Genomic DNA, 521,470 nt, shown 5'->3' with positions numbered 1-521,470 from the left:
TTAGAGGCAACAGTGTCAACTCTTTTACGTATTTATCCAGATTAGATCCATGTATCTAAGTAAGTGCTTGTATTACTAATTCTTGACTCGTTAATTTTAAGGATCATTTGTTGACTTCCTACCATGATAAATAAGAACATGACCTTATCATTTCTGTTCTCCACCTCCACGGTGATGTAACAATTTTTAATAAAACCAATAATCAACATTTAAATTATGCATGCAAATATTGTTTACCAATGAGCCAATGTGTGATACAACCATGCCTTCTAGCTTATACAGCCCTTCATTATTTTTTAAAGAGTTAATTATTGCCTTTCCCCTCTCAATTGTCAATTTTCTATATTATCTGGGATTGGCTGCCTTCACCACTGCAAATGCTCTAAGACTGCTCAAAAGTCTAGCAATATTTTCCATATGCTCAAATGCCTAAGTTCCTTCCTCCCCGCCCCCGAATTCTTGTCCTACAGCCTCCTTCCTCTTGTTTCAATCTAGACTGACTGCTCTCTGGACTTGCTGTACAGTTGTCATTCTGGGATTTTCCTTCGTTGCTGTTCTGGGCTCGTTTTGCCCATTTCCTGGATCACATGCCTTCTTTCTTGGTTTACTTCCTTGTTTTGCTAAATCATCTCCTCTAGTAACTTTGTAAGGAAGAGAGATAGAGGATATGTTATTGGAATCTTTGCATATTTTAAAGTATCTTTATTCTAACACTTGATTTATAGTTGGGGTGGTTATTGAATCCAAGTTTGAAAATAATCTGTCATAATTTTGAAGGGATTATTCATTTTCTTCCACCTTCTGGGGTTGCTATTGTAAAAAATGTGATTCCTATTTATATTCCTGATCCTTTGTATGTAAACTCTTCTCCATCTTTGGAAGCATTAGAATTTTCTCTTTAAGCTGTTGGTTGGAAATTTTATAATGATGTGCTTTGCTGTGACTCAATTTTTTTGTACTGGGTATTCATTCAAAATGGAAACCCATATACTTCAGTTTTGGAGGAAATTTTCTTTATTTTCTTGATAATTTCTTCTCTACTTTCTTTCTTTCTTTTTTCTGGAATGTATATTATTTAGAAGTTAGATTTCTGGATTGATCCTTTCATTTTTTTCCTTCTATTTTCTGTTTCTTTGGGTTTGTTTATTTTTATTTTTAATTGTGGTAAATATACAAAACATAACATTTATCATCTTAACCATTTCTGAGTGTACAGTTCAGTAGTGTTAAGTTTATTCACATTGTAATGCAACCAATCTCAAAAACTCTTTTCATCTTGCAAAGCTGAAAGTCTGTACCCATGGCTTGTTTTTGTTGTTTTATTTTTCTGAGATATTTCCTTGTCATTATCTTCAACCATTTTAAGTTTCGGTTTTCTTATTTTTAATTCCCAAGACCTTTCTCCCCAACTCCCCTTCCCATGTTATTCTATCCTTTTGTTATGGACAGGAATATATTCAGTCTTTCTGAGGATACTATAGTGTGTTTGTTTTTAGTTTTTCCTTCTCCTCTTTTCTTTGATCTATTTTTGGGTTTTTTTTTGATGCTTATTTTTTGGGTCTCTCTCATTTATGGTAATAGCTATCTTTAAAAGTCTGGCTACTTTAGCAGCCTGTTCACATTTAGGAATGAGACTCCAAAAAGCTGAGTGAAGGCTGAGTGTGTGGGCAAGATGAATTGACTAGCACCTTACTATTCAAAAGGGACCAGCAGCATTGGCTTCATTTGGGAGATTTTTGGAAATATGAATTTTAAGTCCCACTATAAACTACAGATTTAGGTTCTGCACTTTAACAAGGTCACTAGGTGATTCAAATGCACATTGTGTTGTGAGAAGCACAGGATTAATGGGCTTCACTATAAGGGGCAGCAATGATATGCCAGATTTCACTGGGGGCCCACAAATGTCCATATTGGGAAGTCTTTTATCCAGAGAAGGATTCTCCAGTTGCTTGGGGCCTATCAACTTGGCTGTGCATGTTCATAGGGTCTTAAGAATGCTTTTTAAGTTCCAGCTGACTTCCACTTAATTCCATTATAAGATCTATGCTCCCCTCCCCCCACTGCCTTCCACTGGGCTGGAGTCTATAGAAAACGAATCTCTGGTGGTAGAGATGGAGGAAGGGGGTTCAGATGGAGGAAGACGTAGAAATGGAATTGGAAAGGGGATAATCACTTGACTACTTGGGGACCTAAAATGTCAAAGGTTTTTTATCAACATTTTCAACCAATCTTCCCATTTTCTTCATCTTGCTTTTGGTTTATTTAAACTTATGACTAATTGAACAAATATCTTTGTCCTACCACCCAGCTTTCTTGAGTCTTAACGTTTTATAATTAAACTTGCTTCAGAGCTTTTTTAAAAAAACAAATACAGTTGAAATTTCCTGTGAACCCCACCCGATTCTATACCTTTTTCTCCTTCCTGCCCCTTGTCTTCAAAGAGAACTGTTACTTTGCATTTAGTGTTACCCTTCCCATGCATGTTTTTACACTTTTACTACATATGCATGTATCCATAAACAATGTATAGCATATTTTGCATGATTTTAAGCTTGTGGTAAATAGTATCATTTTGTAACCTCCTTTTGAAACTTATTTCTTTTAGTCAGCAATATGTTTTTGAGATTTACCCATATTGTGACATGTAGCTATTTTAGCTGCGATGTAGTATTCAAATGTATGATTATATGTTATGATTATTAAAGTATTTATCCATTCTCCTATTGAAGGATACTAAAGTTCATCCCAGTATTTTTGCTATTACAAGCAACACCGTATGGAACATTCTTTTACACATTTCCTGTGTACAACAGGTGTGAAAGTTTCTTTAGAGTATATCCCTAGGAATGTTAACTATTGAGATGTGGACTATGGACATCTTCAACTTTGCCAGATGTTGCAAAGCTGCTCTGCAAAGTAGTTGTACCAATTTATACCTCCACTAGTAATATATGAGGCTTCTCATTGCTCCTTGTCCTTGTTAGCACTTGGCATTGTGAGACTTTAAATGGATGAATATGAAAAAACACCTGATTGTTTTTAAAATAAGAGTGAGCCAGGTAGATAGAGAGGCATGCATAGAGGCTTGGAGGCAAGAGAACATGACATCTTGCAGAAAGTAAAAGTAGATCTGTGAGTTGTGGGGTGGAGCTGGAAGGGGAAAGTGCTAAGAGATGGAGACACAATAATAGCTAACATTTATTCAGGTTGAAGATTTATTCTGTGCTAGGTGCTGTGCTAAATACTCTACATGTATCTCATTGAATTCTTGTGACAACTCTAAGAAGTATGTACTACTATTAGTTCATGTTATAGATGATGAACTGAGATGCTGATAGTCTAAAAATGTATCCAAAGTAACATATGTGGCTGGTCATTAAACTGTGATTTAGATTCCAGATATCATGCTCTTGACCACTATGCAATACTGGTACACAGTACTGAACTGGATAGTTTTGCACTTTAGTTTCAAGTATGATAATATCAGAGTATAGGAAACTGGACCTGATACTTCAGTTAAAATTAATGACAACTTCTTGACTGAACCTTCATCTTGCTGAAACCTGATGGCCAAAGTAGGGAAAGTGACTGCTCTAAAACAGCCATAAATTTGCTGCTTTCAGTCTTAAAGACAGAAGCTAGAGTTCATCTTGGGGTTAGGGAGCTGGAATCAATTGTACTAGATTTTGATAAATTTAAGATGTCTGTTGTAACCCCCAGGGTAACTACTAAGATATTAACTTCTAAAAAGTATGGAAAAGGAAAAGAAGAAGGGATCAAAATGCTATGCTAGAAAAATCAATCAAACAGAAAAAAACAGTATTCAAGGACATAAAGATTTAAGAAATAAAACAAATAGCACAATGGTAGAAATAAGTTCTTCATTATCAATAATAATTTTAAATGTAAATTGATAAGCTCACTTATTAAAAGATGGAGATTGGCAGAATAAATAAAAAACTGTGATCCAGCTAGATGCTGCTTACAAGAAACTTTAGCAGCAAAAACATAAATAGTTTGAAAGGGTTGGAAAAAGATATTCCACATAAATAGTAACCACAAAAGAGCTGGGGTGGCTATACTAGTATCAGGAAAAAAAAAAGATTTTAACTTAAAAGTTGTTACGAGAGATAAAGAGGAACATTGTATATTGATAAGATGATCAGTTCACTGAGAAGATGTAACAGTTATAAACATATACACAACAAACAACTGAGTTCCAAAATAAGGGAAGCAAATACTGATGGAACTGAAAGGAGAAATAGCGCTACAATAATAGTTGGGGTTGGCCTTCAATATCTCACCTTAAACAATGAATTGAACATTTAGACAGAAGACCAGTAAAGAAATAGAGGACTTGAAGAACACTATAAATCAACTAAAGCTAACATACATATACAGAACATCCCACACAACAACAGAAGATAAATATTCTCTTCAAGTGTACATAAAAGATTCTCCAGGATAGACCGTATGTTAGGCCATTAAAAAACTCAATAAATTTTAAAAGATGGAAATCATACAAAATATTTTCTCCAACCACTACAGAATGAATCTAGAAATCAATAGTAAAAGGAAAACTGGAAAATTCACGAATGCATGGAAATTGAGCAACATACTCTTTTAACAATCAGTACATCAAAGAAGAAATCACTAGGGAAATTAGAAAATACTTTGACATGAATGAAAATAAAAATATACCAAAACTTATGGGATGAAAGCAGTGCTCAGAACGATATTTGCAGATCAACACCCTAATTCTACACCTTAAGAAACTAGAAAAAGAAGAGCAAATGAAATCCAAAGCTGGCAAATGAAGGAAATGATAAAATTCACAGCATAGATAAATAGAAAATAGAAAAATAGAGAGAACCAATGAAACCAAAAGTTCTTTTCTTTAAAAAGATCCAACAAAATTGAGAATTTTTTAGTTCAAACTGTGTAAGAAAAAAAGAGAAGCTGCAAGTAACTGAAATCAGAAACAAAAATGAAGACCTTATGGAAATTAAAAAGATTATGAGAATATTATGATCAATTGTATATCAACAACTTATATAATGTATATGATGTGAAGTAGTTTTTAGAAACATACCAATTACCAAAACTCAATCAAGAAGAAATAGAAAATATCAACAGACTTCTAACAAGTAAAGATACTGAATCAGGAATGAAAAACCTCCCAAGAAAGAAATGTCCAGGAACAGGTGGCTCCATTAGTGAATTCTGCCAAACATTTAAAGAATAATTAATACCAACTCTATCCTACTCTTCCAAGAAACAGAAGAGGAAGGAAAACTTCCTAACACATTCTATGAAGCAAGAATTACCTTGATACCAAAGCCAGACAAAGATACCACAAGAAAAGCAAACTATAGGCCAACATCTTTTACGAATAGAGATATAAAAATCTTCAACAAAATGCTAGCAAACCCAACCCAATAGCACATTAAAAGGACTGTATACCACAACCAAGTAGAATTTATTCCAAGAATGCAAGGTGGTTCAACATAAGAAAATCAATGTGATACATCACATTGACAGAATAAAGGAAAAGAATAAAGAACATCTCAATAGATGTAGGGAAATCATTTGAAAAATTACAGCACCTTTTAATGAAAAATACAGTACCTTTTAATCATTTAATAATAATGAAACTAGGAACAAAAGGGAATTTCCTTAACATGATAATGGACCTTTATGAAAAAACCCACAACTAACATCATATACAATTATGAAAGACTGAAAGCTTTTCCCCTCAGATCAGGAACAAGACAAAGATGTCTGCTTTCACCATTGCTATTTGGCGTTTTATTGGAAGTCCTAGCAGAGCAATTAAGCAATACAAATAAAGACATCCAAATTGGAACATAAGAATTAAACTATCTCTATTTGTGGATAACATGATTCTATATACAGAAAATCCCATAGAATACACACACACACACACACACACACACACACACACACACATGCTGGAGCTAATAAATTAATTTTATTAAAATTTTAGGGTAAATATCAACAACAGAAAACTCAGTTACATTTCTATACACCAGCAATAAACAATCTGAAAAAGAAATGAAGAAAACAATTCCATTTCCAACAGCATCTAAAAGAATAAATTACCCAAGAATAAGAATAACCAAGGAGAAAAACTAAAAAATCTATAAAACATTGCTAAAAGAAATTAAGGAAGATCTAAATCAATGGAAAGACATTACATGTTCATGAATTGAAAGACCTAATATTGTTATATTCTCCAAAGCAATCTATAGTTTCAGTGAAGTTCCTACCAAAATTCCAGTGGCCTTTTTGCAGGAATGGAGAAGCCAGTCCTCAAATTTATAGGGAAATGCAAGGGCCTCTAAATAGCCAAAACAAAATTTTTTAAAAAAATGGGACAACTCACACTTCCTGGTTTCAAAACTTAGTACAAAACTACAGCAATCAAAACAGTGTGGTACTGACATAAAGACAAACACACAGAGACTGATGAAATAGATTTGAGATTTCAGCAATAAACCCAACATCTATGGCCAATTGACTTTTGACAAGGGTGCAAAGACCATTCAGTGGGGGAAAGAAGAGCCTCTCTTTAACAAATTGTGCTGGGATAATTGGATAACCTCATGCAAAAGAATGAAATTGTACCCTCACCTCACTCTATGTACAAAAGACAAATTCAAATTGGATCAACAATCTAATTACAAATACCAACACTATAAAACTATTAGAAGAAAATATAAGGGTAGAATCTTTATGACCTCTGATTTGGCAATGGATTCTTAGACTTGACACTAAAAGCAGAAGCAACAAAAGAAAAAATATATGAATTGTTTTCCATCAAAATAAAAAAACTTATGATAGACATATACAAGCTGTGCCTGCAAACCTGAGATGACTCAGCCAAGAACTGTCATTAAATATAGTCAGCTGGAAGTCTAAATATGAATAATGCAATTAGTTATGCTATTTATAGGAAATTAGTGATTTATTTAAACTTTAAGTGGTTTCATGTGCCTCCCAAGATGTTATCTGCTTTAGAAAATCACATATATCCTCTAATTTTGACATAAAAAGAGAAACACATCACTTTTATTAATAGACAGTTTTTCCTCATCTTTACTGAATAAATGTTGAGTTGAAGAAATGCCAAAATTATTTATTTGCCTGGGATGCTCTCAGGTCTTGGTCCAGTTCTGACAGGAGGAGCAAATGTGACAGGGAGATCAAGAGGGTAGGAGATGACAGTTTGCTCTGGGTAGAGTAGCAGAGATGAAGAGAATTGGGTGTTTTTGAGAGTTATTTCAGTGAAGGAATCAAAAAGTTCTGGTGATGGATTGACTAGGTGCTGCGTTAGTTTTCTATGCTGAGTAACAAGTTACCAGAAACTTAGTGACCTAAAATAGCACCCATTTATTAGCTCACAGTTTCTATAGGTTAGAAGTCCAGGCACAGCTTGAGTGGCTCCTCTGCTCAGGATCTCACCAGACTTTAATCTGGGTGCTGACTGGGGTGAGGTCTCATCAGAGATTCAGCTGGGGAAAGATCCACTTCCAAGCTCCCTCAGATTGTTAGCAGAATACAACTCCTTGCAACTGTAGCACTGGGGTCCCCATTTTATGGCTGTCAGGCCCTTCCTTCATGGTTCCTTGACAAATATGACAGCTTAATTCTTTAAGGCCAACAAGGATGTCTCTCTCACTTCAGTCTGCAGGATGGAGTCTTATGCTGCAATCATGGGAATGATAGCCTGTCACCCTTCCATTGTAGCACAACCTAAACAAGAGGCTGACGTCCGTCACCTTGGCCATATTCTACTGATTAGTTGCAAGTCACTGATTCTGCCTCAAGGGAAAGGGATTAATACAAAGTCACAGGTCAGTGGAGGGGTATCACTTTAGAGTGTGTCCCGCATAGATAGATAAGGGAAGGCAAAGTGCCAGCTCTAACAACTGGGATTTTTGCCTTGAGCAGATGGATGGAAATTATGTCATTGATTGAGATGAGAGCATGGAGGAGCATGTTGGTTGAGGGTAGATCTTGAGCTCAACTGTTTTCATTTCTGGTTAAGCTGCTCAAGGGCATGAAGGATTTCTATTCTGTTTTTCGTTCTTTATCTAGTACCTGATATAGTTCCTGACACATAGAAGGTGCTCAATAGAATGAAAGAACAGATGAATGAATGAATCTGTGAGACATCCAAGAGAAGGTAGTGATGAGCCGATATCTCCTGGAGGTCACTGGTGTCTGTACAGTGATGAACACACTGCCATGGATGGGGCTGCCTAGGTAAGAGGGCAGAAGGAAGAGTGCAAGTATCTCAGGACTGAGTGCTGGGAGCTTCAGTGCCAAGAGGTTAGGCTAGAAAGGAAACGTTGCCAAAGGATACCAAGAAAGGATAAGCACAAGAGTATGGTGCCAAAGTCTCCTAAGAAGCTGAGACAGGACTGAGAGGTGTCCATGGGGAGAACTGGTTTTGGTGGACTGGTAGGGCTGAGGAGTGGACAGGAGGCGAGGCAAGAGAGGGCAAGCTGACAGTTCTTTCTAGAAGTCTGGCTGTTGCGGGGGAGACATTTAGAGATAACTGGAAAGAGATGTCATCTTCCAGAGATCAGCCAGGTTCTGACGCTGAGAGAGGGCAGTGCAAGGAGGTGCTGGGGCTGGGCCAGCTCTCTGGGTCAGAGCGGGAGAGATCATCTTCTCCGCCTGTCTTGTGCTGTTGCTTTTATACTGCTTTCTCTATCGTGTTTTTTTTTTATAGTCACGCTAACACATTTCTTTAAGAATAAAGAATATGCTCAAGAGGTCTCTTTACTTCCCTTTCTCGCCTCCTCTCCCCTTCCTTCTTCCTCCTCCCAAATCTTTCTGTCCGGAACTTATTTCCTTCTTTCCTTCCCCCTTTCCTTTCCTTTCCTTCTTTCTCTCTTTCCTTTCTTCTTTCCTTCCTTCCATTTCCTTCCATTTCCTCCCTCCCTCCCTCCCTGCCTTCCCTCCCTCTATTCCTATGGAAGAGGCTTGAACAGTTTTCACTGCAGATGAGTAGGCTGTAGGAGAGAAGGAGAGGCTGAAGATAAAGCCAAGATTAATGGTGTGAAGCTTGTTAGAAAACGGTGGGGAGATGGACCCTAGGGCACAAACTGGCTTTGGGGTGGCCAAGGGACAGCACTCCCACTGTGGTAGGAGGAAGGAGGAAGGCATGGGGTGGGTTCAGTGATAGTGTTGGTTTAGAGTCAGGAAGTAGAGAAGGTTTCCAGGGCTCAGGTCCAATTGTCTTCTGTATCCACCCAATCCCTGAGACACCACTTTTCACATGATAAACTTAATATTTGTTGAAGAAAAGAATCTGCACAGAAATCCTCTAAAGGACAGCATAAATAACAAATGTCTTCCTTGATTTTTCAAAATGAAATACTTGTTGACTTTAGTTATCATATAGGTAACACATCCTCCTTATAAAAAATGTAAATAATATAGAAGATTTCCCTTGAAATTCTCCCCTACAGAGATGAGCATCCACCCTGCCAGTAGGTTACATATTAAACAAAAGAGGATCACCTTACACATGGAATTACTGTGAGTGGTTTTTCTCACTTTAACATTATATCCTTTGTGTCAATATGTAAAGACCATCCTTATCTTTCATAACACCTGCTTGGTATCCATAACACCTCTGAGTCTCATACATTTATTTAACAAAAACCCTTTGATAAGCATTTAGGTTGTTACTATTTTATCAGTACAACTTTGCACGCCAGCACCATTATTTTCTTAAAATAAATTTAGAGGAGGGCAGCACATCTGCGCATTTCATATTTTGATACTTATCTCCATTGCCCTCCAAAGGGCTTCTATCAACAGGATGTCAGGGTGCCTGTTTCCACATGGTCTTGCCAACAACTGGCTATTAGAAATCTTTTTAATCCTGTCTATCTATGTGAAAAATGAATCTCAATTTAATTTGCTTGTCTCTGATTATTAGTGACGTTGGACATCTTGAATATGAACTTTGGCTATTTGCAAGTCTTCTATGGAGTGCTTCTTCGAGTCTTTTACTCATTTCCTATTTGGCTTGTAATTTTCTTATCTATTTCTAAGTAATCTGTGGTTTAATAATACTACTTTCTCCGTTGTGTTGCAAACATTTTTTCCATTTTGTAGTTGTCTTTTAGCTATGCTGTTGATTTGCTTTGCTATGTAGAGATTTTACATTTTCATGTCAGTTTTCTTAATCTTTTTTTTAAAAGTGGTTTTTGTCATTGGCATAGTGCTAAGAAAGCTGTCACATCAAAATTATTGAAAAAATATTGTTTTCTCTATTACTTTGTAGTTTCTCACTTTTTATTTAAAATTTTATCCATTTCTACTTATTTTTAATTAGAAGGACACTATAATATTATATGCTAGTCACTTCCTTAGAAGTAATCACTGTTATTTGATTAAGGTCTGTCCTTTCAGATTCCTGTATGTTCCTATGAAGATACACACACACACATATTCAACATGAGAGGAAGGGGAGCAGGTAGTGGATAGACAACTGCAGTGTCTGCCATGTGGGAATGTGTGGATCTGCAGAGAGGAGCAGAGATAGGAGACCATCTGGCCCCAAAGAGATGCTGCAGTGGGAGTCATATCAGGCTCTCAGCTCCAATCCCTAAGTGACAAACTATACTTCGTTTCCTGTTCTTGCGAGTTGGCAAGATTGCCTGTTGTATTATTTCCATAAACCCACTGTTGATGTGAGCTTGTGGGAGTGGGTTTCTATTCGTTATACCCATGAGTGGAGTTTTTGATACAGGTTAAAGTGTGTTTTCTAGTTTGTTCTTTACAGCAGTTATTATAATCCTTATTTTACATATGAGGAAAAAGAAATTCTGTGGTTAAGTTGCTCAACTTCATGTGACTTTAACCTAAGTTTTCTGACAACTAATATATTCTTTATGCTGTCTCTGTATTTCTAGGAGGATCCTCTTTAAAGGGAGAGTGTTTATTCCTTAAATAGCAACAAGAGGACAAAGGAATAAATACATGAGAGATGGAGTTTCCCTTGGGGCCTGTCAATGTCAGACATCAGCTCTGTCCCTGGCTTATGTCAAAAGGCAGGAGGCAGCCTGACCCTCTCACGCATCTGGGTTTCAGAGACCTAGGGAATGTTTAGTTTTCTGCTTGCCCACTTCCCAACTTTATGCGTGTAATTGATTTTTCTGACTACAATTTAATGTGGCTGGAGGATGTGAGACATTCAAGTTACAGATCTGTTTGAGAAGCATGAGAAAAAGCAAGAGCCTTCTTCCCTTCTCACGCCAGAGTTGCTCCATGGGTGACCTCACCCAGGCAAGGCTTTAACCACCACCAAGACTGTGCTGACTCTCAACATGTTGATTCATCCTGGTCAAGCAGAAGTCATTATCTCCTTTCCCTAAACCTAACTTTTTCTTTCATTCCCCATTCCCCATTGGTAAATGATGGAACCATCTATGCAGTCATGCCAAGAAGTCACCACCCCCACATGCAAACCCTCACCATGTTATGGAGACTGTTTCCTCTACATCACGCTGTAATATGCCCCCTTTCCTTCCCAGAATGCCTCAGTTCAGGCCTTCATTCTCTTTTAGTGGGTGGTGGCTGCCATCTCCTGGACTTGGTGTTTTCCAAGCTTGTTGGAAAACTTGGAGTTCTTGTTTATCATCTAGATTCCCAGGCCCTTCCCTGGACGCTGAGTCAATAGGCCTGGGGTGGGGCCCTGGAATCCGTACGCTTAATAAGCATCCCAGGCAATTCTTCTGAGCAATGGGCGGCACTGGTACCTCACTGGTCTCCGTGCTTCAGGTCTCTCTCTTGTCAATCTAGCCCTGCTCTGCTGTAGGAGTATCTTCCTAAAATGTACCAGAGGCTCTTTATCTGCAGCATGAAACTCAGACTCTGTGACGTGACAAACAGGGTGTGATTCGGTCATTGCCTTCCACTCTAGTCTTATTTTCTGCCTTCCCTGGGATCTAAATCCAAACTGTGTGTCAAATTTGAGGATCCCATTGCTTTTCCATTGCTCAGTGCCTTTGCATGTGTTTTCTTTCTGCCTAGACAACCCTCCTTCCCCAGTTCTACCTGGAAAACTCCTATCCATCCTGCAAGACCCAACTCAAATGTTCCCTCTTCCCTGACATTTCCTTACCCTCTTTGGAGCTTGAGCATATGTTTACTGTTGCAGTTACCTCATTGAAGCCTCTATTGCAGTCTCTAAGTAGGTGCTTGTTAAACAACTGTTGAAAAAAGATAACTTTTCCTATGAGAGAGAAAATTTAGTGAAAGCAAATAGGACAATTTCCAGGAAAATATTGTTTCTACTCTTTACCATGTGAGTCTAAACTCTATAGAGTTTCTTACTGTAAAATGTAGTTGTTATTCTGTTTACATTTATAAGGTCAATATATTAAACTCTATAATAATAGTCAACATTTACCTGGTGCCCACCTTGTGCTAAAAACTTTGCATTCACCACTTTACTTATCTTAAGGATGAGAAAACTGAGGCTCAGAGGAGAATTAATGAGCCCAAGATCACAAAACTGGTTGTGGTGGAATTGGTACAATGCTATTCTGCCTCTTCCAGAGATTTATGTAATAACCACTAGGAAAACCATACGTGTCTGGGATAAAACATCCCTGTACTGAGGGGTGCAGGTAATGTGAAGCAGTATGGGCATGAGACAATAAGGAAGGGTGGGAAATGTGGCAAACTGGAGGGTGTACACCCTGCTTTAAAGGAGTTAGCCAAGACTGAGTGCCAGCTGATCTGCCTCCCCAGCATTTTATTGTGAAAAATTTCAAATGCAAAGCAAAACTGAAAGAATTTACAGGGTATACCTGTCTATCTACTGCCTAGATTCTACTACAAACATTTTACTTATCTCATATCTATCCATTTGGCCATCCTTATATTCATTCATCCATTTTATTTTTTTTAATACATTTCAAGGTAAATTGCAGACAGCAGTACACCTTTCCCTAAATACATCAGTATGTGTAGCATTAACTAGAGGTTAATATTTGTTTGTAAGTTTTTCTTTTGCTGTAAATTTTTTCCTTCTTTTTCCTTTTCTTTCTTTTTGCTGTAAAAGTTATATACAATGAAGTGCATAGATCTTTGGGGTATATTTACTAAGTTTTGACAAATACGTGCTCCTGTTATCTCAACCCCCATTGAGAAATATCCCCAATATAGAAAACACCACCATCACTCCTAAAAGTGCCCTCATGTCCCTCCCCAGTTTGTCTCTGCATCCATCCCCCCGAGGTAACAACTGTTTTGATTATTTTTCGTCATAGATTAATTTTGCCTGTTCTACAATTTTATAAAAGCAGAACCTTACAGTATGTCCTCTTTTGTGTAAGACTTCTTTCACTCAGCATAAAGTTTTAAAGATACATCCAAGTTGTTGAGTGTATCAGTGGTTCTTTCCTTTCTGTTGCTGAGAAGCATTCCATTGCATTTGGGTAGGAATATGCCACAGTTTATCCATCCTTCTATGGGTGGACACTTGGGCCATTTCTAGTTTTGGGTTATTATGAATAAAGCTATTAATATTTTTGTACAAATACTTTTGTGAACATGTATCTTCACTTCTACTTGGTATAGTCTTAGAAATGGAATTGCTGGGTCATAGAGGAGGAGTATATTTAGCTTTATAAGAAACTGTCAAAACTTTTACCTGATTGGTTGTACCATTTTACGTTCCCATCAACAATATACGGAAGTTCTGGTTGCTCCACAACCTCACCAGCACTTGATATTATTACTCTTTTTTATCCTGAGTCATTCTGGTGCTTGTGTAGTGGTATTTCCATTACGGTTTTATTTGTATTTCCGTGATGACCAACAATGTTGAACACTTTTTCATATACACATTGGTTATTTATATATTGCCTTTTGTGACATATCTGTTCACATCTTTGTCCATTTTGTGGGGGTTGTTTGTCTTTTATTATTTTTGGAATGCTTTGTATACCCTGGCTGCCAGTCCTTTGTCACATATATGTTTTGCAATTTTTTTTTCAGGCTGTGGCTTGTTTATTATTTTTCCAATGGTGTCTTTTTGATGAGCAGGAATTAAAAAATTTGACAAAGTCTAATTAAAAAAAAATGAAACGTTATTGCATTCCTTGATTTGTAAAAACAATTTTCCTACCCCCAAGTCATGATATTCATCCACATTTTCCTCTAAAAGCTTTGCAGTTTTAGCTTTTACAGTTGGGCCTATGATTCATCTCAAAATAATGTTTGTGTATAATGCTGGAGTCAAAGTTTATACTTCTCTCATATCTAGTTATTCCGCCACCATTTTCTGTGTAAAATTTTCCTTTCCTTATTTGATTGCTTTGGTACTTTTTTTGAAAATCAAATGATGGTGTGAGTGTGGTTCTATTTCTAGGATCTCTTTTCTGTACCAACTTCAGCTGATTTTTTGCCATGGGCTCAGTATTACCCTATCTTCCAAATTTTAGAAGAGAGCATAGAGATTCAGATTTTTTTTTAAATGTGAAAAAGTCTAAATTGTAGTAAGTGGAAAATCAATTCTAATTAAAATGAACAAACAAGGAAACCAACCTTGTGTAGCCAAGGAAACTCATCTGCAGGCTGATTGGATCTGCGGAATTGGAGCTGGGAGAGGTAATTTGAGCAGGAAGCTGGTTATACTATGTATATTCAAGTATAAATCAAGGGCCTTATAGTAAGTGAAAGGAAACAGGAATGTTGCCAGGACAAGTAGTTGGGTTTCAATATTCCAGGCGAGTCAATGAGAATTCACTGCCAGGATGAGTTTAAAACCCAGGGTGTGGGGTTTCTTTGGTGCCTAGGAGAGTAGGGGAGGACATTTGTGGAGATATTTGGAATAGCATCTAGAAACAACACAGACAGAGAGGGCCTAGTGGGAGAAGAGGAGAGGCCAGGACGCCCTGGATTGTGGTGGAGGGACTGAGACTGTAGGCAGCTAGACAGACCAGTGACCGGAAATAGACAAGGACCAAGAAAGTCCAGGGCGAGTGGATTTGGAGTCAAGGGTCTGGATTGACGCGAACTAAGAGAAGCAACAGGTCTCTGGCCCTGGACCCCAGAAGATGCTTCCTGGAGTTGGCTTTCTGAATGGGAGATGAGACAGCAGACATACAGCTACAGATGCCAGAGCTTCAAGGATGGCTCCCAGAAGCACCACATACTTCCCACCCCCATGGTTAAGTTATTCATTTTTAACATGTTAAGATTGTATTTCACATTTAAAACTTCTAAGGGGACCCACGTCACATGTTTCAAAAATAAAAAAATATTGAAAGCTATTAATGAAAAGTCTTCCTCCCACCTGTCTCCCATCTGCCCAGTTCCCATCTCCAACCTCTCCGCCCCCAAGTAAACATTTGTGCCGTTTATTTGTACCGCAACCAAGGATACTACTTTGGCAGCCACGTCTGTCAGACAGAATGTTGATTATGCTGATTGAGACCCGGGATAGAGCTTGGTGCAGCTGGCTGCATGCAAGAGAAAAGGAGCGAGGGTGTGTTAAAGACAGAAGTTTGTTAGCACTTGCTAGAACCTCCCCTCATCACTATGTAAGAGAGCGCCATCAGGAAAGGGATCATTCTAACCAACATGGTGCTGGTTACAGGCTGAATGTTTGCGTCCCTTCAAAATTCTTTTTGTTTTTTGAAGAATAAAACACTTTAATGGAGATCACTTCCTGTGGTTACATTTTAGTAGAATTAGAAAAAAGTAACAAAAGTTGTAGTATAAACAAAGTGGTCTTCCCCAGACATTGAATCTGCCAGGACCATCAAAATTCGTGTGCTGAAACCCTAGCCTCCACTGTGGTGGTATTTGGAGCTGGGGTCTTTGGGAAGCAATTAGGTTTAGATGAAGTCATTAGGGTGAGGCCCCCATGATGGGATTGGCATCCTTATAAGAAGAAAAGGCCAGAGCGCTTTCTCTCTCTGCCTTGTGAGGACACTTCTAGCTGCAGAGAAGGCAGCGGTCTGCAAGCAAGGAAGAGAGCTCTCACCAAGCACCTGGCCAGGGCAGCATGCTGATCCCACTTCTGGCCTCCAAAACTGAGAAATAAGTAAATATCTGTTGTTTAGGCCACTGAGTCTACAGCATTTTATGATGGCAGCCCGAGCTGACTAAAACAGTGTTGGAGGACCAAAAAGTGAGCTCTAAGAAAACTGTCAAAGGATTTCCAGTTTTCTTAAACGTACTTTTTAATTGCTTTGCCAAGTGTGTCTAAGTGTGCTGTGTTTAAAAGTGTGGGTTCACGCAAGGAGGCTGAAAACCACTGGTCTGAAGGAAGAGTCTGTGGAGTAAGGGGGGGATGGCCACGGGGACAGGACTATTAGGTGCCTGAGGCATGTGACCAGTTGAGATATGGCCACACGAGTGATGAACTTCAACTGGTCATCTCAAATCATGCCCACCCCTCTGGCAATTGATAAACTCTCATCTTGGGAGGATGTTAAAGGGAGAATGAATGAATGCGAAAAGGTTTGCAGACCTTAAAGGGTGGTGTTAGGTTCTACATGTTGGCTGCCTAATCCAATTTCCTGGGGGTAGAGGGTATTTTCACAGGAATTATTTCACTGCCCACCGCACTGTCCTGGCCCTGCCTGGCCAGGCCGCCTGCCTTCCACCCTGTGTTTAGTTTGATCTGAGGGTAATGCTGCCCTCTTCTGGATTGATCTTGCAACTACAACCCCTGGCCACCAGGATTATATTCTTTTTTCGCTCGTTTCATCTCAGGTGTTGTCAACATGGCTAGTGGTCTTGTGCTTTCAGAAGCCATGGTGGGGTCAACTTTCCCTTCAGTGTAATTTCCCAGAGGCCGGAGATGAGATAAACAGAAAGCAAGCCACTTGTAGGTCTCCTAGTCTCTAGAAATATAATCCATCTTTCTTCCCTTAGCTTTTCCTTACGTCAACAAGGTTTTATGGCACCCTAATTGCCAAGCTGTCTCCTAGGCACTTCGTACACAGTGATCAAAACAGATAAGGATCACTGTCCCCGTGAAGCTTGTATTCTAGAGAGGAGAGAGACAATAAACAATAGCGTTTATAATAGATAAGTAGATTATACAGTAGGTTCAGAAGTGGTAAGTGTGGGAAGAGAAAAATGTTTACAATAAAGTGGGGTAAGGGACACCAACAATTCCAGGAGAGATGCAGCTGTAACTTGGTAGACAGGGTGGGCCTCAGTGAGAAGGTAGCATTTGAGCTAAATCTTGGAGGAGGTGAGGGATTTATGGGGGGGGGGCATCTACAGAAGAGCATTCCGGAAGGAGTGAGTGATGGAGGCAATGCCCTAAGGCTGGAGCAGAGCTCTGGGGGACAAAGGAGGAAGTGATTAGAGGATGCTATGGACTGAATTGTGTCTCTTCCCCCCATATTATTATGTTGAAGTCCTAACCTCCAGTACATCAAAATGGGACCTTATTTGGAAATAGGGTCGTTGCAGATGTAATTAATTAAGATGAGGTCATCAGAGGGAGCCCTAATAAGAAGGGGGAAATTTGGACACAAACACATACATACAAGGAGAACATCATGTGAAGATGAAGGCAGAGACTGAGGTGATGTTTCCACAGCCAAGGAATGTCAGATTGCCAGCAAACCACCAGAAGCTAGGAGAGAGGCATGGAACAGATTCTCCCTCCAGCCCCAGAAGGAGCCAACCCTGCTGATACCCTGATCATGGCCTATCAGCCTCCAGAACTGTGAGAAAATACTTTTCTGTTGTTTAACTCCCCCCTCCCCCAGTTTGTGGCCCAGGGGCAGGAGGTGGAGGAGCAATAGAGAGGCTTAAAGGCTATGTTAAAGACTCTCTTTTTCTTTCTTTTTTTGTTAAGGGAGGTACTGGAGATTGGGTGCATGCTAAGCACACATTCTTCTACTGAGTTATATCCCGCACTCCCTAAAGACTTGTATCAAATTCACCTTTTTTTTTCATAATTAAGTAGGATATAACCCCCAGCGCAAGTGTTATTCAACATTAGAAAACTATTAATATAATTCACATGCTAACATATCTAAGAAAAAAAGGTCATAGGCCTTTTTTTCATAGGCCTTTGACTAAATTCAATACCTATTCCTGATTTAAAAAACAAAACTCAATAAAATAAAATAGGTAACAACTTAAAAAACAAGTCTTAACCAAACTCCGGATTTTATTTGGATTTTGCTAGTTTTTCCATTATCTCCTCTTTCTGAATCAGGATCTGATCCAGGTTTCCCCAGGGCATTCAGTCGGCATGGCTCCTCAGTCTTCTTGGTCTGGGACACTTTTGCTGAGTCTTTTCTTGTTTTTTATGACCCTCAATGTTGAGGAGTGCTGGCCACTGTTTAGTTGAGGAATACGCCCCAATCTGGGCTTGTCCAGTGTTTTCCCATGATCAGACAGGGTGATGGGTTTTGGAGAGAATACCACATCAGATGTATTTCTCTTCACATTATTTCGGAGGTACGTGAGACCCATACAACATCCCTGGCGACATCAGCCTTCCTCATTTGGTGAAGGTAGTGTTTGCCACGTTTCTCCACTGTGAAGTTACTTAAAATGCACTTAGAAGGAGGAGGCATAAATTGGGAGTTTGGGATTACCAGATACACACTACTGTATATGAAATAGATAAACAACAAAGTCCTGTGTAGCAAAAGGAACTATATTCAATATCTTGTGATAATCTATAATGGAAAAGAATCTGGGGAATTATGTACATACATATATATGTATATATATAATTGAATCACTTTGCTCTACACCTGAAACTAACACAGCTTTGTAAATCAGCTATACTTCAATTAAAAAAACCTGAAAAAATACACTAAAAAATGAAAGCTGTAAAATTTATTTTTGGAGACATTGAGCGTGACATGATCTGACTTAAAACATAAGCAGATCTCTCTGGCCATAGCGTGGAGGAGAAGGGGCAGCTGCAGGGAAGACCAGGAGGTCGCTTTGGCAGTTTAGGTGAGAAGGGATGGCCAGGGCAACGGCAGTAGAGGAGATGAGAAAACAGGAGTTGAAATTTATTGTGGAAGAGCCAGCAGAATTTTCTGGTAGATTGAGTGTTGGGGGTTTAAGAAATAAAGATGTGGCCAGGATGAGTCCACACATTCTGGTCTGAGCTGTTGGAAGGATAGATTTGCCATCACCTGAGCTCAGGTAAAAAGTCCAGTCTGCCACTGATCTCCTCTCCCTTCCTTCAATGGCTCACCCATCTAACAAATACTTATTTGGTGTCCCGGCTGACTGCATAATTTGCAGGAACCAGGGCAAAATGAAAACACAGGGCTCCTTGTTCCAAAACACAGGGGAAAAAAAAGCTTGTTTCTTTCTTCCATGGTGTTTCTCTTAATGGGACAGAGTGTTTTTATTTGCTATTTATTGATGCACTCCCTAAGGCTGGGGGCATTTGTGGGGTGGGGGAGTGAGAGGCTGAGCCCCCCATCCCTGGGAGGCAACAAGAGGTGGGACTGCCCGTGAGCTGAGCTCCAAGTCCCTATGCACGTTCCATTGTCCCATCAGACTTCACTCATGAAACACAAATTCCAAGATAAGACGATTAAGAATCTCAAGGTGATGACCGCAGAGCATTAGACCCCAAAGGCAGGGCTCTTCTGAGCACAGGGCCCTGTACGACTGCAGAGTCATACACCTGCTCCCTGTTTGGCATCTGCTAGTACATGTCACACACTTTGCTGGGCACTAAGGATGCAAAATAGAGTTCTTTACAGAGGAGGGTAGGAAGGGATGCTTTTTTCATCACTCCTCCGTGTCAGAGTCTTGCCTATTCACAGTCCAGTGGGAGAGAAAGAGTCCTAAACATGTGTGTAACCCAGCCTGAAAAGTACATCAGGGAACTGGGTGGTGGCACGGAGGCCCCGAGGGGGAGGAGACTGTAGATTTAAGGGTTGAGGAGTCCTGGACATCTGCTCTCAAACCTAGCTGGACAGGCAGATCTGAGTGAGGAGAGGGAAAAACGGCCATCACAGTGCTATTTATCTATTTATTAAATTTAAAAATTTTAAATTGAATTATAGTTGATTTATAGTGTGCTCACTTCTGGTGTACAGCTGAGTGATTCACTTACACATATATTCATATATATATTCCTTACCTTTACTTCCACTCAGCGTTCTATTGTAGGAATCTTTCCAGAGCATTGATTGTAGTTATACATTGTGTTTACTAGAAACATAACATTCCATTGTACAGAACCCATTTGTATAAAAGTTGTTTGAAGGGCATTGAAATATAATCAAATTTTATTTATTTATTTCTGGTAAACTTTGTCCTCCCTCCTTCCATCCTCTCTCCCTTCCTACTTCTTTCCTTCCTTCCCTCCCTCACCTTCAGTGGGATTGCAGGGTCAGAGAATTTGTACTGTTTAGTGAGTTTGGTACATATTCCCCCAATTGCACTGTGGGGGTCGTGTCGTGTATAAATATGTCTTTATAAAGACAGCGAAAAGTCATCTGCCAGATACTGTGCTAAGCACTTCACATGTATTAACTCATCAATCCTCATAGCAATCCTATGAGCTGCCTCCTACTTTTATTCTCATTTTCCAGAGGAGAAAACCGAGTGAGTATCTGAACTTCCCGAGGGCACCCAACTGGCCAGGGGCGGAGCTGGGATTTGCACCGAGGTGGTTTGGCTTTAGAGCTCGTGATCTCATCCCATTTCATCATCACATGGCTCCATGAGGCAAGTATCCCCATTTTGATAAGGATAAGCATATTCTGATACATGTTAAGAAACCTGCCCAAGGTCATAAACTCTTAAAGGAATGCCAATATTTGAATCATAGTCTGCCTGGCCCCAAAGCAGGGGTTTCTGGGTCCCTTGTAAGGATGTCTGAGTTCATTCAGGACAGTGCTTCAGATGGGTTTTCATCTGCTCGTTTTCCCAGGTTCCTCTGTGGGTTCCACCAGAGCCTGGCAATCAGGTTGGGAAGTCTGCACCTGCCCAGGTCACACCCCTGCCAAGTCCTGTTGTTGTCCTGACTGTCACAGCCCCGACCTCAGGACACGCTGCCATTCCCTCCCCTCTCCTCTCATCCTAGATCACTGTTGGCTTCAGAATTCTCTGTGGGCCCAGTTTTGCTTATGTGTAACAGAAAACACCACTTGAACAGGTCTTAACAAGAAGACAATTTATTGGCTCTTGTAACTGAAAAGTACACAGAGAAGATGACCTCTGGGCATGGTATGTTCAGGACACTGGCTCCATGTCTCTGTGATTCTCTTGGTTCTGCCTTCCTCCAAATGCTAGTTTTTGTCTTTGGACTGGTTGGCCATTTATGGCAGCAAAATGGCTTGCAGCAGCAACAAGACTACATACTTGCTTTTCCACAGTTATTAAACAGCCATCCTGAACTGGGCTCTGAGTGGGATCATCTCAGGTCACAAACTTGTCACTATGGCAATGGAGACCATCACTGGGGGAGAAGAGTGAAACCTTCTCTTCCACCTCCCTTGCCTCTACTTTGCTCCCCAGGTCCAGGTAGATTTTTCTGCAGGGATGTGAAGAAATGCTGATGCTGGCATCAAAGCTGACAGAGGGATGAAATAGATATGATTATAGCCATATTGTGCATAGAAGCTGCCATTTCTAAAACAGAATGGCAAGAACAGACCTCCACATTTTGCCAGAGGACTGGCATTCGAGCTGCACATTTCATAACAATGTTTGTGGCACTGGATGTTCTGCACAGAATGGAAAAATGCTTTCCCCTTAGGAACATAGATTCATCTAAGAGGGAGCTGTTATAAGTGGGAAAGGAGGTACAGAAGATATGTTGGGTGGGTGAACTTGCTGAAACATTTTCAAATGGATAAAATTTTATTCCAAGCTCATCTGTATGTGCCTTTCCCCCTCCTTCAGTGAAATGCTCTTTCTTACCACGGAGGGAAAGATTCTTTTCAACTCTTGTCCTCCAGATCATCTTCCCACTGGAGACCTAAGCTACCATCATTGCCACTTCCATGCTCATCCAGAAGGGGCTCCTTCTTTTTTACTCCTCAGGCTGGAGGGAGGATCAGACCCTCCCTTAATACCCGAGTGATTAGTTGAAATAAACTGGAATGCTGAACCAACTTGACTGAGGGCTTAGGAAAAGCAGAAGGGAATTAAACACAAAGAGGGTCTTAGAGCTAGGTGTTAGATCCGGCCGCTCTTGCTTTGATCTTTCTCAATAGATCCCTTCCTTGCAAAGATTTCCGTGTCCAGTGGCTGCTGCCCCCTTGTGGCAAAGACTCTCTCAGCTTGCACTTGAGTGCACGTAGACTTTTGCAGTCCAGATCCCAGTCTATTTTCTCCTGTGTTCCCCATTTTCTGCCCAGGAGCTACCTTTTCCCTAGAAGATTAATAGGAGGAATGACTGTTCCCTACAGGGACTACCCCATCTTCAAGTCCATTCTAGTCTAGGCATCAGAGCACCTGTAAAGGCAAAGCTTGGGTAGCCCCAGGGCAATTGCTTCCTTATACTTCCTGCTATTACTTATAAATAATAAGAGAATCCAGGAGGAGAGCATGACTTAGTTTAAAAAATATGCTTGCCAGTGGCAGAATGGTAGGCACAGTGCCAAGATAAATTTGGCATTTACAGAAGGGGCAGAGTTTACACTTGCACAGATTAGCACTAACTCTAATCAGTAGAAGACAGTTTGGAAAGGACAGACAGACCAGCCTGGCTGTATGGAAGTGAAACTTTCAGGCATATCTTCCTTATATAGACTCTATGACTGCAAGTGATGGACACTCTGAGTCACAGTGGGGATCCACGATGCAGGAATCAAAGGAGATGTGTCTAACTTCAGTTATTTTACAACCATTGAGTGAGCACTTCCTCGATTCCCTGGAAGAGGCTCTGAAGATGAATCAGAGAGGGTCTCCAGCAGCCTACTGTCTAGTGGGGCAGGCTGCAGTTGTAAACACCTCATGACTGGACAATAGCCTTCATGTTGTCATGGAGAAGTGGTTACCAGAGGTAAAGCCAAGGGACAGACATCAGCTGCTGGAAGCAGCTAAGGCGGATTCCCAGAGATGTTATCCTTCATTACTGAGAGCAGGGAGAATGACATTACCTCTACTCCTCCACTCACCAGCTGCCCCAGCTCCCGTGATCTCCCTGTTGTCCACCCAGCCTCCAAGAATGACCCCCAGCCTCATGACCATTCTAATCAAGAATGGTTCATTGGCAGTGGTTGCTCAAAGGAGCAGCTGGCAGTGGAGGGGGATTAGTTCTCCTGCCAAATCTCCACCAACATCTCCACCTCAAAGAAGCTTAGAGTTTCAGTAAAAATTGTGTGCTTGCTGTCCAAATACAGCTCAAGAGCAATCTCCATCTCCTTCCCACTGAGTTTCCCTCTAGTCCCTCCCAGTGGCAGACTCCCACAAGGCCTTCCTACATGGGACTCCTTCTGAAGTCTCTACTGTACAAAGTCAAGTCCTTTCCCCTTTATTCATGTCAGGCAAGTTGGAAGCTTTCAAATGAAAATAAATGCAAGAAAAAGAAGAGAATAGAACTAGTCATCCACAGAGTGGAGAATTCAGATAATGGACCCTTAACTCCATCTTCATGCCTGGTTTCCCTGCTGGGACATATGGACCCTGGGAGTCTCTGATGCACTGTGACCATTTGCCTTAATCTGTTCTCCAAATGTAGATGTGGGCAGGGCTCAGGGAGGTGTCGTGCTGTGGTGTGGCTTCCCTAGCTCACTTTATTCATCAAGTTCCCTTTCAGAGTGAAGTCACTCTGGTCTCTGAGCTCCAGGCTCTTACAGTTGGATGCACATGACTGGTGACTAAGGTAGGAAGCCACCTCTGTTTGCCAGAACTGTCACTGGGGTAGGGCGACTTGCTTTGACTCTATTCTAGAAAATGCATCCATTTGTCTTGGACCTGTGATTTCTGCTCGGTTGGTTTCCTGCTGCCTCCCTTGTGATGGTATATTCAAACCTGACCTCATCTATGGCTGTAGTTGGTGACAAGGAGGCCACAGCCTTCTTACCTCCTCTCTTCATACCTCTCCTTTTTATGGGGAAGAGGATGACTTTCCCCAGTTGGATGTTTACTGCTTTGCTTTAAGACTTTGTCTGCTGTGAAAATGCATTACTGGCAGGGATAATGAAATACATGGATCTGAATGAACTCATAGGACCTCAGGCCTGGAAGCAACTCAGGGGTTATTTACTCCATTTTTTTCAATTTACAGATGAGAAAATGGAAATCTGTAGAGGGAAAAGGACCAGCTCAAGGTCACACAGCTTATTAATGATAGAATCAGGATAGAATGAGGACTGGATACCAGCTACTCTTATTTTCAGTCTTGGTAACTTTCCTTAGGTTTTCAGATTGATCTCTGAAGAGCCTTGGGGGTTTTGGCAGAACCTCTTAGCAGCTGTCTGTGTAGAGAGAGCAACCCTTCCTCCTTCCCCAGTAGATGAACTTTTATCTGTTTTACATATTGGGCTTCTAGTAGGATTTTGCTTCAACCAATGCTTCACAGTTTAAAAAGATATTTGAAGACAGCTGGATGAGTCTGTGGATGTTTAGGCGTGATTTCAGGGACCAGGATGGGAACTTCTCTCAAATGCTAACACTTCCTTTAGACAGAGGAACAAAACATTTATTGCTCCTCTCGATAGAAGGCTTAAAGTACGCTTGAATGCAACCCACTGCTGTCATTTCCTTCCCTCAGCAGATTTTAAGAAGGTCAAACAACAATCAGGAAGGACATAGGAGGGAAGATGACATAGAAAGAGATATCCGAGAGCAGATTTGCCTCCTTCCATTTTTCTTAATGCTGGCTTGCCCCGAATATGTAGGATCAACCTGGTCCTCCCATGTGAGTGCACAGACATGGCTGGGGATGCAGACGGTCAAAGAGAGCACAGAGGTAGTGTTTTAGGTAGAGTTGATGCCGTTATAGGGCTGACCAATAGCAGTTTTTTTTCCCTGTAATCCATTTTTTTCCCTTTAATCCATTTTTTCCCCCTGTAGTTCATCTTTTCCCATACTCAGGGCAGACCTCAGAGTTACAGGAAGTTGACAGCATGGTGAAGCTGATCTCTAAAGAAGTTTGGGTTGCAGGTGAGGGAAGGGATCTTCGGTTGCCAAGGCAGCAGAGAAGCAAAAGATAACCCAGTAACTGTGCTCCCATCCATGATGAGAACGACTTGAATCTGAGTTATTAAACCATCTTTCTTTCCTTCTAATCTTTCAACTAGATCAAACCATGACTATATTCGTGGCAGATTTTTCGAATTACACTGATTGGCTGTTTGATGATGAGTTTGGAAATTTCACTGGCACGCCACCCACAGAAGAACATTATACTCCCTGTAAGATAGACACTGAGACACTCAACAAGTATGCCGTGGTTGTCATCTATGCCCTGGTCTTCCTGCTTAGCCTGCTGGGAAACTCCCTGGTGATGCTGGTCATCTTATACAGCCGGGTGGGCCGCTCTGTCACCGATGTCTACCTGCTGAACCTGGCCATGGCTGACCTGCTCTTTGCCCTGACCTTGCCGATCTGGGCTGCCTCCAAAGCAAAGGGCTGGATCTTTGGCACACCCTTGTGTAAGGCAGTCTCACTCCTGAAGGAAGTCAACTTCTACAGTGGTATTCTACTGCTGGCCTGCATCAGTGTGGACCGCTACCTGGCCATTGTCCATGCCACACGCACACTGACTCAGAAGCGGCACTGGGTCAAGTTCATATGCTTAGGCATCTGGACCCTGTCCTTGATCCTGGCCCTGCCCGTCTTTCTCTTCCGTGAGGCCTATCGACCGCCCTATTCAAGCCCAGTCTGCTATGAAGACTTGGGTGCCAATACAACAAAATGGCGGATGGTGTTGCGGGTCCTGCCCCAGACTTTTGGTTTCCTCGTGCCCCTGCTGGTCATGCTGTTCTGCTACGGATTCACCCTGCGCACGCTGTTTGCGGCCCACATGGGGCAGAAACACCGGGCCATGCGGGTCATCTTTGCTGTGGTGCTCGTCTTCCTGCTCTGCTGGCTGCCCTACAACCTGGTCCTGATCGCAGATACCCTCATGAGGATGCGGGTGATCTCGGAGACCTGTGAGCGTCGCAATGACATAGGCCGGGCCCTGGATGCCACTGAGATCCTGGGCTTCCTCCACAGCTGCCTCAATCCTCTCATCTATGTCTTCATTGGCCAGAAGTTTCGCCACGGACTCCTCAGGATCATGGCCATTCATGGCCTGATCAGCAAAGAGTTCTCAGTCAAGGACAGCAGGCCTTCCTTTGTTGGCTCTTCTTCAGGGAACACTTCTACCACCCTCTAAGACCCCTGCACAGGGCTCTTCCCTTCCCTTCACCATCCATTCCAAGCCTCATATCCTCTGACTGTTCACAGTCTGCATGTCAAGGCAGCCTGCCATTCTGGTTACAGGGAGTTGCTGAGGCCACATCCTTACCAGGCCCCCATTGTGTGCCCTGGCCCCACCTCTTACCATAATCACCATGTCAACTGCTAGAGCTTGGTCCATCCAACCATTGAGCCCACAGCCCTCTGTCTTCTGGCAGAGAGTCTTTGAAGACACTCTTTTAAGTAACTATAAAAGTTCCCACCATTGGGAACCAGTGATGTCAAACATCATTAGTTGCTTCCCCAACTTTCTCTTTCCTTGCCTTCTAGCAAAGTCCCTTGAGAGAGGCTGAGAATGACAGACACTCACTTTCTAAGACTCTCTTCAGCCAGGAGTGGCCATATCATCTGGTTCTGACTAATAAGACTTAAAGGTAGTAGTGTGCTGGTAAACCTTTCTTCTTGGGGGAAAAGCCCTGATTTGTAGTATTTGCCATGCTCTATGGCGTAAATAAATGCTCCCACCATGGCCGATTTCAAGGGTGATAGTGTTTAGCAACTAGCTCAGGAAATTTAGAAAATGTAATAATCTGCTTTCACAAACAGGTACAAAGTGGCTTCTGTGCACCATTGCTTAAGAGGAAGTCTACTGGGGCCAAGGGACTCCTAAGAAATATTCCTGATTAAATACACACACACACATACACACACACAAACACACTCTTGGTTCTTGTCTTTGAATATAGTTATAACATATGATGTGTGGAGCTGAGGCAGCCACTATTTTGACAATGAGGCAAAAAGTGTGCCTGATGTTTTTAGGCTGATGGAGCCAAAGGATAAAGAGAACCTGAGAATAAAGAGTTCAGAAATAAACCTAAGCATAAATGGTTAAATGATTTTCAACAAGGATGCCAAGACTATTCAATGGGGAAAAAATAGTCTTTCAACAAATTGTGATGGAAAAATTTGATATGCACAAGCACAAGAAGGAAATTGGATCCTTACCTTACACCACATACAAAAATTAACTCAGAATGGGGTTGAGATTGGAGTCTGAGATGAAGTCTAGGGGGACCAGGCATGGGATGGCAGCTTGTGATAAGGTGGATGGTCAGAGAAGGATGAATGTCAGGAATAGGGAGAGATCCAGAAATAGAGGCTGAGGATGAGGTTGAGTGAGATTCAGGGAGGGTGGAGATGGGGTTGGGACCAGATATGGAGTAAAGCTTAGGAATGGGATGAATTTGGGGGTAAGCCTCAGGGAGGGGTGTTAGAAATGGAGTGAATGTCAGGAGTGGATTAGTGGCTATAATAGTGGCCGCTGCTATTTAGTCTAGTTAGTGGCTGGAGCAAAACGGTATCACTGGAAGGGTCACCATCTTCTTTGGAGCTGTGTTTAAGATGCTCTTCCTGAGAGCAGGATGGAGATGCCTTGGACTGTATACTTGAGACTCTACAAGCAGGTTAGTGAGGAAGGAGTTAAGGGCCCAAGCCCTAAGAGATACATTTGATTCAGGAGAGAAGACAGAAGAATGTGGAAAGAATCCAAAGAGGAAGGCTGGGAACTGGGCCTGGCAACCTCTGTCCTCTCCCTCCCTCCCCTAATTCCCCTTCCACCCCTTCTACTGTGTAACTCAATGCTCATCTTCCTTTATCCTCTGCTGCCTCAAAGACAACTCCATCGGGGCTTCAGTAAGTAAATAAGGATACATACTGGGTCTGGGGAAATACAAATGACTAATACATGTCTGAAAAGTAGCTTGGCCTCGCTAGTAACCTGCAAAGTGGGAACCAAACAGCAGTAAATAACTTGGAAGTATTTTAAACAAGGCAGGGATGTAGTCAGAATTCTCTTCAAACAATACACATTGTTCAGTTAGATTTTTAAATGGAGTGTGTAGTTCTCTGAGTATAGCTCAATGGTTTGGATTTCAGACCTGTAAAGATACCAGGATTTTGGTATTGAAATAACATGGTGTATGAAAATATCAAAAACTGGTGTTTCGTTCACTAGATAGGGTAGAGATTAGATATCTGGTCAAGGTCAGGGAGATGGCTCACCTCAGGGAGGAACTCAACGTCCAGGATGGGCCTGGGACCAAGGATGCGGTGCATCTTAAGAGAGGAGTGGGGCAAAGGTCAGAGATGGGAGAGAGTCAGGGATGGAACTGGGGTTAGGGATGGGGTACACATCATCGACTGGATGGGGGACAGGGATTGGGATGTGAACGTGTGTTCTGCACAATGCTTGCTGATTTTAAATTTTGGAAATTTGTTTTGTAGGCTTGGTAAAAATATTCCAGCCCCCAAGTTATCATGTTGAATTATGTTATTTCCCCCTACACAGTTCCCCTTCTGGTCAACCACGGCCCCCTTACTATCTGTTGCCTCCTTATGTGGTGGCCCATTCTTACTGGTTCCAGCAAAAATATTAATTGATAATCTGTATTTTATTCCATAGTGGTTTAAGACTGCCTCTTTCCCAGCAACTTGCATCTTAGAGTATTTTAGATGCTGAAAGTCTCTTAGATGCAGATGAAATAAAATGATAATCTCCGCTTTGGTCTAAGGGTCTTCCCAGAGATATCTTCCCAGAGATGACCACTAATCAAGAATTATATTGTGGTTTTGGTTCCAGATCACTGCAGTAAAGTGAATAGCGAGATAAAGCCAGTTGCTTGCATTTGTTTGGTTTCCCAGTGCATATAAAAAAAGTTATATTCACTCTATACTGTAGTCTATCAGGTACACAATAGCACTATGTCTAAAAAATGTACATACCCTAATTAAAAATACTTTATTGCTGAAAATTGCTAACCACTATCTGAACCTTCAGTGAATCATAATCTTTTTGCAACAGTGACATCAAAGGTCACTAGTGAGCAAATGCTGTTGGAAAAATGGTTCTGATAGACTTGCTTGAGGTAAGGGTTGCCACAAAACTTCAACCTTTGTAAAAAAAAAAAAAAACAGTATCTGCAAGTTACAATGAAGAGAAGTACAATAGAGCAAGGAGGCATGCCTGTATAGCATTTTGCTGTTTCTACACAGAGGTTAGAGGGACCAAAGTTCTCTGGGTTTGACCCAGAAAGCCACAAGTGACTAACAGCTGGGCTCTCACCGTGACTGCTATTATCCATCCTGCTAGTCTGTTTTTAAACTCAAGATTCTTCATCTGGAGGTCGTTGGCTTCAAGAAGTGGAGTAGAAGGACGTGGAGCTCACTCTTTCCCACAAGTACATCAAAAATACATCTACATGTGGAACAATTCTCACAGACTATCTACTGAACTTGGGCAGAGGATCTTGTCCAATTGGAATTACAAGGAGAATATCATGAAACTGGATAAATAGCAAGGTCCTACTGTACAGCACAGGGAACTATATTCAATACCTTGTAATAGCCTATAATGAAAAAGAATATGAAAAAGAATATATATATAACCGAATCCCTACACTGTACACCAGAAGTTAACACAACATTGTAAACCAACTATAATCCAATTAAAAAAAAATCCTTCTTCCAACCCTGAGGGTAGAAATGAATTAAAGAATTAAACAAATAAAAATAAGCAGAATATGTTACTGCAAACTTTTTAAGATTAGTTTTCCTTTTTTATCAAAGTATTTCCCCCTACATTATTTAAAAAAGCAAAAAAAAAAAAAAAAAAGAAAGAAAAGCGAAACAGCTTTATAAAGCTTATAATGAAAACCAGCAGCAGTCCCCCTTCTTGCCTCCCCCCAGGTAAAGACAACAACTTTCAACACTCACAGCTGTTTCATTCAACAATGGTCTACATATTTCTAAATACCATCTTTATTCTGCTAACTCTTGAGATTTTTTTCTGAGTTTTAGGTATCATCTTTTGACTTCCTATTTTGGCTTCTGCGGATTTAGCACTCTCTCCTGCTTCCACCCCCACTGTCCAAGCAAACACAAACACTGCCTCCCCCATTCTCCCAGGACATGAATACCACACTTTTTTGTTAAATCAACATTCAGTGTTTAAGTTAAAATGACTACATAAAAAAGTAACTCACAGTTGGGTAAAATGTTTACATTTCCCTTTTTTGTACAAATTTTGTTTTCCCTGGAATTAATGATAGTAATTTTTCCATGTACTTTTCATTACATCAGTACCATATGCCAAGGTAATAAACATCAGATAATCTGTGTCTATATTCTTCTTTCCTGGAGACCGTTCTCCTTGAGCCCTTCATATCCCTGCTCCAATCTGAACGGTTATTCTTCAGGCCTGCTCCTTTTTTTTCTAAATTGCTTTAACTACATTTACAGATAAATTTTAGAATCTGATTGCTAATTTCTACAAAACATTTTGCTGGAATTTTGATCTGGATTATGTTGAATCTATAAGTCAATTTGGAGAAAATGAACATCTTAACAATATTGAGTCTTCCAATCCGTGAGCATGGCATCATTCTCCAATTATTTAGACCTTTTCTAATTTGTCTTGACAATGTTTCACAGTTTTTAGTACATAGATTTTGTACACATTTTGTTAAATTTATCCCTCAGTGTTTTATGGTTATTCAAATGTTATTATAAATGGTATTTAATTTTTAAAAGTTTTTTCTTTCTAGTATGTAGAAATGTAACTGAGTTATGTATATTGATCTTGTATTCTGGTATCTTAGTAAATTCACTTATTAGTTCTGGTAGTTTTATTTCTAAAGATTCTTTTGGATTTTATATGTATGCAATCAGATCACCTGAGAATAAAGACAGTTTTATTTCTTCCTTTTATGCCTTTTATTTATTTTTCTCCAGTACAATGCTTAATAGAAGTTGTAAGAGTAGGCATCTTTGCCCTGTTCACAATCTTAGGGATAAAGCATTCAGTCTTTCTCTACTAAACACGATGTTAGCTAAAGATTTTTCATGGAGGCCCTTTATCAGGGTGAGGACATTCTCTTCATGAGTGGGTGTTAAAATTTCCTCTTTCATTACGGGCATGGCCTCTGGAGCCAGACTACTGCTACTTAGGGGCTTTGTGACTAAGGGCAATCGTTTAACCTTCCTCTACCTCCTTGTAAAATGTGGATAATGATGTTATTCAGCTAATTTCTATGAAGATTAAATTAAATGATTACAAACACAAACACACACACACACACACACACACACACACACACACACCCCATTTAGAAGAATGCTTATGATACCATAAGTATAGCTATAGAAATGTTAGCTATTGTACTTTTGGTTTACTCCCTTATTTTTCTGAGAAAGGATATAAAGTATATAACCTTTTAGACACTTTGAATTTCCAAAAAAGTCTTTGTTCTACTCTTGCATGTGATCGGTATTTTGGCCGAGTATTGTATTGCAGGTCAGAATTCATTTTCCCTCGGAATTTTGCAGATTTTTCTTCATTTCTTTTAGCTTCTAGAGTCACTGTTGACACTTCTAATGCTATTCTGATTCTTGATCTGTTGTATGTGACTGAATTTTCTCTTAGGAACTTTTAGAATATTCTTTTTATCCTTGTAGTATTAGAACACATGATTATGTGCCATGTTAGGGGTTCTTTTCTCATTCATTTTTCTCAGTACTTGGTGAATCCTCTTAATCTGGAAACTCAGGTTCTGTGAAATTTTCTTGTATTATTTCTTTGATACTTTTTTCCTTTTCCTTTTCCTTCTCCTTTTTCACTCCTTTTATTTGGCTGTTAAATCCCCCAATTGACTCTCTAATATTTTTTGTCACTTTTAATTTGTTTTTCAATATCTTCATCTTTCCAGTTTCCATGAAATTATCCTTAACTTTATCTCTCAACCTTTGAATTAGGACTTAAAATTTCTGCTTTCATATTTTAAATTTCTAATAGGCTTTTCTGTTCTCTAATTTTTCCTTTTATGGCACCTCTTTCTTGCCTCACGGATGTAATATTTCCTCTTACCTTTTTGAGGCTGTTATGATTTTTGTGAAGATTTCTTTAGCTCCTTTGATTGTCTCTGTGTCTTTTTTTTTGATCTGATAACTCAGTTACCACTTGACATCTACCTTCTGATTTCTATTAAGAAAATCTCTTATCTTTTATTTTCCCTCATATCCTCTTTGTTCTTGTACCTTGTGGGAGTATGCCTTAAAAAAATCCCTTTAATGTAATTTTTAGTGGATTTTTGAAAGGGAGCAGCCATAAAATCCAATCCTCTATTTTTGATATAAAAATTTCCTGAATTTAGAAAACATAGTTATTTTGAAGTCACATTCAGATTGTTTTATTATCTTTGGTTCCTCAAGTGTGAATTCTCCTATTTGCTATATTGGCTGACGGTTGATTGTAGTGGCTGTTAGTTCTTATAATATTTGATTGTGAGCTAATCTATTAAAGAGCATTTTTTTCCCCATGGATGTCTTCTATGTATCCTGGATACTGAAGACATCTACACAGGGGCAGTGTCATGGTTGTTCTTGATGGAGCCTTACTGGGTTACATGATTCATAGCATTTTTTGTTATTGTTATTTCTTGGTCCTAGGTTTCCATACCATTCCAAAGGGCAGATTTGGGTCCTCATCATTTGCTTCCCAGGCCTTGTAAGTCTGGATGTCCCTCGGGTGACCCTATTTCCTCCCCAGCCTAGGACAGGCTGCTCACTTTGAGGTCGTGTCTCAGAGCTGGTAAGTGTTTTTCTATCCCCAGGTAAGGGTGAACCAGCTCTTCCCTGATTCCTGGCTTTCTGCAAGGAATCCAATTCCAGTTCCACACTGTGTATGGGGTCTGTAGATAACAATGGTGTTATCATTCTCATCCTTAAGATGCATGATCAGTTCTAGTATCCTTCTGGGTTCCTCTGGCTTCAACTCTTACTTCCTGATAAGTCTGTGCATTTCTAAATTCCCTTTTCATGTTTGGCCCTTAGAGACCACCCGTGCCCCTTTGCTTTTAATCTCACAGATTTATTTAAAAATTAAGAATTATATGTTATTTAACATTTCAAAGCAGGGTGTGTGTGTGTGTGTGTATTGTTTCTTCCCATGCCTCTTCAGACCACCATCATAACCGGATAACAGTAAAAATTCAAATAGCATATAAAATCAAAACAATTTCTCTTCCTGTTCTTTATTTCCTTTCCTCAAAGGTAAGCATTGTTAAAACTCTCTCCCAGTGAATTTTAATATCAAACTGAAGGACACATTGGCCAAATTTCTAGTTAACTCACAGTGTGTCTGTGTATGCTGCATCCACATGTTTGTGTGTGTGCATGTGTATGTGTGTGTTGGATGTGAATGACCGTGCGTTATCCCAAGATTATCACCTCCTTCTTTCGGCCAGGTTCAAATCAGCAGGCTGGGAGAAGTAAGATACAGAAGGTAAGTGGGGAGGTGTCTCTGAAGAAATCCAGTCACTTCCGACATGGGAAGAAATTGTATTGCCCAACAGAAATCTGTGAAGTCACATCCGTACTTCTCTTGGGTCCCATGTTGTAAACAAGACTGTCTTCCTGAAAAAGCTGGCTTTGCTCCAACTGTGAGACTGTTGAAGGTGGAGGGAGACTAAGCAAGTAAGGTCTAATGGGCACAGAGGGCAGGGCTCTCCACTTTGCTGGCGTCCTTGTGCTGATGATATGTATCTGATGATACTCAGCATGCACTGTCTGCTGTGCCCATTGGCCAAGGTGTTATAGAAAACATGTTAATAAGTAAGAATCAAATATCCAGTTAGCTGATTATGTATCAAATGTCTATTATGCACCCAATTTTGTGCTAGATCCTTAAAAGAAGGGCAGGTACTATAGAAATGAAACTTAGGAGACAAGAAAAACCTGTGAATGGAGGATATGTGAGGAGTACATTAAATTTCCTGTAGTTTAAAAGTGATTAGAACAAAGAGAACTTTCTGGGGGTCCTAGTGCACCACAAGCTGAATCTGAAGATTTGGGGAAATGTTTCTAATTAAAGAGAAAGAAAAGAAAGACTTAGTAGCTGCATGACCTTGAATGTTCTTTTAAACTTTCTGAATCTCAGTTCCCTCTTCTGTGAAATGAGGTTGGAGTAGGTCAGTTCCTTTCCAGTTCTAAAAGAAGATGTTCTAAATCGAAGAATCTATACGTCTACAGGTGTGAATTTGATATGAAAATTCTACCTTTGTACAGATCATGATCATTAATAATTAGGTGCCTCATAGAAGACCACTTCTTACTACGTGCTTTCTGGGCAGATGCTGACCAGGTCTAACATGAAAAGTTCTAGAAAGGCCTCCCTTCTTCCCCTCCTCCTCTCATTCCTCCCTTCCCCCCACCTCCCCTTCCAACACCTTCTTCCCTCATCTGTCAGCAATTCATTTCTTTGGGAAAAAATGCAAATACCCCTGGGTGAGGGGAATACTTTTCTTTCAATTATTAAGCCTAGAAAGAGAATGGGTTTTTGAGCCTCTCTTTCTGAGCCTTCAAGGTCATGAACAAACCAGCACATCAGCTTAGCCTCTTGCTAAAACAGATGTGTCTGCTGATAACTGTAGACATAATATGCAGCAGGCTGTGTGAAAAGCGCTTTTTACATGAATTGCTTCATTTAATGCTCACCAAGACCTTATGGTAGTATTATTATCCCTATTTTACAGATAAGGAAAATAATCGGGTAAGTGGCAAATTGCAGTTTCAATCAAGGATTCACTGCTTTCAGAGTCTGAAGCTCTCAATTGCTCACGACAGGTGGAGAAGAACTGGGGTGGAGTGAGAGCCCCAAAGGGGCTTTGGACGAGGCTGGGTCTTGGTCTATCCTGAGTTGTCTGATCTTGCACAAGTCACTTAACTTCTCTGACCCTCGTTTCCTTGAAGGCATGGTAGCATTAGAAGCTTGTCAAGGTTCAAGGTAATGGATGTCAGGCTCTTAGAATAGACTAGGGCCTTGATAAGTGGCAGATATTACTGTCACAGCAGAGTCTTGGAGAGGTATGTCAGTTAAGGAACTGGTTAGTAATCCCAAGCCTTCTAACTTTAAGGGCAGTGCTTTCTGCTTGATGTCACAGGGTCAGGGAGCTAATAGGAGAGTTGGAATATAGCGCTTTCAAAGGCATTGGGCTACTCGGAGATGAAAAGTCAGATTTTGGAATGGAAACCGATTATCTTCCATCATGTTCTTGCAACACCCATTTTTTTCTCTTCTCCTGGATCATTGCTATTAGCATACAAGTTCTCATCTTATAATAACTCTCCTTTGACCCCACATTGCTGTTAACTTCAGTGCTAATTTTCTGTTCCACTTTTCAGCTAAGCTCTGAGTCTCACTGCTCAAGGGGTGCTTTAAGCCTGTGACATTTAGCAGAGTCTCAACTGGATGCTGACCTGGACCCACTCTGGGGTTTGCATAAGTCTGGGCACAACTTAAAAGAATGAAGGGTCAAGGGGCCTGCAGGGAATGAGCTCATCCCTAGGGAGGCAAGAGTTAAGCTCACGGGCCTGCAGAAGGCCATCATTCAGAGTTGGGGGCAATGGGATTGGGTGCTGTGGTTAAGACCAGCCTTGGCCTGTGGACTCTCACTTGAGTGTTAGGGAGATAGGGCTAGGAGTGAACATGAAAAAGGCTGGGAGATTTTGGCAGTGAAAGCAACATACTCACTCAGGAAACCTGGCCCTTTTCCATTCCAGGTGGCTGGGCTGAAATCGGCAGCTGAGTGAAGGCCAGCTTGGCAGGAGGGCCCAGGAGCCTCAAGGGGGTAGGTGGAAAGTGGGTCCTGGAAAGGTTCCCTGAGCTGCTGAATCACTGCTTGCTCATTGGGTGTACACAGACAGGTGTAAACAAAGAAAGAGTTTAAAGGGAAAAAAAGAGTCAGATTTCTGTCCTGCCAGGAGTGTAGAAGAGCGTTATTGTTTTCTCTCACACACCACACTTCCTCCTTCTTAAGTTTCTGTTTTCCCTGGGCTCCTGCTTCCCTCCCACATCTTTGCCTTCTTTCGGTCTCTTCGGAAGGCCCCTCTCCTCTTTCAGTCCCTTAGATGCTGACATTTTTCCAGATCCTCTTCTCTCCCTTTTCTGCCCTTTCCCTATTGTCTGCTTTTCCTGAGTGATGTCACCTACTCCTGTGGCTTGAATGAGCAGCCATCTCTGTGAAAGTGAGCTCCAGAAATGTGTTTCCAGGCTAGCCATTTCTCCTGGGCTTCCAGCACTAGATTCCAGGGCACATTGACATGTCTTTGTGTACCCTCACTATAAATTCAAAGTTGAAGCCAGCATCTTCCTTCCAAAACCTGCTTCTTTCAAGCCATTTGTCCAAGCTAGGGGTTGAAGAATGCTTTTCAGCTCCCTCCTTCTTTCTCACTGCCCCACCCCATCCAACTGATAGCCAAGTCCTCTTGGTTTGCCCTTAAAGATCTCTTTAACTCACGCCCCTATCTCCAACCCCATTGTCATTGCTTTGCACAGCCACTCACCATTTCCACTATAGCCTCCTAAGTGGACTCCTGCCTTGAGCTTCTACCCCTTTCGGTTCATTCATATACCACTCAGGGAGCAATCTGATTGCAGTGTTCATCTGCTTAAAGCTCCTATTGCCTGTGAGATAAAGTTCCAACTTTTTAGCACAGCACTCAAGGCCCTCTGTGATTTGGCCTTACCTGTGGCCCAGGCCTATCTATGTCATCTTCACATCTGGTAAGGCCTTTGCTTTGGCCATTCTGACTTCCTTTTCCCCTGATACATCATCCTGTCTGCCTTAGTTTAGATTTCTCTGGTTGTAAGTAACAGAAACCTGCTTTCAAGAGGCTGGAGCCTGAAGGGAATTTAGTGAAAGGATCCAAGGGGTATCTGATGGACCCCAAGGGTCATGAGATTTTAAGAGGGACCAGAACCAGGAGCAGGAAGGTGGCTCCTTACTTGGGCACTCTCTTTTTGAGGGCCACTGCTTCTTCATCTCTACTTCATTTAGCAGGTCTATTTTATTCCTCATTTTAGGCACAACTTTCTCTGCTTCTTTCTGCTCATAGCTACCCATGAGTTTACATCATCCCGAATAAACTGAAAACTGCCTTCTGGGTCTCTATCAAAAGTTGGTTTTCTTTCCCCCTGAATTTTCATCTACAGGTACTGGAAGAAAAGTGTCATGGCACAATCTTTTTTTTCTTTTAATTTATGTATTCATTTTACAATATTATATTTTTAAAATTCAAGTATAGTTGATGTACAATAGTGTATGTGACAGGTGTGTAAGGTAGTGATTCATAATTTTTAAAGGTTATACCCCATTTATAGTTATTATAAAATATTGGCTATATTCCCCATGTTGTATAATACATCCTTGTAGCTTATTTTATACCTGATGGTTTGTACCTCTTAATCCTCCACCTCTACATGGGCACAATCTTATGAGTCTTGCCATCAGTCTTGTGGGAATTAGGTTTCTCAGCGACCTGCGAGGAGACTTTCCAGTAGAGCGAAAAGGAGAACGACTGGAGAAACAGGAAACCAGGGTCTAGCCTTGCTTCTGTTGCTTGTAGTTCAACTTTGGCAAGTTTCCACCTACTCTGGGCCTTAAGTAGGCCACCTGTCAAAAGGGGAACTCAGTCTAGAAGTGAATTCTTTTTTTTTTCCAAAATTTTATATACATACAATGAAATATTAGCAAAAATTAAGAGAACTATGACAAGGATGAACCCTGAAGATAATACAATCAACTGGTCACAAAAAGATAAGTACCATATGATTTCACTTACATGGTGTACCAATAGTAGTCAAAAATCATAGAGACAAAAAGTAGAATGGTTGTTTTTGGGGGCGAGAGGGAGGGGGAAATTGAAAAGTTGTTATTTAATGAGTATGGCATTTTGTTTTGTAAGATAAAAAGAGTAGTGGGGATGGATGGTGATAATGGCTGAATACTCATATGAATGCACTAACCAAGAAGTGAATCTTTTGGGGGAAGGTGTAGCTCAGTGGTAGAGCGTGTGCTTAACATGCATGAGGTCCTGGGTTCAATCCCCACTACCTCCATTTAAAAGTCAATCAAACAAACAAACCAAATTACCTCCTCCTCTCACCCCCTCAAAAAAGAAACTGGGCTCCCAAGAAGTGAATCTTATAAGCTCCCTTCCACCCAGACAATCTAGATTTAGGTAAAGCAGTTTAGGGCCACCACTCACAGATGGGCAGGTTTGACACTGCACAGCCCTAGAGGGTTGCCATTTGCAGAGTGTTCAATGTACCTGTGTGTGTCCTAAGTGGAAATGGTAGAGTCTTTCCATAAATGGAGGATTTTTATGCAACACTGACCCTGGTCCCTGGGAGTTACTATGACATTGAATCCCCGGAGCCTTTCAGAAATTCCTGGGAGTCATGCTTATTCATTTTTGTTAGCTGAGTTGGACCCTTGGGCAAGGGAGGGAATTAGGCAGGGGGCAGCAGCGGTGTCCAAGTGCCATGGCCAATTGAATAGTCAAGCAAAGTAAATCCCTTAGCATAATGCTGGACCTCCAAGAAAGTCCTCTCGAAGAGCTAGCTGGTATTATCACTGTAGTGGTACAGAGAAAAAATATGGGACAGAACACCTCATGGGAATTAAGAGTTTAACCCAACTTCTGGGTTGGCTTGGCATAGAGCCAGCTTTGATAGGAAACCGTCCCCACTGTTTATGGCCAGGGGAACATGTCTGACATCAGACTTTGCAAGGCTCTATTGGGAAATCAGTGATGTGTCTGTTTTCTCCGGGAAGGTGCCTTGTGAACGTCTCTGAAGCTGCTCGGGGAGGGGCCTTAGGTTGGGACAGTGATGTCTGCTCTTCCCCACATCCGCTCCCTACCCCCACATCTGCCCCACCTTGGGCGGATGGAATGGTCAGGAGGAGGCTCCATGCAAGGCTATCTTGCTTTTGGCTGGGGGTCAGCTTAGAAGAGTTGGGGGGGTTCTTAGAGACTGGAAGTGGACATGGAAAGAGAGAAGTGGACTATATACCTGTAAGGGGAAAATCACTCTCACAGACAATTCTAATCCTGATAGAGCATTTCTCATGTCCAGTTTGAGCAGATCTGCCACCATTGCTTCTGGGTCAATGGGCTTTAAACTTGAGTCTTGATCAGATTCATCTTGGGCTCTAGATTCTCAGGACCCACTCTCAGCTATTCAGATTCTTTAGGACTGGGACCTTCACCTCACGTTAACCTTACGCTGGGGTAGTGAGTTGGATATTTTCCATTTGCTCGTCCAGACCCACTCTCTGCCTTTCTCTACCATGTGCTATGCCCTGGGATGCTGACCAATATGGACTGCCTTAGTGGATTTCTGGTCCTCTGGTTTCTGAGCTCAGCCAGTAGGAACCCTGGCCGGAGATCTACAGGCAGAAGCTTCAATTTCAGAGAATTTATCCCCCAGCTCTGTCCCTGCTGATTGCTGGGATTGGCTCTTGGCAGGCAGCCCACATCATATAGCCTTCTCTTGGGGCTCCTGCCATGGCTCCCCTACAACTCCTATGGCCTAGGGATAGTAACAGATCACAATCGTTACTGCCCTAAGGGTGCTGCACCATTGCTCATTACTTTCTCCAAACCCTTCCCACATTTTGTTAAAGGTCCTTTTTATTCAATTCTCAAGAGTTTTTAAAAATTGAGATATAGTTGATTTACAATATTGTATTAGTTTCTGGTGTATAGCTTAGTGACCTACTTATACATGTATATATGCCTTTTCATATTCTTTTTCATTATAGGTCATTGCAAGGTACCGGGTAGAGTTCCCTGTGCTGTACAGTGCGACTCTGCTATTTATCCAGTTCTCGTGAGTTTTATAAAACTATCTGTCCTTGCCCAGCTCCAGGATGCTATTTGGGTCCTGCCTGGACCCTGATCCATTTCGGGGTTGTCCACAAAGCTACACTTTAAGCAAGGAGCCCAACTTAAAATAGAGACAGAAATAGAAATACATTAGAAATACTGTTTCAATGGCTTTTAATGCTTCCTAGTTCCTTTTGGTCCCCTTAGTGCTTAAATTATTTGAGACTAAGGTGATGTTTTTCAAAAAGCAACTTTACTAGAAAATGAGGTTAAAAGAAAAAAGGCTAATACTATTTAAGGAGAAAGTAAAGCACAAAAACAGGCATATCCACAAAGCCCAGCCTCCCTGTCTGTAAGGAGGCCTACACCCGTGATGGCCCGCAGGCCCCATCCATAGTCCCCAGGCCTCAGTTCTCTCAATTCTGGAAAAAACACTGCCCCAACCAAATAAATTGAAACCATTGAAAAGTGCATGAATTAATCGTGAATATTACTCTGCCCTCCAATTCTCTTTAACAGTAACTCCTTTTAACGGCTTGGTGTAGATTCTCCCAGATATTTTTCTGAATATTTTTAAACCCATATATATTTTCATGTTTTTATACAAATGGTTAAGCCACTTACTATGCATGCTGTTCTACTTTTCTTTTTCATTCAACATTATTTCTTGAAGATCTTTCCATGTCCATTCACATACAACCGTCCCTCAGTTGTCATGGGGGATTATTTTTAGGACTACCCAATGGGTACCAAAATCCACAGATGCTCAAGTCTCTTATATAAAATAGCATAGTATTTGCATATAATCTACATTCATCCTCCTGTAGACATTAAATCACCTCTAGATTACTTACAATACTTAACACAATGTAAATGCTAAGTAAATTGTTGTAACTACAAGGTAAATGCTATGAAAATAGTTGCTGATGCACGGTAAATTCAAGTTTGGTTTTTTGGAACTTTCTGGAATATTTTTTCTGAGTAGTTTCAATCCATGGTTGGTTAAATCTGCATATGCAGAGCCCATGGGTATGGAGGGCTGACTGTAACCGCATCATTATTTGTTCAAGTTTTCTAAAAACAGTTTTACTGAGGTATACTTAATATAAAATTCACTCATTTTAAGTACACGATCCAATGATTTTTAGTAAATGTAAAGAGTTGAACAGCCATTACCACAATTCAGATTTAGAATCTTTCCATCACCCCTAATAGAAACCTAGTGTCTGTTTGCAATCAACCCCTCATCTACTTTCTGCCTCAATAGATTCACCTTTTCTGAACAATTTATGTCAGTGGACTCATACAATATGTGATCTTCTGCTCTGGCTTCTTCCACGTAGCATCATGTTTTTAGCCCTCAGTTAAACCACTGCCTTCAATGCATTCCATGATGTGGATGCACCTTCATAATTTGATCTAACCATTTCCCTACTGATGAACATTTAGGTTGTTTCTAAGCTTTGAGTTTTATAAACAAAGCTGCAAAAAGTATCCTGTATGCATTTGTCCACTTATGTGGGTATTTCTAAGGGGTACATTTTAGAAGTGTAGTTCCTGGATTAGAGGATATGTGTACTAAAAGAGGTATGAAATTGTCTTCTCTAAAGGCTGGACCTATTTACTCTCCTAGAAGTAGTGATGATAATATTGTCTTCTCATTTGATGAATTCGGACCAAAATCTCCCTGCAATGGCTCCTCCAAATTACTGAAGTTGTCCCCTTTGTTCTCCTGATCACTTTCTTCATATTTCCCCCTTTATTTTAATAATTAAAAGCATTTTAATTGTGAATAGAGCACATACTTGTGGAGAACTTACGTTTATAGCTTAAAGAATGATAATATAGTGAACCCCAGTTTTCTGTGACCTAGGTAAAGAAAGAGAATATTATCAGCACCTTCCAAAGCCCCAGTGTGCTCCTCCCTAATGGGTTGAAACCTTAAATAAGCATTATCCAAACGTTGGTGGTAACCATTCTTTTGTCTTTAGATTCCTTTTCATAGGTAACCAAAGTTCGAGTGAAAGATTTGTACAGAGTCAGTTTAGCTAAGCTGGAATTATGTTTTCCCAAATCCCTTCCTTGCTTAGTTCCAAGTTAGCACTGACCAGAAGAAACTTTAGTGTGAGATTTGCAGGGCAGAGGTGGAGCACAAGCTGCATTTTTTATGCTCTGAAATGTCAGCACCAGGTGCGAGACGCTGTGACGTGCTGCCGCTTATCTGCTAGCTGCTGTCGTTGGTCGGCCCGCAGTGGGTCCCCAGCCCCTCGTGCTCCCGAGGCAGGTGTGCGCTAACTTTCACGATGCAGGCGCCAGCTTCTCCAGCAGGCAGGCCATCCACAGACAGAGCCTGGAGGCCATGAGAGCCCCTCGCAGCTTTCAGTCTGCCCTCGCAGGTTCCAGCTTGTCCTCGCTCTTCACTTCATATGCATCTTCCCTTCTTGGCTGTCTGTCCTGCCACTTTCAGGTCCCAACACCAGAAGCAAAATCAACAGCCTGATCTAGACTATTTAACCGACTCCCAGTTGCTACAGTCAGATCCCTGCAACAAATCCCTCCTCCTAGTGGTTCTGCTTTTCTAACTGAACCTCTGTGGTAGAGCATGTATCTCAAGAGAGGGTTTAGTTTGGCCTATCTTTGAACTTTGTGTTGGGCTCTGATTGTCTCTTAACTGTCCTGCCTGCCAGTGTAGAATAGGGTACCCTTACCTGAGCCTGCCCCTGTACCTTTGCCCTAAACCTCAGCTGGCCCTTCCTTCCATCAGACTCCAAATCCCAGCACCAACATAGATGACTCCAAGTCCTAAAGAAGTAGACTGCCCTATCGTGTGAGTGGAATGCTCTGAGAAGTTCATGTATAACTCATGTACCATTCGAAAAGTGAAATATTTGGAAAAAAATGAACCGAACTAGGAATTTTTATTCCAGTGTCATTACTATTCAGCCATGAGATTTTGGTCCAGTTGCTTTCTGTGGGCTTCAGTGTCCTCAATTATGATTTGAAGGACTTGGCCTGGGGGTGGGTCTCTGGGTCTCCCCTGGCTTTACTGCTGTGTGACGGTGTGGTTCTTCTTGTGGGCCTACATGTGATGTGTTTCGATGCGACATGCAAACTGGAGGTACTTCTTCATATCACGCAAGAGAGGCTGCTGTTATGAACAACAGGAGCCTATCCTGCAGAGTCTAGGGAGGGACTGTGGTAGAGGAAGATGTCATAAACTTTGGGGACAGAGAAAGAAGACAGATGGTGTTGGTGTAAGCAGAGGAATGTTCTCTGAAAGCAAGAGAGAGGCCAGCTCAGATGGAGCATGCAGCTCTGGGCAGAAAGGTGCTGGGCCCCGACACAGTGGGACTCAGGCCTGGAAACTTTGGAGGAAAGACAGAAATCAACAACTCAAAGGCAGACCCTGATTAGCCCTGTCCTAGTGATGGCTTAGTTGGTAGATTATTTGGGCCAAGACTGTCTCTATGTGTGTGTAAGTGTGTAAGAGTGTGAGTAAGAGACAGGGGTACACATTAACAGCTCACGTAAGCACAACTCAGCCTCCGCCTCATTGCTTCTTGGCTTATTTTATCCTCTTATTTTCCTTGGAGAACCATGTTTCTTTTAGCCCCTGTTCAACAAGGAAAGAGCAGAGTTGCTGGAACCAGAGCGGCCTCCTCCCACTGACAATCATCTCAGGGAGCCGTCCGGTCCGCCCGTCTTGCCCAGTCCTGGCAACTCTGGTGTTTGGTAATTACCCGTCTCCCTGCCTTTCCCTCCTGATGAATCAGAAGCTAGTCTGAAGGCTCAGCCAGAGCAGCTAAGTCATGCTTGATCCTGACTGTAGCACGCTGCCTGGCAGAGTGAGCTGGGAACAAGAGATTACTGTTGCTGAATTAATCCTGTTTGCTGAATGCGAAGGAAAAGCACCTTCATGAGTTAGAAGTCGTAGTTGCCTGCCCCGTGAGCACTCCAGCTCAGAAGTTTGCTCCTACCTCCCTGGAGAGGCCTCTTTTCATGGCCACAGTGGCTATCTCCTTGATTAAATGGTCAGACAGTTGTTAACATGAAAGGGATTGGAACCTGGTAAAAGTTTGGTGATAATGAAGTTCAGTTCCCCTTGCTTCCTGACTTCCTCAATAGGCTGCTCAGAGCCAGAGCCCCTCCTGTCCAAAACCCGTCAGAGACAAGCCCTATGAACAGGGGCTCTGCCAGAGGGAGGCTCAGTCTGTTTTGAGTGCTGCTGTACCCCAAACTCTGAAACAGGAGGCAGTCAGTCCTGTTGAAGGAATGAGTCAAATCTTTGTTTTGTCCTGGTGACTTATGCCATTTTCCTATTCGACATGAGTGCCCTTTTGTCAAACCTGAATGATGGGTGTGTCTGTGTGTGTTCTGGGTGGTAGAGGGGAGAGAGTGAAGGGGAACTCAAAGTGGGGCTTGCTGGTTTTGAGCTCAGGAGAGCTCTCTGACTTCTGGCTACCTAACCCTCTGACTTGGTAGACTTTCGCAGCCCTTCTAGGTTCATTCTTGACACTTGAGTACTCTTTCACCCAAGGACGTGAGGAACACCAGAGGATCCCAGGCCAAGTTTCCTTCCATAATACATGTTCAGCAGCAGGAGGCTTGGGCTGGTGGGGGGGGGGGAGGAAGGAAGAAATGCCAGCCTCCACGTTGATTTTAGTCCTTCTCTCTATGTACTCAGTAACTAACAAAGGGATTTATTTATCATAAAGAACTTCATTCAGGACCTCTGCTCATCCTTGCCTGACCTCTCTGTAGCACTTAAATGCTTTGTGTTGCAAGTAATGAAATATCCAACTAAAAGTGGTTTATACAAAAGAGACATTTAATGATATCATTTAAGAAGTTATAGGTAGGTGGGTCCATTGGTTCAAGTCTGCCTTTTTGGAAATAAGTGGTAAAATATGCATAACACAAAATTTATCATTTTAACCATTTTAAAGTGTACAGTTTAGTGGCATTAAGTACATTCACATTATTGTACAATTATTACCACTGTCCATCTCCAGAAACTTTTCATCATCCTGAACTGAATTCTGTACCCATTACACAATAACTCCCCATTTTCCCCCTTCACCCAGCCTCTGGTAAACACTATTTTACTTTCTGTCTCTATAAATCTGACTATTCTAGGTACTTCATATAAGTGGAATCATATAATATTGTGCTTGGTTTATTTCACTTAGCATAATGTTTTCAAGGCTCATCCATGTAGTTGCATGTATCAGAATTTTATTCCTTTTAGAGACTGAGTATTATTCCATCGTAGGGATATATCACACTTTGTTGACCCATTCATCTGCTGATGGACAATTGGGTTATTTCCACATTTTGACTATTGTGAATAATGCTGCTATGAACATTAGTGTACAAATACCTGTGTGTAAAGTGGGACCTCACTGTAGTTTTGATTTACATTTTCCTAATTATTACTGATGACCTATTTCTTTATGTTCTTTGGAGGAATGTCTACTTTCTAATTCCTTTGCCTATTTTTGAATTAGGTTGTTTGCTTGTTTGTTTTTTGCTGTTGAGTTGTAGAAATTCATTATATATTCTGCATATTAACCTCTAATAAGATATATGATTTCAAATATTTTCTCCCATTCTGTGGTTTGCCTTTTCACTCTGTTGATAGTGTCCTTTGATGCACAAAAGTTCTTAACTTTGATGCAGTCCAATAAACCTACTGTTTCTTTTGGTGCCTACACTTCTGGTGTCATATCCAACAAAACATTGCCAAATCCAATGACATGAATCTTCCCACCTATGTTTTCTTCTAAGAGTTTTAGAATTTTAGCTTTAATTTTAAATCTTTGATCCATATTGAGTTAATTTTGTATGTGGTGTAAGGTAAGGGTCCAATTTCATTCTTGTGCATGTGTACATCTAATTTTACCAGCACGATTTGCTGACAGACTATCCTTTCCCCATTGAATAGTCTTGGCATTCTTGTTGAAGATCACTTGACATTTATGCTTAGTTTAACTTCTGAGCTCTTTATTCTCAGGCTCTTTTTATCCTTTGGCTCCATCAGCCTGAGTGGGACATACTTTTTGCCTCATTGTCACAAAGTGGCTGCCTCAGCTCCATACATCATATCTTATAACCACATTCAAAAGCAAGAATCAAGGATATGTTTCTCTCTCTCTCTCTCTCCCTCTTAAATCAAGAATATTTCCCAGGGGTCTCCTGGCCCTAGCAGACTTCCTCTTAAGCAATGGTGCACTGAAGCCAATTTTTACCTACCTGTAAAAGCATACTATTACATTTTCTAGATTTCGTGAGCTGGTTGCTAAACACTGCCACCCCTGAAATCAGCCATGGTGGGAGCATTTACACACTGGAACATGGCAAATGCTACAAATCAGAAGTTTTTCTCCCAGAAGATTGGTTTACCAGAACACTATTGCTTTTAAGTCTTATTAGTCAGAACCAGATGATATGGCCACTCCTGGCTGAAGAGAGTCTTAGAAAGTGAGTGTCTGTCATTCTCAGCCTCTCTCAAGGGACTTTGCTAGAAGGCAAGGAAAGAGAAAGTTGGGGAAGCAACTAATGATGTTTGACATCACTGGTTCCCAATGGTGGGAACTTTTATAGTTACTTAAAAGAGTGTCTTCAAAGACTCTCTGCCAGAAGACAGAGGGCTGTGGGCTCAATGGTTGGATGGACCAAGCTCTAGCAGTTGACATGGTGATTATGGTAAGAGGTGGGGCCAGGGCACACAATGGGGGCCTGGTAAGGATGTGGCCTCAGCAACTCCCTGTAACCAGAATGGCAGGCTGCCTTGAAATGCAGACTGTGAACAGTCAGAGGATATGAGGCTTGGAATGGATGGTGAAGGGAAGGGAAGAGCCCTGTGCGGGGGTCTTAGAGGGTGGTAGAAGTATTCCCTGAAGAAGAGCCAACAAAGGAAGGCCTGCCATCCTTGACCAAGAACTCCTTGCTGATCAGGCCATGGATGGCCATGATCCTGAGGAGTCCGTGGCGAAACTTCTGGCCAATGAAGACATAGATGAGAGGATTGAGGCAGCTGTGGAGGAAGCCCAGGATCTCAGTGGCATCCAGGGCCCGGCCTATGTCATTGCGACGCTCACAGGTCTCCGAGATCACCCGCATCCTCATGAGGGTGTCTACGATCAGGACCAGGTTGTAGGGCAGCCAGCAGAGCAGGAAGACGAGCACCACAGCAAAGATGACCCGCATGGCCCGGTGTTTCTGCCCCATGTGGGCCGCAAACAGCGTGCGCAGGGTGAATCCGTAGCAGAACAGCATGACCAGCAGGGGCGCGAGGAAGCCAAAGGTCTGGGGCAGAGCCCGCATCACCACCCGCCATTTTGTTGTATTGGCACCCATGTCTTCGTAGCAGACTGGGCTTGAATAGGGTGGGTAGATGGTCCTGCGGAAGAGGAAGATGGGCAGGGCCAGGATCAAGGACAGGGTCCAGATGCCTAAGCATATGAACTTGACCCAGTGCCGCTTCTGAGTCAGTGTGCGTGTGGCATGGACAATGGCCAGGTAGCGATCCATACTGATGCAGGCCAGCAGTAGAATACCACTGTAGAAGTTGACTTCCTTCAGGAGTGAGACCACCTTGCACAGGGGTGTGCCAAAGATCCAGCCCTTTGCTTTGGAGGCAGCCCAGATCGGCAAGGTCAGGGCAAAGAGCAGGTCAGCCATGGCCAGGTTCAGCAGGTAGACATCGGTGACAGAGCGGCCCACCCGGCTGTATAAGATGACCAGCATCACCAGGGAGTTTCCCAGCAGGCTAAGCAGGAAGACCAGGGCATAGATGAGGACAATGCCATACTTGTTGACATCCAGAGATTCTGGCCGGCATGGGGCAGAGTCTGGTAGGATAGAGGGCAGGTCAGTGTTGTAACTGTAATTACCAAAATCTTCACTGTAATTCTCCCAGTTAATGTCGTCCATATTTGAGGTAAACTTAATTTCTGGCCTAGAGAAGAGAGATGAGTGTTACTGCACAATAAAAGCTTCCCAGATTTTAACCCGTCTGCTCACAAACCTCAGACAGCATTCTTCTTGTTAGCTTGGAAGTAACTTTCACTTCATGGAATGGCCAGGGCTCTATGGTTTTGGAGACACATTTAATAATAAATGATACATTTCACAAAAAGTGTCTAGTTCCCTTCAAAGTCAGAGAGAGGATAACACTTTCCATGACATTGCTATCACCCAAACCACTGTTTCAACTTTGCTTTGGTTAATCCCTACAGAACATGTGATCTTGGAACCCCTTGGTAGTGGGCATCTCTGACTGTTGAGGCTGATTTTGATGTCAGAAACATGAAGTACCTTTCAGTTCTTAATCTGGGGGATTAAGCAGGCAATACAATTGGGTTAGACCCCCTAGAAAAAGATCAAAGCTTGACTGTAAAACTGAGAGATGAATTCTTTTGTCTAACTTTCTGAAAGTTAGTTAAAAAGAAGTGTTCTGGAAAAACAGTCTGAGTGATAAGAGCATAGAGTTTCCAGATGCTTGAGGTAGAATAAAGTTGACTCCGTTGGTACAGCCCAGAGTTCTTTTGGGATGTAGGAGAGCTGCTCTGGGAGCACTGGTGCCGTTTGAAAAAATATGTTAAAAATCATAAGACAGCTGACTGATTCTCCACATGGGTGGAAATGTAACAGATTATCTTGGGAGCTCTGGGTGGGCACATTCTGCCATGCAGGGGTGAGCAGAGAAAGGCAGTATGTCCCCAGCATAAGGAGGAGGGACAGCAGGAAGCAGAGGAGGCCGATGGAGGTGTGCTATCCCTGTTTAGGTGGCTTTCCCGGCCTGGTGTGACCCTCCCTGTTCTGCCAGTGAGCGCCTTCTCCCAACTCTGAATCTCCAGCATGCCAAGACTATCCCAGCTAAACCTACCTCTGTGGGCTCTGCCCTTGTTACAGGGGTAGCAGAGAGCCTGCTTCTGGGGGAAGCTACAGCCCCTCTGAAATATTATCCCAGTTTTCAAAGAGGAAGTGAACTAAAGGAACCAGATCTTGAATTATCTTCCTTTTGAAACATGAGATCTATCAGCACGGAGCCATTTCTTTATAACAAGGCGTGGTCGTCCTGTGACCCGATGCAAGCCTGTAGCCCACCTCAACGCGGAACCTACTGTTAAAGAGAAGACCGTCAAGTAAAAAGGCTCAGGAATTACTTCACATTCACCACCATGATCGTAATAAAAGAAAAAGGACAATCTGGTGGTGATGAAGTTGTGGAGAAGTTGGGCCCCTCACATATTGCTGGTGAGAATGTAAAATGGTACAGCTGCTTTGGTAAACAGTTTGGCAGTTGTTAAGAAAGTTAAACATAGCGTTATCATATGACCCAGCAGTTCCACTCCTAGTATACCCAAGAGAATTGAAAAGGTATATCCACACAAAAACTTGGACATGAATCTCCTTAGCAGCATAACCGCCAGAAAGTGGAAATAATCCAAATATCCATCAGCTGATAAAAAGATAGCAAACTGTGGTATACATGTACAAGGGAATATTATTCAACCACAAAAAGGAATGAAGTACTGATACACGTTACAACAAGGATGAAACTTGAAAACATTATTCTGAGTGAAAAGAGCCAGACACAAAAGGCTTCATGTTGTATGATTCCATGTATGTGAAATGTCCAGAATAGGCAAATTGGCAGAGACAAAAAGTAGTTTAGTGATTGCCAAGGGTTGGTGGTAGGGGGAATGTTAGTGAATACAGGGTTTCTTTTTGGGGTGATGAAAGTGTTCTGGAGTTAGATAGTGGCAATGATTATATAACTGCGTGAATACAGATCTTTCTCAACTTACAATAGGGTGATGTCCCAATAAACCTATTATAAGTTTAAAAATTCATAAGTCAAAAATGTATACTAACCCACGGAACGTCATAGCATACCTCAGCCTACCTTACACGTGCTCAGAACACTTGCATGGGACTACAGTTGTGCAAAATCATCTAACACAAAGCCTGTTTTACAATAAAGTGTGGAATAGCTCAGCAACTTACTGAATACTGTATGGAAAGTGAAAAATAGAATGGTTGCTTGTCTCAGTCCAGAATGGTTGTAAGTGTATTGGTTGTTTACCCTCATTATCAGGTGACCAGCATCATGAGAGAATAGCTTTTTATATGTTGCTAGCCAGGAAAAAGGTCAAAATTCAAAATTCAAAGTACAGTTTCTACTTAATGTGTATGACTTTTGCACCATCGTAAAGTTGAAAAATTGTAAGTTGAACCATTATCAGTTGGGGACTCTCTGTGTACAAAACCTCACTGATTCGTACACTGTAAATGGGTGACTTTAATAGTATGTGAAGTATGTCTCAATTTTAAAAATTAATCAAAGGTGTCTAAGCTTGCAAAGGAAATGCAAATATTAAAATAATATCATCACCATCAATGACAACAACACAAGTGCTAGGAAGCTTTTCTCAGAAGAAGCAGCTGTGGTACTGTCAGTCATACATAGCAAAGCAGAAACCTGAATGAGATCAGGAGGAACTAGGAAAATATGCTCTTTTTCTCTAGAGTGATAGAATTCACAGGAAGCCTTTGCCTTCCTGAGAAGGCGTTACTTTTCCCCCGAAGTGATGGGGGCCAGATAAATTGCCTTCTCAGCACTCAGAGACCACAGATAGAGTAGATGAGATATGTTGGTCCAGGAAGCTGAGAGATGTGATGATGAGGGTGGGTCCCTGCCTGGCCAAGAGGCAGGGATGGTAGTGAGAGAGGGGAATAGTACAGCTGGCTCAGCCAGTGTTGCTGGCAAAACCTGAAAGGAATCACTGGCTCTGCAGTCACAAAGTCAAGAACAAGTTTGCTCAGAGGTCCAGGGTAATAGCTACTGAAGTCGCAAGATGGGTCACTTCCAGGAGCAGATGATCAGAGATGCTCTAAGGAAGCACAAGATCTAAGAGAAGACCCACCTTTGAGAGTGGATGCAGAGCTCAGCGTGTGTCGGGAGCTTGTTCCCTCAGAGAGGAGAACCTCATATTTATGAGCAACGGCTGTGAGAAGGCAGAGCTGGGGCAGTTGCAGAAATTGCCTATCAGAAGGAGCAGCAAAGGCCAAGCGTGATTCACAGAGAGTCCTCATTCTCGATGATCCCGTGCTCAGCTGTGCTGGAGGCGGGCTGGGGGCGAATGGGTGATCTCCCACTCCCAGGCACGAAGGCTCAGCATTAGGGTCCAGAAGGAGACCATGCAAGTCAGGACAGACAGTAGAGAACACAGAAAAGGGAACAAGGCCAGGACAATGACCTCCAGCCACTGGGAGGTGGGGATGGGGAAGATTGTTTTAGTGTTGTTTGCTTTTTAATTCACCAATCTCTGAGTTGCCTCGTTAGTGCAGTAGGTAGCACGTCAGTCTCATAATTCACCAGTCTCTGGAGAGGCTGTCTTGACAGGTAAAGGGAGAAACTCAGGGCAGGCAGATACACATCTGGGGTCTGCTCTGTGCTTCACCAGTACATGATTGTTCGGTAGTTACAAATAGGTGTGATTGACCTTGTTTGCTGGTGAGAAGACAAGTCATAACATGGTTCAGAAACCAGCCTGTAGTCACAGAGCCTCCAACAGGTGTGAATGGCTTGACATGCTGTTTTCAGTCTACAGATCTGCTTCTTAAAAACAACCATAGCTCATATATTAAACATACTTGTAAGCTAAGTTCTTGAGATACCATGAAGTCATCCTGGATATAGTCCTCTCCCACTGTTTGAGGTTTTGTGCATTGCTTCCTTTGCTATTCCTTAGGCCCAGAATGAGAGAAACAGCCTTCACAGGGTAATAAACCAAATGCCCTTGACCTGACTGGTCCCTGCTGACCACCCAGCCACGTTCTCAGTAACCAAGCAGGAAATTCCCTCATTGAGAGAAACCGCCAGCCCCTTAATGACTCATGGTAGTTCAGAAACTCCATGGAAAGGATGAGTCTAATTTATTTCATGAAAATGCCAAATTTACGAGCCCAAACCTTCAAGGCAATCTTTAACAACAGCAACAAGCAACAACAACAAATTCAAGGTTGTTTTAATACATTATTCTTTCTCCATAAATATCTAGTATCTATAAGTAATCTAGTAATCTTTCTCTATAAATATAATCCACACATAAATGCATTTAACAGAGGGGAGAACGGCTCAGCAGCGCTGGGCTCTTCCTCACATCCAATCCTAGCCAAGCAGGGAGAGCTGGCTGAGTGGGCAAGAGAAGGGGGTGGGCAGTGAGCTGCCCTAGGTGGTTGTTGGAGAGAGATGTAGGGAAGAGGGGCAGAGGCTCTCCCCTTGAGGGTAGGGGGGCCTAAAGAGATAAGAAGGAGATTAAAGGATATGGGGATAGATGCCTGAGACCAATGGAGGCTGGATGTCAAAGGGGACAGAGAACAGAGAACTTCTGGATGGTGGGAGGTGTGGGTGTTGCAAGACTTACCAGGATTCTGGGCTTGTCACCTGAGGGACACCTCCAGGAGGGCAGATGTGCCTGACTGAAAGGGCGGCGGTGATGAGATGGCAGTGGTGAGAAGCCAGCGGAGGAAGTGAGTGGTGGATTAGGTTGCTCAATTATGGGGTGGAGCCCCTGAGGGTACGAGATGCTTTTGATAGCTTGAATAATTAATTCCCAGGTCAGCCTTTTGATAACTAGGAGTCATTTTATGAACTGGCAGAGCTCATATTGGGAAGGGACCTGTGGGGTTTTCTAGCCCATCTCTCCATTTCACAGAGGAGGAAACTGAGGCCCACCCAAAGGAAGTGGTCCAGGATTTTTCTCATCTTTGCGCTGATCTCAGCAGCCCCTACTCTTTCAGTTGCCCTGCCTGACTCTCCCCACACTCCAGCTGCCTCGGGCTTCCAGTGCCCCAGGCACCACTACCCAGGAGCACCACTGCTCTTGAACATCTTTCCCATCTCAAAGGGGAACAGCTCATTAAGGCAACAGAGGTGGAACTTAAACTTCTGGTGAGTCTGGTGGCTTTCCTTCCTAGACTTAATGCCTCTTGTCTCTACCCCAGCCAGCCCAGGCATCCTTAAAGCCTCCCAGATTCCTTCTCCAAGCCACCCACCTTTGAGAACCCCTACCGCCAAATGGGGGCCCCATTCCACCTCGCGTTGTCTTTCACCTCACTCCACAACCATCTGCTCTCACCAGGCACCTCTCTTAGGGCATTGCTAGCTTTCTCTTCACTTGTCCACTTGGAATTGGGTCTGCAGTAGCTGCCACCTTTGGGGCCAAGACCATCAAATTTGGAAAGCAAGCCATTTGGTAAAGTTAAAATCCCACCCAAGTTCAAACACATTTTTGAAAACTGTTGAGTGACAGCAAGACTATATTTTGGCACATTTGCTGTTGATTACAACTGAAAGGATAAATACAGGCAGAGCAGTGGACACTAATTCACCACCCCTTCCCAGGCCCCAACCCGGGAAATCGATGCCTCAATCCCCTCCACTACTCCTGACCCTGGCCTCTTGCTTCATGCGTCCCAGGACTCACAGAGTGCTCAAAGCCTGTGACAATCTCATCTAAGCTACCCCTAGGAAAGAACTTTTCAGTCCCACTATTTAGCAAATATTCTTTGTCACCTTTCTCTTTCCTATGCTGGAGAAGAACGCAGTGATTTCTGACCAGGGGATGCTAAACCCAGACAGAGGCCTAGGACACATGGAGAGAGACCATGAGAACAACAATTAAGAACTCTGTTAGCTGAGCAACTCTGGGCAAGCAGCTTTTCCTCTCTGAGTCTCAGTTTACTCATCTGTAAAATGAGGCCAATGACAGAATCTAACTTGTTGGGTTATGCTGAGGATGAAATGAGGGATTACCTGTAAAGCACTTAAGACACATGTAAAGCATAGTGTGAGCATTTATTGCATTTATTGTTGTGGTTATTATTATTGAAATAGTTTATCAGCTAATAGCATGGTGTCTCTCCCATGACATCCCCAAGCAAGAGAAAGCAGTGAGTCTGCTTTCTGAGCTGAAGTCCATGTGTATCTTAATTTGCTTTGACCTGAATAGCAACAGTCATGCTAGCTGTAATGTTGAGTATCAGCTTAGGGTCTAGCTTCTGGCGAGAGTGCTTTTCAGAATCTGTATAATTTAATCTTCACAACAGCCCCATGAAGTGTGCACTTTCTGAATGAGGAAACTAAGACTCTGGAATTAGGCAACTTACCTACAGTGACTCAGATGAACTGAGTTTTAAGCAGTTTTTAAGACTTTTTTTTTTAAACCTGACCTCAAATCCAGTGTTCTGTCCACTGTAACAAGGAGCTAGATCCCAGCCTCAGTTTTCTGAACTCTCTGTCCTAGACAACTGAATATGAAAGGTATAGAAAGGACAGCCCAGATTTGACATGTCCCAACCAGCCTACTTCCTGATTGTCATTAGATTGATTTCATTTCCTCTGAGCCCACTGCATGCCTATGGATGGTGGATTGAATGTTAGAACCAGCATCCAAACGTGGTTCTGCTGTTAATGGTCAGGGTGAGCTTGGACAAGTCATTTTTCTCTGGGTCTCAGTATGGTCCATTGGAAAATGAGGAGATTAGCCACATGCTGCTACTTAAACTTAATTAAAATAAAATAAAAATTTTAGTTCCTCAGCAGGGGGAGGGTATAGCTTAAGTGGCAGAGCGCATGTTTAGCATACATGAGGTCTTGGGTTCAATCCCCAGTACTTCCTCTAGGAATAAACAAGTAAATCTAATTACCCACCTCCCACCTCCCCAAAATTTTTTAGTTCCTCATTTCAAGTGCTCAATAGCCGCATGTGACTAGTGGGTACCGTACTGGACCGGGGATCTACAGAACATTTCCATTGTTATAGAAAGTTTGTTTGTGCCATGCTGTCTTAGTGAAGACTTAGTTATTTTAGCTTTAAGTTTCTGCAATTCATCACTTCAGTTCTCAGGGGACTCAGAGGAGACTGAGGTTTCCAAGTTCTTTCCATCAGAAATATGTCCCCAGCAGCCCAAAGTCTGAACAGCCCACCTACCTGCTGTTGTTGCTACAGCTGCTGTGTTACTGGAGTGGCCACGGATGCCTCCACTGTGACTCAGGGCTTGGTAGCTGTCAGGGCTGTTGGACAGGAAAAAGTGAAGCAGACTTTACATGGAAACTTCTGACCGGGGCCACAGGGGGAAATCCAGGAGGCCCACAGTGGGAGGTGTTCCCACAGAGGAGCAATGAAATCTTTTCTAGGACTCTGACTGCAGCCCGAGGCTCTGCCTAGTGATTCTGTAACGAGTGCTGGGAATTTTCACACCTTCTTGCCTAATGGCTTCTGGAAGAGCCTGCCGGTCTGAAAGTGGAAGTTGACTTCCTCCACCTCTGTTCTGAATCCTCTTTACAAGGAAAATGCAGGCAATCACAGCCCCCAGCTGGCAGATGTGCCTAAATTTACGTACACACTTTCTTCCTTCCTTCTAGGGGCAGCATGAGAAGTCACCCTCATCTTTCTAGTGAATTCCTGCACCTGGCGGTGGGACTGACTACGTCTCACATCTTTGAGGGTCTTGCCTTCTGGGCCCTCTGCCCCTCAATCACCTCTTTCCCTGAACTTGCCTGGGTCTTTCCCTTCCTCAGTTCTAAGACCCCTTTAGCTACCATCACCCCCAGGTCCTCCATTTCACAGGCAAACTTCTTGAAATAGCAGCAAGCAGTTGCTGCTTCCACTTTGCCAACTTCTTGTTCACTGCTCAACCCACTGCAACCAGCTTCCTTCTCCCTGTTCTGCGGAAACAGCTTTTGCCAAGGTTACCAATGACCTAGGGTTACTAAATCCAGTAAACCTTTTTCTTAAAACTGTTTAATATTATAAAAATAAAGCATGCATATTGTAAAGAATACAGGTGATACAAAAGCATATAAAGTAAAATTGGAGTCCCTTCCATCCCTCTGTTCACCCATATCTTGTGAACATCTTTCCAGACCTTTGTCCATGCATGTACTAATATGTTTTCCTTCCTTCTTTCCTTAATAAAATAATATTTAACTAGTTATATTGTTCTGCACCCTAAAAATGTATCATGTACCTATTTCACATTAGTTCGTATAGATCCATCTTGCTTTTTTCAGTGATGACATAATGGTCCATGGTATGGACTTCACATGATTTATTTGATAATTACCTTATAGATGAATATTTAGGTTCTTGCTATGAGCATCTTTGAATGTAGGTCTTTGGGAACTTGTATGAGTGTTTCAGTAGCTTAAGTATAATTTTGCTGGGTCATATTTACGTACATTTAAATTTTCATTATAACTACTACATTGTCCTTTAAAAAGACTTTTCCAGTTACTCTCCTGTTATCTGTATAAAAGGACCTCTTATCTTATCTACTCATACAATCTTGTATTTGTCAATTCTGTTAAAATATCTTTGCTCCGTCTGCTGTGTGCCTTTTACTTTATTCATGGTGAAATTGTTACCATCCATGTTTTATTTGATCTCTACATCATTTAACCCCACTGACGCTATTCTCTTCTTATTGCTCCTGAAGTTCTCTTGGTCTTGCTTGTCGCTTTATTTCTTAATTCATTCCTCAAATATGGATGCTTCTTGGAGCCTGCCTTGGTCCTCTTGTCTACCTGCTCTCCCTAGACCCGCCCACCTGCCTCCTTGGCTTCATCTCCCACCCAATATGTGCTAGCGTCTCCCACACCTGTAGTTCTCAGCCTCTTTTCTAAGCTCAAATTCCTACATGTAATTCCTTCCTGAAGTATCCCCTGAGGTCCTACAGATGCTGCAAACTTGACATGCAGAAAACCAAACTCATAGGATTCCCTGACACGTGTGTTTCTCCTCCTTAACCTGGAAACGGGCACACCCTCTACCCTACCTTCGTTCTTCCTCTCCATGGAGGCCATCTCTGTAACATCCTTTGTGATTATCTTCTCTTCCTCATCTGGTGGCGCCAGGCCCCATTTTATTCTCTCTTGCTCAAACTCCTGCATTTGTTGTGTGATGGCTATAGATTCCAGAGCAGGACTGAGTTAGGATCTCAACAATGTCACCTTGGACAAGTTATTTCATCTCACGGGTCTCAGTTTCACTATCTATAAAATGGGGATAATGAGAGCACCTACCACAGAGGGTTGTCCTGTGGATTAAAGGAGTCTGTATTTGTAAAGCAGTTAGAATGGTACAAGCACTGTGGGTTGCTGCTGCTGCTACTACCACTACTATTTTCCTAAATGCTTTCTGCCTCAAGTCTTTTCCTCCTCAATCCATCCCCTACCCCCTACCAGAATGATCTTCTTAAAATGTGAATTTGATCACCCTCTTCCTCTCTTACAACCCTTCAAGAACCCCTGTTGCCCTCAGGCAGAGTCAAATTCCTGATCTGGCCAACTTGTGTCCCCGCATGTGACCCCACATCTCCAGCCTTATTTCAGGCTACGCCCCCTTGAATCCTCGACACGACTGCCCTGCAGTTCCTCTGCAGAGCTGTTCTGGTTCCCCTGGGCTTTGTCATGCGTTTCCCTTTTTCTCATCCCCAGCCTCCTGGTCTGGCCAACTGTCTCCTTTCCAGTTTAGCTCAGTTGTCACCTCCATGCACCACTGTCCCCTCTGTGCTCCTCAGCATCCACAGACTTACCTGTGTGATGGCTTCAATTTCAGGGACCTGTAATCATCAGCTTGGCTGCCTCCTCCTTCCTACAGTGAGGTTCTTGAAAGCAGAAATTTTTATAATTTATATGAAATCTCTGTCTCCCCAAACCAATCACAGTGTTTGATATGTCCTAGGTGCTTAGTATCCTTTTGTTGAGCACTGAATGGATTGACAAAGTGGGGAAACTGATGTACATTGCCCTGCCATCTCACTGCTGCCTTTGATAAGGAGAAGTTCTCACTAGCTCTCCAGGGCAGGAACTGCTGTTGCAAAACTCTTGCTCCATGAGACGGTAATGGGCTGCAACTCTTGGTGGCCCTGACCCCAAGAGGCAGTCCACAGGCTCTGGTCAGAGTCACAGGGTTCCCCAATTGCTGTGGAGTCTCTGGCAGTCTGTGTGAGGCAGAGGGGACAGGAATAGCACACATGCCTGTTTGGAACCAATAAGTCTGCCCTGGAGCCCAGGTAGGATAGCTAATCACCTTGTTATAGAGTGGGGCCTGTATTTCTTCTGAAACAGCATTCTCGGAAGCAGCACAACTGGGTTCCCAATGAATAACACATAAGACTTCTTGGGAAATCAGGGGATATGATCTGTACCACAGAACTACATGAGTCCTTAACAACTGTCTTAAATATTAAAGTCTAGCTGAGTAAACACTGCACAGAGAGTCACCTAGACTCAGCCCCTTCCTCTAGGCACTCACAAATTGGGACCCTGCAAGTCACCATAGTGGTTGGCAGGGAAGGACAGAGAGGCTCAAGCCCCATGTCTGTGCCTCCTCTCCTGTCCACCAAACCAGACAGATGCCCTGGGGAGTAACTGGGACTCTCACATTCTGTTGGTGTGAAGGTACAATGTACAATCTCTTTGGGAAATAACCCAGCAGTTTCTTAAAAGTTAAACATACACCTATCATATGACCTGGTCATTTCATTCCTAGGTATTTACCCAACAGAAATAAAAGCATATTTCTTTGCAAAGATTTGTACAGAAGTGATGATGAGAAACATTTGCAATAGCCTCAATTTGTAAACAACCCAAATGTCAGCAATAGGTGAATGTATAAACAAATTGTGGTATATCCACACAGTGGAATACTACTCAGCAGTGAAAAAGAGCAATGGATCTATGCCACAACATGGGTGAATCTTAAAATAATTATGCTGAATGAAAGAAGGCAGATAGTAAAGAATGTATACTGTATGATTCCATTTATATAAAATTGTAGAAAATGCAAACTAGTCTCTAGAGACAGAGAGCAATTAAGTTGCCTAGGGATGAGGAGAGGTGTGGAGCGGGAAGGAGAGATAACAAAGGGCACAAGGAAATGGGGGCTGATGGATGTGTTTATTATTTTGAAGATGGTGTGGCTTCACAGATGTATATTGAAGTCAAAATTCATCAGATTGTACACATCAGATTCATGTGAAGTGTATTATATGTTAGCAGCACCTGGAGAAAGCTGTTAAAAATAAAAGATGATAAAGACATACCCCTGAAGCACACAGACTCCAGACAAGTGTCTCTATGGATGGGCTGGCTGAAGAGGGAGTGCAGAGGAGAAACGTCAGGGCCACCGGCTCTTATTCTTGGATGAGGATTTTCTGAGGGTGAAGGGACTTTCGAGAGGATGACAAGCACTCCCTTATGTCACAGAAAAAGCCTGACAGCTGAGTGCTTTGCAAGGTTGCCCAGCTCATCAGTGGGAGATGCAGGGCGGGCACCTGTCTCCTGACGGTCAGCCCCGCTCCTTCCACCCTCCACACCACGGCCTGTCCACTCAAGTGCTGTCCACTTTAGATCGCTGACTTCCAGAAGGTGGGACCGGTCAGACCAGAGGGCCAGGAAGAGCTGAGGGGTGGGGGGTCTTGGTCAGAGGACTTGGGCTTCTCTTCTCTGGGAGCAGGGTGGGCAGTGGCGCTCTCTCTTCTTGTAATCCACAGAGCAGGCATGGCAAACCCGGCCTCCGCAGAGCCTGCAAAGCAGAAATGGAAGAGTGCAGCGTGCATGGATGTGTACCGGGCAGGGGACAATGGGGTTCGAGCATCTTCAGGTCCACTGGTTTCTCATCTCCCGGCAGAACAGCCCTGGGTCTGTCTCAGGAGGCCTCCCCTTTCCTAAAGAGTATCCCAATGCCCCACCCTCCAGGGTCCTCTAACTCCAAATGGCAGGTTCTCCTGATGGCCCATTGTCCTCGCTCCTGTTGCTTATCCTGCCACCGTGTTCCCAGGGCAAAGTGAGGGGCGCAGCTTCCTCTGCACAGGAAATCTCTTCTCAGATGTGATCAGCCAGTCTATTCTTGGAAGGGTTACACAGTCCCATCTTTCAGATGCCATTCCTTGCCTGTCCCCTTCCTACTATTCTTGTTATGTTTCTGCTAAGCTTTGGGTAAAATGAGTGGCCAGCTTTAGGTGGCCTTTTATAAGGTGTTCCTCCCTTCTCTGGAGTCGGCAGAGGGCTGTGGCTGGTGGAAACTGGGTTGTCCCAGAGGAAGGCTTCTGTGCCCCACCCATTACCTGCATGGGTACTGCCGAGACAGCCGGCCAAAGATCTTGCTACAGCTGACACAGCATCCAGGGGCCACAGAAGAGAGATGCTGGACCTTCTGCCACAGGTCATCCTTCTCTCTGATGGGTGGTTGGAGGTGGGGACATATACACACAGAGGAAGACAGAAAGATGGAAATGGCACAGATGGAGAGACAGAGAGGGACAGAAAGAGACACAGAGATAAAGAAGAGAAAGACAGAGAGGGACAGAGTGAGTCTCACAGAGATATACACATAGACAAAAAGAGACCGAAGATAACAGAGCAGAAAAACAGAGACACAGAAATGGAGAGGGAGACAAAGGAGGATGGAGACAGTCACTCAGAGAGAGAGGAAGGAAGTCAGGGAGGTGGAGAGGGAGACAGAGACACACAGAGAAGCAGATGGGGAAATACATGTAGAGGGAGAGAGCAAGACACAGGGAAAAAGATGCAGAGACAGACAGGGAAAGAGACACAGACATAGAGAGAGAGACAAATACGGAGAAGATGGAGAGAAAGAAAAAGACATAGTGATGGAGAGAGACAGAAACAAGTGAAGAGACAGTGAGACACACACACACATTAGAGATCGGTGAGTCTCCAGTTTTTCTGGGAAGATGGATGGTGACACCCAGGTTCTCTTTGCCCAACATAACCTTGATGTATTATTTAAGAACTTGTTCATATCCCACCTCCTCCAAGAAGCAATCCCTGATTTGAAAGCCTCCAGGGGGTTCTTGCTCCAGACTCCTAAAGCATTTAATGCCTATTATCTTTATTTAGCACATTGTAAAAAATGCCTTGTAGTTACATATGTTTATCCTCCTGCAAAACTATCTTCACCGTTTTTTAAAGGATGTTTATGAATGTGGGTAGTTTTATATTTTTATCAAAATGACACATACATACAATTTAAAAAGTGAACGGTACAGAAGGACTTCTATTAAAAGGCCTTCTTCCCAGTCTCAGTGGCAAACCCCTTACATCTTTTAGCTTATTCTCCTTGATATTACTTCCATATTTATGTAATATGCTCCTATCTTCTTTCTTCATTTTCTTGATTTATCAAGAAAGAACATTTTCTATAGAGCTCCTTGATATCAGAAGATATGGCTTATTTATTACCATGCTCACTATTAACTCTTCTTCCTTCCTCCCAATGCAGTTATATCCCATTTTTGGTTCCTCTTTTGGCTACGATGTAATTTTACAGAATACACTCACACATTTATTTCTCACTCATTTTATAAACTAGAGATAGTATCACACGACTGCCATCCTGCAATAAGATGATATCAGCAGCCTTCTCTTCAGCTTTTCCCCCTCTCTACTTCCTGACTTGTCATCTATTCCTGCAAATTCAATATGGTAGCCACTAGCCACATGTGTGGCTATTTAAGTGTATATTAAACTTAATTAAGGTTAAAATTAAAAATTCAGTTCCTTAGTTGAAACAGCCATAGTTGAAGCGCTCAGTCACTACGTATGACTAGTAGCTGCCATACTGGACAGGGCAAATGCAGAACATTGCCACCTTCACAGAAAGGCCTGTTGGAGTCTGTTCTATACTTACTGTTGTTTAGGTGGTGACATTTACACTTATTCTATAATTATAATTGTCTTCTGTGCATTGCCTTTAGGTTGATTCTAACATTGAAAAAAATCAATGAATAGTCTTTATTATTATTAGACAATATATAAGCATACTGTGTCAACTGGAGCTAAGATGTGTTGTATAACATTTGCCTTCTTGGAAATTTGTTGTTTTTCTAAGACTTTCTAATTGCCTTTCTTTGCTCTTTGCACGACTTGCCTTTAACATAGCCTAATCCTAACTGCCCCCTCCACAATTTTTTGCCATAGCAGATACTCTACTGAGTCTCTTTCTCCCCAGAGACCTCCCTCCTGGACTTCTCAGTAATTCTGCTATAGCCTGAACTGACTGTTTCCCGGGCTTGCTGCCCACTTGTCATCTTGGAGATTCCCTTTTCTTCTCTCCTAGGCTAGAGCTACTATTTTCTGAATTCCACATCTTCTTTCTTGGCTTACTTCCTTGTTTTTCTGTAGTATATCCTTCATTAACTTCCTAAGAAAGGCTGTGTGGGAGGTGAATTTTCTGCGACCTGTCTATCTGAAAAATGTCCTTCCTCCATCCCCTCCACGCTTACTTCACAGTTTGGCTGGACATAGAATTCTAGGGCAAAAGCCAGCTTTTCTCAGAACTTGAAATCATTACATCATTGATTCTTAACATTTGTTGGGTTTGAAGTCTTCTATAAGTGGACATATCTTTTAGGATATTTTTCTTATCTTTGTTTTACTGAAATTCCACAATGTTATATCTAGATGTAGTTGGTTTTTTTCCCCCTTTCGTTTATTGTGCTTGTCACTCAGTGAAATCTGTAAATCTGAGCTCTGTGTCCATCAGAGCTGGGAAAGTGTCTCATATTTTCATCTGATAATTACCTTCTTTCCATTCTTTCCTTTTTTGGAACTCCTATCAGTTGGAGAAGATACTGAAACTCCTGAATCGATTCTTTATGTTTATTTCTCTCATGTCTCCTTTTATCTTTGCTTTCATTCTACTTTCTGAGACTGCCTCATCTTTCTCTTTCAATCCTAGTGAATTAAAAAATTTTCAGTGGTCATTGTTTAATTTCCAAGTACGTTTCTCGTCTTTTTTTTTTTTTTTTAGTTTTTTTTTTTGAGTGGGGTAATTAGGTTTATTTATTTATCTTTAGAGGAGGTACTGGGGATTGAACCCAGCACCTTGTGCATGCTAAGCATGTGCTCTGCGACTTCAGCTATACCTTCCCTCATTGTTTCTTATCTTTTGATGGTTGCTTTTCACAGCATCATGGGAGATGGATCTTTTTTGTTTATCTTTGTCACTCCCCTTAATTTTCTAGACTCTGCTCAAATGTCTGGGGGATCCTTGGTTGTCATTTCATGTTTAATAAAGAGGTGATAAAAACTGTTGGAGCTCCAAGGAGTGGACAGGGATGGTTGACTCGTGGCTTTCCCTTAGGCAAGCTTGGGCAGGGAGCTATCTGCTGCTCTAGACTCTCAAATGCCAGAACACACTGCTCTTTTATTTGGGGCATCTAAATTTCTTTAGAGAAAGATCGTTTATTTGCCTGGGAAATAGGCCCCTCACTGTTGGGTGTTTGCAGTCGGGGAGGCAGGCAGGAAGCATGAGTGTACACTGTTCTTTTTAATGACTTCATCAGTTAATTTTCCTGATTTCTGCCCCTCATCTCACTTCTGCCACCTGTGTTCTTGGTGTCTCTGGACCCTGAAGTTCTAACATGGGCTAAATCCAATATTCACTTCTCCATCCATTTTCTGGCTTCTGGAAATTAGCTGAAATCTCTCATCTATGGTTGGTTCCTCCACTTTTTGCTCTGTTTACAATTTATTCTTTTACCATCACTTAAGTGAGATCCCAGGATGGAGAATAGATAATGCGTGATCAGTCTATGATCTTGGCACAGAAGTAAACCTTTGTGCTCTCCCCTCCCTTTTCCTTTTCTTCTTCTTCCTTTTTTTTTTTTTTTTTTGCTTACGGCTGTATCTTTCACAACACTTCTGTGAGGGACATTGTATTATGTGATTTGGGACCTGAGTGATTAATTTCTTTAGCACTAGGGAAAACACTTGTCTCTTGGGATGAACTGATGTAGTTCCTTTGAGTGGACAGTGAAATTTAGGTAACTTTCTGTTTCCTTTTTGGATCCTCCTACCAAGATGTTTCTTTAACAATCATATATACAAAGGTCTTTTATTGTTAGCTACGTTAAATTCTTCTGCGAGATATATAGCTAATTTTTGGTATCTCCCTTCTTTCCAGTTGACAGCTCCTCAAAGGAGATTATTCTTCAAATTCTTTGTCCTTTCCAGGCTGATCTCTCCTTTTCTCATCTTTAATCATTTGGATTTTGTGCAAGAGGATTAGTCCAAATGATCTCTCACAACCTCCAGTTCTAATGGAATGTGAGTCCAATGGTCTCCTATTTCCTGAATGAGGTGAAAGTATAATGGACACCTGTGAATTACCGCCTCACTAGACTGAAGGGTAGAAGCCAGGTTTCACACATTTCCTCCATCCCTCAGTGAGCCTAGTGGTTTGGAATTGATCCTGGTGAACTCAGCCTCTAGAACCCAAGACACCTGACCCAGGACAGGCACAGGTCCAGTGGTCAGAGGAAGTCCAATAGACAGGTAGGTGTAGGACATTCAATTACCTCTCAGTTAACCTCCTCCTTCTTCTCCTAATTCCTTTTCAACCCTTGGGCTCCTTTCCCTTCTCCTAGCATTGGTGTGTGTGTGTGGGGGGGTTGGTTGGCGGAGTGTGTGCCTTAGAGGTAGAGGACTATATGCAATTTATATGCTGTGTGTCCTTGATGGCCAAGTTAGCCTCTCTGACCCTCTGTTTCCTCATCTGTAATATGGGGATAACAGCGGGGGTGGCTGAAAGAAGGAAATGAGTTAGTATATAGGAAAGGGCCAGAGCTGCTTGATACCAGCCCCCCTTCTGTACCCCAGTCCTGGGGTCCTGCCCTTACTGAATCAGTTCCAGCACCCGCCTCTTCATGGCACGGACCAGGTCCCGCTGCCCTTCAAGCTCCTCCTCATGCATGGCATCCCTCCTTTCAGCCTCCAGTTGCTTCTGCTCCAGCTCCGCCTGCAGCCAGGCCCTCTCTTCCTGACACCTGTGCGCAGAAGGAAGACTGAGTTCTGAGGGAGAAAGCGCAGCGGCTGTGACTGAGCTGGGCTGGGCCTCTGTGTGGCAGAGAGCCCTGCTGGGGAAGCTGGGGATGCCCTCTGCGGATAGACTGCACACACACGCACACATGCACATCACACACTACACACCACACGCCTCATATTCACAACACCTCACACACACACTGCACACACTCACAACACATACACGCTCACACACCACATACTAGAAAACACACACTGCATACACTCACAACATAGCACACACACCACACACACTACATTCACATATGCATTATACTACACATCCATACACACCACACACATCACATACCTACACTTACACCACACCACACGCCACTAGACATACACACTCTGCACACACTCCCAATACAACACAACACACACACCCCACATCACATACCACACACACCATACTATCCACCACACGTATACATCATAATACACATCTCACACATGCACTCACCCCCTACACCACACATACCACACATCACACATCACACCGAACCAAGTACTTTGTGGTCTGACACCTGTGGGTTGATGCCTCAAACCTTCCAGAGAAATGAAAACAGGGCTTAGCCTTGCAGGTTCCTTTACAAGGGACAAGTCAACACTTTCATTTGTTTTCCTTTTTTAAAAGAAAATTTCCATTTTAAAATGTAGTTTTCTGGAAAGGCATGTTCACAATCATGGCAGCTCTCTGAGGGAAGTGGGTGTCCGGGAACCCAGGCAGGATGGGCCGTGCCAGATGAGAACAATTGTGGTGTTTGGGAGAGGGGGTAAGTGGTGTGGGATTTGGAATGATTATTTGGCTTTAAAATATTTTGAAAAATTATGATACATTGTCTTTTCAGTTAAAAAAAGTAATCTTAAACATGTGGCATTCTTCAATTTCTGTTTCAGTTTGGGCTTGGAAACGCCTCAGCTCTATTCTTGACTCTTTCACTTGTCATTGTGGCTTCCTAGAAGGTTCCAAGAAAACTAATGGACTGGAAAGAAAAAGGTCCCAGCCCCAGATCCCAGCCTCTTACTCCATCGCTCAGATAGGAGGGTGTTGCCACGGTGGGGCCTGTCCTGTGACCTCTGGATGCGTGTGTGTGTATGTGTGTATGTGTGCACGTGTGTGTGTGTGTGTGTGTGTGTGCGTGCACACGCCCATGCCCCTGCGCTGAGGGTGTTTGAGGGGAAGAGGCTTGTGAGCAGCTTGACATGAACTGAGTTACTAATGTTTCAAATGCTGCCATGTATCATGCTTCAGGGAGGAAAACTGGGTGGGCCATGAAATCAAACCGACAAGATAGCCACCGAAATGCCGAAAAGGCCAGTCCCTGCAGCCTTAGAAGGAGTGACTTTCAATAAACATTCTAGTCTTCATTTAATGAACATTGTAGCCTCTTCATTTCTAAGTACTGGGATTTCATTTTCCTGAGCCTGCCCAGTGATCCCAGGGCCTCTGGCGTGGCCAGTGCAGGCCCTAATGTAACCACTGTGGGTAGCATGTGTCTTTGGGTAGGAAGGAACATTTATTAAGCACCTACTGTGTGCCAATGGCTGTTTTCGGTGTCAGGAATAGAGCGGTGCCTATTCCTGGTGGAGCTTCTAGCGTGTTTGGGGCAGTGGTCAAAACAAGTGATAGACCAGTAAAATAATTAAGTGTATGACAGCGACAAAGGAGGGGCTGGCTCACAGAGTTGAGAGGCGCTTGGAAATCTTCTTAGACAAAGTGACATTAAAGCAAATCTGAAAGAAGAGAAGTCTGCAGGGTAGAGCCAGCCAAGAGCATACACAGAGTTCTGCAAGTTGGGAAGAACTTAGTTTGTTTGAGGAAAAGAAAGAAGGGTTAGTGAAGCTGTAACCCTGTGAAGGGCAGGGTTGAGGGAGCAGGAGGCGAGGTGGGAGGCAGGCAGGGTCCTCAGAGGCCCCAGGAAGCATGGGCTTTGATCTCAGCGCAATGGAAGCCGTTGAAGCATTTAAAATATTTCAAGTATTTGAGGGGGTGACAGACACTCCTAGTGCAGGAGACATGGAAGGGATTAAAGTCTACTGAGTACCTACTGTGTGCCTGACACTGAGCTTAGGGCTTCATAGCCTTGTTTCATTGAAGTTTTGCAAATTTATGGTACAGGTAATACAATCATTATTGTAAGAAGATAGAGATTCAGAGAGGGACTAACACTTGCCCAGGGTCACACAGCATGATAAGTGGCAGGGAGCAGAAATCGGAATGCAGGCCTGTCAAGCTCTCACCTCTCTTTGCCTCCCCACACTTGCATCCCAGCAGGGCCCTGATCGCCAGTGGTTTGTGGCACCAGGGCTGAATGGGCAGCAGGTAGGAGTGAGGGAGGGATCCTGTGGTCCTGGGCATGCCTCTGAGGAGCTCCATACTGCTGCCCAAGATGAGGGGAAGATGCGATGTTTGCCTAATTCCCCATTTGAGGACCGTCCACTCATTCCTGCCCTAATCCCTTTTGCTTTGAGGTCTAACTCACCTCAAAGGAAAAGGAAACCCAGAGGAAACTCACCTGCTTGAAAAAATGGTCTCATAAAACATCTGAGCTGGAAGGAGGAGTTTTAGAGATCCCACCATCTCCTTTTGCAAATCAAGGACCTAAGGCTGGAAGGGGAAGGCCAGTGTCCCACAGTCCCACAGCCAGAAAGCCAGGGGGTGGGTATTGGAAGCCCAGGTGTATTTTTAAAGCCCCCGGGCTGTTCTGCTCTGGGGCCTGCTGCATCTCCCCTCTGCATCTAGCCTGGGGCTCTGCCCCTGCCCACCTGGTGGCATTTATTCTCCACACCACAGCCAGAGTGATCCTTCAAACACCCAGGTCAGACCATGAGACCCCTCTGCTCATGACTCTGCTCCTACAGCACGTGGGAGTCCAGCCACACACCCGTTTGCTCACGTCGGAATACAGACTAGCTCCATGGAGCAGTAAGTCCTCGAAAACACAGTTCAGCCCAGAAGAGGCCTGTCTACACAGACAGAAGGCAGTTAGTGGTTGCCCAGGGTTGGGGAGGTTGCAGAGAAATGGGTAGTGACTGCTAATGAGTACAGAATTTCTCTGTGGGGTAATGAAAATAATCTAAAGTTGATTGTGGCGATAGATGTACAACTTTGTGACTATTTTAAAAACCACTGAATTGTCTTTTAAAAGCAAAGAAGTACATTTTTAACATTAAAACAGTCACATCATGTCCCCCGTCTGCTCAGGACTGTCACTGGTTCAAAGTCAAGTCAAAAGCAAGGTCCTTGTGATGACCTACTGGGGTCTCCCGTGACCCCCCACCCCTGGCCTTTTCCTGCATCCTCTCCCTCCTTCGCTCTGCCGGGGCTACAGCGACATCCTTGATGTTGTGCCTTTGCTCTTGCTGTTTGCTCTGCCTGGAACATTCCTTTACCACATATCCAAATGGCTCACTCCTCACTTCCTTCAGGTCTAGATTCCAATTTTAGGGAGGCCTTCCCTGGCCATGACACCTCATCTAAACTATCACTCCTGATGCTTACCATTCCCCTTCCCTGCTCTATTTTTTTCCTTCTTAGAACTTACCACAATCTGATATCCTGCGTATTTTGCTTGCTTATACTTATCAACTGCCTCCCTATTGGCATGTAAGCTCCACAAGGGCAGGAATTTTGTCTGTTTTATTCATGAAAGTATTTTCAGTGCAGAGTGGGCACTCTGAGTGTTTGTGGAATGACTGAATGATGGAAGGGATGACAGGCAGCAAGACAGGGGTCTGTGAGACAGGGGCTTCCCCAGCCTCAGGGAGCAGCCTGGGGCTGGTGGTTTCCCTGGAACCCCCAGCTACTCCCTCCAGCCTGTCTTCATCCCCAGAAGAAGGCCTGGGTGGGCAAGACCCCTGCATTCACTTAGGGCCTGAATCATGGGAATCTTTGCTGACCAAAGCACAGGACTCAGCTGAGTGTCTGGTGGGAGGAGTCCCAGGGGGTCTTTTTGAGTTGGTTTCTGGGCTGCTGGGCCTCTCTCAGCCTTTTAAGCAGTCAGTAGATACTCTGTGATTCAGTCTGAATCACAGACTCAGGCTCCCCTGGGGGTCGGGGCAGGTGTCAGCCACGTGGGAGAGACAAGGCAGGCGGGCAGACTGAGGCATGCAGAGACCACGGGAGAGACACGGAGAGACTGAGTCAGACCAAGGAAGATCTTTGCACAGCGGAAATTTTTTAAAAATAAATTTTGACAAAGAAATCGAGACACTGAGAGATCTAGGGGGAAAAGTAGAGATGAAACAGGGCACTTTGGACCCTTGAGGTTAATGTGGTGATTGCAGGATGAAGATGCTGGATGGTGAGAGAGGGGAGGGGGCAGCAGGGAGACTGAAATACAGGCACTCGGGATACTGGCCCAGGGGTCGTGTTTAAGCCCACTGGTTCCGGAGACAGTTGTGGGTTCCGGCTCTCAGCTCCTCTACTCACTAGCTGATACTGGGTGAGTTGTGTAGCATCTTTAAACCTTAGCCTCCTTGTTTATAAAATGAGGGTTCTCGGAGGACTGATCTCCTGAGGTGGCTATGAAGAAGCACCTGGAATAGTGCCAGAGATGTAGTAAATGCTCGGTAATGATAGTTATGATTACAATTATTAAGAAGGTGAAAGAGAGATTGTATAAAAGGGAACAGGAAAATGAGAGACAAACAGAAGAAAAGAGAGACTGAAAGAGATAGAGAGGCAGGATCATGGTGGGGCAGGAAGGCTGCATGGATGGACAAGAGAGAGGGGAGCCCAGAAGAGGCAGCAGAAAGGGGCAAAGGTGATTGTGGGAGGGAAGGAAGGGGCCAGAGACTAGACAGCTCCTGGGGTTACGCAGCGAGGTCACTGAGGGAGGGGGCTGGCAAGGGGAAGCCACCCAAGAGCGGAAACAATACCCTACATGCCTCAGCATCCCCAACTTGTGCCCCGCACCGGGCCTGGTGCACCAGAGGTGCTCAGAAGATGTTTGCTTTTTGACCATGACCGCAAGCCTCCTGCCCCTGGACTCCCGGCTCCTGGCTTGTTCTGATGGTTGCCTAGGTTACCTTCTGAGCTGCTCCTGCAGTGCCTTCAGCTCCCCTTCCTGCTCCTTCAGCAGCTGCTCCTGGTGCTGGGCCTTCTCCTTGGTTTTCTGGAGACCATGTCTGAGGCTCTGAGGGCGGGAGAGGGTGAGAGGAAGGGAAATGGAAGCTGAAGGAGGAGGGCAGTGACCCTAGCCCAGGGCCTGACCTGACAGACACCCCTCTGAGACCCCAGGTCATGTGAAACAGCCCTTGGGTGGCGGGCTGGACTGGGGACAGCACTAGGAGCTGGCTCTGTCCCTGGGTGAGCCTGAAGCCACCATCTCTTCCTTCATTAAAGGATTGAAGTTACAAAGTTCAAGGATCTGGAAGACTCCGGCTGGGGAGGAAGCTGAAGGAAGGCTTGAGAATGATCCAGGAGAAGCATCAATAAAAGCGAGGAGGCGGGGTCTGCAGTAGGAGAACTTAGAATCTGCCAATAATGTGGGCTATGGAACTTGAGAACAAGCAACTGCCCTGAAGAACTGCTAGGAAGGGATCACAAACTCAAATGCCTACAAGGGCTGGGAAGGTAGTATTGATGAATAAAGTAGGCTGGGTGTGAAGCAATAGGGAGAGGTGGGGACTGCGGTGGACTGAAGAATGCATGTTATTCACGTGACAAACTGAAGAACTTCCAAAAGGCATCCTCAGATCCTAATGATCCTGTGTGGACCAATACAAATTGATCTGTGGGCAGGAATGGCCCCGGGCTACCCTTGAGGACACCCATCCGTGGGCCAGGTTGGGGAAGAGAGAAAAGATAGGGAAAGAGCTCAACTGCTCTCACCTTGACCACATCCTGCAAAGCCATCTCTGCTTGTTCCTCCTTCCTGGTCACACTGGTCACTTCTGTTTGCTCTTGGGGTTTCTCTGTGGTGGAGCCTTCCTTTGTTCCCTGAAGGACCCAGGGCTCCCCTGGGATGCTGGGCACCTCTCCCTCCTGCCTGCTCCCTGATGCTGCGTCCTCTACTGTCCCTTTAGGGCTGGAGGCCAGCAGCCTACGGACATGACCCCACTCTGCTTCTCCTTCATGAGTCCTGTCTGTTGTTCTCTGGCCCGACACATCCAGCAACACCCCCCTGCCTTCCGCCTCTGTCCCTATCACCTCTTTCAGAGGTGCCTTGGCCCCCTCTCCCTGTCCCTGGATACTGGGTGTTGAGTTCTCTAGGTAGATCCCTGTCCTTGGAGCTCCTTTCTCTTGGTCTTGCTGAAGCTCCTCCCCCTCTGGTTCCCACATGCTCTGGGGGTGCCCAAGACTCCTGGGATCTTTTCTCTTCTTTTCCAAAGAGGAGGGAAGATGCTTGTGTTGCTGGGTCCTGGGGAGTCCAGCCAACCGGTCTTCCCTGGGTGCATCTTGCAGACAGCCAGCTTGGCTGGTGTATGGCTCCTCTGGGTGGACTCCTATGGGGTCTCTGTATGTGGCTGAGATCTGCAGAGAAGCCCCAAACCCATCACCCCTTTCAGTACCAATTCATCAACCTGGTGCCTGTGAGAAGCCACAGCCCTAATCCATTGAGCTGGCTAAGGGTATGGATTCCTGGCTCCTCCCACTAGAAATATTGATTCAGCAGATCTGGGGTAGGGTCCAGGAATCTGGATGTTGACAGCACCCCAGGAGGAGACTGGAGGCCCGGGCTTTGATCTGTTCAGGGAGCAGCAGTGCTTCTCAATGCCCTTTCCTTTCTCACCTTGTACCTGCATCTTTCTCCTTCCTTTACCTCCATCTTTTGCACTGATCTGATTTCCCCTAAGTTCTTCCCATCCATCTCCTTTAGTCTTTTCCCCTGAACTTGACTTCTCTGTGTTTCTGTTTTCTCATCTGTAAAATGGGAATCATAATACTGCCTTGTGGTTGTGGTGAAAGCTTAAACAGACAGCCCCTAAGAGTCACTTCTGTCAAGAAGCCTTCTCTGCGCTCCCATGTTCCTGGGCATGTCTGATCACTACACTTGTGTTGCAATGTGTTCCTTTAGGGCCTGTCTCCCTGAACAGACCTGGAACTCCTTTTTAGGACAGAGATAGAGTCATAGCATTTGCACCTGGTGCCTGGAAGCTGGTGGGGGTGCAAAGTGAGCTTGTGGAAGGATGATAACCACAAGTTACCCCTTATTGATCATGTTGCAGGGGCCCTGCTCTGTGCTGGATGTGGGCTGTCACAATGCATCCTCAGGATGCCCCCCGCCAGGTGGGACAAGTTTCATATCCAAGGTTGGTAACGGATGGAGCTGGAATGTGAACTGGGCAATCTAGCTCTTCAATCATTCCTTGAATTGAACTGAGATGTTTGCAAATTGTCCAGCAGAGGATGTTTCCCTCGGCTGTTTCCTATGAGCTTCCGGTCACCTTCCCCAGCATTTCCTCCTCCCCTGGGCCCCAGTGGCACTTGCAGATGGTGCCAGTGGTTCCTTTCTCTCTTCCATATCCTCACCACCTTAGAAGCATGAGCCTTTCCTTCTGTGGCTCCCTAGCCCCAGGTCCCCATGTTGGCCTCTTCCTCTCTGTCTGTCCAGATGGCTCAGTTACTTCTCAACCTGGGGGTCCCCACAGAGATGGAGGAGAGGCAACTCAGAGTGAAAGTTGGGAAGAGGCACCTCCTTTGGGGAATCTTTGGTCTTTCTGGGTCTTCTCCCTTGGGTCCGATTGGAATTGGAGCAGTGGGACCTGAAAATGAAAGTGGCAGGGGGGCCTCGGGCCTCTCTCGAGCAGCGGTCTGGGTTCTCAGATGCAGGATATCCCATATTTCCAATCACCCATTCATCCCATCACCCCTCCCATCTTCCTGCCCTTCCACCCTCATGCGTGCATCCTCCTCTCCATCCACCCATGCATCCCACCCTCCACCCATCCTTCCAACCCATCCCAACATCCCAATATCCATTCATCCTTCTAAACGTCTACCCCAAACATCCAACAAGTGACTTTGTGTTCTATGCAGCATCATGGGACATCATAAGGTCACACTGGGGAAACAGAAGGCTAGGGAGGTGGAGACCCGGGAATCAGGGAGCAAGAAGGGAGAGAGGAAAAGATGGGGTTGGGGGCTAGTTTGGGTGGGTAGTGGTAACAGGAGCAGGTATTGAAAAGAGTCCCTTCACGCTACACCTACTCACTCTGAGAACATGGGCCAGGCCCCATCCAAGTCTGGCCACTGCAGGTCCAAGTCGAAAGCCACTTCATTGAGAGCATAGAGGGAATCCAGGATGTCTTCCTGGAGTTCAGGGCACACCAGAGGGCTCCGGGGGCCATACCACTCCCTGTGTTAACAGTGATCAGTACCCTTGACCTCTGGCCCTGGTGCTATTCCACCCCCAGCCTCAGAGAATCCAGCTCCACTGCACACCCTATTGGGATGGTTCCCCAGGCAGGGTTGTGGCCACTGGGGAGCAGGAGGCCCAAGCATCATGATGTTACCAGGACTGGGATTCTAACATCCCCTCTGCCCTTTCTCCTTTGACTTTCCCTTTATGACCCTCATTTTAGCTGTCCTTGATATTAAACCACCATTCTGAGGTAAAGAGAGATCTTCATGAAGGAGGGACATGGGCTCAGATGGTATCAGTAGCCACACCTGGTAAGCTCTGGGTTCAGGAGGCAGAGCTGCAAGAACTCAGCCAGCTGTCCATGGGCGAGGCAGAAGCGGATGAAGGCACGGCCTTTTCCCAGTGAGGTCTTCAGCTGTAGAGCCCACAGGGGACAAGTGAGGGGGTGGTGATGTTAGGACAGAGGGAACCAACTGGCACAGAGACAGAGGAGCTGGGAACGAGTGGTTGGTGGGAAAGGGTGTCCTGGGACTTGAGGCTGTGGGAGGAAAGGCAGTGGCTAGAGGGGTGCTGAGGGCAGGGCTCAAGAGAGATGAGGACCAGGTGAGGGAGTCTATGGTCAGTGGAGCTGGGATGGGGGAGAGAAGGGCCTCGGGCGGGTCTTTTTCCCCTCCTGGCCCCTGAGCCATCCTTGTTAAGGGCCAAGTGGCAGGTCTCCATCACGCTGAGGCCAGCCTCCCTGCCACCTCGCCCTGGATACCTTGCTTTGTGAGTGGACGAAGCAGGCTGGCTCTGTGTCCCCCCGCTGCTGCCCCAGGGCAGTGCAGAGGAAGTCCCAGTAATCCTTCCGAGGCCTCAGGAAGCCCTTCTGCTCTTTCTGGTCAAACTGGAAGCAAGTAGAGGGAAGGGAAAGTGCAGAAATATTTCTTCCCAGAACCTGCTCTGCATTCCAGCAGGCTGAGCGGGTCCATGGTAGGGGGGAAAGAGCTTGTGCAGACAAGCCCAGCTTCAGGTCCTGGCTCTGCCCTGACTGGCTGTGTGACCAGGAGCAAGCTGCTTGACCTCTCTGAGCCTTCAAAGTTCTCATTCATTCCTTCATTCATTTCAGAAATACTTACAGAGCACTTACTATCTGCCAGACCCTGTTTTAAGCCCTGGGGATACAGCAATGAACAACTGACCTCATGGGTTTACATCCTGGTAGGGGAAACAGACAATGAGCAAACTGAATAGGTAAAATATATAGTATGCTAGAGTGTGCTGACTGCTAAGGAGGAAAAATAAAGGAGGGAGAGGGAATAGAAAGTGTGTGGTGTGTGCATGCATGTGTGAAATGTGTGTGTGGTGTGTGTGTTAAAAATCTAGATTTGGGTGACCAGAGAAAGCCCCACTGAGGAGATACTATTCAAGTCCAGATCTGAAGGAAATGAGAAAGTATGCCATCCAAATTTCTGGGGGAGGAGCATTCCAGGCAGAGGGAATAGCAAGTGCAAAGACCCTGAGGTGGATGCTTTCTTGGTGAGTTTTAGGAAGATCAAGGAAGCCAATGTGACTGGAGTGCAGCAGATGAGGGGCAGACTGGCAGGAGACTCACACAGGCACACAACACATACCACACACACACACAAACCTCACACACACATGCACACTCATACCACACACACATACAAGCACAGAGAAAAGGAGGAAGGGTGTGTGTGTGTGTGTGGGTGGGGATGGGCTGGTCATCAAGCACCTCAGGGGATTAGAGGGAAAATGAAACAAGATGGGCATGGAAAGAACTTAGCTGGGCACATAGTAAGTACTCAATAAAAGCTAGTGATGGTGATGACTGGGGCTGTAACCAGTAGCAAGGAGGGCCAACCCAAGGATATCCGTGCCTCTGAAACTTTTGTCTTTAGAGCAGGGTGGCTGCCCCCAGCCCCACCAAACCCTGCCCCAGCCTGGTCCCACCTCACTTCCCAGACTACAGGGACAGCCTCCAAGGGTGAAGTTATTTGTCAGGAAGGACCTGCTGATTGAGGGAGATGAGGCCATGCATGGCAGCAAAAAGATTTCTGAGAATCTGGGAAAGCCCATCGGGTGGTTGGTCACTGGGACCTGGAGAGATGGGAGAGGTGGGGAGGGGAGGGCCTGACCTGCAGCAGAAGCTCCAGGCAGCCACAGAGTCTGTGCAGCTCAGCGCTGGCATCTGTCACCGGCTGCTGCCCACTCCCAAAGCCCTGGAGGATGGCGGAGACGGCCGCTTTGGGGAGGATGGTGTACATCAGACATTGGGTAGTGGGGGCTCTGGCAGAGGCTCCCGAGACCCTGAACCTCTCCCCCAACTTGGTCCCAGAAACTCTCTCAGGACATACTCACCCTTCAGGTCCCTGGTGATCTTGAGGACCTCTCCCTCTTCCGCCATGAATATTTGAAAGTGATGTGATTCCTTGTGGCTCCAGAATATCAGCCCAGGAAGGAACCTCTGGCTTCAGCCACCCAGCGGTCTCTATATACAAAAGATCAGAAGGGATGTGACATCTTTGGGGCCACGGAGAGGGTTAACTGGTGGGAGGGTGGGAGGATGACAGTGTGACCCCCACTCATGGAGCAGTTCCTGGGAGTCAGACCCTGTGCCCCTGCCCCGTGTCCCTAACAGCCTTGTCTCATTCAATCCCCATAATGACCCTAGGAGGGTTACCTCAATTCCATTTTATACAAGGAGAAGGGAGTTCAGAGAGGATAATTGTTTTATCCAATGTCACAAAGCTCTCAATGGTGAAGCTAGAATTTGAACTGGGGTCTGGCTGCCCACAGGGCCCATGTTCTCAGTCCCGGCTGGATGTGAGCGGCCCTGTTAGAACACAAGCCATGTAGATGCTGGGCTGAGATGCCACCCCTTCCCCACAGGGGGCTTTGCCAGAGCAGTCGTCATCCTTGGAACACACATTCATCCTTTCCTGGGTCCCAGCTGAGTGGAAAATGTGTGTTCTTTGAGGAAAAGGAGGCAGAAGTAAGGCGAGGCCCCAGAGTGGGGCGTCGGCCAGAATGCTGGGTAGGAAGCAGGACAAGCGATTTTTATCCTGTGGCTTTCTTCCAAGTGACCCTAAGCCTGTTCCCCTCACAATGGGTCCTGGGGCTCAGAGAGGAACACGGTGGCCCCTGAAGGCCAGTGGGCTTATTCTGAGAGTCTGAAGTAAAGACAGGCATGGGGTGGGAAACCCAGATGTCCTGTCCCCCAGGCTGTGGTGCCTGGAATTTTGGAGTGAGTGGGAGTGAAGGAGCGGTAGGATGCAGTGGAGGGGAAGAAAGAAGGAGATGAAGGTAAATGAGGAGGGTGGGTGGGAGATGCATTCAGATGTGCTGGGAGTCAATAGACCTGGTTTTCCATTCTGGCCCTGCTGCTAACTCAGTGTGTGACCTGGGGCACATCCTCCGCCCTTCTTGGGCCTGTTTCCCCATCTATAGATCAAGGGGTTGGGCTGAGGGTCTCCACAGCTCCTCCTAACCCTGGTTGTCTATGAAATCCACAAACATCCAGATGGACCTTTTCCTTTCCTCGTCACTATCCAGGATTCCTCTGCCCTTGCTCCCAGCATCACCCCATTTTCCCAGCCACCCCCAGACCTGGGGGCTTCCCTGCTACTCACCTGGGAAGGCCTGGCTGGCTGGGGCATGGGAAGGAGGACACTGCAGCCTGAGACCGTCACTTGTGACTGAGGGCCCCAGCTCAGCCTTCCCCAGAGTTTGCTGCCTGGGAAGTGACTCAGGCCTGGCCCAGCCCACTGGAGGAGGGGGAAACCTTGCTTATAGAGGGAGGAGCAGAAGACTGCAGGGGAGCAGTGGTAGAGGCAGGGTTAAGAGCTCCAGGACAGAAGGGGTGAGATGAGGGATGGCTCCTCTCAGGCAGACCTGGGGTAGATGCACTTATTGACCAAACACAGACTCAGACTCACCCATGTGGTAGTGGCAATTGATGCTCTACAAGTTTCTTTCCCCTTCTCATCACAGTCACTCTTGTCTTTCTTCCTTATCGCCACCAGGTGGCACAAAGAGGCTATGATGCTGCCCCATCTGATACTAGGCAGTCTTCACCATCACTTGGTTGGAGTGTCCTGCAGGTGGGGAGGGGAGGGCATGGGTCCCACCACATGTCTCCCTCCTCCTCCCCTCCTCAGTCTTCTGAGAGGTCCCTGTGAGTGCTGCTCACCAGTGCCATTTTCCCAGTTCTGGGATCACCCCTAAAAGGATTAAAGTGAAAGCACTGGTGAGATGCTGTGTCCAGGAACCCACAAGGGGGGTTGCCCAGGAGGGCTTGTGGTCCTCCCACTCTGGCTTTGCTCTGCCTCCTTAAGGCGGGGGTCTTTCCACCACCCGGTCCCCAAGGGCTAGTACTAGGGACAGAGAACAGAGAAACAGGCACCCGCGAGGACTATCCTTTCCCACCCCCAGGAACCGCATGCAAACACTGGCGCACGCGGTACCCTCCTGCCACGACAGGGTCCTCTTACCAGGACTGCCTGCCGGTATCTCCTTTTCTGGGACTCGGTCTCCTGCGTGCAGACGCTTCGTCCCCCTTCTCTGTCTCCCGTGTGCCTGTCTCCCGTCTCTCCCTCATTATCTCTCCTTACCTGCTTCCTGCCTCTCCCGTCGCGCTGGCTGGTGATCTCTTTCCTGGCAGGTCCGCCGCTCGCGTCCCGAGACCCCGCCGCCGCCCCTCCCCGCGCCACAGCGCCCTCGGGTCTCCGTCGTCACTGGCTGCGTCCTGGCGCCCGTGTCACCGCCCCTCGCCGGGCCCGCGCTCCCCGGCTTCCTGGCGGTGCGGACCAAGAAGGCTCCGGGCGGGGACGGGCTGGGGGCGTCGCCGTCCCCCTCCCGACGTCGGAGGCACCCTGGGCAGAGCGGTGGCCAGGGCCGGGGGCGGGCGGGCGCCCGGCCGGATGGGCTGCACCGTGAGCCTGGTGTGCTGCGAGGCGCTGGAGCCCGCGCGCCTCTGCGGCCCCCAGGCCCCAGGGAGTCCTCCGGCCCCCGCGCCGCCCGAGTGCCTGGAGACCCCTGGTTCCACTCGCGCCAAGAGCGGGCGGCTACTGCTTCAGGTAGGGCGCTGCGGGCGTGGGTGGCGGGCAGAGCCCAGCTCACCTGAAATGGGCAAAGAGCCTCTCCAGGAAAGCGCTGCGCAGCGGTTGTGGCGCTCTGGAGCCAGGACCAGGTGAAGGGGCAGTTAGGCTGAGGTCTCACCTGGATCTCCTGAGCCCCCGGAAGGAGAGGGATGTAGGACCTGACCCTCAAAAGGGCAAATCTTTCAGGTATGGTTTTAGGAGCCACCTAAAAGGGGCAGGGCTGGACCTGTTGGGAAAGGCGTTGGAAGAGTGAATTTCCCCTGAGCCCATCCAGGGGTTGACTGTGTGTCCCACCGGTTTCTGTGGCCGTTGTCTCTGACTCGGCTCTGTAGCCAGGAGGGAGGGGGCCTTCTGAGTCAGGGAAGGTCCCATCAGAGTCAGGATCGACCTGAGGATGGTGGAGGAGCCAGGCCCTCACCCCTGTGTTCTCTGTTCTGGGTAAGTCTTAGAGCTTTGCAGGTGGGGACAGGCTGGTGCTGGGAGGCAAGTATTTGTTCTGGGCTAAGTGTCTGTCCATGAACCACCAGGCCTGGCATAGGTGTGGGCATTGGATTTCTCTAAGGAGGAGGAGGACGGGGAGATATTTGGGGTTACTAGGGACTAGATAACTCTGCCCTAGGTTCCCTGAATAATCCCAACCTACCTCTCTGTTTGGGGGCTGTGAGGGCTGCAGCCTCCCAAGATTTGTTTGCTGTGTGGGGTTTGGATTATACTGATGTCTTACATCCCTCCACCGGGGGCACACAGAGTTTGGGCAACTTAAAATTTATTGTGTGACCACATCCCAGCCCCCTTGTCGCCCTTCACTTCAGCAGCCAGTGAAGCCAGGGGTGTGTGTGTGTGTGTGTTCACCAAAGTGACCCCTCCACCCCACTTGACGGGTGCCCCTCTAGGACACAGATTTGTTATGTTTGTGGTTGTTCTCCGCAGTGCCAGGCATAGGGCTGCGCTTAAAAACCCAGCTCTCTGTCCTTCCTAAGCTCTAGCCTTAATCATCACCATGATGACCAGCCATGCTAAGGGACAGACTTGGTGGGATGCAGTTGTTGCCTGAGCCCTCTCAGTGGCTGCTGGTCCAGGGATGATCTGGATGGAGGCCAGAGCCTAACTTCGGGCCCTGGGGGTAGGACGAGGCCTGGAGGTGTCAGCTGGGCATCCCAGACTACTGCTTCTTGGTCTTGGCAGAGGGGCAGAGAGTGATGATGACAAGGCAGAACTCTTGGGCCCTTCCAGAGGCCATCAGGGCTCCTCCCCTGCCTCAGAGCTTCATGAACCTTTCTCTGTTCTTGAAGGTTTGGGGGGAAGTGAGTTCACAGTCTCCTTCCCTTATCTGTTCCTCTTTCAGATGCTTTCTGACTTTACTCTCTGTTGGTAGGTCTCCCTGCTTTCTCCACTCTGCATGCAGCCAGCCATGGGGTGGGTGCTGGGGGGCCACCTGAAGGTGGGTAGGGGCAGGGACAGGGACAAGCAGTCAGGGCTGAGATGGAGGAAGGAGCCAGGGGCACTGGCGGTGGGTGATCAAGGAAAGGGGAGAGGTGGGGGCAGGGAGTGTGTGTGTGTGGGCGTGTGACAGCCACAGGGACAGGCATGGGGACAAGTGTCTGTCTGCATTCGGATGAGCTGGTTTCTGAGTGGCCTCTTGAGAGAGCCTGGCGCTCACCCATGACTCACCCCTCCTTTATCTTCAGGATGAAACTCCATCCCAGTTCCAGCTCATGCTCACTGCTTCCCTGGCTCTGGGTCCTGCAGGGGACGCTGTTGCTGGCGGCTCTCTCCCCTTGCCGGGGTCCTCATTCATAGTGCAACCCTCACGAGACCTCAGCCACCCAGGAAAGGGCAGCCAAGCTGCCTATTGCCTCCCCAGAGGAGACATTTTACCACGTTCTTGTGTTGGATAAACATCTCTTGGGCTCCCAGCTCCCCCAGGAGTCGGGGCTTAGAAGCTACTTAAGCATCTGGGCTCCCAGCCAAGGCCCTCCCATTGACAGTCCTGCCACTGAAATGCCACCCTTTCTGCCACAGACACCCTCTCCCCCCTTCCCTAGGCCAAACTTCTCTCCTTGGGCCGCAAGCCATGTTCACATCCCGTCTCCACTTGCGGCCTTGTTCCTCCTCTCCCTGCTTTGGCAAACACCCTTCTCACAGGGCCATCTTGCTCTCTTGCAGCTGTGAGCTGTCCTCACTCACCCCCCTGAGCTGGCTGTCCCCTGCTCAGACCACACTGCCCTTCTCACTCTGGTGGCCTCTTTGTTCCCTCAGGCCCCATTTTCCACACCTCTCTCCTCCCTGGCTGGAATTTGTGGCCTGCGCCTCTTCTCGGCTTTGAGGAAGGTTGCCCACCTAGGCGCACAAGCCTCTAAGCTCCAGCTCTGGATTACTGAAGACCAGAGGTGTAAGCCCTGTCGGGTGGCCTCCTTAGGGTCCAATGGCAGCCCTACACTCCGATTCCTCCCTTGGTCCCACATAGCAGCCTGCCAGCCTCAGGAGAAGGAAAGGTGGGGCTTGGCACCCCTCCTGAGCATTCCTGCCAAACCTTCTCTGACCTGGGCGCCAAGGGGCCTGGAGGGCATCTCCAGGTGCCAGCCTCGCCTCCTTGCTCCCTGCCATATCCCAGGACAAGTGGGTGCTTGTTGGATGGTGGTGGGAGCAGAGGGGAGGAGACTCCAGGCTGCTTCTGCCGCCTCTCTCTGAAAGCCAGCCCCTGGGGTCAGTTCATCTGGCCTCTGCTCAATAGCCTGGAGCCCTACTGAGTTCAGGAGGTCCCTAGGGTTAAAGGTCCTGCAGCCTCCCCTGCATTCCTGTCATGGGGTCCTACACCTGTGATGGAAGTTCTGGGTTTCTAACCCCCTCTAATCACCTCTACTATGAGTTGAATTACTTCTTCATTCTCTTTCTCTAGTTATGTACAATCATAGACCCCAGAGCTGAAAAGGATCTTGGTTAGTGGTTCTGAACCTTGTGAGGTCAGATTCCTGTGAGAATCTGATGAAAGTTACAAATATTCTTGTTAGGGAAATTTATGTGGGCATGTACACACACAAACACTCAGACACACACACACACAGAGACACACACAACATCATGAACCCCCTCAAGCCCACTGAGGGTCTTGATTCTTACAAACCCTGTGTTTCACAAATGGGCACACTGAGGCCCAGAGAAGGGAAATGACTTTCCCAGGGCTACATGAGTGGTTGGCAGAGCCAGGACCACAACCCAGGTGTCCTGACCCTGCACGAGGGAAGTTTTGTTCTCAGAGGCAACTTTTGCCTTCCCCAGATTGCCTGCAAGATAGGTGGGCCTGACCATTCATTTATTCCAAACTTTTTTTCTTTTTAGTTTTAGGGTATTCATTACCTCAGTTTGTAATAGAATTTATTTCATTGTAAGTTTATGTATTTCTTAAATTTATTTTTATAAAGATATAATTGACATACAACGTTGTGTAAGTTGAAGGTATACGTGTTGATATGATGCATGTATATATCATGATGTGATTATCGCTGTTGTGTTAGCTAACACCTCTTTCATGTCACATAGTTATCATTTCCTTTTTGTGATGGGAACAGTTAAGATCTAGTCCCTTAGTCAGCAAGCACATTTGAGCACCTGCTGTAAGCCAGGCGTTGAGCTGGGAGCTGAGACTAGAGCAGGAATGCAGGCAGCCTGCGTTCTTGGCCTCAGAGCAGGTGTCAGTCTGGTGGGAGAGAATCAAGTGCAAACAAGTAATTGCACAAACGCGTTGTTGGAAACAGCACGATGGAGAGAAGTAGAGGATGTAATGAGAGCTACCGGAGGGATCAGATGCAGATTGGGAAGGCAGAGGAAGTGGCATTTAAACACGGCACCGAAGTGCAGGTAGAATTTAGTGAGACGCAGTCTGGGTTATGGGAACAGCACACGTGAAGGTCCTGAGATGGAGAGGAATTGGGAGTGCCTACAGAACTTCACAAAGGTTTTCTCTGGCTGCTGCTGGCTCCTCCTGAGCTCTGCTGTCTGTGTGGGGTGTGTAGGGGTGGATTGCAAGGGGTGAGGGGCAAAGCAAGGAGACCTGGGGAGGTGGTTGCTGTCATGGGGGTGGGGATGATGATGGTTTGGGTTAGCGAGGTGACTGGCCATAGAGAGGGCTCCCTGAGGGTGAGGCCAAGACTGATTCAGGATGAGAAGGGACAGGACGTGGAGATGGCTTGGAGGTGGGGTGAGAAGAAGTGGGGGGGCAAGGTGAAGATGACTACTTTCATCTTACAAAGACCAGAACTGGTAAGGCTTCATCAGGCATTCCTTCATTTTAGTTTAGTGAAGTATTTCATAAATACAGAAAAGTGGGCATGCTTTCCACAAACTGAACACGCCCATGTGTCCATGTAAACAGGATCAGCCAAGAAATAGCACATTGCCTGCACCCAGAAGTCCCCCTTCCTGTCCCCTTCCAGTCACTAATCCCCCTCTGAGGGTTATTCATTCTCCTGACTTCTGCCAGTATAGATTTACTTGTTGTAGAACTTCTTATAAAGGGAGCACATCTCATGTGCTATTTTGTGCCTGACTTCTTCTGAGCAACATTGTGGTTGTGAATTTCATCCACATTCTTGAGTTTGGTTGTAGTGTCCCTTCTCACTGCTGCACCGTGTTCCACCATGTGAAGACATCAGTTCTGCTCTTGACAGGCATTTGGGCTGTTTCCAGTTTGGGGCTATTGCACACAGTGCGGCTGTGAGAATTTTCGTGTGAGAGGATCCTGTGTTCTAGTTTCTGTCCGGTAGACGTCATCCCTCTATTTTAGTGGTGTCTCTAGAAGACTCAAGCATCTCAAGAATTAGAGGCATCATCCCACAAAGGGAGCACTTCATCATCTTGGCAACGGACATGGGAGACATCCTGGGGAAGGGGAGGATTCCTAACTCTGTAACATGTCCCTCTGTGGTGTCTCTTCTCATCTTGCCACCCTCTTCCCCCACGTGGGGCTAAGGTGTCAGAGGGGAAGGAGGAAGAAACCCTAGAGGTCTGTATTCAAGTAAGGGTGGGTGGGGGTGGTCAGCTGACTACCTGTCTCAGCCTTACCCACTCTCTGGGGGCAGGCCTGGGTCCTGGTGTGGGTCAGGAGTGTGTGAGGCTGAGAAAGGGCCCACACCCTCTAGTCCTTCTCTCTTTCCTGAGGGCAGGAAGCCAGCTACAGCCTCCTAGTTTGATGTATGAACTTGCCAAGGGCCTCTGGCACCAGGACAGAGTGCCGCGCCAAGGGCAGGCAAGCCAAGGCAGCCCCTGGAGGGGCAGCAGCCCAAGAGTGGGAAGCAGAGGCTGCCATCTGCAGGGAAGCCAAGCATGGGGAGCAAAGGAGATTCAGGTGATGCTGAGGGGCCAGGTCCCCTTGCTGTCTGTCCCAGAGCCGATTGCTTTTGGCCCGTCCCCAACAAGAGACCCTAACCCTGGTGCTTTCTGCCAGCCCCTCCCTCTCCAAGCCTGAGTAGCCGTAGGGCCCAGAGTAGGAAGCTGGGTCTCCAAACCCACCCCAGAAATAGGGGATGGAGAGACCTCAGCTTTAGCGTTCCTTTCTGGCCAAGCAGAGGAGAGTGTTGGGGTGCTTCTGGTGATGCCTGTTTCCCTCATAAGTCTGTAAGCCGGTGTTTTCAGGCCAGAGCCAAGGTCTGGAGAACTTGATATCCTAGGACGTGTACCGTATAGATGCTCAGTAAGGGTTACTCAGTGAGTGGATGGATGGCGAGAGTGGGGCAGGGAGAGACCCCAGGGAAGGAGAGAGAATCCAGGTGGAGGCCAGGCACAGGGCATGGTGTTGGGAAGCTGTGGCCTGCTGCTTTTCTGCCTGGGAAGCTGTGGTCTCTCCTCCAACTTAGGGCTCCTCTTGGCACCCAGTGGGTGGGCACAAGCGTGGGGATAGTAGCTGGGATGAGGCCACCTGGGTCAAGCTCAGGCATGACTGGAGGTCAAATAGGAATGTCTGCAGGGTTGGAAGATGTCCACTGACAGCAGGCCTTTTTGAGATCTGAAGAGTGTGGGAAGGGAGGTAAGACCCTGGTGGTTGGCTGGGGCCGGCAGTGGGCGGCGGTCACAAGGAGGCCATTGCTGGGGGCTCTGTCCTCCGGCCTCAGCTGAGTTAAGCCGGAGAGCTCACCTGGGGGAGAGGCGGCTGGCTCTCTGCCTTGTCCCTTTGGCTCATTTCACCTGCTGCCCAGCCCAGACGTTACTCCCACGGAGATCGGGCAGGGGACAGGCCTGGCTTTGTTGGGACCCTGAGACCCAGGCTGGGCCTGTTGGCTTTGCCCTGGAAGGGCTGGAAGATGAGGAATGGAGGCGATGGGGAGGGATGGAGATTCCTGGGACCCAGCGCTGTGAGCAGACTGGCTGCTGAGTTCCTTGGCTGCCACCTCTGGCACACCCTGGTCACATGCCTGAGGGGGCGAGCTGGGGATGCTTGGCCAAGGTTGGCAAGAGGTGGATGGGTCGGAAAGTGCCCCAGGGCCACATTCTCCTTCCTCTTCTGCTTCCTGTTGTCCAATAGCTCAGCCCATCCCTGCCCTGGGGAGGTGCGGTGCTCTTTCTTGAAGGATCAAGATCTTTGGGTCCAGAGTTGGCTCTCCTCCTGATCTCTATGCCTCATTTCCGCCTTCTTTCTCTCCTTAAATCTCTCTTATGCTCTAACTGTTTCTTTCTGTGTCTGACCTGCCCACCCCTTAGGAGTTTCAAGTCCCTTTTCCAGCCTCTTTCTTCCCCTGAAAGGCAGGAGGCAGGGATGGATGGCCTCTCCCTCACAGAGGAGGCACAGAGGAGTAGTGGTTACACGAGTGGCCTTCTGAGTTAAACTAAGTTTGACTTTGGGCTTTGCCATCTCAGGGCTGTGTGTCACTGAACATATTATGTAACCTCTCTGTGCCTTGGTTCCATCTGCTGCCCTTAAAAGCACGTAGGACGGTGTGGGGGATATCGACAGCATTTAATCAGGAGTAGCTGTTGTTGCTGTTTTTATAGTTATTGAGTGATTGTATTAGTTCAAGTCCTCTGAGGAACAAGCTGGGCTTAAATGTGTGACGATTTTATTAGAGGAGATGCTTGAGTGAAAGGAAGGAGCCAGGGAAGGATGGGAGAGCCCTCAGATGGCAACGTGAGTCTGACCTGAGTGAAGGGGAGGCAGAGGGAGTGAGAGTGGGATGCAAGTGTCCTAGACCTCTGTGCTGTCGAGGGAGAGTTCAGCAAAGCTGACAGGAACCCAGGAACCAAAGTTGACCGAGTCGGCTCACCCCCAGGAACAGGCCTGTCTTAGAATCGCTTTGACAATGGCAAGGAGCAGCCCGAGGGAGGTCCGGCCTCAGCGAGCACAGTGGTGGGTTTCAAAGTGTACAGCTGGGCCCCTGCTCCTGGCACAGGAGGTCTGCAAGGTGCATTTTGGTGGCCGCCACAGGGCCTTGAGACTCAGGACAGGGCCATGGTCCTGAGGTCTGAGGTGGGTTGGGAGGGATGGAAGGGGGTGACCAGAGGAGCTGGGAGAAGGCAGCAGCCTGAGTCCTAGGCTGTTATGTCCCCTTCCAGTCCTGAGCCTGCTTGGTCTGGCTGCTAGGCCTCCTCACCTGGGACCTGGCTTCAGTCTGGGTCCTGGCTGTTGAGTTACTATCTTTTACCTTAATCATGTTAAATGGTGTGGTCCTGCTTGGAGCAGAGGGCTGGCTCCACCTGGCCTCTGACACTGCTCTCTGTCCCTCTCCTTCCTTCTGGAGGTACTGAGGGGGAAACTGAGGCCCAAAGAAGGTTCTGGGTAAGTAGGGGCTTTCAGGAATCAGCATTGCAGTGGCCTCCTCTTACCCTCTGGACAGAGCCAACCACCTCAAAGTTCATCCTCGGGGAGGCCTGACAGCCTGACACCACCCTTAACACCGACCTTGGGTGTCCTCTGGGACTGGCCGGGCTGGCCAGAGTGTGGGACAGGGGTGCGGAGAGACAAGCCAAGCTGCGACACCATTAGGGGAATGAAGTTGGAGCAGGAACAAGTGTTTCTGGACGCTGAGCTGAGGCCATCTGTGGCGGTCGGACCAGACCCAGCCCAGCCAGACAGTCCTCTCCACTGCCCCCATGAGCTCCCCATCACTGCAGACTGCATTGAGATGTGTGAGCCCGCCCAGATGGCCTCTTGAACCCCAGCCACTCAATATGCTAAGCAGGGCTAATTTATTCCCTTGCTTCTTAATGGAATTGCAGCAAAGCCAGCAGAGAGTGAATGTGTTGGAGGTAGCTGGTGGTGGTGGAGGGCGGTATTCTCCATGGTTCTCTGCATATCTTGCTCCAAGACCCCTGGGCTCCAGCGTGACTTGACATTGCCCCCCCCCGACCCCAGCTCCCCATCCAAGGCTCAAAGAGGAGGCCTTGTAGTGAAGGGAGCAGGGTAGCTGGGGACAGGTAGCTAGATGAGTTCTTGCCTGCTGCTTCCTAGCTGGGTGCCCTGGGCAAACTACTTAGTGTCTCTGAGCCTCAGCTTCCTCACCTGTAAAACAGGGAGAATAGAGCCCAGCTGGCAGTGCTGCTGCAAAGAGCCCATGCCCAGCTCTGGGACGCCGTGGGCAGGTGGCCCCGTTTGAGCCTGTCTACATGCTGCTCTTGTTGGCACCTCTTTCCCTCTTTTGTCACCCTCTGCAGTCTGGACTCCTGAATCCTGAGGTCAGCGGGGGATGCGTGTGCAGGGAGGAGGCTGTTCTGGAAGCTCTGCTCTATGCTTCAGGGATTGGGGGTAAGGGGCAGGGACAGATGAGCTGACAGCCCCATGTGAACAAAATGAGACAGGGTTTGTGGTGGAAAAGTGTGTAACCAGGTGTTGGGCTGATCTGGTTGCAAGTCTGGGCTTTGCCACTGACTACCTTTGTAAGCCTCAGTTTCCTCGTCTGGGAAATGGGAATGTTAGCACCTACCGGCAGGTTTAGGAAGGGGATTAAGTTGGCTGACGTTTGTAAAGTTACTGGCATATAGTAGGCTCTCAATACACATCAGTTTTCTTCTTCCTCTGGAAATGTCCTTCGAAGTCATCTGGTTGACCCCTTCACTGGCTGGCTTGGGCAAGGGCCTCACCTCTGAGCCCTTCTCAGAAAGGGCGGGGGATAGGGAGAGCCCTGGGCTTGGGATCTCTGACTTGGCAGACAGATCAGAGGTCACTTAGCAATAATGATAATGAATGCCCTTAAAAAGAGACTCACGCAATGCTCACAACAACCCCCAAAGTGATGCAAGCAGGTATTATCACCCCATTTCACAGATGGGGAGTTGGAAGCCCAGGGAGTGATTTGTCCATGGTCTTGCCGCTGTCAGTGCAGGGTTGGGACATAAGCCAAGTCTTAGGGTTCCTGGTTCTCTGCACTTGGCCTGTCTCCTACCTCTTACCCATCTGTTGAGCTAGACAGCCCCACTCAACTACACGGGGAGGGAGTGTGCAGTACAGGTAAAGGGAGGGGTTCTTCTTGTTCTCAGTGGTCCCTTGGGAGTAAGAAGTCATTGTCTTGTTTGACTGGTCAGTCCCTCTGGGACACTCCCACTTCGCTGTCTGGTCTCCATCCTTGAAGGCACCCACCTTCTTCCCTACCAGAATGAAGCAGAGTGGGGAATGGGTGGGGGTTAGTCTGTGGCAGCTGCCTTCTTTGGGGTTAGGGTAAGGTTAGGCCTGTTGACCCTCACTCAGGCTGGACCGGGAAACGCAGCTACCTCTCCCTCAATTGTCTCTAACAGGTTGACACTTCTGACCTCCTCCTCCAGGAAGCCACTTCTTGTCCCTACTCCCCAGCACAGGAGCCCCATCCCCCACCCCTGCTTCCCCTTCCCCCTAAGCTCCCCAGCAGCCTCTGTGGCTGTGAGAACAGCCCCCATCTTGCTTCCCAGACCCACTGACTGGGCTCTGGGGTCTCCCTTCTCCCCCTCCCCTCCTCCCCCCATTTATCTCGGGAGGCAGAGGCCCTTTGTGAAGCTCTTTGTGTGGATTTGAGCTCCCAAGGCCAGTCAGGGGGACAAAGGGACACCCCTCTCCCCTCTCCATTGTCCTATCTCTTCCCAAGGATCTGTGTGTGTGTGTGTGTGTGTGTGTGCGTGCACGCACATATGTGTGTGTCCATGTCCTAGCTTGGTGTCTTTTATATGGAAGGGCAGGAGGAATCTTGAAAGAATTCAGGGAGGCAGAGCAGTCTTGGGGCCCCTACACCAAGGCTGAGAGGCCCTTGTGGGAGAAAAGAGACTAGGTGCCTTTGAAGAGGGGTGATCAGTCCTGGGAGTGTGTGGGGTAGGGGGGCCGAGTCACTCACTCTCTGGCCCCAGGACTGGGTGCTGTCACTCCTCCCCCCACCCCGATTCCATCTCTGATTCCATCGTTCTGTATCTGTTTCTCTCTCCTTTCCCGCCCCTGCTTCCCCTCTCTCCCTGCAGCTCACTCTCTCCATCCTATCCCTCATTCTCATCCTGGCATCTGCCTTCCTTGGCACTGCCCCCTCTCACCCGGGACAGACCAGGCAGGCACCCCTCCCCATCCCTTGATGCCAGTCCCAGGGAGGCCCTGTCACATGCTGCCACTCCAGTACTCCAACCCTTTTCTTGACTTCTGCCCTCATCTCAGCTGTCCTGGCCTTGACTCCCTTGCCCTGGGCCCCCGCTATTTCTGCCCTCATTCTGCGGGTGCCTCCTCCCAGGGCTGCTATCTCCATGGCCCCAGCAGTGGCTCCCCTTTACCCTGGCCAGCCTGATGACCCCACAGTCTAGAATAACACTGGGTGGCTGGCTGCCCGCTGGGGCCTGGCTAAAAATAGACCCATGCTTGGTGTGCTTTCAGGGCAGTCTGGGGCAGAGGTAAGGTCCAGCTCACAGGTCCTTCATGGGCTCCTTGGGGGACATATTCTGCCGGGGCCCTGGGGCCTCCGTACCACCCCGCTGCAGCCAGAAGCTTGGTTGGAGGGCCATGGGCCCCAGCGACACCTGGGAGGGACTTTCTGGTGCTGGTGGGTGACGCATGGGCTCAAAGAGGCAAGCTGAGTGCCAGAATCAACCCAGGATTCCCAGCTGGTAAGTGTCGATGGTCTTGACTTGAACTCAAGTCCGGGCTCTCAGACTGGAGGCACAGTTGCTCCAGCCGTAGCTGGCTTTTCTGCCCGCAGGTTGCTTTAAGACGAGTTCTCATTCCCGGCTTTGCACTTCTCTTGCTTTGGACTCTGAGCAATGACTCAGGCTCTCTGAACACTGGCTTTCCCACCTGTACGAGGGGGTGTTCCACCTCTTGGGGCTACTGCTAGGCACATGGCTGCTGGGTCAGTGATTGACAGGACTCCCGGGGGGTGTCCACAAGCTCACAAAGCTGGTAGCCTCCATCCTTTTCAGCCCCAGCCCTGGACCCTCTGTCTCCTCCTGGCCTTTTGGATCCCTCCCTGTGTCTCGGTCTTCCCGTCCTCTCTGGTCTCCAGATGGCTCCAGTCATGGACTCGGGGGCCCTATGGGGTCTGCAGAGCTCCCTGGAGAGGACAGCCTGGCCTCTGCCACTGTGTGCAGAGTGGGTGAAGGGGCAGCTATGGGCTGGGTGCCCAGTGAGGCCTCCATCTGGTCTCTGGTGCTTTAAAATTCCCAAGAGCTTTTGTGTTGTTGCTCTCTGAATATTCTTTTAATTTTATTGCTGCTGTTCTTGTTTCATGGATGCATTTTCTTCTCTGATCTCTCTGAGGAGATTACTAACTTTTTCTCGAAGTTTTCCTCCCATGGAATTCTACCTCCTTTCCCCAAGTTGCTGCTGGTCTCTGCTGCTTCTCTGCTAAGGTTTCCTCGGATGCCTGGGAGGCTGGGCTACCCATTTATATTTCCAGTGGGACATTAACGGGTGGATTGTTTGCACTGGGGTTGGGCATGGACCCACCCAAGGCTTTGCTGGCTCTCGAGTGTCCGGCTGGACTCCTGCACTGGGGAAACTGCTGTCAGTGTCTCTGAGTCTCTCCTGGGCTTGCCAGATTTCCAGAGAGGTTCCCACTTTTCTGCCTTGGGGTAGGTACAGGCCTGGGTGCTTCATATTCAGTAAACACTCACTTGACCCCCTCTTTCCTATCAGTACTCGTGCCCGCAACTGTGCCTGGTGGTCCCGGGGCCAGAGTCCACTGTCTTTCCAGGGAATAAGTCTCCTGTCTTCTGCTGGGGGTCAAGGAGAGGATCTGGAAATCTAAGCGCTTCTTCAGTGTCCTACCAGTCTTCCCGGTTCAGGTTCACATTGACCCCTGCCCTCAAATGTGTTCCAGTGCCACTGATCCTAAACCTTTAGGGGGTTCTGTGCTGAAGAATCTGGCGACTTCCTGGCTTTTCCCGCAGCCAGCTCAGGGTTCAGCTTTCTCAGGCTCACAGTTCCCACGCATCCATCTGCTTTCCAGCTCCCAGAATTTTGACACCGTTGTCACGGGTGATAATCAAAATATTTAACAAGAGATCCTGGGGACTGTGCTGGGAGGCTGGAGCAGGTCCTGAGGCCCCTCCTGGGCCAAGAATTTGCCTTTTCAGGTCCAGGGAAGGGGCTAGAGCAATGGGAGGGCGGGTGTGCAGTAACTATTTACCCACTGGGCCAGAAGTATGTTAGTTCTCAACAACCGCAGTGGTTGTGCTGTGCTGAGCATCACTTCTCGTCTGCTCTCCCTTTTTTTGGTCCTTCAGGCTTTATGCTTTAATTAAAAAAAAATCTTTTCTGTTGCTTTCAAGGAGTTTCAAGAGGGAGCAAAAGTAAATGTGTGTGTTCAACTGGCCAACTTTCCTGAAAGTATGCACTGCCCTTCTCTGGGCTGGGGCCTCCCTCACCTGCGGTGGAGCAATGCTGGCAGGCAGGAACGCTGTGACTGGGGAGGGCTGGAAGATGCAGCCTTTTCTGGGACCCAGTTGCAGGAGGTCCCCCACTCTCCTCCTCCTAGGTCAGCTGTCTTAGTTGTGGCTTTGAGGGCACTGATGGGATGTGAGGTGTGAAGCCACCAGCAGGTGTGAAAAGAGCAGCAGAGGATGTGGGAGGTCAGACATTAGGAAGCACTTCCCAGCCAGCCAGGGCTGTGAAGCCAGAGAACAGGATGATCTGGGGATGCTGTGGGGTCTCCCTTCTGGAGAATTTTAAGCCCCTGGTTGATCTGGGCTAGAGGGGATCTGCGGGAAGGCAGGGGGCTGACTGGGATGACCTCAGGCGGCAAGGATTGGATTTTGATCTCTTGATTTCCCTTTGCCAACCCCCTCTCTTCATCAACAGAAAGCTTCTCTCCATGGGAGGCAGGGTCCCTCTTCTGTGGTGCTAAGGGACAAGCCTCTTAGGGAAGAGGAAGTTTGAAATGTGAGAGGCAGAGATATGAGGAGGTCTGGGGGTCTAGAAAGAGACTTAAGGGTGGGGAGAGACCCCATGAGAGCCCCCCCACCCCAGGGCCCAAGGCTGGAGGGGAGGGGCCTCCTCTAGGGGGAAGGGGGTTTCAAGGAGGAAGACAGTGGGAGGGAGGTTCTTAACTCCAGGACAGCCCCATACTGACATCTGCTATAGTCAAGCAGGAAGTAGACAAAGAAATTCCTGTCAAGCAAACTCATTTGCATATTCTGCATCCAATTTGCATGTTATTTGGGGTCCAAAATGGCTAGAAATTTCCTTTGATACCTACTTTTCTCTTTCCAGGGGTACTCAGCTCTACCCCTGTCTATTCTTTCCTGTCTACAGGGTCCCAGCCCTGAACCTTCTGCTCCAAGACCCTCACCTTATCCTGTGGGGGCATGTTTTATGTATTTCCATCTATGCTGTATACAATTCCTCTCTCTTCAGGATTTTTTTTTTTTTTTTTTTTGTAGTGGAGGTGCTAGGGATTGAACCCAGGACTTCCAGCATGCTAAGCACACACTCTACCACTGAGCTAAACCCCTGCCCCTCCTCTCTCCAGGCTCATTTTTGCTTCCTTCCTTTGGCTCCTTAAACAAAACATACCCCATTGCTAACCAACTCCCAGCCCTTTCTTACAAACTTTCAGGAACAATAATGGGGTTCCATCAGCCTTTCCCTAAGAGGACTCCTCCCTGTCCTCCAAGCTGCTTCACAAGTCCCACCTCTACCTCCATCCTCAGCCTGTTCACATTTTCCTCTGTCTCCCAGACAGACAGAAACTTAAGGAAGGGGACAATCGGGTGCTAGACACAACTAGGTGTGAGTGGCCAGGAAAGGCCTGATTGAAGAAGATGTTTCTGATGGATAAGGAGTAGATGTCTGGAAGGGAAGAGGTGTCCTACTCCAGGAATCTAGGATGACCATGGATGGTAGGAATGGGTTTTGGTTTTGGTAAGAGAATCCATACAGAGGGTGCTGTGCTGAGTAAGGTTGGAGATTTGGGGACAGGGGAACAGGGCTGGCCTGCTTTCCTGCTGAGGTTTTATGCTAAGTCATAGGAAGTTGAAGACTCAAACCTCATTTGGGGTTTAGAAGAGGAGAGTTGGGAAATAGTAGGGTGAAAACAGAGGCCTCTCTGGCAGTGTGGTGCCACATAGGAAGTTCTTCCTGTTGTCTAACTTGAGTATTCCCTGCTGAGTCCTGACCATTTCTTCCTGATTATCCTCAGTGGGGATGAGAAGCTCAGGAACTCACACCTATGCTTTCTTTTCTGTCTTCCCTGCTTGAGAGGCATCCTTCAGTTCCTTCTCTTCCTGAGTTCCAGCTTTTTCTGGGCTCATGTGCCCCCATTCTATTTCTCCTTTGGCCTGCTTCCAACATCTTCCTAACAATGCTGTTTTGGCTTCATCCTGCTAGGACTCCCGGCTGCTCTTTCTCGGGTGTCCAGTCTCCGGATGGCAGTGTGAACTGTGTGTTCCAGACAGGGTGCTCTAGCCCAGGGCTCTGGCGGGGACTGTCTGTCTGGTGGGGGTGGGGTAGGCAGCTAGCAGACCCAGGGAGGGTTGTGGGGCAGGTGAACTTGCTTTTACAGTCACCCCAGAGTGCCTGCCCCTCCTGGCCCCAGGTTCTAAGATATTTGTCCAGTAGCTCCCAAGGGTGCCTTGATGAGTCAGGTCTGGTGCCAGACATTTTCACATGTATTGAATCCTCACAATTACCTGTGAGGTTAGGATCCTTGTCTCCATTTTGGAGAAGAGGAAATAAGTTCAGAAGAGAGAAATAATCTCTTCAGGTTCATACAGCCAGTAAATGTCAGGGCCAGGATTTAGACCCTGGTCTCTGCCGGCTTTATACCTCAGTTCTTCTCTTTGGGAGGTGGCAGTGGGGATGACAGAGCTGACGCTTCCCATGTCCCCGGCATGGTCTCAACTGCACTGGGAGGTGAGAGAGGCAATCGCAGCAGTACCCATTCGCCAGAAGAGGACACTGAGGCTCCCAGAGGGGCCATGCCTGAAACCTCGTCTGAGGTGTTGCCTCTTGTCCTCAGGTCCGACTCCTCACCCCTCACGGCCTCATGACTCTGCTCATCCATCTACAGGGCTGGGATGGGGCTGGGGTGCCCAAAGCAGGCTGCATCAGTAACCCCCTTCTCTCTGGTCTGTCTGGGGCCAGGCCTGCCCTGCTCTACCCTGAAGCTCCCAGACAGAGTGAGAATAGAATGTGCCAGAAGTCAGGCTCAAGTGGATCACGGAGAGGATCTGGGATCCTTCTAGGAGGGGGGCAAGGAACAAATGGAAATCAGCAGGCCCAGGAGAGCCTCCAGCCTTTATTCAAGGGGGTGCAGGGATTTTACCCACCTCTGATGCAGGGTCCAGCCAAGGCACACCGAGGTGCCAGCTCTCCTGGCTTCTGTGGAGCAGTGAAGGGTTCAAGTCTGGGGATTCTTGAGGTTCTCCCAGGAGCTTGTTCTGGGCCTGGCCCCTGGGCACCAGCTGTGGCCTTCTCCTAGTCAGGAAGCAAGTGCTTGAGAGCCTTGGCCCAGATCTGGTTCCTGACCCCAGGGACTGCACCTGGGTCCTTGAGGGTCTTAGCTCAGACTCCCTCTGGGTCTGCCCCTTCGTGATCAGAGTCTGGAGTGGCGGAAGTCCCTGGGAGCCCTGGGTCTGGCTTGCTTCTGGAGCCTGGAGATGAAGCCATATCACTTTGTTTTGTGCCTCGGTTTCCCTGGTGGGCTGGCTGGTGGCATGCCATACTTTCTCTCCTCTTTCTTTATTCCTGTCCTCTTCCCTTCCCTTGAGGCTGGTGAGGCTGACCCTTCCCCGCTGCTCTTTGTGAGATGGTCGGAGCCCTCCACCTCCCTTCTGTCTCCTGTCCCCCACTTCCTCCTGCCCTCTGCTTGTCTCCATCTCTACGCTCACACCCGCTCTCTCTCACTTCTCTGGTTTTAGACAGCCTCAGCTCCACTGCCTTTCCCATTTTGGATGTCTCTCTTGGAGGCTCCACTTCCCCTCTTCTGTCCTTATCCAACTTGGGGTCTATCTGGAATCTGGCTCCTCCTGGCCCTCCTTCCTTCTCACAGCTTCCTGAACATCTTCAGGGCACAGGGGTCCCACTTTCCAGTCTCTCTTCCATTTCCCTTCTCTGTAGAAACAGTAGTAGGAGGTGGGCCCAGGAGAGGAGCCCAGTGTGGTGTCCTGGCTGGAGAGTGGTGAGGGGTGCCAGTGGGTGGGAGGAGGATGGTTGTCCAGTGAAAATAGGCGGTAGGTGGGGATCTCCTTATCTGTATCCACCCCCATTTGCTCAGTCTCTGATGTCCCTAGCTGCCTGCCAGTCACTGTCACTATCTTTTCCTTCCTGGGACTAGGGGCTTTAACCCAGCTCCCCTCCTTCTGTGCCTCCCATACCCAACTGCCCTCTCTGTCCAGTCAGGGGGCTGGTTTCCCGGGAAGGGGAGGGGGGCTGTCTGGTAGGAGGTAAGGGCGAGGTGGGTGGTAATTGTATTGGCTTGTACCAGTTCTGATGCAATTGGGCTTCCCAGACTGGAACCCCCCAACCCCTGCCCCCTCCTTCCTCCCTCTCCTCCTGCCTTCTCCATTCATCTAACTCCGTCTCCCAGTTCCATCAGAATCAATTAGACAGTCCTTGCTTTAATCTCATTGCAGGAACCTGGGCTCAGACCCAGCAGCCCAGCTCCTAGGTCTGCAGTCCCTGTGCTGGCCCCTGCAACGAACACCCCAGGGACAGAGGGATGACCAGGATGACCTCAGGGCCCCTGTTCTTACTTCTCCACCCCCAGATGCTATGGCCTGCCCCAGGAGGCAGCCCAGGCCTCGAGGCCCCCAACGGATCAATACCCACCATCACTCCAGGTCTGTCCCCACCCCTCCCCTACCCACCGTTTATCATGTCAGATGCTGGGTGGCGAAGGAAGTCATTTGGAAAGGGGCCCAGAGGACCCAGGATTCTTAGTCTGCAGAATGCAGAGTGGTGGGGGTAGGGTGGTGATGGGGGCTTGAATAATGAGCCGCCAACGCCTAAAGGCATTTATTGTGCAGAGAGGGTGGCCAAATGGTTCTTCCCCAGACAAGGCAGTCTGAGAGGAAAGGGTCTGGAATTTGAGAGCCGGGATGGAGGTTAGGTATCAAGAGGAACTTCCTGCGTGTCATGGGTCAGAGACCTGGGTTGGCGGTGATAAAGGGGAGAACGAGAACGTAGGGGCTCACATCCCTGGGATATCTATAAAGGAGCAACGTTTCCTCTTCTCTCCCTCCTCTGTCTGCAATGTTGGGCTATGGCAAAGCAATCGAGCCAGGAATGGTGGGGCCTTGATCCATTCTGGATCTGCTACTTTTCAGCTGTGTGATTCCTGGCAAGTCACATTACCTCTCTGGGCCTCGGCGTCCTCATGTGCAAATCATGTTGGGGTCGGGGGCAGGGAAAGGTGTTGGGTCTCTTTCAAGTTTAACTGAAATAAGTGTTGGATATTAGGGAGCTAGGATGCAGAATAGGGAGGTGGGTCCCTCGTCAGAGGCGAGTAGAGTGGAGATTCATAAAGATCTCACTCTTCTGGTGCAACAGCAGTAAGAACCCGGAAAATGACTCCCCACTTCCAGGGCTGGAAAGCTGGGGTAGGGACCCAGTGGGTTTAGAAGCAGAAATGGCCCACCTTCCATCTTTCTTTTTTTTATTCATGCAATCAACCAAACAGTCCACCAGGTAACTCATGTTTATTGACCATGTGTCCTACATCATGCTGGGTGCTGAGTGCTGGGAGTACAACCATGAATGACTGACAAGATCCTCTGGGAGCTGGCAATCTGCTGGGAAGGGCGTGAGACAGTGACGAAGTGAGCAGATCTATCAACAAGAGATAGTGCTAAGTGCTGTGAAGCAATGAACTTGCTGGTGTCACACAGAGACTGGGAGCCGGAGGGATGGAAGGACTCCAGTGGGGTGGTTAGAGAAGGTGACCTTGGAACCTATATGAGATGGAACCCCAGCTCTGCAGGGACCCTAGTTCTGTCACTGTGTATGAGTCCTGGACCTTGAATATGGTTGGGTAGTTTAACCATGAGTGGGGCTGGTGAACTCTGTCCCTGATGGAGGTGCTGAGGCTCTGGGGAACCCAGTCTTGGAGGTGAGACCCAAGTGGGAGCTCCCTGGGGGCCACAGGAGGAATTGCTGTAGCTGGGAGGGTGGTAAAACTAACTCTAGTTGTGGGAAAGCACATGGAGAGCTGGGCCTGCCAGAGCTGTCCCCATCTGATGGAAGAGAAAGGCTGGGGGACCTCTGGGGAATGGCCTCTGTGCAGCTCTCTTGGTGTGAAAGCAAGACCCGGAGCCTCTGATCAGATGCCCAAGCCATCTTACAGGAGCCGCCTTTGTTCCCCTGCAGACAAAACCAGCTGGGGGCACTATGGCCCTGGGGACCTGGGACAGAGGAGACTCTGTGCTTACTTTTTCCCCAAGGGGCTGGTGGCTGTGACCTGCTCTCTTGTTTCCCTGACACCTTTGCTGGATGCCTCTGGGAAGTTTCCCGTTCTTCTGGTCACTGTTGGGGGGTGGGGCAGAGTGGAGAGCAGCCCCCTCGCTGTGAATGTAGCCTCCATCCCTCCTGGCTCTAGACCTGAATCTCCTCCCTGGCCTGCATTCAGAAGCCAGGTCTCCAGGCTGAGTGAACAAGAGTGGAATGTGGAGGAGAAATTCCTCCTTCAAGCCCAAGCCAGACCCACAGCCCAGCTCTGCTTGCCAGTCTGGAATCTAGGAGAGGAGAGGAGGTAGAGGGAGGAAAAGTGAGGGTCCCAGGGGGTGGGAGACAGGCCCAGGGTCTGTGGGAGCCCGGGCAGGGTAGGGAGACAAAGAGTCCCCAGAGGATCAGTCAACCCTTTGAGGATGGTGGCCAGCTTTTCAATAGTTCCACTGGGGAGGCCAAGGTGAGGAACTGGGTGGGGGGGCTGCTATCAGCTACCTACGTGGGGGCTGCAGAGAGATTGGCATCTGATGTGAGGCCCCTGTGACTGACCAGACCCTGCCCAGGCTTATCCCAATTCGTGGTCTCCTGTGTCTAAGCATCTGAGTCTGGTCCATTCTGTGGAGTCCCGCGTCTCTGTCCCTGATGCTTGGGGGCCTGGAAGGAGAAATCTGGGGTGGGGGCATGCAAGAACCCACCAGGTGCCAGATGCATTTTCTGGTGCATTGAGTGCTTTGAGAAGAAAGAGACTGAAGTTGGAAGGGGATTGAACGCCCTTCCCACCTCTTCAAGATGCACGAGTTTGGGTGAAAGAAGAAGCGTAGGGATCCTTGCTAAAGCTTTCCAGAAGGTTCTGGGGGTCCTGGAGCTGCTCCCCTCAGGGTTCTGACCTCCTCTGGGGATGAAAACAGAACCGAGGATATGTGACTTCCCATGAGGCACCAAACTCCCGAGGACAAATTTCTGCATCCTGTTGGGATTGTGCACAAGAGGGCAGAGTTCATCGACCTTCGACCTTCGGGAGCTGAGTTACTGGGCCTGAAGCTATGTGGCGGGAGGGGCTAAGAGAGGAGACCTGGGGAGAAGCTCCAGGCAGTGCCAGGTCTGGCTTCCTGTCCCTGTCAGGTGCAGACTCTTCCCTTGCTCTCTGGAGGGTCACTGGTTTAAGGACACCTCCTACTGGCCAGTGGGTGAAGTGAAGGACTCCCCACCTTTGGAGTCCTTTTCATCAGTATTTCCTTGTTGGGAAGGGCAGAATCTAGAAATCTCTTCCTTCTCTTTCTTCTTTCCTTCTCTTTGATGAGTGCTTTTCATGCCCTAAGTGCTGAGAAGACTTAAGAATCCTCTTAAGGAAAATCATCTTGTCCTTGCCTCAGGGTCCAGGCAGGAAGGCACTCCAGCCTTTCTGAAGAACTTCCTTCCGTTTAAAAGATTCAACCTGGGATTCCTTCCGATTCAGCTTTATTCCACCTACTGTGGATTAAGCTCCATTTCCTCACATCTCACATCTGATCCATGTCCTCTGGTGCCAGGGTAGGGAGGCTGTGGAGATTGCAGGCCCCCAAAGAGGAGGCAGGCCCCTTCTGCAGGTCTGGCACAGACTTCGTAATGCTTGGCACTTCGCTGGAGGTCATGGGCATGAGCAAAGGCAGGACCTGCTAGGGATGGGCCCATATACTTCCTTTCCACTTACTTCCCTGATGCCACCTTTCATCCAGAGCCTTCATGGTGGTGTGTGGGACGGAGGTGATGGGGTTCCCTCTTGCCTGGGAATTGTGTGTGGGGGGGTGGGGTTGAGGGCCCTAACGTCTGTCTTTCTCCCTCTCTCTGTCAACGGGCCAGCAAGGCCCCCTCTTCCTCCCTCACTGTGCTCCTGCCAACCTCCCCCAAAGCCCTGTACTCCACTGCCTTGTCTCAAGGTGAGGAGCTGAAGTTGGGGTGGGGCAGGGCCTGAGAAGTCTGCTAGAGTAGGGGAGAGCTTGGCCCTGGTCCTCAGGCTGCATGTTGGGAAGGAGACCCTGCCTGGAGCCCCCTGATGCTGTCTCTGTGTCCTCATCCTTCCCTGAGGAAGGGGCCAGAGAGACAGCATTGCCAGGGAAAACGTCCCTGAGATGGTGCCAAGGAAACCCAGGCCTGGGAGTGCAGGCGGCTGGGGGCAGGGTGGGGGTGGGGCCTGGCTGGTGCTCCCGTGGCCTGTTGCTGTGGAAGAGGCCCTGGCAGGGTCCTGCTTGCAGCCGCAGCTCTCCCGCCCCTTTTCTTTCTGGGCTTGGCTGGCTGGCTCCCCTCCCAGTTTCTCTGCAGCGACAGAACCAGGGGCAAAGCTCAGGGCTGCTTCTCTACCTCTCTGTAGTCTGCCTGTGGGTCTCCTGCCAGTCTCCCTCTGCCTTTGTCTCTCTGTATCTCTGTGTCTCTGTGCCTCTCTCCAGAGTCCAGCACCTCCTTCTCGTCTCTCTCTTCTTCCTGCTCCCTAGTTCCAGGGTCACAGTATGGTGATCCCAAACAATATTCTGGAGAGGCCCCCGTCCCCTGTTCACATCCTCTGAGCACTGCAGAGGCAGAGAAGGGTTCCTAGCCTCTAGTAGCGACCATGGGGCAGGACATGATGGGACACAGTGCACCCTGGATCCTAAGCAGGAGGTTCAGCCAATAGCTGTGGGCAGTTTGTCCAGCTCTCATCAATCTGATCTGGTACAGCCTCTCAGGCAGGGGCCCTTCCAGCTTGTGGGGGCGTTTGGATGCTTGGAGCTCCCTCCTATAGTTGGCTGGAGAGATCCAGGCAGCGGAGTCGGGGTGTGGCCAGGGTCAGAAGTTGGTGAGTTGGGACAGCTGGTCCAGGTTGTGTCCTTGTGTGCATGCCAGGCCCATGGATGTTTCTGCTTCAGTCAGGAAAGCCAGTGGCCTCCGTTTAAGTTAATCACATTATGCTCTGGGGAGCAATATGGAAATAAGAGTGAGGTCTGGAGGGAATCCGCACACACAGGCACACACACATACGTGCACACTCACACACTCACTGCAGCTTGGAGCACAATGCTGCCACCACCGCCGCCCAGGCTCCCACCGCCGTTGCGCCTTTCTCGCAGGTGGACGCCCGGTGTCTGGCACCGCCTCCGTTCTGTCGGATCAGCCTCTCCTGCGAACCACTCCGGGAGCCTCCGAAGTTGCCGGGGTGCCTGTGCCCGCCCCCCAGTTCGCCGGGGAAACCAGCAGGCGGAGGCTGTCACGCTGAGGGGAGGAGAGAGGGAGCTGGAGGAAGTCCCCGAGGGTGGAGGAGCCCTGCAGCGGCTCGCGCCTCCCGCAGGGGCTTCTGAGGAGATGGAGCCACGTCGGGGCTGTGCTGCGGGAGCCCCATCAAGCTCCTCCCGCTAGAGGGGCCGGGACACTCGGGCTGCTCCGGCGGAGCTGAGCTTTCGGGAGACCCCGGGGCAGAGCTCTCGCCTTCCTCCTCACCACCTCTCCGTAGCGCCGGGTCCTCCTCCCTCGACCCTCGACCCTCGCACCCCGAGGTGCCCACCCTCGGGGTCAACATGACTCGACTGAGCTGGTGCTTCTCCTGCGTGATTCAATGGAGCAAGTACCTCTTCTCCTGCTTTCTGCCCCTGCGTTTCTGCCTCCGCAGACAGGTAAACTTACCTGGCACCTGCCCCACGTCTCCCCGACAGGCACTCTCCTCCCTCAGGCACCTAGGCATCTAGTTTATCACCCTCCCACCCTCAGAGACACCCATCTGGACCGCTGTCAGCCTGGCTGTCATCAGTTTGAGGACTCCTGGGGAGCCCCCACCCATGCACGGATCAATGAGGGGGAGTGGCTGCCCCTCCCCGGCCATCTCTGGTTTGGGTCAGAACCCTGAAGGTTAGCACTGGAGTGTGTGCAAGGGCGGTGGAGATCTGAGCACAGAGGAACATTTCTGGGGGCTTTAAGCATCCCTCCCAAGTTTCTGTGGGAAGGGAGAGCAAGTTCCTGGAACTGTCTCTTTACACCCCACCCCCACCCAGGCTCGGAGGATTTAGTGTAAGGCTGGGCAGTAACAGAGTGAGCTGGAAATGGGGCTGATGGACATCAGGAGGAATTTCCTATTTATTCAGGAGGATGAAGGGTCATGGAGAGGATGGGGGCAGTAGCTGGGTTAGTGAGGTAGGAGGGGTCTGGCAGGACCCGCAGTGCTGTGGTTGAGCATCTTTTCCCCTGGGATCCTCCCGGAGAAGATCCTTGACAGTGCCTTCCGCTTGTGCATTGGGAGTGAGGAGGTTGAGGAGAGGATGGAGGTGGGGGTATAGCTGGCCAGGAGAGTAGAAAACTGGTAAAACTGCATGTAACCTTAAATCCTCCCCTGGAGGCACATGACCTCAAGCCCCCAGAAGTCTCCAGTGAGGGGAAAGATTTCAGGGACTGGGGGTCTGTGTTCTGATCCACTCTCCATTCCTTAAGGGAACCACAGGGGTCCCTGTCATGTAGGGGGAAGGGAGGGCGCTCAGTGCATCATTCAGGCTAGAAGTGCCAGCTATAGAGCCAGTCTGCGTGGCTGTGAATTCTGGCTCTACCATTTGCTAACTGGGCTTTGGGCAAGTAACCTACTCTGCCTGTACCTTAGTTTTCAAACATGTAGGATGGAGATAATAAAAATACCTTTATCACTGGATTGTTGCGAGGATTAAATGAAGTAGGACATTTGAAGTGTTTACCAAATGCTTATTCCATAGTAGGTGCTCAGTAAAAATTAGGGCTCTTATCTTTATTATTGCTGTGCTTTTCCAGCAAGTATCTCCCTCCTTGTAGACTTCTAGGCAGGCCAGAGACGGGGTATGTGGGGATGGAGGGATCTCTCCCAGGATCCATTCTTCCCATCACATGGGTAGGAAGGATCCTTTCATTCCGTAAGAAGTTGAGATGTTCAGCTCCTCCTCCCAGCTGCCGCCTCTGGGACTCAGTTTCCCCTTCTGCCAATCCGCAGTGGGGAAAGGTGCCAGCCGGCTCCCGCCCCAGTCACCCAAGCTGTGCTTTGAAATCTAGCAAAATGCATTGTCCCCAGGGATTGGCTGCAAGGCAGGCGCTGCAGCTGTGAACCGCGGGGCCAGAGCCCCATCCGCACTCCTCTGGGCTCTGAGTTCAAATGCTGCGGAGTCCAGGTTTTCAGACTTGGGAAAAGGCAGCCTGCAGCAGGAATGGCCAGCCAGGACCAGGTCAGTCGGACCCCAGACCACTTGGTAATTCCCCCTCCTCATTTGGAGAGATTGAAGATGACCTAACTCCTCCTGGGCTAGGGTTTGAGCTGGGGACTGGGGGTGAGGGGCTGGATGATCAGCTGTGGCTGCCTCCCTCCAGCCTCCAAGGGCCTAAGTGAGGCAGGAAATTAGAGCTAGGGAAAAGACTGAGATCACCGAGTCAAGCTCTGGGAAGGATTTTACTAAAAATTGTTGAGATTGGGCCCAGAGACTGTCCCCACCCAGGATGCAGGTGAAGGGGAGGTAGGGGAAGGGGATGTGAATCATGCTCCTTCCTGGGTCAGCTGAGGAAACCGAGGCCCAGATAGGGCCTGGTTGGAGCCTAACTTTCCATCTTAGGGAGCATTCTGATTTCTGGAGTGCAAGGAAGTGACCTCCATATCATACTGGAGGGGTGGTAGGCATGCAGGCAAGGGGCTGGACCTCCCCTCACCCCTAGGGTCCCTTGATGGGCATTAGGATGAATGTCCCATGCTCCAGGCTGATGTGAGTCCCAGGCTTGGTGAGTAGAGCATGGACAGGGCCTCAGCCGCCCTCACTCCTTGGCTGCACCCTTGTTCCCTGAACACCCTGAACTCTAGTATGTGGAGGCTCTGTGCCACCCAGAACTCAAAGGCTGAGTGTGTATGGGGGAGGGGAGCAGGGAAAGGTGGTATGGTTTATCTGAACAGAGTCCCTGTGGCCAGAAGGGGCCAGACCCTGCCCTTACCCAGGGCTTACTACGACTCTGCTTTTTCTCTTCTGGTTGGCTCTTCTGGAGCCACTAGGGAGTCAGTCAGTCTCACCCTGACCCAGGTGGCAGGACTGTCCTCGGCTTCCCTCTGTGTGTCCCCCTGCCCCGTCCTTGCTGCCCCAAGCTGGACCTGGGTCTGAGCAGCTGACCTTTTTCCTGGAGCTTCAGCACCAGCCCTTGGATAAGGAGTCAGGAGGAAAGGACAGCTAACACATCACCTCAACATGGGACCAGCCCATGTCCCTGCGCGACTGTATTGCTAGAGGAGCAGCAAGAAAATCCTTGATCCTCACGAGAGGGGGGATCAGATGCCCTGGACTCCATTCTCACATGTATTAGTTGTGTGACTCTGAGCAAGTTGCTGAACCTCTTTGTGCCTCAGCTGATAGGAGGCTTAAATATGGTACTGCAATTAAGCATCTGGTTAGTTAATATGGATCTATCTGGGGACGGGGGCGGAGTGGCAGAGTCCAAGGGGGCCAAAGGATGCAGATACGGTTACCGAGGGCTTTGGTGTCAGGTTCCTGTGTCCCATGCTGTTGGGAATCTGCCGTTGGTCACTGACGGGGAATCGCAGCACCAGCTCTGCACTTGCCTATCTGGTGGGAGGATCTGGGACCCGCTGGGAGGAAGGCTGCGGTGCCTGTGGCCCCAGTGTGAAGGCAATGGCTGCAGCGTTGGCAGGAGAAAGCTGGCAGCATGACTCTGGTCTTACAGTGACTGGACAGTGGGTGCTTGGGAAAAAAATCTGGGGCCTGGGAGCCACTGCTCTGTGACCTCAGGTCCGTCCCACCCACTCCCTCCACTGCAGTGGTTTCATCTCTTAGCAAGGGGGCTGGGTTAGGTGAGCGGTACGTCACAGGCCAAAGCCCCTTGGCAGATTTGTTTCATTTAAGCTGACAGAATGATTTAAAAAAAGAAAAAGCCAACCTTTAAAAATTCGTATTTTTTTCATATTTTGTATGAAAGGTTCATAAGATAATATAGATTTGGGGTTTTTCTTGAAAGATCAAAAGATCTGACAGTGTGGACTCATGTCGCTGATGCCACAGTGGTTGTTGCTGCGGGGCGGGGTCCCCGTTAGCCGGACCTGCCCTCTCCAGGTCCCCGTAGACTCCTTGCCCACTCCCCTCATTTAATTTGTGTTGAGCCCCTGAAGGCTCTGACTGTGAGCCCTGGACTAGTTGAGCCTGGAGGTCTTTCCAGCTCTAATGTTCTGTGACCTTCGGATTCTGCGGGCAGTGGTGACAGAGGAAAGTCTCGATGCCACAATAGGAGGTGGGCTGACAAAGGGAAGAACTTTTTGATGGGCAAGTGTGGAAGGATAGAAAGAATGGATTGGAGGGAGCTGGGGCCTTGCCCTGGGAAATCCGTGGCATCACAGGAGGTGGAGCTGGAAGGAAACTTCGAGACCATCATCAGCTTGATCAGTTTGCAGGTGAGGAAACTGAGGCTGGGAGAGGGCAGTGCCAGGCTCAGGCTTTGTTCCTGCCCTCACTCACCCTTCCCTCTACCTCAGCTCAGCCTGCCTCCGGTCCCAGCGCCAGCCCCAGAGCCCACAGTCCTGACTGTTTCTTCAATTGGTTGCTGGCTGGAGGGCAGTGAGCAGCAAGCAGGAAGGCTCTGTGTGCAGAGGGGAGAGAGGAATTAAACACCAGCCGCTGCAGGAATGGCTGGGGCAGTGGGTGGCATGTCACAGGGTCGGGGTGCTTGCTAAGGCTCTTGGGACCCCAGCCTGGAAAACCCTGCCAGCCCACTGGCGTGTACCTGATGTCTGCTGCGTGTGAGACCCTGGTGCAGGCATGGGGTGGGGATCCTGGGATGGGTGATACTGATCCAGCCTGTGGAGAGTCTGCAGCCTGAGAGAGCTCGGAGGTGAGGGGGTGAAAGGAAGAGATGGTGCTGAAGATAGGTGGGTATTACAAGCATGTGCAAAGGTATGCAAGCAAGGTGCACCCAACACCCTTTCAAGGGGGCCAGAGTGGGCTGGGAGGAGGATTTTGGAAGGGGATAGTAGGTGATAAAAATAGGAAGATATGTTAGGATCCATTGATTGGTAGATTGAGTCATTGCTTCTTCTCATGGCTGGCACCTGCTGTATGCCAGGCTCTGGGGTTACAAACACAGGCTATGTCCTTGCCCAAGGAACTCTCCTCATGTGTGGGTGGGGGAGGGGACACCAGGCTGTGAAGAATGAATAATGGGTAACAAGCCTGAAAGCAGAGTCATTACACACAGATAGACACCTCAGATGGCAGAGTTGAACATTCAACAGGGAAGGTGGTGGTTGGGTAGCTGGAAGTTCTTCCCAACAGTGAGAGGTTAAAATACAGGGGAGACCCCCATAGTCTTGGAAAAGAGGGGTGAAATTCTCGAAGGGGCCCCGCAGCACTAGCGTTCTCCACTCCCATTTTCAGTCCCAGCTGAGGGGACTGCAAAGGGAGCTGGCCTGGGGGCTGCAGGGACACTTTGGGCTGCATGGGAGGCTGGATTAGTTAGTGTCACTGTGACTTCGTCTTCGGTCTTGTTTTTCTTGTTTCTGGGAAGCCGCAAGGTGATTTCTCAGAACTCCCGAGATAGCTGCCGGGAGGCATATCTTCTAGTGACGCCAGCAGCAAAGGGCTTTGGGAGCAGGCAGGGGGAGACGGGTGGGAGTGGGCACTGGGATGTCAGGGCTGAGCTGGCTGAGCCCTTGAAGTTGCTGGGAGGCTGGCAGGGCTGGTGATGATGGCTAGGGGAGGGCCTCTGGGAACCACTCCTCCTTGATGACCCTACACTCCAGCCAGTGGAGAGAGGGAGGGTTTGCAGGAGTGTCTGTCTGTGGGCATCCCTAGAGGTGGCTGCAGGGCCAGCTACATGTGGGACACTGGTCCATTTCAGTGTTGGCTGAACTGTCAATTGAACCCTGGCAGGCTTGGAAGGGATACCCAGGGGGCATTGTGGTTCTGGAAAGGGATGCAGGGTAGGGGCAGAAACTTTCATTGCCCCATAGCTCTGCAGAAGGACTTAGAAAGATGTGAGAAGGGACCCTGATTCCTCACCTTATAGCCTTCATCAGAGCAAAGATTCTTGACTCAGGTACCTGCTTCAGGAAGGACCAGAATTAGACATCTTGCTTTGGTATCCTCCCCTGACTTCTCGTATCACCAAGTAATAGAGGCGCTTGTGCAGTGCACAACTTGCACAGCTGCACGTGGCAGCCTTTTCCCAGATGAAATGTGAATGTTTCCCTCTCATTCTGGGGTATCCCAGGTAGGTGTCCTGGCTGGACTGGGCTGGGAGCCAGCACACCTGGCTGGGCAGGTCCACCTAAAGGGAGAGGCCAGTTGAAGAGATTGAATCTTGAAGTTGTGCCGTGTGTGGTGCTGACAGAGAGTGGTGAGGGCATGCTCTTGGGTGAGTGGGAGACAGAGGCAGGGGATATATAACCCTTTTCACATGTGACCCGGGTCATGTATTGCATGCTGGTGTGTGTACATAGGAGCTCAAGCAGAGGACTTTCTTGCCAAGTTACTCAATCCAAGAAAATGGTCTCTGAGTGCCTGCTCTGGGTGGGGCCCTGTCCTCGGCATTCTGTGTGTTTATGTGAGTTGGACTGTGTGTCTTGGTGTGTGTGTGTCTGCAGAAGGGGGTGGGGCTGAGCCCTCTTCCCCTCCCCTGGAAGGCTCCAAAAAATAGAGCTGGTGATTCACCAGCCCCACCCACCCTCACTTGGTCCAGCTGCGGCCAGAGCTCCAAGAGGAAAGTTTTGGAGGGGAAGGTGGAGGGGGGGTTGAGACAATGAAGGCCCCCGGGGGCAGATTTTGCTGGATTCCCCTGCAGTGAACCCTGGGAATGCTTTTGGAACCTGTACCCCTCTTCTTTCCTGCTCTAGACCCCGAACTCTTGGCCCTGGGCTACGGTGTTGGTGTCAGGGAGGGGAGGAGAGGGGAGGGCTCGTTGAGGGGGTTGGGGGAGACCCTGTTTGAGGAGAAGTAGGCATGTGGAATGGTGGGAGGTGAAAACTGGGCCCAGGGAGGGGAGCAGGGGAGGTGGAGGAGGAAGTGGGGAAATGCAAACCAAATGTTGGCCCAGGGCACAGTCAAGAAAAACAGACTCTGGCGGGAGCCTGCAGCGGGGCTCCCTTTAGGAACGGCAGGAAGGGCTGGGACAGATGTTTGGAGAAAAGAAAGAAAGGGGGAAAAGATGTAGGAAAAACTTGAAATGAAATCCACAGCTCAGAGGGGACAGGGCCGTCCTCCAGCGGTCTCAAGCCTGGTTTCTCGAGAGTAAAGCATCGGGCTCTGAGCTTGCTGAAGGGGCACCAGGGCCTGACCTGGCTAAGTGTGTGTAAGCGAGCGTGTGTTCCGAGGGCGGGAGGGCATGTGTGTGATCTTGGAGATGGGATGGGGCCAGGGAACCCCAGGGCAGGCAGACTGTGCGGTCCTATGTCTGCCTGTCCATCCATCAAAGGTCGGGGGTGGGGGTCTGCAGTAAGTAGAACAGACTCCAGACGCCTGGTGGTGCCCAATCAAACCAGAAGGCAGAAGGAGCCTTGGGGGTTCACAGGGGCAGTGTGTCTGGGTTTGGGGGTGGCTTCTGCAGGGAGGGGCTGTCTCCTGCTTTGCCTCCTTTCCACCCCCTGTAAAGCAGAGCTTCTGACCCCCAAAGCCACTAGTGGAGCTGGGAGGAGGGAGGAGACAGGAGGCTGGGACAAGCGGGTGGAGTGGGGGAGGAGGAGGAGAAGGAGGGAGGGTGAGTTGGAGGCAGGCAGGGCGAGCTGCCGGGCCGACAGATGCTGGCGGAGCCAGAGCAGCCGCCGCAGACTCAGAACTCCCTTCTGCCTACTCTGTGGGGACTGCGAGTTCAGCGGGACAATTTGCAGGCCCCGAGTGTTGCCCCAGACACGGGACCCATCGAAGATGACGTGGATCTGTCTGTCCTGCATGCTCTGGGTAGGTCCTGCTGCTCTAGCTAGGCGCTTGAACCCCACCCCCCACCCCCACTCCTTCGACCTTAGCCTGAGGCTGAGAGAGCCTGTGGTGGGGGGAGTGTCGAAGGTGAAGGAGGGGGGTCTCTCTGTCTCTGAGGAATGGAAGGAAAATCTGACTTGAGTAGATCCTGAGCCTGAGTCTTTCCCCATCAACAGGGCCCAGGCCCTGGTTCTACTGGTCAGTACACCCCGCTTCCCACTCCTCTCTCCCTGAGTTGAGTTCAGGAGCTGCAAGTAGAAAGAAGTCATCAAAAAGTTCGATTCTTTTTGGAGCCTCTCCTGTCCCCACCCCCACCGCCACCCCCACACTGGGGTGAAAATTCTTTACCCCTCAGTTGCTCAGCCCATGAGTTTGAGGAAGGGGCAGTGGTAGGGGCCCGGGGAACAGGGGATATTGACCTAGAAAGTGAAATTTGGAGAAGCAGGGCTTGGGGTAGGCTCTGCTCAGATTCCATCAGTTTTATCCCAATTTCAAATTCTACCCGCTGCTATCCCTCCCTCCACAGTCCTCCCATCCTTACCAAGACCTCCCGACTCCCTCCTGTCTCAGAGGAGGAAGCCATGGCCTCCTCTCCCCCTTTTCTTGGCCCCGATTCAGGAAGGTGTGTGTTGGGGCGAGGTGCCTGAGGGGTGGCAGGCAGGGTCTGGGGGCCACGTGGTGAGGGTGAAAAGTCTTAAGGCCAGTCAGGGGCAGAGGCTTCTGGGAGAGGGGGCTGGGAGGGGGCTGACTGCTGGAAGAGGGGAGGGAGTAAGGATGAGAGACCCCTTCCTCAGAGGGGCTCCGCTGCTGTCTGGGTCAGGAGAAGGCATGCACAGGGGTCAGGAGGGCGAGGAAGTCATCCCTGGCTGAGGTTAATGTTGGTTTCAAAGAAAATGATGGCTGGTTTGGGGGAGGGGGCTTCAGGCCCAGGATCCAGATGTGGCCTTTCCTGCCCCTTTCCCTGTTTCGGCCAGTCCTGGGGAGGGTCCTCTTTGGCCCAGGCAAGCCCAGGCTGAGGACAGTGGTGGGAGATCAGACTTGGGCAGCCAGGTGTACTTTGGGCAGAGAGGGGAAGAGGGGAATAGGGGAAGAGGGGAAGGGGCTGGGCTGAGAGGGTTTGGGTGGAGTGTGGGGCTTGGGTGTGGGCATGGGTCTGAGTAATAGATGGAAGGTGTCTGGAGAGTCCTGCGCAGAGGAGGCATCAGGGGTTCATTGGGCTGGTGTCGACATCTGTAAAATGGGAGCAAGTTCATCTCTCCAGGCCCTTCTGGCTCCTTGGGACAGGCTCTGGGAGGCCTGCGGACTGTGCTGAGGATAGAGGTGGGCAGGGAGGGAGGCCTGCAGTGGGCAGGATGGCAGTTGGACTTCCAGGGGTGATGTGCTGCTGTGGATGGAGGAAGGGCCACGTCAGCGGAGAGGCAGTGGGAGAAGCGTTTCTTGGCTGTGAGCCTCAGTTTCCCTGTTGGTGAGATGAAGCTGATGGAGTGGGGTGCAGTAACCCTGTCCATGTTTCTTCTCTCCCTGAGAGCTGGGAGAGGGGACAGGGGACCAAGGGCAAGTGTGGATTCTGCGACTTCTCTGAGGCCTTCCCTTTGCTCCTTTTTCTGCCCCCTCTCCTAGTGCCTTCCCAGCCCCTGTCCCGCCCCCACCCCCCACCACTGGGGCTGTGGGACAGCCGAGTGGGCAGGTTTTTGTGGGAATGGGAAGCAGCTGGTGGGAGTGGGCTGGGCAGAGGGTGTTTTCTCTCTGTCCAGCCCCGGCCTGGATGCCCACTGGCAGGATGGGCCCGAGTCTGGCATTGGGTGGACTGGCCCAAGGCCACAGTCCTGGCCCCATCAAGCTTCTTATCCCCCTCCTCCAGTCATCCAAGGCTATTGTACCAGAACTTTCCTCTTTTCTGGATGGGCCTCTATGGGACTGGGGTGTGTGTTTGTAGCAGGGAACGAAGGGATAACCAGTGCCAATTATGGATGGGGGCATGGAGGTCCTGGAGACCAGGTGTTGCTTCTGCCTTGAGAGGCACCTGGTGGTGGGAAGTGTGTGAACTTTGACACCAGGCAGGGTTAGGCTCAGATCCTAGTTTTGTCATTTACCAGATGGGCAGCCTTAGGTGCAACAGCTTCCTTCTTGAGCCTCAGTTTCCTGACCCGTCAAGTGGGAAGAATAATCCACACTTTTTGTCCGGCTCGGGTGAAGACAGAGACAATGTACATCCCCAAAGACCAGGCACCCAGGCACACAGTAGGTGTTCAGGAAATGCCGGTGCTTCCCCCACTCCATACCCCTCTGCTAGGCTTATGGGATTCCCTATATCCCAGATCTGATGTGGGGGAGGATCTCCCCAGGAATAGCTGCAGACAGTTCAGCCAAGAAGTAATCTATCTGTAGCACATGGTTTTAACAAGCTCTAGGAATAAAAATCACTTTATTAGCTGGGGAGCATAGCTATATATTATGCATAACTTGATTTTTTTCTTCAAATGCTCCCACTTGCTATTACATTTTCAAGTATGGTTTATTTAGAGAACAATTACATGCTATTAATTGAGGCTTTTTGTGTTGCCCAGATGGAGTTAGAGCCGCAGGCTCTTCCTTCCGGAGGGGCTCATTCTGTTTCTGGGAACTGGGAAGGAGCTTATTAGGTGGGGCTGAAAGAACCCCCAGGCAGGACTGAAGGCCAAGTCCAGCCCTGACCCCGCCCTGAGCAAGCCCTGTGGCCTCAGGCTCGTCACTTGACTTCTGGGCCTCCCCGAAGCTTGGATGGTGTTCTCTGAGGCCACTTCCAGCCACAGACAAGGAAGCGTTCTCTTTGCTGGGGCCTGTGTGCTTCCCAGCGCCAAGCACACGTCTTTGTTGGAACGTCCTCAGGGGCCCCTGGTTTCCTGGTGGGCAGTTCTTGCCCTGTACACCCCAGCCTGACCACTTGGTCCTGAGTTCACTCTCTGGAGTTTTGTTGGCCCGTAAGGGCTGTGCCCACCGTGGGCTTGGGAGCTAGTCTGGGCTGCATGAGACTGACCAGGGTCTGAAACAAAACACTCCCTTTGTAAAATTTTTCAAAATGACGTTTGAGGTACAAAGTCCAGGAGAAATACTGTCCTGTTTTTGGGCAGCTTTCAGAGGAAGTGTGGCATGCTGGCCGAGAGCTCAGTGCCTGGGTTTCATCCTGGCTCTGTCAGTTGTGAGCTTTGTGACCTTAGGCCAGTAGCTTCAAATCTCTGTCTCGCAGTTTCCTCACCTACCTATAGGGTCATTAGGTTTTAAATGAGCCAATATATGTAGAATAGTGTCTCCTTCTCAGTAAGAGCTTGAGAAATGTTAGCTCTTTTCATCTGATAGCACATTTTCAAGGCCATGCAGCAAGTTTGTCAGAACTAGAACCTGGATCTCCTGCCTCCCCAACCAAGGCTTCCTTTCTGGGAGTACTTTAGGGCAGAGCATGTGGGGTCAGTGAGAATGGAGGTAAGGAAGAAGTGAAGGCCCAGAACATGCAGGCCTTTTCCTGCAAGTAGCTTGCACAGGGTCAGAGCATGGACTTGGGTGCAAATCCTGGCTCTGCCGCTTGCTAGCTGTGTGGTCCCGGCAGCTGCTGAACTTCTCTGTGCCTTATCTGTGTCCATTTCCTTGAGTTCCACAATTTCATTTGAACCTCACTGTGATTCTGGGAGGTAGGAAGGCCAGGGAACTCCAGTTTCTAGCCAAGGTGAAGGGGACCCACAGAGGGGAAGTGGCCTGCCCAAGGGACCACAGGGCCACTGGGTTCAGTGCTCCTGCGGAGAGGAGGGGTATGGGCTGGGGGCTTTGCAGCTCTGTGTTGAGGGGCTGGTGGTGAGCAGTCCAGGGATAGGAAGTGGTGAGCACCGTGATGAAGAAACCGTGCAGTCGTTGGGCCATGTGAGCCCCCACCCACCCACGTTCCCGTCCATTTACCTCACATATGATTACAGGTGCCGACTTTCTTCAAGAAACTTGCAAATATTAGGCAAATGATTGCAATAAGATGGGTGTTACCAGGAGGATGGGGGTCGGGTTATAGCTCAGTGGTACAGTATGTGCTTAGCATGCATGAGGTCCTGGGTTCAATCCCCAGTACCTCCATTAAAAATAAATACACATTGTGCTGTACATCAGAAACTGACACAACACTGTGGTTATGTACTTCAGTTAAAAAAATAATAAGAAGGAACAAAGAAATATATACACAAGTAATATCTTAAAAAATAAATAAAGGTGTTTAAAAATAAATTTTAAAAATGTTAAAAATAAACAGATGGCTGTTACCAGGATGGAAACTGTGGGGACATTTAAAGGAGGACCTAACCTAGATTAGGGGAGAGGAAGATGTATCAGGAAAGACCTGTCCAGAGGTGAACTTTAAAATAGCTCCAGTGATGAAGCTGAGGCCTCAGAAATCCAAGTGCAGGAAGTAAGAATAATTGAGGAAGAATAAGGCGGAGTAAAGTGGCCAGTGGACGGCCTTTGGACCGAGGGGCACTGACGATGTAACTGCCGGGGCTCCTCCAGGTCACATGGGCGGCAGCTGTTGACACACCCTTGGGAGTGGTGGTAGTGCCATGGTTAGGGACTTGGGGACCCTGTCTCAGACTCAGATTTGAATCTTCCATCCCGCCTTCCCTGTATGTCTCAGAGCACATTCCTCAGCCTCATCGTAGGACGTTGTTGTGAGGATTCAGTGATGCAACCTGTGCCAGCCCCTTGCCATGGTGTCAGGCCCATTCATGGGAGCTTAGACGACCCACATATCTGCGCCCTCCCACTCCAGGAGATGATTTCACCTCAGAGCACAAGAAAGGGACTTGGGACTTGGTGCTCAAGAATGGTGGGATGCGGTTTATGACGAAGCCTAGGGGAGAGAGAGACAGGCAGTCTGATGGAGAAGAGATGATTCAGCTCAGGAAGCCAAGTCAGGGGCGAGGGCCACCGGGGAGAATCCCAGGCTTCCCAAGCCTCCGTGTGCTCCTCTGTCACCGGGGAGCGCAGTTAAAGCCACTGTCTGCATCCTCCATCCCGTGGAGATCCAGGGCTTCTCAGTGTCAGAGAGCTTTCTCCTTGGCCAGGTGATGCCAGCCCCTGGTGTCTGTGGTGAGTGAAGGGGCGGAGCCCGTGTTCTGTCCTCTGAGGGCTGGACAATGGGAGTGGGTGGAATTACACTAGAATGAACCAAGGTCAGGCAGCAGATCCATCTGCTTCGCTCCTTCTGACTTGTTCGGGGCTCATGCCGTTCTGGACCCAGGGGACACGGAGCAGCATGACATGCAGATGCATGTGCCCAGTGGGCTAGTCCAGCACACACAGGCACGTCAACACAAATCAGAGCCCATTTCCAGTAAGCGCTTACTACAAGTCAGGCGCTATTCCAACCACTTTTCAGGCATCGCATTCTTGTGATCCTCACAACCTAGGAGCAGTTGCTATGATTAACCCACTCAGCAGATTAGCAAAGCGAGGCAGACAGGGGTTAAGCACCTTGCCCAGGGTCACTGAGCTAACAAGTGGGGAAGCAGGAATCCGTCAGATTGCACAGAGTGCTGTGATGGGGCATGAAGCACATGTAATGCAGGAAGGGAAGGCACACTGGGCAGCGCTTAGCCTGGACCGAATCGTGAGGAAATGACCAGACAAATCGAGATGCTGAGGGACAGACAGTCTGTCAAAGAGCCTGGACTCTTCAAAAAAGTCAGGGTCATAAAAGAGAAATCAAAAGGTAAAGCAGTGTGTCCACATGAAAGAGGAAAGAAACGCAGCAACTAAATGTAATGCAAGACCTTGATCGGATTCTGAGTCCAAAATAAAATCAAGTGCAAAGAGCCAGATCTAATGGGTGCATTGTGGCAAAAGGGGAGATTAGACTATGAACTGAAGATTAGGTAACAGTATCATATCGATGTCGAATTTCCTGAGGGCGGTAGTTATACTGGGCTGAGGTAGGGGACAGAGACAGAGAACAAGCAGCTTGGGACTGAAGTGGCGAAATGTTAACAACTGGTGAATCGAGGCCTAGGGCTTATGTATGTTCATCTTTTTCAGAGTTTTAAAACTTTTCATAATGGAAAAAGAAGACAGGGGTGGGGAGACTGATTTTGACAGAGGGGCTGGGAGGTGGTATCTGGGAAGAGCTCCCTGAGGGGATGAGGTTTGAATGAGGCCTTCGAAGATGCCTAGAAGCTTGACAAGCTGAGAGGGAGGAAGGGCATTCCAGGAAGAGGGAACAGCAGGGCGGAGGCTCAGAGGTGGACGCAGGGCAGGGAGTTTGGGAGCTGGGTGTAGGGGCTGAGATGGCCTGATGGGCGGGGTATGGACCAAGGCTGCTTCCCTGCTGACTTGAGGGAATGCAGGTTTTACCTTGGATGCATGGGAAGGCGTGGAAACATTTTGGGGTGAATGGGGGTGTCAGTGGCCCCACAGAGCTGTGCTCCTTAGAGGCTGTGTGGGGAGGAGGGGCGCAGTGTCGAGGGGCCCATGAGGCTGTTACACCAGTCCCAGGCAGAAGTGACAGGGCCTTCAATAGGGCAAAGGTAGTGGAATGAAAAAGCACTGGAGGCCAAGAGAGTGTTTGGGAAGCAAAATTTACAGTATGGCAACTGGTTGGATTGGAGGGTGGAGGGCCGGGAAGAGGTGAGAGTGACTCAGAGTTTTCCACCTAGGGCGACCAGGAACATGGTCTGGCCATTAGCTGGCTGGGGGATTTGCAGGGTGGGCGGGTGGTTAAGGAACTTCGGGGTGTACATGAAGCTGAGGTGGACCTGAGGGGGAGCTTGCATTTGAGGTGCTGGGGGACTCCCAGATGCCAGCCTGCAGCTTCACTGGGAGTCCCAGTCTTCTCCACAGACATGATGGCTGATGCCAACCAGGGCCTGGTGTCCCAACCCAAGGTGACAATACATGGAAGGGTGGATGGCCAGGAGGCAGGGTGAGGACCAAATGATCCTCCAGGTCTGTCTTGGACCTGCTTTTTGGTGACTCTCCCAAGACTCACTGGCTTGCAGGCATCTGCCCTCTGGCCTCATCATCTGGGCTTCTAGTGTTGGGCCAGGGAGCCTAATGGCCAGGGCTGAGGAAATTTCTTGGGGAGGAGGCAGGAGTTCATGAGCTGGAGGACCCCTAGTGTTATTAGTCCCTTTTCATCACCACCACCACCCCACCACGCTCTGCCCCATGGGGCTGGGAGGAACCAACAAACAGCCATTCCCACCCCAAGGCCAAGGACTCCTGCCAAGGCTGCCCAAACCAGATGTGCCACACCCCTCTGGCAGGAAGCTTGGCTGAACAGAGGGTGGGAGGAAGAGATCCCCTAGAGGCTCAGGAAAGCCCTTCGATGCTGGATGGGGTTGTTCCAGGGCTAGGGCTCTGGGCTTGGAGAGTGGGGAAGAATGACTTCTGGCAGGGACCCCTCCCCTCTTCTGGGCTCTGGCTCTCAAGGGTGTTGGGAAGACCAGGCAGCTCCTGCCATGCTGGGCCTCCTCTGAGTTTCCCCCAGGTCCGTTAGGAGCTAATCCAGCAAGGGAGGGGCCGGGTGTGCTTTGTGAGGCTGTCTGCCACTTGTCAGGGAAAATGATGATCATTGTCATAACAAGCTGCTACCCCTGAGCTTGGGGCTTTATGGGCTCATCCACGTCCTCTGCCTGTACGTGCAGGGTGACCGTGGGCGAAGGCAGGGTAGGTACTAGACCCTCGTTTCTCTTCTTCCTTTGGGTTTTGACATGTGATTGTTGGGAAGTTCTCGTTCCCCCGAGTCTAACTGTGCATCCTGGTGGTTCTTGCCCGCGGGGTTTTGTTTTGCCTTCAGTAACTTCACAGCTCGTGTCTGGCCCCTTCTTACAATGACAGATCCTGCAGGTATTTGATAAGAGACTTACTCACCCTAGACTTTCTCCTTCCTCATCCTGGGGAACCTTCACACCTGTGCATCTGACTCTTTCAACAAGATTACCAGACATCCCAGTTTATACCCGGGGAAGCCAGTGCTGGCAGAGTCGAGGTCACGACCTGGGGTCACTTGCCCGGGCGTGGCTGAGCTGGTCTCCTCGCTCCTGCTGGGGTTGCCCAGCCTCTCATGGAGGGTGATGTCTTGCTAGACATCCTTACATCATCTGTTAGATGTAACCATGTCCCATCCGCAGATCCCACAGTCCCTTCATCTCAAACTGGCCCATTATTTCCCCTACACTGTGTACACTCGGACTGTTTTGTCCACATTTCATCTGGGGACTATGAGGTCCAGAGAAAGCCACTGGTGTTTTCAAGGCCTGAAAAGCAGGTCTCTAGACTCCCCTCCCAGGGACCTCTTAGTCAGACAGGCAGGATGGGGTGGAGGTGAGGGGAAGGAGCGTGCCAGGTCATCCCCCAGGAGCAGCTTAGGAAGGCTGTGAGAGAGGCCAAGGAGTGTGTCTGAACCCTGTTCCTGCTCTTCAAGGCCAGGCGAGAGGAGATTTCATAAACTCATATTTTATGGGATTGGGTCGGCAGGGTAGGCAAGCCCAGGGCCCAGGGGAGAAGGCTAGGGGTTTGCTTGTCAGCCTAGAAGCCTCTGCCTGCTCCCCATCTGTTCACTGGGCAGTGGGACCCTCTTTGGGGAAATTCCACTACCCCAGCTATGCTTTAGGGAGGAGACCTCTTTCCCTGGGCTTTGGGGGAAGGGCTGGATTGGGGATGTAGGCAGAGAAGTCTGGGGGATAAGCTGGAAAAGGGAGCTTTGTCAACTTAGTGGGGTGGGAGAGGTAAGCTTGGAAGGGGCAGAGTAGGACTGAGATGACTGTGCTCTAGGTCTTCCTGCCTTCCTCCCCAGACAGGCCTTACACTGAATGCCAAGGCCCCTCCCTGTGCCTCCTCCCATCCCTGGGCTGTGCTGTTGACGTAGGGCTGGATCCCCTCCCCGCAATGTCTGTGACCGAGATATCTGGAAGGCTGCCAGCCAGGGGCTGAGATGGGAAAACAGGGGAGGTGTGACCTCAGAATGGAGGGGATTCACTTGCCTCTCCTTGTGGGATGGGGACACTGAGTGAAGTCCAGAGCTGGGCAGTGCCCTGCCTTCTACCGTGCAACCTGACACCTCTCCTAGAGTGTCTTCGGAATATCAGAACCCTGGCCCGGCTGCCTGGCCCAGCCACCGGGGGGCACTGCTGGGCTCCTGCACCCACTCCTGGCTCCACCACCCTCTGCTGTCTCTGACTCTGCCCTGGGCTTTATCTGTTCTTTCCTGCCTCTCCGCAGTCTCTGTCTGCCTGTCTCTGAATTTTGAGACGATCTAAAACTTCAGAAAAGTTGCAAATACGGTGCAAAGAACTTTTCCCCCTGAGCTGTTTGAGAGTAAGTTGCTGGTATGATGCCCTACTACCCCTAAATACATTCCTGTTTTCCTACAAGGACTTTTCCTACCTAACCTGACACAGCCATCGAAGTCAGGATAGTGACATTGCTGCGTGACTGCCTTCTCATCCTCCGACCCCACTGAAGTCTGGCCAGTTGTCCCAGTGATGTCCTTCAGGGGCATGGAAAGAATCCAGTTCAGAAGCGGCTGTAACATTTGGTTGTCACATTGATTTAGTCTCGTTCTGTCTGGAAACCTCCTCGGTCTTTCCTTGACTTTTGTGACCTTGTCACTTTTGAAGATTAGAAGCCATTTAATTGGTAGACTGCCCCTCCATTTGGGTTGATCTGATGTTTCCTCCTGATTAGGTTCAGCTTGTGCCTGTTTGGCAGGAGCATCACGAAAGTGATGTTCTGTTCTCAGACTGTCTCCTCCGTGGCACACGGTCTCCACTCATCCCATTACTGGTGATGTTAACTTTGATCGCTTGATTTAAGTGGAGTCTGCCAGGGAAAATTACTTTTTTCCCCTTTGTAATTTATAAGTATGATGTGGGAAAGTGCTTTGAGACTCGCAAATGCTCTGTTCCTCATCAAACTTTTGATGTATTCACTTATTTCACGTATCAGTGTGGACTCATTTAAGCCATTACTATCATTATGTGTTTGATGCTCAGATCTTCCCAGTCTGAGGGGCCCCTTCAAGCTGGCTTCTGTGTCCTTTTGTCTGTCTCTCCCCTTTTGATTCTCTGGTTCCCTTTATAGTCTCCATGTGTTTCTATCTAGTCTCTCTCATTCTCGGTGCGTGCTTGTTCGTCTCTGTCTTTGTCTCTGCCTTTATCTTGGTCCTGTTTTTTTCCCCTCTCTGAGTCTTGCTTTTGTCTGTCTTTCTCTCTCTCCTCTCTCTCTCCCTCTATCTCTCTCTGTATCTTTGTCTTTTTCTCTGTCTCTGACACTGTCTTTGTCTCTCTTTTCCCCCCTACCTCTCTCTCTCTTGCTGGCTTTCCGTCTCTCTCATTTTGACCATTTTCCTCTCTGTGTCTTCCGTGGCTCAGTCTTGTTTGCCCAGGACTCACCACTGCAGGGTCTTCAGCTGGGGGTCCTGGACGCGCTGGGTTTGTGGGACACTGTCAGCCACCCTCGTCTGAACACACAGAGCTGGAAGGCTCCGGAGCAGGGTGCAAGGAGGGGGACTGGAGGCGAAGAACCCTCTCCCTGGAACTGCGGGGTCTGTGATGGTGTCTGTGTCCATGTGTGTGCAGAGGGCGTCAGAAAACTGTGCCTGAGAGGGCGGGGAGAGGACGCGTCATGTCTGTGCTCTGCTGGCCCCTGCTGCTGGAGCTGGGAAGTGAGTCACGTTAGACACCAGGGTGAGGTCCTTGGAGAGGACAGTGCGTGCATGCAGGGCATGACTTCCTGGGGAGTCCTCTGAAAGGGGAGCTTTCCCAGTCTGTGCCTGGGCTGGGGGCCGCGGGTGGGAGGATGTTGGTCCTAAGCAGTGTAGGCACAGGACTTTGCGCTTAGAGTGCATTTCCCTATCTGGTCATAAGGGGTGTGGGGTCCAACCTCATGCTGTCTGGAGGGGGAGACTGAGGCTGGTGGTAGCAGTGGGCTGGCTGCTGGCCCAGGGCTCACGGCAAGTCAGACCCAGAGAAGGCTTGACTGCCAGCCCGCCTCTCATTTCATGTGTGTGGTGGTGTAGTCTCAAAAAAGATATTTAACCTATCAATGTTTTTATAATGCAAAGCACAGTATATAAAAATAAAGGTGGAAGATGCCTCTGGGCTGGGGCAGGGGGCGGTAGTGAGGGTGAGGGAGAGAACTGAGGGGCCCAGCACTCTGGGGACGTTGGTACAAGATTCAGGGCCACCCACAGGGGAATGGATGAGTGAGCTGCGGGCACGGAATGGAAGACCACACAGCGATGGGAAGGAAGGAGCCACTTCTCTATGTGACCACGTGCATGAATCCCACAGATCCTTGCTGAGCAGGAGAAGCAGGCACATACTGTGTAATTCCACTCACATAAAGTTTAAAACCTGGCAGAATGGACCTTCGGTGATGGAAGTCACAATAGTATTTACCTTGGGGTGACAGGGACTGGGATGGCCACGGGGGAGCCTCCTGGGGTAAGGTTCCATGAGGCGCATGTGTGTCAAATTGTATTGAGCAATAAGTTTAAAATTAGTGCACTTTGCTAATAAAGTAGAATTTAAAAACATGATTAAGAAACCACAGAGGGGCCTGTGGTCCCTGGGTGTGGGGTTTCCAGTTGTCTGTTCCCACTTTAGTCTGGGAGTCTGAGTCACACCCACAGCCTTCTCTGTCCCTGGGCACCTCCTCCCAGAAGTGGGCTCAGGCCTCTCACAGCTGAAGGGGCTCTCACCTCTCCTTTTTCCGAGGGTCTGCCTGCTTCTCCCCGGTCCCCCGGCTCTTTCCCCAGGAGCCCCGCCTTCTGCCCAGACCTGACCACTGTGCCTCTCCTCCCACAGCCCGAGGATCTGGAGGCCCCCAAGAGTCACCACTTCAAGGTGAAGACCTTCAAGAAGGTGAAGCCCTGTGGGATTTGCCGACAGGTCATCACCCGGGAGGGTTGCACCTGCAAAGGTGAGCAGCTGGCTGGGCCATGGGGGTGAGGAGCATGTCTTCATGGGAAGGAAGTGGCCTGGGGCCCAGGTCAGGCTGGAACTTGGCTTTATGGATGTCCTTGGGGTCCCGACTTGGTGCCTGGTTCTCCTCTGGGAGGGGATGCTGAGCACATGGATGGCAAGTGTGTGGGTATGTTTGGACGGCACATGGCAGGTGTGGATGGCAGGAAGGGGTATGTGGATGGCAAACAGATGGCATGCAAATGACCTGGAGGAGGCATATGGATAGTATGTATTGGCAGGTGGCTGGTGTGTGGTTGGTGTGTGGAGGTCATGTGGAAGGTTTGTGGGTGGTGTGTGCCTGGCACTGGGAGTACTGCAAAGACACCAAGCCACAGTCCTCCCCCTGTGGCAGCTTAGGGGTGAGTTTAAGAGGACCCGTGTTTACCCTTGGAGAAGGGCCTGCTGGCTGCCAGGCTTTTGCAATGACTGTTCTCATGTGTTCATGGAACGGCCTGGGGTTTGCTGTCACTGCTGCCAGGGGAGTCAGTGTCTTGTCCCAGATTACACAGTGAAGTCAGCAGAAGGCCCCTGCACCCGATCTTGGTGACTGACACCATCACCCACCCCGATGTCCCACCAGAGCCTCCCTGCCTCCCATCCATCCCCAGCCCCCTCCTCCATGAAGCTTGAGTTGCTGGGCTTCTCTGCAGCCAATTCAGGCAGCTGGCATCTCTCACCTTTTGCAGCCCCTCTGCCTCTCGCATCCTGACCCCCCTCTCCAGCCCACTTCTGCACCAGCTTCCATGTGGATCTAGTCCTGTTAGTTCCCTGGGTAAAGCCTTGGCAGCCCCGACACCCTCAAGACCAAGCACAGACCCTTTCCTGCGGCTGCATGGCCTGGCAGTCCACCCATTGCGAGCTCTCTGATCCATGTCCTCCAGCCCCCAAGGCCATAGTGAAACCAGCTACACCTTGCACACTTCTCGAATATGCCAAATATATAAAATATGCCAAAGGGCCAGGACCTTTCTTGCAGGAAGCCTTTACTCATGGATGTCTCTCTGCTAGAACTCTCCCCTCTTCCTTCCCTTCATGCCCAAATCCTGGTGGGGCTGGGAAGCTGGGCATCACAGCCTAGTGAACAATGAATAAAACATTTCGTATTAAAGCACTCCCGCACATGATCTCGTGAGATGCTCATGGCATCCAGGAGGTGCTGGGGTCATCTCTGTTTTACAGATGAGGAAGCTGAGGCTCAGAGTAGTTAAATCTCTTGCCAAGGCACACAGCTGTCTTGGTCAGAGTAGTGTTTCCAGCTTGTGGCAAACTCTGGGGGTGGGAGGGCTTCCTAGACAGGGAGTTTCAGCTGGTGTTGGAGGTTGGAGTAGGTAGATAGAAGTGTGTGTGTGTGAATGTGAATGTGGGAGATGTTCCAGGCATAGCTAAGGGCAGAGATTTATGGTCCTTAACTGCAGCGCTGGGTCACCCAGACTGAGTTTAGGGGGCAAACAGGAACTTTTGCAATACCAAAATTAGCCACAAGGTGGCACCCTCCCCCAAGACCTCTGGCTGGGATAGGTGGTGGTTTAGGGTGGGAGCTGGAAAGAAGCCAGGGAGACGTTGCTTAGGGTTCTGCATTTTGCTTGCATCACCACCTCCACGCCACCCTGTCCCCTGAACCCGCTCAGGTTAGCCCCTGGACCTCTCCCCAGTTCCTTCCTAATTCAGTGTGCTTTCCCTTCACCCCAGTGACCCTCAATGCTGCTCTTATAGGGGCTGGGGTTAGAGGGAAGTTCGGACATACTCACTGGGTGACCTTGGGCAGGTTTCTGGCCACACACTCTGTGATAGTCTGTGGTCCTAGGTTCTGCAAATGACCTGGCTTCAAGGTCTCGGTTCAGGAGGGGATTTGACCCCATGTGAATGGAAGGCTCCCAGGGTGAGCAGGGATGACCCTGGTCTTACCTGGTTTGGAGCCCGTTCCTGCTAGTGTGAACCAGAGTGGAGGGCCCATGGCCAGTGGGCTGCCAGGCTGGTTTGGCAGCTCTGGGTGAGTTTGCAGGAAGAATGCCAGGGCTACTCTCTGGAGGCACCACCAGGTGTCAGGACTGGGCCACGGAAGGACTAGGGGCCCCCCGGCCCTACAAGGGAGGACAGAAGACTCCCGGCTCTTCTACAGGCCATATGCGCACCCCCAGCAAGAGGGTTGGGGGCAACAGGTCTGTCAGCAGGGTTGGGGCCACTGCGCTTGCTGGTGGGAGATACAGGAGTGGACCAACCCTCTGTGCTTTGGAAACAGAAGGTTGTGATGACATGAGATAAACAGACCCCTTATCCATCCATCCATCCATCCATCCATCCATCCATCCATCCATCCATTCTTCCCTCCCTCCATCCATGCAGGGCCACCAGGTGTGTTGAACAGGCTGTTCCCTGGCTGAGAGGACAATTGTGGACTAAAATCCAGGCCATATTTTATTCACCAAGCCCAACCCAAAGGGTGTGCTATGCTCCCTGGTTCCTCTTCTGGTCTTTAAGTCTCGGACTACAGCCTGGATTAATGGCTGGGGGTTCTAGGTCGAATGTCAAGGCCCTGAATTCGGTCTCCATGGGGCTTGCAATGTTGAGGGAACTTCTGCTGCAGGCAGGCAGTGAGGACACCTTCCCAGATCTAGAGAGAATGGGGTATTTGTCCATCTCTCACCAGCTGCCCTGCTCTATAGGTCCCCACCCTCCTGCATTTCACCGTTTAATGGAATATGGCCAAAGGAGGTGGAGTGGAAGATGGGGTGGAGAAGGAATTCAAGGAACTTGGGGTCTAGTCCTGGTTCTGGAGACTCAAAGGCGACTGAGGCAAAGAACCAAGGTGGGTGGACATGCGGGTGTAAGCGTGACAGACATATAGGAAAAGAGGTCGCCATGAGACCTCAGCTGGTCTTCTCCGGCACTGAGCTTGCTTCCTCCTGCGTACCACGGGCTTAGTAATCAACCTTGTCCTCATCTCTGAGGTTGTGATTGTGAGGAGCACGGAGGTTCTGTGTGTGGCTGTAAAATGGGCAGGAGTGTCAGGACCAAGACTCCCTGTGGGGAGACAATGGGAGAAGAAGCTCAAGGCCTTTGTCAGTGGCCCAGCCTCTATTTCCAGCCCTGTTGCTCACAGGCTGTGTGACCTCAGATAAATCACTTCACTGCTTAGGCCTCAGTTTCCTCATCTATAGATAAAGGGATAGACCAAGAATGTCCCCTGAGGCCCAGACCATGGAAGAGCCCGGAGAATTCCCTTGTTGGCATCTGTAGAGTCTGGTAACTCTCCCAGTGTAGGCTGCCACTCCATGCTTGTGTGCACGTGTGCACCCATTTGACAGTCATGAACCGAGCCCCTCTGGGCTGGATGCTGGGCCAGATACTGGTGTGAAGATTCAACCCCTGACCTGGGAAGGCAGACATGCTATTAAACAGTTACAGGGCCTGGTGGCAAAGCTGGCACAGAGCTGTGTGTGAAAGGCTGTCTCTGACTCAGCAGAGATTTTCCTGTCAGGCTTCAGCAGGGATGGCATATGTAGGCTGGGTCTTGAGGGATGTGTAAGAGTTCCTCAGTTGAAACATGGGTTTCTCACAGGTCTCTGGGGGCAGTGCTCCAGGGAGTCTAGGGCCTTGCCCGAGGGCCTTACCCTCTTGCCGGGCTGAAACCCAAGGGAAGAGACCAGAATGCCAGCTCAAGAGCCCAAGGGCTGCCGTCTGGATCTGAATGGGGGCCCAGATTTAGAGTGTTTCCCTTTTCAATGCTCCTGGTCACCTTGGAAGGTAGAGGCCATCACCTGCAGTTTCCCCAGAGTGGGATGCACCTGGGGAAGAGGATTCAGCCCTTCATGGGACAAGCCTACCAGAAGCCCTCACTGGCTGGATTTGGGGAAACCTTGTTTCAGGGAGTCTTCTCCTCTTCACTGAGGATGCCAGCTTCTACTGCATCTGAGGACCTCCTTGGAGTCATTGCAAAGAGCCTGCTAGTATGGGAGGACCCTGGGTTCTAGTCCTGGCTGGCCTCTGCATGGCTGTGTGACGTTAGGCGAGACACTTAACCTCTCTGGGCCTGGCTTTCCTGGTTCTCTAAATGAGGGGTTGGAATAGGGCACAGTTCTAACTGTTGCAGGGAAACTGTAAGTTCCTTTGAAGGTGTTTTAGGGATCTGAGAGGGTAGAGAAGAGGGGAAATCTGAGAGCAGGCTTAAGGATCTAGGGCTAGGGAAACCCTGCCCACTTCAATCAGGGCAGCTCTGGTTTTGGGAGTTAAATATATTAGGAGGCAGGATGATGTGGCAGTTTTGCAGTTGGCTCAGACATCCTAGATTCAAATCCCAGCTCTTACTAGTGAGGACTTAGGCAGATTGCTTCCCCTCTCTGAGCCTCAGTCACCTCACCTTTAAAATGGGTCACATAGCAAACCTCCCTCCTCAGGTTGCTGTGGGGACTACCTGAGATAATACCCATGAAGTGCTCAGGACAGATCCTGGCACACAACAAGCATTCAATAATTGCCAATCAATATCACTGAGATTCCACCTAAGAGGAGGCAGTTGCAGGAGTTTAGCTGCAAAAACAAAAGTTTGAAAACCACTAGATAGGATGATCTAGAAGGTTTCTTCCTGCTTCAACATCGGAGCCACATTGTACCCACTGCCCCTGACCACCCCCAGAGATACCTTGCATTAGGGTTCTCCAGAGAAACAAAACCAGCAAGAGGGGTAGTTAGGTAGGTAGGTAGGTAGGTAGATAGACAAATATTTAAGGAACTGGCTCATTTGAGTGTGGAAGCTTGGCAAGTCCAAAATCTACAGGGCAGACTGTCAGATTGGAGACCCAGGGAAGAATTGCAGTTCAAATCCAAAAGCAGTCTGCTGGCAGAATTCCTTCTTGCTTGGGGAAATCAGTCTTTATTCTTCAGGCCTTCAACTGATTGGACAAGGCCCACCCACATTATGGCAGGTAATGTATTTTACTCAGAATCTACTGATTTAAATTTTTACCTCATCCAAAAAAATCCCATTCACAGAAACATCTAGAATGATATTAAACAAATATCTGGGTACTGTGGACTAGCCAAGTTGACACCTAATATAAACCCATCACATACCTCCAAGCCAGGCAGTGGAGATTAGCAAGGCAGGGAAGACCTGAGAGGCCCGGTGGGCAGGTGGGCAGCTGGAAAGTTGTCTCTGCCAGTTGGGGAAGGAGTGGAGGCTGGCCAGGCACACAGGCAGTTATCGCCGGGGTCAGGTGCACACTGAGGCTATGTGCTCATTTTCCGACCCGAGGCCAGGAGGAAAAGGCCATTTAGATCCCAACAATGTTGGCTTCCTGTGTTCCCGAGAGGCAGGAAGCCACCCCAGGACAGAGTACCGGCAGCCCAGCGAGGCGGGAGTTGGCCAAGGGCTGGGGTTGGGGGTACGGTGCTCCACCCCTGCAGGTAATCCATGAGCTCCTCCCCAATATGGGGTTTTGGCTCCGTCTCAGGCCACCGGCTGGGCCCTGCTGCATGGAGGCAGTGTTAACACCTAGGGGCAGAGGTGGGGCCTCTGGGGCTCCATGGAGCTTTGGTTTGACAGGGTCCTTCCCCAGAGGGCATCATCTTGCAGGGTCACTGGCCTTCTGTGGGGGGAAAGCCACCATCTGCTCAGATGGGGTTGATCCTGAGATGTATGTCCAGAGAGGGCTTAGGCAGCAAAGGGTGCCAGGAAGGGGAAGCCGGGCCTTTCCTGCCCTTGTCACCCTGAAATGAGGAATGGTACCCTGTGGAGTGGGTATCCTTGTCAGCTGGATGTTTCCTCAACAACCTGAGATGTCTTCAGGGTTGGAACCTGGGTTCCCCACTTTGTTGCTTGGAAGGAGGAAGTAGTGGGTGGTGACTGTGAGAGCTTGTGCACAGGCTTTCACAGCTGGAAGAGGGCTTGGAGACCATCTGTATCAGGGGTTGGAAATGCAAGTGCCTTCAAGGGGAAAGCAGGCAAATGAGTGTGGACAGTAGACCATGGTGAGGGTCCAAGGGATCTGGAAAGAGCTGATCTGTTGAAAGGCATTCCAGCTAATTAAAGACATCTTTGAGTTTTAAATATTGGGCCAGCTAATGAAGGCAAGGGTGCAGGCCCAATCTACCTTGGAGACTGCCAGTTGACCGTCTTATTCTCCAAGCAGGAGTTAAGACTCAGAGAGGGGGGAATGACTTGCATCAGGTCACACAGCTACGCTAGCAGTTAGGACTAGAACCCAGGTCTTTTTCGAAGTGCGCTCTGGGCTGGCCACATATATTAATTTGTTTAATTCTCGCAACAACCCTGTGAGGTAGGTGCTATTATTATCCCTATTTTGTACACGAGGAGATGAAGGCTCAGAGTAGTTAAGTAACATGCCCCAGATCACAGAGCTGGTGCATGACCTGCATCTGAGCTGAGAGCCAGTCTACATGTAGCCAGGTAAGTAAGCAGGTAGATGGAGAGCAGGACCAGTGCGTGAGTGGATGAAGGATCAGTGAACTCCTTTAGTGCTCCCAACCCTCACCAGTCTTGATCATACATGGTGTTTGTCCTGAAGCACTTGGCAAGAGTGACTATGGTCCCTACTTGCCCTCTCCCAGCAGAGAGTGGAGCTGAACAGCGGGGCTCACCCACCCTTACTTGTGTCTTTTCTATTGTCCCAGAATGTCAGCCCCGATCCAGGGGGTTTAGGGTGGGGAGAATTTTTCCAGTTTGAAATTTACTCCACATTTATTGAGCCCCATCTATATGCCTGGCCCAGTGCTAGGGGAAGGGACAGTATAAAAAGCTGCAGAGTTGAACAGGACCTCAGGACCTCCCTTTCTGTCTTTAAGAAGCAGTTGAATGTGGAGGAGAACAAATCAAAGGAATATTTAGTTCTTCAAGCTGGCAAGAGCTTTCCAAGGGTGGTGGGCTGAGGATTCTAGTTGCACAGAGAAGAGAGGGGCCATTTTTGAATGCTTTATTATCCAGGGAAGGACATTTTGAGCTGGGCTTTGAAGGATGTATAAGAGTTCACCATTCCAGACCTGCACCTTGTAGACTCAGAGTCTGTTTGAAGAGTTTGATGCTGCAGGAACAGATCTTGTTAGGGGCAGTGGCTGGAGGTGGAGGCAAGACCAGGTCATGCAAGGTCTTATAAGTGTGCTGAGGAGCTGGACAAAGAGTTCTAAGCAGGGGTGTGATGTGATCAGTTTGTACCTGAGAATGGCCTGTGACTCTGCGGATTGAAGGGGGACAAGGCTGGTGGGGAGACGGGGCCCAGGGAAGGGTAATTGGCCTGAACTGGTGCAGTGGTCAGGGAGGAAGGCTGAGATTCAACAGCCTCTTTGGACGACTAATTACTTAGTAGGGTAAGGAAAGGGAAGAAGGAATTACAGGGAGGAACATGCAGGGAGCAGGGACGGACCCAGGGGACGGCCTCTGGTCTCGATTCTCAGCATCAGCCTTTGGCTTCTTGCTTTCTGAGGGATCCTATATTTCTGGTTCTGGTTTCTGTATTTGTTAGCTGTAACTGTGTAACAAATTACTCCAAGCCTTAGCAGTTTAAAATAAACACAACATTATTCTCTCATCTAGGTTCTGTGGGTTGGGCATTCATGAGTGGAGGTTTGCCCAGGTAGCTGGGTGGTTTGCCCACGTACTCTGGGTGTTTCCTGAAGTTGCAGTCAAGATATCAGCCAGGGCTGTGGTCATCTGAGGGCCTGACAGAGGCAGGAGATTCCACTTCCAAGGTGCCCCAGTTGTGTGCCAGCCAACTTGGTGCTGGCTGGTGGCAGGAGAGCTCAGCTGTTCACCACATGGCCCTCTCTACAAGGCTGTTTGAATGCCCTCGCAACATGGTAACTGACTTCTCCCAGAGTGAGTGATTCAGGAGATGAAGGCTGAAGCCACCAGTAACTTGGATGAGAAGCCATCCACCGTCAATTCTGCAATAGCCGATCAAACAGCCCTGTGCACTGTGGGAGGGAGCTGCAGGAGGGTGTGCACACCAGGAGGCCAGTCACACTGGGGGCCACCTTGGAGGCTGGATGCCGCAATTTTCCTTTCTGTAACACAGCTGAATGTGCCATTAAACTGGAAGTGAGAAGCCAACCAAATGGCATGTTTTAAATTGCAGCAAGAGGGATGCAAGTTAGAGAGTAGGAAATACCGCCCTACGGGAGAATACCTGAGACAGGTGACTAAGATTGCAAAGGAGCCTTCCCTGGAGGGGACTCGGGGCAAGAGGGTTTCCTTGCAGTTGGGAGCAGGTGATTTTAAAGGTGTAAAAATCCATGGGGGCTTGGCCATGCCTGCGCTGCTTAGAACCTGCCACTTGAATTCAGTTTGCTGAGCTGTCTTCTGGGCTGGGGGCTGGGGGCAGTTTTCCTTGCTCCCCGCTGTAGAGCTTTCAAGGACAGGCTCTGCATTCCAGCACGTAGGAGCACTCAGCACATTGTACTGAACTTGCCCGATGATTTCCCCATCTGCCCTCCACTCAAGGGCGTTTATTGAGTGTCTGCCCACTGTGTGACAGGCAGGGCTGCCCTGAACAGTCATGCAGGCCACTCACTGCCAAGGGCGCCCGGCCGCCTGCAAGAGCACTGGAATCAGCCCATGCGTTGCTTACCAAGCCATGCATTCAGATTCAGGGCTGGGTCCACCTGGAGAAAGGGCATCTTCTGCCATTCTCACAAAGACACTGTACTCAGTTGTGTGTCCACCAGGTTGGTCTGCTCAGAGGGTAGGACTTTTTCTAATTTTCACATAGGTGCTATTTGGTGCTGTGGGCCTGGAGCAGACCCTGTTCTAGCTGCTGGGGATACAGTGTGAATGAGGCAGGCATACTCTCTGCCCTCATGAATCTAGCGTAGGGAGATGTACTATATATAAGGGAGCAGGCATTACCCAAGATGACTTGCAATTGTGAGCTGCGCTAACAGAATTTTATTAGGATGCTGCTGAGAAAAAATGATGGGAGAACCTACTGTAATTTGGATGGTCAGGGAAAGAGATGGCTTTCAGTGGATTCTAGAAGTAGAAGGATATGGTTGGGTGAACAATGGAGAGCTGGGGTGAGAGAGAGTGTTCCAGGCAGCCCAAAAAGCAAGTGCAAAGGCCCCAAGGTAGGAAAGAGCTTGGTACATTCTGTGAACATCAGGAGTATGAACTATGATGCTGGAGGGAGATGGGAGTCCTGGCTCTCACTGTGCTCCTAGTGTCTAGAACTAGGGTTGGGAGGCCTGGAGTGGACACTTAGGGATGGATTTTGATTGAATATGAGACATTGAGGGGAGGGTTGTGATTCAGGAAAAGGCCGAGAGTGGGGTGAGGATGATTAAATGGGGGTGAAAATAAAATTCAGGGATGATCTTTAGTCAGGTCAACTCAGCAAACATTTACCAAGCCTCTGCTGTGTACTAAGTCCTCTGTGTGTGTGTGTTTGATACAGAGGGAGATAGAGACCAAGCCAGGAGGTCCCTTCCTTGAAGGAGCCCATAGCTGTAGGAACCAAGTTGGTGGCAGGAAACGTGCACTCTGTGGTGACGCCTTCAAGGAGGTAGGGAACAGCGAGAGAGGCCTTGAGAGAAGGGGCCCAGGACTTATTCCTGAAGACCCAGCATTTGATTAGCAGAGGGAGAGGAAAGGTTCCCCTAGTCTGAGGGCAGTGGCCCAGTGGGGCGCCTGCCTGGCTGGGAGGGCCTTCCAAGCTCAGGCCACATGGCCTGAGGCTTTCTCAATTCCACATTCCATGGCCAGAAAAGAAGACATAGTGGGTGGGGCTGGGAAGGCTGCTGGTGTCAAAGTGGACCCACCCTTAGGAGCCGAGTTGCCACCTGGGGGTGGGTCAGCGAGAGAGAAGCAGAAAGGCTAGACAGATGGGCATGACTTGACTTGGGTGGCCGGGGGTGGAGAAGTCCCTGAGCTGGGCTGTGTGGCTGGTGGGGTCAGGAAAGCCTTGCTCAGCACTGGCTGAGTCACAGGCCTGAGCTGGGGCCAGAACTAGGTTCTGGGAGAACAAGATCCGGCCAAGGTCACATCCCAGATTCCTCCCAGTGTGCCTCCCGGTGTCTCCTGAACCCTACTCCACAGACAAACCAGCAGGCTTAGCGCAGGGAGCCCTGGGGCCTCCATCTGTGCCTCTGTCTCCCCTTCTGTGTTCCACTGGGAATCTGGTTGGAAAGGAGTTGGGGTGACTGTAGATCCAAGAGGCAGGGCAGCTGACCGTGGCCCGGAGCTGTGAGGATTTGGGGTTAGGGCTGTTCTTTCATAGGTGCCCCGGCCCACCTGCCTCAGCCAGCCCTGGGCAATCCATAAGGTCAAGCCAGTGCAGAAGCTCTTATTAGGGGACCCCCTCACCCCAGCTGCAGGACCTGGTGGGAGGGGACCACCAAACTCCTGGGTGGAGGGCCCTGGGGGTAGGGTGGGCAGGACTGGGACATTCCAGGCTGAGGGAACCCCATAGGAAATTTGATTCCAGCTTCTGTTAGTGGAAGGGCGGAGCAAGTCATGTGTGTGTGTGTTTGTGTGTGTGTGTGTGTTTCAACACAAAGTTTGTGAGTCTGTGTCCACAAGTCTGTCAGGCTGTACTCCGAGGGTCTCCCATGAACGTGTGTGTGCTAGTGACCCCAAGTCAGAGGTTTCTTCTTGGCCTGTGCGTGCGTCTGTGAGGCTGGCTGTATGTGCTGTGTGCACGTATGGACGAGTGTGTGGACGTAAATGGTTCTTGGTGAGTGTCTGTGTGTGTGTATATGTATGTGTGTGTGCACCGGGCCTCCCCTGGATCATGAATTGGGTCTGTGTATCTCTCTAGGGTGGGAGGGGGAGTGAGAGTGATCGTGGTTCCCGGGTGCCGGCTGACTGTCTAGTGTGTAAGGGAAGGTCCCCTTAGTCCTTGCTATTCCCTGCTCGGCTGGCAAAGGGCCTGGGTCCTGGCCACCTCTGCCCCTGTTAAGGATCCAGAGGCCGAGTGGGTCCGCGGCTCTCCCGCTGCTCCTCCCACCTTCCCGTGCCCGCCGGAGGGGCTCGGGCAATGGGGGCTCGGCGCCTCCCGGGGCCCCGCGGGTCCACAGTCTCCAGCGTTCCCGCCCCGCAGGCTTCGAGGAGCTGCCGCAGCCCCCCGCCCCCTCCTCTCTCCTTCCCTCCTTCGCTCCGTCCCTCCTTCCCTCCCGAGCGCGGGTTGCGGGCGGGGGTGGGAGGAGATTTCGCCGGAGTTTCCATTTCATACCTCGCGGCTAAACTTTCTTTCTGTGTCTCGCCCTCTTGCAGTCTGCAGCTTCTCCTGTCATCGGAAATGCCAGGCCAAGGTAAGGGGCTGTGGGCCGGCTGGCCCCGCGGCGGGGTTGGGGACGAGACTATCTTGGGGTCCCGGGACTGGAGCGGGGGCGACGGCGGGCCGGAGGCGGTGCCCTGATCGTCCCCTCCTTCTCTCTTTGTTTATGCAAAGCTTCTGGGCCCAGGAGCGGGCTCAGGTCAAGGTGAAGGCGAGGGCCGGTGGGCAGTGGGAGGAGGGGCGCAGCGAGGGGCATGGGGGGCGCGGCGCGCTGTCTCTGCGGCTACTGGAGGTGGCTGGTGGGGACCGAGATCCGGGAGAAGGGCCTTTGAAGGTATTTCCCCTAGTTCTCTAGGCGGGTGGGGATATGGAGGGGGAGAGGGGTGCATTTCATTTACCCTGTGGACCGCGCAGAGTCCTAGTCGGCCAGATTTGGCCAGCAAAGGAAAACGCGGGATGGGGCCACAGCCGTAGGACCTCGAGGGCAGGCGAAGGGGATGGGTAGGAGTGGGGGGGGGGCGTTGAAAAAGGTCAGAGGTCAGGGTCGCTCTGGGCCTGGACCCTCCTAAGCAACCATCCCACTCTCTTTATTGGCGGGGGTCCCAGTTTGGTCCTCAGTTTCTTGGTCAGTGCTTCCTGGCTCGTCTTAGTGGGAGAGGAAAACGGAGGCAAGAAGCCTCCAGAGGGATTGCTGGGTCCTGGTTGGCCAGGTTGGCTGGTCCCCTAATGCATCCTCTCAGGCCTGGACAGAGGAGTTATGGACCAGCTGGTGGCAGCCTCTTGGAGTAAAGGGTTGGCAGGGGGAGGGAGGGATGACACCAAGATGGATTGTGATGAATCATTTGGGAAGGAAATTGTTCTGTCAGATGCGCTCAGCTCCCTGGAGGTGGAAATGCCCTGCCTTAACCTTTCCTATGCAGCCAGTCTCTGCACTGTCCCCCATTGTTGCTAATATCCTCCCTGCCCTCTCACCCCTACCTTTGCTGTTCAGTTCAGTGAGTGGAATGGGGGTTGGGGGGAGAATACTTCAAAAAGGAACTTTGAGCAGTTGAGCCCCAGTGTCTGGTACATCTCATGCTCTGCATCTTATTGGCTGGATGACCTTGGGTAAGTCATGTAACGTCTCTGAGCCTCTGTTTCATTCTCCAGGATATGGGAATAAGACAAGATTATTATGAGGATGAGATGGGTTAATGTGTGTGACACACGATAGTTGCTCAGAGACACAGCAGGTAATTGACTGTTATCAATCAGTAGCTCTAAGGGTCAAGTGTTACCCTGGAGAAGGGTGCTGATGGAGCAGACAGGTCTGAGAGGAATCCACTTTCTCCTGTGTGACCTTGCTCAAGTAAAGTACACAGCTTTGCTGGGAGTGTCTCCCCATCTGGAAAGTCTGTTCTCCCAACAGAAGTGCAAAGGGCCCAGCTCATGGTGGCCACATCTGGACAGTTCCTTTCCCTTCTGTTGTTGTCTGCTTTTCTGACTCTCTCAGCCTTTTCTTCTCCAGGTGGGGAGTGAGTTTCTGCTTCTCCCTCCATCTCCCTCCTGGTTCTCTTCATCCAGAGCAGAGTTTTCCACCCTTAACCTCAGAACCTTCCAGTGCTCTTTCTCCTCCCCAGTCTACCCCACCCCCCTTCCTGCACCTGCTTCTCTCAATAACAATGGACATTTGTACAGTGCTGTAGGCCTTAGAAAGCACTTCAATGCATTATCTGATTTTATTCTTTTAATTCTATCAGAGCATAAAACAGGCCGAAAGAGCCCGTTGTTTTTCAGATAAGGGAACCGAGGCACCCAAAGTTTGAATGACTCTCCTAAGGTCTCACAGTATAATTCCTCACCCATCTCTGTCCTTGGGCCTTTGTGCTTCCTTCTAAATGCTCTTTCTTGCCTATGGACAGACATTCCTTGATCCTTACCTGCCCTTCCATCTCTTGCAGCAGTGGATACAGTTAGAGAAGGATCTGAGTAGGGTGAGTGGGGAGTCTGGAGAGGCTGAGAGGTGTGACAGAAGGTGGCTCTTTGTTGTACAGCAGCCTCCTGTGTGGAGGCAGAGGGATGCCCAAGTTGACTTCTTGGGGATGTAGCCTGTCTGGCAATTCGCACATATGCTGGGGGTTTGAATGCACCAGGCTGCAGCAACCCTGTTGTACTCAGCCAAGAAGGCCAACCCAGAGCACCTTTCAGACTTGCAGGGCAGTGGTCAGACAGATGGGGCTTTTTGTAGGATTTTCCTCTGTAGGAAGTGAGACCCACTGGTAGTATGAGCTCCACCCAGCTGGCAAGTCTCTCCCCTGAAACCACAGCTCTTACTCCCGCCCTGCCTTTTCCTCCTGCAGGGAAAGGGTGATGTGAGCCCTAGAACACACAGCGGAGCTCTGGACTTGAAGGTCCTTTCATCCATCCCCCTGTCTCATCGAAATGCATTAAACAAATTTTTTTTGAGCTCTTTCCAAGTTCCAGACACTATTATTGGTGAACAAGACAGAGAAGGCCTTTACCCTCATGGGGCTGACATTCTAATAGGATAGACAGTAAATAGGCAAACAAGTTATGAAGGAAATGAGCTAGGGTGGTAGGTTAGAGAGTGATTAAGCTGAGTGGCCCAGGAAAACTCCTCCAAGGAAGTGCTGTGTGAAGTGAGACCTCAGTGATGTTACGTGATGATTTGAGATTGAAACAGCCAGTGCGAAGGCCCTGAGGTGAGATGAGTGTGTCATGCTTGAAAGAAGGCCATGTGGCTGGAGACTAGCGAGTGCTGGAGAGCTTTGAGCATGAGAGACATGATCTGGCTTCCACTTTGAGAAGGCCACTCTGGCCTTGAGCAGTCCAAAGGGTAGGAGCAGGGAGATGGGCCAAGAGGCAGCTGATATTGCCCAGATGAGAGAGGCTGGTGGCTAAGTCCAAGGCACTCACAGGAAAGACAGTGGGAAGGGACCAAGCCTGGGATGCATTCTGGGTTGTGCCCAGAGCCTGGCTGGTGGATGGGATGTTGGGTGCGAGAGAGAATGGGCTCAAGGATGACTCCCAGGTTTTTGGCCAGAGTCACCGGTACATGTGGTTCCATTTACTGAGTTAGATGAAGTGTGTGAGAAATTTCTAGGGAAGAAGGTGCCAGGATTTCTGCTTTGCTTGGTCTCTTATTTCTCAGTTCTTCTCTCCCACACTGGGGGTTTCTTGCTGATGTTGATCCTCTCCTGTCCTCTCAAATTCAGCTCACTCTGGCCACCCGTCTAGAAAGTGACTGGTTCTGGATACTTACACATATCACCTTCCAGATTGTTCCTGCAGCATGAACCCATAGCTCTGAGAGGGGCTCTATTATTTATATGTCACAATACGGTATAACAAATTACCCCTAAATTTAGTAGCTTAAAGCAGTAACACACAGTTTCTGTGGGTCAGAAACTTGGGAGTGGCTTAGTTGGCTGGTTCTGGCCTCGGGTCTCTCATGGGGTGGCAGTCAAGATGTCAGCTGGGGCTGTAGTCATCTGGAGGCCTGATGGGCTGGAGGATCTGCTTCCAAGGTGGTTTTTTCATGTGGCTAGCAAATTGGGGCTGGCTTTTTGCAGGACGTCTCAGTTTCTTGCCACACAGACTTCTCCATCAGGCTGCTTCATGTCCTTACAACATGGCAGCTGGCTTCCTGAGAATGAGTGATTCAAGAAAGAACAAGGTGGAAGCCACATGTCCTTTATATCCTACCCTTGAAAGACAAATACTATTTCTCCAATATACTATTGGTTACCCAAGTCAGCCCCACTGAGTGTGGGAGGGACCTATATAAAGACACGAATACTTGGAGGCAAGAATCATTGGGACCATTTGGAGGTGGACTACCACAGACGTCCAGAGAGAGAGCAAAACTGATCTGGCTCTTGGGAGGTCTCAAGAGTGGTGGGAAGGGCAGGGACATAGGAATTAGACATACCCAGGTTTGAACTCTACCCCTGCTGCCTTCCATCTGTGTGAGCTGGGTTGTAGAGGATTGAATGCACACTGGCACATAGTAGGTACCTTCTCCTTTCTTGGAACCATAGGTGAAACTGGAAAGGAGCCCAGATATTCTATGCCCCGTTCTTTGCCACTTGGACTTGCTTGAGAGAAAATGCTCAGTACCGGTAGAGGAGGGGCCTTAGCACCCAACTCATAGTAGGTGTTGAACACATGTTTATTGCACTTGCGAGGGTTGAGAGATACGTTGTGCCCTCAGTTTATAGAATAGTGCTTGGGCCGTATTAGAGGTTCCAGTGAATGAGTAAAAGAGTGGAATAAAGAAATGTTGAGAAACAAGAAGTTCTTATGTAGAGAGAGAGGCTGATGGGTGGATGGGAGCAGGAAAGAAGGAGCAGAGAAACCATTTTAAAATTCCCCTTCAAAAAGCTCTCCTACCTCCTGACACAGAGATGCTCCAAATAATAAATCTAGACGTTTACATTTTCTAGTTGGTGGTATAACTCATATACCATAAAGTACACAAGTGGATAAATTTGTACATATATATGAGCCAGATCAAGAAGATCTGGAACATTTCTAGTACCCCAGAAACAGCCGTTATGTTCCCCCTACCAATCAATAGCCCCCACAGGTAATTGCCAGTCTTACTTGTACCATCAAAGGCTAGTTTTGCCTGTGGATGAACTTCATATAAATTGAATCATGCAGTATGTTTACTTTTGTGTCTGGCTTATTTCACTCAGCGTTATGTCTGGGAGGCTCATTGGTGTTCTAGTGAGTGGCAGTGGTCCATTCTTTTTTATTGCTATGTTGTACTCCCATAGGTGAATTAACCACAATTTATTTATCCATTCCATTGTTGATTACCATTTGGGTTATTTCCAATTTGGGGCTATTATGAACAGACCTGCCATGAACATTTAATCACCTGTGTCTCCACTGAACTTTGTAATACACAGAACATTTCCTTTCACTTCTCGGTTCTGTAAGAGAGCCCACTTTATAGATCCAATGGGGAGGCCCAGGTAGGGTAACCAATTTGGCTAAGGGCACCTTGGCACAGTGGCTTTCTGGCACTGCCCTGGGATAGATGGAGGGGGAGCAGATGAGAAGAGGAGTAGACCAAGAGCGAGCGTGAGCCAGAGGAACAGATGAATAGAGAGAAGGGGCTGGTTCAGGCACTGACAGCTCACTGTAGTTCATGGAAACCCCACTCTCCAGCCATCCCCCTAAATCTCTTGAAGGAAGCAAATTCTAAGCCTCCTTTAGTCCCTACCCTTATGTCTCATAGGGGTCCTTATTTGTTCCCAATTGTTTCTCTCCTGTTGAGGATTTAAAATGAACGGCCCAGGATTTGCCTTCCACTTTATTTGAGCACATGCACGGTGTGTATATACACAGCAGATTTTCTTCTGTTTTGCTTTTCTCCTCACGTGCCTGCTATACGGTTCCACAACCTCCAGATTCATTGTATTCATTTACATTTTAATTTATTGTTTTAAAGGAGATTTTAAATTTTGTGGTAATTTTACAGTTATGGAAAAGTTGCAAAGATAGTACAGAGAGTTCCTGCAGAGCCCACTCCCAGTTTCCCCTAACCCCCCATGTGTGTTTGAGAAACCCTCTTTTCACTCCTCGTTTGCCCACTTGTTTTGAAATAGCAGTCCCAGCTGACAAGGGCAGCTCCTTCCAGCAAAGTGCTTGGTGTCCATTCCAGGTCAGATAAGAGATGAAAGGACCAGGTAGCTGCTGGGCAGACAGATTGCGCAGGCCTGCACCTCAGCCTCCGGGCAGAACCTTCTCACCTCGCTTTTAGCCTTTTGCTCTCTGCTGCCCTCCTCCCAGCTGGGCACTTCCCTGCCCTGAGTACCCAGGGGGTTGAGAAGTAGTGGGTGAAGGGAGGAGGCGGCAGCTATGACTTGGTCTCCTTCCCTGTACCAGAGGGGTTTAAATCCCATCCTTTAAGCTTGAAAGGAAAGGAAATCCCATAATTAACCCCCATCTTTCAATCACATTACACATCACCTTTCCCGCTCTCTCATAAACACACCTGCAGCCTCCCGTCACAGTTGTGTTGGAGGCTTGTTGTGGCCTCCTGCTACCGGGATAGCCGGGTAGTGGGAGGAGGTTCTTGGCCCCAAGACCCATCCATTGCTCTAAGCCCAGCGGAGGGTTTAAATTCTTTGCTCTTGGAGACAGACTTTTGAATTTAAATGCTGACTACAGCCATAACTGGCTGTGTGACTTTGGGCAAAGTACTTTACCTCTCTGAGCCCCCGTTTCCTCATCTGTAACATGGGAATTATACTAACACTTATTCTGTAGGGCTCTATGAAAAACCAACTAAAATGCCAAGCTCAAAATTCAGTGGTCAAAAAGTTGCTAATATCATTTTGTGTTCCTCCTGCCTTCTTCTAACTCACAAAAGGTGAGGAGAATCTGAGAGACCAACCAAGCTTGCTGAGGGCACTGGTGTCAAACAGGACTAGATACCTGCGTGAGCCTTTCTTCTCTTCTCCCTCTCCGTTATCAAGGAGGAATGAGGAAACCACGCTGGCGAATATGTCTTTTGCTTGTTTGCTTGCCTCAGGGCCCCCGAGATCCATAGCAGTGGTTTCCAGACCTTGTTTGTACATTAGAATCACTAGGGTGCTTTAAAAATACTCATGCCTGGGTCCTCCTCCCCAGGGATTCTGATTTCATTGGTTTGGGGCATGATCTGGGCATTGGAGTTTTTGCAAGTGGCAACCAGGGGTGCGAGGGTACATTGGTACAACCTTTCTGGAAAACAGTTTGACTGTTCCTTTTATAAAGATAAACATACTTGCCCTCTGACCCAGCAATTCCACTCTAAGGTATTTACCCAAGAGAAATGGAGACATGTCCACAGAAAGGCTTGTATGAAAATTCATAGCAGTTTTATTCGCAATTGCCCCAAACTAGAAAAACCTGAATATTCAAAAACAGGTGAAGGGACAAATTGTGATCTAAAGGTCCAGTGGAATACTACTCGGTAATAAAAATGAGTGAACTATTGTTACCTGTAGCATCATGGATGAATCTCAGAAATACTGTGCTTAGTGAAAGAAACCAGATGGAAAGGAGTACATGCTAGATGGCTCAATTTTAATGAAATTCTTGACAAGGCAGAACTATCATGACAAAAAGCAGATTAGTAGTTTCCTGGAACTGGGGGTGTATGGTGGGAAGATTGACTGCAAAAGGGTGCAAGGGAACTTTTTTGAGAGTGATACAGATTCTCTTTATCTTGATTGTGGTGGTGGTTATCCAGAGTGTATATATATATATATACGTATATTTGACAGACTTACTGAACTATATACTTAAAAGGGATGCATTTCTTATATATAAATTACATCTCAATAATGTTGATTTAAATGAAAGCTTCCCAGGTGAATTTGCAGCCGAATTTGAGAACTGCTGGTCTGCAGCTTCTGAAGACCCATCTCTGTCCTTGCTGACTTGGTGAGCACCCGGCACAGCGCCAAGTGTGTAATAGAGCTTTCTGTGGTCAAGCGCTTACTCTTTTTAAAAAATAACAACTTTATTGAGATGTAATTCACATACCATACAGTGCACCCATTTCAAGTATACAATTCAGTGTTTTTTTGTGTATTCAATATTGTGCAGCCATCGCCACGGTCAATAGTAGAACATTTCATCACCTTGAAAAGAAACCCTAACTGTCCCTCTTCAATCCCTCTCCCCTAGCCCCAGCCCTAAGCAACCACTAATCTGCTTTCTGTCTCTTCAGAATAGTTCCCTATTCTGGAGATTTCATAGAAATGGAATAATAGAATGTATGTTATTTCGGGTTGGCTTCTTTCACTTAGCATGCTTTCAAGGTACATCCTTTTTTATGGCCACATAATACTCTGTTGTAGCAGTATACCACATTTTGTGTATCCATTTATCAGCTGATGGACATTTGAGTTGTTTGCACCTTTTGGTTATTGTGAATAATACCACCATGAATATTCATGTACAAGTTTTTGTGTGGGCATATGTTTTTACTTCTCTTGGATATGCAAACCTAGGAGTGGAATGACAGGGTCATATCATAACTCTACATTTAACTTTTTGAAGAACTGCCAGGCTGTTTTCCAAAGTAGTTTATATGAGTTTTCTAGGTTTGCTGTGACAAAGTTCCACAGACTGACTTAAAATAACAGAAATTTATTGTCCCATAGTTCTGGAGGCTGGAAGTCCAAAATCAAGGTGTTGGCAGGACCATACTCCTCTGAAAACTGTAGGGGGAATCCTTCCTCACTTCTTCTAGCTTCCAATAGAGAGCTTTGGTGTTTCTTGGGTTATAGATGCTTCACTTTAATCTTGTCTTCACATGGTATTTGCCATGTGTGTATTCTTATCCTCTTCCCTCTGTGTCTGTCTGTCTCTGGGTCCAAAGTTTTAGAAGGACACCAGTCATATTGCATTAAGACCCACCATAATGATTGCACTTTAACTCTGTAAAGACACTACTTCCAAGTAAGGTCACACTCTGAGGTCCTGGTGGATTAGGACTTCAACGTATCTTTTTTGGGGGGGATGACACACAATTCAACTTATAACATAGCTGCACCATTTTAAGTTCTCACCAGCAATGTATGAAGATTCTGATTTCTCTACATCCTCATCAGCAATTATTTGACTTTTTGATTTTATCCATCCTAGTAGATATGAAATGATATCTCATTGTGGTTTTGATTTAATTTCCCTGATGACCAATGATGTTGAATATCTTTTTATGTGCTTAATGGTCATTTGTATATCTTTTTTTGAGAAATGTTTACTCAAATTCTTTCCCCATTAAAAAACATTAGGTTATTTGCCTTGCTATTATTGAGTTGTAAGAGTTCTTTATATGTTCAGGACACAAATCTCTTATCAGATATGTGGCTTGAGGTATTTTTTTTTCCCCATTCTGTGGCTTGTCTTTTTACTTTGTAGCATACAGTTTTAAAATTTGGATACTGTCCAGTTTGTTTATCTTTTTCTTTTATGGCTTGTGCTTTTGGTGTCATAGGCTAAAGTCAAATCTTTAGTCATATTTACTCCTATGTTTTCTTCTAAGTTTTATAGTTTGGGTTGTTGCAATTAGGTCTTTATCCATTTTGAGTTAATGTTTGTATATGGTGTGAGGAAAGGGCTCAACTGCGTCCTTTTTTTTCATGTGCCTATTCAGTTGTCCCAGAACCATTTGTTGAAAAGACCATTCTTTCTTCACTGAATGATCTTGGCAACCTTGTCAAAAATCAGTTGACTATAGATGTGAGGGTTTATTTCTGAACTCTTTACTGTATTTCATTGAGAATGGAATAAGACTATGTTTACCCTTACACCAGTGTCACACTATTTTGATTATTGTTGTTTTGAAGTAAGTTTTGAAATTGGTAAGTGTGAGTCTTCCAAATTTGTTCTTCTCTTTCAAGATTGTTTTGTATATTCTGGGTCCCTTGAGTTTTCATTTGAATTTTAGGATCAACCTATCAATTTTTACAAAGCAGCCAACTAGGATCGTAGTAAGGATTAACTTGGATCTGCAGACCAATTTCGAGAGTATTGCCATCTTAACAATATTGAGTCTTCTGATCTGTGAGTGTGGGATATCTTTCCATTTATTTATATCTTTTTAAATTACTTTCCATACTGATTCATAGTTTTCAGAGTATAAAAGTTTTATACTTTTTTTGGCTAAATAAGTATTTTATTCTTTTTAATGCTATTTTAAATGGAATTGTTTTTCTTAATTATACTTTCAGATTGCTTATTGCCAATATATAGAAATACAATTGATTTTTGTATACTGATGATTTATCTTGCAACCTTCATGAACTCATTTATTAATTCTAATAGTTTTTAAAAAATTTTTTTGGAGGGAGGGATAATTAGGTTTACTTATTTGTTTTTTATTTTTAGAGGAAGTGCTGGGGATTGACCTCAGGGCCTTGTGTATGCTAAGCATGCACTCTACCAGTTGAGCTATATCCTCCCCCTTAATTCTAGTAGTTTTTAAAGGATTCCTTAGAATTTTCTACATACAAGAGCATTTCATCTGTGAATAGAGATAGTTGTATTTCTTCCTTTCTAAACTGAATGCCTTTTATTTCTTTCTTTCTTTTTTTTTTTTTTTCTGCTTAACTGCCTGGCTAGAACCTCCAGTACAGTGTTGACTAGAAGTGGCAAGAGGGGAAATTCTTATCTTGCTTTTGATCTTAGGGGAAAAGCATGTGGTCTTTCACCATCAAGTACGTTAGCTGATGCCCTTTATCACGTTGAGGACATTTCCTTCTATTTCTAGTTTGTTGAGTATTTTTAAAATCAGGAAATGGTGGTGGATTTTGTCAAATCTTTTTATGTATCTATTGAGATGATCTTGTGGTTTTGGTTTTTTATTCTATTGATATGGTGTATTACAGTAATTGATTTTCAGATGTTAAAACAACTTTGCATTCCTGGGATATATCCCTGTTTGGTCATGATGTATAATTCTTGCTATTACATGTTGCTGGATTTGGTTTCTGGTATTTTGTTGGAAGTTTTTGCACCTCTATTCATAAGAGATATCGGTCTTTAGTTTTAATTTTCTTGTAATGTCTTTGTCTGGTTTTGATATAAAGGTAATACTGGCCTCATAGAATGAGTTGGAAGGTGTTTGCCCCTCTTCTACTTTTTGGAAGAGTTTGTGAAGAGTTGATACTGATTGCTCTTTAAATGTGTGGTAGAATTCATGTGTGAAGTTGTCTGGGCATGGGCTTTTCTCTGTGTGTAGTGTTTTGATGCTAATTTAATCTCTTTATTTGTGATATATTTGTCTATTCAGATTTTCTATTTCTTCTTAAGTCAGTTTTGGTAGTTTGTCTTTCTAGGAATTTGTCCATTTCATCTTAGCGATCTGACTAATTGCCATACAATTGTTCATAGTATTCCTTCATAATTCTTTTTATGTCCGTGAGGTCAGTGATAATATCCCCTCTTTCATTTCTGATTGTAGTAATTTAATTCTTCTCTCTCTCTTTTTTTTTCCTCTCCTGGTCAGTCTACTAAAAGCTTATCAAGTTTGTTGACCTTTTCAAAGAACCTACTTTCTCTCTAATTCTTACAGGGTTTTTCACGGTAATCACTTTGTTTATAGCCACTGTTTACTGAGTGTTCTCTGCATGGTGGCTTGGCACTCGTCTCACTAAATCCTTAAAAAACCACACATAAAGCAGATATAATTGGTCACACTGTAAAATGAGAAACTGAGGTGAAGTGTTTTGCAGCAGTCACGCAGCCAGCAGGCAGTGGACTTGGGGTTCCAGCTCAGGTCTGAGTGTCTGGCTCTAAAACCTTTTTACTTCTTACTTTTCCATCTTCAGCCTTTACTCTCTGCTGCTGTGGTTCATTTTCTGATTTCTAAGGAGATGAGCCATGAGTCACCAGTCCCTCACATCACCTGTCAGTGGGCCTCAGCCTCACCTGGGGAGCCCATTAAGCATATTCCTGCCACCCTTCACTTTGGTTCAGTGAGTCTTGGCTTGGGCTCACGGAGCTGCATTATTATCTAACACCCTCAGTGATTCTGATGCTGGGATCCCTTGATAGCACCTGATTAATGTGTGTTTGCCCCCTGGAAACTCCTCTTCAACTCCACTGGACAAGGGCCTCCAGGAAGCCACTGGTTCCTCTGGCCTCTGTTCTCCTGGCTTCTGTTTTCCCTGGGGGTCAAGGATGAGGTAGGTCTTGGGTGGGAAGCCATTTTATCTCTGCTTTATAGTAAATTGCAAGAAGTTGGAACAACCACCCCTCCCCCCAGTCTTTCTAGCGTTCTCTCCGAGAGTGTAGGGCCTTTGGGGGTTAATAAGTAGGCCTGGAGTGTGTCATAAGCAGTCAGTTAGTGCACCCCCCTCCTCCCAAGGCTGGAGGAGAAAGTGACACTGAGCTGTGACTGGCTTCTCATTTTCCTGGAATGTGGCTCCCAAAAGGTCTCATATTTTTCGGCGTTTCTGACTCTGGGTTTGTGTAAACATTACACAGGGGTTCGCTGCATCTGAGAGACTGTAGGAGTTAGGAAGGGGGAGGGTGGGAACATAGAGCAGGGAGAGAAGGGCAAATAGGGGCTGGAGAATTGGAGCCAGAGAGGGAGACAGTAGAGGGAAATCCTGGGGTCTCCTTGAAACAGGACATGTGGCGGAACATGCAGGAGGGAACAAAGGCCAGCGGATTCCCACTAAGAACGAGTGTGAGGAATCTGGTGAGGGCCGGGGTCTATGGTGTAAGGAGAGGGCAGGGGGGCCAGGGCAGGTTAGAAGTCCTATCAGTTGCCTGGGAGGGGAGGTGACTCCTGAACCCCTGGTCCATGCTTCTGACTGCTTCTCCCTCCCTGGCTGCTTCTGACTTTTAGCTGGGGGGGTCTTCAGTGCCTGCTGGAGCTGGCCAAGCAGGGAGAATGGGGGTGAGGTGGGCTTCCCCTCCTGGGGCGTCTGCCTGTGCCTGAGAGCTGCTGGTCCTGAAGAAGGACCCCGAGATGCCTCTTGAGGATGCTCCCCTGCTCGGCTCTCCCTGGAGGCCATGACTCAGTCTTAACCTTCTGAGCCTTTCAATCCACTGACCTAAAACCGATGCCGGAGCCTAGATGTCCTGGCGAAGGTGGAGCCCCTCTGGCCGTGGGCTCAGGTGGATCTTGACTCTGCCATTTACACGAGCTTTGTTCTATCAGACAAATTGCTCCACCTCTGAGGCTGGTTTCCTCATCGGTATAAAAATGGTGACATTGATATGGATTAGCCACCTTGCAAAGTTGGTGTGAGGATTAGAGAAAATGTAGGTAAAATCCTGGCAGGTAATAGGCTCTTCCTCGATAGATGATAACTCTTATTCTGTTACTCTGAGACCCAAGGATAACAAACAGAGAAGTGTCCCAGAAATCCACCAGGCAGCAGGCCTGGCCAGAGTCACAAGAATGACCATGGCCCACACTCCCTTCCCCTCCCCCTCATCGATTCCTCCACCTGTGGTCACCTGCTGGCCCCCCACAGTCTCCTCCTGGTCCCATGTCCTCCTGCTCCGCCCCACCCGGAACCTATGAGGCCCCTGCTCCCTTGTCTCTGAGGGTTTTGGCCCCTGGCTGATGAATGACTTGGCCAATTGTTCCTGGCAGCCAGCAGGCAGGCGAGATGGGATGTTAGCGGGGGGCCATTAGGAGGAGAGGGGTATGTGTGTCCTGGGGCAGAGCAAAGCACAGAGCGAGTCACAGATTAACCCCCTGGCCTGTTTCCACCTGCTGGACCTGGGCACCCAAGCGAGGGTGTCCAGAGGTGTCTGGGTTCAAACCAGGTTCTGTTCAAGGAAGCAGGGAAGGAAGGTCACTTGTGGGTCATGTGTGATTGGAGTAGCCGCAGAAAAGCTCCAATACCCTTTCCTGCACTCCGAAAATCATACTGGCTTGAATTCCACCATTAGTCTCCAGTTTGCAAGGATCCTCTATCCTTACACAGACAGGATCATTTAATCTAATCCTCACAACACCACTAAAAGATAGGCATTAGTATAATCCCCTAGGGCACAGAGGAGGAAACAGGCTACAATGGTTGAGCGATGTGTTCATACAGGTGGAACTGGGACCTGGGAGTTGAACCCAGACTCAGGGAGAGCCTTGAGGAGACAGTCTGACCTGGAGGTGGTGTGGTGATCATCCCCGACCCCGAGTCTGACTTTCCATCTTCAACGCTCACTAACTCTGTAACTGGGCAAGTTGCTTAGTCTCTTTGTGACTTAGGTTTCTGATCTATAAACGGCATAAAAATAGACCCTGCCTCCTAAGATTATTGTGAGAATTGAAAGAGTGAATATGTCTAAAGCGTTTAGAGCAATAGATAATTACCAGCAATTATCATCACGGCTCCCCTGTGAATGGAGCCCCAGGACAGAGGCCACAGTGAGGTTAAATAGAGGAAGTTGTGCTTTACTAAGCCTACCTGGATCTCCAGGGAAGACAACTGGATGGTCCCCACTTGACTGGGCTGTCTTGTGAGATGGTGAGCTCTCAGCAGCCATATTGTGTTGTAGGGAGGGAGTTTGGATTGGAGGCAGTGAAGGTCTTTTTGGTGTTAATACTTGGGAGCTCAGGAGTCAGAGCTGGATTTGTTTCCTGCTTTCCTTGCTTACAGCTGAATGAACTTGGACTATTTTCTGAAGTGCCCCCGTTCTCAGTTTCTCATCCAAAAACAGGTCTTAAAAACCTTCCTATAGGGTTGTGGGGAGAACTAAATTAGCTAGATATGGAGTGTGCTTTTCAGCTCCTGGTGCACAGTAGCCAGTGATTTGTGACAGCTGTGGTTGTGGTGGTGGCATCGTGGTTATTATCATTAGATGTCGAGTCTGGCTCTCTCCAGGTGATGATTCCAGAGCTAGAATACCCGTGCATTCTACGTGTGTCACCTTATCCCTCAGCCAGATCTGTTTGCTCTGCTCCCTGAGCCGTCTGCATTATTCCTCCTCTGCCCTCTTAGTCTGAACATCCCCTGTCTGATTCTGAGGCATCTGGACACCTTTCCAGGTCGAATCCTTCTTCTCTCCCAAGGACTTAATTCTTTAACGCTCCTCTGAATCTCATTTTAACCCCTAATCTGTGGTCTTCTTTAAGACCCACTTAAATTTTTTTTAAATTTTGAAATGATTTTAAACTTACAGAAAACTTGCAAAAATGGAACAAAGAGTACTAATATTCCTTTTCTCAGTTTTTCTGAATGTTGACATCTTATGGGACTGTTGCACAATCATGAAAACCAGGAAATTAACATTGATCTGATGCTATTAACTAATCTACAGATCTTAGTTGAATTTGGCCAGTGTTTCCTTTACTACCTCTTTTCAGATCCAGGATCCAGTTTCAGATCCCACTCTGCATTTCTTCATGACCTCTCAGCCCATGCTAAGGTGGGACAGTTCCTCAGTCTTGTTTTCTCTCCCGTGACTTTGGCCCTTCTGAAGAGTCCTGCTCAATTATTTTGCAGAATGTCCCTGTTTGGGTTTATTTGATTTTCTATTTCCATCATTCCTTCTACATTTATTAATTGGAGTTCTGCTGTAAAGAACTGTCCCTTATCTTCCGTTTATTTATTCAATTATTTGTGGATATCAGTTTGGAACCTGGATATCACTTTATTTTATAGGTTATAATCATTATTTTTATCATTATTTTTCTTGGATCAAATTGACCCAGCTCTGGCCACTGAGAAGTCTTTTAAGTTGGTAGGACCCGTGGTTTTTGACCTCTCTTATTTGCTCTCTGTAGCGGTCAGGGTTCTCCAAGGAACAGAACCAACAGGATATTTACATGAAGAGGATTATTTTAAGGAATTGGCTAACGCAGCTGTGAGGACTGGCAAGTCTGAAATCTGTAGGGCGGGATGGCAGGCTGGCAACTCAGGTAGGAGTTGATGTTGCAGTCTTGAGTTAGAATTTCTTCTCCAGGAAGCCTCAGTTTTTGCTCTTCAACTGATTGGATGAGGCCCACCCATATTATTGAGAGTAATTTCCTTTTATGTAAGGCCAGTTGACTGTAGATATAAACCTATCTACAAAATACCTTCACACACACCTAGATTAGTGTTTGATGAAATCACTGGGTACTCTAATCTAGTCAAGTTGACACAGAAAACTAACCATCACACTCATCCATTGTTTAGGAAGCAAGAAGGTCATTTAGCTTTCTGTAAGTCAACAAGGGTGGGTGGATGGAGAATACAGGGGCCTCCTCAGGCTGGTTTGGGATGGAAGTATGCAGTTCTGGTTCAGGCCTCTTTAGTTTCCAGGTTTGACCTTTGCTTCCTGCCCTCTGTGAGAGCTTGGGCAAATCCTTTTATCTGTAAAAGGGGAGAATCATTGTTCTGGGGTGGGTGGATTCAGAAGAAGGATTTCAAATGCCTGCCTTGGAAGCCTGAGTGGGCCCCAGCCCCCGCCCCAGGGCTTGGCTTCAGGTACCTTCCAGGACTTGCAGCCACCTATCTGGGGACACACCTGGGGTACCCCTCCTTCCTGGGAGAGGTGGAGGTGCTGTTAGCAGCAGCTGTTCCTCTTTCTGATCTGATCACTTTGGAAGAGGGTAGTCAGGGAGTCCAAAGTGGATTAACCACAGAGCCCAGGCAGGAGTTGTGGCTACGGGTGTGTACACGCGTGAATGTGTGCTTGCGTGTTTAATATCCTGAAGTCAGATGGGCAATAATTGGAGATGCAGGGAGACCTTCTGGTACTCGAACCTGCAAGGGGCCCACAGATGCTGAGCAAGGCTCTCTAACTGGACAGGGTTCCCGAAAGTTCTCAGGCTGCTGAGGAGGTGGGGGTGAGATGCCTGGCTTTCCCAAAGTTGGGGAAGGAGATGTAGAAAGAGAAGGGGAAAGGGGCCTTCATGCAAGAGGAAAACCCTAAATATATCCCCCAAATCTCCCCTGCTGGGGGGCCTTGACGTTCCTTCCACCCCCCGCGTGTCAGTTATTCCCCTTCTTTCCATAAGGGAAACTGAGGCCCAGGGCATTTCTAGTTTCAGGAGAGGAGTGGGTACCAGACATTGTCACCAGATTATTTTCTTGCTCTTCATGGAGGGCAACCTAGGAGGAAACAAGTTGAAATCGCAGCTGGAGGGGGTTGGGTTAGTTCTTGGAGGTGCTGGTGGGAGCCTGGGAAGGGGCCCCAGGGGACTGAAGGGGCAGCTGGGACTACGTGGCTGGAATCTCAAGAACAGAAGTGGTTGTGTTTGGCAGGTGAGGGCCAGGCCTTCCTGTACAGGTGCTGTGTGTGTCTGTAGCGGGGCAGGATGAGGAGCCGAGGAGAATCCTGGGGTCCCAGGCTGTCTTGTGCTGACTTAGGGAAAACAGTGCAGTCCAGCCGTGCCCCTTACAACCTCATTTGTTCTCATGCCACCCCTGTATCCACCTCTGGGGTGGTGGAACAGGAGATGGGACTGGTGTCAGTGAGCATCCTTGGGCCATGAGCTGGACCAGTCCAGCCTAAGTTTTCTCCTCTGTCTAGCTCATGGGTTGCTATGAAGAGCTTTGGAGATGGCATACCTTGTGGGGCCCATGTCCTCTTTCTGGCTGGGGTGATGAGTAGGGGCAACTTTGTGTAAAGCTGGCACTCCTTCTGCCCCACCGCTCACTGAGGGGACTGGTCTCCCAGGACCGAGGTACAGGAGTGAGTTCCTCCCCTATAGGGAGTCCTCCCACTGCCTTCTGCAGCTGCCACTCCTCCTCCTTCCCTTGCTCCCCCCTTCCCCCCTCCCCTCACCCTCACCAGGGAGGATGATAAACTAGCTGCCAGCTCCGAATAGGGCCTGACCTCAGCGGCGAGGCATCCCCTTGCCCCCCACCCTCCCAGCCACGGGTCCTGCATTCCTGGAGAAGATGAGGTTGAGCTGCTGCCACTCACCCCTCCTTTGTCCTGAGGGCTGCTGCCCACCCTGCCACTTCCTTCTTCTTCCCTCATCAGAGCCTTGAATGCCAAAGGCCCCAGCTGTGGGCCTCGGACAGGATAGATGATAATAATAATAATGGTGGTTACCATTTATTAAGCAGTGAGGCACACTACGTGGATTGTGTCAATGAATTCTCAAGACAGCGCCATGGGGAGGTTACTATTATTATTGTTCCAGTTTTAGCCTGGACAGGGAGGGGAAGGTGGTGAAGAGAGGGGAACTGAGGCTCAGAGAGGTCAAGCTGCTTGCACCACCTCACACAGCCCCCCCTCCACCAGCCCACCAGCAGCATTAGGCTCAACCCTGGACACAGGAACTGGTCCTGAGAGGAGATGCAAGCACGGGAGGCCAGACTTGCTTGGGGGCCTGGAGCCTCCTGGGGCATCTCAGCTCCAGAAGAGATGGGTGGGCATCTCCTGGGTGCTGAGAGCTTTATGGAGGAAAGTTAATGTCCCTCCTCTTTCCTTCCCTGGTTTCTAGAGGCATACAGTCAGATCTGGGCAAGCAGGCAGCCCTCTCCAGTGTGCTACCTGCCTGCCTTCGAAGTTCAGCGAGCAGGCTTGGGTGTCAGGGAGATGTAGGCTTGAATCCTGACTCTGCCACCCACTGGCCTTGAGGCCTTGAGAAAGTCCCATAATCTCTCTGCGTCACAGTTTCCGCATCTCTAAGTGGGCATGATATTGTCTACCTCAAAGGACAGTCTAGGGACTGGAGATACTGGAAGAGCAAAGCCAGGCCCGAGCTGCCCTTGATAAATCGCAGCATTGCACCCTGCGTCACCCAGCAGCATCATCGCTCTCCATCCCAGCTATGCAGCACCAGCCACCGGGTCCAACCTCTGGGGCCGCCGTGTCCGGTGTAGCCACGTACCTGCGTGCTCAGGTTGCAGACGAGAGCCCGGGTAGGGGGTGAATGACTCCCACTGTGGGGCTGTGTATCGGCTTCCCACGTGGGGGGCGGTGTGGGTGAGCTCGCTGCTTTCCCAACCACTGTCAGGCTCGTTCTCCTTTCCCATTTACCACATCAGTCATCATCACCTTGCACTATTACTTCATTTAAAAAAAATGACTTGCTTTTTTTTTTTAACCTTTTACTAGGTGATAGAACTTATGGGCTTAATCTATGATTATGTATTTTTAATCTGTTGCTAAATACAAAAAAAAATAAAATTATTGAGCCACGTTTCCAATGAAAATCATCTTGAATGTCATACTTTAGGTAACAGTGGTCAGATGAACTTCTCTCTCTTATAGATTTTTTTTTTTTGGTCAATTCTTAATTACCAGAGATTTGAAACATATACAGAAGCAAGAAGAATAGTATACAAAGAATAGTACTCCTTTGTACCCATACTTCTGCTTCAAAAGCTATCAATATTTTGCTGTTTTTGATTCATCACTCCCCTGTCACTTTTTTTTTTCTGGCTGGAGTGTTTTTAAAGCAAATCCCAGACGTTATATCATTTCACTGTAAATACTTTTACGTATCCTTAACAGATAAGGGCTTTTAATTTTAACATTACCGTAATACCATTATCACAGTCAACATAATTAGTAACATTTTCTTAGGAGCCGCTAATACCTAGTCTGTGCTCAGTTTTCTCTGATTATCTCAAAAATGTCTTGTTCCAGTTAGTTTGAGTGAGGCAGATGGACTTGGAAACTGTGCTGTAGTCTCTCTGTTTCTGTAATAATCCTGTGTCTACATGTATCATTGCCTCTGTCTCTTCACCAATCAATGGATCATACATGATAACTTTTTCTGATGGGTCCTTATTCCAGTTTTTACCTGTCTCCTCTCTCATCCATCCTTTTTCTCCAGCACAGTTTCCCTCCAGGCTCCTAACCAGTGTCTCTGTCCAGTTGGATGTGAAATCAGGAGCCCAAAATCCCTCGCATTTCCAGCTTCCCCTCCCCAGCTTTGGCCTGGCCGGCCCACTGCTTGTCCCCAGGAAGGAGGAGCTCTGGAAGGAGAGGCAGTGGGTGCTTCTTGGGTGAAGTTAGGCAGGGTGGCGGGGAGCTCCTGTGCCCATCTCCCTCAATGCCTCATCTGATGAATACTATGTCCCTGAGATGCCCATGTAAGGCTGCCTGGTTTGCTGGGAGTGGGGGCCAGCGGACAGGACCGAAGGGGCTGGTTGTGGGGTCATGAGGCTCTGGGAAGCCTTACTGGACGATTGGCCTAGGGCTGGCCAAGGCCTCGTGGGAACACACCCCTGCTTTTAGTTGCGCTCCCCTCCGGGGCCCTCCCTGCCTGGGGCCCCTGCACTCTTGCTTTCATTGCCAGCCAAGGTCCTGCCCTCTCTGAGCCTGGTCGCAAGCTTGGGACGCTGCTCTGCTCCTCTGATCCCAACTCCCTGGGGCTGGGAAAGTCATGCCCCCAGTCCCCGGGCCTTGTGTTCTTCCTCTCCTGCCTCTGCTCCTGAGGTCTCATGCCTCAGTCCTTTGTCTCCTGGGAAGTTGAGAGGATGGGGGTACTTAAGTGGGCCCTCTTCCTAGATTTCTCCTCGAGATCCTCGGCATCTTTGAAGAGGCTGCAGCTGTTCCCTGGGTCTCAATGTTCTCATTTGAGAAATGCCCAGAACAGTGCTTGACCGCGTTGACTGAGTCACCAAGAGGGATGTTTGAGGCTTAGGTGTGTGCATATGCATGCACGTGCATGTGTGGGCACCCAGACTTTAGAGCTGCAGCCTCTGAATGTGAGTGAGGGCCCCACCAAGGTCCAATAGAACTTTCCAGCCCCTCGCCCCGTGTATTCTCTCTCTGCTGTCTCTTCCCTTCCGGTATCTCAGGTTTCACCTCCACATCTTCACATCTTTGTTCTCTTTCCTGTCTGACTTTTCTCTGTGTCCATGTCACTCCCTTCTGCTGTGCCTTTCAGGACTCTGTATACATGTGTTATCCTCAGGGTCCTACCTTGTTCCCCAAGTCCCAGCCCTTCATCCTGATCCCCTCAACCCTTCGTCCTTAACCCCTCAGCCCTAAAATCCAAAGACCTCTCCTCCCTCTTGACTCCATGATTGGGGGGCCCCTTTCTCTCCCAAGTTTCCTCCAAAGTGCTCTGTGACTTGGGGGAAAGGAGGGCTCATGTCCTCCCGTCCTTTGTCCCAAGGATACCCCTCCTGCCCAAAGGCAGCTACAGATGCCCCAGAACTCCTCCTAACGCCTGACAACTTTGTAGGGGTATTGCCCTCATGTGTGTTACTGAGAGTCCCCGTTTCTGAGCCTGTAATGAACACAAGGCTTTTCCCTGAGAAAGACGATCCCTGAGATGTCCCTGATCTATCCAGTGGCACTGAAAATATGTGATTTAAGGGTCAGCCATGAAGGAGGGTTGTTTGAGGTCCTGGCTTAGGAGATGGAAGACCTGGGTTCAAATTTTGGGTTTTCTTCCCTATCCATGGGGTCTCAGTGAGCCTCAGTCCCCTCATCTATGGAAGAGCAGCAGCAGTGATGTCATTGAGTTGTGGAGAGGATGGGGTGAGATGAGGCGTCCAAACACCCTGTGGTGTTGGCGGGGGGCTCCTGTAGCTTCCCTATTGCCTCAGGCTCTGCCTGGCCGAGGTGCGCTCAGATGGAGGTGGTGCAGGGTGTGTTTGCCTAGCTTGGGGGGCCTGGAATGCAGGGAGGACAGCCTGTAGTTTAGTCCACTTCTCAGGATGAACACAGCCCTCCTCTCTTGCTTGTGTGGGTGGGTGTCTCTGAGGGGTCCCTGGAGATGGGAGACTGCCAGGCCCCTGCCAAGGCGTCTGTGTTGGTGGCGCCGGCTTCTGGGGCACCTCCAGGACGGCGCTGCGGGTGGGTGGAATCCAAAAGAGTGAGACACCGAGGCCGGAACGTGCCGAGGATGTTTGGGGCTGCTTATCTCTGGCCAAGAATGTGCTGCGGTATTATTAGCCGGCAGCCTTCTCGCCTTTGGAATAACCACCCGGGTGGCATGGCAGACACCTGTCCAGCTCTGCCTGCCCAGACAGCCTGCGGGTGCCTGCACTGAACCTCCTGTGGCTGGAGCTCATGTGTGTGCCTGTATGTATGTGTGTGTGTGTGCATGTGCATGGATCCACATGTACGTGGGTGGGGCATGTGCCTGTGTGGGTGCAAATTTGCATGTCAGTGTGGTTCTTTGGGGGCCTTTAAGCACTGGCATGTGTGTGCAAAGAGTGTGCTTGTGTATCTGTACTCATTTTCATGCCTGTGTGTACACATGGATTTAAGTGCATATACTTGTGTGCAGTGTGTAGGTACCTGTGCACTCATGCGTGCATGAGCGTGTGCATGTATGAGTAAGTGTGAGTGTGCATGATTGTGTGTCTGTGTCTGTGTGTACCTGTGCCTGGGGGAAGCAGGAATCCCCGAGGAGGCCTAGGGAGCAGGAGGGAAGTAAAGGAGGGGAGGCTGATGATACTACCTGGATGTGGTAAGAGGCTGGGAGGCTGGGTGCGGAGGAGGGGACAGCAGGCAGGTGTGCAGGGTAGGCAGAAGGGGCTGCTGGGATTCTCCAGACTTGAGGTCTGGGCCACTCCCCTTGATTGGACTCTCCAAGGCCGCATGGTAAAGAGCCCTGAGGTCAACTGGCCTGAGTCCAAGTCCTGCCTCCATCAGTCACTAGCCTTGTGACTTTGGGTAAGTGACTTAACCTCTCCAAGCCTCAGTCTCCTCATCTGTATGATGGTGATAATAATAGTACCTGCCTAGAAGAGTTACTGGGGGACAAAAAAATACAGTGCCTGGAACATACTCAGAGCCTGATAAATGATAACGCATCGCCATCGTCATCATGACCGTGGACCCCTCTGTCTGCCCTGCATCTGGCCTTTGCAGTCCCTCTCTGGCTGAGACCTTCAGGCGGGGTGGGAGACCCCCAGCTCATTCCGCTCATGGCATGACAATGAGACGGAGGCCTAGAGAGGGCGCAAGACTGCTCCAGGGTCACCAGGATGCACGGCGGAGCCGTAAGGACGGCGCCCCTTGGCTCTTGGTAGCTTTTTCTACCAAGAAAGGCTATCGAAGCTCTTTCTGCCTTGCTCACATTTCTGGGTTGGCAGTCTGTTGCCGGGATGGAGAGAAGGGAGAGTCTGGCTGGCTTTCTCACCCAGGCCAGCTTCTGCCGACAGCCCAGGGCGCATCTGTTCACCATGCAGCTTCTTACAGGACTGAGGCTTCCACTCTCTGCCCTAACTGCCCACCTATGAGTCTTTGATTTTGAGCTCCCAGTATCTTACTGCAAATCCTGACTCTCAGATGGAGAGGACTGGGGGCAGGCCCCAAGATCCTCACTTCCTCTCCTGGTCCTGCCTGAATAGCCGGCTCCGGACTGAGGTCCTCACACCTGGTTGGGCTACCCTGGCCCCACCTTCTGCTCCGTCTTTGGCCAGACAGGAGTGAAATTCCTAGGAAGCGCCGGGCCCCGTTTAGACCTGGGCCCCCACCTGCCCGCCTCTACCCCCACCAGCACATCCCACATCCTCTCCCTTGGCCCGCCTAGGCCTCCCTTGAACTCCCAGGTGCCAGGACGGCTGCCCCACCTCCTCCACCAGGGTAGCAGGCCCAGGGTGTCGCCAGGCATGTGGGGGTGGGAGCGGGCACTTTGGCGCCTCTGTGTGGTGGGGTGGGGGTGGGCAGAGGCAGGTGGGATCTGCCAGGATCCCCGAGCCTGGGCAGGCTGTGATTGCCCTGGACGCCGGCCAGAGAAGACTTGTTTTTCACAACCACCACCAACTACCCGGAAGAAGAAGAAAAAAAAAAACCAACAACAACAAAAACAACCACCAAACTTTTTTTTTTTTGTGGAATCTGCTGTTAATGGCCGATTGGCTGTACATTATTAAACAGGCAGCTGGAGGTCTGCCAGAGTAGGATGCTTGAGCCAAGACTCACAGCCTGAACACAATGTTCCTAGGAAAACAGTCACCGTGGGGTCCCTGGGGAGGAACACCCAGAGGGAGGGGCTCCAGCTGTTGCTTCTCGCCCTGCTCATCCTCCCCACCCCAGCCTCTGTCTGGTCATCTTGTGGGGAGCAGGGCTGTGCTATATCTGGAGCCCAAGCATCCAGGCCCTGTGAGCCCTTTCCCTTCTCCCTGCTCTTTCCCTTTTCACGGTTATGTGGACAGCCTCCTGCTTCTGTCCCTGCCCAGTGAGCCCAGCACTGGCTCTCCTGGGGGCTAGGCTGAGCGTTGGGTTGGGAGCTGGACACCTGGTCCTGGGTTGATTCCGTTGAGTTCCTCCCTGTGGTGACATTGGGGTTCCCTACTTGTACCCATATCACTATAAGGATGGTCAACTCTAAATTCTCACCAACATTTTGTAAGCCCCATGGGGTGGCCTTGGAAAGATGCTGTGGTGATTGTTACCCAGGCTTTGTAGCCCTTCCTGCTCCCGTCCAGGTTCCATCGGTGAGACCAGGAGTCATTTCTCACCCAAGCTCTGCTGGGAGTGACTGGACACTGGATCCATTCACATCCTTTTGGACAGTCCCTCCAGCCCCCTTGAAGCCCACCAGGGTAAAGGTCAAAGGTCTGAAGGTGACTTCAAGTGGAAGAAACGCAGAGGGTCTGGAGTAGGGTGACCACCATCTTGGTGAAGCCAGCGCCATACTAGGTATGCGGACAGGAGCAGAGCGTGGGGTCTGTGTCATGCCAGGGCGGGCCCACTGCCTTCTGCACCATCAGGCTGCTGCTGGCACGTGTGTGTGTGGGGTTATGAGTTTGGGAACTGATCCTAAGGAACCTTCTCTGAGCCTCTAGAGATAAGATGGTGTCACGGTTAGGAGTACAACCTGGGCTTTGCTCCCATTGCCACTGCTTCTTTGCTGTCTTCTTCTTATTGACTTTGGGCAAGTGACTTCGCCTCTTGTGTCTGAGCTGCTACAACTGTGCAAAGCAGGTTAGAATAACACCCACTCACTCCCAGGGCCGTGGTGCGGAGTGAATGAGCTTGTGCGTGGACGGGGCCTGGCACGTGTGGAGGGTGCACTGACTGTTGGTGGTCCCTCCCACCACCATTCTGTGCTTCCCCTTCATGTTGCTCAGCGCTCTGCACGTCACATGTCTGTGCTTTGGTTTGCTCAGTGTCTCCTCATCCTCCAGACCCTGTACTTGGCTTTGACAGGGGCTTTGGGGCACAGGGCCTGACCCACGGCAGCACTCACAAAGCATTTGCTGAATGAATGGGTGAGTGAATGAACAAATGAAGGGATGAGGGCTGCCTGGTCAGGGACCAGAACCAGAGAAACAACTGAGCACCTAGAAAGTGGAAAGATCCAGAAACTGTGGAGGACCGGGAATGTCCAGCCTGTGAAGCGACTTCTCTGAGAGATGGTGAGCGACTGTGTGTCTGCATGTGTATGATTTTTGAATAAAGCTTGGAAGGCATTTGTTCCCTGAGGCCGGACCCGGGGCCTCAGGAAGTAGGCTGCAGCCAGTGATGGGAGCTGCTTTGGCTGTGGGGGGAGCTCAGGGTGGGGGGTGAGCAGGCAGAGGCTGGTGGCACGCCAGGCACACGGAGAGCCCCGTGCTGTGTGGGAGGTCAGCTTGCCAGGTCCCTGCCGACTTGATGCTGCTGCTTCAGCTAGAAGAGTCACAATCATAGTCGATGTCTCTGAACGTCAGTTTCCTCATCTATAAAATAGGATCAATAATGGTCAATATCCATAGGGTTGTTCAGAGGATTCAAGTGAGTTAATATCCACAAAGCTCTAAGAACATGGAAAGCATTCTATAAATTTGAGCATTTATTAAACAACACCAAAATGATATATCGGAAGAAGAGATGAATTGTGATTCGAGTGGGCGCGGTGATGGCTTCTTTGAAGGAGGATGTGGGGGGAGCATAACCGTACCAAGGGCTGCCCTGGACAGACTCTGCACTCGGCACTCAAAGTGGTTAAGTGACTTGCTTGAGGTCACACTGCCAGTGGGTGGGTGGCCAGGCTTCGTGTGCGGTCTGTGCCTCTCCAAAGCCTGGACTCTCTTCCCTCCACTCCTGAACTCCAGCAGGGCGGGGCCAGGTTTCTCTGATTCTCATACCCTGGGAGGGGTAGCACCTCACTTCAAGGTGGAGCAAAATGATTATTATTATCTCTAGGGATGGAACCTAAGTCCTCAGGAGGGAAGTCTCCAGCTCTGTCCAATCCTGAAAGTGCTTTATAATTTAAAAAAAAAACGGGGAGAGGGTGAGAGTGGGACAAGGGTGAAAGTTTCGACAGCCCGTTGCCGTGGAAACCAGGGCAAGGAGAGATAGTCATAAGAGGAACACTGGAGGGACGAGGACATGTTAAGGAGAAGATGTTAAGGAGGAGGAATGGTGAGATGCGGGGTAACTTAAGGGGGTACAGGGAAGGGAAGTCGATGCACAGAAGGGTGAGGAGGTGGACGAAGGCCATGCCGGTGATGAGAGAGAGGAGGGAGCGGAACCCAAGGTTTGGTGGGACCTGAGCCAGTGGGCAGCTCCAGATTTGGGGCAAGTGTGGCTGGCTAGGGCCAGTCCCCACAGGTCGACTGGGCAGTGGCAAGGGGGTAGTTGTAGAGGTGGGAGGTCAGTGGACCAGTACTTGAGCCAGCCTGGGACAGCACGTGTAAGTTCAGCCACCAGCCTGGCTCCTTGCCTCTCCCAGCCTGGCTGGCTCGGCTAAAGGGCCGCTCTCATGCTGGGGCCAGCAGGCTCTCGGCTGACCTGGCCTTGTCAGGATGCTGCTCTGTCCTTAGCAGCTGCTCAGCCCCTGGCTGTTCCTGCTTCTTGGACATTCAGAGGCGAATGGAAAATGGTCCCAGGCTTCAAGGAATTCACAGAAAAAGGAGCAGAAAGAAAAAGGAGTGCATATGGGCAGTGACGTTTGCCCTGGCTTACCTTCCCGAGAGAGTTTTTCCAGTATTTGATGATACATGTTGTATCCTTTCTGTATCATCTGAAATAAAAATTGGACCCTATTTCTTTAACCCTCCTGTGCTTTTATTCAACAAATATTTATTGAGTGTGTACTGTTGTCCCCCTGTGGATGCTCTTTGATTTACACAGTATAGACGAGGACTTGACATTTCTGATGGTGTCTGAGCAGTGTGGAGTAGAGTGGAACCCTTACCTCCTTTGGTTTGGATTCTGTACCTCTATTAATGCAATCAAAAGTGCACATGCCTTTTAGGGGCAACCATAGCCTGCTGTCAGCTGAACTGAATTTCTGTTTTCACCAAATCTTAGACCTTTCCAAAGATTAACTCAGTTTTTTTTTTTTTTTAACTTTTGAGCCTTAATTCAGGACTCTACCCCATGGGAAATGTTCCCTTGCTAATTTTGGCTTTTTTGTAAAGTCAGTTTTACACTTCGATTCAGTTTGGCATCTTAGCTTTTCCTTCTACTTTTTGTTTTCTTCGTGTACTTGGTAAACCTCCATTGTAAGTCTTCACCTAAGTTACTGATAAGTATGTTGGACAAGCCAGGGCAGAGGACAGAGCCCTTTGGCAAGTGAGAAAGTTGACATTGATCTATTAATCAACATCCCTTGGCTTGCTGGCTAGGAATCCACTCGGCTTTCTCTCTTGTCTCTAGGCATTTCAGCCTGGATCCTGCCAACACCTTCCTGAAACCCAGATAATCTGGGTTTGGGGATTCCCCGACCGTCCAGTCTCGGAACCTTATAATAATGGGTTAGGGTGGTGGATGTGGGTATGTGAGGCGATGGGGGTGTGGTCTCTCTGAAAGGATCCAGGCTGAGCTCTGATTATCACTGGGATAGGCTTAAGGGGAATCCTGTCCTGGAGGCAACTAAATCTCAGGGTCCTTCCAGCTTCAAAATTGCATTTCTCGGGGAGACAGGGATTCGTGTGTAGTCAACTGGCACCAGCAGTGACTCTTTGCCAAGGACCATCATCTGCTTGGAAACGTGTCTGAGGAATCTTCTAAGGGACCTGAGAGGTTATCAGATGAGGAGATGAAAGCCAAGAGGGCCTGAGAGTGACCTTGGGTCACCAAGACATCAGTGGCTGAGCAGGGCTGGAACTTGAGGTCCTGACTCCCAGTCTGAGGCTCTTGGTGCTGAATCCCAGTGCCTCTCCTGGGTGGAAACTGAGACTCCAGGAGTCTCCAGGAGGGGACGGCTGCTAGCATGTGTCTTGGGGACAAACTATTGGCAAGCCGCTTTTTTCTTGCTTTCCCTGCCCTTCTGATCCTCCACCCTTAGACTACAGTGCAAATCTGAGAGTAGGAAGCTGGAATGTGGAAGACCTAGAGCTTTCCCTGCCTGGGGGAGTGTGTGGCAAAGGGCCTGAGGCATTGCTGCACTTTGAGAGATGCTGGGAATGCATGTAAATGAGATGCAAATAGGGGACTGCGGTGAGGAGGGGGTGCCCCTGCTCCTGCCTTGGTCTGGCCTGAGTGTTAAGGATGACAAACAGAAAAGGAAAGGACCAGTGACCTGGGCTGTGAAGCCCAGTTTTGGAAAGAAGGGAGGAAGAAGGGATCTGTGGGGCAGCAGGGTGGGGTGTGGCTTTTGGAATCAACTCTGGAGGGTGCCCTAGCCAGGAGGTCCCAGAGGGTGCCCCAGCCAGGAGGTCCCAGAGGGTGCCCCAGAGATGAAAACATCCCAGGGGGCAGCCCAAACTCATCTGTAGCTGCAGGAGGGTGGTGTGATCAGAAGGGGAAGGGCGCAACCCAAATGCACAGACATTGACCACATGTCTAGGGTGACCCCCGAGGCCTGGGTCCCAGCCAGCTTTGTGTTTGGCGCAGCAGAATTCTGAGGCCCTGGGCCTCTCCCCTCAGGGTCTGTGGTGGAGAGGGAGGAAGAGGGTGAGGGCCAAGGGTGCTGGAGAGGGTAGCTCCAGCAACTCCCCAGGAGACCACCCCTCTCCCTGTCCTAGGAAGATTTAAGAAGCCATCCCCTCCCTGCTGTGTGTTTGTGGTCAACTGTCAGTTCAGAGGAGCTTCCCCTTAGTCCTGTTAAGAGCCTGGGAATCTGGCCTCTCGAGAGTAAGGGTCAAGTGACATGATGCCCTCCAGAGGGGGAGCCGGGGCCTGGCATTCCCACTTGTGCCATATGGTGACAGAGCCTTGAGTTGGAAGATCTGGATCCAAATTCTGCCTCTTTCATCAGTTGCTCTGTGATGTTGGAGGAGTCCCTTAACTGCTCTGAGCCCATCTCTAAGACTGGGAGAAGAATCATAGTCACATTCCAGGTTTTAATGGGGATCTGCATGGAGAAACACAAGGGAGAGTTTGGGTGCAGGGCGGGCGTTTAAATATTGACAAAAATGAAATGAGGGAGCAAATGAGATCAGCTCTGGGTGGACCTCCAGCCCCCTCTAGGAAACCTGGATTCAGTGCTCTTGGGCATTGAATCTTGGGCACTTTTCTTTCTCTTGACTTTCTCTTGGCCCTTTCTTCTCAGTCTTTCAGTAGCCCTCTCTCCCTTTCTGTAGCATCCCCGCCTCTCCTTGTAGCAATGCCTAATTCAGCACCTGGCCCCAACATGCACGGTTCATTTTCCCTCTCTTCTCAATGGCCTCTCTGTAGCTTCATGGGCGGTCCCATCAACCCCAGCTCCCTCTCCTTCCTCCTTCTGGGTCCCTGTTTCTGACTCAGTCTTTGTCCCACTCTCTCCTCCTGGTTTTTCTGCCCTCCGTTTCTCTAGCGTCTGTCTTCCCTTAACAAGCATCCATTGAATGCTTATTAGATGCCAGGCACTGCCCTGCTCCTTTCTGGGTTCTGTGTCTCTCCTTGCCTCCCTGCTGCAGGCTTCTCTCCCTCCCATCCTCTTAGGCCTCCTGCCCTCCCTTCCCCCAGCTGCACTGGGCTCCAACACTGGTATTATTCAGTTTTATGAGAACCCCCTCAGGCCTGCCCCTGAATGGACCAACCACAACTGGAACCAGATGTGCAGTCTTGCGCTTGGGGATGGGAGTGAGGGAGGGAGGAGGGAAGGGGCATGGGCTGGCTCAGGGAGAGGGGAGGGGGTTAGGGGGTTGGGAGATGGGAAACCCTGGGAATCCTGAGTTTTCAGGGCTAGGGGAGGAGGAGGAGTGGGGAGGGGAGAGAGAGAAAAGGGACTGTGTGGGCTTCTGAGGAACCAGTTCTGGCTGTGTGTGTGTGTGTGTGTGTGTGTGTGTGTGTGAGATGGTGGGACTGATTGGGGAAAGTGTGTGAGATCAGCTGTGGGACAGCTCTTGGAAATAAAGGAAAAGGCTGCTCTTCTTTGAAATCCTCTAGTTCCTCTTAATTCCTCTGTGTGGTTTCTAGAGACTTGCTGAATTCTGTGCCCAGGTGCCAGAGTGGGAAGGCTGGGGTAGAGGGAATGAAGTTAGGGTGGGAGATGAGAGCAGCTGGAGGATGGTGTCTCTCAGAGCCCCCTGGATCTGCCGCAGACCTGATGTGGGTGGGGTGCTCTTGGGGCATCCATGTACCAGTCTCATGGTCCCCATATCTTAGCAGAGTCAGTTTTTTGGTTTGCGATTATATAGCTTTAAAGATAAAAGTCTGCAAATAATTGTCTTGGTACAGCTTTGTGCAGAATTAAGTATTTAAAAGGGAGGCTTCAAAGACAGGGCCTCATCACAGAGGGCCTCAAATGTCCTGCTGCAGAGCTTGGACTGGATATGGTAGGCGATGGGGACCTGGGACTATTTGAGGTCAAGCAGAATGATGGTGGGTGTAGGTTGGAAGCAGGTGATGGGGAGGATGGGACTTCTGCTATTCTGTGACCTAGTAGAGGTTCCACTTTTATAGTCAACTCCCCCTTCCACCTCTAGAAGAGCCTAGAACCTTTCCACTTCCCTCCCCTGACTGCAGGTGGCCCAAGGTCCTGAGCTGCTCCTGGTCTGCAGAGGGTGTGTGGGTTAGGCAGGATAAGGCTATCTGGAGAGTTGGGGCCAGTGAAAGCTGGACAGGGGCCTGAGGAGGCCTGGGCCAGGTTTCCCTATGCAGTCTCAGAAGCATGTTCTGTGGGGCCAGGTCTTTCCCATCTCTGGGCAGCGCCAGAGATTGATTGAACTCATGTCACAGATTGAGGCCGCTGTCAAGGCTGGTAGGTTCTGAGACGCTGGAGCTTGGAACTCTGGGAGGCCAGACTCTTCCCACCTGGGCAGGGATGAGGCCATCTTGCTCTGGAGGCAGCGGGTGGATGCAGTGATGCCTCTATTCTGCCCTCCCCACATAAGGTCCTGAGAAGGTGCCCCTCTCCACCCCCTCCATCCGCCTGGGCTTCCCTATCACTGATGATAGGGGGTGGGGAGCAGCCCTCTAATGTGCTGATCATCCCAGTGACATGGCCCTAGATGCTCCCAAATCTTTCCTGAGGCTGTTTGTTCCTCCTGGGCTCCCCTGTCACTTTACTCTTTGGAAAATTGAAGCCTGGGGAAAGGTTTGGCTGGATTCATAAAATTAGTGAGCATCAGAACTGAAAAGGTCTTGAAGACCTTTGGATCCAAAATCATTGGCCAGCAGGGGAAACTGAGTCTCAGACATGCAGGTCATTGGCCCAGGACCTCCCACATGTCAAAGTGAAGGGTCTTTCAATCTCTGAAGGGCTGGGTGGTGGGAAGCTTGGCTCTGGAGACCATATAGGGTCAGAGTTGCTCTCTACGCTCTCCTGTGTGGTCTTGGACAAGTCAGCTAACCGCTCCAAGGTCACTTTCTTCAGCTAAAATAACAAGGGAGATTTGAAGATTAAGTGAGAGAGAGAATATTCTTTAAACGTCCGACATACCGATAGTGGACGGCAAATGACTTTTCCCTTATTAATCCTGTCTGCTCAAAATAATCCTGTCTGCTTCTTCACTTTCATCATTTGCATGGTACTCCAAACTTTTCAAATCACATTTCCCCCAATGCTTTTCATCGTAAAAAGCTTTTTACACATGGAAGAGTTGAAAGGATGATTTAGTAAACTTCCTGATTCTATAATGAACACTTCGGTGTATTTGCTTTATCACATTTCTATCTATTTGGCAATCCATCTTTTTTTTTCAGATGTATTTCAAAGAGAGTTGAAGTATGCATTCCCTTAACTCAGAGTTCAATTCAAATCACTTTTGAGTGTACAGTCACAAATGTCTAACCCAGAGCAGGGAAAAAGCAAGGATTGTTACCCCACATTTGCCAAATAAGGGAAAAAAAAAAACCAGAAGTGATATTCTAGGTCTCCAGTCACAAAGTGAGTTGGTAACAACATGAAGCAGAATGGTTTGTAAAACTTGCTATTTATTATTATTGTCTCACCAACCATCCTTCTTCACCCAGTAGCCCTTGAGCTGTTTCTCTGCAGCTCTGTCTCTTCCATGGGGTCCTGGACCTCTTGGCATCCCGCTCCCCTTCCCTACCTCTACCCTGCAAGCAAGCCCCCTGCCCCTCCCTATGGGTCCCCAGGGAGGCTGCTGGGCCAGTAGCTGAAGGAGAGAGGAGGCCACCCTTCTTGGCATGCCTTGCCCCAGGCGGACGTGCTCTGCTACCGAGCAGGCGAGCTGGGAGCTGGGCCTGAGTGCCCTGGCCCGAGTGCTTCAGGGGTTAAAGGAGGTGGCGGGGCGGACTGCTGGCCGGCTCCGGGAAGGGGGAAGGAGGCGGTGCGCCGATAGCCCGCCCGCTGCTGGGGGAGGGAGCCGGGCGAGCAGCGCCCTCGCTCAGTTGCTCCCAGCAGTGGCCCTGGGACCAGCTCTGCTCCCTGCGCCCTCTCCCCGCCTGGACACAAGGCTCACTCACGCCCTCCTCTCGGCAACCAGCTTTCTGCCAGCCACAGCTGCTGCCCCATCACTGCCCACTGCCCCTGTCCTGTGAGCCCAGACACCCACCCAACCCAGTGGCTTCTCTGCCGGAAAGGTGAGTGCGGGGTGTGAGTGTGTGCTCTATGTAACTGGCTGCCGACATTGATGCTGTCAGGACCACGATCAGGGCGTAAATTGGGGGAGGGGGCGGTCAGCCCGCCTGATCCTGTGTCTCTGGGCTAGGTAGCCCCTCAGGGCCGACCTGTCAGTCCCCTGCCTTCAGTGTCTGGTTCTGGCAGGGATGTCTGGGGCGCGGTTGTCCCTGCTCTGAGAGAGACCAGTCAGAAGGAGTTTTGTTTGCTGGAGAAGTTGCTGGTGTCAGTGGCTGCTTGAGACCCAGACCAGCAAGGGTGAGTGGGGAGGGACATACTGACCAAGGCAGGGGGTAGGTTGGGGGATTTAGGCTCCAGGGTCCCTTCCCCTACCTGCCAGCCACCTCAGGGCTGCGTGGAGGAGAGGATGACCACACAGGCATGGGCATTTTTTCCTCTTCATTTCTTTCCCCGCCACTGGCTGGAGTAGTTACTGGCACCTTCTTCCTCCCTGGGGCTCTTTTTGCTCCCACCCCTCATCTCCCAGGGGGCAGCCAAGGCGGCAAATGAGGGTCTGGCAGGTCTGGAAAGGTCTCCCATCTTCACTCCCCTCAGCGTGGGTCCGTGCTCCTTTGCCTGTGGGCACAGGCTGGCATGAGTGCCCCATGCCACCCTCCCCCACCCAGCAGCTCTTACTCCTTCTACACCCCTCTAGGCAGAAATAGCTAATCCAGGTGGTTAATGAACAGACATACGCAGCTGCCTTTCGCCCCCTTCTCCTTCCTCTGTCCCCACTGCTGCCGTCTCCTGCTCTGACCCTCTGATGCCCTGCCTACCACTCCTTTCTGAGCCGGGGCATCCATACAGAGCTAACTTCAGTGTCTGTCTCCCACCCTCAGTTCAGGACCAGGGCCAGGACTGCCTGGCCAGATGTTTTTAGGCTGGCCACTATCCTAGTAGAGGAAACTGGGACGGTGGTGACCGAGTGGTGATCAGGAGAAGGCTGCTGTGCTCCCAAGTCTGATTCCTTACAGGGGAGTGGGATGGGGTTAGGGGACAGGGTAGGTGCTGGCTAGGGGAAGAACTGGTTTCAGGAGGCCAGGACAGGTGGTTGTGGAGTGGGGTGAGGCTAAGAGGGAAAACTGGAAATGAGGGTTCCAGAGTCTTTGGGGACAGGGGCTTCTCTTCTGGGAGCCCCAGTGCCCCTTCCACATGGCAAAGCCAAGCCAGAGGGGTCAGGAGGGAGAGAGGGGAAATAGCCTTTTTCCTCGAGTCTCTGCTGGGCCTCTTCCTGAAGCTGCCTGGGTGGGGTGGGGTGGGGACCACTGTGACTTAGACTTGGTCATAAGTTGCTCCCACCCCTGCCAGCTGGTGGCTACTCCAGTCTCCCCCAGCCTCTCTCTCTCCCCTAGGGCCACAAGGCTTGCTGCAGCTAAGACATCCTCTTCCCTGACCCTCTGTCCTAGGGGTGTGGGAGGGCGGACCTGGACCTGGCTCTGGACGGGGAGCTGGATGGGAGAGTTCTAAGTGGGATCAGTGCTGGGATCCCAGCTTGGGGTTGACCTTGACTCTGCTGCCCGCAGAGGGCAGGGAGTGGAGGTAGTGGGCCAGGGCCTAGAGGGTCTCAGCCAGTCTAATAGGACTAAGAGCCAGGACTTTGATCCAGAGCTGAGACTTCTTGGGTGGCGGAGGAGGCAATCTGGGAACCTCTGCTTCCAAATACCTGGCCTTGAACCCTTCTGGCTCTCCTTCTGATCCCTCATCCAGTATTTCATACGTCCCTTCCCCTCAAAGCCCCAGAACCTCCCATGGGAGTTTCGGTGTCCAGAATTGTAAACACAGGGAGCTGGTGGCCAGGTGGAGGGGGGCTGGGGTGGGGTGCAGATGAGTTCAGAGGCAAGGTTACAGTTTGGTGATCATCTTCTCATTGCTGGTGGACTGTGGCTGAAGCCTTGGAGTTTGGGACCTCTTAGTGTCCTGGTTCTACTGAAGAGTTGGAAGCAAAGGGGCAGGATGGATTTTTGTTTGGTGAAGGAAGGTGTGAAGGAGGCCTCCCTCATAAATAAGCCTGGTGGGTCAGCGGGAGAAGGGGCTGCCTTGTAAGGTAGTGAGCTTCCCTTCCGGGGGGGAATTCAGACAGAGTCTGGACAATAGCATGGAAGGATTCCTGAGCTGGGATGTGGTTAGAAGGGATGACCTTGAAGGTCTCCTGGGATGCTGAGGTCCTGGGATTCTTGGAGTTGGGGAATTCTCTGACACCCGCATCAGGGAGCAGGAAGTCAGTGGCCTCTGGCCTGGGGCGTGGGCGCAGACACTCAGGGTCCTCCTCATCCCTGCCACGTTCAGGGAACAAGGAGCCCGCTACTCTCCCTTCACACCCATTGCTCAATGGCCCACCAGGTTGCCTCAGCTGCTTCCTGCAAGGATTCTGAGTTTCTTCCAATTCCTCCTGTCCCTCTCTGCTCCTTGCCCTGCTGGTTAACCAACACCACAAGGGCTGGAGCAGACCTGTGGGCTCGTGGCCTGGTGTGGAATGGAGCAGGAGACGCATGGCAGACCTTTACCCCTGTCCCCTGCAGAGTCGATGCCCTAACCCCACACCGCTGAGGTGCTAACTGGGGGCAGTGGTGTGCTGTGAGGGTGGACAGCTCGAGCCCCTGCCCAGTTTGGCCCCCCAAAAGGGGCTGCCCCAGCCTGCCTGGGGATGGTAGGCAGCGGAGCCAAGATCAGAGATGCAAAAACAACCAAGGCTGCTCTTCTCTGAGCCTCAGTTTCTGAATTTGTAAAATAATACAAGGTTGTCAGGGCAGCTCAAAGTGGTTTGTGTAACTAACAGCTGGGGGTTCAAGCAAAGGGCGTTGTTCTCAAGGGCCTCTCTGGAGTGTAGGAGGAGCAGGCCACCTGCTCCCCCCTGCCAGCCTCTCCAGACCTGTTTTCCAGGTGGAGGTGGGCCTTGAGAGCAGGGAGGAGAGGCAGGGTGGGGGTGGGGTGAAAAGTTTCTAAACACCGAACTCTGGGAGGCTTGGGCGTCCTCTGATGGAGTGAGTGTCAGGGTCGGCTTCTGGGCTGGGCTCTGGACCTACACCTGCTTCTCCCTACCGCCCCTCCTCTCTGGGTGCCCCGTGATCCTTTTTCTCCTCAGTGGAGAGAGTGAAGGAGTAGGGTCCTGGCTTTGACTAAGGATGAAGTTCTTTCTGATATCTAACTTCAATACCTTGGGACCAGATGAGGCTGCTTAATCAAGACACTCCTTCCTCTGATCTGACTGGGACCCAGTTTGAGGGTGAGGGGCAGGAAGGTGAAATGCTGAGTGTGCCCTTGAGCCTGGAGAAGTCAGGGTCAGAGCTGGAGCCGGCAGAGGCTGCTTCTGACTTCTTGGCTTAATTCTGGGGCCGCAAGTCTCTGATACCCCAGAAAGGAAAACTAAGGTCCAGTTGAGGGATGCATATTGAAGAGGGGAAGAGGAAAGCCCTCTCAGTTACTCGACTCTGAAAAAAGCAAATCAGAAACAGGTGTGCTGCTGCGGGAGGAAGAGAGTGGGTTTGGGACACTTCTGTCCCTGGCAACCCCCCTCCCCTGGCCCTGGCTCTTAGTTTTCAAAGCTATTAGGTGTGCAGAGGTGTGGGCACCAGTGAGCTGGAACGAGGATAGTGGGGGTGGCAGGGCTGCCAGCCTTGCAGGGCCGTGTTGCCTCCCTCCCTGGTGTCCCCTCCATTATGCACAGTCACACGCCGCCCTCCTCTCCTTCCTTTTCTCAAATCGCCTGAAACATTTCCCATCTCTGGGTGGCGGGGGTGGTGCAGGAGGTGCAGCTGGATCCCTGGTCTGCTCCTGCCCAGGTTGGTGACCTTGACCATCTTCCTGCTTGTCTACACTTTGATTTCCCTCAGGGAGGGTGATTGGTCTCTTAGGAGTTGGAGCTTGGGTGGGGTGGGGGTGGTAGGTGGGCCTGAGCCAGTCCCTGGCGCTGCCTCCTCCAGGGTTAGCCTGGGCCCTGTAATCCCTGCCTTTTTAGGGCTGGATGCCTGTAGCTCAGGCCTGGGTGTTCCAGGAGGCAGAGAGGGACTGGCTGAGAAGGGCGGGGTCCTAGGGAGCTGCTGGGCCACCAGGGGTTACAGGAGGGCCTGAGTGGAATGCCATCCTTCTGCTATTATGGGGGGAGGGGCCTAGTCCTAGGTCAGTTCTCCCAGGAAACTTCCTAAGCCTTTTCCAGCAGAGAATGTGTGCTGACTCTGTGTGCTGACTTGTCTTCTAGCCAGATTAGAAGCTCCTTGAGGTCAGCCCTGTGTCCTTTGCCTCCCTGGTGATCCTTACTGTGCCCAGCAGAGTGCTGCTGAGCACAAATTGACTACCTAATGAGGGGCAGAGGGGTGAGAATTTTAGTTTTTTTATTTTCAATTTTATTTTTAATTTTACTTCTTATACAAATTTTAAAGGTTACTCTCCATTTACAGTTATGACAAAATATTGGCTATATTCCCTATATGAATACATCTTTGCAGCTGATCTCACACCCAGTAGCTTTTACCTCCTACCCACCCCGTGTGTTGCCCGCCCCACTCTGCCCTCTTGTAACCACTAGTTTGTTCTCTGTATTTGTGAGTCTGTTTCTTTTCTGTTATATTCACTAGTTTGTTGTATTTTTTAATCTCCACGTGTAAGTAACATCATACGGTATTTGTCTTTCTCTGTCTGACTTATTTCACTTAGCGTAATGCCCTAGGCAGTTTTAATAACAGTTTCTGCCTCATGGTGTGGTTGTGAGGATCAAGTGAGTTAGTTTATTTAAAACACTTTGAACAGTGCTGAGCACATAGTAAGTGCTCAGTAAATGTGAGTAATTATTATTACTGGTGGTGGCGGTGGTGTTCTTCCCAGAGCCCCACTCTGGGCTGACCCTTTCATCTCCTGTCGTGGTTGTTCTACCCCTAAGATGGGAGGGTTATGGGACCAGAGAGCAGATAGAGGACATGGTGGCATCGTTTTCGCTCAAGGGGTCCTACCATCAGAGCCAGAGAAGAGACCTCCTTTCCCCCTAACTCTGTGTCTCTCTGACTGAGGGAAGGTGGGGTGATGAGGGGACATCTCACGGTCTTCTCTGCCCGGGAAGATGCAGTTATGTTTATGGAGGGCTCTGAGAAAGCTGCTAGCACTGTAAACAAGATGCTTATTGTAAACCAGCCCAGGCTCTCCTTCTTGGATTCCTTCCCATTCCCCGATAAGAGTCACCGAATCGGAGACTCTCAGGCCTGGCAAGGACATGGCCTGGCCTCCAGGCAGGCTACTCTTGACCATCCATAGGGGTAGCACCTGTATGTTGAAGTGTGATTCCCTTAATATGCTTCAAGTTGCTGTGTCTTACACCCTCTGTGTCTTTCTGAAATCTAACCTGTGTCCCTCTTGCTGCAACTCTAGCTCAGTCCCTTGGTAGGAAGTGGGGGGAACCACACGCAGCCCTTCCTGTGTGCCGTGTAGCTGGGAGCTTTGACTCCCTGGTAGGGGCAGGCTCCTGGCCACATGCCCTCTCCATCCCAGGCCTCCCTGGGGTCCTTTGCTTCCCGGTGCCCCTGACGTTCCTCATTAGCAGCGGTCAGCCTTCGGGGCCTGCCAAGCTACACGCTCCACCTAGCCCTGGTTCCCACCCAGGGAGGCTGAGGTTGCTCGGGGTCGGGGGTGTGAGCTCCATTTCCGGACCCCTGGCCCGCCCAGTTGCAGCTGTAAAAGGCATTAAGCACTTTTTTTGGAGAAAGAATGGGCTTGGGCTGATGATGTTGACAGCTGGGGAGGGTTCCTGAGCTCAGCCCAGCCCTATCTTGCTTCCCCTCCTCAGCCCCTGCTCACCTCTGCCTCATTTCTAGGCCATTGCTCATCTAGAGGAGGGGCTCACCTTTGACCCTTGACCTTGACAGTAGGCAACTGGTCTCCGACCACCCTTTAAGGGGAGCACTCTGTGGGCTCAGCACTGGGCTTGGTGCTGGGGTGAGAATGGAGGGCAGGCAGAGGGCTTCCAGGGAGGTGTAAGGGAGCGTTTCTGCCTTGGGGTCCCAGTGGCCAAGGGCAGTGGGAGAGAGCAAGGCTCTTTCTCCATGCCTGGACTCTGGACGAGTCCCTTCCTTTGCTGAGCCTGGTGTCCTCACCTGTAAGACAGAGGGCTCGAGAGGGGCTAGGCTAGGAGAGTCTGCAAGTCCATCTCCCTGCCGGAGCCTCCCCTGGTCCCAGACTGCGAACTTCACCTTGGATTGACCTTGCTTCCCTCCCTGCCCCGCCCCCACCTCTGGCAATTGCTGGCAGGAAGTCCTGCTGATTAGGGCCCTAATCACCGGCTGAGACTCCCAGAAACAGCCAAGCTGGTTGAGCAGAGAGGGACCGCCAGGCCAGGAACAGGGGAAGCACCAGAGAAGCTCCCATCTAGTTACACGGACTGGGGTGTTAACTGTGACTGGGGGACACTAGTTGCCCGCTTGGGATTGGGGTTGGCTCCTTGGGCTGGGGCAGTGCCCGTGCACCTGCTGTAGCCTTGTGGCAGCAGCTGAATGCAGCTGGGCACACTTAAAAGCCTTTTTGGGCATTGACCCTCTGCCAGGCAAGGTGCCAGGGGTAAGTCTGGGGCTGGAAAGGCCAGAGAGATGTAGTCTAGTAAGAAACAATGGGAAGTAGACCGAGGGTTTCTGCAAAATGCAGAGGGGTCATCGAGCAGGAAACAGTGTAGATGAGCTGGCAAGTGGAGAAAGCTTCAGAGAAGAGGTGCCATTTGAGATGGGTTTTGAAGGTTGAGAAGGAGTTCTATAGGGAGGAAAAGGGACAAAGACTTCTTCATGCACAGGGGAAAGCACAGAGCTGTGAAAGTAACAATGGATAAAACAAGGGCTCCAGCCCTGTGTCAGAGTTGGACAGGCTTGGGTGACCCTCCCAGCCCTGCTGCTTACTAGCTATGTGACCTTGGGTGGAGCCTCAGTGTCTGCATCTGTATAATGGGGCTAATACTTACCCTCACAGAGTTATGGTGGGAGATGAAATGAGATCGTACTTGTGAAGTGCTCAGCTCTGTGCCTGGCACAGGCTCAGCCCACAGTAAGTGGTTTGGGTGGGAAAGGCTGGCTTTGGGGGAGCCTGGAGATGTTGCTTGGGGTCTGGCTGTGGGAGATTTTCTGAGAGAGGTTAAAGAGGGAAGCAGCAGAAGGCTTTAACATAGGAGAAACAGAAGGAGGGTGTTATTGAGGAAGGTGATTTGGACAGCTGTGAAGGCTGTGTTAGGCCAGGGAGACCCGGTGACAAACCCAGGCCCCTGGAGTCCTGTGTTCCAGTTGCTCAGCCTTGGACTGGGAAACTCCAGAGTCACTCCATGCCCCTGGGCTTGCTTCCCACAGGCTGTCCTCTTCTCTTGATCAGGAGGCTGGGGAAGCACTGAGATCTCCTTCCTGGGAGATCTTTCAGGCTGGAAGAGAGCCCTTTTTGGCAAGGCTTCACACACACGAAGGGCTGGACAGACTGCAGCAGGCGGGAGTGAGGGTAGACTGTGGGCAGCTCCAATTTCTAAGGTGTTAAGAGGCTCCTTTGGGGGGCATCCGTCACCACCTGCCTGGTACCCAGTAGGTGCTCACTGTTTGTTGAGTGAATTAATGAACTAGAGTGTCCCCAGGCAAGGTGGAGGGACCTGTCTACTCGGAAGCAGCAGGTGCCCATCCTGACTGTAAGTGACCTGGTGAGTGTCCGGATAGGGGCTGCCCATCCGGAGCCAAGAGGAGTGTTGAGTGTCTCAGAGGCCAGGTGCCTGGCCCACTGCTGGTGCTTAGTGACCGTGTGGATGAGGGAGCGGGGATTTCAGGAGCTTTAACTTCCCCAAGTGGGGTCTTTTCACGAGGGCGGTGTGGTGTGGTGGTCAGGATCAAAGACTCTGCAGCCACACTGTCTGGATTGGAATCCTGATCCCACCTCTTACAGACTGTGTGACCGCAGACAGCTTACCTAACCTTTCAGTGCTTCAGTTTACTCATCTGTAAGACGTGGGAAATGGAAAGAACCGTGTCCTCTGGACATGCTGCATGAGCCTTGGTTATTATTACTGTATTGGTATTACTATTGTTGGTGCGGAGGGAGAGAGCGGGGCAGGGGCTTCTTGGCAGGGATGAGTGCAGCTTCCCAGAGGGAGGTGGGGGAGCATAAGAGATAGAGGAGTCTCCTCTGGAGGCTTTGAAGAATCCTTGGCGCCTTATGAACTGCCTCTGACACCACACATGGCGCTGCCTTTGCTGTGGCCAGCTGAGCGAGCTAAGCGTGGGAGCGGAGGCAGCAGCCAGGCCTGGATTCCAGGCTGGAGCCCTGGGAGAGCAGGGGCAAACCGGAGCGAGGGGCGGGGGAGGAGAGGTGAGCAGAGACGTGGCCAGGACTCTCCCTAGTCCCCAGCTGGGACCCCAGGAATTCCTTCCATCATCTCCTGCCAGAGGGCCTGGCCTTTTAGCTCCTGGGCCTCTGGAAGGCCTGTGGTTCATCTCCTTGCTTTCGGCAGACTGTTCCTGATGCCCCTTTACTGTTAGAAAGTGATTACTCTACACTAACCACTGTCTGGCTGCAACTCCTTTCTTCCCGCTCCATCTCACCTTCAGATCTCCCATCGCCAGTACTGTGGGATGGGCAGCTGCTTTGCAACAGGAGGGAGTGAGGGAAGACTTGGTAGACATCAGAGCCCTGCCCTGATTCCGGGCAGGGGGAAGGGGCTATGCAGTGTGGTGGAGGGACTGATGGCAGGGGGTCAGGTGGCCTGTTTCTAGTCCCCCTTTAGTACTGTGTGACCTTGTGCAAATCACTTCCTCACTCTGAGCGTCAGTTTTCTCGTTTGTGAGATGAGAGGTTGGAGTTGGGAGAGTTCTCACTTTCTAATCGGTGCTGAAATTCTGCCAAGTCCAGAGATGGTTCTGAACAGAGAGGCTCCTGCTCTTGGGGCTGTTGGAAGAGCTGTCCGCCACGAAGGTGGGGTCTCTGGAGGGTCTGTATGTGCCTAGTGTGATGCCCGCTGAGATGCTGGGGAGGTCCCCTCCACCCTGGGATTGGAAGAGTCTTTGCCCAGTGACTGCTCTTCCAGCTCCATTTCTTGGAACAGAGTGGAGGGCAACAGCTGTCGGGGGCAAGTGGGCCAGAGTCTCTGGGTCTCTGTCTCAGTGATTCAGGTGGGGATGCTAGGGCAGGATTTGAGCTGGTGAAGTGAGGGAGGGAACTGGGCAGATCTGCCAGCTCCCCGTTGGCCGCTCTCAGGGGACAGAGTGGGAGTAAGTGATGTGCTGAGAGGTTGGGGTGCAGAGAAGGGTAAGTAACAGCTGTGAGTAATGGCTCATGTCTCTGCTGGGCAGGTGGTCTTTAGACTGTACAGAGCCATCTGGGGCTCCGGAAATGCTATCCGGAGGCCCAGCCACTGAGTCACGGCAGCCTGAGCTCCACTGCCCCTGCCGTCCTTAGGAGCAGGGGCCGGTTGCACGCCCACGTCCCCTGTCCCCTTTGCCTCTGTGCCTCTCACTTTAGTCCCTCCCACCATCTATACCTCCAATCCCCTTGGCCCCATAGCTGCCCTGTCTGTCTTCTAAGCATCCAGGTGACTTGGATTTCCTGAAGGAGTATAGATTTTGTATTCTGGCTGTCCTAGGCTTGAGTCCCAGCTCAACTGCTCATGCTGAGAGGTCTTGGGAAACTCACTTTTCTTGCTGAGTTTCAGTGGCTTCATATGGTAAAATGGAGTATTGCTTGTTGTGTGTATTGTTGGAAGGATTAAATGGGATACTGCGTCTGAAGTACACAGTACATTGTAAATATTCAAATGAAATAGTTGTCCGCGAGCCCTAAACTCTTGTTTTGCTCCTCCTCACCACGTCCACACCTAAAATTCCTGCTTCTATGCCTTCATCCCATAATTTTCAGGATGCTTATCCTCCAAATAGATCTGCCCCATCGTTCGTGCACATGCCCTCCTGTTTCTGCCATCTTCTGCCCAGCTTCCATTGGTGAGCTTTTCCCATCATCTTACTCCTACAGAAGGATGGGCAGGGCTCAGTGGAATGGGCGAGTCCAAGGGGAATTTGTCACTTGCCTGGCTGCAGAGTGTGGGCAGGCTTCTGTGGGCATCTTGCACCCCCGTCTCCACACGGCTGGTTCATGCTCTCCCCTCCCCTTGTCTGCCCACATGGGTCACTTCCCCCTCTGGCTTCCTGAAATAAGCTGAGCTTAGGGCCATACAGACTGCCCCTGCCAATGGGTGTGTTGATGGAGCTGCTGTGTTCCTGTCTGTGCGGCTCTGCTTGGGGTGGGGCGGGAGGGAGCACCAGGGAGTGACTTTGCATCTGGACCTGGCAGTGGTCCTGTGGCGTGTGTGGGCTCTGTGTGTGCCTCGGGGCATCTGAGCTGTGTGTGTGCAGTGTCTCTGGGTCACCAGGCGCCTATCTGATGTGAGCTCTCTCTCCTGTCCGTTTAAATTCTGCCTGTGTTTTCCCAGCCAGATAGAGCCAGGTCTTCCGCTGCTCCTCCCTCCACCCCCTCTTCCCTCCAGACCTGGTTTCAGATGCGTGCATCTTGGAGGGCCTCCCAGGGAACAAGGAAACATTGCAGGGGGGTGGATATGCGTCAGATGGAGCCAAACAATGCCGGTGACAGCCAGGCCTCCGCTGGCCTTCAGTGCTGGCCTGGCTTCAAGTCTCTGCTGCTGGCTAATTGGGAGTGAGAGGGGGCTTCCTGCGACTCGGCCACAGATGCATTTAAAGGAGCTACAAGGAGCTGGGCTGTCCTGCTCTCCAGACCTCCTGCTTCCGGGGTTCCTGGTACAGTCCATCAGAGCAGATGGGGTTCCAGAACACCAGCCCTTGACATGAGCTAATTGTGCGGAACGATCACACACTAACTCCTCTTGTCGCTGCCATCTGTGGCCCAGGAGTTTTCTACATGAGTGAATTTTCAGATAATTGAAGCTTAAGGTCATGTGAGAGTCGAAAGCTCCAAAGGAAAAAAGGTAAATTGTTCTGATGGGAATCTTTTGCGTCGTGTTATACTGTTCCGAGCTCTGAAACTTAAGGTAGATGGGACCTTAGGAGTCACCTACCTCTTCTTATTCTGTTCTTGTTCCTCAGTTTTTCCTGTAAAGTGGGCATAGGAACAGAACCTACCTTTGGGTTCAAGCGAGGGCTACATGAGTTGAAACACATCAAATGCACGTAGTATGCCTGGTACAATTTGTTGTCCTTTTTTTTTTTTAAAAAAAAACATTTTAATGTTTCTGAAACTGGAATGCATCTTACAATTGAAGTGTGCCTTTGGGGTAACATTTCCTCCTCAAAAGCTGTTGATGGTGCCCCAGACAGTCAAATGGCATCCTTAAGATTAGGAAGCAAGGCTATACACACTTATGGTTTGCAAGGCTCTTTGCCGATGTGGAAGGGAGAGAGACCTGCAGGGCTGACTGTGGCCAAGTTTCAGAAGGCGAGGGGGAAACCCTGATGTCTCTGTGGATTTGATGGTGGCCCCCAGCCCTGGAATTCTCTGGGGCCTGGCTCATCCCACCCTCTCCTCCAGCCCCCTGCCCCAGCCTCCTCTGCCGGCCCCTGGCATGCTCCTCGGCAGTTTCTGAGGCTTCTTGGGTTTCCCCTATGCTCTTAAATTTTTTTCCCATGCATCCTTCCTGCCTCACTGTTTCAGCACAGCTTAGGGTCAGAGACTTTTGTCCCTTCAAGTTCTCATCGAGGGACAGAAACTCTCATGGGGAGTGAGGGGGTGGGGTGGGCAGTCTCCCACTGGGTGTAATTTCTGGAAAAACAGATGGACTTGAGTCCCAGTGAAATAATAACCCTCTTCATACCACCATTAAAGCAGTTACTGGACTCTTTTGTAATTCTCTGTTTACATGCCTGTCTCCTCCACTGGGCCACAAGTTCCCCTCCTGGGCTGGGCCATTCTTACTCCTCTCTGGCTCTCTAGCTGGGAACAAGGCACTGAGGGGCCCTTGATCACTGTTGTTGAATGAATGCATGGTTTTGCTTCCATACCCATCATCTCCCCCCCGTCCCCAGATCCACTAGAACCTTGACCACAGACCACAGCCCTTTCCTTGACCAGATTCTTCTAGGAACTTCCTAGAAGCTCTGTTTTCAGTGCTGGAGCCATGTCACCCAATCCCCTGCTTCAGAATAAATGGCCCTTCTCCAGGTGGGGAAGAAGGGCTGGGGTTTTCCCTGCTCTTTAGATCTCAGGAGAAGGTCACCTTGAAGTCTGCTTTTTAGACTCCCTGTTCAACGCCTCCACTTCTGTAATAGAGGTCCCATGTTCTCTGGGTCCTCCTGTAGTAGAGGTCCCGTGTCCTCTGGGTCCTCCAGGCTGGGTCCTTCAGTGGTGTCCAGCTCCTCAACCTTCTCACATCCCTGTGTAACCTCGGTAACCTCTCTCCTCTCTTCCTGGCCCCAGCTCAGAGCCTCTTTTCACCTTGGTCTTCTCTATCTACCTCTGCCCCCTGACATCTCCTGGGCCCACCCACCTCAGGGCTGTGCCCTCTGTGAAACTCTGCCTGTGGCCCCCGGCTGGGCAAGGTGGTGTGGTCCTGGGCAGAGCCAAGGCTTTGGGTGCCCCCAAAGTAAAACCCTGGTTCCATTACTTACTGCTTGTGTGACCTCAGGTTAAGCATGTGACCTGCCAGAGCTTCATTTCCCCATCTGTAGAATGGGTTGATAACCCCTACCTCAGAGTGTACATGGGGAAAACCAAACTTGAAAGTGGTTTTTCCTGGCTGGAGCAAGGGCTTGGAAGTGGAGAGGTGAGAAATGGGACCAGAAAGAGAGACATGGCCAGGTCTCAAGGGCTGTGAGGACCATATTAGGGCACCTGGACTTTATCCCATGGAGCTGGGAGCCTCAGAAGGATCTAGGCAGAGGAGTGGCATGACTGGATGCGCATTTTAGAAATAGTTCCCTGGCTGCTGAGTGGAGAGTGGATTAGAGGGCCAGGGCTGAGGGCAAAGAGGCCTGTGTTAGGAGGCTATTGCAAGAATCTCCATGACTAACGGGACTGCGGGTGGTGATGAAGGGGCTTGGAGAGATATTTGGGTGGAGGACTTGGCTAGGCTTGGTTGGGGCAGGAGGAGGAGTCCAGGCCGACCCTCAGGTTTCTGGCTTAACCACCTTGGGTGGCTAGGGGTGGGGGAGTGGGGCAATTGTCAGTGACCAGTGGGGGAGCCCTGGAGGGGGCAGAATAGGGGCAGGGCTGTGAGCCCAGGATGCTGACCAGTGTCAAGCCCTAGGCCCAGTTGTGCCTTCTCGCCCCTGCTGGTACTTCCCTGCAGCCCTGCATGCTCCAACCTTGTCATTGCTGGCCCCTGCTGGACCCCTGGCTTGACCTCTTGTGCTCCCAGGAGGCGCTCAGTACCTGTTTGCTGAACTCAACTTCCGATTCTCCTGCTTGCTAGAGTTTGCTTGTGAGAAGTCTGGCTTGGTGTGCAACCACACTGACTTTGGGTGTGGGCAAGTGTGGTCCCTGAGCTGGGGTTCCAGTGGAGGCAAGATCTTCAGAAAAAATATTCTGCCACCGGCTAGGTGTCCAGCGATCCAGATGCTACCTTATGCCATCCTCCAGACAGGCTCCGAAGGGGGCCGGCTTCAGAGGGTGGGGCCCCCTCTCTCTCAGTGTGCTCTGCTAGGCCCACCCCACCCGCTCTGCTGCTTCGGGGACCTTCTAGGGAGGGCTGGTCTGAAACACCACATTCCAGAGGGCTCCAGAGGGTCGGGCGCACGAGGCCCTCCCCTTGTGGGGGTTGGGCTGTGCAGGTCAGGGCTGCCGTGTGTGTGTGTGTGTGTGTGTGTGTGTGTGTGTGTGTGTGTGTGTGTGTGTGGCTAGCAACTCCCCTGGCTGGAGAGCCTCATCTTAAGTGTGTTACAGGACCTGGAGGCTGGCAGGGGCTGGGGTGGCCAGTGGGTGAGGCTTGAGAAGAGGCTCCTGAGACAAGAGGGATGACTACGGTACAGGGAAGGGGGCAGCTGGAGCTTGAGGGGCAGACTGATAGGGTCAATGGTCCAAGTGGATCCTGGCCCAGGAGGATTTGGGGGAAGGGTCGGGGCTGGGGTTCTGGGAGCAGTGCCCCGAGCCGGCCCTCTGGGACTCCCTTGGGTCTTGTCTGCCTGGGTTCTGAGTCACAGACTGTGCTGAGTTTGGGAAAAGAGCCGGGCCCCATCCCTGCCCCCCAACTGGCTCCCCAGCTGCTGAGGGGACTCTGAGCTGGGGCATGGCCCCCGCCCCTCATCTCGAGGTGTCCCTGGGAACAGGCCCCTTCTTGCCTCCAGGAACTTGATGTACTTCCTTTCCCGGCCCCGAGCAGAACTCTATATAAGGGAAGGAAACAGCCAAGCAGGCCGGGAGCGAGCTCTGGTGAGGATAGGAGGCCCGGAGGAGGGGCACAGGCCTGGGAAGGAAATGGAGTCAGGGCAGTGGCCCCCTCTTCCCTGGGACCCCCCTGCCCAGGGCTGGAAGCTCAGTCTGGGAGGCCGGTGCCTTCTGGCCGTGCTTGGGGCTCTGCCTCTTTCGCCACAGTTATTCTGCTTGCTCTGTCTACACACCCCCACCCACATCTCCCACAGCCCTTTCATGGCTGCCTGACTGGGAGTGCCCTCAGGTCCTGAAGGGGCGCACACTCACCCCGACCTGGCTTCGAAGCCAAGCCCTGGTCCACTTGGCCGGGCCTCTAGCCTGCCCTTGCCTGGCTGGCTGGGCCTCCTGGGGCCTTCTTGGTAAAGCCCAGTGGACTTGTGAGGTGAACTCTGAGGTTCTGGGCTGTCCACAGATGAGGGGTCATCTGGCCACGTCCTCGGTCATGGGCATGCCTGCTGGATCCCTCTAGCATCCATCTGCATTATTCTTGACCCCTCTGGTGTCACTTCAGTGACCAGGCCTCAGAGGATGGCTGCGTTCTGGCCACAGGTTCCTCGGGCGGGACCCGGCGGGTGAGCAGCAGGCAGAGCTGTGGGCAGGATCCCGGCTTTGTGAAGGGCAGGAAGGGAAGTGGGGGGCCGCCTGCCCCCAGAGTGGGGGAGTGGTGCCCTGTCATGCTCTGGTGGGGAAAGAGTAGAGGCTGGAGGGGCATCTGTCCAGACGAGGTGGGGATGAGTGTCTCTAGGTTTTAGGGTGCCTGATGACCCCTTGTCTCTAGGCTTCCAGGCTCCTCTCCAACCCCTTTCTCCTTCCCCCCATTATTATTGGTGTTACTGCACATCTCCTGCTTGCCTTAAGCTCCCCATCCTTCACCTCCCCCTGGTCCCTCTCCTACTCAGGCACCTTCAGTGGCTCCCCAGGGCTGAAAGTCTTAACTCCTCTGCTGGACATTGAGAGTGGCCCAAGGTCCAGCCTGGAAAGAGAGTTTGTAGCCAGTCCGCTTCTATCACCTCCTTTGATCTGCCCTTCAGTACTGTTTCTTCCCTCCTGCCCCCCATCCCGTGTCCCAGCCAATGGGGCTTCTTTTAACATATGAAGCATTTGCACCTCTATGCCTTGTTCCTGTGGTTATTTCCACCTGAAATGCCCTTTCCCCATCTCCATCTTCAAAAACCTTATCCAAGTACCTCGTGAGCTCCAGGCTCTGAGCAAAGCACCAGAGCTTCTCGATGAAAATGGTGCGTGTGCTTCCTGCCCCTGTGGGGCTTCCAGGGGAAGTGGGTGAGACACACAATAGAACAGTGAAAGCCTGGCTGGGGTGTCCCTCCTCCGAGGAGTCTGCCTGGGATCCCTGAGCTCTCTCTGCGCTCTCACAGCCCTGGCACCTCGACCACGGTGCAGCCTCATCCAGCTGTGGAGGCAGTGGGGGCATGCTGGAAGAGGCAGATACTGAAGGCAGGCTAGCCTGGTGGTGGTCCTGCACTGTCACTTGGTAGGTGTGCCGTCTCGGATCTCACAGGATTGTTGAGGGGTCTGCCTGAGATCCTGTAAGATGAGGATGCTAGTAAACTACCTCAAGGGGGTCATAAGGAGTGAAGGGATAATATAGACCAGGGCTTAGAACAGTGCCTGGCACCCAGTGAGTGTGCAGAAAATTTTAGCAACTACCACTTCTGCTTCTGCCAACACTATTACTTTTAGCTGTTTGACTTCTGGGAGATGGCATTGAAGCCAAAGTCAGAAGGATGAGAGGGCTAGCTATGCAGACAACTGGGCCAAGAACATCCTGGGCAGAGGGAACAGCATATGCGGAGGCCCTGAGGAAGAGCAGAGCTCAATCCCAGGGACTGAGAGGAGCCACCTTGTGGGTGGCTTTGGGTCCCTGACAAGGGGGGATGAGCACAGAATGATGGTAGGGGAAGACGGCAGGAACCAGGTTGTACAGGGAGCTCTCGGCTTGGGCTGGCTGCTGTCGGGTGCTTTAGACCCTCATGTCCTGGTAGTCTCCAAGGCTGTGCCCTGTTGTTGGCATTGTGCCCAAGGACCTTTGAAGTTCAGAAAATACTTGTGGGTGGAGGGCTGATGAATGTCAGGCATTGACCCTGATTGAGCCTGGTAACACTCACATCCCGCCTGCATCCCTGGCTCTCTACCTCGCAGACTCCGGAGATAAGCCGTTCTGCTGCATTGGCCTTGGGCAAGTCATTACCCTTTTTGTGACTTGGTTTCTTCATCTGTGAAATGGGTTTTATAACAGTATAGCCCATATATTTTTTTTATTAGGATCAAATGAATCCAAGAAAAGGACTTAGGACAGTAACAGACATATCAGCACATCCTGCGGGCTTTTTGTGCTCTGTGGAAATTGGTGTTCATGGGAGAATCAGCACAGCAGAGAGGGCAGGAGCACGCCTCTGTCTGGAGCCAGACTGCTGGGTTTGCATCCTGCCTCCTCTGCTGGACAGTTGATTAACCTCTGTGCCTCTGCCTTCTTATCCACAGAACAGGACACTCAGGGTTGTTGTGAGAATGAAGTGAGTTAATTTACTCCAAGTACAAAGCACAGGGCCTGGCATGTAACAAGTGTGATGGAAGTTATTTGCTGCTGCTGCTGCTGCTTTTATAGTTGGCATATTTTTCAAAGAGGAAAGGCTGAGCCTCGGGTCCACCAGCACCCCTGTGTGCAGATGGGTTGTGGAGGTAGACCCAGGGGGAGGAGGCTTACCTGAGGCCGACTTCCTGGGCCTGAATTCTGGAATCTTGTGCTGTCAGCCCTGGGGAGGTGAACGGTTGGCAGGGTTGGTACTGAGAGTCCCCGCAGACACTCCAGAGGCCACCTCATCTGCAGAGGGAGGGTTCCTAGCTGGGGTCCCCAGGGGGCAGGGGGAGTGGTCACTGCCAACAGTAGGAGTCTGGGGCCACAGGGCATGGGCCTGAGTGGCAGGGGGCCCTGGCTCTCCCTGGCACATTCCAGGCTCCTGAGAGGGTGGCCAGGGGCCAGGGTGCCGGAGGGAAGGAGAGAGCCTTTTAAGGAAACATTTCTCTGCTTAAAAGAGAGAGAGAGAGAGAGAGAGAGAGAGAGAGAGAGAGACAAGAAACATTGAAACACACAACAAAGTTAGTGGGCTGGCTGTCCGGCTGGCCCTGGAATGCACAGCTGTGGGCGGCGGGTAGGGGAGGCCCACTGGGGGCAGCAGGCCACGAGGGGGCACCAGGCATCAGGCCTTTGGACTGGGGGTCCACAGCTGCCCCTCAGATCTAGGGGCTGTCTCTGCCTCAGGGGGGACAGGGAAGGGGACCTGGGGTCGGGATACCTGGGGCCCCATTTTTTCCACTTTCTTAAGGTGGTGCTGGGGGAGAGACACTTGTCTATTCTGACTCTGCCTCAAAATGTGTCTGCAACCCCCTCCCTCACTTCCCCAGCCTCCTGTCCCAAATGGAGACTAGAAACTCACTCTGATATATTGCAGGGGAAGCCAATGGCGGTGGATGGGACTTGGCTGCGGCTGGGAGGCTCAGGCAGTAGCCAGTGGCATCCCCATCTTTTGCAGCTGATCCCCTATTTAGGTTCCCAGCTCTGTTCCCTCTCTAGCTCAGAAGGAAGGAACAGAGCAGGGTTCTGTCCTGTAGATTGCACCTGCTCCTACCCAGGGCCTGAAAACCCGTGGGTGATAGAGGGAACAGGGGATACTGGGGGCCTGGCCCCATGAGGTTGAAACCTATAAGCCCCAGAATGGGATTTGGGGCTGGGGGCTACAAGAGACAAGGAGAAGGCCACTGCTAGTGTGCACCCTACACTTCAACAGGAGGTATAATAGTACTACCTTACTGGGTTGTTGAAAGGATCACAGGAGTTAATGTGGGTAAGGCATTGGTAATAATGTCTGTCATGTAGTACACATTCAGTATGTGTTATATGTTGAAGATATTGTTCCCGTTTTTTTGGCCTCATATGTTACTCTCCCAAGTCCTGGAGTAATGTGACTTCAAGCAGTCCTCTGCTTGAAATGAGTTGGGTTAGGAGCCTGCCATGTGACTGGGTCAAGAGCCCACGGATGCTAACTCCTAGCCTGTCCACCCTTTCCAGGGCTCAGGCCACATCGTCCTGCAGGCATGGTCCCCTTCTGGGCTGCTGTGTCAAGCCAAGGGAGCCTTTGGGCTGGCTGGACGACAGAACGGGGTGGGTGGCGGGAGGACCAGGCTGAAGGTGAGGTCTTTGTGAAGAGCTGGGGCTCTTCCGGCTGGGGCTATAGGCTGTCACTGTCACTGCTCCACTGGGGTGGTGGCTGGGATGGGAGGCCGGCTTGCTCACTGTTCCAGGAGGGGGCCATCCCCTCTTTGGCCATCCACGGCTTATGTCCAGACACCCTCAGGCCCGGGGGGAGAGCTTCCCCCTCCGTCCCCTCTGTAGGCCTCCTGCCTGGTGTTCGGGTCGGGAATTGGAGCCAAGGTTGAGGTATGAGCTCCAAGAAAAACGTGTCCCAGCTAGAAAAAAGGAGCACACTGAGTCTCTGATAAAGGCCCCTGCTAATTGTCAGGGTAGTGGTTTGACTGCCCGGCCCCCAGAGAGGGAGTGTTATCTCAGGATATGAGCAATCCAGCCCCCTCCCTGCCCTCTCCCTCTGTCTTGAGGCCACATCACCACCCACCTCCCCGCATCAGAGATGAAGATGAGGATGATGACTAAAGTTATAGGTCACACACCGAGGGTGCTTTCACCCTTCAAGGCCTTCCTCATCAATTAGCCAAGTGGCCAGCTCCCTCTGGAAGAATCAGCGGGGTCCTCCACCAGCCTGTGCCCGCACGCTTTGAGAAACTTTGCCAGCTGTTTGCAGCTCTGACCTTTGGGTGAGCTATCTTGGCACTGGGAAGAATGAAGAAGGTGACTCTTTCTTTTCTAGAAAAATGGTTTTAAACATTTAAAAACATTTAAACATGGTTTTAAAAAATTTAAAACAAATCTTTCCATATTATAGAAAATTTAGAACATGGAACCAAGGAAAAAGAATCTTTATTCTTATTACCTTAACCCTGGTGCTTTGACCTCCAGTCATTCGGCATATTTTTTACAGAATTTAAAAACTGTGACATCCTTTCATTTTTGCCTTCTGCTCCTCCCCCTCCCACCTGAGCATTATTGCCTAAGCTTTTTTCCATGTTGCTACATGGTCTTCCATCAAATTCTCCCACTGGAGAGTGTCAGTGTTTGTGAGTTGAAGGAAGGGGTGTCTAGTGTGGGATGGGGAGAGTGGAATGATCTCAGGAGGCCCTGGTTTTCTATGGGGATGAAAGATCTAACCTTACCCCTTCTTTCTTCCTCCCACAGGTGGCTGCCCCCTGTATTCCTCCATCCAGCCATGAACTGGTGGTGAGTGACAGTCCATCCCCTGCCCTGCCAGCCCCACCTCCCCTCTTTCCTCAGCTCCCTGCTGCAGCTAACTTTAGGCCCAAGCATGCTGAGTAGCCCCCACGGGTGCTGATCTGTTAGGTAAGGAGGAGGAAGGGGCCACGTCCCAAGGCCGAAGCTGGATTGGGAGGATATGAGTCATGAGGTCCCTTCTGATGAGATGTGAGGCCTTCTATTTCAATCTTGAGACTTACGTCCTTGGAAAAACCCATAAAAGGGCATCTTGCCTGTCTCTAGGCCTGGCCAGGTGCCTGTTGTCCTGGGGCTTGCGGGACCTGGGGATGGCATCTCCTTCTTCCCTGGTCCCCTGTTAGGTACCCTTCGGCCGGAGGCGGCGGGGATGGATGGCATGACCCACAGAATCCATGTACCCGGGCCGTTGCTCACATTTATTCGGGTGGCCTGTTCCACCTCCAGGCTCCTTGGCTGACTCTGCTTTTTCGTTCTCTCTCCACGTCCCCCTTCTCCTCCCTTCCCTAGTCAGGCTTCCAGAAAAGCATAGGGCAAGACTTCTGTGAGTTATGGGCTGTCGAGAGGGGCCTGCTGCAGACTGATCCCAGCTGGGCTGATTTGGAATGTTGGGAGCTTTCCCTCTCTGCCCTCTCGCTTCCTTCTCACCCTTCAGAGATCCCTCCTGCTCCCCAGCCCAGCCCTGGAGGCTGCGGAGGAGGGGCCTGCCTGTGTGCAGGTGCGTGCTGCTGCCTGTGCCTGTGCTCAGGGGTGTGTCACGGAGGACCCCTGCGGGCACGATCTGATCGCCGGTGGCTGGTGCGGAGGTGCCTGTGGTGACACTGATGTGGGTGGGAGTCTGGGGGAGGTGGCAGAGGTGCCTCTGGGCCCAGGTGGTTTCGGGTGTCTGCATCCCTGTGCGGTAACTTGCCCAGCCTGGATACTGGAATCTCACTCAGGTCACCTGGCCTTCTCTCCTCTAACACCTGTTTGCCATGTGACAATGCGCAGGTCCCGCCCTCTTTCTGGACCTCAGTTTCCCTTTCTGTCGAAGAGAGGGGTTGCACTAGATACTCCAAAGGCTTTCTCAGTGCTGATAAGTATTCCCTCGATTCAGGGTCCTTGATGGAATGAAATAAAGTATGCAAGAAAAGATTATGCAAGAGTGCTTGTGACTCTTAGCTGTCTCGAGGACCCAGAGCAGTGTCACTGCCCTCTGCCCTCCTGGCCCAAGCCCTGCCCAGCTATTTCCCTTCCTTGCTGTAGCCCCTCTTCCTGGTCTCACTGGGCTCAAACCCTTCTGGGCCTCAGCTCTCCCTGGCTGTGCCGCTCCAGATGTGGTGTGTTATTCGCACAGGGCCCAGCCGAAGGTCGTCTGACAAGAGTAGGGGATGGGCGTGGGATGCTGTGGGAATGAGGCCAGCCTGGTTTGGAACTGCCAGGGAGAAATCTCTCTGGGACTGTGGAGGGATACCATGGGGAGGAGGGTAGGGAGGAGTGGGGAGGGGTGAGGCTATGTCTCATCATTTCAACCCAGCTGCCACTCACTTCGCTGCTGAGAACAGAATGTCCTTGGCTGGTTTGGGATGGTTAGGGGGCTCCGGGGTTTAAGGCTGTCCAGGCAGAAGCCAGATGCATGACCTCTGGGAGTCTCGTGAGCTTGTTTATGTGAGAAGGGGTCAGAGGTTGAGACAAAAGGGAATAGGTTGGCATTCCAGCTGGAGGCCATGTAGTTAGATACCAGAAGAGACTCCTGCCTGAGCGAGGTTGTGGAATCTTCCCTTCTTTGTGATATGCCCTACCTGGATGGGGGAGCTCTGACCTTTAGGGAGGTTGGATCAGCCATTGGATGGTGGAGTTTCCCCACCTGAGTCAGAACCTGTCCCCCACCCCTCTTCTAGAAGCTCCTTCCTTTACTCACTCTGCTGCAGCTACCTGGCCTTCTTGTTGGTCCTTGAACATATGAGGCATGATGCTGCCTCAGGGCCTTTGCACTTGCAAAGCTTTTCGCATGGATACCTGTCAGGCTCTTGCCCCCCTCCAGGGTCTTTACTGAAGTGTCAGATTTCCCTTCCCCCAACAACCCTTCTCGGGCTTTTTTTGCCCCTTAACATGTATCACCATCATACTTGCTTATCTTGTTTAAAAGGCTCCCCCACACCAGCATGTGAACTCTATGATACAAGAGGTTTTTTTTATCCCTTGTGTTCATTGCTGTATCCCCACTGTCTGGCACACAGTTGGTGCTCAATTCATGTTATTGAGTGGCTGGAAGAGGCCCTTCAGCCGGATGCCTGGCACAGGTTAGGTGCTCAATAGACAGGACTGTTGTTGCTCTTAGTCCCTGCTGGTGGGCGGTGGGGGATGTGATGGGGGCCCGCCTCCAGCTGGAAACTCTGCTGCCTTCCCTGGGGAGGGAAAGGGGCCCAGGGGAAGCTGGGAGAAAGTTTGGCTTCCCCCAGAGAGCGCTGAGCACCTGTTTCCTCACGGCAGGCAGGCAGGCCAGTGCTTTGAGCAGGTTCACAAGAGGGAGGAAAGGGCGGGTTGTATTTTTCCTTCCTTTTGCCTTCGCTGCCTGCCCTTCAGCCTCTGCAGCGCTGGTCTCTGGCCTCCCCGCCCCCTCCCTCTTGCCTCACACTGTGTGTCTGCCTGCTTGTCCTGTGTTCTCCACGCCTCCAGCTCTCCCTCTCACCCATCTTGCTTCAATCCTACCCCCCTAGGATCGGACCGCTCATCCCTGGGCACGGGATTTCTGCCAGCCTCTGGGCCCTGCCGGCCAAACACATCTTCCGGCCTGTGCCAGGCCAGCCAGGGCACAGTGGCTTAATCTTCAACCAGTTTTTGTCTTACTCGACAGATGTTGCCCAAGCCCTTGGGTAGAAGGGTCACCTGCCTCCTGTGGGGTCCACGGGTTGGGGCAGGACGGAAAGGGGAGGGGGCATGTTTGCCATGGACGGTCCTGAAGCAGCTTTTCTTAACATCTGAAAAATAAGAGTCAAAAGGAATTTCCAGAGGGTGATGGCCAGAAGTGGCCAGTTCACCAAGGTTGGTCAGATGTGAGCCCTCCTGCACGCGTGGTCTGGCACCAGGAGACCTGGGCTAGGGGAGAATGTGTGGGCGCTGCTTCTCCTCCGCAGGCCAGCCCCGTGGTGCTTGAAACGTCCTATGGAGTGAATCCCATCGAATCACAGGTCGGGGTGGAGAGTGCAGCGGGGAGGTGAATGGGGAAATGGGAATGCCAGGTTGATTTCCTCTATAGCAGTAATCAGAGCAACAGTGAGAAGTTAATTCTTGTCTAGAACTTTCTCTTTGCAGACCTCTGTTCTGAATGCTTTACAAAAAAAGTAAACTCATTTATTCTTCAAGACAAGGCAATGCGTGTGGGGGTGTCTCAGACGGGGAACACAGATGAGGCTTAAGGCCACAGAGTTATTCAAATGGGGAGCTGGGATTTCAACTCAGTGGCTGGGCGCCGGGGTCCACACTCACGACCGTGATCATGACAGGCGTGACTGGCTTGCACAGCAGCTGTGGTCTTCTGAGCCTGTCCCCTGACCCTGGGCCACTCAAGCCCACAGTGACTTCGGCGGAGATCTAAACCCATCCTTAGGGAGAGGAGCAAACTGGAGCTCAGAAAGGCCAGGTGACTGGTTTGCAGTCACACACAGTGGCTGGGGCTGGGGCAGGAGTGGGGTTTGTATTCCTGAATCTGCTTTCTCCCCAGTACCCTTGGTGCTTGCTGCTGATGTGAATACCTGATGTTGCCAGGCAGACTTCCCCCGCATTTCTTATTCTAAACAGTACCAGCCGTGAGTCCATCTAGCTAGCTTCTCTGTTTGCCTGGGGGCCTGGGATTTTGGGGAGGGTCTATCCATCTATCTCTCTGCCACCCATCCCACCAACAAACGTTTCCTGAGTGCCTACCTTGTGCCAGGCACTGTTTTCAGGCTGGAGCTGCAGGGTTCTTTTCTGCCAAGTACCGGGGCTTCTGGAAGGCAGGTGAGGATGCAGTGGGCATGGAACCACAGGACTGAGAGGATTAGATGCTATCTAGTCAAATCCTGCTCTTTCTCAGGTGAGGAAACTAAGGCCTTGAGATTCTTTTCTACTCTAATCCATTTTTAAAATTGTGGTTTGTTTCACTTAGCATAAGGATGCTCAAGGATGAAACCTCAATATTCACTCATGTTGTAGCTTGTGTCAGAATGTCCTTCCTTTTTAAGGCTGCATAATATTCCATTGTGTATATATGCCACATTTCACTTATTCATTCACCTGTCGGTGGACACTTGGGTTATTTCCACATGTTAGTTACTGTGAATAATGCTGCTATGATCGTAGGTGTATAAATAACTCTCCAAGTCCCTGCTTTCGGTTCTTTTGGGTATGTACCCAGACGTGGAACTGCTGGACTATATAGTAATTCTGTTTTTGATATTTTTTTTTTGGAGGAATCACCATACTGTTTTCCATAGTGGTCATACCACTTTATATACCCACCAGTAGTGCACAAAGGTTCTAATTTCTCCACATCCTCCCTCATACTGTTTTATTTTATGTTTTTCTTTAATTTAATTTTTAGTAGTAGCCATTCTAATGGACATGAGGTGGTGGCCCTGAGATTTTCAAATGACTTTCTCAAGGTGCACCTGTATCAGATCTGGGGTGAGGAGGTTGGCAGGGAAGCACCTAGAGCCCTTTAGCCCCCGTGCTGCCGTCTTGCTGTCCATCAGGGAGAGTGGCCAGCATTTGCTTTAGTTCATTTGAACTCCCTGCCCTTATGCGTTTCATCCAAGGGCACTGAGCCCCTGGGTAGCCATCTTTGGGAGATTCTGGAAAATGGAGCAATGTCAGGAGAGATGAGCCCAAGAGAGACTTGACTCTCAAAGGAGAAGGCAAACTCTGAGCACTGCATTCCAAATAGGATTCCCAGAGTGATGAGGGAAGCTGGAAACCCCAATTTGTGCGCCTCCTAGGCTGCTTAGTTCGGAGAGGGAGAGTAAAGGCAGGCTCAGAATGGGAGTGAGTGTGTTGAAGGACACCCTGGCTTACTTCGTGTGGCTCTCCAAAGTCGAACCTTGTAGGTGGAGGTTCTCATAAAGAGGAGGAGACATGGATGTAAAGGAGAATTTTCTAACACCTACAATGGCCCATCGGGGCTGTCTGTCACTGGAACACATCATACTCACTGATGCCTATTAGGATGCAGATGGGAGGTCCCCTCTCTGGGAGGTGCTTGGGTGGAGTCCTCAGGGCCCTCTTAGGCCCTGCCCTTAGGCGGGGCTGTGGAGGGATATGGTTGCATGAATGTGCTGACCACCTCTCCTTTGATCCCCACTGGGAGAAGCTCCAGTTGGGTGAAGGGGGATCCTGTGGGGACCCTGTTCAGTGGGGAAGAGAGAGAGAACTCTATTGTGGAAATGAATTAGTGCCCGACTCGGGGGTTCTGACCAGAGGCAGCCTTGGGGTCCAGGGAAGGCAGCAATCCATCTGTGCTACGCTGGTTGAGGCGTCTGCCTCCTCTTCCAAGTCCAGTTTAAGACCTGAGCAAATGGAAGAGAGGAGGGAAGGAAAGAGGGCCTTCCCGAAGGTGGCAGAGCTAAAACAGAGATGGGGTAGAGCCTTGGACAAATTATCAAGTCTGATGGGGCCAGAGCAAATCCAGAGCCCTTGCTAGGGGAAAGAGGGTGCCAGGAAATCTTGTTCACCTTGGTGGCCGTGGCTGAGTGCTGGTGAGAATAGACAGAGAGTGGGAATGGAGGCAGGAGGCAGCGTGGCACGGTGGTGGGCAGTGAGGAGATGGGAGCAGAGCCTGCCAGTAGAGGAGGGGAGAGGGCAATGGAGTCCACTCGAGGAAAGAGGGGCCAGATAAGGGAGGAATCCAGAAGCCGGGTTGGGGAACTTGAACTCAATGAACCACGCGTTAAGGGCCATTGTGGGTCCTTGAGTGGGAAAGTGACCCAAAGTGGGGTTTGAGAGCGGGAGTCTGCTGCCAGCTGTGGGGTGTGGCTTGGTGGCGAGAGGTTTGCCAGGAGAAGGGCCAGGGGGACCAGATGAGGCTGGTGCAGGTGCTCAGTGTTGGGTGGAGTATTTGGGCAAGGGCAGACAGAGGGGCGTGGAGGAAGGGTCCAGGAAGCACAGAATCCCAGGGCCCTGGCTGAGGGGTGGAACAGTGTTCGTGGGGAGTGTGGCAGGAGGGGGCGAGAAATATTCCAGCCTGGCTCAAGGCCAGCCTGGTGGGCGTGTGTGAGCAGGACAGGGTGGGGGGTGGGGGTCCAAAGTTACCCAACTTCAGCAGCCGGGAGTTGGGTGCTGAGTCCCTTGGGGTGGTTTGAGTGGGGAGCTGAAGACAGGAGTGGGCTTGCCCAGGCCTCTCCCTGGGGGTGCAGGGAAAATCAGGCATCACATTCCATTTAATCACATCCAGCCTGTTTTTTCACTCTGGTGGCTTCAGCCTGCCCGGGAGAGAATGTGGCCCCTGGAGCAACATCATCCAAACATTCATGGGGCGCAGGCTGCTGCTGCCCTCCCTCCAGCCCCTTGCCCTCCGTGGTGATGCTCCCACCTCTGGGATGTGGGAAATCACATGGAGTGAGGAGTGAACATGGACTTTGAGGTGTAGATCTGAGCTAGTATGGAGCTGGCTAATCTCCCTGGAAAATGTTTCTTCATTTGCCAAGAGGGATTCAAAGTGCCCCTCTGCTACCCTTGCTGCACGTGTTTTTGTTATTACCACGTTGCTGGTCCCCCGACCCCCGCTGGCTGTGGGGTTGGTCTGTGATGTGCCTGCTGGCCATGCTCCCTCTAAGTGCCCCATAAATGGAGCTTCCCTGCCCTTCCCTGCCCTTCCTTGTTGCTTTCAGTCCTCTCTCTTCATCTGTTTAGGGTTCTATTTTGGGAACAAGTGAGCCTGGAATAACGTGCTCTGGATCCTGGGACAGAGGACATCCCAGCCCCCACCGGCCCCACCACCAGTGCCCTTCCCCTTCTGATAGGCAGTGCTGCCCTGACCTCACAGTTCAAGTCCCTCATGGCAGTTGCTGTGATGTCATGGGGTCTTTTTTGGCCTGAAAACTGCCTGGATTCCAGGCCTCCCAGGGGGCAAGAGTAGGGAGAGCTGGAGAGGTGGAAGTGGGGAGGGTGTGAGGAATTTCTGGACGGAATGTTCCTCCGGAGGCTGAGTCCGCATTCTGCGCTGGCCCCCCTCCCCCTAGTCCAGGGCTTGGGCACCTCCCCCCACCCGCTATGGCCCTCTGCCTTTTCCTTCCTCCAAAACAGCAGCCCACAGATAGATTTTTTTCCCCCAGCCCACCCTCTCTGCAGGCTACCAACGTGTCCCACCGTGTGAACCTCCAGCTCTCATCCCAGCCACCCCAACCTCCATAGGACAGCCCCTCCTCGGGCCCACATCATTGGGGGTGGGTATGCATGGAGAGGGCAGGCGTATCTTTTTTTGGAAAAAAAAAATCGAGGAAAGGATGTGCAGCTTCCCTTATCCACCCTGTGGTTCACAACCCCTCACATTCAGGAAGCTCTCTCTGGTGTCCGACTCCAGTCTCTCCTACTGCAGCCTGTTTCCTCCTCTTCCTCTGGAAGTGTATTGAAGAAGTCTCTTCCTCCTGAGGACCTGAGACAATTAGTCTTTAAGCTGCAGAAAGCTTGTTCCCAATAGGAGGGCAGTTGATTAAGAGTAAGTGGAATTGAAGGTCATGGCCAGGAGAGGAGACAGCATAAGGGGGATGTAAGGAGCAAAACCAGCTCTCCTACCTGCCAGCTGTGTAATCTTGGCCATGTTATTTAATTTCTTGGCCCCTCAGTTTCCTCACCTGTAAAATGGGGTAACCCTGTGAACATTATGAGGACTGATGATCATGAAAGCGAAGAGGCCCATATTAAGCCCAGGGCATCATTAGTACCTGTTGAGTAATTATTATGATTGCAGTAACATTATGAAAAGGCACCTGCAGACCAGGGCAAGGAAGAGGTAAGGCAAATGGGGACCCTAGGGTGCAAAATTGGAGGGGGTATCACTCTCAGGGTTGCGCACCCTGACGCTGAATGCCTCCTTAAATTTTTTGCCCTGAAAGCCTGAGTCTTGTCCCTGCCTTGCTGTGGACTCCCCGATTTGAGACTCTAGAGCAGGAAGATCCATGGAGAGCAAAGCCTTGCTGTCAAGTGGCACCAGGTCCAAACCTTGAGCTGGATTTGAGTTGTCCTGCCTAGAGGCTGGGGCATTCTGGAAGACCCTCGCGGCGCAATGAGTCAGCTGACCTCAGCTCTGGAAAGTCCGAGGTCCTTAAGATCCAGAGTTTGTCCTGGGATTGGGCAGTGGGTGGGGCCTGGCGGGGGTGGGGTGCCATCTTTGTTTGGGCTCCATCTTCTTCGTCTTTCTGCAGCTGAGCCTGTGTGTGGAGGAAGAACAGAGACTGCCAGGAGCTACCCAACTAACCCTGCCTGCAGGCTGGCTGGGGACAGGCTGGGGGTCAGTGAGTGAGTTCATTGGTGGGCTTTACTGGGTGCCAGCCTGAGCCTGCCATGAACCTCACTGTGCGAGGCTGGGCGGGTTATACCTACACCTCTCTGCACCTCAGTTTTCCCATCTGTGAAATGGGGAGGGAGCAGCTGGTGTCTGAGTTTTCCCTCAGAGCTGATGTTCTGAGGAGTGGTGTGCAAGGATGGGGTGTGTGTGTGTGTGTGTGTTTGTGTGTTGTGTGCTGAAGGTAGGGTGACAGCTGAGGCCTAGTGGGTCTCTGCCAGCCATTGAGCTCTGGGGCTGTGGCCTCAGGAGACCACAGCCCTGATGGTCTGGGAGCTTCCCTGGAGCATACCCAAACCTCCCTGCAGGGCCTGGGGCGGGGTGACCTCAGGGGAGACCCCCCCAAACCCGGCCCTCCTGTTACCAATTCTCTTTCCCAGTAGCCCCAGAGTTGGCAGTGCCTGGGAAACAGAGAAGCAGGACTTCAATCCCAGGAGGACTGGGGTGGAGGGGAGGGGCGGGGAGTGCAGCTTGCAGGCTGGGCGGTGTTTGCAAACACTGCAGGAAAACACTGGGTGTTTAAGTCCGAAGGGGTTTTTGGAAATTTTTAGTTCTTCAGAATCCTCACCACCAGTACATTGAAGGCAAGCATCTGATGGCCGGCCTCCAGCTGGCACGGGGATGGGATGGGGGCTGACGGGCTGGTGCTCAGATGATTGCTGGCAGGGAGAGAAGTTTCTTTTGCACTGCTGAGGCCTGTGGTTTCTAATATTGACTCCTTGGTCTGCACTGTGCCAGACCCAGGAGGGGCGGGGCAGGAGGGTCAAGGTGGGGCAGGGTGGGGTGGGGTGTCTGGGAGAGGGCCTGGCCCTGGGCGTGTGCGGGTGGAGATGATAAATAACAGCTCCCATTTACTGAGAGCGTCCTAAGTGTCAGGCCCTCTTCTAAGTGCTTTCTGTGCTTCATCTCACTTGCTTCTCACAAAATAAGGCCTTGCAGTCTTGCCAAAGAGCAGCAAGGATAAAGTGACCTACCTAAGGTCACAGAATTGGTAGCAGAGGGAGTCAGGACAAGGCCTGGCCATCTGTAGCCAATGCTGTTGGCTTAGGCTAGTGGTTTTCAAAATGTCATCCCTGGACCCGGAAACCTGTTAGAAATGCACATTTTCAGGTCCCTCCATCCTCTGCTGGATCCCACCCGGTAGGGAGGGCCCAGCTATATGTGTGTCTGTCAACAGTCCTCTAGGCGATTGGAAATTTGAGACCCCCGGCTCTCACTCTGCTCTGCCTAGAGTTGGGGTCTCTTGGGAGACTCCCCAGAGCAGGGCGAGGAGCTCTTAAGGGCTTGTAATGGGCCTGGGACAGGTACTCTGTCTCCAGTTTCTCCATCCCACCTAATTTCTGTCTTTCTGACCCTCCCTATCTAGGGAGGCTGGTGACTGTGAAGAGGGAGGGTTTTGGAGCTGGGAGATCTGGGTTCAGATCTCAGTTGTGCTGTGTAGACTCTGTGCACAGAAGGTTCCTGCAGGCCTTCTCCTCCCCACAGGAGGCCAGAGCAGCTCCAAGAGGAGGCAACTGGGCTGCCCTGCCTCGCCGAGGGGTCTCCACCTGAGCATCCTAGAACCCTGGACCAGAAGAGACAGGCGGCAGGGTGTGGTCAGAGGGCTGGGGTGGGCTGGCACTGTTTCAGAGCACTCCCCTGGGTGTGGCTAGGTGGTGGTTGGAGGCTGGGGGAGACCCTGGTCCCAGTTGTCAGGTAGCTCCTAGGGCTCAGTCTAGGGCAGGGATCCCCAGGGGTTTCCGGGAGGCTCATTTTCCCCCTGCCCAGTGGCCTGCGGCTCAGGATTGTGGGATCTGGGGGCGGCTGGGTGAGGATTAGGATGGGGCTGGGAAGGGGCAGAATGTGGCATCTTTACTCCCCCTCCAGAGCCATCCTCAGACTCCAGGTGGGCCAGCCTAGCGGGGCTGAGGGAGGCTGGCTGATGTGCCTCCCCACCTCCTACTCTGTTCTGGACCCCGTCCTCCCTCAACCGTCCCAAGCTGCCTTGACCCTGAACTACACAGGAGGTTTCATCCACCTGGAGAGAAGTTTTGGCCTCAGCCTCCCGTCTTCCCAGCAGGAGGGGTGAAGTCTGGGCCCCTTTCATACAGAGCATGACTGCCTTTGGCTCAGCCCACTTCCTTCCTCCATGCCCATCTTGGCCCACTTCTCCTTCCAGATGCCAGGGCCTTTGAGGTCATTCTGTCCATCCCCCTGTCTTCAGACATGAGCAGCTCACCCTTAGGTCCCAGGGATTGGATTGGGCGGATGCTCCTCATTTTGAAACGCACTGTCTTAACCTGGTCTACACTCATCTCGGCAAAGGCTTGTTTCCATGACCTTGACAGCTGTGCTCACGCCTCCTTGTAGGACCCAAGGGCCCTTCTAACTGAGCTGGGAACGGAGGCCTGGAGACTGTGGCCAGGAGCTGGCCCTGGCACGGGGAGTTTCTCTCTGGTGATCGGGAGTCTGAGGAGCTCACGTTTCAAGATGCCTTTAGTAGGAAGCACTTCTGTTGGTCTGAGCAAGGGAAGGATGGCACCGGGGTGAGGGACAGCCCAGTCCACAGGCGTTTATTGATGGCCCGCTCCACATAAACCGCAGTCCCCAGCATGAGGGACATGGCAACTGAGTTGGTAAAAATGCTGCTTTGACTCTGTTTCAGAGGCAGGGTGCATAAGAGTCGTAAGTAAAACAATAGTTGGAGAATTAGACATCTTCCCATGATGAGATTATTCATACCCTGAAGACCAAATAAGTGGCACAGATCCTGGAGGTCCAAGGTGTGAGAGAGAGCCCCCTCTTGCGGGGGTGTTCAGGGAGGGCTTCATGGAGGAGGAAAAGAGAGGAAGCAGTTCTACAAACAAAGGCTTGGATGTGGGAATAGCAAGGGGTCTGGATGGAGCAGAGCTTTTGGGCATGAAAGCAGGTCTGTGAGGGGGCTGGGCCACTGGTGGGGGTGGCCCTTGAAAGGCCACTGAAGAGAGGACGCTGGCAGGCCCCTCACCCAGGGCTGCTGCAGTTTGATACAGAGCACGAAGTGTAGAGACCCAAGATGGGGTTCTAACCCGTTGTCCTTCTTTGTAGTCGGTGACTTTGGGCCACTCATCTAATTTCTCCTTATTTGTAAAGTGGGGCTCAAAGCTAGTAATGTAGCTACCTCACTGAGTTCTTGTGAATAAATGAAACGGTCAATGTAGGTGCGCTTACCTGGTGTGTGGGAACAAGAGTAACTTACTTGCTCCTTGCTCCTTTTTGGCTGTCTGAGTTATTGGCCTTGGTGAGGTGTGTCCAGCTGGATGGTTCGAGTACTAATAGGACAGTTTGTCATTTTCCAAACTCTGCCCCCCAAGCTTGGGGTCAGCGCATCTGTCTGAGTCTTGGCTGGCGCCATCGCCGTGCCTCAGGACGCTTTCTGCCCATCACAGCCACTGGCCCTGGGGAGAGAGCCAACCTGGGGAGGTTTGCCCTGAGGCCTCATGCTGTTTCTCCTTCTGCCCACAGCCCGTCAACACTGAGAGCGCTCCAAAGAATGTAGTGGACACGGTGAGTGATGGTGGGGGGGAGGGGGGGGCGGGGTGGCCGGAAAGCAGAAGGAGGATTGGGAGGAAAGTGAACAGATGTGTTTGGGGACACTCTTCTGGAGTAGATTTGGGGAACTTGAGGGAAGGGTGGGGACATGAATGACGTTGGGAGCCGGACATCTGACCATCCCCTTGTGTGTTTGGAAATGGACTGCAGAGGAACTAGGCTGGGGGAGAGGGAGAGGCCAGTGGTTAAATGTGGACTTCTTTATTAAATATGTAGAATGTGAGAAAGCCAGGCAGATCTTTCCAAACCCATCTCCCTGACTTAGCAGAGAGACACTTTCCTCAAGGCTGCGTGGAGGAGGCAGGGAAGGAAGTGAGTGAGTCCAGCAGAGGGAAAACTGAGGCTGACAGCTGAGAGGCATCTCTTGGCCATGGCCAGCATGGAATAATGGGCTTGGAGACTGAGGACTTGGGTTTACAGCCTAACTACTCCAAGGTTCTATTTGTGTGACTGTAGGCAAGTCATGAACCTGTCTGTGCCTCAGTTTCATCATCTGCAAAATGGGAATAGTAATAATGTCCCCGAGGAGAGGTCAGGAGACACAAATGGAGGGTGTGATTAGCTCTGAGGAGCCTTTAGTGGACAAAAAGATTCTACGCAAACAGCCGAGCCCCTTGCCAGGCCCTTCTGCCAAGCTCCTAACCCGACCACTGCCACACCCAACTGGATAAAGACCTGGTAACTTTTGGTGACTTTCCTTGATCCCCCTCTCTGACTGCCTTTTCTTTGTCTCCAGGGAGAAGGAGCCTTCCGGGGTGGAAGCACACGGAAAAGCCTTGAGGAAGAGGTCAGTATAGGCAGGAGGAGGACAAAGATGCGGCCGGGCCCCTGGTGCCTGAGGTGGGGGGTGGACCATGTCCCACACTTTTGTTTGGTGGGGCCTCCCCTTAAGGCCCGCTTTCCAGAAGGGCAGGCAGGGGTTGCTCAGCTCAATTACTGAGCCAGGAGAGGGGCTGGGAGGGTGAGCAGGCCCCATTACTTGGGTACTAGATCCCAGTCTTAGCTTCAGCCTCCAGCTCAGCTGGATCCGGAGCTCATTTGCCATCACTTAGGCGGACTCAGTGCTGCAGGGTGGGAGGAAGGAGAGAGGGGGCCTGCTGTGCTGTGCGAGGCCTGGCTGGGTGGTGAGCAGTCACCAAGGTAAGGACCAGGGGAAGGGGCAACGCCGCAGCAGGAGGAACTAAGGGCGGAGATGAAGAGGGACTCCCGGGATCTTAGAGGGAATCGCAGGCTCTGCTTCTCTGGAGAGAGGAGGCTTTGAAAATGTCCTAAATGCTGCTGGTTCAGGAGGAAGCTGGAAGATGGTTGATCTCTCAGGACTCCTCCTGCCCTGCGGTTTTGGTGGAGGGTGATGGGCAAATTCCTTACGTGGAAGGACCTCAAGGAAGGCAAGAGGAGCTCTTCCGGGACCCCGCTTCCAGCTGTGCTCGTGTCTGGGCTCGTTTTCACAACCCCAGGGGCAGAGGCCCGGCCAAGTTGGGCCTTTCTCTTTCTTCCCCGCCCTTCTCTGACAGTTTGCCCCTCTGCTGGCCTCTCCATCCTCGCCTGCCCTGATCTGCAGAGGAACAGGGAGTGGTTTTGGCGGTTGGCACGGGGGGAGCTGTTGATGGCATGAGGCCCTATCATCTGACAGCTGCCTGACCCACGGCAGGGAGGGCCTCAAAGGAAGGTACTGGGCTCCCGCGGGCAGCCACACTTCTGTGGTGAGCCTGCCGCTGCCGCCACATTGCCCAGGGGCAGCCCTGCACAGCCAGCCCTGCGAGGTGGAGGTGTCCCAGGGGCTACACAGAGCCCCTCCAGGAGGAGCAGGACAATGCCTCTCAAATTAGTGGGGAAGGCTCTGTTCAAGGTATGCATGGGTCCTGTGGGCACGGAGTACCCATGCTGGTGTGGGACCCTTGTCCGAGTTTGTGATGTTTCTGGGGCTGGGGTGCAGGGAAGAAATTAATTTTTGTGTACCTACTACTAAGGATTAACTAGCTTAATGTACACAAGGTGTATAATATGTGCTCAATAAAAATGGGAGCCATTCTTCTTATTGTTATTTTGGCTAAGGGCCAGGAGCTGGGCTGGGTCTTTTTTTGATCCTCATGACATCCCACTGTGGCAGATGCTGAGACCCCATTTTATAGATGAGGAAACAGAGGCTTGGAGGGGTTCACTGACTCGATAAATGTCTTCTCCATCCCATCCCGGGACGGCTGCCTGGATCTGGTGTTTCCAGGACTCTTGATCTTTGGCCAAGGGACAGGGTGACGGCGTGTGAACCAAGCCATTTAGCCAATGATCTGGACACTCTTATAAGCTGAATCCTAGAGCAGTTGTTCCCCGCAACCCCAGCCTCGGCCAGACAGATTTTACAAGGTAAAGCTGCAGCAAAAGAGACTGAAGTCAGACATCATGAAGAACTTTTTGGCACGAGGATATGTGTGACCTTGATCCTGGGAGAGAAAGAGATTGCTGTTTAGTTGGGATTAGGGGTGTGTGGTTTTTTGTTTTTTAAGGAAAAAGTTCTGTTGATCTGGGATGAAAGTGGGTATGTCTGTGTGTCAGCAGTGGGTAAGGATGCCGTCTTGTCTGGATATGGGAGAAGGGACATGATGAGTTTTGCTCTCGTTCATCTAAAGTTGTTCATGAAAGACTAAGCGAGTGAGCAGATTCCAGAATGGTCTGGATACCGCAGAGGAGGAGAGAAAACCTCTCCTGAGGTTCCCAAACACCTGTCCCGGGCTGAGTGATCCCAGGGTCACCGAGTCGGTCCCCTGCCCATCCACAGGTCTTTCCTGCCATCTGCCCGGGGTGAGAAGACCACTTTTCAGGGCAGCATGGTTGCTGCCCTGGGCCTGCTGCTGTGATAATAATGTGCCTGTTTGTTGGGCTGCTTTCCTGTCTCTGGCCTGCCGCCCAGGACTCACAGGGCAGGAATGGCTGTTTTCCTCTGACGGGGTTGGTGTGTAGCAGCGTTTGTGGATGGTGTGCTGTGTCGCACTTTGTTTTGGAAAAATCCAGGCTGGTGGGCAGGAAGGAGAGAGGAAGGGGTGTGGCTGGAGGGGCTGGTGCGGAGGGGAGGGTGTGGTTACAGCCCCCAGAGGAGACATAGGGATGGGGAAGGGCCCTTGACGTAGATTGGTCACTGATCTCTGGCTGCTTGACATGGCTCCTGGCGTTGCTTCCAGACCCTCCTCCCAACTGTGCCCCCTGGGGACTTGGGCTCAGGAAACAGCTTTTCTTTTGGTCCAGAGCTGTAGTGTTTGGTCTGTGGACCTCAAAGGAAGGCAAGACTCTTCCCACACAGTCATTGCTCCAAACCAACCCCGCCCAGATCCTGGGGTTCCCACTCTTGCTGCGTGGTGGTGGGAGAGGAAGAGAGCAAAAAACGGAGCCGAGGGTCATAGATCTTGAGCTGCTCAGGAGTGTCTGAGCGGTGGTCAGCAGCTCCCACCTGCAGTGAGGACTAAGGCCAACAGAGTTGGCCTAATCTGCAGCAGGAAGGGCGAGGGTTAGATACCAGGAGGAACTGCCTGATAGTAAGAGAAGTAAGACACCGTTTCGGGAAGGCTGTGGAATTTCCTTACACAGTGTCCTGTAAGCAAAGGAGAGACTTGTTTCCTAGGGAGCTGGATCAAAAGTCCTATTATTGGTCCCTGTCTTGGGAGGGCCAGGGAGGAAGTTCAAACCATGTGGGTAAAGGGCTTTGAAAGTCTTGGAGAGGGAAAGAATGGGATTACCGGCAGACAGAGAGCTAGTTTTCTTTATAAAATAAAATCTTTGGAGTACTCTGTAAAGCCTCCGGTAGTTTCTCCCAGAGGCTCTAAGTGGAAAGGGTCAATTACATGCGATTGTGTTGTACCCATTTTACATATTGGTCAAAGAGACCAAGCGGCTGCTTCTCACACTGGCTGCGTGGATGAGTATCTTCCTTTGCAGAATATAAGCTCTCTGAGGTCGGGGGCCTCAAGCACAGCCAGTGGACTCAGTGAAGTTCACTACATGAGGGAATGCATGCAATGATGGGGAGGAGAGGGGACTGCATCCCTCTTGAAAAAGGCCTGTGTAATGAGGCACGCAGCGGAAGGCTGTCTCCAGCCCTGTGTGTGTGAGGTCACTGTGTTTCTTGAAGCGTTTTATGTTGCTCACATCCCCCTCCCTGCCCCCCAGCCCTTTTGTGGTTCTCTGTTCTCCCTGTGACTCTGTGTCCACCAGCGCTCAAACAGGTTACCTGTGCAAGTCTGCTTTCTGCCAGCGAGCGTCACATGCCCGAAAACTTTGCAGAAAACAGGAAGCCCTGTCAGTTAGAAGGCGGCCCAGTGATTCATCAGGGGATGACCGTCCAGCTGTTCGTCCCTGTCCTCCACGCTGGGGTCACTGTCCAAGGCAGCTTCCTCCCGTTTCCCTTCCCCGGCTGGCCCAGCGGAGCAGAGCCGGCTTGGACTTTGTCTTATCACCTCTGGAGGCGGCATGGCCAGACTCTGTTAGGGCCAAGTTTTTATTTATCTTCCCTGGCTTTTTTGGGGTGGGGAGGCTGAGGAATGTGGAATGTTGTAACATTGGGAAGGGGGGTGGAGAAACGGGAGCTGGCTCTCTGGCCCTGCTCATCCTCCTTACCCCTGTGCCCGTGGAGGCTCCCGGCTCCCCTCAGCTCCCCCGTCCCCTTGCCAAGCCTGGCTCAATATCCCATTGTCTCCCTGCAGCTCCCTGGGCCTGGCCCTGTGATCCTGGCCACACCTCCAGCCTTGGCTCTGGTTGTGGCTTCCAGTTGTTAGAAGCAGCTGTGGTGGCCTCCTCCAAACAGGGCTATGGATCAGCAGCAGACGGAACCCGAGGGGCTATTTATAGCAGGGTGGCCCTGGGGCCTGGAGCGGGGCCTAGGGCCTGGGGAGGTTCAGCGGCTCCTCATCAGGGGCCAGTGAAACGGAGACGGATGAAGTGTGGGGTTTCTGCGTTCCTCTGGGTGGGTAGTTTTGGAACAGCCCGGTTTGGGTCTTGAAAACCAAACACAACTCAACCCCTCCTTACCGCCCACCTCCAACCCCCCACGCCTGACTCATGCAAACCCGAGTCCTCAGGGCCAGGAGAGCTGTGGAGACAGAGAAACTTTCCGCCCCGACAGTCCCACTTGGCTGTTTCCTCCTGCTGCTGCCTCCAAGGCTGAGCTGTTCAGAGCTGGGCGGCAGCCCAGGCGGAGGGGACTCTGGCCACAGCCTTCTTACGGGAGGCTGGATGGAGGGGCCTCCTCTTAGTGGGACTGCCCTGGCTTTGGGCTCAGCTGGGAGCTGGGCCATGGAGCCCACCCACCCCTGCCTCGTAGGCGCTGCTGGACCTGGAGAGGGCTGAAGGGGGCTTCTCTTCTTGCGGCCCCAGTGGTCCAGCCCGAAGTCAAGGTGAATCCTGCCAGTCATCACTGTGGGGGTGAGTTACTGTGGCCTTGGTTTCTCCTCTCCTTGGTGGGATTGTGGTCCTGCCTCCTCTGAGACGTGAATGCGTATTGGTGGTCAGGAAAGGCTGGTTCTGGGGAGTCTCAGGGATGTTTGGAAGGTGCCAGTGGGCTCAGAGAGCTCTGCCTGAGTCTGGGAATCTACCAGTTGGTGTCTGATTTGCGTCGAGTGAGGTGGCTGAAAGGATGGGTGGCAGCTGGTGATGCTGGATTTTGATTTTCTGTAGAGGTGAATGTTTGGTTATATCTCTGACTCCCTTTTTAATTGTCCTTGATGTAATAACGGTACCAACATCTAAGTGCCTTCTGGGCACAGTTCTTTTTGATCTTCAAACAACCCCATAAGGATTGTCCCGTCTTACACGTGACATTTCAGAGGCTCAGAGCGTTAAGGAATGCAAGGCTGCCCAGCAGGATGCTGTGGGACTCTGACCCTGTGCTTTCATCACTGAGCCATTGGGATGTCCTGGGATATACTGGACACCAGCTTGGGTTCCTTGGCCTAATTTTGTACAAGTTGATAACCCTGGGAAGGGGAGCGAGTGAATGGGGGGTGGTGACAGATGCTGGGCAGTGGGTCCTTAGGAGTGTGATTTGCTGCCTAGCACTGGTCTTGGTTACTGCCAACCATGCCTGATTTCTTCTTGCCTCAAAACTTTTGATAGAATGAGCCGGTGTTGCTGCTTTAAAGGAGAGAGGCGTGTGGGCTGCTGGTGGTCGGAGGAGAAATGTTCAGAGCTAGGCAGAGGGTGGCCAGCACGCTCATCTTTCCTTCTTTCATGCTTGCGATCTCTATTCTCCACTTGGGGTTGCTATTCCGATGTCCAGCGAATCAAGATGAAATGGGTTTCCATCAGTTTAGTGACAGTTTTATTGAGCGTGGACTCAGCGGAGATAGCAGGTGTGGTGCATTTCTCAGCATTTGGGATTTCCTCCTTGTCTGGGGAAGGAAAGCCTTCCCCTAGGGAGGCTCGCAAGCACACGGGCACACTCACGTGGGATTGGCATTGATTGCTTTTGGCTTTGGGTTGCTGTGTTGCTGGGGCTTTAGGGTGCCTGGGCTGGAATTCTGGCAGAGGTAGGAGAGGAGAATCTGTTTGCCCATGGTCCTGACTGCTCCCATGGACAGCTCTCTGCTGCAGTCTTGCTGTCCTGCTGGCCTCCTCCCTAATGCTACTTCTCTTCTCTCTTTCCCAGGGCTCCACCAGAGTCACGCCAAGTGTCCAGCCCCATCCCCAGCCCATCAGGTATGCCTACTGCGGGTCAAGGGGTAAGGGTACAGGCAGTGAGGTCGCTGTGGGTGTTCTTCACAAGTCATGCCTTTCGGTCTCCGAGACTGAAGTCACAAAGCCACTGGTAGGGAGCATGGGCAGACATGAAAGCCGCAGGGAGAGGATGCAGGTCGATGCTGCTGGGAAGCATCATGTTTTGCATTCTAGCTCGAAGCCAGGCTTTGTGTTGGATTCTTTATTGACCAGCATGATCCTATCAAGCCCCTGCAACAGCCCTACAAGATAAGTATTTTATTCCCATTTGGCAGATGAGGAAACTGAGTCTCAAAAAGATGAGGTGACTTGTTAAATGTCACAGAACCACCAAGAGGCAGCTCTGGGGTTTGCACTCAGTCCTGGCTGGCATCGAGGCCCCTGCTAAACCCTGTTCCTCTCCATGGGCAGAGGTTTCTGATGTTGGAGGGTCATTTATAAAAGGAAGGTTCTCTATCTGGCTGGGCTGGGGGAAGGAGATGCACAGGGGACTCAGTGCCTTGCTCATCCATGATCTCTTTTTCCTGCGCCAGCTTCTCTAATTTTCCAGCTGGGGCGCTTCCCTCTCTGCCTCCCCTTCAACCCCGAGGCTTCCGAGATGAGTGAGAATCTGGCCCTAGGGATATGGAGCCCCAGCGAGAGAGGGCCTGGAATGTAGCTGAAGCTCCCAGTGGGTTATAGTTCAGGCTCCAGCTGTCCACAGAGACTGGAGGGCCCCTTTAGAGGATCCCCTTCTCTTGTAAGCTGAGAGTCATTGTGGGGTGGGTGGGTGAAGAATGTAATGCTAAGGTTGTCCAGGTGGGGGCGCGGTTCTGCCTTTAGTAGGAACCCCACTCCCAAAGGCTGCAGTGAGAAGCTTGCTTTAGGGATGAGGAATGGCTGAGAGGTCAAATTCAAAGTGGACTCCCAGCCGACTGACCCCTGCTCCCTGCCATTGCCACCACAGAGAAGCCGTTCATCACCCTTGGCTCCCCTTTCTCCAAGCCCCGTCTACACAGTTGGGCTCAGAGCTAACCCTTCTGGATTCTGCCCTGGTTTCAGCATCCCATGGCTGCACTGTCCAGTGCCACCGTGTCACACTGAAACACCTCTGTGGTATTCCTCCTGCCGCCCCTCTAGTCTCAACTTTACCCCACTCTAGTGAAAGGTTATCAAAATGAACTGTGAGTGTTGCTCACCTTGGAGAGAGGGGGGAAGCAGGACACTAGGAGGCTGGTGATGGGGTAGGAAGGGGAGGGTGTGAGGTGCCCCCACAATGGAATGCCAATGTCCCCATTTCCCCTTCCTGTCAGGCCCCCAGTGGTACCCTGGACCCTCCCTGGAAGGGAAGCTGGGTGAGGTATAAAGGAGCCCCCACCTCCCCTCACCCAGTGCCCAGCCCAGGGGGCTCCCCACCTCTCCGAGGAGCTCAGATGGTGCTGGGATGTCTGGGGGCCACCTGCCACCACAGCACACCCTCTGCTTCCTGGGCCCTTAGAAATCAGGGCAGTCAGTGGCAGGAAGCTGCCCTGGGAGGTGGTGGGAGCTGCCAGAGGTGGGGAGACAGGCCAGGGAACAAAGGGCAGGAGTCGGCCTGCCTCCGGGGAGGGCTGGAATGTGTGCTGTGGTCTGGCTTACCTGGAACCCAGGTGAGCGTGTCACCTGAGCTGCCCCTTCCCCTGAGGGACCTCCCCGCCCACTCCACAGCTCGGAGCAAGGGGAGGGCAACAGAAGACTCAGCTCTGGGATGCGAGAGCACCCAGTTCAGGCTCTCCTTTCTCTTCTGGAGCTGTCCCTGTGTCCTTCGAGAAGCTTCTGCCAGACCAGGTGGCCATGATATATTGGGAGGCTGAGCTGGACTCCTGGGTTCCTGGCTGCTTCTGGCTCTGACTCTGAACTCTGGGATTACAGGCTGAAGGCAATACCAACAGGACAGATGAGCACCTAGGACTGGTGTCATCACTCCTCTGTTCTGAGATGGCCTGAGATCCTGGCCAGCTCCTGTCCAGCCCTGTTCTCTCCGGCACTCCCAGACTGGCCTTGCTGGCCACACTGGCCTTGCCAGGGGAAGTCTCTGGCCGTGGCTGTGGGTCAGGGAGCAGCCAAGCCCCTGGGTTAGATTTGGGGGCCATGTCTGATGTGTTGAGGGTGCAGATACCCTGTCCTTGTCCTGGGGCCCTGGATCCTGGTCTGGAACCCCTCTGCCTGCTGTCTCCCCAGAAACATGAGCGTGAGCCGGACCATGGAGGACAGCTGTGAGCTGGACCTGGTGTACGTCACCGAGAGGATCATCGCTGTCTCCTTCCCCAGCACAGCCAACGAGGAGAACTTCCGGAGCAACCTCCGCGAGGTGGCCCAGATGCTCAAGTCCAAACATGGAGGCAACTACCTGGTGAGGACGAAGCGTCTAGCCTGCTGGCCTGGTGCCCCCACCCTTTCTGCTTGCCACCTCCTCCTGCTGGTGTCCCGACCCACCTGCCCCTGAGCCAGCTCTTCTTCCCTTCCTGCTCCTGCCCTTGGCCCCGGGTGTCTCTCGTGGCCTGAGTCTTCACTCACTCACCAGCCCAGCTCTACTGTAAGGGGTGTATCTACAGCTGGGATGCAGCACCTGGAGCCAAGTTGTGTGTGTGTGTGTGTATGTGGGGTGTGTGTACGTGTATGTGGCGTGTGTGTATATATATATGTATGTGTGTTGACCAGGAGGAGAGAACAGCAATAAACACTCACGTTATTGAGTGTGATGAGCCAGGCCCTGTTCCAGCTCCTTTCCGTACATTTAAACTTCACGACAGCAGTAGGAAGCAGGTTTTGTATGAGCACGGAGGGATGGGGTATCTGCCTAAGGTCCCAGCGTCAGCGAGTGGCAGGAATGTGACACTGTCAGTGCCTCTGAGAAGTCTCAGGGCAGGGTTGTGGCAGAGTGTGTCTGAAGGGACCTTGGGTTGCTAACACTGGGATCGTACCTGGCACAGGAGACTCACCTAACCAGTGTGGAGGAAGTGGCCCCGTGGTCTCTGATGTCAGAAAGGCTGGCCTGGGGGATGGGCCCTGTCCTGGCCCCAGAGGAGGGAGCAATCCACTTTACAGGGAGGTATGTGTGGGCTGGACCCGCGGACCAGATGGGCCACCGTGAGGAGCTGTCCTGGGATGTCTGAGCAAAGACGGGGTGTGAGGCTGTATTAGGTCCCAGGGCCACAGTAAGAAATTACCACAAATTAGGTGGCTTAAAACAACAAGATTTACTTTTTCACAGTTCTGGAAGCTAGAAGTCCAAATCGAGGCATCAGCAGGGCTGTGCTCCCTCTAAATCCTACAGCAGGGGCCCTGCCTTGCCTCTTCCTATCTTCTGGTGGCTCCTGGTGGTTCTTGGTGACCCTGGGCTTGTAGTGGCATCGCTCCAGTCTCTGCGTCTATCATCACATGACCTTTCTTTCCTGTGTCTCTGTGTGTCCTCTCCTCGTCTTATAAGGACACTAGTCATTGGATTTAGGGCCCACCCTAAATCCAGGGTGATCTCATCTCCAGATCCTTAACTACTTACATCAGCAAAGGATCTACTTCCAAATAAGGTCACATTCTGAAGTTCCGGGTGAATGTGAATTTTTGTGGGACACTATTCAGCCCTCTACAGAGGTCCATCCATCAATTCTGTTGGGCATTCTGGCTTTAGGGGGAGGGTATAGCTCAGTGGTAGAGCGCCTGCTTTGCATGCACAAGGTCTTGGGTTCAATCCCCAGTACTTCCATCAAAAAATAAATAAACCTTATTACCTCCCCCCAAAAAGAAAAAAATTGAAAAAAAAAAAAAAAAGAGCCTGGCTTTAAACATCAGAAAGTTCTGGGTTGGAATGCTGGCTCTGCTTTTACTATCTGATCTTGGCCCTTAGCTGCACTAAGAATTAAAATTTCCATCTGTAAAATGGGTCTAATAACCCTCCCTACCTCTGTGGTTGCTGAGAGAATTAAGGCAGCTGTTAGACGTAAAGTCTTAGTACGGCCTGGCAGGCTGCAGACACTCAAGTGGTGTCTGTTTTTAGCAGCATAAGGTATGTTCCATCTAAGATCCTGCCAGATTTCAGGAGTCAGGAATCTGTAGGTCTCTGCTGTCCTTCACATTCCAGACCCTGTGGTCTTCTTCTCTCCCCAGAGACATCACAGGGGTCTTTGAATTTCCCAGGCCATGAGGTGGATATGGGGAGTTGCTGGGAGAGGGGTGTCAAGGGTCTGAGAGGGCCCACCCAGCGTGGGTTTCACTCTTGGATGGAGGGTGTCCGACCACAGAGCAGTTGCATCTTCGTGGGGTGAGCTAAAGTCAATGTGTGAAGTGAAAACCAGAGATGGCCTGATACTTATCATTTGATACCATTGGATTCCACTTAGGGTGGGGAGATGCCCACCTTGAGGGTGGCACAAGGGACCCAAGACAGGTCGATTTCCTCCTCGTCTTCAGTTCAGGACGTCTGCTCCCCCAGGGGAGTGGCTCGGTATGTCTCCCTCTTTATCCTGATAACCTGTAGTTGAGTTCCTGTTGGTCAGTGTGTGTCTGATGGGATGCATGTATGCTCACGTATGGGTAGAATTTCCAGTAGGAAAGAGAGAGAGAGAGAGAGAAGGAAAGAGAGAATGCCAGCCTTCTCTCAATCTCCTCCTTTTCCTCCTTCTAGCTTTTCAACCTCTCCGAGCGGAGACCTGACATCACGAAGCTCCACGCCAAGGTGAGCCCATGGCTGCTTGGGGGTGGGGGCTTCTCCCTGCCTGGATGGGAGGAACAGATGGGCCCCCTCTCCCTGAGGTTCCCACATGAACATCTTGGGGAAAGTGCTGCGACAATTTGCAAAGCCTGTTCAAAGTTACAGTGCCGTCTGCTATGCGAAAAATAGAAGAGAATGTGTTTATTGTTTGTGTACTACAAAATAGAGAAAGCAAAGCTCAATACGGTGCTCTTCACCCCGGTCTGCCCCCTGCGGTGCACACTGGGGCTGGAGCTATGAGATGTTTAGTCTTATTGAAAAGTATCCTGGATTTAAACTGGCTGGGAATCGCCAATGCAGACTTCCTCCAGCCAGCCTCCTTTCACTTGCGATTCAGTGGGCTGTGTGTGGGGCTTAGCATGGACGTCTGCTCTGGACCCTGGATTCTGGTACCTGTCACTGTGTGACCTTGAGTGGGCGGCAGACTTCTCTGGGTATCAGTTTGCACCTCTGAAAGTGGACAGGCTGGATTAGATGTGCTCCCTGGGCCCTTCTTGACACAGGTTTTCTCTGACTTTAAAGTTCTGTGAATTAAGAAAAGTTTGAAGGAGCCTGATGTCTGCTAGTCAGGTCTGTTGTCTGTTCCCTTCAGACCTCTTTCCGCTGACCTGAAAACTTGATGGTTTGTGTGTCCGGGGCCTGGAAAAGAGCTATGAATAGCCCTTCACCCTTCCTTCTTCCTCCCTGAGCCAGGTCTCAGGGTTATCTGTGGGAGGAGAGGTTGGGAACAATGCTAGGGGGTGTTCTGAGGTCAAAGTGATGTACAAGGGACCTAGGGGCCATCAGCTCTAAGCCTTTGCCTTATGCATGTATGAGAAGCTGGGGCTGGGGAAGGGGCCGTGACTGGCCTGAGGTCGCACAGCCAGCCAGTGTCAGCCAAAACTCAGGCGCAGGGTCTCTGGTCCCGGGCCAGCATCCTTTGCCTCTGCATCCCTTCCTCCCAGCTGGGTTGATGGTTAAGGCAGGAACTGAGGCCCTGCTGCTGGTGCCACCACTTGGGTAATGGCACGAGGCATGTGTGCTGGCCCCTGCTCCACCCCTGTCGTTGACGCTCTGGGTTCTGCCACTTCTCTCTCATGGCTCGGGCCACAGGTACTGGAATTTGGCTGGCCCGACCTGCACACCCCAGCACTGGAGAAGATCTGCAGTGTCTGCAAGGCCATGGACACCTGGCTCAACGCAGACCCCCACAATGTCGTCGTTCTACACAACAAGGTCAGAGCCGGGGCTACAGGATGAGTGTGTGTGCGCATGCACATGCGCACACATGCACACACACCCACACATGTGTGACTATATCCTTGGATGAGTGCATGTACCTGCCCGTTTCATTGACTGTATGAACACGCAGGTTTATGTGTGTGTATTCTCCTCCTTGAGGAGAATAGATTCTGTCCCGGGCGCCCCCAAGAAGTGCGGGGTAGCAGCTTGACGGTTCCTCGGGCATGGTGGATGATCAGCTGTGTTTCTTCTCTTTGACGCTCAGCCCTCACCTGCTTCTGCCCTTCTCCTGTTCTCCCTTGGACCACCCCCTTCTCTCCAGCCCCCGCCCCCGCTTTTCTTCAAGGTTCTGGATGGGCTCCGGGGCAGGAGGGCCAGTGTTAAAAGTAAAGGCTTTTGTGTTTCGGGGCTTTTTCAGGGAAACCGAGGCAGGATAGGTGTTGTGATCGCAGCTTACATGCACTACAGCAACATTTCTGCCAGGTAAGGGGGCCCTGAATATCGCCAGCAGGAATCCCCTCCCCTCTCCACCTATCTAGAAGTTATGCACGCCTCTGCCTCTGGCCAGCAGGGGCCTCTTCCCACGTAGGTATTTTGCAGCAAGAATAGAACGCAACCAATGGATGAGTCCCATGCTGATTCGGGTTTGCAGAAGGGCAGAGGGATTGGTCCCTTCATTTAGCCATTTGACGGGGGTGGTGGGACAGCCCCTGTGCAGACTGTGCTAGGTGCTGGGGATAGAGCAGGGGGCAAGGCCAGGCCCCGGCCCTCATGAATGTTCAATAAGTAAACGAATATGTCAGTAAGAGCAGGTGACAAGTGCTGTGCAGAACGGAGACCAGAGCAAGATTGTGGGGAGGGGAGGCCTCTTGAGGAGGTGGAATTTGAGCAGAGACTGGAATCAAGTGAGGGGAAGTGGGAAGGACTGGGTCATATACAGCCTCTGGGCCAGGGAAGAGGGGGAGCGGGGAGGGGTGGTGCTGGGGGCCTGGGACCTTCCAGGCAGAGAAGAGAGGATGCAAGGAACTGGCGTGTTTGGAGCCAAGTAGGTGAGGGGACGAGAAGTAGTAGGAAGTGAAGCTGGGAGCGGGCGGAGCCTGGGGGGCCTTGTAGCCCTTGATCAGGATGTTGGAGTTTATTCTAAGAAGGATGGGACTTCATTGCTGAGTTAAGAATGGAGGAGCTGCGTGATCTGTCCTTTCATTTTAAAATCTCTTTGAGGATAGGTAGAATGTTCTATGGAGAGTTTGATAATAGGATGGTAGTTTTATGACTTTAAGAAACCCGACCTGGCCTAATCTTTGCTTAATGGTGAACATTTCCTATGCACCTACTGTGTGCCCACATGTGCCAAGCTCTTTACAGATGTTATCTCACTCGATTGCCATAACAACCGTCAAGTAAGGCCCGATTATTACCTGATTTGACAGGAAGGGAAAGTCAGGTTTAAGAAGGTTAAGTAACTTGCCCCAAAGTGCAGGGCTACTAAGTAAGTGGTGGACTTGAGATGGGCTCCCAGGCTGCCTGGCTCCAAGGCCCCCATGCTGAGTACATTCTGGGGCAGTCCTTTCCTGAAAGCATCTCAGGACAGGGTGGCTGGAGGGCTCTGCGGGGCAGGGGTCTGGGGACAAGGGGCTCTTGGACATGGAAGCTGGCTCCTCTGACCACCTGTCTCTCCCCACAGTGCTGACCAGGCCCTGGACCGATTTGCAATGAAGCGGTTCTACGAGGATAAGATTGTCCCCATAGGTCAACCGTCCCAGAGAAGGTGGGTGGCCAGGGTTCTCGGCCTGGTGCACACTTGTCTGTGTGCGCTCACTGTATGTGGGGACTAGTCTTGTGTGCTCATGGGGGTGGAACAGCATGCCCAGGTTGAGGGTGTGCCAAGCACACGTGTCCAGGTGCCAGCCTAGAGGGGCGTGAGCTCAGGGTCATGGTTGAGCCCGTGTGCAACTGTGTGTGCCCGCAGGGGGTTCCAGAGGCTGGTGCAAGACAGCAGCGGGGCCATCAGTGGGAGAGGTGCAAGAAGGCAGCTTGTATAAGAAAGGCAATGCCATTCAGGGTTGCTTCCATATTTAGGTGGGTCTACAGGAGCCTGACATCACTGCCACCTCCCCTAAGGAGGTCACAGACGCTCATGATAAGGGTCACCTTTAGCTAGGAGAGCTTTACAGTTTTACAGAGGGCTCTTAACCACGTGATCCACAACAGCCCAAACAGGAAGCAGGACAGGGATGGATTTCTTCATTCATCTGGCAAATTTTGGGTCCTCTAGTGCGTTCAAAGTGCTAGAGGTATCTAGTCGGACAGGACAAAGTCTTTTGCCTTTGGTGAGCTGACATTCTATTGAGAAAGATGGACATTACACAAGTGAATGAACCATCAAGGTCATTTTGGACAGTGAGAAGTGCTTTGATGTGGAAAAACCAAAACAGAACATGATGGGCTGGAGAGTAATGGGGGTGGGTGTGAGGGGCTGATTCCAATGGACTGACCTTTCTGAGAAGCTGATAATGTGAGGGGAGGTCTGGGAAGGGAGAAGGAAGCATCTGAGTGAAGGTCTGGGTCAAGGATCCAGGCAGAGGGAGCAGCAAGTACAAGGGCCACAATGTCCCATGGACTTTTTCAGCCCCTCAGAACACTGACTGGGCACTCAGGACCCCCAGCTGCAGGTCGTGGAGCTTTCCAGCCTCTCTATGCTGGGAGTCTCCAACCCACACCGCATCACCCCTACCTTGCTTGCCTGGCTAAAGGTGTGCTGGCACTGCTGGGGACTGTTTCTGCCATTGTAGTAGGAAGTACAAGAAGGAGTAAGTACTCAGGTAACCAGTGCCTTACAACTGACACAGGACAGCTGGTAGCCAGCCTCTGGGTCAGAGATCAGAAATGAGCTGTCTTTATTTGCAGAAAATTCTGACTAGGCTGCCAGACACAGCTGCTGTGGATCAGTGAGAGTCTTCCCAGGGAAGAAGTCTCAGGGAGGAGAAAACTATCATTCAAGACCCTGGCTTTTGCTATATGTGACTGGTGGCTTTGGTCCTGAGTCTCGCCCTTGACCTTGAAGGGTGAGAGATTCAAACAGGGGAGCATGATGTTACAATGGCACAATGCGGCTTGGAGAGAGTGGGCAGAGCAGTCACATCTCTGAAGCTGAAACTCTGGGGTATGGGGATCAGTGTTACCTCTCAGGAATAGAATTGTTCAGGGATTCCACTGTGTAGAGTGTGTGCTTACATAGCATGTGATCAGTGTGTGTGTGTGTTTATATTATCTGTGTCTGCCTTGCAGCTCATATCCGCAACTGCATCATCTGATGGGTGGGTAATTCCGTCTGCATCTAAATGTGGAAGTGCAACTGTTGGGAAAGTGGCATTCATTGCTACTTTCCTGCCTTCTTGTCAGTGTCACTTGCAGGGAATGGAGCAGCTGGAGGAAAGGAGGGCAGGGACAGAGGGAGGGAGGGGCTTTGACTGCAGCTCCCCCATTCATTATCACCCCACCCCCGGGCTCATTGTCCCCAGCACACAGACACATCCTGTTGGCATGATCAGAAGATCTGATAGGAGCCCGCCATTCCAGGTTTCCGGTTTGAGCTATGGGGCTGGGGGCTGGGCAGAGGCCTGAATAGGAGCTGGCCCTGCCCATCAGATTATCTTCCTGGGGTAGTCCGAGGTGGCCCCACCCTGGCCCAGGGACAGAGGCCCACAAGCCTGGAGGTGAGCCAAGGAGCCAAGAGTCAGGATGGGACCACTGTCATGGTCATGCGGATTCTGGCCTCACCTGCCTCAAAGAGCCCCCATTGGCTCCCTCGGAGACTCAGGATGCATTCTGATTGGTCCAGATGACTCAGCTTCACATCGTCTGGCCAGTCAGACAAGGAGGAAGTACTGACCAAAAGGACTGGCCTGTCCTTCTAGTAGATGCACTGGAGTCAGACTGCTTGCTTCCCTTCTCCCCTGACCTGCTCGCCTCCCAGCTTTGTGTGTTCTTGCTGTGTGTCTTTGGGAGGCTGATTACAATTTCTGGACCGAGTTTTCCCTCTCTTCTAGAGTAGTGGGGGATGGCTTACTCCTTCCGTCTTCCAACAAGATCTTTGTTAAGGGAATCAGGGGTTGTTAACCCTAGAGATAGGAATACTTAGTGGAAGCTAAGTATCCCCCAGTACCAAATGAATGATATAAAGAAACTTTGTACACTTCAGTGTAATATAAAAATGTGAAGGGTTATAATTATTAAGCTCTTACTGTTTGCTGGACTATCATGTGGCTAATGGGTCTGTGGGGTAGAACTGGGGCCTGTGGGTACAAATGTAAGCCTGGTTTGGGCTCAGTGTAAGGGTTGTCAGAGCTGTCTGGTGGTTGATCACTTTGCCTTGTACAGTAGTGAACAGCTACATGCTGCCAGGGATGTGTGGGAGTAAATTTGGTCCAGCAGGGGATTCCTGGGCTGGGAGTGAAGCAGGAGTGATGTGGTCATGTTGACCACCAGGGGGCGCTAGAGAACCCCAAGTGGGAGGCTTGCCTTGACTCTATTCTAGGTGTAATGGTACCTGTTCACCCTCCCTACCTGGGGCTCCAGGCAGCAGGGGAGGACTGTGCTGGGGACAGAGACCCCAGCTGCCAGGAGGCTGGGGTTGGTTGGAGGAGGGGAGCTTGGTGGGGTCACCTAGGGTGATGTTCTGGGGGGGAAGAGAACAGGACTGCTCTGCTCCAGCACAGGCTTCCGTGGCTGAAGCTGCCCCTCTCCCTGCTCCAGGTATGTGCATTATTTCAGTGGCCTGCTCTCTGGCTCCATCAAAATGAACAACAAGCCCTTGTTTCTGCACCATGTGATCATGCACGGCATCCCCAACTTCGAGTCTAAAGGAGGTAACTGTCCGAGCCTGCTGGCTTCCGCTCCCCTCCTGTCTTCCACCTCCCTCTCTTAGGAGGCAGCCCTGAGGGGTAAGAATGCAGGCTAGCTGCAGCCTTAGGCTTAGAGTCTCAACTCTACCACTTCCTATTTCTTTGAGCCCCAGTTGATTCATTTGCAAAATGGGTTTAATCCTGGTGGTGTCTGCAGGGCAGATGACACTGGACATGGCAGAGTTTTTGTAAACTCAAAATACCTTTTAAAAGTTAGGAAAAAAAAAAAAGAAAAGTTAGTATTTCTTCCTCTTTCTTTTTCCATTTGTCTTTCCTCTTTTCCTACTTCCCCTTCTTGCCTTTCCTCCTCTGGTTGTTCCTTCCTTCCTTCATCCCTCCTCTCCCCTTCCTCTTCCTGCTGTGTCTGCTGTCTTGGCTAACACCATCCCTCCCTTACAGGGTGTCGGCCATTTCTTCGGATCTACCAGGCCATGCAACCTGTTTACACGTCTGGCATCTAGTAGGTATTCGCAGGAACGAGTGGCCAGGGATGCCGGAGGCTGAGCCTGAGGACCAGCGGCACGGGTTGGGGGGCTGCCTAGAACCTTTTCTAGGAGGACTTTTAGGAGAGGGCTCAGAGATGGGGTCAGTGAGTTTCCCCAGTAAGCCCCGGCAGAGGGGCAGCTGGGAGAAAGCGCACTGCCCCACCTCTCAGCAGCCCTCTCCCTTCTGCCTACCTCTCTCCATAGCAACGTCCAAGGAGACAGCCAGACCAGCATCTGCATCACCATCGAGCCCGGGCTGCTCTTGAAGGGAGACATTTTGGTGAGTCGCCTCTCTGCTCAATCCCGTGACTGCCATTTTTTTTTTTTTTCCTGCTTCCCTCCTGCCTCTCTGGACAAGAGTGTCATTCTTGGTGAGCCGCCAGCCTTGGAGTTGCAGGTTCCCAGGGGCCCTGCCGGGTCTTCCAGGCTTTGATGACCTTTGTCCATCCGCTGTCTTGGAGTTGGACGTGCCCTCCGCTGGGCTCTTTTCTTGTTCTAGATCATCTTCAGGGAAATATCTCTCAGTGTGAACTGTTACCTCAGGGCTTCCTGATGGTGACAGGACTCCCTCAATCCAGGTCCCTCCTCCCTCCTGCAATTTAAATCCACGCCTATGTTCTCCATTCCCACCTGCATGCAGGAACTTCTTGGGATGATAGCCTTGTCCCCACAGGGCAAAACTGGCCTCCAACTCTCTGCTGTTCTAGAAGTTTCCCCAGAGAGCTCTGAGCGCCTGTCTGGTATTGGTGACCTCTTCCTCACTGGGTTTGGGGTGAGCCTTGAGGGCCCAGTTATGGAGCTAGTAAAGAGGCTCCCTAATTTCCTGCCTGATGGGCTCTGCTCTCTTTCCCACGCAGCTGAAGTGCTACCACAAGAGGTTCCGGAGCCCAGCCCGAGACGTTGTCTTCCGCGTGCAGTTCCACACCTGCGCCATCCATGACCTGGGGGTGGTCTTTGGGAAGGAGGACCTTGATGATGCCTTCAAAGGTGGGCGCGTCGAGTAGACAGGCAGACCTAGCAAGGAATAATTAGAACCACAAGGTGGAAGAACAATGATGGAGGGGCTGTGGCAGCAGTGAAGGGGGAACCATGTTCCACGGAAGGGAAGGTGTCAGGGAGGTGTCTCTCTGTGCTTCTTTCTGCTGTCCATTTGAGGTTTCATCTACATCGTGTTCAGGCAGGCCCGGAACGTATCCACATCCATCCATCCACCAGCATCACTCGTGTGTCTGTATGTTCCAGGCATGTTTCAGACCCTAGTGATACAAGGAGAAAGAAGTCATGCCCTACCCTCAGGGAGCTCCCAGTCTGGTAGGCGAAAGAGACACACAAGCATGATACTATGAAGTGATGCTCACAGTGATGGCGAGAGACACAGGCATGATGGGTGCTCCACAGAGCAGACACCTGCTACTGTAACTTCTCTTCCTACAAGCAGTGGATGGTGATCTGTGTCCAGATTTGGCCCAGGCAGAGATCAGCTCATGGGGCTGGGGCTCAGATGGGGGAGGGGCTTGATCTCCCACTGTAGTCCGGCTTGTGCAGGAGAAGGCTATTTCTGTGATGAGCTTTCCCTGTAATGGAGCCAGGAGGGCAAAAGCAGATGATGTTGTTATAATTGCAGAAGAGAATGTAAATGTTATCAGTCTTAACAAGGAAAATAAAGAGCTAGCTGACAAAATAAATGGGTTGTAGAGAGGTGGGGGGAGGGAGTGGCACAAATTTCCTCTTCCTACATGGAGTCAGGGCATGATTGAAAATGGACAGATCAAGAAATAGAGGCTTAACCATAGTACTGAAAGTTTCAGAGGTAATCAGAAGGATGAATTAATAATAAAAAAAATAAAACCAGATTTAAGAAGAGAGGTGGTGCAGCCATTATGGAAAACTATGGAGATTCCTTAAAAAACTAAAAACAGTCTTAACGTATGATCTAGAAATCCCCCTCCTGGGCATATATCCAGAGGAAACTCTTAATTTGAAAAGATACATGCACCCCAGTGTTTGTAGCAGCACTATTTACAATAGCCCACACCTAAAGGTGGGCAACCTAAAGGTCCATTGACAGATGATTGGATAAGGAAGTTGTGATATATTTATATAATGGGATACCACTCAGCCATAAAAAAGAATATAATAATGCCATTTGCAGCAACATGGGTAGACCTGGAGATCACAAAGTACTTACTTCACCTAAGCCAAGTAAGCCAGAAAGAGAAAGAAAAATACCATATGCTATCACTTGTATGTGGAATCTTAAAAATAGACACAAATGAATTTATTTGTAGAACTGAGACAGACTCATAGACACAGAAAAACTTATGGTTATCGGGGGAAAAGGGGGAGGGGAGGGATAAATTGGGAGTTTGGGATTTGCAGATACTAACTACCATAGATAAAATAGATAAACAACAAAGTCCTCCAATGTAGCACAGGAAACTATATTCAATACCTTGTAATAGCCTACAATGGAAATGAATATGAAAAAGAATATATGTCTATGTACGTATAACTGAATCACTATGCTGTACACCAGAAACTAACACAACACTATAAATCAACTATACTTGAATTAAAAAAAAAGAGATGGAAAAGAGAAAAAAAAAAAGAAGGGAGGTGGGAGTACTGTAAATGATCCAAATTATTCATCTTCATAGTGGTGAATCAATGAAGATTATTTAAAACTGATATACCTAGAAAGAGTGGCATAGAAACTATGACTATTATTTAGAGTCTTAGAGGTAACTTTTAGTAGAACAAGAACTGGAAATAGTTAGAAATGGTTAACTCAGGCAGGGAGGCCAGGGCCTAGGGTGGCAGCCTTAATTTCATTGTGTGTGTGTGTATATGTATATATAAAACTTATTATATTATCAACTATTTATGCACATATTGCTTTAATTTTTTCTAGAAGAAAACTTTTTGTAGAGTCCTTTTTGGGAATTGATTGCCCATTTTTGTTTTTCCTCTTCCTTTTTCAGATGATCGATTTCCAGAATATGGCAAAGTTGAATTTGTGTTTTCTTATGGACCAGAGAAAATTCAAGGTAAAAGCCAAGTTAGAATACATTGATTCACTCCCTTCCCTCGATCCTGCCCTGCCTTACTTCACCCCACTTCCACCACTTTCCCACTGATCTGTTCTACGATTATCAAGTTACCTGTGATTGAGAGGCAGGCCAGTAGTAAAGGATCTGGATATCACAGTGGACCCCCAGCTAAACATGAATCAGTGACTTAATCCCTGGATAATAAAAATAAAAAAGTAGACAGAGAGGCGCTGGGTTGGATAAACTATTCTGGTCTCATTAGGTCATTATCCTATTATATTCAGAGACTGAAGGCCTTGATGGATGGAGGGACTGGCCAAGGGGACACTCAAAGGTGCTGGATGGATGATAAGTATTTATGAAAACTGAGGTGATTCAACCTGAAGATGAGAAGGCCAATTTAATTATAGCCTTTAAGCCAGTACACTGGTTATATGTGGAGACCAGTTGTTTTCCATCTTATTTGAGAATAGAATGGGAAGAGCTGAAGTTGGGTTACAGACAGAGGGACTCTGGGTGGATTAAAAAAAGGACTGCTGGGTCAGGAAGGTAACTCATCCCAGAAGGCCTGACTTGCACCTTATGCTATCTTCATGCTGGATGTGTAGGAGAGATTCTACCTGGAGTGGAGAGCATCTTAATGGGGAGAGGGGTAGGGATGGCTGAGATGACCTGGGTCCTCTCAATGTCAAGGCTGTGATTCGCCTGCTGTCCCTGACCCCATGCAGCCCATCACAAGCCTCTCCCACCTTCCCTCCTGACTCCAGGGGCAGACTCCGGACTCTTGGCACTGCCCCAAGGGCCCCTGGGATACAGAAAAGAAAGAGGGTCCCCAGCCAGAGTCCTCGGCTTTCTTCTAGAGGGTCTTCATTCCTCAGCGCCCCTGTCCTGACTTACCCTTATGACCTGGTGTGAGCCTTTTCAAGAATGCAGGAAACCAGACTCCTGGGTTCTCCATCCAACTTAAGCCACTAGTCCCGCCCCACTGTGGTCAAGAAACTGAGAAGTCCCATAGGGAGCATCCTTGGGGAGCTGGTTGGCTTGCTCTGTTTTTCCAGCTGCTGATCTGTTTTTTCTTTCCCTTCACTGTCCTCTCTGCCTTTCCCACTGTTTTTAGGCATGGAACACCTGGAGAACGGGCCGAGCGTGTCTGTGGACTATAATACCTCTGATCCCCTCATCCGCTGGGATTCCTATGACAACTTCAATGGGCATCGAGATGACGGCATGGAGGGTAGGTGGGACCAGCGGCTTCCAGCCCCTCCCCAAACTGCACAGCCCCTGCTCACATTGCCTCAACTCTCTTGGTTTGCTACGACACCATGCTAGGCTCAGAGGGAGAGTGGTGCAGAGGAGAAGTCCAAGGAGGAGAGCTCACAGTTCAGTGGGAGAAGAGAAAACAAAACATGAATGTGTTAAGTAATGAAGGCAGAGCTAAAAAATGCAGCAAAACAGCCATACAAGGGTGTATCCTTGGTGCCAGATAAGTCCTGTTGGCAGCAAGTGCTCTGAGATTGGCAGGGGAGGGATTCTTGGGAGATGGAGTGATCTTGGAGGGCTCCTTGGAGGAGGTGGCCCTGAGTGGAGCTTGAGGTAACTCTCTGTGCTGCAAATATAGCATTTGTTAAATCTCTTTTAACCTTGTTGTTGGATTTCTTCAGGCTCGCTGCCTGAGTTCTCTGGGGTCAGAACACTAGGAATGTAGACACAGCATTTAGGGCCCACCAGCTTTCATCAACAGCCAACGAAAATGTTTGCGAGCTGGAACCAAACCGGGAGGCTCCAAAATTTGAAAAGAAAGCAGCAGAATTGAAATTAATACATGTTTAATTTAGCTACAAAACCTAACATTATGTCAGATGTTCATCTGCAACTCGGTTCAACTCTTGAGAATTAGGTATGAATTATATTGATTGATGTGGTTCATTTGAATATGTGTGATGGGACGCAGGGCCGGGCCTCTGAAAGTGAGCATGTCTGGAGCTCAGGAACCCTTGAGACACCCTGGCTGAGGTTTGGCCACAGGCTTGCGACCCTGATTTGGTGCCGGGACCACAGAATATGGGAGCTGGGAGGACCTCAGGACCATTGGCCCACCCCCCCCAATCCATCTTCAGCTGGGATAGCTGAGATCCCCGTCCCCCAGGAGGTAAATCTCTTGATTTACCCCCACGACCAGGATGTCTCATTTTAAGGGCACTGGTGTCCCAGCCTCTGTGCTTCTCTTCCCAGCTGGAGCTGGTCCTCAGGTGGTCTGCGCCGTCCCGGGGACCCTGGGCCATGTGGCAGAGCTGGGCTAGGTAGATGCGGCACCCTCACCCTGCCTCCTGCCTCCATCGCCAAGGTTGTGGATTTTTTTACTCCACCCTGAAAATCTTTTAGGCCTTTTCTTGCATAAGGATTCTCCTTCTGACCTTGGAGATACCAGAATGACTGATGGATTTCAGACTGGGATGAGGGTGGTGGTTGGGCTAGAATTGAGGATTTGTTGGGAGTATGTTCATGTGCAACATTGCCATGTTGAAAGTTTGTCCTCGTACCTACCTGATTCCCACCCTTCTCCGCTCCCCAGGGGCCCAGCCCATCCACCAGGGTCCTCCCTACTGCGCTGAGGCTGTCCCCTCAAATTGCTCCTCCCCTCGCCCCGACCACATCCCCTTGTGCCCAGTAACTGAGGAGGAGGAGGGTGAAGTGAATTAGTCCGGAGGTACCGGTGGCTGCCAGCCTAATTGTTCATTGTTCTGGGGATGTTTGCATTTTTAACAAGAACACTTGGCAATTTGAAGGAATTTTCAATGTCTCTTCATCTCTCCCTAGTGTGGATTCAATGCGATGATAAATGTAAAAACATTTAGTAAGCCATAAAGTGCCAGGCAAACAAAAGGTAAAATACTTAAGGGGAAAGGCGTGGCTGTGGGAAGAATGGGGCTTGGGATATTGTCAGCTGTGGGGGCAGGGAGAGGGCAGACCAGAGAAGCAGGGAAGGGCAGGAAGGAGAGGGCGAGGGAGGCCCTGGACTCCTCTCCTGACCCCTTGCCAGCCCTCCTCTCCTCTGATCTGCTCCTCCAGGCAGGGGGATGGAACCAGTGGGACCTTTTGGCCAGTTAAAGGTCAGCTTGTCCTGTAGGGACAGAGGGGCTCCTGTCTGGAGGCTGAGATGCTGGCCCCGTGCCCGAGGGTGGGAAGGGAGGGCAGGGGAGCAGCTCACTGCCATGCTGTCCTCCTCCCAGGCCTGGCTGGCCTGGGCCTGGAGCTGAGCAGCTGGGGTGGTCACTGGGGCAGACCCTGCCTGTCCCACTGTGTGCTCCCCGCTGTCTCTGGGCTGCACCCCCGACAGGGACAGGAGAGCGAGGCGGGAGCAGTGATTGTTATCCTCGTCCTGCTTCTCCTGGCTGAAGCACTTCTGGAAGGCTCTAGATTCTGGGGCCCAGAGCTAAATGCATTTTGTTCTGGCTAATTTTCTGGTCAAGAGAGCAGAGCAGGAGGCCTGTGTCTGTCTCCCTGGTTGTGGGCTGGTCACTGTGTCTCAGTTTCCCCATGTGCTAGCTAGGATATGGATGCCTAATGCCCAAGACTCTGGGAGCGCAGGAGGTGGCTCACACTGGAGCCTGGGAGGGGCTTGGCTGTCGGCCAGAGCTGTCCTAGGGCTGGGGGATGGCTTTGTGGGGGGCGATGTGATGTCTGAGGCAGCTCTGCCTGCTCTCCGGGGAGGCCCTGGACCAGGAGAGGCAGGCTGGCCCCAAGGCGCTGAGTGCAGGGGGCGAGCACGTGTGCTTTAGAGCCCAGCTACCTGGGCCACACCTCCTGTCTGCCCTCCGCAGCTGTGTGCCCTGGGTCTTCACCTTCCTGTGGTCTTTGTTTCCTCACGACAAACGTGGAATGGTGACAGCCTTCACCTCCTCGGATTACTGTAGCGATTTTCACAAAAGGCAGTTGGTAAATTGGCAGTGGTTAAGACTGTGACCTCTAGAGCCAAAATGTCCGGGTTCAAATCCTCTGACAAGACACCATTCTCTTGGGGCCTCAGTTTACCCTGCTGTGACACAGGGATTCCATTGATAGGTCAATTTGAGCACCTTTTGGGGAGCAGGAGCTGAAGGGGGGCTGCCTGTTGTGTTTCCTTGTGAGTCTCTACCATGTCGGTAGTGACTGTGACTGGCATCTCAGGGGTCTGCCGACAGGACCAAGGGAGGAGCCCCCTTGGCCTTGGTGTCCAGCTCTGGCTTTGCCATGCGCCAGTCATGATGCCAGGCACTTGATAGCTGCCATCTCATCTGATGCTCATGGCCACCTTGTGAGGTTGGCACTGTTATTAGCCCTGGGTGGGGGATCATCTAGGGCACAGGGGGCTTAAGTGACCTGGCCAAGTTTGTCTCACTGGTCAAGAGCGGGTCTTGGTGTGAAACCCCAGTGCTAAGTGCTATAGCATCCTTGACTGGCCGACATCGCCAGGGGATGTCCTGTGACAATATCTGGGTCCCTTTGAGCCTTTGAGTGTCTGTCAGCTCTGTCCCCCACTTCTCACCACTGGACAGTCCAGATCACCCTGGCTCTGCTTCTGAGGATGAGGAGGGGTTACATGCAGTGATGCACTGAGTATAGTACCTGTGGCAGGTACTTAGCAGGGCCTGAGTGCCAGGAGCAGCTGAGGCACATCCACTGATGTCCTCTGTCTCCCTTCCTCCCCCACAGGAGGGACTGCTCACTCTGGTGAGGGGCTGACCTCTCAAAATATGGAGAAGGTGGTGTGTCCAAGTTGAGGTGAGGCCATTTCTGGAAGTGGCCCGTCTCTCCTATTTCAGGCCCGCCAGGGGAGGGCCCAGGACGGGCCAGGCCAGTACCTCTGGAGCCCACTGGGTGACTCAGAGTGGCTGGGGGTGGCACTGAGCCGGGCTCTTGGTGACAGAGGTCATCTCTGGCCTGGGCCCCACCTTGGCCATCCCTGCAGCGAGAGGTGGTCAGCATTGGGCTGAGAGCGCCTACTCCTCTGGGAAGCCCTCCAGATGACGCTGACTTAACCTTCCTCCTCGTCCTGTCGGGAACTGCTTTGGACTTAACCCCTTCCTCACTTCCCGCATCCCCACAACACAGCTCCTGTGCAGGTTTCCAGTTGAGGGCATACAGCACAGTGATACCCAACGTGCCCTTCCTCTCCCTCAGGACATCTCCCAATAGTCTCAGTAGCAAAACGATGGAGGAAAAGCCGGGTGGGGACTTCTGGTCTCTGCAGGCCTGCCTCCCCAGATCACAGAGCACATCTCATGCCCTCCCGCCACAGAGGAAACTGAGGCTCGAAGAGGGAGGGGACCTGCCCAAGGAGGAGGAAGTCCTCATGTGTGGGACCTTCCTTCCATGATCTTGGTTCACTCTGTCCCAACCCCATGGGGTGATGACCACTCAGGTCCCCAGCATGTGGGGAGGTCAGCGATCTCGCCTGGGACCATGAGATAAGGGGTGGGGTTGGCTTGTGAATCCAAATGTTGACTCAAAATCCCTTCCCACCCCCAGGCTCAGCTTCTTCTCCCCACACCCTGAACTCAGGATGGTTGTCCAGCTCCTCACCTTAGAGGACAGGGTGCCCACAGGGTAGGTGTGGGTCCAGGAAATAGAGCCAGAAATTGAGGGGAAAGGGAGAGTGTGCCTCTCTGTGGGGGACCAAGGCTGCAGTGACCATGGTGCGTGGACACTTGGCTCCCCTGCACTTAAGCCAGAGGAGGGGGAAGTGATGAGAGGGGAAGAATCCAATGGAAGCTCAAATGAAGAACTTTCTGATCGGAGAAGCTTCCATGTCTTGGAGCAGGTGGCCGGGGAGCAGAGGAGTGCTGGCAATTTTGGGGACTCCTTACTTGGGGAGCAGCGTGCTCTGGTGAAGCTGGGGGCCGGGTGTCTTAGTCAGCCCGGGAGGCCGCAACAAAGTACCACAGACTGTTTGCCTTAAACAACAGACATTTATTTTCTGACAGTTCTGGAGGCCAGAAGCCTGAGATCCAGCTGTCGAAGGCTTGGTTTCTTCTGAGGCCTCTCTTCTTGGCTTGTAGATGGCCGCCTTCTCTCTTCTCTTAAGGACACATATCCGACTGGATTAGGGCCCACCCTTACAACCTCATTTTGACTTCATCACCTCTTTAAAAGGCCTACCTCCAAGTAGTCACACTCTGAGGCACTAGAGGTTAGGACTTCAACATATGAATTTTCAGGGGACACAATTCAGCACATAATGCCTGGGAAGGAGTCTTCTGGGTCGCCAGTAGTCGGATGCCCCGAGTGCAGAGTAAGAGAAGGTGCTGGGTGGGTGGAGGGGAAAGCAGTCTGGTCCCCACCAGCCTCCGGCTCTCTGTCTTTCTCTGGTTTGGTCCGGAGCCTGCCAGCTCAGCACTCTGGCTGACACCACATTTCACAGCCTCCAGAAACCCCATTAGCTCTTTGGCCTGAGTCCTGAAGCCCCGTGCCCAGATCCTGGCTCCTGGTGGGTGGGAGTGGGGCTGTGTTTTTGCCTGTGTTGCACAGAGCCATCTCCAAATTCCTCCAGAGTGTGCCAGGGCAAGCCTTCCCAGAAGCAAGTGCCAGGCTGAGGGAGTTTGGGCTGCCCTCCACCTCCTAGAAGCCTGCAGGTTGACCAGGCCTGAGTTGCCTCACTACCCACTCACTCACTGCCACCCTTCCCTGACCTCCTTGGACATTGACTTAAAGAGAGAGGACCCAGGAGTAGGGGCTGGTGCTGGGTGAAACGGCAGATTGCTCCGAGCCAAAAGGCAAATGAAGGGAGAAATGACAAGTCTGTTGGCCTGGTTGAAGATGGGGAGGGGGCTGGGAACCACCCACCCCTGCGTGATGCCCAGCACCCCTTCTGTTTCCGTGGGCAGCCCTGCCAGAGCCAGGGGCTGGAGCCACGGGGGCTTGGTTTTGTACCCGAGCTTCTCAGCCCTCGGTTCTGTGAGGAGAGGAATCCCCTCTTTCTGGGGAGAGCGGCCAGCTCTGTAGGACACCACCTCCTCGCCACATTCCTATGTCTGAGCGGGGGAAGAGCCTCCCAGGAGCCCCTGGTCTGGTGACTCTCATGAGCTGGACTTGACAAATGATTCCCTGATTTTTATTGAGAGAGACACATAAACAGGCAGAGAGTGAGAAGGAAAGAGAAACAAGTGAGGGACCTGGAGAGACAGACTGACCCGGACAGATATTGGCCTGGGAGACAGGAGATTTGGGTTTGGATGTCCCTGGTAACTCCTTTTTTTTTTTTTCAGATCTTATTTATTTCCTATAAAAATGGGCTCCAGTTGTGATTATTCCCATTTCTCTGAGCTCATTGTTTCTTTTTTTAAAAGTGTATTTCTCCATTCTATTGCAATAACAACCTTAAATCTTGGTGACTTATAACAATAAGGATTTTTATAACAGTTTTTTAAAGAGCAGTTTTAGTTCACAGCAAAACTGAGAGGAAAGTACAGAGATTTTCCTTATAACCTCTGCCCCGACACATACAAAGCCTCCTCTGTTATCAACATCACTGGCCAGAGTGGTGCAGTTTTTACCCTGGATGAAAATACACATCATTATCACTCAAAGGCCATAGTTTATCTTAGGGTTCACTCTTGATGTTCTGTGGATTTGAAATGTATAATGACATGTATTCATCATTATAATTCCATACAGAGTATTTTCACTGCCCTAAAAATCCTCATGCTCCACCTTTTCATGGCCTGCCACGACCCCTCTCCCTTGGCAAGCACTGATCTGTTTTCCTGTCTCCACAGTTTTGCTTTTTCCAGAATGTCATACAGTTGGTATCATACAGTATGTAGATTGGCTTTCTTCACTTATTAATATGAATTTAAGTTTTCTCCATCTCTTTTCATGGCTTGATAGCTCATTTCTTTTTAGCACTAAATAGCCATTGCCAGGATATACCACAGTATATTTATTCATTCACCTACTGAAAGACATCTTGAATACTCTCAAGTTTTGGCAGTTATGAATAAAGAGAGCTCACTATTTCTTTTAGTAACTTATGAGGTTCTAAGATGGACCTGCTGAGCTGTCTTGAACTTGGAGTGAAAAGTAGCAGCACTCAGTGGCTGTGTCAGTCAGGAGAGGCTTGGTTCTGCTGCATAACAAACAGCCCCCAATTATCAGTGGCTTAACCAACAAAAGCATATTGTTTGCCCATGCTGCATGTCCAGTGTGGATTGGCAGGGGTCTCTGTTCATCTTACTTCCTCCAGGCTGATGGTGGCTTCATATCAGAGATGCATCCACCACTGCTGCTGAAATATGTAGAGGACAGTCTGACTTGCACATACTTCTGTCTGGACATGACACACTTCTGCTCACATTCCATTGGCCAAAACATGTCACACACCCATGCCTAACTTCAAAGGGGACAGGGAATTTGTGCATGGAAGAAAGCAGAAATATTGTTGAACTGACTGAAGTCTCCTTTGGAGATTAAGATTGTGGGATCTAGGATTGGAAGAACTGGTTCTAAGCTCTGTTGTTTTTAACTGTGTGCCTTGATCAAGTCACTTTGCCTCTCTGACACCCAGATGCCTCATCTGTAAAATGGGTACAAGAACAGTACTTTCCTTCTAGGATTATCATTAAGACTCAATGTGATAACATATGAAATGTGAAAAAACAGCACCTGGTGTGTACTATGCTGGCAATAATTTGTGTCTATTTTTATTATTATCAAAGTGCTGGAGGAAAGAAGAAAGAGATGTGATTTTGAAGGCATACAAACCCTATCTTTTTATGAAAAAACCCACATCCCCTGGCCCCTCTACTCTCTGGGAACCATCTGTAGTTGGGTCTGTTCTGGGAGCCCCACGCTTGGAAGTCAGGAGACCTGCTGTGTAACCTTGGAAGAGTCACTTCCCCTCTCTGGTTCTGTTTTCCTCATCAGTGAATTGAGGAAGATGGATTCCCAAGGGGACTTCAGCTCTACAACCCTGATGCTGGTAATGATGGTGACAAAGACAATGACTAGATGATGGCTACCCTTGTGTACCCACCCCGTGCCAGACAGCATTACCTACCTGTTCTTTTGGTTACTCCTGCCCACGTACCATAGGTGGTTACTGTTTTGAAATCATTAGGATGAACCAGCAGAACTTGTAGGATGTGGTTTTAAAGCTTCCCCTGCCCCTGAATGACATTGGAGCGAGCCCTGTGCGTTTTCTCATCACACTGAGGTAACACAAGAGCCTCTGGGCAGCAATAAATACGCCCAGAGCCAGTGAACTTGGTGCTGCACCCCGTTAGTTCTTCCCCCCGTCTGCTCCTACCTGGAGCTAGCTGTGTGTGTGTATGGCGGGGCGGGGCGGGGGTGGTTTCAGTAGATGTTCTCTCTGTTTTTCTGACTTATGTGAAAGGAGGAAGGAAGGAAGGGAACAAAACGTTCTTCTGCCCGCACCACCATGAGGCTGCACAGAGGCCCTGGGTGGAGACACAGGCACGGATGGTCAGACTTCTGAGCTCTTTGCCAGTGGAAGATTCCGGAGGCGTCAAATGCTGGCTGTTTCTCTTCTACAGCCCTTTCGTGGGTGTTTTGGGGACACCCCCAACCCGCTCTCAAACTCCCCAAAGTCTCTCCTCACTGTCTCCTTCGGGTGGGTGGCTGCAGCTCTGTCAGAGGCTCACGACCCTGCCGCGGCCCAGCATCCCTGGCTCCCTCCAGCCTCCTGCTGCTGAGGCGAGTTTAGCCCTCCAGGTGGCAGCCCCAGGCTGGCTCTCTCTCTGCTTGCTCCGTGGGAGCCCTTAGGCTTTTTTTTTGGGCTGAGCACCGCCTGGGACTGAGGTCTGCTGCTCACCATGCGGACTTGCAGGCCTGAGCTAGCCACAGCTCTCCTGTTTTCCATGCTCCTACAGACTCATATTGAACTGAGGTGCAGGAAAAGCCCCAGGCAGGTGGCACTTGCATCAAAACATTCTTCTCTTAGATCCCTCTTAAAATCTCCCACTTCCTGGTCCTTTCACTCCCTTGACCTGGTAGTGTGTGTGTAGTTTTCAGCCACCCTGTCTTTAAAAAAATTTAACAGCTAATATTATATATTCCCAATATAATAAAATACAATGAAATATTATATTGATATAATCTAATACCATAATTTCACCTACTTAAAGAATACAGTTCAGTGGGTTTTAGTATATTTAGGGTTTACAACATCCCCATAATCTAATCTTAGAATATTATCACCCCCTCAAAGAAACCTCCCACCCATTAGCAGTCACTCCCCACATCCTTCCCCACCCTCAGCCCTAATCTACTTTCTATCTCTCTAGATTTGTCTGTTCTGCATATTTCATGAAAATGGGATTATACGGAATGTGGCCTTTTGTGGCCTTTCACTCAGCATAATGTTTTCAGGGTCCATCCATGTTGTAGTGTGTTGGTACTTGGTTTGTTTTGATTGCTGAACAGTATTCCATTACATGGCTTTACCACATTTTGTTTTTATATCTACTGCAGTGGATGAATATTTGCATCATTTCTACTCTTTGGCTAGTATGATGAATGCTGTGATGGGCATTCACGTATGTTTTTGTATGGACTTATGTTTTCATTTCTATTGGGTTGATACCTAGGAGTGGAATTGCTGGGTCCTGTAGTAACTGTTTAATCGTCTGAGGAGCTGCCAGGCTGTTTTCCAAAGTGGCTGCAACCATCTTACATTCTTACCACCCAATGTAGGAGGATTACAATTTCTCTACATTCTCACCAACACTTGTAATTTTCTATTTTGGAGGTTCTAGCCATCCTGGTGGGTATAAAGTGGTATTTTCTTGTGGTTTTGACTTTTATTTCCCTAGTAATGAATGATGCTGAACATCGTATCTTCTTTAGAGAAATGTCTGTTCACATCCATTGCACATTTTGAAAGTTGGTTGTTTTTCTTTCGGTCTTTTTATTAAGTTATGAGTTCTTCCTATATTCTGGGAGTAGGTCCTTTATCAGATATATGATTTGCAAATATTTTCTCCCTTTCTGTGGGTTGGCTTTTCACTCTCTCGTTGTCAGCCATCTCTCTGTGCAAGCCCTGCTTGGTGATCGCCTGCCTTACTCTTGGAATGTGGCGTTCATGTCCTGGGGTGTCTGTCACAACTAAGGCCTGAATACCTCTGTGTGAATACCAGGTTATGAGCACTCTCATTTTATAGGTGAGGAAACTGAGGCCATCACAGAGAGGATAGGGACCTCATTCGAGGTAATACCCTCAGTAAATGGGGAAGGCAGGGTTCTGACAGGGGCGAGTAGGGGTCTGGAGCCAGTCAGAGATACTTCTTATCATTCTGTGATCTTGATCTAAAAGATTATTCATCCATAGCCTGAAATGCTTTAGGCTGCTTCATCTGAGCTCGTTCCTACTCTGGAACTGGTGCTGGATTGGCCTGGAAAACAGAGAAGACTGCAGCAAGAGGGGCTTGAGTTAGACACCTGGTAGAACTTCCTGACTGTGAGAGGGTGGACTAACGGGCAGGGAGGTTGTCCTCTTGGCCTTCTTAGGCAGAAGTGTTGAGAAACAAGGGAGACAGGTCTCAGTGTGGGATGATCTACATAGAGATAGTGACAGAGGTAGGGATGGAATGACTTCTGGAGGAGGATCTTCTACTCCCCAAAGAGGGAGTCCTCTCTGGACCTGCTGGCACAAGTCAGAGTGCTGAGAATTTAAATGTGGGGTCGGCCTGACCTTCAGGGTAAAGAAGATGACACCGCTGACCCAGCATCTGCCGGCTACCTGCTCAGTGCTGCTCCTGGCCGAGTGGGGTGGGGCTTGTCCTGATGCCCTTGGACCCTTAGCTGGCCCTGCTCTGTGGGGCAGCTGGCAGGCTTGGAGAGTAGTGTCTGCTCATGGAACATTCAGTAAATCAATACCCTCCCGACTGAATGTGCCTTTGGTCCTCCGTAATCTCTGCCATCGGGTGGAGGTTGGAAGGCTGGAGCCACACTCAGAGCGGGCGCAGAGCTCTTGGCCAGTGGCCTGAGCGGCACGTCTGCCCTCTTGCTGAGCTCAAATATCCAGCTTCAGGCCAGGGAAGAGGAGAACGCGCAGTCTTTCCCCCTGAACCAACCCCTCTGCCTCCTGCCAGACCTGTAGACAAATGCAAGTTAGTCGGACCCGGCAAGACCCCAAGAAATGGACTCTAACCGTGTCCAAGAAAAGAAATGCAACCTCCTATTGATCAAAATTTTTTTTTTTGCTACCCAACTAAAGCTGCTTTTTACCCCTCATTTCCTTACTTTCTCCCTTTCATCTTCCTTTCCTCCCTTCCTTTCCCCCTCCCTCCTTTCCCAATAGTTACAGATCATCTACTAGATGGTGGGCCCTGCCCGAGCTCTGTGCTGTAAAAAATGGTGCCTTGGAGTTGCCTGCAGACAAGAGCAGGGTGTGTGTGTGGCAGGATCAGACAGGTACACCATCTGCGGTGACCCATGGCCAAATGGAGAAGGATGTTGGCCAAGAGCCATGCTTCTCAGGAGAGATGAAACTTCTGGGGATAGTGGTGATCAGAGGTGGATGGCTTTGCAGAGGGGCTGCCTTTATCCTGGGCCTGGGACAGTAGATGGCATTGAAAACAGAATTGTTTTTCACTAAAAGTGGCATAACAACATTGCTTAAAGTCTAGAAAGTTGAGGGAAAGAAAGCAATCAAATTGGCCTGGCCTTCCTCTCACCGCTGCCCCCATCCCATGGTGGGGTGGGTGGGGTGTTAGTGGAATTTGGGGGTTGGTGAAAGAGGGAATGTTGGAGAAGGTGGAGGTGAGAGTGAGGGGAGCACTGAGGAACTGGATTCATGGGGTCCAAGAGGAGAACAACCAGGAGATTAAGAGAAAAGACAGCACACAAAATCCTGCTGCAGGTAAGCCCCTGCAGCCCAGATCTGTTGCCCAGTGGATGTGGCTGAGTGATGGGCGCTAAATGAGAGCAGAGCTGGTGAGAGCTGTCTTTCTGGATTGTTCTGGAGTATTCCTTGATGGACCTGTTCAGGCCCTGGGTGTTCCTCCGTGCCTTTGGAGGCTGTGCCTGGCCCTCTTTCTCCTGGTCCAGGCCAGTTTGCCTGGGGCTGGCTCATGAGTGCTCACTGAGGCTACTTTGCTTTTTGGCAAAGTTTAACTTCTCCACTATGGTGTTGGCTTTCAGGCCCATCTCTCCATCAGCCTTGAAGAGGCCCTACCTCTCTGGAGCTGGTCTGCATCTTGCCCACTCCTCCTGCCTACTAGCTGGTGTGCTTCTCTTCAGGCAACAGAGCCCGTTCCTTTCAGTCCGCTCCCCGAGGCCCTGCTTTCTGCCCAATAGAAAGTTCTGAGGCCATTTATGGGAGAGTTTTCAGTGGATCTGGGATCTGGAGGATGGTCTGTCCTTCCTTCTTTCCTGGTTCCCCTCCATCTACTTCCCCAGCTGCTCGTGGATGACTCATCTCCTGTACGTCTCTTTCTTTCTTCTGTATGCTCCGTTTCCTGCCAAGAGACCTTCTAAAATCCTGGCGAAGTCACTGAGCTCACACACCTTCAGTAATAGGCAGCTTCCTCTGAAGTTAAGAAGGACAGTGTCTTAGAGAAGCTCGGGAAAGGATGAAACCCAGGGCACCCTAGGGAGGCAGTAGAGGTGCCATGGTGGTTGAGAGCATGGGCTCTGGACTCAGGCTGCCTGGGCTCAAGCCCCAGCGTTGCCTCTTAGCTTCTGTTGACCTTGGGCAAATCGTTTAGTCTTCCTGAGCCTCAGTGTTCTCCCCTGTAAAATGGGGACAAGGATATACCTTTTCTATAGGGCTGAACTCTTTTAGCTTTTGTTTATCTGTGAAGCTTTTGATTTCTCCATCAAATCTGAATGAGAGCCTTGCCAGATAGAGTATTCTTGCTTGTAAGTTTTTCCCTTTCATCGCTAAATATATCATGCCACCCTCTTCTAGCCTGTAGAGTTTCTGCTGAAAAATCAGCTGATAACCTTATGGGAGTTCCCTTGTATGTTATTTGTTGCCTTTCTCTTGCTAATTTTTAATATTTTCTCCTTATCCTTTATTTTTGTCAATTTGATTACTGTGTGCCTTGGTGTGTTCCTCTTTGGGTTGATCCTGTGTGGAGCTCTCTGTGCTTCCTGGACTTGGGTGACTGTTTCCTTTCCCAAGTTGGGGAAGTTTTTGGTTATTAGATAGGGCTGAGAATTAAATGAGGTAATGGATGGGTGCTCAGCTCTGTGTTGGTTACATAGAAAGACATCAGTTAACATTAGCTGTTACCGATACTGCCACCTGCCCTTGAGTGGTATTTTACACAGTGCTTCCCTGAGTGAGAGTCAGTTTACCTTTCAACCATCCCAGTTGTTGAACTGGACTTTGAACCCCAGCCTCTGGCTGCAAGTCCTGTGTTCTTCCTACAGAAACTTTTCCCCTGGCATCATCCAAGTGCCAGGCTCCATTCCTATTGTGAACTGCTCCCTCTGCTCAGGGGTTGGAGGATTTGCAGAGGTCCCACAGATAGTTGGGGGCAGAGCAGGCCTCACTCCCAGGGTCTTTCCAGAGTCCTAACCTCCACAGATCCTGCCTCCCTGGCATCGATCATCAGTGCTGGCCAGGCTGTGGGCCCAGGTGACCCCTGGAGCACCCGGAAAGCTGCTTCTTTCTCTTCCACTTGAGAAAACGTATTGGGATGCAGGAGAACGAGAGTGCACGATTACTGGTTAACCTTGAATCTGCTGTGCTGAAGAAGAAGAAAAAAAGAGAAAAACAAATCATTTGTGTTCTTTGGTACATGGCCTGTCCTCAGTAACATCCATTTGTTCATTTGCCTTTTATTCAACAAATATTTATCGAGTGCCTGTTATGTGCCACTATTCTGGATGCTGAGGATATAATAGTGAATAAAACAAAGATCCTTGCCCTTGTCATGATTGTATCCCAGTGGGAGAAGACAGACAATATAAAAAAAAATTTTTTTTTAAAGACATTATAAGTGCATTTGACTCTTGAATGACACAGATCTGAACAGCGCAGGTCCACTTACACAGGGATTTTTTCCAATAAATATATGTCTGTATTTTCATTTTATGGCTCTTTAACTGTGAGGAAAAGTTTGTGTTCAATTAGAGATCACAATGTGTGGACTGAAAAGAACAAGGGTTTGAATCCTGATTTTATCCAAACTGTTTCAGCTTCCTGCCCTTGGGTGAATAATTTATTAATTCTTTTGTTTTTGAGGCAGAGAAAGCAGTATGTGGATTTTTGACTATGCAGGGGATTGGTGCCCCTAACCCGCCCGCATTATTCAAGGAGCAGCTGTAAACGAGAGAGCATGTTAAAAGGTGATAAATACTCTAGAAGTAAAATAGAGCAGAGTGAGTGTTATTGGAAGTTGTTGTGGGACATCGAATGGTGAGCTGAAAGTTTTTAAAAAGCTGATCAGCCTAGGCCTCACTGAGAAAGGGACACATGAACAAAGAATTGAAGAAGGTGAGGGAGTCAGCCAAGCAAAAACTGAGGAAGAGCAGGGGGAACAGCAAGTGCAAAGGTCCTGAGGCTGGAGCCCACCTGAGATGTTTGGGAAGCAGCCAAGGGGCCAGTGTGATTGCAGTGATGGTTGTAATAGGAGATGAGGTCAGATGAGATGGGGACCAGATCATTAGGGTCTAGTGGCCACTGTAAAGATTTGGCTTGTACATGAGCTGTTTCACCTAACACTATAGTATGATGATCTTTTCATAATAGCATATAAAAAGCCTTCTCATTTTTTCAGCTGCATAATATTCCACTGCATATAGGTACTGTGTTTTATTTAACTAGTATTTTATTTAACTGTATTTAAGTAACATGAACATCTGTGTTGTTTTCAATCTTCTGCTGTTTTCAGAAATGCTGCAGTGAGTAGCCTTTTCACTTGTACATAATACAGTTTCATTTATGCAAATCTGTCTGTAGGACAAATTTCTAGAAGTGAAATTGCTGGATGGAAGAAAATATGCATATATAATTTTGATAATGCCAAATTGGCCTCTGTGAGAGTTGAATTAATTGGCACTCCCAGACAGCAGTTTGGTTAGGGACTAGGAGGAAAATCTACCTCTCCCTTCTGTATACACCCTCCATGAGTCTATTAGGTACCCATTATGTCCTTTACTCCTCATCATCCTCCTGTGAACTGAATATCCTTGTTCCTATTTCACAGATGAGGAAACAGGCACAGAGAGGTTAAGTAGCCTCCCAGTGTTTACACAGCCAGGTAGATGTAGAGCTGGGATTCTGGCGGCTGCTGTTTCTCACCATAGCTTCATGAGGGCAGGAGTCTGAGGCACCCTGCCTCCTGTCCCTCTGCTACCCCGCCTCACCCCAGTGGGCACGTGAACCTAGCACTGCTGTGCTGGCATCCCGGAGACCCTTGCAGGCCAGTGGCATGATGGGAAGAGGCCAGCCTGAGGGGCCTGGAGTCACCCTAGCTGAACTGGCTAACCCTGACTTCCCCTTCTGTCCCCTCCCATCATCGGCCCCATTGGTGAGACCTGGGAGGCTGTGATCTAGCTAATTCTGCTCTGGGGGGGGGCGGGGGGAGCTCCCTGCCGCCGTCTGCTGGGTCAGCTCACTCCAGAGACTGGGTTTCAGTGTTTCACTGATGAAAATAAATCCACCTCTTTATCTCCCTGCATGGCCCTTGGAACCTCTGCAGCCTGGTGTGTATTTCCAGACTTCCTGTAAGTCACCATTTCTGTCCTATCCCCCAGGGGCTCTGTGTCTGCTGCAGAAATAGCCTTGGACCAGTTTGGAGCCTGGAGCCACCCAGGCAAGACCAAGTAGGTGAGGAGAGTCAGGTCCGCATAATTCAAGAGCTCTGAGACCCTGACAGTGCCTGGTTGAGCATCTTCTCTGAGTTGGATCCCTGAGCATCTAGAGTTGGCTAGGAGTTCAGGGATGACCCGGCTGTACTCTCCCATTGCACAGAGGAGTAAACTGAGACCCATCCAAGCTCACTCCGTAGTCCTCTGGCCCTTTGACTCCCAGTTTGCTGTTGCTACCAGACAACACTTTCTCTAGATCTCTTTATTGTGCAGTGGCCAGTTAGGGGTTGGGAGGCAGAGCTGGAGAGAGTGGGTTTTAGCTTCAGCAGGTGGGGTGGAGGTCTGTCCTCAGGAGAGCCGTCTTGCCTCTGAGGGATGTGAGAAAGGGGAGCTGGTGGCAAGACTGGGTTTTCTTGAGGTTCAGGCGAATCCTCCACCCACGCATCTGTCAGATCGGGTGAGTGACAGCTTCTAGGGAGCGAGAAGGCATCTTGTAGGGAGCTCTGACAAAGCTGCAGCAGGTTCTGTGTGCAGAGGGGACTCGTGAGCCTTGCCACACTCCCCTTTCTCCTGCCTCTCCCTTTCTCTGCTGAAGCATTATTTGCACCTGAAAGACTCTCCTGTAGTGGTGGAGGTGCCCTGCTCCAGATGTCGGACCTGCTTGCCTTCCCTCCCACCCTCCAGGGCCAGGGCCTGGTCCACTCCAAGCTGGCTTACTCAGGCTGCAGGCGGGTTCTGGGAAGCAGTGCAGAACTGTCGGTGGGTGGGGGCCGGGAGCGGCTGACTGCCTTTCTCATCTGGGACCATGTCTTTACATCCTTACAGCCAGTCAATGCCCCTTGTGTTGTTTTGATTGCTCAAAAAACTGTTAGCAGCAAAGTGTTCTTTGATGTTTGTTCTTCGATATTTGTTCTCCTTCTCCAGGGGCAGTGAGATCAGATTTTGATATGAAAGCTCAAAGCTTCTCAGATCATTCCTTTTTCCTTCCTCCATCCCCTTCTGTCTGTATACTGCTTGAGAAACTTCGAGAACCAGGCAGGAACTCTTCATGCAACACAAGGATAGAAAGAGGGCTGGTGGTGGTGCCCTGGCTCCCATCTCCTTTCCAGGCTTGTACCCCATGGTGCTGTAGCTTCTGTGGGTAAGAAGGGTCACTTTCAGCTTGTCCTTTTGCAGCAGGGCCTTCCTGCTTCCGGCTCACATCTCCTCACTTGTGTGAGCTTGTCTACAAGTGCCTGGGAGACCCCCACAGAGGGGCCTACAAGAGCCTCCTTTTACCCATGCACACAGAGGGTCACATTTGGGAGAGGAAGCGGAGACCCACCCAGATCCTCCACCCATCCCCGTTCCATACCCACTCAAACACAGAACCACAGAGAGCCCTCTGCACACAACCACCACTCGTGCATAGGAGCCCACCCCACTGTACATCCCCACAGCAGTGAGGTGAGGGGAGCTGTCATGTAAAACACGGCCAGCCTGGTAATCAGTACTTCAGTGTGGTTTTTGATGGACTTGTTAAGTACCATGGACATGCGATAGACCCTAAGTGCAGAGATGGGCTCATTATGAACCAGCTCTGAGGCAGTTCCCTACAAGTTTACAGAAATGCTTTGAGCCCTGGCAACATCATTAGGATAAATGCTTAAAATTCCCGGGGACCTCTTTGGTGGGACAGCACCCACTTGGATGGTGGGGTTTGGGCCAGTTGTGATTTAATCATCTCTCTCCACTCCCTTCGTCCTACTGGATCCTCCAAGCTCTCATCCTCTGCCCTGTCCCTCTCCTTCCTCCTTCCTCTCGGGGAAGTAGAAAGAACTTGAACGTAAGAGTCAGATTGGCAGTGTGATCTTGAACAAGCCACAGCCTCTAAGCTCCAGCCTCTTTACCAGGAAGATGGATGCCCTACTTTGAAGGGCAGCGCGGAAGCAAGCGAGAGAACATCCATTAATGTGCAGGCACATAGTTAAAATGCGCCCACCCAGTTCTGTTGTGCTATCTCATCCTTCCTGCCTCCCCAAGCCCCAGGAACGTCCTTCCTCACTCTCCCGCCATCCCTCCCAAGTGAGGACTGCTACCGAGATGATGTCCGTGCCCGGAGGCAATCCGAGTCGGGAGAGGCGGGAGGGAGGTGAATGGATACGCCCAGACCCTTGTCCAACTCAGCCGTCTGCCTGGGAGTTGACGATTCCCTTCCTGCGTAATCCTCTGGCACTGAGCTTCCTGCCCTACTCTTGGGGAACCCGTTCCTGAGCCTGGCCCTGTCCGCTGCCGTCCTGAGGGGAGTGAAGACTCCGGAAGGCTGGGGCCATGCCAGGGCTGCCCAGAGCCTGCCCGCCCTGGGCTCTGGGTCGCCTGCCTTCTCTATGCTCTGGCCTGGAAGACAGGGAGGAGGTCCTGTGGGAGTTTGTGACTTGTTCCTATGCCACACCCTGAGCCGCACCCCACACAGACAGCCGCCTTTCCCTGGGGTCCTCCCTCTCCCCTGAGACCTTCACATCTCGATGCTTGGGACACCCAGGCCTCTCTCCTCCTCCTTGTGTTCTGCTTAGAATCAGAAGCTTTAGAGTTCAAAGCTCATCTTGCTTTTCTCTCTCATTTTACCACTTCGGAGATGGAAGCCTAGGAAAAGGAAATGACTTGGCCAAGGTCAAGTGTCGAGTTAGCAGCTTGGCTGGGATTGGGACCCAGGACTCCTTAATTGGGCCCGAGCTCTGTCTCTCACATCCCAAACTCCCTCTGCCCTCAGTCTGGCTCAGGGCTTCTAGGCTGGGGCACCGCTGACATTGGACGCGAGCCTAGTATGGGGGCAGTCCTGTGTGTTACAGGATGTCTGGCCGCATCTCCACCCACTGGATGCCAACAGCATTTCTTCTACACATGACAACCCCACATATTTCCAGACATTGTCGCATGTTCCCTGGGATGCCCCATGCCCTAGGGGAGGACCACTGGTCTAGCTGTCCCTTCAGCCCCTTGTCTCTGGGACTTCACTTCTCCCACTTGTAGGATGTGAAGTAGCCCTTCACTAGGGACACTCTTTTCTGCTTCCTGCTCCTGTTCTAGGACTGGGCTGCTTGGAAACCAAAACACTCAGCCATTTTGTTCCTTAAGAGAAAGAGCAAAAACCCAGGTCTGGAAAGATGCCATCCTTCCCTCCTTCCGGTCTTTGGTGTTGAAGCCATCTCTGGAGATGGGAGAGGCAGTGGCATTTTCGGGTATAATGTTGGCAATAACCGATGTTGGGACAGTCCCAGTGTTTGTTAATTGAACATCACATCCTCAGCTGTTTCGTGAGACTCTTCTCTTTGCTGGACACTTGATGCCACGATTTTTGAGCAGAGAAAGGACAGGTCCTGAAGCTTAAGCAATGAGCGTGCTTCATCTGGGCCCAGTGAGATAGGGTCACCGAGGTGCTGTTCGGGGGGGGGGTCGGGTAGGGAGGGAGGAGGAGAGGCAGATACTGTAGTGGTGGCGGTTGTATATGTGTGGCTGCCTCATTTAGAGCACCTGCGCATGCTGTGCTGAGTGCTTTACGCATATTATATTGGTATTGGTCTTTGCCATGCCCTCGGAGATACCCGTTTTACAGATAAAGAAACTGAAGTTCAAAAAAATTAAGTAATTGGCCCAAGTTTACTCTAAGCTAGTAAATAGTAGTGTCTGGATTTAAACCAGTGTCTGCTTGAACTCTGTGCCCATGTTCTTAGCCCCCGTGTTCCTGGCAGATGCTGAAGTGACATGCATCACAAGGGCTGGGTACAACTTCACGCTGCATTATTAAAGACATGGTTTCCAGAAACTGGGAGATGTTAGTCCTGTGGTGCTCCTCATAGGTCAGAGAGCCCACATGGGTTGTCCCTTGCTTCAGAATGATAAAAACCACTGGTAGCAAGTGCTCAGGTGGTGAAGAGAAGCGAAGGGAAGGTATGGTACGGCGAGCTCAGGGACTTCCGGTCCTGGCGTTGGAGGGGATTGCCTGTCAGAGAGACTCAGGAGGACAGTGTGCACCACGTTCAGGGTCTGAAGAGCTCTCGTGTGGCAGAGCTTCAGCTTGTCTGAGCCACCCCATTGGGCACAACAAGAATAGTCAGTAGAAAAAGAAGGGAGCTAAAATCTACCTCTAATGATGAAATGGGCCTTTTGGGGGACAGTAAGATCCCGATAGCCGGAAACAGGTAAGTACAGCCAGGACTTTTTAATTTTTTTGCCAAACCTGGCTGCCTAGTGTTCTCAACTGGAGTGTATTTTACCATTCAGATTCCTGGGCCCCACCCCTCACAGTTTGGCCTCTGGAGGTCTGGGGTGGAGCCAGGGGATCAGGGTTTTTTATAAAACTCCCCAGAGGCTTCTGGTGCAGCCAGTCCCTGGGTGGAAGCAGAAAACTGCAGGACCGGGATGCTGCTTACAGGGACTGCCGCGTGGTAGTGTTTCCAAAGTATGGCACATGGGCCAGACTGGCAATTATATATGCAATGATTTTAGGGGTATTTATTTTAATGCACATTAAAAAAAAAGTATAGAGCTTTCACACCAAATCTGTGATATCGTGGATATTGATGCTTGGAGCTACTTGATGTTAAGTTTATTTTTAGAATTTTACAAAATCTTTTAAAAATAATTAAATTGATGGGGTTCCTATGTGCAGATAAACATGAAGGTTGTATGCAAATAAAATCTAGGTTAACACTGTCGTAGGCGTACAGGCAAGTGGGTGGACTGGTTGACCTTAACCCTTTCAAGAACCTGTGGTTTGTTGGTTCGTTCTAGAAGGCTCCATGGGGGTAGGAGGGTAATTATAGTAGTTTGTCCAAATTATGGTCTTACAACAATCCTGCACTGGGAGAATCGGAAGCCCTCCTGCGCCCAGTTTGGAGCCTGAGGCATGAAAACTCTCTTCTCCCTTCCCCATTCTTACTGGTTTCTGTGAAGTCTTCGACACTGGTCTGGGGGCCTCCGCCATCTCATCAGTTACGATAGAGCAGGGTCTAGCGTACAGGGCAGCACACTTGTTCTTCCTCTCATTTTCCTCCTTTACTCTCAGAGAGAAGCAGCCGGTGATGCTGGCAGCGGGGAAGGGGCTGGGGGTGAGGTGTCTGCTCCCAAGAGGGAGAAGTAGGGGGCCTGCACCTGGCATGCCTCTCCCTCCCAAGCCTGCAGTGGCACCCCTGGCTGTGAGGGGTCTGGGCATCAGGGTGGGGTGGCTGCAGAAGCACTTTGGGGTTGCAGACTAACTGGGGCCTTGGCGGGGAGACCCAGGCCCTGAAGCCCCCGCTGGCCTGGATGCAAACCCCAGGCCGTCTCCTACCACCTGTGGGTGTTGGGTTGGGACATTCAGTTGAAGTACAAGTAGAGGATGGAATTTGGTGTCTCGCTGGCACTTTTTAGGGCACACGAGGGGAATGGTGGGGACTTTTGGGGCAGCTCGTGTGGCTTTTGGCTTAGCGAGCCCTTTCAGACCTGGGTGTTTGAGGAGGAGAGCGGCTGTCACCGACACTGAAAAGTTACTCTCTCTGCCATTCATGATTGCCACAGATGGGAACAAGCTGAATACCAACAGCCAGTCGACTGGAGGCTTCTCAGGGGGCCTGGTGGATCGGTATCCTGGGCCAGGCCCCTGCTGGCCTTCCCAGTGGGCCAGAATCTAAAGCTTTGCACTGAGAATCTCACTTTGGGGCTCCTGCCCCTCTTCCAGCAGCCTGCTTACCCAAATACCCCGTCCCTCTACTCAGGCTCTCTGGTTGCCTCTGAGAAACACAGGGACTTGGGTTTTTTCCCCCTTTTATAAGCCAGGGAAGTGTCTTGGCTCTTAGACTCTGTCCTGTGTGGGGGAAGGACGGGGAGACAGAGGAAAAAAAAAAGATTTCCACCTTATTGTTCAGCAGCTGGAAAATTGTTGTCATCTGTTCTGCCTTTCATTTGCTGAGAATGGGAAAAAAATGTGGAAAAGTTAGGGGAAATAAATCTCAGTACCCTCAGAGGAGCTCTCACCCTTCCCTCTTTCTCCCTCACATCCTAGCCACTTTGCTCCCATTTCTCCTCTGGTCCTGGGGCCATGATGCGTTTGGGGCCTGGGCTGGGCAGGGGCTGTTCTGAGGCTGTGCTGGGCTGCTCTGGGATGGGACTGGGCTGGGGCCCTTGCTGGGCTGGGATTGAGGTGGGGCTGCAACTGGGTTGGTGCTGGGGCTGGAGCTGGGCTGGGCTGGCCACTTCTCACTCCATGTGGAGGGCTTGGGAAGCCACTGTGATGTCATTCGAGAACTGCATAGCTACAGGATGATAAGTGAAGCTCTGGGGACCCAGCTGGCTGAAATTACAGACAGAGTTTTATCCCACTGGCTTCCTACAAGCCAGAGTGAAGCAGCGCTAGCAGAGCCGAGAGGGGGAGAGAGCGAGAGAGCGAGTGAGCGAGAGCCGGAGGGAGGGAGCGGTGTTTGTGTGTGTGTGTGTGTGTGTGTGTGTGTGTGGTGCACGGGCAGGCAGGAGGCACTTGCTCCTCCCACCCCTGACAGTCCGAGGGAGCCCGGGTAGGACACAGACAGCGCTGGGAGCTGCAGCCATGGAGAAATTATTTGAAACTTGAGGCACAAAGAGCAGAGAGCAAATCAGAGTGCTCCTTTTCCCTTCCCTTGCTCCCTCTCCGTCCAGAGGGTAAGTGTCTGCCGGGCAGCTGTCTCTCCCGTGTGTGTCCTTGTGGGGCTCTCTGCTGGACCTGGGGAGAGGGTGGTGGGCGGCTTCTGTGCCTGGGGCCTGGGATCTGGGGTGGGCCTGGACCTGGGAAGGGCGTAGGGCTGCGGGGGGCCATGGCCCACCGTGCTGCCTTTAGAGGCGGATGGGGCTGACCTTGCCACCTCCCTCCTGGACTCACTGCCCTGTGTGAGAGCTGCCGCCTCAGGTATGGGTTTGGGAGGTGTTGGAAAGGGGCAGTGTGTCTCAGTTACCTCACTTGTTTAGGGGTGAAGGTTTGCTGTGGAAGAGAATGGGGTGAGCTGAGGGCTTGGTGGAGACATAGAATAGCCCCTGAAACATTCCCATTTATTCAGGATAACACCCCCGTCAGTCATGTGGCCTGAAATTTGTGGCACCCCCAGTGCAGACCGTTCCCCTGCCGGCCTCCTGTGGGCTCCCATTTGTGGCTTCCTCCCAACTTTGGCAGGGTCCTTGGCGACTCGGCCGGCCCCCTTGCCAGGGATCTCTGAGTGTCCAGGCGAGCGCCCTGGTCTGGCAGAGAAGGCCTTCGGTTGTTGTGGGCCCAGGAGCTATTTTTACCTTCCCGAGTGTGCCCGTGATATCTGCTGCCCGGATAGGCCGACGCCTGGAGTGGGAGGGCCGGGCTCTGGTTATAGTGCCCGGCGTGGGAGCTGAAGGCCAGGCTGGAGGCAGGAGGCTGGCCCTGCAAGTTCACATTTGTCTCACCGGCGTGGGCTGGCCTGTGACTGGGTAGGTCAGTCACTCTCCAGGCACTGGTCCCCTGGGTCTGAGATAAAGGTCACAGGCAGGTTTTCTGTCCCTACTCCCTCTCTCTGGGTGAAGTCAAGTGAGATGATATCTGTGTAAAGTGCGTGGGTCCTTCCTGAGGAGGGCCTGGGGACACATCTGTCACCATCCCTTGCCCAAGCCCTCTGTATTATGTTGTGAGGTTCTTGGTGCAGCCACAGTTGGAGAGTCCCCCCGCCCCCCAGGCTACTCCAGCCATCTTCACCTTGAAGCCGTCAGGGGAAGAGCGCTGAACTTGGAGGCAGGGAGCCGAGTCTGTGCCCTCTGTGCTGGGTGACCTTGGAGCTTCCCAGGAGCCTGCAGAGCCTAACTGTCTTATAAAATGGGGGGTGGGCGGCAGATTAACTGATCCCTTAAGGCCCTGCAACTCCCCAAACCCCATTGCTTTTAAAATGCCCTCTTGGCTCAGACTTGTTCTGCTGCCTCTGGGGGCCGCAAGCTGCGGGGGGGGGGGGCAGGAGCCACTGGTGGAGGGGCTCTGTTTTCCATTTCTGTCTGAATGCTGACTTTATCCATCTTCGAGACCCATGGGCTGAAGTTCATTTGGACACTGGGCCCTGTGCCTCCCTCTTTCTTTCTTCCCTGAGCAGATTGACGGAGGTGGCCCAGGGAAGGTCCACAGAGGCAGGTTTTTGGGTGACATGGGTGAGGTCCCTTGTACAGGGGGCAGAGCCACCTGTGAGAAGATTGATGGCAGCCCTGGGAGGATTCTTGTTGCCTTGGTCCATGCTCTGAAAATGCAGTGGGTGCCCTATGAGCATTGTTGTACAGGGAGAAAGACAGGTGTCTCTTCGCCACGCCTGGACTCATCCGTCCCTGTCAGCCGGGCCCTGAGCCTGTCACTGTAGCATCAGTGGACACTTCCAGGGTGGACCTAAGTTCCTCGGGCTGCACCTGTCACTGGCCCACTTTGCCTCTCCGAACCCATGTGTCCTCTGTGTGGTTCCCTTTCAGAGACTCAGGGACTTCTCTTCAGAGCCTAATTCTGCTCCTCAGAGTCCCTGAGGAAGCCCATTCCCATCTGGAGAAGTTCCAGAACTCTCTGTGAGCTGTGTTGAACAAAGGGCTGCCTCAGGCCCTGGCGAGCTGTTTGTGGGGGAGAGGGAAGGGGGCGGTCAGCATGGGTGGAGGCCAGGACTGTCACAGGCTGGGCCACAGGAGGTCCCAGCTGCCATTGCCAGGGTGTCTCAGGAGAACTGCTGACCATGCTTGAGCCATGGGGCTGAGGTCCCCACCGCCCTCTGCGTCCTCATCCCCTCCTCACACCATACAGCTCCCCCAGGCAGGTTAGAACTCGATGTGTTGCTCTGGGCTGGGCCCCTTCTCAGGCTCCTCCAGCTGGAAGGGTCCCCTTTCTTTGTATTCCCCCATTTCTCTTGGATGGGAGCCTGGTGTTCTCCACAGAAGTCTGGGTGACAGTGAGGGCCTCTTAGAAGCAGCACCTTAACTGTTAGATGCATATATCTTAATTTAAGAATCATATGTGGACTCTAGGGTGTCCATCACCCCCCTGAAATTATGTGCAAAATTTGTACGTGTGCATTTTGGAGGGAATTCATCAGATCCCTGAAGGGGTCCTGGGCTGAGAAAGTGAGTGTCCACTGGACTGGGTTGGAGCGTGGCTGAGGAGTCTGTGGGGGACACTTGGGGTATGCTCTGGCTCAGCCAATTTACAGGGACCTCCCTGGGGCCCAGCCTGTGCTGCTAACTCTGTAGAGTACCCTTCGCTCATGATATCTTGGCTGCAAGGTGTCTCTTCCCTTTGGGAGAAGCTTGGGGTCCACCTGATTTTTCACTTCTCTGGGGAGCAGTGGAAGAAGAGCATCTCAGTGCTGACAGGGCTAGTTCATGTCATGCAAGAAGCATTGAAGAAACCTCTAGTGAGCGCCAGGCCCTGCACTCTGTAGAGCCATCCTGAATCGCTATGTGAAGTTATGCACTGAACTCTAAGAGGCTCTGTTCACATAGACCACATGCGAACGGTCCTATCTGGGAACCAGGCACTGAGGGAGAGAGAGAAAGACATAAAGGCCTTTCCTCAAGGAGCTTAGTGGGGAAGGTAAACATGGACATCAGTAATGAGCGTCCAGTGGGTGACCGGTGGTACAGTCACAGGAACCGGGCAGTGGGAGCATGCGAAAGGTCCATCTGAGTCTGGAGGACCGGAGGAAAGGGCTTAAGCCAAGGGAGGCTTCCCGGAGAAGTTCACACTGAGCCTGAAGGAGGAGGAGGAGTTTCGCCAGGGAGGTTGGGAGCTGCCAGAGCAGGGTGAGGAAGGGTTTTTTAGGAGAGGGAACAGCATATAAATAGAGTGGGGCTGTTTGGAGTATTGAGGACAGTGAAGGTGAGGTTTCAAAAGGCAGGCAAGGGGTCAGGTGATAAAAGGGCTGGCACATCTGTCAGGAGGGGAGAGGGGCTGGGCTTTGCTCTGTAGGCGATGAGAGCTGTTGACATGGAGAGAGAGGAGTGTGGCGTGTCTGGATGTGCCAGGCCCAGCTCACGACAGTCAGCTCCTGAATCCTATCACTCGGCAAACCGGCAAGGAAGCATTTGAATCTTGACTTGAGTGGCTTTGAGGCCAGGCTCTGCGTGGTTGAGTGGTTGACTCAAGTTGAGTTGGCCATTAAGACGGAGGCCATCCTTCTGAGTGATAGGTGCGTTTGGGGCATGGGTGGGGTTGAAGGAGATGCTTCTCCTCTGCCTCCTGTCCAGAACCACATCCCTCTGGCCTCCCTGGTACCCAGTCCCTTCCTCTGGCTTCCGTGTGTTGCTTCTCAGTAGCCCTAGCCCTAACCCCAGCCCATGGCCAAAGGGTTAGCACACTCAGAACTTGCTCTCCTGGCTGCCTCTTGGCCGAGCCTCAGGGCTTGTCAAAGCTCACCTACCTCCCCGACCAACACACATTTGACACCTCATTCCCATGTTTAAGGAGCTGAGATTCCCTCCCGGCCTGCTAGGGCCCCCAACTGCCTCCAAGCCGCCTGTGTCCAGGGTGGGCACAGTGCCTCTTCCTGTTGGCACTGCATTGATTTTCCTCCACGTTGGCTGTTGGTTGGTTATGACTGCTTCGGGTAATGTGTTCTAATGATTGTTATTCTGCTGGATGTGGACCCAAAGGACTTTTTATCCTGAAGGGCCCCCATCCTGAAAACCTTGATAAATCATTTTCTGTGCACAACAGGCTTGTGATTGGATAGGGAGGGGTCTCCCCTCCTCTAGTCGCTTTCTTGCGGTCGAGTAGTCTGACCCCCTTTATTCTTCCTGGTTGGCCTTTCTGGCCCGCCTTCTAAATAAATGGTATCTCCCCACTTGACATCAGTAAGAGAAGTGGAGGTCCTTAATCTCAGGGCTCAAAAGGCTGACCGTCTGGGTCAAGGTTTCTCAAGATGTTATCCAGAAGCCCCGAGAGCTAGCTAAAGTGCTGATCCTTGGCCCTACCCTTGACCTATGAGTGAAAACCTTTGGAGATAGGCCTTGGAATCTACATTTTTAACAACGCCAGGAGGAGATTCTTATGAACATCTAAATTAGAAGACAACTGCGCTAAACCCTTTAGCACCTTAGCATCCCATGTTTATTTCCTTGGTTCCTTTGAAGTATGTGAGACGGATGTGTGCTGGCCTGTGTGTGCTTCCAGCCCCAGGGGCACCTCCGCAGTTCACTGGCGGGAGCCTGGGGAGCAGAGAGTAGGGAGGAGGTCCGCATCCAAGTCAGCTGGGGATTTTCCTCAGAGCTTTCCAGAAGCATGACGCGTACATCTGGATTACGGCCGCTGTGGAATAAGGGCCCCTTGGTGCAGTCGAGCTGAGTGTTGAGGGTGGAGTCCAGGGCTTGGAGCAGCTGCTGGGAAGAGCGGGGAGACATAGTCAGACAAAGCAATCAGAGCCTTGAAGAGACTGTGGATTTCACTTCCCGAGAGAAACAGGCACAGTGTCCAGCCTGGCCCAGGCTAAGGGCCTGGGAGCTCGCCCCACTGGCTGCGGTACCTTGTGTTTCCCTTACAGTTTGTCCTTCTGCTCCACTGTCACCCATTCCAGCACCCACGGCCCCATCCAGGCAGGTCCCTTCCTCTGTCCCCTGCCCCTTCCCACTGGGTGTCCAACATCCTCTCACCTGCGATGGTTTAACCTGAACTGGCCTTGCCCATTGAGGCTGCTGGACTTTGTGATGGATCTAGTGGTCCTTTAGCTTAAGAGTCTTAAAGTCATCTTCCCTCACCCCTCCGAGTCCCCACTCCTCCTACCCACCTCTATTTCATTCCTCCTCTTTGCTCTGCCTGCCTCTCTTTTTTGTCCTTCCTGCCTTAATAGATTGAAACCAACATGGTGTTCCGGCTTCTTGTGGTCCTGGTAAATAGCTCTTAATGTGACCGTGGTCGATGGGGAGACGGGGGTGACGAGCATGTTGCACAGTGTGGGGGACACAGGCACGTACCCTCATCTCTGATGGGAGCGGCAGGTGTGTGTGCCCCACATGTCATGCGTGTGCTGGGGTTTCAGCAGAGCCCTCCCAGGGGCTAGACAGACCTGGGACAGGTGTGGATGTCCTCAGTTTCTCCTCTTGATATGAAAAGGAAGATGACCCAATGAAGGTGCAGAACAGCCTGCCAGCTCTGGGCGTCAGGAGCAGCTGGCCCCTCCTTTGAGGACAGAAATAGATATTTCCATTTGTACTTAGCAAATAGAATTTAATGAAACAGTTTACACTTTCGATTTTCTTATCAAGCCTTCGTTGCCTGGCAGTTGTAATTCCTGATGCTGTTGCTGCAAACAGTAGCCCACGTAGGGGTAAATGACGTGGCAGAATAAGTTTAATATTGACATTTTCAAAATTAGTGAAGAGTGGGTCGTGGCCAGAAGGGCTCAGGTGTCAGGTGGTATGAATTCTCCCTCCTTGCCTCAGGAGGTGCTTTCTTAGCTCTTTTGCCAAAAGCTCTTCTTTTGTGAACCCTAGGGGGTCTGCTTTCTCCTGGCAGAAAGGAACACTCAGGTTTGCACTCGTTTGCACCCAGGGTTTCTCACTGCCTTCTGGGTGTAAGTGAGACCACTGGAAACTCCACCCTTTGCTGCTCCCCCACTTCCTAGATCATGTGTGCATGTTCTTGGGAGGTTAGGAGGTTCAGGGTGTGGAGGAGATAATGGTTTGGGCTGCAGGGTGGGGCCAGGGCCCAGGAAGGGGCCTGCTTTCTCTGGGGCCAGCAGCTTTCCAGGCACAGTGAGAAGGAAAGACAGCTCTTCAGACTCCCATTAACTGGTGTCAAGGGCCCATCCTCGCAGGAGCCACCCCCTAAAATCTGAGTGGATGAGAGCCTCCTGAATGCAACACGTTTCTCCTCTGAAAACAGCCAGCTGGGGTCTCTTTTGTGTGTGTAGTACGGAACCCATTTCTTTGGAGGGACGCTGCGTGAGGGGCAGCCTCTCGTCTGACATTTCAGCCCCTTTAGGAATGATGCCAGGCGAGTTGGGAGAGGCAGCCATGTGTGCAACTGCATTTTAGTAGCCTTTAAGGGTCCGGGCACAAGGGGCAGGCTGTTGGAGAATCCGACCTTTCTCAGCTGAAAGCCCTTTCCAGTTCAGACCAGCGCCATCCCTGTGAGCCGTGGGCTGTGGCAATACCCTGGCCCAGTGTCACTTGGGGCCTGCTGCTGGCTGAGGTCCCAAAACCCCAGGGAAAACTGGGGGCAGAGAGATGATTCTGGAGAGTTAAGGGAATGGGCAGAGTATGCAGCCCCTGGGGGGTTTGTGTGGACAATGTGCCTTGTCGGGCGTCTCGATGCTAACTCTTGGGTGACGTCATCTGGTTGGCCTGTGGTTTGTGTGTGTGTATGTTGATCAGGATGTTCCTGTTTTGTGGTTGTCTGATCACTTGTTTTTGGCCGTGAGCTTCTGTATGAGTGTTTATTTTTAGCAGCTGCCACTTCTGGCCTGAGGGCTGATCCTTGGGCATGGTAGGAGCTTGTATTTTCTGAAATGTTTGTGGCTTTAAACTTAAGTATTTATTTTGGGGTATTGCTGCTTTTTTACTGTGTTTACTGTAGTGTGTGTGTGTGTGTGTGTGTGTGTGAGTGATATGAGAGATAGGGTAGAATAATACAAATTGTGTGATCTTTAAATTTCTGATTTAGTTCTGATCTTAAATTAGTTCTGATTTAAATTTAGTTTTACTTTAATTATGTTTTAAATTGGTTGTGTTTTTAAATCCCAGCGTTACCCAGTACTGTGTGTCTACAAATAAATGGTTTCACCTCTCAGAGTCTCAATTTCTCCATCTTTAAGATAGGCATAGCACCTCTGACTCACAGGATTAGAAATAATGTACGTGTGAGCGGAGCAAAGTGCTTGGCATAGACTAGGTATTGACTGCACGTTAGCCATTAATACTGGTCTTTGTATATTTGTGTCCACGCCCACTCTTTCTTACTGGGGTGCCTGTCTGGTGTGCCCCCCGAGTGCACGTGTCTGGGTGTTTGATCTGGGTGATTTCTGGGTGGAGCGTGTTTCCCTGGATGTCTTTGTGTCTGGTTTTCTGCGTGAGTGTGTGTGTGTGACTGTTGGTGTCTGGGCTGGAGTTTGTGCTGTCTTTGGGAGGGGGCCTGCTTTTCTCGCCAACTGGGGCCTGCCTTGGAGTGAGGGGAGGGGAGGTGCACGCGCGCGGTGGGGTGTGTGTCTGATGGCTGGAAGCTGGGCTGCTGACTGTACAGGGTGTGAAATCACCGAGTTCCTCTGGGCGGGGAAGTTCTTCGTTCCTGAGTCAGCCCTTTGGCCTCCAGCCACCCAGCGCTCACTCTTTCCTTCCAGAGAAAGTATTGCTCACGGGGTCCCCCAGAGCTGTCTGCAGACAAATGACCCGGGGGACATCTCTCCCTGATGCAAACTCTGCTTTTATGTTCTCCATCCCTAAGATGCTCCCTCCACCTCTGGTCCCTGAATCTCCTTTTCAGACCCCTACGGGCCCCAGAATTCAGAGGAAAGTGTGTCCCCTTTAACAAGGGGCCTCCTGGCTTTACTGAACCCCACGTTGGCCCAGCACCTCCAGGTCCTTGGGAAGCTAGTGACATACCAGAACCAGGCTTTGGGCTGGGGCACTGTGCCCCCAGGACCCCTGCCCAATCTTGGGCTCCACTGCCTGGCCCTGATGCCGGGTGTTGGGGAGGGCAAGAGCCTAGGGAAGGGATCCTCCTGTCCTTTTGCTTTTCTGGCCCTCCTCAGGTCTGTCTTGGAGTGCTAAGGATGCTTTGGGATCCAAGGAAGGGAAGCTTTCAGCTGCTTTCTTTGGGAGAATAGAAGATGTCCCATCTCCCACTGACATCTGCTATCTCTATCTCCCTTCCTGGCCCTCTCTTGTAGAGGTTGTGGGCCACACCCAGGGACCCCTGGATGGGAGCCTGTACGCCAAGGTGAAGAAGAAGGACTCCCTGCACGGCAGCACTGGGGCTGTCAACGCTGCGCGTCCTGCCCTTTCGGCCACCCCCAACCACGTGGAGCACACCCTCTCTGTGAGCAGCGACTCGGGCAACTCCACGGCCTCCACCAAGACAGACAAGACCGATGAGCCTGTCCCGGGCCCCTCTGCTGCCGCTGCTGCCCTGAGTCCCGAGGAGAAGCGCGAGCTGGACCGCCTGCTCAGTGGCTTTGGCTTGGAGCGAGAGAAGCAAGGCACCATGTACCACACCCAGCATCTCCTGTCCCGCCCAGTGGGGGGCCCTGCTGCGCCCTCCTCTGGCCGCCACGTCGTCCCCGCCCAGGTTCACGTCAACGGCGGGGCCTTGGCATCCGAGCGGGAGACAGACATCCTGGATGATGAGCTGCCTAACCAGGATGGGCACAGCGTGGGCAGCATGGGCACACTGTCCTCCCTGGATGGGGTCACCAACACCAGTGAGGGGGGCTACCCAGAGGCCCTGTCTCCACTGACCAATGGTCTGGACAAGCCCTACCCTGTGGAAACTATGGTCAATGGCGGGGGCTACCCCTATGAGTCTGCCAGCCGGGCGGTGTCTGCCCAGGCTGGCCACGTGGCCCCCATGCGGCCCTCCTACTCTGCACAGGAGGGTTTAGCTGGCTACCAGCGGGAGGGGCCCCAGCCAGCCTGGCCACAGTCAGTGACCACCCCCCACTATGGCCATGATCCTAGCAGCATGTTCCGCTCTCAGTCCTTTCCGGAAACCGAGCCCCAGCTGCCCCCAGCTCCAGCCCGTGGCGGGAGCAGCCGGGAGGCTGTTCAGAGGGGCCTGAATTCCTGGCAGCAGCAGCAGCAGCAGCAGCAGCCTCGCCCACCTCCTCGCCAGCAAGAAAGAGCCCACTTGGAGGGTCTTGGGCTCAGCAGACCTAGCCCCCAGCCACTGGCAGAGCCCCCCATGCCTGGCCTCCCTGAGTTCCCACGGGCAGCCTCCCAGCAGGAGATCGAGCAGTCCATCGAAGCCCTCAACATGCTGATGCTGGATCTGGAGCCAGCCACGGCGGCTGCCCCCCTGCACAAGTCCCAGAGTGTCCCCGGGGCCTGGCCAGGGGCTTCCCCGCTCTCCTCCCAGCCCCTCTCTGGCTCCTCCTGCCAGTCCCATCCACTGACCCAGTCCAGATCCGGCTATATCCCCAGTGGGCATTCCTTGGGAACCACTGAGCCGGCCCTCCGGTCCTCCCTGGAGTCCGTCCCTCCTGGCAGGCCTTACTCACCTTATGATTATCAGCCATGTCCAGCTGGGCCCACTCAGACTTACCATCCAAAGAGCCTAGCCTCCTCCTCGTCTGCCCTCCTTCCAACCACCCAGAGTGCGCCAGGGCCTCAGCAACCTCCGGCCTCTCTTCCTGGCTTCACCGCTCAACCTCAGCTCCCACCAAAGGAGATGACTTTAGACCCATCACGAACTCCGGAGGAGGAGCCATTGAACCTGGAGGGGCTGGTGGCCCACCGGGTAGCAGGTAAGAGCCTTGGAGACCATCAGTGCTGGCTGTCCCCTCCTGACTTCCTCTACACCTTCCCTCTTCGGTCTTGGTTGGTTTTGCTGGGGGAAAATGCAGGCACAGCCATCATGCCTCAGTGGGCGCTGCTTTGGCCCGAGGAAGAGGCTGTCAGGAGCCCACATGCCAGCCATCCCTTCCTGCATTCATTGTCTGTTAGGCTCTAAGACGGGTATTGAGAATCAAAGATCAGTGTCTTTCAAGAGCTTTCAGTCTAGTGAGGGAACAGGTACACAGACAGATAATCCTAACAGTGTAGTGTGTGCTACAACAGAGGTGGGGAGCAAAGACCCAGAGCCTGGGAAAGCAAGGCTTGCCCCCTAGAGCAATCTGCAGGTGGTGACTCTGGGGCTGGAGAACAGATTTCCTATCAGAGAATGAGCTTATCTTTGTGGAGAGAGGAGAGAGAGTGGGGCAACCAGTCGAGCTTACTGGGGAGATAAATGCAAGAAACAGTGGCGTGCCCAGGGCCATGCTGGGAGGGGCAGGAAGTCTCCCTTCCTTCCTGCTGGCCTGAGCTGATGACCATTCCGTGGGGGCAGCCAAACTGGGCGGGAAATCCTATGAGTTGGTTTTGTGGTTGACATGAAGTCCAGCCACGGGTGAACCAGAGCCTGGGGCAAGGGGGAACTTGTACCAAGCCCCTCCGCTGACAGGGTGGTGTGAGGCCGGGATGCAGAAGAGGAGCTGGGCAGCTGACTCTGCCATCTGTCCCTTTTCCTAAATTTAGGGGAAGCTGAGTCACCATGCCAGCTGCAGGGAGGAAGGGAGACACCCTCCCTGGAGATGGATGGTGGGTTTGGAGTAGTAGCTGGGGCCAGGCCTGTTGGCTAGTGGGCTGGGTCTAGGATCTGGTGTAGGGGCATGGACACCCAGCTCCTATGCTTCAGAGCAGAGCATAGTCCCCAGTTCAACTATTGGTAACTTGAGATTGGCCATAATGAAGTATTCACATTATGGAAGTTGGCAGTCAGGGCTTCACCTGCTCTGGAGAGTTGGTCTAGCAGCACATCATTGCTTTTACCTGAGTCAGACCACGAGATGAGCAGCTCTATAACCCCAGGGGTGAAATGCTCCATGGGGTGGTCCCTGTGGGGCTCTGTCGTCTACTTTTGTCCACATCTGGGCCCCTGTGATACAGAACCCCAGGCTTGTGGGCAGAAACCATTTTCTCCTGGTTTTGTTGAAGGGAGAGGAATGGGTCCTCTCGTTATTTTACAGGGTTGAGGTGGTAGCCTGAGGAATAGTGATACTCTGGTCTAATGACCCAAGGGGCTCTTCTCTGCGGGAGCAGGATGAATTTCCTCCCTGTCCCAGAACCCTTCTGTAAAGCCACACTTTAATGGCCCCAGAAGGATGTCCCTCTTGTAGCAGCTCTCCCCTCAGCCTTTTCTCTCCTATCAGCTTCTGAGATCTTGACTGTCAACCTCCATATCCTGTAACTGCCCAGATTTTGGCTGCCAAGAAGTCACAGGGAGGGAAGGATATTGTTGGCACAGTATGTCTGTCCCCCAACCCCACCAGCTGTCTCCTCCACCAGCTGTAAGTGACTTAGTCAGGGGAAGGGATAAGATGTGTATAGGAGACAGTTACATTTGGTCCATGCCCTGTCATGAACAGTATTTCTTATGTCAGCAGTTCTTCTTTGCACACCTTCCTCAGGAGCCCTTCAGGGTATCTGCAGTGCTTGTCTAGATAGAGATACACCAACAGGATCAATTTGTAGAACAATCTGGGGCCAAGGGATAGACTTTCAGCACTGCCTTTTCCTTCTCATTCTATGTTCTTCTACTAGAAGCTGGAACATAAGCTTCAACATGAGTAACCCAGGAAGCTCAGATCTGAGGGAGAACCTCTATATGGCCATGGATGTGATCTGGTTTCTCCTGGCCTTTCTCCCTCGACTCTGCCTTTTCTTCCTTGGCTGTCCTCCATACCTCGGTACTATGTCCCTGGTTCATTCCACTTTGATCCAGCTACTCTTTATGTCTTATTTCAGCTTAGATCTCAGAGACTGTAGGGATAGTTTTCTTAACTTGATAAAGGGTGGGTACCAGAAATCTATAGCACACATCACACTTTCTTGTGAAACATGAGAAGCTTTCCCATTACACCAGGGACAAAACAAAGTTGCCTGTTATCACCACTATTATTTAACATTGTATCAGATATCCTAGCCACTACAATAAGACAAGAAGAAGAAATAAGAGTCAGAGTTGTCGAGTCCATTCAAGTTATCTTATGATCCTGATTCTGTGACTGGAGCGATCTCAGGTGTCTCTAGAGGTAGAGCTTTCAATGCATATTGGAAATCAGATGTGGATCTTATCTCCAAGGAGTCTAGAGTTTAGTAAGGGGAAAAAGAACTGGAACTTTAAAATGAAGTTATTTGGAATAAGAGAGAGATGGAGAAAGTTCTGTGGGAATGAAGAAAAAGGAAAGATTATCAGCTAGAGAGATCGGGGAGGCTCTGTGTTGAGTGTGGGTTTTGAACACAGCTTTGGAAGCTGGGTAGGATTTTGAAAGTGAGTGAGGTCACTGGAGAGAGAGGATACATAATGAAGACAGGAAAGCACAGGACATGTCTGAAGAATAGAGTAGGTTGGGAACACATAAGCTGAGTGAGAGAGCATCAGGAAAGGTAGCCTGTGGCCTGCATCCGGCTGGTTTTAAATACCAGACTGAGGAGCTTGCATCTTGCCCAGTGGCAATGTAGGAAGTCATTACTATGTTTCAGTCAGAAGAGGATGCCACAATCAGGGCTGTAGTTTAAGAAGATATATCTCTGATGGGTCTGGGCAGGAAGGATGCAAACGGGGATAGACTCTGAGCTAGGAGATTTTAGCTTATTAGCTAGCCTAGGTGATGGGAACTGACCATGGAAATACAAAAGAAGAATTGGGTCAAGGATGCTGTGGGAATAGAACCAATGCATTTATGAATTGATTGACTGTAGTAGATGAAGAAGAGGGAGACATCAAAGATGATTCTGAAGCTTCATGGATAGAAGCAGAATGATGGTTCCATTAATGAGCCAGAAGTTAGGAGAAGGAGCAGGTTTGGTGTAAGGTGAAGACCTCAGTATCAGATGTGTTGAGTTTGAGATGACGGTGGAGCCTCCAGGTAGAGATGTATGGAAGGCAGTTGGACACCTAGAATTGGAGCTTGAAACAGCAGATAGAGCTACAGATTTCAGAGTTGTCCTCACAAAGGTGAAGGTTAAAGCTTTGGGCATGGATGCGATCTCTATGTCAGAAAGCATGGAGAGAAATGACAGAATGAAATGGCCATGAGGGAAAAGGAGGCCAGGGGAGGCCAGGGGACTGAGAATGAATGTTCCGGGCAGTGAAAGGAGACTGGGACAGTGGGTCATCACAGAAGTTAGAGTAGGAGAGGGTTTCCAGGAGGAGGAGGGGGAGGTTAGCAGTGTCACTGTGGAGAGATCAGGGGAAAATTCATCGTGCTTGCCAATTAGGTGGCCCCAGTGATGTTCAAGGGCATATTTTCAGTAGAGTGGTGGTGACAGAAACCAGACTGAGGGATTGAGGAGTGAGAGGTGAGAGAGTGAAGACAGCATATCAGTTACTCTTTTGAGTGGTTTTGTGATAAAAGGGAAGAGGATGGTAGCTGAAGAGAGTAGCAAGATATTGAGAACTTTTTGTGAATATAGGAGCCATGAGAATGCTTTTAAAGAAGGAGAGAGCCCAGGAGGATAATTTAGGCTCAACCAGGAGGTGAAGTACCTCTTCATGAAATAAGAATAAAGATGGTTACAGATATAGAGAAATGTTGGTGTCAAGCTTTGGGAGCTTAAATTGAGAACCCAGTTTTTACACTTTGCTATGGAAATAAGAGATGAGACAAGGCCCATTCCATCATTCATTCAACATGTACTCCTAATCCATGCTACATGCTAGTCTAGGCTCTGGAAAAATGGTGATAAACAAAAGAGATAAAAACCCTGTTTTTAAGAAGTAGAAACGGACAATAAACAAATAAGCAGATACACATATGATATGTCCAATGGGTGATTAAGTGTCATAGAGATAAAATAAAGCAGTGAAATGCCAGGGAGGGGTGAGGGATGGGTGAAGGGTGGTTGCACTTTACATAGGATGGTCAGGGAAAAGGCTTCACTGGTTGGGGAGAGAATGTGCCAGATGGAACAGCAAGTGCAAAGGTCCTGAGTCAGGAGTGTGCCTGGTGTGGGGGATGTAGGGGGCCTGAAGTCAAAGAGGGGATGACAGTGGGAACCAGCTGGCTGTGGGCCTTGTAGGTGATCATAAGAAATTTAGCTTTTACTAAATACATGATATGAGGAGCCTTAGGAAGGATTTGGGCAGAGGCATGATATCCCTCGACTTGTTTAAAAAGGATTAGTGTGGCCAGGGTGGAAGGAGACCAGATAGGAAGCTGGTGTTATCGGTCAGGATGGTGTCTAGAGATGGTTAGATGTGCTCTGGTTGTAGACATATTTGGGAGGTAGAGCCATCAATATTTACAGGGAGACTAGACATGGGATGTGAGAGAAGGCAAAGTCAAGGATCCTGGCCTGAGCAACTGGAGGATGGGATTCCTCTTTATTGAGATGGAGAAGAATGTGGGAAGAGCTGGCTTAGAGGAATTATCAGAAGTGTGATTTTGGCCACGTTAGATTTGAGATGCCCACAGAATGTCCAAGATGGTTGGATATGTAAGTCCGGAGTTGATGGAGGGAAAGTTGGAGCTTAGAAATGTGGGAGTTGTCAGCATATGGATGGATATGAAGCAAGGAGCTACATGACACTACCCAGTGGGTGAGCACAGATGGAGGAGGTCCCAGGATTAAGTTCTTGAACATTCAGCAGTTGGAGACATGAGGAGGAACCAGCAGAGAAACTGGTTTGGAGCAGCTTTTGAAGTAGAAGAAACTGAAAAGATGTGTTTCCCTGGAAGGCAGGAAGGGGTGATATTTGCCCCTGTGTGGCCCCTGTGGTGTGAGATGGGTTGGAATCAGCTGGGGTGAATAAAAGGACATCGCTGGTCCTTACAGTTCATCCAGGCTGGCTCATCTTAAGAACATTTCAGCGGTGCCCAGCGGTTTGGGGCAGTAGTAGGAAATCCTAAGTGGTTCCCATGGAAGGGGATTACTAAGGAGGGGTGTGATGGAAGACTGAAGGGCTGAGGGGTGCTCTGATGCTAGAGAAGATGACCCTCGGGCTCAGACTAGCAGGGTCACTGGTGAATCCTGGAAGAGACAGGTGACCATGAGAGTGGGGAGGTCCTGGGATGGGGCTGCACTGAATGTGAGGGCAGGTGGGGCAATAGGATTGAAATCTCCTGGTCCCAGGCCGGTACCTTCTTGCTCCATGCTGGGGTTAGAAAAGAGAGATGTGGGTGGTGTCCTTCCGGACAGTAGCAAGTCCACCTGCCCTTTGGAGAAGCAAGACCCTGGACCACCCTCTTTTCTTGTCTGCCACCCTGCCCACCTCCCTCCAGTGTGTGGCCAGATCCCAGACTCAGAACACCAATTAATCTTGATTTTCTCTTTGTTTTTGTTTTGTTTCGTCTTGTTTAATGCCTTGTCCCTTGCATTCTCCGTGTGTCCCGTGTCCATCTGTCCCCTGTGCCGTGGGTGTGGTGCCTTCCTTGCCTGGTGTCCTCCCCTCCACCCTGCCTCGCCTCCCTGCTTCCCTCTGCCGGCTCCCCTGGGGTGGGGATGGGCAGCGTACAACGCCAGGCTGCAGGGCATTGGGCGGAGTGTCAGCTCCGGGCACCATCCTCTCCACCGGCTCCGATCCACCTCTCTCTCTGGTTGGTTCCTCTCCTCCTCCCATCTTTGCTCTCAGTTTCTCCCTCTTGCTTTCCGCCTTCATGTGCTATTCCCGCTAGACTTTTACCCACTTTCTTCCACCCTCCTCATTTCCCACTTCTTCCTCACTTTTCTTTCTCTCCCTCTTCTGTTCTTTTCTTTCTATCTTTTTTATTCTCATGGCCCTCCTCCTCTCTCCTTGCCCACCACTCCTCCTCCCTCTCCCTCCTCCCTCTCTTTTCTGCATGAGCAAGTGCTCCCACTTCTGCATGGACACGGCATGATGCTTCCAGCCTTGGCCTTCCCTGCTGGGAACAGGATCTGGGGTGACTAGACCAACTTTCAGAGTCCTGGTGGACACTCAGGGCTTTGCAATGAGGGTGCTCAGTGAGAGTTCAGGACAGCCTGGCTCTTTAGCTGCCCCAACCAGACCACCTGGGCCGCCTGGCCAGAGCCTCAGTGGGTGCAGTACTTTGCATGGACCATCGGGCTCAAGACACAAGCTGGTGCCCTGGCACCAGCTGCTCCATCCACTCTTGAGTACACACTCCCTGGGGACAGGGCACCCCCTCTGACCTCATCCTGAGCCTCTGATCCTAGGAACCAGGGCCAAGAGTCAGAAGCCCTGGGTGTGGTCCCGGCTCTGCCTGCGACCACCTCTGTGACGCTTCTGGGTGAGTCTCTGAATTGCTTTGAGCTCAATCTCCCAGTGTGATAGAGGATCATAGCCCTGCTGGGTGCTATTTGCACGATGCCTTGATGCACCCCAATATCGTGAACCCTCCATCAAGGGTCACGTTCCTCTCTTTGTTGTAGTCCACTAGCGTCTCTCTCCCTGGCTCTCGGACATCCAGCCCGTAGGCTTTTAACCCTGGTGAGGGACTCCCCAAACCCTTTCCCTGCTCCGTGGAGCCCGGCGGCCCAGGTAGGGAGATCATGTGCTCGGGCTTACCCTGTGCGTGGCCGTGAGCAGTTCTGGGAGAAGGCTCACCGGGCGGTGGGAACTGTTGACTCCCAGAGGCAATACCTGGTGCTTCCACGACCCCTCTTTCTCCCAGCCCATGGATAAAGGGGAGATGGCTCTAGAAGAACGCGCCCTGTCCACCTCCTCTCCTGCCCTTCACCCTGCTCTCGGCCCAGGGGTGGGGAGGCGGTGTTCCGCTGGGCCTGGGGGCTTGGGGGCGGTTCTGGGGTGGCCCTGTCCGGAGGGGAGCTGGCATGGCTTGCCCTGGGGCTGCTAGTGTGACTGCCGTGTGGCTTTCTGGTGCCCTGGCCCAGCAGGTGGCCTCCCGGATCCCCTCACTCCCGGAGCCCCAGGCAAGCAGTTGGACACCCAGCCCTGCCACCTGGAGCCGAGGAATCCAGCCTTTGGAGATTGGAAGGCTGGAAGGAAGAGCTGGGTCTGGGGGGTAGAAGCGTCCAGTCCAGGGGGCATAGGGGAGGCATGTGATGAAGCCCGACCTGAGGGCATTTGTCTGCAGGGGCCGAGGAGCGGCTGGCAGCCATGCTCTATCAAGGTGGTGTATCAGTGTGTGCTGGGGCTGCAGCCCCTAGAGTTGCCCGTGTGTGTGTGTGTGTGCGTGTGTGTGAGCGTGCGCAAGCGCGCCCACGTATGTGATGAAGGGGGTTCACGGCCTCAGGTGCAGCCCACTTTAGGTGAGCTTTGGAGCCATCTGTCCCCCTACGCGCAGCACCATCCTGGGGGGCAGAGTGAGAACCCACAGGAGGTGGGGCTATTCCTGTGCCCTGCTTGTCTTGTCTGGTGGCCGGTGTGGAGGCCCTGGGCTGCAGTGACTGCCATCCTCCAGGCGGTGGGGAAGGCCTGATGCCCGCAGGGTGTGAGCGGCCCTTGGAGGACGACAAAGGGCCTCTGGATGTAGCGTATTATCATTGTAAGGGCCACTTTCTGGCCATCAGGGTATCCGTTCCTCTGGGATGGGAGCTCGAAGGCTGGACTCACCAGCTTTGCTGGGAAGACCTTCCAGGGCCCCTTGCCTGCCTCTCTTTCCTCCTTTCTTCATGAGCTCCCTCTGGGCCCCGGTTTCCTGGTGGGAAAAGGCTGATGGTGGAGCTTCTGAGGGTGACTGTGCCCCACTGCTGTACCTGTCGGGCTAAGGCTGTGTGCGCCCCCGCCTGTGTATGCATGTGCCTGTGTGCGTGCAGGAAGAGACAGAGGCCCTGAGAGCAGGGCCAGGGCCAGGAGGCTGAGAAGGTCCCAGGGTCGGGGGTGGTGGGGGAGGTGGGCAGTGTGGGGAGCAGGCCTATTTTCATTATCCATCCGTCTCTGGGATGTGAGGGAGGGGTGTTCTCCCTCTGACACTGGCTGTCAGCTTGTGTCCAGACATCCCAGCTTGGCTGAAGAACAATGGAGCTCTCTTCTCTCCCCTCTGCCGTGGCCCGCCTCCCCTCCCATAGAGAAAGACAAGGGAGAGAGAACATGGCTCTCTGAGCACTCCAGGGCATATCTGGGCCTGCCAAGGGGGACAACAGTGAGACACTGTGTTCAAAGAATGTGAGAGGCCCAGGCCGGCCACTGGGGCTGTGGGGGCACTCTGTGGGAGAGGGGCTGCCCCCGTGGGAGTGGAATGCAGGGTCTTCCCCCATCCGCAGTGGAGACTCTGCCCTGCAGCACCCTAGCTCTTTTTACATCAACCTGTTCACACCCCTGCCTCTGGACAGAGCATGCTCCCGCGTGCCGGTCTGGTAGCAGCGGCAAGGGGGCTTGAAGAGGTGTGATTGCTCTCAAGTGTCTGACCACCTTGGGCTGGGGTCTCGCATCTTCACAGCCCAGAAGCCCCTCCAACAGTCCAGCCTCCTCTCCGGGTGGCTGCAACCATCTGCAGTCCCTGAACATGGAGGACGTTTTGGACGTGTCAGGGAGAATGTTCTCTGTCCCTCTGGGAGATTCAGGCCCTCAAATTGAAACAGACCCATTTCTCAAGGGCAGACATCAGATCCCCAAATGGGGAAACTGGCCACCCTTTGTAATGGCAGAGGGATCCACCAGAAAGAGGCTGTGGGGCTGGGTGAGCTGGAACTGAGACGAGCCCTAATGCATTTCTTTTAACCTTGGGGCTGAACTTGGTTCCAAACCCCAAGAGCCTTTCCCGAATGGGCCTCCTTTGTCACATTATTATTAGAAAATCAATGGCTATGTCTGTTTCTCTCTAATGTTTTTGCCAGGAATGAAACCAGCAGCAGCTCTGCACCAAACTGCGCAGGGAGGCCTGAAAGGGAAGGGAACTTGGTGGAGGTGGGGGAAACGTAGCCCCCACGGGGGTCCCCACCCGAGTTGAGGGGAGGTACAGCTGCTTCTCTGATGGCTGGGAGCCTGGGATTGCTGTAGGGCCCCTGGGCACTGCTCAGCCACTTAGAGCTGCGCCCCATCTTTCATCTGGGCTGTTGCTCATAATGGCCCCATTTTTCTATTCTGAGAATAAGGGCCCTTCGAGGTGAGGGACTTATTTGCTTTAAGTAAAGCCGTTTGTGAGACTGGTTTACTGTCTTCAACCGGGGCTCTTTTTTCTCGCTTGGGATGGTAGGCAGGCTGCTTCTGAATAATGAAGAGCCCAAAGTGGAACCCCAGAACACCCCTCCCCCACCCCAGGGTACCTTCTGCATTTGCAGAGTCGTGCCGGTCCTGCTGCTGTCCAGAGGGGACTCCCAACTATGGGACAGTGTGCGTGTCTCGGAGTGACTATGTATGAGAGAGAGAGTGTGTCCGTCCCTAGACTTGGCAGCCGGCAGCCTGCTGTTCATGAGTAGGAAGGCTTCCCAGTGCGTGCTTGTCATGGCAGCCTTAGTGGCTGTGCCAGGCGGGAGCTGGAGAGCCCCCCAGGGCCACGCAGACCCCACTGTGGAGGGTAGATGATGATTCAGTTTGAATGAGGGTGATTTCTGCTTGGCTGCACTGACTCTTTCCTGGCGCCAGCTGTGTATGTGTGTGTGCACGCGTGTACTTGAGTGTGTGTGTGCACGGGTGCCATGGGGCAGTCTTTCCACAAGTGCTGGCCTGAGGCTGGTGTAGCCAGAGTCTCACAGTGCCTTTGGTAAGTCCCAGCACCTCCCCTTACCTCGCCTGCCCTCGTGGGTGGTGGTGAGGGCCGGGCTGAGAGTTTCCTCCTTCAGGGTAATGAGGATGAGGGGCACGCCCTCAGGCTGGGCCTTGGCCTCTGGGCCCTGGGGAGTAAGTTTTCTAGGATTCTGGAGCTAGCTCAATGAGGCAATGGGTTTCGTGCCGCAGCCCAGCTGTGGGAAGAGGGGTGGGAAGGGAGGAGGGTGAGATTAACAACGGTCCCAGGCCCGTGGACTGGAAGGGAAGTACACAAAAGCAGATGGAGCCCATGACTCTAGGCTCTTTGCCTGCTGTTCTGCTGGGAGGGGCAGGCTGGGGACCTGGACCATCTTTGGGGCAAGAAGTGGGTGGGTAGATAAGGGGTCAGCATAAAGGGAAATCAGTAGGAGGTTTTAGAGGTGCACTGGATGAAGTTTGGGGAACCCCAGAGAAGGCCAGTGATATTCCAGGGGCCGGCTAGGGCCGGGACGTCATGACGAGTCTTAGTCATTTCTTGGTTTCTTCTCGGGAGCATGGTTTGCAGGATGAGGCATCATCCACTCTTTCCAAAATCCTTCCCCACGGGCCTGGTGTTGCTTGTTGGTTGATGCAGTCGCCTTGGAGACTGTCTCTCCTCCCACCACCTTCCCTCACTTGCCTGGAAGCTCTGGCCCTCTGCCTCCGGGGCTTGGAAGAAGTTGACATCTGTTTCTTGTATCAGTCCTTTGTGCTCCAGGCCCCAGCCCTGTGCAGAGTAGAGATTCTTGGTGAAGGCTAGCTCAATCGAAGCAGGTCCCCAACCCTGCAGAGAAACCCGGGTGTGGGCAGAGGCAGGCTGCGGGGAGATGAGCCCCGCTCCAGCTTGGCCCCCTGGGCTGAGAGGCACTGCCCTCTCTGGGGGAATGATCGAGCCTTTCCCCCGTGTCATGCTCATCACCTTCTGCGCCCTGCCATTCCTCCCAGGGGTGCAGGCTCGGGAGAAGCAGCCTGGAGAGCCCCCAGCACCTCTCCGGAGGCGGGCGGCCAGCGACGGGCAGTATGAGAACCAGTCGCCAGAACCCACATCCCCCCGTAGCCCGGGGGTCCGCTCCCCTGTCCAGTGCGTCTCCCCGGAGCTGGCTCTCACCATCGCTCTCAATCCTGGAGGGCGGCCCAAAGAGGTGAGTCCTGGGGCCGTGTTCTGGGGCCCCAGAGGGTAGCAGAGCCCACCTGGACTGTTCAGGAATTTGATGGTCACCTGGGTGGCACTGACCTGTCAGTAAACTCAGTAATTTTTCCTCCCTAGGTCTCCTCCCTGGCCTGTGGAGCCCATTTCCTTCTCTAAATAGCTTTTATGCCCCTACTTCTTCCATGAACACTGAGGCTGAGGTTCCCTTCTGACCCCTAAAGAGGGCGCCTTAGTAGGGTGGTCAGCACCCTGGATATGACATAGGTGACCGCAGTCTCTAAACTCCAGGCCAGATCCTATAGACTGAGAGTTTTTGAGCCCTTTCTAGACATTGGGTTTTCCTGGGAGATCTAATTTCAGTGCCAAAGCGCATTTCTGAGACGTTTCAGTAGTTTGAGGAAGTAGGTCTTAAACTTTAATGAGGTTAACAGTCACTAGGGAGTTTGTTTAAAATGCAGATTCCCAAGTCCCTGTCCAGAAAGCCTCGCAGGGACCCAGGACTCTGCATTTTAAACATGCGCCCTGGAAGATCCTGATGTGAGTGGTCTGTGTTTGATAAAACCCAGGCTAACAAGTCATTCTGGATATAAATGACTTTTGGACATCTTTTCTCTCCTGCCTTCTGGCAGGACCCCAGTGCCCTGCCCCAACCCTCTTCTCTTTGGCCTTGTTGTGAAATATTTCCAAGGCAGGTGCTACTGGACTGTGGCAAACAGCCACTTTCTAGTCTCTTGACTGCAAAAAGTTGTTGGGACCGCAGATGGTGAAGGTCTCCCTTCGACCTCTGTGTTAACCTGGGGAGGGTGAGGGGCCAGCCTGGTCAATTGGGAGCCTTCCTTCTCGGGGTCATGGGCACCCATGGGTACCCCCTTTCCCTCCCTTGTTGTCCTGCAGCCCCATCTTCACAGCTACAAGGAGGCCTTCGAGGAGATGGAGGGAAGCTCCCCGACCAGCCCACCGCCCAGTGGGGGTAAGAACTCTGCACTCAGCCTACTTTCCCTGCGTCCCCTCTGGCCTGTGTAAGCTCTCCAGGTTTGGGGGTGCTGGCAAAGTTGGGCAGGGCCAGAACCTGCTGCTTCTCATCCCTGTGGCTCGTTTTACTTCAGCCTCCCTCCCCCACTGCTCTTCTGTCCCGTTGTCCATGCTCACACATCTAAGGATGCAGCAGCCACAGGCCTAGCATCCAGACTGACCTACGACCACAGGGCTCCTGGACTCCTGTATTGTGGAGTTTGCCTGGTTGATGAGAGCCTTATGTACAAAACATCCCCCGTCGTAAAGTGATTCTTTGTGACTTGCTGGTGTATCTCTGAGACACCCCCGGGCCTTCTTGCTTCTGATCCTTGTTTCTGTCTGGGTTCAGGCACCTCTTCCACTGTGGGCAACCTGTTTAATTTCCACCAAGGAAAGAAAGGCTCAGAACCCTCAGGCTGACCATGTCCCCATCTCATCCATCTCTTGGCCTCCAGATAGGAGCGTTTAGTCTGCATCTCCCCGATGCTCTCACTGGAGAGGCAAATCCCTGAAGGGCAGAGACATTTCCACCCACAGAGAAGACCTGGGTGAGCCTAGGAGAGGGGCAGTGTTCCTGTTTATGGTAGAAGAGATGAGGAGGAGCTGGGGGAGGCCGTGATGGAGCAGTACTCAGGGTCCCTGTGAGAGTCCCAGGTTGGCAGAGATGGAGAGACTGATGATGCTCTAGGGTCAGATTGGGTGGGCCTGGCCCAGGCTATCCATTTGCTCCTGTCAGAGGGGAGGAGGGTGAGGACAGGAGAGTCAGAGCTGGCCATGCCTTCTGGTGGTTGGCTGTCCTGCACAGGGTAGGAGTGTGGCACCGGTACCTGTCCTCTGGGCCAGCAGAACTCATGCTGGCTACCATCTTGGATAAGCAGGAGACTGAAGTTAGGAGTGGACACCACGGCTGTCCCTAGAGCAGCACTGTCCAATGGAAAAATAACATGAGCCATATTTGCAAGAGGAAATTTTCTAACAGCTCCATTAAAAACCATATAGGAAACTGGAGAAGTTAATTGTAATGACTTTTTAAATTTAGCCCCAAATATCTAAAATATTATTATTTTGATGGGTAAATCAAAATCAAAATATTAATTATATATCTTACAATCTTTTTTAAAAAATCAAAAAGAGGCTGATGAAATTAATTTTGATAATAGGTTTTATTTAACCCCAAAGATCTAAAATATCATTTCAATATGTGCTCAGTATAAAAAGATATTTTGCATCATTGTTTCATACTAAGCCTTTGAAATCCAGTGTGCGTTTTACACTTACAGCACATCTTGGCTCAGTCTGGCCGCACTACAGGTGCTCCATAGCCTCGTGTGGCTCGTGGCTCCCATACAGGACAGTGCGAGCCCAGGGCAATCTGTTCAAGACAGTTCTGTGGCCTTTTGTGACTCCATGGAATCTCTCTCCCTGGTCTTAACCCCTGCTCTGATTCCCTGTTGGTCCCAACAGCCAGGATCCTGGCCATCACCCTGTTTGGGATGAAGCCATCTGGGCCAGGCTAGAGTTGGGTTCTGCCACATGTTTCTGTTCCCATTCTTCCCTCCCTCCCCTTGGCCAGTCCCGGGTGCTCCCGTGGGAAGAATAAGTTAGAGGTTTCCTCTATGCACAGGGTTGGGAGAGGGACAGAGGCGGAGAAATGTGAGGAATTCTTTTCTTGGGAAGCCAAGCGTTGCCTGGCTTTAGGGCCACCCACTAGTCTGCCTCAGCAGAAGGGCCAGATGCCTGGGGACTGAAGACAGGAGTGATTAGGGAGCTGGAGGTGCTGAGGGGAGCCTTGAGAAACCTCCCACTGCCTCTTGTCCCCTCGTCCCCTGCACCTCCTCTCATTGTTTCACCTGTGCCTCTGTTGCACTTGTTAGGGAAACACATGCGGACTTCTGGGCTGGAGAGGCTTCGTGCTCATTCTTCCATAATTAATTATATTCAAATGCATTAATAAGTGTTTGATAAGTGTCTGTTACAAGACACCTCTGTGTGTGTGTGTGTGTGTGTGTGTGTGTGTATGTGTGAGAGAAGGAGGGACAGACAGAAGCACGCAGGCCTAGACCTACCCCAGGCCTGGACGTGTGTGTTGGTATGTGTTTGTCCTCTCTGCTGTATTTGTCCGTTGGATATCTCAGGATGGAGTGAAGGTGGAGTGACAGGTGGGCCACGCATCTGGACTCGTGTGATGGCTCTCTTTTCCCATGGACACCTATGTACACCTGCGCGTGCACAAACAAGTTATTTAAATTGCCTGCATTGAAAGATTATATTTTGGAGGGGCTAGTTGCCTTTAGGTCTCACTGTCTTTTGGGAAAGGGAAGCAGTGCCAGGGAAGGTCCCCAAGCTGCTGTGTTGGTCCTAGGCACCCGAGGGCCACAGCTAGTCTGTTGAGGCCATCAGTGTGGGGCAGGCAGCCTCGGGCTCTGGCAGTTCTGTGTGGCTGCTGTCCTCAGTGACTGTGGCCTCTGCAGGCTCCTGAGAGCTGTGATAGGAGACACAGAGCTCATTTCTTTACTTCTTGAAGAGGTGTATTAGGAGACGTGGCAGCTGCCACTGAGAAATCTCGTGACTGGGCAGAGCAACTGCCCAGCATCAGCTCAGAGTCTGGCCATGTCCTCGGCTAATGGGAAAAAGCCTGACTGCCCTTTCTGACCTGTGTGTCCTGTGACACTTCCAACCCAGACAGGCGGCGTGGGAGGGAGCTGGGGTTCGCGCAGGGAAGTGGTGCTCTTGGCCGAGGATTGTGGAGATGGGGCTTCTTCCTCTTCCAAAACATTGAGGTTTTGAGGGGTGGGTAAGAGAGCCTCTGCTGAGGAATTCTTTCCTCCTGGGGTTTGCAAGGGATCTGCTTGCTTGAGGGCCAAAGCCCTCTGACCAAGGGCTGGTCTGGGTCCTAGGGTTGGTTCTGCTGGTGGTCCCTTCCTCGCCTTCTGTCCTTTACAGGGTGCGCCATCTTAATACTACATTTTCTTTAAGTCCATCTACGTGCCTTATTTAGAAAGATTGTGTGTGTGTGTGTGTGTGTGTGTGTGTGTGTGTGTGTGTTAGGGGTGGGATGGGGAAAGTGAGAGGAGGCGGGTAGAGAGAGAATAACATAGAGCAAGTCAGAAAGCGCCCAGGAAGCCTGCATGTGTGTTCTAGCCACGCGATGTGAAGGGACCATAGCAAAGCAACTAAGGGCCTCGGGAGAGAAACTGTTTTCTCGAGGCTGATAAGCAGGGCCGTTCCCTGACTCCCTTTACCCTTTACACTGCTGAGCCATGGAGAAACAGAGACAGGAGAGGAGCCATAGCAGCACCCCAGGGCTGGAGCTGGCTCCGCCGCTCCGTCTCCTGCTGCCCCCCTTCCCCAGCATGCCCTCACTTAGGAGGGGTCCCCTCCCCACATCTCCACCCCAAGCTCACTCCCGGGGTCTCCCCTCTTCTTTCTGGCACAGTGCGCTCCCCCCCAGGTCTGGCCAAGACACCCCTGTCTGCTCTGGGCCTGAAACCCCACAACCCAGCGGATATCTTGCTGCACCCCACCGGCGGTGAGTGACTCTGGCAGGAAGGGAGGCGGTCTGGGAGGCCGAAGGGAGGAGAGGGGAGTTGGAGGACCCCTGGGGTCCTGGGCAGGGCCCAGAGGTGGTGGGTTCTCGGGACCCTTCTGGAAACAAGGTGGCAGGCTGGCTTTGTGCCCACACTGAGGGCAGGCCTGGGTGGGGCTCTGTGCAGCTGAGGGGGACTAATCCCTCTGTAGCCTTCCTGCCCAGGAAGGGTTCAGTGCCACTTCCAGCGTCCTCTGGCCTGGGGGGTTTGGAGGCCTACCTTGTTTCTGTGGAGTTGGTTAGCGCTCTGCCGGGCGCCTGGCTCCCCACCCTGCAGTGCTCAGACACTTGTGCACACACACACACACACACACACACACACACACGTGCATGCACACACCCCAGGTTCACACCTAGTCACACTTCCCAGCTTCTCTCCTTCCTGTGGGAAAAGGGAAAGTGGGGGCCCTGGGCCCTTACTGGCCATTTTGAACAGGCTGAGCCCAGAAACTTGCTCCCTAGACTCCGGTTTTTGGGCTGGGCTGTGGCCCTGGGGGCCAATTTTGTTTCTTTTCCTTAGTCACCAGAAGACTGATCCAGCCAGGTAGGCGGGCAGTGGCATGCAGGTGTGACCTACGTGGACACATGGCTGGGCACAGCCTCCCACTCAGGATGTGTCTGCATGGTCAGGGACACTGAGTCACCGGGTGGGGGGCTGCCTCTCACCAGGCCCGCACACTCCTGCTTGAGGCGTGGGGACAGTGACAGGGACGCCGGGCTGCTCCTGAGAGTGAGGCCCCCTCCCCTGGGAGCCCTGGATCCGGGGGCATTCAGGATGGACTGCACCCCCTTACCCTACAGCTCTTCTGGGGAGCTTGTCTCTGCCCTGGGCTCACCCTGCTTTCCCAACTGCCTTTTCTCAGCAAAGTCTCTCAAGAAATAATCCCTGTTAACCCCTCTCTCTCTTTCCTTTTTTGCTCTCCCTTTCCTCTTCATCACCTGCCTCTGTCCTGCCTCTCCTTCCTCCCCACTTCTCTTCCCATCTTCCCTCAGAGGAGGATGAGGGGAAGGGGGTGACAGAGCTTCCCAAAGGTAAGTGTGGCCTTGCTGTGTGGCTGCTCCCCACTCTCCAGGGCTGGGAATGGCATTTCACTTCGAGTTTGCGCTGCCTGGCTTGGGGGGCAGCTCTTTGCTCTGATCAGGTCTTGTGTGACACATCGCCCCCAGTCCCCACCACCCTGGTGATGAGCTGTCACCCTGGATGCTGACTGAGGTGCCCGCAGCTGCTGGGCGTGGGTCTGGGTGTGGCCAGTGTCCCGGTGCTAGTGCAGTGCCCCCTGGCTGACAAAATGCCCCTCCCCAGCAGCATTTTTGCCCCCTAACCTGGGGTGCAGCCAGCCCCTTCAGAGGGCGGGGGACCGTCATCCCATTTCCCAGGCATGTTCCGCACTTACAGCTCAGAGCAGGGTTTCTCAACGTCGGCCCCACTGACAGTTGGGGCCGACAGCTCTCAGTTATGGTTGCTGCCCTGGGCCTTGTAGGGTGTTTAACAGCGTCCCTGGCCTCTACCTGCTACATGCTGGTAGCACTCACCCAGTAATGATGATCAAAATGTCTCCAAAATGGCAAATGTCCCTAGGGGAATAACCACCCCCAGTTGAGAGCCACTGTCTTGGAGCCACGAGTTGCCCTCTTGACACCCTTGCGTGGTTTCCGGTCAGCACAGGTGGTAGGACATCCATCTTTCTGGGAACTTGGATGCCTTTGGGGATTTTGGAAAAGCCACAGACCCACCCCTACTCAAATGCACTGGGACACCCATGCACGTAATTGTGACAGTTTCAGGGAGTTAGCACGATATAGATGAATTCCACATCGCACACAGGGAAGCAGAGAGGTGATGTAATTTGGCTGAAGGCCTTTAACTTATTAGGGACAGAATTCAAATGATGACTCAGAGCAGCAGGTGAAATGAAGGCGTCCTGCCTGGAACCCCCTGGGCATGGTTCTGGGCATCCATGTCCCCATTTCCACCCCAGGGGCTTGGACTAGGTGGGCACCGAGGCGCCTTCCAGCTCTGACGTGTTAGGTGTTCTGACTTCTTACCGGGGCCTGGGTTCCTTGTGGCCTGGTTCCTTTAAAGACTCCATCTGGTTTCTTAAGCCCACTTCCTGCTTTCCTGTCCACTTACTACCTTGATTTACTATCCGCAAAGTGGGCGTGGGCTGTGCCCCGCTGTATCTGCCATCACCCAGTAAGATGGCTGGAGCTTCCCATAAAACTCGCCCAGTCCTAGCCAGCTAGAGTTCAGGCAGCAATGCCAGGCTGCCTGGGGTGCAGAACAAGGAAGCCCCCATCAACAGATCCTAGAATCGGGTGAGCCACGCGTGCTCCCGGCTGCTGGTTCCCGACAGGGCAGTGGAGCTGGGACGGGGGTCTGAACAAGCTGGGACCTGGAGCCAGTGTTCGTGTGCTGTGTTTCAGGTGCCCGCCCACGCGTCAGGCTTTCAGCTTTCCTCATGGTTGCTGATCTCCACGGGCTGGGGCACCTCACACACTCTCCAGCGGGAAGGTCTGAGGGTGACAGGTGCTGGTTTTGTGTTTCCCACTTTGGGGTGACTCTTTAGAGGAGCGAGTATCCACAGAATGGAACTGACACCCGCCCCTTGCGCCTTATGAATGAATCTCAGCCTACAGGGCATGAGCCCTCTGACCCTCCTCCCTCTGCCCTGGAGTCACGGAGTTTGCAGAGGAAGGTTCTTAGGGATCAACTCAGCTGCACCCCTCATTTTCACAGAAGTGGAGCTGAGGTGTGTGTTTTGGGGTGAGGGTGGGCCATCTGCCCAAGGTCATAGTTAAGCGGCCAAAACTGAACTTACTGGTCTCCTGTCTCTTTGTCAAGTGGCCATTTCAAAGCCCTCCTCCTGCCTCCAGGCGCCGTGCCCTGGGATTCCAGCGTGGGGGTTGGAATGGCTGTCGTGGCCTGGGAAGCCGGGCGGGTGGGGGCAGGGGGCAAGGCCTTGGGCCGCCAGTCCCACTTCTCCTGACTCACACATCACCTCCCGGGTCAGACTTAAAAGCACATTCTTTGCTGACCCTCAGAAGTGCTGCTTGATTTCCCTGCTGATACTTTGATGGGAAACTCAGAAAAAGAGGCCTGTGAGAAAAAATGATGAGAGGCAGACTTCCTCAGCTAAGGGGAGCAGAAGACTTCAGGGGACTCTGCTCTGTTCAAGGTGCTATGCTAGATGCTTTTCATTCATTCATTCTGCCATTCGTTGATTCGTTTTTTCAATAAATATTCTGTGTGCCTACCATGTGCCAGGCACTCTGGGAATATAATGATAGGCAGCACTATGGTTTCTAATCTCACGGAGCAAATGCGTGAACAGGCCAGAATTAAATTATCACTCAAAATTACACATTGTGATACGTGCTCCAAAGGGAAGGGATTCCGTTTGATGAGACCCTGGCTGAAGAAGTAAGATGTGAGGGTGAATGCATTAACTTGGTGACACTGGGGTGGGAGAAAAGCATTCCATATAGAGGTAAAGGGCACGTGCGAAGGCCCTGAGGTGGGAGGAACAGCATGTTCTTTCCAGGAACTGTGAAATCAGTGAAGTGAGAGCAAAGGGTAGCTGGAAGGTGGAGCAAGAGGGAGTGTGGGACAGAGTGAGGGTCATTGGGCAGGGGCAGGACCATGTGGGGTCATGGTCACATCATCTTGTTTAATAATCACAGAAAGGCTGAGAAGAAGGTGGTAGGAACCCCAGTTTGCTGATGAGGAGATGTTTAGGGATGTTAAACGACTTGTCCAGACCTAGAGAGTCAGTCAGGGGCACAGCTGAGAGCCTACCCTGGATCAGCACGTGGAGGCTGCCCCGTTCCATGTGGTTGCACAGAGCACCACCTCTAAATGTGAACAGTGTCTTTACTGGGCGTGGAGACTGGGAGCTCTTCTCTGTGATGGAAGGAGATGAGGAAAGCCTGCAGCAGTAGACATGAGGTCAACACTGGGGACATCTTCCCCATGGTGAAACGGAAAGAAATTCCTGAAACTTCTTCCCTGGAGGAAGAGGAACAGGGAACATTCAGATAAGGGTCTGTCTGTCTGGATGATTGATGGGATGGATTTGGCACAAAAGAAGACGGTGGACTAGAAATGACTCCTCTGGGGATCTTTCCTGTTCTGAGATCCTTGGTGATGGGTTTCCTGTGGCATCTGGGTATTTCAGGGCAGTGCTGTGCAATGCAGATTTATTGAGCACCTACTCTGTGCCAGGTCCCATGCTAGGCATGGAGGGTATAAAGATGAGTGATACAGCCTATTGAGGACAGAGATGCTGACAGATATTTCAGCATAAGATAGGAATGCTGAGTGGGGCTACGAACAGCATGTGATGGGAGCTCAGAGGACGGCCGTGTGGCTCAATCTCAAAGTTTGAAATTCTGCCTTTTGAGCTCCTGGATTGGGACTTGTGGGGTTTTACTTCCTGCCTCTCCCCCACCCACATGTCTTCATTTCACTTAAAGTGGGCAGGCCCTTTCTCTCCAGACAAGGAACCTTTTCTGGAAGGCAGAAAATGCACTTCAGGGTGAATTTCTGACCATGGGCCCCAGTCACTGATGGGGCCAAGTCGTTCTCTCTGCCTCAAGTCCAGCTGCTCTCACCCTCCAACAGCCACTTGGAATGGGTTTGGGCTCCTGGAATGTTCTCCATGGAGCACCCTCCCTGGCCACACCTCTCCCGCCCTTCCCAGTTCCCGCTGCCTCTGGGCGCAGCTGCTCCAGAATTGGCGTAGAGAAGGGAAAGAGGGTGCAAAAAGAAGGTTACAGGGAGGCGGGCGCAGACACAGCTCAGGCACAGGCTGGCGACGGGGGGCAGCTTATAAACTGGAACTAGCAAGAAAGAACTAGAAAGGACTTTCTCGTCTCTTGACACTTGATCCTGGCTGGGCAGGTGGGCATTCTCATTCCCATTTTACAGATGAGGGAACAGTCCCAGAAAGGTTTAGCGGCCTGTCCCATGTCACCCTTCCAGTAGGTGAAAGAAGGGGGAGCTTACAGGGTGTATGCTGTCCTGAGGTGGGGAGGGGAGAAGGAGGGCAGGAAGAGACAGGAAAAGGGGGCATTTTCAGTACAGAAATCTGAGTCTGAAAATTTGGGAAAACTGATTATTTGACCCCAAAGGCTGGTTTTGAACAGTTCTGGAGGTGGACTCAGAAAATCAATGATGTTCTGAAAGGTACCTCCTGCTCTGGGTTCATGAGGAGCAGAGACTAAGTGAATCTCTACCCCCTGATTTGGGCCTGGAGGGGCAGGAAGGGGTGACAGACTAGCCAAACAAAGAAGAGGATGGAGGTGGAGAAGAAGGTCAGGGCAGAGCCAGGTGACCTGGATCTGAAACATACAGGATGCTAGCCCCAGAGCAAAGCCCCCAGGCTGGTTGGCCACCTGTACTCACAGGGCTGTTCCCGTGATGATGGAAACGGCTGCTGGTGCTTCTCCCTGGGTGAACAGTCCTGTCCCTCAAGTTCAGATGCCAGTTCCTTTGAGAGCTCTGGAGCTTAGGATCTGATGGGAGTGAGGATAGGGCTGATAAGGCCGATGCCTTAAGAATGTGGCCATCGTACAGCCACCTCTGGTTTTCTGATATCTCCAGCTTTCTAACATCCTGGCCCATCAACGTTCTGTGCACACTACACTCGGACTCCTGGCCTTGAGCTCAGGTCACTGTGTTTGGGCCAGAAGGAGTTAGTGGGGATGCAGCCTTGACTAATGGCAAACAGAGTAGATAGGAGTCAGCCTCTGTCATCCCAGGCTTGGCTCTGTTCTGACTGTGGGACAGGTTGGGCGGCCCACCTTACCTCAGTTCTACTGCTGGTAGAAGCAGTCCATGTCCTTTTTGACAGGGTGAGGTGCTTACCCAATAATGTGAGCTGGCAATATCATGTGAGTTTCTTACCCAATGTATGGGTCAGGTCCTGGTAGGAAACAGATGGCTCATTCCAGTGGAGCAACCAAGGAGAGTTTAATGGACTATGTAGAAGGTCTGGGCAAGCCATCCAGGGACAGTGAAGCACCTGAGCAGGAAGAGGGAGCCTGAAGGAACCAGGAGAGAGGTGGAGGAAGGACCCTTGGGTGGAGGGATGCAGCTCTGGCACTTTGACCTTCTCTCCCATCTCCCTCGCTCCCGCTCATCCCCTGCCAGTCCCTCCTACTGGCTGGCTGAAGACCAAAGCCATCTGGAGCCCTGAGCTGGGAGGCCTGGGGGATGCAATCAGTAAAAGCTGGCTTCCAGGGACACGGAGCAGGCTGGGGAGTGGATCAGGAGGACATCAGCAGGTCAGAGAGGAGCACGGACTTCAAGGGTCATCCACGTGTTTTAGCTTGAACTTTGGGAGTCAGCAAGAATTCGAGGGAAGGACTGGAATGAATGTGTGCCTCTTAGGTCTTTGTTCCTGTGTACCTCTGTCTGGGTGGGGCAGAGGGTAAAGGTCACACATCTACCAGTTCCGGGACAGACACATATCAGGGACCTATTGTGTGCCAGGCGCTGCAAATACAGATCAGCAAGGAATCCCGGGGCGGCCGGGGAGCAAGTGGTATCTTGCTGTCTCTGGGTCAGGGAGAAGGGTGCTGAGTGCCACGGGCACCCCAGAGAAGCTGAGAGCCTTGAGGGGTCCAGGAGGAGTTTTCAGAAAGTGACCTCGGGAGGCCAGAGATGGGCAGGGAGGGTGGTTTCTGCCCTTGGGTCTCAGTTGCTATTTTCATGGGTGTGAGGCCCTTTCTGATGGTCCCTTCTGTTAATCTGGGTTATCCCAAGGCGTGGGGCGGCCCCCTAAGGCTAAAGACACACTGAAGCTCTTGGCTCCCCGCTTTTCACCTGGCTGTATGTGCGGGGCTGAGGAGTGGATCTGAGGAGCAGGCTCTGAGCCGGACCGCCTGGGTTCCTGGGCCACCCTGCCGCTTGCTACTGTGTGACCCAGGCAAGATACTTACATTCTCCAAATCCTACTTTCCTCATAGACTTTGCTATTTTTACCATTATTAATAGCCTGTGGAGTTGGCTCTTCTCTGGCTGACGGGCTGGAGTTCTGGGTAGCAGCCAACTGTGGGTGTCCCCATGAGGCTGTGTTCCCTCTCTGGGCCACCCAGAGCCAGCACTGAGAGTCAGGAGATGGTATCCATGACCACTGATTGGCTGTATGTTCTGAGGCGAATCGCTCCATCTCTCAAGGCTGAGGAGATAGGTTACATCAGGAGCCAGAAAACTACAGCCAAATCTGGCCCACCACCTATTTTTATAAAGAAAGTTTTATTGTAACACAGCCATGCTCATTCTTTTATGTATTGTCTGTGGCTGCTTGCGCGATACAGCAACAGAACTAACTGAGCAGCGGTGAGAGAGACTGTCTAGCTCTCTAAGCCTGAAATATTTGCTGCTGGGTCCTGTATAAAAAAGTGTGCTGCCCTGGGCCAGGGGTCTCCACAGTGTCGCCTGCTTCAGCCAGGCCTCGGGCTTGGATGGCACGGAATCATTGCCTTTGGAGTGGGTGTGACCTGGGGCTTCTGGGAGGTGGGAGGGCAGCCTGGGCTGGGTGAGGGGGGCTTTTGAGGAGGCCTTGCTGGCCTCTGCCCACGAGGACTCCATCATTGGGCGCTGTAGCGGGTCACTGGAATAGACTGTCCCATGCCCGTCCCTTTGCAGACATCTTGCCCTACCCTCATCCACTGTCAACTGCTGTTGGTTGGAGGGAACGTTGGGTGGAAACTAAAAGACACACTGGCAGCCTCTGGCTGGAGTTGTACGCAGACCCCCAATGCCGGCCTCCTCTGTAACGGGCCCTGTTCTGAAGAACCATCCTTTCTTGTGTCCCGAGGCCTCTGAGCCTGGGTGCAGGAGGTCAGGCCTGGAAATCACCTCAGAGGCCAGGCGCAGGAGGCTGTGCTGAGCAGTGAGAGCCTGTAACAGCCCGATAACACCCTGGTGATGAGGCTCCTTCCGAAGTAAGGTTTTCTTAGGGCTGAGGGGGGGAGGGGGCTGTTCTCTGACTTGGTGGCTGGCACAGTCCTGGCAGCGAGGACCCCAAGGGCCTGGCCCTCCAGCGCTGCACAGACTCTGTGGTTCTTCTGTTTCTTGGGCTGGTTTCAGCAGACGCCCTAACTGTGGACAGATGGTGGGTGTGTGCTCAGGTCATGTCCCTCCTGGGATGTCCACAGGGACAGTGCCAGGTTTGGAGGTGGCAGGAACATCATCCATCCCTGATCCTGTCCCTGGAGAAGCCAAGGGTGCCCTGCTTCTTCTTCCTGTTTGATAGTGAGTTAGTTTCAGAGGCCCGGGGTGAGGGTGAGGGGGCGTTGGGGGTAGGGGGTGGGGTTGCCCAGGAAATCTGGGTCCTGGCTGTGCCTCCAGCCATCTGCCTGTCCAGGCTTCAGCGTCCTCACCTGCAAACTGACCATTCTGGCACTTGCCCCCGCCCCTCCCCCACCTAGCCTTCCTCTCAGACTGTTCTGAACACCAAGTGGATAACGATGTCAGTCTCGGGAGGAATGCTAAGTGTGTCAGGCAAGGTGGGTGGGTGTGTCTTGGCACACAGGGACAGGGTGTGACTCACCCAACACAGGCCTGTTGCTAAGCCAGCAAGCCTGTTTCTGGATTCTGGGCGCCGGGTGGAGCCAGTGTGAACCCGGGCACTGTCCTGAGATGCAAGGGCAGGCTGGAGCTCTGGGCCCACAAAGAATCCAGACTCCAGCGGTGCCTGGGGAGCCTAGAAGGGCCTGGGGTCCAGGGTAGATGGGCTGTAGAAGAAAAGCAGCAGCTGGCGGGGGGACACCAGTGATGGATGGGCGTCCTGGCTCTAGGAGGGAGGATTCTGTCATGGCTGTGTTTTGAGGCCCATTTCTGGAAAGCTTCTCAGAATGAGGCCCTGGTTAAAGGTTCCCTGGGGGCTCTCAAAGCTTCTCCAAGATGCTGGGAAGAGGGTGGGCATGAACAAGCAGGAGCCCTGGAGAAGTACCCTTTGCCTGCATGGCTGTCCTTTTGGGGCTGTCCCCATAGGCTCTGCTCTGGTGAGGCAGGTTTCCTGGAGGCTGAGTGGGGTCCACTCTGCACCCCTGTGGATTCAGGCTCAGTCCCTGTCCCCTCACCCCTTCCAGAGCCCCGGAGCTATGTCGAATCGGTGGTGCGGACAGCAGTGGCTGCGCCCCGGACTCAGGACCCCGAGCCCAAGAGCTTTAGCGCCCCGGCTGCCCAGGCCTATGGCCACGAGACACCTCTGAGGAACGGGACTCTGGGAGGCTCCTTTGTCTCCCCGAGCCCCCTCTCCACGAGCAGCCCCATCCTCAGTGCTGACAGGTAAGTTGGGGGGGAGGACCCAGACCTGGGACAGCTCAGATGAGGCCTCTTGCATCTGCCTAGGGTGTGGACGGGCAGAAATCATACTCAGATTGCTGCCCCTGGGAAACCAACCCATCAGGGTGCATTGGGCGAGTGTCCCCTGAGTGCCAAATCACCGGGCAGACTACTAAGGTGAACCAGGTCCTTCCCCCAAGTTTAAAATCAAATGAGTCATGACTATGTTGTGAGTGCTTCCTGTATGCAGGCATCTTGCTAAATGCTTTCCATTTAATCCTCACAGCAATGCTCTCAGGTAATACTGTTATTATTTCCACTTCTCAGAAGAGGAAACTGAGGCACAGGGAGAGGAAATAGCTTGTTCAAGGTCCTGCAGCTAAACAGTAGCAGAAATGGGATCCAGACCGAAGGGGTCTGGTTCCAGAGCCCACGTCTCTGTCCTCCCCTGAGACCTGTGTTACAGCACCCACCTGTCACAAGGTGACAGTCAGATGTGCCTGAAGCAGATGTGTAAGCGAGGCGCTCAGAGCTCAGAGCAAAAGGCTGTTATTTCTGGCTCAGGGTGCAGAGAGGGTCTCTGGGGGCTGGAAGTATTTGTGCTGAGGCCAGAAGGTTGAGCAGGGGTTGAAAAGTGAAGGAGGGTGGAGAGGGCCTTCTAGAAAGACAGCACAGCAAGGACAGAGCTGGGACTGCTCCTGTCCATCCCCTCCCATGTCCCCTCCCCCTCTCAGCCTGGAACCCCGTGGGACCCCTGTCCAGCCTCTTCGTCACACTTCCCCAGGCAGGGGTGAGCCGAGTGTGCGTGTACCTGCACTGGCCCAGGGCAATGTGCACGCTCCCAGGTCAGGGGGGGAGGACGAGGTGGGTGAATCAGAAGCAGTTTTCTTCTAGAGTCTGAGAATTGTGAAACCTTGAGCCACGCATGCACCCCTAGTCCACCTTGCCCCTCCTCAGCCTCTTGACGGCTCCGTTTTTGAAAAGGTCTGGCTCTGGGCAGAAGCTACATTCATCTTTTAGAGGAAAGAAGATTTTCCTCACCTGTCTAGCCACCCACGCTGCTGTTCAGGCAGTCCTGACATTAGGAAGTCTTCACTGTTTCTCACTCAAATTCCTCCTGCAGTAGGACTCAGGAAGCTAGCGTTTCTCCTCCAAGATTAACTATTTGGAACTTCATTTCTGTGTCCCCAGCACCCCCAAACCCTCAGCCTGACGTCCTCCCATTCCTCAGAACCCAGGTTATTCTGTACTGAAGTGGTGTTCCACTCGGGCCCCTTCTGGAATGCGAGGTAGACTTTGTCCTGGCCTGGCCCCTGACCTTCTCCCTGCCCTTGGCTCTTGCCTGGCCCTCTCACCTCACATCACCCAGGGGACCCGAGCTTATCCGACCCAGCCCAGGGTGGGACCAGCCAGCTTCCAGACTCCGGCCTTCCAGTCTGCAGCTCCAGGCTTTGTCCCATAGTCCTATGTAAGGACCCCCGCCCCGCCCCCAGCCCCAATAGCTCCTGGTCAGAGCCTGCCTGCTACCTCCCTGTAGCTGCTGCTTATGCAAAGTCCCTGTCAACCTCTGTCTCTCCTTCCATGTCATCAAGGAATAGCAGTTTGGATCTGGAAGGAATCAGGGTCACTTAACCCGTCTCCCTCATTTTCCATGTGGGAAAACTTTAATATGCAGAATGCAGGTTTCCCAACTCAGAGGCCATTGTGTGGACGGCCACATGGTCTTGTACTTAACCTCACTGCAGAACCTTCGGTTGTGTCTATTCCCCCAGGTACAGTGCCCTCTGAACTGAATTTTATCAGTCTTAGAATTGAGAGCAGTGCCTAAGCTCATCTAATATAACCTCCCAATGGAGGAAATTTCCTTCACAGCATTCAGGTCAAGAGATTTGTTAGCCTCTGCTTAAATGCTCCTAACGATGAGAGTCTCATTACCATTTAGGCAGCCTGATCCATTAGTGGTCAGATCCAACGGCTGGAAAGCAACCCTTATAATGAACTGAAATCTCCTTCTATGAGACTTCCTTGTCTTTGCTTTTTGGAGCTACCCAGGAATGAAAGCCAAATTACAGCACTCTCAATGTTTAAAGATGCCCATAGCACACCTGGGAAAACTGAGTCAAGGTGGGGCTACTTCCAGTAGGAACAGGATCCAGGTGGCTTGACCCCCCTCTCCAGTGTTCAGTTTCTATGAAGCTGGAGGGGTCAATAGGACAGTCACCTTCAGTTTCATAGGAGAGGTCTTCTTTGACGTGGTTGAGCAGTCAGTGTGGTGCTTGGGAATACATGGGCTTTGGAATCACAGCTGAGTTGAAATCCTGTTATTTTTATGAGCTGTGTGGTTGTGAGCCAATTGCTTAACCTCTCTGAGCCTCAGTTTCATCTTCTGATGGTTCGTAGGATGATGTATAAAAGCCCCTACTTTCCAACTTCCCATATGAGGGAAGCTTTTATTGTCGTTATTAATGGTTGAAGGGAAGGCTGAGGTTCACTGAAAGCCTGTCCTTCATTAAATGCCATCTGCTGACATCTCGACCTGCCCCACCTCTCTCTAGCACTTCAGTGGGGAGTTTCCCATCCGGGGAGAGCAGTGACCAGGGCCCGCGGACACCCACCCAGCCTCTGCTGGATTCTGGCTTCCGCTCCGGCAGCCTGGGCCAGCCCAGCCCTTCGGCTCAGAGAAGCTACCAGAGCTCTTCTCCTCTCCCGACTGCGGGCAGCAGCTACAGCAGCCCCGACTACTCACTTCAGCAGTTCAGCTCCCCGGAAAGCCAGGCCCGGTCTCAGTTCAGTGTGGCCGGTGTCCACACAGTGCCCGGGAGCCCTCAGGCACGGCACAGGACAGTGGGCACCAACACTCCCCCTAGTCCTGGCTTTGGCCGCCGGGCTGTGAACCCCAGCATGGCTGCACCTAGCAGTCCCAGTATGAGCCACCGCCAAGTGATGGGTCCACCAGGAACTGGTTTCCATGGTAACATGGTCTCCAGCCCCCAGAGCAGTGCAGCGACCACTCCAGGAAGCCCGAGCCTGGGCCGGCACCCTGGGGCCCACCAGGTTTTAGGCTTCCACGGCAATGTGGCCACCACTCCAGGGAGCCCCAGCCTGGGCCGACACCCTGGGGCCCACCAAGGCAACCTAGCCTCCAGTCTCCATGGCAATGCAATGGCCAGCCCAGGAAGCCCCGGCCTGGGCCGTCACCTGGGAGGATCTGGATCTGTGGTTCCTGGCAGCCCCAGCTTGGACCGGCACGTGGCCTATGGTGGCTACTCCACGCCTGAGGATCGGAGACCCACGCTGTCCCGGCAGAGCAGCGCCTCGGGCTATCAGGCTCCTTCCACACCCTCCTTCCCTGTGTCTCCTGCCTACTACCCGGGCCTGAGCAGCCCCGCCGCCTCTCCCTCACCGGATTCAGCAGCCTTCCGACAGGGGAGCCCGACACCGGCCTTGCCAGAGAAGCGGAGGATGTCCATGGGAGACCGAGCAGGCAGCCTCCCCAACTACGCCACCATCAACGGGAAGGTGTCCTCCTCGCCTGTTGCCAGCGGCATGTCCAGTCCCAGTGGGGGCAGCAGCGTCTCCTTCTCCCACACTCTGCCTGACTTCTCCAAGTACTCCATGCCAGGTACGCCCTCCCTCCATGTCCATCTCTCCTGCTGGCAGATTAAGTCTACCAGTTAGGATATCTGTCCCAGTCTCTGTCCTGACATCACCTTGGCAGACAATCTTGGGTGGATCACTGACTTCTGGGCCTCAGTTTCCTCATCTGTATAATGGGAGTTGGAGCTGTCCTCAAAGCAGGTGTGCTGTGGTCATGATAGCTGAGGGGGCAGTGATGAGGATGTGGATGGTGTTGGCATTACTGTTATGATTATCATCACCGTCACCATAGTCACTACCGCTTGCTGTGCCACTTGGCAAAGTGGGTATTATTACTTCCATTTTACACATGCACAAACTGAGGCTTGGAGAGGCTCAGTCATTTGTCCAGGGTCTCACAGTTAATAAATGGTTTCCCATCCAGACCCTTATCGCTCTAAAGCCTCTGCTGTTAAAGCATGATCGGAAGTTGTCTTGTGTTTGTGTATCTCGAGGGTAACTGTGATTTAGCACAACCTTGAAAATGGGCCTTCCAAGCCTGGACCCCCGTACCTTTTGTCAGCCCACAGCACTCTGCTTCTACCTGTCAATCCCCACTTTGCACACATCACTAATAATAGATCTGGCAGCCAGATGCCATACGGGACAAGGCCGAGGTTTGGGCATTTTTATTGGAGTCTAGTTTCTACCAACCTGGCTTCCCTGAAGCTCATGCCGGTTTGCACACTGAATTCTTCACTATCACCAGAACTGGGCATATTTTGCTTTCATGTAGATGGCTCATTATCTAAACAAAAAGGTCAAGGCTTCAGCTGATCTGCAGCTTCTCAGCCAGACCTCAAACCTGACTGTGTGCAGAGCGGCCCTGGGGCCTGCAGCATTTGAGGAAGATTTAGAATATGGCAGGCAGCCTGGGATGGGCCCCAGCTGCCCAGATTCTTAGTGTGTCATTCCCAGGTCCTGCCCTGAGCCTGCCAAGCCAGGGGCACCTACAGTGATTCTGCACACCCCTGCTTCCTGTTGTCCACCAGAGACATCTGGTTCCCAGCCCCAGTTCTTGGAGGATGCAAAACTTCTAGTACTTGGGACATTTCCTGTTTCCCACCACCTTCCTTGCTTAAAATAGCCATAGGAGTCAACACAGGAAGGCACACAGGGCTGCAGCCGCCTCTGACAGCTCATTAGACAGACCTCAGCAGCTGTGGGGCCTGGGGCTTCAGAGCAGAGAGAGAGGCAGCTTGCACAGTTGTATGGCCCAGCTGCCTAGTGCAGAGGCCCTGCTCAGTGCACAGCTGCCAGGGAAAGGAGCTGACCTAGACCCCTTCTGTCCTCCAGAGACTGATCCCAGAAGCGGAGCAGAGTGTAAAGGACAAGTTGAAATTGACTAAACACTGGACACACAGCCCAACCCGTGTCTCTTGTCTGTGCCCTGAACAGCATAGACTCCCCTGCTCCAGACTCTCTCTGAAGAAAGGAAACATGTAGAATTGGGTTATTCCTTTTTTTCCCTCTTCCCCCATCCTCCCTTTTGTTTCCCTTGGTGCCAGAAGATGAAGAGGTTGTAGAGTGAGGACCACATGTCCTAGTACCCAGGAAGATACAGTGTAGCTGACACTGAACTGGCTGCTGTGTCTTCTTACCTGGGAAGGTTTTACAAAAGCCTTTCTGTGGACCATCTGTGTGACTTGGGCAAGTCGCTCCCCTTCTCTGAACCTCACACTCCTCACATGCAAAGTTAACTGGTTGGTTACGATGCTCCTCCAGAACCTACTGTTCTATGAAAGCATCCCTAGCCTGTGGAGGGTCTGGGGCCAGGGTGTTTGCTTGGGAAGTGGGTTATGTGACACACAGTAGATGGCCTCTTAATTCCAGGCCAACTCTTCCCCAGTTTGTCCCAGGCAGGGCAGGAGTGATCTTTTTGCTTCTCTGCATGAGGCTGAGCCCGTGCTTTCCATATGGGAAGTGAGGAGGGGATTGGGGAGAAGTGACAGAAATGTATCTTTTTGCTGTCATCCTCGAGGTTGTTATGATAGAGCTGGGAAGTTGAGCCTGTTGGGAAAGAGACTGGAAGGCCAGGGGGTGTCTTAGCCTGAGGGAGAGAAGCTTCGGGAAGGGTTAGCCTGAATCTTCTAGAGGAAGGGGAGGAGGGATAGAGTAGGGGCTGGCTTGGTGAAAATGCTGTTCAGGCTCTTTGACAGGAGGGCAGCTCCATGACCCACGATGGTTGGCAGGAGATGGGGAGAGGATGAGAAAGCTGCTTGAGGACCCTTCCAGCAATGTTCTGATGATATCTGAGCAGACTAACCTTCTGTGTTAGTTTCTTAAACAGCCATAACAAAGTCCCACAAACTCGGTGGCCTAAGGCAACAGGAATTTATTCTCTCACAGTAGCGGGGGCCAGAAGTCCGAAATCAAGGTGTTGGCAGGGTTGATTCCTTCTGGAGTCTCTGTGGGAGACTCTGCTCCAGGCCTTTCTATTAGTTTCTCGTGGCTGCTGGCAGTCTTGGGATCCCTTGGCTTGTAGACACATCTTCCCAATCTCTGCCTCCATCTCCTTCTTCATGTGATGCTCTCCCCATGTGTCTTCCCGTCCCCTTCCCTCTTCTGGTAAGGACACCGGTCATATTGGATTGGGGTCCATTCTAATCCAGCATGACCTCTTCTTAACTCAGTTACATCTGCAAAGACCCTATTTCAAGTAAGGTTCCATTCATAGGTACTGGGGTTAGAGCTCCAAAGTACCTTCCTGGAGGACACAATTCAACCCACAACCCTTTCTTTTCCTCTCCTTCTCCTTTAGACAACAGCCCTGAGACGCGGGCTAAAGTGAAGTTCGTCCAGGACACCTCCAAGTATTGGTACAAGCCTGAGATCTCCAGAGAGCAGGGTGAGTGCTGGGCGGCGCTGGACGCCCTAGGGTCCGTCCGGTCACAGCTGGCTGCTGCCCACCGTGTCTTTTCTGGGCAAGGAACAGACTGTTCCTCTTTGCAGTAGGTGGTGGTCCCAGAGAGGGGCTGGGACCAAGCTTAGACAGTAAGAAGCACCTCCCCACTGTGAAGTGGCACGGAACAGGAGCAATGGTTGTAGCTGTTCCTTTGAAGGCTCCTTAAAAACAGCAAAGTCTTGGTTTTCCAGGGCAAAATCAAAGGTTGGCAGAGATGATATGAAACTTTAACTCTTTACCTGCATGATGTGGAAGATTTTTGCACATTTTACAGAAGAAAACATAGTTGGGATTGTGGGGGTGGAGATGTGAGGCCTTGGCCCCTGAAGAAAGTCTGTGTGGCTGTCGTGCAGGCTGACTGCCGCCCAGGGTTGGATCCGGACTGCCGCCTGTTTTCGTAAATACGGTTTCATTGGAACAGAGCCGTATCTGTTCATGTGTGTCTGGGCTGCTTTCGGGCTGTGATGGTAGCGCTGAGTAGTTGCAGCCGACACTGCCTAGCCTGCAAAGCCTGAGATACCGTCTGGCCCTTGACAGAAAACTTTGCTGACTCTAGCACAGGAGGACCCTTCGGAGTGTTTGCACTTGAACTTTAATCTCTGCTCACCCGAGGGAATGAGATTTGTGGCCCGATGAGACTTAAGCAGAGCCAGTGCACCAATTTTTCGTTTCCTCTTCTCTCCTCCTGATGCAGCCATCGCCCTCCTTAAGGACCAGGAGCCAGGGGCTTTCATCATCCGTGACAGCCACTCCTTCCGAGGAGCCTATGGGCTGGCCATGAAGGTGTCTTCGCCCCCTCCTACCATCATGCAGCAGAATAAAAAAGGTGACACCAGCTCCTCCAGCAGGGCCTCAGCCTAGGTGGCCCCTACGTTCTTGTTAGAGCCTGAGCTGCTGGAAGGGCTAGGGGAGGGGGGCTGTCAGCTTCTAATTCTCTCTGAGGCCGGTTCCTGCCAATCAGACTCTTAAGAAGAGTGGGTCTTGGGCTTGCTGATGAGCGGGGTCAGAGAACAGGGAAGCAAGATTATTAGCACCCTGTGATTGAGTTTTCTCAAGGGCTGGGCTAGCAGTGGTGGTCTCTCCACTCCAGGGCTCTGGCCATGCTACTGCTGCGACCCTCTCTCCATTAGAGCCCTGCACGCTGGAGGAGTCAGAAGTGGTGTGGGGAGGTGGTGGGAGGGTGCCACGAGGAGTGACCAATCTGCATTTCTTTCTTTTCGTCCCAGGAGACATGACGCATGAGCTCGTGAGGCATTTCCTGATAGAGACGGGCCCCAGAGGAGTCAAGCTCAAGGGGTGTCCCAACGAGCCAAACTTCGGTGAGCTGTCCCCTCCTCTGCCTCCCAGTCTCAGGCCTGTCCCAGGTTCCCTGCCACAGCTTCTGCCCGGCGCCCTTGTCACAGACGCAGCAGAGAAGTGAATACTGACTCCCTTCCTCTGCGCTGTGGCTCCTTCACTCTGCCAAACCCATTCTGTATTTGTCCTCCCTGCGGAGACTTCTGTCATTCTCATTGGAGTCACAACTATAACATCTGCCTTTACCCACCACTTACTTACTATGTGAAAGTCACATCCAGGTACCTTGTATCACTCCTGGTCTCAACCATCCTGCATGGTAGGTGTTGTCCCATTTTACACATGAGGAAACTGAGGTTCCTAGGAGTTAGACACACCCAAGGACACATAGCTAATATGTTGCTGAGCAGGGATTTGATCCTACCATCTGCTGACACTTCTGCCGTACACTCCTGAGAGCAGCCCTGGCGGCTGGAGGGACTTAGGAGAGACATTGGGAGTAACTTCCTATAAAGGAAAGTTATGCGGTAACTTTCTGTCTGCAAAAGTGAGCCTTTAGAATCTTCCCCCTTGAATCTTGCTAACAAAGAGGGAGTGGATTTTCAGCTTTGTGGGTGGGTTGAGGGAGAAGAAATAGAGAAGCTGAAGATTATAGACAGCCATGGGGGGATGGGTGGGCTTCCTCTGTGCCCCTGGCTGGCTCTCAGTAATGCTGTGGCTGACGGGCTGTCTCCTTCCTGCAGGATCTCTGTCTGCCCTGGTCTACCAGCACTCCATCATCCCTTTGGCTCTGCCCTGCAAGCTGGTCATTCCAAACCGAGGTAGGAACCTGAGACTCCTTGCCCTCCAAGCCACACCCTTGTGCTGGCCTCCTTCTTGTCTCGGCCCAGCCAGCTGCTCCAGAACATGGGCCAAGGTTGGAAGAAATGGGTTATTTGGCCAAGCTGGGGAAACTCAAAACCACTCTCTTCTTTATTTTTTTCTAATAAAAAAGAAGGGAAAGTTCATTAAAAAGCTTAACTCTAGAAATATACTTAATTGACTTGCCAGATTGTTCTGGAAAATTCTCTGGAGGCTTTAAGAATTCGTACTTGCATCCTCAGGATTAAGCTTCACCTCAGGGGAGGCACTTGAAGCAGGAGACAGTCCTGGGGAGGCCCATGCCCAGAGGATGGGATGAGCGTCAGTGGGCAGGGCCGAGGGAAGGGGGAGGTGGGGCAAATGTAGGTCATGGGGCATCCAGGTGTTGGGGGGTTTCTGCTTGGAGAGGAGTGAGCACAATCGAGGGCTCTCTTAGAGGAAGAGGTGGCTGGGCTCCACGTGGTGTGGGAAGGAAACAGGAAGCCTAAGGGGTCCCTGGAGTTTCTAGTCTGCATGGTAGAAAATGTTCCCTGGACAAGGGGATACTGAGCTGATGGTAGGAGCAAGCCCTCTTTTGATTGTGGGAAGTATGCATGGAACCCAAGAGCCTTAGGACATAGAAGGCGAGAATTTGCGTGAGATACCGGGGCTGGACAAGGAGATTTTAGTTTCTCTTAAAGAGGTGTCCAGCTTTGGAGGATGGCAGATAGACACCCCAAACTCCTCCCAGCACGGGCTTCCATCACGCAGATTCAGGTCCACAGGGCCCACACGAGGGGAGGGGAATATGCCTGGCCCTGAACTTGAGGTCTAGGAACAGGGAAATGGGGTGCCGTCTCCCAGTGCTCTCTGTTCAAGAATAGGATATTCAGAAGTGTGTCTGGGACTTGCTTTCAGTCTGTCTTGGAGAGCCTGGGGTTATGTCCACACATAAAACCTCCAATATTATTTGGCAGTTTCTGTGTATCCAATTCAATTTGTTGAATTATTAATGATAATTGACCACTCTTATTAGTTTAAAAGTTCAAATACTATTTAAATAGCACTGTTAACTGCAGGATTTAGGCACTATTAAAATTACATTTCTAAGGAATTTACCAAAGTAATTCAACAATTATGAAACTGCTTGATCATTTACACTGTACAAATCACTTGTTCTCAAAGTTTGGTCCCCAGACCAGCAGCATCAGCTCCCCTGGGAACTTGTTAAAATTGCAAATATTCTCAAGCCCCACCTAATCCGAACCTCTGGGGTGGGGCCCAGCAATCTGTGTTTTAACAAGCCTGCACACCAAAGTCTAAGAAACGCTGGTATAAACAACACTCAATTCTTATTAATATAGAAATTATAGTTGTGCCGCATTGTGGTTTAATGAAATAGGGCATTTATTGATCTGTACAAAGACACGTCAGTACAAAACAACTTGCCGCTTGAATGCTTGCTGTATGCCAGCCACTGCGCTGACACTGTACCTGGAGCATCTCAAAAACCCAATGAAGCAGGTACTCTCACCATCACCTCCGTCTTGTAGATACTTGGTAAGTGCCTGGGTGGCCATATGAACCCCACCCTGTTGGACTCCAGAGCTCCCGACCAGTGTGCTGAATACTTAATGACTGGACGTTTAAACTGGACACACGTGCCATCTGCCAGGGCCTGTTAGGAAAGGCAGTATCCGTTGCACAAAGTATTTGCAGAACCAGCCAAACTTATGTTTCTTTCCAGCTCTGGAGTTTTAATTACCAGCTGAATTAAATGTTTGTCTCAGACCCCACAGATGAATCGAAGGATAGCTCGGGCCCTGCCAACTCAACCAGCGACCTGCTGAAGCAAGGGGCAGGTGAGTGGCCACCCCAGATGGGATCCCTGCCCAGGCCTTTCTTCCCCTCTGCCCTGTACCCTCCTGCAGGTGCGGGCTGGATGTCTTTCCCAGACCCAGATCTCCCTGGGCAGACCACATTTCTGTGTGCACATGCCTTGGCCCAAGACTGGCCTGAAATTCATCTGCTAGCTTCTCCCTTTAGGGAGTGGTGCCCACCCATTTCAATCTCCATGACTCCTTTTTGGGTGGGTATCTTCCAGCCTGCAATGTGCTCTTCGTCAACTCTGTGGACATGGAGTCCCTCACTGGGCCACAGGCCATCTCCAAAGCCACTTCTGAGACACTGGCTGCTGACCCCACGCCAGCAGCCACCATCGTTCACTTCAAAGTTTCTGCCCAGGGAATTACACTGACCGACAACCAGAGAAAGTAAGACTCTTCTGCTTGCTTCTGTGTTCCTGTGACCCATCTGCCCATCCACGTACGCACCCACTTACCAACTGATTCATTCATTGCATCCATCTATCCATCCACCCACCTATCCATTCATCCACTTGCTCACGCACTCACCAATTGATCCATCCATTCCTGCATCTATTCATCCCCCATTTATCCTCTCCCACTTATTTATTCCTTCACTCATTTATGTCACCCCCTATCTATCCATCCATCCATCCTTCCTTCCTTCCTTCCTTCTACAAATATGCCTGAATAGGTTAGATAGCTGTAAATGTACCTGATAAAAGCACCTGCTCTCTAGAGTGGAGTCCCTCGTCTCATGCTCTCTCCCCAGCCCCTTTTCTTCCTCCTCCAGTGTCTCCCCCATTTCTCATTCCTCAGTGCCAGTTTCTTCCTTCTTTTCCTAGCCTCTAGCATTTGGGACATGTTTCTATGACACGTCCCTCTGTCCCTATGTGTTGCTTTATGTCCCCAATGTGAGCAGCTCCGGCCATCATGCTCATAAGGGAGAGGCTGTGTCGACCTGTGACAGCCACAGATGGAGGGTGGGGAGAGCAGTCACTTCAGCGCTTAACTCTCTGTTTCTCTGATGTGTGTGCCACAGGCTCTTCTTCAGACGACACTACCCCCTCAGCACCGTCACCTTCTGTGACCTGGATCCGCAGGAGAGAAAGTAAGTCTCTTGTAGACACCTGCCCTCCCAGCCACCACCAGCACACTGGGGTCTGTGTGTGTGCACTCGTGTACGTGCGTGCATATGCATGTGCGCTTGTGTGTGCATACGTGTGTGCACGTGCGTGTGTGCATTCTTGGATCAATTTGAAGATCTACCTGTGTCTTTGGGACTGTGAGTCACTGTGCAGGGCATCTTTTTGAGTTTTTCTATCACAAATTTGAAGCGCCTCCCAGGGATTCACACGCCTGCTTCCACCCCATCTGCTGTGTCCCTGACCCCAAATCTGATTCTCCCTCCACGTTGGGGAAGGCTCCTTGGGTGGCAGGCCGCCGTGTTCTCTTCACTATGAATGCCCTGCTACGTGGGGCTCCCATCCCCGGAACAGGGGCTCTGCCTTCCCAGGGGGCCTGGGCCTGCCCAGGGCTGGGCTCTAAGGGAGAAGGCGGGGTGGTTCACACTGTGTTGTCTTTCTTTCTGCAGGTGGATGAAGACGGAGGGAGGTGCCCCTGCTAAGTAAGTGTGCTTGTCTCCCACCCCGCTGGCTGCTCTTTGTGCCCCTTGCTTGGTGGTGGGGTAGGGTGGTGGCGGAGGTGGTGCGGGAGCAGGTTTAGAATCCAGGACCAGGGGTAGGTAAAGGGCAGCAAGGGTCACTCAGTTTTGGAGAAAAACTTGACAAAGGCCCAGACTCCAGTCTTGTCCCCTGCCCTCTCCCAGGACCAGACCATCAGGGGTTTGAGGAAGTGAACAGAAATCGTTGCGTTTTACTGAAGGTGACGGCAGTGGGGCAGGGGTTGTTTAAATGCTCTTTCCTGCAGTCCTGGCTCCCTGGATTCCCTTTCTTGCTCTCTTGACGTGGATGGGCTAGATCTCCTCTTCAGACTGAGGGAGTCTGGAAGGTCTGAATTCCAGGGATGGCCCTGGGGCCCTCTGGTCCATTTTTCCATCCATTCAGCAATTCGTAAATGCCTCCAGGGAACTCAGCTCTGGGAGGAATCAGACCAACCGGGAGGCTGACTCTGCCCCCAGGAGGTCTGACGTTGGCACAGTGAATGAGATAAATGTATAAACAGCAGTGGTTTTCAAACGGTGTTCCAAGGAGCCCTAGGGTCCTCAGGTTGCCACTGAACTGTTACGCAGGGAGGAAAACCCGGCTATGATTTGCAATTATTTATAAGGATGAATCAGGATTTTCTCAGTTAAACCAAAACATAGTATAGGAATAACCTGGGTAATGAAGCTGATATAAGGCTGTCACTGCGATCTATAATTCCACCTTTTACTTTGGTTCATCCAAACAGCCCCATTTTTTCTCACTGATGGACCCTGTAATAGGTAAAGGTTATGCTGTTGAATTGACACATTTATAGCCATAAGGACTGCTATCAGCTTTATATCTCCAGACTTCATATAAGATTGGCTTTAGAAAAAGAAAACTTCTGCTGTGTAAAAAATAAATAAATAAACAAAGCCACTGCTGAATGAGATATGTCAGGAGGGTACAGCTCACATCTGTGGTGTCGCAGAGGAGAGAGCTTCCAGGCAGGGAGAGAGTTGGGAGAGTTTGGGAAAAGAACCTATATTTAAAAATAGGTCTTAAAAACAGGTCGAAATGGATGTGGGGGTAGGAGAGAGCTGATTTCTTGGGGACAGGGAGGTGGGACCACAGATTGAAAGCTCCCTGAGGGCAGGACTGTGTCTGCTGTGTGGGAGGGGCTGATAAATATTTAATGAAGAAATGAGAGGGTGGAGGCAGGGAGGAGGAGAGCGAGGAGGAGCCCCAGTGAGGCTACCATGGTCAAGGTGAATGGAACTGACCAATCTCAGCACAACGAATGCTCCCTCTGGGGGTGTCCAGAGGGGCCTGTGGGATGGGGGCCCTCACCTGGCCCCCGGTCACATAACGAGTTAGCAGCCCCACCGAAAGGAGGCCCCAGCATCCAGTCCTCTCAAAGCTTGCTTCTTTTGTGCCTCAGCTCTTCCTGGGCTCACGGGGTCATTAGGGTCTCCGAGTCCCCCGCCGGAAGGCCAGAGCTCCCTGCGGGAAGGAGCTGGGAGGGGGAGATGGGCCAGGGATGGAAACGGGCTGGCCCCAGGCCTGGAAATCCCTCTCCTCATTTGGGGGCAGGTTGGGTGTTGAGCCGGCTGATGACTCGCCCTGGCAGAAGTCCGGGAGAGCTCAGGGCTGGACTGCGGTGAGGCAAGCGAGATGCCTCAGGCCCCCGATTTAAGGGGGTGCTTGTTCGTGCTCCTCTCTGCCCTTGAGGACTGAGGTTCCTCACCTGCATCCGCTCCCCCAAGCAGAGGAAGGACTTGGGCTATTGTGAGTCGGCCCTGGGACCATGGAGCTGAAATAAACATCAGGGGAGGGCAGGTGGGCGGTGTTCAGCCTGAGAGGTTGGCCAGCTCTCCATCCTGACAGAACCTGGCACCAGCACCAGGGTGGGTGCTCTGTCATGTGGGCAGCTTGGTGCCACTCCCTCTCTCCGCCCTTATCTCCCTCCATGGCACAAAGGAGCCTGGAGAGGGGGCTCTGAGGAGTGGTCCACAGGCCCAGGCTTCCCTACTTGGGTAGACCCTTACCCCAGGCCTCTGGCTTCATTGTTCCCAGCCCCTGAAACATAGTTGGGGATAGCAAAGCCGAGGGGAGCCCACTGTGTGTGTGTGTGTGTGTGCACATGCATGTGTGTGTACATGAGTGCACGGGGTGACAAGCCAGACCCAACTTTGCTAATTTTAGCTGTTGAGGTCCAGTCCTGGGAGAGGGGTTTCCATTGGAATCTCCAGCTGTCGTGATTTCCCCATCTAGCTCTAATTAGCAACGTGCCGGCTGGGAGGGGACCTGAGCTCACATTCTGTTCTCCCCGCTCATATTTTTAACTCTGTTTTGCACAGAGAGAATGCTAGGTCACTCCAGTCCTGGTGTGGGGAGTGGGGGTTGGGGGAGCAGGTGTGGGGTCCCATCCCGCTCCCGTTCTTTTGAGCCCAGGAGAAATGTGTGCCTGTGTGGTGGGGGATGGTGGTCCCTTGTCCTTGGGTCTCCTTGACCTTCTATGGTGTCTGAAAAGGCAGGGGACATTTAATTCATTTGTTTGTGTTGTGTGTGAGAACAGTCGGGTAAGGGTGGGGCTGGGACAGGCGGAGAGAAGCTGGTCTAGGAATGTTCCATTTTATTTTTGGTCTCATCCCCACCTCTCACTGTGCAGTCTTGTCATTCACCTCCAGCACCTCCTCCCTCTGCCCCTCCCAAAGGGGAATTTCTGCTGACCCTGAACAAGTGACGCTGTCATCTCCAGGCGTGGAGGAGATAGGGTTCTTTCCTGTGCTCCACTGTCAATACCCAGAGCGCAGTAGGGTGGGGCAAGATGGGGGAGAGAGATCGGCTGGAAGACGAGCTTGCTCTCCTGGGCAGCTCTCTAAGGCTTGGGGTTCCTCGTGCTCCCTCCTCACACCTGTCACCCCTCTCCTGCCCCTGCAGGCTCTTCGGCTTTGTGGCCCGGAAACAGGGCAGCACCACGGACAACGCCTGCCACCTCTTTGCGGAGCTCGACCCCAACCAGCCGGCCTCTGCCATCGTCAACTTTGTCTCCAAGGTCATGCTGAGTGCAGGCCAGAAGAGATGAACTCCCTCCCCTTGCCCCAGGGCCAGGGCAGTGGGGATGGGGTGTGTGGGGAGGGGACCCATGAATCCTGACCATCCTTGAATCCAGAAGGAGGACTTTGGGCCAATTTTGGAGAAGGAGAGAAGAAAGTGTAACGTGGGGAGAGGGAAGTGAATTGAGTGGGGAGGGGGAGAGAGAAAGAAAGAAAGAAAAAGATAGAGGAGGAGAACTCGGATTCCCCCAGGTAGATGGATACTGTGAAACCCCCCAGAGCCTCCAAAACTAACCAGATCCACCTAACTCCCCCTCCACCCTCTGAGAGGACGGAACTGCTCAAGGGAGACAGAGCCAGCTTCCTTGGGGACCCACATTTTGGGGAGAAATGGAAAAGCTCTTTCTCCCTAACCCAACTGCTTTGCAAGAAGAAATCTTGTCAAGAGAATCTTTTCCTGGCCACCTTTAGGGTAGATCACCAAACCAAAAAAAGGCAGCATGGGACATCCAGTGGCAGAACTTTTGCTTTTGAAATTATCTCAGACCCAAGGCACTTAAGGTCTCTTTGCTCTGCCTCCGATGTACAGTTTGTGTATATATGGCCATGCCCACGTCCTCACACACTGATCTGTTTGCCTCTCACCTAGAATTATAAACAGGTGTGCTTGTCCATGTCCCCTGTGTTTGTACACACGTGTATCCTGTCCAAAGAAGGTAGAGTTGGGGAGACAGGGCAGCTGTGGGGGCACAAACCCTCTTCCCCAGGAGCACGCAGGATGATGGATAACGGACTCTTTCTCAGTCTCTGCACCTGCTCTAAAGACCTTGGGTGCTGCCAGCCCCACCTCTTCACAGAGACCCCGACAGGAGTGGGGCTGGCCATATTGCAACGTTAGCCTTGATCTGCCTCCACCAGGAGGCTGGAGCATTGGTTTGAGGAGATGCGGACATGTGTGTCTGTAGCCTTGGGGAAAGGATCCCTCAGGAAAGGTGGCTGTTGAGCTCCAGGCACCTTTCTCAAGGCATGCGGTCCAGCATCGGGGTGGGCAGCTTCCAGATCCGCCCCTCCTCAGCCCCTCCTTGGGTTTTGTGCCCCAGATCCGCCTTTCTCAGACTGGCTTACGTGCATGATGCCTTTTGGGGTGCTGGGGGTTGAGCCTTCCTGCTCTGCCCTGCCCTGTCTTGTCCTGAAGGGTCCCCGCTTTGGGGGCTCGTCCTGGGAAACTGCTTCCAGAAGCCCTGCTCTGCGAGGCCATAGAAGACACCCACAGTTCCCGTGCTCCCTCTGCACGGCTTTGGGGTCTGGCTTTTGCTGGGCTGCCCGGGGGAGCTGGGCAGAGCTTTGGGGGCTGCTGCCTGTGTACCACACGGCCTGTGTACGATACCAAAGCCTTGTTCTCCCCGCTTCTGCCTTGGGCTCCCCGCAGAGCCCAGCTGCCGCAGAGCAGAGAGCAGAAGGCTCACATTTAGGCCAAGGGGCCAAGAGTCCAACTGGGCTATTGGGAGCCCCCTGACCACCACCCAAGGTCTCTAAGCCGGATGGAACATCCACCAGGTCTCCGTCCTTAAGTAGCTCTTAAGCCTCTGGGCTCTCTAGAGAGAGGCGTTGTACTGATATATAAATATATATAATATATATGTGAGACATACTGACAGAATCTGTAAGCTAATAAAATATAAGAAAAGGTTAAAAAAAAGAATAGGTAAATTGACAAGAAGTATTTATTATTTTCCCGTACTGCGTTATGGCCTCCCTGGCATAAACCAACCCCCATCCCTCTCTGTACAGATAAGTGAAGCCTGAACTGTAGGGGCCTTTATCCTTGGAGCAATTGGGGGTCTCCTTGCCTTGGCCTTCGCTAGACTCTGTTTGGGGCTCAGTGGGCAGAGGGTGCAGGTGTTCCATCCCCTTTAGTTTTGGCCAACCGGGGCCCCGCCGTCAGCTCCCAGCGATGAGAGGGGAGCTGCCCTGGTCGGTGTGAGAGCCTGCAGGGGACATGGGTGTGCGTGCTGGGCGTGGGTGATGTGTGCGTCTTGTATTATTTTCCTTCCAAGAAGCTGTGTCTGTGCGGACATTCTGTTTGAGGGAGCTGGAAAGGAGAGCGTCTGAGGAAGGCTGGGAGCAGCACCCCACCCCGTGCTTCCCAGAGGTTGAAGCCTTGTTCTTGGTGGCTGAGATTCCTTCAAAGTGCTCTTCCTTCTGAGGCCTTGACTACCCTGATTTCCCCTCTCTCATTCCCTCCCCACCCCCAGCCCACCTCTCTTCCCAGACAGAAGAGAATATTTGCACCTAGTTCCTTTGTAAATATCTTAATCTCCCACTGGACAGTCTGGGGACTCTCTCCTCCTGGTCTGGATGGCCAGGTGGAGCTTCGGACCCTTTGTGCAAATCTGGGTTCAGCCTTTGACATGTGCTTTCCCACTGCCCACCAGCAGCCCACCTCTCAGGCATGGCCAGCCCACCCCACTCAGACCTGACCGTGTGTGACTCTGGGAAGGACCCAGGAGATGCTGGGAAGCTGATCAACTCATTCTCCAGCATCCTTCTGGAAGGAGTCAGTTTCCTAGAGCTCGGCCTGTTCAGAGGAGTGATGGGGAAGGGTACCCCAGTCTCCATCGTGGCTCTGCCTCTGGGTCAGACATTGCTTGGAAGACACCATAGCCCCCCCGTGTCTCACAGGTTAGGCCTGTGCACCCTGCACACGTGCACACACACGCACACACACACACACACACATACATCACAGCACTGCGGTATATTCTTGCCAAAGATTTCCTTTCAAAGAAAGCACTTTTAATAATTATTGTTATTATTGTATGAATGTCTATCCTCTTTTCTCCCCACCATTTGTGCTGTCGTTTATTGTTGAATCTGTTTGTCAGCCAGGAGAGTGCAGTCTGGTTGTGAAAATGGGCTGGGGAGTGGGGGACAGGAAAGGGTCTGGGAGGACTTGCAAGAAGGAGCCTGGGAGGCAAGGTCAGCTTGTGGTGCAGTGACACGGAGCCCAGGCAGCCTCAGGCCCAGCGCCGGGCCCAGCCTGCCTCTCACTGTGCAGCCAGGCCTGGAGGCAGCCAGAGCCTTGTAGCCGGCCTGTTTGGTGCCTGGAAGGCAGGGGTCAGGGGAGTGACACCCCTCCCATTCAGGGAGGGAGGCCCAGTGAGGTCTGCATGGCCCTTCCCAGATGGAGTCAGAGGGGAAGACAGGGCATGGGAACAGTGGAGAGGTGACCCCAGAGGGGAAATGGGGAGGAAGTGAGCATTTGATCCAGCTCCAGGGGTGAGTGGAACGCCCCTGCCCGGCCATTGCGGTCTTCTGTCCCCCTCATTCAGCCGGGTGTCCAGGGACAGATGCATCGCGGAAAGGCCCTGTGACCCAGGTCCTCATTGGAGCCTATCCCACAGCAACTGCAAAAGCTCCAGGGCTGCCAGGATTCCTTCTCCCCTCGCAGGATTTTTAGGGATCCTTGGGTGTGTCAGCGACTGGCAGGATAAGGGAGGGGGTACCTGATGGCCTTGTGGCCGTAAGAGGGAGCAGGTGGAACAGGTGTGATCCTCAGTAAAGGGGCTCCCAGGAGGGGGACGAGGAGGGCACTCTGCCTGACTCGGATGGGCCCAGCAGAGGCCGGGCAGGCTCCTCCCGCCGCCCGGGCACTGTGGATGGTCTGTCAGTGGAGCAGCATCCATGCCCTCCCTTCCCCTGATGTCCGTCCACCAGCCCTGGCTCCTGGCTCTTCTCCCCTTTGGTCTTTCCCAGCTTCAGGATATGGGGGGATTGAGGGGGCCAATGCCCTTCCCAAGGGCTGCTGCCTCCTGCCCCTACATCTCTCCACCCTCAGGTTACTTGGAGAGGCTGAGGACAGAGTCCCCGGGCCACCTTTCACCCAGGTCCAGGTCCCGCAATCCCGAGACTGGAGTCCCCTGGCCAGTGGTAACACAGGATGTGTGCGCGCGTGTGTGCAAGTGTGGGTGTGTGTGCGCGTATTTTTGCTTGTCTCTTTAGGGAACTTAGGAGTTGGGTTGGAGGTGGTGGGCGATGGGATGTCAAGTTCACTATCGCCCAGCGGTGAAAGGAATCAGGAGGTGAGGCCTGTAGGGCCCCCGATTTGGGGGATCTCAGTGTTGGTGAAGGTGGGGCTCCTCTGCCCTCAGATGTCTGAAATGTTGGAAGATCTCTGTTTCTTTCCCACACCTGGGCTCTTCCCAGCAACGAGGTGACTGTAGAGTAGCCCACTTTTGTTTTTAATCAGTGTTCAACAGGTTGAGACTCTCCTGTGTGTCCATGTGTGGTTCGTGTGTGAGAGAGCACATCTATGCGTGCATGCTGTTTCCCCATTTCTCTCCTCTCTAACATGTCATTCAGAAAAAATGTAAGAAATTCCTCACCCCCACTCTCTCCTGCCTCCCAGGCCCTCTGCAGGAAAAACAGAATAACCCAGCATCTTCCCGATCCCCTGGCTGTGTGTTTATATAGATGGAAATATACTTTCTATTTTGTATCATCGTGCCTATAACCTCTGTCACCTTGTATAAACCTTGATGTATGCTACTTATCCTGGACATGAATGTATTGTACACTGATGCTCCCATTCCTGTACAGCTGCTTTGTTTCTTTGCAATCCATTGTATGGCTTTATAAATGATAAAGTGAAAGAAAAATCTGGACTGTTATCTAGCTGTGTTGTTTGGGAAGGGGCTCTGTCAGTGGGCAAAGGAGACCTCACCCAGGCTCCGGTTATGTGGTGGGCTTCAGGGATGCCTCTGGTGGATGACTCACCCCAAGTCCTCCCCATTGGTTTCCCCATCATCCAGGTCTTGTGTCTGATTATGATGGGTTTTTCAGATTCTTTTAGCTAGAAGAGAAACTCAACTCAAAATGGTTTATGGGGGGAAAAAAAGGGACTTAGTGACACATGTGACCAAGAAGTCCAAGCAGAGCTGGCTCGAGGGGCCCAAGTGGTAGGGATTTGTCTCTGCTATTTGGTTCTGAGTTGGTTTAATTCTTAGGCAAGCTCTATCCTGAGGATGGTGCCACTGGATGCTCCAGAACATGCCACTAGAGGCTCCGGGCTGTCATCCTACCAGTAAGATGAGAGCTCTTTTTCTCCCACTGTTTTCAACAAAGACCTGGGGCAAATGCTCATTGGCTCTGAGAGACTGCTTGGGCTGTATGACTAATTCTGAAGCAACTGCCCTAGCTAGATCTGGGTCATGTGACTACCTCTGGAGCCTTCTGAATCATGGGGACTGAGAATGGGGCAGTGGCTGGTCCCTGAAGGGGTGAGGTTTATCAGAGGACGGGGAAGTCGAGGCTGCCAGGAAAAACCCATGGCGGCCAGCAGATGGCATGTGTGTAGCTCACTTGGACACCAGGCCCAACGGTCCTGGGAGAATTCTTTGCAGTTTCGGAAGTTTGAGGTGAGGTACAGCTAACACAGTGCAGCATCCCTCAGGAGATCTCAAATACTCATGACACAGCTGCAGCTCCCCAGTTGATCTGAGCTCAGATGAGCTGATTTGGGCGAACGTATGCCGTCTGAGACCCCCATTCAGCCAGCACAGCGAGTATCAAGGACAGCCTTCTCAATGTTTGGTATTGTGACTGAAAAGTGTTACTTGCCATATCAGTAAATAAAGGATGTTGCAGCCATCCAGCCACGAGAGCCACCTGATGGTGAGCCCTGAGAGCGCTCAGGATGGGGACAAATGGACTGCCCAATGCCAAGCCCTCAGCCACTGCAGCCACCCACATCAGTGCACCCAGAGTGGACTCAGGATAGAAGAGGACAGGACACTGGCCCCGGATAGATAAGGTGCACACCAAAGGAATGATTTCAGTGAGCCCTGACTCCTGCATCTTTCTATACATAGTAAGGCCTTAAATCCCTTAACCCGAGATATCCGAACTTGATATTTCTTTAATTAACAGTAAGTTTTTGATGTTCTGACTACCTGGTCTTTGTTGCAAAAACTCCTATACATCCTGGCTCTTCCCCTACTTTTTCAGAGCAGCCCCTTAGAGTAATCGGACAGGCTGTCTCCCGGGCTTGAAGTCCTCAGAAAGTCCACCAAATAAAACATAATTCTCAACTTTTCGGTTGTGCACTTTTTCCCAGTCAGTGGTTTCAGGACTCCTTTATATTCTTCAGAATTACTGAGGACCCCAAAGAGCTTTTTTTTCACATGGGTTATCTCCATATTTACCATATTATTCATTAAAACTGAGATCATTTAAAAATGTTTAATTCATTCCCACAGCAATATTAAACTCACTACATGTCAACATAGTATTTTTATGAAAAAAAATCGTATTTCTGAAACAAAAGAGATTGGGTGAGAAGGGTAACACTGTTTTGCATTTTTGAAAAGCCTCTTTCATGCCTGGCTTAACAGAAGACAGCTGGACTCTCCCGTCTGCTCCTGTGTTCACTTTGTTGTGATATCACACATATGTACCTCCAGAAAACTCCGTTGTACACTTGTGGGAAAACGACAGCAGAAAAGACAAATAACAGCTTAGCATTATTAAGAAAATAGTTTTGACTTCACACAACCCCTGGGAGGGTCTCGGGGATCCCTGGAATCCCAGACTTCAGTCTGAGAACTGCTGCTCTGGGAACAAATACACAGGAAGCACAGACCCTGCCTGGGATGGGGGAGTAGCATGCGTTGCATCCCTGCCGTGTGCCAGGCTTCTTCCCGCCCAGTCTTCCCAACGAACCCACGAAGCAGGTGTTGTTATTCCCAAGTGACAAACACGGAGACTGAGGCTGGGAGAGTCACATGGCTTCCGACTGGCGGAGCTGGTGCTTGTCACTGCTGGCACACCTGCCAAATGCCAGAGACGGTGCTGAGCACACGTGTGTATTTTCTCATGTGCGTGCACCCAGTGAGATAAAGGCTGCCCTTGTCCTCATTTTACAGAGAAAGAAACTGAAGTTCAAAGAGGTTCAGAGATTGCTTGAAATCACACAGCTGCTAAGAGGCAGAGCCAGGCTATGAACACAGGCGAGCTGACCTCCCAGTCCAGGTCCTTCCTGGCTCATACCTCTTCCTCTGCACCCAGAGTTTGCATCCAAAGGGAAAGACAGACTCCTGAGTGACGGGCAGGCAGGAGAGCAAACTGATGGCATTGGTCAGACAGGGAGTCAAGGGCCAGGCAGTTGTGCTGGCTTCCTGGGGGGTGGCCCAGGTCTCCTGGTGCATGAAAGGGTAGGGCATCCTCTGATGCCACCCAGCTGTGGAGTGATGTGGATACCTCAGGCTGGTGCCAGGGATGAGACCGGGCCTGTGTGCTGGGTTGATCTAGCCTGTCTTTGAAGGGACGGAAGAGTGAGGCATGTTGAGGCCAGTTGTGCTCCCAGTGCCCTTAGGAGGGGGAAATGGGTTGGAACAGCAGTGGGAGGGATTAAGGAGGTGAGCGCTCATGACCCACTTTATTATATGAAGGGCCAAAGGACCCTTCCATTTCTTGCAAAAAATGTGGTCCCTACACTGTCAGCATCAGCATCTCCCCAGACCTTATTAGAAAGGCAGCGCCTCTGGTCCCACCTCAGACTTGTAGATCAGAGTCTGCACATTAACAAGAACCCCAGGAAGCCTGCGTGGACACTGAAGTCTGAGCAGCCTGGCGAGTATCACACAGCTGGGGCTCCAGGCCGGGGCCTGAGATGCTGATCGGGGGCTTGCCTCAGCTCCCCCTTAGAGGTCAGGACTGCAGCACTCTTGTCTGGGTCTCCACTGGAGATGAGCAGCCCAGAGCCTCACCTTGGGGCCAGTCCTGCTGACAAGGTCCTGGCTTCTCTACAGCCTGGGGCTGGCTGGGGCCAGGTAGGGGTGGGGCCTGGTATGAGTGGGGCCAGTAGGGGTGGGGCCAGGTAGGGGTGGGGTCTGGCCCTGGTGAGCAGGAACTCTGGGTACAGCAGATGTGCAGGGTGTGAACGCAGTCCCACCCGGGAAGAGGCCGAAACATCAGCTAGGGGGAGGGCAGGGGGCTGGGGAGGGGGGTGTAGGAGGGTAGGGTTGGGGCTGGAGGAATGGAGTCTCATTCAGTCTCAGACTTGGCTAAAAAGTACCGAAGCCTGGGTCCCGCCTAGAGGTTCTGAGTGAATCAGTCTGAGGTCCAGCTGGGGCGCTGGGATTTTCCTTCTCTCCTCAGAGATTTCAGGGGCAGCCAGGGCACAAAGCACTTCAGAGGAACTTACACGGACTCCTCCACAGCCAGTGTGTGTGCCCCAGAGATGGCGGGGAGCAGAGCCATCTGCTTCCCAAGGCCAGCCTTTCCCCATGTCCCTCCGACTCTGGGTCCAAATGTTCCTCCCCCTGCACCCAGGCGGGGCTTTACCAACCATCTCAGGGCCCATCTCTCTCGGGGACATGCCTGCGAGGTCCTAGAGACAGGCCATGTGGGAAGGGAAGGGCCTGGAAAATCCAGGTCCAGGGGCTCTGGAATTTCTCCTCATGGATCTTAGATCAAATTTTGCCTTCCTCTTTTAAAGAACTGGATTTTCCTCATTAGTTGGTAGAAATGACTATTAGTCTCAGCAGTTTCTAAGCAGTTCAAAATAGGGGAAGAACATGGCTGCTTCTAAAAACACTGAAGGTAGGTGTAGGACACCCCCCAACTGCCACATACACAGAAGGCCTGGCCCCTTGGGTGGTGCTGAGTCTCCAGGAGGCATCTCCATTCCTTCCTGCCAACATTCTGGTGGAGTTCAGGCCCAGGGGTATCAGGCCAGCAATGGGGCAGAGCTGCTCCCACAGTGAGCAGACCCTTGGCTGCATCAATTAGCAGAGTGGTACCATCAGAGGAGGGGGAGAGCGACCCTTTGAGCTCTGCAGAGCAGACATGCTGGGGGGCTCTGGTGCCCACTGAGTGTGGATGTGAGCAAGCTGCAGTGGGTGGAAAAGGGCCAGTGGGCTGGAGCCTCCAGAAACCTGAAGGGACTGCCCGGGAGAGCTTAGCTTGGAGAAGAGGAGGCATGGGGAGGATGGGATGCTGGCTGTCTGGCATGCGATGGCTGCCCTTGGACGAGAGAGTCAGCACTCTGTGGGCACCGCACTGGCGTAGTAGGTGAGGGCCGCAGGGAGGTCAGAGGACAGAGGTGCTGCTGGTTATGGAAAGGGATGCTTTGGGAGGCGTGAGCTCCGGGCCCTGCGGGTGTTGGGGGAGGACTGCAGAAGGCCCCTCCCTGCCCCCTCTTCCGGCCTGACCTGGTAGTGCGGATGTGGCCCGGCCTGCAGCTGGGAGATGAGCCCCTCACTGCGCCTGGCCTAGGAGTGCACTGACCTCAAAGTCAGGCTTGGCAGAATTTGGTTCTGGCTTTGCTGGGACCCCAAGAAAGCTTTTTCCCTCTCTGGGCCCCAGGTTCCACATCTGTAAAATGGGCTAACACTTACCCTGGAGGGCTGGTGTGAGGACTGAGGCCACATGACACGGAACACGCGCCTCAGTCCACAGCTGCTGGGCTGCCAGCCCTTAAGGAGTATGCCCTTTCTTTTCCTTTTCTTGTGCCTCCTGCCTCCGCCACACCATTTCCTCAGGCCTCTGGGGAGACTTGGCAGCAGAAAGAACTTGTAGCTGAAAGCCTCCCGAATGATATTGATCTCGCTGGCTCCTGACTCCCGACCGCGGGGCTTGGGGATGGTGGTACAGCCGCCTCCACGGCTCCAGCTTTTATGGGGCTTAAAGATCATCTCTGGCCATCGAGATAGGATGTCCGGGCTCTGGCCCCTCCTCTCAGCCTCTGCTCCTTTCCCTGACTCCTGGGTTGGTCCTGGGAAATCTCACATTCCAGGGTCGGGTCCTGTGAAACCAGGGGCTTCCTGTAAGGTCACCAGCTCCCGCCCACTTCCAGCCCCATATCCCACATGAGCAGAACTTGACCTGGCAGTCCCATGGCCCTCCCTCAGGGGGCTTGGGCTATTTGAGAACAGGAGTAGGGGCACGTGGGGCAGGGGTCCTTGAGGAGGGCAGGAGTCCCCCAGGAGAGATGAAGAAAACCTCTAGCCATGGAGACCTCAGGGCTCCCTTGGGTAAGTCAGTCAACCAATCAATCAATTAATTCATTAGCAAATATTTATTAAGCTTCTACTACATGAGGTGTTGAGCAATCCTGGGGTGGTGTTCTCTCTAGCAGCATCCCAGTCTAATGCAGCGGGGAGGGGAGAGTGGGGAAACATAAAAAGAATCAGCCAATTTACCATCACAATGTGATGGATGCCCTGGAGGAAGGGTGCCTCATGCAGCAAGAGTTTGTAGTAAATGGATCTGGAAGGCCTGGGGAGAGCAGAGACTGTCCCTTAGGAAGTGACGCTTTCTGAAAGAGTCCAAAGAGTGACCAGGAGTGAATTTGGAGGAGAGGAAGAGTGTTTCAGGCCAAGGGGACAGCAGTGCCAAGGTCCCGGGGCAGGAGGGCATGCGGTTCTGAACCCATGTACCTCCTCTGGGTAGTACTTTCAACAGTGTCATTTGACACTCCTTTGAAAGATAGGTAGAAAGGTGGTTAAGTGCACAGGGTTCAAATTTTAGCTCTGTCTCTACTAGCTGTGCGACTTTGGGCATGTTGCTTGACCTTGCTATGCTTCTGGTTCCACATCTGTAAGTGTGGGATGGAAATAGTGATACCTAACCCGGGAGGTTGTTGTAAGAATTGGGGGTCTGTACCTGTAAAAACAGCTTGGGATGGCACCCAGCCAACAGTAAACGCTCATCCGCGTTAGCCAGGTTTTTTTACTTATTGACTTAACATTTTCCCCCTCCCTCACTGGACTGTAAAGTCCCTGAGAGCAAGGACCTAGGTCTGTATCTGAAGCCCCAGCACAATGTCTGGCATGTGGGAAGCCCTCTATCAATGTTTGCGGAAGGAATGAGGTAAGGGCAAGGTCAGGGTCGCCCTTGGAGCCTGGGGAGGGGGAGGTTGGGCTGGGGGAGTTAGGCAGGGCATGTTCGGTCATGTGAAGCATTTGGTGATTGATGTAAGAGCAGCGGAGCTTTTTGAAGGTTCTTAATCAAGGGAGTGGTGGGACCAGGCTGGCATTCTGCAAAGATGACTGGGTTGTCTGTTTCAACATCTGCTGAACCCTGACTAGCTAGATGCTGCAGCAAACATTATCTCATTTATTTGTTTGTAAAATGATCCTGGGAAATAGGTATACAGCTAAGAAAACTAAAGCTTAGAAAGATTAAGTAGTTTGCTGGAAAATTCTGCATAAATGGATTTACAATCTCCTTCATTTTATATCATTTAGAATACTGGTTCAGGTTTGATAACAGAGATTTCAAATGACTAAACACTTAAATGTGATAGAAGTTTATTTCTCTCTCAAGGAGAGGCTCTGGCTTGTATTATAGCTTTCCCCATGAAATTGTTCAGGAATCCTAGGTCCTTCTGTTTTGTTGTTCTGCCATTTTCAACATGTAGTCCATTACGGTTGCTCCAGCTCCTGCCATTGCATCTGCATTCTAGTCAGTGGAAAGCAGGAAAACCAGAAGGGAAGGGCATGCCCTGCTCTTCGAGGACACAGTACATTGTTTCCATGGTGCACATTGTTTCTGTTCAGATTGTCATGGCCAAAACTGTCTGCTGGGAAATGTCATGGATGCTGTGCAGCCATGAGCCCAGCCATACTTCTGGTAACTTATTACTAAAGGAAGAAGAGGTGAGTGGGTATTGGGAGCAATTCTTAGTTTCTGATTTCCATTTTGACACCAGTGAGAAGGAGATCCCCTCGGCAGCTCCAGTGGCAGGAGGCAGGGCCTATACTGTGCTTCTTCCTGGGGCTACACTCAGGGGAGGCTAAGCTGGTAGAAGTGGAAAAGCTCAATCAGTAATCCAGTGTAGGGGAGATGGGAAGAGAAGAGTTGAGAACAACTGTGTACACCTTGATAACACACTGAACTGAGAAATACCAGTTTGAGCAGAAGTGTTTGCAGTTGGACACGTTAAGAGCAGCAGCTGTGGGAATTCCATGTGCAAATGTTTATGCAGGAGAAGTGAAGGGTCAAGGCCGGAGGTAAAGGTTTGGGAGTTACAGCAGATACCACGTGGGGTGGCTGCACAGCCCAGTGGTCCCCCTCTTTCTCAGGAAGAACCTGATCTACAGGGGTGGCCCCCAGTGTCCATGTCTGTGTGTTGGGGCACCCTAACCACTTCCTCCCACAAGGTGGCAGGCTGCTCCAGAGCGAGTGTCTGACTCAGGCTGGGACAGTCCAAGTTCTCCCCAGGACTGGAGAGAGGAGGGAAGAAAGGACCTATGGGTGGAGGTGGGTGGCTGCCTGGGCTTCTCAATATCGTATCCATAGAGATGACAAGACCCAGAGGATGAGGACTGGGGCAGCAGGGCCGAGTGCCTGTGCTCTGTGTGGCAGAGGGAGAACAGCCTAGCTCCCAGGCTACCAGACCTGAGGATGGACGTCTCAGACTGAGCCCTGGGGACAGAGGACTTGTGGTCCCAGTGGGCCTGTTTCAATGGCTGGGCGTTCCCTAAGCTCCAAGGGTTGGACACAACTTAAAGTTTCTTGCCCCTTCAGTGGGGATGGTGATAGGAAGAGGGTGCCGTGAGGAAGACAGAGTTCTCAGGAGGGAGGAGAACAGGGATAGACTGACATCTTAGCAGGTGAGGGGAGTGAGAGCTTCTGGAAGGAGGAAACGGCTGGTCGACAGTCCAGCTCCCCGTTGGGATCAAGTCGAATGAGCCTCATAGAAGGTCTTTAACTTGATGACAAGGTGGCCCCTTTTTCCCTTGGGAAAAGAGCGAAGGCCAGGTGGTGGGGCTGAGGGCTGAGGAAGAGGCTTAGCACAGAGCCTGGCTCTAGAAGGCTCACACTGTCTGGAGAACTGGTGGCTGGAGAAGTGCCTAGGAAGGGGAGAGAGACAGCCTTGAAAAAACCTTGACTTCTGCCCACTGCAGTTAACTTCTTCTTCTGAGCTTTGCTCTCTGTTTTCCACTGATCATGTTGGCCTAGGTGTCTCCCCTGCATCCAGTGTCGGGGTGGGGAAGGCAGAGACCAGGAAAGAAGGTGATTTGTCTTGGAAATCTGAAGCTCCCCGGGTGTGGCCTTTCAGGAGCAGCTGCCGGATCGCTAAGTGGCTGTATCAGCAGGTGTCAGCCAGGGAGGCAGAAGCCTTTTCTGAACGACACGCCTTCAGATGACTAACACCTGCGAACTCTATCCCACGTGGAGATAAGAGAGGTGAAAACCAGGTGAGCTGCAGTGTGAGCCTTTGTGTGGGCGCAGGGTGGCATTACACCACCTCACCCACTTCCTCCTCTCGACTTCCTGCTCCCAGAGCTGCCCAGCTTCTCATAACCCCAGATCCTGGGCTGGTATTGAGGACACCGGCTGGGCCAGGTAAACAGGCAGGAGAGAGCAGACGCAGACACCAGAGGAGGGTACCAGGGCCCGTCTGGATCCTCGGGGCATGGCCCGGAGGAGGCTGGACTTCCCTGATTAGCTCCTTCATCTTTCCCTTCCTACGTGCACTTTCCCTCTTCTGTCCCTGTTTTCTGTCCCCTCGTTTCTGTCTCTCAGTCCCCACCCAACAAGCCACCAGGGGACAAGGCTTTGGCTGTAGCTACTGATGGTGGTTCCTCCTGGGGGCTGGAGACCAGGGGAACTTCCCTTCCCAGGGATCTTGGGAGACAGGAGGGTCTTAGGCTGAGGGGGGAGGCTGGAAAGTCCAGCCAGGGCTGGGATTCTGGGATCTGCAGCTTTCGCTTTCAACCTTGGATCCACACCATGGGGAAATGGCTTCCCAGGACAGTTGTGGGCCTAAGGCTCCCTCTAGTGGCCACCAGAAGCACTGCAGGGGCTCGGCATGCCTTCTGGAAGAGGTCGCAGTGGGCAGCTGGCTGGGTCAAATCTCAAGGGCCTAAGGGACACGGTGGATTAAGAGTTGGAAGCTGAGGGTAATTGGGCACTTAGAGGCAGGCTGTTTATTAAAAGCTCCAGGGCAGTGGCGGGGATGGAGAGCTAATGGCCTCTGTCCCCATCATCAGTCAGCCCTCCTGGCAGATTGGAGCTGGTCCCAAGCTCGTCAGTGAGTTCCCTGGGGGCAGGGCCGTAGGCTACACAGGTGGCCAGTGGTGGCAGGAGCTAGTGAGGCCCTGGTCCGAGGGTGTGGCTGGGGGGACCGGCAGCCAGGAGATTGGGGTACACAAGGAGCGGGCAGAGAGATTTCCCCTCTCAAAGCCTCGGTATCCTCTCCGTTAACCTAGGCCTCCGACACTGGTGATGTCTCTGGATGCCTGCCCACAGCCCTGCACGACCTAACCCTGTGTTCTCACTCCCTGGGTGTGTCCATCCCCCTGCGGCTGGGCCCACTGTTCAAGCTCTCTGTCAAGCTCTCCAGGCCAGTAAGGCAGCATTCTGTTCCCTTTGCCCTTTAAAACCATCCAACACTCTGGAAATTCTATTCTGCTCACCTCCTCCTGTGCGAGCACATTTCTGGAGGGTCTAGCCCCTATGGAGACAGAAAACAGCTGCTTCCTGTCCTCGGGGATCTGGGTCTGAGGAGCCGGAAGGAGGAGTCAGTATCCCCCGGACTTGGCTAGTTCACGTCCCTGCTCTTCACCGTCAGTGACCCCCATGAAGAGAGTGAGACCAAGCAGGCACACTTCTCCCCGCACCCTCAGGCCTCTGATCTCACCAAAGTGCCCCAGGGCTTTATGAAAGAGAAGCTAAATCTAACTGAAAAGAAAAATAAATAAGTGAATAAGCCTCTTTCCCCCTCAAAGGAGGGATGGTGGGTGCCTTTGCCCAGGCAGGACCAAAGCTCTGATAAACCAACTGGGAAACAGATGAGAAAACTTCCTCCTTTCACCCACACGGGAGACGTGGAGGCAGAACACGTGGCTGGGTAGGAGCCTGTAAGTCCTTTCGATCTGGGCCTGAGCTTCAGCTCACGATCCCCAGGCCAGTTGTTTGACCTCTCTGTGCCTCAGTTTCCTTGCCTATAAAATGGGCTAGAAATGATTGCCTGACAAAGCTATGTGAATATATGTGAGTATGTGCGTAGAGTATCTAGCCCCGTGCCCGTGTGGAATGCTGGGCGTGAGGTGACAGTTATTCCCCACAGGACCTGGCCTCCGATATGCTGGGTCCTTTGGGAGGGGCACAGCCTCTCATCTACAAAAACCCAGCAAGGTGGTCTCTACCACCTCATTTCACAGAGAAGCAAACCAAGGCTCAGAGAAGGTGACATTCAATTAAAAAGAGCTGGCATAGGTTTTGAACCCACGTCTATCTGCTTCTAAAGACTGGGCATATCTAGAAAGGTGTCGATGGGGTGGAGACAGGAGCCCACAGAGGGCAGGGGCCCGCGAAGGGAGAAGGCGGGAGCCCTTGTGAGATCAGAGAACAGCCAGGCAGGAGGGAAGGAGGGAGTCAGGGAGGAGACCCAGGGCTCATGTGATCTGGTCACCATCTCATCTCACTGAGCCCTTTGCAAGCAAGACAGCTGAGCTCAAAGAGGGGAAGGGACTTTTCAGAGACCACTTGATCTCTTGGAGCCTGCTGGTTCAAAGATCCAGTAACAGAGATCCGACAGTCACCAAGAGGCTGGCAAGGCCAGACAGTGTCTAGGATGCATTTGGGAAGAATCCAGGCCTCGCTGTGGACAGCACAGGGAGGCAGACCCGCAGAGGGCAGTGGGGACCTCCTCAAAGAGCAGGTGGGTGGTTGGAAGCCAGAGGGTCAATATGGGATCTTCCTGCCCAGTCCAAGCCAGGAGAGCCCCGGAACAGCACTGAGGGGAGGGGTCACCTCCCCTGACACTGGAGGGGCTGGGGATGTGCCTGGACTCAATAGGAGAGAGCCAACCCCATGGGGATGCAGGGAAAGAGAAGCCACAGAGAGGGAGCTCACACCCGAGGGCGGTACATTTCGTCTCTGGGTCAGCCCAACATTCAGCTGTGGCCAGTGAGGCCAGCCGCTGGGTCCAGAATCCTCTCTCTCATTGAGAAGAGGGAAGTGGGCATTTGGCCTCCCTGCTGCCTCTGCCCTGGTCCTAGGGGAGAGGTGGGGTTTAAGCATGGAGGCTCCAGAGGCATTTGAAAGGGGATTTCGCCCCCTTGGTGGCCTACGCGAGCCGAGGCTGAATGGCCAGAGGAAGTGCCCGGTGCAGGCGGTCGTCGTCCCAGTTGATGAAATTCTTCTGAGCTCCTCCTAGTGCCCCTTTGTGAGCGATGCCCAGGGACAGGGTGCATGGGGGATAGAGTGGTGGCTTTCAAGATTCAAAGAAGTGAGTGTAGTTTTCTCTGGAGAGCCTTTAGACTATAAGGGTCCCGGGAACACTACATTAGTGGCGATGGCGGGGACAGAGGAGCAGAAGGACCTGTCCTGACCTCTAGTACCAGCCGGGCCCTGTGCTAGCCCCCGAGGCTGCAGAGAGGAACAGGACCTCCCCATGCCCTCCATGATCTGTGCAGGACTCAGATGAGTGACCTGGTGACAAGGATGCAGCCATCTCCAGGGTGGAGCCACCAGTGGTAGGGGCATAGCCTTTTCTCCAGTGGAGAAGTTTCTGGGTAATACCCTGGCTGCTCTCCTTACCCCTCAGTCTTCTTCATGTCAGAACGAGTGACTCATCAGCTTGGGAGTTTGGGAGGTGAAATCGAACAAGTGGTCCAGCACCTTCTGCTTGCTCTCTCCCCCTCCAAGCCAGCACGTTCTTGGCCGTTTGCACCCAGGTCTCCTCCCCCGCGTGCAGGGGGCCTGCGGCTGCTCAGCGCTACTCGTCTCTGGGATGGGACGGTCTAGTTTTGGGTGATATATGGGCAAGTTCCTGTGGCCATGGATCTAAAGTCACATTCTCCAGTCAGCTCTCTCACTAACGTTTTGATTTTCATCTTCTGGACTTTGGGCCAGTCTCTCGATAGCTTCTGAATTCAGGTGTGGGGAGAGGATGCTATTTGCGGATTCTCTAAAGCCTAGAGCAGCTGTTCTCACCCAGGGGCGGTTTTGCCTGCCCCGGTGAACTGTGCCACAACCCGGGGGGCGGGGTGGTGCTTCTGGCATCTAGTAGAGACCGGGATGCTAAAAAAATTCCCAAAATACACAAGAATTATCCAACCCAAATTGTCAATAGTGCTAAGGTTGATAAACCCTGACCCTGATGAAGTGTGGGGTGTTAACGAGACAGTAAAATAGAAGTGCCTAATTCAGCCTCGTGGAGAAGATTCTGTGGTGTGGGAGTTAAGAAACCTTCAGTATCTAATTTGGGTTTTGAGGTATAAAGTGAAGATTTCCACACAGGTGAAGAGTTTAGAGTGAGGCAGGCGGAAGACTATCCAGGCAGTGGGAAGAGTGAGTAAAGGTGTGAGGGGGAGAGCCATGGTGCCCGTGTGTGAGCATGGCCGGGGCAGGGGCTGTGAACAGGGAGCTTGGGCTGTGGAGGAGGGCGGGGCCAAACATGAAGGGCCTTGCAAACTTTGCTACCAAGTGTGCTTTTATAAAGCATAGAAAAGCACAAAATACATTCAGAAAAGAGCACAGAATGCAAGTGCATATAAATGTAGAGCTCAATAAATTATTAATTGTATGGCATTGCTTCAAGCTTGAAGGTACTATGAATAAAGCTCTATATACATCTTTGTACATGTCTCTTGTTGTTCATGCTTATGAGTTCCTTTCTGGGTGTAAACCTAGGGATGGAAAGGCAGGGTCATGGAGTATTCATATATTCAACTTTAGTTGATACTGTCAAATGATTTTCCGAACCTCTTGTAGGAATCTACAGTCCTACCAACAGTGTAAGATAATTCCCATTGCTCTCCATCTCCATCAGCACCTAACATCATCAGTTTCTTAAATTCTAGCATTTCTGGGGTATGTGTAATGACAGGCATTTCCATGTATTTCTTTAAAAATAAGGTTTGTCGATATATAATTTGTATACAGTAAAATTCACTGTTTTAGGTCTACGAGTCTATGGACTTTCACTAACCTATACGTTTTTGTAATAAAAAAATGTATTTCCTCACCCCCAAATTTCCCTTTGTAGTTAATCCTCTCCTGTCACCCCTAGTCTCTTGTAGCCGCTGATCTGTTTCCTGTCTTCATAGTTGTGCCTTTTCTGGAATGCTATGTAAATAGAATCATAAATTATGTGGCCTTTTGAGCCTGGCCACTTTCATTTAGCAGTATGTCTTTGGGATTCATCTGACATGTTGCATAGATGAGCAAATGGCTAGTTTCAAAAGTGAGATGGAAACTATGGGAAACGTCAGTGGAAATACTAGGAACAGAAACTACAGTAACAGAAATGAAGAATGCCTTTGATGGATTCATCTCTCATCTCTTTCTTTCCTTCTACGCCCTCATTTTCAGCATAGATAGTTGGTTATATACAGGAGGCACAAACCGGAAAAATGTGATTGGTTCCTCGGTTGCTTGTGTTTCTTAGAACACCATGGCCTTTTTTCTGAGTTAAAAATAAGTTCCAGTTCAAATGCAAAGCGTGGGCCCTTGTGGCTGTCGGTGTCCTGCTTACCCGGTCATAGACATAACCCACGCTTTTCGTCTTGCTGGATTCCATGTATAGGGCACCCACTGGATTCTGCACTCACGGGGCACTGCCAATGGTTTTGTGTGTGTGAACAGCAAGGAACAGGGGACAACCTTCCTGCTGAGTCTTCTCTGCTCATGGGCGTGCTCCACAGGCCCATTGGACTGGACTTACAAAACACAAGTTTGAAGATATGCTCATCAAGAATGGCATGATGGGTCCCTTTTGAGTGCAGGGCCCTCTGCCATCGTTCAGATCATATGCTCAGGAAGCTGGCCCTGGAGCCCTTCACCCAGATGGAACTTTAACTTTCTGTTTTTTTTTTTCAATTGAAGTACAGTTGATTTATAATACTGAGTTAGTTTCAGATCTACAGCATAGTGATTCAGTTATTTTTTCTTCAGATTATATGTAATTATTTGTGGGTTATTACAGATATTGAATATAATTCCCTGTGCTATACAGTAAATTCTTTTTTTGTTTTACAGTAAATTTTTGTTGCTTATCTAGTTCATGTTGAGTAGTCTGTGTCTGTTAAAACCATACTCCTAATTTGTCCCTCCCTCCCTCTCTCTCCCCTTTGGTAAACATAAGTTTGTTTTCTACATCTTTTAACTTTGTGTTTTCTGGTTTGTTTGTGATTCCCTCTCTCATGCTGTATTTCAGTTTCTCCATGATCCATTTCAGAGATTATCCAGTCTTTTTCTGCTATGAGAGAGATTCTATGACTGCTAACTCATATAATCCCACTTCGTACCACATCTTTACTTTTTGTTCCTCTTTGGTCTATTTTGCAACTTTCTATAAGATACACCTTTATTGCTTGGTACATAAGTTATAAAAATGTATCTTGATTCTGCCATTTTGTAAACTGAGGGTATTCGAGCCCATGTCCTTTGCCTATTCTCTCCCTATTTGCATTTAACTTTTTTTTTAATGTGTGCTTTTACTTACTATATTTGTGAGGCTGATACTAGATGCAAACACGAATAAAACAAATATGTCTCAAGGACAATAAAAGTTTATTTACTGCTCATGTAATGGCACTGGGAGATGAATAGGTTGGCAGTTCATTTGTTGATTTAGTCTGATGGAAGCCTTATGAGTTCAACGATAAATCAATGTGGTTTCCATGGTGACAATCGGCATTGCAGCCAGCTGGAAAGAATAAAGAGCATGGACAAGAGTGCGTGGGGGATGTTTATGGGTCAGACATGGAAGTGGCACGTAGTACTTCACTCACATTCCATTGGCCAGAGCTCAGGCATATGGACACATTTTACTGCAAGGGAGTTTGGAAAATGCATTCTACTTAGGGGCCTAGGGAGAAGAGGAAAGAGAACAATTAATTTTGATTAATAACTAGTGGTCTTTGTCACTTGTATACCATCAAGTTTGTGGTTTTCCTGTTCTTTTCAGTGATTTACGTCTTTGTTGAATCTGAAAGTTGAAAAGCAACATCCCGTGTTTACATGAACACCACTGTGTGGTCAGGATTCTGGTGCAGGACAAAATCCACTCTGGATGTTTGAGTGGGAGGAATTTATTAAATGGATTTCAACATTATTGGAAGGGCAGAACAGAACAGATGCTAGGATAAGATTTCAGGAACTGCTTCAGTTAGTCCCTGAGAGATCTGTGACTCCTCCCCAGTCAGATACCCGCCATCTCCAGAACTACACTGGCCACTTCTGTGAACAGGATGCTGCCTGGATGAAGGGGTCATCACCGCTGGCTCTAGAACCACACACACAGAGCTGTTTAGAACTGACCAGCAGAATGGCTGCTCTAAGTCCTGCCTCAACACTCTGGAAACTTGTGGCTGGACACCTAGACTACTGTTAAAAAAGCACCAGTACCTCCATGGCTGTGTGTGCCAGCAGGAAAAAGCACAAGTGGAAAAACCCCACCTCTGCTTTCAAAAACCTTGAGTATTTGACTAATAGAACATAAATCACATCTAGGACTCTAGCTGCAAGGGAGCCTGGGGAATGTGGCTCTCAACTGTCCAGCCTCTGCCACACAGAAAAGCACATGGGGAGCAGGGGGTGGGAATGGAGGCTGAGCACCAACCCACCCCATCCATCCAACTGCATCCCTCTGACTAATCATCATCAGTTTTACCTATACTTAAATTTACAAACAACCTCTATAGCAACAATGTTCTCCCTCTGAATATAATACAGTAATCTCTTATAAACCAAAACACATTCACTATCTCCCTCAAAGCTGATGAGATACCCAAAGTTGCATCAGTTATTTCAGTCATCACTTGGTGATGAGCCTTCTCTCTCTTGTTTAGTTACCATTCCATCTTGACACTTTGTAGCCCATGGACTGAATGATGAAATTAACCACCAAGACACAGGCTATAAAAATGATAGGGAAAAGAAAAGGGGGAAAAACAGGAAACTATTATTATTATTTTTAAACAACAAAGAAAGTAAGAGACTATAGGTGGCTGTTACAGCCCTCCTTTCTGTAACTGGTCATGAGGTTGTAGTGTCATTTGGGTATTTTCCTGGTGGAATGACCCAGAACCATCCCCAAGGGTTCTAAGTCTTTGATGGTCTTATTCCTACTGGGTTGTTAGAATGTTCCGTTTATTTGCCACTGAACATGGCCATATTTGGAGATGCTCCAGAAGATCCCTTGGATTCTCGACCTATTTTCCCTTCTACCATACAAGATATAGCGACCTTATCCCCCCCCATCTTTACCTTATTCTTACGCCTTTTCCTGTTGATTTAATGGCATAGAAAGATCCAAATGGCTAGGAAACAGGTTCCTATCTCTATGTTTTAAAAATATTATTTATTTATTTATTTTAATGAAGGTACTGGGGATTGAACCCAGAACCTCATGTGTGCTAAGTATGTGCTCTACCACTGAGCTGTACTTCCCCTCACCCAATTCCTATGTTTAGTGGATCCATTTTTGTCTCCTAAGGGAAGATTTTCTCCCTTGGGTACTTAGGTCCCTGTCAGCTTAGCCCAAGGAATGGGAAGAGATGTCTGTAAGGGACCATTAGGGTTAATAGTGAAAGGCACCTCTCCTATTTCTACCCCTTAGTTCCTGCATATGCATATTTCTGGCTGTAAGTGCAATAGCACTCCATCTTAGTCCCCAGTTCTGAGCATATACTGAATTCTGCAAGAGATATCCCACTCCCTTAAGGTGTTGACTCCAAGTTAAAGTTGTAATGAAAGCTTTAGCACATTAGTTCGCTGTTCTACTACTCCAGCCTCTTTGGGTGATGAGATCCATGATAAGCCAACTGTATTCTGTGGAAATAAGCCTATTTGCTCTAAGATGATTTTCCAGGACAGAGACAATCTTGAGAGGGAGAGTGTAAGGGCAAATCAAGTATTCAGAAAATCCATAGACTCTGCTGCTGGCGGGGGAACAAGCAGAGATGACAAATTCCAGAAAGCGTCTGTTTCAGGAAGGACAAGTCTCCTCCCCTTCCATGATGGAAGGCGTCTAGTAGAGTGGTGAACTCTTGCACTAGGTGCTCAGTATTTTGGTCTCTGCTATTGCATACTCAGCAATGGCCAAAGCCAGATTAATCTCAGGGAAGGGAAATCTGAGCACTTACATGAAGTCCACCCCTGCCACCATGGCCACTTTGTTCACGAACCCATTGAGTAAGCACTGGGTTGTCTGCGTAAAGAGGCTGGCTGATATCCTGAACAAGTCATCTTTGTCCACCCAATCATCAGAAGCCTCACCTGCAGAGAATGAGTTTGGTAAGTTTTGTAGCCGTAATGACTCACTGAAGATGTCCATATCCTGATCTTTAGAATCTGTAAATGTGTTACCCTACGTGACAGAAGGGACGGTGAAGATGTGATTAAGTTAAAGATCAGAGAGAGATTATCCTGGATACTCTGGGTGGGCCCAAAAAGAAGGAGCAGGAGGATTAGAGTCAGAGAAGAAGATGTGAGTATGAAGCAGAGGTCAGAGTGATGTGATTACATGAGCCAAGGAGTACAGGTGGCCACTAGAAGCTGGAAAAGGTGATAGCTGGCTATCTCTTAGAGCCTCCAGAAGGAACATGGACCCAACAGTACCTTGATTTTAGCTCAGCATGACTCATTTCAGGTTTCAGAATTGGAAGATAATAAATTTGTGTTATTTTAAGCCATGAAGTTTGTGGTCATTTGTTATAGCAGCAATGGGAAGTGAATTTATTAATCCTTGTCGTATCACTGACTTAATCACAGATGTCTTCCGTGGCTCTCTGCTAAAGATATTTTACCATGTAAAGGAAGTATTCATACATTTCTATTTTATTTAATTAAAAATTCTAATGTCACAAAAGGATCCAGAATTTGGTCCAATGTCCTTCTGGGATCCATGAAATAATCACATATGTTAAATAATCTCTTAATATGATGAATCATATTATGGCTTTTCTAACAATGAGTTATCTTGGTATTCCTAGAATAGTCTCATTAGATCATGTTTCTAATTTTTTTATGCTGAAATTAAAAAAAATCAACATAATGGTATAAGTAACACCCAATAAATTGAATCCCCTTAAAGTGTATATACTATTTTGTCAGTTGTAGATAGCTGTGAAACTATGACTGTAATTAAGATAAAGTGCTTTTCCATGAACGCCCAAAGAGTCCTCATGGCTCTCTATAGTATGTCCCTCCCTTTGCTCCTAGCCCTTGGCAACCCTATATATTAGTTTGAATTTTCTATAATTTTATGTAAATAGAGTAATACCATATACGTTCTCTTAGTTTTATCTTCTTTCACTCTGCATATTGATTTTGATATTTAACTTTTTTGGTGTTTGTCAGTAGTTTGTTCCTTTTTACTGCTGAATAGTATTCCTTTGTATGGATATACCACTTTTGTTTATCCATTCACTTATATGATGGATATTTAGATTGTTTTCAGTTTTTTGGTCATTGACAATAAAGCTGCTATGAACATTTCTGTACAAGTCTTTTTGTTTATACACTAAAAAGTGAGTTTTATTCCTAACCCAGATACATATCTCACTTTTCATAGATAATTATATCAACATTTCCTACATATCTTTTCAGAAATTCCTAAGGACCATCAATGTATTCTTCTATGTTTTTTTTTTATTTGAAGCATAGTTGACTAACTATGTTGTGTTAGTTTATTGTGTACAGCAAAGTCATTCAATTATATATATATTCTTTTTCATAATAGGTTATTATGAGGTATTGAATATAGTTTCCTGTGCTATACAGTAGGACCTTGTTGTTTATTTACTTTATGTATAGTAGATTGTATCTGCTAACCCCAAACTCCTAATTTATCCCTACCTCCTCTTTCCGCTTTGGTAACCATAGTTTGTTTTCTATGTCTGTGAGTCTCTTTCTGTTTTGTAAATAAGTTCATTTGTATCATTTTTTAGATTCCACATATAAATGATACCATATGATATTTGTCTTTCTCTGACTTACTTAGTATGATGATCTCTAGGTCCATCCATGTTACTGCAAATGGCATGATTTCATTCTTTTTTATGGCTGAGTAGTATTCCATTGTGTATATATATACATATATATATACACACAACTTCTGTATCCAGCCACTTGTTGATGGGCATTTAGGTTGTTTCCATGTCTTTGCTATTTTATATAGTGCTGCTATGAACATTGGGGTACATGTATCTTTTCAAATTAGAGTTTTCTCCAGATACATACCCAGGAGTGGGATTGCTGGATCATATGGTAACTCTATTTTTAGTTTTTAAAGGCATCTCCTTACGTTCTCCATAGTGGCTGCACTAAATTACATTCCAACCTACAGTGTAGGAGGGTTCTGTTTTCCACATCCTCTTCATCATTTATTGTTTGTGGACTTTTTAATAATGGCCATTCTGACTAGTGTGATTGATTTGCATTTCTCTGATAATTAATGATGTTGAGCATCTTTTCATGGGCCTTTTGGCCATATGTATGTCTTCTTAGGAGAAATATCTGTTTAGGTCTTGTTTGCATTTTTTGATTTTTTTTTTTTGTTATTGAGTTGTGTGAGCTGTTTGTATATTTTGGAAATTAAACCTTTGTCAGTCTAATCATTTGAAAATATCTTCTCCCAGTCTATAGGCTGTCTTTTTGTTTTGTTTACAGTTTCCTTTACTGTGCAAAAGCTTAGAAGTTTTATTAGGTTCCATTTGTTTATTTTTGCTTTTCTTTCTATTGCCTTGGGAGACTGACCTAGGAAAATATTGCTACAATATGTCAGAGAATGTTTTGCCTATGTTCTCTTCCAGGAGTTTTATGGTGTCTTGTGTTATGTTCAAGTCTTTAAGCCATTTTGAGTTTATTTTTGTGTATGGTGTGAGGGTGTGATCTAACTGTATTGATTTACATGCAGCTGTCCATCTTTCCCAACACCACTTGCTGAAGAGACTGTCTTATTGCCATTGTATATTCTTGCCTTCTTTGTTGAAGATTAATTGACCATAAGTCTGTGGTTTTATTTCTGGGCTCTCTATTCTGTTCCATTGAGCCATGTCTTTTTTTGTGCCAATACCACTCTGTTTTGCTTACTGTAGTTTCATGGTATTATCTGAAGTCTGGGAGGGTTTTGACTCCAGCTTTGTTTTTTTCTCCTCAGTATTTCTTTGGTAATTATGGGTCTTTTGTGATTCCATATAAATTTTAGGATTATTTGTTCTAGTTCTGTGAAAATGTCATGGATAATATGACAGGGATTGTATTAAATCTATAGATTGCTTTGGGTAGTATGGTCATTTAAACAATATTAGTTCTTCCATCCAAGAGCATGCTATATCTTTCCACTTCTTTAAACAATCTTCAGTTTCCTTTATTGATGTTTTATAGTTCTCAGTGTATAAGTTTTTCACCTCCTTTGTCAAGTTTATTCCTAAGTATTTTTTTTGGATGCAATTTTAAAATAATTTTTTTTACTTTCTTTTTCTGATATTTCATTGTTAGTGTACAGAAATGCAACAGATTTCTGTATGTTAATCTTGTATCCTGCTACCTTGCTGAATTTGTTTATCAGTTCCAGTAGTTTTTGTCTGGAGTCTTCAGAGTTTTCTTACATATATCATGCCATCTGCATATAGTGGCAGTTTTTACCTCTTCCCTTCTGATTTGGATACCTTTTATTTCTTTTTCTTGTCTGATTGCTAGGGCTAGGACTTCCAATACTATGTTGAATAGAAGTGATGAGAGTTAACATCCTTTCTTGCTCCAGATTTTTGTAGGAAGGCTTTCAACTTTTCACTGTTGAGTATTATGTTGGCTGTGGGTTTGTCATAAATAGCTTTTATTATGTCAAGCTATGTTCCCTCTATACCCGCTTTGGTAAGAATTTTTATCATGAATGGATGTTGAATCTTATCAAATGCTTTTTCTGCATCTATTGAGATAATAATGTATTTTTTTCCTTTCTTTTGTTGATGTGGTGTATCTCATTGATTGACTTACATGTGTTGAACCATGCCTGTCACCCTGGGATGAATCCAACTTGATTGTAGTATATGATCTTTTTTAATGTGTTGTTGGATTTGGTTTGCTAGTATTTTGTTGAGAATTTTTGCAATAATATTCATGAAGAATATTGACTTGTACTTTTCTTTGTTGGTAGTGTCTTTGTCTGGTTTTGGTATCGGGCTGATGGTGGCTTCATAGAATGAGTTTGGAAGTATTCCCTCCTCTTCAAACTTTTGGAAGATTTTGAGAAGGACCAGTATAAATTCTTCTTTGTAAGTTTGATAGAATTCCCCAGTGAAGCCATCCAGTCCTTGACTTTTGTTTGCAGGGAGTTTTTTTTTGTTTGTTTGTTTTAAATTACAGGTTCTATTTTACTTGTAGTGATTGGTCTGTTCAAATTATTTATTTCTTCTTGATTCAGTTTTGGTGGGCTGTTTGTTTCTAGAAGTATGTCCATTTCTGGTAGGTTGTCCAATTTGTTAACATAAAGTTGTTCATATTATTCTCTTACGGTTTTTTGTATTTCTGCAGTATTGGTTGTTATTTCTCCTCTTTTGTTTCTTATTTTGTTTATTTGGATCCTCACTCTTTTCTTCATGGTGGGCCTGGTCAGAGGTTTGTTGATTTTGTTCACCCTTTCAAAAAACCAGCTCTTGGCTTTATTGATTTTTTTCTATTGGTTTTAAATCTCTATTTTATTTATTTCCTCTCTGACCTTTTGTTTCCTTCCTTCTGCTGACTTTAGGTTTTGTTTGTTCTTCTTTTTCTGTACAAGTCTTATTGTGGACATATGATGTTATTTCTCTCGGGTAAATACCGAGTGGGCTGGCTGGGTCATATGGGCAGTATCTTTGTGACTTTCTAAGAAACTGCCAAACAGGTTTTGGAAGTGGTTGTATTATTTTACATTTCTTTCAGTAATATATGGGGATTCCATTTGCTTCACATCCTCACCAACATTTGGTACTGTTAGTCGTTTTAATTTTAACCATCGCAATGAATATGTTAAGAACCTTGTCATGTGCCTTTTGGTTTTTTTCTATGTCTTACTATTTTAAATTTCAAATTTAATTTAGTTGTGTTAGAGAAATATTCTGTATGATTTCAATTCTTTTAAATTTATTGAGGCTTATTTTATGGTCAATCTTCGTGGACATACAATGTGCACTTGTAGTGAACGTGTTTTCTGTTGTTGGGTATAGTGCCTCTATCAGTTAGGTTAATGTTGTTTAAACTATCATTCAGGTCTTTGAATGATATTTTTACATTTACAGATCTTCACCGATGTTTCTGTCTAGTTATTCTATCAGTTGCTGAGAGAGTCTCCCATGATATTTGTGCAATCATTTCCTTCTTCTTTTTCTGTCAACTTTTGCTCTGTGTATTTTGAGGTCTGTTTATAGTTGTATAGTCATATATGGTTATCAGTTTTCCTGGTGCATTCTGTCCTTATAAAACATCCCTCTTTATTTTTGGTAATATCCGATCTTGAAGTCTATTTTATCAATGACTATTCATAGAACTACTCCAGCCCGGCCCCAATGTGGTTCTATATGGTATATGTTTTTTCCATTAATTTAATTTTAATGTATCTCTGTCTTCATATTTAAAGTGTGTTCAGTTATGCTTAAAAAATATCCAATCTCCTAACCTCTGCCTTTCCATTTGATTGTTTAAGCCGTGTCTTAGTCCAGTTGGGCTGCTATAACAAACACCATGGACTGAGTGGTTGATAAACAACAGAAACTTGTTTCTCACAGTTCTGGAGGTTGGGAAATTCAAGATCAAGGTGCCAGCATGGTCATGTTCCAGTGAGGGTCCTCTCCCTGGTTCATAGGCAGCACCTTCTCGATGTCTCCTCACATGGCCAAAGGGGTGAGGGAGCTCTGTGGAGTCTCTTATAGGAGCTTCAGTATCATTCATGAGTGCTCCGCCCTCATGACCTAATCACCTCCCATTATCCTTGGTACAGTCATCCTTCGATATCCACAGGAGATTGGTTCAGGACCCCTGCGGATACCAAAATCTGTAGATGCGTAAGTCTCTATAAAGGTGTAGTATTGCATATAACATCCTGCATATTTAAATCATCTCTATATTGCTTATAATAGCTACTATAATATAAATGAGATGTAAAATGTTGCTTGCATGCATCAAATTCAAGTTTTGCCTTTTGAAACTTTCTGGAATTTTTTCCCCAAATATTTCCGATTTCCAGTTGGTTGAACTCGCAGATGTGGAACCACAGGTATGGAGGGCTGACTGTGTAGTCCCATTTATTGTACTCTGTGTGACTCTCTTTGCTCCTGTCCCCAGCCCCACCCTTTTTTTCCAGACATCTTCTTTACCTTGCATGGGATATCCTTATGCTAAAAAAATTATTCATTATTTATCTGAAATTCCATTTTAACTAGGGATCCTGTTTTTCTTTGCTAAATCTGGTAGCCCTCCTGAAGGACCATCCCAACTTTAGTGCTCCTGTAGGGTCAGCTGAGCCTTCCAGTGACTGTGCTAAAGCCTCACCCTTCTTGAGTCCCCTCCCCAGCACAGGTGTTGATCCCTAAGAAGCTCCCTGATAAACCTTGTGTTTGCTTTTCTCTGCAGAGTCGGCCTCCCAGACAACTTGACCTACAACATCAAGTCTCTGCTGTCTTCTTTCCATGGTCCTAAGACCCCTGAGCCACGCCGACGGATGCCCAGTCCCCAGAGCAGCCTCCATCCGGGCCCCCAGGCCTGGAATTTATGTTAGGAGGACCTAATCACAGCTCAGGTCTTGAGATGGCTCTGATGCCCACCAGGGGGCAGCCATTACCCGCATGTGAGCTTATTGGTGGCCCAGGGAGTGTGGGGGGTGGGCTCCAGGAGAGGTTGCTGTGGTGTGTACCAGTGTGTGCATGCTTGAGGGCACGTGCTGGCTGTGTAGACCACAGCCTGAGCGTGTGTGACCTGCGTGTGTGCACCTGGACCAGTTGCTCCGGTCTCTGGACCTGTTTTCTCATCTGTCCAAGAAAGGGGTCCTTCATTCTGAGAATCTGTGTTCCTTTATTGCTCAGCGTCATTGGGTCATCTCTTTAGACATCTCTGTGATCATTTAAAAGAATTAAGAATTCCAGGCTGTTGATTTGAGGGGGGTGTCTGGGTGGGGAGGAGAGAAAGAGGAATGGAGAAGTTTTGTTTTCTTCTCCGCAAAAGCAATGCTTTAATTGATTAAACAAAATCTGTGTTTTCATTCTCACAAAAATTTTATTTCAAAATAATACGAGTTGTTAAGTCCTATGCAAAGGCACTAGTGCCCTTTAGAGCTCTACTCATTTTCAGGACTCTTGTCTGACCACTAATTCTCAGAACTGTTGGAACTTTGCAACCAAGTGCTCCTCACCTAGAGGAGAAAAATGTAGCGATAAAGACCTCGGGCAGCAGAGTCAGCCTTCCTGATCCTTGCTGGTCAGTTAATGACTGCACATGAGTCCCACTTGTAAAATGGGAGCAGTAATAGTGACGTAAGTCATGGCACTGTTACTGTATGGGCAGGACCCCCAGTTGGACTGTGATGTGTCTGGGACTGTGTCTCTGGCACTAATTGGCTCAGAAGCAGCAGAACCTCTGGGCTCCTGAGGACTGTGTGGCCTTGGATCCAGTGTCTCAGTAGTAACCAGTGGGGACAAGGGGCCAGTGACCACACGTACTCCCCTTCCCATAAACGCTGGTGAGAGAGAGAGGTTGGGTGGGCGTCTCATTAATGACAGAGACTGAATTTCCTGCCTCCAGGTGGGACGCAGGCTCAGAGACAGATTTAACCTGATTCAAAGACATTTTTAAAAGTGATATTTGTTGCACACCTGAAATTGTGGTGACAATTTTTAGTTGCTATTTCTGAATTTCCTGTCGCTCCCACATGGAGCCTTGCCCACAGCACACGCTCACGGAGCCCTCCTCATGTGCCAGTCTGCCTGTCAAAGTCTCCCCACTGCCCGAGGCCCAAAGCAAGGGCTTTCCTGGGAGAGTCCAGACCCGGGGCTCTAGATGGCAGGCACCTAAGATCAGCATCCCCAACCGTCAACATTGGACAGGTCGGTCCTCTTGGGGAAGGTTGGCCGGAATGCATGACAACAGTAGTGGCCACTGTTTATTGAGTGCTTACAATCTGCTGGGCATGCTTCTAAGCTCTTTGCTTGTATCAACTCATGAGTCCTCACAATAGCCTATGAGCCTGTCTCCATTTTACAGATGAGAAGACTGAGGCTTGGAGAGGTGAAATCTATTATCAAAGTGAAGACGCTAGCAGGTGGCAGAGCCAGGATACTAATTCCGGTGGTCGACCCCAGAGCCCTCGCTTTAAGCATCTAGAGCAGGTAAGAAGTTGACCGATTGGCTGAGCAAATAACAAAGCCCAGAAATAATACGTTAGTCAAATCAGAGAAAGGCGAGGCTGGTGAGTTCACTTCCTGCTTTCGAAACTTCTTTTCAGTGACCTTTTCCCTCCCTGTGCCCCTCGGAGCCCACCCAGCCTGTGGGGAGAGTGGGATTGCTGGTCCGTCTCTGCCAGACCTGCCGGGGGCTGCTGGTTCTAACTCTGGGCTGGGAGGTGGGCGCCCCGGTGTCTTTTCTCCCTGGATGGACAGAGTCGTTCTTTTCCTTTTTCTTTCCCAAATGCCATTTTGTTCAAGCAGAAAATCTTTGAGGAGTGAAGTCACATTTTCCATGCCCCCAAAAGCTCCAGCATGCCGATGAGTATTATTGTAACCAGAGGAGTCTGGGGACAAAGGAAGCTTATAATTTTGTAAACAGAGGCTTGGGAGAGGCCTGCCTGGGATGGCTTTTCAAGGGGAGGGAGAAGGGGAGAGGCAGAATTTGGAAAAACTCGAAGCCGGAGGAACTTCAGGACTGGTCAGCATTGAGGCCTAGCGTTCAGGTGGAGACCCTCCGGGGGGACCGGTCGGTGGAGAGGGTGTTTCAGAATCCCCCTGCCTCCTTCTCCATTCATTGCTCCCCAGCACCCCCTGGTCATTTCTGCTAAACTCCAAGTTGGCTTGCTGAAGAGGCAAAATTCCTGCACTTGGAGTTAAGAGGTTAGCTAGCTAAGGGCCTTGTCTCTTTGGCCCCAGTTTCCTCGTTTGCAGATGGGTTGTTAAAGATTTGCCCCAGAGAGTCTTCCCTCAGCCTGGTGAGGGGGCCACACTTTTCCCTCACCCTCTCGAAGCTTCAAACATCCCTCCCTGTGTTTAGGCCAGATCACAAAGGCTGGGGTGTCTGCAAACAGAGCCGTCATTTTCTGGGGACTTCCCCTGGCCTTGAATCGGAAGGATGGTAAGAGCTCATGTGGGGTGTTATGTGCTGAGTGGCTTCCACGTACCTTATTTAATGTGCACGGCAGACTTTGAATGTAGGTACTATGAGTGTTATTTTTGTTTTAGGAGATTAAGAACATAAAGGTGCAGAGGAGGGAAGAGGGGAGCCCAGGGCGGTGCAGCCATCTGCCTGCAGGGCCCACCTGCCTGCAGGGCCCACCCCCGGACCCACTGTGCGGCTCTGGCCTCTCCTCTCAGCCCAGAACCTCCAGCGCATTGGCTTTGGGCCTGGGATGCTTGTCATGGGACACTGCTTAATGTCCTGGAACACAGCCTGAGAAACTGTGGACAGGAGGGCCTCTGAGATGAATTAGATCCTAGCCTCATTATGAGACAGGCCCATTAATTTAGAGAGAGGTAGAGAGAGAGTGGGAGACAGAGAGACTAAGAGAGAGAAATAGAGACTGAGGGAGAGAAAGATGGATAGATAAAGATATTGCAAGAGAGACTGAGAAAGAGAGGCAGAGAGAGATTCACATACATACAGCACTGAGAGAGAAAGACACACACAGAGACACCGAGAGACAGAGACACTGAGAGGGAGAGTGGGCATCCGCATTACTAGGGAGACCCAGCTGGGATAAGTTTCATCACTAAAGCAGTGCTTTGATGGGAAAGAGGAACGTTCCCTGAGGGAGAGCTCGCCAACCTGGCTATGGGAGGCCAGAAACCCTTGGAAGGTATGTTTTGATCCACAAGCTGGGATGGCAGTGTCCTTGCAGCAGGAGCGAGAAATCCGTGTGGAGGACACAGAGCTAACTCTTCTTCTCCCCCTTGATTCGTAGGAGCATCTCGGCCTGGGTGAGGAGGAGGCTCACCCAGTCTCCGCCCCCTGCCTATGGGATGGCTTCTGGACTTAGAGGTTCAGGAGAGGGAGAACCAGGCCAGGACAGGAGGAGGGGAGGCAACCCATGCTGGACCATGAATGTGCTCATTTCCCTCCCGCGGCGGGTTTCCCCGCTCACCCACATGACCCTCACCCCTGGCTCCAGCCCGGATGCCTGCTGTAGAGACCTCCAGGCAGGAGCAGATGGACGATATCCCCTGAAGCTGGACCCTTTCTCTCCATCTTTGAATTTGCAGCTCACCCCAGTCCAGAGCATTTGTCTTCAGAGGGGCTTTCTTTGGGTCTTTGTATCTGTGCCACCTTAGTGACAGCCATGTGGCAAGCAAGAGGAAGCAGCAGTCACCCACTTGAACCTAATTTGAGAGGTGCTGAAATGGGCCACCTGTCCCTAAACTTCCCTCCCACACAGCCTGTCACAGAGCTTGACCTCCGCCTAGGATAAGATCAGAGAATATTCGAGTTTGGGAGTTGCAAGAGCCCAGCCTCCAACCTGAAGTTCTGATCCCTGCAGTTTGGGGAAAGAGAGCTGAGCCCAGAGGGCAGTGCATCGGCCACATTCATCCCACTTTGAAATTTGGGCCCCGGTGAGCCTAAATGTGGTGAGGGGGTCCCACTCTGGAGCCAGACTTCCCAGATCTAAATCCTAGCCCTGCCACTTAATATCTGAAAAACCTGTGACTCAGTCTCCTCCTCTGTAAAATGGGGTTAACGATGGTGCTTTTCTCAAAGGGTTTGAGATAAAGCATTTAGAACAGAACCTGGGCATGGAAGCCGATATAGAAACATCCCCCAAAGCTAAACTGCTTTTCTATTCCTCCCCTTCTCACTGTAGCATCCCTGATGCATTTAGTATTCTAAGGGGAACCTGGAAGCTCCAAGAGGGTTGGTATAGTGCAGCATTTCCCAGGATAATTTGTCCAAAGAAACCTCTTTCTGTGGAGCATCTAATGGGATTGGAGCTCTTCAGATCATATTCTGGGAAACACTGAGACTCCAAACCCCTCATTTTTATAGTCCAAAGAGAAGTGAGGGCCCCCTCCCTCAGACACTGGGGACTCGCTGAGGGTCCTGATTGGGAAGTGTCTGCTCCAGCTAGGGGAGCAGGCCAAACAGTCCCCTAGGATTGTGCCAGGAGCATCAGGCCCTGCTCCCAGGGGCCTCAGCAGCCACTGTCCATCTGGGGGCTCTTGAGAGGCCTTCAAGGCATGTTGATGTGCTCCCCTTGTGCCCTGACCCTGGAGGAATTTAGCCGGTCGACTCTTACTCCCAGGACCTGGGGATGCTAGGGAGGGGAGACGGCACACATGAGAGATGGAAGGGTCCTTGGCATCATTAGGTCCAGAGACTCACATTAGCCATGTAGCTTTTTCTTTAAATGAAAGCTAAAAGAGGACCCCACTAGATGAAAAAAGGAGATGAAAGGAAAGTGTTCTGTTTGAAATTGCATGGGGAAGCTGGAAGAATGCTGATCTTGTGCATCTTTCCTGTTAGGAACAAGGGAGGGCATTCAGAGCCGTGTCCCCAGATCCCTTCCACTTGCCTGTGCAATCTGTGACGACGTCTGTTCTGCGAGGTACCCCTGGGGCCTGTCGTCTAGGGCTTGGGGGCCGCTGAGGCTGCAGAGAGAAGCTAGTTGGGCAAAAGCAAAGGGCTAGTTGGCCTCTCTCTCCTCCTGGGCTGGTCTTCACTCCTTCCTCGCCTCTCCATGATGGAACCTCCTTGGCTGAGGGGAGAACTGGTCCATCCCTGGTTCCTGATCTGGAGTCTGGCAGACGGAATCTTGGTCTGGATGGTGACCTCTTTGGCACTGATCTCTAGGAAAGGTGATGCCTGCTCGCTGGCCTCTCTACAAGCCTCCTCTGCCTCCTTGGGAAGCATGTCCAGTGCCCTGGCCTCCATCATTTCATTTGGGACTTCTGATAATGCTCTGCACTGCCTTGGCAGCTTCAACACAGAGTCTTGCTGTGTTCCCAAGACATCGCCCCTTTCTCCTCTCATTACAGCTAATCTCCTAAAGCCGTATTCTCTCCTGAGTCTCTGTTTCTGGGTCATCTTACGACTGGTTTGCACCAGAACTAACCCATGTCCTTTTGTCCAAAACTCTTCTAACTAAGGAAGGAGACACCTGGTGAGGGAAGATGCAAGCGTCCTACGGGGATCGGGTTTGCCCCCAGCATCGGAGGCCCACTTGGAGTTCTTTAGCGCTTTCCTTCTCTGTCAAGACAGAGATCTACCTTGTTCTACCTTGTTCACTTGTGGGGTGCTCTTTTGACTGACTGGGAGAGGCACCCTTCTCTGCCCAGTCTGTCCTCTCCACCCATGTGGGGTCTCACCCTGCAGAGGGTGGCTGGATGCTAGTGATGGTCCAGAACTAGATCTGGAGGCCCCTGATGTAGTGCATAGGTCCAGGAAAGTCCAGACTTCAGTGAGGCTGGCTCCTGTCATCCACTCACTGGGCGCTGGCAGCTGGCTGTTGCTTGGTCGGTGAGGGTGGTGACTTTCTTTTGGAGTGTGTGTGAGGGGGGAGGGATGGGGGACACGTGCAATTCTCATTGGCCATGCCAGGACCAGATGATCCTGAGGGGTCAGGCCATGCAGGAACAGTTCCCTGCAGGGGAAGGAAGAGCTGATGGAATGTGGCATTGTGGTGTGTGGCTTTGCAGGTCCCCGGCCCTTGTCAGAACCTCAGTACCATGAGGGGTCCTTTAGTTGCCCTGGGAGTCTAGTGTCCCAAAGGCCAGACCTTGGCCCAGGCTGGGTGTGCACCAAGTCCGTATGGGAACCAGGGGCAGAGTGCATGTGCGGGTCATCTTTGGAGGGCCAGGCCTCCACCCGGTGGAGCCTGCAGGCTGTGGGACATACACAGTCCTGTGTACCGTCCCATATGTCCTTTCCAGAGCATATGCCAGCAGCTTGCGGAGGCTGTGGGCTCTCACTGGAAAGCCAGGGGCTGGGTCCAGGAAAGTTGATTTTCGTCTCCTGAGATGCTTGCACAGGCCCCAGGCCAAGCTCTGCTGAGGGCTGGCAGCGGACTGGGAAATGCTCTGCTTCCCTGTCATTGTGGACTCCAGCAGCAGCCTCTGGGGAGGAGAAAATCCTCGTGGAGGGCAGGGCAGGCTTGCTATGCTGATGAGACAAAACAAAAGGGAGGCGGGTTACTGGAGAGGAGACAGATGTTCCTCTGGGCTAAAAGTGCTGACTAGTGAGTCTGACCCAGGAAGAGAAGGAGGAGGCAGGAAATCTCAGTGGGCCTCTGATGCTGGGGGGCAGGGAAAAACAATAGAGATATTGGAAAAGCCCCAGGGGGCATAGTTGTCTCTCCCTGGAAAGGAAGCCCTGTAGAGCAACAGCTAGAGCAGGAGTGGAGTTTGAAAGGAGACAATAATGGGCTCCATGCTTTGGGATTCAAGATGGCAGCACTGGAAAGTTTGACTCCACCTGGTAGGGGGAGTGGCCTCAGGATCAGGCAGAGGGAATTCCCTGTTTGGACTTTGGCTCCTTCTCTGCTGGGCTTTCACTGGGATGCAAACCCCTGAGGGCAGAGGTTCCTGCCTATTTTGCCCATTATTTCAGTGCCAGTGTGTAAAATAGAGGCAAACACACATAAGATTCTCACAAAACAAATGTTTGTTGAATGAATAAGTGATTCGAGCACAGGAATCTAAGGAAAGGAATATTATATCTTAGGGAAAGAGCTAGAAGTCTCTTCCAAATCTCCTTTGGGGGTCCTTGAAATGCTTGCAAGGGTATTTTGGGAATATTCTGTGTCATCCCACTGTAAGGAACAAACAGAAGGAGGCTTAAAGCTGGAGGAGAAAGCAGAGAGAAAACTGAAGATTGACTGCTGAGGGGAAATCCAGGCTAGAGGACAAGTGATAGGCAGTCATGGTCCAGGTGAGGGAATAGACTAGGGTAGGGAGTCAGGTGTCACACTGATGGTCAGCACACCTCCTGGGGCTCCAGAGCAGGTGACCTTCGGAAGTTCAGGTGGTCTAGTGATGTTTGCCAGCTGACAGCGGGGCTGTGGAGCAAGAACAGGAGTGAGAGTGAGACAAGGATCCAGGCCACTGGGGCTGCTTTCAAAGCAGGATGCTAAGACAGGGCTCGGGATGGACCCGAGGCAGGAGGAAGGCCAATGAGCAGCCCTGAGCCCATGACTGAGGGCTGATGGCTGCAAGGAAGCCATGTCCCCAGGAGAGAGGCCGAAACTCCTTCTCCTTCTTTGCTTCCTATTAGAATTCATTCTAGAACTCGGGACAGGGCGAGCATCAGATTGGGAGCGTGTGACTCCAGTAGTGGGAACAGGAGAGCCTCAGACCTTAGGAAGCAGACAGGATCCTAACATGGGGTCCACCAGCAACAGGTGGGGGGTGGGTAAGGAGACCCCAAATAAGTAGGAAAGCTGTGTGGACAAGAAAGGCCAACAGGGGCGCTGCAGAAGTCGCGGGCAAAACGGAGGGTCTTTGTGGGTGTGACAAGCGGGCTGTCTTCTCTCTGTGGGTTAGTCTTGGATTCTTGTGCTCAGCTTGGAATGAGGGCCCAGTCTTTCCAGGGAGGAGCAGTCCTCTCTGTGTGACCAAGAGTGTCCCCAGCATCAGAGAATGGCTGGGGAAAGACATGAGAGAAGTGACCTGGGGACAGTCGCAGATGCTGTGTACTGAGCGTTTGCAGGAGGAGTAAGTGAATATGGGGAAGAAGCAGGCAAGAGTTTATTTTCAGACGTAAAAAGTGACTTTCCCAAGGCCATAAGCAAGTTGGTGGCAGAAACCTAGGTGACAGTCTCTTTCTGTCACCCTGTTATGCTGGCTCACCAAGAACATGGGTGGAAAAGTTGGGAAGAGAGAGTCCCCATCTTGGGGCTACAGTCAAGCAAAGAAGGCCGCTACGTGGAGAGTGAATGTGTTTCCCGATCTCTGTTTCAGGGAGGGCAGTCGGGGAGGTCAGGGGTTTGGGTTTCCAGGAGCTCTAGCCTCAGGGAAGCAAAGCACACAGACGAGCCTTTCTCAGGCATCCGAGTAAGCCATGGATGAAAGCCATCCATCACTTTCTCGGAAGTGTGGAGAACCCCCACCAGACTGCAAGTGAGGCAGGAAGCCCTGGTCCTGGCGCTCCCAGGAGGGGTCCAGAATGTGTTTACTTGTATACAGGCTGTGGGGGTGAGGGGTGGTCCAGTGAAAGGGCGACTTGGTGAGTCAGCATCTTCGGGGGGGTGGGGTGAGGAAGGATGAGGCGAGCAGTGGAGGGCGGACCGTTTCCCGTCGGCCAACCCCTGGGTCTTGGAACCCTTGCTGCATGAACCTGAGAGAACATTCCAGTTTTTCATTTCACAAACACTGAAAACCAACCCTGTGCCAGGTACTGGCTTAGGAGCTGTGTAAACAGTGGTGAGTAAAGGCAGGTGTGGTCTCTGCTCCTGTGGAGCTTAGTGTCAAGCGGGAGAGAGGGGGATGGATCCGGGAATCACAGACTGGGACGTGTGTTCTAAGGAAATTCAGAGGTCGGCGGGGGGTGGTGGTTTCCTTGGAATACGGTACTTGAGTTGAGACTTGAAAAATGCTAGACTGTATAGTGAGGGCTGATGGTATGAGGGGGGATGTGTTTTCCTGCTGAAAAGGCAGCATGGGCAAAGGTCCTGTGGTGGGCAGGAGAATGGTATGTTCAAGGAATAGCTAAAAAGCAGAGAAGGAGGACATTGCCTGAGAGAAGGCTGGGGCCGCAAGCAAGGGCCCAGGCTGTGCAGGACCGTATAGGCCAGAGTCAGGCTTTGTCTTCATTCTGAGAACAATGGGAAACTTGAAGATTTTTATGCAGGGGTGGTGAAGGGTGGTTGTTGAACATGATCAGCAGTGCGTTTTGCAAAGCTCCTTTTGGCTGCTCCGTGGAGACCAGATTTGAGAACAGAGTGTATTTAAGAAGACTATAGGAGACTATGGAAATCCTCCAGGCGAGAGGTGATGCTAGCTTAGACCAGTGCAGAAGGAGAGAGATATAAATTTGAGAAATATAATAGCAAATGTTTATTTAGCCTTTACTATATGCCAGGTACTTTTCTGGGGGCTTTAAATGGAATGTTCAATCCTTACAATATGGCAGGTACTGTTATCTGCACTTAAAGATGGGGAAACAGGCATATGGAGGTTTAGTCATAGGTGGAGCCAGGGTTTGGACCGCGAGCCCACACTCTTAACCATCACGCTCTGCCACGTAGTGGCTAGGCTGTTAGGAGGTGTGCATGGGAGGACTTGGTGTTCCATTAGATGTGGGGGGGGTGGCGTTAGCATGGGAGAGGCTCCTGGCTTGCTGAATTGGTATTATTTACTCTAATAGGCACCGGATGAATGGGACTGAGTTTGGGAGAGGAGCTCACACGTCTGGTCTTAGACAGTGTAGTGGTTTTAAAATAGGCCTATGAGTTCTCTGATATTCTCTCTTTAAGTGATGGAGCTTGAATCTTCTCCCCTTAGTTGTGGGCTGGATTTAGTCACTTGCTTCCGATAAATAGAATATGGTGATAAGGCCAGCGTGTGACTTTCAAGAGTAGGTCATAACAAGCATTGTGGCTTCCGTCTTGTTACTCTCCTTTGGGCCACTCACTTAGGGGGACGTCACTGTCATGTCTGGAGAGGTCTATACGGCGAGGAACCGGGGCCTCCAGCCCATGGCTGTGAGCGTGGACCATTCTGGAAGTGGATCCCCCAGCCCTAGTCAAGCCTTCAAGGTGACTGCAGCCCCTGACGACGTCTTGACTGCCTCTTTACGAGACACCTTCAGCCAGAACCATCCAGCTTTGCTCTTCCTAGACTCCTGGCTTTTAGAAACTGTGTGAGAGAATGGCTGTTGTTCTTAAGCCATTAAGTTTTGAGGTAATGTGTTAGGCAGAAATAAACAGCTTGTCCAGGCAGACAAGGGTGGGTGTTTGGTAAGCATCTATAGTGATATGAAATTAAAATGTGGGTGTTGACAGCATTTGGATGGTGGTTGACACTTAGGAAGGTGTAAGAAGAGAAAGGGGCCCAGGTCGGGCTTTGAGGAGTCCTGTCCCTCAGTGCCCTTGTGCAGAACCATGAAGTGGTTTTCCACTTGTATTCCGCGTTGTCTTCGGTCTATGGAGTGGCCTTGGGGGATGAGGGAGGTTTGGTGAGCAGCTGGCCCTGCCAGTCCTCTGGTCTGATTCATGTTGGAATGGCCCTGGATTTCTGTTTTGAGGTTGGGGTTTAAAGTAAGACTCACTTGGGAAAAACAAGGATCTGACTCTAAAATACCACAAACTGCTAACCTGTGCAATCTCTGTTTCTAAAGATGGGGAAACTGAGGTTCAAGCTGGCGAAGTGACTTGCCCAAGGGCAGGTAGCCTTGGACATAAGTCTCTGGCCCCTGTGTAATGTTCCTGCCACTGAATCTTCCTGCCTCCAGCTCCTTCCAGGGGGCCCTGGGGAAGAGAGGTGGGAGATGTGCAGAGGACAAGATGGGTTCCTGTCCTCAGCATTCTTTCTCCCCCTCATCAGGGGGACAATGACACCCCCTCATGGGCCCACATGGTGTCTCCTCTCAGAAAGTGGCAGGAGTCCTGGGAGTCATTGTTGGCTCTGCTTGGCATGCGGCTGGTCTGAGCCTCAGTTTCTGCATATGTAAAGTGGGAATGCGGATTCATCCCTCCTAGCCAGGCTACTGTGAGGGTCACGTGAGGTAGGAGAGACCAGAGGACTTGTCGCCAGTGAAGTGCTGTGTAGATGGCACAAGTAGATCACTGCTGGCGAGGGCAACGCAAACTCTCAGGCTACCCCTGGGCAAAATGGGGCCTTTGGGGCCCTGGAGACCTGGAAACCCTCATGTGGTATGAATCCTTTGCCAGGAAAAATCCAGGCCAGAGTCTCAGAATGCTGAGCTGCCAAACTTCCAATAACCCAGGACTCCTGCCAGTCAGGGTGCTCCCCCTGGGTCGGATTTATAGTCAGATTGACTCTTAGCTGTTCCAAGTCCTCTTGGCTCTCAAGAACCCATTCTTCAGGACCCCACCCCAAGACCCCAATTCCATAACCCCCCCCCCCCAATTATCACCCTGTCTAATTTCAAATTCTATGGAGGGGATGTTAGAAATCAGAGTGCACCCATTGTTTTATAGGGGAGACTGAGTGAGGCCCAGGAAAAGGAAGTGGTGTGTCCACGGTGACACTGTCCTCTCCCACCCACTTCCTCTTTCTGGGTTTCTTTGGAATGATGCTTGTGATCTGCAGCCCCCCTTGTAACTGTCCTTTTTTGGTCCCCGGGCCTTCCCCAGCCTGTTCTTCCCTAACCATCCAGTCTATGGCAAAGCGGCCCCCGCTTTCACTGTAATCCTGTCTGCACCACTGTTGGTTGGCTAATTCGCTCAATGCACCTGGCCCTTGAACCCAGTGTGAAGCTATGGCACGTGGTCCCACCATCTCCCTCTCTAGCCCGCAAACCCTCTTCCATGTGTGAGATGCGACTCACCAGTCCTTGGAAGGCAGGCAAGGGGTTCTTGGAGAGGAACCAGCAGGCCCCTGGGTCTGGGCACCTCACCCCAAGCCTGGCTTTCCTGTACTCCCATCCCCCCCATCCCTCCAGGCCCCTTCAGCCTCCAGGCTGTTTCTGAGGTTTGGAACCAGCGGAGAGTTTCCCCCGACCCTATATTTTCTTCTCCCACTTTTCTTTGCTTGAAACCATTTGTAAGCAAAAAACCATTTGGGGTGTTGTGTTTATTCTTTCCTAGTTCCACGGGAAATTACTCAGAATGTATAAGTATGTGTTTTGCTTAGAAAATAGATTCCTTTACATTTTGGCTTTGTGGTTCCCAAGGCAAGTGGGGCCTGCAGAAACCTAGGCTGCCAAGAGGGCTCCCTGTGCAGGAGTCCTCTTGGCCTCAGAATTACACCCTTCCTCCTCTGGGGACCAGCCACCCCCCCAGCTCCCTGTTGTGTCCCTCAGCTTCTCAAGTCCCACGAGACTTCAGCCCGAGTAGGCCAGACGTGTCGCCACCAGATTCTCCCTCCTCTCCCGTGGTTTCAATTCCTACTTCTCTCTGTTTGGGGAAGATGTTGAGGCAGAATCAGGGCCTGAGAGCATTTCCCCTGCCTTCCCCAGAGCACGGGGAGGTCTCTGTGAGGGTCTCCACGTGGACTTGAAGCAGGATTTCTAAGCTCTGATCCTGACTCTGCCTCTTGCGGGCTGCTGTGATGTGAGTAGGTCTCGTGCCCTCTCCCTGCCTTGTTTGCTTTTCCTCTAAGTGGGCATGTTAGCTGTATTTGCCCGGAAGGCTGCAGAGAGAATTGGGGAGTTAACATGTGTGGCGTGGTTAGAATGTTATCTGGCGTGGAATAAGCGTCACAGCGTGTTTCCTTGTGTTCCTGTGCATGTATATGACAAGTGCTTCTAGCCCTTCCAGTTGTCAGCCCAGCCTGACCCTCTTAGCGGGCAGTGGGGGTTTGAGACAGGATGAGGGAATCGTGGCTGCTTCTCACCCCGTCCCTGCAAGTTCAGGGCTCCTTTCCTCAGCTTTCTTCCTTTCCTCAGCTTTCTTCCTTTCCTCCTCCTTTCCTCCTGACCCAGAGCTCTTTCTCATCTGTCCCAAAAACTGCCTTTCTGTTTGCACACTCATGTTCATAGCAGCACTCTTCATAATCGCCAAGAGTGGAGGCAACCCATATGTCATCAGCAAATGAACAGACCCATAAAATGTGGTATATTATTTATCCTATTTATACATATTATATGGTACCTCATTTATTTACTATTCCACACAAATGGAATATTATTCAGCCTTAAAAACGACATTCTGACAATGCTGCTATGTAGATGAACCTTGAAGACGTGACTGATGCTAAATGAAATAAGCCATACACTCAAGGACAAATTAATGTGTGATTCCACTTATATGAGGTACTGAAAGTTGTCACCTTCCGAGACAGAAATGAGAGTGGTGGTTACCAGGGGCTCCCTGGGAGGCAGGGAGGAATGAGGGGTTTATTGTTTAACAGGCAGAGTTTCAGCTGGGGATGATGAGACAGTTTTGGAGAAGAATGATGGTGATGGTTGCACAACAATGTGAAGTACTTAATACACGTACAAATGGTTAAAAGGGGGAAATTTATGTTATGTATATTTTAGCACAATAAAAAAGGCAGAAATAAAAAAAGTCAATAATAATTTTAAAAATTTCCCTTTCAATACCCTTTGACAGGGACATTCAAAATAAGGGGCTCATCCCTGTGGGGCCCTGAAGGTGAGATAGTCTTCCTGGAGGGCATTTAGGGCAAGAGGTAGACTCGTAGACAATAACCATCGTGCAACACAGTAAAGACACATTCTAGTCCTGAGGACTAAGTTTTGGGGAGCCCAGGGGAAGGTAGAAAGTCTGCCTGGAGCAGGATGGTGACATTTGAGCTGGGCTTTGAAAGATGAATAGGAGTTTTCAGCTCAGGCTGATGGGAAAGATGAGTAAAGCCCTGGGGAGTGTGAAGTTAAAGGGTTGAGTTCGTTCATGTGGCTGGGCAGTAGGAAGCTGGGGGAGGTGGAGGAGGTGATACTGGAAAGGGAGTTTGGGGTCAGATTGTGAGACCTCTGGGGGCCACGCCAGGGGAGCTGACATCTCTGAAGGTCTGTGGACCAGACTGATGGCTGATGTGCAGACTCCTCTTCTCTCCTCAGATCCAAGAGCACTGCTGCTCTGGGGCCAAAAAAATGCAAGGTTAGTTTTTGTTTGTGTTACTATTATTTTTTTTTTAATAGGCCAATTCCAGGTACCGGGATCAGCTTGTGGGTGATGCTTGGAGGACGTTCAGGACTGTCATTTCTCACCTCGAAGGTGGTCATGGGCTGTCTGCTCCCTACTGGGCCACTGCCTCTGACAGTCCTGCTCCACAGAGCTTGTTCTTCTCTGGCACCTTAGAGACCCACCTCTGCTTTCTCAGAATGCAGCAGGGCCTGCCTCCTCTAGGAGGCCCTCCTGGGCTAAGCCAATGGCATTGAATCCATCTAACTCCTGTCAAGTTAAGCTCTCATCCTCTTAGGGAGAAGAGGGTGGTCATGAGAGGCCTAACTTCTGGGCAGAGGGGCTGGATAGGCTTGAATCCAAACTCTGCTACTCAGAAGCTACGAGAAGGGGGGTAAGTGAAGGAACTTCTGTGCCTCAGTTTCCTCATGTGTAAAGTGCAGATCATACTTCATCGGCCAGTTGTACTGATGGCAACCACCCCTGCCCACTGTGTTATGATGCTTTGTGCTTACGCAGCTGTTTCCAGGCCACAGAATGGGTCGTGTCCGGAATGGCCCTGGTGAAGGAAAACTCCCCCAGCTGGGTGTTTCCAAGCTTCCCCAGGAGGAGGCTGAGATGGGGACGTTTGAGGCAAATCAGTGTGGCTGGAAGAGCAGCTCCTGACCTCAGTTTGACTTCTGGAACTGGGCCTGGCAGTGAACTCGTAACTGTCCAGCCTTATTGCTTTTAACCCTCTTCCCTGGCCAGCCTCTCTGGGGGAGTTCACTGGGGTCCACAGCCATTCTAGGAAGCAGCCTCAAGTCACAGAGATGCCCTGTCTCCTCCACCTTCCTTGCCTGGGGGCCTGGCTGCAGGTGACGTATGTGTATGGCCCTCCGGGTCCCTGAGGCACTCCACTTGCTCCCAGTGAGGGTCTGGGCATTGTCTGGGATTAACAAGGCACTGCTGTGTGCCAGGTAGAGGCCAGGCACTCGGGATACAGAGGCAGGTGGTGCCTTGCCTCCAAGGGGCTTTTGTTCTAATAGCCAATGGTCAGTTTTGAGTGCCAGCCTCCGAGCTCAAAGCTTCCTGTGCATTAGTTTCATTAATTCTGCCAGCAGCTGTCGTGAGTGCCGCTGGGCTCTCACCCTTCTTGGGAGAGACATTTTTGTGATGGGGAAATGCCTATGTCTATTTGGGGACATGAGAGGGAGATTTGGAGGCCCCAGTAATGAGAGATTCCCCTCCAGTCTCCATCCTCCCACTTAGACGGGGGTTTCCTGCCCCTGAAAGAATTTGGTCACTTGAGTGACTCCTCTTGGTGCCAGCGAGAAACCCTGCAGGCCTGGTTAGCCTCCCCAGAGGAAGCCCAGCTCAGAGCCCTCAGCGACATCTCCGAAGGAAAAGGTCCAGGGTGATAGCGAGCTGGCCAGGTCCAGAGGACAAAGGCAGTGCCTGGTATACACGCCCGGCAGCCAGCAGCTGGATGCCCTACTTGGGGGCAAATCACAGTCTGGGCCCGGTCGGGCCCTGGGCCACATGGGCCGGGCAAGTGGAAGCTGTGATGTCCCTCTTGTCACCTCCAATTCCGCCTTCTGTTTTCACTTGCTTTGCTTCCTGCTAAATTCCCTTCCCAGGCTAAAAGTTTCCATCTCTGGGCTTGGCCCCAGAGTGAAATTCTTTGGAAACTTTCAGCTGAGTTCCTTTTGCTATTGTTGAGTGGGAGAAGGTGGGTGGGGGAGACATTCTGGGCCCTGCTGGTTTTGGATACATCAAATGAAAGCACTGTGAGACCCAGAACTTTCCTCTTGGCTGCTCAGGGTCTCAGCTGGGATGATGGGGGAAAATGGGGTAGTGAAAACAGTTTATAGTGGGGGGAGGGTCAAGACCTCTCGGCTTCCAGCCCTAGCTAGGACGAGTCCTGCCTTGCCGCGCTGCTGGTTAAGGTGCTTGATCTCTCTGAACCTGTTTGTTAATTTCTAAAGCTGGCTCTTTCGAATAAATCATTTCTAAGGTTCCTGGTGCACAGCCCTGATGCTGGCTGATTGATGCTTTAGTCTCTTGGTACAATTTTTGTTTGCAACGAGTCCTGCTTCCTTCCATGTGTGGGCCGCTATCAGAAGGTTCTAGCTTCTGCAGATGCCCGTGCAGCCCTGGCAGCCTCCAGATCACAGTCGACCATGTGGCTAGGCCACAGAGGTCTCGGGCTTGGCCTGATGGAAACCAGGCAGCTGGCCCGGAAGGAATGAGTCTTGTTCTGCTCACCCCTCCTCTCTCATTTGTTTGGTTTGACTTGTGTTCTGCGTCAGGAATGAGCTGGTTGGGAGAAGGGTATGAAACTTAGAGCCTGGATCCACACGTGTTGTTTGGTTTGGGAAATTAAAAACAAAATATTTGGTTGACTTTTGTCCAACAAAGTAATTTTTTGGAAAGACAGGTTGTTGGGCTGCATTTAGCTGGTTTCTGTTTTTCACTCTAACACAAAAAGGTTAAAAATATCAGCCATTATATGAAAAAGAAGTTTTGTAAAATGATCTCTATGAATTAAGTTCTTGCCAAGAGGGTCTTTTGTAGGTGGGAGCTCAAAGCTCTAAGTCAGATGAGAGGAGGGTGATGGCAAAGAGGGAGGGGGCAGAGGCCATTGTGGGATTTTCAGATCATCAGAAAGTTCTGTGGCTTTGACCTCGTTTCTGAAACCTATCTGCAACCTGTCTAAAATGTTCAGGGAGAGAGGAAGGGGCTGCAAAGTCCCTCTTCCCTAGATCCCTTAAAAGCAAGAAGGTTCCCTGGTGTCCTTGGGGTTTCTTGGTGGCCCTGCCTGGAGGCTGAGGGGTGGATGAAACGGCCTCGGGAGAGCATGTTGATGCCAACAGGGAGGCTGACCAGCCCCTCTGGTGACTCCGCGAGATGACAGCCCCCACTTGCTGGAGTGGATGTCTTCCCACCTGTCTCTCCCTCCAGCGGGGGCTCCACTATTTCCTTCCCTTCTCTTTTCTCTCCAGTCCTAGGTTGGGACTCCATTCAGATTATCCCAGAGACCCTCACGCAGTGCTTTTTATGCCTTTTGGATGCTGAGTTGGTAGACACTGGGAGGCTCTGCCGTGACTGCTCTCACACCTCTTCCCTCTGAGCTTACCTGGCCCCTGAGATGCTTGTCTACCTTTTAGCAAACTGGAGTTTAAATGGCAGATTGGAAGCTCTAAGGGGAGATATGTTGGGATGGAAGGTGCCTCTCTTTTACCCTGTGTGTCCCTGCCTGTCCCTTGGGCCTGAAATGGTCAGAGTTCATCCTTACTGTGAGCTGAGCAGCTATTATGTGTGGGGCTCAGTCCTGCCCCCTCAGGGTATTATGCACATCTGACAGCTTGGGAAACTGAGGTTCTTGCCCAAAGCCACACCTTTGGTGAGATGCCAAGTGGGGATTGGAATCTAGATTTCTCTGACCCCAAGCCTATGATCTCAACCCATGTGGTCAGCCATCTCTTGGGCGTCAGTGGTCAGAACAGTCACCAGTAGTCCCTAGTGGCTTGTGATGATGCCAAGTGCTTTACCTGGGACCCCACATTCAATCTGCCTCTGCTCCGTGCCCAGCTTTGGTTGATCGACGTGGAGAACTTTGGTCCTCAGATCCCAGCCATGTCATCCTGTGGTGCTGCAGCCCCGCTCAGGGCCCCTTACTGTCAGAGCCCCAGTATGATTTCTGTGGACCTGAGGCACTTCACCCTCGAAGGCCCCTTCCTCCAGAGAAAAACGATAAAAATTATATTGTATGACTACATCAGTATAAAGATAAATATACTTGAGACTGGATTCGTGCTTACATATTCATTTTCATGATATTCATTTTCTTCTTGTGATTTTAAAAAAGAAGCTAAAATAAATACACTTTCGAGGGGCCCCCAGAATAGTTTGGGCCCCAGGCACGGAGCCTCATGGAGACGTTGGCCCTGAGTGCTGTGCTGTAAGTGACGGGCGGCCCAGACAGCCTTGTGCTCCTAGAATTCCCCGGGGCCCTGCTGCTCCTGCACGCCCAGTGCAGTCCCCCATCTGCAGGCTTTGTACCCAGAAGCGGTGGGCTCCAGGGCCCTGATGGGGAGAGACGCCTTCCCAGCCAAGCCAAGCCCTAATATCAGTGGAATACAGGATAGGCCCACCAAGTGCATGGCTAATATTCAAAAGTTGCAAACAGAGCTGCAAACTTGTATGCTCTTTCCCTCTTCCTTGACAAAAATCCCTTTATAACGATCTAGAATATCAGCTTCTAATTTAGAACTTCAGACTCAGGAGTACTTGGGAAGTTCAGAGCAGGGAGTACTGGTCCTGCCCGCCCCACCCAGCCTTGGGGAATCCCAGAAGGGCCTTTAAAGAATGGCCCAGGGAGGGGTCCCCTCCTGCCTGGCCCTGAGGGTGGTGCTGTCCTCAGCTTCCACCGGCTTGCTCGCTGTCTGGCTATCTATTCATATTCGACGGCTCAGTTTGTAAGAGTTTGTTCCTGTTTAAAAACAGAGTGAGCTGATCCTGGGGCCCATGGCTGTGATGGCCCCGCGATTGACTCCCATGTGCTGGAAATCAACAGAACCCTTCATTCAAGCCATTTATGAGTAAACTGAACTCTTAAAAATCAAGTTGAAAAAGTGGTAGATCCCTCAAAACAATAAGGTAGCTTTCTCCCTGATATTGATGGCAACTGGAAAATGTTGATAATTTTATAATTGAAGCTTTAGTGGGACATTTCTTGTGACACGCCCAGTGCAGTCAAAGTCTACAAGGGTAGAATGACTCGCAAGTTTCACACCAACTCTTCTTACTCCCTACATTGAGAAGAGAACACCATGAGCTCTGGTGAAAGTTGTTGCTTTTTAATCCATAACTGAATGTTTTTGTGAATCAGGGAAATCTCTTGGTTTGTCTTTCTAACACTCTCATCACCCGTCTGAAATTTCAGCTTCTCGGCACCTTCCCCCTATATGGATGCAAAATGAAGAGAATTCCAAACTTTGCGCCTGGCTCTTTTCCTCCAGAGGAATGACTTTCCAGTCTCCTTAGCCAATTACATCAACCGTAATTATTGAGTATGACCATGTGCCGGGCACCTGGTTGGCACTTGGAGTGCAAGGGGAAATCAGACAGGTGTGGTCTTGACCCTCTTGATATTTACAAAATCTTTTTTTTTTTGAAGAGTAAGAGAGTGCTCAATCTCAGTGCAAAGCATTCTATTGCTTTAAATTTAAATACAATGAGGCTTCTTTTAATAGCCAAGTATCCCCTTAGTAATAAGTGGAGTGATAATTTCTTAGTCTTCTGTCTGATAGGAGGAGATGCGTCTCCAGGACCAATGCCTTTAAACAACTAAGAGACCGAGAGTGTCTAAAAATCCATCACAATGGGCTTGGCCACCAGCTCACTAAACTACCTGGATGGAGAGCTGTGGATGGAGAATGGCCAGAGCAATGGCCCAAACATGGGAGCGTGCTGGCTGGGCTCTAGGAACAGCCAAAACGGCAGGTGCACTGAAACCAGGGTGGAAGAAGGGGTGATGGTAGGTAGGCAGCCCGAGGCCTAGTGGGCGGGCCCTGTACGGGCCTGATGAGTATAGCGTTTGTTTGAAATGGATGGAAAATTTTGGGGGGTTGAAGAACGGCATAAAACAAACACGCTCTGATTTGGGTTTTAAAAGGACCATCGGGCCGCTGTGGTAGGAGAGAGTGAAGTGATGCAAAGACAAAGAAGCAGAGGGACCAGTTAGGAGGTTAGTATGGGAAACACAAGGGAGATGATGCTGGCTCGGTCAGAGTGGAAGAGGGGAGACATGCCTACATTTAGTGTGTCTGTGTGTGGCACAGACCGTATTTTAGACACTGAAATGGTATCTGGCACAGGGCAGGTGCTCAGATAGGGAAGGAATGAGAGGGGAGCGCCGTTGTGGGAGGTCAGGAGCCGGGAGAGAAGCGCAGGGTGCGCACAGCTCCAGAAAGCTCGCCTCCGAGCCTCTCTCTGCATCTCCCACACCTCTTTTGTTTACCCTGATGAGTGTGGAATAGAAATACCTTGTATGGGTCCAACCTAGCATCTCCTATTCCTAAACCTGTTGTTTTGTCCCTCCAGGACCCCTTCCTTGTTGGGACAGTGCTTCCTTCTCCTGGGACCTGTGCCCTGAATCCCTGCTTCCTGCATCCCCTGAAGTTTGCTTCAGGGCCTTTCGTCTCTCCTAGGCCCTCACCGCTTGCCTGTGGGGATCCTCACCCATTGCAGCCACACTACAAGTACTGCCAGTGGTCCCCTCCCCTGGGATGAGTCTGGGCTCCAGCATGGCCTCCCTCGTCCTGCCATGGTGGACCTGATCCACAGAGGCCCTCATCTCCCCAGCTCTGGTTCCTGATGAAGTGTCACACAGCAGAGCATGGCATCTGGCTTCGCCAGGGGCTCCCCCAAGAGGCCAAGTGATGCAGCACCCCGGTGATGTGGGGGAGGTGATGCCCTGTGTGGACAACATCGACCTACAAGGGACAGGAGGTGAGAGGGCTCCAGCAGACACATTTCTCTCCTGCCCTCCACCTGATCACTGTTCTCAGGTACAGTGATTATGCCTCGCGTGTGTCAAGCCATCCTGTGTGAATGAGAAGCTGGTGTGGCCTTTCATGAAGCTGTGGACAATCTGGTAGCACACTCCTTGAACTTGCTTCTTTTACTTCTCTTTTCCTGACCTTTCATTTCCTTGAGATGACACCTCCCAATCAGCCTGATCTCGTAAGGGGTGCCTCAGGCTTCATTTCTTAGGTGCCCTCCAGTTGTGTGGTTCTAGTGGATTCTGCCAACCAGCTTTTTGTCCCTGGCTGCAGAGGTGGACACCTGCCCCCGGCTAGGCCAATAGAAGCCCTTCCCTGGTGTCTTTTTAATTCAGACTGAAGGATCAACAGCTGTTGTGGCCATGAACCTGAAGATGTGAGTCTGGGAGCTGCTGGGGGCCATTCCCATGGAACGTGGAGGAAATGCATCTAGGGGAAGGGAGCCATCTTGCAGGGAGGAGCAGAGGGGCCACAAGAGGATTCTGGATCCCATCGCTCCTGAGACGCAGACGCATTCCTGCCCTGCCCGCGGTTTCCTTCTGTGAAGCAGGACATTCCTCCTCTTTCCTGGCTGGTTTGCATTGGATATCTGTCATCTGCTGTATTAGTCAGGGGCCAGACAGAAAACAGAAACCACTCTGCTTACTGTACAGAGAGAGAGTTGAGCACAGGGAATCAGTTACACAGAGATGGGAGGGCTGAGAAACCAAATGGGAATTAGCGACACCAGGAAGCTTTTAACACTCCTGGAGCTGGAGGGGGAGGAAGGCGGCATTACTGGCAGCCAGGATGGGGGCCACCTGGCAGAAGCTGAAACCATGGGCAGCCCATGCGGTGGGAGCTGGAGATGTGGGGTGGAGGCTGCTTGAGATCTACCCAAAGCAGAAAGGGAGGTGCAGAAATAGTGTGGTCCCCCACTTCCTCTTACCCCTCAGCCTGCCTTGCCTCCCATGTCAAAGCTGTCCCCAAGTCAGAGGGCAAGAGAGCCTAGGAACGTGGTTTCCTGCAACCTAGAGCAAGGAGACAGAGAGTGCCTAGTGAACAGGTAAAGGACAGACGTGCTGGTGGTTGGAGAGCAAGTTTATTCCACTGTGTGTGCTTTTGACTGTGAACCCCAGGTAGCTGAGAGTCCCCAACTGCAGGTAGAGAACTGGACCATACCCCAAAATTTCCCTGCAGAGCACTGGTGTGATAGCGATTCCGGTGGCCATCGCCGAGGAGTTCTTCTTTCTTGGAAGAATGAATTGAGTCCTCCCACACATGTTTCAATGCCTTTATGCCCACATGGGGGACCCACAGGAAGCTGAGGTCATTATTTAGGGACTCGGTTGAGCTCCCAAGAGAACTAGGTACACCTTCAGAATTTCTACCGCCAATAATTTCCTTCCAGCACAGCTATGCTAGGAGTCTGCTGAATTCCAGTTCAGAGGCTGATCAGAGCTGTCTCGGCAATGCTGGGTGCATCTGGAAGTTCTCTCTACTGTCCAGTCTGAATCCTTTCCCCTGTTTTGTCAGATGACTCATGGGAGACCTCGGAGATGATTACCCCCTGTGATCTAGAAGATAATTCAGGATATGGAAAAAAAGGAAAAAAAAGATTTTTGAATTTGAACTGAGTATGGACTTAGTGAACTCTGATGATGTGGCAAAGGAGGGGCAGGGACGGGGGTCATGTGAGGGATTTTCAGGCTCCAGAGTGACCGGAATGACTAACTGGATATTGTCCAGGTGGTGGGGTTTGAGGTCCCGTTGTGCTCAGCAAAGAGGTTCCTGGGAACCTAACGGGGACAATTTGGGGTTTTGCAGATCATCTGAACCGAGGTGGTTGCACATATGTTGGAGGGCATGCAGCTCCCTATACGTCTGTATTTTAAAGTAAATAAAAGGCTCTCCAAGCAAACCACACAGTATTGGATGCACTCAGCTTCCAGTTCGGAAGCCTCTGCTTTCTGGCTTCACAGGAGCCTGTGGTGACCACTTGGGCTGGGAGTCCGGGTTGCTGGGTCAGCTTCTGGCTCCCGCCGATGATTCACTGTAGCTCCGGTGGATGGGCAGCCTGCTGCTGTGAAACAGGCGGAGGGGCTGGGGTCATCGGGCGCTGTGAGAACAGATGTAATTTTAACTTGGTGTTGTGGGTTGAATTGTGTCCCCACCCCCAATTCACATGTTGAAGTCCTAACCCCCCAGGACCTCAGAATATGAGTTATTATTTGGAATTAGGGCCTTTATAGAGGCAATGAGGTTAAAGTGAGGCTGTTAGAGGGAGCTCTGATTCAGTATGACTGGGGTCCTGATAAAAAGGGGCAGTTTGGGCAAGAGACACACGTAGAGGGAAGCTGATTTGAAGATGGGCACCTGCAAGCCAAGGGGAGAGGCCTGGACAGATCCTTCCCTCGAAGCCCTCCGAGGGAACTGACCCTGCTGACACCTGGACCTAGACTTTTAGCCTCCAGACCAAGGAAGGTGATTCACTGTCTCCTGTCTCTTCTCACCCAGGAGGTGTCAGTGAGTCCTTGTTCCCTTCTGTCTTCCCCTTCTTGTCTCCTCACACCCATTCCTCTATCATCCTAACAAGCTCAGTTCAAAGATCTGTATTATTTTCATCTAGAAAATGTATCATCACTTGTATGCCTTCAACTCTGCAAGCCTCCATCCCCTTTGAGTGTAAAAGGGAAATGGCTCTTCGTTGGTGTCAGGAGTCATTTAGCCACTGGGATACAAGTGCAGTCGGCGGGATGGAGGTGAGCCATTGGGAGGGGCCGTCCGTCAGGGAGGGGGGGTGAGGCAGTGGGGACAGTTGGGAAGAAGGGATGTCACCACTTCTTCCCCAGAAATCTGGGTAAGAAATGAGCTACAGTCTCTAAGGCTTGACAAGAAGGCAGTTCTACTTGAAGACAGAGCTGATGAAATGACTCCCAGGGGCCTTGAAGGCTAGTCCCCATATCTGCTTACATCAGATTACCTGGAGAGCTTTAAAATTTTTCCTCCCCATTTTATGCTAATGAAATTGCAAAATGCCATAGTGAGCATCTTTGTACTTACAGATATTACTAACAGTCCAGGTAGAATTAAATGCACCCAGGCATTCCTCTCATTTACAGCAAGGCAACTCAGCCCTCACTCAGGCTCCTAAACCAGAATCACCAGAGGTGGGGCCCAGGACTTTGTTTTGCCAGTTCTCCAGATGGTTCTGTGCAGCCAGAGGGACGGGGCACACCTATGGACAGAGCCAATGCTGGGGTTGTGTCTGATAGCCCCCAAGCTCTCCATCCCCCAGCTCCACATTTCCACATGCTGGCACTGGCCTGTGGGGATGAGGTGGGGCTGGAGGCACAATCGGGACTGAAGGAGCCCAGGAGTCAGGGGCTGCTGGTGGCCAAAAATTTTGTAGGGAAGAGAGAGGCCAGAGGGGCAGAGAGGTCAGCAGCAATAACACCCTATGGGAAGAAAATGGAGGTCGACTTTGTATCAGGATCTGGGGAAAAGAGAGTCAGCCCCCTCCCACATCGAATTTGAAGACTAGCTTCTCTTCTTGTTAGATGTGGGAACTAATGTCTAATCTCCTTCACAGTCATATGATCATGGGCAAGTCGCCTTGAACCCCAATTTCCACCTGTCCAAAGTGGAGCTAATACTATCTTTCTTGTTCTAATTGATAGCATGGTTACGAAGATCAAATTAACTGAAGTTCATGCGAGAACTTTGAAACCATAAAGGGTTCAATCCCATCTGTCCTTCAATGTCAAGATCAGATACCATCTCCTCGGTCCAGCCACCCTGGACGCCACCCTCCTCCTCCAGGCCAGAAGTAATCATGTTATGTTTTTTCCTTCTCCCAAGGACCACATCACAGTCTCCTTTAAAATGTAATTATTTGCTTTCACATGTTTCACTCACCGGACTCTGAGCCCCGTAAGCACAGGATAAATATTTCCTTCAGGATTTCCTCTCCAACGCCTGGGACATGATGGGCAATTGGCGAGTGTATTTTGCATTAAGGAATGAAGACTTAATTTAGGCAGGGTGTGGCATCAATCTGTTCCCAGAGGCCTGTGCTGCAGAGCCGTGCTTCAGGCGGGTCCGGGCCTGGGTGGAGACCGCCAAGGATCTCAGTCTTTGAGTTGCAGCTGAACCTGCAGGAGGCCCTGCTCCTAGTTTGGCCTCAGTGGTCTCATGGCTGCTCAGGCTCCAGCCAGTTCCCTCCAGCATCTCCTGCAGCCTGGTCCGCTGTGACTCTGGGACAGTGGGCCTGACTTGTGTGTCCATTTCAGAAGACAAACATGTAATTTCAGGTCATGCCCGGTGCCATTTGGAAGGAAGCTCAGGCTTCCCTAAGTGGAAACAGCATGCTCTGAAAGTAATTATGTGCCGGGGGGCATGTTCTGGAGTAAGACTCAGCATTTACAAGCAAAGGTTACCTTTCCTGCTTGGTGACAGGACAGCCCAGGGAGGCCACCATCAATCCTAGGTAGCCCCTATAGTATCCCAGGAGAGCGTGCACGATCCCTGGCACTGGGATATCTGTCAGGATTTTGGCCCTTGGTTTCCAATGGACTCTCTGGGATCACTCTTTTCCATGTTAAGACCTCAGACACAGAATATGATAGGCTCCTCAGCTGGAACAGTGGTAACTTGGATGATCATATCCCCTGTGATTTCAGTATCATAAGGAAGTTGACCAGTTGTGTGCTGGTGAAAGTTTAGCACTAGCTTTTTGGGGGGAAAAAGCCCGGATCTACAGCATCTGCTCATTTCTGTGATGTAAATACTGCCACTCTGGCAGATTTCAATGTTACGTCATTGAATGTAGACTTGGGAAGAGATGCTGCATGGACTGTTGAGAACTGGTATGAGCTGTGAGAGCCAGCCCTGCACATCGCTGCTTCTGACTCTGGCACCTGCAGAGTTCTGCCACTGTCATCCAGTGGCATGTTACCCAACGTTCATCTGCTGTGCACGTGTGCAGTATACCCAGGGATGCCTACATAATTTGTGGATCCCAGTGCAAAATGTGGGCCCCTTGTTCAAACAGCAGGAAAAAAACATGCCAGGGGAGCTACTAAAACATAAAGCTCTCAAGGTGTTTTTTAATTTTAATTTTTTAATTTTTAAAAATTTATTTTTTATTGACATGTAGCCAGTTTACAATGTTGTATTAATTTCTGGTGTACAACATAGTGATTCATTTATATATATAGATTCCTTTTCATGTTCTTTTTCATTATAGGTTATTACAAGGTACTGAATATAGTTCCCTGTGCTATATAATAGGACCTTGTTGTTAATCTATTTTATATAGTAGTTAGTATCTGCAAATCCTGATCCCTCCACCCTTGCTCCAAACCCCATAACCAAAGGCCAAACCATAAGTTTGTTTTCTGTCTGTGAGTCTGTTTTGTGAATAAGTTCATTTGTGTCATTTTTTTAGATTCTACATATAAGTGATATCATATAGTATTTTTCTTTCTCTTTCTGGCTAACTTCATTTTTATGACAAATCTCCAGGTCCATCCATGGTGCTGCAAATGGCATTATTTTATTCTTTTTTATAGCTGAGTAGTATTTCATTGAGTATATATCAAGTTGTTTTTAATTTGCTATATAGTTCTAACTAAATGCCAATTTAAAAATTAAAAGATTAGCATGAATTTTATATTAATATTGTATAATGCCAGTTTGGGGTGAAGGTGTGAGTGTTTAACTAGTGGAGCCAACACAGTTACACAATTGTGTTTCTTAGCTCATATGTGGGTAGTGGAAACTCTCACAAAATGAAGCCTACTGTTTTTCTTGCTTCTCTACCAGCTCTCTCTACCTTCTTACTGATGAAGGAGGAAAGGCAGAAAGGAAAGAGGTCTATGAATTCCTCTGTCTTCCCTGCTTCTGGGTTGTTCATGTTTCCTAGAAGCCATTTCCTTCTTTCTGTATTCAAAGCAAGTTCTGGTTTGAATGGAAAAGGCAGCTTGTCAAGGCTGTCAGCTCCCATGTTACTTAGCTGTCAGCATAATTCGATTACTTGTATTTGCTTTGAGTCTTGCTGAGCTGCCATGCAGGGTAAGTCCACTGGAGTTCTGTGCTCATAGGAATTGCAAATGCTATATGCAAATGGGGAGGCAAAGAATAGTAGACACGCATTATACCCATATCTGATCCACTCACGAGCACACCCCTGTGTCCCACTGGGCTTCAACTGCAAAACCCAAACATAAAACTACTAAGAATTTCAAATTAAGAATTTTTCCAAAGAGGAAATGCAGATGGCCAACAGGCACATAAAAAGATGCTCAACATGGCTAATCATCAGGAAAATGCAAATCAAAAGCACATCACCTCACATCTGTCAGAATGGCTATCATCAAAAAGAACACAAATAATAAATGTTGGTGAGGATGTGGAGAAAAGGGAGCCCTTCTACGTTGTTGGTGGGAATGTAAATTGGTGCAGCCACTGTGGAAAACAGTATGGAGGTTTCTTAAGAAACTAAAAATAGAACTACCATATGACCCAGCAGTCCCACTCCTGGGTAGATGTCCAAAAGAAACAAACACTAATTCAAAAAGATAGGTGCATCTCAATGTTCATAGCAGCATTATTTACAATTGTCAAGATATGGAAGCAACTGAAGTGTCTTATCAATAGATGAATGGATAAAGAAGATGTGGTATATATACACAATGGAATACTACTTAGTCATAAAAAAGAACAAAACTTTGCCATTGGTAGCAACATGGAGGGACTTAGAAGGCATTATGCTAAGTGAAGTAAATCAGACAAAGACAAATACTGTATGACATCACTTACTGTATGGAGTCTAAAAGATACAAGAAACTAGTAAATATAACAAAAAAGAAGCAGACTCACAGTGACAGAGAAAAAGCGAGTGGTAACCAGTGGGGAGAGGGGTGATGTGGGATTAGGGAGTAAGAGGCACAAACGATTAAGTATAAAATAAGCCACAAGGATATATTGTAAAACACAGGAAATATAACCAATAGTTTATAATTACTATAAATGGAGTATAACCTTTAAAAATCGTGAATCACTATATTGTTAACCTATATAATATCATACAGCAACTATACTTCAAAAAAAATTTCAAGAAGGTGACAGCAGAGCATCAAACCCTCTGTGGAGCCCATGTGAGCTGAGCTCAGAGACCCCCATGTGCTTGCACAGGTCACACACCCAGGGCGTAGGGGATTCACTGTGTAAGTCCGGGGTCCCAGATTTATGGGTGAGGTTCTGATGCTGCCTGGGGTGGGCATGAGAGGGACCCTCAGAAGTCCTTATCTTACAACCTCCTCGTGTTTCTGCAGCAGAGAGTCAACCTGTCTTAATCTGAGAAGCACTGCTGCAAAGAAAGCAAACCTGTAAGGTAGGGGGAGGTCATGGCCTTAACCGGGAGCTAGGGCTCAAGAAATAGCTGCTAAATGAATGAAGGTGTGAATGAATTAAAGAGAGGATTTGAGAAGCCTGGAGTCATTCAGGAGAGGTTTAGAGAGACATGAAGTCTGTTTCCCATTCAGTCCTGTGTCCTCCATCTCTTCCCACCTTCTAAATGAATTCCCAGCACTTATCCCAGGGCTCGAGTAGAGGAGTGCTGCTCATGCTTGTGGGATGGCTGAGGGATGAGGGAGGGACGAGGGAGGGCCTCGCGGTGAGCTGAGGGCAGCGGGGGAGAAGATCTCAGAGCTCCCTCCTAGTCACACTGGCTGCACAGTCACCTGCAGGTGCTGAGTGAGACCCCTTCTGTGTGCAAATCCAGCCAGGCTCTGTTGGGAGCTCCCAGGGGTGCGGGAGGGTGGAGCAGGGTTGGAGGAGGCAGGCCCCCGCTTTAGCTCTGGCTCCCCTTCAAGGTCTTCAGAGAAATGCTCTTAGCCGCCTCTGTCACCTGTTTCCACGTCTCATCCGGGAAAGTCAGGAGCTAAATCCCCATGGATTTGGCTGTCTGGGGCACAGAAATGCCACCTGGGTCAAATGCCTGCTCCCTGCTCTCCAGCTGGAAGGCTCTACTCCCTTCTTGGAACTCCTGGAGACTTTTATTGGTGCCACTGCCTCTAAGACACTTGTCGCAGCCAACCTTGTGACTTGGGCGACATTTGTTCTCCTGGTGAGTAGAGCCACAGTGATTTATCTCTGTGCACCTTTCTACACTCTCATCCCAAGGGCCTATTTAGCACCAAGCTGCCTGGGTCTGGCTTGCAGCGCACATAAGTGGAATGAAAGCTGGAAGGTCTGTGTCCTGTGCTTCTAACGCAGGGTGGGTGGGCTGCTGGGGTGTGGGGCTCTCCCCATGGACGGCAGGGGGACATTCATCGGGGTCTCACAGTGCAGCACCAGCGCACATCCACAGGTGCCATGACGTGGAGGCCAGGAGTGATCCCGGGCAGGTCAGCTATTTTCTGAGCTGTGCTGGAAGAGGCTTGTTGAAAGGCACATCCTGTCCCCGGTGGCTCTCCAGATGGGAAGAGACCCAGTGTCGACAAAGCGTGGAGGAGAGACCATAGGAATGGGGCCCATGATGAAACCGGAGCTGCTGGGAAGGGGGGGGGGGCGCCATGCAACCAGCTGAGACCAATTTCATCATCTGTCAAATGAGAATAATACTTTGACAACAGAAGAAGGACAGGACCCAGAGGATCTGGTGGCCTCCCATGTCCACTTTTAGCATCCACATGCTCTGTTCCGGCTCCCTTTGCCTTACGTCTCCTGGGTCCTCATTCTACCTCCCTCCTCCATAGGGGCTCATCCAGCAAAGCTCCAAGAGGCCAGGCTCTACCCCTCCTTTACTTCTGTCTCCAGTCAGAGCTACAACAATACAAGTAACCTTTAGTGGGCACTGACTGTGTACCCTGCATTTTATTAAGCTCTTTCAAGCATTAACCCATTGAATCCTCATGGAAACCCAGTGAGGTAAACCTTTCCATCCTCCCCACTCTTTAAATGAAGACGGGAGGCTCAGAGAGGTGAAGTAACTTGCCTGAGGTTGCACAGCTGGGAATCTGAAGAGCTGGGTCTGAAAGCAGTTCTGTCCGACATCACCGTTGGTGATCTTGTCCCCCACACTCCATCAACATCCTGAATTACTTCCCCATCTTGAGTTCTGGAGCTGCAGATCCGTGTTGGTGTCTGGCTGGCTGACTTTAAAACCATTTGGAGATAAGGGTTCTGGCATGTAAGGTGCTGGCCTTTGGCATTTTAGCCGACTTCTTGGGCTTGCGGCCTTACTGCAGGGGAGAGAGCATGTATTGACGGAAGGCCAGGCTGGGGACAAGGTGTCCAGGGCTCAAGCTGTGAGATCAGCCCTCCTCCTTCCTCTTTCTTCCTTGGAGAAGTCCTGCTCCACGTCACCTCCATCTCTGAGACCCCAGCCCCAGGCAACAGGTCTTGTGGCTGCGTTTTTCCCTGACCTTGGGTTCCCAGCACAGTTGCTCTGAGATCTATTTAAATCACCTGTTGGCTCTGGGGACAGAGCCGAGTTGGACAAAAGGCATCCACTTTGGCTTCCAGACCCATGGAATCTCCTGGCCCCTTTGGCCATCAGATTGGTATCCTTTTTCAGCTGATGACTGAGTAAAGACCGGAGGTTAGTCTTTCTGGCTGATAGGGCTTGGGATGTTTGGGGTGACCTCACAGAACAGCCCCTCTGACCCCAGAGGGCTGGGGAGGGTCATGGCCTCTGTGAGGCACTGGCCGGAGACGGGGCTTTCTCCCTCGCTTTGCCGGCCGGCCACATGGCCGGTGATGTGGACCGTTGGCCTGCAGCTCTGTCTGTCTAGGGCTGGCTGTGTCCTGGTGAGCAGATCTCTTCACCTTTGTGCTTGGGTTTCTCATCTGTGAGGAGGGGATAATGTGTCCTCTTTACTTACTCTCGCAGGGGCACCGTGAAATCCTTGTGAGATGAGAAACATGCAGATGAATGGGAAATGCTTTAAATATGAAGGAACAAAAATAAGGTCGCCATTGGCTACAGGGTCGTGAATTAGACCCTCAAGTGGTCATTTGAGGGTTTCTACCTGGAGGAAAAGGCAGTTTAACAGAAATAAATTGAACATTCACTATTAGGTTATTAGTAAAAGCCAGTGAGATGATGATGCAGAGCCATTATGAACAAATGGCTCACTCGTGTGGCATTTGGCTTATAGCAGATTTATTGTAAAGGATAAGCACTTATTTTTCAGCCTAAGTAAGGTATTATGTCTTGATAAAAGGCTAACTTTTATGCAGGTTATACAAAATGAATAGTTGATGCAGCTCTGGTCCCTGGGGGAAATTCATATACAATCTCATTTCCTCATGGATATTAATTAAATGAGCTTGGAGTAAATGTACTGTCAGCTGGTTCCCTGTGAAGGCCTGTGGAGAGGGATGAAGGAAGCCTGGGACCACTGTGGGGCTGGCGTATGGGCAGTGATATCACTCCTCCCTCCCCACGAGGATGTCTGGGTGAGAAACCCTTCATTCTTTTTAACCATTGCTTTTCTTTTTGTTTTGTTTTCTTTTTTTGTGTATATATACATATATATATATTTTACTGAAGTGTAGTCAGTTTTCAATGTTGTGTCAATTTCTGGTGTACAGCATAATGCTTCAATCATACATGAACATACATTTATTTGTTTTCATATTCTTTTTCACATAAGTTACTAAAGATATTGAATATAGCTCCCTGTGTTATACAATATGAACTTGTTGTTTATCTATTTTATATATATTAATTATTATCTGCCAATCTCGAACTCCCAATTTATCCCCTTCCCACCCTCTTCCCCACTGGTAATCATAAGTTTTTTTTCTATGTTTGTGAGTCTGTTTCTCTTTTATAAATAAATTCATTTGTCTTTTTTTTAAAAAAAGATTCCACATATAAGTGTTATCATACGATATTTTTCTTTCTCTTTCTGGCTTATTTCTGCTTTTCTTTTTGTTTTTAACTCAACAAATACTTACTGAGTGCCCACCATCTGTCAGACACTGTTTTTAAAAATAGCTTTATTGAAGTATAATTGCATACAATCAACTGCATGTATTTATGGTGTACAAGTTGGCAAGTTTTGACACATGTATATACCTGTGAAACCACCACCATAATCAAGTTGTAAACATGACCATAATCCCTGAAGGTTTCTTTGTGGCCCTTGGCAAGCCTTTTCTCTGGCTCCTCTCCCCACTGCAATCACTGATCTGCTTCATGTCTCTATAGGTTAGTTCGAATTCCCTAGAATTTTATATGAATGGAATAATACATTACATATACTCTTGTCTGGCTGCTTTCACTCAGCCTACTTATTTTGGGATTCATCTCTGATGTACTGCATCTCAATAGTTTGTTCCTTGTAAGTGCTAGTAGCGTGCCGCTGTATGGATATACCGCAGTTTGCTTATCCATTCACCTGTTGAAGGATTGTCTCAACTTTTTGGCTATTACAAATAAAGCTGCTGTGAAAATCCATGGACAATCCACGTGAACATATGCTTTTATTTTTCTTGGGTAAATACCCAAGAGTGGAATAGCTGGATCCCTGGGTATATATATTGAATTTTTTGAAGAAACTGCCAAGATGCTTTTGAAAGCGCTTGTCCTGTTTTACAATCCCACTGGTAGTTTAGGGGAGTTCCAGTTCCTCCACATCCTTGTCAACACCTGACATGGTCGATCTTTTCGATTTTAGCCATCCTAACATTTGTTCGGTATGTTAAAAGATGTGCTGAGATATATCATCATTTTTAACAGTTTATTTGAGCAAAAACTGATTTGAATTTGGGCAGCATCAAATCAGAAGTGGTTCAGAGTGCTCCATTGATAGGAGTTCAGGGAGAGACTTTTATAGAGAAAAATTTGAAGCAGAGTGAGGAAATGATTGATTGGCTATGCTTTAAACGCTAATTGGCTGTTGGTGTGATTGGCTGTCCTTTAGCATTTGGAATTCGTGACCCTGAGGCATTTACAGGCTTAGATTTTGATTTGCTTGCATAGGCTGCTAGGGTGTTAGAGCCGCCATAGTCTGGTGGACTCCTTTCTTCCATGCCAGACTCGACTTCCCATACGACAATAACAAGTGATTGTCATTGTGGTTTTAGTTTGCATTTCCCTAATGACTAATGATGTTGAACTTCTTTTCATGTGCTTATTTGTCATCCATGTGTCTTCTTTGGGGGAAGTGTCTGTTCAATCCTTTTGCCTGTTTTATTTATTGGTTTGTTTATTTTCTTATGATTGAGTTTTGAGAGTTCTTGGTATAAATCTGTACTGATGTTCTTCAGCTGGTAAATAATTAACAAATATTTTCTCCCAATGTGTGGCTGATCTTTTTAATCCTGATTTTGAAGAGCAGATATTTTTAATTCTGATGAAGCCCAGTTTATCAATTTGTTCTTTTATCATTTATAGTTTTGGTATTGCATGTAAGAAATCATGAAGTTTTTCTTCTATATTTTCTCTATATATGGTTTTATAGTTTCGTATTTTACACGTAGGTCTATAATTTATTTTGAGCTAATCTTTTTGCACGGTGTGAGGTACTGTTTCTGGTGCTTCTTATTCTTATGGGAAATTCATTTTCCATTCAGTTTTATTTTCCTTCTGCCGAATGGACTTTCTTTAACATTTCTCCTTGTATGAGTCCACTGGTTATGGATTCTTCCAGCTTTTTATGCCTGAAAACATACTTATTTCAAGATTTTCATTAAAAAAAAGATTTTCACTGGGTATAGAATCCCAGTTTTTCCTTTCAATACTTTGAGGATGTTCTACTGCCTTCTCACTTGCCTGTTTTGGATGAGACATCTACTCACATTGTGGTCTTTGTTTCTTTGTTTATAATGTGTCTGCTTTTTTCTTGGACTGCTTTTAAGATCATCTCTTTGTTACCAGTTTTGAGCAATTTAATTATGTGGTGTGATTTTTCTTCACATTTCTTTTGCTTCCTATTTATTGGGCATTCTGTATATGTGGGTGTAGTTTTCATTAAATTTGGAAAACCTTTAGCTAGTATTTCCTCAAATATTTTTTCTGTCTCCTCTGCCCTGAGTTCTATGACTCCAATTGTACATATATTAGGCTGCTTGAAGGTGTCTCATAACTCATGACGCTCTGTCCATTTTTCCAAAACTATCTTTTCTAGAGGATGAGCAGCATTTGGACAGCATGAGAAAAAAATGATTCTTGTTTTAATCATCTGAGACTTTGTGGGTAGTAACTACAATCTCATATCAAAGAACCACCTTTTAGCCCTCATTATCTTTTCTACTTGGTTATATAGATTGTATCAGTCAGAGTCTGGTCAAGAAAATGGAAAGCACTGTAGATATTTCAAGCAGGAGGGGATGTAATACAGAGAATCAGAGCCCTTACACAAAACCATTATAAGTGGGAGGAGAATAAAGGTCAGGGTAGGTTTTCATAGCATCCAGAAAATCAGGGAGTTCAAGGATTAGAACAAACTTGAACCAATGATCTCAGCTTCCTATAGCACCAGTGTTAGTGACTGTCAAAAGAATACTTAGAAACTTCTGGAAAAGCCTCATGTCTGCACTTTGCCAAAGCTTACATGCTTGCCTACAGCTGCTGTGTCAATGATAGCTTCTCCTTTTGTTCTGTTCTAAATATCAAGGAGGGCTCCTATTCCTGGAACCTAAACTAGACACCTGATGATGAAGCAGTTTGGAAAATGTAGCCTCCAGGCTTCTGGACCCCGTAAGAGTGGGGGGAATAGATGAGAGCTGGACTCTTGGCTACTAACCCAACAGAAAATCCTACACAAAGATTTAAGTTTATAGTCAAATGTAAATGGTTTTCATCGATCATGTGGAGTCAGTCCTGCTTTTGTAAAGTTGTTGTTGTCATTGTCATCCTCCTAAAAACTTCAAGTTCAAGAATCCCTCTAGATATCCTCACAGAAAGACATGTGGACAGGATAGACCCTATTGCCTATCTGTTCCATCACTGAAGGGACAAAGCCTGGTGTGCAGCTTGCCTGCGGCCTGCTTAGAGAATGATGTTTTAATAGAGCTTCATTTCCACCAAACCCCCAACAACGATCTTTTCTCTCTCTGGGTGTCTTTTTGGATAGTTCTTATTGCTGTGTCTTCAAGTTCACTAACCTTCTGCAGGGCCTGATTTCCCATAGACACTAACTGGTGTATTTTTTTATCTCTGACATTTTTGTTTTCATCTTTAGAAGTTTGATTTCAGTCTTTTAAAATATCTTACATGTTTCTGCTGAAGTTTTTAAACACATGGACTAAAGCTAGAATAACTGCTTCAATTTCCTTGTCTGCTAATTCTAACATCTGTGCCAGTTCCAGACAGGTTTCGGTAAGTTGATTGATCTCATTATGAGTAGTCTTTTCCTGCTTTTTTGAATGTGTGGATGTAGAAGTCACCTCAATCATTTCTTCACTGGAGTCTTTGAACCAATAGATTAGATGTTGGTATCTAGTGGTCACAATATTGAATCAAGTTCGTGGAAGTGTTTTGTTTGTGCATGATGTTTTAAAAATGATCTCATGTGTTTCTTACTTACACTTAAAAAATCAAGAGATTTCATGTAAAACTATGCATTCCCTAAAAAAATAATCAGGATATCTTACAGCATGGCTGCCATTCGTGCTAGGGACAAACAGCTGGAGAGCGGCCACCCTCTTTAGGTGGACGGGAGTTTTCAGTAGCCTTCATATTTACATCACCTAACTGGTGGCATTTTAGTTTGAGTAGCTCTTGTCCAAGATCGATTTTTCAGAAGCAGCCCCTGGGATAAGCATTAATGCACAAGTGATTTATTAACAAAAGGTTCCCAGTAGAAACTTGAAGGGGAGTGGGGCATGCAGGACAGAGAGGAAGGAGTCGAGCAAGCAGGAAATTTCAGGCAAAGATGTGTGGAGGAGAATTTAGCTTGATTCCCTCCGAGGAATGAAGGAGTGAGATGTATGCCTCAGAGTTTGTCCCAGCTGAAGGTCAGGGACCCAGACTTTCTTTCATACTTCTTCTCCAGTAAATCAGATAATGCCTCTCACACCTAGCAAGGTGGGCAAAGGAGGGCAAAATGGGAAAGGCATTAGGGTTAAGCATCTGCCTTGTCAGCTCCATGCTCTTCCATCTGTGCCAAAGAGGCTGTGCAGGAGCCACCTGGGAGCCTCTAGAGATCCTGGCTGGGATAAGAACCAAAGAGGATACTGTGTTTATGGGATCAAAATCGTGAGCCTGAAACTCCTTCATCCTGACGATGCCACAGCTCCTTCATCTCCAAGACTTTATTGGTGGGAAGATGAATTAGATCACTAATGGAGGCCCATTTTATAGACAAGGAAACTTGGGTGTAATAAGGGGAAGGGACTTATCCAAGGACTGCTAGCTCCTCCTGTTGGAAAGCTTAGCTGATGTCACGGCACACATTGCCTCACTCTGAGGAGACATCACACACATTTAGTATCACTGCAGTCCTAGGAATCTCTAGGGAAGGGAACCTAGTTGACTCGCATTCATTCACTCACTCTTTCATCATTCACTCATTCACTTGCTCGTAAACATTTATTGAGCTAAGCAACGTGTTCTGAAGAACAGTTTGAATGAGTGTATTTTGAGCCATTTATAAAACAGTGCCTCCTCACGACTCTTCCCTGACTCACTGCTCCCAGTTCTTAGGATGAAATCAGGCAGTCCACTACTGTTGACTCCCAATTCCTTCAAATGTCACAGCTGGAGGATTCAGACCCTTGTCCTTTTAATCTGTGCCTAGGGAGACAGTTCTGTGCCTTCAGCTACAGACCTGGGAGCCCTGAGCTCAGGCATGTGAGCTGAAGTCAGGAAGGCAGGAGACCAGGAGCTTCTAGTCTTTGGCAGTCACAAGTGCCTACAACGGGGTGAGCAGAGGGAAATAAGGGAACAAGAAAGCCCTTTTGCTTGGCCACGCCAACCTCCCCACATAGAGATGTGGGAGATGTGGGAGTAAGTGTAAGTGGCACATCTCCCCTTTGGGATCTGGAGCTCTGCAGGAGCCGGCTGGATGGGGACCACAGGGAGAGACTGGGGGTGCTGGGGTAGGCAAGAGAAAGAGAAGATGCAGCTGGTGGGGGTGGGTACTGATGCTCTGGTCATCGTCCAGCTTGAAGTCTGCTCCTGGGAGCTAAGAACTGGAGGAGAGACAGAGAGAGAGGAGAGGACAGGAGGAGAGAGAAGGGAGGAAAAAGGGAGTGAGGGAAAGGGAGAGAGAAAGGCAGTAGAGGAAGAGGAAGAGACACAGAGAGAAAGAGAAAGAGAAAGTGTGTGGATGGGATGGGGGAGGATGCTGCCAAGGGGGTACCCTGGTTTGGAAATTCTAGGTGGGTCGCGACTCTGGAGTGTGGTGAAATCTCTTCAGGGTCTCAAGAAGCTAACAGTAGGCCCGTGCCAGGCCATAATAACAGCCTCTCGGTGGTGGCTCTAACCCGCTCCCGCTCTCAACTCCTAGGAACACTAAATTCACTCAGGCCCAAAATGCAGTCTGGCTACAGCTCGCGCAGCCTAATAGCTACCGTTGTATTTGTGCTGCCCGCAAGCATCATGGCAATTAAGAAAGTCATCCGTTGCGATTGATCAGGGGCTGCAGTTTAAGGGTTGGAGCCTGGAGCCCTCCAATGGGACGCAAGTGAGTGGGGGAGGAGTGTTGTTTCCTAGGAGAGAGGCCCCTGCCTTCAGCTGGCAGACCCCAAGTGTGGACAAAGGCTGCTGTGGGCTTGTGGGAAGGGAGGAGGAGATGGGCCGACGAGGGTCCTTGCTTGTGTAGAGGACACGTGCACATCTCACAGGCTGGTGTGCACATACGTACACGCATGCAGCCCCACCTGGAACACATACCTCAGATGTGCTGGGGTGAAATATATGATGAGCACACGTGCACACATGCACACACGCACACATGCACAAATGCACACACAACAGCTCCATGCCCATGCCTCCAAGTGCACACACTCATGGGCTCAGAATGGCATTTGTACCAAGTTTGCGTGTTCTGGATGCATTTATTTAGGTAAACCCACAGGCACTCTCACAGACACATACACGTGGATAAAAGGATGGATACATTCAGGCTCATACACACAGGAGCATGCACACACATGTATCCTTATCTTTTAATCCAAAATCCAAAAGCAAGACAGCTCCGAAGACCATTAAATTATGCATACTCTAGACGCCAACCTTCTTTCATGGCCATGAATCAGAATGGACTTAGAGACTGAGGCTGACACATTTGTCTGGTGGAAGAGAGAAAAGAGTTGGAAGAGAGAGTTGTCCTTTCTTTGTTCTGTCTTGAGCCATGGCCAGCATCACTTAGGTGGTTGAAAAACAGTTGTTGGTGGATGGCATCTTTCCAGGAGCCCTGCCGCCAGCCACTTGACCCTGTGGCCACCGATGCCACACCGATGAGTTTTAGGCTTTCTGGGAAGGAAATTTCAAAATCTCCTTGATGCCGCGAAAGCAGAGGGACACTCCTCACTCCCCGAAATAGTCTCTCCTGCAATCTGCCCAGAGTAGGGGACTGAATTGAATGAGTTAGAGGGCTGTGTACGGTGACTTGGCGAACTCAATTGTCTTATTTTTGAAATTGAGCTGAGAAATGTTTTCATCCTTTTCTGAGGTTTGGGGTTTCTCTCTCTCTCTGCCTCCCTCACCCCTATTTCCTGCACTGTTATTAGGGGAAGAAAATTGGTGACCAGGTCCATTTTGAGGACGTATCCCGGAATAAGTGTGCCGTAACACACAGGGAGTGCAAATGAAAAACAGGAAATCAAGTTGCAAGGGCTTGTTTGAAACCGGCACACTCTGCAGCAAAGTTTTCTGCCAGAAGATCCACAGATAGCACCCATGGCCCACAACACCGCTTCCCTCTGTGTCTGGTTGAGAATGGGGCTGCTGCCACTGGCCTGATCCGTCTCCTGTGGTGGGGATGGTGACCTTCCCCATCAGACCCCAAGACCAAGTTCAGTGCATTTGCTGTTTGCTCCACGTGGCACATTCTGGAAGCCAGCAGCCTCTGACCACTGTCCCACTGCTGTGGTCCATGGAGCCAGGGCTCTGTTGGAAACCTGACAAGAACATTTGTTTTGGAGGCTTTTGGCTATTTAGATTTGGGTCAGAAGTGGCTTCAAGAAGCCTGATTGATTTAAGTTTTTTCATTGTAACTTGAACACTATCCTCACCTCAATATTTCAGTTTCTCTTAATTGACAATAAAATGTGCTAGAAGGTCCAGAACATTTGAGTGCTGGGGTTCTCAGGGTTCCCAGTAAGAGGATAGGATGTTATTGAAGGATGCTGACACCAACCACAAAAGAGCCTCTTCTGCAGCTCCTGGGACTGGCACGGGTGGGACAGAAGTGGCAAAGGATGCCTTGGAGTGTGGGTCCTCTAAGGCAGAGGCTCCCCAAGAGCCATTCTGGTGCTTAGAGGCAATGACAGTGAGCTACTGCAATATTTAAAGGGCTTTCCCCTTGGACAAGGGATCAAGGTTATTCTGTATATGCTATGGTCTCTAAAGAATGATACATATTGGAGAGGAAAAAAGAAACAGCGTGTACATATTTTTCAAAGAAAAGCACACGTGCGGAGAGTGGAAAATAAAAGAAACCAACAACCCAACCCGAAGGGAGATGTGAACTTGAGCGCCGGAGCTGGAGCCAGGACAGGAAGTGGGCTTGGCCGGCACGAGGGGCATATGCCGCACGGAAAACCACCCTGGGCCCGGGCTCCCTGTCCTCCTAATTCCCTCAGCCTCCAGCCCCTCCTGACCCTGGGAACAATGCAGCTCTGTGCTGAAGGGTTTCCAGCCCGAGCAGCCGAGACTGTGCCTTTTGTGATGGCCTGGGAGAGGAAGAACGGACGTCTGCTTGTGTGAATCACTCACGTCACATGGCCGGGCCGGCTGCAGCGGCTCCCTGGGGCCACGCAAGGGCACACGGGGAGCGTGGCCTGAGCCCACGCCTGGAGAGCCAGCTGCAGGGTGCCCTGTTCTGAACTCAGCAGGCAGGGAGAGGACGGAGAATGGGGTGGGGGTGGGAGGAGCTCTGGCACAGCAAGGGCCATTGAGGACATTGGTGCCCCGGTGCAGGCTCTGGGCCCCAGGGCATCTTCCTCCAAATCCCAGATCAGTTGCAGGGTCTGTGTCTGATGTTCTTACGTCACAGAATGTCTAGTTCATCCCTGAAGCCTGCAGGACCCCGGCTCCTTCCTTGGTTCAGGCAGGTCAAGACCCCCTCTGCTGAGGGGACTTTCCCCAAGGACTGGCGCATGTCCAGAGTATGGAGAAATCATCCTTCTGGAGCAGAGAGGATACAGTGAGTCTGGCAGGAGCCTGGGGCTGCTCTGTTTCCCAGAACTATCTGGATTCTGGCTTCAAAGTCAGAAACGCCCTGGCCTGCCTGCTGGCTCCTCAGAGGGCAGACTGGAGATGGTGAGCATCGGGCCAGGCGGAAGATTTAGGCCTGGCAGAACAGATCGCTAAGGGTGAGGGCAGTACTCGGTCCCTGCTTCAACTTGGAGGGGGCTTGCACTGCGAGGAGACAGGGGAATGAATCCGAAGACCCTGGGCAGTCTGAATTAAATTTGCCTGCCCCAGCCCAGCCTGGGTGTCTTCTCCCCAGTGCCCTGAAGAGGGCAGTGTGGTATCGCAGGCAGGATTCTGCTGCCTCAGCCACTTTTCTTTCCACTCCACTGCCTTCCTAATCTTTTCAAATCAGAGCTGCTCAGACACATACAACCTGAGCCCAGCTTGAATGACGTGGATTTAGCCTGCTCTGGGCTCCCTTCACCGAGAGAAGCCCCCCCGGCCTTGGATTTGCTCGGAGAAAATGCCTAACTCTCCCCAAAGCCTAAGGGCGTCTGTGTCGATGGGCAGAATCTGGTTGTACATATGGCCTTAATGGTTTTCCAGACACACTCTCAACTGCTCTCACAACAGTTCTGAGAGGTCGGTAGCGGGCTCCATTTTATAAAAGAGGACTGAGATCCAAAGAGGTGAAGTGCCAGGCTGAGTGGTTCGGCTGTTAAGAGGCGGGGACGCTGTCTACACTGTCTTCTACCCCTCAGTCCAGGGCCCATTTCAGCCCTCTCTGGGGCCTTTGAAATTCACCCAGCACCACCCGTATCCCCTAGCTACCTTCTTCCTCTGTGTGATTGTATTCTGTCCCAAGAGAGAGGTGTGAAGAGACCTCTACTCTTGCAGATTCTTGTGCTACGCTCTGCCCAACTGTATAACCCTGGGCAAGTCACTTCCCCTCTCTGCAATATGCTTTCTCCATCAGGAAAATGAGGGTTTTGGATCAGATTGTCTCTAAGGTGGCTTGGAATCTTGACTGTTTTTGGTTCCATGCTTGGGCTGTGTTGCCAATGACAAGTTAGCTGATCGAATTGAAGAATAAAACTTTGAAAGATATGTTGGGATGGAGATGCTATGTGAATTCGAACTATGTATCTGACCAAATTCTTACATTTCAACTGGTTATTTCCATGAGGTGGATGCAACCTCCTAGGTGAGTCAGATAAAACCACTTGGGATGTCCCTCATGCTGACAAGTGACACAGACAATGATGTCAGTGAACACAGATGATGGTCAGTGACCATGCCCCGTGGAGCTCACACTCAGAAGCTCCATGGGTTGCCGGGGGAGGTAGCACATTCCTCTGGGAGTCTTGCTATTTCTGCACAGTCTCTCCAGCAGCCATTTCCAGCCCAGACAGTTTGGAGGGAACACAGGCTACCTCTGTGGCTGCCTCAGAAGATCTGCTCTTTTCCAAGAAGTGAACATTGGATAAGGAGGCAAACTCTCCAAGGCACACCCAGGGTTAAACCTACAAGAAATACCTGAAAGAGTGGAGGGTCAGAGCTTGCAAGTCAGGATTCCTTTGTAACATCTCCAACCACCATTACTTGAGGACTAAGTCAGCTAGGGGAATACCGTTAACATTCCCATTTTACAGATGAAGCAACTGAGGCCCAGAGAGGTCAAATAATGAGTCCAAGGTCATCTGGCTCAGCAGAGGTAGAGTTAGGACTGCAAAGCATACACCCTTAATCACTGCTCTGGGCTGTGGCTGTCTCCCTGGACCAGAAATTAGGAGATATCATCTCAAAAGTATGAATGTGCTTGTGAGGTATCTGGGGAAGAACACCTGCTATCCACACTGTTCCCAGAAATCTGGGTTGTTACTTGTCTGTATCTCTCTCTCTCATCTATCCACCTATCATCTCTCTCTCTCTCTGTTTATCTATCTATCTTTTTTCCTTTCCTTCCCTCCTCTGGAATCCCCCAAGCAGGAAGTATAAAAAGGCCTGAAGTTGGTCACAATTTTGCCATCAGTGTTCTTCTGATAGTCCTGCAGTGTGGGAAGGGTTGGTAGCCCTGAGATGTGGGAGCTGAGACCTGGAGAAGGTCAGTGACTTGTTCAAGGCCCCACAGCTGGTTGGTGACTGGCCTGGGATAAGAACCAAGATCTCCTGATTCCTGGTCATAGTGTCCTGTTGACCACGATAAGACCCCCTGGGAAGAGAGTGCTGGCTTGGCCAGTGGGACTGGCAGGTGCTGGTTTCCCAGCTATAGGGATCTCAGCCTCTGGGTACTTTGAGCTCCTGGGAGTTCTGTGCAAATCTGCACCCAGAGGTTCAACTCTGCCCTCTGCCAGGAACAGCACAGGAGTTCGGTCCTAATGCAGGTTCTGATGGGAGGTTTTGCAGGATTTAGCCTGCACTTCAGGTCTGGTGTGTGGAGGAATGGGCTTTCCTGAAAGCTGAGTCAAGGCTGAGAGTCAGGCGGGGGTGCTTAGCTTTGTGCTTCCAACCAGAGCTGCCCACCACACTGTCACTGCAACTGGGCTGTCCGGCGGCAGCTGAGGACAGCAAGAGCCCATGGAAGGGGGACTTGGGTGAGGGCTGAATGGCATTTACACGGGGTTTCATGCCACAGAGGCGTGGCATGGCTTAGATTCCTGAGAAATGGTTCCACTCAGTCTGGATGGCTTAAGGAAAAGCCTTTCCTGGAGGCAGGGGTCTAGACATAATGATTTTTAGAGATTATTTTCTACTTAAAATTTTCCTTCTTCTGACTAGTTTTGCTTTTATGCTTAAAAATTGCCATGTTTAAATGCCTATAATATAAAACTTCGACAAGACTACCTTCTTAAGTCACCCCTGCTACTCCCTTCCTCAGGCGTCCATCTTCCTCTTGTTTCTATTTTTTTTCACCCCTTTGAACACCTGTGTGACCTTGGGATGTCCCTTGTATTACAGGTAGTAGTTACCAGAGCATGGGTTGTACCTTCCTTAGAGCTGAGTTCCAGTTTCAGCAGGTTGGCTCCAGCCAGCTGTGTGAACCTGATCACTCAACATTTCTGAACCTCGATTTATTTCCCTGTAAGATGGGGATAATGGTATCTAACTCGCCTAGTTGTGGTGAAGATCTACGGAGGGTCTTTTAAGTTCTTAGAACATAGCAAGTCTCCGTATCTGCTGGAATGGCACAGTTGGGTGAGTGAGGAAGAGAGTTCTACAGAATTTGAGAAGACTTGATTTTAGTCCCAAAGGAACTGAGTTCTTCCAATGTGACGTGTGAATCTGTGGATTAACAGATGTGGCTTTGGGACGCTTATGGCCAGTGCCTGTTCTGGAATGTGAGTTTGAGTGCTTGGGGATGATGGCATTTGACGTGGGCGTGTGGGATAAAGGAGGTATCTGAGAAGGTTCCCCAGAATCAGGGATTCAATACCATTTGAGCGTCTTAGGTAGCAGGAAGCTGGAGGACTAGTCCACTATGTGGGATGGTCTGAGAAAGCACTGGAAGGCTAGAGCATGGAATCATGTAGCATTTGTCTTTGTAGGGGTGGAGGTGGTCTTTTATGGCCCTTTAAAAGAAATTCAAGATGGTGGGGGAGGCTAGGAGATGGAATGCTTTGAATCTCCATCTGTAGAAGATTTAATTTAGGCTGAAAGAGGCTTTGGCTAATGGCAGAGGATTCAGTAAAATTTGGGGAGGGTGGGATGAAAGGGGAGGTAGATGGGATGATGGAATTCTACCAGCTTTTGCTTATGAGAGCACACCCACCTCAAAGAACATCTTAAAATGGCTTATTTGTTTAATTTTTTCATTGCTTTGATGTTTCAGACAGCATACCAGACTCAACTTAGCCTCAGCAAACACTTTGCTCCAGATGATCTGTGTCTCCATGTCACACCCCCTCTGAGCCCTGCTGCCCATGCAGATGGGCAATCTGAAGTACTGGAGAAGCCACTTTTGAAGTGAGCACCATGGGGATCATCAGAGAGCCCCATGGGTGCAGCAAGGTCAGGGGTAGTCTGCTGGCAACACTCAGGCACCAGCTTTCTTACCCTTAGCAACATCTGGTGGCTATGACCTTCTCATAGCCTCCTGGAGGGTAGCTGCTATGGAGAGGAGGAGACCAGATGATTGGTGTCTTGCATTTGTATCCTGTGTCCCAGCATGATCTTCAGGATTTCTGTGCGACTCATCCTAAGCCATGTGAGCCTGGGATGGGCTTTTCTAGGGATAAGCAGATTGGGTGTTATTCATTTAGATTTAAGTTGTCTGAAAGTCCTGTAGGCTTTGCAGTCTATTCCCCTGTGAAGGGAGATACCCTACTCTTGTGCCCAGAACTTGAAAGGGACTTTGGGTATGGTCACCTCCCTAATGTTTTCTTTCTTATCTGGTACAACAACAAGAATTTTGGCCATCTTTGGGCTCTTGGTTGAGACTTGAACTGTGCTACTGGCACTACCACTTTGGATGACACTGAAAGGGTTCTTGGCCCCAGGTTCTAACTGGAAAAGGCACAGGAAATTGTCCAAAGCAAAGTCACCTTCCAACAGCTTATTTTCTCCCCTGGATTTTTGGCCTTTCCATGTTACTTCCAATTCTTGCTCATTTATCTGAGCAGACTCCACGTTGTCTTTTTCCTACTCTCTTTTTTCTACTAACTAACAATGATTAAGGTTGATCTTATCTCACAAGTGCAAAAGAAAAGGAATTCTCATACCACTCTTACCAAAGCCAAGTTCACCAAGTAAACTTGGGTATAGTTAAGATATAAGGAAAAGAATGACAATACTCATAATATTAGGCACTCATGACTTGGTAGATATGTAGTTTTGTCCAAAATACTAGAAGGAAATTTGGCATATGTATCTAAAATTAATTAAATATTATATGGTGATTTCACATCGAGGAATGTATTCTCAAGAAATGACCAGGCAAATTCATATAGTTGTATATGCAAGGAGGGGAGTTTATTATGGTATTGTTTATAATACCAAAATTTGGAAACACAGTAAATATTCAATAATAAGGATTTTTTGACTAGATTATGGAATATCCATATGACAGTATACTATGAAGCCAATTAAAATGGTGGTCTGGATTGCATGCTATTGATAAAATTGAGAAGAAAAAGGATTAGAAAATACGTATGATTTCACTTTTATAAAAACAAAGTACTAATAAAGGCATAGAAAAAATCTGGAACTTATGCACATCTTATGGGGGAGGAAATTAAGGGGGATTTAAAGACTTTTCTGTTAAATTGAATTTTAATATTTTCTTTTCTTTTTTTCTTGAAGTATAGTTGATTTATAATGTTTTATTTTCTGGTATACAGTAAAGTGGGTTAATTCTCTCTCTCTATATATATACAAAAAATGAAAAATAATATGAAATATATATATTCTTTTTCACTTTTTTTTCTATTATGGTTTATTACAGGATATTGAATACATTTCCCTGTGCTATATAGTAGGACCTTATTGTTTATCTATTTTATATAGCTAATTACAAACTTCTAATTTATCCCTTCCTCACCCTGATATTTTTCTACAATGAACAAATATTATTTCTTTAATAAAGAAATTGCATTTTTTTAAATGGAATCAAGACGGTTAACATATACTTAAAAAGTGTTCAGGTGACATTTCCATCAGAATTTCAAGGTCTCTAACTTTCTAGAAATGTTAAACACAAACAATTACTTCTTCAGAAGCCTTATTGACCAGTCTTGTGCTGAATTACTAATTTTCCAATGATATTATTTTCTACCATTTTTTGTTTATGGCATTTCTACTTCATTGGGGCTGAAGGAAAGCTAAAGAGGGAATCTTAGTCCTGTTTTCATTTTTGCACAACTGTCCTTTCCAGCTGCAGCTTTGGAGAGGACACAAACATTGAAACCCCATCAGGGAGGCAGCTGTACACATCCCAATCAGTCTGGCTGGGAGGAACCACTCTTGGAAACTGACCCAAGGGTAGGAGCTCATTTCCTGTCCTCCCAGCCCTGCCACCCTGTCTCCACTTTCTCTGGCTCCCTCGGAGCCCTGTTCCTGGAGGGCTTTTGGAACTGAGTTTGGGGCACCTGTAGCTTAGTTCTCATTCCTAAAAAGGAGCTTAATTTGTTCATGAAAATGAGTCAATGTGCAGAGCCTAGAGCTGCAAGACACTTTTTTGCTCTGAGATCTGAAATCTGGGCAGTCAAGGAAATCTTGAAGGGTGAAGGCTAAAGGCCTAAAAGATGAGACACTTGGTTTCTGGCTTGACCCATCTTGTTAGAAACAGGAAGATACATTGATGTGGGGGTTCTGGGCTGGTGTGAGAGCGCAGCCTGCTCCTCAGCAATCCCGGCCTCACAGCAGTGTGTAAATTCATTATCAGAGTACTTGTTAATTTCTGGGCTTAATTTAGGGCTTGGCAGGAGAAGAGGAGCAGGATGGGAAGGAAGATGATAGGTTGGGGTGAGAAATTTGAAGGATTAGGGGAAGTGAACAGGGTAGCATAAGATAAAACTAGGGTTGAGTGGCATGGACCCAACTAAGTGGCGGACCTCTAAACTGCCAAAGAAGATTGGATGGACCCCAGTGGAAGACCTGACCTTCAGTCTCCATCTGCTGAAGAAAACAGAATAAGACACGAGGAAGGAGTCCCCATCTCTAAAAATCATGAAATTCTGCAATCAATGTCCAATGGAATTTTCTCTCCTGGAGAATTTATTTTATTTTTCAGAAGGAAAGATTTGGTCCTGGCAGGGTTGGTTTGATTGTAGCCTTGCAGAAGGTAGAGGGATTAATGAGAAGACACATGGGGAAGGGACACCAGTTGCCATCTTGGCTACTTGTCATCCCAACCCTCTCCTCTGCTAGGAGAATTTACCCCTGTGTGAGTCTTATGTGGGAAGCAGGGCTCTGGTCCTTCCACAGGAAGCTCAGAGAGTCAGAACCTTATTCTCCTGTGACCCTGGAGGCTAGGCAATATTGAATGCTCCTGCTGGAGCACTTTAAGTCTCTAGAGGTTTGACAGAAAGAAGCAGGGACAGTGTAGAACTCATTCTGGTGGTGGTGACCCCTAGAATCCAGGGTCTAGTGGTAATAACATAGTGCATCAGTAGTGGTGTCCCAGGGTAAGTGACACTGGTAATGGCACCCCAAGCAGATGGTTTCTGGGGGTGGAACTTGGCTGCTCTCCCTTAAGAGTAGGATTATCCATTCTTCCTGTTGATTCTTTGAACCATCCAATGTTATTCCATTAAATTCCTTTTCTGAGGACAAAATGAGCAAAATGACCTTTGGCTCATTTCTATTATTTGTAAACAAGAGCCTCGACTGATATATTCTTAAAGATCTTAATCTTCTCAAGAACAGAAACTTGCATTCCAAGATGAGAATATGTCATAACCTTTTCCTTCCTTCCTTTCAGGTGTCCTCCTGGGAAGGCTTGTCATTGGAGGCTCTGATTCTGTCCTATGTCCCAATTATAACGTGGGCTTTGGAAAGTCTAGGTGTTATGAGCCATGAGTTTTAGGATTCACGAGGGTTTCTTGGTAGTTGAGAGTGTCTTTCCAATGGAAATGGGCTAATCTTAACTTTCCATCACTACTAAGCAAACAGGGATTTAGAGATAGTGGCTATGTGTCATTCAGAATCCCAGATTGCACCCAGACTATAGCACAAAATATGATTCAGTCAAAGAGATATATCAACTCCACCTCCTTGAATGATACCATTTTGTGTTTATGCAGGTTTTTTTTCCTTTCTTTCTTTCTTTCTTTCTTTCTTTCTTTCTTTCTTTCTTTCTTTCTTTCTTTCTTTCTTTCTTTCTTTCTTTTTAACATTTATAATCACTTTACAATGTTGTGTCAAATTCCAGTGTAGAGCACAATTTTTCAGTTATACTTGAACATATATATATTCATTGTCACATTTTTTTCACTGTGAGCTACATAAGATCTTGTATATATTTCCCTGTGCTATACAGTATAATCTTGTTTATCTATTCTACATTTTGAAATCTCAGTCTATCCCTTCCCACCCCCTGCCCCCTTGGCAACCACAAGTTTGTATTCTATGTCTATGAGTCTGTTTCTGTTTAGTATTTATTTATTTATTTATTTATTTATTTATTTTAATGTTTTTTTAGCTTTTTAAACCTCTGCTTAGTCTGCTCTCTCATCAGATCTGGGAGGGAGGTATATACAGAATAGTAGTTACTGTTAATCTCTCTGACTTCTGTTGTCTCATTGATATAGTGGGTCCAAGTGTGAGAGGCCAGGTCTTATACTTGCGCTCTAGTCCTTTATCTTGTAGAACTTGAACATGGTCAATACAAAGGCATAAATGTAGTGTATCTGCCAAGCTAGAAGTCTAAGGAAAATTACCCTGGAAAAAAATTAAAGGGATGCAATATTTTGGAAGGTAGTGCCCTCAGCTCTCCTGGCTCTAGGGAAAGAGAGCATCCATGACCAATTCCACAAGGTGGCTATAACTCCTGTTTTGTTTTTCCTCCTTCCTCTCCTCCTTCCATTTGGCCTGTTCACAAACCTGTTCTGTTCTTCCTGTGCCCTTTGATGTGGTCCTCCCATTGTAGTCCCAACACCTAGAGCAATTTTTGGCAGTTTTTTATGAGACAAAATATTTGGGCTTCATTTTTCTTCCCCTTGACCCTGAGGGAGGAGCAGATGAACTTGGCTTTGGGAAAGAGAGACATGGAAGGCAACATGGAGAACAGAAACAAAATCATGCCTTTGGATCACACAGGCCTCGAGTTGCTTGCCTAGATTTGTTCCTCACTCACAGTGTGATTTTAGAAAGTGACTTAGGATATAGCTGGAGCTTTTGTGGTTGCAAATGGCAGAATCCCAACTCAAAGAGCCTTCACCACCAAGTGTCTTGGATCACATTCCTGGGAAAGATGAGGTGGAGGGTGCATCAGGCATGTCTGATTTGAGAGGGTCAAAACTCCCACTAGCCTGCTCCTTTCAGCTTTGCTTTGTTGTTTTTAGTAGTTTGATCTCAAAGGCATCGTTAGTGATCTGAAAGCATGTCCACTTACGTGACTCTCATAGCTGAGTCTTCTTTCAAGTGTCCCCCTGCATTCTGCTATGGTATGTCACTTCTCTTCCATCATGAGACTATCAGGGCATTGCAAAGGACTTGGGCCCTTTGATCCTGACCCTAGAACATAAGACAGAGGGAGATGGCACTCCCTGAGATCCATCTAAACTCTTGCTACCATCTTACCTCTTTTTCTTCCCTATTTTGCACTCAAAGCATGCTGTTCCACCTGGGCCAGCTCCTGGTGACCTGACAGGAGAGCTGAGCTGGATTTCTAATGTGGTGATTGGAAACAGAGATGCAGTGATTTAGGGAAGAGGGAGGTGGCTGATTCAGGAAAAGCAGCCCATTCTGCCGGGCCAGCCTGCTGGCTGGGAAGGTATCTGAGGCTGGGATCTGGACAGAAGTCTGTCTCCCATCCAGATTCCTGCAGCAGGAACAAAGTGACCTGGGCCCTGTCTCTCTAAGCCCCCTACGCAAGCGGTTTCCGTGAAGTTTTGTAATGTGAGAGCTTCTCTGGAGGCCGAGGCCTTTGTGCTTAGCTGCAAGTTGTTGAGACGCCGTTTTCAATCATTTTAGCAAGTGAATTGGCTTCCAGATTGACAGCCTTGGAAACCAGATTCCTGTGTTTGTCCCACAAACAGGTATTGCCTGTGAGCTGCAAGCAGAGGCAGAACACGGTGTCCAAGGCCAACTCCTGATTCTCTACGGTTTGGGGTGGGTGTGGGAGGGTGAGGGAACATTTGGCGAGGCCAGAAAAAATGATGCCTATAACCCAGAATTAATAATGATTCTGAAAATCCAGCCACCTGCCTTAACTTCCCCCTAAATAAAATCTTTCTAAAGTTAAGTAGCTGGAAACTGGCATTCAATCAATTTCAGTTCTAACTCGTCCATCATTCTGAGGCTACCTCCCAGGACAGAGCTGATGACAGGCGAAGAACCTGTTTATGTCCCTATTCCGACCATAAGTAACAGAGACAGGCGAGCCCAGACTCATGAGCTCAGACTTTACCCTCCTCCCCCTTCCAGTTGTATATCTGAGAATCTGGTGAAATTGGTGCTGGAATTTCAAATAAATTATCTTCTTTAATCCTTACAGCAAGAAGAAAGACAACAGTAGCAAAAGTAGCTGTGGTTTATTGAATGCCTACTATGCACCAGACGCTTTACATATGTAATCTCTAATCCCCAAACAGTCTTGTGAGGGAGATATCATTATGCTCATTTTATAGATGAAAGGTCTGAGCACAGAGTCTAGGGGAAGCTGTCACTTGCTCAAGTTCACATGACTCAGAAGTGTTGAGACTGAAATCCAGGCAGGCATGTTTCCACTCCAAGTCTTCTCCATGGTGCTCTGGGCAGAGTCGTGCTCTCCATCCTCCCCCAGATCCAGGACAGATGAGGACCAGGCAGGAGAGACGTGTGCCGTTCACCCAGCTCTTGCCTCCTTCACTGTACTGCTCTTGGTTGGAACCTATCATGCTGGTCTCCTGTGTGGCTGGGAGAGGGAATGGATTAATTTGTCTCCCAGACCAGGAAAGGTGAAGGTGTTTGGGAAGAGGGATGGCATGGCAGGAACCAGGGTGGAGATGAGAGGGGAGACATTTGCTATGTTGGTCCTGAGAACTGTTGACAGACGTTCTCAGGGTGAGGAGTGTGGTCAGCTTGTCCCTCCTGTGTTCCCAAAGATGATGGAGGCCTGGTCTAGGGGACTATCTTTAAAAACAAAATTTACAGGCATTGTAAGTTTCTAATTTCCCTGGCGAAGACTAGTCAACAAGGGCCCAGGCAGATCTGGGTTGTAAGAGCATTTTAGAATTGCTCAGCTGTCCTTCTAACCAAGATCAGTGGTTCGGGTGTTCCCCAGAGAACTAGGGGGAAATCTCCACCCAAAGGCCTGAGATAGTTGAGAGGAGTCAGACCCCTGGGAAGAAATGTGAAGCCATTAAGCAGAAAAACATCCTGGGCCAGAAGCTCAGAGACAGCGATGTGAGTCATCTGCAGATCTAGAACCTGGGACCAGCCCCATACGAGGAGACAAATCCTTCAGTGCTTGCTGGTGGGTCACAGTGGCAGACTCTCCCCTACCCAGCCCTGCCTGCTCCTTTTCCCACTCTCTCCCCTGCATTCTGCTTCATGTCTAGTGCTACTTCCCAATGCACCAACCTGAGATGACCACCGTCCCCTTAAGTAGTGTTGACAGGGAGAATAGATCAGGGACAGTCAAAACAAAAATAATGTTCCCCAGAGGGTAGATTCCATACCAGGCACCACGCAAAGTGCTTTACCTACCTTAACAAGAATGTCCATTTTACCAAGATCCAGAGAGGTTAAGTGACTTGCTCAAGGTCACACAGCTAGGAACAGAGTCAGAATGCAGATCCAGCCCTGACAGACTCCAGGACCTACAGCAGAGAGGATAGAGTAGAAGCAGTCTTTCTGGTCATAAATACCAATATCTCTGCTCAGTCATCCCCATGCCCAGTGTGATCCACAGGATTTCGAGTACTGGGTGCTGTTAGCTCCAGATGGGAACGCTAAAGCATAGAGAAGTTGTGTGAAATATCTACAGTCTCAAACAGGTCAACAGAATGAAACAAGATGTGGGTGGTCCATTAATTTATTACCTCTTTGCAAAAACTGCCAAGAGATCCAATTGATTGCATGAAAAATATCGACTCAGGGAAACACATTAGTCAAACTGATAAGGACGTGTTTGTCTAGTGAGCCAAGTGTGAGAAATGAGGGTGGGTGGTGTCTCCGAATGCTGGCCAGGGTGATGCTCATATTCTTAGTATTACAGATTCCAGAGCTGAGAGAGATCTGGGAGGTCAGATCGTCTAATCTCCCACTGCATCCCTGGCCGGCGGTCACCCAGCTCCAGTCCGGGGACACACAGTGACAGGGAGCTCACATTTCCAGGGCCTGTGAATTCTGCTTCTGGACATTCTGACTTCTAGGATGTTGGGTCAACAGAAGTACAACTTCAATAGTCTCAGCCTGAGGTCCTATGAGTGCAAATGAGGTCCCCATAAGAGCCAGAGACTTTACATTGTTACGTTGGGATCCTTTTGGAATGCCAATGTTTGAAATAGTTCAATTCTGATTCTAATCGAAATAGTTCAATTCTAATTTCAATGTTTGAAACAGTTCAAGTCTAATTTTGGCTAAAATCCTCTTTTATATAGTGAAGATGTTTTTTGCCTTCTAGCAGCTTCTGTCTATTGTCCCCATTCGTTTGTCTGCCACTGTGCTGAGCAAATCTAATGCCTGGTCTATGTGACAGGCCTTCAGCTACTTGAGGACAATGATCGCGTCTTTTTGGAATCTTCTGTCCAGTCTGGCTTAGCAAGAATGCCATGTCTGTTGGGGAGACTTCACCTGGAGTCCTGCATTGAGAAGTGGACCCCAACGAGAGAAGGACATAGGAAAAAAAAAAAAAAGAAGAGAAGGGAGAGGGGAGGTGACTCAACAAGGGAGCGGCAGAGACTCCCACACCATGTTTCAGTCCCAGAAGAGGACAACCCTGGATCCACCTTTCTTCACTGTGCATCGCCATGTCACTATTGAGCAAAGTAACTCCTTCCCATCAGGGAGTCTGGAGTGAAGTGATGCTGCCTCAGAAAGTTCTCCATGGAGTTATTGGTATGTTTTTAAATAAATAGTTTCTATTTTTTGGCTCCAAAGTGGATTTAGCATCTCCTAGGAGCATCAACTTAGTCTGGATTCAGTGTGGAGGCTTAGAGGGAGGAAAAGTCTTGGAAGAAACACCCCAGACTCATGGGGGAAAAGACCCAAAAACAAAAATCAGAGAAGTGTAATCTACCCAAAGCACAGGGGAGTTGGCACTGTGTGCAATTCTGGTGCTCAATCAAGGTTAAAACATAACCCAAACATTGGCGAGTCCAAGGGCCAACTCCCTACATTTCTGGAATGGTCTCACTGAGAATTAGAAATACATTTTATTGACCAGAATTCCTTTTAGTCTTTGCCACCCAGGCTGCCTCATCTGTCCTTACTGGACAAGACCCACTCCATTCTGAGCGCAGCAATGTTGTCTGAGCACAGATGGAGACCCCTTTCCTTCCCCTCTAGACCTCTTTGCAGGGGAAGACCCCTTGTTGATTTGGAAGAAATATTTTAAGTCACTATGGGTGGAGGGTGACACCCAAGGGTATGCTCAAGTAACAAAAGATGTCTTCAGAACTCCTGGGTGTGTGATGTGGAGGGGAATTTGTGTTGTTCCTAAGAGGGGAGAGAAGAGAGAGGAGAGAAAAGAGTAGAAAGAGGTGAGGGGCAGGCAGTACATGGGAGAGACCTAGGGGACAATCTTGACTCCTGAAATGCTTAATGTAAGCTATAAAAATCACCAAATGGCTGGTGGGAATGGGCTTAGGGGTGAGTAAACTAGAGTAAGGCTGAATGTTGTGCATAATCTCAAGGAGCAGAAGCAAGAGACTGTGGCAAGGATGCAGGAACTAATGGTCTAAGTCTGAGTTACATTTGTTTCTTTGTTTATTTCACCTGCGGGACTTGAACTCCTTCCTCTAGGGGCTGCACCTTTGCATTTCTAGTACCCAGGACACTGCCTGAAACATAGAAGGCCCTCAGTCTATGTTGTTTAAAGGAAAGAAGGATGGAAAGATAGGAAGTAAAATCTTCTAATTTCACAAGTAATAAAGGGTGAAAGATAATTGAGAATGTCTCAGAAATTTCAAAGTCTCAGTACTGATTTCTTGTAAAGTCTTCTGATTCATTCAAAGGAAAATGGAATCCATTAAACTTTTCTTAAAACGTTGTCTCCCTTATCTTGACACTGCCTCTTCTTTAAGTCTAGCCTAGATGCACCTGGTCCTTGAAGCTTCTTCTATGTCCCTAACTGGACATCATGGTACATGATCTAGAATCACAAGAAAATTAGAATTGAGAAGGGATGTTAGAAGTCACTTGCAGATAGTCTGATTCCTGGACTTTTCTTATGTCACTTAATGCTTTCTATCTTACTTTGTTTGTTTTATACAATGTCTTTTACTTTAAAATGAAGTCTCTCTGGGCCTGTCAACATAGATGGGTGTTCCACACATGAATAAACCTAACTTGAAAGCATGAAACATGATTGGCATAATGTTAGTGCTGGAAAGTGCTTTGCAAATGTTTTACAAGTAGATATTACTATTTCAAACCACAATGGCTTCCTGGTGAATGAAAGACCCTTTTGTTCAGTTCAGCCCCTCAAGTTAGGATATGCAAAGTAAAGTTAGAGTCTAGCTTTGGAGTAGGAGTTGGAAGAAGCCCAACTGGCATTCCAGTAGGAGGGGTGAAGGGCAGTCTGGGAGGGAGCAGAAGAGGTGAGATGGAGGAGGTGATGCAAAAATGGACTAGAGAGATGATGAGAGTTGGGGGTGAGGGGTGACACAGCCAGGGAGAGCATGTGGTGGCAACGTCTGAGAGTCAAAGTGGGGCATGTCCATATTCTCGTGATGCAACCCTGCCCCCACCTCCATTTCCTACAAACCTTAAGCTGGACTTTTGAGCAAAGTGGACACTTTCCCCAGGAATTCACAGAACTCTTGAGGAGGGTGGTGATCTTCAACAAGGCATAGAATAGAGATTTGAAGAATCCTATCTAGAACTTAAGAGCAGGGAGACCTCAGCAGATATCTAGGTTATACAAGATGATTTAATGTCATGGAAATCTGTGTATATACAAACAAATGTTTCTTCCCTTACATCATCACCTTGAAACCCACATATTTTCATACTGGAGACAGAGATCAAAATTGTACGTAAATAGTCAAATCTCAGCTGTAAAGTATAAAGTATCAATTGAGTACCTTTCATATAGTTTTTGTCTTTCTGTGATATAAATTTGGATGATGTCATTGTTACACAAGAGAAGATCATCTCCAATGTGATATTGGGACAGTTGGGAAAAAAGATGGTGTTAGTGATACATGATCCCAACAGTATCCCACTGTAAAGTCTGATGAAAAGTTTTCACATGTCATTACACATCTGAAGAAGAATTGGCACGTGGCATATCCATAAACCAATCCTGAGCCAGGAGTATACTGATATCTGGGGCTGTGACACCTCAAAGGCCATAGAAGAGGGTTACTGCTATGATAAGCTGTGAAGAAAACCCTACCCAGATGGCTTTGTTTCTGGAAAGATCTTGCTGGAAGATGAAATTGCTCTGGGTCTTCTCCATGATCAGATATGCCACTTGCTAGTTCATAATGCCAATGGGAGCAGCTGTGTAGCTGTACATCCTAGGTGTTTCTTCTGACACCTTGCCCATTCTTGCTTGTAGAAATCTTCCTAGTCATTCATGCTGTCATTCCCCCATTGTGCCAGAGGTTAATGAAAGTGCTGGGCTTAAATCTCCCCCAAACGTACATGGTGACATAAACAACAAAAGATCCCCCAGGGCTTGCATGAGGCCAATCTGCCAACAGGACTACATGGCAGGTGACTTGTTCATCAGTCTGTCCATCTTCTTATGGTAAGGCTTCCGATTCATCATGTCACTTTAAGCTTTTCCATAAGATAGAGAAATGAGGGAATTATGTCTGCTCCCAAGTTGATGAACAGGATGGTAATGATGCCAGTGAGCAGGGAGAGCCCAACAACAATGTAAATCAAAAAAAGAAGGCAAAAGCATGGCAATGATCTGGGTCAAAGTGCAAGCAATAATCTTCTTTAGGTTGTCAAAGACTAAGCGACTTTCCTCCACCCTGTTACTAGAGATGCAAAGATGTCACTGTCATTCAGAAAGGCTGTGTGGCCTGCATCTGTGGCTGCATTAGGATCTGATATCCTCATGTCAGTCTCAATATCTGCCTTCTTTAGTGCTGGAGGAGCCTTAACTCCATCCTCTGTTGTAGCAACAACCGCATCCTGTTTCTGATGGCCCACCTGAACGATCGGTCCTTCTGGGGAGATGTTGGAGTAAAGGTGGTTTCTGAGTGGTTGGTTAAGAGCTCATCCAGGTGCTCCTGATATGTGACCTTCAGCTCCATACAGGTCACCACCGCGGCTTTAGCCTATTTGTGAACTTGCCCCATCTCATTGTTGAGGCATTTTTAAATGTCTTCTACCATCTGTCTCACTGTTGGCTGAAATGACACCTACCTTCCCCGGCAATAATGTTGGCTGTGAAGGGATGGTCACCTTTGACCATGACAACCTTGACCCTACCACTGTGGCACTTGGTAAATATATCAAGAAGGGGATCAATCCTTGACAAGAGCCCACAAAGCAGAGTTGGAGGTAGGGGAGGTCATGGTATCTGTCAAATGAGTAGGCTTATGGGAACTTGACTGCTGGCAGGTAGAGACGACTGAAACCCAGAATGTGGCTTCCCCAGGCCCTCAGCTTCATGTATATGGCGTGGAAGGCCTTAGCTGTGCCCTTGACCAGAGGCTGCTCAGGAACATTGATAATGATGGTGTTATACTTCTTGACGATTTTCCTGGGGTCCCCTTCATCATCATGAGGAAGCATTTGTCAGTGGGGTCAGCCATCTTATGTATGGGGAGTTGAAATTTGTTGGTAGAATCAAAAGGGATTTCAGGCACTTTGCAGTCTCAGTTCCTAATTTCTATCACATCACCCAGAATGACCTCTGAGAATTTCCAAGAGCAGTTTCTGAGGCATCTTCTACCATAATTTTCTCCATGATGGAAACACTTTCCTGTCCTGGTTTGAACTAAATTTGGTTATACAGTGTTACTATCTTGAACAAGGAGGCTCAGATTCCAGAGCTTCAGGCAAAGGGTTGGTTTTTCTGTTTTTCATGTGTCAGCCATATAGATCTGATTTCATACCACACACAGGTTCTATTGTAAGTCCCAGGGTCAGTCCCATCAGGGCAAATGATAGGGGTAGAACTGAGGTCTCCACTGCTTCCACGACTGGGCAGTTCTTGACCATTTATTTTTCTGTCATTAGTGGAGTGACAATGACATTGACCAAGAAGCCCTCAGGTTCATGGGCCATAGAGGCAGCAATGAGGAAGGTGGAGGAGTCCAGGACATACTTCATGGACACGGTGATAATAAAGAAAAGGATGCTGGTGAAACAGTCACTTCTGCCACAATGCAAAGTGCTCAGTCTCAGTGGCAATGGGTGTCTTCCCATTTCCCACTCCCAAAGCCAGTGAGGCCATCTGTCCAATGATGGCACCGTTGCCTGTGTTGGTGACTGTGCCAGTTGCCGTGCCTTTTAAATAGGTTGTGGAAGAGAAGCCAGTGTTCTTTGTTTCAATGGGATTGCCATGAGTCAAGTCATGAGAGCAGAAGTGGGGCTCAGACTTCCCAGTGAGAGAGAAGTTATCTACTCTACCTCCATGAGAAGCCAGCCACCTGATAGCTGTAGAAATTTGGTCTCCACCCTTAATCTCCACTGTACCCCTGACCATCAGCTGCTCTTCAGAGACTGTGTTCTCCCTTGCATCCCAGATCTCAAGAACTTGGGGAGGAATAATTTACCGAATCAGAACATGATGTTGGTGCTTTTCACCTATTGGAAATAATCAAAGATTACCCTAACTGGAGAAAGAATAGAATGCAAATACACACTGTCTAGAGATACCGACATCATTGGAATACTGAATTCCAAATGCAACTCACCACAGAACAACTTCTGTCCACAGAAGGACAAAGTAATTCCAATATCAACTACTGAGAAATTTGATAATCTCTGATATTTCTTTGCGAAGCCTGAGGGTGCTGAGTCTGCCTTGAGCCAGCATCTCTGCTGCTGTTATGCTGGAGAGAATCACATCATTCAGACCATAGTTCTCCTTCAATTCCTTATTGCTCAATTTCTGATTGTCCAGGTGAATTCTTTCTTGGGTTCCTCTTTCTAATTATTTTTAATGAGTTCCAAGCAGTTGTACATAGAATCCTGGTCTGACCACCCACTTGGGTGTTTTCTTTATGTCTTCAGTTCCACTGTGCTTCACAGAGTAAATTTTTGGCCTTGCCTTGTCCACGATGCTGATGACATGAGTGCTTGTGGAATGAAGTTGGTCACAGAAGTGCACAGTTCCAAGGTGAGAGCCATAATAAGGGCCTGGAACTCAGGGGTCCAGCTGCAGGAGTTTGAGGTGGGGAAGCTGAAGGGTCAGTTTCAGCCTGGACCTTCAGTTGGCATCTGGAAGATCAGTAGGTTCAGTGCCTGCTCTTGGTTTCTATCTTACTTCTGTTTATTTTTAATCTGCTCTACCAGGCTGAAAACCACCTGAGGGTAGAGCCTGTGTTTTTTTCATTATTGTATTCTCATAACACGGGAATTCAAAATAGATATTTATTGAACAAGATCACAATTTGGGGTCTGTGGGTTTGTGGCCACCACTTGACAAAGTAATGTAGTCAACTGACTGGAAGAGAGAAAGTCTGGACGAATGGGTTTCATCAAGTGAGGAACTTGAACCAGGTCAGCAACAGGAGTCCTGGAAATCCTTGCAGGAAATAGGGTACATTAATCAATCTAAGCTTCAGTCTCTGCCTCTGTAAAGCCAGGGTGAAAATAGGGGAAATGTGGTATTTAACTCTTGGGGTTGTGAGAATTAAATGAGACAACACATATAGAGCACTTAGAACTATTCCTGATACTTAGTAAGCACTCAGATTTAGTTGTTAATATTAATATTACAGTAAGTGATTGTAATAAAAAAGTCACGTCTCAGAGAGACTGTAGAAGCAGAAACTCTATTTCATTCTGTTTGTCAGCCACTAACTGCCCACGTCATAGGAGGAACTGTGGAGAAGAACAAACAGCAGCTCAACTTACTATAACTTACTAATCCCAAGATGATCAGCCACCAGCATCATCATCATTGTTCCTGCAGATGGGATGCTCATTAAAGCGCATAATGATATTATTGACTTTGGAAGGTTTATATAGTGGTCTTTCAGCCATCTTCTTTTTTTTCTTTTTCTTTCTTTCTTTTATTTTAATGGAAGTACTGGGGATGGAAGCAAGCTAAGCATGTGCTCTACCACTGAGCTATTACCCTCCCCACTCAGCCATCTTCTTAAAATAAATAAATATATGCATCACTCTTTACGGAGCTCTTTGAAAGAAGGGGACATATCTCATTTGTTTCACCATCTTACATATCTAGCACAGCGCAAGACACACAGGAAGTGCTAAATATATTTCTGAATAAATGAGTGAATCCTATTCGAGGAAGGCATTGATTTGGAACATTGGTTCAAGATAATCCAGAATCACTGGCGATTTAGTAGCAATGGAATTGAAAACCCCAAAGCTTCCTTAGAGACCTTTCCATATGTGGGAGTTCTCATTATATGATGGTGTGTCTGTCACCAACAGCTTTTACCCACTGAAACCAATTCCAGATTTGGATCTAGCAGGTGACTCTATAGGAAAGAGAGAGTTAAACACCAGACTTGCCCTAATTAAAGGTCATTCAGTCTAGGCTTTGGAAGGATACAGTATGATATAACTCTCATTAACTTCATCAACAATGCCATGATCAATTTGAAGAGTTGAGCTGATGTGGCTTATCAGGGGATCTTAGCTGCTATGACACCATGGCCTGGCTTGAGGCCCTCAGCCAAAGCTAAGCATTGGGTGGGTAACTTGGCTCTCTCAACAGCCTGCCTGGCCCACTCTGGTGGTATGTGTCAGGGCAGCAAGAATGCATTGCCTAAGCTAGGAATGTGGACTGTCTCTGAGGGCTGGAGGAGAAAAGGAATGGAGGGAGGGAGCTCTGATTATGGTGGTGGAACAAGAGAACAGGTTGTCCAGAAGGACATGTAAGCAGTCCTTGAATCCAGCATCCTTGCTGTCATCCACAGTTACTCACAGTTAATGACTACGATTATTGTTCTGGGGCAGGGAAAGGGTGGAGCCAAACCAGGATCAAATGACAGGGCACATTCCATATCTAGTGTGCATAGGTGTAAACTTGACCTTGGGATAAAGTAGGTGTGGCTGGGATTGCCATGACTCTACGGGAGGCCCCTACTCTTAATCTTAGAAAGAGGTCTGTCTACTCATTCCAAGGATACTTTCAGAGCCTATTTTCTCAAAGGGGCACATCCTGATTTAATGGCTGGAAGGACACTACAAGTCCTGTCTTCTCCCCATCCTAACCCTTCCCCATGCAGGCAAAAAAGGACCCCTGATAATCCCATTCCCGTTCCTTTGCTGATTGCTAATTAATTTTAGCATATGGAACATTTTTAATAAGAACAGTTTCATCTCACTGCTTTGGAGTTTGGGCTTGAAAGGCAGAGCCTTAGGACTTTGAAATGTTTTGTAGAGAAGACATTGCTGTATGGGGCTCCTCTTTTACCAAGCCCCTTTCCCATTGGAGGGAACTAAACCCTCTCTAAAGTGACTCATCCCACGGGTGACAAGGTGGCTGTGATCTAAGTCTCTGGTGCAGCCAGCTTGATTGTATGAATAATATGTTACTTTCTCTCTTTGCTCAGCCATCCTAATAATCTTCTGACATTCCTAGAATATACCAGGCTTTTTCCTGCCTAGACACTTCACTGCCCTGGTCTTTGCATGACTGGCTCTTTTCTATTCTTCAGACCCCAGCACAAAGCTTCTCACAGAGGTCTTTTCTGACCACTCATTGTCTAAAGTAGGTGTTCCAGCTCTAGCTCCCCCAGTAAGCTCTAGGACAGCCCTCTAGTACTTTCTTTTCTGGCCCTCTTCACAATTCTAATTGTGTTCATGCATTATTCACTTGTTTGTTGTCTTTAGAGTGTGAGGTCTGGGAGGGTGGGCCTGTCTTGTTCACTGCTGTATTTTCAGGGCACAGGACCAACCTAGTATACTTAGCATATTTAAGTCTCTATCACACATACTTTAGTACTTCTGTAATTTCTGAGGATGTGAGCTGAACACGGTCTTTGAAAGCTTAAGGTCTAGTTGGGAAGACAGAAAATTTCTCAATAGCACTTGCGATAATTGCTTTGAGAGAGAAAGGACAGGGAGTTGCTGGAGGAACATCCAAACAGGTCTGTAGAAGTTAGAGGAGGTTTTCTCCTGGAAAATATAAGTACTGAGACCTAAAGAAAGTAGAAATTAACCAAAGAAAGAGGGAGAGAATTCTGGGCAGAGAAGATAGCATGTGCAAAGTCCTCAAGGTGGAAAGATGATGGCATTTCTGAGGACCTGGAAGCTTGGTAGGTACAAGAGGGTGAGCAGCAAGAGATGAGAATGGAGACACAGCAGCAGCTAGAGCACAGCATGGTGAAGCCATAGTAGATTTGGATTTTATTCTGTAGGAAATGGAGAGCTACCAAAGAGCTATAAGCAGAGAGAGGCATGATTCAATGTTTACTTTTGGAGGATCACTCTGCTTTGTGGGGGGTAAGCAGCTGGAGGGGCAAGACTAAAGAAAGGGTAAACATATAAGGGGTATACTGGTCCAGGAGAGCAAAGATGGCAGCCTGGACTAGGAAGGTGGCCATGGGGATGGAAACCAGGAGAACAGTTCCTTAGTATTTAGGAGTTAGGTCTAAAGATAGGTGATTGACTACAAGGTAAAGGAATGGAGCGTCAGAGTGCTTAGTGAGGCTTGGGTGGAGACAGAGATGAAACCATTTGCCTTGGGCACCTGTGTGGATGGCAGTGGTGTTCATGGAGACGGGAAAGCCAGGGGGAGGAGAGGTACCAAGCATCTCACCACCTCTGGACCATCCTTCTTTTCTCTTTCCCTTGGGAAATTCCAACTGCCCTAGAGACTGAGAATAAATGCCATCTCTTCCTTGAAGTTCCCCACTGAACCCTCCTCTGAACTATAGCACCAAGAACTGGCCCACATCCTTTGTCACTTGTGTACATTACTCTGAATTATTTCATCCAAGTTAGTCTTGTCTTTCCAACTAGGTTACAAGCCCCTTGGTGACAGAACCATTTGTCCCAGTGACTAGCATGGCATGGGGCTGAGTACATGGAGAATGCTCAGTCCTTAGGAACTTTTAGTCAGCCTTCTCCAGAGAAACAGAACCAATAAAATGTGTCCACATGTAGAAAGAGACTTATTATAAGGAATTGGCTCAGGCACTTACTGAAGCTGGGAAGTTCAAAATCTGCAGTGTGAGCTGGCAGGCTGGAGACCCCAGAAAAACTGATGGTGCAGGTGAATTCTGAAGGCAGTCTGCTGAAGAACTTCCTCTAACTTGGGCAGGCTGCTCTTTCTGTTCTATTCAGGCCTTTAACTGATTAGATGTGGCCCACCTACAGTATGGAGGACAATCTGCTTACTCAAAGTCTGATTTAAGTGTTTTTTTTTTGAGTTTAAATGTTAATCTCATCTAAAATCATCTTTCAGTTGTTATAAGAAGTTAATAAGTCAAATATTTCTAAGGCATTTAGAGTGGTGTCAGGCACATAAGAAATATTGTGTAAAGCTGAATTCAATAAATAAAACTTGTTAAAAAAACACAACTATGCCTTTCAAGTAGACACACAGAATTCTATATTCAGGGACTATATGAGTGATTTTACGCAAATCATAATCATGCTTTTAGGGTAAATGTGTGGTCAGGTTGGCAAGGCTGTAACTTTTTGGATTTCATAGGCTCATATATTGAAGTTGGAAAAGCATGCCTGGGCCCAGAGAGGTGAAGTGATTTTCCCAAGGTCACCCAGCAAGGTAGTGCCAGAGCCAGGAGTGGAACCCATATTTCTAGACATCCATGTTTGAGTTTTTTCTTGAGTGAGGACAACTTGAGTGTGTGAGTGTGTGTGTGTGTGTGTGTGTGTGTGTGTGTGTGTGTGTGCCCCTGCTAAGAGGCCAAGAAACCTCATTGGAACTGTGACTTCTAATTTTTAATTTGGAGATTATAAAACACAAAGAAAGGAGATATTTTTCCCCAGATGTGTAATCTTTGTCAATGGCTTCTAAAAACAACAGTTTGGACTGGAATGCAAGAAAGGCATCACACAATGTAGGCCTTCATCAAAAATAGCCAGTTCCATGTCACTGAACTGAGGCAGACTCAGGCCTGGGAGCCCTGGACAGTATGGATTTGCATGGTCACCTGAAGTTCTGAGGGTGAAGTGGAAAAGACAGGCAAGATTTCGGATCCAAACTAGAAGGGTAGGGGTGCTCCAGGCTGGAGGTGCACACCAGTCCCTAGGCCTCATGCAGGCCTAGAATCTAGAGTTCCCACTTGGAATGAGTTTGGGATTTCTAGTTAAGCATAAAGAAATTAGGTAGACCATGGAATTTAGACCAGAATACTTGGACAAATTCTGGATCATGGACTAGCTTGTTAAACTCTGCTCCAGGGTAACTGGGGTGTGATGATTGAGCCCAGAGTCTGAGTGCCTTGGGTTTAATCTCTCTGTTTCTCTCTTGTGTGCTGGAAGATGAGGGTGGCCTGCACTGCTCCTCTGAAGGCATCAGAGGTCCACACACAACTGTAAATAGCACTGGGAGTCAGGTTCCTCAGGGGACCCTCGCTGCTCTCCTAGAAACTCTTTGGGCAACAAGAATTCAAAGAAGTTAGCTTCTTTCACAAAGACTTTGATGCAGCAAAATTCAACATGATATATATGGACAGCCCTTGGAGGATGCTATAATAGGGTTTGATCTGCATAGGTTCAGTATTTGTCAAGGCAGTAGAATCAGATACCAGTTATGTCCCCAGGATGCCAACTACTCAGATGGAGGAGAACGGTCCATTTGTCAGTGTGGCCCACTGACATTCCAGAGAGCAGAAATTCCCCAACTTTCAGAATTTGTGACATGGGAGTGACTGGACTCATTGTGCTTTTCTTCCCTCTAAAACTGCTGGATGGCCAGATTTTGTTTTCCCAGCTAAAAGGATTTGTCTTTAGCCTAGTACAAAAGAACTTAGAACCCCAGATGTCACAAGGGAGAGCTGGAAAGTCAGTGCAGTTTGCAGCCACCTTTTCAGAGATGACCCCAGATCCAGAGACCATGCCTTGAGCGCAACGTTTCAGAGGATACCTAATGGATAAATAACTTTGGGACCAAGGCCCTGGCTGGCGGGGAGTATGGAAACCTGGAGGGGTCATAAATCTTCAAGAGCATGGTGAATGTTTGGAACTTTAACCAAACATGATGACTTCTACATGCGCCAGAGCACCCACGGAAAACGGAAATGGGATCACCAATGGGGGAGAGTGCAAAGGCCTCTGAAGGGAGAGAGGCAGGCCAGTCCTTCAGACAAACTAGAGGGAAAACATGGAAACCTTAATGGGTGGGTGGAGGATGGGTTGGTCTTCTTTTCCACTGTTCTTTTTCCATCCACAGAATTCCTCAATAATTAGATGACAGGTGTTCTGTAGATGTTATAGATTTGGAATTTTTGGAAAAATGTGATGGGACTCCTTGTATATTTCAATTTGAGATGTATGCAGATAATGTGGGGTGGCTGGAGATCTGGCCAGAGGCCAGGAAGAGCAGTATTAGCAGCTGCGATGTAGGCCACCAATATTGGTGCGTGTTGCAGAGGGGGCTGGCTGGATATTTGCAGCTTGAACTATGGAAGGGCAGAGCTTCACCCCTCCCTAACCTCCTCTCCAAGCCACGGGTGGATTCCGGAACAGGAGGTGTTGGTGGACAGCAGCAAATATTCCAGGACAGAAATTTCCAGCTTGAAAGATCCTTCCTTGGTGGGAAGAGACAGGAATTTAACAAAGTCCAGCCCAGAACCAGACAAACAAATACATCTGTGAGACAGGAATCCCAAATACAAATATCCAAGCATTAGGGAGAAAGCTGGAAAAAATTAGCACTAAGAGAGACCTGGGGCAGGAGGGAGAACTGTAAATTTGTTTCGTACTTGCCCTTGGCTTACCACTGGCTGACCCAGGGCTGAGGGAGGAGGAATGGCGGGTGGGAGAAGGAGAAAGAGAAGCCAGTACTATTTAGGGCTGCAGACAAACGCAGCTGCAGGTCACAGGGAAGGGCAGTAAGTGGTCTTCTTGTAGACACTGATGAGACTATAGCTATTAAGAACTTAGAGGCAAGAGTCTGTGTCCCTGGAGTGACAGATTCGGGAAGAGATTCAAGGAGGAAAAGGTCTGAATGCTCAGCGTGAGGTCACTTTAGCATTATGAATGAGCCCTTTCTCCTTTGCTGAGGGATAGCACTTTAGGATTTGCTGGTGGTCTGTGCAGCATAAAAAGGGAAAACGGCAGGAAAAAAGCCAGGCAGCAAAAGAGAGGCTAATGGAATCAGAGGATAAGAAAGTGAGAATCAGAAGGATTCTTAGAGCTCGTCGTGTGTACACTTTTGCAATGTCCATAAGAAGGGTGAATCGGAGGGGTAGAGGAGGAGCAATTTTAGCCTCCTGGGTTCCTTTGGGTTTTTATAACATAGAATGAAATAAGGGAAGAGACTTGTATTCAGTTCAAGGTTGTCTTCACTACTTGTAGCTCTAACTTCAGCAATCTCTCTTCTGGGGATGGAGAGAAGGTGAAAAGCTAGAGCCTGGCTAAACATTGAATAGGAGCAAACATCAGAAGGGGGAATTTTGGAAGCGGCTGGGGTGGGTCACTGGAGCACACCTGAGTGACCTTTCCAGATTTCATTTTTTCCCTAGTGTCCACAGGAAGCTCAAAGGTGGAAGGCCAGTTGGAGGAAAGGTAGGATGGGAGAAGGGGTTGACATTGCTGGGTGAGCTGATCTCTACCATGAATATCTTTTAGGGTCCTAACGTAGGAAATGCCTTCTTTGCGATCTCTTCTAGTCCCTGGATTTCCCTCACTTAGTTCTCATAGACACTGCGGGGTTATCGCCTTTGGAGAGATCTGGAGGCTGGCAGATGTTGCTCCATCTAGAAGCCCCTACTAACAACCCCAGCTGTGTTAGCCAGACTGTTAGGTCCCGACTCTATTCCCTGCACCAGGGCTGAGCTGTCTGCTGAAGATTGCCAGGGGATGTGGTTTAAAGCCCTAGACCTCCTCCCAGATATCCTGATTCAGAAATCTGGGGGTAAGCCTGCAGTCAATATTAAAACAAAACAAAACAAAACAAAATTCTCCTAATGGAATCTGATGTATGATTGGGGTTAGAAACCTCTGTGTCTGAAGACATTGCTCTGACTTGGGTCCTTATCTTCCAGAAGGTTTTGAAGTAAAACAGATAGCGTGGTCTTAACATCTGCAGTACTCTCAGACCATTATAAATAACGGCAGTAAATGTTGAACAAATATGTGAGATTTATATATACAGTGTGCAGAACTCAAAGATAAATAGATTTGTGTTACTGGAATGTCACAATCAATCTAGACAATGACAAAATATGTTGACACTTAATTGAAACATGCCTTCTCTTTCAGTGTCTACAAAGTGACCTTCCTCCTGACCACTCTCTTCCTGGTTTGCTAAATTTTCAAAGCAGCTTCTAGCAGTTTCTATGTATGGCACAGAGGCATAAGCCCTGTGCAGTGTGTGAGGGCTTCTTGTGGACTTCAGAATTCCGTGAAGAATGGGATGTTTCAGGTAGTTTGTGTGTGTGCGTGCCTGCACTTGTGACCTTTGATGGGTTTCTGAGATGTTTAACTGAAATGCCTGTACACCCAACATTTGCACAAGAAAGGCAAGTCAAATAGATGGGGTTGCCATTAGCATGCAGCGAAACTTTCAGGACCTAAGGATGGAATTAAATTGACAGCATGGCAATGACAGTGAGGAAGCCACAAGAAATGGGGAAGGGGGACTCATCAGTGGTGTCCTTCACCTGGAGAGGGGATGGATTGATCTATTCAGAGAAGCAAAGATTGAGGAGACTTGAGAAGCTCGATTGCCTCTTCGGATTCCTACAGAGAAGATTGATTTTGTCAGCTCCTCAAACAGGTTAGCAAGTCAACAGAGCTGGAGACAGTCTTTGCTGCACACCAGTTATTTGCTTGATCAACAGAGCAAACCCCTGGGGAGTGTTGAAAGAGAGGGGTGCGGCCCATGCCTTTGGCTGACAGCATCTTCAGGAAGGCTAAGGAAACAAAGGTACAAACTCTAAAAATCTTTTAGGTTTCGTTTACTCAGGCAAAAAGGAGTCCAGACTATAGCAATTAACTGAGTTTGATGAATAGATATAGCTGACCTGGCAAAATCAGACCAACAATCCTTCGACAGTAGACTATGTGGTCTTTATTTTCCTTCCCTAACCCATCCCTCCCCTAAAACACACCCCCCTGCCCCCACCACGGGTGCCTGCAAAAGCTCAATTTTACTGTCTCATCTGATTTATTTGTCTTCCAGCTCAGGGAACTGTATACATTGAATTTCATTGTTCCCCAGTTATTTCATGCAGGAAAATCTTGTCTTTCCGGAGAACCAGTGCTGTAGATTTTGCTGCTACTTCTTTCCTTTCCTTTTTTGCCTCCCTCTCCCCCTCTTTCTCTCTCTCCCTTTCTGCTTCCTTCCAAGGACTGCCTGGCTAGTGTTGGGTCTATGCTGAGCTTTCATTTCATGGTTTTATTCTCTCACTAAATCACCTTTACTAAGCACTTACTATGTACCAGTCACTGGGCTAAGCTCTAGTGATACAGAAATAAAAGCCATGCTCTCATTCCTCAGATTGCTCACAGTCCAGCAGAGAAGATCTCAGATGCTAGGGCATCAAATAATATATACAGAATTTGTTGAACATAATTGAATCTCTAATGCTGAAATTTACAATGTATTTAAAAAAATTTTTATTGGGGGTAATTAGGTTTGTTTCTTTATTTATTTAAATGGAGGTACTGGGGATTGGACCCAGGACCTCATGCATGCTAAGCTGCTAAGCACACACTTTACTACTGAACTATGGCTTCCTCCCTGAAATTTACAACTTCAGAAATGGGTAGATTGGAAAGATGTTTGAACATAGATTTTTAAAACCACCAAAAGGACTAAAATGATGAAGAAAATCCAACAGGGCCAAGGAGGTTTGCATGTCCTATCAGTCACCCAGCTCTCAGAAGACCTGGTTTTCAAAGACGCTAGAGAGGTCTCCTACACTCCAGGGGTAGCTCAGTTGTGGGAAAGGCAGAGTGACGGCAAGTGAAGCCAGCCAGAGCACTTAGCTCTAGCCATAGATGACTCTGACTCTGGCGAAAATTCCCTGTAACTCTCCTGGACTTGGTGTACCTTCCAAAGTCAGAAGAACATTCTCAGATTGTCTAGCTTCTCTGACCTTTGAGAAAAAATTTCTCCTTTGTGGTTTAGAAAAGAGGTAGAGTGAAGGAAAAAAAGGAAAAAGGAAAAATAAAAGAAAGTATCAGTTTAATAACCCCTCAATTGTAAAAATGGGCAAAATCTTCAGGGGAAATGAACATGATTCAGAGGAGGAGGGACTGGGCATTTGGAAAATGTGGCTTTCCCTGCCAAGTGCCTGCTTACTGCAGGGAAGCTCATATGAGCCCCAGTGTGCATGAAAGTGGATCTCTTTGGAGCAAATTGTTTAATTTGATCTGGGAATGGAATGTATCTTGTACACCTCCTTTTTCAAGGAACTGACATATTTCCAGCTTGTAATTCAGTTTACTTAAGATGAGGACAAAACAGATCATGGCATTTCCAGAAAGTCTAGGATGGCAAAAAATTCCCCACTCATGCTCTGCAATTACACACACACACACACACACACACACACAAACACACAAACACACAAACACACATACTCTGTCTCCATTGGGTGGGGCATTGTACCAAACTCCAACAGCTTTGATTCCCATATACCATTTAGTTGCCATCACATGAAGAAAACTGGTTGTGGGGTAAAATTTAGTGGTTGAATTCTTCTCTAAAAAAGATGGCAAACATTATAAATACACAATGCTCCCACATGGTGTATGGTGGGTCCTGTCCTTCCTGGATAAGAATGCTTATTTTGTGGAACTGATTTATGTAGACCTTCTCTTAGTGGAAGAAGAAGACCCTCTGGGTTCATTACCAAAAATAGTGGATTTGAGGTTTTGAGACCTCAGGAACACATTGGACACGGCTGTGACTATAAAAAGGGACTTGGGGGGTTTATCTCTCAACATCTGGAAAAAGAAGTAATTTTAAAAGTTTGAACCTATAGACATTTTGCAAGTTATAAGCTATATAGTCTGAGGAATTCTGTATGTCTTTCTAGGCTATGAAATGTTTTTATGTTAAGGATTTTGGTGTGTTATTTTCTGTTTACCAGGAAGCCCCCCTCCCTTCCCTCAAAAGAGTGAAGTGGGCTTATAGCCAGAAGAATTAAATTAGAAACAAACAAAATACTTTAACTCTGTTCTTAAGAAAGGGACAAAAGCCCTAGATGACTCTGCTAGAAAACTATTTTTGGTTTGGTTGCCTTTGTGTCTGTTTCATGCAGGTTAAATTTGACTATTAAAAATTGTTTTGTTTATTTTTTGGGGGGGAGGTAATTAAGTTTGCATATTTAGTTTTGGTGGGAGTCCTGGGGATTGAACCCAGGACCTTGTGTATGCTACACATGCACTCTGCCAGTTGAGTTACACCCTTCCCCCTAAATGTGACTATTTCTTAATGTCTTCTGAAGTTGTGTTGCATTGATGTGCCCCCCAAATTGGCCATCAATCGGAACTTGAAAATCTGTTCCACAAGCAATGGCATGGCTACATTGTGCCAGGCGCTGAAAATAGGGATAGTTGAGACCTCAGGTTTCCTTAATTTGAGTCAAATTGGTGACCTGCCAATAGAGGGCCCTGAGGCTCTATGGAACGGCTATGCCCTGTGTCCCACTCAACATACGGCAGTGGGCTTGATCCAGGGAAATACAGGAAGATTTCAAGGCTGAAAGGGAGTCCAAAGAGGATGTCTTCTGAAATGCTGGGTTAAATGGATCGTCCGCAACATCACGGTCATGGTCACTGTTGTTATGTTTCATTTGATCTTTAACTCCAGCCCTCCAAAATGGTGGCATGCTTTCTGTGGGAAGGGAGATTAAGGGGGCCTCACCATTTTTCAGGGATTTTGACTGAGCAAGCCAGTCTTGCCACTTTTCATAAAGCTGACAGGAGTTAGGGAGTCTCCTTGGCTGCCTAGTCTGTAATAAAAACTCTCCAAGATATATGTCGCCCCAACATGAGGCCAGTAAACCAAGGCACAGAAAACCCTTGAAAGAACAAAATCAACTTACTCCCTAGCCTCTACCTGGGGGTCTCCTTGGACTTTGCTGCTGTGATGGGGTGTGGTGTCAACCACATGTGTGTTGGGTGGGGGGTGTGTGTGTAAGAGAAAGAGAGAGAATATCAGTGACATATTCTGTCTGTCAAAGATAACTCTTGCTCTTAATATGAAACCCAGAAGAATGGGATTGGGAGTTATCTCCCAAATACTCTAGCTTCCCTTACCTGTGGACTTGCCATTCCAGTCTCTGCTTAAGCATTTTCAGTCTGTAATATGAAATACACTTTATGTTACTGGCTTTCTGGGAAGCAGGTTAGTGCTTTCCTTGGCTTTTCCCAACCTTCTCTCTTTCCAGAGCAGAAGTGCCCCTGGTGGGTAAGTCTCCATTTCCCTAACTCAGATGAGGAGGTGATGCTGGGAAGTAGGGGTGGGGCTGGAGGTGGGGGAAGTGTTAGCAGACTCCAGCAGTGCTTCCAAGGTCCTTGGCTTCTCAGGCACAGAGAGGGGTGACTGCTGGGCAGGCGACCTCTCCTCCTTCCTCCCCAGCTTCCACTGTGAGTTCAGCCAGCCATCCTGAGAGGCACACCTGGATATGAGGAAAAGTGGATGAAGCTTTGTGGACAAGGCATTTTTTAGTGACCTCGGTGGGCTCCCTGATCTCTCAGTAAGACTTGGGGATCCTGAAATATACCATCTCGTACTCAAGGGAACTTCTGGGTCATGACTAAAGGATCTAATGACACGTGACCAGTGATGATGTGCAAACTGAGGCCAAGGGAATGGAACTGACTTACCCAAGGTCACTCTGGTTGTTAGGGGCTGGACAGACCTCCCGCCTCCCAGATCAAAGCTTCTCTTCCTACACTATGAGGCTGTGTGCTTGTGGAATGTCCTCTCTGGAGACCTTGGGCTGGAGCCATTCTGGCTCCTGGTCTCAGGCTTGACCTAGAGACTGTCACACCACTTTGCTTTTCTCAGCCAGACCCTTTACTCACTCTCTTTCAGGGCTCCAGCCATCTGCTCACCCACCTGAAACTCAGAAAAGAAAAAAGAAAATCTGTGTGACCCATGGAAAATTTCATTGCGGACAAAGCCAGCCCCAACCCCTCCCTGCTTTGTTCCACTAGCAATCTTGAAGTCAGTTTTCTTTGGCCTGTCATCTGTAGGATTTTCCCACCGTTGGAAGTGCCCTGACTCTCAGCAGTCCTGCTGGGTCACCATGCCTCAGTCAGGATTTGAAGTTTGCTACTGTTCCTTAAAATCATTTTTCTAGGGGTTTGCCCTATCAGCTTGCCTTATCTTGCACTCAATTTGTTTTTGACTCTGATTTTTTTTTTCTCATATTAGTGTTTGAGCTGGCTAACAGACCTGTTGGTTTACTCCATCACCAACTTGATGTAAATTGGTTTTGGGTTTTGAGTAGGGTTTGGCCCCAGGTAAAATTGTGAAATTGTTGAAATGTGTCTCTGGTACCTAACCACCTTCCTTTCCACCCCCTCCTATCACAAGCACTTTCCTTCTCCAGATTTGCCCGGTGCTAGCTGTTTCTCTTGGAATATAACCACTTTATCTGGTTAAACCAATTACATTTGTATAGTAACAGCCTTTCTCAGACAATTTAGGCATCTTCCCATCACCATCTCTCTGTGCCAGAAGTTGGTGGTCTATAAACTTGACCATCATAGAATAAAAAGAGATTTTTGTTCCAAATGCAGATTCCCAGGCTTCACTGGGAGATGAAAGAAGGGAATCCTGAGTTGGGGATTTTTAAACAATATTTGCAGGCAGTTCTGATAATTAACTGCTGACCTCCAATGGGAAGTTTCCTCCCAACCCTGAGATTCTGTGATGCTAGGATTTTTATTCTCATCACAGCCCTGGGAAGAACAATAATGATACAACAGCTAACATATCAAGTACTCACTAGATACTAAGTTCAGAGCTAAGCATTTTATATGATTTACCTTGGGAGTGAAGACATTCTTAATCCCTCTTCAACAACAGAGAAATTTAAGGTACCTATTGATCAAAGTCATCTGGTAGCGAACTGACTAGTGCCTTAAAATTTATATAATTATTACAGGAGTAAAAAATTCTCCAAATTCTCCACTCTGGGTTGCAGGGTTCTTTGTGGAACATGGGGTCAATAAAAGTGGTCTCCAGTCTCAGCTGCAGTCCAGCTGTGAAGTCCTTAAGGACAGGGGACGTGTCTTCTTTTCCGCCCTCTCTCCTCCCCCAGCACACTCACACATCCTGCCTGGCAAGGAGAAGGCCCTCAGCAGATGTTTGTTGAATTGAAATTATCTGTAACCTAGGTCTTTTGACTTCTATCCCAGGGCATTTCTGCTATCTGGGACTTAATGAACTTCAGGATCTCAAGGTATAAATTGAAAACAGGGCTTAATTTGTTACATCATGGACAGATATTTGGGATTTTAAAGATTGAAATCATGCAAATTACAGAGATAATTATCTCTAATGATGGAGCTTCAGGCATCTGGACAGGTAGACCATCTCTGGAAAGGTGTAGACCCACATATATGTGGTCACTTGTTTTTTAACAAAGGCACCAATGCTGTTCAATGGGGGAAGGAAGGTCTTTTCAGTGAGTGGTCCTAGAACAACTGGACATTAATACAGAGGATAAAAAAAGAGAAACTGTAGCTCCTACCTCATAACATACATACAAGTTAATGTGAAATGAGTTATAGATTTAAATGCTAAAACAATAGTAAACAACATAAAAGACTATCTTTGCAATTGTGAGGTAGGCAAAGATTTCTTAGGCCACAAAGTTACAAACTACAAAAATTTTTTTTAATAATTTCAATCTCATCAAAACTAAAAAACGAATAAATTTCTGTTCATCACGAGATACCATTAAGAAAGTGCAAAGGCAAGTCATGGTATAGGAGAACATGTTTGCCAAAAGACTAGTATCCAGAATATACAAAGAACTCTTACAACTCATTTATAACAAGACAAACAACCCAATTAAAAAAATATGCATGAGATTGGACAGGATTCCCACAAACAAAGATATTCAAGTGACCAATAAGTTGCTCAATATTATTAGACATCAGGGAAATGCAAAATAAATTAATAGAGGTGTTGCAGTATACACATTAGAATGGCTAGAATTAAAATGACTGACAATACAAAGTGTTGGTAAGAGTGTGGAACATCTGGAAATTTCAGAAGCTGTGGATGATGGTACAAAAAGCTCTAACCAATTTGGAAAACTGTCATTTCTAATTAATATCCACATGTACCTACTCTATGACCCAGCAGTTCCACTCCTAATCATTTATCTGGGAGAAATAGAAATATATGTTTAAAAAAGACTTGCCCAGGAATATTCAATAGCAGGTTTGTTAGTAAAAGCCCTAAATTGGAAACAACACAGTATCTCTCAGCAGGAGATCAGGCAAACAAGTTATAGTATATTAGTAACATGAAATACTATTTAGCAATGAAAAAGTCACTGATAGAAGCTACAGAGGTGATTCTCTGAAACAGTATACTGAGTGAAATAAGATAGTCACAAAAACTTTATTTTGGATGATTCTATTTACATAATGTTTGAGACAGCCAAAATGAATCTATGATGATAAACATTAGAAACGTGATTATCTCAGAGAGGGAGGAAAGGTGTTATTGACTGGGCAGGGGCACGTACACACTGTCCCTGTTATACGTAGTCATGTAAAAACCTACCCCCCAAACCAGTGGCTTAAAACAACAATCGGCTCATTCTATCCCACAATGTTGTGTGTCAGGAATTCAGGCAGGGTTTGATTAAGTGATTCTTCTTTTCTGTGTGGGTAGGTTGGCCTTGAGGGTCCAAGACAGCCTCTTTGTGTATCTGACACATTGGTGGGGCTTGTTGGAAGGCTGGACTCAGCTGAACTGTTGATTCGAGTGCCTGCAGGAGGCCTCTCCTCCATGGTGACTCCACGTGGTCAGACTTCTTACCTGGGCTCAGGGCACTGAGAATGAGTGTGCAGAGAATAAGGCAGAAGCTGCTTGGCCTTTAATGGTATAGCCTTGGCTGTCACACAGTGTCACGCCTGCTGTGTTCTAAGGCAAGGCAGTCACAAGCCTGCCTAGATTCATAGAGAGCATGTGGATCCCACCTCTCAATGGTAGAAGTGTCAAAGAATTTGCAACCATGTTTTAAACCTGCCCAGGAACTTCCTGGGGCTGATGGGAATATTCTGTACTTTGATCTGGGTGATGTGGTGGTTACAGGAGTAGGTACAAAATTACCGAGCTGTGTACTCAGCATCTACCCAGTTTATGTAAATTACACTGCTGTTTATAATATCTGCAGAGTGCTTTACGTACATCACTCTTGTTATTTTCACGAGAATTATTATCCAATTTTACAGATATACCATTAAACTTAGTAGCTTGGCCAAAGTCAGACAGAATCAGGGTTCAAATCCAAGTCTGTCTGATCCTGAAGTGTCTTATCTTTCCACGAATATCATGTGACAGGGACAAAATGGTTTATTCATTCTTCTTCACTTCATATCTACTGAGAACCCACTGTACGTTGAGTACTGGGCTAAGAACTGGGGATAGAAAGGAGAATGACACCCGCTTTTGCCTTCAAGGGCTCATGGCCTGAAGGAGGGGACAGATCTATATAAAAATATCAATCTACAATGTGACTAATATCATATGCTGAATACATTTTCTAAACTCCCAAATCGGGATCCCATGAAATATTTGGTACCCATGGATACAGAAAGATAGGGTATTTGAAATCAGAACTTGTTCTAGAAAACATGGTCACAGTAGAGCAGCACATTTACCAAGTGCTAATGGAGCCCAGAAGAGGGAGGTGTGGAAGGGGACAGGAACGTTGCTCAGGGCCTCCTAAGTGGCCAGCACTGCGGGAAACCTTTATATTCAGTATTTCTCCAAACCCTGACCACATCCCCACATTAGTGTTATTTCCCTCACTTTGCATGCAAGGAACTGAGGGTAGGAGAGATTAAGGAAATAACTCAGGACAGGTAGCCAAAGGGTAGCAGAGTCTGTCTCTGAGCCTAGAGACTGGCTGTTTATTTTGGGAGGGGGCATGAGATTTGATTTCTTTACTCCTTCTTTCGATTTCTGTTGATTGTTGGGGCTGCGTGTTCACTGTGTTCTTGCTTCTCTGTAGGGTCCCCACACTTGGTCCATCTGCCGCTGCTGTCTTGGGGCTGGTTTGTACTGGTTTTGCAAGAGCAATTGTTACATTTCTTCCTGACTCCCATCTTCCGTGATAGTCATGTTGACAGCTTGAAACTGGCAATTGTGGGAATGTTCACACATGGAAACCAGCAAAAGCTGCAAATCAGGGTTTTATTTTTGGGGAGGGCGGAAGATGAGAATACCACTTTTCCAGAATACCAGAATACCACTGTTCTGCCCTGACTGTACGCTCAGTTGTATCTGTAATCTTTTGACTTTACATTTCAGAAATGCTCTTTATCCTGTTAAATTCTTGTATGTAAAATTTAATTTGCTTGGATGATATTCTCTAAAAAACCCTTTTTTTTTTTTGGTTTTGGGGTTTGAATTTGATTTTACCCTTTACTTGCTTACTCTTTCTGCTTTTTGCCATTTTAATCACATTTGGGATGGACTTGGTCCAGCCTCGAGCTGTCACACCTTCCCCTTCTGTGACCACGCAGAACCATCTGCTCTGGGACCTCCGTCTCTGTCACTGCCATCCTGGGACCCATCTTTCGTGCCTTTTCCTTGTTTCGCATTCCAGGCTGCCGGAGTTAGCCAGCTTTGACTAACAGGTGTCGATGTGCTGCTCTCTTGAAAACAGTCTTTTCTCCTTTGTCAGCTCCCCGAGGTGTCTCGCCATTGTCACCAGCCACCCTGAGATACAAGGGCCTCAGCCGGAGATTACGGAGTGTCAGCTCTCTGGAAAGGGTCTGGGGCCCCTCAGTCAGCAGTGGGCTCGGAGGGCCTGTGGCACCGTGCTGGCCCGAGTTTACAGAGAGGCTGCTGACGGGCTGTTGGGGCCAGGACATACCCTGGCTTATTCCTTCAGGGAGTGGGTGGGGGACTGATTTTCTAGTTTTTCTGGTCACTTGATTGGATTTACTTCATCTGCTTCTGCTGAGCCTCTCCCTGTACCCAAATGAAGATAACTGTGAGACAGCCACTGAGGCCGTTGAGGTGCCACATTTATTGAGCACTTACTGAAGGCCGGCTGCTCTGCCAACTGCTTCAACAGCATCGTCTCATTCAATTCTGACAACGACTCGGAGGCAGAAGCTAAGCTCCTGAGAGATTAAATAATTTTCCCCAGTAAACAGCAATGAAAAGTGTGCATCACAATTTGAACTCAGAGTTGCCTGATTCCAGTCAACATAATCCCCTGGCCTCTCTGTGTGCTCTCTTCACTCTCTGGAGGATATAACACTTTAAGCATCATTTGATAACATCTATCCATGTGCTAGATGTGGGGCTGGGAGCCCGGGGCTGAATGAGATGCAGTCCTTGCCTTTGAGAAGCTCTTGGTCTAGTGGAGGAGGCACAGACTTGAACACAGATAATTCGAATCAGGGCATCATTTGGTGTGGAACCAAGAAGGGCATGAATCTCTGTGTTTGGGGATGGAATGAAACCAGGGATGCTTCCTGAAAGGGGATGGGGTTGGGGGGCATTTAAGCAAGATCTGGAGAGGACAGCACCTACCTCCTTACACTGCATGCAGGCTGTCTTCATGGAGACAGAGGAAGCCGATCAGCCACCCTTAACCTCCGAGTTCTCTTCCTGGGTCTCTTCTCAGGGGGCAAGGCCATGACTATCTCTCCCTGGAGACTGTGAGTTATACCTGCTTCTAGACTGGGTTCCTGGTACCCAAGATTCTGAAATTCCCTGCCCCAGTGACCCTGAGCCTTTCTGTTCTCCCAGGGGTGGACTACCTGGCCATTGGGCACATCCCTAGGCTCCAGGGGTGGCCAGGGAGAGGCTATTTGTAGGGTCAGGGGCTGTGGCCTGAGCTTGAAAGAGCAGCCTGGAGTGTCCACATGTGTCTGTGTAGGTGTTGTATGGGAAGGAGCTGGGGAGGGGAGTGGAGGGAGGGGAGCCACTGGCCAGAGTCCAGGGCCTGGGGCCCAGATACTGATGGACACTTCTAAGTTCGAACCTGGCCTTTGATAACATTATGAAGTTGTTTTTTTTTTTTTTCATTTTGAAAGAATTTTACATGAGTTACAAAAATAGTACAGTGAGGTCTTGTATATCTTTGACTCAGTGTCCCCTAATATTTACATCTTAGGCAGCCCCAGTACCATTATCCAAATGAATCGACATTGGACAATACTATTAAATAAATGACAGACTGAAAACTAGTAACTAATGCCTGAACCAGAAAGGCCCTCATCTCTGAGTGGGTAGCAGCCTTCCAAAGTTAGAACAGAGGCCCTGGAATTTGGGATTCCCAGGTGCCCAAGGAGTGCCCCTTGTCCACACACCCACCATCCTAGGAGGCCACAGGCCTCCAGGGGTGGAGGCTGGGGAGGCGTGGAGATTCACCGGGAGGCCGAGCCTTACCCCAGTGACAGCCTGATACCCCTTCAGCTGTCTGATTCCACCATTTATGATCTGATGAGGGAGCAACCGGAGTCCTATAGGGTTTTTTTTTTAAGATTATTTAAAAAATATTTTATTTATTTATTTATCATTGTTTTATTTAATGATTTTTATTTTTGCAGGGGGTAGGTAATTAGATTTATTTATTTTTGGAGAGGTACTGGGGATTGAATCCAGGACCTTGTGCATGCTAAGCATGCGCTCTGCCACCTCAGCTATATCCTCCCCCAAGTCCTCTAGGTTTGAGAGACATTTCTGGAGAAGCTCCCAGGGTTGAAGAGCCAGGGCTCTATGAATATCAGATCATGCGAGATTTTAGAATATTAGATTATGTTAGACAGCATGGGTACTTGGAGAAGCCAAGTGCCCCATGCCGGTGTGCACACACACAAGTTCTCATCTTTATCTTCTTAATCCCCCTCCCTTCACCCTGCTCTCTACCTGCAGAAGAGGGAGAGCATTAGGCTGGAGTAGGGGGAGCTGGGTTCTCTGATCTGGGCTCGGTGACTCTGGGCAAATAACTTCATCCCTGTGCATCCTGCCCGACACCAGAGAGGAAGCTGACCTCCAAGATCTTGAAGACCTTGTTCTCCTTTCTCTGTGTGTGATTCTTCCTCTGCTCGCCTTCCTGCAGTCCCCATCCTTCTCACCTTCCTCCATCCTTTCTGCTCTCATTTTTCTGCTTTTCTTGTACTTTTCCCCCTTCCCCCTCCTCCCACCCCCACGCCCCGTCCCTCCATTAGGTATGATCCATGTTAGCCGAAGGCCTCAATAGCCCACTGATTGCTTGCGGCAATTTTTTCAAATGAGAGAGGGAAAAAAGAGAAAGAATTAAATCAGAGTATTGGCAGCTGGCAGTCTGTTTCAGTCGCAGAAAAATGTCCCCGACTTCCTTGAATATTGAAACACTGATGAAGAACAGATTTCCTCTGGCCGTGTGAATTCCCCTCCGTCCGAGTTTGGCAGAGGGACTGACTGCTTGATATTATTATAGCCGGCTCGATGCTTTCTCTGTTTAGCAAAGTTGGGATGCATTTCACCCAACCCCTGTATTGATGTAACACTATTTTTATTTGTAATGAGGGCTTATTAAAAGATATATACATTTCCACAGATTTCTGACTCTGGGTAGGCCCGGATCTGAGGCCGTCCAGGCAGGAAGGCCTAGGTTTTTCCACCCTTTCTCCATGGGGAGAGCGCTAGAATTTAGGCATTCTCCCTTGTCCCCACCCCTTGTTAGATCTCACTGATTTTAACAAACATTTTCTTTTCTTCAGTTTCCTCAGTGACATAGAATCAGATGCGTGTGTTGGACGGAGTCTTCCAAAGGTCACCTGTCTGTGAGCCGTACACACTGACAACGGGCCCCGGTTGGGCAGGTCTGAGTGAGTGGTGAGGGAGGATCAGACACCTGGGGAACACATATGGATATAGATATGCAGTTTCTTCTTCGTGATTCAGTTCCACGCAGGGGGAAGCAGGAGTGAGTGGGTGGTGAGAGGGAAGGGCACAGAGGCCAGCCCGCGGGGCTGGGGAAGGAGCTGTGAAGAAGGCAGGGGCAGTCTGGTAGCGACGAGCCCAGGGATGCTGGGCAGACCAGAAGCAGTGGCTACTGACAGGGAGCTTCTCTGTTTTGGAAAAATCTTTAGTGCCTTCTGTCAGGGTGGATCCATCCTTTAGTAGCAGGTGACGGCCCCAACTCAGCACACCCAGTCTCTTTGGGTCAGAGCCACAGCAACTACGGTCATAGAACCCAGAGTGGCTAGGATCTTAGAAAGGATGATTTGGGCCTCGGGTCTTTGGAGCTTCTGAGAGTTCTGAGAATGCTCTTACATGAAAGAAATGGCATCGTTGTTCATTTCTTTCTGGGGTGAGGGGGCAAGGTACAGTTTTCATCATTCCTGAAAGAGATCCTGATCTGAATGTTCTCAAACCCCTGGTCTAGTTCAGTCCCCATGTTGACTGTCTGGGGGAATTGAAGACCAGCAAGGTGATGAGGCTTAACAAGGCCTCAAGGGGAGTTATTGTAATTTCTTCCATCGACAGATGATGAAACAGGCCTGGGGAATTCTGGTGACTCAAGCAGCCAGCAGCAGAGTTAGGCTTACAGCTGGTGTCCTGCTCGCAGTCCAGGCATCTTCTGTACATCCCCTTCTTTCCTGCTATGCCGCTGTCATCTCCTTAGCTCTGCTCCTCCACCTCAGACAGCAGCAATGGCGGTCTGCCCCAGGCTTCACTCCCAGCCTCCGAGAATTGACAGAGATAGCTAAAATGGTGTTTGAATGGAGCTGGTTTCCACGAGAGTGGTGTTCGCTGTGATCTTGCTTCCAGTCAACATTCTAATGCACAGTGTAGTGGTTCCCAACATCTTTGGTTTAGAGGAAGCTGATGCACTGAAACGTGAAGGCTTGAGCTTAATAGTGTGTGGTGCAGCTCCCCCAACCTCCACTTACTATCTCTAGAACGCATGCTCAATTTGCTCCATGGCGAATTCACTTTCAAAATCAGGTAAAGGAGGCTACACAAGGGTCAAGAGGACTTGGCAATCTAAACTGTGTCCCTTCACTTCAGCTACTCAGAATGGTTTTCTGTTCTTTGAATGTACCACACTCTTCCACGCCTTTGGTGCAAGCTGTTCCTTTAGCCTGACATACCCTTCCGCTGGAAATGCCTTATTGTTTTGAGACTTGCCTCCAAAGTCACCCCCATTGTGAAGCTCTCTCTGACTCTCCTTTGTGGAGTTGGGTCTCCCTCTTTCCTGTTTGTGGGTCTGTTAGAGAGCTTATCACGGGGTCTGGTGAGTGTTGGTGTAGAGGCTGATATCCTAGCTGGACTGTGAGCTCTGGGAGGATGGGGACTATTTAGAGCACTGAAGGGCAGTGCTTCTCACTGGCGAACACTTGGTCCCTCACCCCCTGAGGGGCAGGAGAGGAGAGCTAGTGGCCTCTAGTAGGCAGACTTCAGAGATGCCACTGAATATCCTATGATGCCCAGGACAGTTCCCTACAAAAAGAAACAGACTCACAGACATAGAAAACAAACTTACAGTTACCAGGTGGGGAAAGGGGTGGGAAGGGATAAATTGGGAGTTCAAGATTTGCAGATACTAACTACTATATATAAAATAGATAAACAACAAGTTTGTACTGTATAGCCCAGGGAAATATATTCAATATCTTGTAGCAACCTATAATGAAAAAGAACATGAAAACAAATATATGTGTGTATATGTATGACTGAACTATTATGCTGTACACCAGAAATTGACACAACATTATAAACTGACTATACTTTCATAAAAAAAGCACTACTGGGCCCCAAAATATCAATGGTACCACTGTTGAGGAACCTGCCATGGAGGATCAATAACCTGTGGTGGAATTCCTCCAACAGCCGGCACAAGTGTGTGAAGGGTTAATGCAGTCAGGGAAGAGCATTAACCATTTCCCCCTTGTAGTGAGCAGATCAGGGGTGCAGCCTTTGACAACAAACATTTTAAAGAAAGTTTCAACTACATGGTTTGTGTTCTAAGAACTTCTTCTGACTCTGTCAGCCCTCAGAGAAGATGATGTTGAAGTTTCCTTCCAAATGTGGCATCCTGGAATTCAGAGACCATCAACTTTGTCATGAAAGGCAGAGATTAAGGCTAGTGGCTCTTTGGATGAGAGAGCTCATTTTGGAAGACTACATCTTTACAAAGCTCTTCTTGTGCTCTCAAAGGCACTAAAGTTCTTTAAATGAGGATTTTAAAAATCTCACTTGAGAATGGATTGCAAGACAAGAGACAGACCACAAGAAGGAATTTAGGCATATTCTATCAAATCAACCATATTCTTGAGTATTTATCTTGGAAAAGACACATGGATGAACCATCCTTAAACAGTCAGTATATAAACTAAGAGATTTTCTGTTGCTCCTCCAAAATGTACTAGTTAGGAAGGGTAAGGCAGAGAGAATGCTCTCAGGAGGGTCTGTACAGGAGGAGCAGGAGCTGGGGTCCTGGGGAGGGAGGGATGTACAAGTGGGAGGCAAGGAAGGGAAGGAGGGCAAAAGAAGGTTGTTCAGTGGCCCGGGAAATACAAGGGGCAGGAGAATGGTGTGTGGGTGCCATAGGGAGGCTGGCCTGATGGCAGTGCAGGACGGGCTTAATGACATGGTCTGGGATGGGCTGAGTCATTTGGGGAGGGGAGTCCACAGCCATAGGAAAATGTTCCTCTATCTCTAGGAGAAGTGGTTCCCAAACCCAGTCACTTATCACAATCCCTGGACCCCTTTAAAAATATTCAGATTCCATCCCTAGAGGTTCTGATTCTATGGGTTTGGGGTGAGGCCCAGGAATCTCCAGTTCACAGAAGTTCCCCAGGTGATTCGAATACTCATCCGTTTGGACATCAGTGCTCCAGATTAGAAAAAACTGAGGAGGTGCTGATGGCCGAGGAGTTGCAACGGTCCCGGCAACTCAAAGAAATAGAATAGATTCGGGACCATGCTAAGTGTTGGAAAAGGTGTAAGACACAGGGGTCTCTGTCCTTAAGGGGCTTGTAAAGAGGTTCAGAAAAGACAGTGGGTGCAAATTAAAATTGAACTGACTGTGTAAGTAATACATGAGGGCCTCCTGAGTGGTAAATAACTGATCACAGAGGTTGGGGCAGTCAGAGCCTGTCAGGGCAGGGGTGAGGTAGATGTGAGCCCTTCTGCAGGGATGGGTGTGATTTCAGGGGGGAGGGTGACTCAACTAAAAGAGGAGGAGGTGATGGGTTGAAAGTGTGGTGTATCCAGTTTGGACAAAGGCTTTGGTTTTGGAGTCAGGGAGGATGGGCACAGCTAGCAGTCTTTTGGGAAACGTAGTAGACTGTTGCCAGGTGTTGCTGGGGAACTTCTCATCCTCTCCTTGTCTCAGGGCTCTGCTGTTATCTTTCTCAAGGAGGGGACTTCTCTAGACCAGGGTGTGTGGCTGCAACTCCCCAGAGACCTGATGGGTACATCTGTCATTGAGGGCAGTCCTTGGACAGGAGAGTTAAGGAGACCTGGAGGACACTGCTGATGTCCAGATTACAGCCATTCTCCACCTACGGGAGTGATCGTATGTGTCCAGTCTCTACAGCCCTGCCTACAAGTCTTTCTCCCCCCCAAACCCCCCAAAACACACAAAAAACAACAAAAAAACCCCAGAACCAACCAAACAAACAAAAAACCAACCAAGGAAACAAATCAAAAACTGATTAGATGATTAGGGTCTGTAAGGATGACCTTATTAAAAAAAAAGAGCTTGCATTTATTCTATAACAGATGTACAGCAAAAGGGCTTTGGTTATATTATCTTTTTAATCTTAATACAACCTCTTGAGACAGATACAGTATTTATTACTCAGGGTTCTCCAGAGGCAGAGAACCACAGGATGGCTCTCACTCTCTCTCAACTTATCTATCTATCTATCTATCTATCTATCTATCTATCTATCTATCTATCCATCCATCCATCCATCTCTCTATTATCTAACTATCTGAATTTATTATATAAGGAATTGGCTTATGGATTTATGGAGACTGGCAAATTCAAAATCTGCAGAGCCAATGCCCCAGTTCAAGACCCAAGGCCAGCAGGCTGGTATGGAATCAGAAAAAGTTGATGTTCCAGTTCAAAGACTATTCGGCAGGAGACTCCTGTCTTCCTTGGAAGAGGATCAGCCTTTTGTTCTATTCAGGCCTTCAAACTGATTGGGTGAGGCCCACCTACATCATGAAGGGCATTCTGCTTTGCTCAGTCTATTGATTTAAACGTTAATTGCCTCTAAAAACACCCTCCCACAAACATCCAGAATAATGTTTGCCCAAATACATGGACCCCCCTATGGCCCAGCCAAGCTGACACAGTTAACCACCGCAAGTACTATAAGAATGCTCACTGCCTTGCTAACTGCCTGGAGTCCCTCCAGAAAGTCGCCATTACACATTGAACTTTGTCTATGGTTCTTTGTTTCCTAGGAGCAGAAGGGAGTGTGTCTTCCATCAGCTAGTCAATCAGCAAGCCTAATTCTTTCTGATTTATCTTGCAATACTGCATCCTCACTGGACCAGGGATGGAGAGCTGGAGAAGTAAATTCTGTTGGAGCAACCTTGCTCTCCTATTCCTGAGTGCACTGGTGGGAGTATCCTGAACAGTCAAGAGCAACAGGAAGAGTGAACTCCTGGAAGAGTGAACACAAATAGATTTCTGAAGGGAGCCGTGTTTCCTTAATATTTCCAGTGATGGGGAACTCACTACTTTATGAAGTAATCCATTATGTTTTCAAGAGTACTGAAGGAAATTTCTTCTCAAACTGAAATCTGCTTTCCCTAATCCTAGGGTAACAGAATAAATAGTCTTGTTCTTACATGAATACTTTTCAAATATTTGAAAACAGGGATCATATCCCCATGAGGCATTCTTTCTCCAGGCTAAATGTTCCCAATTCCTTCTAACATTCTTTTTGTGATCAATTTAAAGACCATTTTTTGGCTTTGTCTTCTTCTGTCTATGGTCTATGCCCTTCTTAAAAAGAAATCCCAAATGTTCTAGTTTGGTCTGACTAATGCATTCAGCAGAGTGGAACTATCACCTCCAGGGTTTCAAACGTTAGGGATCTATTGATGTCTCTAGGTTGCATTAACTTTCTTAATAACATTTATTATTTTATATTGAGCCTGAAGTCAACTTAAATTAGGTCTCACCATGTTATGCTTCTGCACTTAATTTTTGGATTGGAAGTTTAGAATTTTATGTTAATTCTTATTAGCATATATCTTCTTTATTTAACCCATATTTCAGTTTGATTCTGCACCTAACATCTTGCTACTGATTTGAGGTTAGGGGAGAAAATGGAGGGGCATTGAAGAGAAAGTCCTCTTGGTTGGTGCTTCTATTCTCTGCTGTTCTGCTGGTGGAGGAAGGAGAACTTCAGTGCTTTACAGCTCCCTAGGGAGTGGGGGATCATGGACTTTTTTAGAAAGTAAATTCTGCTGGAACAACCTTAGGATCCAGGCAAATATGCTGACAGTGAGTCCCTAAAATGGAAAAAGAACACCATGCTGCATTTTTTTTTTCCATTTTCACTCGTCCCAGGGACCTGAGAACACAGATGCATCCAAGGACAGAGATCTGGGTGAGAGACCTCATGTGAAGGAGCCTATAGCTATTCACAGCTTTCATACGCACCTGTTATAATTCCTTAGGGGCTCAGTTTAACCTCTTTCAGAGCCTTGGTCCAGAAGCAATGCACTATGTGGTCCTTGCCTTCAGGAAGAAGCCTCTGATGGTTTGGGGAAGAAGACTTTCATGTGTGAAACTACAGCAAACTGTCTAGGAATGAAGACGAATTTGTGCCAAGACCCACACAGGGGTCTGTGGAAAAGGACTGGGCGGGAGACAGATGAATCCACCAGGGAGTGTCCCAGAGGAAGCGGGAATGGAGATGAGTCTTGAAGGATTTGGAAAGGGAAGGAAAAAGGAAAGCCTTTACAGGGTAGGGGAGGGTGTGAACAAAGTAGGCAGTGGTAACAACAACTCTGTGGGGACCCAGGGAAGGAAGACAGGCCGGTTCTTCCCCAGGAAACAGAAAAACTCTCCAATGAGAAGGGCTTTGTGACAAAGACCTTTCAAAGACCTGGTCCTTGGATCTGTCCCAGTTTCATTTTTTTCTCTTACCATCAGCCCAATCCAGGCTCTCTTGCTCTTATTTCCAGTTTTTTCATCCTTCCTTAGCTGGTCTTCTTGCCTCTCTCTTCCTAAACTCTAACCCAAGATACATATTATATTAATAATAATAATAATAATAATAATAATAATAATAATAATAATAATAATAATAATAATAATAATAAAAATAATGGCAGCTGACAGCCAGAGTGAAATAGACATGCTAGGTTTTATATATGCTATGAGTTAAACATGTTATCATCCCCATTTTATAGACGATCAAATTGAGGTGCACGAAGGTTAAGTAAATTGCCCAAAGACGTACAAATAGTAAGTGGCAACCCTGGGACAAGTGCAGGCTATCTGACTCCAGGTTCTGCTCTTTTTGCTACGTACCACTTCTTCATCATAGAAAATACATGGTTACAGTCTGATAGGAGAAGGAATGGAAAGAAAGGGAGTTTTTATTGACACCTGGTATGTTTCACCTCTTGTGCTAAGTCACTATACACATGTCATCTCAATCCTTTCCCCACCCTGAAAGACAGAGGTTATCACTCCCACTTTCCAGATGAAGGAGATGGATGCTAAATGAAGTTATTGATTATGGGCACACAGCTGGTAGTCAGATTTAAAGGGAAGTCTGTCTTTCCCCCAGAGCCCAAGTGTTTCCATTGCAAATGTGGGCTTGATCTCAAGTGGCTGGTATAAGGCGGGTGAGAATGAGCCACATGTGAGTAGAAAGAGCCTAAGAAAACTTTCCTGACTGTGAAAAAGCACAGCACTTCAGACCATGGGACACAGCCGGGCACAGCTGGATGACAGCATTTAGCTGCGGCCAGCGTACTGTTGATTTATGCATTCGAGAACAGAGAGTCTGGGCCGATTTTCTGTGTTTATGTGCAGAGAATCTGAGAAAGTAGCAGGCCCTGTGAGCACTAGCTACTGGCTTCTCAGAGAGCATCTATCCCCTTGGGACGGGACAGCAAAGGGCCGTCTGCTCGCCATGCACTCTTTAGCCTGAGCCACCACCTAGGTGAGAAATGCCACCTGTAGGGTCATCTCTGGATGACCAAGGAGGGCAGAAACCCAATTTCAATGATTTTGGAATATCTGGAAAATCTGGATGCTCTGTTCCCTTGTCTGCTTCTCTTCAGAATGGAATGGGAGTAGGTGGGGAAAGGAGAGAGAGACAGACAGACGGACAGACAGACAGATGTTTCTCATTGGGACCCATAGCTTCCCAGGTTCTAGAGCAGTATTTCTCCAGCTTTCCTGTGTGTTAGAATCACTCAGAGGTGACTGCTGAAACTGAGATGTTAAATGAGATTGTTCAAGCTGAATCTTGTTGAAATGGGGGCTGTGGGACGCCCTCCCTGAGTTTTGGAATCACTCGGGCTTGGGCAGGGCCCACGCACTTGCATTTCTAACAAGTCCTCGGGTGGTGCTGATGCTGCGGGTTCAGGGACCACATGTGACCTCGTCAGGATGGACAGCCCCCTTCTCTCTTTTTAAAATCTCCCTACATGCATTAAACATACCGGGTGCCTCCGTCAGGGTCCTGGCAAGAAACAGCATTCATCTTGGGTGGTTCAAACAAGAATCTGATGAAGGGGCTGCTTACAGAAGTGCAGATAGGATGTTAAAGAGGCACACAAGGGAAGCTGAGGGACCTGGAGACCACCTAGGGCTGCAGAAACAAGGGAAGGGACAGGCAATGTTTACAGGACTTGGTGAGGGCTGTCTGGGTGAGCCGGCTCTGGGGAGGAATGTGCCAGAAAGCAGTACGAGAAGAGACCTCTGTCCTCCACTCTCCAGTCGCCCCCTGGAGTGCCCCAGTGGCTGAATCCAGCTGGGTGCCAGAAAGCCATGGGTGAAGTCACTTCCATGGGTCCCAGGGCACAGAACAGAGCAGAGAGTGGATGTGGGGTGAGTGGAATGCAAATGGAGAATGACCAACACAGCGGGCAAGATCCCGTTCCTCTCCCTCACGATGCCCCATCTCTTGTCTACCTTAGCTTCTTCCAGGAGCTTACTAGCTGCCAGCTGGCCCAAAAGATCAGAGGAGCAGCATAAGCCTGTGGTGATCCTCAGCCCCTACTCAGGAAACTGGGACCCTGGACTCTGTATCCACGGTGTGTGGAGACACTGGAAGTCTCAGTGAGGCTGTAAGCGGAGCTGTGTCTCCCTCCCAGTGCTCACCCTCCCCCAGTCTCAGACAGGATGGCAGTACGTCCACTGGCCTGCTGTGGCTTGCACAAGGTCAGGGCAGATTGGGAAAAGGCTCACAGCTTCTGTAGCAGCCTTCACGGGGCTCTGATAGGAGAGATCGCAGAGGCTGTGGGATAGCGTGGGATGTTTGGTGAGGGAGGGGACAGAGACAGAGTTTCAAGTTATTTCCCAACTAAACCATAAGGAACACACAGTGCTTGGCACTGGCTCAGAAAGACGTCCCTTTCCACCTATGGGACAATGAAGATGACATCTCCTAATCCTTAGGAAAGAAAACAGAGAGAGGGGAAAACAAGAGGAAGAGGAGAGCTATTGACATGTGAGAACTGCCAGGTCAAGGCCATGTTGCTGCTGGCCCAGTCCGGCGTGACTTTGTCTCAATTTACCTTTCTGTGGCTGTCAGGAGACTTCCCTGAGCCACACAGCAAGGTCTCTGTGCCAGATAACCCCTCCGTGGTAAGATAATCTGTGAACATGTTTAGGGAAACTATGGGCTGGCCGGCCGTTTTATAACCTGACATGGAAGCCAGTGGGTGGCAGAGAAGCCTGGAGGCTCTCATACCTGCTGGACAGGGAGGATTGGCCTTCTCTGGGGCAGGGAGGGGACCCTTGGGTGTCAGACTCCAGGAGGACTCCCTAGGCAAAGAGTGGGCTGGTGAAGTGGTCTAGTCCTTCCCCAGGTGAGTTAGAAGAGTCTCTTCTCAGCTAAGCTTCTAGTTCCTTTTCTTCTTGAGATAAAAACAAAACAAAAGAAACAGAAGCCAGAGTCTGTCAAGGTCTCCTGAGGCTTGGAACAGGGGCTGCTTAAGAATCAGGGTCAGAAAGCTCCAGATGGAGACAAAGAAGTGGGTTCCTTGCAGTTTGGTGAATTCCCCTCTGTGGTTCTTCATTTTCTGAGGCCCTGTATTGAGACCTTGATCCCCCCATCTTACTCCAGGAACCCTAACTCAATCCTTGAATTCACCCCTCGGCCATTTTGAGCCCTGTCTCCCCGGTACACGGAGTCTTTGCACTGTCCCCTTTGTCTCAGATGACAAAGGAACAGTTGGGTTGGTGTATTTGGAAGGAAACAGAAATCATCGTTGGCTGGGTCCTGTGGAAGAGGAGATGCTGGTGTGGCAGGAAACCTGGCAGCATGAGGCGGAGGCAGGGGTAGACCTCTTTCCTGGATTGGGGTGAGTGCTTGGCCTTCCTCTGTAACAGCCACTTCTCCACGGCATCCCTGAACTGGAGGAAAACCTAAATGCATCTGGGACATCAGGGGGAGGTGCTGGATGGCAGTTCAGGGAACCTGGGGTTCAGTCCACCTCTGTCACGGTCTAATTTGGAGGAGACTTTCCCTCCCTGGGTTGCTAACTTCCCAGAGGGGTGTCTGGCTAGATGAACTTGGAGATCCCGTCTACCCTTGAGAGTCTGTGATTCCACAAGCCTCCAAAGTGTGTCTTGTATTCAGAGATCTCTCTAGGAGTCACAGTTGTGTTTTAAAGAGGAAAACAGAGATTTGAGCAAATACTACATTTGGAGGATACATCTTCCTGACATCACTTTGGTAATTACAGAAGCTGGGTCCAGGACATGGCACACTGTGATCTCCAGAGAAGCTGGACTATTAGTGAGTTGGGGACCTTTCCTGGCCCTTGAGCCATGTCTGCTGTGGCTAACATTTCTCTCCAGGCACCCCATCTTCTCCTGGAGCTTCCACACCCATAGTCTCCTGCATGGGTCTGGCTCAGAGTCAGGGGTCACCTCTAGCCTTTCAAGTTGGCTACAGGATGCTGGCTTTTCTTCTCTCTCAGATCTAGGTCTGGTACTCAAATCAGTAGCAGGGCTAAAGGAATATGGGAGATGTGGGAGTGGGTCAGGTTTGGTAGCAGAGACTCAGAGCTGATGGAAGGACCACGAAGGCCCTGTCCTGGGGTCTCACAGATCCAGGGCCCAACCTCTGTGACCCAGGGCTCCTCATTTCATTTCCCCAGCCTCAGTTTCCTCATCTGAGAAATGTGTATCCCCTCAAGATGATAAACTTACACTCACCTTTTAGGGGAGCCAGCAAATGAGATGAAAACATTTATGCAAAGCATTTATCTCATGGCCTAGCTCAAGTGAGATTCTCAATTTATGAGTTTCCTTTCCTTTTAAATTTCTTTTTAAATTTTTGGGAGACAGTGAGAGGAGACAGAGCCATTCCGAAGAAAAGAAGGCCAAAGCATGATTTGGAAGTGGCTGTGATGCATACAGGAAGGTGACTCCTAGGTGTGCACATTATTGCCCTTCAAAAAAGAGATTGGCTATGTCCACCACAGAAAGAAAGTAAATTTGAGTGACCACACACATACGGAGCCCAGGGAATGGGAGGCTGGTGGCAAAGATGACATTTTCTAAGGAGCTGTCTTTCAGTTGGTCAACTGTCAGTCTCAGATGGTCATCTAGGAGTTTCCTCTCATTCCTGACTCTTTGCTGCTTCTCTTACCCGCTTCTCTCTTCTCTCTGACTCTGTTCCCACCCCTCTTGGCTGCTTTGAGCCTGGGGAGCCCTCTGATCCTTTGTAGATGCGGGCTCTGCTGGCTCAGAGTGGAGCACTGACCACACACAGACCTTTCCCTCGCTAATCCTGGTGCAGAGAATTATGTCAGAGAGTTAGAATGCCAAAGAAGTCTTCCCAGACCTTCCTCCAGGCAAGTCAGGAGGGAGAGTTAAGGGAGTGGGGGGCCTACTGATCATGTTCTGTATATGGAAGGATGCCTCAATAGCCTTTTATGTCCATAGACTCACATGATTAAGCAGCTGGAGAGATGGAGGCTTGACACCAAGCTTATTCTAATAATGAGAGGAAAAGCCCTAGATCAGGTGAGCAACAAAATTTCATCCTCCCTCCAACCCAATGCATCTTCCAAAATCAAAAGAGGAGACTTCTTTTTAAGAGAATGACCTTCCAGGATTTGGGGGGATGGGGGCGAGAAGGCCTCAAGGCATTTTTTCCTTTAAGTTTCCATATATCAGTTCGGATAGGGCTGGGTGTAGTGGGAGCCCAGTGAGAGGGCTGCCAGAGCACTCAGGTGGGGATTTAGTCCCCTCTGAGCCCCGTCCTCACGCTTCCCAAGCCCCTGTGTTCCTGGCCCTCTGCACACTTGGGCCCAGACCCAGATTCGCAGCATGGGTCCTCCCTCACCCGTGTTCTGCAAAGACCCACCTTTATTCTGGTGCCCACTTCCAGCTTTCTCTGAGAACAAAGAGGAAGTCCAGTTACAAATGTCCTCTTGCAAAGTAATTAAGCTCACAGCATGGGGGCCCGTGCTCCTCAGGGTTGGTCAGCGGGGAAGGGTTGGCGTCCATAATAGGTCTGCCAGGAGGGACCTGCCAGTTCTCACACCCTTTCATCCCCTAAATGGAGGTGGGGCTCCCGCACGTGGCTGTCCAAGTGGTGACACTGTGGGCCCAGGGGCCTCGGGATGTGTCCTAGGCCATGCTGGCACCGAGCACGGAGCCACAATCTCCTGGCTACGTTGGTCACTGAGCTGCTGCAGGCTTGGCCACAGTGGCCATGGAGGATGCTTAAGGAAGGGTTTGTTCACTCAGAACCTGTGAATCGGCTCTTAAAAGAGAAGGCTGATTTGCCAAGGGCAAGTGTTGGGGGATGAAGAATAGAGAGGAGTTTGCTCATCTTTATGTCATGGCCAGGGGCCAGAAGTTCTTTCTTTGCTAAAGGAAGTGGCGAGACTGCAGTAAAAAGAGTTTAAGTTACAAGTGAGCACTAGGATGTTTCAACACCAGGAGCAAACACAGAGGAATGGGGTTTCTGTGGGTAGTCTTCAGAAAGGAGTAGGAGATATATATCTATATATATATCTATATATATATATCTATATATATATAGATATATATATTTACATATGTTTGAGAATCCTAGCTGGAGCCAGGGAAATGAACTCCCTGGCTATGCACGATACTTACCAGAAGTGACAGATCTGAGGTGGCCTAGGGTGCAGGACCATGGCGTCTTCTAGAATCTCTGATGCATTCGGAGTATTTCAGAGACGTTTTCTCCAGAGGGCACAAATAGATCCCACAGAGAGCTTATCAGGAGGAAGGCTTTTGTTGACTATAAGGAAAAACATTTTAACAAACAAGGCTATCTAATAGCGGTAGGGACTCTTTTATTAAGGCAGTAAACTTCTGATTGCAAGTATTTAAAGCAAAGATTCAAATCTGGAATCCTTTGGAGGGATTCCCTGCACTGGAAGGAAGGAATTGATGCCTATTCAGGCTCCCTTAAGTGCTAGGATACTGTTTCTTATTCTTTTTGTCTCTAAACGTTAACAGACTTAGAGCTGTAATTCCTTTGGGTGGAAAGATTGCTCCATCAGGCCAGGGTTTGTTAATTAATTTATTTACTCGTCCTTTGAATACCTGCTATGTACCAGGCCTGGAAACACAAAGATGAAAAAGACATAGCGACTCTGTATTTGGGGATTGTGTAGTACATTGGGAAGGCAGACATGGAAAGAGATCGATTACAACTTAGCATGGCCAGGGCTGAACAGAAGCATCAAGTAAGAGCTGTGCATGCCCAGAGGAGGGGAGGAAAAGCAGCTCTTCCCGGGGGATAGGGGAAGAGGCAATTTTTAGCTGGCAGCTTGCTCTCAATCCGACTCCATTTCAATCCAGTCCAGATTGATTTACTGAGTGTCTGCCGTGCCCAAGGCAAAGAGAATGGACACAAACATGCATTCTCTAAAGGGCTCCTCCTAGGTAAGTTCATCTTTGTGCCCTCAGAGTTGTGTGCCTAGGGATGGAGGATATGCAGGTGAGCAAAGCCTGGTCTTTAAAGAGTTTCCAGGCTCCCAGCAGCCCCTCTTTCCAGGATGTGTGTCCCTGGTTCTGGTGTAGAAGTTGGATCAGAGATAGTGGGTGAACAGGGTGGCCACTTGGCAGGGGCGTCAGAGGGGAGCAGGAGGAGATTCGTTTCTGTGGTTCACTGTCTTTTCTTGGGGTGAAGGTGATGGGTGATATGTGGCTGTCCAAACTATGACATCATGGACACAGGGGTCAAAACCTGCTCTGCTGGGTCCTTATAGCTCCACCTGGAGCCCTGGGTGAGGACTGTTGAATGCCAGCAGGAGGCAGGGACATGCTTTATGGTCTGCTTCTCGTCTGGGTGTGTGGCCAGAGGCAGGGAGGACAAGGCTGCTGGGCAGAGGAAGAAGACAAAGGTGGTCTTTTGCTCACTCTGTGTTATTGGTGTCATTGAGATGACCATGGAGGCAGCTTCAGGAGAGTGCTGGTGTGTCAGTCAGGGCCCCATCAGGGAACAAAACAACCGGTGTGGTTTCTAACAGAGGTGAGTTAACCCAAAGAGTTGTTAGGCTCGGAGACATCAGACGAAGAAAGTTGGCCAAAGAAGTCAAGTTGGCTTCTGAATAAATGTAATACCAGCAGCTGAAACAAACACAAACTAAGAAAAGGTATGGTAGCTTAAATAGAACGTAATTTTTTTCTAGTTCTTATAAGCCCGGTATGGATGTTACTGATCATTGGGTGACTCCCTTCTAGGCAATGAGTCAGGGACCCAAGTGCCTTCCGTCTAGGGCTCTGTCACTTCAGCACATGGCTTCTGGGTTTGCGTGCTCCTCCGTATCAAGCCAGCAAAAGAAGAAAGACCAAGTGCCCATGATCCATTGGCTGGGACTTGGGTGGATACATCTAACTGAAAGCAAGTCTGGGGAATACGGTCCAGTTGTGTGCCCAGGACGAGGAGAAAAAGAGGAAATAAAGAGCCAGTTTCAGGCACACGTTCAGCGGGTCCTAAATAGGTTAGCCTTTCAGCTCTCCTTTCCTGTGAGCACTATCTGATCTTTGCTCACTCCACAAGTGTGTGCGAGGAAGGGCAGCCGGAGAAGGCGGGGAAGATGGGGGAGGGTGTGAAATGCCCTAAGAAATCGTCCTTTGTTTTTCACTTCAATTAAACAGAGCCCTGTGTTTCCACGGTGCTTTTGTTTTCAGAGAGAGTCCTCATTTATCCCAATCCCATTCCTGGGAAGAAAAAAGGAAGGTAGAGAAGAGTCTCTCCACTTCTTTTTCTTTTTTTTTTGTTTTCAGTGCGTGAAGTCATCCATGCTCACTGACAAGAAGGAAAAACAACAACAAAATTCAGAGAGTGTGTATGTGGCAAATATGTTTCTCCCATTTTTGTGCCTGTCTTTTGACTTTTTTGAGGGTGTCTTTTGCAACAAATGGTTTATATTTTATATTTTTTGTTATGTTGAGGCGGGAAGCCCCATAAAAAGACCGGCAGGACCCCTACTCTCCTGCCAGCACCGTCCTGTTCTATCTCACTTTTTGCCTCTAAAGCGGCTAACTTACACGTAAAATTCTATTGGGTCCCTGAGCTCACTTCTGATTGGTTATTTCCTTCACTCCTGATAGGTTTTTACTCTCGCTCCTGATTGGTTATTACTCTCACTTCTGATTGGTCCACTTCCCTAACTTCTGATTGGTCCATTTGTAGTACTTCATTTGCATGGAGCTCACTTCTGATTGGTCTATTTCTACAAAGCTTGTTCCTGGTTGGTCAACTTCTGTTGCACTTTATTTGCATATGGTGTAGCAAAGTGTAAAACTGGCAGCCTATAAAAGGCCTGTGTAAACCTGTAGACTGGATCCAGAGCTTGAAGTGTTAACTTTTTTGCGTCAACTGATGTAATAAACCTCGGAGTTCTCCGACTTTCCGAGTGCTGCTTGGTGTCTTGCCCAGATTCAGGTTGATGTCACAACTGAGCTGTAACACCGAGCTGTAACACATTTTTCTGCAACAATGTGTTTCCCCTTCCCTACCCCAGGGCCATAAACACATTATCCCATATTCTCTTCCAATACTTTCACGCACACATTGTTCAGGTTTTTAATCCATCTGGACTTTACTTTTGTGAATGACATGGCATAGTAATCTGATGTTATTTATTTATTTTTAACCGGATGACTACCCAATTGTCAGTCCTTGTCCAGTTATTTGACACGATGGTTTTGCCCTGTCTTAATTCTCTCCTGTATGTGGAGTATTAGTTTCCTGTTGCTGTTGTAACAAAGTACACAGATTTAGGGGATTTAAACAACACAAATTTATCTTCCAATTCTAGAGATCAGAGTCTGCAATGGTTTCATGGAGCTAAAATCAAGGTGTTGGCAGAGCTGCATTTTTTTTAGGGGGAGGCTCTAGGGGAGAATTTGTTTCCTTGCTCTTTCCAGCTGCCTACATTCCTTGGTTCGTGGCCCCCTTCTATCTTAGAGTCAGCAATGGCCAGTAAAGTCTTTCTCATGCTGCATCACTCTGAAGTTGACTCTCATGATCCCCCCTCCCCTCTTTCATTTAGAAAGACCCTGTGATTATACTGGGCCTACCTAGATAATCCAGGATAATCTCCTTACCTCGTTCAAAGTCAGCTGATTAATTCCATCTGCAGCTTTAATTCTCCACTGCCATGTGTTATGGGCTGAGTTGGGTCTCCTCATAATTCATATGTTGGAGCTCTGACCCCCCAATACCTCGGAATGTGGCTGTATCTGGAGAAAGTGCCTTTAGAGAGGTAATTAATGTTAAATGAAGTCATATGGGTGGGTCCTATTCCAACCTGACCAGTGTCTTTCTAAGAAGAGGAAGTTTGGACACACAAAGAGACACCAGGAATGCATAAGTCCAGAGAAAAAGACAATGTGAAGAGGCAGTAATAGGGCTGCTGTCTGTAAACCAAGGAGAGAGGCCTCCGAGAAAACCAACTCTGCTGGCATCTGGATCTTGATCTTCCAGCCTCCAGAGCTGTGAGAAAATAAATTTCTGTTGTCTAAGCCACACCGTCTGCAGTATTTTGTTACGGCAGCCCTAGCAAACGAATCCACCTCTAACGTCACATATTCACAGGCGTCAGGTATTGGGAGACCATTATTCTGCCTACTGCACATGAGCTGATTTGTAGTTGCTCTATTCTGCTGCATTGGTTTGTTCATTTATTCCTGAGCCAATACCACATTTTAAACATTTACAGGGTGTTATGATTATTTTACCTGGTGGGGTGAATTTCCCTTTGTGTTCTTTGTTTTTATTCACCCAATATTGTCTTGATTATTCTGATGCATTTGTTCTTCCATATCAATTTTAGAATCATTTTGTCAAGTTTCCTGAACATTGTGACTGCATTACATTTATGACATTTGACATCTTTATGTGAACATGGTATTTTTCCATTTAATCAGATCTTTGGTCTGCCTTTCTTCGTAATGTGCTTTCTCCTCTCCTGGTAGTAAGTTTTTCAGAGGTGCAGTATAATTGTCATCGGTATTGGAAGCGAGTCAATTCTTCCTCCTTTACAGAAGGAAAATAGACCCAGGGAGGGAAAGGACTTATCTTGGAGCAAGCTATGGTGGAACACAGACCTATGGTTCCTAACCGTTGTGCTCTGTCCTTGGCCACTTGGAGCCTCTGGGCCAGCTTCCATTAGATCCAGGATGCAGTGTTCTGTTTTAGGTCAGTGCTCATGCATCTGTAACAGCGCTGGACCAGATCTGGGAACAAACTTCCTTTGAGCTCAGAATGGTTGAGAAGTCGTGTAAGAGTCTGTCCTATTTCACAGATGGAAACATCATATGGTAGAGGGTGGGTGAGAAGTGTGAGAAGGAAGCAAGGGAGCAGCTGTGGAATCACTTACTTCTTCACCAGGGCCTATTAAGCAACTATCATCAGGGAAGGAATATGTGCTTGTAAAAAGCAATAACAAATAGATCTCTGGTTCACAATCCACAAGAAATTAAAGTCCAACTCCCGCTCATTGGGGAGCAGTAAATAGGCCCCAAGGCCCTTCATTAGGATGACTAAAAAGATTAAGACTTTTAATAAAAAGAGAGACGTTAGGTTAATTTGACCATGGAAGAGAATGTGTACTATGACCCAGAGATACCAAGGGTCAGAGGATGCAGACAGCAGTGATGAAAGACTCTGTCTCTCTCAGGTTGCTCAGATCACCTCCCTACATGGCCCCAGCTGCAGGAGCAGCCGCAGGTAGCAGGGGTCAGCTTGATCTTGGCCGTCTCCCAGACATCCTGGGGCCGCCTTCAGGAGCTGCCCAGTTTGGACTCCCTCAGCCTCTCATTTAGCCTTAGGCAGAGGTCATGATCCATTGGCTACACTCAAGGATACTGTATTAGCAAATACTTTGGGGGATTTTCCAAATATCTTTCAGCAGCTGCATTTTCTAGGTGGTTGATGTCTAAGAAATTGGGGAATATTGCTTATTCCCAAGCAAAGTAGGGCTTTTGGGACCCCAACTCTGCTCCATATGAAGACCTCAATTTTACAAACTAGAAAGTGGAGGCTTGAGAAGGAAATTACTTGAGTAATTGTTCATTACTCTTAGAAATCTTAGAGCCCAAGGACCCACGATAGTTCACATTTAAGGGGGTGGTGGCTCTTCTCCTGACTGATGGGATACATTATGAACTATAAAAACTACAGAGACCAAGGAGTCAACAATGGAAGAGGTGTGTGTGTGTGTGCGTGCGTGTGTGTGTGTAGAGGATATGCAAGTAAGAAGGATGAGGTCCTTTATTTTTGCCAGAGGCAGCTAGAAGATTACTGCTTCCTCATCGGCACAGAGGAAATGTTCTAACAGGAAATTGAGTATTAGTTCCATTTTTCCATCCATCCATCCATTCATTTGTCCATCTATCAGTCCATCCATCCATGCATCTATGTACCCATCCAATATATTCATGTATGTTCTGCATGAATGGTGTTTGAATGGTATGGAGTTGTGAGATGCCTTGCTAAGAAATTTGAAGTTAATCCTAGAATCAATGAAGAGCCGTTGAAAATTGCTGGATGAGGGAATGGCTAGATGTGGGAAGGGATTCAGGAAGAGTAAGGCAGCATGAAGAGGGGTCTAAGGGGGCAAAAGGTAGTTGTAGTCCTTTCAAAATCTCACAGGTGAGTCTGAATTCATCTCTTTTCTGGTTGGGGTCCTGAGCCAGTTCTGGTCTTGACTGAAAAGGGGTCAGACAAAAATTAGAAAGGTGTAAGAATTGGCTAGAAGCCTGAGAGAACAAGACATCTGATGTGATGTGTTCAGTGGACTTGTCTGGAAAATAATCAGTTCAACAAATATTTGCTGGGTACATTCTCAATTTTCCCTGTCATTTTCTTCCACCCTCTAGCCCAAGGGGCCCTGTGCTTTCTGGTAGGACTGTTAGGGAGGAAAGGTCTGGGTCTGGGTCTTGGAGCTGTAGCTTTTGCACATTTCTAGGCACTCCAGCAAATTCAGCAGTCTGGTATATGGAATGGGTTTGGGAGCTGAGGAGGGTACATTATATATGAAGAGACAAGGGGACAGAACAAATAGGGGTCTGTTGGTGAACAAGTGCTAAGAATAACCTTAGAGGTGGTGGGGAAAGAGACCTTCCTTCTCCATCGTTAACTAAACAGCTGCCTGCGCAAGTCTCTGCTTCAGGGGCCCTGCATGGGACGTTGCCAGGATGCTTGCCTTCCAAAGGATTATGACAAGGGAAGGAGCAAGAGATTTAGAGTCACACAGATCTGCTTACCAGCTGAGTGACCTGAGCCCTGCTTGCCTCAAGCTCTCTGAGCCTCAGTTTCTTCAACTGGAAAATGAGGATCATAATATCACCTGACTCATGGGATTATTTGGAGGACTAAGTATAATAATGTATGTAAGAATGACTTTGTAGAATGCCAATCACTATTTAAAGATTAAAAATGAATAACAAGAAGTTTTCCAATGTAACGGCCATTGTCTTCAAATGCAAGCACATTAACCCCCTCCCCAAATCTTCTGTGGTGTTAACATCTGAAGAGGCTAAGATCCAGGAGGGAAAAGGCTGCCTGGGCCCCTCAGTATTTATAAGTAAAAGTTGTATTCTCAGCCACAAGGGGACCTGTGAGTGTATGGATGAAACATCCTGTCTTTTTGGGAATGTGCATAGGGTGCATAGGTCTTTTTTCACATTTTGTGACTATTTATTGGTTTTTAAAATATGATTTGTTGTGATATTATATCTAGTTGACCTCATTTGTGTGTGTGTGTGTGCGTGCGTGCTTTGCTTTGCTTTATTTTGTTTCGTGAATCAAATCTAGAAAATAAAACATTACTTCCAAGTGGTTGGAGTTAGAGGAAGTGGGGGAGGAAATACAGCCCCAAGTTGAACCTCAGGAGATCAGAGGCAGAACTCCGTAGCTTTCTGGAAACAGGGCCACCTTCCACTTTGTCCCAGTCTGAGAGGAAAGCCTCACTACTGGTTGGTTTCTAGTACTGGCCTTCTTCTTCTCTGCCCTGGGGAGACCCTGCCCCTTGCTGACTATCAGTCCAGAGCTACAGGATGGGGCCACCACTGCGGCCAGGGCTGGGAGTGTGTCACTCTGTCCAGAGACAGGGAACATTGGGTGGGTGGAGGGTCAGCAGGGAGAGGCAATTTTCCTGGCACCGGGTCCTGCTCCTGGGGGAACAAGGATGTGAAAATTTTCTGTTTAGTTTTAGCTGTTCCTGTTCAGCAACTGATAATCTCTCCTTCTGTTGAAGGCATGGATTCAGTTAATGCTGGGGCTTTTGGCCTGTGAAATTATTAAAATGCCAAATGACAACCCCTTTGCTGGTTAAGGATATTTATTTCAAGTCCTAAATCAATTTCAGCCCCCCTCTCTCTTTCTCTTACCACTGTTCTCCTCCTGGTGCACCCCTCCCCTTTGGACCTTGGGAAAATCCAATTTCCTTCCTGCCTTAATCTCTCTCCAGCGTTTGCACTGGCTCTGCTCTGCCCGCACCTGCTCCTTCCAGCTGTGAGATTCCTTTTGGTAAAATACTTTGTGTCCTGCCAAGTTGTCGATGGACAAGACCCCCATGGCTGCTTCCTGGCTTCCTTAATGAACACGGTTGTTCTGTCCCACCAGGTCCCCAGGAGCTCCCTGCTTCAATCTGTTAGCCAGCAGTGATTTCCACATTTAGAATGAGCCCCCTGCCCTGGGCCCCTAAGCGCCTGCTCTCGACTGAGGAAAGAATTTGAAATCTAGCACTCCCCATGCTGGTACTAAGTGCTTTGAGCTTTACAGCCCCTACTCCTGTATCATAGGAATGTCAGGCTAAGCAGAGAGACTCCAGATCTGCCGGGTCCCTGGCCTTGGGGCTAAACTCTCATTATTAATAACAGCAATCACCACCCAGAATTCAGGTCATAAATAATAAGTGTCTTTCAGCAGTCACGAGATTGGCTGCAAACATTTATCATCTACACACCTCTTGAAATAGCCATGGGAATGAACAGCAGAACTATTATGGCCAATTTCTATCTCTTTGTCAATGCAAACAACTTAGTTTCATTTAAAAAGAAAAGTCTGAAGTAGCATGAACTTCATGTGACCATGATAGACATTCTACAAGAAAGGATTCTATCACTGAAAAGTTTGGAAAACTCTTTGTTACATAAAAAATGTTAAATAGATTTCTTTATAGAAAGACTTCTCTGAATCTTTAATATATTAATATGCATCAGGAATTTCCAGGAGAGGTCAGTTGTGTTTCCCCAAAGTTTATTTGACCTGGATTTTTTCCACCTTTGGTATACATAGCATGTCATATCTTGCAGGACACTGTTCAGCGGTGTGCTGGAAATACTTAACAAATGGCTCTCTGGGAGGGGGTAAAAGACCCCATTAGTAGTGTTTGTGGGTTTCTGTGGTGTAAATACTCCCACTATGGCTGATTTTGAGCTGTCAGGATGAAGTCATCAAACATGGTGTTGGCTTCTTCCTTTGCTATCTTGGAATCTTTAGTCGTAGTTTCTCCTCCCCTCCCCTCCTTTCTCCTCTCGCTAGATGATCAAATCCATTCTTATGGATTTAAATACCACCATTATTTTGATGGCTCCCAAATACATAACTTGAAATCAGACCTCTTCTCTAAGCCCCACACTTCTAGAATCAAGAGTCTACTTGGTATCTCTATCTAGATATGTTTCTTTAAAGTTTCTCAACTTTAACTTGTGCGGAAAGGAACTTACTTCTCCCTCAGCCTTCCTTATCTCATAGCATTTCCTTCGATGTGTTTGCCTGATGCCCAAATCTAGGAATCATTCTTGATTCAACTTTTGTTCTTATCTCCCATATCCAATCTATCAGTCTTGAATGAATGCATTTTACTCCATTTCCTCCTTTTATCTTGAGAGTCGTCATCTTGTGTTACACTCAAGCTCTGAAACAGTCTACTGGGTCTATATTCTGCTTTGACTTACCAAGAAGAAAAGTCTAGAAGAGGGGCTTCTGCTTAATTACTCTTAGATTTTTCTTCTGACTCCTCTTGAGACTAGTAGACCATCAAGTTCTCTAAAGTGTCTTCCCTGCCCAGCAGAACCCAAATGGGCTTCTCCTTATTCAGTGGGATCCAAGTTAGTCTGGGCTCCCTCCCATCTCCCTCATATTCAGTCACTGTCCCATGGCCTTTGCTATTGCATCCCAGCCTCCAGTCTCAAACATAGATGGGAGGTCCAATGGGACAAGGCACCTTGGGAAAATTCAAATAAGTGAGGTACAGGCTTCAAGAAATGCTGGTTTATTCTTTTTTCTCTCTTATGGTTGTGTTTCTAAGGTGCTGTTGGTTTCATGCTGATTTCCCATGAATCCCCAGCCTCACCTATGGGAAAAAGAAATTCCAAGGAATTTTCCCCCATTTTAAGATAGAAAGCTAAAGTTCAGGTTGTGACTGGCCACATTCAAGGCAGCCATGTGGTTCTTCTGGCTCTGTCTCTAGAAGGTAGAGATATAAACCAAAATTCAAGTTTCCTGCAGGGAACAGCTGTGGGGAGGGGATGGGCATAAGGAAGGCCATACCCAGGTTCTAGGGGGCCTTAAGCTGGTATAATTTGGAGGCCTTCTTTAAGAAAAAGAATACAAAATTCTATACAAAAGTGAACATTCAGTTAGAATGAGAAATCACAAGAAATTACAAATTAAAAAATGAGTACCAAATACCATGAGCATCCCAGAATTGAGAAAATAACATTTATAATTTTATTAACAGACCATCTCTGTAATACTTTTTGCTACATAGTGGCTGCATGTTCTTTTATTGCTTTTTTATATGTCAATAATTTGGTAATATTTTCTACAGCCAGAATAGTTACAGAAGGATAATTTTGTTTTTTTTTCTCCCTTGATTATAATTGACTTTTTAAAATTATTGATCACTTAATTTTTGGGTCAGTTTTATAACTTGTCATTGGCACTGTCGTATCATTTTTGGGTTTTCAATACTAAATTTGGGAACATCTCAGTCACTTTTTTGTCATATATGAGTTGGAAGATTTAAGGCATTTCAAGTTTTTTTTTAGATTTAAACAATTTAATTGTGGCAAAATACACATAGCATAAAACTTACCATCTTAACCATTTTTAAATAGACAGTTTAGTGCACTAAACTCTATATCCATTAAACTACAATTTCCCCTTTGCCCTCCCCCTTGCCCCTGGTAACCACCATTCTACTTTCAGTTTCTATGAATGTGACTACCCTAGATACTTCATTTAAGTGAAATCTTACGGTATTTTTCTATTAGTGACTGACTTATTTCACTTAGCAGTATGTCCTCAAGGTTCATTTATGTTGTAGAATGTGTCAGAATTTCCTTCCTTTTTAAGGGTGAATAATATTTCACTGTATGTATCAACCACATTTTGCTTACCCATGCATCTACTGATGAATGGAGTTTTCTCCACCCTTTGTCTACTGTGAATAATGCCACTATGAACATAGGTGTACAAAAATCTCTTTTGAGACCGTGCTTTCAATTCATTTGTGTATATACCCAGCAGTGGAATTGTTAGATAATATGTTAATTTTATTTTACATTTTTTTTAAGGAACCACCATACTGTTTTTCATAGTGGCTATACCATTTTGCATTTCCACCAACAGTATTCAGGTTTTTCAAACTTTCCACATCCTTATCAATACTTGTTATTTTCTGTTTTCTTTCTTTCTTTCTTTCTTTTTTTTTGATAGTGTCCATCCTATAAGATGTGAGGTGGTATCACATTGTGATTTTGATCTGTATTTCCCTAATGATTAGTAATGTTGAGCATCTTTTCATGTGTATTGGCCATCTGTATTATTCTGTACTATCTTTTTCGGAGAAATGTCTATTCAAGTCTTTTTTCCATTTTTCAATCGAATTTTGTTTGTTGTTGATCAAGCTTTCTTGAGCAGTGACTAATTTTAAATGCCTCTCAAACTGACTGCACTCATTAACTAACTCGCCTTTCATGGTGTTGCTGTAGTAGCACATTGTGGATTTTGTCATTTTTTAGTGCCACCACAATCAGCAAGAAATTAAACTCTTTTTTTCAATGTGTTGACACAATTTTCTTCTCTTTTACAGTTGCATTACCTGACAATCCAAAGTCTATTCATTACTTCTATTTAAAATTTATCTCTGCTAATAAATTACTGCTTTTGGAATGAGCAAAACATTTTCTGTTACAAGTCATGGGTCGATGTCAAAGTTACTTCTTCTGACTTCATGCAGAAATCTATGAAAACTAATTTAAATATATGATAATATGTTTGTAATTGTACACATAGAGTTATCAAGTGCACTCCTAGTAAGAGAACACTCCCATTTTGCCTGGGGACCAGTGAGAACTGAACTTTCCACATACCAGTCTATGCTTCCGATGATGGTATAATTTCCCACTGCCTAGATTCTGACTTCTTATATTTCAAACCTTAATTCTTCTACATTATGCAGATACTTCCAGTTCTAGTGTCATAGGGTGCATTTGGCACGATAGCACCTCTGGCCTGACACCTTTATGCCATGACACTGGGTCAGTCAGTAGAGTGGGTAGCAGGAATATTTCTGGGAGCCATTCCTGCAACGGGGCACCTGGAACTATACCTAGGAAGAGCTGTGAAACACATAAAATTATCCTCCTAGAAAAAAACTAAACGCACCTTCAATTCAATTCTCTTTTAGCTAAATCCCCCAAATACCAACACCACCTGACATCAGAGGATGTGTGATTGGGAGAAAGTCAGAATGGAATGAGACAGTGGTATGAACTGATTATGGTTAAAATATTCTTCTTTGGCAAATTTTGCAAAAAAAAAAAAAAGTCCACAGTGAAATATTTCTAGGACTCTTTCCAGAGCCTTGAAACTGTCCTGTGCAACTGAAGGGCCCTGAAGCTTAAACTTCATGAGCTTATGGGGAAATCTGGGCTGAGCATATGGATGGATAAGTAGAGCCCTTCTGTTTCGCAGGGGGGGTGCGATAAAGAATGTGGGAAGGGCAATGATCTGGTCAATTTGCATCTTGAACCCAGGCTCTCAATTCAGGGTCCAGCACATTTCCTAGTCTCCCTGCCCTTCCCCTGCGATCACACACCACATGCTCCATATTCCTGGAATGGCCCAACTTGGCTGGGGACCATGGATTTCCTGGTGAGATGTCAGCAGGCTGTGATATTTTTATTTTACTATCCCACCATTCTTCACCTACAACAAATGTTCCCTTAATTGTTTCAGCATGAACCCCAGCTAACATTCCCCATTCCTAAGGGGTCTCTTGATCCCAACCTCATAGTAAACTCAACACATCCAAACGGGGTTGCCAGACGTGGCAGCTGGAATCCAGACATCATGGCCGATTTGAGCAATTAGCTGAACTCCCATCCTGGGCTGGCCTCATTAGGGGTGTCCAGATGTCCACTGCTGGAGCTGCCTTCCATCCCTGGGGGCGGACTGTCTCCCCAGGTGAAGCCAAACTTGTGTTTGTGGGAGGCATGTCAGAACTCAGAGAGCCCTTCCTCATTTTCAGGGATGCTAATTGAAGTGGAGTGGGAATCACAGAGGCATAGGCTATGGCTGTCTGGTCCCCAAGGCTCTTTGGTTTCCCATGCATAATCGCCGTCTGCTCACAGCTCTCCCCATCTGGGGGCAAGCCCAGCTGCCACAGCTCAATCGATTGTGAAGAGTGTTCAGGCACAGTCATGCTGTTCGTCTGCTGGGCTCCCGGCATGACTAAATAGGAACATCTGGAAAAGGGCAGGGCAGGGCTGGGGAGAAGGGGAGAAGGGCGGGGGAGGATTAAACCTGCTCCCTCTTTATGGGAAGATTTTCTCTGGTAATGTGTGCCTCCTCTTTCCCATGTTGTGGGAGGTAGGGAAAAGAGAATTTTATCCTAGAACAACTTGACAGAGGGCTGGGCCAGAGATACCAGCTTTTGTAAGGATCTCTAGCACACTCCGCTAGGGAGATGTTCACATCATAGTCTATGTGAGTGGCGCCCCCTGGAGTTTTGGAGTGCACATGATGTGTAGCCATAGAGCACTAGCCCTGCCAACTAGACACAAACTAGACCACGGGCTTGTCTTAGCTTGACTGTTTCTAGAAGCAGACCTGAGGTAAGCATTTGGACAAGAGTTGTTTAATTGGGAGGTGATACCAGGAAGTAACCAGTGGGGAGTTGGGCAGTGAGATGGGGAAGGGCAGGAAGAAAGCTGTGTGAATATGTGGGTTAATTTAGAATGGCCAACCATCCCATCTGCTGGGGACTGAATCCCACTAGAATGTGGGACTTCCAGTGCTAAACTGGGAAGTCCCAGGGAAACTGGAACAAGTTGGTCACCCTAGTTGTATTAGTAATCAGGTCACTGCTGCAGGCAACTGGACTCAGTCAATTCCACGGGGATCACCTAGATCACCTGACTATGTAGATTTTGCCTTAGAATTGTCCCACTGAGAGGCAAAGAAGCTGAAATGTTTATCCATCAAATCCTGTTTGTTGTTGGTTGAGGGCTGCTCCCAGAGGGGTTAATCCTGTGATGTCTCTGGCCTGACTGCTCTGGGACAAACATGCTCCTATGGCCAGAGGAAGGAAAGGAGAGGAACCCAGAAATGAACATAGAACATACCCTGCCTTCAAGCAGCCTGGTGTAAGGAAATCTCAGAGGTGAAGAGGTCCTCCTTGGAATGTGCCTTCTGCCAGGGAACTTTATTCTCTGTACTTCTCAGTCCATCCCAAACTGCCATTTCAGTCCTGTCCAGGCCCTTCTGCCCATATCTACCTACACTGTTGGGAAGGTTGCCTTCAAAGGGAAGGACGTGGCAGGCGGTGTGAAGGCAGGAGACAACTGGTGGTTGAGTCTTGCTGTTTAGTGGGCAGAGGGCTGTGCACAGTGGGATTAGCCTTTGTCACATTAATCCCCGCTGTTTCCTAATATGTGAGCTGCAGAACCCTGAAGCTGGGGTGGATTGGGCTCTGTGGCAGGGAGAAAAGTGTCCCCCCAGTTTTGTGTTATACGACAAAGGGGAATTATGGTTACAGATGGAATTAAGGTTGTTAACCAGTTGTCCATGAGCTAGGGAGATTAACCTGGATTATACAAGTGGGCCCAATGTAATCACAAATCACAAGGGTCATTAAAAGTGGAAGAGTCAGAGAGGAAGATGTGCCTTTGGAAGAAAAATTGAAGAGATGCAGTGCTGTTGGTATCGAAGATGGAGAAAGAGAGCAACGTGGATAGTTTCTAAAAGCTGGAAAAGGCAAGGAAAAGGATTTTCCCCTAGAGCCTCCAGAAAGCAGCGCAGCCGTGCTGACACCTTGATTTTAGCCTAGGGAGGCCTGTGCTGGGCTTCTAACCTCTGGAGCTGTGAGATGATAAATTTTTGTTGTTTTAAGCTACCAAGCTTGTGATGATTTGTTACAGGAGCCACAGGACATCCGCACAGGCTCTGGCCTTGCACAACAAGCATTAATTTGCTCTGTTTCCCTCATTTGTGCTTCCGCGTAGGGAGTTCTATGGCTGAACATCTGAAATCCAATGAATCAAACCAATTCAGTCCCTGCCTTCTTGGAGTCGCGAGTCTACTGGGGAAATTGAGAATGCAGAGGCACTTGCTGTGGGCTATGGAGGAAGTTCCTTAAGAACAGAATTCCTAGCCTGCATGGGAATAACTATGGATTCCTGGAATTGGAGCCCACCTTCAAGGTTGGAGCTTGGGTTCAGGTGGAGAATGACTTCCTAGGACCACTCAATAGGGCCCTGGAAACATTTGTTGAATTGAGTTCAGTTAAACTTGGGGAAGCAGGCTCTTAATTTACACTAGAATTTCCCCCACACCTTGACTAAGCCCCAGTCTGACTTCATCTGGGAAGACTTTGTTCATGGAGATGCTGGGAGCACCCCCAGGACTTCTCAGAAGGAGCAGAGTCAGCAATGTTGTTGAGTTGAGCTCTAACCAGCCTAGTTCCTTCTGTACATGTCAGTCACATAATCCCCAAGACCCCTTCTTGTGGTCATTGATGTTTCTTCAGCGGCACTTGTGGGTCTGAATTAATTTATCTACTGAGCTCATGCATCACCTCTCCCAGTGCCCCCTATACCTCAGCACAACATTTGCGTGTCCACCAGAGCAACTGTCAGGTTAATCTCCAGTTTGTGCTATTTTATCTGAATGTCCTGTCAGATTGCAAGCAGCCCATAGGTCCAACTGCCTTATTCAATTTTGTAGACTGACAGTTCAAAGTGCTGGGGGCTTGGCAGATTCCAGCAGCCCAGTGGATGTTTGTGAATGAATAAATGAATGAGTAAATGAATGAATAAACCTTTGCCCTGACTTGCTCTCTGGGTTGGTGTTTCCTCCCATGGGAATACAAAGGTAGGAGTTGTTATTCTCATAGAGTAGAATCCTTTATGGAGCACATGGCGATTGAGCTGGTTCCTTAGAAGGGAGTAGAGCAGATGAGCAGTGGTGGTGGTGGTGTAGCAGGCCAGGACAGGAGCATGGGCCCGGAGTGTGGAGTGTGCTTGGGGACTAATGGCCAGACCTGTGTGGCTGGGGCACAGGGTGCACGGATAGGCTCAGTGGGGATTCAGTTTAGGATTGTGGATTAGGTCCAGATCACGGAGGGCTTTCAATGAAGTGCCAGGTTCGGAATTAATTCTTTGGGCAATAGGGAGCAAGGAAGGCCTTGGAGGATATGGGGAAGTGAGTTTTACGGGCAATAGAAGTTGGAGGGGTTTAGTCTAGATATTTTGGACAGTTTTCCCCAAACTCTAATGGGCCTGAGTTACCAATCTCTTAGGCATTTCAAAATAACCATAAATCACCTTCCTGGGGATCTATTAGGTATAGCCCTGTTGGGGGCCCTATGCAAGAATCTGTGCAGTTTCTGGGTTGTCTCCAGCCCTGTGAGACTCTGGTTTGTGACTTGCTTTCTTAGGAGGCAGTCTATGTGGATGTTCCACCCAGGGAGAGGTGCTGGGCCGGTGTCTCTACTGGAATCAGCCGGAGTTCTCCAACACTTTAGGGGATATTAATGATCAGTCCCTTGCAGACTCTTGAGTGCAAGGAGTGATGCATTGCACCTGAAGTGTGTACAGTACATGACAGCTTGGCTCAGGTGTGTGAGCTCTGTGCCTTTGTGACATTACCCAAGAGGAATTCACAATAGGTTCTAGAAGATTTCCAGTTAGTATGCTGAGAAACTGCAGTGCAGTTTTGAATTTTCCCTGGATCACTGTGTACCTGATGCAGGCAGAGGGGGATGCTCCCTGAAGAAGAGGCATTTTGATCCTGGGAATTTGGATCATAGCTCCACATCTGGGTCTTCTTTTTCTTAGTTTCCTGGTGTATGGTGGGCTGGAGACCTGGACCTCATGTCATACAGATAAGAAAAGGACCTCATCCTTCCCCCAGCTCTGGCCAGCTTCCCTTCCAGAGAGAACAAATAGAGCCCAGGGGTTGCTGGTGAGGGCTTGGATGAGAGAGGATGCACTGCTGGTTTGTGGGCAGACTGGAGCCTGTGAGAACTCACATGAGCCAAGAGGAATTTGGGGGGCATCAGGGAAGAAGGGTGAAGGTTAGGGTCACTTGTCCCTGTTCACTAGAAAAAGGTGAGGTAGCAGAGTCCATGCCTACCTGGCTGGCCTCCTAGCATCCCCCCAATTTGTCCTACCTGCCTCGTCCTTCCCTTTTTTGGACAATCTTGACAAACCAGCATTTGCCAGAGGGTTGGAGTGGTGAAAGGGAAACATTCTTTTGGACTTTTCCTCACCCAGAGCATGATGGGGTGGGGCAAAGTGCCATACATATCATGATTGGTGGCCCTTCATAGGAACTGGTCCATTAGTTTTGCAGAATCACATCTGCTGGGTCACAAAAAAGGCACACGCAGAGGTACTGTGTGATATGTTTGAGCATACCTAGGTTTTTGTTGATGGACCACTGAGAGTTGGTCAGTCTTGTCTTGTTTGCCATTAAATCAAAGATCATAGAGTCCCTGAGTCGTAGAACCGGAAGGCACGTTAGATAGAGGTGACCTCGGTCTCCCTTGGTCTAACATGTGGAGTGTGTGGGGCCCCGAGCGGTTGGGCTTCCTCAGGGTGGGAGGCTGGGGACTATGCTGAGGGCACGTTGTAGCGGCAGGAAGCTTTTTCTTTTCTTTTTTTTTTTTTTCTGGCTGTATTTTTCCAAAAGCCAGAGATGAGAAGATCATCTGCATGCCAGTCCCACAGGAGGACAGGAAATAAGAACTGACTTTGGGAATGACTCTCCCGGAACCCTCCTTCTCTGGGAGCGATCGCTTTCCCTGGCTCCGGAGCTCCCTCCACGCTCCGCTTGTCACAGAACACAGCGTGCCGAGTCCGTGTGTCAGGCGGGGCTTGGAAAGCTGTCAGCAGACAAGGCAGGGTTTCCAGCTGGCTGGAGTCTCAGGGACCCCTGGGGACCCTGCAGAACTTTCCCCTTCGCTGGGGTTTGGGTTCTGTGCATGGTGCTGCCTGTCTTCCCCATGCCCAGCCTGACTAAGCAAGAATTTCTATTAAAATACAAGATGCCCTTCCCTCTCTCTGCGTTAGAGTCTTAGGTGTCCAGCAGTGGAATCTGGCCTGATATCCAAGGGAATCTACAGGTCCCTGAATGGTGAAGGGAGTGATGTTCTGCTTAGTTAGACCAGAGAGCAATTTGGCTCTGAGTTCCTTTCATCTATTCCCCCTCCTCTTTGTTCTATATTTCAACAGTTATTGCCCGTAATTAAACTATTAAATCAGGGTTAGTTATCTGGTTGTGATGGGAGGATCTAGAATGCAGATTGTCTTTCATATTTCCTCCTAAGAATGTTCGCATCATTTTTCCATCTTAGTACGACACAGCCCCTGCCTTTAGAGAAGAGGGGCCCAGAGATGAAAAAAACTCCACTCTTCAATTTTTACTCCATTGCTGATCTCACTGGCTCCCCAAACTTGGATGGCACACATTAATATCTAAGAGATCCAAAGAGAGGCTTTTGTTCCAAATAGCTTGTCTGAGCTTCCCTGGATTTGCTCTGTAAGGTTAGCCCAGGGTCCTACCCCTCCCTCAACTACGAGTGCATGCTGTGGCCTTGGGTGAGCAAGTGTACTTCTCTGGACCTTGTCTCTTCTGTGCAGAATAAAGGAGCTGGTTCAGGTGGTCTCTGTAGACCCTCATCTTTCTTTTTTTTCTTTAGGCCATAAGGAGGCTTATTTATTTATTTTTTAACATTTTTAAATTGAGTAATAGTCATTTTACAATGCTGTGTCAAATTCCAGTGTAGAGCACAATTTTTCAGTTATACGTGAACGTACATATATTCATTGTCACATTTTTTTTTCACTGTGAGCTACCACAAGATCTTGTATATATTTCCCTGTGCTATACAGTATAATCTTGTTTGTCTGTTCTACATTTTTGAAATCCCAGTCTGTCCCTTCCCACCTTCCAGACCCTCTTCTTTCTGAATTCCCAGCTCCACGCTCTGTCCTGGCCCTGCCTTTCACCTTCTCCCTGCACACAGGCCTGCTAACACGTGGATTTATGTGGGGCACTGGCTTTCCCCAGCAGCTCATTTCCGCTGCTTATTACCAGAGGGACGGGAGTCATTAGCCTAGCTTTGCTTACTGAGCCTTCACTCCCAGGATTTTATGTAGTGATGGCAGCTTTTACCCCCAGGACCAACAGCAGCAAAATTTCTGGTTGCACTTTATTAATCCTAGAACTGAAAAGTGACTTTAGGGTGCACTAGTGGGTGGGGAGGAGAACAGAATGCCCTGAACCTTCAACAACTGCTAATCTCAATGGGGTTGAGCAAGGGTGAGGACATATGTGGGAATATGCAGGCTGGGAAGGTGAGTTGTGCCTCAGTTTCTTCTTCTGCTGGGACTTGCACAGTCAGGTTGACCGTGGCTATGAGTAGTGGTGTTAGTGGGGGAGCAGCTGTAACGTGATGTGGAAAGGAAGTCGATGAATTAGGAATAAAAATCATTCTGTGTATGGAAGAGAACAGGAAGAAGGAAGCAGGCTTTGCCATGAATTAGTTCTTGATAGCTAGCTTCAGCCTAAATTAGTTCTATGGGCTTCTAGAAGCAGACTTCCAATATTTTCCCAAAGGGGCAGTCGAGTAAGATTGATTCTACATGTGGTATTTTCAACAGGAACTCAAAGATTCTGCAATTTGAAGTCTGAAGAGTAGGATGAATTCTTCCCCAAAGCTGGTATGTCTAGAATTTCTACCACATCAGTAAACACAGGAACTGAGTATCTTATAGAGCATCAGTCCGATGAAATGCTCAGGAAAAAAAAGATATGTCCCATAAATTTTGAAAAAGTTTCAAGCTCCTCTTTGGAGAATAATGTTATACAATACTATAGTAAAATCTCAGAAATCCTACAGGGTAAGAGGAACTATTTAATTTTGTTTAACCTTTAAGCACCCAAGTATATTTGAGAATAGAACCATTTTATTTTAAATATCCCACAACAACAAGTCTTCAGTGCATCAGACTTTGGAAAGTGCTACCCCAGAGTGAACTCGGCCTTTGGAAACTATTGGTCCGAGTCTTCTGTGCTGCACAGACGCAGACCTTGCTCAGGGTCTATGGAATGGGATTTTACTTCTTTCTAGATCCTGGGAAAGGCAAGTACATGGATCTATGTCTTATTTTTGATAAATCCACCAAGGGAGGGCTCCTAAAACTCCAAGGTATAAAACCAGAAATAAATGAAATGGGGGGAAAAGGGGAATATAATTCATTGATATAACAGCTGGAGAGGTATGCCACACCACTTCCATTTGGGAGGTACACAATTCGAAGAGGGAGGAAGTAGAACAGCTAAGTGGGTGGAGGCAGTCTGCTTAAATTAATTCCTCCAGCTGGAGAGAGAGTAACTCTAATGAGGGCTGTTTCAGGCTAGAGTCTTTAGAACACAGAGCCCAAGTCAAACATGCTCACATGTTTTTTTGGAGAGTGCAATCCGAGGGCAGTGAGAGTCATGGGTAAAGAAGATGAAGCAGGGAAGGAGGGGCAAAAATGCAAAGTGGTGCGTTAAGGAGTAGACTGCAGCCTTAAAAAAAGGCAGGCAGCAAGTTGTCTAAGCACATGGGAAATCTCTGGAGAGAATGTAAGGAATGGCCTTGGAATATCTTGGAACAGTCCTTTGGAGACTCCACCCTGGAGAATGGACAGGAAGAAAGAGTTTATCAGTTCGATCCTTGCCATCATTTGACTCTCATTATTCAGAATTTATCCCATTAGGCAGCTGCTGGGAAAGGCAACGCCTTCCTGAATCCAGCTGAGTCAGACCTGGGTGCCAGAGATGTTGAGGCTCCATACTCATCAGAACACTCACCCCAGGACAGGCTTGCCGGAGGCCATGTGGAAACCTAGCTCCAGTCCTGGGGGGAGGCCGAGGTGGCTGGCAGTTTTAGATGAGGAGACGTAGCTGTAGTAGCCAAGACTCTTCACTGAGCAAACAACCCAGGTCCTGGGGCAGGTGGGGCCAAGCCAATCTGGAGAGAAAATAAACTGGGTCAGTACAAGGACTATCTTGAGAAAACAGAAATGGATACAACCCTGCTGAAAGGAGAGTGCAGTTAAGTTTCTGTTTTCCAATGTCAGACCTTGGGACCAAGGCATGATACAGGATGGACGAGACAGGCCAGATAGTGTCCACCATCCACATCTGGCATTTTGACAGAGGCCACATACGCACAAAGGAGAGTGGACATGAGCCATTTTATACTCTCTCCCTGTGCACCACTCTCTAGCCTGGCCCAGGAGAGGGGAGGTCTTAGGTGCGAGGAGTCTGTTTTGCCTGTCCCAGCATTCAGACTATGACAAGTTTATTTTGGTTCAACCTTGGATCATCTACTCCCAGACCCATGCCTCCTTTGTGCAGAAACCCTCCTTCTTTTTGTGGTCTCCAGACTGACACTTGGCAGGCCTGGCCCAGCTGGGAGGCCATCTAGAGTTACATCTTCACCGGGGCTCACAAAGATTGTTTTCCCCAAGCTTCTCAAGTGTTCTGCAAAAGAAAAACAAAAAGAGAGAAAAAGAAAGGAAAACAGCCCCTCCTCTTCCACCACATAACTTGGGCAAGAACTCAGTGGCTTTTGAGTCTCTGGCCGGTAGGGACAGAGCATCCTCGCTTTCTGGAAGATACGGCACTTGGCAGAGTGCTTCAGAACTATGGGGCAAAGCGAGGCTGAGTGGGGATCAGAGGCCTGCAGCTGAGCATGAAGTCTCAGGGTTGGACCCTGAGCTCCTTTCCCATTGCCGTTTTCACATTGTAAGCTGCTGACTGGCTCAGGGTGGTTATGGAACTTGCCTAAAATCACACAGCAGCATGCAACGCATTGGATTCAAACTCAGGGATGCTCAAATCCAAAGTCTGTCTGAATTGCTCACTTATCCTACAGGCTAATTCCTCTCCTCAAGGCTCTCAAGCTTGGCAGGCAGGAAGCTTTCTGAGGTCTTAAATTCCCTGGGGACTGACAGCAAGTGCTGTTCCTAGAGGTGAACACTACTACATTAGGATAAATTTACAGTTTGGGAAATGTCAAGGTTTTCCCCATTGCTATCTTCTCCTTGTCCACCCTAGAGACTGGCCTTCCTATAAGCCTAGAAGAAGTTCTTGGGGTAGTTCTAGCTCTAGGTTAGGGCTCGGAGCTTCTGATCTGTGCATGGGCCTGGTATCCATTTACCATGGTGACTGCACTGCAGAGGTCACTGTGGCCAAGCCTCAGCTTCTGAGCCTGATGGTTCTTGATGGAAGACCACGGCAGAAGACAGTGTTCTTGCTTGTTTTTGTTCTCCTTCATACTTCTAAGATTCATCAATGTGCCATTCATTAATGCATTTGATATAAGTAGAACACATAAAAAAATTGCTTTAATTTTGACTTTGCTTTGAAGGATCTTCCAGACAACTTATATCATTGCCTGACAGACAGTTTGGGCCGTTTTTAACATGCTTGTTACTACATCTAAAAGAAAGAAGATCCCAGAACCAAAGATCTCTAAAGAAGGCCCTCAGCCCCCTAAATATGCAACAATTAAGTTAGAAATCTCATGTGTGTCCCTTGACGTTTCTTAGATGCTGTTTTATTTCAGAGGCAGGAGGGGTTAATTTCCTCTTTTATAAAGGCCAATGTAACTTTCCTTTGGAAGATTAGGAAAATATTCAACAATAAAATGTTGGCTTTTTCCTAGTGTCAGACCTTGGGGCCTGGGCATGACGACATGGGAAGGCCAAGACAGTTTAGTCATCAGAAAGCCAAGCTGTCCACCATCCACATCTGGCACTTTGGCAGAGGCCACATTCACACAAAGGAGGGTGGACGTGAGTTGTTTTATATGCTCTCCCCATGCACTGACCCCTAGTCTGGAGATTTTCTTTAGTGATTTTCAAATATGTTTCTTGAAGACCTGGAGCCTCATGAAGGAGTTTCAGGGATACCACAAACTTATTTTTATTCATTTAATTCTGGAAAAAAAATATTCTGAGAGCTCTAATAAAAGCAATAGATATACCATATTTTAATGCATTTGAGAACTCCAAAACGCTAACTTGTGTTGCCAGATTGTAAGAATAATGCTAATTGCTGAAAAAAATCACATGAATGGATCAAGTACATTGGAAGAATAAAGCCTAAAATTGGTATTTCTAAACGCTGCGCAACTCTCCTTCAAGTAGAAACATGGGGACCCAGACTCCTTTCGTCTTGTGGTTCTACCATCTTTCACCCAGGACTTCACCCAAGTTTTCTGTGTTCCTCTGCGTTGAGGCAGCAGAAGGGCAAAGAACATGGCAGACTGTGTGTCAGAGCCTTGTCGGGGTTTGTGAGCATCCTCTGCTCACATGGTACTGGCTGGAAATCTGTCACGTGGCCACATCTATGAGGAACTCTGGGAGATGTAGTCTACCAGCGGACCAGCCTCTGTCTTACCAGGTTACTCTTTTAGGCACATACTAGAAATCAGAACTGTTTATCTGGAGAGTAACCATTTTAAAACCATTTCTCTGTGTGAATGTCAATTTTGAGACTGTGTAATTAAATTTAACATAGGTGTCAGCTTTTAGTCATAGCTCTGGGTGTGATATTTTTGTATTCATTAGAACAGCCTCATTAGTCTCGTGGTTTGTATAAATATCAAGTAAATATTATGTATTTGAACTTAGGAAATATTATGTGCTAATAAAATGCTACATTGATCTGCTCTATAAAATATGAAGTTTCACCACTAAAAAAAAGCTTGAAAAAAATACCAATCAGGTGCAATTTCCTCATTTTATAGGAAATAGAGACCTGGAGGGAATAGGATACTTGCCCAAGGTCATCTGCTGATCAAGAAACAGCTGGAATTTGAACTCAGACTTCTTGGCTTTTAGTCAAGTGCCTTTTCTTCTATTTCAACTTGCTCCAGGGCCTCATGACCCTCATAACTTGGATATTTTTCAGCCCATTTTCATTTTCTTTGTCTGCAAGTGAGAGAACAGCTGAAACTTGAGGGCAATTAATTCTGTCGTTAAGATTTAATGTCTTGCATTTTTGGTCCAGCTGCTTCATGAATCAACATCCAAGAAACTTTTATTGAACGTCTATTATATGCCACACATTGTGCTGGGAGCTGAGTATGCAGTAGTTCAACAGATACTTTTCCACAGGAGTCTTGCAGTCTGGCAGAGGAGCCACATAATAAATAATGGAACAAAAGTGTAAAAGTATCTATTTTCAAATTGGTGCTATGAAGGAAGGAAACAACAGATTGAGACAGAGAAAAACTGGGAAAGTGAGCCTTTTCAGATGAGGTGATCAGAGACCAATGGACTCCTTGGCCTGATCCTGGATATGTTATGAGGTTGGCCATGTCAGTGAGCCATTATCCTGGAAGGAATGGCTTCCTTCCCCTTTGAACATTACCAGTGAGATTCTTGGCCTGGGAATGTAGGTTCTTGGTCAAAGGCTACAGAATGTGCACAGATGTTAAAATAAGTACAAATAATTAAAAGATGAAAGGGAGTCAAGATCCCTCCAAGAGCTAAATAAGAAAGGGATTTCCCTGATGGCTGATGAAGTAGCTAAGTAAAATATAAAAGACAAATAGCTTTTCCATGTTTTAAATAGGTTGGGGAAAATCTTTATTAAATATTCATTGGCATGCTTGTTGCCTCTCCCTTCTGAGTTTTCACATCTGCAACCTGTTCCAGAACCTTTCTATGCAGGTGAAAATGAAGACAGAGGAAGCAAGATCATGGAAGGGATGGGGACTGAAGTGGACACAGAGCATGGAATAGTGAACATTGAACTATTTGTGTGTGTGTGGTCTGTGTGTAAGGAGTGTGTGCTGGGTGGAGCACGTGGTGATCAGCTGATCAAAGGACCTGAAAGCCAACAGCGAAGAGGAGACTGGTGTTATCCCAAGCCTCTCTGGAAGGGAGCACTATTCTGGGAGGAACATGTGATACCTTAGAATGCCAGAATGCTAGATATACAAGGGATGTTAAGAGCACCTTGGTTCACTCACTCTGTTTCTTACGTGAGACGACTGAGGCCATAGAAGGAAGTGACATGCTCTGAGCTGCAGGATGAGCCAGTAATTGGAGCCACAACTTTTTGTTTGTCTGTTTTGTTTTTGCTTCAAAAATTTTTTTGAAATCTTATGTTTCTTGCCTAGACAACAATGTGAACTAACAAGACAAAACACTGGCAATTTAAAAAATCTAACAGATTTACAGCATCTATATTTAGATCAAAAATTTTTTTTTTTTTACTAATTAATGTTATTAATCCCAGTCAGTGTTACCATTCCCACACCAGCCATGCCAGGATGCTGTTGGACCAGTGTGAGGAAGATTGCCATCAAGGAGCCTCGGTGTAAGGGTTAGTTTAAAATAAAAAAAATAATTCTTTTCCAGAAGACAAAGCCATGCCTTCCACTGCTTCAGGGACCAGAAAGATATGGCTAATAGAGAAAAGGGCTAGAGACTAAGACAGCCCAATGTGACCCCTGTAGCCCCATGGCTGAAGATAGCGTAATACCAGGTTGAATGTTGGGTAAAAGAGTGCAGTTGTTTTTAAACAGTTCAAGTTGAAATTGTGACTCTGGTGAGACCCATATGTGTATCCATATTTTATGGGAACAATGATACTTCTACTTGCTTTAATGAGATTTTCTCTTCTTTAGAATCTTCTCAAATTATTTGAGTAAGTTTGTACAAAGCAGCTGAGCTAATTATTTTTGGTGAAGACAAGGAATTTAACATGATATTTAGAGCCTTGAAGGATCTATGTCATCTCTCCTTTCCCTCTATCCATCTTCCTGTCTTCAAGTACCATTTTTATTTGGGTGATTTCTAAACCCACATCCCTCTTGTTGGTACCCCAAGTTGGGTATCCATTTTCATCTTCCCTTCATCATCCCCCTATCTTAGCCTGGGTTCTCCAGAAAGCCAGAGATTTATGTGTTGTGTTAGGGTTCTCCAAAGATACAGAACGAATAAGATGTGCATTTATATAGTAACAGATTCATGATTTTGAGGGATTGGCTTCTGCCATTATGATACTGGAAGCCCAAAATCTGCAGGGTGGTCCATCAGGCTGGAGACCCAGGAAGAGCTGATGTTACAGTTCAGATCTGAAGGCCATCTGCAGGCAAAATGCCCTCTTGCTTGGGAGACAGCAGTCTTTTTTAAAAAATTCTAATTTACCCTTCAACTGATTGCACACATCCCACCCACATTATGGAGAGTGATATGCTTGACACAAAGTCCACTGATTTAATATTAATCTCATCCAAAAACATTCTTAGAGAAACATTGAGAAAAATGTTTGACCACATATTTGGGCACCGTAACCCAACTGAGTTGACACGTAAGTGAACCATCCCAAGTGTGAAGAGTCTAAATGGGAAAATGATCCCAAAGAGAAGTGAGAGGAAAGGAGAATAAAACTGGGAGGGAGACCTGACACAAAGATGGATCACCTGCTTGTCAGGGACAACTGGGTGATCCAGCCTCTGGGACCTACTCAGACTTGGTGGGAGCTGCTCAGAACTGCAGCTGAAGCCTTGGCTGCCATCAGAGTTGAGGCTGAGATGGTGCTCAAGAGGTGACAGTTGCCGTCTCCCCAACAGCCTCCTTCCCCTGACACCCCTGTTTTGGGAAATAACATTACATATTCCAACTGCCAAGCCTTGGTGTCATTCTAGATTCCTCCGTTTCCCTCATCACTCATCTGATTAAGGCAAGTTCTTCCATTCTTTTTCCCTCTCATTAGCACATCTCATGTAAGTATTCCTCCTCTCCAACCCCTGTGTTGTCACCACTACCCATTGCATCCTCACCAACTCTTCTCTGGGTTCTTGAAATAATTTTCCAACTAGTCTCCCTGCCTCCAGCCTTGGGTACCTCCCAGAGCAATCACTCTAAAATGCATGATTTTCCTTAAAATTCCTCAACAGGTCTGAAGTTTGGAGACCTCATTTCTTCTGACTCCTCAGATTGGCACACAAGGCCCTTTGTAATCCCACCCCCATCGACCTCTCATTTCATCTCTTGCAACACTGCTCCTTGGATGCTTTGCTCCTCTAGGGACGATCCCTTGGAGGCTACTCAGGGCAACGTGCTCTGTCATGCTCTGATGACTTTAGTTACACGGAACCTCTGCCTGGAATGTTCTCCCGCCTCCCTGGGCCTCCACCCCCAGCCCGAGCTTGTGTAGTGAACATGTATTCCTCTTTCAAGATTTGGCTCATGAGTCACCTTTACTATGAAATTTTCCTGTGCCTTCCAGATGTGGAATTGACCATCTTAGTTACCCTTCCCGCATCTCTACAGACATCCTGCACTTGGTCCATACAATATTTAATTGCATTTGCTGTTAACACTCCTGTTCTTCTGAAGCAAACAGTAAGTGTCTTGACAGCAGGGATCCTATTCCGGCCATCTCTTTACATCCTCATCATGTAACGCTCAGCCTGACACAAAGTAGGTGCTCAATAAGATAGCTGTGGTGAGACGATGAAGCTCAGGAGGAACAATGCTTAGACCGCTAGTGGAAGGGCTTCCAACCTAAGCCGAGTTGGAAGGCAGGAGGCTGGGGAATTATCACGTTGCATCCCCCAGCAAAGTGTAAGAATGGGTGAGGGCCTTATGCATCTGAATTGTGTGGGGGCAGACCTGGTTCAATGAAGCAGGGGTACATCTGTGCCTGGGGGGCCCCCCTCCCTTACAGTCTGAGTCTTAAGGAGTCAAATGTAGCTTAAGCAGAAGCTGAGTTCTGAAGGTCTAGCCTGAGTAGGTTGTCTTGGCCAATCTCCCAAAAAGCCAGTCCTTCTAGGTTCTGAGAATTTGTTGCCTAATCTCTGCTTACAGGACTCCAAGCGGCTGGAGTCTGCATGAAAGGGGCCTTTGTCTGATATGGGAATGGCTTTGGGGGCTAATCTCTCTTTGGATGCATTTTAATTCACTTTAATGACTCTGCCTCCTGTCAGGCTTTTCTTTGGTGTGGGGGGGTTGTTAAAGAGATTAGAAGCAGTGAACATGAGCCCCCAAATCTAGCCTTCCTCAGAGGGTGCTGTCCTCAGGAAAACAGTGTTCTGCAAAATGTATTAAGATGCTCTGGCAGTGAGTGGGGAGGGAGCAGAGTGGAGAATAGGAAAATTCTCTCTCTAATAAACGCATGCACGTATAAACACCCTGCACGTCCTTACACCAGGCACATGCACCAGCCCGCTGCTGCAACTTTCACTGGCCCCCATCTCCTGCCGACAGTGGTGGGAGTTGAAACAGACAAGACAGAATGATGTCATCCCTGGGACACTGTCCTTTCTCTCCCTCTCTCCCTCTCCTCTAGTTTTGTATAAACACAGCTGTTTGTGAGGAATGCTGGCTTGGGAAAACATAAACCATCCGCATTAACGACCTTTCCTCCCCGCCACACACCCCCTTCCTACTGAATGTGGGAGACTGGAATGCTTTCAGCCCGGCAGCCCCATTGTCCTCATGTCTGCAACACCAGGTTTTTCAGCTTTCTGGTTGGGGCCTGGGGTGCCCTGGCTCAGGGACCGTGCAAAGCCCTGCAGGCCAGACAGGAGCTCTGGTTGCAGGTGACACCTGAGACCACCTGTAGAAGATTCCTGGAGGAACACAGAGAGAGGAGGGGCTGGGGGATGCCAAGTGGGGCTTGGCTGGGTGGAGGGAGTCCACAGTAGATGCAGGCTGTCGCTGACCTGCGTGCTTTGTCTACAAAGCTGGCTTGTGCCAGCCTCTGGGGAACCAAGGGGAACAAAATGGCAATGGTGGGCTTTGGCCCCCAGCCATAGGGTGAAGCTATTGGGGAGGGGTGTTGGGGCAACTCATCCGCCTTTCCGGTGCTTTCACAGTCACGATCTAGGACCAAAAGCCTTTTATCCTTTCAAGGAGTAGAGAAGGGGGCAGCTAAAGGGAGAAATCAAGCCTGAGTTCACACAGTCCTGCTTCTTTTGAAATCTGCTGGTACTGCGGCCCACAGCATATTATTGGTGGTGTTTCTCCACTTCCAGATGGTGACCTCTGGGCCTTGGGGGTTAGGATGGTTTTTATTCTAGCTACTGAACTTGGCATTTTGACTGAGAACATGCTGTCTTCCTGGCCCCCTGCCCCATTTCGGTCTGCTGAACCTCGCTCAGTGCCCCACTCTCCTGTGTGGGTTTTGTGGCCACAGCTGCAAAGGAGGAGAAGAAAGAAGGCTCCCTGAGCCTCTCTTTCTAAGGGCCAGGCACCCTAGAATGTGGCCCAGGACAGCAGTCATTGTGGAACTGAGACAGGAGGCAAAGGGGCAGGGCACAACCATTAAAAGAGTGACATAACAATTTGCATCAAGATGGCAGAAAATTCAACTCCCAGTAGAACTTGAGGCCCAAGATGGCGGGTCCAGTAGACCTTGAGACAGGTGCCATGACGGTTCTGAGGCTAACCGTAGAAGGTAAAAAAGTTAAAAAGGTGAAAAATGGTAAAAGAGTGGGTGATGGCCCAGTTCCTGGGAATCCCAGCCCCCTCCCCAAAGCAGCTGGAATAATCCTCCCACTTGTTAGCATATGAGGCTGCTGAGCCCATAAAAATAACAACCCCTACACCTCTCTCCATTATGACTGAGACGGCCCGCACTCTGCCTATGGAGTGTGTAACTACTTTTACTTTAACTAAACACCACCCCCAGGCCTGGTGGCCTCTCTTGGCCTTCTAAGATGGCCTACACTTGGTCTACGGGGTATGGCTCTCTTTAAATAAATCTACTTTTACTCAACTATGTCTCGCTCTTGAATTCTTTCCTGTGCAAACCAAGGACCCTCACATGGCAGGGCATGTCCCAGGGACCCACCTGAGATCTGGAACGTGGCCATCCTCTTGTGTCCCATTTTTCCTGTATCAGAATGCTTGGGATTCAGTGCTACAGAAACAGGGGTGAGTGGTGAGCCAGTGGTCTTCTTGGTCCCCTCCAGGGTTTCCATGGGGAGAGAAGACAAGTCTTTACCCATTTTTCCATGTTAAGTAGAAATCTCAAAGCCCATGCTCTTGGAGACGCTAAAGGAACATTTGGCTCCCAGTTGTCTCTCTTGCCTGCAGTTTGCCAAGACAAATGTAGATCCACATCCTTGCATTTACTAGGTGCCTGCTGTGTGTCAGGTGGAATGCTAGATGCTTTGCATCTGTTCCAGTTTTATCCTTGCAAAACCACGTTGTTATTAAACAGTGCTATTTTATAATGAGCGATAAAGAAACGGAGATAAAGGCAGTTTAAGAAACACTACCCAATGATAGTTAGTGGTGGGGCCAAGATACACAGCAGCTCAAATTTCAATGTCCGCGCATTCCAGGAATTCTGAAGGAGGTAGAAGGGATGAGAATGATTAGAACAAACTTGATAGAGATGGCAATTGCCTATATGAGGTGATTTGAAGGATAAAATTAACATCCCTCATCTCCCTAATCATTCCCTTTATAGCCTGAAACCCTACACTACAGAGCCATTCCTTTGAGTTAAACAAAACTTTGTTTTTGAATGGAAATATTTCTGGAAGGGGAAGTCATTTAGCCATTAAAATGCTCTATTTAAAAAAAAAAAAACAAAAAACCTCTCGTTTTCTTTTAAAATGTTTTACTTTAAATTAACTATGTTCCTTGTAAAGTAATCCTTAGCAGAAAGTAGTTTGTATCAGAATGTCTGGGAGGAGACTTCTTAAGGGAGTTGAAAAGTGTTAATCTTTGACTTTTACTATTATAAGCACGTTTTAAGTAATTCCTTGAAACTGATAAAATCTGTTAAGAGGAAAGAATTTCTCTCTCTCTTTTTTTTTTTTAAGTAGTAAAATATTTCACCCTTCTGATCTGAAAAAAAGATAGACTTGGGTGTTAACTTTCAGAGATATACCTACAAAACTGACATCTCTTGAGACTCTGCTTCAAAGAAGGAAAAACGAGGAATGTGAAAGACAGTTTGAAAGCTTCAAATATTATAAGGTGAGAATGTATTTGTTAAAACACTTGGAAAAACTCTAGAGTTAAATGAATAGACGTTATTATTATTATTCCTCTTAGAAATTACGTCAACAACAAAGGAGTGAGAGGAATAATGACCCGAGGAAGTATTCCTCATGACTTTTGTGCAGATCACTGCACCTTATGTTGTCATTAAGGGCAACATGGATGCAGAGTTTTCGGGTTAAATACATTTGGAAAACACCGGGTTAGACAAAGTTAAACATGTTTCTTTATCAGAGGAGCTATCAAAGCTTTCAATGTATCATTGTGCATGGTAATTCTCCCAGAGGGTGTATAGGATAGTATAGAGGGTTTTTAAAACTCATTTGACCAATACAGATTTTTCTTTTTGTGGGGGGTGGGGTGGGTGGAAGGACTAGCTTTTCATAAGACCAACATTCTGTGGGACAGAGTTTGAGAAACATATCCGGAAACAAGTCAATCCACAATATGATATGGCAGTTCAGATGATCTGATTTTAATGTTTGCTTCACCGCTTGAAAGAGAGGTAAGCTTGGGCAACTTCTCCACGTCTCAGTTTCTTCCATCTGTAAAACGGGAGGCATGACATTACCTGTTTAGTCATGAGGATTAAATCAAGAGTGCCTGTAAAATGATTATAAATCAATCAAAAATGTTAAAAGAAAGAGTGCCCGCCTTATAGTAAGAGCTCAATAAATATTAGCTACTGTTGAGATTACTTTTGACATTTTGTCCAGGCCTCTTATGCTCATACTGAGCTCCAGAAGAAAGGGAAAGATACACCATGCATTCTTCTATCTTCATGCATGTCTTTTCCTCCACTTAGAATGCCCTGTCCACCCCCATCTCTGCCTGCACAAACAGCAGCAAGATATATCTCAACGGCACCTGTCCCATGAGAACTTCTGGGATTCTCCCAACTTCCCCTTCTCTAAATCCTTTATTTTCCCCGATAGGTTTCTTAGACTTGTTAACATTTGGCTTTGTATTTTTGTGTAATTTACCTTAATCTAGGAAAGATGCCTTATTTATCTTTGATTTCCTGGTAGACTGCCTTCATCGTCTGGATCTCCGCTAAAGGTGGGCTGAACTGTTACATCTCAGAGCCCTCTACTGAGATGCAAACACCCTTTAGTGAGATTGTCCCTTCAAGTCCTTACCTTTACATGCATTACCAAACTTTTTATAATTTGGCAAGGACTGGTGAAAATGGGCCTTTGGCTAGACTAGGCCTAAAAATAGGAGAGGAAGCCAGGAAGAAAGAAGAGGATTAAGTTTGTATTATGTGTCTCAGTTTCTTTGCTCCTCAGGAACATTCCTGAGAAACATGAAAAACTTATTCTTTCCCATTTTCCATATCCATGTCTACCATGTATCTGGATTTTTGTTTGATTATTGTATAGTTAGAAGAAAATCAGACAATCACTGCCTACTATTACAATTTTATTAGAATGACTATTAAGTCCCCTGTAGTCTCTGAGACATTTTCTAGCTGCTGCCACCTCTCTCAGGGCTCCATGTACCACTGTTAGCAATGTTTTCACCATTAGTAAGTCTGTCCCCTTGTTCTGGGCTTTGTGAGATCCATCCTGGTACCCCCTGGGACGAAATAGGTACTCAGCACATGATTACTGGGGGAGTGAGAAAATATCCTGTATGGTGCTTTTAAGCAGAGGCCCAGAAATAACCTCCCTGTGTCTGAAATCTGAACCCCGTTAGCAACCCCCTTTCCCTGACCCTGACTTGAACTTTAATCTGCTAAGCTGAAAAGAGAGAAAGGCATAGAATAGGAAGAGGAGTGGAGGTTTTCTTAGCCTCGTGGGCCACCGCCTCTCTCTGGCCCATACATTCCAAGGCAGATCAGGAGCCAGGTGGAGCTGGGTGGCGTGCACCGTGATCCCTGATGGGGGCAGAAAGGCCTGCCTAGATAGCCCACGGGGGTGTGCGGGGCCTGCTGTGACCCGCAGCTGAACTGCTGAGGTCCTGTCTTAATACCTGCACAGCTGCTCCAGGGGCGGGAGACCTGGGGGAGGAAAGCCCCTTGTGAAAGGCACACCCCCCAGAATGCCGGCCGGGGCTGCTGTTTGCAGGAGGGGCTGTTTTCTGAAGGGCTGGGTTGTCTTTCCCAACAGGGAAGACCTGTGGAAAGAGGCCCTGAACGTCCCTGAGAATGCGGAGATTGGAGTGAAAACATGGAGGAAAGGCCAGGAATGGCAGTCACCCCTTTTCCACGCTCCCTGGAGGCAGAGAGAGAGAGAGAGAGAAGGAACTTTTTTCATACTATTTAAATGTGAAGATGAGACATAAATGACTACACTTCATTCCCCACATGTACTCATCTCCTTCAACTCTTGAGTAGAGCCTGGGAGACAGGTAGAGCTCCATGGAACAGCTGAGGACACCGAGGCCAGAGAGAAGGTATTTGGCTCACATCGTAAATTCCAGGAGTCTCATAAATTCCTTTCTAGGAGATGTTATAACCAAGAATATGTGGTCTGGAGTGACTTGGATGATTCTCTATTTTAACCTTGTTGTTTTTCAGATAAAGCATCTCGGTGCTGTCACAGCTTGTCCCAAGGGAATGGAAAAATATTTGGGGGATAGAGTCCTTGCCAGGGAGAGGGTGGGGACAAGGTCAGGTGTCCAAGAAAAGTGATTGCCTCATGCATCCTTGGTGAAGAAGAGGAGGTTTGTATAAGCCTCTCAGTTTCCATCATGCAACTTTGTTGGATCTCTCATTTCCTGCAAGATTGCCTTCTATGTTACCCAGGGGCCCCTGGCTGAGATGTTTAGTGATGGGAGAGGGAAGCAGGAGTTGCATACAGTGCAATTTGATGGGATCCTCCCACTTAGGGGGCTCCCATTCTCAGAATCTTGTCTAGTCTGTACCTGGCAGAAGTTCTCAGGGGAGGAGCAGAAGTAACTTGCTGTATTCTAGCACCATCTTGGGCCCTGGAATGCAATGCATGGAGTTCCAAAGGCCAAAAGGACTGGCAGAGGACACACAGTAAGGACTGAACCCTTGGCCCATTCTGCAATTTTGGCGTCACCAGGCTGTGGGCTGAGGCAGAAGGGTAATGCGCTTCTCTCTTAAAGAATTTTCTTGTGTCTCAGAGACTGGCCATCCCATAGAGCGAAACCCTGCCTGTTCAGGTGGCGGCTCTATCAGGACTACTTTTCATCCCCACCCTTCCTTCCACATATGACCCTGCTCTTGGTTGAGACAGTCAGGGGAACAGAGAGAGGGTGAGTAGAATAGAAACGGATGAAGTTTTAGAAATGACCAATGATTTATTAAGTGGACTATAAAGGTCAGTTGGACAAATATCTAGATGAAAGCTGAGGACTAGGGACGATGTTTGCCAGGCGCTTCAGAGGTTATAATGAGTGATGCACTAGGTCAAATGGCAGTTCCTAGGGTTTGTTTCAGAGATGCAAAGGAACGTGGAGTAGTGTGGAATGTGGCCTCAGCAGCAACACGGTGCATGGGACCATGTACTTCCCGGGCCGTGAGGGATGGCACTAGAGTGATGTGTCAACCTCATTTAGAGTATACCATGATTTCCAGGACTTCTTCTATATGCATTTTAACTAATGGACGTCATCCATTAGTTAGGTGTTTTCTGGAAAGAAACAGTCTCACACTTGTTCAAGTAATAGAGAGATATACAGTTTTACAGGGAAAGTCTAGAGGTAGAATGGACTCAAGGCAAAGTCTGTTCATCTGGATCCATTTCTCTGTGATTGGCTCAGCTCCTTTCCCCTCTAAGGGTTGGTCTTAGCTCAGGCCATCTTCCCTCATACTTTCAAGATGGTTGCCGGCTGCAGCTGGGGCAATATGCTTTCTTATTTTACATACAGGCAGACGAGGAAAGCATGGAAAAAAATCCTTCCCCAGCATGGAATAAAATTCTTCTTGTCTACCTAATTGGCCAACTTAAATCATGTGCCCATTTTTGAACAAATAATAGTTGTTAGGGGACTACCATGCAAACCTGAGTTCTTGAACCAAACACCAAGGCTGCCATGATTGGGTTAATGTATTCAAAACCCACATCTGAAGGAACATAGGACAAGTGAGGAAGGGTGGACGCCTGAAAAAAACTGGAGACTCCTAGGAAGGAAAAATGGGTGAGAAATGCTGGACAGATACCCCAGCAAGTTCACCATGCCTACCATTTAAGCATCCCAAAGAGAACTTCCAATATCTGTGTGCTCTCTGGGTAGATTTCATACTGTTCCACCTCTGAGATCATGGGTCTTCCCCATACTCAGCTGGTGTGTGGTTGCCTTAGACTCCTCTCTCCTTCCTGGCCAGAAAAGTTGTGACACGGTGGCGGGGTTGATTTTGCTCAACACTTGAGAGGATAAGCTATAGCAATTTTTGCCGGAAATGACTGAATGAAGCCATTTTCCTCCAAAGGGAGCCATATAACTAACTGGCAGGCTACTAAAAGCTTTATGGTGGGTATAGTTCAGAAAAGTTAAGTCCTTTGACAAGGTCATGTACTGCTGAGTGTCAGAGCCTGCATTAGAAACAGGTCTTGTGGCCCATCTTCCAGCACTCTTTCCATAACACCAGGCAGATTGTCAGTGTGATAGGAATGATATCAATCCTTTGGTAGTAAGGGTATGTGCGAAGAATGCAAATTTTGACCTTGGGCAAGTTCCTTAACTTCTCTAGTCCTCAGTTTATTGACTACTATAATAAAGGGATCTTAGTAGATAATATTGAAAGTATCCTCCAATTCTAAGAATCTGTGAATAGCTTTAGGTCATGGTTTTCTTCCAAGAACCTGACAACACTTGTTCTATTAGATCATTTAAGTGCAGATTATTTGTTTAAATAGTTTCCCAGGAGTGACCCAGAACATCCTACATAATAAACCAGTTGTTAAATCATAAACAATATGGACAGGATTCATCATTATTTTTCCCAAGTGAAGATCCCTGGGGCCTTCTGGTTACTCGGACACTCTGGCTAATGGAGTGTTGTCAGGGATTCCCTATGTGGGTGACCACCTTTCCAAGAAGTAGAAAACAACAGACTGTAACAAACACCAGAGCGCTACTGGAAAAAAAGGTGCTTTTTTTTTGTTTTTGATGAAATAGAACTGTGAAGAATCAAAGAACTTTGTGTTCTTTCAACTCCCTTCTTATCTTGGTGTTCTTGTTACCCACCCACAACCTGTTACCGTCAAATTCTCAGCATGGGCCACTAATCCCCACTTAGCTAGATATCTCAGGCTACAGGTGAGGGTACACAGACTAGCTCTATGAGGTTTAGAGTGTTAGGTTTCCTGGAGTATGTGTAGGCAATCTTATAGCCTCCAGACCCCAAAAAATATATAGCTAATGGTAGCATTTTTGGTCCTATGATGGTCCAGCCTAAGAGATATTATGGAGACGGGAAGGTCTTCTTAGAGTATGTCAAAGCATAGAATTTATTTTGTTTCCTAGGAGGGATAACAAAGCCCCAGAGTTTCAGGCTGCCTTCAGAGTATTGGTTGGCACTATAAGGGGGCATGAAGGAGAGGAAGAGGAAGGGATTACCTGAATTTCGGGTAATTTATGTTCAGTGCTCCCTGTTAATCCCCTCAATGGCTCTATGTCATCCAATGAAGAGAAGATAAATAACTTGCATATACATAATGTTAAGAAGAGAAAAATTCAGATCAATAGGTAGAGTATGATATTATTTGTATTAGGATATTCCAGGCTTTTCTTCAGTAACATATGTAACATCAAACCTCTGAGACTTAATACTACCAATATTTATTTCTTGCTCATGTCACAGTCCAGTGTGGGTCACTTGCCTCTCGGGTGTGGCTTTCTTCCAAGTAGTGACCTGGAACTGCTACCCATAATCTCAGAATCCTTTACTTCTAACCATGGGGATGAAAAACAGGCAACATGAAGAAAACGTTCTCAGTCATAACTGCCTTGGACCAGAAGTGACATGTGACTTCTGCTCACACTCTCATTGGCCATAACTCAGTCACATGTTCACAACCTACCTGCAAAAGAGGCTGGGAAATATTTTATCGCTGCATGCCCAGGATTAAGTAATGATGTGGTGAATACATTGTATGATATGATTTCTGCTACATCATTTATATAAGAAAGAAAATGAAACTACCTATGTGTGTGTATATATATATTTATACAAATACCAAGAAAAAAGTCCTGAAGGATACACACTACATTTACCTCTAGGGAAGGAAATGGGATTCAGATGGTAAGAAAAGGTAGGACTAATGGGATCTTTCTGGATTTATTCTGTTTTTTTCTTTTTGTATTAAGTCAAGACTTTTTTTTTTAACTGTGGGTTTATTAAACAAAAACCTGTTTTATTAAACAAAAAGTTGCCTCCACCAAAACACATAATAACTCATCAATGGTTTCACAGCAAGAGAAATCTGCCAGACTCCAAAACTCCTGCTGTTTCATTCTTTAAATCTATTCATTGTTTCCTCCCACAATCTCTGCTTTTTAGTCTGCTGGTGCTGGTGACTCAGATTATTTAGTGTTTGCCTTTTGGAAAGGAAGAGTGGAGGGTTCACTTTTCTCACACAGAGGTGCTGGGAAGGCTCTTGGGATCAGAATCAGTCCCTTTTTTCTCTAGCCCAGAGCTCTAAAGTTCAAAGGGAGAGCTGCTTAAGCTATGGCTGGATCCAGACACTCAAACAAAGGCATTGAGAGTCTGTCTCTGTCACTTTGTTCTACTCTGCACTGGCTTCATCCTCAGGGAGGCTCCTCTTTGTGATGGCAACATGGACAAAATTCTCAGCTTGGGTAATAGCAGCCAAGTGTCCCCACTGGCAAGTATCTTTTTGTATAGATTTCATCCAGAAACTCTTGTCCCAGGTCTCTTTGGCTTGTTTTGGGTCAATGCGCCATCACCAAGAATTTGATTGACTAGGTCTGAGTCATGGAGTTAGGGAGGGCAGTGGAGTCAGGCATAGGACCCAAACACAGGGCTGAGCATGTGGGGGAGGGGAGCGTGGTTTTCCAAATTGCATTTACAAATTGGGACAGGACTGTTTATCCCACTGTGTCAGGCCAGTGAGAAGGACAGCGCCTATCAGGGAAGTCTTTCAGAACTTGTGGTATAATCACAGGAGGGGAGACATGTGAGACTAGCTTGCTACTCTTCTAAGATGATGCCTTTCTGAGATGGGGGTCTTAGAAAAAGTGAGGGTCCCTCCATGTACAGGGTGATGTAGGTTGGGAGGGGCTGGAAGTTCCCGAGAATTCAGCTGGGATAGTGAGAGCTGTGTTGAATTTAGTTTAGGCTGTTTAGATGAAAACACTGCCTTGGTTTGAGTCAATTTTGCATTTACAGCTCAGGAAGGTGGCTGAGGGCCCAGCAGGAGCCAGGATCTGCAAATAAAGTCGCCATCCGGTGAAACCTGCCCTCGTGGCATCTTGATGGGAAAGCGTGGTGCTGTGGTCTCTCTGGGTCACTATGGGGCTCTGGATGTGCCAGTCCCTGCTGTCCGCTTTACCATAGCATATGCTGACCCACGCAGGCTGATAATATGCCCCAGCGGGTCTCCCAGATACCTATAGAGGCTGTCCTCCTTCCGAGCCCTCCTGGTAGCTTGCCGCCTGTCCCTGCACTCATTTCACAGTGCAAGGACCCTGGGATGTCACCCAAGACCCAACTTTGCTCTGTGGACACATGAAGACCTTCTCAGAGAGATCTGAGACCACCCTGGCCCCCAGGCCTCACCTAGATGGGATGGTGGAGATGGGACAGCCCTTAACTTCTGGGGAGGAACTCAGTGACTCTTACCTCCTCCCAGTGAGAAGGTAAAAGGATCTATCAGACACCGTGATCCTGAGTCAAAACCCATGGCTGGTCACTGGGTGTGAGTCACAGTGCCAAAGGGGAGTGTTAACTTTATGAAGGTCACACGGTTATTGAGTTATTTGTTATTTTTGGCAGACTGAGGTGACTAGAATGCAGAACTTGGTTCCGTTTTGGTCACGTTTTCCTCTGTTACTCCACCTCCTTGATGACTTTCTCTGAGTGAAGTGACAGGGGAAACACCAGACAAGGACAGGAGGGCAAGATGAGCATGGGTGGGGCTGTGCCCATTTTGTAGGTTAAATGCGCTTATCTTTTCGTGCTTCCAGAGCCCCTGGGGACCTGAGGGTTCTCCTGTTCTTTGTACTTTCTCCCACAGAGCTGCTAGGTGGAGTTACAGAGAAGGGGTGTCCCAGGTCACAAGTCATACCCCAGCCACAGAACTGAAGGAGGAGGGAGGGAGGTCGTGGTCAGGCAGACATTTTATTTTATACAACTCCAGAGGGCACGTCTCAGGCTCCTTGGGGGCAATTTCGGTTCAGTCAGTGGAGGGATGTTTATCAGCCAAGTGCGAGGACCAGCAGGGACTTCCTCCCTGGGCCTCGTCCACAGCTGCCTGGATTCATCTCCAGGATGCCGAGGGCACCGACGCCCTTCTCCCCTGAACTCTTTGTGCCACTTCTCCCTCTGCCCGCCTCCCCAAATCCAGAGAAATATTCATTTCATGTTTACCCTCAGAGAAGACACAGATGAGGAGAAAGAAGCTTTGATGTTCTCCTGAGGGCCCTGAAGGGAGCATGCTTGTGAGTGGTAAGCTCAGAGAAAGGAGTTTTTCATCTGTTTTCTGTCATCTGCCCCATCAGAGTGAATACTGGGCAGGGAGAGCGAGCATGAGTGTGAGCAGGGAGCGGGCAGGCAGATGCTTGGCTTGTCCTGTACCTGGTTATCTTGTCCCCAGTCTAGAGTGGAGCCAAGAATGGACAAAGATACGAGCCCACTAGGTAAGAGAGACGGTGTGCAATTGAGTTCCTTGTGGCTGTGCTGGCCCCACAATTTAGGAGGGGCTGGTGCCATGGGATCCTGGACTGCTGGGTCCAGCAGGGAACTTGGAGAGCCATGAGCATCATGGTCTTGTTTTTTGTTTTTTAATTTTTTAAACATTTTTTATTGACTTATAGTCATTTTATGATGTTGTGTCAAATTCCAGTGTAGATTCAGTTATACATGAACATACATATATTCATTGTCACATTTTTTTTTCTCTGTGAGCTAACACAAGATTTTGTATATATTTCCCTGTGCTATCATCATGGTCTTATTGGTTACAGAAAAGCACTGAGGCTCAGAGAGACCCACAGTAGCTGGTGGCAGAGCCTGGCCAGGTCTCCAAGTTCCCAGCAGTCTCATGCTCCTTCTGTTGGACAAGCTGGCAAAATGCCCCTGCTCTTACCTGGGGTGTGTGAACAGGATCCAGCATGCCTGAGCTGCAAGAGACACCCCAAATTACCTGTCCCTCCCCCTACTGTCCAGGTGAGGAAACTGAGACTTGGAGAAATCAAACGCTCATCAGATGTTCAGAAAGAGCAAGTGACTCACTCCACATCTATAGTATCAAAGGCCGACGTGGGTCACCTGGCCCACCCCTGGATCTTTTCCCCCATGCAAGCTCGGAAGACCAATTCATGTCACACTAAAAACAACTAACCTTGCACAGTTCCTTTCTGTTTTTCAAAGTGTTTTCACAACCTTGATCTCATTCCATCCTCCCCTCAGCCCTCCGAGTGAGTGAAGGCTCACAACAACAGTGAGAAAGGGGCCCTGTTCTCAGAGGACTCCCTCTTGTGCACAAGTGGTGAGGCCTGCTGGGTGGCGGGCACTGGGTGTGCTTGCACACCTGGTGAGCAGGACCGGCACCTCCATGGTGGCCCAGGCATTAACGCCATCCCGGCACCCCTTCTTCCTGCCTCCTTTTGGAGAGAACAAACATGGTTATTTGTTCATCTTCTGTGTCACTTGGCAAGTCACGGGCAGAGTTATCTCTCTGTCTTCCTGACTATCGGCTTTCCTGCCTTGGAGTGGATGGCGGACCCCAAGTGACGCAGACCAGTGGAGAATTCCTCAGGCTCTCAGAAAGAACGTTTTCTGCTGAATCGGGAGGTTTCTGCTGCCGGGTGGCTGCAGGCCCCTTAGAATGTGTGCTGTCACCGTGGACAGATCAGGCTGAGCAGGATGCAGTGCTCAAGGTGACACTTCTGCCATACTTTGTATTTTACTACCCGAGGTGATTGTAAAAGGACAATCGGGGCACTCTCCCACTCTTGCTCCTTAGGCCTCAAAAGCCCGAGTCTTAGGGTGGGGAAGGGTTCTGGGCAGGGTGATGTCAACTCCTCTCTTGCCCCTCATGGCCCTGGCACTGTGGCCGGCACAGTTGGGGCTCTCAGTGCCATGTGTGGTGTTTGGCCTCTTCCTGCAGGCGACACGGGGTCTGCTGATCCTCTCTCCTGGGCACCATCCATTGTCTGCTGTCCTTATGAGCCTAATGCATCCCCCTTCCCAGGTGTGCACTCAAGACCTTGCATAAATCACCCTGGACACATGGAAATTGATCCCACACTCCAGGAAGGCTACTCCCCGGCTCTCCCCGGGCACCTGTTCCATCACCTCTCCCACACTCATTGTCCGGAAATTCTTTGCTGCTGCCCAAATCCCACAGGCTGAAGGTATTTCCTCTTTCTAACCACTCAGATGGGCAGCAGCATCCGGGGGCCAAAGGAGAATGGGAGTGACCCCAGACCTGGCGAGTGCTTCGTGTGTCACCCAGGCCTGCTCATCCTTCCTCCAGGGTGCTCGCGTTTTTTCCCACTTAACAAAGCGCTTCCCCGCCCACTGTTTCATTTGGCCTTTATTGCTGTGAAAAACACTGAGATGGAATTCCTAAAGTGGAGATGACAATTCAGTGAAGGAATTGATGTTCACAGAGCTTAAGAGACCGAGAGACAAGGTCACAAAGCCAGTGAGTAGCAGGGTTGGCTCCTGGTCATTTAACTTCCATTCGGTGGCATTTGCTTTAGACTCTCTCTTCTCTCACTTTCCTGTGCTGACTTTCAACTTTTCCTTGCACCTTTCCAGTCCTGCACCTTCGTGGTTGCCTTCAGTTTCCATCGGTGTTCCAATACCCTCCCCTTCCTGAGTCCCACATCCCTGAGTAGTACGGACATACCAGTTCACCTCAGCCAGTGTGGACCCTCATGCACACATCCCACATGCCCCTACACGCACCACCACACACACACATCCCATCACATACACCTATCACACACCACACACACGTACCCACCACACCCACCCACCCACACACACACGCACCGCAGACTGAGCACTGGAGAGGTAACCAATGTTACGAGGAAGAGACGGACACAGAAAGACCCACAAGTAGGGAAACAAAGAGAAACAGAAAGCAAAAGAGAGATGGGTGAGAGCAGAGGAAAAGAAAACTGGGGATAACGATGGAAGAGAAAAGAAAGATCAGAGCTTTGGAGTCAGAAAGCTGGAATTCTAAATCAAGCTTCATCACTTCTTGGCTGAGCCCTTTGAGAAAGTCACTTAACCTCTCTGAGTTTTATTTTCCTGTATGTAAAAAAGGCATTGTTTACTTAATTAATAGTCATTGTGTCACCTTCTAGGTGCTTGAGATGCATCAATGAACAGAATAGTTAAAAAAAAAAACCTGCCTTCTTGTGGGTGGAGATGGATCTTTTTTACTCTGGTGTTAGTCTGGATCTTTCTTTTTAGACAAGTTCTTTTAAAAAATTTATTTATTTTGTTTATTTTTCTGAGGGGGGAGGTAATTAAGTTTATTTACTTATTTACTTTTAGAGGAAGTACTGGGAATTGAACCCAGGATCTTGTGCATGCTAAGCATGTGCTCTGGCTCTTAAGCTGTATCCTCTCCCCAGTCTGGGTCTTCTGAGAAGCAAACACCAAAGTCAGGATTGAACAGGCGAGGAATTCCTTAGAAGAAACGCCCGTGTGAGGGGAAAATAGGGGGGCTGCTGGAGAAGACTTGGCGGAGCCACTGGACCACCATGTAAGTCTGTCCCTGAGCAAGGAGACAGAGAGAAGGCTGGGTGAAAGCATTCTGGTTTGGTAAGGTCAGCAGGGAGTCTTTCAGCCAAAGGTGAACATCAGGAGTCCCAGTGTGTCCTTGACATCCTTGGTCACTGGCTGGGAACCACCTACGGAAGGCATGATCTCTGCTCTGGATTTCAAGGAGCGATGGATTTCAAGTCAAAGCAGCTGAGACCCTTGGCCAATTACGCTGCCTGGAGTTGGTGGTCTGCAGGGTGCACGCTTATGGCTGCTGCATGTGAGAAAAGAAGATGTGAACAAATGAGCCAAGTGAGGCAGGCGAGGAGCTCTGGGATGTGGACTGATCAGAATTTTCACAGGGTGGCTGCAGCAAGCCTTCCTGAGAAGGTGATTTTTGAGCAGACATTTGGGGGAGGCATCATTCAGATGCCACGGCCATCTTCCTGTTGATAACGTCATGCTACCAGTCATGCGTGGGAAAGCACTTTGTAAACAGCATAGACTCAGCTGACAGAAAACAAACAAACAGCAAGGCTATCTGTCCTGGCATTTGGGACTGATGTGTTCCCAAGGGAGGAGATGCTGGCCTCTCTCCCAGACCAAGCCAGACCCCTCTGTTAAGGGCAAGCAACCTGGAGGACCACACTCCCACTGGGGAAGCAGGGTATTCTGTTTCCAGGACATGCCACTCCCAGGAGTCCAGGACTCTCTGAAGGGCCAAAACAAATAGCCCCCAAGATCCCCAGAGGATGGAGTCTTATTTTCAGCCTAACAATGGGAAGTAAAACAAAATCCTCTTTTCTCAGACAACTAGATGAATATGTTATTATCTCTGACAACTGCAGTTAACAATAACTCCCGATAAGATATCCTTTTTGTCTCTGCGGCATCCTGGCAGACAGAGTGTCATTAATAAATCCCAGGGCAAGAAGGAAGGGGCTGGAGGTCACTAAGTACCTCTTCTGTGCCAGGCTCCGTGCCGGGTACAGTAATTTGATTTTCACAAGTCTGTAACTGTTCCATCCACTTTACAAAAATAGGAAACTGAAGCCCATAGGATTGCACAGTTGGTAAGTGGTGGATTGAAACTCAGGTCTGTGTGTTTCCAAAGACCATGCTCTTTCCTCTGGCTCTTTCCTCACTGCCCTCCCCAGTGGTCCACTGTGTTTAACCATTTGTCCTTCTAGCTCTAACATTGAGTTTTATTTAGTTGTCTGAGGGTCTGTCTTCCCCGACTCCCTCATCTCATCCACGTACCGCATGCCCCTCAGAGAACATGTGGGCCAAAATGATTTCTGCTTGGTCCACAGCATGTACGAGGGGCCCTGCTCCAAGAGGCTCTTAAGCTGGCTAGTGGATGGCCAAGCCCCACTCAACCAGCCGTCTGTATCATCTGATGAAGAGAAAGATGGCCATATACTTCAGTATTTTGGGGGGCTAGAGTTCTTAAAAAGGAGTTTTTATCAGAATTATCTAAGGAAAATTGTTAAAATATAGATTCCTAGGTCCTGCCATCGGAAATTCTGATTTGGTAGGTTCAAAGGAGGCCCAAGAAGCTGCATTTTATTAAGCACCATTACTCGGCAAGAGTAGGCAACCACTGGGTTGGGTAATGGTCCATTTGGTGGCATTCCTGGGGAAATGGATACTGTTTGCCCTGTTGTCCTCCAGTAAAGGTCCAAGGAGCAGGTGACTCTGTTGGCCCCTGGAAAATGCCCAGTGACCTCTCCTTAGCTCCAGTCATAGGACAAGGTCCTGGATCAAAGCAGAAGGGAATTTGGAGGTCGGGAAGGACTCATGCACTTCCTTTGTGTGGTCAAGCTTCCCCGGTCTGCCCAGCAATGCCCCTGTAATCCCTCAAAGAAAGGTAGGCAACCTTGCCCAGAATTTGGCACTGTCCCAGAGATGTACTGTGTTAGGGGCTAGAAACCTCAGAGATTTTTCATCCTGGTCTTCTTTGCTGGCATATGGACAACTGGGGCTTGAGAGTGGAAGTTATCGATTGTGGTCATGTGGCTAACAGTGGAGTCCAGGTCTCCTGATTCCCAGATCAGTCCTCACTGCCTACTTCCTCTTGAAGCCCATAGGTGTCTGCTGCCCATAGGCCCAGTGTCCAGCAGTCCAGCTCTCTCTGAAGACGTGCAGGGGGGCATGCTGGGCCTGAGCAGTGAGGAACTCTGTGAGTTTACACCCCCAGTTCCCAAATCCTCGATGTGTAGCAAGGGTAATACCCACTGGAACCTCGTAAGAAAAAGCCAGTCCCACCCCTGCCTCCATATCCCCCACTTACTGCTGTTTCCACCCTTCCTTCTTCCATGAATGGATTAGAACTCACCCTCAAATGTATTGCCTATGGAAGCTTGGTAGTATGTGAGGTGATTAGACGGCAGCAAATATTTTAATATAAACATATATTGCTTGCTATATGACAGGCTCTAAGAACTCCAGATGCATTAACTTATTAAATTCTCACAACTATCTCATGAGGTAGGGACTCCCATTGTCTCCGCTTATTCTGAGGAAACCAACGCCCACAGAGAAGCTAAAACCTTCCTAAGGCCGCGGAGCTGGTGTGCAGTGGAGCCAGGCTTCCAGTCCAGGCTCTCTGTGTACAGAAACTGCACGTTTACCTACTATACAATGCTCCAGTTCCATTTTAATTTCGTTAGGTCTTAGAAAACAATAAAAGCAATTTGAAGGCCAGATGGGAGATACGTGCTTCAACTCCAATTTGCTGTTGGATTTTAGGTAAGATGAAGGAAATTTTTTAAAAGAAGAGGGACTTGAAAAAAATTTAAAAAGCAGGTCCTGTACTTTCCAGATGAGGAAACAGAGGCCTTGAGAACCGAAACCACTCCCCCATGTGCTGCTGCTGTGAGTTAGTGTCTGAACTGAAGCTGGAATTCGTTTCTCCATTGCATGTCCATTGCTTTTTCCCTGAATGTTTATTTACATGAACTTGATGGAATACAAGACTTTCATAATTTAAGTCCTTTAAACTTTACACAGATAGTTTGCGTTTGGAGCCAGGCGTACACCTTGGTTTATTTTCATGAGAAAACTTAAAATCAATTTCCAAAGCTGCTTGGCTAATGACCCCGTTCAGCATCTGATGGGATTCCATTTAAACCACCGTAAAAATGTCCTGACACAATTGATTTCTAAAGCATTGTGATTAATGTTATCTTTTAAGTTTTTTCTCCCACCCATCACCTCTCCCTCCGAAGCCTCTTTTCCCCAAAGAGGCTGCTCCCATCTGCCCTTGTCCTCTCCTCCCTCCCCGGCCCAACGGTGCTCACGCTCTGAAGCACAGGCTGCCAGACTGCCACTTATAGCCCCTTTTCTTCTGAAGTCATTTCCTCTTCCTCAAGACTTTCCACCTCAAATTCACATCAGGATCAGGACCTCCAATATTCCTATAGCTTCATCCTCTGCCCGAAATGGAAGAGCTTGGATTAACAATACCTTAGTTCTTTTTTTTTTTTTTTGGTGCTGTATGATCTGGAATTGCTTTCTGAGCCATGACCCCACTCCCCTTTGCTGTGCCTCACTTTCTTCATCTGTAAAATGATGATAGTATTTGATGGCCACTAACAACCTGTTACTGACTCAACAGTGTTAACCTGGAAAGACCGTTTCCCCATTGCCCCTCACTTCCTTTCTTCTCCTCCCCTGACTCAGCTGTCACAAGCGTGCAGGGCACCCATTCTCCAAGAAGTCCTCAAAGGAAGCTTATTTTTCAGTGAGGGTTGGAGGACAGGTCCATTATTCTCTTTCCAAAATAATGACAGAAGAAAAAGAACCCAAAACAAAAACAAAAACAAAAAACACAAACAGAAGCAAATCAAAACAGGAAAATCCTCCCTTGCAGGAGGAGGTGGAGAGAAAGGTCAGTGCCCACCACCTTCTGAGGAATCTTCAGCCTCCCGCTTTGTGGTTTTATATATTATCAGAGATTTTTACAACAAATAAACGAAGAAGAGAAGCTAGATGGTTCTGACAAGCAGGGCTCTGGCGGGAAGTTACTCCTGCCCAACAAAGTCTCTGTCTAAAAATACCCGGCCAGGACCTTGCCGTTTCCATAAACAGATGGACACCACGGGCCTGGCGGAGGGGCAGAAACGGTGGGAGGAAATTATTTCTGACAATGATAACAATCTGGCATCTCCCAGAGCTTCACATCCTGGACAAGTCCAGCTGGCTGTCCAGATCCCCCGCTTGTGCAAATGAGGTGGCTGTAAATAGAATTCTCCTGGCTCCCACCATGGCCACCCCTCGCAGAGGCCCGCAGAACATCTCTCCTGCCCCCCCCTTCTCATGCCATCTGCAAAGAGGAGGCAGATGAAGTGTAGAAGCTGCAGGTGGGGTGGAGGAGAGAAGGTGGGCCCCTGGGGGACAGCATGGCTGCCCTCAGTCCAAGCTGTGGACCTAGACAGATGACATGGGTGGTGTGCCTGTGTGTGTGGCTTTCAGGAAGTCTTGCTAAACTTCTTTGGATCTAACCTTCCAGATCTGTAAAAAGGGAGGGACGTGATTTGAGAAGCAGGGTGTTTGGTTCTGAGAGCTATATTTTAAGAGGGACAATAATGAAGTAGTAGGGTCAACTGGAGAGGGGACTGGGGATAAGAATAGTCTATGGGGCCCCATCTGAAGGACCCATCTGAAGAGAAGATATGACTAGCTTTACATAGTTCCAGAGGGCAGACAGAGAATCAGGAGGTGAAAGTAAAAATGTATACCATAAATGTTCTAAGGGAGAATGTTTTCATTGTCAGAGTTGCCCGGATTGAGTGAGGGGTTCCTCACCACTTACGCATAGCAACGGAGACTGGGATACCATCTTCGTATTAGTGAGAGGTTATTGAATACTGGTTTCAGGTAGATGAGAAATGAACCCACATGACTTATAAAAGTGGTTTTTGGGTACAGATAAGGTAATGAGGGTAGTGGTTCACTGTTGGGAATTCAAAGATGTCAACTGCCTCTTTCTGGGATCTCCTCAAGCAAAGGACAAAAAAGATGGGCTAGTGGTTAAAGATACAGGATTTGGAGTAAGACTTCCTGGATGCACGATCCCTGCCTGACTCGTGCCGTAGCTGTGTGTTCCTAGGCAAGTTACCTAACTTCTCTGGGCCTCATTTCATCTAAAATAGGAATAATGAGACTTTCTACTTCATGAAATTATTGTGAAGATTAAATGAGATAATTTATATAAAGTTGTGCTGGATAATGTCTCTTTGCCCCTCCAGATCCACTCTCTACCCTTTTCCATTCTGCTTTCTCCTGGAGGCTAAAGGCTTTATCAATGAGTTCTCCTTTCCTCTGGTTTCCCATTGGTCTGACTAATGGGGAGTCCCAGAAGAAGGTCAGAGAGGGAAAAGAAAGTAAGCCGGGGTGTATATTCCCCCAGCTTTCTCTCTGAGGGCCCACAAGGGGTTAAATCTGACTCTAGACTGAAGGTACTCTCTGTGAGGTCTGACGACCGCTGACTTGCCTTGACCCTTCCAGTCTGGGGGTAATAATGGCGCTGCACTGTTACTAACCTTGGGGTGTTGCACCACTGCTCACTGTTTCCTTACACTCTGCCTGCGTCTTTGTCAATAGTTTTTTTATTAAAGCCACCTCAAATGATCCCAGTTGGATTGTGCTTTTTGTTTCCCATTGGGATCTAGACTAATACACTGTGGCCCTCACATAATAAACATTCCGTTTATTCGTTCAACAAACATTAATCAAGTGCCCGGTGTGTTCCAGGGACTGTTCTACTTACTGGAGGTTGGTCCTGGAAAATGAAACAAAGATTCCTGTGCTCCTAGAGTGCTCATTCTAGTGCTGGTTTGACTGGCATTTATTGAGCATTTACTATGTGGCAGGTTCTGTTTAAAGTGCTTTACGTGCATCAACTCACATGGTTCTTAAAACAACTCTCTGAGGCAGAGACTGTTAATACCACTGTGTGAGAGATAAGGAAACCAAGGTTCGGAGAGCTGAGATGGTTACTTCTCATGCTAGCAAATGACATCCAAGATTCAAAGAATAAATGCCAAATAATTTGAATAGTAAACATCAGCTAGTAATATGATAGTAGCAATAGAGGTAACATTTAATTTTTTTTTTCAGTGGCTTACTTCACTATTTATTTTTAGAGGAACTACTGGGGATTGAACCCAGGACCTTGTGTATGCTAAGCATGCAGTCCACCCCTTGAGCTGTGCCCTCCCCCTTAAACATCCATTGATTTTAACTTTGTGGTAGTCACTCTGCCCGTTTATATGACTTAACTTGCCTAAGTTCTGGTAGTTGTCCTGTAAGGCTGATGTCACTACTGTTCCCATTTGCAGATAGAGACCCTGGCACTTCTCTATCTCCCTATTTAAAATGTGTAAACTCTCTACTCTGGCATTCACTTACTTGTCTTTTCTTTATTTTTCCTCCATGTTACTTATCACCATCAACTATACCATGCATTTCTCTAATTACTTTTATTATTGTCTGTCTCCCTCTTTGGAATGAAGGCTCTGTAAGGATGAGGACTTTATTTGCCTCATTCTCCTGTGCATCCTCAGTTTCTGGAGCAGTGTCTGGAACATAGTGGGTGCTTGGTAACTATTTGTTGAATGAATGAATGAAAATCAGAGAGGTTCTATAACCCCCCCCCCACCTGCCACCAGGACCCACAGCCAGTCTGGGGCAGAGCAGGAGCTAGACCTTATATCCAGCAGATTCAAATCTCAAACTGTTAATTGCCTTTTACCCAAGTTCTCTTTAAAAGGGACGCTGGCAAATTGGAGGGGAGAGTGGAATCCAGAGACCTGAGTACTGGTTCTTATTTTGACACTAATCCCTTGTGTCAATCTGGGTACGTCACTCCCTTCTCCTGGATTTCATTCCCCTCGTCTTAAGATAACAGAAGGAGACTAGGTGGTTTCTCATATCCTTCTCAGCCCCAACACATCTGACAAAAGGTAACTCTCTAAGGCTGGTAAAGAGGCTGGTATGACCAGAGGCAGAAGACTGGCCAGTGGGAACTTCTAAGGGCCCTGTAACTTCCTTCTTTGTTTCTGACCCCAGGGGCTGAGAAAGCTGATGAGGGAGGTCAAGCACAAATGGTTTTGGCAGGGCCTGAGCATTCCTCCCTGGGGCATACTTCCTGCCTCTGACTCACCTGCACAAAACCCACTGGCACGACGTGCAAGTCTGGCAGAGAGACTGGCGACCATGGGAGGCTCTTTGTGTGCTTCTGGGCTGTTTAGCATGGCAGGATATTTTATTGAGATATTAATTTGTGCTGTTCTTGCTGTTGAAGAAGAATTGAGAGATCAGAGTTCTTTATAACTCTGTTCCGTCTTGCCTAAGAGCACAAACAGGGTTCTGAGTCAGGTGGAGAACCAAGATTTTGTTTTCCAGAGAATTTGGGTAGTGAAGGTGGAGGGGGGTTTAGAGAACGAGGAGGCACAGGAGTTTGGAGCTGAGAGACAACTGTCTCGAAAGGGAGGAAGGAAATTGTATCAGTCAGAGTTCAACCTGGGAAATAAAAGACACTTTAAATACTTACACCAAACAGAATTTAATAAGGGGGATTGGTTGGCAGGTGATGAAATTGCTGAGAGGCTGAACAGGGGATGGGATTAGCAAGAACAGAGAACAATTGGTCATCTTAGGCTGGAAGGAAAAAGGGAGAAGAGCCTGAGCACCATATGGAGGCCCAAACCAGGGCCAGCCCCATACAACGGGAGCTGGTCATAGAGGAGATGCAGCAGCTGGGAAAGATGCTTCCCCAGGAAGCAGAGAGAAGAGGAGCAAGACCTTCTACCCTCTGTCTGATCTTGCAGTGCTTCATATTGGGATAAGCTGGATGGAAGCCAGTGGACATGAGATCCTGGAAACAGCCCACAAAGGTCAGCCTGTATGACCCAGTCAAGAAGGGAATGATGGGGAGTGGATCTGAGGGCCAGTGAGGCCAGGACTGGCCCAGGGGTCAGGTGTGGGATGAGCCTGACAGCAGGACTGGAGAACTGTGCCCTATTTCAAGTCAGGGACTGAGAGCTGAGATCCTCTGCTAAGCAGCATGAGGTACCAGGGTCTGAGCACCGAAGTTCAGCCTTGGGAAACTCAAGGAAGGACTCCTGTGTCCCTGCTAGGCACAGATGGATGAAGCTTCTTGCATTTGTACGAAGTGACTGGGCTTGGACTGTGGGCATCTTAGTAGAGACTGCATCCTTACCCTGTTTCCTCAGCACTGTGTAGGCAGCCTCTCCAAACATGATGGAGACTGAATAAAATAAGGAACGTGGCAATAGTTTTCACTCAACTTATGAAATAAAATTGATCCCTGCTACAAGAGTTACCACAGCCCGTCTTCATAGCCCCACCTTTTGGTCTGATCAAACCCAGCTACTTCCCCTTCTCCCTGGGGGAAGCAGGGACCTCCTGCTGAAAGACTGATGACCTTGGGGAACTGAGACATTTTGCTCCACCTGGGAAGTTTATAAATTCTGATATGCTATTTGACATAGTGCCAAGAAGACAATGGGGAAAGAAAAGTGAGCTTCTCCAGACTTCATCCCAAGGACAAAGGAGGCCTTCACTTCTGTCTCCCTACAATGAGAGACATTGGTGACCAGTTTCCCTGAGGCTTGTCTTCAGGGCTTGTCTCTGTGTTGGGAGTTCATTTCTACCTCTCCCTACAGAGATGGACAACTCATAGGACCAGAGGATTTAAGTTCAATTTACTCAAAACCATTATTTGTTGAATATTTATTATGTGCCAGGTAGGCACAAGGTGAACAATGGAATGTTCATTGGATGGTCACTACTAGAATTAGAAATCAGAGAACATCTAAGGAAAGTCTCAACTTTTCCTTGGCAAAGAAGTGATTACCTTCGTGAAGGCACCATATGGACCCAGTCACGCCTTCAGTTTCCACTTCTGATCCTCGTTTTCTTACTACTTGCACCACATCTGCAGTTACTTTCTCCACTGAAGTATTGAACTCCTCAAGGTCATCCACGAGGGCTGGACTCAAGTTCTTCCAAACTCCTGTTAATATTGATATTTTGACCCCTTCCTGTGGATCATGAATGTTCTTAATGTCATTTAGAACGGTAAATCCTTTCCAGACGGTTTCAATCTACTTTGCCCAGATTCATCAGAGGAATAAGTATCTATGGCAGCAATCACTTCTGAAATGTATTTCTTAAAGAATAAGACTTGAAAGTTGAGATTACTCTTTGATTCATGGGCTGTAGAAGTGATATTGTGTCAGCAGGCATGAGGACCAACATTAATCTCATTGTATATCTCCATCCAAGCACTTGAGTGATCAGGTGACTTGTCAATGAACGGTAACATTTTGAAAGGAGTCTTTTTTTCTGAGCAGTCTGTCTCAAGAGGGCTTAAAATATCAAGTAAATCATGTTATAAACAGATGTGCTGTCATCCAGATTTTGTTGTTCCATTTACAGAGCACAGTAGAGTAGATTTAGCATAATTCTTAAGGGACCTAGAATTTTCGGAATAATAAATGAGCACTGACTTCAACTTAAAGTCAGCAGCTGCATTAGCCCCTAACAAGAGAGTCAGTCTGTCCTTTGAAGCGTTGAAGCCAGGCACTGACTTTTCCTCTCTAGCTATGAAAGTCCTAGGTGGCATCTTCTTCCAATAATATAAGGTTGCTTCATCTACATTGAAATCTTTAGTGTAGCACCTTCATTAATTATATTAGCTAGATCTTCTAGGTAACTTGCTTCATCTTCTACATCAACACTTGCTGCTTCACTTTGCACCTTTATGTTATGGAGGTGCTTTCTTTCCTTAATCCTCATGAACCAACGTCTGCTAGCTTCAAACTTTTCTGTAGCTTCCTCACCTCTCTCAGCCGTTTATAGTATTGAAGAGAGTTAGAATCTTGCTCCAGGTTAGGCTTAAGGGAATACTGTGGCTGGCTTGATCTTCTATCCAAACCACTAAGATTTTCTCCATATCAGCAATAAGGCTCTTTCACTTTCTTATTATTCACATGTTCACTGGAGTAGCATTTTTAATTTCTTTCAGGGACTTTCCCTTTGCATTCACAACGTGGTTAATACTGTAGTGCAAGAGGCTTAGCTTTTGGTCCATGTTGGCTTTTGTCATGCCTTCCTCACTAAGCTTAATTATTTCTATCTTTTGATTTAAAGTGAGAGATGTGCGATTCTTCACTTGTACACTTAGAGGCCACGGTAAGGTTATGAATTGGTCGAATTTCAATTTTGTTCTGTCTCAGGGAATCGGGAGGGAGAGAGATGGGAAAACATTGGGTGGTGGAACAGCTAGGACACCCAGAGCATTTATCGGTTAAGTTTGCTGTCTTATAAGGGTGCACGCATGTAATTACAATGGCAAACAGCCACAATAGTTACATCAAAGATAACTGATCACCATAATAATATAGTGATATTGAAAAAATTGAAATATTGTGCAAATTAACAAAATGTGACACTGAGTCATAAAATGAGTGAATGCTGTTGGAAAAATGGCGCTACAAGACTTGCTCAATGCAGGGTTGCCACAAATCTTTGATTTGTAAAAAGTGCAATTATCTGCCAAGAGCAAGAAAATGAAGTGCAATACAGTGAGGTATGTCTGTACAGGGGTACAGTATAACTGCTGGGACTCGGAGAGATGGTGGCTCAGATGGAGAAGGCCTCCAAAGGGCAGCTCTGTCCTCGGTAGTGAAATGCAACCACTGTCAACCCTGGGACAGGAAGGGAGGACTGGGGGACAAATATCTAGACGTTTCTACTTCCTACCCTCCAGTCTCCTACTGTCAACTCCCAGTAGTTGAACACAAGGAAGCCAGAGGAAATGGGTTTCACGCATTCCTGAGATATCACCGTCTGCACAGAACAGGATGCAGGTGGAGATGGGACCTGGGGGAGCAAGAAGGGAAGATCTAGGAGAGATCCCCTTTCTTCTCTTTGGCCTAGTTCTGGTAATCATGTCTTTACCCTCATCTCCACAAGGAGATCTTAAGACTGAGGAGGATATAGCTGTGTCTCACTCTGCAGTCTTCCCATTTATAGCATAGTACCTAAATTGGAACTAAATATTAGCTGATTAAATGGGAGTAAGGGGAGCTGAGGGCTTCTGGAGAGAAGTGGGTGACTTCTGGGTGGGGTGGTGGTCTTCGATGTCTGAGTGAAGGAATGTGGTGTGAAGTAGTCTCAGAAGCACTAGTCTTGTCTGGGCCCAGTGAGATCACTCAAGGAGTTACGAATTTCCTGTGGGTGGTTCTACGTGGGACCTGGTGCGTCTGCGTCACCACCCAGAGAACTGCTTGCTCTTTGTCCCAGGGGTGGTGAGGCTATGTGGCCACTGTGGGGCCCTCCGAAATGAGAGCCAGGACTCTTCCCCCCACATCGTTGTGCCGCTGCACATTCCAGCTGTGGCTCTGCTTTTCTTGTGTTTAATTTCAGTCCACTTATTCTGGCTATTATTATAGTGGTGATGATTATTTATGGAGTGCTGACAGAGGGTTTGGCAACAGGGCAGAGAAAGAGATGTTGGGATACGTGCCTTCCAGTTGTTGCAGCCTCCCCCACCTCCTCCTTTTGTTCTGGAAAATTCTGAAAGACATCTCCTTCCCCTGTTTAGTCTTGGAAAGGAGTTCACAGGGCAGTGCCTCCCAGGAGGAAGAGCGTGTGCCACTTAGAGCCAGTTTTGGAGCTATAAAAATGGGTGCTGGAGCTCAACTTCAGATCTACTGAGTCAGAATCTGAGTGTGCCTTGAGGCCTTGTAGCTTAACAAGTTCCTCAGGAGGTTCTTAGATCCAAGGAGAAATCCTGCTCTGGGAAACCCACTGAGTGGAAAGGAAAAATGAGAAAACAGGCAGGGTATAAAAATGGTATCTGTTCTCCTGGACCTGACAGGCAAGTCACAGCTAGCAAGAAAGGTTTTTGGGAAGAAATGCTGTCTATGTTTGAAAACACTGATAAATAGACAATGATATGAATTAGAAAGAAAGCCATGCTTAGTATTCCTTGGTTTTAGATTCCAAACCATTTAAAAGAAAGGAGTGTATGTGAGAGAGGTCTTTGTACTAAAATCTTGTAAATAATCTTTGTAAAGCTGATAATAGTAACTCTGGCTTATTGACTGCTATTTGCTGGAAATTATTCTAAATGCCTTCTGTGCATAAAACTCATTTAATGCTCCCCACAACCTCTAGATGTCTGTACTAATAGTATCCCATTTTGCAGATGAGGAAACTGAGGAATAGAGAAATTTATTGCTCAAGAAAAGAAAGCAGGCAAGCAGAGCCAGAATTCAATGCCAGGCATTCTGCCCTCCTGAACATACTCTGTGGTGACTTCTACTGTAACAAAACAAGACTGTGTTTGATAAAATGTTTTGTACTGTTACATCCACTAGTTACTGAAGAAAAAGTCAGAGTCACCACTGTGTGCTAGGCATTTTTATATTTACTAGGGATATGCAGGAACTCAGTCTGGAGTCAGAAGACATCCAACTTGATCATATTTCTTTATGTTTAAATGCAACTTTCAGGATTCTATACAAGATGCTAAATGCGCTTAGGCAAGTGTGGGGGAGGTGTTATCACAGAGGTGACATAGCAGCTGATTTTTGAAAGCTGTGTAGGAATGCTTTGGGCAGAGAAAAGGGAGAAGCGAATTCCAAGAGGAGGAGGAAATGACACATGCAAAAACACAGACCAGGGGAAAGAATGGGATATTTTATGTGGATTGTTGCTGTCTGGTGGGTTGTAACAGAGGAACTGTGGTGCTCAGGGAGAAGGAAGGAACGTTGGTAAAGGGGGCTTAGGACCAAACTGTGCCAATCTTGAGAGTCAGCGAAGGCACCTGAGCTTCTTCTGTAGGTTTTTGGGAACCACAGGAAGGATGGCATAGTCAAAAGATGACTGGTAACAGTGGGAAAGAGTTGAGATTAGAGGAAGAAGAGAAAGGAGTCCAGGAGACCAGCTTTAGGTGGTGGGAAAACTTCTAGGTAAGAGTAGTGAGGACCTGAATTCATTACAGTACAAGTAAAGATAGAGAAGAAATGAAATTGAAAGATACTTGGGAAGAAGAGTCAGTAGTTTCCCGAAGACCAATTTGATACTAGGGACTGATGGAGAGAGAAAAACACGGGCTGACTCTTGGGTTTCGGGCTTGGAAGACTGAAAAGATGGTAATGCTGACATTAAGGTAGAGAATATAGGGGTGGGGGTAGATTTAGGGGAAGAATGAAGGATTTGGATTGTGCCATGTTGCCTTCAAAAGGCCAAGAAATTTGAGTAGGAAATGTAGGAGGGAGATCAGGGATGGTAATAGAGAAACAAGATTTACTTTTTATTATGGAAACTATATTGCTGTCTGATTTTTTTTTTTTTGAAGCTGCTGTGGACCCTCACCCTACTCCCAACTGTAGAAGTTTTCTTTCTCTCTCTCTTTCTCTCTCTTTCTTTCTTTCTTTCTTTCTTTCTTTCTTTCTTTCTTTCTTTCTTTCTTTCTTTCTTTCTTTCTTTCTTTCCTTCAAACACACATTTGTACTTTACTAACTGATAGAGAACATACATACCAGGTAGAAACATCACTCAACTCAGATTTTTAGAAATGCAACTTTATTTCTTTCGAAATTGGACTCAGCCACCATTTTGATGTTGTTTAAACTTTTAACCCTGCTCCTCAGAATAAATTAGTTATTCCTAATTTAATATTTGGTCTATTCCAGGTTAATTTTTTTGAGGCAGAACTTAAAATAAAGTCTTTTCTTGTCCTTTTTTTTTTGCTAGTGGCGTTTGAGCAGAGGTAAACTTACACAGTATCACAGTGGTACTGGGGGAGTATCTAGGGATGCCTAGGAAACTTACTTACCTCCTAGTGCGGGAAAACACATTCTGAAATGTTAATCTGTGTGTGTTTTAATCTGTGTTTTTCCCTTTTCTAATTTCAGGGAGGTGATTTTTGAGAAGTAGAGTTTATATCATGCATCACAGACTATAGAGACAGACTGTCTGGGTTCAAACCCTAATTCTGCCACTCCCCGGCTGTGTGACCATGGGTAAAGTTATTTGGCCTTTTTGTGCCTCACTTTCTTTGTCTGTAAAATGGGCTAACAATAGAACCTACCTCATGACGTTTTCATGAGAATTAAATGAGCTAATATACATAATATGCTTAGGACAATGCTTAGCACATTAAAAAGGCCATATAAGTTTTACATTTTATTAATTTCTTTCCTTGCAGGATGGCACATAGAAGCCACATTGAAATCGCAGGTTCTCTCTGTCTTTTGTAAACACCTAAAGTCACCAGGAGATTTTCTTGGTGGGAGAGGGAGGGAAAAAGGAGGAGAACAAAGGTCTTAGATAGTGGTAAGTAGAGAGTAGATTCAGGGGGGATTGCAGGAGTTGGGGTCCTGGTGGTGCCCTGGAGAGGAGGCTAGTCTTGGATGGTGGGGTGGAGACCTAAGGAGGGTGGACTCAGGGCACAGGGGATGTTGGGCCTGAAGGGATTGTTCAGGCTTGCAGGTGCTAGGTGAATCCATTGTCCGTGATCAATGTTGGCACAGTTGTGGTGAGAAACCTCTTATTTGCCCCTCCTGGTAAGCGAGGGACTTGGAATGTGATACAAATGGATTAAAGGCAATGAAAACCGAGGCCACTTCTTGCCCATGTGAGAGTCAGTGGGCCGTTTAAACTCCATAGCCAGTTTCAGGTAAGGGCACAGTGTGGAGGAGCCAACAAAGATTGCCTGGATGACTCTTTTGGTTTTTAATGAAATAAATATGCTCTTTCCTCTTCCTTCTTTCACCTCCCTTAGGAGAACTAGAGCTCTCCAGTCCTCGGTCTCTGAGTTTAACCAGGGTCTCCCCAGAGCAGCATCAGGCAGGAAGATTTAGCCCCATTCCCCCCACCCCCCCTTCCCTCGGACCCCTCCCGGAGCCTGACTGCCCTCCTGTGTTTCACTTCCTGGCCTGGTCTTAAATGCTCCCCTGTGCAGATGTTCCACAGCTGGTGGCCCTCCAGTCACCTCCTGCCCGCCATCACTTCCCTGTTGAAGGGGGCCTGGGGAGAGTCGGAAGGTGCTACATCAATGTAAGACATTTCCTCCTCTGTCCCCTCAGCTGTGCAGCTCAGCTGTGTGTCCTCTGGCACCTACAAAATCAAACACCTGCCTCCCAGATGTTTGCACCTACAGGCCGGCAAGGCGGACTGCAGCAAGTCCCTGAGCATGGAGACAGATATTTAGTAGAGGGCAACACTTAATGGAATTCCTGGCCTGAAAAAGACTTGGAGGGGTCATCTTTTCTGTTTCTCTGCCTTCAGGAAGGATGAAACTGAATTGAGTTCTTTATGCATGAAAGACATTTAGTGGAAGAGTCCACAATTTCCCCTGGGCTCACTGTCAGGGATTTTTCTTTATGACCACATTTCTTCCTAATTTTAAGGGAGATAGGCTAATACCAAGCAAAGCTTATACATAATAATGTCTTCCTTTCCACCCAAGTAATTACTAGGACAAAAGGAAGTGTGGTGTGGAATGAGCACTGTCTCTGGAGTCACACAAGCCTGTGTTCAAATCCAGGCTTAGCCAAGTACTGACTGTGACCGGAACTAACTCCTAAGTTTCAATTTTGTCCTGTTTAAAATTTGGACAGGAGCACCTGTTCAGATGAGTTTTGAGGATTAGATGGATAATGTGTGCTCATACCTTGCATTGTTACTGTCTCAGAATAAGCCCCAAGCAAGTCATAGCTATTGTAGTTAATATTATGGATAGTCTGTTTCTGAATTTAGGCAAAAAAGGTTATGTCTGGAATTAATTACCATAAGCCCATTTATGCTGAGTGCCTGCTAGTCTAAGTGCTGCACAAAACAAGACAATCCACTAATATCGTTCCTTTAGTCCAAGCTTTAAGCTGTGCTATGGTCCACCTCGTCAGAATTACCTGCGGGCACTTGTTAAGGCTGCAGAATCCTGGGCCCTAGCACACCTATTGACTCAGAATCTGTTGGCTAGGCCAGGGAATCAGCATTTTGTCAAGCACCTACATGATTCCTATCACCTTAAACTTTGAGAGTACTTCTTAGGGTACATTAGTAAGTTCTGATGGCTCATAAGTCAAATAAGACACATTGCCTGGTGTTCCTTGGTTCACAGAGCAGGAGCTTCGCCTCATGTCTCTTTGTTCTTCCCAAAGAGCTGGCCATCAGTTGGTGCTACTTTCCTGGAATCACAGGGGCACAGAATGTTAGCGTTTGAAACACCCTCAAAGGTCATGTCACCCACTATCTCATCATGGATGTGGGGGTGATCTGGCTGCAACACCTGTCACCCCATTGATCGCCAGGGTTGATGCGGCTGATCTGGCTGGCTAGGCGGGTGTCCCCTTCCTCCCTCACCACTCCATGTGCATCCCTCCTGAAGCTGTGTGCTCGGTCGAAGCGGACGACCATCCCCGATAGAGGAGGACCGTTCTTCTCGGTCAAGGATATACGAGTAGCTGTGCTCCCCTGCCAGACCCTCCAGACAAGCTCACTGTCTCATCAGATACAAGAATCCCTTTTATAGAAACTTAGAGAGCGAGCTGTAGGTTCTCCAGAGGCATGAGGAAAGTGGGGTAAAAGAGCAGGCCACCCGGAACAGGGAATCAGGAAGGAAGAACTGCCCAAGCGCTGGAGCAGCTGGCAGTATTTATGGGATGCTGGTTGTGTGCAGACCCCAGCACTGGTTGTGATGGCAAAGCACCGAGGAAGGAATAGATAGGGACTGCAGTTTCTCCACCATGCTCAGCATCTGGATGGAAAATCAGAAATCGGTCAATCATCCCAGTTTGCTAAATGACCAGATGTTGGATGTCAGATTTTTGAGAAGTTGAGGACCCTTTTGGAGGACACAGTAGGGGGCAAGGAAAACAAACGGAAATAGACAGGAAAGGAGAGAAAAACCTCACAAGATACAGGTTAGTGTTGGTTATTAAAGTAATGAATCCATTTATGGAGCCCTACTGGGTGGAAAACCTTAGCTATACAAAGAGTAACCGAACATAAACACTTCCCTCAAATGATAGCATAATATGTGAGAAGAATGAAAGTACTGGAATAAGATTCAAATTGGACCTCACCACTTAGTAGCTCTGAGAACCTGGGAAGTGCCTTAATCTTACTGAGCCTCAGATTTCTCAACTGTAAACGGTGCAAAAAATATCTACCTTTCTGGTTGTGGTGAGCACTAAACTAAATAATGTATGAACCATGCCTGCAAGTAGAAGTACTCAACAATTGTTACAGTTCCCTTCCAGAAGAGGGAACATAACTCTTATCTAACCACTCAGATGCAGTGGCACCATTAGTATCCAGTTAAGGCTAGTTATGCTGCTCCAAGGGTAGGGTGGCCTTGACTCTTGAAGCCTGGAATCCAGATGCATGATGGCCAAGCTTCATTCAACCAATAAAAACTCACACAGTCCAGAAGTGACTGCATTGTTTGTTAGTTCCTTGACATTCTCCTTGGAGCTTATTTAGAGAGTCCTTATCAAATGATCTTGAATCATGCCACATGGAGACAGACACAGAAAAACAATTCATCCTTCTGAAGGACAAATCTAGGTTAAGCAACTATTTTGACTACTTTTTCTTACTATTTATTATTATTTTTAATGAAGAAAATATTTCCATTTAGAAACATTACAGAAAAATGTTCTGGTTTTGGGTCAGATGGAGTAAGCACTCTCCAGTCTGTGTCTCCAGTGCAAAGCCTCTACAGAATGCATGGGGCAGCTATTTGAGGACTCTGAAAAGTAGATGTTCTCAAGTGAATTTGGGGGAAAGGTTATAATTTTTATCACCACTGAACTGGGGGTGAATTTTTCATTTCAATCCCTTCTGGCATTTTCCTGAATTAAATCAACCCCAAACCTGGAAGTGGACAGTGGGATGTAGAAAGAGGCCCAGGAGAATTCCTCTAGTTCTGGTTTAAGTGAGAAAAGAATGCCTACTATTCAGAAAGAGTGCAGAAATATCTCATTTTTCTTTTCTTCACTTTTAGTCTTTTCTTCATTTTATTTTGTCCCAGCCCAAGTAACCCCATGGCAGCAGCAGCAGTGAGGGCCTACCGAAACATAAAACTCTATGGAAGCAACTTAAAGTGGTTTATGAACTCCTGGGCAACCTCTCTGAGCTGTGTGTGTTGTGGACTTAACCCAAAGTTGCATAGAGGGATTTTTAGAACTGAACTATGGGACGTATCATTACCCAAATCCCAGACTGGCTGTTAGGTTAGTGTACATGTGAGATAGATTGAAACAGTGCTACACAGGCTTTGAAAAATGAACTAAATTTGGAACCACAACCCTTATAAGGCTAATTAAAACTTGTGGCCTAAAACCAACTAGGTCATTTGTTCGCTAACATGAGAGAAAATATGCATTCTTTGTGGGACTTAAATACAACCAAAAATCTCTGAAAATAATACTCAATATGTCCAGGATACAGTTCAAAATTACTTGGCATACAAAGAACCAGAAAAATCTCAACTTGTATGAAAATAGGCAATCAACAGAAGTCAATGTCTAGCTAACACTGACAAAAATTTAAAGTAATTATTATAAAAATGCTACAACAAGTAAGGGACAACACTCTTGACATAAATGAAAACACTGAAATTCTCAGCAAAGAAATAGAGGATGTTAAAAAAAAAGAAATTGGAAAAGAATATTTGTTAACCTCAAAACAAAATGAAAACTTCACTAGACAGTCATGATAGCAGAATGAAGATGGCAGAGGAGAGTCAGAACATGAAGCTAGATCAATAGAAATTATCTAATCAGAATAACAGAGAGAAAAATGGTTGAAAAATAGAATAGACCTCAGGGACATGTGGGACAATGACAAAAGGTCAGATATTCATGTCATCAGGACAGAAGAAGGAAAAAAGAGTTTGAGGTTAAGAAAAAATTGTCTGAAAACTTTCTAAATTTGGTGAAAGTCAGAAGCCTACAGATTCAACAAATTCAGTCAACCTCAAACCGGATAAATGTAAAGCAAGCCACACCTAGATATGCCATAATTAAACTGCTGAAAGCTAAAGACAGAAAAAACCTGGGGAGTAACCAGAGAGAACTGATGCATTTCCTGTAGGAGAATAATGATTCTAGAAGCTGGATTTCTCAGACTTTTCATCAGAAGCCATGCAGCCAGAAGAAAGTGGAATGACATTTTTCAAATGCTGAAAGACGAAAACTGTCCATCTAGAATTCTACGTCCAGTGTGAATATTCTTTGAGAATGAAGGCAAAATAAAAAATTCTCAGATGAAGTAAATAGGAAAAAATCTGTTACCGGTAGACCTGCTCTAGAAGAATTGCCAAAGGAAGTCTGCAGACAGGAAGGAAATTATACCAGAAAGAAAACTGGAAGGAACATCAAGAGTGAATGAAGGGTAATAGAAATAACAAATATGTTGGTAAATTTAATAGACTATTCTTCTTTTATTGAGTTCTTTAAAATATATTTGATGGTTAAAATCAAAAATTATAATATTGTCTGATAGAGTAGGTATAATATAGGACAACTAGAACAATGAACGAGGTGGGTAAGGGGGACTGTATGGGGGTCAGGTTCTATATTCTACCTGAAGGGGCAAAATATTGAATCAACCAAATTGGAAAAGTTAATTATGTATATTGTAATTCCAAAAGCAACCACTAATACACTTATACAAAGAGAATAGTAAAAAATTCAATAGATAGAATAAAATAGAATACTAAAAAATGTTCAAATAACCCTAAAGAAAGTAGGAAAGAAAAAATGGAGAACAAAAAACAGAGAGAACAAACAGACAACAAAGAATAAAAATGGTAAACCTAAGACCAAGTACATATATTAATAATTACATTATAAAAAACTCCTTTCAAATGTGTAGGTCAAAATTAAAAGGATGGAAGATGATTTCTCAGGCAAACATCAGCCTAAGGAAAGCTGGAGAGGCTATATTAACATGAGACAAAGTAAATCCTACAGAAAAATAAATAGCCAGGGATAAAGAGGGGCATTACACATCATACAATGAAAAAAGAGTGAATTCACAAGGAAGACACACCAATGCTAGATATTTCACCTCTAACAGCAAAGCTCCAAAATGTATGAAGGAACAAACTGACAGAACTGAAAAGAGAAACAGACATCTCTACAATTACAGTTGGAGACGTCAAAAGTCCTCTCTCAGTAATTGATGGAGCTAATATACAGAAAATCAGCAAGGATGTAGAAGAACTGCAAACACCATCAAACAACTGGACATAATTGCCATTTAAACACACTCCACCTCATAGCAGCAGAATACACATTCTTTTCAAGAACACATTGAACATTCATCAAGATAGACCATAACCTGGGTTGTAAAACAAATCTTAACAGATTTAAAAGAATTGAAATCATACAAAGCATGTCCTCTGACCATAATGGAATTAACTAGATAACAGAAAAATTTCTAAAACATAGGAGGAAAAGGGAACACTTTTGTGACTTTGGGTTAGGGGAAGATTTCTTAGATACAATAGCAAAGCATGGTCCATAAAAGAACAAATTGATTAAGTTAGATTTCATCAAAATATCAGCTCTTTGAAAGACACTGTTAAGAGAATAAAATATTAAGCCACAGACTGGGAGAAAATATTTGCAAATCACTTATCTGTTAAAGGACTTGTGTACAGAACACATAAAGAGCTCTCAAAACTCAATCATAATAAAATAAAAATGGGCAATTTGGGCACTTCACCAAAAAAGATATATAGATGGAAAATAAGCACATGAAAATATGTTCAACACTTTCAGTCATTATGGAAATGCAAAACCATAATGAGATACCACTACACTCCTATGAGAATGGCTCAAATTAGTAAAGACCAAGAACAGTCAGGGGTCCAGCATGGCTCTGGGTGGGGAGGAGCAGAGGTTGTGCAGGGGATATGGTATGCCTGTAGTCAGACTATGGTGAGCCCAGGAGTCCAGGTCTTACAACTTCTAAGTTATTCCTTATTGTTTGCTAGAGGTGGGTCAGATTCGGATCTATGAAATCCTACATTTCCATCAGGGTCAACAGAGCTTCATTTTGAGATGCTCACTTTCTTCTCCTAGATGTTCCCTAGACTCTCGTGAAGGAAGAGGTGCAATATCCCAACTCTCTTTCTTCAGAAGATGAAGGGTGTGCTGTAAGATATTGCCTACGTAACATGAGAGAGGTTAGAAGTTTTCATAAAGAGGAAGCTCAATATGAAAAGAAATGGGATTTTGAGTTTTCTGCTCTCTTCTCCAAAGACAGAAACTTTGGCCACATCACATGGCTCTCTCCCCTAAGCACTTAACCCTTTCCTCCTTCTTTCCTTTCCCACCCAGTCCAACCCATCCCTGATCTGCCTCATAAAGACATCTGTTCCTAGGTCAGCTGTATAGACCACTCCTGCACCTTACTCCCAGTTCCAGAGGCCTGTCTCTAGATTCCAATCCTGGTGGCAGTTGGAATCTGGGGATTATTTTCCTCTTATGCCTTGATTTCTCTTTATGCTACATCCAGTATCTCTGAATACAGTTCCAAGCACCTTTGAATACTCAGTAATTATTCCCCAGGGTGGTGTACAGGGAGTCCTGGGAAAAAGCTACATGTAGAGTTCACAGCCTGGACTTGTGAAGGAAAGAGTCAAGCAGTGCCTGCACAATGCATTTATTCATTCAAGAGGTGTTTATGGAATACCTAGCATATTCCTGATACTGTTGAAGTTTAGCAATGAACTATAAAGGAGGTTCTTCTACTCTGGTTGGGGAAGAGAGTCAAAAAAGTCCCCAGATCAATAGCTGTATAGTATGTCAAATGATAAAAAGCATCACAAAGACGATCAGAATAGGGAGGGAGAGATGAGGAGGGACAGGTGCTAGGGGGTGAGGAGAGGCTGCCATTTTATAGAGGGAGGTTAGGAAGTGTGTCTCTGATTAGGTAACACTTGAGCAGAGACCTGAAGGAAGTAAGGGAGTGAGCTGAGCCAAAATCTGGGAGATGAATATTCCAGGGAAATGGAAAAGGAGGTGGAGGGGCCTTGAGGCAGGCCGTGCTGGGAGTATCTGAGTCACAGAAAGGAGCTGAGTGTGCCTGGAGCAGTCAGGGTCCAGGCAGGAAGCAGAGCTAGTCCTAGACAACTCCAATACAGAGATGGCTTAGAAGGTGACGACAGGGTGTTAAGGGAACGAACAAGGAATGCTGAGCCTCCAGAGTGGAGCGTCCGCAGGGAGCTACTACCATCCCTGAGCTGAGGACGAGGCATGGGACCTTGGAGCATTGGAGCCCTGTGGGAGATGGGTCAGGAAGGAAGGCTTCTTGGTGGCAGCTGTGAGAGGGTAGAGGTGTGGCCAGAAACCTCACTGAAGCAGGGATGTTGTGGGGAAGAATATTTCTGATTTTTCTCCCTCCTGCCCTTTGATCTGTTACCAGTGCCTTCCACTGGCTGAACCAACCTCACAACAACTGTAAATTCCGTCTTTAAGGCCCAGCCTCCGTGGGCACAGGGCCAGGCAGAAGGGCAGAGAATGGCTCTGGGGTGGGGTGGTGCAGAGACTGTCTAGAATTGAGAACAAGAGGAAGAACGGCTACTTGATAAAAGAGAAATAACTTTTGACTTTTAGCTCAAAGACATTGTGTTAAACTCCCAAATCCAATCATGCGGCTGACAGCAAGTCCTCTTTTGTGTTTCTGTGAGAAATCTGGGCAGGGGGTCTCCACAGGGGAGGCTGACTGGCCTGTTTTGTGAAGGCGAGGAAACCATTTACACAGTCAATAGAACCAGGTTCCTGTCCCAGTTGGCTGTGTACATTGAGTTGTACATTAAGTGCTGGTATGTCATTTTTTTTTTATCTTCCTTCAATTCTTATTTTCTCACTTAAGAGTTAGACATAGTTTTCCTTTTGCCCAGGTTGCTTTCCTTCACAAAGCTCTTTGAGAAGAATATCATTCAGCTCTGTTCACGAGATGCTTGGGATTTATTCTCAAATTTAGACAAGCTCAATCCTGAGGACAGGAGCTTTTAAAAACAATGAGATTTTAGAGATATTAGGCAGTTCTGCTCCAAGCCAGAAGCACAGAGTGGGGGCCTTGTAGAAGTCCCCATCCACCCAGAGAGGCAGTGGTTCCAATTCCCAACCAAGGTCTTGCCTGACTCTTCCTCCATATACAACCTCTCCTCAAAAGGTGGTGCTGCAGATTAAGGAGAGACTTCCTTGGCAGCTGGCTCTAGGGCTGTCTGGAGAGTCACCCTGGCAGGTCTGTGGAATCCTCTGACTGCAGGGCTCACCCTGGGAGTGCCAGCACATTCTACAACTTTAAGTATTCACCCCTTCTTCTTGGTCTGGTGCCCAGCAGGCTGGACTGGTCGTGGAGAGAAGGGAGTCCCAGTGGTCCATCAGGTTCACAAGGCTTGATTGTACAGGAAGGACTGAAGTGACAGTAGGAAAGGAGAGATGGCAGAAAAAGCAAACTTGGGATGGAACACTCTCCAAGACTTCTCCTTCCTCAAGAAAGCAAGCAAACTGTAGACTTCTGGTAAGGGAGAGTGGATCAGGGTGATCATGGATAGCTAAGAGAACTTTTGTGTCCTGTGTAGGACATTTGGCACTCAACACAGTAATACAGATGGAGATAACTATCTCTCTTTTAATTTTTAGACACTTAGAAAATTGAAAAATTCTTTTTCTTGTTTAGTGCTTTCAATGTTAGTTTCATTTGGAAAACCTCCCTTGGCAACAATCCTATGGGAATTGTTTGGGATATCCTAGAACAGAGATTATATACTGGGGTTTGGTGGGTTGGGCTTGTGTGTATGTTAAGGGAGGGTATAAAGATTTCCTCTTTATTCTTGCAACTTACTACAAGAGAGGACGGATGCCCAGGGAGGTGAGATGCTGTTGGTCTATCTATAAGAAATCTCACATTCAGCCTTGGGTTTCTTAAATAATGGTTTAGGGCTCTCAAAATGAATTTTAGAGTGATCCAATGAAGAAAATTGAGTGCTGAGTCAGTTTATTATTGAACCAGACATTTATCTCTCATTTTCTCCAGCACAAGCTTTGCATTCTTCAGTGGAAATCTCTAAATTTCAGGTTGCTCATCTGTAAAATGGGGTCAATGTTATTACCACACCAGGTGGTTGTTAGGAATAAATGAGAACATGGCAACAGAGAGTTCTTAATCAATGTTTATAAAATAAGAATATGCAGCAGTCAGGTCCTCTGTCAGGACCTCTCTAGGGAGCAGGACATGGGAAAACTATAGGGAAGGAAATAAGCAGGCTTCTTGGAATAAACATGCACTCAATTCTAATTTCAAAATAATGAATTAGAGGTCAAGGCTAAAGTGAAAGGGAATAAAAATGACCAGAAAGGCTGATGAAAGAAAAATTAGGCACCAAATTCACTTCTTGTTACAGAGGAGGAGTGACAAGCAACTTAGCTGTGGCTTTTACAGCTCCAGGAACACTGTGACCAGCAAAGAGTCTTTATTTCATATTTGTATTTGCTTTATGCCTTTGTCTTTATGACATTTCTTTCTTGACTGTTTGTGGAGAAGCTGCTTGGATTTGCCAAATGTGATGTAATAATAGGGAATGTATACCTATATGCCTATTAATTCCATGTTAGGAAGCTGCTAGTAACAGAGAGGCAGCAGATAAGAGTTCTCAAGTTGGGGTGGGGATCTCTGCATTCGTTTTAGATTATAGTTTTATTATTTAAAAATTTTTACTGTAGAATGTTTCAAACATACACAAAAGTGGAAAGAATAGTACAACGAACCCTCATTTATCTAGTGCCAATAATTACCAATACATGGCCATTCTAGTTTCTTCTGTGTCACTTTGTCCCTCCCATGATTATCCAAAGCAATCTCAGATATGTCATTTCAGCTCTAAATACCTAATATGTATTTAAAAAGGATAAGGACTCTTAAAAGACTCTCAGTACCATTATTACAAAAAATTTAAATGAAGACCTCAGTATCATTAAAAATACAGCCAATGTTCAAAGTTTCAATGGTCTTACAAGCCCATCTTCCTTGTTTAATCAGGATCTCAATTGGGTCTACACACTGCAATTGGTTGTGGATAGTATTTTTTTTCTAACTTTTTAATTTGAAATCATTATACACTCACAAATAGTTACAAAAATAGCACAGAGAAGTGGATCCACCCAGCTTCCTCCAAAGGTGGCATCATAAGTTAACTAGTACATGATCAAAAGCAAGAAATTGATGCCAACACAACATAATGAACTAGGCATCAGATTTTACTCAGATTTTATCGTTTTTGCATGCATTCATTTTTCTTGTATGTCTTTGTGTGTAATTCTATGACATTTTATCCTGTGTTTAGTGCATATAACCACCACAGTCAAGATGCAGAACTATTGTCACCACAAAGCAATTCTCTCATGCTAGTTATATACTTTGAAAGTCACACCCTTTCTTGCCTTCCTTAACCCCTAGAAACCATTGATCTATCGGTCCAACATCTCCACAATTTTTTAAAAAACATCGTATAAATAGAACCATACAATATGTAACTTTTTGATTTCTCTGTATTTTTCATTAGTTTTTTTTTAACTTTTTTTTATTGGGTAATAGTCACTTTACAATGTTGTGTCAAATTCCAGTGTAGAGCACAATTTTTCAGCTATACATGAGCATACATATATTCATTGTCACATTTTTTTATTTTGCTGTGAGCTACCACAAGATCTTACTAGTTTTAAAGAAATTTTTCATGTGAGCAGAGAATATGGAAATAACCATTTAAGAAAATAAAATGCCTAGCTGCCAATTTTAAACAAATGGATATTTATTCATTTAACACATATTTATTGATTGTCATGTGCTTGAAAGCCAACGGTAGATAAAAAGGAACTGTTTTCTTACAATAGTGTGTCATAAGGTATAGGTCAAAGAAGTGCCTGTAGATCATACATGCATTCATTCTCTCAGGAAGGAATGTTTTACCTGGGGTTCAGTCTGTGCTCCCTCTCTTACTATATCTGGGACCCCTAACTCCACCCAAAGGATCAGTCCTATCCCAGGCTTTAGAACCAGTTCTCACCTGAAGCAGAAAGAGGTCAAGCGATCTGGCCCAGAACCCTGGGATTTGGAAGACTGTCCCTTGTTCTGCTCATTTCACTTGGACTCTGTGCCCTCCTTCTGATAACTGAGTCTCTGCATTGAGTCCAAGCCAGTACTCACTTTGTATGCCATTCTTGTTTAGTAGACTTCTAGTACCTGGTCACTCTTTTAGTCATTTACTTTGTGTCCAAGTGCCTCTGGGGTTTAGCTTGTGCTTTTTTGTACCTGTCTAGAGTCCTGATTCTAACTCCAGCCTTGAGGGATGCTGAGATCACACCAGTCCTTGCCAGGCTGCTTGATGGTCTATAGGTCTTGTCTCCACTGCTCCTGAATTCCTGGTTGCCATTACCCAGCCTGCCAATTGGCCCTCAACCCCCATTTCTCATGCCTCCCTCCTCTCTTGGAGCTGTTTCCTCTGCAAATCAAATTCTTTCTGCCATGTTGAACATAAGATACTCTTCTGGATGGCTTTCTCCCCTATCTGTGGAATGGCCTAGTTTCTAGGTCTTGGCCTCCTGGTGTGCTCTGTACCACATGACTGGGCCATAACCTGCTATGTTCCAAGATATTATATGATTCTTTTTTCTTTATAAATTGTCTGTCCATGAGGAGAAATGACAACAGAAGGGAACCATACTAAATCAAGTGACCATTATTTTTACTGAGACAGGACATTGTCTTCACTGCAGACAGAGTGGTTGAAATCCCAGATCTGACTATGGCACCCCATTAAAACCTTTAAGTTCCCAAACTCCTTCCTAATCTTTACCCCTCCCATTGACCTCAGGGTAAAATCTAATTTTGTAATTGAAATTAGATTCTTGAAAATTTTTATTGAAATTAAATATAGTTGATTCGCAATATTGTATTAGTTTCAGGTGTATAGCAAAGTGATTCATATATATATGCATATATATATATATATAAATATATATAATTTCCATTACAGGTTATTATAAGACATTGAATATAGCTCCCTGTGCTATATAGTAAATCTTTGTTGCTCATATGTTTTGGGTATAGTAGTTTGTATCTGTTAATCTCAAACCCCTAATTTATTCCTCCCTTCCTCCCTTTCCCCTTTGGTAACTATAAGTTTGTTTTCTATGTCTGTGAGTCTGTTTCTGTTTTGTATATAGATTCATTTATATTATTTTTTAGATTGCACATATAAGTGATACCATATAATATTTGTCTTTCTCTGTCTAACTTAACTTTATTTGATATGATAATCTCTAGGTCCATCCATGTTGCTGCAAATGGCAATATTTCATTCTTTTTTATGGCTAAGTAATATTCCATTGTGTGTGTTTGCGTACATACATATACGTTTGTGTGTGTGTGTATATATATATATATATATATATATAAAATCTCTTCTTAAACCAATCATCTGTTGATGGGTACTTGGGTTGTACTGATGGGCACATGGGTTGTGTTGATGGGCACTTAGGGGAAAACCTAATGTTTAACATGACCTTTCATGTTCCACATGACCTGGCCCCTGTGTCTCTCCTTTGACTCATCTTAGGCCACGCCACCCTCTACACTTTGCACTTCAGTCACTCTGAACTGGTTTCTGTTCCTGATGGACCTACTGGCCCATTGTAATTCATCTTTTAAATGCCTGTCTTCTTCACAGGGACAGGGTCTCTGTCCACTGTTGTAACTCTCACACTTGTCATAGCACATGGCATAAAACTGGTATTTATTTAAGGAGTGAATGTGCTTGTTACTCAGGGCTCTACGTTAATTAGTTTTTTCATTAAGTCCTGTGTATCCCAACAAATGAATAGTGGTTTTATTTGAAAATAACACAAACCCAACTCTACTAGCTTAAATTTGCTAAAAGTGGGGAGTGTACTGGGAGGTGTAACAGAAATGTGGTTTCAGTCACACCTAGATCCAGGGGTTCAAGCAAGGTGTCATTCCTCCCTTCATTTCTTTTTTTCTTCTTTCTTTTTAATTGAAGTACAGTCAGTTAAAATGTGTCAAATTCTGGTATACAGCACAATGTCCCAGTCATGCATATATGTGCATATATTCATTTTTCATTAAAGGTTATTACAAGATATTGTAAATAGTTCCCTGTGCTACACAGAAGAAACTTAAAAAGAAATCTACTTTTATATATAGTGGCTAACATTTGCAAATCTCAAACTCCCAAATTTATCTCTTGCCACCCATTTTCCCCAGTAACCATAAGATTGTTTACTATGTCTGCAAGTCTGTTTTCCTTTGGTAGATGAGTTAATAGTGTCCTTTCCCCCCCTTTTTTTCGATTCCACATATGAGTGATATTATATGGTATTTTTCTTTCTCTTTCTGGCTCACTTCAGTTAGAATGATGACCTCCAGTTCCATCCATATTGCTGCAAATGGCATTATTTTATTCTTTTTTATGGCTGAGTAGTATTCCAGTGTATATATATATATATATATATATATATATATATATATATATATAACACAACTTCTTTATCCAGTTATCTGTTGATGGACATTTAGGTTGCTTCCATGTCTTGGCTATTGTATACAGTGCTGCTATGAACACTGGGGTGCATGCATCTTTTCAAATTAAGAGTTCCCTCCGGATATATACTCAGGAGTCTTCCCTTCATTTCTGTTCGTCTCTTAATGCCACCTCTCTACTTGTGTTGGCCTTTATTCTTGCCTCCGAGAGAGGAGTCTCTCTTCCTTCAGTTCTTCCAGGATTCACATCCCTCCTGTTCCATTCTTCCAAAGGTAAACACCTTCTTTTCCAGCTTCAAATGACAAAACCTTAGAGAGGGAGTCTATCTTACCTGGCTTGAGTGACATAACTACATCTGGAACTGTTACTTTGGCCAAAGAGATGTGGTCCTATGATTAACCATGTCTGAGCCAGTGCCCACCCTCTGTGGCCAGGACTAATACAGAAGCAGTATACTGTAGGGTTAGGAGCACAAACTCTAAACAGATCTCCTGGGTTCAAATTCCAGTTCTGCCACTTAATGAGTGACCTTAAGCAAGTTACTTCTCTGTGTTTCAGTTTCCTCATCTGTAATGGAGATAATAATAGTACTTGCATTACAGGATTACCATGAGGATTAAGTGAGTTAATATATGTCAAGCACAATGAACAGTGTTGAGCACATGGTAAGTAAACACCATGTAAGTACTCGTGAAATAAAAATAAATAACCAAATAATGCAATGGAGGAGAGTTTTCCAGAAAAATAACTACATTATTCATATTTATTAAGCATCATCTATGCACTAGTCACTGCAGTTACTGGGAAAAGACAGCCAAAATTCCTTTTTAAAATCACATTCCAAATAGTCTGCATCCTTCATTGACTGAGGAATGAAGAGTCAATGAAAGGGTTGAGGGTTGCTTACTATTGCTGCCTGGACCTTGATCACCTTTAGGCTTTTCTAGACTTGGAAGCCAGAGGCATAGAGGATGGTCTCAGGGCCTGTTAATACTAATACTGTGTGAGTCTTGGTTGCACACAGGTGACAGGCTCAGAAGATCACAGAAGAGGCAAGTGATGTGTAGGTGGCGTGAGTCCAGTTTCCTTAGTTTATAAGCAAGGAAATGGAGGCTCTGATTGGTGAAAGGCATACTCAGGGCCACACATGCAGTTAACTGGCAGAGCAGAACTCAGGCATTCTGACCCTCATTTGGTGCTTTGTATTTATTTTGTTCAGGGGCACAAGAAGACAAGGATGAAATGATAGGAAGTAAATGTAAGAGAACCATATGTGGGCTGGGGTTTTGGTACTTTTAGTCCTTTCTCAGAAAGTTGAAACCAGTGGTTCCCATCCAGAGGTTCCAATACCTCTCATGGATTTGCCTGTAACCTGTGTGGTCAATACCTGCATATGGAAGCTTCTAGAAGGAAGAGACCTTGGGAGAAAACATGGTCTTCCTTTGGGTTTGGGTCACTTATACAGGGTCATTGACTGTGGGTCAGTCAGCACGACCTACCTAAGCTCCTGTAGTGGGCAGATCAAACAGAAGGTACATCCTCCACTCTGAGAGAACTCATGGTTTCGTTGAGGAGACTGGAACCATAGAAGTAAGCCATCCGAAGCGTCCAAGCCAGCATTACCAACCCTCTGAGGAACCAGTTGTCATTCAAATGTACCAATAAGGGGAGAGGTAGCCTTTAGAGGACAAGCTTTCCTTGAAAATAATCTGTCTTCCCCGATACTACTGAGCACTGATGCTCACCACCACCTTGGACAAACCGCTTCTCTGTCTGGTCATGGTGTGTTTTGTCAGGAAGCAAAAGCATTTGTCAGGGAGAAGTAAAAACTATTAGAGAAGGGATGAGTGTCTGGTGGGAGGAAGGCTCAGCCCCAAGGAAAAGGGGCTAAACTTGGGGTGGCAAGTGTGCCAGAAACAGCCGGTGCTGATGCAACGGGTGTGAAGTGCTCAACACCACTGGAGGTATGGAATAGGATCTGAGGCCATTTGGGCTGCTATATGATAAAATGCCACAGGCCAGTTAGCTTATCAATGACGGAAATTAATTTTTCCCAATTCTGAAGGTTGGAAGTTCAAGATCAGGGGATCTGCATGGCTGGGTGAGGAACTTCTTCTAGGACACAGGCTTCTTATTTACCCTCATGTGGTGGAAGGTGTGAGGGAGTTCTCTTGGGTCTCTTTTATAAGGGCACTTATCTCATTCATGGCCTAATCACCTCCCAAAGGCCCTACCACCTAATACCATCATCTTGAGCATCAAGTTTTCAACTAAATTTTGGGGGTGATGCAAACATTCACACTATAGCAAATGGGAATTGCCTTTATTCTTATGATAAATTTACTCATAATAAAATTATTGGATGTCCAACAAAATATATGTCTAAGACCCAGCTTGCAGGGTGGATAAACAAGCCCATTTTCTGGGCCTCTTTTCCTGATTTTCAGGTTTTATTTTATGCCAGGAAATAATGAACAGGCCTCTGATCAGCAGTCTTTCAGGACTTATTCTGAAGATGCCCACTGGACAGGCCTGCACAGCCATTTAAATTCAGTTTTCCAGGGGCCAATTTGGCCATAGGACCTTGTCCCAGCTCCCAGAATATCAATATCCAATGCTTAGTCACTGGCTAACCTCGTGGGAGCCCTATCAGAGGTTCATCTGAAATGTAGCCTCTGAGTAAAGACACAGCTTCACACTCTTCTGGAACTTGTCACTCCCTTATCCTCCCATTATGAGAATCTAGCTGTCCCCTCTCTGTATCTGGGCCACTGTTTTCTCTCCCCAGATAGCAGCTTTCATCTCCTTCTCCTTTTGGACAAACAGTCTGGAAATGTTTCAGCTGACTTAGACCGTAACACTAACTCACCTAACTTCTTGAGCCAGTGAATTCCATTTTCCCCACTCAAGGTCCTGGGAAGTGTTGGCTCAAAGGGACCTTGGCAGTTCTTTTAAAAATGTTGAGTGTTCTCTATAATATGACTCATCTTTGTGGCCACTAAACTCCAGATGACTGATTAAGAATCTTTGTACTCATCAAATAAACTTCATTATTCTCACTGATGAACTTGATGCTGAGCATGAATGTTAAAAATCTGTACTTAATATAGAACTGATCTTCTGTTTTAACTGTTGGGATTCTTCATAGAATTCTATTCAAACAAAACTCAAGCATGTGTGGAAGCCACTGGAGAAGGTGGCCAGTGGAGGCAGCTCGGGGCTCTAAGCAGCTGTCCATCTGCTGACTCCACAGATAACTGAGACACCCCTGTCTCTTCTGGGCATTGACCATTCTTATCCCAGCCTCCTTGCATCATGGCAAGGCAGAAAGAAAGGGACTATGAAGCCAGCAGTGGGGCTGCTCCTCTCTCAGGAATTCAGGGTCAGTGAGATAATGTCTGCGGAAGAACTTCTTCAGGGGAGGGCACTCAGCAAAGACAAGGGGCGCGCTTGTTATTCCTAGGCCTCCTGGAGCAGCCCAGGTAACTCAACCCTTTCATCTTAATGGGGAGTTGATGCTGTGCCTAACTCCTTTCTCCCAGAGTTAAGGTTTTTCTTTAAAGAAATAATTAGCAGGTGCTTTTAAACCTCTCCAGTGACTCATTCTTCTTTGAAATACTAACCTCAGGTTGTCTCCTTCAGAGAATAAAATAATGGTGATAGCAATTTATTTCATAGCCAGGCCGATTAGCACATGCCCTATTCCCCAAACCTAAAAAAGATCTCTAGTCTCTTTCGGCTCTAACGTGTCCTAAAAGTCCATCACCAGGGCTTTTCCTCTGGATGCCCTTTACTAGGGGTTTCTGCAGTAGAGAAGAGGTTGAGTGACAGGGATCAGGTGTGGAGACCCTGCAGGCAGAAGCCTGGAGGTCTAGCATATTTTGAACTTCTGGCCCTCTCACAGAGGGGAAGAAACCTTTGCAGGTCTCAAGAGTCCAGGCTCCATCCAAAAAGAGGATGGAAGAGATTTTTTTTAATCATGGGATTTCACAGAGTGCTTCATCTGTCTTTCTGACATCTCAGGGATGGTAGGAAGGACATGTGGCTAACTGATGGCTGACTGAAGACGCAATTCTTTGTTCTTGTAAACACAAAACTGTATTGATTTTCTTTTTAAGAGCCTATTCTTTTTTTCCCCTTTACCAATTTTGATTCTCACTGCAGCTTCTGTGAGGTATGTAAGGCAAGGATCACCATCCAAGACCCAGAATGAGAGTAAGAGAAGACACCTTAGAGATCAGCTCTGTCTAAATCTCCCATTTTACAGATGGGAAAGCCGAGGTTCAGAGGGAAGATACAGTGCTTTTGAAAGGTTATTGAATGGCTTTTGGTGGAAATGAGATTAAACCCAAAGTCTCCTGACTTCTTTGTCTTTCCTACTTCATACCTTCAAATATTAAAATCTTACTGTATTTATAGCAACATGGGTCAGGTTTGGAAGTTACAGAGTCCATGATCTTGAAAATATTTAAATTTCAGGTTAAGTTAAATCCTATTGTAATTTGGGTCCCCAGTCCCTATTTCTGTCTCTGATGGGAATGAAGAGTGGTGGTCAGCAACATTTCAGTTAGATTACAACCCAGGAAATTCTTTCTTGGGGGCATATTTATCACTTTGGTACCTTTTCCCCAAGCTTCCTCTTTCTCTCCAAATGTAGGGCAATACAGTGCTAAGAAGTCTCAGGAAAGATGACTCTTCGGTCTTTGGCAAAATGTTCCCATGTCCAAAATTCTGAACTATTTGGCGAGTGGGAGATTAGACCAGGTTGTTCAGTTGTTCAGCCAAGAGAACTGAGTGCTAATAATATGGGAATGGAGTTTTGCTCCATGAGATTTGTAACCAAAGGTAACCTCATGTTACCTTAACATTTATCTAATAATGTTATCTATCTAGGTTTTGGCCTGGGATGTACTAAGCTTGAATCAGTTGTTTAAACTTGCTCATATGTCAAGAAGCCTCAATTTTCTCGAATATGGAATGGAAGTAAAAATAATACCTACCTCCTAGGTTGTTAAGAGGAACAAATGAGATATGGCATGCACAGCACAGTAAATAATCAGTAGCAATAATTTTTATTGCTTTTTATTGCTTACTTCTTTGTAAGGATTAACCCCTGATCCATCCAATGGGGTGGATGGGTTGTGAGTTGGGGGTGGCGTGAGGGAGCTGTTATTCTAAGCTCTGTGCCTTTCTTTCTAATGTCTGTTAACCAGGTTTCTAGGGCTTTCCCTGGGCCACTCATCTGAGCTGTCTGTGTGAAGGACTGCCAGGTTTATCTTCTCTCAGTTAGAAAGGACACTAGGCCAGTCTCTCTCTCTCCATGGCCAAGCCAGAAGAAATCCACTTAGAGGGGGATAGCTCACCATCTTGCACACTTGTAAATGAGAGCTCTCTTCCCTCACCCCGGGCTAGGTTATTCTGAGTCTATAAAAAGATCCCTGTCCACTTCAAAGGACTTTTTATCAGCTCACCCATACAGATCCTGTTCAACTCTTCTCATTTTCAAAGGCAGAACAAAACCCCTTGGCTGAACCCCCAGCAAGACTCTTACCTTCCTTAAAATATCTTTAACTTCAGTTAAACTGATCCTTCTTGGCTCCTTTTAGCAAATAGGTTGCCTTTACAAAGAATTCCCTGACACTCTCTCCTCACTCCATCTCTACCCCCAACCCAGTCCCCGATATGTCTCCATCTGCAGGGGGATTTGTGCAGAGTTGAGCAATGTGGCTCAGCCAGGACCTGAACCACTGGACCTTTTACATCTACTCTTGTTTCAGAATGTAGCCCAGACTACACCACTTCTGTGCCTTTTGGAGAGGGGCAGTAAATTAACCACTGACTTGGAAATAAACAGCCTGGGTTTTTAGGTCTCACGCTTTTACAGACACTCTGTGTGAATTTGGTCAAGTCTAGGTTTTGCTGTGCAATAAATAAAATGAGGGAGGTAAGTGTAACTTCATGATGATACCTTTGTTGTAACTGCCTGTTTCTAAGTCTGTCTCCCCAGTAGAGTGTGTTCCTTGAGGGCAGAGAAAATTTTCCATCTCCATACAAGTTTCTCGGTAAGCATTTATTAAATCAAGGTACCTGGGCTCTCTCCTAGTACACATTCTATCCTATCCATTTCTACCTGTCTGTGCCAGACATGGCTTCTGTGCCTTCTCAGCTTCTCTCAGCTTCATGATCTTCCAAACACTTAGCTGCCTGCCTCCAGGTGGTCCTGCACAATTCAGAGGCAGGAGGCAGATCAACTGAACCCTGAACTCCTTGGCTTTTCCCTCCTCTCCCAGGTTGGGTGCAGCACCACACTTCAGGTTGAAGGATCTGGCTTTCCCAGTGACTTTTAAAGGGTCCAGATGATGCAACTCAGAAGAGTAGGAGAGATAAATACCCAGTGGGTGAACTTTGTCAAATGGGAGAGAGGAAACAGGAGGGTGTTTGCAGACGAATTCCTCCATTTTTCTTTTCTCCAAGATTCTGTTTTTTTTTTTTTTCCCTATAGAGTGTGTGCAGAGATGTCCTGTTGGGCTTCTCTGAAGCATATAAATTGTGTGATTGAATGACCCTTTGGGCTTCTCTGAAGCATGTAAAACTATGGCTATGTTGATAATTACTATGGTCTAAGTGTGTCTCCTATCCCCAATTCATATGTTAAAAGCATAACTGCCCAAAGATGATGATATTAAGAGGTGGGGACTTTGGGAGGTGCTTAAGTCATGAGGGTGGGACCCTCATGAATGGGATTAGTGCCTTATAAAGAGGTTCCAGAAAAATCCTTAGCTCCTTATACCACATGAGAACACAGCAAGAGTGCACGGCTATGAACCAGTAAGAGGGCCCTCTTCAGAGGGTGACCATGCTTGCACCCTGACCTTGGACTTCCAGCTTCCAGAAGTGTGAGAAATAAATTTCTGTTGTTTATAAGCTACCCAGCCTGTGGTGTTTTGTTACAGCAGCTGGAATGAGCTAAGACAATAATGCATCACCATTGCCTCGCATTCTTCCTTGACTTATGTCTCTTTTCACTCACTCTTGCTGCCTTGCTCTTTACACCTCCCAGTAAGCTATTAATATCTAAATCACTCCTCAGATCTTATCTTCTGGGGGAACCCAAGTTAAGATGCCACATGTCCAAATCAATCTACCCAGATCCTGTTCCTATTCATCCTTACAGGTTCACGGGAAGTTAGAACTAGAAGGGATAATGGTACACATTTACTCATTTTAATGGATAACAAAATGAGGTCTGGAGAAAGGAAGTGACTTGCTCAAGGTTAGTGACTGGAATAGTACTAGAATCCAGGATCTGTATTCCTCCCCCCAAATCTAGGAATAGTAAACTAGGAATTGGAGCACGGAAAGGGAGGAGCAAGCATTTTCTTCTTCCTGCCTTGTGGCTGGTGCTTTAGTAAACAAAAGCTCCCCATGGTGGTAACAGCAGAATGGAACATCTTGTTCTTAGCTGGGCACTGGGCTGGACGATTTGTCAGTAATGAGGGGCAATGTAGGGAAAACTGGACAAAAGATTTTTTTTTTTGTATAGGAAGGACCCATCTTCTTTTAATCAGAAAAAAAGAGACCTCCCCTACTCCAGATGAGAGTGAGAGTCTAAGAATTTGCCACACACAGGGACTTTGGGGGCAATGCAAAATGAAATGGTATCTTCACTTTCTCATTTGGGTTTAACTGCTTTGCTGGTTAAAAGCAAGGGTCTGGGCAAGACCCTTTGAAGAGGCGTTTAGAGCTAACAAGTGAGTCTTTGTGCATGGCACCATCTGAGCTCCTTCCTCTTTTTCCCAGGGATGAGACTGACAGTTGTCAGTATGAGTGTTCATCCACATGACCAATGTCTGTTTCTAGGATAAGAGAAGCAAAGAGAACAAGGAGCTCATACAAACACAGACTGGAAAGGAGCTTGGGTTCTGCAGTTAACCATCTTACTTTATGCAGAAGAAGAAACCACAGACCTGCCAGGGTCAAGCAGTTGACTGGGGCAAATCTGAAATAGCTTCACTTTCCAATTGAGAAAGGTAATTTAGAAAAGAAACTTAAGTTTCCCAGAAGACTAGAAAGGGCAAGAATCCTAGAGTGGACTCTCTCCCTTCCTTCTTCCCCAATCCCAGGACTAAAAGGAAAGACACACCCTTCTGTGTCTCCCTCATATACATCCTTTCATCTTCCTGCTAAATTTTAACATGTTCTATGGTCTTGAATGTCATGGCTGTTCTTCCTTCTTCTGGCTCATCCCTGAGCTGTGATGGGCAAAGAGAATACTTTGAGGGAAGCACTAGGGTATTATAGTGATGTAGATGATGAATTTGAATCAGTAGACAAGATCCATCTTACTATTCTGGAGCTTGGGTGAGTCATATAACTCTTCTGAGTCTCTAATTCCTTATTTCTAAAGTGGGGATAAGAATATCTGATTTGTAGAACTGCAGAGAGGAAGAGGTGTGATAATGTACTTATGTCTAAGAGTATCATTTAGGGACTTAGGAGAAACTAAATTAGAATAATTTGAGGAAATGCAGTCAATTTAGGATAATTCAGGAAAGTTTACCAAAGAAAGGATTCTTTACAAATGTGTGGGCAGAGTTTAGAGCCATCTCAGCATCAGTACTATGGAGGGGGATGAGGGAGGAAGGCCTGCTACAACACCAAGGTAAAAAGATGAGGGGAGAGAGTAGTTGGCAAAACCTGGAAAAAGAAAATCAATGGTCTGTGAGAGGGCCTTGGACAGGAGCCATTGGCCTTCAATTGGAGGAGGCATCCAACCCAAGGTGACCTTGCAGAGAAGGAGCCAGGGAAACCAGCCCCTCTGACCTCAGTCTCCTCCTTCCCTTTGATTTTCTGCCAGGGCTTTATTGACTGAACCCAAGGGGGAATCAGAGGTCATGGGAGCCTGGTGATGTAATCCACACAAGTCAACCTCTTAGGGCAGAGAGCAGGGTAGAGAAGGGCAGAGGGTGGACCTGGAAGGGCAAATGGAAGACATCTGGCACAGAACATGCTTGTTAAACTATTAAGTACTTAGCATAGGGTAGTGGATTCTGTCCTGTGACATCCAGAACCACCACAACCGAAGCATGGATTCCTCCAGGTGCTGCTGGTGTTGTTGGCTGACTGCTGGCAAATAAGTCCCTCTCCAAGTCTTTCCCTTCCGTTTTAGGCCTTTTCCCCCCAAAGGTCATATTCACCTCTCCAAGGACAGCCCACATCTATGACTGATCTATACAGGGTGTATAAAGGTCCAGCCATCTTGCACAATCTAGATAATCCAGAAGGACCGCCCCAGCTGCTGAGCTCCTTACAGGATGGGCTGAAGACTGTTGCACTTGCATGTAGTTTAACTTCTCCATCTGCCCAGTACTGCTTCCTTCTCTCCGCCCTAATTGTCTGACCGTGCGAATATGCCCCCGAATCCCGACCTTCAGCTCTGATTCTAGTTCCTAGGGAACCTGTGACACATGCCAATATACCATTATTATTGACATGTAGAATTTGAGCAACTGCTATAAGCCCAGCCTTGCACTCCAGCTAGAGTTGTGTGGGTTGTTCAAGGTTGTATGGGAGCATCCAGTCAAGTCAAACAAGTCAAGTGAGGGTTGAAATCCATCCTGCATAATCCTCCTTATGCTGTTTGGCATGGGTAGCCTTTTTCTAACTGATATCGTTTCTCTATGGGCTCTAGCAATCTTGGCTTTAGGCACTTTATTTTCAGTGAAGATTCCCCAGGATGAGAGAGAAAGGAAGAACAAAATGTCTGGGATGAAGCTGCAACATCCTCTAGAAAATTAAGAAGAGGTTGTTTCTTCTTATAGATTCTAAGAAGATGGCATCGGGGGGGAGACAAACTTCCTCAAGTGGCCCTAAGGAATCTAGTTTGTGTTTCCTGTTGCATCCCAGCTAGTCTCATTAATCAGTGTGGCCAGTTACATACAGGTGACTTATAGGAGGGGTAGGATTCACCTCTTATTCTAAATGGAATTCTTTTGCACAAGAGATTTCATTTTTTTCTCTGAAATTTAAAAGCCAATTCTGCCTTTCCATAGTCACTGGAGGAGACTGTGAAGAGTGCTATTAATTCATCTTTGACCCATCATTTTATAAGGAATTGAATGAACTTGGGGAAAGAAGTGACATTCTCCAGGTCCTGGGGCTGTTTTGCCGCAGATGATAGGTTCAGTTTCCTGACTCCTAGTCCAGTGCTCCTACTACGAACTCCATCAGGCTTCAGTCCCACTGAAGCACTTGCATCTTATCTGGACAGTGAAGTGTTGAGGAAAAGAGGCTAGGGAGGGGGCGACGGCAGTCTCGCCCCAGCAGTCCCAGCTCGTCCTCCTGTTGACAAGGAGAGCGCTGGCAGTGGGTGTGCTTTCTTCCCTCCTTGGCTCCAAGTAAACTGCTGAACTCCCAGGGCAGGGCCCACAGAGGCCACAGGGAGCAGACAGAACTGAACCTTTGATGTAGCTCCAGAGAGAGGCCACTCTCCTTAACCAGTGGCTGGGGTTCTGCTTTATGTAGACATTCCCTGTCTTCCCTTTTCTTAAAACATTCCTACAGAAGATAAAGTATTGTGCATTTATAGCTTTGGGCTGCCAAGAACATCCCACTAGCTCATCTCGTAAATCCCACCAAGCCTCCCTCCAGTGGCAAGTCGTGTCCAGTCCTGCCAGGCCTGGGGCAGAGCAGGAGACACTGTGGGCCAGCCCAGGGCCATCGGCACAGCCACTTTGCACCCTTGGGAGTGTGTGTCTCCTTGTCCTTCCTGCCCTCTCAACTTTGAGTCACAACATTCCCAAGGCAGTTGACTATTATCTCTAGGGATAATTTATATTCATTCTCTCTCTCCCTCTCCTTCTCCCCACCCCACCCACAATTCCACCCTGCTTTGTCATTCTAAATTTACATTAAATGCAAGCTCTTTCTAGTCACTGGTTCAGAAATCTTAGGCCAGGTTCATGCCTCCTCACTCAAATCATAGTATTTAACATTTATAGATCAAGGCTTGTCTTCCTCGTGAGCCACGAGACTTGGGCAGATATTTCATCCATGCTGACTGGTGTCTCTGCCTGCATTGAAGAGAGATGGGAATCTGGGGGCCCAGAGCAGGTGGGAAGACAGGAAGGCAGCTCTATCTTCTTCTACTCTCTCTTCTTTTGCCAGCATTTGGTTTCCTTAGAGGTTGCAAGTTCAACCACTTACTTGCTTGCAAGTTCAATCACCACAATTTATTTCTCTGATTCCAAAATATTTACTCCTTTGGATGCTCTTCCTGGCCTCTCTTTTCCAGGTGTTTTTCCAGGTGTCCATCAAACTTGTTTCTCTTTGTTACTCTCTATATATTCTGAAGCTCCACCCACCTCCTCCTACTCTCTTTCCTTCTGCCCTATTCTCCTTCCTTCCAGTTTCTCCAGCTCACAGGACAACAGGTATAGCAGAATGTTATTAGCAGAGTTACTTTAGCGGTCAAGCTAGACACTGTCATGTAACAGAAGAGTCTGAGACACTTCTGGTAGGGGTGAATTGTCTTGCCTACTGTCATTCAGATAGTTGATGTCAAAGTTACAAAAACATCCTACAATGCCTTACTCCAGCCAATTCTCTTTCTATGACACCACATTGGTGCTCTTTTTCCTTCATTTTCAGGAATTTATCCCTAATCATTGCTTTTTGCTCAAACTTCTATCTTGGTCCCTTTCAGCCTCTATCCCTATCCCAATCCTGTGGACCCTGAAGTGGGAAATGATGGGAGACATCCGGGGCCTCAAGTAGAAAGACTTTGCCTTGATCACCAGGGGGACAGGTTTGGAGCTTAATTACAAAGCCAAGTTACATTTCTGATGTGAGATGCCACAGGGGTGGGTCCTGGGCTGCTTTAAACATCTGGGAGGCTGTACAGTGATGAAATAACCTTGCTGCTTGATGCATAAATAGAACACATGTCAAGAAACATTCTCTGGATAAAGGGGAAAACAGACATTTTGTTCCTTTCTGAGCCATCCAAGGAACACAAGTGGAACCCTTTTTCTTGGAAAGGGTGGGGATCTGGGGTGGGGGCAGCAGATGGGAGACTTCCAAGTAACCAAGGGTCGTGATTCATCTCCTTTCTGGGAATGACACATGCCTTGTCCTTCATTCCTTCTCAAAAAAGGCCTCCGTTCTGGGGACTGCTGTCAGCACGATCTGTGCTCCTTCTAGGGAAGCTGAAAATGGCAGGGCTGAGAGAGAAACACCTATTGCCTGAGGACACAGGAGGCCAGCTGTGTACTGATTTCCCCAGATAACTCTTACCCATCCCTCAGATGTCAACTTTGATGCCTCTTTCTCCAGAGAGTTTCCCCTGATCCGTCAGAGCCCTCAGGTTCCTCTGTATTGTCTCTCATTTCCACTTGCACCTTTTGCTCTTGCCACAATTGTGATTAGATCACTTACCATATATAATGTTATTTAATATCCATCTCTCCTTCTTGAACTTCACCTCCATGAGGGATAGTGCTTATCTCTGTCATCTTTGCAGCCCCAGTATACAACAAAGTGCTTTGCTGTTGTGTGAAATTAGTAGATATTTATTGCATGGACTAATGAATATGAAAGGTTGAATTTCACTGCATGAGCCAAGTTATCACATTAGACAGCAACGCCAAGCACCAATGACTGATATATTATCTGACCAGTGGGATAGTGAAATAGATGGAGAATGCTTAGAGTTCAGAGATGTAGAGGTCACTGTAAACTGGGAAGGCTTCCTGGCTGCAGATCATAAGGCGGGTGTGGGCCCCTTCATTCCTCTCACATTCCGACTCATCAGGGTTTAAATCTACTGACAACTCTGCCCAGATTCTTAGGATGTTTCCATGGGCCAGAATACGAACATAAGGAAGCACTGCCACCATCGTGCTAAGTTTATCCAGCAGCAGATGCTGTGATGTATTGGCTGGAATTAGTTGATTTCTTATCATGGCAAGGTCTGAGTACACGTTGCAGCAGCTGTTTTCCAGCACATTCTTAGGGTCGTACTCCTGGAATAGTGTTAATTCTCTTACTAACTTACAGTGGACAGCTAGCAGTCGGTGTGCCGTCTTAGAAGCATCCTCTAGAATAATCCATGATGCCCGAGGGAGCATACCCTTTAGTGCTTCCCAGCTCACTACAGATATTTAACATTAGGGCAGAAACCAGGTGGAGCCCTGAGAGCTGCTTCCTATTGTGGGCAGGGCAGGGACCAACAGGGGTCAAGGATAAATAAATGGTAGAGCAGATATGATCCCTGTTTACAAGAAGGACAATCTAAAATAGGAGGCAGAACATCTGAGAAATTCTAGATCTTTTTGCTACCATCATATATTTAAAGTGTACCAGAGTGCCATTTCACCTGGAATTATGAATAATAATTTTTTATTGCTAGTTGCTCTTTCTTAGCTCTGTGAAAATTGGCATGGTGATTATTCTGTATATTCTTTAAAAATTTATATTTATTTTAATTTTTATTGAAGATTATTCTGTATATTCTTTTCTTCTTTTCAAATTGAAGTATAATTGATATACAACAAATTACACATGTTTAAAATTACAAATTGATGAATCTTGACATATGTATTTGCCCATGGAACCATCACCTCAATTAAGATAATTAATATATCCTTCACCCTCAAGTTTCCTCCAGCACCTTTGTACATTTACCTCCTGCCTATCATTGTCACTTTATCCTCAAGCAGCCACTGGGCTGCTTTCTGTCACTATAGATAAGTTTGCACCTTTAAGAATTTTACAGTATATGCACTCTTTGTTGTCTGACTTCTTTTACTCAGCACTTTTTTTTTTGAGATTCATTCATGATGTTGTGTATATCAAGAGTTTATTCCTTTTTATGGCTATGAAGTAGTTCATTGTATGGATATAAAGTCATTTGTTTTATCTTTTCATCGGTTGATTGATGTTTGGGTTGTTCCCAGTTTTTGGTTATTACAAATAAAGCTCCTATGAACATTTGTGTTCATATGGTGTTTATATGTGTCTTTATATACATATATACTTTAATCTATCTTTGGTAAATATGTAAGAGTAAAGTGACTGAATATTTAATATCTTAAGAAACTGCCAAACTGCTTTCCAAAGTGATGGTACCATTTTACGTTTCCACTAGCAGCATATGAGAGTTTCAGTTGTTTCACATCCTCACCAACACTCGGTATGAGTCAGTCTTTAATTTTAGCCATTCTAATGGGTGTGTAATAGTATCTCATTGTGGGTTTAATTTGCATTCTCTAATGACTAGTGATGTTGAGCATCTTTTCATGCACCTATTTGCCATTTGCATACCTTCTTCAGTGAAGTGTCTTTCAAATCTTTTGCCCAATTGAAATCTTTTTTATTAATGAGTTTGAGAGTTCTCTACATAGCCTAGATACAAACCCTTTGCCAGATAAGTAATTTGAAAATACTTTCTCCCAGTCCATGACTTGTCTTTGCATTTTCTTGAGACTATTTTCCAAAATACAGAAGCTTTAAATTTTGATGAAGACTAATTTAGCATTTTTGTCTTTTACGGATCAAACTTTTGGTGTTGTATCTACAAAGTCTTTGTCACAAAGTTTTTTCCCTATGTTTTCTTCTCAAAGCTTTATTATTCAACTTTTACACTTAGGTCTATGATCTATTTTAAGTTAACTTTTGTATATGGCATATGGTGTGAATCAAAGGCCCCCTTTTTGCATATGGATATTCAATTGCTTTAGCATCATTTATTGAGAAGATTATATTTTCTCTACCAAATTGATTTTGCATCTTGTCAAAAATCAGTTGTTCATATATGTATGGACCTACTTATGTTTCATTGATTCATGCATTTATCTTTATGCAAACACTACATTGTATTGATTACTTCAGCTTTGTATTAAGTCTTGAAGTCAGGTAGTGTTAAATCTCAAGTTTGTTTTCTCTTTCTTTATTTTTTGACTTTCCACATGAATTTTAGAATAAACTCGCCAGTTTCTACAAAACTCTCTGCTAGGAATTTGATTTGAAATGCTTTTTGAATCTACAGGCTAATTTGGGAGAGAATTGGTATCTTTACAATATTCAGTCTTCTGACTCATGAGCGAGGTGTATCGCTCCATTTATTTAGGCTTTCCTTTATGTCTCTCAGCAGAGTTTTGTAGTATAGGCATTTCACATATTTTGTCAGATTTATTTCTAAGTATTTTGTATATTTTGATGCTATTAAAATGGTATTATTTCTTAACTTCACTTTTAATAATACATTGTTGATATATAAGAATACAATTTTGTATATTTATCTCATTTCTTCAATTTTGCTGAACTTACTTATAAGTTCTACCACCTTTTTTTTGTAGATTCCAGAGAATTTTCTACTTAAACAATCATGTAACCTGTAAATAAAGATGGTCCCCTACTTCTTCCTTTGTATTGCAGATACAGTCTAAGTACTTTAAATTTCCTTTTCTTGCCTTATTGAACTGGCTGGACATTCCAGTAAAATACTGAATAGAAATGTTGAGAGGAGACATATTGTTTTGCCTTAACCTTGGGCCAAAACTTTAATCTTTTAGCATTAAGTACTGTCTTAGTCTTATTTTGGTATCTGGATAATGCTAGCCTAATGAAATGAATAGAAAAAAATATCCCCTCCTCTTCAAGATTCTGCAAGAGATTGATCAGGATTAATTTTTTTTTTCCTCTTGAATGTTCAGTAGTCTTCCCCAGGGGAACTGATTATGCTTAGAGGTTTTTTGTTTTTTTTTTTTTTTTTTTGAAAAATTTTAACCACAATTACACTTCCTTTTATAGATATAGAGCTATTCAGGTTGTCTGTTTCTTGAGTGAGTGAGCTTTGATAATTTTTGTCTTTAAGGAATTTGTCCATTTCATCGAATTTGTCAAGACCATTGGATCAGAATTGTTCATGTCATTCCCTTATTATCTTCTCATGCCCAGAGAATCTGAAATGATGCCATCGTCCTCATTCCTGATATAGGTAACTGTGTTTTGTATCTTTTTTATTTGTGGGGTTGGTCTCAATCTGGCTAGAGGTTCCTAGGTTTTATTGGCTTTCTCAACGAACCAGTTTTTAGTATTGTTGTTTTTCTATATTATTTTCCTGTTTTCTGTTTCCTTGAGGTAGGTTATGTTCTTTGTTATTTCCTTTTCTAGTTTCTGAAGGTAAAAACTGAAGAGTACTGATTGGTTATCTTGTTAGAATGTCTTTCAATTTGAGTTTGCCTGATGCCTTCTCCTAATTAGGGTTTAGGTTTTTGGAAAGAATACTGTAGAAGTGAAATGCCTTTTCATCACGTCATGGTGGTGTCTATATGGTATCAACATGACTTATTACTGATGAAGTTAACCTTGATCACTTGGGTAAGGTAGTGTCTGCCAGGTTATAATTTTTCTTTTCCCATACTCTATTTGTTAGAGATGAGTCACTCAGTCCAATGGAAGACACTCAGGGAGAAGGGGATTAAACTCCACTTCCTGGAGTGAGGAGTATCAAAGAATTTGTGGACGTATGTTAAATCACTATACTAATTAGTAAATATTTTGGGAGAGATATTCCTGATACTATGTTCTGGTTATTAAAGCTTCTGTACTTATTTTAGCATCCATCCACAAATCTTGCTTGCAGCAACGATTACTGTGATGTTCTAATGACGGTTTTCTATTTTTCTTATTCTTTCCACATTTATTTGGAATTTTTCTGTTAGAGAGATTTGTCCCTTCTCCCTCAGTGGATTCATGCTTATTTTACTCTTTAGGTTTTAATCAAGTGCTATAGTTATCTATTTTATTCTAGTTTTAGCCATTGGAAAATTTTCATGTTGTCTCCTGTGTTCTTTTTATATGCTCTCCACTGGTTGACTTTTGAGTGTATTGCACAACATTCTGTACAGAGCCCACACTTTCTTTAGGACATTTCAGATACTTTACACAGTAGATACTATGATTTGTCCAGTCAACATTTCATATATTTCTGAAATAGATTGAGATAAAGTGTCTTAAAAATAAATAATTCTCAGGAAAAGTTTGGCTGCCCAGACTTTACACACACACACACACACATACACACACACATATGAATATAAACCTCATTTTTTTCTTTTCACTACTACTTTTACTCTAAATTTCTAAGGCCAACTCTCTTGCTCCCATCTCAACAACTTCCATGAGGTTGCATGTTGACACACAGCTCTGAAGTTGACTGGTCTTCACTGTGCTTCTTGGGAAGGTTAGATGGGTAGAGATTGAAAGCAGGAGATTGAAAAAGAGGGTTTATCCCGACCAACACAATGGATCAACTTCTCTCTGATCTACACACATACTATTGAAAATAGTGGACAGCTTTTGGTTGGATCAGACTTCTTAGTATTTTCCCAGAAAAAATGTAATATTGGACAGAGGAAAATAACAGAAGAGGTGATTCTACTTGATATATAAAACCTCCTACCATTGGATATCTTCCTTGCTACTTTATATCAAGAATTTTCATGGCTGAACTTTCTCTTAACTGGACTATGGACAAATACTCTAAGCTAACCATCTCTTGAACATCTCTCTCTGGTTAAGGCTTCCAAATCCTGGGAACTCCATGAGAAAGTGAAAACTGAAGTCCATCATGTGGTGGCATTCCCTACCTGGATTCATGTAATTGCTTTGGCTGGTATTCTTTATTGAGTTAGTTGACTTTTTTTTTTTTTTTGGTAGCCTGTCTGAATTGAACAGTGCTTTTGGCATCAACTGGATCTCATTGGACATTCTTAGCTGTTGTACATCTATGAAGCAGGAGGGGACCAAGCAGGGCAATCTGGGCTTCTAAATGATCCCATTCATTCCACAGAGGCACTCACTGCCTCCTCCCTCACAGCCTTCCCAAAGCCCTCTCCATTTCCTCCCTGGTTCTCCACGGCTCTGCAACTTCAGCCTTCCATCCCCCTGCCACATGGATTATTTCCAGTCTAAGTTTATTTAGGCACCATCTCTTTCTTCATATACACATGTATGTTGGGTTTTTCAATATGTACAGCATCCTCTCCTCACCAGCTGCCTTTTTCTACAAATGACAGTATTCGGACTCAAACAGGAAAGAAATAAGTCCTCTTCCGTTCCTGGGACAGCTACCTGCCTTTAGCCTCCAAAGCTCTCCTGTTCCATTCTGTTGATCTTGGGTAAACTATGGAACTGGATATGGTGGAACAGAATTTCAGAGTCATTTACCTGAACAGTTTATATCTTTTGGAGCTCTCCCAGTCAGCTTGCTGTAGCTCAAGTAAGGTTCAAATTCTTTATTCTGACCTCTTGTGGCTCATAATTTTTAACTTATGTGTAAGCTTTGTATCCACATTTCTTAGTTTGCTTTGACTCACACCAGAGAAGTAGTTAGAGCTGATGAGTGACCTATTAAAGCAGCTGTTATGAGTGTTTAAAATATATAAATATTTCTATGTATGTACACATTTATTTAAACTTTTTTTGGCATTGAAAAGGCAGAGAAGAAGCACATATCATACACAGATAACCCTAATTAATTCACTTATTCACTCAAAAGCCATTTCCAGGGCAACTACCACCTTCAGGTAGCCACTATTGTGGCCATAAAGCGATTACCATGAACTCAGTCATGAAATCAACCATGCAACAAACATGGACTGAGCACTAATTATGTGCCAGTCTCTACTCAAATTTCCAGATAGCAAGGATGAATAAGACAGGAAAAAAAAACTTTCCCTTTAAGAACTCACATTCTAGTGTATTCATGCAAAGTGTAAAGGAATGAAGGGGGAAGAGAGCTAACCTTTGTGTTGAGTGCTTTGTATAATATATTAAACTCACTTAATTCTCATTAAAACATCCTATGAGGTATTACTGCTGCTTTTATATTGCCTTCTCAAGACCCTCTAAACCTCCCGCCTGGTCCCTTTCTCACTATCTATATCCATAATGAATTTTTCATGAATGACACAGATATGCAATTAATTATTATGTACTGAAACATGTACAAACAGTGAAACATGTACTAAATAGAGATTTGGTCAAGAAGCTAAGGGTCAGGAAAGAGTGTTTACTGCACAGGCAGGTAAGGATCCTTAAAGTTTGTTGTGCATAAGGATTACTTGGGAAGCTTGTTTAAATTTTTGGTTCCTGGGCTTCAGCCTTAGAAATTCTCATTCAGTAGGTCTAGGGTGGGAACTAGGGATTTGTATTTTCACAAATGCTTTGAGTTATTCTAAAGGAGAGGATCTGCAAATTGACAAACAGTGGTCTAGGAGGAGGTAAGACTCCTAGTTTGTATAGATGAGTCCTTCCAGAGTTCAATGTGGCCAAATTTATTTCTTACTGATACCCTAACGTGTGAAATATCATTACCAGACAAGTTTATTTATTCACGTCTTGATCTTTTTCTAATATCACTAACATTTAATACTACCTTCATGTGAATTAAATTATCAACTGCACTGATCCTTGATAGAAGAAATGAAGGCAGCATAAAACACAAAGTGAAGGCTATGAATAGTGGAGAAAGGCAAAGACCCCATTTCCAGGGCTCAGCTGAGAAGCAAAGTGTCAGGGTCTGCCTGAGACTTTTTCACAAGTCACTGCTTCGTGGCTTTCATCCAAAGAGGTCAAGTATATGGAGACTAGCTCAGTGTCCCTTGTCTAGCTTCTTCTGCCTTAAATATACTTTATGTATAATTTCTTCCATTCTCTTCTATGCTTTCCTATCTGATCAGACAACTCTTAGAACTCTGTCTCCCTAGAGACTCTTCACATCATCTCAGGAAATTCCCAGGCCTTCTGTGTGGAGGGCTGACCAGGGGTTCCTGGGTGTACTATTGACTATAGGCATGGCTCTTAGCCCTCGAGCTCAGGTGTGCAAGAAATATTGTACTTATTTTATTTAAATCATTTTAAATACAACTCTTCAGGTTGTTGGGAAGTTCAATCTGATATCCTGGGGCTCCCCAGACCCCAGGGTCCCAGGGTCTTATGAACACAAAACTTTGGGGAGGTCCTTCTGGTCATGAACAATGATCCACACTGGTTAGAGTTGCCTGTTGTCCCTTCATGGTATTACTCCAAGTCCAGTGGCTCTGCTTATTTCTGTCACATTGAGAACATGGGGACCTTTTGTGGAGGCTGGATACCTGTTGCATGTGGACTGAGTCCCTTTGGTGCACACAAAGCTCTCCTCTCTGCACGGTATCACCAGACAATTCTACCAAGAAGCAAGGCATGGGCCTCACTCACCATGGGAGCTAGAACAACCCCTTTGAATAGTTTAGGTTTTGTCTGGAGGAGAAACTGAAAGTCAACTTCTTTTATCTTTGTGTAAGTCACTAACCAAAGAAATATTAAGAATCTGGATAGTTGTATGCAGTTAGGCAGGAAGAAAAAATGATTTTTTCTCACTTCTTCTTTTGGAAAATAATACTGATATTGAAAACTTACTATGTATCAGGGCATTGACTATGTTATCCTACCTAATCCTGTAGCACATTTAGGGGGAGAGAACAACTTCCAAATTTTACAGTTACAGGGGAAGAAACAGAGACTGAGAGAGGGTAAGGGATTTGTCTAATACAAAACAAATTTAGGTACAGAAAAGTGAAGTGACTTGCCAATACTGAGAATCAACATGGGTCCCTTGAGTCTAAGACCAATATTTGTTTTCCACATCCTGTGGATCTGTCTGCTATTGCTACAAAAAGGATTACTCCTCAAAAACTCCATCTCTTCTTTTGTCTGTTTAGGTTGCTAAACTATTTGCCTATTTATAATGACAGCTATACAATGTCTTTAATATTTGGAAAATAAAATTTTAGCACAAGTCTGAGACATTTCATTTAAGTGTTTCTTTTGTTATTTGCTTACAGACATACTTAGTATAAGAAAAAATCAACCTTTGAATGTTATGTTCTAAACTGCCATGACCACTGATGGTCCACCTCTGCCTACTCTTGATTCCACTTCATGAAGTAAAATGTATACTTTATCACAAAAAAGACAACATTTAGCTTCATATGCAGAATGATCCTTATGTCTTGATGGAAAGCCTCCAGCGTCCAAAGTCACTCTGGAAGAGTTAGGTCACTTTCTAGTATACACTGTGCCCTCCAAGTAGCTTATGGCTAAATCAACTCAGACCAATGCACGGCCTCATTCAACTTCAAGATTCTCAAGAGGGGGAAATCCTTCAACTTTTCTCCTTCCATTACTTTCCAATTCTTTATCTTAAACATGCTTTTCTACCTGTGCAACGTACATCTTGCCTGCTGTGCTTTCAGTGGTTTTTTTCCTCTCGATACATCTTCAGAAAAGATGGAGAACAGCTGGCCTCTACTCTGCACGTAATAACCCCTCTGAGACCTGAATACTGTTATTCATTTCCTTACCTTTAGTGGAAGAAATTTTTGCTGGACATTTTGGAAGTTCTACCGGATGCAGCTTTTAATAAAATATCCATAAGCTGGAATAAAGCCACCAGATAGGAGATGACCTCTCTTGGAACCAAAGCATCATCAGGATCATAAAACTCAAAGGCAGAACACAGATGGAGGAGTGTGTGCTGCTGCAACAGCCATTTTTTTTGTTTGTTTGTTTATTTGTTTTTAACTAGGCATGTTTTATTCTAATCTGTGTGGTTAGAACCATTAGACAATGGCAAGAAATTGGCACCCTTTATGTTTGCTTTCAAATAGTTCATTTACAATGAAAGGGAAATAGATTTAGATATGAAGAAAAGGCAAGCATGGTGTCTGTCCAAAGGTGAGGCTCTGTGGTCCGTTTTGAGATTGTGGATGCTAGGGGAGTTGTTTTACAGCATGATGGTGGCCACATCAGAGAGAAGATGCTGCAAGCAGTGTGGCAGCCAGGGTCACAGGGCTCCTATAAACAAAAGAGTTGTTAGGGTGCTCAGATGAGGCCATAGAAGCAAAGAGTTAGCACAGGGCTGGGCATATATAAATGCTCAATAAACTTAAAGAGGAGAAGGATTGGTAAATTCTTAGGAAGTCAGGGCATCAATTTGGGCTTGCAGTGACCTCAGGCTCTTGTATTTCTTTCCGTCCTATTCATACTTATTAGAAAAGTTTGATTAGCCCAGTTTATCTTTTAGGTTACCTGGAAATGGCTATAGCCTCTTTGAGATAGACTGGCTTTATTCAATAGGAGTGAAGAAAGAGTGAGAGGAGGTATTAATTATAACAACTATGAAATCTTACGATGCTTTTCTTTAATATGTTATTTGTTGAATCCTTAGTATATATTAGGCATGTTACATATGATCACTTTTAACTCATAGTCTCCTTGCTTTGAACACAGGTTGCATGACCTGTCCATGATAGTGGCAGACTTGGAAATCTGACCCTAGCCTGTCTGACTCAGAAACCCAGCTGAGGATGGTACTGCAAGGGAGAAGGCTGTGTGGAGGGGGATGTGGCCACGTGGTTTGGTTACTGGAATAAACTTTGGCATGCAGAGAGCGTTTGCAAAGCTGGGCTAGAAATCACGCTTACAAAGTGGTAGCCATTTCTAAGGTCTTGTGAGGACCACAGCTTTGGATGAATCACTTGAGTTCCTTTTCCACTCAGCACTCTTGAGCCCACTTAGGTGGAGTGTTCATATCCTGCACTTGGAGTAGGCAGTTTAGACAGAACAGAAGAGCATAACAAGGTGAAATAGAAAATTAATCATTTAAACTTTTTTTCAGAAAGGAAATAGGAGAGCAACTGTTTGAGATAACACATTCCTTTTTTATGTGCTCGGGGGCTTGAGTTTTATTTTAACCACAGCATGTTTCACAGGGCTCTCACAGCTGATGTAGTAGCAGGGAATAACTTAGCAGCCCTTGAACAAAGTTATGCAGTGTGGTGGTGGTTGTGAGGGGAGAGTTTTTCTGTTTCCTTGTTTTCAATTCCAGAAAAATCAAACCTTCTGTGTCGACTGCCTGACATGGGTCATGGCCTTGTCAGTGGCTCCTTAATTAACAAAGAAGTTTTTATGTATCCAGTGCAAGGCTTGTCTTACCTCCTGCCCCCATCTGCTAAATGAACCATGCGAATCAGCACGTACGGAGACCTCAGAGACGTCCAACGGTGGATTTGGAAGAATCCATGCAGCCAGCAAAGGGGAGTTTAGTAGTCTCTGTCCTTTTCTTCTTCTTGAATTCAGCTTTTACAGGACTTTTAATGTGTTTGCTGCAGGAAAATGCTGGAGTTCCCAGAGGCAGTCACAGAATTGGGGTGATAGGTGTGCCTTGGGTCACAGCCAGTAATTCGACCGTTCGGTATTTTCGCAACCTCAAGCTCACAGAGTAAACTTGGCAAAGCTACATCCTAACATTCAGGCCTAGCTTTTTTAGCCCCAAGCCCCTCAAAGTGCATATGTTTCTTTCCCCTGAAAGCCTCAGGCTACCTTTAATCTCTCTTTCAGAGACTTGTAGGCTGGTGAGAGGAACTGGACATTCACCTGTAGGCTACGGGCCCCTCTGAACAGCTATGAAGGCCTCTTAAGCTGTCAGCCTCTTGGGAGCAGCCCCCACTCCTGGCAGACAGCACTGAACCTGGCAGCAGAATTTATGTTGTAACTGGCGGGCTCCATACATTCCAGAGAGGGAGGGCCGATGTTCTCCTGGAGATAGTGAGATGAGAGGCACGCCAGGTTTTCTGTGATTTTTTTTTTGCCTCTCAGCTGAGCTGCTAGGAGGGACAGAGCCACAAAAACGCCATGAATATTGTCTCAGTCATCCCGTCTGAAAGTTGTTCATCAGAAAGAGAAGAGAAAGGTTGTGTGGTCAGCAAAGTAGAGAATCATTTCCAGGGCCAGCTCTCCTGGGCCTCTTTGTTTGCGTATCTTGTCTAAATGCTTCCCTTAGCACCTCTATTTAAAGTATTAAAGTATAGAGAAAGGGGATCCAGAGCCTCCTGGCTGTCAAAGTGGTAAGACACCTGAATGCCCATCCATTGGGTCCCTGGGGGTGGTGGAGACGTTTAGAGCTCATTTATTCTGCATGTGTTCCTTTTGTAGTTGAATTGGAGCCATATGAGTAGCAGGGAATATGAGTAGTTCTGGCCAATGGCTGTGATCAGAAACGATCTGTACCAATTCTGGGTTAAGGCCACCTCTAGATTAAGGCCACCTCTATGTCTCTTTCCTCTACCGGGGCAACCTTGGAAGAAATATGCAGAGATGAAAGACAATTAAAACCCTGTGTCCTTGGTTGGAAGAAAATACCTACCAAGCCATTCTGGACTTTCAGTGAGTGAGAATGACACTTTTGTTATGCTAAAACACTGAGATTGAGTTTGTCTATACCAACCACTAGCAATAATTTTCCTGACTAATAGGGTGGTGTTGGTCTAGCTGTTTCCAGGGAAATTCTTCTAGCATGCAAGTGGTTCTCCAGAATAGGCTGCTGGAGACCTGTCTCTGTCTAGTCCTACAAAGACTTCACAATTTTTTACAAGTTTTTCTTTTTTGGACCCTTGAATATTAACCAATCCCAAAAAAGACACCTTTAAATTGTTGAGATCCCTGTGACTTGATGATTGGAATATACTTCCTAGACCTCCAGAGAGCTCTTGCTCATGCTGGTCTACCGACATTCTGGCTGCACCAGCCACAATGGATGGATCTGATTGCATTGCTTTATTCAACATATATTAATTGGGTTCTTACAAAGGTCCAGAGAGTCTTCTGAGATCTGTGATACAATGGCATTTGGCTTACTTCATCGCCCTACCTCCATCCTCCGGAAATGGTGATTGTATAACATGATGGAAGGCACCATGCCCAGGAGCTGGTCATTGCAGTGATCTCCTGTCAACTTCTCAAGAACCTCACTAGGTAAGAATTCTTCTTCTGCTTTCTCTTACAGATAAGGGGCATGACTCCCAGAGAACCTCCAGGTCACAGGGCCAGGGAGCACAGAGCCTGCTTTGCTCTGATTCTGCAACCTCTATACTCTCTTTTCACTAGTCATGGACATTCCAAGATACTCTCCCACATTAGACATATAAGATTCTGAGGACATTGTCTCCATGGTCAGCTTTGCTCAGTAAGCAGAGACCTTTCCTACTGGTCACAGATCTGCTGATTCGAATCTACAGGAGAGGAGGTGTTTCCCAGGAACCATGAAGTGCTTATTTTTAAGAGAAAAGGACATGCATCTTGTAGCGTCTCTGACATAGGAGTCAATCTGGCCCAGTCCTCTGACTTTTACTCGGACTGTATCACACCTTCCTACTCTGCCAACTCCTCCCCTGTTAGTGTGTTTGCTGAGGAAGACACAGATACATTTCTTCAGATGTCTGTTTTCCATGCTTTTCTCCCTTGGGCTGGCAGGGAGGTTTTTGTTTCCCTTTCTAAGCACAATTCCTTTGATTTAGACTTCAGTAAAGAAGGAGAGTAACCACGAATTAATTCATCAAAAGGTTGCTATAAAATATGTCTGTGACTCTGGTGTAAAGTTTTAATAATAATGATTACTGGATCGTGGATGGGGAGAAAGGTGGGAATTAGAAGAAGCTGTCCAAAGTCAAAATGCACATTCTTCAAGTCTCAATGAGAGAGAAAGGAATAGAATCAAGATGCAGACTAAGGAGTCATCTTGTCCCAGAGCCAGAGAAACTGCCAACTCAGTAAAATATTGCCTTTGATGCTTTTGCTCTAGGGACTTTCCTTTTAATGGAGGGTAATTAATTATCATCATCCACTCGTACTTAGTAATAATCCTTTTACAGGCACTTGCACATTCCACATGCATGCCGTTGTCTAATATCCAGGCTGCAGGGAAGCGGTTCTTGGGTGGATGAAAATTGCATCCCTGGAGAGCTTCTCCCTTGGGGCACATTTTCCCCAAGATTCCATGACTCACCAGCTACATGGAGCTTTGAGAGCCAGACATTCTCTGCAAGGCCTGTGGAATCCTGGATCCACACATGCAGGATGGCCTAAAGGAGTGAGAAATAATGAACACAACCCAATTTTTGCTGGGGAAGCAGAAGAACAGTGTGAGAATCCTGGTTATTATTGGACAACCGCCCTTGATATGCCAACCTCAGTTCTGCCTCGGTTCTATCTGAATGGCATTGGGCAAATCTTTTAACTTCCTAGGTTGAGCTCTCCAACCTGAGCCAGGCATATGACATAAGCTTTTTCTCTTGACCTCACTTAGCTGTTCATAAAGATGACTGAGCTCATCTGGCAGCTAAAAGGGATAGAACTCTTCAAGGACAGGTGCAAAATAAATATAAGCTATTGAGGTTGACTTCACGATGATTACATGCCTTGAACCAGAGTTGTAGCAACCTGCCCCTCCGCCCGTGACTTTTTCTCTGGTTACTTTTTGGCTGAGAGATCATTCTCTTTTATGAAAGTGAGAGGTGAGAAGGTGGAATGTGGGGAGGGAACTAGCATTTAGAGATCATGTCAAATGTTCTAATACTTTGCTAAAGCACTTCATCTGTGTTTTCTTATTTAAGCCTCACCATATCTCTTTGATATTGTACAACTCATTTTACAGAGGAAAAAGTGGGGGCTCAGAGAAGTTAAGTGACATGTTCAAGGTCACACAGCCAAACCTGGTGTCAATGGGGCACAGAGGCTGATTTTTTCCACTCTGTAAGACCTTTTCTTAAGTAGAAAAATAAGGACAATCTTGTCAAAGCCAGGAAGAGAAAGAAGCTAGATGCATCATCCTTGCACTCCCCTCCTGTCTAATTTCACTCCTCTTTCATTCTAACTCTTAAATTATGTCCATTCCAAGGGATCAGAAAAGGCAAAATGGGAGGGCAGACCTCCAATCCCACCCTGCATTCCTGATCTCAACATCCCCCTTTCCTCACTCCATCCCTCCAGCTGCTGTTAGGAGAGAAGCCTGCTCTCCTGCCTACTCCAGCGCCAGAACACTCTCCTTCCCTCTCTCTGCTGCTGCCCCACCCCAAGCCTCTCCCTGGCTCTTAGAGTTGCCAAGCTACTGGTAACAGAAAAATCAGAGTAGGATCGTGGGCTGCCAGGCTGTGTCAGGTACCTGAGACCCATCTGGGAAGATAAATGGAAAGCCCTGCACTTTCTGAGTTTTCTGAGCCATTGAGAAGGTGGAATTCCAGAGATAAAGTTCTCTCCCTCTCCCACCATTGGCTCTTCCTTGCTGATGGAGTCTGCTGAAAGTGGGTGGCGGGGGACCTTCAGGAGGGCATTGCTGTGGATGCTTCATGTTTTTTCTCTGTAAGGCAGCCCAGGAGCCACATTCATGTGCTCAGTCTTAGAACTCCTCTTACCCTTTATCTCTCCCTATTTGTCTGCCACTCATGCCGTTTCCCCACCTGCAACATGATAAGAGAAATAGCAGCTAACCAGCCAGTACTAATAGAAAGTGCGTTAATGCTAAGAAATCGATGATCTCTTTTCCAGCTTCTATGAGGACTGAACTCAGATGAGAAATGTGGGGTGTGTGTGTGTGTGTGTGTGTGTGTGTGTAAGAGCCAGAGAAAGAGTTCTCTGAAGTCAGACAACAAGAAGAATTTCCAGCTTGAGAGATGTGGCAGACGTTAGTGATGGAAGAAAAACAGAGGGTTATTTCTAATAGAGGTCTTTGTTTAGGAGAGAACTCAAAGGAAGGGGATGTGGTCCAAAAGCTTCTGGACCAAATAGCCTAATGTGAGCTCAAATAAGGCACAAGACCACAGCTAGGACTCTAGATCTTGATGCCATCTTCTGGAGCAGGTACATTCTGGATTCAGTGCCCTTTTAAAAATTACAGTTATCATCACCATCATCTAAACAGGTAAGCAGTTTCAGCTCCCAGACCACTGAAGCAAATTCATATACCATTTTGTTACTTCTTGAACAGATCTCCTGGCTCAAATGCTCTTCTAATCTCTTAGATTTACATAATTTAAAATTTCCCAAATCTATGCTTTTTATTGGTTATCTCACCAGAAGACACTTTGCTAAGTACTCTTTGTCCATGGCCATGTACCTAGAACTGCAAAGCTGACTGCATACAGGTCACTGCCTCTCACTGTGATGCATTCACTGAAGGGCCTTCAGAAGCATCATCCCATTAATCACCACAACCAGAATCTCACTTGGTGAAAGAAGATAAAGAGGTTAAGCAACCTACCCATGCCCAGATAATCACTGAAGAAAAGAGCTAGGGTGCAAACTTGAGCATCCTAGCTCTAAGGCCTGCACTTTGAACCTGGCTGTTGGAAAGTCCATCTTCTTGAGAACCCACCAATCACATGACACGGTTTCCATCTAGCTACATCCTGTTCTGTTATTTATTAGTGCAGAGTAAACCACCCCTAAACATGATGGTGCAGAACAACATTTGTTTCATCATGCTTTAACATTCTCAGGGTCAGTAATTCAGAGAGGGCATGGTGGTGGCAATGGCACTTCTCTGCTCCATGATGTCTCAGCCCTCAGCTGGGATGACACAAGTAGCTGGAGGTTGGAATAGCTGGGGCTGGAGGATCCACTTCTAAGTTGGCTTCTTCACTCACAGACCTGGTGCCTTGGCTGGGATCACTGTCATCCAGGGCTCTTAGCATCACGGTCACAGTATAGAGGTAATTCTTACATGGAGGCTCAGGGGTCCAAGAGTGAGTGCCCCAGTGAAGATGAAGCTGCACCTATATAACTAACCTTGGACAGCACCTAGCCTCCCTTCTGCTCTCCAGTATCCGTCAAGATGTCTGGAACCTGCTCATGCTTGAGAGGAGGAGTCCTCTCAATAGAAGACTGTCAAAGAATTTGTGGCCATGTTTTAAAACCACTATGTGTGTTAAAATTCCGTGTCAGTAAGCAAGTATATTGTGCACTCCAGATCCTGACATATGTATGCCAAGGGAAAAGTACACAACACATTGCTTGGTTTTTTCTTCATTTTAAATTAACTAAACAGAAAATGTTGAGCTGGAGAGTATTTGGGCCTTTATTTGCATCTTCCCCATTACTATGGTGATACAGTGGGAGGGGTATCAACGCAGGAGAAAAGAGCAGGTGGACACCATTCACCTGTAAGATGTTGAGTGAAAGGAAACCAAAAACCTCTGCCACCTTGGCTTGGTTCAGATTCAGAATCAACCCACTTACTCCAGCTGAGCATTTTGTATTTTATTGCTGAGAAGGTTGAGGCCCAAAGAGGAGAAGAGATGTGTCCAGATCTGTGTGGTCCAATATGGTAGCCATTAGCCACATGTGGCTTTTCATTTATTTATTTATTTATTTTTATTGAAGTAAAGTCAGTTTACAATGTTGCATCAGTTTCAGGTGTACAGCATTATAGTTCAGTCACACATGTACATATGTATATTCATTTTCATATTCATTTTAATTATAGGTTACTATAAGATATTGAATATAGCCCCCTGTGCTATACAGTATAAACTTGCTGTTTATCTGTTTTATCACATGTGGCTATTTAAATAGAGATGAACTAAAGTTAAACATTTAGTTCCTCGGTTACATTTCACGCTCTCTACAGCTACATGTGGCTGGTGGCTACTGTGCTGGACAATACAGAGTGTTTCTATCCTTGCAGAACGTTGTCTTGAATGGTGCTGTTTTAGAGTCATTCAACGAGTCTAATCTAGTCTAGAGCTGAATCTTGGTCTAGAGCCCTACTCCACTGCTGACCAGGCCCTGAAATTTTCCCCAGGGAGGTGGCAGTGAACTGGGACATTGTCTCCAGAGGCTCAAAGTACATCTCAAAGCACAGAGCCTGCCTCTTATTTCTGTCTGTGCATTTTAGATTGGCTGACTCTCTGATTTCACACAGCCTCCAGGTGTGTGAAAGAGGCTGAAGGGCCTGGGCTGAAGGAAGGAGGAATGGATGGTACCTCCTGGGACACAAGAGATATGCTTATTTCGCAGCACTATGGGGAACTGGCTTCAGAGTAGGGATGAGCCCCCCTGCCAGGGGAGGGAGGCTTCCCCTATTCTCACTGCAGTAGAGACAACTGTGTAATGAACACTCCTTTGGCTACATCCTGGCCTGTCAGTGGGCCCCACCCCTGCTCTTTGGCCTGGAGGCTCTAAGGTGTCACCTCCCATCTTGGACAGGGTTCCAAAGCCAACTTCCCTCCCTTCACAGGCCTCTTAGGTCTGCCAGACACCAGCCTCCTCCTGCCCTCTTCAAGCTGACTCTGCTGCTCTTTTATCTGCTTCAGCAGGGAGAGAGCCGTCAGCACCTTCCCCTTTCCATTGCCAGGTACCAGCAAGGCCCCTATGGCTCTGTGCCCACTGAAAGGATGAGTGGCAGAGGCCTGAGTCCTGGCTCCTGCTCCACCCCCAACCCTGTATGAGACCTTGCATAAGTCAGCTTATCTCTACAGACTTTAGTTTCTCAACTGCAAAATGAGGATGGGGTGGGTTATGTCAGTGCTTCTCCAACTTTACACAGATCTCCCGGGGAATCTTGCTAAAATTTGAATTTCAATTCTATAGTGTTGGGTGGGGCTTGGGATTCTGCATTTCTAATAAGCTCCCAGGTGAAGCTTCAACTGCTTTTCTGCCCTGGCAAGGATTCAGCTTTGTTCCATAGAACACTCTGTTGTAATAGAAATGTCCTTTGTCTGAGCTCTCCGGTATGGTAGCCGCTAGTCACTGTGGCTCTTTTGCACCTGAAGTGTGGCTAGTGAGTCCAAGGAAGTGACTTATAAATTTTATTAATTTTCATTAATTTAAACTTCAAGGTGTGACAAGTGGCTACCATCTTGGACAACATAGATAAACAATGTCTATGATCTGCCACTGACCAGCTGTGTGAATTTGGACAGATCATCTAATCCTTCAGGTACCAGTACAGTACCTGGACACAGCAGATGCTCAGTTCTTGTTAACATGTCACAGTGGAGCCTCTCTGAGTCTGTGGAACTAGAGTTCAAATGCTGAATCTAGCACTCAGCAGGTACATAAAACTGACCAGTTATTTAATCTCTCTTTGCCTTTGTTTTATCATCTTTCGAATGAAGATCACAATACTTGTCATAAAAGTTTCAATTATTCATCAATTTTGCCAGTCAACAAACATTGATTGAGCTCTCTCTTTACGTATCAGGTGCTTGTGATATAATGGCAAGTAAAAACGGATACTGTTCATATGACGTACTATGAGAGAAATCAACCATCACAAAAAGTATAGAGTTCTGGCAGAGGCAGGTGATGCTGCAGGTGTCTGTAACTTCCACCCTGGGGAAGAGATATTGCCTGGGCATGAACACACACTTGCCAACTGGATGTTGGAGATATGGGTGTGGAACCAGGAAGAGAAGCTGGGCTGGAGTTGTGAATTCATGAGTTGTCTACTCATAGTGTCATTGGAGAGTAAAGGAGACAAAATTTGTAAAGGGGCTCCACACACCACCAAGAGGGGCTCAGGGTATGGCTGTCTCCTGTCCCCTTCCCTCCGTGGAGATTTGGTGCACCCTTCATGCTGGTGGCGCAGAGGAAAGCCCAGTCTCTGTATTGAATTCTCCCATCATCATTGCTGCTTAGGTCTTCCTGAATCTGGAACAATTCCCTTCCCTGGTTGAAACAATTCATCAGCAAAACCTGGATGCACCAAATGAAATATCATCAGAAATCTACCAATTGGTGTACATTTTACTAGTTCCCAGATGAACAAACACCCGTAAAGCCAACTTATATGGGGAAAGGGATTTATCAGATTCTGGGCTCTGACAACCTGGCCTAATTGTTACTGGTCTGTATGCAGCCCCTCTGAACTTTTGCTGCATTTGTAATTTGTAGAAATAAAGGGATATCTTACATTGGGGAGGGTTAATTATTTTGATTGATTAAAGGATCTTGTTTCCTTCAAAAGGAAGATGCTTGTCTTGAGAGATGGGAACATGTCTCAAACCTCTGTATCTCTGCACAGCCACCTACACTGTAGTCCACTTAGGGTGCTGGTTATCTGGGTGACTCAGTACATTCACACCTGCCCCAGGGCAGATTCCAGTCTCTAAGTGGATATTACAGGAAAAACAACAGCTTGTCCAGCCTTCATTCTGAAACTTACTCCCTTTCCCACTTTCATATACTCTTGGGACTGAGTCAGTTCCCTGAAAAGCTATTATCAGAAAGCCAATCTGCCAGATGATCAATTCACCTATTGACTAGTGTACCACATTCACCAAATTGAATATTTTGTAATATTTGAATAAAGTGTTTAACCACTTTAACAGGAATTTAGTATATCACATTTAATATAATGTCTCATTTTGCTACCAACTATGCTACACAAAAAACATTTTATCATCAATAACACTATTTCAGCATTTCACATGGAAAATTTATGCTAATATTTTTCACCTTATGCTAATATTTATGTGGAACTGCTTTAACTGATGGCTACTTTAGATTTTCTTTGTATGTTTTGGAATATAAATTTTAATTTAATCTAGTTTAAACTGATTCACTTTGTATGTTTTCAAATTTAAAATTACGCTTTTGATTTTTTCCATATTGAAGATTTAGTTTAAGTTTAAATTTAATTTAAAATTCTGATATATTTCCAATGCTTTTGAACATAAATACAATATTAAATGTTGAATTGCCAGGAATACAAAATTAAGGCAGATAGGCAATTTGAGGAATCAGTGAACATTACTGAAGAGTGCTTGATGTTTAGAAAAATGGATAATGACACTGTAGCACAGTAGAAATCAGAAGTGCCTAAAAAAACCTATCACCTACACAATGCCAATTTATAGCATCCAATAAAGAGAAATTGAGATCTATTGATTTTATAGCTATTATGAGAAATCTATATAGCAGGTGACAAAAGTGACATTGTCTCTTTTTGGTAAATCAGGTAAGCAACTAGAAATTTATTTTTAAATGTCACTTTTGGCTTTTGCCAATATTCCTGCATCTTTAGCATTTCTCAGGTAGTCAACCTACCTTGATTTATTATTTCTGGTCATTATTAGCCACATTTTAAAATTCAAAATGGTTACTCCTACTGCTTTCAGATTGATTTTTCTGGGACTATATGCCTGGTCTTTGACACATGACTAGCGTGGGAACTCTCTTCTGGCCAACCTCAAATCCCTTCCATTGCTTTAGTTGTACCTTTTCCCCTTGTACATTTCTGCAAACTGCTGCCAAGTGTATGTAAATTTTTAATTAACTTTAAATTAAAACCAAAATAAATTAACTTTAACCAGCACTCAAAATAAAGCAGAATTTTATGACATTAGTTTGTAAGTTAAATTTTAATTCCAGGTTCAAAACCATCCAAAATAAATCAGAATTAGCTAGAGGAAAATTTCCAGTTAGTGAAAAGCTGAAAGCATTTTCTCTATGATCAGGAATAAGACAAGGATGCACATTCTTGCCACTTTTATACTAGACAGTATTGGAAGTAAACCAGCAACAGCAATCAGTTGAGAAAAAGAAATAAAAGAAATACAGACTGGAAAGGAAAAAGTAAAACTGTCATTGTTTGCAAATGACATACATAGAGAATTCTACACACACCACCAAAAAGCTATACTAGGACTCTTCAATTAATTTTGAAAAGTTTGCAGGATTCAAAATTAATATACGGAAATCTGTTGCATCTCTATACACTAATAGTGAACAACAAGAAGGAGAAATTAAGAAAGCAATCCTATTTACAATCACACCAAAAGGAATAAAATACCTGAAAATAAATCTAACTAAGGAGGTAAAAGACCTATAGTAGGAAAACTATGACACTGATGAAGGAAATTGAAGATGACACAGACAGGAAGATATGTAACTCATGAACTGAAGAATTAATATTGTTAAAATGACCATACTACTCAAGGTAATCTACAGATTCAATGTAATCGCTGTCAAAATACCAATGGTATTTTTCACAGAACTAGAACAAATAATTCAAATTTGTATGGCAACACGAAGACCATAAATAGCCAAAACAATCTTGAGAAAGAAGAACAAAGCTAGTTGATTTCAAACTATACTACAAAGCTACACTTACCAAAAAAGTATGGTGCTGGCACAAATACAGATATATAGATCAATGGAACAGAATAGAGAGTCCAAAAATGAACCCACACTTAATATGGGTTAAATCTATGACAAAGGAGGCAAGAACATGCAATGTGGGGAATGATAGTCTCTTTAATAAATGGATGCAAAGGATTCAAAGGATTCAAACTGGACTACTTTCTCACACCATGCATAAAAAATGAAATTCAAAACAGATTAAAGACTTAAATATAAGACCTGAAATCGCAAAACGTCTATAAGAAAACATAACAATACACTCTTTAACATCAATCTTAGTAATTTTTTTTGGATATGTCTCCTCAGTCAAGGGAAACAAGGAAAAATAAACAAGTTAAACTACATTAAACTAAAAAAGCTTTTGCTTAAGGAAGGAAACCATTAAAAAATCAAAAGGGTTGCCTACTGATTGGGAGAAGATATTTGTAAATGATATCTGATTAGGGGTAATATCCAAAGTATACAAAGAACTCATACAACCAAACATCAAAAAACCAAACAACCTGATTAAAAATAGGAAGATAACCTAAACAGACATTTTTCTAAAGAAGACATAAAGTTGGCCAACAGACACATGAATAGATGCTCAACATCACTAAGTATCAGGGAAATGCAAATCAAAATTGCAATGAGATATCACCTCATCCCTGTCAGAATGATTATTATCAAAAAGACAACAAATAACAAGTGTTGGCAAGAATATGGAGAAAAGAGAACCCTCATACACTGCTGGTGGGAGTGTTAATTGGAAAACAGTATGGAGATTCCTCATAAAATTAAAAATAGAACTACCATATGATACAGCAATTCCATTCCTGGGTATTTATCTGAAGGAGAAAAAAAAACACTAATTAGAAAAGGTATATGCATCTCCATGTTCATTGCAACATTATTTACAATAGCCAAGATATGAAGGCAGCCTAAGTCGCCATTAATAGATGAATAGATAAAGATGTGTTTTATATATATATATATATGTGTGTGTGTGTGTGTGTGTGTATGTATATATACAGTGAAATATTAGTCATAAAAGAATAAAGTTTTCCATTTGCAACAAAATAGCTAGGCCTGGAGGGTATTATGTTAAGTGAAATAAGTCAGACAGAGAAAGACAAATACTGCACAATTTCATTTATATGTGGAATCTGAAAAAAAAAAACAAACATAACAAAACAGAATCAGAGCCACAGATACAGAGGTGTTTGCCAGAGGGGAGGAGGGTGGGGGTAGGAGGGAAATAGGTGAGGAAGATTAAGAGGTACAACTCTCTAGTTGCAAAATAAATGAGTCATAGATACGAAATGTACAGTGTAGGGAATATAGTCAATAATAATGTAATCATTATACAGTGACAAATCATAACTAGACTTATCATGGTGGTCATTTTGAAATGTACAGAAATATGGAATCACTATATTCTGTAACAGAAGCTAACATAGTGTTATAGGTTAATTATATTCCAAAAACAAACAAAGAAACCATAGGAAAAGAGGTCAGATTTGTGGCTACCAGAAGCAGATGGGAGGAGGGAGAATTGAATGAAGGCAGTCAAAAAATACAAACTTTCAGTTATAAGATAAAGAAGTAGTAGGGAGGTAATGTACAACATGATAAATATAATTGACACTGCTGTGTATTAAATATGAAACTTGTTAAGAGAGTAAATTCTAAGAGTTCTCATCACAAGGACAAAAAAAGAAAATTCCCAGTTAAAAATTATAATATACTGGAAAGATTTCCCTATTTCATACAGAAATTTCAGTGGATAAATGTTTCCATTAAACATCACAATATGTGAATTTGGTAAATTTATTGAATTGGTCATTTGGCGATTTGATCTTTCTAAGAGATGGCTTCCTGGGAATTAGCTTTCAGCAATCTGGCATTTCAGGGAATTATTTTTTACCAAATGGGCATTCACTGAAAGGATTTTAACTGAACTGGTGGATACCTACCCCTTTCCACCCTCTCTTCTTGAGCTTTCTAGACTCCCCTAGCCACCTCCTCCCTCCCTTACCCCAACAAGCCCTTATAAATCTCTAACTAGTTTTCTCAGGGGTGCAGATTCACCTTGAGAGCACTTAACAGTCAAGCCTTTAGGAGGTATTGACATTATTTATATAATTTGGGGGTGGGAGGCTGTGGCATGCCGGAAACTCAAGAGTTTTAAAAGAGTCTAGTGATATGGGAATGCTATCCTCGTCCCCTCCCGGCTCTACCTTGAGAAATATGGGATTGCAGAACTGAATCCCAACTGTGTAGCTAGAGGGGAAAGATTAAGATTCCTAACTTAGCTCTGGAGTTGGAAGAGACCTTAAGATTATCTAGTCTAGAGTTTCTTAACCTCAGTACTATTGGTATTTTGGGCTAGATGATTCTTTACTGTGGGGGGGGCTCTCCTGGGCATTGTAGGCTTTGTTGCCAGTGGCTCCTCCTAAGTTGTGACAATTAAAAAATGTCCCCAGACATTGTTAAATGTCCCAGGGTAGAGGATAGGGAGAGTAAAGTCATCCCTGGTTGAGAATCTTTGATCTACTCTCCCATCTAATCTAAAACTTTCCTTTACATTTTATTTCATATACTCACTGCAGGGGCCTGGGAACTCACCTTATCACTTTGGTTTTCCTGGGAGGTAGCTTCATTGGTGTCATGAGAAGAGCATGGGCTTTGTGACATACTGCTTTGGGGTCAGATCCTGTTTCTGTTACTTATTAGGTGTGACCTTGAGCAAACGTCTTAACTCATTTCAACCTGTTTCCTGATATGTCCTAACCCTTGTTTCACAGATTTATTGCATGGACTAAATAGCTATGTATATAAAATATCTGGGCCTTTGGTATGCTTGAAAATTATATTCCATATATTGGGCCCCAAACTCCCCCTTGCTATGGTAAATATTTGTGTCCACCCAAAATTCATATATTGAAATCCTGTGTCTAATGTGATGGTCTTAGGTTGAGCATTTGGTGGGTGATAAGGTCATTAGGGCTCCTATAAATGAAAGTAATGCTCCTTAAAAGAGTCCTTAGAGAGAGCTCCCTTGCTCCTTCTACCGTCCAAGGCCATGATGAGAAGCTGGCAGTCTACCACCTGGTAAAAGACCTTCACCAGACGTGACCATGCTGGCACCATGATCTTGGACTTTCATTCTCTAGAACTGGAAAATTAAATGTCTGTTGTTTATAAACCATCCCATCTGTGGTATTTTATTACAGTAGCCAGAATGAACTAAGACATCCTCCTTGGTCCTGCTCCTGCATCCCAGTGCCACACAGACTATCAGATCTTTGGACCTTGTGATGGCTCTGAATTCAGCCATTGATAGCTGCCATCCCATGCTATTTCTTCTTAGCAGATCAAGCTCCATATACCTTGATTCCTTCTCAGACAGTTCAGAGACAATAGCAAATTTCAAGGGGATATTAATCATTAAGTCAATGTGAAGCTGGGCAGAGAGGCGACTTAGGGCTGGCACTGCAATGGGAGGAGTAAACCCCTAAAAGGCCTTGCCTGGAAGGTTTGATCCTCCAGAGGTTGCAGCAGTCACTGTAGAAAGACCAAATGATCCCTCAGCCTTTGTGCAGAAGAGCTGGAAGATGAACCACCTAAATAGAAACCAAACCCTAAGCATGTGTTATGCTAAGAGACTGAGGTCACACTGCCCCTGGCATTTCCCTTTTCCCACTGGTTGCCCATGTGGAATGAGCTTCTGATACTTTCCAGGAAGCATAGATGACACACAAACCCTCAAGCCTGGAGATTTGAGAAACCACATGACCCCTTGGAAGAGCTAGCATTTACTGAGCAGTTTTAAAAAGATCCCTGAAGTCAGGGAGCCACCAGATAGCTTTCCTATGGGGATTTAAACTCTTCCTGCTTGGGGAGGCCACGAATCGGGCTTACCTCATATGACCCCATAGGTAACCTGAAAATATAGCTCAATTGCTCTTGTCAATTTCATGACTGGAAAATGCGGGCCCCAGATTGCTACCTTGTGTCATGAGATGAATTCTGAGTAAAAGTAATGGGACTCCACCTACCTGGTGCCAGAAAGATCCCCCCAGCCAGTGATGGCAGGCCCTGGAGAGGGCAGGGGACTGAGGCATTTGCTTCAGTTGATTTTGACATATTTGAGAACATTTTCTTGAATGCCAGAGTTGGCTTTTGTTTCTCTTTGGATGGGGAAAGATAAATTGGTTTGAAATGACTGGCTTGAGAGGATGGTCTCCCAAAGCCCCATTAGGAATAGACTGAAATCATGGGTAATGTTGGGACTTGCACACAACGTAGTCCTGCCTGACATTCTCTGGAGCAGGAGAGCCTGTTAGCCAAGGGGATTAGACCAGATTGTTTAAACACTGGGCTGCTGCGTCTGGCCTAAGGCTCTGTGCAATTTACTCCTAGACAATCTCTCAATTTATGAGTCTAAATCACATGCAGCACTATTGTGAATCTCCAGCGCCATCCCTTGCAAGTGTTGAAGATAAGAGCTCCAAATGGGATGCTTTGTTGGACTCAAGGAAGAAGAGAAGGGCTGTATTTTCTAAGTCCACAGGAAAACATTAGAGTGATTTTGGGACATCTCTGAGAGGCTTTGGAAATGCAAGGAGGGGGAGAGAGGCATTTTTAAGGTCTTTTCTTTCCCATGACTCGGTCGTGATGAAGAGAGAGGAAGAGTGAGAAATGGCCATACCTGTTGGAGGTATTGAGTTAGGAGTAGTCTCCCCTTTCTGTGGAAGACCTTTACTGTACTGGACCCTCCTGAAACAAACATGACCTCAGAAGCATTGAATCTTTGGCTGGAAAGGCTGCCCATCTGGATTCTCTACTTCAGCCTCAGCTGTAGGACTGTAACCAAACTTTTCCTCAAGAGCCACTTACATTGCGTTTCAGGGGTCTTTAGATACAGTCAACTTTCATTTCGTAACCTCAGAGAAAGTCAGAGAGCTAAAGGAATTCAGGGGCTAGTCAGTTCAATGTGCAGTTCTAAAGTTAAAAAAAATCTAAAGGTTGGAGAAATGTTATGACTTGTCTAAATATGCACACCAATTAGTGTCAGAGTCTGAACCGTGATACAGAAATCTTTCCTCCTTGTCTCGAGTTCTTTCAGCAGGATCCCGCCATGTCCTCTAGTTCCACCAAACCTGTGTTTGCTGAGGGATGTTTAATTGCTCTTGTGGTTTTACAATTTTTCTCTTCTAAACAACTATCTTTAGCTTTGATAGGAATGCAGAATAGTACTACATATATGTTCTTCTTTCTTTTTTTTTGGTGGTGTGTTCCTTTTTAATTTTTTTAAATTAGACTTTTTAAAAGCAGTTTTAGGTTTATAACAAAATTATATATAGATTTCTCATATGCTTCTTACCCCACACAAGCATAGCCTCCTCCATTACCAAAATCACTCACCAAAATGGCACATTTTTTATGAAGGGTGAACCTATATTGACACATCATAAGCACATAAAGTCCATAGTTTACCATAGGGGTATGTGTTTGGACAAAAGCATAATGACATATATCCTTATTATAATATTATGTACAGTATTTTCACTGCCCTAAATATTCTCTGTGCCCTGCCTATTCACCTCTCCTCGCCACTCCTGGTAAATACTGACATTTCTGTTTCCATAGTTTTGTCTTTTCTAGAATGTCAAATATGTTGGACGTACATAATATAGTATGTAATCTTTTCATATTGGCTTCTTTCATGTAGTAATATGCATTTTAGTTTCCATCATGTCTTTTCATGGCTTGATAGCTCATTTTTAGTGCTGAATAATATTTCATTGTCTGGATGTAGCATAGTTCATTTATCCATTCACCTA

General features: G+C 48.2%; 4 protein-coding genes and 1 non-coding gene across 30 annotated transcripts; 3 read left to right on the top strand and 2 right to left on the bottom strand.

Moving 5' to 3' along the window:
* The first annotated feature begins 23,773 nt into the window (after positions 1–23,773).
* LOC140696663 (C-X-C chemokine receptor type 2) lies at positions 23,774–26,910 on the top strand. Of its 2 annotated transcripts, none has more exons than XM_072962119.1 (2): positions 23,774–23,851; positions 25,272–26,910. In XM_072962119.1, exon 2 carries the CDS (start codon positions 25,280–25,282, stop codon positions 26,351–26,353), a length of 1,074 nt encoding a protein of 357 aa, XP_072818220.1. In that variant the 5' UTR covers positions 23,774–23,851; positions 25,272–25,279; the 3' UTR covers positions 26,354–26,910. The 2 variants fall into 2 exon arrangements, with proteins under 2 accessions (XP_072818220.1, XP_072818221.1); XM_072962120.1 differs by lacking the exon at positions 23,774–23,851 and adding an exon at positions 23,861–23,889.
* Positions 26,911–44,941: 18,031 nt separating this feature from the next.
* Positions 44,942–59,355, bottom strand: CXCR2 (C-X-C motif chemokine receptor 2). Of its 6 annotated transcripts, XM_072961635.1 has the most exons (5): positions 59,224–59,355; positions 57,712–57,783; positions 56,953–57,081; positions 55,107–55,189; positions 44,942–48,061 (listed from the first exon to the last, which is right to left on the bottom strand). In XM_072961635.1, exon 5 carries the CDS (start codon positions 48,034–48,036, stop codon positions 46,975–46,977), a length of 1,062 nt encoding a protein of 353 aa, XP_072817736.1. In that variant the 5' UTR covers positions 48,037–48,061; positions 55,107–55,189; positions 56,953–57,081; positions 57,712–57,783; positions 59,224–59,355; the 3' UTR covers positions 44,942–46,974. The 6 variants fall into 6 exon arrangements, with proteins under 6 accessions (XP_072817736.1, XP_072817737.1, XP_072817738.1 ...); XM_072961636.1 differs by lacking the exon at positions 56,953–57,081; XM_072961637.1 differs by lacking the exons at positions 57,712–57,783; positions 59,224–59,355 and having other exon boundaries at positions 56,953–57,331.
* RUFY4 (RUN and FYVE domain containing 4) lies at positions 59,015–78,072 on the bottom strand. 5 transcript variants are annotated; one of them, XM_072961631.1, is made up of 14 exons: positions 77,934–78,041; positions 77,513–77,543; positions 77,259–77,417; positions 75,682–75,811; positions 75,459–75,565; positions 74,081–74,206; positions 73,629–73,735; positions 73,171–73,314; positions 72,652–72,721; positions 70,848–71,489; positions 70,043–70,149; positions 64,825–64,971; positions 60,247–60,357; positions 59,020–59,705 (listed from the first exon to the last, which is right to left on the bottom strand). In XM_072961631.1, exons 4-14 carry the CDS (start codon positions 75,725–75,727, stop codon positions 59,603–59,605), a joined length of 1,710 nt encoding a protein of 569 aa, XP_072817732.1. In that variant the 5' UTR covers positions 75,728–75,811; positions 77,259–77,417; positions 77,513–77,543; positions 77,934–78,041; the 3' UTR covers positions 59,020–59,602. The 5 variants fall into 5 exon arrangements, with proteins under 5 accessions (XP_072817729.1, XP_072817732.1, XP_072817733.1 ...); XM_072961632.1 differs by lacking the exon at positions 77,934–78,041 and adding an exon at positions 77,814–77,830; XM_072961630.1 differs by lacking the exon at positions 77,513–77,543 and having other exon boundaries at positions 77,934–78,072.
* A 153-nt stretch (positions 78,073–78,225) lies between these two features.
* TNS1 (tensin 1) lies at positions 78,226–294,500 on the top strand. Of its 16 annotated transcripts, none has more exons than XM_072961617.1 (36): positions 78,226–78,398; positions 119,954–120,068; positions 131,331–131,368; positions 183,246–183,287; positions 195,295–195,336; positions 196,118–196,168; positions 202,013–202,062; positions 204,280–204,451; positions 206,723–206,773; positions 207,902–208,024; positions 208,449–208,513; positions 209,715–209,798; positions 212,786–212,898; positions 213,334–213,394; positions 213,624–213,699; positions 214,277–214,406; positions 216,401–216,466; positions 217,587–217,703; positions 248,071–249,642; positions 255,388–255,474; positions 260,490–260,686; positions 261,589–261,664; positions 265,145–265,237; positions 265,815–265,838; positions 266,288–266,326; positions 274,394–274,592; positions 277,145–278,211; positions 280,987–281,073; positions 281,825–281,956; positions 282,357–282,449; positions 283,170–283,247; positions 285,057–285,128; positions 285,371–285,539; positions 286,174–286,242; positions 286,726–286,758; positions 289,721–290,513. In XM_072961617.1, the coding sequence occupies exons 1-36, from the start codon at positions 78,243–78,245 to the stop codon at positions 289,863–289,865; spliced, it is 5,784 nt and encodes a 1,927-aa protein (XP_072817718.1). In that variant the 5' UTR covers positions 78,226–78,242; the 3' UTR covers positions 289,866–290,513. The 16 variants fall into 16 exon arrangements, with proteins under 16 accessions (XP_072817718.1, XP_072817728.1, XP_072817725.1 ...); XM_072961622.1 differs by lacking the exon at positions 78,226–78,398 and adding an exon at positions 78,713–78,860; XM_072961611.1 differs by lacking the exon at positions 78,226–78,398 and adding an exon at positions 107,907–108,119.
* Positions 205,732–205,804, top strand: TRNAA-UGC (transfer RNA alanine (anticodon UGC)). Its single transcript has one exon. It is a non-coding gene; the product is annotated as a tRNA-Ala (tRNA).
* Positions 294,501–521,470: the final 226,970 nt, after the last annotated feature.

This window comes from Vicugna pacos, chromosome 5 (assembly GCF_048564905.1).
Source record: "Vicugna pacos chromosome 5, VicPac4, whole genome shotgun sequence".
In the NCBI taxonomy this organism is placed as follows: domain Eukaryota; kingdom Metazoa; phylum Chordata; class Mammalia; order Artiodactyla; family Camelidae; genus Vicugna; species Vicugna pacos.
This window is presented reverse-complemented; position numbering and strand designations above follow the sequence as displayed.

Bases quoted from the DNA above. Each gene is read 5' to 3' on its own strand.
- LOC140696663 (XM_072962119.1), top strand. From the start codon at position 25,280: ATGACTATATTCGTGGCAGATTTTTCGAATTACACTGATTGGCTGTTT.
- CXCR2 (XM_072961634.1), bottom strand. From the start codon at position 53,403: ATGTGTTTGAACTTGGGTGGGATTTTAACTTTACCAAATGGCTTGCTT. The intron at 48,062-53,185 runs GTAGGGGTTCTC...TCTCTTCTCTAG, and splicing joins AATGGGGCCCCCATTTGGCG to GCCAGAAATTAAGTTTACCT.
- RUFY4 (XM_072961628.1), bottom strand. From the start codon at position 74,407: ATGAGAACTTTGAAGGCTCAGAGAGGTCAAGCAGCTTGCTCCTGGTCA. The intron at 73,736-74,080 runs GTATCCAGGGCG...TGGGCTCTACAG, and splicing joins TCGTCCACTCACAAAGCAAG to CTGAAGACCTCACTGGGAAA. The intron at 73,315-73,628 runs GTGTGGCTACTG...CTGTTAACACAG, and splicing joins CTGAACCCAGAGCTTACCAG to GGAGTGGTATGGCCCCCGGA.
- TNS1 (XM_072961617.1), top strand. From the start codon at position 78,243: ATGGGCTGCACCGTGAGCCTGGTGTGCTGCGAGGCGCTGGAGCCCGCG. The intron at 213,700-214,276 runs GTGAGTCGCCTC...TTTCCCACGCAG, and splicing joins TCTTGAAGGGAGACATTTTG to CTGAAGTGCTACCACAAGAG. The intron at 255,475-260,489 runs GTTGGTTCCTCT...CATTCCTCCCAG, and splicing joins CCGATCCACCTCTCTCTCTG to GGGTGCAGGCTCGGGAGAAG.